General features: G+C 39.2%; 1 protein-coding gene and 1 pseudogene across 2 annotated transcripts; one reads left to right on the top strand and one right to left on the bottom strand.

Annotated features, from left to right (window-relative positions):
• Positions 1–86,698: 86,698 nt before the first annotated feature.
• Positions 86,699–492,872, bottom strand: cdh7a (cadherin 7a). 2 transcript variants are annotated; one of them, XM_020930759.2, is made up of 11 exons: positions 492,636–492,872; positions 366,312–366,606; positions 305,180–305,299; positions 249,144–249,311; positions 236,733–236,920; positions 224,799–225,052; positions 219,892–220,028; positions 207,792–207,913; positions 149,395–149,512; positions 124,902–125,150; positions 86,699–87,216 (listed from the first exon to the last, which is right to left on the bottom strand). In XM_020930759.2, exons 1-11 carry the CDS (start codon positions 492,870–492,872, stop codon positions 86,699–86,701), a joined length of 2,406 nt encoding a protein of 801 aa, XP_020786418.2. The 2 variants fall into 2 exon arrangements, with proteins under 2 accessions (XP_020786418.2, XP_055006868.1); XM_055150893.1 differs by lacking the exon at positions 305,180–305,299 and having other exon boundaries at positions 492,636–492,695.
• Positions 471,395–471,512, top strand: LOC129408211 (5S ribosomal RNA; annotated as a pseudogene).
• Positions 492,873–518,737: the final 25,865 nt, after the last annotated feature.

The raw sequence follows: 518,737 nt of genomic DNA, 5'->3' as shown, positions 1-518,737 counted from the left end.
AATTTCCTCAAAAATCGACAGTGCGCCTTATGTATTAAATCTGGTTGTGCTTACTGACCTCGAACCAATTTTCACTCATATTCCACTGAGTCATGTCCTTTAGTCCGACATAAACTGACCGCATCAGCGCACAAGGAGCGAGCTGTTTTTTTCAGCACTTATAGTTTATGCAAATGTGCCATGTGGTTTTAAGTTTTGTTTCTGTAAAGCATAAACAAATGTGCGCAAAGCTGCATTAAACACATTATTACTCAATGTATATTTGAGTCCTCTTGTACAACGTAAAAAAAAAAACTTAAATTATTCACCCACATTCACATTCATAATCCACAATCACCAAAACAGGGAGGCAACGCTGGGCGAGTTACGCCACGATCTGCCAATGGATCGTGGACGCCTGGACTAAAGGATCAGTCTCAAATGTTGTCCATTTGTTTCACTTAATGTGCCTTAGAATCTGGTATGTATGAAAATAGATGAGAGAATTCAACATTATTGATGTTGTGCCTTATAATCCGGTGCACCTTATAGTCTGAAAAATACAGTATTTGTTTTCAACATGTTTACCTTGTATCTGGAGACACAGACAGGTCATCTTTAAGAACTTTATCTTCCAAACTGTTCCTGTTCCTTTAATAATATGCATGTAAAGGAAAAGTTACACGGTGCTTTAATATAACCATCCAACTGAAAGAAATATTCAATTTCTATGAGCACCCAGTTTTACATTCTGCAAAAACTGTGACTATTTTTGTATTGTTTACCTTATTGTTTTCCAAGGTGTGAAATGAAAAGCATAATTATATACCCACCTTTTATAAGCAAAACATAAAAATAATTTTGCCATCATCCACAATAAACAAGGCGGTAATGACTGATTCATCATATCAATTATTTGAACTGAAATAACACGGTTTGTTTATCCATCCTAATCACTATAATTATATTTGCTGTACATGCCTCACTGGTAAAACCCAAGACATCTCATCAAACAAGCTATCATGTATCTATTAAAAATCAATGCTTTCTTTACATATATTATGCCGTGTGATTCCATGCTTTAGCTCCAGTCACCAGAGAGCCACCCCGTCCTCTCTCCAGGGGTCCCAACCGATCACAACCAAAGAGGGGAGAACATTGCAGAGCGGGAGCCAAAGAAAGTTATTTGAAATGTATAAAGAAAGCGACTACAGCGGAATTGAAAAACTATTTTGTGTCCCTCGGTTGGTCACCATTATTGGCAGAACACTACCTCCTCGCAGTGTTAGTCGCGTGGGTGTGCGCTTTCGATACGACTCTAGGTAATTGCATGGTTATAAAGTCCACGCTCCTTCACCTTCTTATCCGTTAATTGGGCCGCTTGCTGTCTGCGGAGGTCAAGAGATTTCGGATCTTTAGCTTGAACGAAAATAAACCTAAAATTGCACATAAGACTTTGGGGGAGCATCCGAGCTTTTGCATCAAGATGGTATAGTTGGGGAAAAAAAAAAAAAGGACTAATTGCTCAAAGCTAGCTAGTTGGTGTTCTACTTCCTGCTGGGTGTCTTGAATGAGAAGGTGGTAGACGCAGCGGGAGATTTCCAGACATCGCAGTGACTCACAGTACGCTTCAAATAGATTCCGCTGTTGGAGGCTGACGATCTGGTTTCACTTTTGTTTATTTAGGCTGACAGAAAAGACGCTGAACTTTGTGACAGTTTTTATTTCATGTCGATAGGCCCGGTCATTAGTGAACCTGAACGAGAGATGTGGGGAAAGACGATGGCTCATTGGTTAGAGAACTCATGAAGATTGATTCCTACTGTTGGTTGTGTCCTTAGGCAAGACACTTCACCGACCTTGCCTAGTATTAATGGCGTGTGTGTGTGAGCGAGATAGTTTGAAGGGTATCGGCGATCAGCCTTAAATTTACAGCAGGGGTGTCAAACTCATTTTGGTCCGGGGGCCGTATCCAACCTACTTTGATCCCAAAGGGGCCGGATCAGAAAACTCATGTCATATAAACCCCAAAAATAACAATAAATTCAAATATTTGTGCAGAGAAACGCAAATCTATTACAGAAATCTTTTTTAATTGATGAACTCTTTCTTATTATAATATTATTATATTATGAACAACCTGAAACTTTAAGAAAAATTCAATTCCAACACAATGTTTTGACATGAACTTGTATGTAAATAGGAATAAGTAAATTTTTGTTGTAAAATCCTGCACTCGGCTCCACTTTTCTCATTTTTGACATTTTTCTGATGAGGGTGTCACGGTCAACAGTCAAAACAATCGTCCTTTAAGAGCGTTTGGAAAGAGACAAGTCTTCATTTGTGCTGCTCTGGTGGGAGGGGCCACGTACAGAGACGCTGGAGACGCTGCTATGATAAACACCACAGAAAATTAACAATATTTTAATAGAAAATATAATTAAAATATTTTAGTAGAAAATCACCCAAGGGCCACATTAAAGGTCTTGGAGGGCCGGATCTGGCCCCCGGGCCTTATGTTTGACACCTGTGATTTACAGCTTAGGCTGGTATTTAGTTTTGGTTGATCTGCTGCCCATAAAAACACAAAGCCTTATATGAAGAGGTGCACCAAATGTGACTACACGTCTCTCTTGATTAAATGGCTCTGGATGAGTTTTTTTTTTTTTTTTTGTAATTTTCTTGGTGACCCAAAAAATGAAAAAAAAAAAACAAAACAAAAAAAAATAATTATAATGTTTGTAAAAGTTTTATATTATTCATTTGATATAACTATATTATGGGTTTTAATTTAAATTTCTGAACATAACAAAATAAAATATATAATACAATAATTTAGAAAACAGAGCAGCAAAATTTAAGTTACATAGGCCTACTTTGGGGAAAATAATCAAATATCAGCCCAAATATATTGACAGAGCTTATCGGCCATTGGTTGCTCTGGAGCTTAAGCAATTGGTATCTGGTCGATCTCTAGTCAGAAGGGCAGTCTTGCTTCTGTCCGTTTACCCTAGAGCAGCTGTGGATACAATAGTAGCTTACCACCACCAAGAGCTTTGGGTGTCTAGAAAAACACTATAACAGTCCAACGCAGTATTATGATATTGCCTTTACATTCTTAAGCCATTTTGCGTAAAGAGAACCAATAAGAAAGCAACTGCTAGAAACAGAAATCAGTGTATCATTCATTCATTTGTTTTTCAAAATAAAACCAAAACTAAGAAAATGAAGAAAACAACAATTTTCTTCATTATTTGTCTTCAAAACCAAAATGAAAAAACAGATAATGATTCATTTTATCAGTTTTCTATTTTGTGTTTAAATGAATAATGGAAAAAACAGATAACAGCCGTTTCCCGTTTCTGTGACTTAAACTGCACTTGTCAAACAAATTTTAGGCAATCATGTTAACAAGATAACACTATTTCCAAAAAAATATTTACATGAAAAGTGTATATGTATAGCTTGCACATGCTTACAGCTTGTACTTATGTATTGATGAGAGGACAGGACAGCAGTTTCCAGTTGGAGTAAGAAAGCTTTCAGAAATATTTGTGTGCATAGGATAGAAATCCATGAAATCCATGAAATCCATGCATATTTGGCTGTAGCTGAGCATAAAATAAATATTCATAAACTCTTGAATTAGTCCAGTCATACATAAAATGTATTGTGTTTATTTTACCCATCAGAATATGAAATGAAATGTTATAATTTCAAGAATTACAATCATGAAATGAACATTTACGATTATACTTTTTTCTTCAGTACAAATATGAATTCACAGACGCGACTCGACTGTCAAAAACCCATCATCACTTCACAGGCATTATTTATTGAGCAGAAGAAACATCGCTCGAAATGCCGAATTAGTCCTGGTTTTGTCTGGTTTAGTCCTGGTTCAGTCCTTATGCGGCGCAAAAGTCCGGCATTGCAGTTTAAATCACGGAAACTGGAAACGGCCATTATCCCTTTTTTTCCATTATTCATTTAAACACAAAATCAAAAACTGAAAAAACAAATCTTTATCCATTTTTTCATTTTGGTTTTGGAGACACATAATGAAGAAACTAGTTGTTTTTTTTCGTTTTCTTTTTTTTGGTTTTATTTTGAGAGATGAATGAAAGAATGATACACGGATTAACAGACATTTTTATCCAGTCAGAGATTTCGTTGGACAGAAACCATGCGGAAACAACTGCATGTGTCTCTCCCAGTTGTGTCAGTTGTGTCTCTGTCATGGTTCAACATCGGAGCGTGGTATAGTCGGTAGGTCCGTGGGTGAAAATAGCTAATTGCCCAAAATTCGTTTCTCTTTCTCCTCCGCTCTGGGTGTCTTGAATGAGAAGGTGAGGGACACAGCGGGACATTTCCAGACATCACAGCGACTCATTGTACACCTCAAATAGATTCCACTGTTGGAGACCAGCTATCCGGTTGCCATTTTTCACCGGCGAAATCATTGTTCCGCAGGTGCGCGCCGAAGTCCTTTCAGATCCTTTCGAACACGTCTGCGATTGCATTTGCACAAAAGCTCAGTTAGAATTTTTTTCAATAGGCCTTAAATGTCAAAAAGTGGGCTCGAGGTATCCTTTAACCTTCACACTTTCTTTCTTTGCCCATGCTGGCGAACGTCACGGCTAATTTAACCTAACTGGCCCTTTCTGAACGAAATTACACCCATTACGGCGCTATGAAGGATTCCGTCTTGCAGGGGTTATACATTGGTGGTTCTTTTCAGACCCGGTGCCAAGCTCATCACAGATCCCCACAATACGCACTCGAGGCTCTTTTGAGTGGAGCGCTCATTTGGCAGACAGTGACTTGATTGAAAAGATGCCTGAAAGGACTTTGCCAGCCATTTTGTTTTTTTCATAAATCAAATCATTAGCAAACACCTCTAGGTTTGGCTGGAGACAGATACAAATCTTTTCATTTCCAGTTGGCAATCCAGGCGTAATTAGACTGCGAAGATTTAGATGTCCGCAAGCGTGACAATAGTCAATAGCTGCCGTCCAAATGTCTCCATAACATATTGTTGCATGCTTGAATGGATGGAGTACAACTAAGGTGTGAATGTGAGCTGTTACATATTCACTAGTGGTTGTTTCAGTCTTTTTGGGTTCGGTTTTGTGTTCAAAATGAGCATTCCAGCCAAATTATAATCTAGCATCAGCTGCCAAAGAAGAAAAGCCACACACGAAGAGACTTAAAACAAGTAAACTGGGAATTGTGAAGTATTTGGCGTACTCGTGAATGTACTGTGCTGCTATTTCTACAACAACTAGAATGATTTTGCCATTAAAGTGCATTTCTTGATTCCCACTCTTTTCGCTGACAAAATTTCAAAACTTTTCCATGATTTTTTCATGATCTAAAGTGAATTTTCAATGACTTTATGGCACCTGCATGTGTAGAATTAATCAGACTTTTAGGGCTAAATATGAAATGTTAACCCTTTCCACTCACCTTATGGTTTGGGATTATAGTTTTTTAACATTCAAAATACTGTCAGTGCATTTATTGTCGTCTCTTTTAAACAAAAGGTGCAGACATTCTGAAATAATCATAATAGTCTAATAATAACTTAACAGAACGCTGTAGTTCGGTGAAAGAGATGCTTAAAATTCCATGACTTTTCCAAAACATTTATTGAATTTTCAACTTTTGCAGGATTTCCGTGGGAAGAATTCGCACTCTACAATGTCGTGATTTCACTTACTCTTTTAAGGCCTGTTTACACCAGAACGCTTGCAGGTAAAAATGACAAATTATTTTATCGGAAGTGCCTTTCGTTGAGACAGTGACAGCATTTTGGGGCTTAAAAACGCAAAAATCTGAAACCACCCTCCAGAGTGCAAAAGTTGAATACTTTTCGCCATAGCGTTTCCGTCTACACTGCCCAAGACACAAAAGTCACCACCTAGCCACGTGGCATGCATACCCAATCGAATTCCACACACTTTTTTTTTGTCACCTTATGCACGCAGATTTCCTCCCGAAAACACTGGTCTAAACGTGGAATAAAAGTGAAGACGCGATGCCACTTTTGCATCCTCTATTCAGACATATAAATGTAGCCTTAAAGGATCTGTACCTACTTTTTGTTTCTTTATTTGATTTTATTTTAAGGAAAATATACTGTATATGATATTTTTTTTTAATTCTACTAGGCATATGAAAGCAACAGACATTCTGATCCAATCTGAGACTTTGTTGGAAGAGAACCATGTTGAAATTGTTGTTTCTCTGTCATACTTCAACACCAGAGGGAGAAACTTAGTGTGTGTGGCTAAAGTTCTTCCCGAAACATGTCCAAAACACATGGTCCAAAATCTAGCGCAGGGTTGAAAAAATACAATTATATGACTTGAAAATTAATTTTTAACAGCTTTTTCTTGAAAAAGGTCACTGTATCAGAAGTAGAAGAAAATTTCAGGTCACAAAGGGCATGTACAGTATTTGGATGACACCCTAGACTTATCTGCAAGAGTGGACTAAAAATAAAAATGCATAAAAATCAAAAAGAACAGTAGAGTAAAAAATCAAAAAACACTCTCCTGCATAAAGAGGGGGTATTACAGGTCTATGAGGTATTATCTGCCAACACAGAACAACTTCATGTCACCATGTTATCTTTTATTGTTTTGAAAATGACGTAGACCTGTGGGTTGAGGATTGAACAGAATTTTACAGCTAACCAGAAAGACGGTTTGAATAGGCTCTATTCACGCTTACGTCACAAAAAATGAACACGTTTGGAAAGATGTGATGACAACTTCCGACGGGCTCTGTTCACAGTAGTAAGTCTGACAAAATCTAGGAAAAATGAGAAAATGGCCCATTCATTATGACTGGCTAATCAACACTTACAACCATACCTCAGTTTTCATTATTTCTCCACTGACACACAACTCCGAGTGCACTGGATACATGCAATTAGAAGAGATGAGGCACCAAATTCAAGATGATTCCAAACATCACATAATTAGGCAGTCTTCATTTTACCGCTGATCACATTTACTTCTGTGTGTTTTATCACAGTTGGTCAGTGAGTCCAGTGTTGGGAACTAAACCAGAAGTTGTAATTGCATCTTTCCAGACGTCTTTCTGATTTGTGACGTAAGTGTGTATAGAGCCTTTAGGGACCCTGCATGTGATGCCACGGCCTTGCCTTGATCCAGCAAGCCGGACCGCCAACAGACCTTCATTTTAAAATTAGCACATTTTCAAGTTGTTCCGTTAATTTTCACATTAAGACACATGCTGGAAAAGTGTTGCACACAGAGCTGTAATCAGCAAAGAGATAAAGACACGGGTTCACTTGTATCGGATCTCAGTTGAAGCTGACAGAAGAGACAAGTGGAGCTGCCATCAATGTGCCAAATACCCATCAATATTCAGGGGTCTCCATCTCTGGATGGTTGAGCAATACAGACTCAAATGTGAAAAAAGAAAAGGACACCACGGTGGATGCCACAGACAGCCTCAACTGAATAGGCCCTATTCAATTGATTCAACTTATTGTAAAAGGAATTAGCCTAGTGTGAGAAATGCTGCAGTCAGACTAGATCCAAACCTGAGTCCTGACCTAGCGGGAGCAGCTCTGGTTCAGGCCGGACTCAGAGGAGCTTGAGCGGGGAGTGATGTTAGGTGTCCCGGCCTGGAGCAGCCCGCCTGGACCTGCCGTCCACAGATTATTCTCACTTTTCCTGCACGGAACCAGCACGCTTATGACAGCACCAAACCGCTCGTCCCTGTCCAGAACCAAGACATGGAGGACGGAGCCTCCGGACCTACCTGACCAACACGCCTGGAGGACAGCACAAGACCAAGGACCAGACCCACAATCCCGTCTTAAGGGGCTGCGAGCTATGGTGAGTGTCTGTTGGCTGCTGCTGTTACCCGAGCTCCAAGCTTCTGCTCCAGGCTGATGTGGTGAGTTTGTACAAAGTTCTACATGCTGCTGTTTTATGATATGATATGTTTATGATTGTGATAACTTGAAATGAGGATGGTCCGCGGTTTTGATGGGGAACATAGATACCTTTTGCAGTTGGAGAAACATCGGGAACTGCAGGGTCTCTGTTGGACCTGGAGAAATTGCTAAATTACTGAAGCATACATGGGTGACACATAAAACCTCTTCAGCCATGTTTCTTGATAACAGAACAACTTTATTACATGGTAGACTAGAAAGCTCCTTCTGTACACGTCTTCACTCAAATTGCGTTCACTACATCACTACAAATTACTGCAAACTACTGCAAATTACACACACAGCGTTGTCCTTTAGGAAGAGCAGTTCTGTGAAAGTAGCTGTCGTCTGAGGTTTCTTTACGACCCAACGTAACCTGGTTGCAAAGGTACAATGGTTCTTTGTAACATCTGGTGAGTCAGATGTCACTTATGCTATTATTGAACGCGTAATAATACATTCTACATTATTCATTACTCATTTCTGCTATTGAGTACATCGCCAATATTGTACAGGTTAGAATGCCGTCACCCGTGTAATGGTTTTTGAGTCACAACTTTGCATGGTTTGCTTTCGGAAATCTAAGGCGAAATTACAACTTTTTCCTTGCAATACATTTTACCAAACTGTATGTCATTTACTTTCTAAAGCATCTTTCAAAACATCCGAAATGATAACTTTGGGGTGGTTTATGATACCTGGGTTAAGTACACTTTGGCTCACTGGCCTGTTTTACTTCCATATAAGATCCTGTGTCTCTAGTTTGCTGACAGTGCAACTCTAAACACACTACAACATGGACACGCATCTGCTGTGCGGGGCCCCAAATCACACTGCAATACCCCGTTATACCCACCGTAAAGCTCCCTCATGGAACATTTGGTCATTTGTACACATGTGTTTACAGTTGGTGGATGCTGCCATGAAGTGAGAGCTGTGCAAGCATGTAAGAGATCGTTAAAAGAAAGCTGGAGAGGTAAAAAAAAAACTTCCACTGGAGCATGCGGTTTGGACAGTGGTTGGAATTGAGTCTAGTTAAAGTTATAAATAATAATTGTATTTTTTGACACTTTGACACCTCACTCGTATTATAGTGAACCATACAACTTTCAATATATATTTGCCATCGGAATAAGAACACAAATGGATCTCTTAAACAAAGCAAAACAACACCATTCATATTTTATTGTTTAAAGCATATTATGTTTAAAAGCTGAATACAAAATGATCTTCAGGAGTACCGCAAGTTTCAAACTTAGTACCACTATTTTTTAGGGGTGTAATGGTACGCAAAAATCATGGTACCTTGGTTTTGAGGTCATGGTTCAGTTCATTCCTGGTACAGTGCAAAACCATTTGCTTGTTGTTTATTTGTGTGTTCATTAAACCAACGATTTGCTCTAACATTATACAAATGAGAAAATAAAATAAATCCAAAGTGCTGCTTGGTAATACTAATGAATAATAAATAAATAAAATATTTTCAAATAAGCAACACGTATGAAATATTATTAAAAAAAATTAAAAATCCTTGTAAACAGTAAACAAAGTTCCAGCATGAAGTTTTTTTTTTTACTCAGTCTTCACAGAGACAGAGATCACGAGTGGGGGGTGCGGAGATTCTGAGCCGGTGAAAGGTGAAAATGAGGACCATGGTGTGATGACTTTAGTTTTCCTAGAATTCACGTAGTTTGAAGGGACGTAGTCAAGGGCAATTGTTGCCAAGGCAGCCGTCCTAACTATAAAGCACTGCGGGAAACACTGTCCCAATCATGGACGAGTTCCCTCTTGAATATTCAAGAAATGAGTTTTCTGTGTGGCTGCACGTGTAGTGGTGGAATGTAAACCCACCCAAATTGTGCAAACTCACTCGTGCACAGCCCTGCACCGAACCTGAACGTCCCGTACTGAAACAGTGCGGCACAAATACATGCACTGTTACACCCCTACTATTTTTCCTTAAGAATTTATAAAAGTACAGCTCAATTCAAAGTCCCTAAGTATGAACAGTACTACTTCTACTACTACTATGACTACTGCTACTGTTACTTATTCAAAGTATACTTTATTTTCCTTGTGAGGAGAAACATGCAAACTCCACACAGACAGGCAAAGGATTCAAACTTGGAACTCTTTTGCTGTGAGGTGAGACTGTTAACCACCTTAATGAAAACACTGACACAACAATAAATAAATGAATGATCAGAATTAAAACAAGAATAGTCTACAGTTACTTCTGGATTAGAAAGATTTACATTAATAGCCTGAGCTGTCTGGGCCTCAATATTGAAATACATGGTTTGAAATTGCCTTCAAAATACCAGTTAAAGCCATAGGATGTCACTTTTTGAATATTTTTTTTCATTATGGACGTTTTTATTACACTGAAAAACTGAGAAAAACACGCATCCCTACTCTGAGACTGAGATTTTATGGCATACTGTGGAATTTTTCTATCTCCGGAACAGATTTTTTTATCTCTTTCTTATCTAAGTATGGTTTTCACTTTCTAACTTTCCATAGAATCTTGCAGTTGACTTTCCACCTCCACCAACTTACATTACACTATCACTTTAACTAAAGCCTGTCTAAACTCCAGTAGCTGCAGTCTTTTGAGTCCAGGGCCCCAGAGTCAAACGTGTTAGCAGAACTGTTAGTGTGTTATAGGGCATTATGTGAACTGTAAGTGTATGGATCTGCACGCTGCCTTCCCTTTTCATGTGAGACGTTGCTAATTCGGGTCTATTAATAAAGCTACTTCTCATTGCAGAAACTTGGGAATTGTCACACTTTCAAATCAAATGAATAAGTAATGATTCTTCAACTTTGGAAGACGTGCTGTGCTTAACAGGGGATAAAAAGTGCCAAATTTCGTTTTTCAAGTCTGTAAATTAACTGCATTTTATTCCCTATGAGAAATAACAGTTTCGAAGAAAAAATCCGCACCTTAAACTGTGATTTTTATTTTTATTTTTTTATGACTTTTGTTCTTTTTCAAACCGTGAACATTTATAACCTGCAAAAATGAAAACCTGCGGCTAAATTATTTTCAAGATCCATTCCGCATGAAGCCTGAATGAATCTCTTGGATTGAAACGTTTTAAGTCCTAAAATTTTCATGTAATTTTGCAGCTGTGACTTTACTTATTATTCACATCTGGTTAGGGACTATATTTGCATCTACATAACATTGTCAGTGAAAGAGTAATTTAAAGGTGCGTTGTGTAACTTTCATGGTGAAGAGTCTATCAAATGCTTTTCTCCTTGGAAATGTTATGTATAGTGTCGCAGTACTCGAGACCGGTGTCGAGACTTGTCTTGGTCTTGTCTCGTCTCAGCCTCGACTGCGTTTGAACTCAGTCTTGTCTCAGTCTTGAAGGCTCTTGGACTTCGTATTGTCTCGGGCTCGACCGCGTTTGAACTCAGTCTTGTCTCGATCTTGAAGGCTCTTGGACTCGGTCTTGTCTCGGTCTTGAAGGCTCTTGGACTCGGTCTTGTCTCGGACTCGACTGCGTTTGAACTCGGTCTTGTCTCGGTCTTGAAGGCTCTTGGACTCGGTCTTGTCTCGGACTCGACTGCGTTTGAACTCGGTCTTGTCTCGGTCTTGAAGGCTCTTGGACTCGGTCTTGTCTCGGACTCAACTGCGTTTTAACTCGGTCTTGTCTCGGTCTTGAAGGCTCTTGGACTTGATCTCTTCTCGGACTCAACTGCGTTTTAACTCGGTCTTGTCTCGGTCTCGAAGGCTTTGGACTTGATCTCTTCTCGGACTCAACTGCGTTTTAACTCGGTCTTGTCTCGGTCTTGAAGGCTCTTGGACTTGGTCTTGTTTCGGACTCGATTGGTCTGACACTCGACAAGTGCGATCACATTCATCACGGGCGCTGCTGTCGGCAATAAAGTTCTTACTACGACGTGGTTGAAGTTTGCCTAATAAAAGTGCACAAACACATCTGTATTTGTCACGATGTGCCTTTGGTAATTGTGCAGAGGCTAAATCCCACTGTAAAACCAGTAAGAGAATGTAAGTTCAATTAGGAATTTGAAAAAACAGGTTAAAAATCCTACCCACTTATTCACTTTTTTTCACGTTTTCTATGCCAGTGGAAGTTCTCTTAAAGAAGGGGTTCTCAAACTGTGGATTGAGCACTACAGTTTGTTTGGCTCATTTTAGGCCTAAATTCAGGCATTAATCAGATAAAATGAAGATAGATTTATAAAAGCATTGATATATATGTGTAAAATAAACTGTAAAATACAAATAAATGTCAAAAATTACAAAGATCTGGTCTTGATTTGGTCTGGATGGGCTGTTGGTTTTGCTCTTGTCTCGGTCTCGACCTTTAAAAGTATTGGTCTTGTCTCGGTCTTGACCCTCAGAGGTCTTGCTCTGGTCTCGGGACCCTGTGGTCTCGGACTGGTCTTGGTCTCGATTAGTGCGGTCTTGACTACAACACTAAGGTTTTCCTTGCATTTTTTTCAATTATAGGTATTTTATAGCTCAAAAATATCTTTAAAAATATCATTCTTACCATGTTCAGGCTTGGTTCTCCAAAGATCTGGCCTGAACCTTTTTCCATTGTGATTACCCAGTTTATTTCCATACTGTGGAATAATCAAGGCAAAACAGGAGACGAACAGGTGACGGACACTCCCAAAAAAAACCAAAAAAAAACCACTGAATACTTTTAATCCGAGGTGAGAGAAATTTAGTTTTATTTGTAAATGTTGTAAATCTCAGAATGTTTCGCGCCTAATGATCTTTGTTTCACTTGCATGTCTGAGACCCGACGCCCGGCTCGATCTCCGACAGGGGGCACGGAGACCAGACTAATATCTTTACGCATAAAAAACAGAGAAAGATATCAGTTCGGATTCGCCGGGCGAGTTCAGGAAAGCACTCTAGGGCAAAATTTCTATTCAAACTGCCCATTTTCTCTTAGTGTCAAATTGGGCATATTGGTGCGTGGTCGTGGTGCGCACCGTTTCACCGGCATACCCTTGCACTCCAACTGAACTCTGCATAAAAGCGCCTTCCCTGCCGGCTCGCTTCTGTGCAGAGTTTGTATTGATGCTGATGTGACGGTAGTTCATCAAACGCATCGGAGCTGGCCATCTCTGACCCGGGTTCGGATTAATTAAAGACTTTGGGAACTTATTTCAGTGGAGAAGAAGATCACTCAAAATTGGCCCAGCGCTCCTTTTTGCGGTTGCACCAATCAGCACACAGACTTGGAACAAAGCCAGTGCGCCCACATGAAAATACAGTGGCTTTTAAGGCTGCCTCGGTAAGGCTAAGGTAACCTGGCGTGACAGATTTGGCGACCATTAAGTCCCTGTGTGAACTACACGGAGCCCAGGGGAGGTTGGCTGCTCCTAATAAGACTTGAGCTCCTTTCACAATTCTACTGAGAGCAGGAGAGAGGAAATGTGCTGCTGTGAAAGTGAATTTTGAAAAATGAAAAATGGATTTAATTGTTTTAACTTTTAGAGGCTATAAGTATAAAAAGTAATTTGGCGAGCCTTTCGGATGTGTGTTTGATCATAAAGGAATGAAAGGGCTGCATATTTAGGGGGGGAAAAAACCAAAAGGGCCCATATTACACTTTTATCTGATCTATCTTATAATGATTATTCATCACAAACACACCTCAAGTTGTGTTTTGTTTCATTCACGCAAGAAATCACACAGAAATCCTGCAAAATTAGGGTGATTTTTTTCTCTCAGGCTGAAAACACACTGTTCCACCTTGTGATTTCATGTATACAGGAAGTGCTCCACTGTGTTTGTAAAGTCCACACACCTTCACTAGAATCATTTGGATGATTTCAGCCCTGAAACTGCCAATCTCTACTGAATAAAAGATAAAAGGTAGATGTTAACTTGAAAACTACCACAACACGACATCACAAAGTGGCACAGAGCATTTTGAGTTTTGGAGATGCCGACAAACTAATAATAAAGGATTACTCAACGTGTGAATGAAACGAAACACAACTGTGGGTATATTTTTGATGAGGTCACAACATTCTAACATGGCTAAAGCTCACGAGAGTCAATTTAGCATAATATAGGCCTTTTGTCAAATATAGATTGTTAAATTTTGATAACTTACTTAAATTTAAACAAATGTAAACCTTATTTAAATTCATTCATAATTCAGCTGCTCCCCCATTGAGAAAGTTTGCGGTGCTCACTTCATAGAAGACCTGCAGAGCCACACGGTCCACAGCCAGAGGAGAGTGTAGTTCCAAGATGCAAAACCTCATTTGGTCAGTCATCATTCTCCTACAGAGCCACAGGCCTCTGAAACAGCCTCCCACATGAAATTATATCATGTACAAATCAGGAAATGTTTGCACGCCTGACCAAACAACAGCTTTTAACCAAACAGACCTGTACACGTTAAATCTGCCTTGTATCAATGCAGCAATCTGAACTGTAAATATGTAAATAGTGTATGAATGTGGTGACTGAGACTGAATGGGACTAGTTTGACTTATTGACTGACTGGATGAATGACTGTGTTAATATACAATGTATTTTATTTTACTGGCATGTACGGCATTTATGACATTAACCTGTCCAGGGACTGAAAGTGGAAATTAGCGATTTTGCTATAACCTGGCACCAACAGATGACCTCTTTGTGTAGTTCAATAAAACAAATAAACTTTAAACTTTAACTGGGACTAGACTCAGAACACTGTAGAAGCCTTTGAAAAAAAAAAGAGTATAAAGCCCGATGTTTTGAAAGATATAGAGCTCTGGAAGCAAATTTTGTTAGTTTTAATATATATTTAGTCTCTTATATTATATATATTGATATAGTAAGTCATGAGTGAAATTGTAAATGCAAACTTGCTCTTCATACGCTGCTTTTCTTTCTTGGAATTCTGTCATTGTTTAATATTGTTAGGTGTAATAACTAGGGGTGTCAAATTATCGCTATCGTTAATTGCGATTCATTAATTACAGTCATATTTAGCTCGTTATGTTTTTAATCGTGTTAATCTAATTTTTAATCTCTAACTTTACTGTTTCTGTATGCGAGTTGCCTTATTATAAAATCTGTTTTTATGTGTTGTTAGGACACAGTCCCGCACTGTGCAGTCCTGCTCTGCTCACTCCCGCAAAGAATTGTAATTTTCATTCCCGTTCTCGCCGCATCTGCGATAAACCTGCACATGTCTGATCTCTGAAAACATCGAGACACAGACACAGAACAGACTCACCTTCAGCATCAACATCACTCTGTCACAGAGAGAACACTCATATTCCACTGAATCGTGTCCTTCAGTCCAACAGGAGCTGAACCACATCAGCGCACAAGAGCGTTTTTTTATTTTTTCCTCTTCTCGCTTAGTTTATGCAAATGAGCCATGCGGTTTTAAGTTTCATTTCTGTGAGACTTGAGCAAAGTTGCATTAAACACATTATAATGTCAAACGGGCTGATGTGGCTCTAGAGTGGTGATGGTTTAGATGTTGTAAAGTTGAGTTTATTTATGCAGATTAGTAACAGTAATAATAATGATGATAATTTTAATATAAAAACGTTAATGATTAATCGAAAATCGATCTTTAATTCTCCAGACGATCGATTAATCAGATTTTATCGAATGCCCATCCCTAATGGGGACGCTCACTTTCTTAAGCTCTATCAAACATGGAGAAATGGAAAGGAACTGTCTAACGTGTGCAAGATTAGACCACATCTGCAAGTTTACGCTGCTTAAAATGTTTTTATTAATGCCAAAATAAAATATCCAGCACAAATAATGTATGACAGGCAAACATTAATCATTTGTATATTTTACTTTACACTCATATTTCGTTTGTGGGACTGTAGTTTATCATCCCACCCGCCCGCTCCCGCATCGTGCACACACACAGTTAAAGTTTGACAAAAGAACACAGTGGAATGTCAATGAATGCATCTGTTAAAGTTTGTTAAACAATAAATGACTTTATAAAATCACTTTTTTTTGGTTCTATATCAGTCTTTTGATCTGCCACAATAATGTAATAATGAATTTAAATGAAAATACCTGAAGTTGAGGCTTTTCTCAGCAAATTACTGGTGAGATTAAAAAAGAGATTAATTATATAAATAAATTGCAGATCATAATTAATTAATCTCTCAATTTTTTAAATCACTTGACAGCACTAGTAATAAGTACTTTTTACTTCAGCCTAAACCCTTTCCGTCATGATCCATGGGGTTGTAGTCTATGTTTTGTTTTGTAGTGCTGCAAAATGACCGAATAAACTATTACTACTACTACTGACTAACTAAACCTGGACTAAACCTGGACTAAACCTGGACTAAACCTGGACTAAACCTGGACTAAGACAGCTCTAAACCAGGACAAGAACAAGATCCATATCAGTTACAACTAACGCACGAGGCAGGTCACGCAGTTCCGTTGTGTTTTCTTGTCAATTAGATGGTTCAGTTTCAGTATCCACGTAGACAGGGTCAGTTATAGGTCAAATCTGTGGAGAGGCGATCCCGCTAACAGTAAAAAGATTGATCTATTGAGTGTCTCTTGTGGACCATTTCAGACAACGCGATGCCATCTGAGGGGGTATTATACAACTTACATTTATTGAGTTTTTCCACCATGTTATAAGGATCCCTCATCAAAAAACACGCCTGAAGAGGTTTTCCACGTCGTCAATGCATGTTTCAGTATTTTAGCGATCTCTCTCGGGTCCAATCGAAACGTCCTTAGGGTTTGCTGTAAGGTTCCGTGTGATCCAGGAGCTCAGGGAATGACTCGTGATGGACTACGGGAAGTTTATAGCCGTGGGGGATACATATAAAACACTTTACAACGTTATACGCCAATTGTACAAGCTCAACTTCTGAAGGAAAACGCGCATGGCGGGCAGACGCAAAAACTTAAAATGGTCTAATTAATGCGAGCGCCGCAGCCAAGGCTTGTTATTGCTACAAAGGATCGTCCCTCTTGTCGACTTCAACAGCTAATTCACCTGACCGACAATGAAAATGTGAGCAATATAAAGAGTTTGATGTTTAAACGTGAGAATATAAAGGGGCTGGAGTTGCAGGAGCAGTTCTGTTTCCACTGGTGAACACCGACGCTTTAAAAAATATTCACGTCTGCAGCTTTGTCTAACGTATTAATACATTGTTTTCAGGGAACATAGCAGTTTGAAAACAGTAAAAGGTAACATGGCAATCTAAATATTTTATGTGTTCGCAGTTTACGTCCCATAGAAGTAAAGTACTGCCTTCTTAGCGCAACACTTTTGTGACTGGGAACACTTGGTACTTAAAAGAGAACTTATAGGAAATCAATACATGCACTACACTTCTGAGCTGTCTGCAACACTCACATAATCCTCGCACTGTGCCCCGGCTGTCACCTAACTGTAAAGAACGTCACTGTTCCACTAAAAAGTACTGTACTTTACTACGTGTGCAAGTACGTATCTGTAGCACGACTACTGTGAACGAGATTGAAAGGTGTACTTGAGAGTTTCAGACTTGCTATAGTGGTGCTACGGGATTGAGTTTTAGCTCATTCATAGCATTCAGTTCAATTCATCTTTATTCTGGACTCATGGTCTATTTTAAAACAGACAAGGACATTGGAAATACAAACAATAAGCATTTATGTTTTAGACAGCCATACCAGTGTCTCCTCATCTTGGACTATATACCGTATTTTTCGGTCTATAAGTCGCTCCGGAGTATAAGTCGCACCACCCAAAAAATATGTAATGAAGAAGAAAAAAACATATATAACATTTTTGGGGGAAATTTATGTTATAAAATCAGAGACCAGGAACTCACCTTTCATTTTGAAAGGCAAGTTAAAGTAATAACAATAGAACAGAGAACAACAGACTGTTAACGTCACATATAAACAGTTCTTCAGATAAACTATAACATAAACAACAGAACAGAACAAGTTTACCAAACTCTCCATCTCACTCCAGATCACTAAATCCACTGAATTCTTCATCCTCTGTGACACTTCTGAGCAACTCCGTGACCTCTGGAGCGCCGCTTTCTCTTCTGCATAACTGTCATCAGACTCAGTTTCAGTTCCAGTTAGAAGTATTCCGACCTTTCTGGATTCCGACAAAATGGTTTTGGTTGTCACTGAAGTCCAGGCTTTGTCGATCCATCCAACGACTTCCAGGAAAGTTGCATGGTGCACCCTCCCGATTACTGTGAAGCTGTGTTCTCCATCCCCGTTTTTCACCAGTCCCTGGTTTTCGGTCACTCCAAACATTCTTTCCGCTACTTGATTACTGTTTTCAGCTGCATATTTCGCTACATGCAGCAGGACAGTGACGCTTTCTGCAGGAGACATGAGTAGTAGAGCGAAGTGACAGTGGCACAGGAGTAATATGAGTAGCAGATACTGACACACAAGCCTAGAGCCTCGTGCAGCTTTCAGTGTGAACATTTTAATTTATAAGTCGCATCGTAGTATAAGTCACAGAAAACACCCAAACCATGAAAAAAAGGTGCAACTTATAGTCTGAAAAATATGGTGTGTATGTATGTGTGCGTGTGTGTATTTGTTGTACAGTTTTGCACTGAAACTTATATTTGAGAGTGACATTATGATTCTATTGTCTGACTCATTCAGCCTGCAAATAAAACTCTACATTTGTGTATTTCTTAGTACAGGTTGCTCAGTTCAGTCAGTGCAGTAACAAACATCTCGCTGGCTATTTTTTATAATTAGTAGTTAGAGATGCGTAGTGTACAACAGTGTATGATTTAACAACGTGAACTTTACACATTCCGTTCAAGAAGCAAACGTATGTGTAAGTGGCTGAGTTTACAACATCCTGCATTATCTATAAATATCCTCATCATCTGACATGTACGCAGTCATGATATACGCAAGGTGTTCCGTTTTTGTTTTGTAACACTGATGACAACACCAGGATGTCTCATGTGCTTGTCTACAGGTCTTTGTGTCATGCTTCACACTAGAATCTGAAGAGATGTTGAGTAAAGTGACTGTTGGATTGACTGCAGCAAACAAAACATTGAAACAGAATAGACGAATAATAAAATCGATTTCAATTGTTTAATTCCTTATCCAAATTGCAATTCATATTTTAATAGATCTCAAGAAAGGGCTCATATTACGCTAAGTTATAATGTTCTTTCTTCATTAAACACAATCCGTGTATCATTAGTTTATTCATTTTTTGAAATAAAACTAATACTATCAATTCATTTTTGATTTTGTGTTTAAATGAATAATGGAAAAAAAACAACAACAAAAAAATGGATAACAGCTGTTTCCCGTTTCCATGACTTAAACAGTACAGCAGTACATAAGTCAACTCTTTTCAAATATTGTTTCTATTAAAAAAATCCTGCTTATTCCCATATGTAATGGTAAAGCCTGAAAGTTCTGCCTCCTGCTGATTTGAGGTACAGTGAAGAACTTTGGTCATAGCAGCTGTTTCCCTCTAGATACAAAGGTCTTAAATTGAAGCTTATGAACATGGGAAGTTTTTTTATGTACATTTGAGGCAGTGATATATGCAATAAAATGCTTGAAAATGATCACTTTTGATGACAATTTGTCAGGCGGACAGACATTTTTTGGTCTTTTAGGATATGTTGAGGGTGATATTTGACAGTAGAAAGGCAGCAAGCCCCAAAATATTTTCCTGCTAGTTTCCCCCATGTGTCAGGATACACCATGTCAAATTTTAGGGTTATTTGACCATGTATGCGGTTTCAGTACCTTAATATTTACAGTTACATAATTTCGCAAACAGCTTTTCTTAAAAAGTGTGTTTTTTGGGCCCTGAGACCAAACGGGGCCGAGTTGGTGTTGGTCCCTATCAGTTTGTTATGGTCCAAGATATAATATAACAGGAAATAATAGTGAAAAAAAGGTAGCAAAAAACATCCTGAGGGGTGGACCTGGCTCCCGGCCTATTGTCTGTTTTTTTCCATTACTCATTTAAACCAAAAATCTAACTCAAAAAACAAATTGTTATCCTTTTTTTTTTTTTTTTTTTTTTCATTTTGATTTTGGGGACAAATAATGAAGAAAAGTTTTTTTGTTTTCTTACTTTTGATTTTTGAAAAACGAATGAACAAATAACACCCATAGCAGTGATTTGTTTCAATCACAAAACATCTAGTCTAAATCCTGCATATTTAGGCTGAGTTCTTCTCTCAAACAGAAAATACTCTGCTCCACTTTGTGATGCCATATGGTAATACATGAAGTGCTCCCCTGTGTTTTTAGACTCCATACAGCTTCTTTAGAACCATTTGGATGATTTCAGCTCTAGAATTGCCAATCTCTACTGAACAAAATTGAAAAGACAGATGTTAACATGAAAACTACCTCTTCATAACAACACAAGATGGAACTTTGGAGACAAACTAATAACGCAGGATTACTCAAACGTGTAAATGAAACTAAACACAACTCCAGGTCTGTTTTTGAGAAGGTTAGATTATAACATGGCTTAAAGTTCATGAGAGCCAAATTTTATGAAATGTTGGGCCTTAAAATACATCTTTAAACAGGTACTTCAATATTTTTACTTAGATTTTTTCATGTGATACTTAAACTTGAGTACTTTTTTGCTTGTAACAACATTGTAAAGTTCTTCCACCTCTGCTAACAGGCCTATATGTCTGACTCCAGCTCTGCTTATGGCGCAGGGGGAGACGTGCCAACTCTGCTTTGGCAACATACACAGCCCGGTCCTCATGTGTCCTTATTAAAACGACATCTTCTAATTGGTTTGTTATTTCCATGCAAATGACGGGTGAGAAGCCATTCATCTATTATGGCCTTAATGAGCGCGGGAGGAGGCGGGATTCTTGGCGGACATTTTTCACTAATCAGATGTGTACAGTGTGTCCATTAGGGGTGGGTGATATTGACTTAACTTATAGTCTCAGTATTTTTGTGGAGAATCGCTTTAATATTCAGAGGACACAATGTCAACAGAAGTGAAAATTCTATAAATGTAATCGTAGAAGGCAGAGTTCAGAAAGATCATCTTGGAAGTTTATAACATTAAAGTAAAGAGTGTATAAAGAAATGGACTAAGTGAGTGTGACGTCAACCAAAGCGTTCGGCTCCAGTCAAATGAAGCTCATTGAGGCTCGTAGTTATAGAGACGAATTTGGAGTTGAGTTCCATATTTGAAATTCTGACCATGAGTATCATAGCAACCAAAGAGCCAATCCAGAGTGAGGCTGTTGAATTTAAATGCCCCATCCCGTCCACACTGCTGGTTTAGCCGTGAACCATGGATTGATAATAAAAAAAATAGATAAGGCACTACCCCTCTGTCCCAGCTCAAGACCGACTAGTGACCACCCCAGGTACTGAAACTCCCGGGAGCTTGGGCCCAGAAAGATTTCTCCCAAAGAAGCGCAATGCATTTTTGTGAATTCAAACTTCCCATGTTCAGATGACAGGGCATCCACAACTTTCACAAAGGTAGGATTTTGTAGATTTTTTGTAGATATAGATGCAGATATAGATTGTAGATATCTTTTCAATTTTCACAACATAAATGTTTTTTTTTTTTTTTTTCCTCAAAGCGCCTAAAAGTTAGCAGGGTTCCCACAATCCTGGAAATCCTGGAAAAGGCATGGAAATTTAGTGGAATCATTAAAAAAGCCATGGAATTCAATGAAAGTTTTGGAAAAGTAATGCAATTTTAGTATCTGTTTCATCTCTTACAGCATTCTGCTAAGTCATCATAATCACTGATGATTATTTCTGAATGTCTGCACCTTTTGTTTCGAAGAGACGACAATAAATGCACTGACAGTATTTTGAATGTTAAAAAATATAATCCCAAACCATAAGGTGAGTGGAAAGGGTTAACATTTCATATTTGGCCCTAAAAGTCTGATTAATTCCATACATGTGGGTGCCAAAAATTCACTTTAGGTCATGGAAAAGTTTTGAAATTTTGTCAGTGAAAAAGAGTGGGAACCTTGAGTCAGCTTTGTAAGACTTTAGCCTAGCCCCGCTCTAAGCTCTAAGCTCTGAGCCTGAGCCCTGAGCCCACTCTAGCTCTGCTATATCAGCTTTCACTCTGATTGGTCCAAACACTCCATGACGTGCACCTTACAGACGTCACACGGGTGGGAGGAGCTTGCCCGGACTGAGGAAGTAAATGCAGAAGAGAAAAAAAGTTTTTGACCCATGCGCCATTAAGCACAGGCCATTGAAAACAATACAACGCCATCTTGGATTCACCTTCCAGATTCCCTTTTATTATAGTTCTATGCAGTGAACAGGTACTTAGCAACGCTGTCAATCAAACCTGTTGCTAATGGCAGTGAGTTAGACCTCAGTGCCTGATGTGTCTGTTGTTAATGTTCATATCTCAATTTACCGACAAAATAGCGAAATAAAAACACAAAACATATTGATATATACAAGCTATGGATAAAAGCAGAACTCTTAAACTTTCTGCTAGAGCGCCCCCTGCAGCTCCCACTTTCAGGGAACAGAATTAAATTCATTTTCTCTTTTTATTGAAATAAAGCTGTATAATCACATAAAAAAACAAATAATGTTGCAAAATATTAAAATGCCATGGATAATTCTGCAATATTGCAAGGCCAATTTTCTGCATGGAGACAGCAGGCGAGGACGACAGACGCCTTAAACTCCTGAAACTACATATTTAACCATCACAAGAGCATGGAAAGAAAGTAAATACTAAGGCTACATTCAGACTGCAGCCAGAAGTGACCCAAATCCGATTTTTTCGCCCCTACACGACCTGTTTACAGATCCGAATTTTTTCTAATGCGACCCAGGTCATTTGGATATGTGCGATATGTGCTCCTAAAACCGATACATACCCGATCTTTTGATATGCGACTTCAGTCTGAACGGCCAGGTCACATTCATCCCACCTACATGTCATCAATAAGTGAGAAACATCACTATTCTGCGCTGAAGTAGGGAAGCACATCTCAATCCCACCACTCTCGCCTGGGACTCCACACCCACATGCTCCTTTCTACGTTGTTGCTGCCACTGCCCCACAAAACGCCATGGCCAAAAACCTCGTCCTTCTCCTTCTCAATCTCCTCTTTGAAACAAATAAACTGTACATGTTCTGGCTCTGGTCCAACAGCAACTTTAAAATCTCCAGGTGCTCAATGCTGCATCCATGTTTAGCCGACGTCCGTAAACACTGAGCACGCTTGCTTCGTGTGACATCGTTGTGTCCTCCAATGTGTATGTAGGACACTTTTGGTGCGTTTAAAGTTCACACTGGAAGATCACATACAAGTCGCATTTAATTGGAAATGTGAACGACATCGCAAAAAAATCAGATTTCACAAAAAAATGACTGAATTGAGCATCAAGCCCTGCAGTCTGAATGTAGCTTACCGTATTTTCCAGACTATCGGGCAATCCAGAGCACCTTATTCACGAATCCACTCGGGTGTCCCAGCGCGACTTCAGTAAACTACAGAGCCGCACCACCCGCAGCGCACGCAAACACACATGGAGCAGACAGCGCCCGAGCAGCGAAACACACCCGCAGCCACACTCATCACTCCACGCCGACGAGGAAAGGAACGGAGGAACGAACCAAAAAAAGCGAGTGCAATGTGCCACTTCTAGACACAACTGAACAACTGAGTCACTGCGAACACGCCGACAATCCAGCGGTCCCAGACAGCACCTGAACAAAGCCCAGAGTCACAGAGAACGCGCCAAACAAAGTCCGACTGACCCATCCAACTGTTGTGTTTAAAGTCCGGTGCGGTTTATTTGTGAAAAAATAGACCTACCTCTACGACGCCTTCCTTATAATCTAGAGCGCCTAATAGTGTGGAAAATACGGTAAGTTCTGCTTCATGTAACTTTTCTAATGAAGCGTCCACCACCTGCCCACTTGCTTCTCTCCACGGTGATGTTATTGTTTTTCTTCCCTAGAACGTTCCACGGTGGCAACAAACTTATTTATGGAGACAAAACAGGTGGCGCAACCAGGCCAAGTTAATATTCACATCTGTGGAGAGGTGACACTGTCATAAAACGCCATAAAACACCAGATTGGATAAGATAAGTTTAATACCATAGTGTGGAACATTTCAGGTAAAGCAATAACTTTCTAATGAGACAAGCTGACAGAGGACCCTCCACCAGAAAAGTTACACAGTCTTTTACAAAGTGTTTCCATTTTCTTTTTTCATCATATTTTGTCAAGATTTTTTAAAATATTACTATAAATAATGTACTCGATATTCAAGTTTGGCATATCTCCAAAGCAACGTTCACAATATTAGCTATATTTCAGTAATCTAGCAGCCTCTACTGCCCGTCCATCTCTCTCTGTCCAGTCTCGGAGCAGGCCCATAAAAAGGACATTTGTAATCTTTGTCTAACATTCAGAGTTATGTCAGTGATGGACTCGCAAAACTGTTCTCTAGACTCCGAGCCAACTTTTCAAGGGCTTTAGAGCTAATGTACAAGTCTCAATGTAACCTAGTATTTGGCGAACTTCCATAGATACAAACTGACAGCTCAACGGCCATGGATGTAGTGTACTGTACGTTCTGATGTATGAAAAGATGAACTTGAACATTTCTACCACTTAACAGAATACCTGCCATCTAAGTGACGATTTACAAGTCTCCTCTTCTATATTGTCAACCGGGCTTTTAAACTCTTTGAACTAATGCTCTCTTTTCTTTTGTGCGGAGTATGAAGACTTTGACAGCGCCTGTTCAAATGATTGCGGAGAGGTTCGTGCGCGCATAACAGCCTGTCTATAGTGATCTATGTTCCACGAGCAACCAAATCACGATAAAAGTGATCCCTCTGAGTCTGGATCTCGAATATTCCACAGTAGAAACGGGTCTTACTTATTTAAAGGTGGAGTATGTAGCTTTTCAGGTGAAGGGTTTGTCACCAGTTTGTCTCAGTGGAACCGTTTTTGCTTTGTTACTTCTCAATCCCAAAATGGAGAGGCCAACTAGGTCACAATAAGATGACCGTTTTGGCATTAACCCAAGAGATCGACCGATATGAGTCTAGAAAAAATGATGGCTGATAAGGTCTGTCGATATGTGGGAGCGATTTTGATTACTTCCACCAAATTCTGTCATTTAAATTGACTACAAATCAACAAATAGTACGTGGAACAGTAGAAAAAAGGGGTGGGGTTAAATAAGTATTTACTTCCTCCCACTCCTTTTTCGGACACAAGGAAAATTCGGCATAACATTTATTTTGCCTGTTATTATAGACAGTGTTGGGAAGTAACAGATTACATGTACCGGAGTTACGTAATCAGAACAAATTATGAGTAACTGTATTCAGTTACAGTTATTGTTTCAATGAGTGGTAATTGGATTACAGTTACTTTGTTGAAATAAATGGATTACACGGTGGTATTTTCCTGGTTTCACATTTTGGGCTAAACCAGGACTAAACCAGGACTAAAACCAGGACTAAAATGAGGTCTAAACCAGGACTAAACCAGGACTAAAACCGGGACTAAACCAGGACTAAAACCAGGACTAAAACCAGGACTAAACCAGGACTAAAACCAGGACTAAAACCAGGACTAAAATGAGGTCTAAACCAGGACTAAACCAAGACTAAACCAGGACTAAAACCAGGACTAAACCAGGACTAAAACCAGGACTAAAACCGTGACTAAACCAGGACTAAAACCAGGACTAAAGCCAGGACTAAACCAGGACTAAAGCCAGGACTAAACCAGGACTAAAGCCAGGACTAAACCAGGACTAAAACCAGGACTAAACCAGGACTAAACCAGGACTAAACCAGGACTAAACCAGGACTAAAACCAGGACTAAAATGAAGTCTAAACCAGGACTAAACCAGGACTAAACCAGGACTAAACCAGGACTAAACCAGGTCTAAACCAGGTCTAAACCAGGTCTAAACCAGGACTAAACCAGGACTAAACCAGGTCTAAACCAGGTCTAAACCAGGTCTAAACCAGGGCCAATTTGAAGAGAACAAACAAGAATTTTCAGGATGTGTTTGGTACATTCATGTAGTTTTAAAAAACACAACAATATCAAGTAATCCAAAGTATTCAGATTACATTACTCACTTTAAGTAATTTAATGGATTACGTTACAAACTACATTTTGGGGTATGTAATCTGTAATCTGCAGGGGAATACATTTTAAAAGTCACCTTCCCAACACTGATTATAGAATAGAAATAGTTACTTTTTGTGTTATATCTATGTATTTACGTTTTTTATTTATGTTCTATGTATTACTGTCTGAATAAACATTCATTCATTCATTCATTCAACAAATCCCCCAGGCACTGTTTTCCTGCAAACCTTTAAACGGCCCATGTTGCACTATTTTCGGATCTATGTTATAACGTTTTCTCATCACAAACAGACCTGGAGTTGTGTTTTGTTTCATGATTTAGGGCCTGTTTACACGAGAACACTTGCGGGTAAAAACGAAAAAATATTTTAGCGGAAGTGACTTTTGTTTAAACGGTGACGGCGTTTTTGGGGCTTAAAAATGCAAAAATCTGAAACCATCCTCCAAGTCCTCCACTGCCCAAGACGCAAAACTCTGACACATACATACAGTACACACAAACCTGGCATGCATACCCAGTTGAATTCCACATACTTTTGCGTCACCGTATACACGTAGATTTCCTCCCAAAAACGCTCATCTAAACACTCGAATAAAAAGTGAATTTGCGATGCCTCTTTTGCGTCTTCTGTTTAGACCTTCATCATACAAACGTAGCCTCAGGTTGAGTTCTTCTCTCAAACTGAAAACAATCTGTTCCACCTTGTGATGTCATGTGGTAATACAGGAAGTGCTCCACTGTGTTTTTAAACTCCATACACCTTCACTAGAATCATTTGTATAATTTCAGCCCTGGAACTGCCAATTTCAGATGAAATAAATATAAAAAGTAGCTGTTAACTTGAAAATTACCGCTTCGTGAAATCACAAAGTGGAACCGAGCATTTTGAGCTTAGGAGATATAGACAGAATAATAATAAAGGATTACTCACATAACATGTGTGAATGAAACAAAACACAACTCCAGGTATATTTGTGATGAGGAAACAACAGGAAATAGTGTAATATGAGCCCTTAGAAGGTTTGGAGCAACACAGGGCTTGGGGGAAGTTTGTACTAAATTTATATGACATCATTTGGGAGAAATAATCAAAATCTGTCCCACACAATCGGTCCCAGTCGTCGGTTTTGTTATGTTTTTGATAAGGTAATGACATTATAAGATGGCTTAAAGCTCACCAGTTAGTTTTGTGTAATATAGGATCTTTTACAAAGCAGCGTAGTCTAGTCACATTTTGAACAATTATCTTCAAGAAATTACATGTTCAGATAAGCTACAAAATATCAGACTGGAGATGCTGGAGATTTAAGGCCAATAACGATTTGGCTAATTAAAAAGTGAAAACATCGACACCATTAATCAATCTGTACAAAACACCTAATTCAAGATAAAAAAGTTTAATTCCATAGTGCAGAACATCACAGCTAAAGCACTAAAATTTCATTGAGACAAGCCGGCGACATATACTCCACCAGAAAAGTTACCGTATTTTAATCACCATAGGGCGCACTTAAAAGCCTTTAATTTCATCAAAAAATGACTGTGTGCCTTATAATCCTGAGCACCTTATATATGAATTTATTGGGGTGTCTTAGTACGACTTTAGTAAACTACAAAGCCGCACCACTTGCAGCATTACGGCTCCCGTAGTCAGGAGCATCGTGGCGTAATACATACTGTGATTCCTTTTAATATCAAAATGCACCTGTCAAGAGACACACTTACAACACCGACTTTAAACTCAAGGCTATTGGCTATATAAGTTAAAGTGCGAACTGTGTGGGAGCAGTGGATGAGAGAAGGAGAACACACAATCACCAAGACAGGGAGACAGCGCCGAGCGACTTGCGCCTCCATCTGCCAATGGATCGTGGACGCCTGGGCTAAAGGATCAGTATCAACTGTGGTCCGAGCTTTCACCAAGACCAGAATCATCACTGAACTGCCAGGTAACAGTAACCACACTGACTCAGATAATGACGAGAGGGATGTGGGCGTACTGGACGCTGTAATCACCCAACTGTTTGAACAATTATGAGTTACTGTGAATAACAACAATTTAGCATCTCAGACAGTATTTTTTTTTACACGTTACAATTGAACAAAGTTGAGAATTATTGTGAATGCGTTAAATAAAGTTTGACTGACTTATCTAACTGTTGTGTTTCGTTTAATGCGCCTTAAAGTCCGGTGCAGTTTATATGTGAAAAATGTTCAAAAATAGACCATTCAATGACAGTGCGCCTTATTATCCAGAGCGCCTTATAGTGCGGAAAATATGGTACGCACTGCACCTTTAAATCTAAGTCTAACCGGGTTGTGTAGTCATTATTCACTCAAGTATTTGCTGTGGCGGTAACTCAAAGTCAGAATCCAACACTGATCGTATTTGAAAAAGCATGCCCCAACCATCTATTCTACTACAAATACATTATCATATTACTTTATATGGATACCTTAAACTAGTACTTCAAGCCAGATCTCTTAGGCAGAGGTCTAATCTTTCAACAAAATCTCAATAAAACCTCCAAGCAATACCTTACTATATCAGATATTTTCCTCGATAGGATTTGGCTCACTCTGTATTTCATAGCTTGGGTCGCTTCCAGACTTTTGCGTCGAATAAAACGTACAGCTCCAAAGGTATAGCTCCTAGATGGAACCTGGATTGCATCTGCATTCTATTTTGACTTGTGGCTTTGAAGGGCACCGTTGTATTTAGCCCAAAACACTTCCTCCATATTCTCATTCACAACGCTGCCTCTCCATCTGATTTCATATTGTTCTTTGCTCGGGTCTGTACTATGGAGCTACTATTACGGAATACCAACGGCCCCGGGTGCAAAGTGAAAAGTCCCATTAATAAAGCAGAGATTAGGTTGGGTTGCTGTCAGGGCTGTGCGCTGCTAAAGGATTGATGCTCTCACATTAAATCAGCCCCTTCAAAGGTCCTTCCAAAAACGCGCCGCTGCCAACTGTATATGAGCTGTTCCTCTCTATTATGGTTCACGTTCAGGGCATGAACACGGTTATTTTCACAACATGAGTACTGGGAACTGACATACCGTAAAGGGCACATAGGATACAAAAGTGACATTGAGTTATATTGTTTTCCCTTTATCATATGCATAGCTGGGAGTTGTATTTTGCTTAATTCACACTGGTAACATTAATCCAAAATCGTCTTCTCTGAGCACTCAAAAATGTTTGCATTTTTCCCTGATTGTTGCGTCACAGGTAAAACTCCAAACTTTTAAAAGTCCATAAAACATTACCCATAGGGATGTGAGTATTAATATCAAAGTATCAATACTGACTATCAATATTATCATGGAAATATCAATACTAATTAGCATATGTACATTTTAAGGGTGGTTTCAGACATGTTGGTACTGTTTCTTCAATGTTTTATGTCAACACCCTTTCAGTATCAGGTTTTTAGTTTGTCTTTTAGAGCCAACTTAAAGCCCTTTTGTAAACATATACTTATTTAAATCCCTTGTCCCACCCCAGATTAGTATCAAGTGTATGTACCAGTATTGAAAAGACCCCCAAAAGTACGTAAGTAAAAGTACTGATACAAAAATGTGTGGTATCGTCCATCCCTAATTAGAGAATAGAATTGTCATATGGTCAAATTGTGTTCACAACGAATACATTGCTGTATATCAGGGTGGGTAATTAATTTTTTCCATGGGTTCAGATGAGAAACAGGAAATAATATTGTGGAGGGCCGGGACAACTTAATTCTGCATAATATTAATTGTATTTCTTTATAAAAAACAGTAAATAGTACTGTTTTGACAAGCTGGTAAGACTGCTAAGAGTTTTTGTTATGACTAAGCAATGAAAAAGACAGGCTGCCTTACAAAAAATGTCATTAAAAAACACCTCTAAAATAAAAGCAATGCCGCTTCAGTCCATGCCTGAGGTAAAATGATTAAATATGTTTATTTTTTAATTACAAATGAGCTTAAACGGGCTGGTCAGAGTCAACCATAGGGCCGTACGTGGCCCGGGAGCTGGACGATGCCCAGGTCTGTTCTAAAGCATAAGTCTAGTGAAGGCATGGACTTTAAAAACTTAGAGGAGCCATGGGGTGTTCTCAGCTCTTGAGAATGATGATGATGACCTCAGCATGCAAGAATACATGAATGTGAATTTAAAAAAAAAAAAACTTAAAAAGTATAAACTGAAAACATTTGTAAACCAAGTGCACCTCTAAGAATGTTATAAATAAAACTATGAGACTTGGACTTACACTTAGACAAAGTTTATTGATCCACAAGGGAAATTCTTTGGACACAGTAGCTCACACATCACAATAAATATAATAACAAAGAGCAAAAAATGTGTCAAATAAGACGCTATGATATAAATTTAAATGTACAAGTCAAAATAAAATAGAAAGATAAGTAATAAAAAATAAAATTCACTACTTTATACAAGAAGTCATAGGAAGACAATGCAACAGTGATATGACGATTGACAGGACAGATGGTTATCTGTTACATAAGGGTGAGTTGTTGTACAGTTGTAGGGAGTATTATCTGTTACATAAGGGTGAGTTGTTGTACAGTTGTAGGGAGTATTATCTGTTACATAAGGGTGAGTTGTTGTACAGTTGTAGGGAGTATTATCTGTTACATAAGGGTGAGTTGTTGTACAGTTGTAGGGAGTATTATCTGTTACATAAGGGTGAGTTGTTGTACAGTTGTAGGGAGTATTATCTGTTACATAAGGGTGAGTTGTTGTACAGTTGTAGGGAGTATTATCTGTTACATAAGGGTGAGTTGTTGTACAGTTGTAGGGAGTATTATCTGTTACATAAGGGTGAGTTGTTGTACAGTTGTAGGGAGTATTATCTGTTACATAAGGGTGTTGTTGTACAGTTGTAGGGAGTATTATCTGTTACATAAGAGTGAGTTGGTATACAGTTGTAGGGAGTATTGTCTGTTACATAAGAGTGAGTTGGTATATAGTTGTAGGGAGTATTGTCTGTTACATAAGGAGTTTACAGTAGGGAGTATTATCTGTTACATAAGGGTGAGTTGTTGTACAGTTGTAGGGAGTATTATCTGTTACATAAGGGTGAGTTGTTGTACAGTTGTAGGGAGTATTATCTGTTACATAAGGGTGAGTTGTTGTACAGTTGTAGGGAGTATTATCTGTTACATAAGGGTGAGTTGTTTGTACAGTTGTAGGGAGTATTATCTGTTACATAAGGGTGAGTTGTTGTACAGTTGTAGGGAGTATTATCTGTTACATAAGGGTGAGTTGTTGTACAGTTGTAGGGAGTATTATCTGTTACATAAGGGTGAGTTGTTGTACAGTTGTAGGGAGTATTATCTTTTACATAAGGGTGTGTTGTTGTACAGTTGTAGGGAGTATTATCTGTTACATAAGGGTGTGTTGTTGTACAGTTGTAGGGAGTATTATCTGTTACATAAGAGTGAATTGGTATACAGTTGTAGGGAGTATTGTCTGTTACATAAGGATAAGTTGTACAGTTGTAGGGAGTATTATCTGTTACATAAGGGTGAGTTATTGTACAGGTGTAGGGAGTATTATCTTTTACATAAGGGTGTGTTGTTGTACAGTTGTAGGGAGTATTATCTGTTACATAGGAGTGAGTTGTTGTACAGTTGTAGGGAGTATTATCTGTGCCATGAGGGTGAGTTATTGTACAGTAGGGAGTATTATCTCTTACATAAAAATTTGTTGTTTTACAGGTGTAGGGAGTATTATCTGTTACATAAGGGTGAGTTGTTGTACAGTTGTAGGGAGTATTATCTGTTACATAAGGGTGTGTTGTACAGTTGTAGGGAGTATTATCTGTTACATAAGAGTGAGTTGGTATACAGTTGTAGGGAGTATTGTCTGTTACATAAGGATAAGTTGTACAGTTGTAGGGAGTATTATCTGTTACATAAGGGTGAGTTATTGTACAGTTGTAGGGAGTATTATCTGTTACATAAGAGTGAGTTGGTATACAGTTGTAGGGAGTATTATCTGTTACATAAGGGTGAGTTATTGTACAGTTGTAGGGAGTATTATCTTTTACATAAGGGTGTGTTGGTATACAGTTGTAGGGAGTATTATCTGTTACATAAGGGTGAGTTGTTGTACAGTTGTAGGAAGTATAATAGTATGAATGCAGTCCTGTATCTCTCACTGTTTATTAAGTTACTCAAATAAAAAGTACGACTAGAACTTCCAAGAAACATGAACTTCTCATTGTTACACAATCGTGCCATAAATAGTTTTCCATGTCTTTGCACCTCAACCAAGGAAACCTGACCGTCTCATTATTCCACGCTCACCCATGCATGTTTACATCCAGCCTCACCAGTGTCCAAGGTACATGCTCTTGACAAGACATCCCAAATAAAACTCAATACTCATTCATTATTTAGCCCCAGTCTTTAATCAATTATGAACGACAGCTAATTAGTGGCGGGCAGAGGCCATTGCTCTCCGCTCCGTCAACGTCCACTAGCTGTACAGTTCGTCAAACCGCGGACATTGACAAAAAACCTTTCCCATTACAGATTCGGGTGTCTTCTGGCAGGCCAGACTTCACTAATCATGTGTGAAACTATATACGGCATGTGCACGTTCGCCCCCTTCCAGATAGCTAGCACGATTTTGACATTTTCATGAGTTTCTATGTCGTATCTGCAACTTAGCCCCCACTCCAGGAAGCAACCGTGTTTTTTGATGTTTTTGTAAGTGGCCTAGAAGCATGTTTGATGGTAAATGTATAAGGCATGTGTGCATTATACTCCGTTCAGCTACCTAGGGCTTTTTTGATTTTAAGTATAGACCTTCTTCGCAACAGCCGGAAATACCCTACTCTAGGTTTGCGGGACTTCCGGTTAATAGTTTTCTATGGCGAAATGTCTGTGGAAATGTCTCGTGTATTTTCCACCAGCTTCATAAATCTGCCTCATCACCAAATCTTCAGCCAACAAGGTCCACAAAGGATAAACATTCTGAAGATCCATGAAAAATTTATCCACAACTATCAAGGTCAGAAAGATGAAAGCTTAAATGTGAACAACAATGCATTAGTGAAATATTGAGCAAAACTAATGTTATGGTCATGAATAAAGCATATGTAACTTGTTCACTCAGACTAATTCTACAATTTAAATTAAAAAGCTTGATAATGAGGTTTCTGATTCTGCATGGGACAGAATTTTCAGTCCCGCTCCCACCGGCAAATCCCGCAAGATGAGAATGTTCACTTTCTTAAGCTCTATCAAACACAGAGAAGTGGAAAGGAATTGTATAAAATGTACGCGAGATTAGACCACATCCGCAAGTTTAGACTACTGAAAATGTTTTTCTTAATGCCAAATAAAATATCCAGCACAAATTCTGTATGATAAGTATCATTTGTCTATTTTACTTCACACTCATATCTAGTTTGAGGGACTGCAGTTTATCGTCCCACCCGCCCACTCTCGCATTGTGCAGTCCCACTCCTGTCCATGCCTGCAATGAGCTTTCAAAATGTGTCCCATGTTTTGCATCGGGTCCCGCAGTGCAAGGCTCTACCTTGATAGTTAAATTCTTCATGGAAGAATGTTTATCCTTTGTGGACCTTGTTGGTTGAAGATTTGGAGATGGGGTAGATTTATGAAGCTGGTGGAGAATACTTAATTTCTACAGACATTTTGCCACAGAAAACCATTAACCAGAAGTTCCACAAAACTACAGCGGGGCACTTCTGGCAGTTGTGAAAAGGGTTTATTTGAAAAGTGTATACGGCATCTATGTAAATGTATAAACGCTATATATGGCAGTGTTGGGAAGTAACTGAATACATGTACCAAAAATATGTATTCCAGGACAGTCACTTTCTCATTTGACAGTATTCAGAACACACTAAAATCAAAGGTTATATGGCAGTAGATGATCACACAATTTAGACTAGGGCAGGACTCTCCAGTAGCTCTCCATCCTCTTTCAAATAGCTCGCCAAGGTATTTCTGAATTCTATGTATTGTGCTAAATAACGCAAATTTGATTAATTTCCATTGTAATTGTGTTATTTTGAACTTTGTGCCCTAATAAAGAGATAATGGTTTTAGGTTTTATCAGCATCTAAGAGTACAACACTAAGGCTCGCCCTCTTATATCAACTCAATTTCTTGCGACCACCAAAATGAGTGGCTCTCCGGCATTTTCATTTTGGTAAAGGTACCTCACTGGATGCAAAAGGTTGGAGATCCCTGGACTAGGGTGACCAGATGAACCTATTTACCTGGGACAGTCCATGTTTTGAGCTCTGCGTCCCCTGTCCCAGCAGATTTATTCAAAACCAGTGATTTGTCCCAGTTTTAGACAAGAAATGTCCCAGGTGTCCCTATTTTTGACCAATCTGATTCCTGCCAACAGTAAAGAGAGGCATATATTGTCATTTGTTTAGGTAAAATACAGAAAAGCTGCTTAAAAATGACCAGAACACAAAGAAAATGTGACTATACTGACTCACATTAGTGCAGAATGCTTAACAATTTTCCTTAATTATGCACTCGTTTCACAATTTTATTATTACCAACCAACCCAAACCAGGGATGTCCCAGTTTTTTTTATTTTGAAAATCTGATCACCTTAGTTATACTCTCTGAAAATGATATAATTTTGACGTTTTTGTGTACATCGCATGCACTTTTTTTCACGGTAAACATTTCCAAACTCTATATGCTTGTGTGCACTTTAGCCCTTCCTTCAGCCAGCCAGTCCATTTTTCGACGTTTTTCTGAGAGCCACGTCGCATGCGCGTGTTTGATGGTAATAATAAAGGCGTGTGCAAAATGAAGAGGAGCTAAACTGTGTAAGTCATTTCTCATTTCCGTGCTTGGGCGCCTGTCAGAAGAAAGCCCTGCGTTTTTGAATGATGGCCTCGACAACAAAAAGTGAACAACAAACCCTTTGGCGCTGCGAGAGAAATGGAGGAAGAAAAGGAAGAAAAGTCACGGAGGGGAAAAAACAGACGGGGTAAGTGAGGCCCTGTCCTCATAATGCGGATGTTTTGTAAATGATCACGCTACGGTAGCCCAGAAGGTTCAATGAAATGCAGGAATGAAATAGAATAGCAATAGACAAAAATGAACTGTGCGCGACAAAAGAGCTGAAAAGAAATGTGTTCAGAAAGCTAAACACTACCAGTCAAAAGTTTGGGCACACATATTTATGTTTTTTCTTTATCTCCATGATTATTTATCCTTTAGGTCAGGGGTCTCCAACCTGTAGCTCTCCACCCTCTTCCAAGTAACTCATCAAGGGATTTCTGAATTATACGTATTGCGCTGAGTAACTCAAACTAATTAAATGCCTATTTCCATTGTGAATTAATTGTAATTGTAAATTTTGATGCTTAATTTTGTGCACTGATACCTGGATAATGGTTTATGTTTTTTAGACGCCTAACTGTGTTCCATCTATGGCTTACGAAGGCTCTTATAATTACTTCTCCTATTTCTGGCGACCGCTAAAATTAGTAGCTTTCTGGCATTTTTGTTTAATAAAAAGTAGCTTAGAGGAGGAAAAATGTTTGAAGATTCCTGCTGTAAGTTGTTGCTGAAGGCATCAAAACTATGAATGGACACATATGGAATGTAGCAAACAAAACTCAAAATTACTTGTCAACTTGTTTTAGATTTTAAATATGGAAAAAAAAAAGTGAACCCTGGGAACCCTTTGAACCCTGGTTTGCACTTTTGCCATTTCTTGATCCTGGGCACACCTGTCAAGTAAAAAACATTTCAGGAGGTTGCAATGCTGTCAACAAAGCAAAGGAGGCTACAATATAAAAGAAATTTAGTTGAGTTATTTAAGTAATTAAGTAAGTTTCTTTCTTTTCACAGACATATGTCACAAAGACACTTTACAGATCGTTATACACATTCACTCTATACCTGGTGGTGGTAAGCTATAATTGGAGCCACAGTTGCCCTGGGGCAGACTGACGGCGGCAGTAGCTCAGTTGGTTGAGCGTTCGTCCGCTGATCTTAACCACTGACCCACAGGTTGGCTGGTGTGTTTCCAGCTCCCATAAATTAATACTGTTGTTGTGTCTTTGGGCAAGACACTTAACCCACCACTTAACCTCAGTGTCTGCGTACACTGGTGTATGAGTGTGGGTGAGTGTTTTCTTGTTGTAAAGCTTGAAGGTGGAAAAGCGCTGTAGAAAAATGTGAATATTTATCTAGATGCCATTCTGCGCCATGTGCCCCTCCAACCACCATCACTCACACACGCACCACTTTCATACCAGGCAATGTGGGTGAAGTGCCTTGCCTACAGACACAACAACAGTTTTTTGCAGCTGGCGCCCCACTGTGGCACCTGATTTTCTCAGTGGTCTCTCATCTAAACACTAACCAGATCTGATTAGATCAGCCTTTGACAAGCAGGTATTCCCACATTTACCTTTTTTTTTTTTTTTTTTTTTTTTTTTTACTACATAATTCCATATACAGTATCTTGCAGCATGTATTTGGTTTCTTTCATAAATTGTAGAAAGTAGTAAAAAAACAAAACAAAAAACATTAAATGAGAGTATGTGTTCAAACTTTTGACTGGTAGCGTATTTAATCATACTCTTAAAGGGTGCATAACTGAGAAGTGTGTTTTTGTTGTTGTTGTTGTTTTTTTTTTATCTAGAATGTTCCACAGTATTGTATTAAACTTTTTGCATTTACTTCATTTCAAGTGTTTTATTGCTCAAAAATATCTTGGAAAAACATATACTTACTGTGAGCAGGGTCACCTCTCCTCAGATCTGACTCGTACCTTGGCCTGGTGGATTCACCTGCTTGTTTCCATGGAGATGGATAGGTTCACTGACACACTGTTGAGCTTTCTTCAGAAATGAATAACATGTACATGGAGGCAAGCAGGCTGGGGAACACTCTACCAGAAAAGTTACACAGCACACCTCATAAAACGTGACAACTGCCGACTTATTTCACCAACGGCTTCTACAATTAGTGTCAAACTCGGTACACAATCTTAGTTAATTAATGGATTCCACCGTAGAACATGAAAGAAGTTGGGATGAAATGAAAATCAAAGGCCTTTTTTGCCGTGGATGTTTCAAACTTCACTTATTGAAAAAGTTGTGCTCAGATAATTCCATGGTGTTCCAGTTAAATTGTGGTGCGCCATTGAAAAAGATCAATGTGGCAGATTTGCGCTCCTCTGAAAAGTTGAGAGGCTTCCAGCAGGTCTCAAAGACTTGTAGAGAGTCTAAGGCTGCTCTGATCATGGCTCTGTCCTGGGATCGGTCCTGTCCTAAAATTACTTTGGGGAAACTTTATCAAACTCAAACGAAGTACATCTTAAGGCTGGATCGCAACAAAGTGGAGAGTCGCAGAAGCTTCATGCGGCAAACAATTTGTATGTAGAAATGTTATTCAAGATAGAAAATTATTTAAAGAGTGTCCATCTTAAAATAGATCTTCCAATGCAATATGGTAATTTACATATATATTTCTAGTCGTGCAATAACACAAGTTCACTCATTTCAGAATAAAAAAATATCTAAGTCATATGTGTAATTATTTGTGCACTATGTAACTTTGGTTAGAATGTTCCATCCATTCATCAGTTTTCTTCTCCTTATCTGGGGCTGGGTCGTGGGGGCAGCAGTCTAAGCAGGGCCTCCCAGACTTCCCTCACCCCGGACACTTCCTCCAACTCCTTCTGGGGCACCCCGAGGTGTTCCCAGGCCAGCTGAGAGACATAGTCCCTCCACCATATTCTGGGTCTTCCCTGGAGCCTCCGGTGGGACATGCCTAGAACACCTTCCAAGGGAGGCTCCCAGGAGGCATCCGGAATAGATGCCTGAGCCGGCTCTACTCGAAGCTCCTCCCGTGTGACTGAGCTCCTCACCCTGTCTCTAAGGGAGCACCCAGCCACCCGGCAGAGGAAATTCATTACAGCCACATGTGTCCACGGTCTTGTCCTTTTAGTCATTACCCAAAGTTCATGACCATAGGTGAGGGTAGGAACAAAGACTGACGGTAAAAGGAGAGCTTTGCCTTTTCGGCTCACCTCCCTCTTCACCACAACGGTCCGATTCAGCGACAGCATCACTGCAGACGCTGCACCGATCCACCTGTCAGTCTCACACTCATGAACAAGACCCTGAGATACTTGAACTCCTCCACTTGAGGAAAAGGATGTTCCATAGCATAGCATAAAACGTTTCCATGGAAACAAGCAGATCATGCAAGTTAAAGATCTTATCTGTGCAAGAAGAATTTTTCAGTCATAAAACACCTGTACTTACAAAATTGCAAGATAAAGTTAATACCATAGTGTGGAACATCCCAAGCAAAGGAATAACATCTGCATGCAGAACTGAATGAAGCACATCTTACACCACAAGTTACATAATGCTCATTTAAAATCTAAACCAGTCCAACATGCTAAAATGCAGATTAAAGGTCCAATATTACACAAAATGTACTCCTGAGAGCTTTAAGCCATGTTAAAATGCAGTTATCTCCTCAAAATAGCCGGAGTTGTGTTTTGTTTCATTCACATGTTTGAGTAACTCTTTATCACGAGTCTGCCTACATCTCCAAAGCCCAAAATGCCCTGTTCCACCTTGTGATGTCATGAAGCATTAGTTGTCAAGTTAACAGCTCCCTTTTACCTTCAGTTCAGTAGAGTTCAGCAAGTCCTGGGGTGAAATTATCCAAACAATTCTAGTAAAGGTGTATGGAGTTAGAACACAATAGAGCACTTCCTGTATTACCACATGACAGAGTGCTTTGTGTTTGAGGAAAGAACTCCTTAAAAGCCTAAATATGCAGTGGTTGTGTGTTAAACATGTGCAAAACAATTAGCCACTGTTTGGTCTCTATCCTGCCATCCTGCAATGAAGAAACCATCGCCATTGGACACGTGATGGGCATGTTCTTGTTGTCCGCTAACAAAAAAAAAAAAAAAAAAAAAAACAGCCATCGATGCAGTCCACACAAGAAGCACATCATTAATAACGCAGGGACCTTTGAAGATCCTGCATAAATGTCTAATTAGGTTTGGTAACCTTTAGGAAACCCAGCTGGTGAATACTAAGCAGGCCTGGAGACATTGTACTGCATGGCAAACTGAGTACTCAACATGAGCGAGAGGGCGTCCGCACAGAGGAGGGCTGTGCTACCATAAAGGGCACGGCGTTTAAGGCACGTTAAGATGATTTCGGCACTCACTGGCCAATTTAGGACTCATTTTGTATTGTTAAAAGGCGCTGTATCTGATTTTTACCGTCAAAAAACATGTAAAACAGAACTAGTTCATTTTAAAAGGTTTGCAGTGGGCCGAAGTTATTCCTCACTTTCATAATGCGTTCCTGGCATCTTAATTATTCATCACAATGAGGTTCTAAGCGTTTTGCACAACTTCAGAAGCCAGAGTTTCCTAACAACAACTAGCGTGCTAACAGAACACATGCATTAAACGTCTCCATGGTCTTATCTGTCCAGAGGTGACCCATATTCTAACCTAACAGGTGACCTTATACACTACCAGTCAAAAGTTTGGACACATTTTTTTCATTTACTTTTCTTTAGTTCCGTGTTTATTTAAATCGTAAATCATCACTGAATCAAAACTATGAATGGACACAAATAGAACATGTTCAACACAGGAGGCGACAGTGATTTGGTTTGAATGGAATCTGGTACCACTTTAAAATAAATACACCTTAAGTAGCCTTAAAGGTGCAGTGTGCAACTTTTTGGCTGGGGGGTCCATCACCTGCTTGTTTCTATGTCATTGCTCTGCCTGGAATGTTGGAAATGACTCAATTGCAGGTAGTTTTATAGCTCAAAAATACCTTGAAAAATAGAATGTGAGCAGGGTTGCCTCTCCACAGACCTGTAACTTGGTCTGGTTTGGTCTCCATGAAGATATAGAAAAGTTTAATACTATACTGTGAAACATTTCAGACAAAACAATAACATCTCCATGAGGAACACAGACTTTATTAAGAATGATTCAGGCTATCTACGTCATTATTAGTCAGGCTGGCACCACCTAGTGCCTCTGCTAAATTTCATTTCCGGTGTCGGCGGCAAGGGGGGCATAGCGGCCACTGGTGCCCCACCCCCCAACAGGCCGTTATTATTTCTATTTTAAAATGATTTTGATTGACGCATTTCACTTCGGGCTGAGGACACAAACTTTACTGTGACATCAATGACATCACAGTCTCTGTTTATTTAGTGTAGTGTGATTGGACAACTGTCCTGTCACTCACGTCACGTCACGTCAACCTGCTGCGTCAACTCGTAGCAGCTTCACGATTAGCGGCAGCAGCTACTTTAGCCTAAAGCTCCACACAGGAAATGGTGAGAACAGAGTCAAAGACACTGACAGACCCGCCGCCGGGACCCGGGACTGTCACTACCGGGACTGGGGCAGTTGCCACCGGGTCGGGGCTCTCGCTGCCGCCGCCGGGGCCAGGGCAGTCGCTCGCTGCTCTATCCGCCTTTGCCCGCTCGTTTCTGGGTGTAAAAGTTTGACCTGAGCGTAGCGCAGAGGCATAATTCTACCTGGTGTCCTGGTGCTGATATGGACTGACCTGTAACTTTCAGATTTAAGTGGGAAGTGGGATTAAGACTCATTTTACAACCGCTCGTGCACTCGGCTCCCGGACCTCGCGTCACGGACCAGACTGTGTTCTGATGCTGACTCTGTTCATTTCTCTCCAGTAACTAGGTCAGGAATCAGAATACACTAGACCAGGGGTGGGCAAACTACAGCAGGTGGATTTATAGCTCAAAAATACCAAGAAAAACAGGCATTCGGACTGTGAGTAGGGTCGCCTTTCCACAGACTTGACCTGTAACTTGGTCTGGTTTGGTGTCCATGAAGATTAGAAAGGTTTAATACCATACTGTGAAACATTCCAGATAAAGCAATAACATCTCACACATGTACTTACGGTATCTGATCTGTGAAGGTTTTCTTAGGGATACCAATATCTAACAATTTTACAACACTGGTGTGAAATCCAGAACCTATGCTAACAATAATTCAACTTGGACATCCACAAAAATAGCTGCACTACTCCATACCTGTTGCATCACAGCAGAGAGTGACTCACGATTTAATAATAGTACGTTTTTCAGATGGAACATATATTTCGGGACAATCTCAAACCCAAACCGCAATGACAATATTATTACAAAGCTGTCAGTTCGCTGGCTTTGTTTAGACAGCGATGGAACGTCTGTCAATCAAACATCGCATCAAACTTGTGGTTAATTCAGTTTGCAAAGAAATGTGATTGTGGCTGTTTAACGGTAAATATACGAATGTTGAAAAGCTGTAACCAGTGATGGAACGTAACAAAGTAAAAGTAGTAAAGTGCTTGCATATACATTTTAGGTATCTGCACTTTATTTTACAGTACTTAGTTTAAAATTGATACTGTTTACTTTTACTTCCCTACATTTGAAAGTATGTATTGGTATATTCTACTCCACTACATTTTTGAACTGGAAAGTACAGTAAGCCCACAGAGTTTACTTTAAGCATGTTCATAGTTTGAGAAAACAAAAATATAATGATAAAAACAGTTAGGAAGCATGAATGAACAAGCGTAACAGCGCAAATCTTTAGCAAAATCACTACGTTTGAAGCCTCATAAGGCCTCAAATATGTGCGAAATATTTTTACTCTACTATTTAAGTACAATTTTGAACAGCTAGTTTAAAAGGGATAGTCCAGAATTTTGGACATAGGACCTCATTTCCTAGTGAGCCAGAGTGTTGGAGACATGTGGAGACACTTTTTAAAATATTCCATCCAGTCCTACAGACTAGTGCATGTCAATGGCCGTAGTTAGTCTGACACTAAAAACAGTCCACAAAACACCTATAACAAATCTCTTATTACACCAGACTGTCGATGTAAATGTCTGTGTTGATAGAATACAACTATAACTATAAACTATAAAATAAAAAATAAATCTAACCTTGCATCGCACGAATCGTCACATGTTGAGGGACTATTTTTCAGAGGTGGGGACTTGCAAGACGTGACTTGGACTCGAGTCAGATTTGAGTCGCTATTTTTTAGGACTTGTGACTTGATTTGATAAAATGGACTAAGACTTGGGGCTCAACTTGGACCTGAAGGTCAAAGAGCCTGTGACTTGAGGAGACTTAAGAAGTACTTTTAAATCTGAATTCTTTCTGTTCTGACCGTAATGATTCACAATAAGATCTTGTCAAGACATTTAAAAAGGAAAAATTAACTTAATTAAATTTTGCAACTCTTACATACTCTATAAATACGCATATATAAATATACTATGATTTTTTTAAAGTACAATTTATCTTAAAAGTCAAATAAATTGCAAAAATCTAAGCTATATTTTGTACTTTGGTTTAAAGACTTGAAGTGACTTGAAGCTTAAAGCAGACGACTTGGACTTGACTTGGACTTATGGGCCAGTGACTTGAGACTCGACTTGGACTTGCCTGTATTTGACTTGGGACTTGACTTGGACTTGAGGTCAAAGACTTACTTGAGACTTGCAAAATAAAGATTTGGTCCCACCTCAGCAGCAGCGGAATTTACTTTGCCGTTAAGACAGGTGCTAGGTGATATCAGTCCGCCACTGCCGAACTTTCTATCAGGAAGTACAACTCACTGCTGCTGCTCAGACATAAATCCTTCAAATGCAAGGTTGTTGGGTTTTTTTTTCTAAAATTGTTCTACCAACACAGACATTCAAATTGACAGTCTGGTGTAATAATAGATTTTCTTCGGGTGTTTTGTGGAGTGGGTAAGACTGTTTTTAGTAGCAGGCTAACTATGTCCATTGACATGCACTAGCCTAGCACCAGTGACCTCTGCAAATGCAAGGACTGGATGGAATATTTAAAAAAGTGTCTCCACATGTCTCCAACACTCTGGCTCACTAGGAAATGAGGTCCCATGTCCAAAATTTCAGACTGTAACTTTAATACTTTTTCTTAAGTAGATGTTTCATAAGATACTTTTACTTTTACTTGAGTATTTTTTTGCTCCAGTACTTCCACCACTGGCTGTAACCAGTCGCTCTTGGCTCAGAAACAATGTGTTGGTAAGAACGTTAGTACTAGATAGACAAGCACACTGTTTTTGTTGGTTGTGGTAAATATGAATTTTATTGTTGACATGAATATTGAAGCTGCTCTTTGACTGGTTTTAAAATGTTTTTTTGACCTTCCTGGTACAAACTTTGTGCGAGTGCGTCAGCTAACATGCTGTCTACAACACTCAGCTCACGTTTCAAGTCACTCGACATCCAAACTTTGCTTTTACCTGAGAAAAGAAAAGTTAAACACCACGTCTCTCCTTGTCAAAGCCTCAGATCTCTGAAGTTAAGAGGGACTGGGCCTGGTTTGTACTTGGATGGTAGAGCGGGAATGTCCTTGGGCAAGACACTTCACCCACATTGCCTAGTATGAAAGTGCATGAGTGTTGGTGGTGATCCAAGGTAAATCTAATATTTGTTTTAACACAATCTGACCAGATGGAAACAAACTAGTTGGAACTATAACAAGTGAGCTGATTGTGTGCTGTAGTCACTTAATTTTTGGTTGAAAATGTGTTGTTTAAATCCATTTAGTATTTTTACTTGAGTTTTCAAAACTTATTTGCAGTGTTGGTAATGTGTGCATTGTGGCGCCATGGCAAGTTCTGAACATTAGATAGATATACATGGGGTACTCCCCCAAAGTGACTGCAAACTTACCACCACTGGTTATGGAGTGAATGAATAATGCACAAAAATGATTTTAAGAGTCTGGACAAAAGTGCTATATAAAACGAATGCATTTTTGAAGCTTAAAGGTTCCATTATTCTATTTTCTGATCTATGTTATAATGTGATTTCCTCATGACAAACATTTTTAACACACAAATCCTGCATATTTAGGCTGTGTTCAGGGTTCCCATGGTCATGGAAATCCTGGAAAAGTCATGGAAATTGAAAATGTCATTTTCCAAGCCTGGAAAAGTCATGGAATTTTGTAAATTCAATAAAAGTTTTGGAAAAGTCGCTGAATTTTAGTATCTCTTTCATGCAACTATAGCGTTCTGTTAGTTCTCATTGGGCTGTTATGATTATTTCTGAATGTTTGCTCCTTTTGTTTAAAAGAGAGTACAAAAAAAAATGCGCTGACAGCATTTTGAATGTTAAAAAACTATTATACCAAACCATAAGGTGAGTGGAAAGGGTTAACATTTCATATTTAGCCCTACAAGTCTGATCAATTCTGTACATGTAGTTGCCATAAAGTCATGGAAAATTCACTTTAGGTCATGAAAAAGTCATGGAAATGTTTTGAAATTTTGTCAGTGAAAAAGAGTGGGATCCCTGTGTATTCTTCTCTCTAATGGAAAACACTCTGTTCCAACGTGTGGTGTCATGCAGTAATGCAGGAAGTGCTCCACGGCGTTTTTAAACTCCATACACCTTCACAAGAATAATTTGGATAGTTTCAACTGTTCAGTTGCCAATTGCTACTGAACAAAAGGAAAAACAGAGCATTTTGAGCTTTGTAGAGGTAGATACACTAATAATAAAGGCCTCATCCACACTAGTATGTATTTAAGTCATTTTCGTGGCAGATGCAGTGTTTGTCCACACTAAATCGATGAAAAATGGCTCCAGAGACGGAACGATCTGGTGCCGCCAGCTCCCACGAAATCACCTGAGTACAGATCTGATTTCGGCACTGTGTGGATGCCTGAAAACGCTGATGTAGGTTTATGCACCACGAAGTAACTCACCACCAAAATGCTAAGAGGCTAGAATATATGTCCATTCATGTATACGGTCTATGTGTATGACCTGCAGACGTATAATCTCTGAAAAGTTTAATATGAACCATCTCCAACGCAATAGAAGCACAGAACAGACTCACCATTGGCAGAACACCCCTCTGTCACAGAAAGAACACTCATATTCTACTAAGTGGTGTCCTTTAGTCCGACAGAAGCTGAACTGCATCAACGCACAATAGTAAGCTGGTTTTAGAGCGCTCAGTTTATGCAAATTAGCCATGCGGTTTTAAGTTTAGATTCTGTAAAGTGTAAACAAATATGCTAAATGCTGTGTGGATAGAGAAGGCTTGCGGACACAGAAACGTGTCTGGACGCAAATTGTTCCCGATACGGTGATATGATGGTACAGTGATTCGTTTCAAACGTCTGTGAATGAAACAAAACACGACTCCAGGTACTGTATGTTTGTGTTGAGGTAATAGCATTTTATTACAGCGTAAACCTCAAGAGTCGATTTTGTGTAATATAGGAGCTTTAAACAAACACAGTCCAATGTATTCAGAGGCAGATTCATTTCGAAGACAGAACAGCACATGCATGTTTACAGCACAGCGGGACACACAAATGTAGACACAGGTGCAGGCGTCGAATCAGAGGAGCTGGTAATAAAAGAGGACAGTGCGGCTCTGTTTCATCACAGCAGAGGAAATGCAGATGTGAGTCCTGGAGAAGGAGAGGAACGGGTATCTTCTCTTTCTGATGCATCGCAAATACAAACCAGCGAAGACCAGACTGACGTAACTGGGCAATGCCATCTTTGCTCAGCTTCTTCCATTCTTTTTATTTAAAGGCCCTGTAGTCATGTATTTAAGGTCAATTTGCGCTACCCCAGTACAGATAAATTGTATAATTAAGTAGCTCTTGAGGTCAAAATAAGTCTGCTTTATGCTTTTTACTAATTAGAAAGCATTTTATTGTGCGGAAGTGTGCGTGGTAATTGTTTTTAGCTTTACCGCCACAGCAAATCACCACACTGGTCTCTGAGAGTTGTGAAAAACACTTATAAACTCATTGTAGTGAATAATTACGATGCTCTGAATGTTATAATATGCAAATTTTAGAGGTTTTGGTCATGATATCTTTAAAACCTGATCTTTTTAATTTGGGTACCTATAGAAAATAAAAAATATAGTGATCAATATTTTAAAGCCAAAACAAGTTTTTACAATTAATTCACAATAAATTGATAGGTAACAGGGCTGGGTATCATTAAGAAGTTGCCGATACGATACATACCTCAATACACTGGTCACGATGTGATACATATATCGATACAGTCAGCTTACGATTTAATGCGATTTCAATTCGATTCAATACAATCCAATAAAAATAATGGCAAAATCATGGCTGAAAAGTCTTTTTTAAACCACTTCTTGTTCAAAATTCATATGAAACACAAACATTTAATAATTAAAACAATGAATATGTTAGATTTGTTGCATAAATGAGTTTCCTTCCTCTAAAACAAGCAACAAAATTGTAGCACCAACAGTATTTTTTTGTATATTGATACAGCAGCTCATGATATCGATACTGTATCATCACATTAAACAATATCTTATATCAATATTTAAATATTTTTACACACCCCTAATAGATAAGGAACTTTACATTACCTTTGTCCTTTCTGCTGTTTTCATCTAATTAGAATGTACTTATTTTACCTTTGACTCTTAATCTAGCTTCACTTCACTTCAAGCCAAAAATCCATCAAGAAAGCATGATTTGATCCTCACTGTGGGTTACCAAATCCTATACAATTAAAACCAGCTTGTACTAAACCCCATATTTCAGGTTCAGTTATGATTGTATTTCTGTTTTTAAAGGTCCTGTTTTATGCAAGATTGACTCTTGGGAGCTTTAAGTCATGTTAGAAAGATGTTACCTCATCAAAAACATACCTGGAGTTGTGTTTTGCTTCATTCACATATGTTTAAGTAATCCTTTATTATAAGTCTCTACTAGTCAGGCTAGCGCCACCTAGTGTCTCTGCTCAATTTCATTTCTCTCCAGCGACTAGGTGAGGAATCGGAATACACTAGATGGTTTGCAAGTTGTAGACCATGCACCAGCCAATCAGCAAAGAGCTGTGAAGCCATGACGTCAAACTTAAGCACCTGTCTGGGTCCCTTTTGTGGTACAGCCCAACAGTAAATAAAGCGGTAGAGATGGATGTAGACGAATCCATACATTCTGTGTTGGCAACGATTCCCTAGATTGAGGATTTAAAGCTGGAACAAAGAGAATATTTGGTGAATTTTATCAAGGGCAAAGACATTTTTGCCCTTCTTCCTACGGGTTTTAGGAAAAACAAAAACAAAAAACAGTTAGCCCCGTTAGTGGCGCATTATGTCACATCACGTCACGACCAAATAGCAGTGATTGGTTAAATTTAAAAAGTACCCGCCTACCGTCGAGCAAACGAATCCTAATGCTGTGAGGTCAGATGGTTTCCATGAAGTGAAATCGGCTGATGAATCAGGCTAAGTTTCTACATCTCCAAAGGGAAAAATACTCTTTTCCACCTTGTGAAGTCATGACGCTGTAGCTACCTTTTACCTTTATTTCAGTAGAGATTTGCAATTTCCGTTTGAGAGAATAGCTTTGCCTTAATATGCAGGCACATCATCCAAGTGTTAAACATGTGTGAATGAAAAAAAACTCAACTTCAGATATGTTCGTGATAACAACATGGATCAGAAAATAGTGTAATATGGCCTCTTTAGACCTCTCTAGTCTCACAGTACCAAGGTCCTCGTGTTTGGATGTCTTCTCCCCTGCAAAAGAAACATAGATCGATCTGGTTAAATAAAGATATAATACAAACGCTGCTCTAAATTAAAAGTCCTTGTAAACACAGGCAACCATAGCAATAGTACACTCCCCCATTCACATAAAGCAGATCGCAACGGGAACAAGTACAAGGCTATATTCTGTAAGACAACCAATAATGGCGCCTTCATTTGCAGTTTAGTGGCAGGGGTAATGTATAGCTATGGGAGACTAAATGATCCCATTAGACATTCAAGTCAATGCATTTTACGCTCGGAATTAGCATCTAAAACCACTAAACCCACAGTGAGACGTATTTCCCATGCTAAACTGTATTTGCAACCAATTTTGACATTTAATTACCCCCTTGGAGAAGCACTTCACTTGGCAGCAGCTCCCGATCTAGTTAGCGTAACAACTGCATAAAAAATAAGTCTACTCGACGCCGTTCGGGGTGTCAAAAGGGGTGTTTACGGAGAATATAACGGGGCAGTTGTATGACGTACGGGGACAATGGAGCAGATGTTTTGTCATTACGTATCAAGGCAGAGGCGTTTCTACTCACCGTTCAACAAGGACAGGCCTGTTACCGTGGCGTTTATCGAATCATTTGGAGCCTGATGTTGTTTTGTGGTGAAAATACACGAAGACCCACGGGAGCAATCTGCGGCATTTTATCACAATCTGGCAACGGGGTTTTTGAAGGTGAAGGTGAGGGGGGTATAGGTGTTTTGGTTATAGATTTTCAACTGTAAATAGAAATGTGTTTAATTTAATTTAAAGTTTTCATCATATATAAACTTGAAATACACACTTAAACTTTTTTTTTTTTTTTTTTTGCGTGAAAAAAACAAACAAACATTATTTACAGAAATAAAATATACAAATTAGAGGTGTAACGGTACACAGAAATTACAGTTCGGTACGTACCTCGGTTTTGAGGTTCGGTTCATTTTCGGTACAATATGGGAACAAAATGCAAAATCATTTCCTTGTTGTTTATTTGTGTTTTTATTAAACCAACAATTTGTTTGAACATTATACAAATGGGAACATAAAATAAATGCAAAGTGCTGCTTGGTAATACTAATAAGAAATAAATTAAATATTCTCAAATAAGCAACAAATGTATGACATATTTTAAAAAAATAATTCCGTGTAAACAGTAAACAAAACTTTTCAAAAAGTAACTAACAGTTCCAGCATGAAGTTTTACTTGGTCTTCATATTTTTGGCCAGAAAAAAACAATTTGTCCACATTGTCTGCAGCTCAGATCTGCTGACAGTTACAATGTCAGTGGCGGAGATTCGGTGCCGACGAAAGGCAAAAGTGAGGAAAGGGGTGTGGCGACTGTAGTTTTGCGAGGATTCATGTGGTTTGGAGGGACATAGTCAAGGCAGGGGGCAATTGTTGTCAAGGTGACCACCCTAACTATAAAGCGCTGCAGGAAACACTGACACTTCAATCACAAACAAGTTCCTTTGTGAATATTAAAGAGCCGAGCCTTTTGCGTAGCTGCACATGTGATGTCGGAATGTAAACACACAAAAAGCATGAACTCACTTGTACACAGCCCTGCACCGAACCCAACATCTCATACCGTTTCGGCACGAATACAAAAATGTATTCACAAAAAATTCAATGTGCAAAAAAAGAAAGAGAGAAAACAACAACAAAAAACACTATTGTAACTCGCTATGACCTTATCTTGTGATGCCAGTAAACGCTTTCAAGTTTTAGATTTCCATGTATTGTGAAAAACACAAAGTTTTACAGTAAATGTTGAAGATTTAATGATTTAGTGATAAGCCAAGTTGGTTAAGTGTCTTGCCCAAGAACACAACAGCAATATGCAATGGTTGGAGCTGGGATCAAACCATCAAAAAACAAGTTTTTCATATTCCAAATGGGCAAAGAACACAACTGTGAGACAAACTGGTACAAAATTGAATTGGATTGAACCAGCAACTTTTAAGCTTGTAGGGCAACGCAAAGCCATAGCTATGTGTGTATACAGTAAAGTACACTTGCAAAACTCCACCATTTTTATTTAAATACTCATTTATGTTGCCAGTTTTAAAGATACCCTGATTTTCTCCCTTTTTTTTGTATAAATAAGCAGTTCTTGGCTTTGACGTTTCATAGCAGGCTTGGTGGCAGGTTGTCCCTCTCCTCCCCCTGGTCTTTGAATGTCAAAAAGCAAAAGTACAGTGGATCAAAGAGCGATGCGTTGCCATGTTTTATTCTGTCTCAGCCTGGTCCTCCGCCTTCAGCGTTAAAAATGTCAGCCCCAGGTTTGTGTACTCTGCTCTTCACCCAAATTAGACGGGCTCCAGCCTGGCCAGTATAAATAATTCTCTTGAGGTGTGTGTGACTGAAACAGCGCTCTCCTTAACTGCCAGGGGAACTGTGGGGAAAACTAGGCCAAACACCGGGGTTGGGCTAAAATAGAAAGAAGAGACATTTGTAAAGAAATTAGGGGAAATACGAAAATACCGATCTGGACAAAGTGACCACTCGAAAACGGGGAGTCTGGTTCTCCATCATGACCGAGTTCATAAACTAGAGCAAAGTTAAAAAAATAAACAACGAGGTATAGGTTCGATGTTATGCACTTTTAAACTAACCTGATTCATTAGCCAGTTTCACTTTGTTTCACTTTGTAGAAACCGTCTGACCTTGCAGCGTTAGAATTCGTTTGCTCAATGGTAGGCGGATATTTTTTTATCATTTAACCAATCGCTGCTATTTGGTAGTCACATCACTAACGAGGCTAACTGGTATATTAAGCTTTTCCCAAATCCCGTAAGAAGAAGGGCAATAACGTCTTTCCCCTTGATGAAATTCACCAAACATTCTCTTTATCCCGGCTTTAAATCCTCGATCTCGGGAATCGTTGACAACACGGAATATATCACTTTTCGTTGATTGGCTGGTGCCCTGAACTTGCACTTTCGGGGTTTTTACGAATTGTCTATTGTATTTTGATTCCTGACCTTGTCACTGGAGAGAAATGAAATTGAGCGGAGGCACTAGTAGGCGCCGACCTGGCTACTTTTAAACTACTGGAAATTTGCAAATATTGGACCTGATTGTTTCTTTTATTGACTAGACCCAAGGACACACTGAACTGGAGGGATGGGACAAGACACAATGTCCACAAGATGAGACAAGATACGAGATTGGGTCCACGAAAACAAGACATAATGAGATTTTAACAAAATTCTTAAGACATTAATTTCACGATTCAGTTTTAAATTTTGGCCTCACAACAGAAATTTATTTGATTAGATTTTTGTGGCTTTTTAGAAATGTTAAAAAGATGTAACTCACCAACACGTGACCCGTTTTTGTCCAATCCAAATGTAAACACTTGGAAAAAATCTCACAAGGTCATTTTTCTCACAATCTTGTAGCACGAGATCTTGTACCATCCCTACTGTACTGCAGCAAAAATCTGCATTTTAATTATATTTGTTTTAGCCGTCCCCATCTGTATTAAATAATATTGGCCTATAGAATGTTACGATGATGTGAAACCCAGCAGTATTTACATTTTAGTGTATTGGTTATTGGCCTTAAGGCTCCAGCATGCAGGCTTGTTTGGAACTAAATGTGACTAAAACAGGACTGTGAATGTTTGAAAGTCTGTTTACAGCCTATAGTGTATAGTTTATTTATTTTTACTTTGCAGGAGGTTGGAGCTAACTGGAGGCACTGCTCCAATTAGACTTTAATATAAACTTTGTTTTAACATAATCTGACCATAAAGAACTGACTTCATTTTACCTTTATTTAACCAGGAATTCCCATTGAGAGTCACAATCTCTTTATCAAGACAGGCCTGGCTCAGGTAGCAGCAACATCACAATGCATCACATCACAAAGTATCACATTACAGAACCATTTGCATCTCAAGAAAACATACAGTACACGAGTCTTGTTAAGTTTTCTTGAACTTACCAAGTGACACCAGTATGGCTTTGTAAATAAATATTAACCAGTGTTGGGAGTAACGCGTTATAAAAGTAACAAATTACTGTAATGCATTGCTTTTTGCTGTAACGCAGTAATGTTCAGATTTACAGGGAAAAAAATTTAATATTTTACTTGATACAAATGTCAGTAACGTGCATTACAATGCATTTTTAACCTGGATTGAAGTGATAGGTTTTTCGTTTTTCTTCATGCAAATTCACTAAAATCACCGCGATATCAGCAGCGGGGAAACGCCAGAGACACGCCCGCGTAGACCATCAGGTGACCGCGGGCGAAAGGACCGACGCAGAACTAAACACAGGTGACACCCGATCGCACTTTGCACCCTGTCTGCAAGGCACTTCCAAGTTCTAGTCCAAGATTAGTCCTGGTTTGGTCCTGGTTTGGTCCTGATTTAATCCTGGTTTAGTCCTGGTTTAGATCTGGTTTAGATCTGGTTTGGTCCTGGTAAGGTCCTGGTTTAGACCTAGTTTAGTCCTGGTTCAGTCCTCCTGGTTCAGTCCTTTGTTCAGTCCTGGTTCAGTCCGTATACGGCGCAGAAGTTCAGCAGTTATTTTGGTCAGAGTAACTTAAAAGTAATGCAATAGTAATGTAATGTCTTACATTTTAAATGCAGCAATATTGTAATGTAACAAAATACTTTGAAATGACAGTAACAAGTCATAAATAACACATTACAGTTTTGAAGTAACTTGCCCAACAGTGATATTAACCAGTGCTGCTTCCTGCGAATTATTAGCGATGTCCAGCCAACTAAACCCTACAGAGTGCAGCGGAGAGTGAGAGACTTATCACTGGTGATAAACTTCAGTGGTGCATGATACACAGAGTCCAATTTGTGCAGAGTGGAAGAGGGAGCATGCATATACATGAACAGGTGAGCTGATTTTGTGCTGTTAAACAAGTCTCTCGCACATAAAACTACAGTTTATGTGGCAGGTTTCTTAATGTGTACATTGTGTCACCGTGGTAAGTGCTTAGAAGTACATGCAGTACACACCCAGTTTGAGGTCACTGCAAAGAATCAACAGATTGTAATGGGTTTCTTGCTATACTTAGGTAGAGCAAGACTCAGTGAAGACATTATCCAAGTAAATGTAAAAGTAAATGTAAAGTATCAGTTAAAAAAAGCAGGATTTTGGCCAAATGGCACCAGGAGATGTTAGTCAAATATATGCAAAACACAACTTTGATGTCTTTGATGAAGAAATGTTATAACCTAGTGAAATGGTTAATTTAGCATAATAAAGAAGCTTTAATCTTTCCTGAAACAGAGCTGGATATGGACAATATTTTTTAAAGTAATTTCACAGATATTAGAGGTGCTGGCAAATTGTGCTCTGAACTTCCCATCCTTTCTCATGAGTCAAAGAGAAATTTGAAAATGCCTCTGTCTGCGTTGCGTCCTCTTTTCTTTACAGCTCGGGTTGGTCAGATGAAACGGTGCTCTGCTTAGCATTCAGACGGTGATCCCTCAAAGGTCAGCACAAGATAATAGAGAGGAGACGGAAGATTTCACTCACACTCGTCTCTGTGTAAGACGCTTTGTACTCATTTTGGAGAGGTCACAGTTCCACATACTGTTTCGGTCGTGTACTCGTCTTATATTTTATTTTATCAATGGAATTATACGTTAAAGGTGGGGGTCGAATTCTTTGCATCACCTTTGAATATGAGCCGTGGTCACCTCCAGGACGGCGAGGTCTGCTGATACTTTTCAAGGGGCTTAGAAGGGGAAAGCTCTCTGGAGGAACTGCTCTGTCTGAAGCTCTGTTAGACAAGTTAGATCTTCATATGAGATTTGTTGACACACATTTGCCACATTTACATGAGAGCTTGAATTCCTAATAAAAATAAAAATGAATTGTGCTTTAAAAAGACCATGTAAACACTTAAATCCTAATGAAAATGATTATTTAGTTATTACACTTAATTCCGAAGTAAGTGGGTGGTTTATTACTATTTTTAAGTTAATTAATTTATTCCTCAATCATGTAAAATTCGTTCTTCATAAAAATAATCCCGAATGTTCAGCGCATGGTTGTTGGATCGCCCTTCTGACGCGATTCGGACGATCTGGCTCCACCAGTCCTCGCTTTGGACTTTCATCCACGTCTCTTTGGATTTGTGAGCGGGATGCGGGAGTGGGTTGAGGTAGAGCACCCGTTGACTCAGTTCGTCTTCTTCCTCCCTTCTCCGACACTCTTCCCTTCTCATTCTCAGCTGACAGACATAAAGCGTGATGAGAGAATTCTCCAGCTGCTGCTTCATTATCATTCGGAACGAACTGTGGAAAAGGTTTGGATCACGTTTGTGTCCGTGGCGTAACAACAAACCGAGATGGCAAAAAAGTCGGTATCAGTAGACATTCATGTCCCTGTCCAATCAGAACCCTTCCCGACCCACAGATGTTGAGCGGAATCAAATAAAGGCGATTTAACAAGTTTTCCATGTCAACCTCAATTTGGAATCATTATTTCCATGTACACTCGAAGGAGAATATTTGACTTCCGAACTATTCAATTCAGATCAATTAATTCGGAATTAAAAACATAATGTAAACATGACCTTAAAGACTTGACAAACTTAGAACAGAAATGCAGTGCCACTCAAATATTACAGTCATAAACATGCCATGGCCAACAGTTTTTCAGTTTTTTCAGTTTGTCAGTCACACTTTGTTGAAAATTGAGCACTTAAACACGGCCTCTAATGCTATAAATACATTTTGTACTTTTCGTGTGTCCTGTGCTTCCAAATTGTGTGAATTTTGTAACCATGGTAACTCTTAAATTGTAGCATTTAAAGTACATCAATGCAAACTGCACAACAAATGTAATATAGACTCTACTGTCTAACCTGCCTATGGATAGATCCAATTCACTAGGAGAGTGTGACGTCAACCATAACGTTATAGGAATGAATTTGGAATATGGAGTTCCATATTAGGAATGGGAATTTATTTATGGACAAACTTCCCAAATAAAAAAAAAACAGAATCACGTAGAGAGGGTTAATACAAACATTTTAAGACCAAAGTGATGCGCCTGACAGCAGCAGTTACATAGAGAGGGGTGTCAGTTTTTCTATGTAAAGTCAATTGGAACCAGAACACTATTTATTTGGAACCTGGCGACTAATGGGTTAAGCTATGTACATTTTTTTCTCTGTAGGAGTCCACTGCGCCGAGAGCGGAGGTCGGCTGCGGCTGCCAGGGTCTGTCCCGTGGGCTCCTGGTGGAGGGTTGGTGTTTGGGCCTCATCTCTCTCCTGGGTCCTGTGGCGGTTTCCGGTGGCGGCGAACGGCTCTCTAATAGTGCTTTCTCAACTGGTTTCTCAAATGGTTCACCTGTATTCAGCTTCATGTTTTATGGGTTGCTTGGTTGTGTGGGCTTGGGCAGCTGTGGGGGTTCGGTGGATGGGAGGAAGGAAATGTGCGATTGTTTTTAATCACTGTAAAGCACTTGGAGCTACATTTTTTGCATGACAAGCACTTAACAAATAAACTTTGATTGCTTGATTGATATATGGTCAGTGACTGTACCATACAATTGATTATTTATTTTTATTTATTTATTTTTTTTTTGGGTTTTCACTTAAGCCGAAAGAGCTATGCAGAGCTGCTGAATCTTTATTACACGTGTCATTGTGTCACGAGAACGTTCACAGCAGTAGCGTGTTGAGTGTTCTAGAATCAAGATTAGTGAACATGTATGAGTCACAGAAAATGAACTTGGAGAGGGTACATGAGAAGGGAAAACAATTATAACATGATTAAGAGCCCTTCGATTTAGCATAACATGTCTTTGGTACTTGAATTATGTGCTAGGATTTTCTAAGGTCTGGAACATACTGTGTGATCTAATGTCTCCTTTGAAACTGCTACTCACGAACTAGAAGATTTATGCTTTTATCCTCATTTCACTCATACCCTTCAATTACAAGTTGATGGATGGTTGGAACCTGGTCGTTCGAGTGCTTGTAGGTGAGACGCCAATGGTTTTCAATGCTCTTGTTCTCCATTTGCTATATGGCAAGAAAACAAAACATTCTTGCACTTTTTAGAAATAAATGGTTCAGTATTGCTTGGTACTTTTAGTAAATATAATATATATATATATATATATATATATTTTTTTTTAAAGCAACAACATAACCCAGGTATTTAAGATTCTGTATTTGATTTTTTCCATTCAAATTTGTGTCTTGCCCCAGTACAGATAGATTGCATAAGCAGCTCCTGACATCAAACTAAGTCAGCTGTGAAATGTCATCATTTGTGTTAGTGTGGTTAGCATGCTAGTTGTTGTTAGCTTTAGGTTACATTTATACTGAAACTAATCACCGTATCGAAAGCTATTTGCATCCAGACATGTCGTTTCTGTGACCGTAAGTCTTCCCTATCCACACAACTTTGCGCATATTTGCTTATATTTTAAAGAAAGAAAACTTAAAACCACATGGCGAATTTGCATGAACTAAGCGCTCAAAAAACATCTCACTCCTTGTGCCCTGATGTGCTTCAGCTTCTGTCGGACATAAAAAGCGCACAACTCACTGGAATATATGTGTTCTTTCTGTGACAGAGTGGTGTTCTGCTAATGGTGAGTCTGTTCTGTGCAAGTAGTTCGAGCTACGCTCTTTCCCGTTTGTCTATGTTTTTTTTACACTGTTTTACACAATAGCATCACATGACCGATGTCACAAACCCAGTGAATCAGGAAGGCGCAAATCACAGTGATGTGGACAAGTAAGGACGGCAACTAGAACTCGTATGTCAGCGTATCAATGTTTTCAGGTGTCAACACAGTGCCAGATCAGATCTGTGCTCAGATGAATTCGTAAGAGCTGGTGGCACCAGGTCATTCTGTCTCTGGAGCCGTTTTCCATCAGATTAGTGTGGACGAACACTGCATCTGCAACAAAAACAACTCAAATACGTACTAGTGTGGATGGGGCCTTAGTGACCACCCCAGTTTGATCTCTTCAAGGTCTTATACTACACAAAATGGACTCTCGTGAGCTTGAAGCCACATTATCCTGCTTACATCATCAAAAGCAGACCTGGAGTTGTGTTTTGTTTCATTTCATGTTTGAGTAACTCTTTATTATTAGTCTGTCCACATCTCCGAAGGTCAATGTTCTGTTCCACCTTGTGATGTCATGTAGCAGTTGTTTTCAAGTTAACAGCTCCTTTTACCTTTTTTTCAGAAGAGATTGGCGATTCTAGGGCTGATATTATCCAAAGGATTAAAGTGTTTTTCATTTGCAAGAAGAACCCAGCCTAAATATGCAGGGTTTGTGTGTTAAACATGTGTGACTGAAAGAAAACATGACTCCAGGTGTGATTTTGATGAAGATACAACATTATAACAGAAAATAGCTTAAAATAGGCCCTTTAAAGTTGTGAAAAGTGCTTATAAACTCATCATGGTGAAAAATTACGATTCTCAGAATGCATAAAGTAAGTGGGGCATAACTTTGGACCACTGCAAACTGTTTAAAATGAACAAGTTCGTCTTAAAAAAGAAAAATCAGACACAGTGCCTTCTCTATGTTTCTTTTGGTCACTCATGGCTAAAAGTTATTCAATTTTGTCTAAATGAAGCCGTTCGAATCACATAGTGCTTTATTTTTAGCTCTATTAACCACTGACACCATTTTAACTCTTTTCATCAATGTTCAAATTCCGTTCCGTTCTCCGAGTAGTTCAAAGAAAACAGTTTCTCAGCAAGAAATCGTCTCCATTTTTCTTACTAGATGAAGAGACATTTTATATTAAAGACTTAGCGTTCTTTTAACTTGCTCAGATTACTTTCCAACACGTGGATTATGTCCGTTTGGAACACAGATGAATTTAGATAATTGGAAAATGTTACCGCGAAGTCTGGAAAAGGGAAGATGGGGAAAATATGTCATAGCAACATTCGGATTTAAGTAAACACAATCAGCATAATTAGCACTATTGTAGCATCACATACGTTAGCAGTAATGAGCAAGTCCTGGTCTAATATAGAAGTGCTTATGTAGATGGAGTAAGGATTTAATTTACATTCGTACAATACTCTTTACACCAGCCTTATGTCAGAGATACTCCTATGTCAAGCCAAACCAAACATTTAAATGTCCTATATTACAAAAAATGATTCTTTTGAACTTTAAGACATGTTATAATGCTATTACCTCGTCAGAAATGTACCTGGAGTTGTGTTTTCAGACATGTTTGAGTAATCCTTTATACATCTCCAAAGCTCAAAATGCTCTTTCACCTTGATGTGATGTCATGTAGTGGTCGTTTTCAAGTTAAGAGCTACATTTTACTTTTAGTTCAGTAAAGACTGGCAATTCCAGGGTCGTATTAAACCATACTGGTCTATCAACATTCCTCCCCTCACATATGGTCATGAGCTTTGGGTAATGACTGAAAGGACAAGATCGCAGATACGAGCGGCCAAAATGAAGTTCCTCTGCAGGGTGGCTGGGCGCTCCCTTAGAGACAGGTTGAGGAGCTCGGAGTAGAGCCTCTGCTCCTTCACGTTGAGAGGAGCCAGCTGAGGTGGCTCGGGCATCTGTTCCAGATGCCTCCTGGACATGTCCCACTAGGAAGAGTCCCCGGGGAAGACACAGGACACGGTGGAGGGCCTATGTCTCTTGGCTGGCCTGAGAACACCTTGAGGTCCCCCTGGAGGAGCTTGAGGAAGTGTGCATGGAAAGGAAAATCTGGGAGTCCCTGCTTAGACTGCTGCCTCTGCAACCCAACCCCGGATAAAGCGGAAGAAAATGGATGGATGGATTCTGGTGAAGATGTGTGGGTTTAAAAACACAGAAGAGCCTTTTTTACCACATGACATCATAAGGTAGAACAGAGTGTTTTCAATTTCAGAGAAGAATTCAGTCTATGTAAGATTTGTGTGTTAAACATGTGTGAATGAAACAAAACACAACTCCAGGTATGTTTTTGATGAGCAAACTATAACATAGATCAGAAAATAGTGTAATATGGGAACTTTAATGTTTTCATTAAAGTATCTTCTTTGCTACCTCTTACATATAGCCTTAATGTATATTATGGACCTTTATTTTATTCTACCTGTACATATATGAATCTGTATATTTGTACCTTATTATTATTTGAGCATGGAGTGTGAATTGGATAAGTTCCTCTGTCCAGATCTAAGTTTGGTTAGTGCCAGAGACTGACTGCAGTTGAGCACAAGAGAACGCAATGCATTTTTTTGTGAGATCCAGCTGACAGGGCACCTATAGCTTCCACAAAGTTGGATTTTGTAAGGATTCTTCTCTATTTTCACATCGTGAATTTTTTAGTATATTTCAATCCTCAAAGTGCCTAATTTTGTAAGATTTCGCATAGCCCTGCTCTAAAAGTTTATATTGTACTGGCAAATGTAGGAAAACATGGAAGTGGGACTGGCAAAATCATGGAGTATGGCTTAATCTTTCTATCTATCCATGAAATCATGCAGGTGCTACTTCTACGTTGCTTTTATTGTTTTAATTTTAGAGCATTGGCGTTATATTGTAATGCATGAGCTGCTGTGTCCAAGTAATTTCCCTTGTGGATCAATAAAGTTTGTCTAAGTCTATACAGGGAAATGGGTGTATAGAATAAGTAGCAGTGTGGATGGGAACATCTCCAGGACTACTGATGCCTTGGGAATGGCTCCATGCTAATTAGACTTGGGACGAGGAACAGGGACAGAGATGAACAAACAGCTATTATAGATATTGGATGTCAAAGTTTTAAACCATATCTTATAAATATTGTCCAGTTTTCTTTTTCTAGTCAAATGTAGCTTTGACACACAATCGTAATCCTGACTTCATATTAACCCTCAATTCTCTTTTAAAGTGAACAGATGTAAACTCGATTCTTTAGGTTCTATATTATACAAAATTGTCCTTTGTGAGCTTTTAGTCATGTTATAATGTTCCTCAAAATCATAGCTGGAGTTCATAAATATTTGAGAAATCCTGATTTATTAAAGGTACTGTCTGGAATTTTGGACATAGGACCTCATTTCCTAGTGAGCCAGAGGTTTGGAGACGTGTGGAGACACTTTTTAAAATATTCCATCCAGTCCTTGAATTTGCAGAGGTCGCTGGTGCTAGGCTAGTGCATGTCAATGGCCATAGTTAGCCTGCCGTCTAAAAACAGTCTTACCCACTCTACAAAGAACCCGAAGCAAATCTGTTTTTACACCAGGCTGTCAACATTAATGTCTGTGTTGATAGAATAATATTTGAAGTAAAACCAACCTTGCGTTTGAAAGATTTGTGTCTAAGCAGCAGATTTGTGTCTGAGTTGTACTTCCTGATAAAAAGCTTCGCAGTGGCGGACTGATATCACCTAGCACCTATCTTACCTGTAAAGTAAAACTCCGCTGCTGCTGAAAAAATAGTCCCTAAACATGCGATGGTTTATGCCATGCAAGGTTAGTTTTATTTCAAACATTATTCTATTGACACAGACATTTACATCAACAGTCTAGTGTAATAATAGATTTCCTTGTATTTCTTGTGTTTAGGTGTTTTGTGGAGTGGGTAAGACTGTTTTTAGTGGCAGGCTAACTATGGCCATTGACATGCACTAGCCTAGCACCAGCGACCTCTGCGAAAATTACAAGGACGGAATGGAATATTTTAAAAAGTGTCTCCACATGTCTCCAACACTCTGGCTCACAAGGAAATGAGGTCCTATGTCCAAAATTCCAGACTTTCCCTTTAATCTATCTACATCTCCAATGCTCCAAATGCTCTGTTCCACCTTGTGATGTCATCAAGTGGTAGTTTTCAAATTAAAAAGCTACTTTGTACCTTTAGTTCAGTAGAGATTGGCGACTCCAGAGCTCAAGTAATACAAATTGATTTGAGTGAAGGTGTATGGAGTTTAAAAACATAGTGAACATCACAAGGTGGAACAGGTTTTTTTTACTTTAAGAAAAGAATCAAAATCTGCAAAGGTTTGTGTGTTAAACATGTGTGAATGAAACAAAACTCAAAACTCCAGGTCTGGTTTTGATGAGGAAACAACATTATAACATAAATCAGAGAATAGTGTAATAGTGTAAATAGTGTAAAATGGACACTTTAAGAACTTTTAGCCATGTTATAATAAAAATGTAATATGTACTTATAATGAGTGTAATAATAATGTTCCCTAATCATCAGCTCACACAGCTTTATATAGCTGAATCATGCATTTTTGAGTACAGTTCAGTTCAAAGGTATTGCATTGCTCTTATCTTCTATTATATTTCCTAAAAGTCATTCTGAAAAAGAACGTACAAATATTGCTTTCTATATTCATTGTACGGCTGAGTGCTGCAGAGACTCGTCAATAACCCTGAAGCCATTGTGATTGAAAAAAACATTACCCTTGTGAGATATCGTATTGACATTGGCTCTGCAGGTAACTTTGATTTTGTCATAAATTACAGAAATATTAGGCAATAAAAAGTTTTAATTAAAAGGGAATAAAAAGAGCATTCTAGTTCTAATAATGATTACTTCTCTATATAAAGGCTGGGTGACTCTTTTTTCTCTTTTTTCAGTACTATTTATACATTGAATATAATGTCTTTAATTTGGGGAAAAAAAAAAAAAAAAAAAAGAGCTGTGGGTGGAGCTAGGAGATAGGTGTAAACAAAAATTTTCTGTCTTGAATGCAGGACAGTGTTTACCTGGGATCCAAAATACACACTTCTTTAATACTTACGAAGATATGAGTCTGGTCATCGGTGAATCTCCCGAGTGAGATGGGTGTGATTGACAGGTGAATTAGCCAATCAGAGACATGCATGGTTCGTCTCTATCGGACAAAAATAAAGGAAAAATATAACAGAGGACTGAAAACACTGCAGATTTCTACACAATCATTGACCAAAGCACTAAACTCTTTAACCCTTCCAGACTGATGGTATCTTATATGATACCAGGGAATATGTTTAATATAACCACGTGTAACTTTCCAACCATAAAAGATAGAAACTTCCTCTGATAGTCGTGGCTTTCCAAGCATATGTCCGGCATTATCCTACATAACACGCAAGCTGCATGAAGACGCAGGGAAAAAGAGTGTCCTATAGGAACTTTGTTTTCCACCAAACACATGCGCTCCATCCATTTTGATCGGCCCAAACTTTGCCAAAGAGTGTACTGAGTCAAAATGGAAAGTGCTCTAAGCGTCTGTGTTCGCAACATTAAAGTTCTAAGTCCAGTTATTTCTCAAATAAATGACAAATTATGCATCTTGGTCTACGTAATTGCTCGCCAATTAAACCAGGGAAATGCAGGAAGTGATGTGGCTCTGTGTCCTGGACCTGACACGAGCCGTTTCCATGACTGGCAACAGGAAAGTCATTTTGCAATTGCACTTTTTTGTTTGTTTTGAGGCAGTAAGGATATTTTTAGTTTACTTACAGACTTGATATTTTGCACTTTTGTAGCTAAGGCCCTAAATTAAGCATTTTTGTGTCCAAAAAGTTGTTTATACATGTTTGCTTTGTGTTTTGTATGAATTTTATTAATTAATTTTATTTTATTTTCCGTTTTTTTGTTTCTTTGTTTTCTTGTCCTATGGCTTTTATTACAGCCATATGACACAACTACAGCATGCAGACTGTGACAAAATTAAGAAAAAAACTGAGGTGAGGACAAATTAAAATTAAAACTAAAATTGCCCTTAGGTCTGGAAGGGTTAATATGAAGTGAGTGAAATTAGATTTTATTTGTAAATGATTTGTGACTAATAAGAACCATTGTTTCACATGAGTCACAGAAATAAACAAACTCGATTGCACATTTGATCACATTTGACCAGACTTGAGACACAACTATTAATCTGTAAACAAAAATACAGAGATGCAGGATTTCTCAAGCATGCATTAATTGAAGTAGTAAGTAGTGAAGAAGTACTTTTACTTTGTTACGTTCCACAGTGGACTTTGACCATGTTTTCAAAGAGATAAACCTAACAGAACTTCTTCTTCTTCTAACACTGAGTTACACCTTACTGATCGTATCTAAAAACACATTTCACACAATGAAAATGATGACATCTTACCTGGAGCGCCGAACCCCCGACTGCACCGCGCCGTTCCACCCACGCCCGCGTCTCCTGAGCTCCGCCGCGGCAAAGGTGTCAAGAGCTCCTGCCACATCGACGTAGCCCGCGGTCCTCGGAGACCCCTCATTTTCTGAGTGAGCGCTCGCGGAAAGAGCTAATGATATGCTAATGCTGACACCGCACGCACCGGGGAGGCCAATCGCAATTACCTCGGAGGGGACGTGCCCGGTGCGGTTCGTCACGCAAACAAAGCACGGTAAACACGGAGAAGTACTGCCAAAAGTGTCACGGGTGGAAGAGAGCTGACGCGTACCAAAACTTGAACAATAATTACTCCTACTCACTTGTATTTGTGTGTGGCGGGCTATGACGATAATTAGCTTAAAGGTGACATGTTGTACCAAAGCAATTTAAATGAGCTTTGAAATCGTGCTATAACGTCGGCTGGAAGTCACAAACGTACCTCAGGTGGTAAAGAGTTCAATACGTGAGTTTTTATGTAATTTGGTTTGATGTTGTCTACTTTTGAGAGCACAAAAATGTTCTCAAGACGTGCGTTTTTTTTTTCTAGTGTTTAGTTCTAATCCATGAGCCACGTGGATCATTGTGTAACGGGTTCGTTTTAGAAAACAATTTGGATCTAAAATGATTTAATAATAGAAACAAGCGTCATGACAACAACACGTCACATTGTTTGGAAAGCTGCAGTTTTGACAATAGTTTAGTTCTGAAATGGGTTAATATAAGGAAAAGTTAGAACAGTTAAAGGTACGTCTATGGGTTATGGTTAGGAACAGACTCTGGACTGGAGATGGGTCCCTGAGCGATGAACAGCAGTAGATCTCTGTTCTTGACAGGTTCCTCCAGCGGCAGTGGTTGAAGGATGGGTCAAAATGCAGAGAATGAATTTCCCTGATGAAGGATCAATAGAGTATACCTTACCTTAGACTTAAGACTTAGACAAAGTTTATTGAGCCACAAGGGAAGTGATTTGGACAGTAGCTCACTCATCACACCATAATATAATATTATAACAAAGAGCAAAAATATGAATAGTAATACATGTAAATGTACATGTCAAAATTAAATAAAAATGTATTTATTTATTGCACACTAGATAAAAAAGAAGGTGCTGGAAGAAGCAAAACACCCAAAAGGGCTTATATTAAAGCCTCCACCTTATGAATACATTAAAAATTGAACATTGTAGTTGTGCATTAATAAAAAATAAATATATAAAACTACATTTACACACCTTGGATTCAATTTATTTGATTCAAACATGGATTAAAATACAAAGAAACATCCACAAGTGATTGGTTATCAAACATTATCATGAAAAATCAAGCATGTCCTCAAACTCCTTTTAAACAACGTTTCTGATGCCGTCACTAACCAAATGTGAAAATTGACTCTACAATTTACTGCCTCTGTATCGTCGGCAAAACTGAGCACTTGATGTGACACATTTTGGAACATGAAAATTATGATTTTGACGAGTTTTGTATCTATGAATCTCTGCATTGGTTTTAAAGTAGAATGTGAATCATTTGGGGATCATAGTCGTATTATAAAGAATTGTATACATAAAAATACAAATCTGGTAAATATTTATCTCACAAATATTAAGATGTTAAGTCTGCTGAATAAATTAGCAGACGATGTTAGTGGCAAGGAATGAGTTGTGATTTCAACAAAAGCTGGAAACATTTGTCACAGTGAGGGGCAAGAGGACACTGGACAAACTGCTCTCCATGTTTACGGATCAGTTTGTCAATTTGCCCAGTGTCCCTTTTTCTAGCTGCTCCCCCAAAAGACCACACCCAAGTCCAGGGCACTGGCCTCCACAGACTGGTACAAGATCTCCAGTAACTTGCTGCACGCATTGAAAGACCGATGCAATGCAATGTTTCCTATCACCAACAGATTGAAAGAAGCCTGATCCAGGTGAGGAAATTTGACCCGGACGCTGCAGTGGTATAGATTGGTTTTCTGGTAATTACACAAGTACACCTCTGTGTTATCACATGAACCCACATGAACCTTTGATCAAATACTCACCATTATTCCATAGTAGGTGTAACAGGCGATCAGGCAGTAAATAAATCACTTACACTATGTGCCAAACCCGAACACAACCGGTCTGAAATTTCTAATGCTTAAAATCTGAAAGAAATGATAATCACAAGTTTATCCATGAAAATAACAGTTTTAAAAATGAGTGTAATCTCCATGGTAAAAGAAAGATGGAAGAACTTGAACAGTCTCTTTGAGTTGGAACAAACAGTGGAAGGTAACTGTAAATTCAACATTTAAACTGAATAATAGCAGTATGATTAAACTTAGCTGATCCTTCAAACTTTTGTAGTGCAGCAGAGCAGACCATGGAACAGGTCCTGTAAGGCTCAAACCATTACAGGACCAAACCCTGCAATGGATCTTTGACGAGTTGTGAAGTGCATAATAGAAGAAACGAGCTTAAACAATTTTACTAAAGAGGGGAAATGAAAATGAACAGAAAACATTTGAATACTTTTTAAATGTCAGTACTAATACTGGCATTGATATTTGTTATGCAAAAAAAAAGCAGAAACAAACAAAACATTGATTCAGGTTTAATCTGTCTTTATATAAATACAGTGTTTCTTTGTACTTTTTTTTTTTTTCGGTATAAATAATTGTTTTTGCATGAACTCCTGTGCAGGTGTAATCTTGTGAGTGAAGTTTGGGTCAGATAGAAATACTTTATAGATTTCGGTCGACTAACTAAACAGCAGGACATGCCTTTAGTCGACCAAGAATTTATTTTGTCGACTATAACCCTAATACAAACACTCCAGTCAAAGCAATAATGTCCCAATGAGACAAACAAAGGGGCAGGTTACATTTTGTTATTCCGACTTGCTGCTATTTAGACATTGACGTCTAATTGTCGGAGTAGCGGCATAAACATTATTTTTCAAGCGTTCCACTACTTTGACTTTTTTTTTTTCCATTGTCGGAGTAGCGGCACTTTACTATTTTTCAAACATTCCACTTTTTCAACATGAATAATATTAATGTGATAGCCTATTATACTTTGCGCTCCCATACACAGTATCATAAGAAGCTTGGGCACTTGATCAGAGAATACTTCAGCCACAGAGGATATCAGACAGCGGGAAAATGTCTTAACTTAAAAAGAGCATAGTCCAGCCTTCGGGATAATATGGAATGTAAAACGGAGGCTGCAGGGCCCTTTCTGCTTCATTCATTTCACCATGTAGGCTACCTGCAGACAACACCATGTATCCTAAATAAATATCAAGACACACCTGGGTAGATTCTCAAATCTCAAAAAAAAAAAAAAAAAAAAAAAGACATTGCGAAATAACGATTCTAAAAAGTGTCAGCAAACTAGTAGAGGCATGTCATAATGAAGGGACCCCCAGAAAAGTTACATATTTAATCTTTAGGTTTTGATCTTAGGATCTTCAAACGCAATATTACCAAATTTTCCAGAATATAAGTCGCACTTTTCTCATGGTTTAGGTGGTTCTGCAACTTATACTCTGGTGCGACATATAAGTTAAAATTTTCGCTCTAACATTACATTACTTTAACATTCTGTTGTTCTCTGTTCTATTGTTATTACTAGAACTTGCCTTACAAGATGAAATGTTGCTTCCTGGTCTCTGATTTTATAAAATCAATTGCCCCAAAAAGTGCAACTTATGTGTGTTTTTTTATTGTTCATTAGGTATTTTTTGGCTGGTGCGACTTATACTCCGGAGCAACTTATAGTCTGAAAAATACAGTACGGAAACAGAACAAAACACTAGAAACCCATAGTCATATTTTAGCATTTACACATGTTAGAATGCTGTTACCTCCACAAAAATATACTAAAGTTTAAAATGCTCCACCTTGTGCTGTTTTGTAGCCTCCTTTTACCTTAAATTCAGTAGAGATTGGCAATTTAAGGCCTGAAATAATCCAAATGATTCTAGTGAAGGTTTATGGAGTTTAAAAACACAGTGGATCACTTCCTGTACTACCACGTGACATCACAATATGGAACAGAGTGTTTTTAATTTGACAGAAGAACACAAAACACAACTCCAGGTCTATAACTACATTATAATCTAGATCATGAAGTAGCATAATGCAGGCCTTTTAAAAGTTGTGCGTCTGACCTTATGTACACTTTACCCAACACTGCAATTTCACAACAGAAAATATTTTGTAATTCTATACCCACAACTTTCTAGACCTTGTATCCATTTTGTAGCGTCCGCCTGTATATTTTGCTCTTGTTTGGTTTGCCTTGGACGCAGATTACCTCCCCCCTTCTCGCGTACAGCGCTAGCATATGGCTATCGTGAAGGAGGGTAAAAGAAAATGACAGGCCATTTGAAGATGCCCTAGTCCCTAACTTATGAATAATTCAGCGTGCGTGTAGCAAAAGCAGGTTCCCCCGCGCTGGCTTCAAAGTTTATCGGACTGCATTGTCTCCACGGGGACGAAGTCTACAGCGCGGAGAGAGGATTAGACAGACCGAGCGCAGACCTGGTCAAATTCAATTAAATACAACCAGGATAATGCCGTCTCCTCATCGCGCTATTGTGTATTAATAAAAAAAAGGAGGTGGCATGCTAACGCCGCGGAACGACAATGCCAAAAAGGTGGAAGGGAAAACACGGGGTGAATTATTAAGCAGGGAGTCAAACGCGGGCTGCCGGCTTCATGTAAAAATATGGAAATGAGAACGGCACAAAGGGCGTGATCGATGAATATTTTCATTAATTATGTCAGACAAACAGGGAGGGATCGGAGGAGGAGGAGAGGGAGGAGAGGGAGGAAGAGGAGGGGGAAACTTCTGATATTTGCACAACTTTGGTAAATAGCAGCGCTGAGCTGTTCAGTCTCAGAATGATAGATTAAACCTCAATGCCCTATATCAAGCACTGGGGAGGCGTTAGCGGGGCTGTAATTGTTCCATAGGAGGAGGGTTCCTCGTGCAAGCACCCACATTTTTTTTAACATTTAAGATTTTAATGCATAATATACAGGATATTTGCATCACTATTGTATTTGCAGTATACATTTTTATGAGCAACGAAAATGCTGCTTTATTAAAAATATATATATTCTGAAATAAAGTTTTTTGTTTTTTCATTTTGGATATTTTCATTGCACTGAAAAACATGCTTTCTTACTGTGAGCAGGCTTGCATCTCCACAAACCTGACTCTTATTTGGCCTGGATGAGGGCCTTTATCTGCTTGTCTCCTTGGAAATGTTGTTTGGCTATGACTACGGCGTTCCACAGTACGGAATAAAATGTTTCTCTATAGAGAATGTTCCAAAGTATGGTTTTAACTTTCCATTTCCATGCAGTCATACAGGTGATATATTACTATTACAAAGTTCCATGATGTACCTTGTAGAATAGATTTTCTCTTGTATTTTTGAGCTACTGTGTCATTTCCTTTGTGGATTACTCTTATGCCGGACATACACTGTGCAATATTTTTAATCGTTTCACTCAGCCCCAGCTCAAACTGTACGACCAAATCACAGGGTTTGAAAGTTCACAGCTCGTGGAGCGACTTCAACAGTGTGCAACCCTCGGGGGGGCGACAGAATATCAAACAGGTTTGATATTCTTGCGACCTACGATTGCTAGTCGTGAAGTTTTAATCAGTTCTTGTTACCCCATGTTTACTACGCACAGCACGACACATTATTAAGCGAAGTTCGGCCTGATGTCGCCACTCAAATTAATTTCTCTCCAGCGACTAGGTCAGGAATCGGAATACACTAGACGGTTTGCAAGAACCCCGGAAGTTGTAGATCACACACTGGCCAATCAGTGAAGAGCTGTGAAGCCATGACGTCAAACTCAAGCGCCTGTCTGGGTCCCTTTTGTGATGCAACACAACAGCGATCGAGATGGATGTAGACAAAGCCATACATTCTCCGCTGGCGATGATTCCAGAGATCGAGGATTTAAAGCCGCAACAAAGAGAATGTTTGGTGAATTTTATCAACGGGGAAAGATGTTATTGCCCTTCTTCCTACGGGATTTGGGAAAAGCTTAATATACCAGTTAGCCCCATTAGTGGCGCATTACATACATCATCACAACCAAATAGCAACGGTTGGTTAAATAAAAAAGTACCCGCCTACCGTCCTAATCCTAAAATCCTAATGCTGCGAGGTCAGACGGTTTCCACAAAGTCAAACCGGCTGATGAATCAGGCTAAGTATGGACTATCTGGTCAAGCAAATAATGATGTACATCTGTAAAAATGCCTGAAAAAGCTTAAATATATCTTTTAAAATTCAGTTCATGCTTATGCGTTACCTTGCTAGACCATGACTCATTACTTTGTGCGCAGGCCTATTGCTCGATGTCTGTCAGAAGCCCATGCGCTGTGGTGGAGAGGGATGTCTCCTGAAAGGTCACAGACAGGTCAAACTCCATTAGCCTCTATCTCCTCAGACATGTCCCGCCGACCCGCCCTCCTGCGTCCAAAAACCTCTCCAAATGTTCACCTCATTGTCCGGCCAATTTGTTGATGATGCGCGGTTATGATAAGATTGGAGTGGAGTGAGGAGCGATCGGGAGGAGGCCAGATCGGCGCGCTGATATGAGGGCTCCCTGATTGCTCATAAGAGGCCCCCAGGCACCGGCGTTTTCGACACTCAGAGTTTGATTGTGATGGACAGAAGCTCGGTCAGTTATCGCGGCGACTGCTGTCTCCATCTGATGTCTGTGTTGGACGATATGATCTTACACGGCTGTTGTACAACTTTTACAGGTAAGGATGTTTCAGCTGGAAAAACAACCTGTATTTCTTTTATTTACACTTATTATAACCTTTTTGTTTATTATTTAAAAGGCCCATATTTTTAAATCTATGTTGTAATGTTGTTTCGTCATCACAAACAGACCTGGGGTTGTGTTTTGTTTCATTCACATACTGTATGTCGAACGCACAAACCCTGACCCAAATTTAGGCTGTGTTCGTCACTCAAACTGAAAACGCTCTGTTCCACTTTGTGATGTCATGTGGTAAATACAGGAAGTGCTCCATTGTGCTTTATAAACTCCTTCAGTAGAATCCTTTGGATAATTGCAGCCTGGAATTTCCTATTTCTACTAAACATAAGGCAGTTGATAGATTTAAAAACTACCACTTCATGACATCAAAAGGTGGAACGGAAGCTTTGGAGATGTAGACAGACATATAATAAAAGTTACTTAAATGTGTGAATGAGACAAAACACAACTCTAGGTATGTTTGCGATGAAGTAACAGCGTTATAACATGGCTTAAAGCTCACAAGAGTCAGTTGTGTGTAATCGTGGACCTTTCAAGCTGCTTTCTATGACATTTGACTTGGGGTATAATGGTACACAAAAAAAGGACCCCCTCGAAAACGAGATGGCAAGACATCTCAAGGGGCTTATCCTCCAAATAAATAAATTCTAATCATGATTCGGTACATATCTCTGTTTTGAGGTCACAGTTCTGTTCATTTTCAGTACAGTATGGGAACAAAATGCAAAACCATTTGCTTGTTTCTTTGTTTATTAAACCAAGAATTTGTGGTAACATTTTATAAATGGGGAAAATTAAATAAATGCAAAGTGCTGCTTGGTAATACTAATAAGTTAAATAAAATATTGTCAAATAAGCAATGTATGAAATATTATACAAAAAAATAATAAATTCCTTGTAAACAGTAAATAAAACTCTTCAAAATGTAAAGCGCAGCAGCAGTAACAGTTCCAGGATGAAGTTTTAATCAACCTTCATATTTTTGGCTAGAGAAAACAACCACATTGTCTGCAGTAAGTACAGATCTGCTGGCAGGGAAGGGGGATTCCATGTAAAAGGAACGACGGCTATAGTTTTGTGAGGATTCAAATGGTTCGGAGGGACATGGTCAAGGCGGGGGGGCAATTGTTGTCAAGGCGACCATCCTAAGTATAAAGCACTGTGGAAACACTCCTACCACAATCACGGATGAGTTCCTTCGTGAATATTAAAGAGCTGAGTCTTCTGTGAAGCTGCACATGTAGTGGTGGAATGTAAACACGCACAAATTGCACAAACTCACTGGTGCACAGCCCTGCATTGAAACAGTTCGTCATGAATACATGTACCATTACCCCTCTACATTTAACACTTCTATCTTATATTGTGTTTTATTGCTCAAAAAATTTAAAAAAATTATTACAGTGAGTGGCGTCTTGTCTCCACGGAGGTAGATAAGTTTAACACCATACTGTGAAACAACAAATAGGATGCCCATAGAGATATGGGCCCAGTCAAGCAGAAGTAAACAACAAGGCCAAAAATTCAAGTTAATGCATCTGCAAATGTATTGAACAGATACATATGTACTCTAGTTTATGAAACTGTTTACCTTTTTTCTGTACCATTTTTGGTTCTAAAGTTACATATGTTTTAAACAGACCATGTATGAAACATGGAACAAAATTATTTCCCAAATTTCAAAGACCTGCAAATCATGTAAATAAATGGATGTATTTCATCATATCTTGTGTTATTCCATCTTTGAACTGTTGATGAAGGTACATGATTTTTCAAAAAAAAAAAGGATTTAAAATGATACAAATTTGCTTGGAAGGACTGACATATTTTATAGAAATAGTTTCCTTTCATTTTGAAGTAATATTAAAGTATTCAGAAGAAAAAAGCGACAAATTATGTAAAATCCTGCACCTTCTACTTGTTTGAACAATTTTCCCTCCGTTAATTTTCCCTCCGTTACCATGACCTTTCTTCATAAAAAATCTCAAATACTCAATACTCAAAAAGTAAGAGGTTTTTCAACCTAATCTTGTACCATATGGTAGAAAACTATATGAAGCAAATATTCAAACCAGTTTGTTAAGGATATGTAAGTGAGAACCAAGAGTTATCACTGTTTGGATTTATTGCCCAAAAAGTGCTGCATATTTCATTCCCTCCGTTACTGACATGAGTTTTTAAATTTTTTGTCGAAAGAATATGACAGGTTTAACTTGACCCTGTTGGAGTGTAACTCTTTCCTACATTCGGATACTTTACTTATTTCAATAGTCCCTCTAGTTTCTGAATAAGAGCTATTTGAATGTACCGCTACTTGACCGGACCCATAAGCAAGTGGCAAAAATTCATTAGTGTACCTCTAACAAATAATTACAAACAACTAAGTAACAACTAAGTAACACGGGATTAGAATGACTGGAATCACTTGTTTAATTTTTCCACTCACACGTTGGAGTAACGCTGCATTATTACGCTGTCTACATCTCCAAAGCTCAAAACGCTCTGTTCCAAGCAGTAGTTACCTTTTTCCCTTTTGTTCAGTAGAGATTGACAGTTTCAGGGCTGAAATTATCCAAATGATTCCAGTGGAAAAGGCAGAAAGAACTGTAAGCATCAGGACTGAGTGAAATTTGGTGGTTCATTAAATAATAATAAAATAAAGTAAAATAAAACTCATCTCAAAATGTATCTTCTTTTATGTAGATGACACTGAGATCCTCTTAGTTTCTCCTCATTTAAATGTTGAACTTTGTCCAAAAACCTTGAATTTGTTATGATGGAAAAATCAAATAACATAAACATAAAAAATTTAATTAATTGAAACACACAAATTTACATCTGACGAAATCCTTGTGAACTTCATTAATCCAGACTGTTTTGTCGACATTTTCGTTTAAGTGGTGCTGGTGGTAAATAAAAAGTTTGTTTGACAACTTTGTAGTGCAAACATTTCAGCTTATCATCCACAGTTGAGGTAGTGATGTGAAACGGCAAGAGTTGAAAGAGACTGACAATACAGGGACTGCCCCCAGAAACACAAACCTCAAAAATAACATGAGAAAAATACATTCATTTGAAACTTCATGAACTTATCATTGTACTTAAAGCAGACCTATTGTACACAGTTGATTTTTTTTAGAGCTTTTAACCAGGTTATAGTTGTTTCCTCTTCTCATTTACCCTTCCGGAGTTGTATTTGGAGTGATTTGGGCATGTTTCAATCATCTTTAATCGCTTATTTTCAAGATGACATGTTGCCAATCTTTGTGTTAACCTCCACCAGTACACGCCCACTGCTCTGTATTTACTTCGTTCTCTTTATTTTCTTAATTGGTGTGAAAAGTTGGATTTGGCAGCATTGCATACTGATTTTGTCACAAATAAGCACCCTGTTTTCTAGTGACGGGCAAATGAGACGGAGCTCCGGAGCACGTCTCCTTCTTTCTGAAACAAATTGCTCCGAAGCGCTGCCTCGGAGCTCGTCTCGCAGCAGCCGCTCACGTGACCGAAGTGTCAAAGTGTCGGTCCCTCCCCCGACTGCTTCGCTCTGCGTGTCAATCGCTTCAGTGTATCGAAGCGTTTCATTGGCTCAGCGAATGTTCTGCTCTGTGATTGGTTCAGAGTGCTTCAGAGTGTTCAGCGCACTTCCGTGGTTTGACAAGCGCTAAACTACTACAGTATTAAAAACACCAATATTTCTTAAAAATGTTGGGTAGTAGGGATGGGCATTTGATGAAATTTTCTTTATCGATCGTCGGAAGAATTAACAATCGATTATCGATTAATCATTAACGTTTTTATATAAAAATGATCATCATTATTATTACTATCTGCACTACTAATCTGCATAAATAAATTCAACTTTACGACATATAAACCGTAACGAAGCTAGAGCCACATCAATCCGTTTGACATTATAATGTGTTTAATTCAGTTTTGTGCAACTCTCACAGAAACAAAACTTAAAACCGCATCGCTAATTTGCATAAACTAAGCGAAGATAAAACTACAGCTCTTGTGTCGCTGATGCGGTCAACTTCTGTTGGATTAAAAGACATGACTCAGTGTGAATACAGGTTAGTGTGACCATATTTGCGTTTGTCAAAACCAGGACACCGTACGGGGGGAGGGAGGTGGGGACTCGTCATCGACATTCTCACCTGGCAAAACTTTTTCCCACTGGACACCGAAACATATGTACCTGCTTTATACACTGTGCACATGGCCTCACACTTACGCAACAGAAAGCGTGGAATTTCTTGTACAAGTCATCGTTAAATACGCATTTGTGCTTCGGTACGTTGCAGACTGACCGAATGTTTGTGTTTGCTCGCTCCTTCTGATGCAGAGAGACACATGTACAGACCTGTTTGGTCACGCTACGCCCAGCAACCTACATTCGGTTTGTCGATTAAAATGAACGTAATCGATGAAATTCTTAATGATCAATTATCGATTAATCGACTAATCATGCCCATCCCTATTGGGTAGTGAGGAGTATTGTGTGACGTTAGTGGTGATTTTGGTGACTTTTGGCATTTGTTTCATTTTCGATGGCATCTACAAGTGGAAAAAAGCGATCCATGGTTTGGGATCACTTTGATCTAATTCCACCTAACAAGGTAACACCTCTTTTCTTATTTACAGCTGCTATTTATGTTGCTCTTTACATATTATTTTAAATCATCATTATTATTGTTGTTGTTAGGTAACGGTGTCGCTCTGCACACAAGTATTGTCTTACACTAACAATACTTCATCGATGCTGAGACACCTGCGTGCCAATGGATAAATTTGTCCACTAGAGGTCAGTGTTTCTCCAAGGCCTCAGACACGTCAAACTATTTGAGACAATATTGCGACTGAGGTGTCAGTGCTTCATGAGGCTCCATTCGCCCATCACTACTGTTTTCTAATGGGGAAGTCAGTGGGTTCGACGGTTTAGCGCAGGAGTCTCCAACCTGTAGGAGCCACCAGTAGTGCTCCACCTCCTTGTAAGTAGTTCGCCAAAGAATATCTGAATTATAAGTTTGGTGTTGAATAACTAAAATTTGATGAATAGAATGACTGTTAAAATTGTAAAAGTATCATGTTCATGCCTAACTTTCCTTTCTGCAGTAATAAATGGATAATGGTGTATGTTTTATAGGCCACTAACTGTTCCGATTTTAGGCCGTGGCTCTTAGAATTACTCCATTTCTTGCGGCCACTAAAATGAGTAGCTCTCTGGCATTTTCATTTTGTAAAGGTAGCTCACGGAGGAAAAAAGTTTGGAGACCACTGGTTTAGAGAAATATTGATATAGGTAGTATAGGATAGATAGTATAGGAATATTTAAAATGTGCAAATTATAACACAGTGATCCTTCATGGATTATAAAATGTGTTCTTCAGAGTGACAAAATGTACATTTCTGGGTGTGGAATGTCAACTGCATGATTCCACACACATAGAAAGTTAAAACTACACTTCAGAACATTCTTCATGTAGATAAATTTAGCGTTTTGTGTTATACTGTTATAGCCAAAGGAACAACATTTCTATGGAAACAAGCAGGAAGAGACCCTCCTACAGGCCAAATAAAAGTCAGGCCTGTGGAGATGCAAGCTCATCTGGAGTAAGGACGCATGTGTTTCTTTATTTTAGTGCCACAAAAATAACACAAAGTTGATACATTAATCCCAACCACTAAAAGTTGTGTGTGTTTTGCCTCATTGTCTGCAAACAGTGTTGAACTGCATGAACTGCATGTGTGAGTGCAAATGCCTCTATACACACCTGTAGTGATATATAAAGTAGTCTTATATACGCAGCTGTAATAATATATAAAGTAGTCTGATTTGTGCAAAATGTTCATTGTTCATGCCCCCCAACTATGTATTCATTCTCTGAGTGCTTTGAAAAGTGATAAAATCACACAGTTGTAAAAAGGGCCGCAGATATTGGCAGTGCTTGTGGCAAATTCCTAAATAAAGGGAGCAGTGAATTTTCATTGAACCGACCAAGAGTATAAATGTTTCTTGAAAGCCGTAGCATGGGATTTTTTGTGCTCTGAAATACAAAAAGAAAAACATGTGTCCTTACTATGAGTGGGCTTGTATCTCCGCAAACCTGACTTTTATTTGACCCCTATAGGAGGGCCTCCTCCTGCTTGTTTCCATGGAAATCATGTTGGTTTCACTAGAATGTTCAACAGTATAGCATAAAATGTATTTATCTTCACAGAAAATGTTTCAAAGTAGTGTTTTAAATTCCTCATGCAGGTGACATTTCACCTCCAGAAAACTACATTCTGTAAGTTTATCAACTTCAAAAGAACATCCATGACCTGCTGCCACTCTCTCAGGTACTCAGGTCAGGAGGAAGAGGACATCAGTGGAGCCCATCACCATCCACGGCCATGAGGTGGAAACAGTGGACTGTTACAAGTACCTTAATGTCCATGTGGAGAACAGGCTGGACTGGAGGCACAACAGTAATGCTGAGTACAAGAAGAGCATGAGGAGACTCTACGTACTGAGGAAGCTCAGGTCTTTCAATGTGTGCAGCAGGTTACTGGAGATGTTCCACCAGTCTGTGGTGGCCAGCGCCCTGTACTTGGCTGTGGTCTGCAGGGGGAGCAGCACCAGTAAAAGGGACATTGGGTGGACTGACAAAGTGATCTGTGAGCTGGACAAACTGCTCTCCATCATAGACACTCCTGCTCACCCACTGCACCAGACTATAGAGCACAGGTGTCAAACATACGGCCCGGGGGCCAGATCCGGCCCTCCAAGACCTTTAATCTGGCCCTCGACTGATTTTCTACTAAAATATTTTAATTATATTTTCTATTAAAATATTGGTAATTTTCTGCGGGGCTGAGCATAGCAGCGTCTCCAGCGTCTCTGTACGTGGCCCCTCCCACCAGAGCAGCACAAATGAAGACTTGTCTCTTTCCAAACGCTCTTAAAGGACGATCGTTTTGACTGTTGACCGTGACACCCTCATCAACAAAATGTTAAAAATGAGAAAAGTGGAGGAGCAGAGTGCAGGATTTTCCAAGAAAAATGAACTTATTCCTATTTGCATACAAGTTAAAACATTGTGTTGAAATTGCATTTTTCTTAAAGTTTCAGGTTGCTCATAATATTATAATATTTTGTAAAAGAGTTCATCAGTTAAAAAAGATTTCTGTAATAGATTTGTGTTTCTCTGCACAAATATTTGAACTTATTGTTATTTTTGCGGTATATATGCCATGAGTTTTCTGATCCGGCTCCTTTGGGATCAAAGTAGGTTGGATATGGCCCTCGGACCAAAATGAGTTTGACACCCCTGATATAGAGGGACAGAGGAGTTCATTTTCCAACAGGCTCCTACAGCTCCACTTTTATTTTTCTTGTGCATATACCTTTATATAATTATAATAATGCTTTATTTGACACAGGTCTCTTGCTATTTTTGCTACTAATTTAGAATTTATTATTACCATTTGTTTTTTCTCTTTGTTATTATAATATAATGTGATGTGTGAGCTACTGTGTCCAAATCATTTCCCTTGTGGATCAATAAAGTTTGTCTAAGTGTAAGTCTTAGATTTGTTTTCAAAATAACATACCATAGAAGTTGTCATGAAAACTGTTTTCCATTTTATATTTACCACTTTCAGAAGATGATTACGACATCTGCAAATCCAATACTATTTCTATTTACCCAGCTCCATTGATTTTGTAAACTGTCAGTTTTCATGTTGCTGCATCCTAATGAACTCACACAGCGACCTCACTTACCCCGATGAAAACGGCAATCTTTCAGTTTTTACGGGTTCAAAGCTGCGCAAAGTCAATACCTGTGAATTTACTGAGCAACTAAAGCGTAACAGACTCACCAAACACGTTGCGATCTCTTGCGTCATTGTAAATTATACCGTCAATTGTATTCATGGAAGCGCAAGGGGCAGCAGAAGCTAGTCGGATGGCTTGTAGTGCTAATCAAAAATGTGCGGGTCAGCGAGTAGGATGCACATCGTCCACAGAGCCAATCCAGGTTTGGGCTGAATGTAGTGAGTTCTTTTGCTCAAAATATCTGTTCATGAATTAGAAATGTAACCTCCAGCACTGCAGGTCAACAACTTAATACCTGCTTCTATAATACGGGAGGCAGGCCTGAAATTGTGTCTAGTTTTAAAAAAAATATATGTTTCGGGCATTTGAAATTGACCAATTTTTTTCATGCAAGCAAAAAAGGCATTTTCTTCACCGGTTTTTCCATAATCTTATTTCCATGTTGCATCGTGTGTGGCCTTGAAAAACAATACAGTCTGGGAAAGATCAGGATCAGGCAAAATATAGCACAAAATATATCACTGCAGTGCTGTTGTTGTGTCCTTAGGCAAGACACCCAAATTTGCTAGTGTGAATGAGCTGATGGAGCAGATTGGCAGCCTCAGTCAGTGTGTTCCAGGGCAGCTGTGGCTTCAGTATCTTACATAATATCACCACCGATCGCAGAATGAATGAATAACACACTGTAAATGAATGATTACTAATGAACAGTGTTGGGGAGTAACAGATTACATGTACCGGACTTAAGTAATCAGAGTACAAATTATGAGTAACTGTATTCAGTTACAGTTACTGTTTCAATGAGTGGTAATTGGATTACAGTTACTTTGTTGAAATAAATGGATTACACGGTGGTATTTTCCTGTTTTCACATTTTGGGCTAAAACTAAAACAGGACTAAAATAAAACCAGGACTAAACCAGGACTAAAACCAGGACTAAACCAGGACTAAAACCAGGACTAAAACCAGGACTAAAACCAGGACTACTAAAACCAGGACTAAACCAGGACTAAACCAGGACTAAAACCCAGGACTAAAACCAGGACTAAACCAGGACTAAAAAGGACTAAACCAGGACTAAACCAGGACTAAACCAGGACTAAACAGGAACCAACCAGGACTAAAACAAAACCAGGACAGGATAAAACCAGGACTAAAACTAAAAGGTCTAAACAGGACTAAACCAGGTCTAAACCAGGACTAAACCAGGACTAAAACCAGGACTAACTAAACCAGGACTACTAACTAAACCAGGACTAACAGGACTAAACGAAGTCTAAACCAGGTCTAAACCAGGTCTAAAACAGGACTAAAACAGGTCTAAACAGTCTAAACCAGGACTAAACCAGGTCTAAACCAGGACTAAAACCAGGACTAAAACCAGACTAAAACCAGGATTAAAAACCAGGACTAAACCAGGACTAAACCAGGACTAAAACAGGACTAAACCAGGATTAAAACCAGACTAAACCAGGACTAAAACCAGGACTAAACCAGGAAAACCAGGACTAAACCAGGACTAAACCAGGACTAAACCAGGACTAAAACCAGGACTAAACCAGGACTAAACCAGGACTAAAACCAGGACTAAAACGAAGTCTAAACCAGGACTAAAACCAGGTCTAAAAGTCTAAACCACTAAAGCAGGACTAAAACCAGGAAAACCAGGACTAAAACCAGGACTAAACCAGGACTAAACCAGGACTAAACCAGGACTAAACAGGACTAAACCAGGACTAAACCAGGACTAAAACCAGGACTAAACCAGGACTAAAACAGACTAAACCAGGACTAAAAACCAGGACTAAACCAGGACTAAAACCAGGACTAAAACCAGGACTAAAACGAAGTCTAAACCAGGACTAAAACGAAGTCTAAACCCAGGACTAAAAGGACTAAACCAGGACTAAAACCAGGTCTAAAATAGGTCTAAACCACGTCTAAACCAGGTCTAAAGCAGGACTAAACCAGGTCTAAACCAGGACTAAAACCAAGACTAAACCAGGATTAAACCAGGACTAAACCAGGACTAAACCAGGACTTAAACCAGGACTAAACCAGGACTAAACCAGGACTAAAACCAGGACTAAAACCAGGACTAAACCAGGACTAAACCAGGAAAAACCAGGACTAAACCAAGATTAAAACCAGGACTAAACCAGGACTAAAACCAGGACTAAACCAGGATTAAAACCAGGACTAAACCAGGACTAAACCAGGATTTAAACCAGGACTAAACCAGGACTAAAACCAGGTCTAAAACCAGGGCCAATTTGAAGAGAACAAACAAGAATTTTCAGGATGTGTTTGGTACATTCATGTAGTTTTAAAAAACATATCAATAATACAATATCAAGTAATCCAAAGTATTCAGATTACGTTACTCACTTTAAGTAATTTAATGGATTATGTTACAAACTACATTTTGGGCTATGTAATCTGTAATCTGTAGGGGAATACATTTTAAAAGTCACCTTCCCAACACTGATAATGAAACAAATAATTAATTAATTATTTATTTAATTACAACCAATAGTGACGCATTACAAACGTCCTGTCTGCTAATTTCCAGTCTGTAATTGCACAGTCACATGGTTGTACTTTGGATTACCTTTGACTTCAAGCAAAATACTTGAGCTTTTTTTAACATGCTGCTGTGTGTGGAGGTTAAACAGACCAGCAACAGAAGAGAAAATCTGGTGCTACAGTGGGACACCAGTCTCAAAAAGTCTCATTGTGTCTTCAGGCAAGGCACTTCACCCACATTCCCTGGTATGAAAATGGTGTGTACATGAGTGGGCCGATGGTGTAGAATGGTAGCCTCGCCTCTGTCAGTCTGCCCCAGTGCAGCCGTGGCTACAATAGAATCATACCATCACTTAAAGGTTGTATAGAGGAATATAGCGACAGTCCTTTTACAAATGTTGTGACACCACCTTCCTCCTCCACAGCTCCCTCTAGAAATAATTTAGAGACCGACTCCTCAGTTTTTAGATTCTTTGTCTGCTTCAGTCGCGCAATCGCTGAAAGGAATCTCCAACAATCACCTCAGTTTGGCTTCGGTCTCTTTTCTCTTCCCTTCTTCTTTCAGCGACCTCAAAAACGGACTTTCTTTTACAGCGAACTGGTCGTGGATTCTCGTCCGCCATTGCAACAAACTTTGTGCGAACTGCGAGGAAGCAACAGAAAAAGCCTCTAAGAACCACTGCATAGTTACCCTAGAAACATAGTTTGATTGACAACCTAACAGCCAATAGAAAATGAGGTAGCCTGGTTTTCTATTGGCTGATGTTTATCTGGCCTCACTACGTCCAGTTGATAGTTTTTCATTCTTTTTTTTTTTTTTTTTTGGTCATAATTACAAGGCTGCTGCGTCTCTGTAATGGTATTTTAAACTTTCATTGACAATTTGAAACAAAACAAAAAAATCCTCCATACAACCTTTAATGTGGAGTGAATTGAATAATACTTTATAAAGCGTCTTTGAGCGTCCAGAAAAACACTATATAAAACTGACACATTATTACTATTCATGACGGTGATGCTTTAAAATGCATTATTAAGCTGTTAAAGATATAAGGAGACGTTTGATATCTATAATTTTAACTGAAGCAGGCACTAAAATGTGTGGATTTCACATCGTGACAACCATTTTTAGCCTAATTTGTAAACTTTTCTTTTTCAGTTGTAGTTAAAATAATTCCATCTGAGAATGACATAATTATAATAATCGCCATCAGAAAATCAACAACTATAATTAAGACATAGAAAAGAATAAATAAATCACTGCAATTTTATAACACAAACTCCTGACTTTGGGTAACTAAGAAAGAAAAATGAGATTTTGACATAATTTATTGTACATAGATTGTGCTGTTCAGCCCACAACTTTGACCTATTTATTTATTTTGTATAAAACTGTTTCTCTGTTTGGCTCTATGACTTCTCTGGAGGTGTAAGTCAACAGCATTTAGCATAGTTTTTGTTCGTTTTGTTTGTGATCAGATATAATTACATTAGCTACAGGTTTAGAATGAATGAATAATGCAATGCCAAACACTTTGAGTGTCTCAAAAAGCTCTCTACAGAACATCCAATGCATTATTTTTTTATGCATTTTATACAATTAAAGGTGCATTGTGTAACGTTTCTGATGGAAGCTTCGTCAAATGCTTGTTTCCATGGAGATGCTATTACTTTGTCTGGAATGTTTTCACGGTATAGTATTAAACCTTTCTTAAATCTTCATGGAGACCAAACCAGACCAAGTTACAGGTCAGATCTATGTAAAGGTGACCCCGCTCACAGTCAGAATGCCTGTTTTTATAGCTATTTTTGAACTATTAAACCACCTGTAATTGAATAAATGTAAGGTACACCTGCTTAATGTCATACTGTGGAACATTCCAACAAACAGACTAAAATGTTACACAGCGCACTTTTAAACCTAAACACGTGGGGAAAAATCTCTCAAGATCATTATTCACGTGTCCACAACCCAGTTCTATCTTCTGAGATCTTGAAGCAGTAGATTTCCCATCCCTATACTCAGAATAATTTCCCTTAACGTTTCATCCCAAAGCTTTATAATACTGTTCACAGACTTCTCCTTTACACTCCCCACTGCGATCACATGAAGATAATTACGTTCAGTTTGCCTGTACAGCGCACACTTTGAACCTCCGTGTATGTACCAGTCGGCGCGTGTTGGGTCAGGTTATTTACATAGAAGCCTCGCACCGCTACACGTGTTGGCGTTTGAACTCTCTGGTAACGGCGTTCCTTTGACGTCCGCCGCGATTGTAGAAAACAGCCGTTGTTCTTGCTCTATCACGGTCCACGCCTCGCCACGGTAACCATCAAAAACACCATCAGGGCTTTCAACTACAAAGGCTCCGTCAAAAGAACATACGAACAAAAGAACGTTCTCTTATCTCATCCGTGCATTTTTTGTCTTCATAGGATCCTTCATTTCTTCATGTTGGATAAAGAAAGAAATCCTACAGCTTTAGTAAAATGTTAGTCGTTAGGCGATGTATAGGCTGACAATGTTTTCGACAACAATGAACAGCATGGATTTCTCAAAAAATGTTATAAATTGTACGTATCAGATTGCTAGATGTTGGAGAAAGGTAAGTGTTCCTTTAACATCGGTAAAAGTTGGTAGTTAAACCTTTTTGACATTTACATGTATTTAAGTAACACTACATCAGGACCAGAAGGCGGGACGACATTACACCGATTTTAAAATCACGGCATTGGCTCCCTGTGAGTTTCAGGATCGATTTTAAAGTTATTTTACTGATTTTTAAATGTCTTAATGGTAGAGCCCGACCGATATGGATTTTGTTGTGGCCGATATGATACCGATATAATGGGAGTTGTCGCTGCCGATAGCCGATATAATCACCGATATATTTAGTGATGTAAAAATTCACTGTAAATCTTGAATTATTTTGCTCTGGTGGATTTTAAACTGGGTCTATTTAGGCAACATTTATTGTTATTCTGCCTCTTTTCGTGATATGTCATAGGACTAAAGCAGGTCTAAAGCAGGACTAAACCAGAACTGAACCAAGACTAAACCAGGACTGAAAAAGGACTAAAACAGGACTAAAACAGATCTAAACTATGTGTAAAACAGGACTAAACCAGAACTTAACCAGGACTGAGTGTCGGGACTCGATCTCTATCTCTCTCCCTCTCTCGACCCCAAGATTAGTCCTGGTTTATTTATTTTATGCTGAATATATTTATGCACGTTTTTTTTTTACCCTATGCACACGCATATTTTTGAAAGTTTAGTTTTTAGCCGCTACCGCTGTCAAACTGCCAAGAGTCTGCATGCCATGTGAAGAGAAAAAAAGTGAGAGAAAGAGAAAACACGACTCCCAATCCCAATAAGGATCAGGCTCCCGTCGTTCGCTTCAAAGAGCCGCTTCATTCGCATCACTACTAGCGAGTAAATAAACAATCGCTATTAGTCTTTAGCCGTAAATGCTGCGCACCGTGGTAATTAATTATATGCGCAAATTTCATGTTTCATACGTCTATTCACAGCTCATTTACATATCAATGCAGATCCAGTAACAAATATACGGCCAATACAGTCACTTTACAATAGACCAATAGAAAACAGTCTGTTTATGTGTGAGAGCTACAGCAGCTAATCGCTAACTAATCAGCTAGCTTCGAAGTCGACATATTATCAACACTCAGCGCTCACACAGGCTCCTCCTCACATCACAAGTCTGCACTAATAAAAGTCCTTTTAATCCAGACTCAAACGATTGTCCGTAAAAAGAATATAATCTCAGTGTTTGCGCGCATGGATCTATGTCTGCGGGTGTAAACAAACACACGTGACTCTGGGGGTGTGTTCAGGGACAGTATGGACACACACACTGACAAATGACTCCGCAGATAAATACTGACGCAGAGCCACATATCTGGACATTTATCTGTCTGTAAATTGGATTAAATGAACATAATGTAGAGAGTCTAAGATTTATAACGAGGTATAACATGCCCACGTGAAATATCAGCAAGCATATCGACCGATAATATCGGCCAGCCGATATATCGGTCGGGCTCTACTTAATGGTCTTGGGTCGTCTTATCTTTCAGAACTGCTTTTACCCTACGAGCCCTCGTGGAACCTGCACTCATCAGGTCATTCCCAAAGTCCTGGTCATTCCCAAAGTCATGACACACACTCACGGAGATACGTCTTTCCAGTACTACGGCCCTTGTCTATGAAATGGCCTTAGGCCTTAACCTCAGGGCCATAGAGAACGTGGCTCAAAACCCACCTTTTTAGCTTAGCTTTTGATTGAAATTTATACTTTTAAACTTTATTTTAGGCACTATTAGCTTTAACTCATATTCTCATGTTTCCTCTGGTCGAGCCCTCTGCACCAGGAGCGGTGGTCGGTCGGCTGCAGCTGCTGGGTCTGTCCCGTGGGCTCCTGGTGGAGGGTTAGTGTTTGGGCCTCATATCTCCCCTGGGCCCTGTGGTGGTTCCAGGTGGCGGTGGACGACTCTCTGCTCCTGGTGTAGACGGCTCCTCTGATGGTGTTTTCTCAACTGGTTCACCTGTATTCAGACTCACATTTTACTATGGGTAGTTTTTTGCATTTTAGCATGTTAGTGTGTGAGTGTGTGCGTGTGTGTGTCTGGGTTGTTTGGTTGTGTGAGGTCGGGTAGGTGTCGGCGCTGGGTTAGTGGGTGGAAGGAAATGAGGGATAGTTTTTTTTTATCACAGTAAAGCAATTTGTGTTACATTTTTGTATGAAAGGCACTTTATAAATAAAATCTAATTGATTGATTATTAGTCTGTCTACATCTCCCAAGCTCAAAATGCTCTGTTCCACCTTGTGATGATGAGTTTACCTTTAGTTTAGGCCAAGGGTCCGCAACCTTTTTCCTCTGGTGAGCTACCTTTATAAAACAAAAATGTCAAAGAGCTACTTATTTTAACAGTTGCAAGAAATGTAGTATATATAAGAGCCACACAGATTTAGATTGGGGACAGTTAGATGCCTATAAAATATAAACCACTATTCATTTATTAGTGCACAAAACTGGGTATTAAAATGGTAGATTTACAATGGTAATTAATCAAATTTTACTTATTCAGCCCAATACGTATAATTCTGAAATCCTTGGTGAGCTACTTGGAATGGAGTGGAGAGCTAAAGGTACTGGTGGACCCATGGCAATTTCAGGACTGAACTCACCCAAATGATTATAGTGAAGGTGGAGCACTTCCTGTATTACCACATGATATCACAAGGTGGAAAAGAAAGAAGAACTCAGTTGGAAGATGAAGGATTTCTGTGTTAAACATGTGTGAATGAAACAAAACACAGTTCTGAGTATCTTTTTGATGATGAAACATTATAACAGATCAGAAAATAGAGTACAATTCTTTAATTCTTCTTTGCCTGGGAACTTAAACTAAAAAGTAAAAAAAAAATTAAAGAAAGAACTGACTCAATGAACCAAATGTCAATTTATTTAATGTCAGCAAAAGGATAAAAACATTTGCACAATTCTGCTCCCTCAAAATAAATAATAAACTAACGGCTGCACATGTCGACATCCAATTTTAACAGAACGTCTGAAGCTGGAAAACCAAAAGTATCGTCACAATATGATTATCTTACAGAGAGTCCCTTACCACCAATAGACATACCATAACGTTAAGATCAATTCTGAAGGACACTATATTCTGCTCTGTGCCGACTACAGAAGCAAATGTCATTTACTTACAAACTGCCACTTCACCCAGTTAAGCACTGTCACTTCAGAAACAAATGATTATATTTTTCTACAGTCTATTTGCCATTAATCTGGCAATTGAGCTGTTCTGACCTTCAGCGAAGCATACCTCGACCCCGTCTGGTACAGAGAATTACAAGTGAGTCCTGACATTTCATAGCTCAGAAATCATACTTCTGACTTGGCGTTAGAGAGTAAAAAATAGACACACTTCACATTGAAATATAGGAAAAATGTTTTGTAAGGAAAGTAGAGATCCCTTTGTTTATGCAACTCATTATTGTCTCGTCACGTTGTCTTTAACGCGCTGACGGAGATTCAATGTTTAGTTGCGCTTTTCAAATGTAGTCCTTGAGTAACGAGGTCTGTGTTGAAATGTTTATGGCAAAAAAAAAAGCTGCTCTTCCCAAGCCTAGTCTCATCAAAGCAAAACGCTAAAGAAGAAATCATTAACATAGAAACCGTTGCCAGTACGAACAGTCAAGTGATTCGCCGCGGGAGACGCAGCACTTTATGACAAACTTGAGTTCTTTTTTTCTGAGCACAAAGATAGCAAAAGAACGCATCAAAAGCGAGATGCAAGGACAGGTACCTTCCCTCCCCCGTCCTCCCAGAAAACAGCTCTGACACAAATTCATTCAGCAGTCAATGGTTGGCCCGGAGCCCGATTCTGGAACCTTTAATGTCTTTCGCACACAAGGTTTCCTCCCCAGTCAAGCCACTTTTGAAGTCTGTGTCAAACTCGCCATGGTACGCTTTAGAAAAATCCATATGGGGCAGTAAACAAACCACAAGCTTTGAAGTCCGAGTCCTTCCCTTTCAGTATCTCTTGTGTTTGTCTTTGAATCTTCCCCTTCGATGCTCTAAGGCAGACAAATCATATTCCGACAATAAATTATTTTTTTTTCTTTTAGTTCGAGGAGTGTCGATATATAGAAAGCCACTAAAGGGCGCTATGAGAAAATACTCGCCCCATCGCTGTTGCCGTAAAGGTCAGCGAGCTTTTTGAAGCGAGGTCCCCAGTTGCTAAGATAATCATAGTTCTGATCCGAGTCCGTACTTAGTGACTCCAGAGAACTTAACGATTCCGCCACCGAACCACTACCTTCGAACGCGTACGTCTGCAAGGAGTCATACGGAGGGGCGGATGGGTCAACGTCGGCATCCTTAAGGCGGTCCCAGATGAACTCCCGGAAGACCACGTTGTCCGGGAGGGTTTTGTAGGAGGGGCGGGCGGCGGCGGGCTGGTAGTGGAAAAAGGTGGGCGTGTCCGGGGTGACGTCGCGGCGTACGCTGGGGTCCCTCATCACGTTGAGGTTGCGTAGGGTGACCATGTCGAAGGCCTCGGTGTCTTCCTCGCCGCCGCCCTCGTCGTCGTAGCGGACGATGTTCTCGCGGATGTCGCGCTCCTCGTCCAGGATCAGAGGCTCCTTCCGACGGCGACGCATCATCACGATCAGAAGAACCATCACTGGAGAGAAAAAAAGAGAGAGAAAGGGAGAGGATTAGGGAGGTTGGACAGAGGTGTACGGAGTGATGGAGAGGTATAAGGATCAATTTTTTTACTAAATCAACTTTAATAAGCTTTAATGGTGTTTCCTCATCACTGGCTTACACTAATCAGTACTTTGATTGATTCAGGCATGTTTGAGAAATTAAATTCATGTTTCCACCTACTCCCTACTCCTGCCCACTTTTCATAAATAAAATACATAAATTGTAGGGATGTAGTGATATCCAAATCTCTCGGTCATGATTTGCATCTCATCTCATCTACGATATTTATTGTGATATTTTGGAGAAGTTCATTTAATTGTAGACTGGACACTTTTTCCTTGACAAGAATTTGATGTGATTTAATTCCGTCATAATCCCAAGAAGTAAAAAACATATTTCTTCATGTTGTTTGGTGGGATATGTAGTTCCCTATAGTCATAAGCTGTTGTTACTATAAAACAATGCATTTAAGCAAAGGAACTTGTAATTCGATACATTGTGACAGCCCACGATATTATTGTGAGACTTTTGACGATACGATATCACGATATTTCAGTTATTGTTGCATCCCAAATAAATTGCAAAGCGTTGATTGCTGCACAAACATACCACTATGGAAATCGCTATTGGCAAGTCCTTCAACGGAAAAGTTTCACAGTGCACCTTTAGCTCACTTTTATCCTACTGCTTCATTGAGATTGGCTAATTGCAATGCTTTTCTCCATGAATGTTTTATATGCTAACTACTGGCCTTAAACTCACACGGTGCACTTTCCTCAGTACCATTTAGTTTGCAATTTGAAGTCGATTCATCCCTTGAATTTAAACTTGAATGTACAGCATGTCTATCCAATCAGCACGAGAAGCCGTTAAGTCTGCATCCATCTGTCCTGCGCCAAAGTAGAATCAACAGGCATTAGATTTCAGTAAGTATATGGAAGCTATACTAAGAACGACTGCCCGGGAAATATATGCATAGACATGTTCATAGTCTTACCACAATGCAGTGAAAAGAAAAGAAACAAAAATAGTGTCTGTTTTGTCTCAGAGCACGGAAATGCCACTTGTAATTAATTCTTTGTAGCACTGTTGTCCTTAGTTAATGAGTTAATCATCCAGTGACTTAAACAAACGTGGATTGTTTTCTTATTGTAATTAGCCCATTTTCTTATAAGCTCTTTACACAAGGCATGTTTTAGTAACTTTCCTGCCTATTGATCTCAACTTTAATTAGGGAATTGTTGTTTGGTCAGAGATGTGTAGAAATCTGATCTTATAATTCGGGATCATATTAGGAAAAAATATATTGCACAAAATTGCATTAAATCAGATTCATCGGTAGATTTTAATGGGACAATATGGTAGATTCAAAGGCGGTGTTTTCAAAATGCATTGATCTCTCATAAAAGATCAACCCTTAAAGGTGCAATTTGTTAGCCTGATTCATCAGCCTGTTTCCACGAAGTAAGTCACAGCATTAGGATTCGTTCACTCCACGGTAGGCAGGTACTTTTTTTAATTAACCAATCGTTGCTATTTGGTCGTGATGTATGTCATGTGCCAGAACGCTGTCCAAGTAATTGCTGGCACAACAGCAAACAAAGCAGAGTGTGAACACTTTTGTTAACCGTCATTATCATTTCAATGAGATGAACTTGTGCAGACATGTCAAACTCAGGCCCAGGGGCCAAATTTGGCCCGCGAGATCATATCAAATATGTATTAGAGCTGCCCGCCGGCTACAGGCTGTAGACACATAAGTTATTTTAAATGTTTTAGTTTTTTTTAAATATTATGCTTGTTCTGGATTCAATGTTTAAGCAAAACTATTATTAAACATTTATTTTAATAAGAAAAGGTTTAACATTACATATCTCGAAAGAAGAGAAAACATGCAGATGTTGTTGACATTTTTCAGTAAGTATCTAGTTTGGCCCATGACTTAGTCCCAGTTTTTAATTTTGGCCTCTGTGAATTTGAGTGTGACACCCCTGGTCTAGTGTATTCCGATTCTTGACCTAGTCGCTGGAGAGAAATGAAATTGAGCAGAGGCACTAGGTGGCGCCAGCCTGGGTAGCAATTTGTAACTTTTCTGGTGCTTTACTATTTGGCTGGAATGTTCCACAGTATGGCCTTAAATTATCTATCTCCATGGAGACAATTAGGTGACACCACCAGGTCATGTTATGGGTGAAGTCTATGGAGAATTTATCTTGCTAATGTTTTTCAAAGTATTTCTGCGCAATTAAAAAAAAAAAAGAAAATTAACGAATGTATGATAGATTAGCTTAATGCCATACTGTGGAACATTCTGGACAACGCAATAGAATCTCCATGGAGACAAGCAGATGGCAGACCCTCCACCAGAAAAATGACACAGTGCACCTTTTAACGGACTGTACAGAAGGAACTGTTGATATCTAATTCTAAGCCTGATTTATAAGTTACAACTCCGAAAACATTTCAATCAATTTTGAGTTGTAGTTTACTCAAGTACCAAACAAGATATCCAGATTTGTATCTAATATGTCAACAAAAGCCTGATTTACAGAATTACCTTCAAATTGATATATCTAAATGTTAGATGTTTTTTTCCCTTTTCACTTGCAAGGCCTCTCCTTTATTGCCACATTTAAGTATATTTATTACTGAGAACTAAAAACTCAATCAGTTAATGTCACCCTACAAGTCATTACTCCCACTATTTAAAGGTGCACATTTCTAGTGGATAGTCCGCCACCTGCTTGTATCCATAGGAAATGTCATTGCTTTCTCTAAAATGTTCCAGAGTATAGATTAAATCTATCTGTATGCAACGTTACAGTTCAGATCTGTGAAGAGTCGCCACAATTCACAGAAGGAATTGTTGTGTTTTGGAACAATATAAATGTTCGTAATGAGACCCTCCACCAGAAAAGTTACACAGTGCACCTTTGACAACATTTTGAAGGATTAAATTTGATTTGAAAATTTTTGTACCAATTTCCAACTATACTCAAATACCATTTTTGGACATTTTTACACACTAAATGCCTTCCTTATTTATCCCAAAAACGATAATGTGATGAAAAACTATTTTTTAATTAAACTTTTTTGTTTAAAAGAACCTTCAAACTGACATCTCTAATTCAAGATTTTTCCAATTCCCTTCAGGGTTCAGTATGTTTTAGCATTACTCGGTACTAAAAAATCACAAATCAGTCAACCTAAACCAACTACGTGAAGCATCAAGACTCTCAAAAACTTCCAACCAAACTTTTCCTCCTTTGAAATCTTTCTTAACCCCTGTCCAGCTCTCGTTCTCTCCCCCATACATTACATCTGAAAATAACTCCACGCCCAAGCAAACTGGCAAATGTCTAATGATCCTCTATCCATCAATGTCAGCCCTGTGCTGGTGAAATATCGCTCCGTGGACCCATATATTTCCTCCAGCTTTTGCGGCGTTCGGATGGGCTGCCGCGGAGAGTGGGACCAGGCACCCAACTCAAACACTGCGCGGCGTCTAATGAGAGAGCAAATGGTACAGAGGCAAGTGTCAGACGGAAAAGGTTGGTGGAGATGAATGGGGAGTCCTGTTTGCTAGTCCTCACAATAGCCGCTGTGGTATTGTGTCTTGTCAAACAAACCATAAAAAAGCTGGTTCAGAAAAAGTTCGGGTGATGTTTAAAAAGTGGAATGGTGTAAAGGAGAAAGGTGTGGTAGTGGTGCAGTTGGGTCAGTGTTTGGCTACTAACTGAAGGGCTGCTTGTTCAAATCTTGAGTTGTTGTGTTCATGAGCAAAACACATAACCCACATTGTAACACCGGCCTTACAATATGCAGATGGTTGTCATGGAAATTGCAGTTCTATTTACTTTTTTGTTGAGCCAAAAATCACAACAGCATAGGGTTTCACAAAGCTGTTGCTTCAACCAACAGGAAGTTAAACAATTAAATGATGAAACAGTTGGAACACTAATCATATTAAACGAGGCAACTCAGAAAGAATGGAAAAAGGAAGCAATTTAAACTTGCATATATGCTGGAGCTCTAACACTGAAGTGAACCAGTGAAACTAACCGTCTTTTAAATCCCTTCACTTTGTTACTCTAGGTTTGCACTCTTTACTCCAACTCTTTACTTCACTCTTGTAAGTTAGTTCAGTCGAACTGTGCCCAAGCACAAATAGCCCCAAAGCTGGGCCAAAGCACGGCATGGTTGCTCATGTACATGCACACGCACGATGAGCTCTGTCAGGTGCATAAATGTTACTCATAGGAGGAAAAACTCACGGCGAATCTGCACTTAAGAACTCATATCTTCCTCATTATTTAGTCAGAGGTAAATATTTAGTGAGATATTTTATGTCACTGGACTTTTTATTTTATTTTATTTTCTCCATTAAAGTAATAGCTTTACTGTGTGACATGTAAATAAATAGCGTGTGTGTGGACCATACAACTAAACGCAATAGGCTCTATTCATGCTTACGTCACAAACCAGGAAGACGTCTGGAAAGATGCGATTACAATTTCTGGTGTAATTATCAACACTGGGCACGCCTACCGACAACTTGCCAGGCTGGCGCCACCTAGTGCTCAATTTAATTTCTCTCGAGCGACTAGGTCAGGAATTGGAATACACTAAAAACACCATGCGAGTCCGGGCACCAGCCAATCAGCAAAGAGCCATACATTCTGTTTTGGCAACGATTCCTCAGATCGAGGATTTAAAGCCGGAACAAAGAGAATGTTTGGTGAATTTTATCATGGAGAAAGACGTTATTCCTACATTATTCCTTCCTACGGGATTTGGGAAAATCTTAATATACCAGTTAGCCCCGTTAGTGCATTACATACGTCACGACCAAATAGCAGTGAATGGTGAAATAAAAAAAAATTAAAAAAGTACCTGTCTGCAGTCGAGCAAATGAATTCTAATGCTGTGAGGTCAGACGGTTTCCACGAAGTGAAACCGACTGATGAATCAGGATAATCGACAACTGAGGTATCGTTGTAATAGTTGTTTAGCTGAACATACAGGAACACAACAATGGCATGGAGATGAAAAAAACTGGCCCATTTAAAAAATAAAAATAAAAAATTGGGCAAACAGCCCACTGAAAGTTGTAATCGCATCTTTCCAAACTACTTCTTGGTTTGTGACATAACGTGAATAAAGCCTGTCGTGCTTTAGGATGGTGTAGTATAAAATGCCTGATGTGAGTGCACCCTCAAAGGTTTTTACATTTTAAAAAAGTAATTTTAAACTGCAGTGTTCCAAACTTATTCCTCACTTTCTGGTTCGCAATTGACAAGCTTACAGTAAGATGCAAACAGCTCATAGAGGTCTCATTTTGACCCGATAGTTGCTTTTACAATATATCTGTACTGGGGTAAGACATATTTTACTTAAACCGAAAAATTAGGGAGTTGGAATGAATACAAAAATGTATGCAAGGAGAGAATGATGGCTTCTACTGTATATGCAAAAATGTCTATTGTCTTTTACTGGTTTAATGTATGCCTTAAGTTTAATATGATCAAGATGAGTGAACCCAAACAGGCTCCTATGACAAATTCTGCCCAGTCTTACATTACAGAAGTGACTCTACGCAGCATTTTTAGGCCGTACGTCTAAACTGGATAGGGTCCTTCAAGTTAACATGCCACTTCCAATCACTGTTGGGACTCAATTTGTGGTTGGAGACAGGATGCCAAACGTTTTATGCATAAGGATGTTGCCTCTGATTTTAAGAAGCCGGGTCATTTGAAATTCTATTCAACTCAATGGAACCAAAGTGAATTACAAAGTGGCACATGGAGATGGAATTTTCTCAGTGCTTTCCAGAAGACCTCTTTGGGGTTTAATGTCTCGAAAGCCTGCCACGGTGCGTCACTGCAGTGGAAACCCGCCAGCATCCGATAACATGGGATGAGCCAGGAATACCAATAGAATTTATTCTATTTAGCAAGCCATATTGGAAAAAAATAAGCAGTGGTGGAACATACCTAGGTAAAAGTAATAAAAATGTTAGTAACTTTTTACTTTTACTTAACTATGTCTGAGAGCAGGTATCTATACGTTCTACTCCACTACATTTTCTTCTGTTATTGCTTTGTCTGGAATGTTTCACTGTAAAGCCTTTCTATCTTCATGGAGACCAAACCAGACCAAGTTACAGGTCAGATCTGTGGAGAAGCAACCCTGTTCACAGTCAAAATGATGTATTTTTGTCCTATAAAACCACTTGTAATTGAATAAATAAATAAAGCTAGCAAGGTTTAAAGTCATATTGTGGAACATTCCAGACAGAGCAATGACATATCCATGGAAACAAGCAGGTGACAGACCCCAAACCAAAATGTTACATAGGTCACCTTTAAGTATAAATTTTAGGGATCTGCACTTTACTTACTACATTGGACTGGACAGGACTGAAAAGTAAAAGTATTTTTTATTTTTGTGTGAGACCTGCTGAAAAGGCTGACTTTTTTTTTTTTTTGGAGCAAACACAAATATACCAAAAAAAAAAATAAAAATCAGGTCAATTGTTTTTATTGAAAAAAATTCAGCTCAAAAATGTAACAAAATCACAACATCTGAAGCTTTAAAAGATCTCAAAATATGCATGAAATACTTTTACTTTTTACTCTTGAAGTACATATTTAAACTATAATACTAGACTTCAGAGGTGGGGACTTGCAAGTCGTGACTTGAACTTGAGTCAGGCTTGAGTCACTATTTTTAAGACTTGAGACTTGACTTGATAAAATGGACTAAGACTTGGGACTTGACTTGGACTTGAAAGTCAGTGACTTGGGACTTGACTCGGACTTGAGCCCTGTGACTTGAGAAGACTTGAGAAGCACTTTTAAATCTGAATTCTTTTTATTCTGACCATAATGATTCACACTAAGATCTTGTCAAGGCATTTAAAAAGGAAAAATTAACTATGATTGATTTGATATGATTTTCTGCATCTCTTATATACTCTATAAATACTCATATATACTGTAAATATATTATGACTTTTTATGTACAATTTATCTTAAAAGTCAAATAAATTGCAAAAATCTAAGCTGTATTTAGTACTTTGGTGTAATGACTTGACGCTCAAAGCAAACGACTTGGACTTGACTTGGACTTATGGGCCAGTGACTCGAGACTCGACTTGGACTTGACTGTCTTTGACTTAGGACTTGACTCGGACTTGAGATCAAAGACTTGAGACTTGCAAAACAACGACTTAGTTCCACCTCCACTAGATTTTTAAAATTTTACTTGAGTATTTCTTTCCTCTGGTATCAGTACTTTTACTTAAGTAAGAAAATTGAGTACTTCACCCGCCAGTGAAAATAAGTAAATCCAAATAGCCAACCCTCACTTCATAACACAATTACAGATCTTGTCGACTAAATGGAAAACAGCAATCAATGTAGCGTAGTGGATGGTGCCGTAATTGAATTGTTTAAAGAATCTGTCATGTAAAATCAATAGGGAACAAGGTGAGCAGTTTCGGCTGGCCCTGTTCTGCCATTATAATTTCTCATAACAGTTTTTGAAATTAGTGTTATTATTCACGGGCTGAGTGAGTGCGGAGAATTCCAAGCAGATTATTTGGTAGTTTGTTTGTTTATTTATTTTTTTCGCCCACTTGTCTTGCTTTTGCTCGTGATAAAAATGATAAAAATGTAAAACTGAAAATTATTATTGGTTCGAAACTTCAAACTGAAAGGGGGATTGTTGAGTGTGTCGCCTGAAAAGAACGTAAAAGGTTGTGGTAGGTTGCTGTTTGCGATGGTGTTGAAAACCATTTTTAATTAAGAATTTCACATTTGAGAATGAAAGAAAAGTTTACTTCGAACTTAATTAAAAATATTTTGGTACTTGGGTAAAAATTAATTAACCCTTTTGAGGAAGATCATATGAACTTTACACCAGTAGAAAGAAATTTTGATGTCTTGGAAACTTTTAAAAACATAAATAAGAACATAAGTTTCAGAAAGCATTTTTATTTCTCTTACTATCTAGTTTTAGAATTGTTGATATTTTGCTCATTGTTGTTACAGATGCATATGCTCACTGCAAGCTAAAAGGTTCAAATTTTGGACCATACATTCAATTTCTACATTCTTCTGATCTTCTCCAGCCCACACATGTTTATCCCTTTACCATCCAAGCTACTCCACCAGCTAGGTACTCTTGAACAAAATACCACCACATCGCCTGGAGAAGGGTCCCTAGGTGCTTAAACAACTACTTTTCCAGAATTCAAAAAGAAAAGAGTTCAAAGTTGTAATACCATAAAATACCAAATAATAGCCAGGATGTTTATTTGTTTCAGTTACTTAACAGACCAGGCATTTATTTGAGACCAGGTGGCAATTTGGGGCAGGTGATTAATCTTGCTTAGCAAAACTGGGAAAATATGGTACTCAAATTCTCTTTTAACCAGTATGACTATAATTTGCAGGTTTTCGACACGCTTCGGAGGAGGTGTCCCCATTATAAGATTGTCTGGCGACTACTTTGCCTACCCTGTCAGCATGATTCCTGCCGCCTCGTCCCTTGCCTTTCCTCGCCCCTTTGCCACAACTTTCCTCTTACGCCACAGCGGCTACAATGACTTTGCTGGCTTCCTCCGAATTGCCAAACTGAAGTAATATTTCCAAAACTCCTAAAAACTGCTTCCATTTCCTGCCTGCTATGTTGTGCCATCTTTCTTTTTTACGTCATTTCGAAAATAGGGATTTCACAGGAACATCATCTGTTCCGCCACTTTTTCAGTGAAGGTGAGGATGATCGGATGCAGCGCAGAGAATATAGCCTATAGCCTATCCATTCAGTTAATTGAAACGCAGCTATTATTTGGTATTTTGCGGTACATCTTTCACACTGCAAATTTTCTTTCATCCAGTCATGGGGTTCAAAGCGATGAAACATTTGGAGTGTTGCCATAGCAGTTGATGATAGAAAACTTCATCTTCAAACTTCAAAACTTCATGCATGGGGTTCATGGGATTCAGAGTGATAAAAAATGTGCACTGTCACCATAGAAATTACTAACAACAATTTAACTTTTGGTTCGAAGCCCTCAAAATGGCATCTTATATTCATGCTTATTCAGTCATTCAGAATAATGAATTGATTTTTTTGTTTTTAAAAAGATCTTTATTGCCAAAAGTGCATTGTAACAAACAATAACAAGTGTTGGGATTGGACTCTAAACCCCAGTTATATGTAAATAAATACAGGTGAGGCATACAAAAAAAACCCCAAAAAACTCAAATGTCAAATAGACATGGCACGCGTGACCATTGCTCAAAAAAAAAAATCAATTTTAAGTTGAAGTTGGGCACTCAGACACTCCAACTGATAGACAATTTTTCCATCTACCATTGAACAAGAGTAGGTGGAACTGTCTTAAGCCAATTCAGGGTCACTGTTTTCCTTGCCAGTAATAGAAGTACATGTAATATGTACTGCTGGTCCTAAGTGAGTGAGTTTCTAAGATATAAGTCAAGCAAAACTAAAAGAGGGTCCATTGGGATATCTGCTCTAATAGTGTCTTCGATTTTCTCCTTGATACTTTCCCAGACTGTTTTTATTTTCAGGCAGTCCCAAAAAATACAGGTGTGATCTCCAACCATACCACATTCTCTCCAGCACTTGCCGGTGGTGGTAGTTGTAATCATAAATGTCTTTAATGGGCTTCTGAAAAATCCAATTTTTGTTTTCCAGTCAAACTCTCTCCAGTTTTGGCTTCCAGTCACTTTGACAATATAATCACATACCGTAATTTCCGGACTGTTGAGTGCACCTAAACATAAGCTGGATCAACTCAATTTTAACAAAAATTTTAAATTATACACTGCACCTGAATATAAGCCGCAGGTGTCCACGTCTTCAAGAATGTTATCAAGTTCGGGCCATCTGCTTTTATCACCTCTGAAAGCTGTTGCCGTCTTTTTGCATGAAGTCAGTAGCTCTGTTTCCTTTTCGACAGCCAGATCAATCGCCTTTAAAAGCTGCTTCATCTGCATTTCTTTGTGTGTTTTGTGTTTCTTCGTATGAGGGTATGTGCATGAAGAGCAAAATAACTGTTGAAAACACAAACGGCATCTTTCTCAGCGCATCACCCCCGTCTCTCCCCGCACATGTCTCCTGCAGAAAGAGCTTCTGTCCCATCTGTATCATGTCAGTGTCTTGGAGGATTTCAGCAGATTTCAGACTCTCTCGGGGGCGGGGTTAGTTCTATCAATCAGGTATGAGTGGATGTCCGTCTACTGAAGTTTGAGACATTTCTTCTCGTCATTTACACATACGGGTAAGACGTATCCCCTTCACTAATGTTAATTTAGCATCATAACTTATTTTATCACATGGCGAAAACTATTTGAGTGCGCTGACAATATCGCTAGCTCGTGTAGCAACTTCATGTGAAGCCTAGATTCATGTGTAAAAGCACAGACAGCGGCGTTTTCTGCACTAGGGCTGCACGTATCCACTGTGTTGCCAAACCATAGACTGTATATATGAATGGACAATGCGCTAAACAAAGAATCCATCCACATATTTGCCGCATCGTTTTATCAGCCACAGGGTTCAAAGTGTGAGAAAAAAAGTTGCCACTTATATTCCAGAATTTATGGTATCTTCCCAGTGCTCATCCGTTATAATCACATTCAAGTTCCCATTGAGTGCGTATACATGCACTTCAGTATCCTGGTTATGATCGAGTTTTTTGAGTATCCCGGTTTCTTCATGATCATTAGAAACCGGGATACTGTAGCTGGTATATTCCAATAGTAACTGGGATACTGTGGCATGTATACGCAGTATCCCGGTTAAATTAATTTAATTTTTGCGCTTCCGCATTTGTAAGATTATGTCAAGAAACAGGGATACTACATTTGATCATGTATACAGGGATATGAGTGTACCGGTTTCTCAGTGCGCATGTAAACGCAGTATCCCAAATACTGACATAACCGGGATACTGATGTGCATGTATACGCACTCAATGATGTTTAATATGAAGTGTATTATCTGATATGTGTTCAGATAGGTTTCTAATTAAAGATATAATTTTTTAATTTTTTTTTCATTCTGGTATCTTTTTCATGAACTGACATTCTGATTTGGTTATGTGCCGTTACCTATGGGCAATCACATATGCCACGAGACAGATTTGAACCACCAACTTCGCCTTAATTGGTCAAACCTACAGCGAACAGAAACCACACTGTCCTTATTGAATAACTGACTGTACAATCTGAAATGAACTCTCCCCCATTTCCTTAACAGTCTCGTACATTAGCCATTAGCTTTGTGCATTTCACCTGACCTGCTCTCACTGCGCTATTAGCATTTAGCATCTCACCCCCTGCCTCCATAGCCACCATCGCGATCGACTCATTATGTAAAACAAATGTGCGCTTAATTGACTCCCTCGGCCTCTCCTTCCCATCTCCTTTTGTTCCTTATTTTTAGCTGCGTCTGGCTAACCACGCTGAATAATTACACAGTTAAATGGACAAATACATTAGCGCCTTTCCGATGCAGCGGGGCCTAAAGATCGAAATATACCCCAACGCACCAACGGAAGAGATAGAAGAACGGACAGTAAAAATTAGCATTGCGTGGCTACAGAAGATGATTTATAGAACTCTTCGGATAAGCAAGACAAAAAGACGCTAGAACGGTCGTCTGGAGAGTAAGTGTAATGTTCTAATTGGGCCTCCGGAGAACTGCGCAGAATACGGCGGTAAAGATTGTCAGCGGACAGGGAGTTTTCAGCTCCAGACAAAGGTGACTATATCAATAAAATGTGTTTTAATACAATATCGACGCGGCCGTTTCGGAGCATTTGTTCAGAAGGATGGGGGCAGTAATTAAATCTAAAAATATCAACTGGATGATTAATGGCCACTTACATGATGAGTGAGTGCGGCTCAGCCAACGTGGACCAAAGAGTATAAAGAACAAAAGATGGAGAAAGAGGTAACAGGCTGTATGAGATTCAGGCAACTGTGGACTACATCTGTGCTATACTGAATGTTTCAAAATCACTATTAGGGTTGTCAAAAGTATTGGAAATTAGATCCTAATCAGTACTAAAACAAGTTTCAAAACTGGATACTTGTTTGACTTTTTTAGTATCAATACCTGCTCACATTCACAACATAGAACTATGATTTAATGTCACTTTCTATTGTCTAAAGAAAGAGTGTGGTATTGGAATGTGTATTGAGTATCAAGTGTATTCCTTACGATCAAAATCAAGTTTGAATCGAGTTTTTTAGTATTGTGACAACACTAATACCCATAGTAAATGACGTGAATTCAAAATACTGATATTTATATATAGCTGTAAGTTGATTCCTGCAGTGTAGGAAAGAATACTTTGAACATATCTGCATTAAAATGTATTTTGTAACGTATTCCATTACAATTCCCAATCAGAGTACTGTCTTCTGATTATTTAGAAAACTTTCACATTGAGTAGTATTATTATAGTGTTAAAAGATGACATAGTGAATGATTAAACCATCTTTATTTATGTTGTTATGTATTTGTACCGGCTGATTCATCAGCTGGTTTCACTTCGTGGAAACCGTCTGACCTCGCAGTATTAGAATTCGTTTGCTCGACAGTAGGCGGGAACTTTTTTTTTAACCAATCGCTGCTATTTGGTCGTGACGTATGTAATGCGCCGCTAACGGGGCTTGACTGGTATATTAAGCTTTTCCCAAATCCCGTAGGAAGAAGGGCAATAACGTCTTTCCCCTTGATAAAATTCATCAAACATTCTCTTTGTTCCTGCTTTAAATCCTCGATTTAGGGAATCATTGCCAACACAGAATTCTCTTCGATGATTGGCTGGTGCTTAAACTTGCACTTGCGGGGTTCTTGCAAACCGTCTAGTGTATTCTGATTCCTGACCTAGTCGCTGGAGAGAAACAAAATTGAGCTGAGGCACTAGGTGGCACCAGCCTGGCTAGATGACAATGCCGTTTCAAGCTTGTCTGTTCAAATACAGAAATGTATTACATTGGTTTTAGGACAGTAACTGTATTCTGAACACCACCAAATGAAAGTGTAACTGTACTGGAATACCCAAAATGCATAATGTGAATACGTATGTTCGATGTATTTAGTTACATTCCAACACTGGCTCCCATGAAATTGATATGTACACGTCAGGTTGGATGACCTCCAGGTACCTAATTGCAGTCCCCCCCACTGGTCAGGTTCATCCAGTGAAGGGCACAGCAGCTGGTGGTTCAATACATGAGAAAGATTCTTCATACAAGTTGCCTCTCCATACACTGGGGCTTGAATGAATGAAGGAATGATGGCAAAGTTAAAGTTAAAATGTGTTAAAGAGGCCTGACAGAATTTAATTTCTCCTTTCCCATGGCCTAGTTAAAGGTTGAAAAGTGCAATATATTAACTTTTTGCTTATGTGAAATCAGGCTATTTCTAGAATTCTGTTGAAAACAAGTTCTTACAGGTGTCTTGCTAAAAGACACAGCGGCAGAAAACATTGACAAATGGTGCTATGGACGCAGTTTCCCACAGATTAGTGAGCAACCCATTGAAACTTCTGCATGAGGAAACTCAATTCACACTGTAGACTTTGACTTAAAGAAATTACTCAAACAATATATCTGCCTTGGAGCTGGTAATCATTTCAAAATAAAACTACATTGCAATTATTTTACATCAGATGCCCTTCCTGGTAACACATTCTCTTTTGCAAGTGTAGCAATGAATAGTACAGGGATAAACTGTATGTATAGTACTGTTCAACCTTCAAGACACTCAGCGCTTTTCATCAAGTACTCACTCACCCATGCACACAGTGGCAAAGTTGGTTAAGTCCCTTGCCCAAGGACACAATGGCAGCATTCAACAGAGAGACCTGAAATCGAGGCGTCTACCTGTGTATAATTCGATCTGGCCACTTTACCGTCTGCATTCCAGTTATTAGACCCTGTCCTCGCCTGAAATCCGACCGCTCTAACAACAACGTTTACGTCGAGAACGTGATTCGAACCGGTGACCTTCGGATCACGAACTCACTCACCGCACTCGCAGCCTTCATGTTTCCTATCACTTCAAACTTGAGTGAACTTACAACCAGTTTTTACATCTTTCCACATTTTTTTTTCTACCTCGGTCTGTATGATTACTATGATCGCCAATGAAGGACACTCCGCCGCTGCAGCCTGCATTCCAGTTATTAGACCCTGTCCTCGCCTGAAATCGCCCGCCCGGATTGATGGATGCTCGGACAGACAAAGAGAAGTTTCAATGCGTCTGACAGGCCCGCGGAACCGACTGACACAAATGGCGGGGTCTCTCTTCGTCATCCAAAACAATGCAATCACGCGCAATCACGGAGACGGAATTGCTACCTACAGATTGAAAAAGGCCTTGATGACGCGCCATTGAGGAGGCTAGGGAATAAAGGACGGGGCTTTTAATACCGGCGAAGATGGACAGGCTGAATATGCAGAGACGCTACGAATAGAGGGAATGATCCAATCGGAAGGGGAAAAAAGACAAGTCGATATACGGAGGACATTTGAGGACGCACGCAAACAAAAGAGATGAGGGTGTGAAGAAACTACTCGCTTATTCCTAAGTTTTTTAAGGTGTTTTGTAAACTTTTCCCTTTGAAAGTTTCTAGCTTTGTACCTACAAAAATATCTTAGAATATACTGTGATGTGTACCCTTCTGTGCTCATGTAATTTCCTTTTTGGATCAATAAAGTTTGTCTAAATCTAAGTCTGTCAATATGCATTTTATACTCAACACAGACTCTGAACAAACTAGGTCAGTGAAGGTGCGCAGAGTAACTTTACTGGCAGGGAGTCCGTCACCTGCTTGTTTCCATGGAGATGTAATTGATTTTTCCTTGAACATTCAACAGTGTGGCTTTAAACTTTGACTAGAAGACAAGCAGTTTGGGCAAGTTACAAGTGAGATCCTCAGAAAGGCGAACCCCACCCACAGGAACAAGGGATGTTTTCAAGATATTTTAGCAGAGGTAGTCAAAAATTTTACTCAAGGAAGAGCAATATTATTTCAAAATAATATTACTTAAATGTGCATTGTGCAACTTCTCTGGAGGAGGGTCCGTCACATGCATCGTTTCACAGTACAATATTAAAACTTTCTATCTTCTTACATTAAAAAAAAAAGTAAGGTAGTGATGATACTTTCTACTTGTGATACTGTTACCTTTAAAAAAAAAAAGGATGAAGTGTGCTGTGTAACCTAAGGGAGATATATATTGTTGACTAGACGCCAACCTACACAGAACAGTGATTCTTATCTGTTGTGTTGGAGTGGCATGTTGTCAATATACTTGGATTCAACATGTATTTTTTGGGCCGCCTTGCCACGATCTGCGTGGTGGTCTGCAATGCACATATACTCACTTCTTCTCCGTGCACAGAATCTTCTCGCTCTTCACTTTTTTTTACTTTTTTTGCCGGCACCGCCTTGCCGAACCAATTTTCAGTGGAAACACTCATTACTGTTTTTCATTGTTTCAAACTTGAGTCATACTAATTGTTCAGAGAGACACGATCACTCAGTCAACAATAAAATACCCATATTACTGTTCAATAATGGTCACGACTTTTTTTTTGAGATTTATGAATAATGTCTGTTGACTTGGGTCGTGAAGATTTGTGACTTTTAAAATATGGGTCCCCAGAAACAAAGTTTGGGAAACACTGATGTATATGGATATTTGTTTTGAATAATCACATGTCTGATAATTGATCACATGACCGCTATAAATAGGGTCACACCTGCTCCTCACTCTATCAGCCTTGGTGAAGACTCATGAGTAGTCGAAACGCGTTGGTGTGACCACAGATAAACACACTGCACAGAGCCTCTGCCGTCCTCTTCTATCTCTACGAGAATTCAAGCCTCCTGGTCTGATGAGCACCTGCGTTTGTAAGTTTTGATGCAGTGCAGCACTCCAATATCGCTGTTTTTTTTGTAAGGTAGAGATGTTTAATGTCATACTGTGGAACTTTCCAGGCAGAGCAATGACACATTCATAGAAACAAGCAGGTGATGGATCCCTAACCAAAAATGTACATAGTGCACCTTAATGTAGAAGTACAAAGTAGTAATTAAGACTACATTCAGACTGCAGCCTGAAGTGACCCAAATCTGATTTTTTGGCCCCTATGTGACCTGTATCTGATCATTTAATGACAGTCTGAACGACACAGATCTGATTTTTTCAAATGTGACCCAGGCCACTTTGATATGTGCTCCTAAAACCGATACATATCTGATCCTTTGACGTGCGACTTCAGTCTGAACGGCCAAAGTGCATTCATCCACCTACACGTTATCAACAAGCCACAAATGTAACTATTCTGCGCCGAAGTAGGCGAAAATTGTTAATGAACTCCGTGTCACTGAAGTGAAGCACATCACCACTCACCACTCTTGGCTACGTCTCCGCATCCACACGTTCCTTTCAACGGACTTTGCTGCCACTGCCCCACAAAACACCACGGCCAAAAAACCTCGTCCTTCTCAATCTCCTCCTTAAAACAAGTAAGCCAGGTGCTCAATGCTCGCGTCCATGTTTGGACAACTTCCATAAACACAGAGCACGCTCACTGCGATTGACGTCATTGTGTCGTCCAGTGCACATGCGGGACACTTTTGGACCATTTAATGTTCACACTGGAGATCACATACAAGCCACATTTTAATTGGAAATGTGAACGACCTCGCAAAAACATCGGATTTCACAAAAAAATCCTAAGTGAGCATTAAGCCCTGCAGTCTGAACGTAGCCTATGTGGGAGAACAACCACTCAAGTAAGAGTGACAAGCAAGAGCATGTATATTTTGAAGTAGATTTAATTTGAAGGACAAAACACAAGGACAGACACAAAAATGCGACAAACTAAACCGTAGGAGCAGAGTAAGAAAAACAAATGTTCAAATCATTTTATCAAAATAGAGCTTTTTTCACTTGTACACTTACTGTTATTTCGATAAATAAAAATTACTCAAGTAAGCAGAAAAGGTATGTTGTTAGAAAAGTAATCAGTTTCAGGATTCAGTTTTGGAACCTCGACCAAGATACAGTATTACAGACACATTACAGACACATTTCAACTCAGTTCTGACAGAGATCTTCACTTTTGTCAATATCACCCATCTCTTTATTATGGTGAATATATTCGGCCGCACTGTTTAGAGTACAGTCATCGGCCTTATTATAAAGCACTTATAATGTCTAAGATGTGCTTTGGTACACAGCCTCGATGATAAAAACCTCCTTTCGCTCCAGCTACAGTTTGTGTGGTCTATCAGAAATCCATTAGCCCGGCCAGCTTCAGGGCTTTGCAATACTACTGAAAAGATACCTCTCTCCTTGTAGCTCTTTTGAAGTTTTCCGAAGCACTCGCAGCAGTTTCAAGTACATTGTAAAGGGGACGAGCAAACACAGCTATATTCTTTCATTCTTCTATATGCAGCCACGATCTCGTAAAACTCATTGAAACTCAGAGTTGCACTGTGTAACTTTTCTGGTAGGGGGTCCGCCACCAGCTTAACTCCGTGTTGCTTTTTCCTGAAATGTTCTACAGTATGTTTAGTTTCCATGGAGACAAGCAGGGCACATCACCAGGACAAGTTCCAGGTTTATGGAGAAGTGGGTCCGCTCACAGAAATGCATGTTTTGCGGCAGTTGTGGGAAATAAAAACTCCTTTAATTGAATAAATGTAAGATATGCTTGTTTAATGCGATACTGTGGAACATCTCAGGCGAGGCAACAACATCACCATGGAAACAAGCAGATGATGGACCCTCCCTTAAGTTACACAATGCACCTTTAACATGGAATATTAGTTATTTATCTATATATATCTCTATATCTGTATCTATCTATCTTTCTCTCTCTCTCTCATATATATATATGTTCATTTTCCTTAAATGAAGTAATGAAGAATTAAAAGTATTTCTACAAAAAAAGGTTTATGCATTATCTACAACTGCATTCAAAATTAAACTTAAAAGTTCTATATTATGCAAGACTGACTCCTGTGAGCTTGTTACCTCGTCAAAAACAAACCTGGAGTCTCTGTTCCCCCTTGTGATGTCATGAAGTGATAGTTTTCAAGTTGACAGCAGCGTTTTAGCTTTTGTTCAGTAGAGATCGGCAATTCCAGGACTAAAGTTATCCAAATGATTCTAGTGAAGGTGTATGGAGTTTAAAAACACAGAGGAGAACTTCCTGTATGACACCACACGGTTCAGAGTGGAGTGTTTTCTGTTTGAGAGAAGAAATCGGCCTAAATATGCAGAGTTTGTGTAACTGAAACAAAACACAACTCCAGGTCTGTTTTGATGAGAAAACAACATTATGACATAGATCTGAAAATAGCATAATATGGACCCTTTGGAGTATCTTTATGCAACATTTCTTAAACTTGACCTATCTGTGCCCCAGAGATAACGTAAACGTGTTCAAATGAAATATAGCTTTTACTGATAACCAGTGCTGGGAGTAACATGTCATAAAAGTAATAAATTACTGTAATGCGTTGCTTTTTGTTGTAACGCAGTAATGTAAGGGAAAAAATGGTAATATTTTACTCTGTACAAAAGTCAGTAATGCGTGTTAGAATACATTTTTAACCTGGATTGAAGTGGCGTTTTTTTTTGGGTTTTTTTCGTACAAATACTCTAAAATCACCACGATATCAGCAGAAGTGAAATGCCGACGTTATGGTTCCGAATGTCAGGACAGACTTGGTTTAGACCTGGTTTAGTTCTGGTTCAGTTCTGGTTTAGACTTGTTTAAGACCTGATTTTGTCCTGGTTTCTTGCTCTATTCAGTCCTGGTTTAGAACTGGTTCAGCTCTGGTTCAATTCTGGTTTAGTCCTGGTTTAGACCTGGTTTAGACCTGGTTTAGACCTGGTTTAGTCCTGATTTAATCCTGGTTCAGTCCATTTATGGCGCAAAAGTTCGACATCTTCACTCAATTATTATTTGAAAATCAGTGACAGTTATTTTGGTGAGAGTAACTTAAAAATAATGTAATACTCGTGTAATGTTTTACATTTTAAATGCAGTAATATTGTAATGTAACAAACTACTTTGAAATGACAGTAACAAGTAATAATAATAAATAACACATTACAGTTCTGAAGTAACTTGACCAACAGTGCTGATAACTGTTAGAACTAGACTAACTAGACTGAGACCAGAGTGTGACTAAACTGAACTGAACTGGACTACCTTGGGCTTTCACATGAGGAATGGCCATATACTGAGAATGAGACAATCTTGTATGTGTCCTCTGTCTGCAGGTTAAGACACCGGCACTTCAGGTTCAGTTGTGATTGATGTCTTGTCTGAACAGAAAGAGATCGGGGTACATCGAGTTCCTTTAAACATGCACAACAGCCTAACCTTCAGCTCGGCTCCAATGACCAAGATCTTATCACAAACAGACCTGGAGTTGTGTTTTGTTTCATTCACACATGTTTAACACGCAAACCCTGCATATTTAGAATTAGCGTTCTTCTCTCAAACATAAAATACTCTTTGATCTCATTCATCCAATCGCATACTGTTGTTGTTCCTTGACCAGGACACTTCACCCCTCCATGTTCACCAGCTTGTAAATACACATGCGTAAGTGATTGGTAGTGGTTGGAAAGGCCGACAGCAGATTGGTAGTCTTGTTTCCATAAGGCTTGCCCAGAGCAGCTGTCATTACAAAAGAAGTGTACAACCAGCAGGTGCAGAATGAATGAAAGTGACTAGAGTGAAGCGCTTTGAGGAGGCTGACGAGCTTGTGAAACACAATACAGGTACACAGCATTGTTCTCTTTATTATCACTATCAACAAACTTTATTACAAGAAAACTGGTCATTGGTGAAAGAAATTCCTCTATTTGATTACAAAAGCTTCACTTTTTAAATTTCAGTGGTTTATCATTTTACTTCCTGGTTGGACATAGGCAGCAGATGTGACATACATAGAGGTAATACCATAACTGTTACCTAGCAACCATTATGTTAACAAGGGCCAAACCTTATCTAAATTGCACAATAGTTATGATCAGACTAATAAAAATTAATTACAACATTTTCCAGCCATTCATCCATCCATTTTCTTCCGCTTATCCAGGGCCGGGTCATGGTATATTTAGAGTATTTATGTAAAAGTTGTAGAAATGCACATTTTTCCTTTTTAAATGTTTTGACAAGATCTAAGTGTGAATCATTAAATAGAATATAGTCTGCACTGAAGGGCTGGAGGGCTCACGATCTCTGTAGTTCCCTCTATTTAACTGCACTGTACTGTATTGTACTGTGTTGTACTATATATTACTGTAGTACATTTGAGGATACAGTATCACATTTGAGGATACGGGGGGGTATCAACTGTAAAGAGAAAAATATTTTTTAGGAAAAGCATCAAGTCTTCTCAAGTCACAAGGCTCAAGTCTGAGTCAAGTCCCAAGTCATTGACCTTCAAGTCCAAGTCGATTCCCAAGTCTTAGTCCATTTGATCAAGTCCAGTCTCTAGTCCTAAAGATAATGAAAATCTTCTTTTTAAAAAGTCCAAGTTGCGACTTGCGGGTCCCCACCTTTGATTTCCCGTGTTTCTTTTTTACACAAAGTACTCAATATTGTTACTTAAATAAAAGAACAGATACCAGAGCAAAAAAATAAATAAAATCTCTTAAAAGTCTTAAATCTTTAAAAATGCAAAAAGTATTTTAGACAGATTTTGAGGTCTTATGAGACATCACATGTACTGATTATATTTGTGATCAAATATTTGTGTTCAATCAATGTTTTTCTTACCTGTTTTTCTCTGTATATTTGAATTTGCTCAAAACACGTTAAACATAAACCACTCAGGCTTTTCAGCAGATCTGAAAAAGTACTTACATTACCAAAGAAACAAGAAAATGAAATTTTAGGTATCTGTACTTTTCTTAATTAGACTGAAAAGTAAGATATTAAACAGATCTACTTTATATTTATTCAATTGCAAGTGGTTTTATAGCTCAAAAATGCCTAGAAATAAAGGCATTCTGACTGTGAGTGGGGTCGCCTCTCCACAGATTTGACCTGTAACTTGACCTGGTTTGGTCTCCATGAAGATACAAAGGTTTAATACCATATTGTTAAATATTTCTGACGAAGTAATAGCATCTCCATGGAGAAAAGCATTTGACGGATCCTCCACCAGAAAAGTTACACAATGCACCCTTAAGTACAGCACTTCATCCAAACAAACCAAGTTAAAATTAGAAAAAAACAACATGAAAACCTGACATACGCCCTTCAAGTTCTATTCCCAAGTTTTCTAATGCACTCAAGTCTCTAGTACATTATAAAAACTTCAAGGGGACCTGCGTATACAGCGGAATATGACCCCATCACCGCACTTCTTCAATGTGCTGTTTAGACTGAGCTCAATGAAGACCACTTGTGCGTTAAACTACAGTGCACGGCCTGATGGGAGAGCTGTTTTATGGCAGTTTATGCAGCCTCCAAGTGACTGCCTTAGCCTTAAAAGAATGTTAATGAGGGCGCATTCAAGTGTCTGCTAACATCTTAACATATGGTACGACAAGAGCGGTGGCGTCGTCCTTGGTTTTACAGAATTTTGTACATTTACTCGCGATGACCTTAGCGGGAGATGAGGATGGCAGGTGTTAGAATGGCCTTAAGAGTTGCCATTGTTATAACGGAAATGTACGGGCCCACTTCAACCTAAAACATGCACAGTAGTTGGTTAATCCTCCAGCTACATACTCCTATTTAAGACACATAGTTAAGGAGTAGTCAGATAAACTTTGTAAGAGTTTGCAGTGGTCCAAATTAATCCTCACTTATCACGGAATCTCAGGATGCTTACGGTGAGTTTATAAGCTCTTTTCACCACTCTCAGGGCCTGTTTACACGAGAACGCTTGCGGGTAAAAACGACTAAATATTTTATCGGAAGTGCCTTTTGTTTAGATGGTGACGGCATTTTTGGGGCTTAAAAACGCAACAATCTGAAACCTCCCTCCAGAGTGGAAAAGTTTGAATATGCTCCGCCATAGTGTTTCTGTTTGCACTGCCCAAGACGCAAAACTCTGGTCAGATCTGCTCACGTCGCGTACGCGTTTACGTCAACTACATCACCACCTAGTGTCACCACCTAGTTGTCTGGCGTGCATATTTAGTCAAATTCCACACACTTTTCTGTCACTGTATGCACACAGATTTCCTTCCAAAAACACTGGTCTAAACGCGGAATAAAAAGTGAAGACGCGACGCCACTTTTGCGCCTTGTGTTCAGACCGTTATTATATAAACGTAGCCTCAGACACCAGATTTTTTTTTTTTTTGCTATGACAGTAAAGCAAAAAGAGCAATTCAAGTAAGTCAACAGGACAAAAGTTTTTAGTTCGAATACATTTCGCAGTTCATCCAAGCTGCTTCTTCAGTTCTGGTCCTACGCTGGTGGATACTGCCTTATATCTGCCTGAAGAAAGGAGCTAACTACACTGAAACTACTCTGAAACTAACCTGGACGGCTGAGGGATTTCACGGACATCTTGCTACAGTAAAGCTAACAACAACTATCCTTCTAACATGCACTTCCTGATTATCGGACAAAACTTTCTGATACACTGAATGCCCTTCCTGACAACACATTCTTTTTTACAGGTTTAGGACTAGCACCAAATGCGAAATGGTCACACTTATAGATCGATCGGGCTGGGTATCATTCAGGACATACCTCGATACATAGGCCACAATAAGATACGGTTTTCAATACAGTGAGCTTTCAAATCAATACAATTCAGTATGATATATTTCACACTGATTCAATACAGTTTAGTGAAAAAAAGGCTAAATCATTGCTCTGAAACGAAAAGTTTACTAAGGCCACTAAGTTTGTGCAAAGTTAATATGAAAAACACCAATTTTACACTTCAAAATGGTGAAAATGTCAACACAATTATAGTTCTTACATGAAATAATTTAGTAAAATATACCAAAGATTACTCTTGGCAATATATCGATACAGCAGCTCATGATATCTATACTATATCATCAAATTAAACAATACGATATATCAATATTTCAATAGTTCAATATTTTTGCACGACCCTCTTTTACATTACGAACCTCGCACTAATTTACACACATCGATACACCGGTGTACGCAGTCTCTACGAGCAATGCTGTTAAATGTCTTGCTCAAGGTCACAACGGCAACATTCAACTGTGGAAGCTGAAATCGCACCGGAAAAGCTACCAACAACTAGCATTCTAACTTCCTGATTATCAAACAACAAAGCACTTCCTAATTTAATCCAGATGGCATGCAGCGAACATATTTTGACCTTAAGGAGTCTCCAGTCTCTAGCTCAAGAACTACCAGCAGCTCACCGAGGGATTTCTGAATTATACATATTGTGCTGAATAACTCACATTTACAATTGTAATGAATCAAGTTTATAATTTCGTTGCCTAACTTTGTGCACTAAAAAATGAAAAATGGTTTGTTTTATAGGCATCAAACTGTACCTCATTTAAGGCTCGCTCTGGATCGTATTTAGAGGCCTACTCAATTTCTTGTGACTTCTAAAATGAGTAGCTCTCTGGTATTTTTGTTTTGGAAAAGTAACTCACCGGAGGAAAAGGTTGGAGACCCCTGTTATCACGTACATCACCGCTGGAGCAAGACAAACTTTACTCAAAAACGTGTGACAAAAATGGATACAGGCCCTTTAAGTTCAGGATATATCCACTTTTTATTTTAGCTGTTACTTTTAGAGCAGTTTCACGGACGGGCCCCAAAGTACACCGTGGACCTTTTGACTCCTTACCCCTCTGGACGCACACCCTCCGGACCTCCAGTCACAACCTGTGTGTGTGTCCCAAAAACAAGACTTAAAACTCGGGGTGACCTGTCCTTTCAGGCCATGGTCCCAAAAGTATAGAATGCACTTAGAAAGCAACTAAAGACGCCTTTGTTTACAAAAGATTTTGGTTGACCGGGACATATTTTATCTTTGAAAAGTGCTACAAAAATACAGTTTACTTAGTTGCTTACTTACTTTCACACTGCCTATTCGAATTACTGGTTAATACTGACATCTCTTATGTATAGGGACATAAGGGATTATCTAGATCAGGGGTGTCCAAACTTTTTTGATCTAGGGCCACATACCTAAACACAGAGAGAGCAGAGGGCTGATCGAGGGCCATAGACTGGTTACTGGTGACAGTGAATAATTGAAATATGCGCATGTTTAACACGTTAGAATGAGCCATCAGTCTTTATTCATGCTAAGATCCTTAAAACCACACACTAAATATTAACTATTAGCTTTATCAAGGTAAAATTTAAAAAAACTTGCAGTAGAAAGTTAACTTCTAACTGATGGACAGTAATTTGGGCCAATTCACCTGGAAGCCTGAGGGCCAAGAAAAATTCATGTCAGGGCCGCATTTCGCCCACGGGCCATAATTTGGACATGCCTGATCTAGATGCATTGTGTAACTTTTCTGGTGGAGATATTATTGCTTTGCCTGAAATGTTTCACAGTATGGTATTAAACTAGTTTCTTGTTTCATGGCAACCAAACCAAACTGTTACAGGTCGTATCTGTGGAGAGGCAACCCCAATCACAGTCTGTAGTTGAATAAACGTAAATTAGAGCTGTTTAAAGTAAGCCTGATTCATCAGCCAGTTTCTATTCGTGGAAACCGTCTGACCTTGCAGCATTAGAATTTGTTTCATGGTAGCTGGGTAATTTTTATTATTTAACCAATCGCTGCTATTTGGTTATGATGTATGTAAAGTGCAGCTAACGGGGCTAACTGGTATATTAAGCTTTTCGCAAACCCGTAGGAAGAAGGGCAATAATGTCCTTCCCCTTAAAAAAAAATCACCAAACATTCTCTTTGTTCCGACTTTAAATCCTCGATCTCGGGAATCATTGCCAACACAGAATTTTTTAATACTGTCATCTACACCCATCTCGACCGCTTTGTTTACTGTTGTGCTGTACCACAAAAGGGACCCAGGCAACACTTGAGTTTGACATCATGGTTTCACAGCTCTTCGCTGATTGGCTGGGGCGCGGTCTACAACTTCTGGGGTTCTTGCAAACCATCTAGTGTATTTTGATTCCTGACCTAGTCGCTGGAGAGAAATGAAATTGAACGGAGGCACTAGGTGGCGCCAACCTGGCTACTTTAAAGTCATACTGTGGAACATTCCAGGCAGAATAATGACATATCCACAGAAAAAGACAGATGACAGACCTCCAAACAGAAAGTTACATATTGCACCATTTAATATCTATGTAAATTGCCCTTGATATGCAGAGTGAACAATACTGGAAATGCAATAAGTGGAGTTTTAAAGTGTAAAAAATATATATACAAAAAAAAAAACTATATTTATTTTGTTTGCTTACTCATTGCCACTCCTCTGCCTCCATCTAACCCTATCCTCCACATCTCCCTTCACACCCACAAACTAGCTGCCATCAGGAGAGACTTGATACGATGTAAAATGCATGTGTTTTACTTCTGCTGTAGTGCCCAAATGTGGGAGGAACTGCCTGTCACCTATAGAAGATATACTGAAAAAAAAAAAAAAAGAGAGATATTCTTGATGATACAGGAAGCATCCATTGTATTCCAAAACAATAAAACACAGTATGGTCCCTTTTATTTGAAGTGTTGTTATGGTTATATTTAGTTTTGTTTGTACAGAGAAAGGGGCTGTGACAAATTTTTGCAATAAACCAGGAAAACAGTATTATGGACAGCAATGGTTGTCTTCAAATATGCAAAACTTACTAAATAAAACTGGCATTGATATAATAATTGCAATGTTTGAATAAATGCATACATTAATATTAATACAAATAAAAATCATCGACTACCATCAACTGAAGACAAAAGTTGAATGAGTTAGGTAAAAATTAATGGGACCAGAACTGATCCTTGAGGGACTCCTGCAGTGCTCTTCTATCTTTTCGACACACTTATTAAGTGTGTACTTAGAAGTGTACTTCTTGTCCTGAAACTTTTTTTTTTTTTTTTTAAATAAACATCATATAAACTTATCTGCAATACATAAACGATATTGGCATTGATGTCATATTACCAATTTGCGTATAAAAACATAAATAAAAAAAAAAAAAAAGAATTACATGAAAAGGAACAGCCAGCACTGATCCTTGAGGGACCCCTGTAGAGTTCTTCTATATTTCCCCAAAAATTAACATGTATATTATATATATATCTATATATATATATATATATATATATATATATATATATAGATAGATAGATAGATAGATAATGATTTGAGCTAATTTAACTTGACAAGTAAAATTATCTACCAGTGGAACAAAATATTAAAATATGAAAATACATCTTGTTACACTTAAAGGTGCAGTCAGAACGCCTGTATTTCTAGGTATTTTTGAGCTATAAAACCACCTGTAATTTAATAAATATAAGGTAGAGCTGTTTAAAGTCATACTGTGGAACATGCCAGGCAAAGCAATGGCATATATGGCATAGAAACAAGCAGGTGACGGATCTCCAATCAAAAAGTTACATACGATACCTTTACGATTAAAAAACAACAATTTTTTGCACTTAAAATAAGAAACAAAATCAAATCTAATGTTGTTTGAATTAACAAAAGCACAAGTATTCCATTGGTAGATAATTTGACTTGTGAATTTGAATCTACACAGAAAGCAGCAGTGTGTCAGCCCCTGTTGATTTCTGCTCTGATGAAGATGTGACTGAGCAGAGAATATTGCTTGAATTGTAGATGTAGATTCCCCTCCTCATTCTTCATTCCAGGTGGCTAAAACACAACCTGTCAGCAGCTCACTTAAATACCTGGGCTGCTTCACTTGAGTGGGGATGTGCCGGATACTGACAGTCCACTGACAACACCACTCAAGCCCTGAGAGCCGGAGTCACTCGAATCTGAGAGACCACTTCCCCTGTCACGCACTATTAACGATGTTTATTAGTCCAGTTTTGGGTTTTGAGAACCTGTTGGCATTGATGTAGAAATTGAGTAAAAAATAACACATTGTTTTTAGTGTTTACGGTATAGCAAGTTAAAGGTACAGTGTTCTGGAGGTTTATGTCGTCTGCATGGAAATTGACAGTTAAAACTATACTTCACATTCACCGTAGAGACAGTTTTATGCCGTACTGTGGAAGACTATAGCCAGATGAACTAAATTTCTATGGAAACAAGCCGCTTCCAGGTAAAGTCAGGTTTGTGGAGATGCAAGTCCACTCACAGTAAGGATGCATGTTTTCTAATTATCTCAATGCAAAAGACAACCAAATGGAAAAAAATAAAATAAAATTAAGTGTTTATTTCAGTCTTTTCTTGGACTAAAAAATTACAAACTGTGACTTTAAGTACTTGAGGGGATACTTAAAGATACAGTATGTAACTTTATGGCTCCTACATGATTCCATACAAGTAGAACTCATACTTCTTGGAGATAAATGAGCTTAATGCCCCACTTTAGAGCTAAGGGAACAACATTTCCATGGAAACAAGCAGGTTGAGGCACTCCTCCAGGCAAATAAGAGTCAGGTTCCTGGAGAAGCAACTCCACTTACGATAAGGATGCAGGTTGGACTTTTTTTTTTTCTATGTAATTAACACAAACAAAACAAAAAACAAAACATTCTTTTCAGTAAGGGTAATTTTCTGTTATGTTTACAAGGTTAGGTTAGGTTGTAGAGCACCTGTACTGCTATTTTTAACTTTTTTATGACCCAGTGAAGTGCTCTACTTCTTTTCTTCATAAAACATCTAATCTACAATGTCTATTTTATTGTACTGTGGCTTTAAATACTTGAGTAGACACTTAAAGGTATAGTATTTCTCTCTGACACGTTACCAACAGGATTTCAAGGAAATAGAAAGCTAAAAATCATTCTCCTTGGAGTTTTATGTCACACTGTAGGAGTCTCCAACCTGTAGCTCAGGAGCTTACAAGTAGCTCGTCAAGGGATTTCTGAATTACACATATTCTCATGAATAACTCAAATTTGATGAATTAAGTGCCTATTATTGTTGTAAATCTATCATTATGGTGCCTGACTTTGTGCACTCATAAATAAATAATGGCTTATGTTTATGTTTAATCTAACTGTACCTCACCAAGTTTTCCATGGCTCTTATGTGTACTTTATTTCTTGCGACCGCTAAAATGAATAGCTCTTTGGAATTTTCATTTTGTAAAGGTAGCTCACCTGAGGAAAAAGGTTGGCGACCCCCTTTCATTTCTCTCCAGCAACTAGGTCAGGAATCGGAATACACTAGACAGTTCGCAAGGAAACTGGAAGTTGAAGAACGCACACTGGCCAATCAGCAAAGAGCTGTGAAGCACTTGACTATGGTACAGCACAAAAGTAAACAAAGCAGTCGAGATGGATTTAGACGAAGCCATACATTCTGTGTTGGCAACGATTCCCGAGATCGAGGATTTAAAGCGAAGCAAAGAGAATGTTTGGTGATTTTTATCAACAGGAAAGACATTATTGCCCTTTTTTTAACCCCTGCGAGGTCAGACAGTTCCCATGAAGTGAAACCAGCTGATGAATCAGACTAGTAGCTTACAGCCAAAGAAACAATATTTTCATGGAAACAAACAGGAGTTTTGTGGAGACGCAAGCCTGTTACTGAGCACATAGTTCAGAAAAGCATGGGCATTGTTGTAGTACTAGTCACAAGGATGACATTTAGGGATTATGAATGAACTTTGGACTCAGGAAACTTGTTCATGAATCACAACCTAAGAAAAAAATTGCAAAAAGTATTACATTTTTATAGGTAAAATAATTAGTAATGAAACTGTATTTTGGAGAATTGGCGTGTTTGTTGTAGGTGGCAAACGAGGGCGAATGAATAACTCACAAGTTTTCAGCAGGATTTAAAACTCAAAAAAAAAAAAAATAATAATAAAAAAGGAACCAATTACAAGACCTTTAAACTTCACCAAATATCACCAAACTCCCTCCAAAAACATCTTTGGTGGACTAAAGCAGTTAATTGATCTTGCAGGTTGGATTTCACTATTCAACTCGTAAACATGCAGTTTTGCTATTCAGCCCGCGCCGGCCCAGGTCGCGCCTATTTACCACAGGAAGAAAAACCTGCCCTCGTGCCCTGACCTCCACTGAACCTTTAGAACCCACTCTGTTTTGGTGCTCTTTCTTCACGGCGCCAAGAGAATGGACAGTCTCTTCAGCTTTGTAAACACCGTGGATGCAGGCTATTATAGTGAGTAAAAGTCCACATTAATTTTTTCCACACCTTAACCCTGACCTGGACCACACAAAGAAAAACATATTTTTTTAGCTTCTTTGATATTGCCAGTAAATAGAGCTATTCTTTCGGAAAAAAGCGCGGAATGAACTGGAGAATTCTTGTATGGTTACACTAGAATGAGATTTAGTATTTTCTTATAGAGAAGTGCAAGTGTTTTTATCTGGACTAACAAGAGACAGGTTCACAAGAGCTCTGGGGCATGGATTAAATTAAGTGGAGATGCATTTGCAGCCCAGTTTGTGAAGCTAGTAACTAAAAGGAAGACACACAAGGCTATTTCTGGTCACGTTGCTCTTTCAGTATAAATAAGCTTTTACATGGAAACAATGTTCAATCTGTACCTGAAGATGTTTTATCATTTAATTTAATCAACGTGCAGCTATAGATTTATACAGGACAAATGCTGTTTTCTCAAAATGCATTTTTCTTCCACTGGAACATAAGGATCAGCCCTTAAAGTAGCGTCTACAAACTCCACAAACTGTGCTTTGACAGTTCATACAGAAGAATTTGTTGATATCTAATTCTGACTTGTCGCACTTTTTACATGGTTTGGGTGGTGCTGTGACTTATACTCTGGTGCGACTTATATGTTAAAATTTTCACACTGACAGCTGCGAGGGCGCTCCAGGCTTGTGTGCTCCTGTACTACTGTCACTTTGCAATCTACTGCACATGTCAGCCGCAGAAGAAAGAGAAAGAGCCACTGTCATGTCTGGGATCATGTCATTCAATTGCACCGTTACTTCTGTATCAATGACAATTTAATATTTAAACTAGAAAAGCACTCAGAGAGCGCAGACCTCCGCCAAGGACTAAACCCATTTTTTATATAAACTGCGATAAAATCAGTCTTCTGGATCAGATCCGGATCAGCCTTTAGAATATGAAAGAGGATCCCATTGTCCATCCCTGAGTCAAATTTCATGGGGTTTGGTCAATAATTAACCGAGATATTGAGAAACAAAATTTTTGGCCCCATTTACCACAATGTTAACTAAAATTTCAAAGTGATCCAGAATCCAGGATTTCTTCCGGATCATCCCCAAAATGAAATCAGTTCTTCCTTTTCACATTTCCAACAAATCCTGAAAATTTCATCAAAATCGGTCCATAACTTTTTGAGTTATGTTGCTAACAGACAAACAAACAAACAAACAGACAAACAAACAGACAAACGCCGGCAAAAACATAACCTCCTTGGCGGAGGTAACAAACATGAAAACAACTGAAACCATCCTGTCGGGATTCAGAAAGGCCAGAATAATTCTAACTGAGGAAGAGGAATCTGCGCGGAAGTGGAAAGCAGCGCTCCGTTTACCTCTGGAGTTCCTCAGAAGTGACACAGAGGATGAAGAATTCAATGGATTTAGTGATTTGGAGTGAGATGGAGAGTTTGGTAAACTTGTTCTGTTGTTTATGCTATAGTTATCTGAAGAACTGTTATTTGAAGAAGTGCGACTTATAGTCAAGTGCGACTTATATGCCGAAAAATACGATAAGTCATAGTGAACAAATAATGTATTAAAAATGATTCAGGCTTGGTAAAAAAGAACTGTATCCAAGAGTTTGATTTTAAACCTGACTTGTCTCCCTGGATGGAGAAGTAGACATGTTCTTTTGAGCTTGAAGCCATGTTAGAACGTTATCACCTCATCAAAAACATACACAATGTTGTGATTTGTTTCATTTACACATTTTGAGTAATAAAGCATTTCTTTTACATTGAAAAAACTCAGCCTAAATATGCAAAGGTCTGTGTTAAACAAAACAAAAAAAGGTATGTTTTTGACGAGGCAACAACATTATAACATAGATCAGAAAACAGAGAAATATGGGACGCTTAAATTACAGAAACACTGTGGATGACGGCCAAGTTCTTTATGTTATACTTTGATGTTTTTGTTCTTAAGATCATCTAATCAGAAAACAGAATGAGCCTCGCAGGAGTCTCTCATTTGGATTGATAAAATGCTGAAATCCAGTTGGTTTAAACTTAAAATGTCTGATCTGAATGGTCAGTACGTAAACCCCAGCACTTGCAGCCAATCATGAATCAGTGCTAGTGTAGTTAGAGAATTCTGGAGGTTCTGAGCTTTCACATTAGACATGACCTGTCCATATATTGAAAATAAAATGCACGGAGAATAAGATGTAGTGAAAAACCAAGTTCAAAACCTTTATACTGTAAAAGCTCAGGTTAATAAGTCTTATTTAAGGTGTAGTTATGTTAATTTCCCCATATTGTTTGTTTCTCTTTACAGTGCTGTCAGAACACACACATTTCAATTCATTAAACCATCAAACAGAAAATGTATGAGTCTTTTCTTGCATTGTTACTTTTTTGCTTGCCATCTCCATAGAGACAAGCAGGTGGTGCCAACAGGTTATGTTACAGGTCAGATCTGCAAAGAGCTGCTCCCATTCACAGGAAAAATATCCGTGCTTTTCAAGGCATTTTTGATCAGTTTTTATAAAAGAAAACACTTGGTAGATGTGTTTAATGCTATACTGTGAAACATTCCAGGCAAAACTATAACATGTTAACTTAGTCAAACGGACCACCCATCGGAAAAGTTACACAGTGTACCTTTTAGCAATGATTAAATGTTAATGTAGATTATATTGTGACAGGAATTGACAGATAAGATGCTAAAACTAAAGGGAAAAATACAAATGTGGGTGTTTCAGCACATGAAAGAAGAATCTTTAATTGAAAACTGACATATCATAATGCCATGATGCATGTTTTGTTGTTTGCAAAGCACTCTTCTTTTTAATTAAAATTCACTTTGATTTAACTGACACATAGCAACTAATTAACAGTTAGGATGTCAGTTCATTATGTCTGTGAAGTTAGAAAAAGGTGCACACTATTGAGAGTCATCAGGTCCATTTTTACAGCTAACAAGAACTCGAAACCCGTAATTTATGTAAAACTTATCTCGCTCCAGTACAGATATATTGTATAAGCAGCTCATGTCTGTTGTATACTGCTGCATCTAATCTAAATAAATTGTTTTATTGTCTGCATGCTAATTACTGTTAGCGTTACCGTGACAGCGAACCTCCACTCCGGTCTCTAAAAGTTTTGAAAAGTGCTTATAAACTCAACACGGTGAATAATTAGGATGCTCAGAATGAATAAGGTAAGTGAGGAATAAGTTTAATCTGTGTATCATTCGTTTTTTCAAGATAAAACCAAAAATAAGAAAATGAAAAACATTTCTTCATTATTTCTCTTCAAAACTAAAATGAAAAAACGGATAACATTTAGTTTTTTTGTTTTTTTTCCCAGTTTTCGATTTTGTGTTTAAATGAGTAATGGAAAAAACAGATAACGGTCGTTTCCCGTTTCCGTGACTTAAAGTGCGATGCCGGACTTGCGTAAGGACTGAACCAGGACTAAAACAGGACTAAATCAGGTCTAAACCAGGTCTAAACCAGGTCTAAACCGGGACTGAACCAGGACTGAGAACAGGACTGAGACTGGGACCAGAACGGGACTGAGTCCAGGACTGATACCGGGACTGAGACCAGGACTGATACTGGGACTGAGACCAGGACTGAGACCAGGACTGAGACCAGGACTGAGACCAGGACTGACTTCAGGACCAGGACTGCGACTGGGACCAGACAGGGACTAAGACTGGTTTAGTCCTGGTTTAGTCCTGGTTTAGTCCTGGTTTAGACCTGGTTTAGACCTGGTTTAGACCTGGTTTAGTCTTGGTTCAGTTCTGGTTCAGTCCGTACACAGCGCAAAAGTCTGTTATCGCAGTTCAAGACATGGAAATGGGAAATGTCTGTTATCCATTTTTTCCATTATTCATTTAAACACAAAATTGAAAACTGAAAAAATAAATCGTTATCTTTTTTTTTTTTTAGTTTGGTTTTGGATACAAATAATGAAGAAAATAGTTGTTTTCTCATTTTTGGTTTTATTTTGAAAAAAACGAATGAACGGATGATACACGGATTAACTTTGGACCACTGTAAACCATATCAAATGAAGAGTTTTAAAGTATTTTTCATATTTTTAAAGGACATGCACTATGTAACATTTCTGGTTCAGGGGTCCTCTACTTGCTTGTCTCCCTGAACACTGAATTGCTTTTTTCTGGAATGTTCCACAATATGCCATTAACCCTCTCAAGCTTGCATTTATTGAATTACTGGTGTTTTAATGCTGCAGAATATATGGAACAACATAAATTTTTAACTATGTGGACTTGCTTCTCCACAGATTAGTGCTAGTCTTCCACTGTATGGCATAAGAAGTATCTATCACCATGGATACAAGCTTCTCTACACGTCACATCTGTGGAGAAGCAAGGCCACATGGTTCAAAAAGCATGTTTATGGATATATTCTGAAGCATTAAACATATACATTTCATTTATACATTTACTCAATTAGTAGTGTTTCAGTGCTGCAAAATATATTTAAATCAGAATCAAAATACAGTAGATGGTTTAAAAGAACCCTGGAAGTTGTAGACCGCGCACCAGTGAAGCCGAGCTGTGAAGCCATGACTCAAGCACCTGTTTTGGTTTCTTTTGTGGTACAGCACAACAGTAAACAAAGCGAGATGGATGTAGATGAAGTCATACATTCTGTGTTGGCAACAATTCCTGAGATCAAGGATTTAAAGCGGGAACAAAGAGAAAGTTTGGTGAATTTTATCAAGGGGAAAGACGTTATTGCCCTTCTTCCTACAACATTTGGGAAAAGCTTAATATGCTAGTTAGCGCTGTTAGCGGCGCATTACATACGTCACGACCAAATAACAGTGATCGGTTAAATACAAAAAGTACCTGCCTACCGTTGAGCGAATGAATCCTAATGTGAGGTCAGACGGTTTCCACAAAGATGAATCAGGCTAATATTCTGAAGCATTAAACATATAAACTTACTCATTTACTCAGTTACTAGAGTTTCAGTGCTGCAAAATATATTTAAACAGCATGGAATTTTAATTGTGTGGGCTTGCTTCTCCACTTATCTGCCCTGTAAACCCGCCACCTGCTATCCATAGAGAGAGATAGATTTTATGCCATACTGTGGAACACTAGCACTAACATCTCCATGGAAACGAGCAGGCCAGAAAAGAAAATGCACCTTTACGGCAAAACATAGGTGCAGAGGCTTTAATGCATACTGTACTTTGAAAAATATTCCCTTTTGTGAAATTATGACAGTACACGGTATTATCCCAGGTAACGTGTGAATGACATGAACTTAAATTGGGATTTTTTTTTTTTTTTTTTCGTGGCATACCTGGCGTCCCCTCAAGGCACACAGTTTTCTCCAGCGCACCGGGTGAAAATCAATGCCTCAGTCCACCTCATTATACAGTCTATGGTGTGCTCCCTTTTCACTTGACTCTGACCCAGTGGAGAGATGATTTAGCCCGGGATAATTTGAGTGAAGTGTCTTGCCCCGGGGCACAAAAACAATATGCCGTGCCAACAGGGTTAATCGAACCACCAACCTCTGATGTATCGCGCGCGTTCCTCTGTTCTCTCGACTCTTACCCGGCGGTGTGATGACGCGGCCTGGGATAATATGAGTGGTGTGTTGCCCAAGGATACAAAAACAGTAAGCATTGTCATCAGGGGTAATTGAACCACGAACCATTTTATATATTAGTAGTGTGTCCCTTGTTAACTTGTCTCACCCAGCAGTGTAGCCAGGGATAATTTGAGTGAAGCGTCTTGCCCGGGGACACAACAACAGAATGCACTGCCATCAGGGGTAATTGGAACCAGCAACCTTTGATATATTGTGTATGTCTTCAGTGCTTTCTTGGCTCTTACTCAGCAGTGAGATGATTTAGCCCCGTCTAATAATAATCTGAGTTAAGTTTCTTGCCCAAGGACACAGCAATAGTATGCAGTGCTAGCCAAATAATCAAACCCTCAACCTTTGATATATTGTGTGTGTTCGCTGTTCTCTTGACTCTTACCCAGCAGTGTGATGATGCAGCCCGGGATAATATGAGCCGTGTGTTGCCCAAGGACACAAAAACAGTATGCATTGTCATCAGGGGTAATTGAACCACGAACCATTTTATATATTGTTAGTGTGTCCCTTGTTAACTTGTCTCACCCAGCAGTGTAGCCCAGGATAATTTGAGTGAAGTGTCTTGCCCGGGGACACAACAACAGAATGCATTGCCATCAGGGGTAATTGGAACCAGCAACCTTTGATATAGTGTGATGATTTAGCCCAGTCTAATAATAATCTGAGTTATGTTTCTTGCCCAAGGACACAACAACAGTATGCAGCGCCAGCCAGATAATCAAACCCTCAACCTTTGATATACTGTGTGTGTGTTCCCTGTTCACAAGACTCTTACTTAGTAGTGTGACGATGCAGTCTGGGATAGTCTGAGTCAAGTGTCTTGCCCAAAGACACAACAGCAGAATGCTTTGCCAACAGGGGTAATCAAACCACCAACCTTTTGAATATACTGTGTGAGAGTTCCTTATTCTGTTCTTGTCTGTCTTGCCCAAGGACACAACAACATTATGCAATACCAAAAGGGGAAAATCAAACCACCAACCCTGACATATTGTGTATGTGTGTTTTAGTGTCTTGCTCAAGAACACAATAACAGCATGTAATTCTGGTTTGCTTAATTGAACTACCAACCTCTGACAAAGTGTGTGATCTTTTGACTCTTACCAGGTAGTGTCATCATTTAGCTCATCATGATTAGATTTAAGTGTCTTGCTCAAGGAAACAACAACAATATGCCATGCCGACAGGGCTAATCGAACCGCCAACCTCTGATATATTGTGTATGCTCTTTTGACTCTTATTCATTAGTGTGATCTTTTAGCCCATCATAAGCTGAGTTAAGTGTCTTGCTCAAGGAAACAACAATATGCAATGCCAACAGGGGTAATCGAACTACCAACCTCTGATATATTGTGTGATCTCTTGATTCTTACCCAGTAGTGTGATCATTTAGCCCATCATAATCGGATTTAAGTGTCTTGCCCAAGGAAACTCTTACAAAGTAGCGTGATGATGCAGGATAATAAGAGTAGTGTCTTGCTTAAGGACACAAAAACAGTATGTAATGCCCTCTTAGGTAATCAAACCTCTTATCTATTATATTTCGTGTGTGTGTTCTCTTGACTTTTACCCGGCAGTGTGATGACGCAGCTCAGCATAAACTAAGTTAAGTGTCTTGCTCAAGGAAACAACAACATGCAATGCCAATAGGGAAAAGTGAACCGCCAACCATTGATATATTGTGTGTTTGCGTTTTTTGTTCTCTTAAACTCTTGCCTAGTAGTGTGATGATTTAACCCATCATAATCAGAGATAAGTGTCTTGCTCAAGGAAACAACAACAACATGCAATGCCAAAGGGGTAATCCAACCACCAACCGCTTTATATACTGTGTGTGTCCTCTTGATTCTTACAAAGTAGCGTGATGATGTAGCCCAGGATAATATGAGTAGTGTCTTGCTCAAGGACACACAAACGGTATGTAATGCCAACAGGGGAAATTGAACCACCAACCTCTGATATATCGTGTGCGTTCTCTTGACTCTTACCCAGTAGTGTGATGATTTAGCCCATCATAATCAGAGTTAAGTGTCTTGCTCAAGGAAACAACAACAATATTCAATGCCAACAGGGGAAATCGAACCATCAATCTTTTATACATTATGTGTATATTGACTCTGAAGTTGAATGATGATGCAGCCCAAGACAATAACAGTAGAGTCTTGCTCAAGGACACAAAAACAGTATGCAATGCCCTCGTTGGTAATCAAACTTCTTATCTTTTATATTTTGTGTGTGTGTTCTCTTTAGTCTTACTCAGCAGTGTGAGTTAAATGTCTTGCTCAAGGAAACAACAACAACATGCAATGCCAACAGGGGTAATCGAACCGCCAACCTCTGATATATTATGTGTTTGTCTTTCTTGTTCTCTTGACTCTTGCCTAGTGGTGTGATGATGCAGCCCGGGATAATTTTGAGTAGTGTCTTGTCCAAGGACACAACAATAGTCTGCATTACCATCTGGGGTAATTGAACCACCAACCATTTTAGATAGTGTTTGCGTGTCCCTTATTAACTTGCCCCTTACCAAGCTTTGTGTTGATGCAGCCCGGGAGAATTTGAGTGAAGTGTCTTGTCCAAGGACACAATAACAGCATGCATTGTCATCAGGGGTAATCGAACCGCCAACCTTTCATATACCGTGTGTGTTGTCTGGACTCTTACCCAGCAGCGTGATGATGCAGCCCAGAATCGCCATGAGCGCTCCGGTGCTGAGGCCGGTGGCGGTGTAGGCGATGGCCCCGCAGGACAGGGCCACCCCGTCGGAATCGCACTCGCACACTCGCACGGACAGGGTGTTGGTGCTGCTCAGAGCCGGGGTCCCGCTGTCCACGATGAGCACGGGCAAACGGTACACGGGCTGCTCCCGCCTCCGGAAACCCCCGCGCTTGGTCAAGATGGACGCCGTGTTGTCTGGAGAGAAAAACAAAAAGAAGAGAGTTAATGTGTCTTGTTTTCATATAAAGTCAGAAAATTCTATAGACCAAGATTATTTATACACATGAGGAAGCTAAAGTCAAATGTGTAACTGTTTTGTTGGGAGTCCGTCACCTGCTTGTTTCTATGGAGACCTCATTGCTCTGTCTGGAATGTTCCACAGTATGACATTAAACAGCTCTACCTTACATTTATTCAATTATAGCTCAAAAATGCCTAGAAAACAAGGCATTTTGACTGTGAGCGAAGTTGCCTCTCCACAGATCTGACCTGTAACTTGGTCTGGTTTGGTTGTCATGAAGATGGAAAGGTTTAATGCCATCCAGGGTTTCCTGCAGAAAATTGGTTAGGCAAAGTGGTGCGAAGGGGGAGAAATGAGGAGGGGGGAGAGAGGTGCATAGAGATTATGTGCAATGATTGTAGTTTTGCAAGGATTCACGTGGTTTGGAGGGACGTAGTCAAGGTGGGGACCACTTGTTGTCAAGGCGACTGCCTTAACTATAAAGTGCTGCAGGAAACACTGCCACCCATCCATCCATCCATCTTCTTCCACTTATCCAGGGCCAGGACACGGGGGCAGAAGACTAAGCAGGGTCTCTCGGACTTCCTTCACTTCCTCCGGGGGGACCCCAAGGTGTTCCCAGGCCAGCCAAGAGACATAGTCCCTCCAGCGTGTCCTGGGTCTTCCCCGGGGCCTCCTTCCGGTGGGACATGCCCGGAACACCTCCCGAGGGAGGTGCCCAGAAGGCATCCAGAACAGATGCCTGAGTCACCTCACTTGGCTCCTGTTGATGTGGAGGAGCAGCGGCTCTACGCCGAGCTCCTCCCGTATGACTGAGCTCCTCACCCTATCTCTAAGGGAGCACCCAGACACCCTGTGGAGGAAACTCATTTCGGCCTCTTTATCGGTGATCTCGTCCTTTTGGTCATTACCCAAAGCTCATGAACAGCTTGACCGGTAAATTGAAAGCTTTTCCTTTCAGAATGTTTTGGTGAAGAGGGAGGTTTAATGCCATACTGTGTAATATTCCAAAGAAAACAATAACCTATAATCTTCATAGAGAAAAGCATTTGACTGACGCTCCACCAGAAAAGTTACACAGTGCACTTTTAATGTAGCTGGAATGCATATTTTTGTAAAACAGTGAGTTCTTCGGTCTAGTCCGTAGAGTGTGTATATAAATGGACATCCAAATGAGCATGGGCTCCATCAACTTGGTTGGCTCCAATTCACTTTGTATTGAAAAACCGTCACCCCTCTCTCCACTCTCTGCTGCTGTCAGACTCATCATTTTGGTTTTAAAATGCTCATATTAACCCGTTCTACATGATCCTGATAGATATGAACATTAACAGAAGACATACCTGAAGCAAGTTATATGCAATTATGTAGTAAAGATACACGTTAAATAGCTCAACTTCAAATTTATTTATTTTTTTTTCAAATCCTCAAAGTAGCCAAGCCCTGATCTTATCTCATTGAGCGTCTCGATGAAGTCTCCAGAAATGGTTTGCACTTCATAGTTGTGCCATATTTGGGTCAAGAAATGCCAAAGAGGATGTCTATTTTTAAAGTTTTAAGCAATTTTGAGATTACTTTTTGTTTACTGCATTCCTTTTGTGTTCATATAGTCGTTCATAGTTTTGATACTTTCAGTGAGAATCTACAATGTAAATAAAGAGGACCAAAAATGAAAACATGTGGCTGAACTTTTGACTGTTAGTGTATAAAAATCAGCCCAGAACCTCCAGACTAAATACACAATAAAAGCATTTCATAGTAAATTACTCGGTTTGGTATTAGCATTCCATTTCCTTTGTGCCTCACCAACCATCTTGAAATGCACCTCCTAATTGTGCTAATACTGAAAGACAGGTCTGCAGTCGCACTCACTTTCATTCGCGGTGTTTTTATTGATTGACAAAAGCATGTTTTTGGTGAGCCGGAGAGACACCCTAACTCAAAGAAGTCCCAATTAAAAACTAAATGTTACCAGAAAGAAACAATATAACAACAAAAAGTGTAACAAGCAATTACCCAAACATCGAAACTTTAAAGACCCCATTAGGAGACGACCAAGTAACAAAGCATAGATCAAAGACATCCAAAAGATAAAACTATGTTACGCTGTTGTTTTCCACCGACTACGTAACTCTACCAGTGTTGTTGGCTCGTTTAAAAACACAATTATATCACTTTTTTTTTTAAACTTTGATTTTCTTTAGTTTTCCAGCCTACATACCCACTGAACTGACTTTGCTTCACAGTTACAACAAAAAGTCTTTAAAGGTGCATTGTGTAACTTTTCTAGTGGGCGGTCTGCCATCTGCTTGTTTCCATGAAGATGTTGCTTTGTCTAAAATGTGTTTACCACTCTTGACAAAATTTCTAAACTTTTCTATGACTTTTTTATGAGCTAAAGTGAATTTTCCATGACTTTACTGCTCCTACATGTGTAGAATTGATCAAACATTTAGAGCTAAATATGAAATGTTAACCCTCTCCACTCACCTTATGGTTTGGTTTTATAGTTTTTGAACATTCAGAATCCTGTCAGTGCATTTACTGTCGTCTCTTTTAAACAAAAGTCGCAGATGTTCATAAATAATCATAATAGCCTCGTGAGAACTTAACAGAACGCTGTAGTTGCGTGAGAGAGATACTAAAATTCCATGACTTTTCTAAAACTTTAATTGAATTTACAAAATGCCATGCCTTTTCCAGACCTAGAAAATAACCTTTTCAATCTCCATGACCTTTCTATGATTTCCATGACCATGGGAACCCTGATTGGCTCAATAACATGTTTTCTTTCTTTTTTTTTTTTTTTTTTTTAAATTGACTTAAAAACTTGCATTCTTACTGTGAGTGGGCTTGCCTCTCCACAGATCTGGCATATAACTATGGTGTCAACTGCTGTCTATATAATGCATACTGTGGAACATTCCAGGCAATAGAGAAGCAGGTGATGGACCCTTTACTAAAACGTTACACAGTACACTCTAAGGTTATACTCCAATTTTTAGTAGTATTATTAAATGTATAATTAATTCATTGTTTTAGGCTAACACTGTGAATCTGCGATATCAGCCCCTCCATCCAACACTCATGCACACACGACCTTCATACTAGGCAGTGTAGGTGAAGTGTCTTGCCTATGGACACAACAACAGTGGCACCTGGTATTCCCAGTGGTCTCCCATTCGAGTACAAACCAGGCGCAGCCCTGCTTATGTTCTGAGATCAAGGAGGTTTGGCCATTAACTCCTCCATGGAGACAAGCAGGTCAAGTTACAGGTCACATCTATGGAGAGGCGACACTGCTCATAAACAGACTGTATAAAAGAAGTGGACGCAGTGAGTGTGACGTTACCCATAGTGTTCAGCTCCACTCAAATGAGGCTTGACATGTTAACAGTTACAGGAGCAAATCTGGAGCCAGGCTCTGTTATGAATAGGATTTTTTTAATGGACAAAATAGCAAAAAAAAAAAATAAAAATTCCGGATCATGTAGAGCGGGTTTAATACGAACATTTTAAGACCAAAATGACGAGGCTCACTGTAGCACTTACAGAGAAAGGAGCCACAATATTCCAATGTAAGTCAATTGGAGCCAGGGTCAGAAGGAGCCAGAAGAGCCTCCTGGCGTGTTAGCTATGTCCACTCATATATACGGTCTATGTGCTCACAGCAAGAATGCATGTTTCTATTTCTTATCAATAGAAATAATGAATAATTTAGAATTAATTTTTTCCTCTCTAATAAAAACCTATGTTTTTGTACAAAACATGATTTAGGCATTACAAAATGACCTTTCTAAGAATGCCTACACTTTACACTTTACTTATTTATTGTGCTTTTTTTTACTCTATGCTATAATGTTGTTTCCTCATCAAAACATACAGTACCTGGAGTTGTTTTGTTTCATTCACACACGTTTAATGCACATTTATGCTGAGTTCTTCCCTCTCACAGAAAACACTTTGTTCCACCTTATGATGCCATGTGGTAATACAGAAAGTGCTCCACTGTGTTTTTATACTCCATACTCCTTCATTAGAATCCTTTAGATAATTTTAGCCCTGGAATCGCCAATCTCTACTGAACTAAAGGTATAAAGGCAGCTCTTAGGGATGTAAAGATATCCAAATCTCACAGTACGATATTATCACGATATGCATCTCACAGTACGATATTTATTGCGATATTTTGAAGAGGCTAATATAACTGTAGATGCAACACTTTTTTGCTTTTAAAATACCTTGACAAGATTTTGGTGTGAATTATTTCCATGATAAAGTCAAGTAAAAAAACATACTTCTTCATGTTGTCTGAACTAAAATGAATCATGGGATATGTAGTTCCCAATGTTCATAAGCTGTTGCCACTATAAAACAATTCAGGAACTTGTAATACTGACGATACGATATCAGAATATTTCGGTTATTGTTACATCCCTTTGAAACCTGCTGCTTCGTGACGTCACAAGGTGGACCAGTGCATTTTGAGCTTTGGAGATGTAGACAGACTAATAATAAAGGATTACTCAAACACGTGAGAATGAAACAAACGCAACTCCGGGTCTGTTTTTGAGCAGGTAACAACATTACAACATGGCGTAAAACTCAGAAGAATCCATTTTGTGTAATCTAGGACCTATATTTGTATGCCTTTAAATAAAAACAAGAAAAACACAGCAGTCAAAGTACCACTTACAAGATAACACGACTGACGACAACTCACTCCCATGTATCTATTTACGTCTCGAGCTCAGTGCCATGAAAAGAACATTGCATGGCTGTCAGTTACCACAGTCTATATCACACCAATAGTCAGCGCTGATGGATACAACAGTACAGTAGGAGGCTCGGAGCTCTGACAGATGGTACCATTAACACAATTCATTATATGGAGCACACATCGCTCACTCCGAAGCACCTGTTGGCTAATAACGGCTTCGGTTTCATGTTCTCGTCTCCGGAGGTCCTCAGAGTGAACGAGCCCGGCGTTAAGATGGATGCACGAAGAGACAGATGTAAAGGAGATGTCATGTCGGTGTCATTTGAAGGATGGCTGCTTTGATTTGTCACAGTGTTTATGTTCAGAGGACGAGGAGAAGGAGTGCGAGTGTTGTATTGATGTGGGACGAGAAGAAGATGAAGACGCTACCTGTGTAATTGGCTTTAAAACAAATGCGTTTCTCTCTGTTTTTCTCTTGACGTTAATGTCGTGTTTAGTACTGTAAAATCTATTGAACTTCCATCAGACAAGAAGCAGTGAAGTTTTAGGGTTCAAGAATAAAAAAAAAATGTATTAAAAAAGTTGTGAACAGACAAAAACTGTTTAAATATTGAGTTCTCATTAAAGGTGTATTGTGGAGGGTCCATCAAATACTGGTGGAGGGTTTCTCAAAGACTCTTCTCCATGGATATGTTATTGCTTTGTCTGGAATGTTTCACAGTAAGTAAGTACTAGGGGTGTAACAATAATCAAAACATCATGATATCATATCGTCAAAAGTCTCAAATATTGTGGATCTTTGCTTAAATTCATTGTTATCGTTCAGCAATAGCTAAAAAAAAAAAAAAAAAAAAAAAAAACAGGGAACTACATCAACCATGATCCTTTGCTCCATTTTGGTGCAGAGTACATGAAGAAATAACAGTTCTAAGCACTTTTAAATCTTAGTTGTTTGAATTAATTCTTGTCAAGGCATTTTGACAAGAAAAAGTAGCATATTCACTATTTTGTTTGCCTCCACAAAATATCGCAATAAATATCGTACCGTGAGATGTATATCATGAAAATATTGTACTGTGAGATTTGGATATTGTTACATCCTTAGTAAGTACATTTTTATTTACAAAGCGCTTTTCACAGACAAAGACGTTTTACAGAGCATTATTCATTCACTTCATACCCAGTGGTGGCTGCCACAGCTGCCTTGGGGCAGACTGATGGAAGGAAGGCTGACTGTCTGCTCCATCAGCCCCTCTGTCCTCCATTAACACTCATGCACACAACACTTTCATACTAAGCAATGTGGGTGAAGTGTCTTGCCTAAGAACACAACAACGTTTTTTGAGACTGGCGCCCCCCTGTGGCAGCTGGTTTTCCCAGTGATCTGCCATTCTAATACTAACCAGGCCCAGCTTAGTTTGAGATCTTGTGGGATCAGGCTTTGACCAGCTGGCCAAAGTATGGTATTAAATCTTTTTGTTACAGGTCAAATCTGTGGACTGGTGACCAGTCAGAATGCCTGTTTTTGTAGGCATTTTTGAAGTCTAAAACCACCTGTAATTGAATAAATATGAGGTAGAGCTGTTTAATGTCATACTGTGGAACATTCCAGATGGAGTAATGACATATCCATAGAAACAAGCAGGAGACGGACCATAAAGTTACACAGTGCACCTTGAAATCATGTCTTTCATGAAATGCTTTTGTTTCTTTTTATGTTTTATATATATGGTTTCATAATATTTATGGCTAAAGCTCTACTCAAGCAATAGAAATGACCCCTTTACTTTACAGTGAGAAGATTCACATTTTACATATTAAAAAAACAAAACAAAACAAAACTGTCAACAAGAAATCACCAGTAAGGTTAAAAGCTATGTTGGTTGGTCTATTAAACAATTTAATCTGCTTCCTCAAGCTTGTTTCCATAGAAATGTGGATGTAACCGTCCACAGTATGGTATAAAACCATAAAGAATGTTCCCAAGTATGAATTTAACTTATATTTCCATAGAATCCTGATGTTCCTTCAGAAAGTTCCTTAAAGTTAAAGTATGATCCAAAGTGACCTGTCTCCAAAGTGCATCGGTTCACCCCAGTGCTATAAACTACATGGAATACAAAAAAAGAAAAACTGCAGATTTTCAGAGTGAAATTTGAACCCTCACAGGTGGAGTAAATTCTCTCCTTTTCAGCCTCGGGAGCCTAAGTGAACCGCTCAGTGATCAGGAGGAGCCATCAGCACCACCATCTACCACAGGAGAGAGGAGACCCAGGCACAGCGCACACTAGTCCAATCCCACCCCACATCCAAGAGGCCATTTTTAAGTGCGCACTTCCCTGTCAAAAGTAACAGGTCTATCCCTTTAGAGCTGCACTTTGCGAGGATTTATGCTGGGCTACTTTGGCTCTGTTCTTCTAAAACCAATGGGGGCATGATGGAGGAGAGAGGAGACTGGAACTAACGTAATCTTCTATTGGAACAGCTTAAAGGAGACATACGTATTGAATTGCATGAGCTTTTAAACACGTTATCGACCTTTTCTTTATCACTGCATGTTTGAGTAATCCTGTGTTCTCAGAAAATGTCTGTTTTCACCTACCCCCTATCTCCACAGACAGCTTACTTGTGATCATAAACGCCGATCCCGTGGGTGCCGAGGGGCCAGAACACCCTAGCATCCACTTTAATTTCCCCTGATCTTAAACTGACTATATTTTTGAGACAATAAAAATAGCGACTGACAATATTTGTGTCTCTTTCTCTTTCTCTGTGAGTCATTTCAGTCACTGTGGATCTGGGGCTTTGTGTTTTTTTTCCCTTGTGTGATAATAGTTACATCCTCGACTGTGCACAAACAGAGATAAGAAATAAAATCACCTAATGTCCTATAAGTCTAAACCAGGGATCTCCAACCTTTTGCGTCCGGCGCTCTATCTTTACAAAATGAAAATGCCAGAGAGCCTACTCATTTTAGCGGTTGCAAGAAATTGATTCGATATAAGAGGGCAAGCCTTAAATCTAAAGTTAGATGCCTATAAAACATCAAGCCATTACCCATTTATTAGTGCACAAAGGTCAAATTAACACATTTACAGTGGCAATTAATCAAATTTGAGTTATTTAGCACAATATGTATAATTCAGAAACCCTTTAGCGAGCTACTTGTAAAGGCGTGGAGAGGTATTGGTAGCTCTCGAGCTACAGGTTGAAGACCCCAGGGTTAAACGAACACTATTCGCTCAAGCCAAATATGTTCATTTTGTCTTCTTATGTGCTTTAACTTCTTGGGTTCTTTTTAAAGACAATACAGTAAAGTCATACAGTAAAGAACTGTCACTACCAACACCGGTAACAGTTCTGAAGTTGGCTTGCAGCAAGCAGCCAAAACATGTCAACAAGGTAAATACACTTTACTGTATTGTCTTTAAAAAGAACCCAAGAAGTTAAAGCTATTCACTAAAACTCCAATGAGCTCTATTCACGCTTACGTCACAAAACCAGAAGACGTTTGGAAACATGCAGATGACGGCTTCCTTTTGGCTCTGTAGCCGATAGTAACCTGCGATAGTAAATCTGGGAAAACTGAAAAAATGACCCGGTTTCCTTCATCTAGATGTCATTGTATTCTTTCTTTTTTCCTTTTATAAATTGCCTGTTAATTTGTGTGGCAAAAGGAAAAATCTAATCTGTCTGCTTGAAGGGAGGAGCTAACTACAATGAAACTACTCTGAAGGTCTAATAAGAACCCACACTCAGTGCAAGTTCAATAGGCTGTAAAGTGTAAACTGTAAAAAAAACAAACAAAAAAAAAAGTAGATGTGTTAGTTTCAGAGTAGTTTCATTGTAGTTAGCTCCTCCTTTCAGGCAGATATAAGGAAGTGTTCACCAGCGTCTGACCAGAACTGAAGAAGCAGCTTGGATGAGCTGCAAAACACATTTGACCAAATAAACTTTTGTCCAGTTGACAAATTGAATTTCTCCTTTTGTCATGGATTCTACCTGAATGACTGAGGGATTTTACACACATTTATTTGTGTATTATAATTTGTCTAACTTAATAAATACATAAAAAAAAACTCCATCAAAACAAACTCCATCAGCAAAACACCCCTCTGTCACAGAAAGAACACTCATATTCCACTGAGTCATGTCCTTTTTAAGTCCGACAGAAGCTGAACCGCATCAGTGCACAATAGCGAGCAGGTTTTTGAGCGCTCAGTTTATGCAAATTAGCCATGCGGTTTTAAGTTTTCTTTCTGTAAAATGTAAACAAATATGCTCAAAGCTGTGTGTATAGGGAAGGTTTGCGGACACAGAAATGACGTGTCTGGATGCAAATAATTTCTGATACAGTGATACGATGATACGCTGATTCATTTCAGTGTAAACATAGCCTAAGCGATCAGAGTCCTGTCACTCCATGGAAAGCTTCCGCAGGTTGTGAAGACGCTGCTGCTGAATCCACAGTTTTATCGCATGCCCACTGTCGGGAACTACACCGGAAGTCGTCATCCGCATGTTTCCAAACATGTTCCGGGACGCGTGAATAGAGCATAGATCCTATACAGTCTAATTGGGACATTAAGAGCGAGTCCACCAAAGAAAGTGAGATAAGGACGTGAGGAAGTCCAAACAGACAACGTCGCCAGTAAACACCCTGTGTGTGTCCGCCACAACATGGAAGGGGAGCGCACGAGAAGCACGTGGAGAAAAGTGAAATGTCTTCTTAAGTGTGTACAAGCGTGCACGAGCCACCCACCACTTGAAAAAACATACATCAGCGACTATTCTTGCAATGATCCCCAAAAAAACAGTGATGAAAATCCACTGCTTGCTTCGATAAAAAGAACAACAAAAACTATTAGGTGGGTCTAGCAACAAAACAATCCATTTCTATTATAGTTACCACAATTGTTGCTTTGAAGACTTTTGTTTTTTTGTATTTTGTATATCTAGCTAATATCTAGTAACCCCTCTAACATGTAATTGTAACCAAAGTTTTGTGATTGCTGTGTGGCTGCAAAGAAAGTCCTCCAAAACAAATCATGAAAACTTTTTGTATTTTTATAATGAAAACTTTTGTATTATTCTTATTAATCTGAAAACATTGTTCGCAAGTTAATAATTAGAGCAACATCACGACGAGTGCTGCTGCTACAAGGTTAGGACTTGGCTGTGAGCTGGAGCTTTTCATTTGAAGGAAAACAAGTTGTGAAGACAGTGAAACAACTTGAGTGCAGGCGGCAGACGACACTTTTCATTAAAACATACGTACAAATTAAAGCACAATTTGAGGAAAGTGCATCATCTTATTTAAAGAATGTTAAACTAATTCCCCATAGACAACAAATGGGACGGTAAGTGAAGCTCCGCACTCTAAAGCTCAAGTCGCACGGGATTAGTTTTACCCTGAGACGTCTGTAAAAATTAAAAGACCCCACGACGTCTGAGTTTTCTGTGTATATTTGCAACGGATCAGTAAACTACCTGTTTTTATAGACGTTATTCCAGAAATGTTGGACTGATAAACCCACCAAAACAAGACCTTTTCATTCATCGTGTCGCCAACATTGCTTTTATTTTAAGTTTGTTTTTAGCAGAATAGCATTAAACACCGTGGTTCTAACCGCACTGATAAGATCGGCGATCACAGTAACAACCACGCCATCAGATTTCTCATGAAACAGCCACAGTGTTTCTCTTTTAATTCTTTCATGCTCATAAGGCCCCGTCCACACTAGTACGTATTCGAGTCATTTTCGTTGTGGATGCATTGTTCGTCCACACTAATCCAATGGAAAATAGCTCCAGGGACGGAACGATCTGGTGCCGCCAGCTCCCATACTCGAATTCGGCACTGCGTGGACGCTTGAAAACGTTGATATGCTGAAGTAGGTCTATGCGCCGCGAAGTAATTCACTGCCAAAACGCTAAGAGCCTAGAATATGTCCATTCATATATACAGTCTATGCATATGACCTGCAGACGTATAAACTCTGAAAAGTTTAATATGAACCATCTCCAACGCAATAGAAGCACAGAACAGACTCACCATTAGCAGAACACCCCTCTGTCACAGAAAGAACACATATATTCCACTGAGTCGTGTCTTTTGGTCCGACAGAAGCTGAACCGTGTCAGCGCACAATAGCGAGCTGTTTTTTCGAGTGCTCAGTTTATGCAAATTAGCCATGCAGTTTTAAGTTTTGTTTCTGTAAAACGTAAACAAATATGAGCAAAGCTGTGTGGATAGGGAAGGCTTGCGGACACAGAAACTACGTGTCTGGACGTAAATCGTTTCTGATACGGTGATAGCGTTAAACACCGTGGTTCTAACCGCACTGACAGCACAACAGCGATCACAGTAACAACCACACCATCAGTATTCTCATGAAACAGCCACAGTGTCTCTCTTTTAATTCGTTCAGGCTGAGAGAGCCAGTCCAAACCAAACTTTACAAACTTTGCACCAAAAGCTCCAAACGTCTCCATAGTTTATTGAACAGAAAGTTACCCTTACTAGGAAATGTAAAAGCGGGCAAGGTACAAACCCGAGGCACTCCGACTGAATATATTTCTTCATCTGTCGTTCTCCGTAGTTTATTTGTTTATTTATTTATTGGATCCCCATTAGTCTTGGGGTAAAGACTATTCCTCCTGGGGTCCAAGTTGGCATAATTTACAATAACAATAAAAGGTTCACACATAAGCTCATACAGTCCTGCTTCATAGTACTACACTACACTACTACAACTATAATATACCCAATAAATTACAATGCATAACTAGTGACTAAATATAATTATATACAATTTCCAATATATTTCTTGAACATTTTCTTAAAACTTGGTTTGTGCTTGTGAACAGTTAAGGTTTGGGGGAGCGTGTTCCAAAGCACTATCGCTCTGGACATAACAGGTCTTTTCAGATTTAGTCCTGGGCAGTGGAAGTAAAAAAAAATGACCCTGTGAAGCTTGTGATAAAACCATGCCGATCACTAGAGGGCAGTAGTTGTGCTAACAGGCTCACTGGTCTTTGTAAAATATATACATTTTTAAAAAACAAAATAAGGCTACGTTCAGACTGCAGGACTTAATGCTCAATTCCGATTTTTTTGTGAAATCCGATGTTTTTGCGAGGTCGTTCACATTTCCAATTAACTGTGACTTGTATGTGACTCCAGTGTGAACATTAAACGGCCCGAAAGTGTCCCACATGCGCACTGGAGACACGATGACGTCACCCGCAGCGAACGTGCTCTGTGTTTACGGAAGTTGTCTAAACATGGAGGCGAGCACTGAGCACCTGGAGATTTTAAAGTTTCTCTTGTACCGGAGCCAGAACATGAACAACTTACTTGTTTTAAGGAAGAGATTGAGAAGGAGAAGGACGAGGTTTTTGGCCGTGGTGTTTTGTGGGGCAGCGGCAGCAACGTCCATTGAAAGGAACGTGTGGATGTGGAGACGTAACCACGAGTGGTGAGTGGTGATGTGCTTCACTTCAGTAACAGGGAGTTCACTAATTAATTTTCGGCTACTTCAGCGCAGAATAGTGACGTTTGTGGCTTGTTGATAATGTGTAGGTGGATGAATGCGCTTTGGTTGTTCAGACTGAAGTCGCATGTCAAAAGATCAGATATGTATCGGTTTTAGGAGCACATATCCAAGTGGTCTGGGTCGCATTTGAAAAAATCGGATCTGTGTTGTTCAGACTGTCATTAAAAGATCAGATACAGGTCACAGGGGCCAAAAAATCGTATTTGTGTCACTTCAGGCTGCAGTCTGAACGCAGCCTAAGACTACAGGTTAATCTGTCCTAAAAGTAAACCAGGATAACAATAGAGGCTCCATGCTGCTGGTCCTCGGTTGGGTCAGTTGGTATGTTTTTTACTTTTTAGTTATAGAAAATGCGATAACTGGATTAAAGTACAATCCATGGAGAAAAAATATGGTTGATTTAGTTCATATTTGTTACAATACGTTCACAAATCACTATTAGTTTCAATGCACAGACGAAAAACAGGCCAGTTTACAGACATAAGCATTTGTATGAGTACCGAGGAGCTTGCAGGAGATTGCAGAATTACAGAGGTAAAATCCAAGGGAATTTTTACACACATTTTTACACATGGACGATTCCGTAATTATTATAATTTACCAGGGGACACCAAGTAAAACAAACCACTTGAAAATAAGGCAAGAGATAGAAAAGACGCACAATTACACTAATAAACGTTGCGATGCAGATTCGCACGGAACTAGTGTTACCCCTGGACGTCTGTGTTTGGCGAAATATAGTTGGTCATTTGCAGCGGAATTTATACGTTACAAATTATAGACGTGGCACATTCGGACAGATCACTAAAGGTCCACAGGTAATACGAATCCCGTGTGAATAGAATCACTTGAGGAACTATGAGTTTGCAGAATTACAGAAGTAAAATCCAGGGGAGTTTTTACAGACACTTTTACACATGGACGATTCCATAATTATTACAATTTACCAGGGGACCCCAAGTAAAACAAACCCCTTTCCAATAAGGCTAAAGCTCTATTCGCACGGGATAAGTACAACCTGGGGACGTCTGGTAATTTGCAAATTACCGCTCCACCTCTGTGTTACTTGCAGCGCATTCACACGGGATAAGCAAAGTCCGTAAATTATTCTATTTTACTGACACTGACTGAAATTGAAAGAGAAAAGAACATGGAAAGAAAAGAAAGAGATAGAAAAGATGCGCAATTACAACAAACACTGAGATGCAGATTTGCACAGGACTAGTATTATCATTGGACATATGTGTTTGGCGAAATATAGAAGGTCATTTGTGGCGGAAATTTTACTTTTCAAATTACTTTACAAGATCTCAGGCATCCTCCGCGATTATCACAAATCACCAAAGGTCCACAGGTAATAGCAATCCTGTGTGAAGAGAGTTTAAGACAACCAGAATGGGGGTTTCGCAAAAAGGCTTCCTGACCAGCCAGAACCAAACACTTTGCAAAAGCTTTACAAAGACGAGTGGATCTGGAGCTGTATCCTGTCTCCCTGATTTCAGAGATTGCGATTGACAAGCAGATGAACAACTCAGAGAGAAGCATGCTCTGTTCATGTGGCTGCTTACATGTAAAAAATTAGAAAAAACAGACTGAAGACTAACGTAAAGGACTGAGAAACTGCACGGATTTTTATCAACAATCGAATCAACAGTCGAAGCACCAAGCTATGACTTATCTCAGGTAAAAGAAGTTATATATTTTGTTCTGAATGCTATGAGAATGTAGCCTGTGTCATCAGCTGGTTTCACTTCGTGGAAACCGTCTGAGGATTCGTTCGCTCGATGGTAGGCAGGGACTTTTTTATTTAACCAATCGCTGCTATTTGGTCATGATGTGTGTAATGCGCTGCTAAATGGACAAACTGATATATTAAAGCTTTTCCCAAATCCTGTAGGAAGAAGGTCAATAACGTCTTTCCCCTTGATAAACTTCACCAAACATTCTCTTTGTTTTGGCTTTAAATCCTCGATCTCAGGAATCGTTGCCAACACAGAATGTCTGGCTCTTCGCTGATTGGCTGGTGCCCGAATTCGCACTTATGGGGTCCTGACCTAGTCGCTGGAGAGAAATTAAATTGAGCGGAGGCATTAGGTGGCACCAGCCTGACTAACGAGAATGTTCAAGAAGACATGTTTTCTGCATTTGAGGGACACGGGAAACAAATAAGCAGCTGTGGTTGGACATTTTCAAGTTTGGACAGAGGTTTTTCACGCTCTGTGGTCCGATTCTAGACACTTCTGGTTTCGTACAGATTGTAGAAGAGACTGGCTGCTCAGGCAAGTGAAACGGGCCTATATTTTCTTATATCAATACATACGCTAGAACACTGCAACAAACACAAATTCGCAAGTTATGAGTGCTGAAAAAATTTGTAATTAAGCAATGAGGTTATTAACAATCAGATACAATTACTTTTTATTTTTTATCATTTGCTAGAGGGTGTCACTATCACTACCATTAACCTGGAAACGAAAACATGTCAGCGCTCCCATTATAAAGAGCTGTTTTGTGCTTGTTAGCATTATGTTTGTCCCAGACCTGAGCCCGAACTCAAATTACCTCCTCATCAAAACCACGAGTGGCAATCAGTGTCCACTGTGTCACTCTGAATTCATATTTTCAGCTTTTCAAGAGACAGGACCGCATTTGGGAATCGGAGCGGAAATATGATGATATCTCTGTTCTCAGGGGTAAATATGATAAAATTGTGTCGTAAAAAGTTGTGTTGACGTCAGCTGGACGTTTCCAGCCAGAGCAACACACATTTTATAGAGGCAAGCAGGTGGCAGATTATATACCGTATTTTTTGGACTATAAGTCGCACTTTTTTTCATGGTTTGGGTGGTCCTACAACTTATACTCTGGTGCAAATTATATTAAAATTTTCACACTGACAGCCTCGAGAGGGCGCTCTAGGCTTGTGTGTCAGTGTCTGCTTCTCAGATTACTCCTGTACCACTGTCACTTGACTCTACTGTGCATGTCTCCTGCAGAAAGAGCCTCTGTCTTGTCTGTATCATGTCAGTCTATCGCACCATTACTTCTGTACCACTAAAAATGTAACATTTAAACAAACTTAAACAAACTGAATACAAATGCCTCCAAAAAGAAAATCATATTTTGCAGATTATTTTGCAAGTAGCGAAATATGCAGCTGAAAATGGTAATCGAGCAGCAGAAAGAAAGTTTGGAGTGAGTGAGAAACTTGTGACACCGGGAGGGTGAACCATGCAACTTTCCTGGAAGTCGTTGGATGGATCAGCAAAGCCTGGACTTCAGTGACAACTGAAACCATCCTGTCGGGATTCAGAAAGGCTGGAATAATTCTAACTGGAACTGATGCTGAGTCTGACGACAGCTACACAGAAGAGGAAGCGGTGCTCCGTTTACCTCTGGAGGTCGCGAAGTTGCTCAGAAGTGACACCGAGGATGAAGAATTCAATGGATTTAGTGATTTGGAGTGAGATGGAGAGTTTGGTAAACTTGTTCTGTTGTTTATGTTATAGTTACCTGAAGAACTGTTCATATGTGACGTTAACAGGCTGTTGTTCTTTGTTCTATTGTTATTACTAGAACTTGCCTTTCAAGATGAAATGTTGGTTCCTGGTCTCTGATTTTATAAAATACATTTCCCCCAAAAAGTGCGATTTATATTCCTTTGTGACTTACAGTCCAAAACATACGGTAGCTCACCTTTAGTAATCTAATCTAATTTATTTTATTTTTAATAGTTATATTAGAGACGATACGAACAATAAATGACATTTAGACATTTTGACTTGAGGGAACAGGGAGTGCATACATCAAATTCAATAACATTTTAATTTTAATGTACTTTAATTTTAATTTGTTTAATTTTTATTACTATTATATATATTTTTTCACACATCGTTTCCCTTTACATTTGTGTTTCAGCTGCAGATGAAGAGCAGAGAGTCATATTTTCTAATCTTTGGCTTTTTGTATGACTCACCCATTAACCTCAAACGTTAATATCATTTAATTCAAGCGATTGCACACAAATGTTAATTACTGAACGATTTAAAATAAGTGAAAAGTGAAAAACCAATTAATTGAAATGCTTCGGTATCTTTGACATCCCAGGAACATCTCGAGCCACAGTGTGTCTGTCCACAGAGTGTTCCAGCTCACCACGCTCACAACGACGATACAAGTGGATTTGTATGGAAGTCTCTCTCTGTCTTGTCTGTCTTTTCTCTCTCTCTCTCTCCCTTTCTCTGAATTTCTCTCTCTCTTGTCTTTGACTCTCTCTCTCTCCCCTTGTTCCTTCTGTCTCTCTCTTTATGTTCATTCTCTCTCTCTTCTTGTTTCTTCTGTCATTCTCTCACCTTGTTTGTTCTCTCTCTCTTCCTCTTTATGTTTCTTCTCTTCTCCCCCCCGATCCCTCTCTCCCCTCTTTCCTTTTTCCTCCTCTCTCTCTCTGTCTCTGCCGTTCCCCCTCTCTCCCCTTGTTCCTTATCCCTCTTTATGTTCATTCTCTCTTTATGTCCCTTTTCTCTCTCTTCTTGTTTCTTCTGTCATTCTCCCCTTGTTCCTTCTCTCTCACTCTCCCTCTTCATGTTTCTTCTCTCTTCTCTCTCCCTCTTCTTTGATCCCTCTCTCCTTGTTCCTTCTCTCTCTCTCTCTTCTCTCTTCCTCTTGTTTCTTCTGTCATTGTGTCCCCTCGCCCTCCATCTCTCTCCGCCCTTACTCCTTCTCTCTGTCTCTCCTTTCTCTCCCTCCCCTTGTTCCATCTCTCACCTTGTTCCTTTCCTTCCCTCTACCCCCTTGTTCTTTCTGTCTCTCTCCTTCCTTGCCTCTCTCTCCCCTTATTCCATCTCTCTTGTTTTTTCTCTCTCCCATTGTCCCTTTCTCGCTCTTCTTGTTTCTTCTTTCATTCTCTCCCCTTGTTCATTCTCTCTCTCTGTCTCACTCTCCTTGTTCCTTCTCTCTCCTCCTCTCTCTCTCTCCCATTGTTCCTTCTGTCTCTCCCTCTACCTCTATCGCTCCTTTTATGTTACATTCTCTCTCCATTCATTCTCTTTCTTAATGTCATTTCTCTCTCTCTCTCGTCTTGTTTCTTCTGTTCCCTTGTACTTTATGTTCATTCACTCTTTATATCCCTTCTCTCTCCCTCCTTTATCTTTCTCTCTCTCTCCCCACCCCCTCTCTCCTTCTCTCTCTCTCCCATTGTTCCTTCTCTCTCTCTTTCTCACTCTCCCCTTGTTTCCTCTCACCCCTTGTTCCCTCTCTCCTCTTGTTCCTTCTCTCTCTCTTTCTCTCTCCCCTTGTCCCCCCTCTCTCTCTTTCTCTCTCTCCCCTTGTTCCTTCTCTCTCTCTTTCTCTCTCTCCTTATTCCCTCTCTCCCTTGTCTCTCTCCTCTCTTCTCTTCTCTCTCTCCCTTGTCCTCTCTCTTCTCTCTCTCTCCTCTCCTCTTGTTCTCTCTTCTCTCTCTCTCTCTCTCTCTCCCTTGTTCTCTTCTCTCTCTCTCTTCTCTCCCCTTGTCTCTCTTCTCTCTCTTGTTCTCTCTCTCTCTCCCTTGTTCTCTCTCTCCTCTCTCTCCTTGCTCTCTCTCTCCTCTTGTTCTTCTCTCTCTCTCTGTCTCTCTCTCTCTCCTCTTGTTCCTCCTTCTCTCTCTCTCTTCTCTCTCTCTCTCCCTTCTCTCTTCCTTCTCTCTCTCTCTCTCCCTTGTTCTCTCTCTCTCTCCCTCTCTCTCCTTGTTCCTTCTCTCTCTCTCTCTCTTCTCTCTCTCCCCTTGTTCTCTTCTCTCTCTCTCTCCTTGTCTCTCCTCTCTCTCTCTCTCTCCCTTGTTTCTCTCTCTCCTTGTCTCCTCTCTCTCTCTCTCTCTTCTCTCTCTCTCCCCTTGTTCTCTCTCTCTCCCTTTGTTCCTTCTCTCTCTCTCTTTCTCTCTCTCCCCTTGTCTCTCTCTCTCTCTCCCTTTGTTCCTTCTCTCTCTCTCTTCTCTCTCCCCTTGTTCCCTCTCTCTCTCCCTTGTTCCCTCTCTCTCTCCTTTCTTCCTCTCTCTTCTCTCTCTCTCTCTCTCTCTCTCCCTTGTTCCCTTCTCTCTCTCTCTCTCTCTCTCTCCTTGTCTCTCTCTCTCTCTCTCTTGTCTTCTTCTCTCTCTCTTCTCTCTCTCCTCTTGTCTCTCTCTCTCTCTCTCTCTCTCTCTCTCCTCTTGTTCCTTCTCTCTCTCTCTCTCTCTCCTCTTGTTCTCTCTCTCTCTCTCTCTCTTCTTTTCTTCTCTCTCTCTCTCTCTCCTCTCTCTCTCTTCTCTCTTCTCTCTCTCTCCTCTTGTTCCTTCTCTCTCTCTCTCTCTCTCCTCTTGTTCTCTCTCTCTCTCTCTCTCTCTCTCTCTCTCCTCTTGTTCCTTCTCTCTCTCTGTTTCTCTCTCTCTCTCTCTCTCTCGCTGTCTCACACCCCTCCTCCAGCAGCTCTCCGTCTCTCTCTCTCTGCTCTTGCTTGTGTCCAGTCCACAGAGGGGAGAGGAGGGAGAGTGACTCAGAGCCATAGAGCCCGTGGCAGTGATGTCGGCGTTGGCGATGGCGATGGCGTGGGGGGCGGGGCTGGGGTGCAGGTTTGCAGACAGAGGACGTGTGGTGAATAGTGCGTCTCCCAAACCTCCACAAACAGCCTTTACCTCCACAAAGACCACGTCACCGTCAGAGGACTCCAGCTCACACTCACAACTCTGACTTTAAAGATTTGGGAAGAGAGATGAGGTGGACTCTATTATACGTGCTCAAATGTGGGTCAAAAAAACTGTACTTCTGAAGCAAAAATGATATGAATGATGAACATGAACACTTTAGAACAGCTACACATCCAAAAAATGCCTTAAAAAGTACAAAGACTTTTTAAGGTAAACCAAAAGTTGATTAAAAGACACTATATATATATACATGTCTATATATATCAACTCTTGTTTTCACCGCTCCAATTGGTCTCTGCAGTTTTCTAACACAGAAGTAATTTGACCTACAGTATTTTAGATGAATATTGCGATTTAAAATGTGCAAAATATAACATCATGATCCACAGGTGTCAGAAATGATGACTATAGGGCAGACACAAGTGCAGTGGGCCTCATTCAGGAATCTTTTCTTATAAAATGTTCGTAACTTCCACTTTAAAAAGATGGTAAGAGAACTCTGACTTTCTTTTGCGGCTAACTGCTCCTGGATTCTTGTCGCCATTGCAACAAACTTTGTGCGAACTGCGAGGAAGATATAGGTCAAAAAAAGCCGCTAAGAACTGTTGCGTTGGTGGAGTAAACAGCGTCTGTGCGGCTTGCGTCTGTGGACTGCGTGACAGGCGTACGTAAACCACGTACCGGCGGCGCAGGCAAGTCAGTTACGCTAGAAACGTAGTTGGAGTTTTTAAATGACAGTTGTGCCGAGTTGCGCCGAATTCACCAACACCAGCTGCGAACACCTTTACGCTCATTTAGATTTCATTAAGATAGAAAGTGAATATGTATTTGGTTAGAAACGGAACTTATATGACCAAAGTGGGTTTGGTATTATGACAAGTGAAAGTGCGAGGGAGAGAGTGAACGAGAAGGCCAGGTGGAGCGTGTCTACAAACTAAGGCTTACAAACATTTATGGAATTCACAAAACTTTTTCTTAACTGAAAATATTCTTCTGGAAGAACAAATCCTACGAACAGTCAGGAACACTCGTAAGAACAAAAAATCTACTGTTTTAGAATATTATTACTCTGATACTGCAACAGAAAATTCTAATTCCTCCATGACTGTGAGTTTGAGAAATAATTTTCTAAAAACATTTTACAATGTGATCCAATAACATTTGTGAGGGTTAGGGTCTTATGCACCCCTAGCCCAGCCCCCCTCCCTCGCTATTTTCTGCAGGCCCGCACTCATGAAACATGCGATTAATACGATGAGAGCAGCAGTTTATTTCAATAAGTTTATGACTTAGATCTTCCCTCCCTGAGTGTGTTCATGTGAGTTTGGAGATTTGAAATCGCTGCTGAAGCTGTATAACAGACATAGTCCACGTGACTTCCTCATCACTCTCTCCCTCGCACGTTCATGTGTCATAACACCAAACCCATATTGGACATATTTGGAGGGCGCCGGTGTCGGCGGCAAGGTGGGGCATTTGAGGGCCGTGCCCCCCTAGCGGCCACTAGTGCCCCACCCCCAGCACAGGCCGTTATTATTACTGTTTTAAAATGATTTTGATTGACGCATTTCACTTCGGGCTGAGGGCACAAACTTTACTGTGACATCAATGACATCACAGTCTCTGTTTATTTAGTGTAGTGTGATTGGACAACTGTCCTGTCACTCACGTCACGTCACGTCAACCTGCTGCGTCAACGCATAGCAGCTTCACGATTAGCGGCAGCAGCGACTTTAGCCTGAAGCTCCACACAGGAAATGGCGAGAACAGAGTCAAAGACACTGACAGACCCGCCGCCGGGACGCTGCAGGGGCCGGTACATTCTCTGCCGGAACCCGAGACAGTCGCTGCAGGGACTGGGGCAGTTGCCACCGGGCCGGAGCTCTCGCTGCCGCCGCCGGGGCCAGGGCAGTCGCTCGCTGCTCTATCCGCCTTTGCCCGCTCGTTTCTGGGTGTAAAAGTTTGACCTGAGCGTAGCGCAGAGGCATAATTCTACCTGGTGTCCTGGTGCTGATATGGACTGACCGTAACTTTCAGATTTAAGTGGGAAGTGGGATTAAGACTCATTTTACAACCGCTCGTGCACTCGGCTCCTGGACCTCGCGTCACGGACCAGACTGGACCAGGATTTGGACCAGTTTCATCTCTTCATATTGGACAATAGACTTTTGGAGACAGAACCAGTGGGACAGTGGACAGAGGAAACACTCTGCTTCAGTCTCTGGAGAAGGTAAGAGGCTGGTTTTCATTAGTTTGCGGCAAATCTGAACATGGAGCCTCACAGGTAAATAGTGTTATAGTGTTAATAGTTAAATAGTGTTATAGTGTTAATGGTTAAATAGTTAAATAGTGTTAATAGTTAAATAGTGTTATAGTGTTAATAGTTAAATAGTGTTATAGTGTTAATGGTTAAATAGTGTTATAGTAGTTAATAGTTAAATAGTTAAATAGTGTTAATAGTTAAATAGTGTTATAGTGTTAATAGTTAAATAGTGTTATAGTGTTAATAGGTAAATAGTGCGTAAATGAGCTCGTGGGTGTGTTGGAGCTGCTCTGGTTGTTCTGTCGTGTGCTGTAGGAGCGGCATCTGTGTTCATGTTGTGATCGGAGCCTCTTCTTGTAGTTTTGTTGACGTTGTTGGGTCTGGGTGTGAGCGGTGTGTTACGTTGTGTTGTTGCGTAAAGTTTGCGCTTGGCTGTTCATTGTGCTCTGACCGATATTGTTCAGCCAATAGTAACCAAGATGTCTGTTTCTGGTGTTTGCTATAATACTTATATATATATATATATATATATATATATATATATATATATATATATATATATATATATATATATATATATATATAAATGTGTTTCTCACCTTCCACGGTGGTAGGTCTTCTCACCCTCATTGAGCTCGGGTCCTCTACCAGAGGCTGGGAGCTTGAGAGTTCTGCGCAGTATCTTTGCTGTTCCCAGTACTGCACTTTTCTGGACTGAGATGTCCGTTGTTTTTCCCGGTATCTGTTGTAGCCACTCTTCAGTTTGGGGTTACAGCCCGAGTGCTCCGATCACCACAGGCACCACTGATGCCTTTACTTTCCAGGCTGTATGCATATATTATTCATAATATATATTTATAATTTTGGCCTTGGTGCCCCTCCCAAAAATTATACCACCAGCCGCCACTGGTCCTTGTTTTAGTCCTGGTTTAGTCCTGGTTTAGTCCCGGTCCCTCAAGTCTCAGGTCTCTAGGACAGGACTGGATGCCGTACCCTCGCGTACCACGCCCACTACAGACCTGGTGCTGCCCGATGCGTGGCTATTTCCTGCCCGGTTGCTTCTTTCATTGATGTTGTTCAGGCGTTGACGAGGCTGTTATTTAATGTTTACAACCAGTGGCAGGCCTTATTGTTTTTTTTTGTTTAAAAAAAAATAAATTTCCTTTTATTATTGTCTTGTGTGCGTATCGTCTACCACACAGCCTCAACAACTATTGCAGCTAATAATAATAATTTTAACACAATTATGATAATAATAACAACAAATAATTAGCCTAATACTGTTTAAGAAAAACGTGTTTGATAGCATGTCTGCTGTGTATGACTCCACCGCTTTAAAATATTTGTCAAACGGCAGTGCCCCCCCTGCTGGTGACCCACGCCCCTCTAGTAGATGTGCTCTGACGCCGACTCTGGAGGGCGCTCAGAGGGCTCTTATAACCAAATACATATTCATTTTTTTACGTAAATGAAATGTAAATGAGCGTAGAGGTGTTTATAGCTGGTGTTGGTGAATATGGCGCAACTGTAACTTAAGGAATCTGGGTGTTTAAGAACGCTTAGTGAATCTGGCGCAGCGTTCTCTCTCGAACTTATGAAAATGATTTAAGAAAACATTCATGAATGAGGCCTAATGATAAAGTGTTTTATCATCCGAGAATCCGAGACTTTTTTTTTTTTTACATTGTACTTTGCCATGGACTCTCCAAAAAGTAAACTGACAAATGTTGAAGTTGAAGCAGATCATTTCTGCCAGTGATTAGACAACAGAAAAGTTACATAGTCCTGCTTTAAGAGAATGCTAAAAGAAAAAAACAAAAAAAACAAAACAAAACATAAAGGAATAGATTAAAACACAAACAAATAACCTGATCCAGTTTTCTTTTATGTGGTAAATTGTTTGAGTTATTTGTAACCAAACATTCTAGTCCCAGCCAAGATTATTTTGGCAAGAGCAAAAGTACAAGTACCACTGCAAAACAGGATTCCAGTTTTTCTCAGGTTCATAAACTTTTGTTCAAAACAGTTTTCAATGTCATGCACAAGGAAAGGTTTCGTCTAAAAAGCAAATACTTTCTTGTTTATTTTAAAGCTTTGCACCTTTATAAATTAAAATCACAGAAATGTTAGAGAAAGAAATAGTTCATATGGAATAACAGAGAGGTCTTTTCAACCTCTTTGAGTCACGGTTGAAAAGATTTTGCGGCACCCTATCTGCGAAAATTATTAAATCATAACTTTTGAAGGAATCATGCAAGACTTTGATTTGAAATTCCATAAACATGACCTCTCCGATCTGAGGTAGACGTGTTCAAATCAAGTTACAAGTAGTTAGACAAAACTTTTTTATGCTTTAATTTAGTGTTTTAGTCCCCAAAAAACAATTATCCAATCAGAAGTCACAGTGTCTCATTTGAGTTACTAGTTTAAAATGAAAAATGGTAAACTGTACTGTAAAAATATGGTTCATTTAAGAAAATGGTGACAAATATGTCTGAACAATTTGGAGAAAAACGTCTGATTGTAATGTTTTGACAAGCATTGTTTTCAAAAATTCAAATTTAAAAGGCTCCAGAAATATTGACAAAAACACTAAAATATGAAGCAATACAAGAATCACTTTTCAGAACATGTTTGTACAGATCTAAACTAGACGGTTAGCAGTTTTATAAAGAATTTGTTGTCTGTGGAGGAAATTATGGTACTTCAAAAACTGCATCACTGCATCTGTTCAAACTGCAATTTTGATTTGATTGTCATTAATCTTAGACCTCTAGCAAATGATGTCTAAGCCACTGTCTGATTCTTTAAATCTGGCAATGGTGAATATTCTTTGGTCCAGGACACTCCAAATGGTAAATTATTCAATTAAATCATGTGTGAATCCGTTAACTCATTTTTTTTTTTTTTTTTTTCAAAGAACATCTGGCAGTCCCTCAAGGCACTCTGGCGTTCCTGGCACACTGGTTAAAAATGAAGCTAATATAATTCTTTAGTCTCATACCTTTGTTGTCCCTCAGGGTGAAGTTGAGGTTGCTGGCGACAGGTGCGGCCAAAGAGAAGTAGAAGCGATGTCCAATCAGAGGTTCGTCCCTGTCCACCGCGCTGATGGTCTGGATCACCTGTAACCACGGAAACCAAACAACAAAAGTCAGTCAGATGAAACCACGTAAACCGAACAGCACGTGTGAATCATCTGTAACTATGAAAAACAAATTGTAAATGTCTGTTCACACCAGAGTGTCAAAAAACTCCCGAGATGCCTCTATTTGGACGTCTTTGCATTTGAGTTGAGACTTCCCCGACACGCATCTTTGATGCCGTGGACGAACGGGAGAAAAATACTTGACGCGTATCCGTTGCCCTGGAAACAAGTGCCCGGTCTCTTTCTTTTCCCGAAACGATGGGAGACCAGGCCGAGAGAGACTTTAGTGTTTTTATGACATAAAACAGCAGAGGAGATCGACTCGACAACTGCGGCCAATATATATACCTGTATACTCCACTAATGACACTGATTCAGTCCTTGTCTAGTCTCGGTCTAGTCCCGGTCTAGTCCCGTGTCTAGTCCCTGCCTAGTCCCGGTCTAGTCCGGTCTAGTCCTGGTTCGGTTCTGGTGTAGTACTCGCGATCGGCTTGGTGATTGTGGCGAATATATTTATGCTCCGCTATTGTTTGTGGCTCTCGCTCCGGTTCTCAGGTTTTTCTCTTCCTGATAATAACGTCGCTACGTGTCTGGATACTTGTCCCTGATTGGTTGACGCGGTCCATCTGATGCGAAAAGTTCAGCATTTTGAACTTCTGACGCTGACGCCTTGGACGCGCATCTAGAGCGTTGAGGCCAAAACGCTCAAGACACGCCAGATTCACACTGCGCTGATGCCCGAAGATGCGCAACAAAAATGCAGGACGCCCAAGACGCACGTCCACATAGACTTTACATAGAAACTGGTGTGAACCTCTCTTAAGAGTCAATCACCTGTAACCATGGAAATCAACAATAGAAGTCAATCAACTATAACCACAGAAAACAAACAGTACGTGTCAATCGCCTGTAACAATGGAAACCAAACAGCAAGAATCAATGATCCTGTAACCAAGGAAATTTAACAGAAACAGAAAATCACTTGTGACTATGGAAACCAAACAAGTGTCAGTCATATGTAACTATGGAAACTAAACATGTATCAATCAAGCATCTATAACCACAGAAAAGAGTCAATAACCTATGAACAACAGCAATACAAGAGTCAAAACATACAGCATGAGTCAAAAAAAAAGTATCAATCACTTGTAACCATGGAAACTAATAACCAGAATCCGTGTATCATTTGTTCATTCGTTTTTCAATCTAAAACCAAAAATAAGAAAACGAAAAAACAACAGTTTTCTTCATTATTTGTCTCCAAAACCAAAATGAAAAAACGGATAATGATTCGTTTTTTCAGATTTCAATTTTGTGTTTAAATGACGAAAGGAAAAAACAGATAACCCGTTTACATGAGTTCCGTGACTGCGATGCCGAACTTTTGCACCGCATACGGACTGAACCAGGACTGATCCAGGTCCGGGACCAGACCGAGACCAGACCGAGACCAGACCGGAGGCTCAGAGCCCACGGCAGGGCCGGAGCTCGAAGCTGATGCTCGGACGCTGTAGAGGTTGGGAGTCAAAGCTCGTGGTCCTGCTCTGGTCCCGTTGTGGTCCCGGTGTGGTCTTGGTCTCAGTCTGGTCTTGGTCTGGTCCTGATTCAAGTAAACGGTCCGTTATCCGTATTTTCCATTTTTCATTTAAACACAAAATCAAAAAATGAAAAAAAACTGAATCGTTATCTGTTTTTTCATTTTGGTTTTGGAGACAAATAATGAAGAAAATTAGTTTTTTAATTTTCTTATTTTTGGTTTTATATTGAAAAACGAATGAACGAATGATACACGGATTAACCTGTAACCACGGAAATCAAGAAACAAAAGTGTCAATCAGCCGTAACCATGAAATCTAAAAAAGAAGCCATCACTTGTAACAATGGAAAACAATAACCTGTAGCCTCGGAAATAAAAGAATAAAACTGTCAATCACCTGTAACCACGGTAACCAAACGTGGGTAAAACGAGTAGCTGGTACCGTTTGAACAAGCAACACCGGTAATGATGTTAAAATTGTTACAAAAGTGCATTTAATTTGACATTTGGCATTTTAGAACACATCAAAAAGCAGTGGAGGTGAAGCGTGCACGGTGATTTATGGAGAAAAATGACTTGGATAATGTTTGGCTGTAGTTTAATAGAATCTTGTATATTTGTGGGCAGTAAGTGCTGTTTTGGCAGGGGCTGGTCGCCTCTTGGGAACAGGTTGCTACTGGGAAATGTTCTCTCCAGCGGATTACTGTCAGAGGCCTTGTTTACATGACAACAAGTTTGGGATAAAATGGCGGAGTTTTGTTGCAAATTAAGTTCTGCAGAAGTTTCGAGTTGGATCCCGTACAAGAAAATAGTATAGGACAAGTATTCAAAGGGTTTTCTCGGGGTGTTCTGGTTTCTTGCTTCAAAGTAAAACACGCACAAAAGGCTAATCAAAAGCTGTAGGTAAAAGCCTGATTTCTCTCGGTCCGCCCACACAAGGAGGGGTCAAAAAAAGTTTTAACTACACAGTAACACAGCAGTCTCTATGCAAACTTGAACCAGATTTGGAATCGAAACACTCTATTTTTTCCTCCCCCAGGTGGCTATTGACCTGCCGCTAAACCCACTTTTCCCCGATACCAATGCAGAAACTGAAAGCAGCATTTATTTCCATTAAACTAAAGTAAACAAATAAATTAGTGTATTTATTTAATGAGACAGGGACAGTGCACAATATACATTAAAGGGACAGTCTGGAATTTTGGACATAGGACCTCATTTCCTAGTGAGCCAGAGTGTTGGAGGCGTGTGGAGACACTTTTTAAAATATTCCATCCAGTCCTTGTATTTGCAGAGGTCGCTGGTGCTAGGCTAGTGCATGTCAATGGCCACAGTTAGCCTGCCACTAAAAACAGTCTAAAAATCACTCCAGAAAATACCCAAGGCAAAACAATTATTATGCCAAACTGTCAATGTGAATGTCTGTGTTGATAGAATAATGTTTGAAGTAAAACTAACCTTGCATTGCATGAATCGTTGCATGTTGAGGGACTATTTTCTCATATATCAGTCCGCCGCTGTCAAGCTTTCTATCAGGAAGTACAATTCACTGCTGCTTCTCAGACATAAATCCTTTAAATGCAAGGTTGGGTTTACTTCTAAAATTATTCTATCGGACACAGACATTTACATTGACAATCTGGAGTTATAATAGTTTTGCTTCGGGTGTTTTGTGGAGTGGGTAAGACTGTTTTTAGTGGCAGGGATAACTATGGCCATTGACATGCACTAGCCTAGCACCAGCGACCTCTGCAAATACAAGGACTGGATGGAATATTTTAAAAAGTATCTCCACACGTCTCCAACACTTTGGCTCACTAAGAAATTAAGCCCTATGTCCAAAATTCTGGACTGTCCCTTAACCTTAACGGAAGACACCTGTAGTCCCTGAACAGGTTAATTTATTGATTGTATTTAATTGACCTTAGCTATCAGACATCAGCTACTCTTCCTGAAGACCTATGTAGCATCCTTTGGGTTGTAATAAATGAATAAACATCCAAATGTGTTAGTTGAGAGATAAATAATAGATACCTAACCACAAAACAACTCATGCATAAATAAAAGTTCACACATTATGAGACTTTCTGGGCCAGCGACAGTCAGTCTGCTTTAAAGAATAGACTTGAATGTGGCTCTGCTTGTCTACATGTTTCTCCGTGGCAAAGCATTAAGGTACATCTCCGGCATGTTAGTGCCATATGAACCATCTTGCACCCTGAGGACTTCAGGGACCGGCCTCCTGCTGGTGCCCAGAGTCAGGACCAGAGTCAGATTTATGCAACTAAAACCTGGAAACTGAACTCTGTGTAAATCCAGGCTCAAAATGCTTCTGTTAAGCTGCTCTTCCCTAACAGCTAATGTCTCTCTCTTTTTTTAATTTTATGATGATCATTTATGTTTTGATTTGTTTGTATTGCGTTTTAATGTATTTCTTATTCTGTAAAGCACTTTGAATTACGAATTGTGCTGTACAAATAGACTTGCCTTGCGTAATTACATCAATTTATTTGACCAAACAAGATAATGGCTGAACCGATATTTGCAAGCTGATAAACATTCCAGCAAATGTTTCAGTATCTACGTTAGATCGATGCATCTCTTTCTGTAATGATGGCAAAATAATTATACTAATACTTTATGCCCTTGTGCTTAATAAATAATAAAATAAACTTTGCATGTGGCCTAAATCAGGATTCAAACTAGTTCAAATTCAAAAGCAGAAGTAGTGTTGTCTGAGTGGTTGGCAATCACCCTGTACAGCAAGAAGCTTCGGGGTTCAAGTCCCGAGCCGCCCGGGTGGGTTTTCCAAGGGCACTCCAGTTTCCCCAACGCCCCAAAACATGTTTGGTTGCCAATTTAATCCTTTTTTGATTTCTAAGAACATTGTCACACCCATTAGCATGACCTTGAAGGCACTGTACCAGATTTGTACTGTTTTAAAAACATGAAAAACAGAACCAGTTGATTTTAACAAGTTTTTTAATTAGTTTGCAGTGGTCCAAAGTTATTCCTCATTTATCTTATCCATTGTGAACGTCCTTTTACACACCATGATGTTTTTATAAGTGCTTGCCACAACTTTCAGAGATCAGAGCGGAGTTTTGTCATGACTGTACAGCTAGCATGTTAATGTGCACTTCCTGTTTATCGGACAATAAAATTCTTTATAATTACACTACAAGTTAAAAGTTTGGGCTCATGCTTACTACTTTCTACATTTGATATACAAACAGAAGACATCAAATACAGTACATGAAGGAAGATGTATGGAATTATGTAGCAAAGGGGAAAAAATAGTTAAATAAAAATAGAACCAAATCCTAAAATTAATTATAGTTTGTGTTAGAAAAAAAAAAAAAAATTTAACTAAATAAGTCCATATATCTTACTTCATATATTTGATGTCTTCTGTGTGTTTATCAAATGTAGAAAATGGTAACAAACGTTACAAATGTTTTGTGTCAAATATATTGTATTTTTTGGACTATAAGTAGTACTATTTTTCATGGTTTGGGTGGTCCTGCAACTTATATATTAAAATTTTCACACTGACAGCTGTGAGAGGCTCTTGGCTTGTGTGCAGTATCTGCTACTACTACTTTCACTCTACTGCTCATGTCTCCTGCAGAACGAGCCACTGTCCTGTCTGTATCATGCCAGTCGATCACACCATTACTTCTGTACCACTGAAACTTTTAAATTTAGACAAACATAAAGCAAAACCATCCTGTCAGGATTCAGAAAGGCCGGAATAATTCTAACTGGAACTAATGCTGAGTCTGACGACAGCCACACAGAAGAGGAAGTGATACTCTGTTTACCTCCGGAGGTCGTGAAGTTGCTCAGAAGTGACACAGAGAATGAAGAATTCAGTGGATTTAGTGATTTGGAGTGAGATGGAGAGTTTGGTAAACTTGTTCTGTTCTGTTGTTTATGCTCTAGTTATCTGAAGAACTGTTCATATGTCACGTTAACAGTCTGTTGTTCTCTGTTCTTGCCTATAACTTGACTTTCAAGATGAAATGTTCATTCCTGGTCTCTAATTTTCAGAATTTTTTTTTCCCCCAAAACGTGCCACTTCGGTGTGACTTATATATATGTTTTTTTCTTCTTCACTGCGCAGTTTTTGGCTGGTGCGACTTATACTCCAGAGCGACTTGTAATCCAAAATATACGGTTTGAAGATATTTGGATATATGTAACCTTTTAGTAAGGAAAAAAGTTTACTAACTCTACTATTTTTCAGCAAAGCAAAAGGTGGCTAATTTATGTTTTTCTTTTCTCTACATAATTCCAAATATGTTACTTCATAAATCTGATGTCTTCTGCATATAACATTTTGAAAGTAGTAAATATATAAAAAAAAGCAAAAACAAAAAAAAAACACTGAATGAAATGAGAGGGTGTGGTGTCCAAACTTTTGCCTGGTCGTGTAGATGGAGAAAGCACGCAGCAGACTTATTTTGACCTCGAGCTGCTTATACAATCCATCTGTACTGGGGCTAGACAAAATTTGCCCCAATCCATGGAGAAAAAAATCTGGTACAGGATCTTTAAAAGTGGTAATGCAGGATCTCACGCCTCACACTAACAGATACAGCCAGGCTCAAGATGGCTAACACAACACGGAGGTCAGTTAACGGTTATTATTCAAATCACGCACAGATCAAGCAGTCACCCTTTAATTATTTCATTAAATGTGGAAGTGATAATGATAAGAAGGACTTTGGCTCAGGGCTACACGAGGCACGCATTCAAAGGCAACGGCGCGCTCCGGCCTACTTTATTTTGCCTCTGAACTGTTGCCTCGATTTCCACAGTGAGCTTGACAAGTAGAAATTATACAGCAAATTCAATTATAAAATGAGTCGTTTTATTTACGCCCCCACCAGTTTGTGCTGTAATGATTTTTTATCTATACGGACACGCAGCCGTTTTGGGACGTCCGTGCCAAGATTCAGTATAGGCAATGGAGGCTAAGTGAATGTGCTCTGAAAACGCCATATGAACTTAAGATATGTAATTGAAACGAAGTTAAGAAAATAACCTGATTTTGCTATTTAAGAGTCCCATGAGTTTGTTATCTTTAATGAGATTTATCTAAGTTATGTTCCATTTCATCAGTGTTCATTTGACCGCAAAATTTAATTTAGAAGTCATACGATACCACAAGTTTTGGTTCTTTTACAAGTACTTTTTTTTGCAAGAGTTTGGTCAATACCGATACGATACTCAATACTTTTCTAATCTTAATTTTGAAGGGGTTTAAATCAATCTATGTGTAAAAAAAGGCTTCACACAGACTCGAAAGGACAAAAGGAGCAGCACAGACAGATGGGTCTGTCCAAAATTCTGCTGGCGAAGGCGTTTTGACACAAAACAATGAAGAAATGGTCCTAACATGTCTTAAATTGATGCCAACCTTAACATTTGCATATGCTAATTAGTATCAGTATTTGCATAATTGTTATAGGCTTAGTCTCTTCACTAAAACACTTTTGACACAGACAGGTTTCCTTATAAATGTTAAACCTGATCGTTCTTACATACTACTAGACATGTTAACTTTTTGTATTGCGACCAAAATATCCATTTCAACAATATTTATTTTACCTACCCCCATCTGTATTAAATATTATTGACCCATAGAATATTATGATGTCATCTGTAACCCAGCAATTTAAGATTTTATGTGTGAAGTCTTTAATTGGTATGTAAAGATTATAGCCAACGTGGCTAATTTCCATCTTCATCTCCAGTTTCCATCATCTATGAGCAGTGTTGGGAAGGTGACTTTTAAAATGTATTCCCCTACAGATTACAGATTACATACCCCAAAATGTAGTTTGTAACATAATCCATGAAGTTATTTAAAGTGAGTAACGTAATCTGAATATTTTGGATTACTTGGTTTGCTGTAGAGAAGCAAAGACGAGGAAATCTTCACATAAGATGTTTTGTCTGTTAAAAGAAAATAAAAAGCCCAGACTTTTCTGAACCAAATTAAAAATATTATTGACAGAAGAGGAGACGCGTCCATGCAGCATGATTTAGTCCTGGTTTAGTCCTTGGTTTAGTCTTGGTTTAGTCCTGGTTTAGTCCTGGTTTAGATCTGGTTTAGATCTGGTTTAGATCTGGTTTAGATCTGGTTTAGTCCTGGTTTAGTCCTAGTTTAGTCCTAGTTTAGTCCTAGTTTGGACCTGGGTTCAGTCCTGGTTTAGACCTGGTTTTAGACCTGGTTTTAGACCTGGTTTAGACCTGGTTTTAGTCCTGGTTTAGTCCTGGTTTAGTCCTAGTTTAGACCTGGTTTAGTCCTAGTTTAGACCTGGTTTAGTCCTAGTTTAGTCCTGGTTTAGTCCTAGTTTAGACCTGGTTTAGTCCTAGTTTAGACCTGGTTTAGTCCTAGTTTAGACCTGGTTTAGTCCTGGTTTAGTCCTGGGAGATAAAGCCCAAAATGTGAAAACAGGAAAATTCCTCTGTGTAATCCATTTATTTCAACAAAGTAACTGTAATCCAATTTCCACTCACTGAAACAGTAACTGTAACTGAATACAGTTACTCATAAATTGTACTCTGATTACGTAACTCTGGTACATGTAATCTGTTACTTCCCAACACTGTCTATGAGGTAACTGATATCCATAACAAGGTTGTTTTGAGAACAATACATTCATAAATGTTTTAAGCACTATATATTTAAAAAAAAAAAAAAAAAGATAAAAGGTATAGGCCTACGGAGTGCCATCATCTGCACCATTTGAAACGTATCACATCCTACCCAATAAGAGACACACTTTAATGACACTGTTGGAGTTGTGTATCCTGTCAGACTTGTTTAAAGTAGAAATAAACACTAAATCAAAAGTCACATAGCAAATTAGCCCCCAGCAATCAATGTTATTACTAGGAATGTTCCGATACCGATACCACTATTGGCAAAAGCGCCAATACTGCACATTTTCGTCGAGTACTCAGATCAAATCACCACATTTTCCATTATTCCATTTTCAAGGCGCTATTTATAACAAGGAACCACTCACCTATTCACACACATTCACACACCGGTGGGGAGTTGAGGTGGGTTAAGTGTCTGGCCCAAGGACACAGTGACTGCATTCATCAGGCTCTTACCAACTGAGCTACTGCCACCCTCATGAGGACCTGTAGATGTGAGCTGCTGCTATTTACCACAGTGGCTACTACTACTGCGAACGTACAGAGCAGGTTAAACATAGACAGTGGAAGCTCTGCAGACACTTAAAACACACTCAGAATAACAGAAAAGGCATTTGTGTAACCTCCTCCTTCATTTAGCCTTTGGTGTGGACCCTCCAATTGGTAAAAGCAACTTTTGTGCCTTCTTCATTACAATTATTAGTTTGCACGACCATAAACGAAAACAAAACAATCCTTAAAGTTTTTATTCTCATTACTGTTCATTTTGTATGATCATAAACGATAAACTTGGTGCCTGCTTTAACATTATTATTAGTTAGTACAACCATAAACAGAAATATATTTTTGCATGTATGTAGTATATGTGTATATACAAATTTATATAGATATGTGTACTGGATATCTTTGATGTGTATATGTATGCATGTATATATGTGTGTATACTTATGCAATGTATATGACAGGTAAGAGTGCAGGGAGAGTGCAGCCTGATAACAGCGGCAACAACAACAGCGCAAACTCGGACTTTGTTTACTCTGCAGAATTATCCATGTGCTTTGAGGATGAGCGTCTTTTTACCGGCCTCACTGTTGTTTTTATCTGCACTGTGGTAGAAAGTGAAAGTGCTTAACTCAGCTTGAATCAGCACTACTTATCGTCAAGATCATTCCACATTTCAACAATATTTTAGTCCTCTAACTCTTATTAGTCTTGCATTTCTTTAAAAATTGCCTTTTAGAAGATGTATTTTTTGCTCTTGTATATTACAAAATTAAATGGCCTAAGCGCACTTCTTCACACTATAATATCGGACTGGTGTCTGGTATCGACCAAGGCAAAGTTTTGGTATCGGAAAGTCTACGGGAAACATCCAGGCAGGGGAACATGTTGGTCAGTCTGTGTGTTGCAACCAAACTTTAACTAAAGAACTGTGAAATTTACCAGTAACAGTCACCATACTTAGATAATGAGCTCTAATTGTATAGAGCTAATTATAATCATGCTCATATAATTAGCAAATAATTTCAAATATAGCTAAATGAAAGCTGCAAATTAAATCTGTCAAAACGTCTACCACGAAACTCGAGGTGGGCATCTCTGTAGCATCATTCTTCTAATTTTAGCTCTCTTGATGTTTACACTGTCACCGCTCACACTCGGGCTTTCTTCTGTAGAAGCAATTCACACCAAATTATCACGTACCACGGCGTCAACACCACATTTGAAAATAACAAAAGACGGAGAACGTTTTCGCCAACTCCGTCAGACCACAGCGGCATTAGGAGTTGTCTGGTCTGATTAAATGCCGCCGCTAACGGGGCTGTCGGGTGGAGGTGGGGAAAACAAGCGCCCCCTTTTCACAATTAGAACATGAGGTGGGCGGGGCTGAGGCTCAATAAGACACTTCGCTCAGTGTTAACACGGGGGTCAACAAGGGCCGGGTAATTTAAAGGGAAAGTTTGGAGTGGGGAGCTGAAAGTTTACGCTACGGCAAATTGGTCTGGAACAGCGACAACTCCGGACACCTTGGTATTTTCTGTTTTAAAGGTGCTGTACTTGATTTTTAGTGTCTTAAAATGTGAAAAACAACAGCTGGTTAATTTTTAAGGTCCTATATTATGCAAAATTGAGTCCTGTGATACCTCTAAAACATACCTGGAGTTGTGTTTTGTTTCATTTACACATGCTTGAGTAATTCTGCATTATGTAGCTTTCTGTATTTTCCAAAACTCAGAATGTTCCTTTCCACCTTGTGATATCATGTAGTGGTAGTTTTCAAGTTAACAACTATTCTTTGTTCTGTCATGTCCTGTTTGTTCCCTTTTATTTTGGTATTACTTACCCTGTTTTCTGTTGCAGATTTACTTCCTCCCTCTTGTGTTCCCGCCTTTGATTACTGCCCCGCCCTAATGTGCTGCACCTGTGTCCCATTAGCTCCCCTTTTTAGTCTGTGTCTTGTCTTCCCCCATTTGTCAGATTGTCTTTCTGTTCTGTGGATGTTTCTGTGTTTTTGCAAGTCTTTTGGATTCATTAAAACCCGTTTAATACTGCTTCGACTCTGGGTCTTTTGGAGCCAGTCTTCGCACTACCTGACATGTTCAGTAGAGATTGGCAAATTCCAGAGATGAAATTATCCAAATGATTCTCGTGATGGTGTATGGAGTTTAAAACACACTGGATCACTTCCTGTATTATGGTTCTATCACACCTTCACAATTTAGCCAGCATATGCCGATGTGATAGGTTAGAATGGTACTATGTGCCCCTAATGTTATGCTCTGTGCCTTGTTGCAGTGACACAGTTCATGAGATTTCATGTTAATAAGTTAAAAACAGTAAAAAGGTTTGTAATAAATAAATAAATATAAATTTAAATAAGCCTTAAAAACAGTTTAAAAAGAGTTAAAAGTTTATTAAAATGTTTATTGTAGTTTATTTTTCAGTAGCATCCATCATATCTGTTATCGACTGCTTAGCCTGGGATTCGCTGATCTGGTGATTGGTGATGCCTTTGCGCACCACTTGGGGGATTTTGCGCTACTTCTCTTCATTCATATTAAACTTGTGCATGAAGGAAGCAGCGAGAAATAGCTCAAGTGGTTCTTTTGTTTTCAGATGAGATTTACCAAATGTTTTGTGTTTGCTGAATGTACATTGTTAAAACGAGAATCTGTTGATATAGGAGAATGTTTTATTGCTAGCAAAAAGTTTGATTGCTTTGTTTTTACATTAATAAGACCAGACGTTTTTTTGCATTGTGAACTAGTGTCCGCCATCTTGTGTCCACACAGGCTTATGAGCCACATGTAAAATACTGTTGTTGATGATGATTATATTTGATTGTATTAAACTTGTACATGAAGGAAGCAGTGAGAAATCGCTCAAGTGTTTTTTTGTTTTCAGAGGCACAATACAACATACCCCTACTACAGGGGTACAACACTGAAGTACCAGAATTTCCCTAAAACACTGGCATACACTGAAATATATTTTGTTTTTTGTTTTTTTTTCGATTTTGGGCGTATACATAGCGTATTCGTCAGAGTCGGCGTCAGAGCACATCTACTGGAGGGGCGTGGGTCACCAGCAGGGGGGGCACTGCCAGTTGAGAAATATTTTAACGCGGTGGAGTCACACAAAGCAGAAATGCTATCAAACACGTTTTTCTTTAACAGTATTAGGCTGATTATGTGTTGTTGTTATTTTTATCATTATTTTATTAAAATTATTATTATTAGCTGCAATAGTTGTTGAGGCTGGTGTGGTAGACGATACGCACACAAGACAATAATAAAAGGTTGAGGTTTATTAAAAAACAATAAGGCCTGCCATTGGTTGTAAACATTAAACAACAGCCTCTCGTCAAAAACACCTCTGAACAACATCGCTGAAAGAAGTAATCGGGCAAGAAACAGCCACGCATCGGGCAGCACCAGGGCTGTAGTGAGCGTGGTACGCGAGTCGCCGTCCAGTCCTGTCCTATAGAGACCTGAGACTTGAGGGACCGGGACTAAACCAGGATTAAACCAGAACCAGTGGCAGCTGGTGGTATAATTTTTGGGAGGGGCACCAAGGCCAAAATTATAAATATATATTATGAATAATATATGTATTATATATATAGTCTATAGTATTATAACAAATACCAGAAACAGACATTTTGGTTACTATTGGCTGAACAATATCGATCAGAGCACAATGAACAACACAACGTAACACACTGCTCACACCCAGACCCAACAACGTCAGCAAAACTACAATAAGAGGCCAAAACTACAATAAGAGGCTACGATCAAAACATGAACACAGATGCCGCTCCTACAGCACATGGCAGAACAATCAGAGCAGCTCCATCGCACCCGCGAGCTCATTTACGCACTATTAACTATTAACACTTAACATTATAATACTATTTAACTATTAACACTATAACACTCTTTACCTGTGAGGCTCCATGTTCAGATTTGCCGCAAACTAATGAAAACCAGCCTCTTACCTTCTCCAGAGACTGAAGCAGAGTGTTTCCTCTGTCCGCTGTCCCACTGGTTCTGTCTCCAAAAGTCTATTGTCCAATATGAAGAGATGAAACTGGTCCGTGACGCGAGGTCCAGGAGCCGAGTGCACAAGATGGTTGTAAAATTTGTCTTAATCCCACTTCCCACTTAAATCTGAAAGTTACGGTCAGTCCATATCAGCACCAGGACACCAGGTAGAATTATGCCTCTGCGCGCTATGCTCAGGTCAAACTTTTACACCCAGAAACGAGCGGGCAAAGGCGGATAGAGGAGCGAGCGACTGCCCTGGCCCCGGCGGCAACTGCCCCAGTCCCGGTAGTGACAGTCCCGGGTCCCGGCGGCGGGTCTGTCCGTGTGTCTTTGGCTCTGTTCTCACCATTTCCTGTGTGGAGCTTTAGGCTAAAGTAGCAGCTGCCGCTAATTGTGAAGCAGCTACGAGTTGACGCAGCAGGTTGACGTGAGTGACAGGACAGTTGTCCAATCACACTACACTAAATAAACAGAGACTGTGATATCGTAAAGTTTGTGCCCTCAGTCCGAAGTGAAATGCGCCAATCAGAATCATTTTTAAATAGTAATAATAACGGCCTGTGCTGGGGGGTGGGGCACCAGTGGCCACTAGGGGGGACACGGCCCTCAAATGCCCCACCTTGCCGCCGACACCGGTATTCGTAGCAAGTTGGACAAGTATCAGTAACTTATATAGAACGCCTTCATTACTAACAACTAATGCTTAGCGTGTTGCCAGCGTCCACAGCTTATGTCCAACAACAGTCTAACTTATGCATAGATCACGGCAGCATGGTTTCACCCAGTTCCTTCTCCACCCTCTATCTCTTCTTCTCGTGGCTCCATTGGCACGAAACTGGTACAGTGACAAATCGATGAGATCATGCTGATGTTGGAGGACAGCTAGTATGTATTGTCGCCTCAGCCTTGCAGGATCCTCTATCTCTCGGTTGGTATGTGTAGCGGGTGGTACCACGGGGTCTGCTCACCATGAAGTCTGGAGGAGTACTGACTGTTTCCCCATTTTTATAAACAGATTTCCCTGCATACTGCCAATCTGGTATCTAACACGTTAGAAACATGTTCAGTAAGTTCTGTGGTCGTCAGAACATGTCAAATACATCTGCAAACGTCAATATGAGTTGGAGGTAAGTTTGATATAGGTTCAAAGCATGTTACTCATAAGTTCTGGGTAGACTAGACATTATTTCAACATATTTGGACTTATGAGTAACTTAAAAATAACATGTGTGGACGTGTGTCAACGAGTGCGTAACTTACCTACAACTTATGGCCCACGTATGCAGGACGTATAAGCACACGCTGACGTGTCGAGAAATTTTGAGCATGTTTAAAATTTTTCAAGACCTTGGCGTATGTCAACGTATGCTCATAACTTACAAAACTTACCCATAACTTATCTGACGTACTCCAGCGTATTTGTCAAATTTTTCATACAGCGGCATACACTGTATAAATCGTCAAGTGTGAGAGCCCCTTTACCACATGACATCACAAGGTGGAACAGACTGTTTTCTGTTTGAGAGAAGAGTTTTGCCATGAATGTAAATCTAATAATATTCACGTGCACTTTCTGACTATCAGACAATAAAACACAGCAAGCAGCAGGCTTATTTTGACCCCAAGAGCTGCTTTTACAAAGGCAAGACACATTTAGAAAATCGGGTACAGAACCTTAAAAAAAAAAAAAAAAAAGAAAAGATTGAGCTGGCCTTTCATACCTGTAATTTCCCACAAAAATGCCCAGTAATACTACCAGAATGTATTGGTACAAGTTTTCTGGTTAGTTATTGTAGATTGCATTGCATTACTTTTTTAATTTCTTAGTTGATTTTTTTGTGAAATCTACCATATTTGCAAAACTATGGTAATTTATGGCATAATTTTGTTCTAAATTAAAATTCAGACCCTTTGCAGTACTGACTGAGCTTCCTCAACTGCCAAGATTTTGTCCATTATTTAATGTTTTGTCCTTCCAATTGAACTAAATCAAATATTATGTCCAGGCAGTCGCCCTTACAATCTCTTGAGTAGTCGCTCGCCAAATAAAGTTTTATTCTTACTGGAGTAAAACCACTATCTACAGCATTTACTGTGAAATATATATTCTTACTTAGCTTTTTTGGAGAGGGTCTTTAGCCTGTTTGTCTCCATGGAGATGTTAATACTTTGGTTTAAATAGTCCACAGTATGCATTTTTTCAACTACTATAACCCGGTGATCAAAAATATCTTAAAAATCCTTCATTCTTACTGTGAGTGGGGTCGCCTCCTTACAGATCTAACCTGTAATTGGGCTTGCAAGTCTACATGGAGATTTTTTATTTTTTTTACTTTGTTTTTAATGGTTTTAAGTAACATTTCAAAACACACAAAAGCAATATACAATCAAAAACAATGTAACAACAGTCTGGACTTACAGGTTCTTATTTAAACATGCATTTGGTATTGACCTTTTAATGTACTATGTTGTTTTACTGGTGTCATTTATGAATACATTCCGTTTTTCCCATTGCTCATTGTATTTATACATATGTACCCTTTCAGTTTAAGATTATATGTTATTCTTTCCATCACTGAAATATTGATCCAGTCTTGTTGTGCAGGTGGATGTGGTTGTAACCAATTCTTTGTAATTCCCTTTTTAGATGCAGCTAAAACTATTTTGGTCAAATACATGTCCTCTTTCCTTACTACGTCAGATATATTTCCCAGATACATCACCAGACATGTGTTCGGAATTCCATATCCAGTGTTGGGAAGGTGACTTTTAAAATGTATTCCCCTACAGATTACAGATTACATACACCAAGAATGTAGTTTGTAACATAATCCATTAAATTACTTAAAGTGAGTAATGTAATCTGAATACTTTGGATTACTTGATATTGTCATGTTTTTTAAAACTACATGAATGTACCAAACACATCCTGAAAATTCTTGATTGTTCTCTTCAAATTGGCCCTGGTTTAGACCTGGTTTAGTCCTGGTTTTAGTCCTGGTTTAGACCTAGTTTAGAGCTGGTTTAGTCCTGGTTTAGACCTCGTTTTAGTCCTGGTTTAGACCTGGTTTAGTCCTGGTTTTAGTCCTGGTTTAGTCCTGGGTTTAGTCTTGGTTTTAGTCTTGGTTTTAGTCCTGGGTTTAGTCCTGGTTTTAGTCTTGGGTTTAGTCTTGGGTTTAGTCCTGGGTTTAGTCTTGGTTTTAGTCTTGGTTTTAGTCTTGGGTTTAGTCTTGGGTTTAGTCCTGGTTTTAGTACTGGGTTTAGTCTTGGTTTTAGTCTTGGTTTTAGTCTTGGTTTTAGTCTGGTTTTAGTCCTGGGTTTAGTCCTGGGTTTAGTCCTGGGTTTAGTCTTGGTTTTAGTCTTGGTTTTAGTCTTGGTTTTAGTCCTGGGTTTAGTCCTGGGTTTAGTCCTGGTTTTAGTCCTGGTTTATTCCTGGTTTAGTCCTGGTTTAGTCCTCACTTAGTCCTGGTTTAGTCCTCACTTAGTCCTGGTTTTAGTCCTGGTTTAGACCTAGTTTAGACCTGGTTTAGACCTGGTATAGTCCTGGTTTAGTCCTGGTTTTAGTCCTGGTTTTAGTCCTGGTTTTAGTCCTGGGTTTAGTCCTGGTTTAGCCCAAAATGTGAAAACAGGAAAATACCGCCGTGTAATCCACTTATTTCAACAAAGTAACTGTAATCCAATTACCACTCACTGAAACAGTAACTGTAACCGAATACAGTTACTCATAAATTGTACTCTGATTACGTAACTCCGGTACATGTAATCTGTTACTTCCCAACACTGTCCATATCCCAGAATACTCGTTAAGGTTGTGTTTAGTTGTTCCTGATATACCCTCATTTTCAGGCAACTCCAAACCACATGTGTGTGATCAGCGTCCATTGCCCCACACAACCTCCAGCCCTCTTGTGGGGTGGAGGTCTGTCTACTTTTCATTTTAGGTGTAATGAAAAAACGTGTCAAATTCTTCCAGCAATATTCCCTCCACAAAAGTGAATTAGTAGTCCTATGGTGTATTTTACACATCTGAAACAATTCCGCATCTGTTTCCCATTTCCATTTTAGGTAAAGAGTTGTTTCTTCTCTACATTCCCCCAGAGAGTTGTAGATTCTTAAGTTTATGATCATACTGTGGAACATTCTAGGCACATCTCCATGGAGACAAACAGGTGACGGACCCTCCACCCAGCAAGTTACACAGTGCACCTTTAAGTACAGTTTTTGGCTACTTAGAGGCACATAAAAAGCCGTCAGAGATAAGCATTTTGGGCTGTGGAGAGCGAGGCAGAGTGTGCAGGATTACTGAAACACGCACAAATGTAGTACCACTCCAAGTACTTATGGATTTGATGAGGATACATTATAGCGGTCTATAAAAAAACGGAAAAAGTAAAGGCCTAAGGAGTGTCATCATCTCCACCATTTTACTCACATCGCATTTTACCCAATCTGAGGCACACTTATATAACACTGTTGGAGTTGTTTGCCGGCAGCCTTGTTTAAGAACTCGCTTTAAGAACTTCGGATCACAACCAAGTAGGGCTTTACAAGTTGAGAAAATATACGTATATTTAAAAAAAAATGGATGGAATTGTAATTGCTATTAAATTAAAAATGTATGGTTTGATAGTAGAATTCTGTTCAAAGTTACAGAGAACGGTAAATGTTATCGCAGCATGTGGTGCAACATAACTAGACTAAGGCTACGTTTATATGATGACGGTCTGAACAGAAGACGCAAAAGTGGCGTCGCGTCTTCACTTTTTATTCTGCGTTTAGACGAGCGTTTTTGGGAGGAAATCTGCGTGCATATGGTGACGCAAAAGTGTGTGGAATTCGATTGGGTATGCATGCCAGGTTTCTGCGTACTGTACGTATGTGACGTAAACGTGTACGCGACGTGAGCAGATCCGACCAGAGTTTTGCATCTTGGGCAGTGTAGACGGAAACGCTACCATGAAGCGTATTTAACTTTTCCACTCTGGAGGGTGGTTTCAGATTTTTGCGTTTTCAAGCCCCAAAAACACCATCACCGTCTAAATGAAAGGCACTTCCAATAAAATATTTTCTCATTTTTACCCACAAGCGTTCTCATGTAAACAGGCCCTATGCAACAGCTTTTTCCAGCAGGCCATTAGGCTAATCAACGCACTCCAGAAAATTCCATGGTAACCACTACATCCAAAACAACTTAATACATTCCTATATCCATGTTCCTATCTCAGCACTCTGCACTTTATATATTCCACCTTCATATATACCAAAAATAGCTCCTTCATTCTTTTCTTGTGGAAATGTAAATGTCCTTGTCTGTCTGTCTATCTTGTGTTTATTTTATTTATCATTGATGTTTATGTACATATCATGTCTATGGCTACGTTCAGACAGCAGGGCTTAATGCTCAATTCCGATTTTTTTTGTAAAATCCGATGTTTTTGCGACGTTGTTCACATTTCCAATTAAATGCGACTTGTATGTGACTCCAGTGTGAACGTTAAACGGCTCGAAAGTGTCCCGCATGCGCAATGGAAACACGATGACATCAACCGCAGCGAGCGTGCTCTGTGTTTACGGAAGTTGTCCAAACATGGACGCGAGCATTGAGCACCTGGCGATTTTAAAGTTCCTCTCGTACCGGAGCCAGAACATGAACAACTTACTTGTTTTAAAGAGGAGATTGAGAAGGACGAGGCTTTTGGTCGTGGTATTTTGTGGGGCAGCGGCAGCAACGTCTGTTGAAAGGAACGTGTGGATGCGCAGACGGAGCCAAGAGTGGTGAGTGGTGATGTGCTTCACTTCAGTGACACGGAGTTCGTTAACAATTTTCGCCGACTTCAGCGCAGAATAGTGACGTTTGTGGCTTGTTGATAACGTGTAAGTCGGACAAATGCGCTTTGGCCGTTCAGACTGAAGTCACATGTCAAAAGATCAGATATGTATCGGTTTCAGTAGCACATATCCAAGTGGCCTGGGTCATATTTGAAAAAATCAGATCTGTGTCGTTCAGACTGTCATTAAAAGATCAGATACAGGTCACATAGAGGCCAAAAAATTGGGTTTGGGTCACCTCAGGCTGCAGTGTGAACGCAGCCTATGTAAGTGGTGTGTGTGTGTGTTTTTTTTTTTTTTAACTGCACATTTGGGGTTTTGGAGAAATCGCAGTTTCGATCCCCCTGAGTAATGTCTGTTACATGGTGGAATTGACAGTGAAGTTCACTTTGACTTTGACTTTGACATTTTAAACGCGTCCACAAAAACTGACAGAACGACTGATAAATGAACTGAATTGAATGAACTAGAACATGTTTTCCAGGGTGTATGGAGTTTAAAAAAACACACACTGGAGCACTTCCTGTATTACCACATGACATGACACGGTCGAACAGAGTGTTTTCTGTTTGAGAGAAGAACTAAGAAGAAGAAGGACTAAGTATGCATGATTTGTGTGTTAAAGGTGCTTATGTAAGGTTTTGGTTGGTTTTGGTTGGATTTTGGTTTTGGTCCCTCACCAGCTTGTTTCTATGGATATGTCCTTGCTCTGCTTCGAATGTTCCACAATAAGACTTTAAACATCTCTGTCTCCACCTATCTACATTTATTCAATTACAGGTGGTTTAAAAGCTCAAAAATACCTAGAAAAACATGCTTTTTGACTCTGAGTGGGGTCGCCTCTCCACAGATCTGACCTGTAACTTGGTCTGGTTTGGTCTCTACAATGATAGAAAGGTTAAATACCACACTGTGTAACATTTGAGACAACATCAGGTGGCAGACCAACAAGAAAAGTTACACAAAGCATCTTTTAACATGTGTGAGTGAAACAAAACACAACTTTAGGTATGTTTTTAGAGCCAGGTGAGATCACTAAATTACTCAAATACACAGGATGATGTATAAAACCTCTCTGGGCATGTTTTTGATGAGAATTCAACATTATAAAAGATCAGAAAATAGAGTAATATGAGCTTAGACTTTGTGTATTTTCCATTCAAATTGCAATTTCGATTCCATGACGACCAACGTTGCAACACCGCACCCGAGCAAACATACATCATTTCCCGTATTAGCCTCCTGCTCGGGTTGAACTTTCGACACAGGCACAAGAGTGACGCCCCCTGTCTCCATCTCGAGAATCCGAAAAGGTTATCTCCCCGCGCGCTGGAGAAAACCCGAGCGCGTATCTGTTGTTTACACACACATGAACGATATTCGTGTCTAACCCTGCTCTCCGGGCTCACCTTTCACTCCGGCTTCACCCGCACACGAATCGCCAAAACCTCAGCGATTCCAAGATCAGAAAATATATAAATAAATAAAATATACAAAAATCACTCCTCGCGCACTCCTCACTCTGTTATGGAAATGTTCCTGATCTGATATCTTCTCCGCTTTGAGGTCTGGCTCCTTCGAAGGATCCTATGCACAAATTGAAGGCCTTTTGATGTCGTTTTTGAATACGCCAGATGAATTCGCGGCTTATCTCTCTCCCGACGCAATTTTTATCTATTTTTTATTTCTTTCTCCCCTCTCCCCTACCGTCTCCGTCTCCATCATTCCTCGGAAAAAAAGGGCGAGTGTAAATCCTTAAATCAAACACTTTGTAATGTATAATGCGTTTCATTAGCGGGGATGTGATGCAAGGCGGAGATGCGGGAAGAAACTGTTTTTTGGGGGGCAAAGGAGGGGAGATAGGAGGGGAGGAGGAAGGTGGGGGGTCCCTAATGGGGTGAGGAAAGGAAGGAGAGGTGGAGGAGAGGTGGTAGATGTAAATTGTGATTGAAAAAGCATTAAACGTGGCAGTAGACTGATAAAAAAAAAAAGGGTAAAGAGGGATTAAAAAGGTTTCTTGGAGAGTGTACATGACGACCAAATGGGACACAAATAAAAAGGGGGAGGGGATAGGTGGGGAGAGCGGCTGGTCAAGCAAGGGCCTGTTTACCTGAGAACGGGTAAAAACGGCAAAATATTTTATCGGAAGTGCCTTTTGTTTAGACGGTGACGGCGTTTTTGGGGCTTAAAAATCTGAAAAATCTGGAAAAGTTGAATACGCTCTGTCATCGCGTTTCCGTCTACACTGCCCAAGACGCAAAACTCTTTTCAGATCTGCTCACGTCACTACGCGTTTACGTCACATACATCACCACCTAGTGTCACCACATAGCCGCCTGGCATGCACACCCAATCGAATTCTACACACTTTTGCGTCACCGTATGCACGCAGATTTCCTCCCGAAAACCCTCACCTAAATGCAGAATAAAGAGTGAAGACGTGACGCCACTTTTGTCTCTTTTGTTCAAACCGTCATCATATAAACGTAGCCTTAGTTTAGTTTTGTTTACTACAATGTTTGCTCCTGCTTTTATTATTTCTATACTAATACTACAATGCACTTTGCCCCCAAGGTCAAAAAGGTTTCTAATTTAAATAAGTGTATGGAGAGGGAGGGTAGAGAAGAGGTATTATGCATAAATTGTGATTGAAAAAATGTTCAAAGTGGCAGTAGACAGGTTAAAAAAAAAAAAAAGGTAAAGGGAGATTCAAAGGTTTCTTAGGTTACAGTCAGACTGCAGCCTGAAGTGATTTTTTTTACCCCTTTGCTCTTGCATCTGATCTTTTAATGACAGTCTGAATGACACAGATCTGATTTTTTCAAATGTGACCCAGACCACTTGGATATGTGCTCCTAAAACTGATACATATCTGTTCTTTTGACATGCGACTTCAGTCTGAACGGCCAGGTCACATTCATCCCACCTACACGTCAAGCTTGGAGTCTAGTCAATGGAGGAAAAGCGAGGTTGGCGAGTTCATACATATTTGGGGGGGATCGCTGTATTCAGGCCAAATTGCAGGGGTCTTATCGGGAACCGGACGTTTTTTGAAATAATTGCCAAAGAAATGGTCGGGCGTGGCTACAGACGATCCTGGCTCCAATGTCAACAAAAAAAAAATAAAGAGCCTGTGAGCCAAATACAAGGAGGCCAAAGACTCCAACAAACAAAGTGGCCGTGAAAGTGTAACCTGTCCATTTTACGAAGAACTGGACCATATTTTGGGAGACAAGATCAGCGTTTAGGCGACTTTCGTAAACACTGAGCACACTTGCTGTGTGTGACGTTGTCGTGGTGTGCGCATGCAGGACACTTTTGGGTTGTTTAAAATTTACACTGAAGATCACATACATCGCATTTAACTGGAAATGTGAAGAACCTCGCAAAAAAATCGGATTTCACAAAAAAAATCAGAATTGAGCATGAATCCCTGCAGTCTGAACATAGTCTTAGAGAGTGTACATGATGACCAAACTGGATACGAGGGAAAGGGGGAGGAGACAGGTGCACCTTCAATAATATTTTAGGTCAGATGAAGATGTTTTAGAAAAGGTCGGTGTGAGAATGCGTGGAGGAACATAGAGTTTAAAGCGTCAGTAGCACAGTTGGTAGTGTTTTTTCTGTGTTCCGGTGTTTTTCAATGATTCCAGCTCTCGTTTACGAATGCTGTAGTTGTGTCCTTGGCAAGACACTTCACCACCAGCATCTGCGTACAGTGGTGTATGAATGTCCGTGTGAATGGGTGAGTGGGTCCTTGATGTAAAACACTTTGAGTGCCTTGAAGGTGGAATAGCGTTGTATAAACATGTGAGCATTTAAAGATGCATTATGCAACTGGTCAGGTGGAAGGTTAGCCAACTGCTTGTCTCCCTGGATACGTTATTGCTTTACCTGGAATATTCCACAGTATGGGGAAAAATTATCTATTACATTGCATCAGATTTTTGGTTTTGTTGCTAAAAATACTTTCAAAAACAGACATTGTCAAGGTTTCTCTGCATCAGGCCCCACTCAGCTGAGAGCTAACATCTTGATGCTGACCCAAAGCATAAGAGCTTTAGAATAAGAACTATTATTTAATTTGATTTTTTTTTTCTTTTATTCACTGTAACAATAAATAATTGTATTAGGCTCAGAAGAAAAGATTTCTATGCCAAACTTTATCTGTTCCAAGCTTTTATAATCAGTTGTCCATGTAGTCTTTGTGGAGCAACCAATCACAGCCCTTGCATTCGCCGAAAGTTTGACGCAACTTTTTGGCGGAGATGCACGTACACAGCATGGCAAACACCGCAAGTATAATCCAGTTTTAACTGTGAGTTTAAAGATCAGACATGGAACTAAGGCTGCGTTCAGACTGCAGCCTGAAGTGACCCAAATCTGACTTTTTGGCCCCTATGTGACCTGTATCTGATCTTTTAATGACAGTCTGAACGACACTAATCCAGTTTTTTCAAATGCGACCCAGGCCACTTCGATATGTGGTCCTGAAACCGATACATATCCGATCTTTTCACATGCGACTTCAGTCTGAACGGCCAACAAGCCACAAACGTCACTATTCTGCGCTGAAATAGGTGAAAATTGTTAATGAACTCCGTGTCACTGAAGTGAAGCACATCACCTCCTGGCTACGTCTCCACATCCACATGTTCCTTTCAACGGACGTTGCTGCCGCTGTCCTACAAAACGCCAGGGCCAAAAACCTCGTCCTTCTCTTTCTCAATCTCCTCCTTAAAACAAGTAAGTTGTTCATGTTCTGGCTCTGGTACGAGAGAAACTTTAAAATTTCCAGGTGCTCAATGCTCCTGTCCATGTTTGGACAACTTCCGTAAACACTCTGACGCTGTCATCGTGTCTCCATTGCGCATGCAGGACACTTTCGGGCCGTTTAATGTTCACACTGTAGTTCACATACAAGTCGCATTTAATTGTAAATGTGAACAACCTCGCAAAAACATCGGATTTCACAAAAAAATCGGAATTGAACATTAAGACCTGCAGTCTGAACGTAGCCTAAGCCAGATCGAGTCAGCAACTTGTCTCTGTGGAGATATGTTTAATGCCATACTGTGGAACTTTCTAGCCAATGCAGTAATATCTCCATGGAAACAAGCATGTGACGCTCCAACAAAAAATATACGCAGCATAACTTTAAATTAGGCTTAATACAATAGATGCTGTTTATTGCAGTTAATTAGTTGTGTAATTAAGGTGGGAGGATAGTAAAGTTGTTTTATTTATTCTGGTACTTAAAATATATCACTCATTTTACCATATCCTTTGCATTTTTTGTAATAACAACATAAAAATTGGCACTGCACACACCCGTCCCATTAGGATGACACCGTCCGAATTTGAGATCAGTCAGATGAGCGGTTCGAGAGTTACGCGTGGAAAAGACAAACAAAAAAACAAACAAACACAGACAGACGTTCCTTGAATTAACAGATTATAAACTCTGCAGGGACAAGCCGCTCGAGCACTCCAGAGTAAATCAAAAATAAATAAGGCTAACTCAAAAGCTGCTAATTGTATCAAAAATAGTTAAAATTATAGTAATGTCCTCAAAGAAAACAAAAAAATTTGTAATTTTCAAATTTTCAGTTTTTGCTTTTTTGCTTTATTTCCTTTCTAAAATAGTTTCTCAAAAGCCCACCATATTTTTAATCAGCTTTTGACATTCAGATTCTAAAATGCTCGGCCCCTTCTTAAGCTAATACTAGAACAGTTAATGTTACTTACTACTACCACTAAGACTTTCTCCCCTAAAAGTACTTCAACTACCTGACAACTGTTTACTACTTTGCTATCAGGGTCCAAAAAAGCTCTCAGCAATTGAAATATGTTGCTAAAAATGTCTTTTCTGATGACGCGTCTCACCGTTTTAGAATATATGATAATCTGTAATTGCACAATAATAATTTTCGTCTCAAATAACCCAAAAGTGCATGAGTGTACATTCAGCCTCCCACATAATAGCCTTGTTATCCGCAGTTCTATGGCGTTATCCCATTATAAGCAAGTATCATTCTGAGCACAGAGCCCCGTAACATTCATATTCTGAAGGTAGTGTTATGAAACCAAGACTTAAACCTCCCCACTCCTCTAATAAGTCCCACCTACGGGCTTCAAGGCTCCTGTTTACCAGCCGCACGCATCAGGTGAAACGAAATCTAGGCTCGGTTCTATTCATAGAAAAGAAATCTTATGCAAATTTTTAGTAGAATGTGTCATTTTTAACCCAAAAATAGACTCAAATATTGATTTAGTCTTTTTTTTTTTCATTCTGGTTGCTTTTAAAGAGCTGAAATACTTCCGTCCTTACTGTGCGTGGGCTTGCATATCCACAAACCTGACTCTTATTTTGTCTGCTTGTTTCCATGGAGAGGTTCATTTGGCAATAATATTCCACAGTATGGTATAAAACAAAAAACATGTCTCCGGAAATTGTTCCAAAGTCTGGTGTTGTCACTCCATGGTCATGTGCCACCTCCAGAAAGTTACCCGGACTGTACCTGGTGCAGGTACAGGTGCTCTAAGAAGTTTAAGAAGACATGTTTACATGTTTAATGCCATACTGTGAAACATTTCAAGCAAAGCAATAACATCTAAAGTACATTTCAGCAGCATGCTTCACAGCAAGAAGGTTTCAGGTTCGATCCGTGGGTGGCCTGGGCCTTTCTTTGTGCAGTTTGCATGTTCTGTCTGTGTCTGGGTGGGTTTCCTTCGAGTGCACTCTGGTTTTCTAGCCAGGCTGGCCACACCTAGTGCCTTCGCTCAATTTAATTTCTCTCCAGTGACTAGGTCAGGAATCAGAATACACTAGATGGTTAGCAAGAACCCCGGAAGTGCGAGTTCAGGCACCAACCAATCAGCGAAGAGCCATATATTCTGTGTTGGCAACGATTCCCGAGATCGAGGATTTAAAGTCGAAACAAGGAGAATGTTTGATGAATTTTATCAAGGGAAAGACGTTATTGTCCTTCTTCCTATGGGATTTGGGAAAAGCGTAATATACCAGTTAGCCCCGTTAGCGGTGCATTACAAACACCACAACCAAATAGCAATGATTAGGTTAAGGTTAAGAAAAGAAGTAACTGCCTACCATCGAGCAAACAAATTCTAATGCTGCGAGGTCGGTTTCCACAAAATGAAACCGGCTGATGAATCAGGCTACCAGTTTTCCCCATCAACCCAAAAACAAGCACCATAGGATAAATCCTCTACCTTAGGCAGTCCTGACCTAGCCTGATTCAATAACATCTTTCCCCTTGACAAAATTCACCAAACATTCTCTTTGTTCCAGCTTTAAATCCTCGATCTCGGCAGTCGTTGACAACACAGTATACATAGCTGTTAGCTGATTGGTTGATGCCTGAACTTGCACTTCTGGGGTTCTTGCAAACCATCTAGTGTATTCTGATTCCTGACCTAGTCACTAGAGAGAAATGAAATTGAGCGGAGGCACTAGGTGGTTCCAGCCTGGCTACTCCTGATCAAGCCTCGCAACAAGATCAAGGAGATAAGTCCCAAAACCAAAATGAAAATACAGATAACAATAAGTTTTTATTTATTTATTTTTTCAGTTTTTGAGTTTTCAGTTCTGTGTTTAAATGAATAATGGAAAAAACGGATAACGTCTGTTTCCCGTTTTATCCAATTTTGACCCTTAAGCAGTTTCAGTAAACCAGAAATGAACCTTTACTAGGAGCATAGACACACATACATATATGTCTTTGACTAACCTAAAGGCTGCTGGACTTGAGGATCATTATTATATGATTAAACAGCTTTTTGAGGATGGAAAAACGCATGCTGAGATTTCTAACGTGCTGTGGCAGTTAGGTATTCAGAGATCCTCGAAAATGTCAGTGAGAAGATTCTGTGCTCAACACCAGCTCAGGTGAAAAAGACGTGTATATGGAATAAGAAAGCTTTCAGAAATATTTGTGTGCACAAGATAGAAATCTGTGCATATTTGGGAAATCCGTGCATTTGGCTGTAGCTGAACATAAAATAAATATTTGTAAACTCATCTTGGGCTTTAGAGACAAATAATGAAGACAAGTATTGAAGAAAATAATAGTTTTTTTTTTTTCATTTTCTTATTTTTGATTTTATTTTGAAAAACAAATAAATGAATGATACATGGATTGTTCCCGGGCGCCTCACGTGCTGCCCACTGCTCCTGAAAGGATGGGTGAAATGCAGAGGATAATTTCCCTATGGGGATAATAAACTACAAAATATAAAGATACAAAAAAAATAATAATAATGAAAAAAAAATAAAAATCTCCATGGAGAAAAGAAGGTGACACCTTCAACCAGAAAAGTATAGTGTTCCACCCTTTTATGTCATGCAGTGGTAGTTTAAGGCCCCGTCCACACTAGTATGTATTTGAGTCGTTTTCGTTGTGGATGCAGTGTTCGTCCACACTAATCCAATGGAAAACGACTCCAGAGATGGAATGATCTGGTGCCGGCAGCTCCTATGAATTCATCTGAGTACGAATCTGATCTGTGTGGACGCCTGAAAACACCGATACACTGATTTAGGAGCTCTAGTTGCATGCTTATTGGACCACGTCACTGTGACTTGTACCTTGCTCATTCGCTGGGTTTGTGACATTGGTCATGTGATGCTATTGTGGAAAACAGTTTAAACAAACCATAGACAAACAGTGTAGCTAGAACTACTTGCACAGAACAGACTCACCATTAACAGAACACCCCTCTGTCACTGAAAAAAAAAACCCACATATATTCCCCTGAATATATTACACTCAAGGACAAGGAGCGAGCTGTTTTTTCAGAACTTAGTTTATGCAAATGAGCCATGTGGTTTTAAGTTTCATTTCTGTAAAACAAAATATGCACAAAGCTGTGTGGATAGGGAAGGCTTGGGCGGACACAGAAACGACTTGTCTGGATGCAAATTGTTTCCGATACGGTGATTCATTTCAGTGTAAACGTAGCCTAAGTTAACAGCTTCTTTTACTTTCAGTTCAGTGAAGAGTGACAATTCCAGGGCTGGAATTATCCAAATGATCCTGGTGAAAGTGCATGGAGTTTAAAAACACAGTGGAGCACTTCCTGTATTACCACTAGATGATTACAAGACAGAACAGAGAACTCAGTCTAAATGTGTTAAACATGTGAATGAAACAAAACAGAATCCTGATTATGTTTTTTGACAGGGAAACAACATTGTAACAGATCAGAAAGCAGAGTGATATGGGCTCTTTAACATTTTACATTTTAATAAAAGTCGGCATTGGCTTCGAGACTCAGTGAGCTAGCCATTTGATGACATTTTATACCTGTACATTACTAGCCATTACTTTGCCATTCGTTTCTACACACTGCATTCTCCAGCCACTCTGTGCACTGTAGTGTCTGCCGATATGAGTTCCATTTACTTAAAAGTGCAATAATCACATAATCAGCGCTTGATTGCCATTGGATCGGAGTGTGTCTGTGCCCTAACGCCGGCAATTTAAGCCCTCTAAAGCCTGCCTGGCCGATGACTCACACAATAGACCGAGCACTTGAAAGTTGAGCTAAGAGTATAAATAAGCTGCGACGAGAAAAAAAAAAAAGACAAAATGGAGGTGGCGGTGGTTGCCGTGGTGACGAGACAGCTGTCACCAAGGGGGCCGGCCCGACGGGTGTTGGGTATAGAGGTCGAGAGGGTGGTGGTGGGGAGGGGGGTCTCGCGGTTTTCACAGCCTTTGCGATGACAGCCGCGCCTCAAACGGCACCCGTATGTGACACACGAGAGTTTGCAGGGTGACACGTCGACACAGGCCCCCCCCACCCATGAGCACCCTCTCAGCCCTCCACGCTCACCCTCACCCTCACCGCCGGGACCTGTCAGCGGATAAACACATGTAGGAAATGATCAAAGTGGTGCTTGATATGACAGGGGATGACATGAGTTCTTACGCACCAACTAGAAATCTGTTCTTTTTCACGTCAGGATAGTTACAGGATAAAGGAGACAAAAGTACAGGTGGGCATTTTCTTAATCGATCGTCGGGAGAATTAAAGATCGATTTTCGATTAACCATTAACATTTTTATATTAAAGTTATCATCATGATTATTACCATTACTAATCTGCAAAAATAATCTTAACTTTACAACATATAAACCATAACCACTATAGAGCCACATCAGCCCGTTTGAGATTATAATGTGTTTAATGCAGCTTTGACACATTTGTTTACATTTTAAAGAAACAAAACTTAAAATCGCATGGCTCATTTGCATAAATTATAAGATCTGGAAAAAAAAAAAAAGAAACTCTTCTTGTGAATTGATGTGGTTCAGCTTCTGTTGGACTAAAGGACATGACTCAGTTGAATACGAGTGTTCTTTTTGTGTCAGAGGGATGTTGATGATGATGATGATGATGATGATGATGATGATGATGATGGTGAGTCTGTTCTGTGTGTGTGTCGTGTTGGAGATGGTTCATGTTTTCAGAGATCAGACATGTGCAGGTTTAGTGCAGTTCTTTATTTAACATCATTTCACTCACTTTATTTATTTTGGCTGCTGTTGTGATGAAAAGACTGAAAAGTGTTTGTCTTTTGGACACATGCGCACTCAACTTTATGTAAACAGGATACTGCGTCTACATGCACCATGACGAAACCGGGATACTCAAAACACCTGATCATACCCGGGACACTGATGTGCATGTAAACACACTCATTGATTGGTACAGTGGTCTCCAAGAAGGTGCCAGAGCCCAAACGGGGGACTGTGAGGCGCAACTCCAGTGTTTGTGCTGTCAGACGCAGCCTCATCTCCTTACACTGCGCTACACTACGCACAGCAACCAACATTTCGTTTGTTGATTAAAAATGAATGTGATCGACGAAATTCTTAATGGTCAATTATCGATTAGTCGACTAATCATGCCCATCCCTGAAGCTAAACAAAATTGATCATAATCTGATGTATTTCCTCTAGCTTCTGTGTCTGTCTTGAGGTATTTGCTGCCCATTACTAAACAAATACAAAAATGAGTTCTGGGTCAGTCCTGCTTCAGTCCTGGTTTACTACTGTTTCAGACCTGGTTTCATCTTATCGCTGATTCCTAGTTTATTCATAATTAAGACCAGCCTGTTGTGCTCTAAATACTTACAACATTAACATTTTTCCCCGTGTAGTTGAGGAAAACACAATCAATTTCTCTCTCGCTAAGTAACACCTTTTATATTTGATTATCAAGATTTGAGGTTTGTTTTTTTCAGCCAAACATAAAAAGTAAAATAAGTAACAGCAATGTTAACGCATAATGAAATAATTACACTATTAATGAATTCATTAAAAATGTTAACACGCACAGTATTCTTTAAATTGTTTATCCATTACTTTGTGGATTTAATTGGCATAAATTAATAAAAGCTATTTTTTTACTTTTTTTTTTTCTTTTACACCAAATAAATCTATGACCAGCAAACTCCAGTCTTTATCAAACTACACCAGTGGTTCCAAACCTTTTGATCTCCACAACCACCAGTTTACGAGTGTATAAGATCTATTACAAACAAATGTCTTATAGGGAAATATACAACAGCTTTCAGACACTAAAGAAAAGTTATCATTATTAAAGGTGCATTGTATAACTTTTCTGGTGGAGGGTCTGTGATCCGATTTTTTTCCATGGAGATTTTAATGCCTCAAAAGTTCTTATCTATCTTGTATTTCTTCAATTACATGTGTTTTTATTGCTTAGAAGAAGCTTGAGCAGGGTGATAGTCCAATAAGCTTCATTTGGTCTTCCGATAATTTCTGTTATTTTTTTCAGACCAAGAGTTTGTTTTCATACCTGACAGTTTCGACTGCTCACTAGCGCTCTTCCTCAGAGTGGTCACGTGATGTTGCTGTGACGTGTCCGGTCAGCTGGCTTATACAGGTTTCGGCGCCGTCTTCCTACCGGCGGAGGCAGGACGACAGCGCCATCTGCAGTCCCACTTCCTCAGGACAATATCCCAGGAGTCCCGGTTTATTTATGACCAGACACATCGCAGCATCACGTGACCACTCTGAGGAAGACCGCTAGTGAGCAGTCGAAAACAAACTCTTAGTCTGAAAAAAGAACCTAATAATAATCTGACATATCCACAGATCTGACGTGTGACTTGGCTTGGAGGTGTCGCTTTTTTGTCTCTGTGAAGACATTTACGTTTAATGCAGTTCTGTGGAGCGTTCTGGACAAAGCATCAACATGAGATGAAGAGGTAACGGACCCTCCACTAGTTAAGTATTTAATATAGACTATGTTTACGCTGAAACAAATCACCATATCAGAAACAATTTGCATCCAGACACGTCGTTTCTGTGTCCGCAAGCCTTCCCCTATCCACTCAGCTTTGAGCATATTCGTTTACGTTTTACAGCAACGAAACTTTAAACCACATGTCTCATTTGCATAAACTGAGCACTCAAAAAACAACTCGTTATTGTGCGCTGTTGCGGTTCAGCTTCTGTTGGACTAAAGGACATGACTCAGTGGATTATATGTGTTCTTTCTTTGACAGAGGGGTGTTCTGCTGATGGTGAGTCTGTTCTGTGCTTCTGTCGTCTTGGAGATGGTTCATGTGAAACTTTCAGAGATTATACGTCCGCAGGTCACACACGTAGACTGTAGACCGTTGGTGGTGAATTACTTTGCGGCGCATAGACCTACATCAGTGTATCAGCGTTTTCAGGCGTCCACGCAGTGCTGGATCAGATCAGTACTCAGATGAATTCGTGGGAGCTGGCGGCACCAGATCGTTCCATCTCTAGAGCTGTTTTCTATCGGATTAGTGTGGACGAACACTGCATCCACAATGAAAACGACTCAAATACGTACTAGTGTGAATGAGGCCATAGAATCAGTTGATAGGCCATCCACTGACGATTATTTTCAACTTTGCACATCTAAGGACCCCCTGAGAATCTATGGGGCCCCCAATTTGATTTCCAACCCCCAGAATTGCTCATCCACACCAACTTCTCCACAGACGCACAGGATCGCACACCGAGACACGTCAGCATGTCTGTCTTTCAAATACCACTTCTCCCTCTCCTCCACTCTAATCCTTCCTTTATTGTGCATTGATCATGAGCGAGGTTGTTTGTGCGTCCAACTTCTCCGACAAGCCGCGACAGCCACAGCTCAAATGATCTCCCGGAGAGGGGGAGATTAGATTTTCTCTCGGTTATTACCGTCGGTGTGGTGGCGTGGCATCCCGCGTACGTGTTTTTGTCACCCCCGTGCGACTTGACATGTGTGTTTGCGTCTCCCGCTTTGGTGGCGCTTTTAATAAACTGATAATTTGGCTTGTGACGGTGTGGAGTGGCTTTTCCTGTGGTTTGATTGACGCGGTGACAAAGTGGAGGATTTTGAAAGTAAAGTGAGCAAAAACAATAAACGCTACGACTTAACTTTGGGCTAATATTTGTTTTGATGATTTCGCAGTAGAAAAAGGAGTTGGATCTAGTCTACTTAAGCTTCATGTGTACTTAAATATTTTAACCATCAATATATAATGAGTACAATACAGTGCAGTTTTTAACAATCTGCAAGAATATGTAATTACTTTATTCTTCGGGTTAAAGTTAGAGTTTGGTCAGCATTTTATAAAGTTATAGGTTGTTACAAAGTGTCTTACTTGTTTTTAGTTTGTTACATGATACGTTACAGGTTTTTACAGTTCGTTACAGTCGAGCACATGCATTGCTGCATGTTGTGTTACGTGTTTCTATAATGTTACAGCAGGGGTCATCAAACTAAGGCCCACCTCCAGTCCCCCAGCCCCTCTGTCACCCACCACTTGAACTGGCCTTATGAGGTAATCCTCAAGTTGTCCTGGCCTATTTTTTTAAATCACTTTGTGGCAAGTAATAACACGTCTCCATCTTGTATTCTGTTGATTTTTTTCTATTAAAAATTATATTTATATTAATTATTTATATTTTTATTTAAATAATTATATGCCTTATTTACATTTGCTGCCAAATTTTCCTCACCTGACAAACTCCAGATCAAACAGTGACAGTTAGCGCACACGCAGAGTTCTGTAGTGCAGATAAGGGCAGCAAAATGGCAAGTGTTAAAGCACGAAAAGTTGACAGAGAGAGCAGAGTTTTCAAAGAACAGTGGACGACCGATTATTTTTTGTTCAGTGTAAGGACCGTGCATATATGTAAAGAAAGTGTGGCAGTTTTCAAAGAATATAATTTGCGTCGTCCCTACAAGACCTCCTACAAAGAGTATGCTAGCTCGCGAGAGCAAACGAGAGAAGATAGGATTCGGAGGGTGAAAGGCAGACTGGCTGCTCAACAGAATGTATTCCTTGGTCAAACGCAGATCAACCAGGCTGCTGTCCGAGCTGGCTATAAAGTAGCTCACCTACTAGTTACTCATGGAAAGCGTTAACTAATGAGGACTTTGTTAAAGATGTTCTGCTTGTTGTGGCCGAGGACGTGTGGTGGATAAACGTGGTGAGTCTCTCTGCACCTACTATGACCAGGCGGATCGAAGATATGGAGACAATGTTGCTGAAAAAAAGAAACCAGCTGAAAAAGAAAGCGTCAGAATTTGAGTTTTTTGCTTTGGTCATGGATGAGGGTAATGACATGCAGGACAAAGCACAACTGCTCATTTTTATTTGTGAGGTTAGTGCACACTTTGAAGAGTCTGAGGAGCTGGCAGCACTGACCCCGGCCCCCCATCACAGTCAGGAGCGAAAATGTGGCCCCCAGAGAAAAAAGTTTGGTGACCCCTGTGTTCCAGTGTGTTGCATAGATCTGCAGTTTGTTATGTAACATTAACATTCGAGTTACATGTTATTAGAGGATGTTTAAGCAGATGGTTTGATTAGAAGTTTGTTTACAGGTTGTTATGTGGTGTATAACATGATTTGCTTCCCGCATTTGCTTTATGTTTTTACAGGTCACTATACAGTGTGTAAAACTTGAAATTCATCAAACATAGATTTATTTTTGTCCAGTGTTTCTGTCTTGTGATGACTAGTCATAAAAAGACTCCATCATTCTCAGTGGATGTTTGTATTGTAACTTGATTTGTTGTTTTCCTAATACCACAGACAGTCGGCTTGTGCAGCAATTTAAAACAACTCTCAGATAAATCAGAAAATGTGATTTAAAAAGGCTACATGTAAAAGAAAAATCACCATCATTTAAAGTGCTGCCCACAGCGCTGTGAAATGTCATTGAGCTTACATTGTAATTATAATGTAATTCAGAAAGTCCCTTGGGTGGTAATTAATATCTTTTTGCCTAAGGTTTGCCATCACGGCTGCACTGTGGAAATTATTAATAGAATGTACAATCACAGTAATGATTTGCTTTTGTGTCTATTAGCATTTCCTTTTCCAAAGTAAGTGTCAGGAAGAGCAGCCAGAGTAACCATTTTTGCTCTGAAAGTCGCAGGGTTTTATAAGTCGGTTTTGAGACGAGGTAAAAGGATGCAAGTTTTTAGGTGGATTTAGATTCTCGCAGTTGTGAGATAGAACAATCTAGAGCTGTTAGAGTTTGAATTTAAAACTTTAAAATAAGATGGACCAGATTCTTCTTTAGCAACAACCAATCAATACAGACACATCTATTTTTAAATAAAGGTGCACCATAAGCTATTTTTAAAGCTCCTATATTAAGTTAAATTGACGCGTGAATTTTAAGCCATTTTATAATGTTTTTACCTCTTCAAAAACACACGTGTAGTTGTGTCATTCACACATGTTTGAGTAATCCTTTATTATTAGTCTGTCTACATCTCAAAAGCTGAAAATGCTCTGTTCCATCTTGTGATGTCATGAAGCAGTAGTTTTATAGTTACATTTTAGGTTGGGTATGTTGAGAAACAAATATTTTCCTCCCTCCATGTTCCAAAATAACATTGTGCACACAGCATTGTTTTTAAAAAAAAGTTTTCATTTACATCAACCTGCAGAAATACGTCATCGAGCACCGTTATAACTACACCAAGCCTCTGGGCGGCAGCTGGATAAGATGCAAACCTGTAGCATTTATTTCATTACAGTTTTAAGTGTTGCTCAGAAATACCTTGAAAAACGTGTGCTCTCCACAGTTCTGTTACAGAAGTGGTAAAATTGCTGACCTTAGAGCCTCATTGGTCTCTGGTCATGGATATGATTCATCAGCTGTGTGTGCAAATGCAAACACATGAAAAGTATTTGCACCAGACAAAATGTGACTCTTGCTCTGAATGCTCCATCATCATCATCATCGTCAGAGCAAAAGGGAAACACTGGCCACACTTTTGGGGCATCAGCTCCTTAAATTCTTTATCTCACTTTACATGCAAACGCCAAACCGTAATTTACCAGAATCTTCACTCTAGCTGGAGTTTTTAGAAAGGTTCGTTTTCAGAGGTGAATTTGCCATTTCTCTGTAAAAGATGGGTACAAACAAAGGGAAATCTCTCAGTTTTTAAAAATACCCGTGCATGTGTAAACAGGGCCTAATTTTGTCTTCAGTAGCGAGTGGTAATTCCAGGGATCAAATCATCCAAATGATTCCAGTGAAGGCGTATGGAGTATAAAAACACAGCAGAGCACTTCCTGTACCACATGTACCAAGGTGGAGTGGAGTGTTTTCAGTTTGAGAAAAGAACTCAGCCTAAATCTGCAGGATTTGTGTGTTAAACATGCGTGAATAAAACAAAACACAACTCCAGGTCTGTTTGCGATGAGGAAACAACATAATAACATCAGAGAATGTCATAATGTGACCCTGCTCATAAAACAATGCAGGTTTTTCAATGCATTTTCAAAGCAATGCAAAAAACAAAAAAAACAATTGAAACTTGAATGAATGCAAGCTACGTTTAATTTCATTCCTTTTCCAGACTTAAACGTAAAAATAAGTTACACAACTACTAAATAAATTGCTCAGCTAAAATTTAATCCTGGAAAGATTGTTTTACGCTCCCCAAAAAAATGTCCACACTGATGAGAGTATTTTTGTCACTAATTTAAAACCCGTCGTCCCTGGAAACAGCAGAAGTCCACTCATGTCGGTTAATGAGTACCCCACAGTGACAGGCTGACCCCCGCTCCTCCCCCGCACGCCCCCATCATCATATCAATTAATATTATGGCAGCCGACAGACGCGCCAATGATCCGGAACAAGTGGCGTCTCCATAGAGAGCGCTGCCACCACACGCCCTTTAATTAGGTCGGAAATATGGCGGCTGATCCGGGCTCCGTGTTAATCCCAGGCAGGCGCACCATCCAGTTATTATTCTATCTGCGCCGTGAACACGCCAATGGCCGAGACAAGCAAGACGCGAGTCAAAAAGCCAGAAAGCCAAGGCCATGTTAATTTTATGTGTTATTATTTTCGCGCTGACGGTTTTTAGATTCAAAACGCTGACAAGGCTGACAATTGAACGCTGGTAAAGTTTGAAGTCTCTCGCAGACTTCCGTTTATTAAAAAAGAGTGGCTCATTAGAGTGGTTGTCTTTAACTAGTGCAAACGATTACAAAAAATAGGCAGATTAATCACACTTTTGAAATGTGATGAATCGTGATGAGCGCTGATTTTATTGTTGAAATTTTAACTTTCTAATTCTGAAACATTTTAAAAATTAAATTATTTTATTCAAAGGTTCATTGTGGAACTTTTCTGGCAGATGGTTGAGTTTGTAATAAATGACAAAAAAATGATGATAGTGAAAATAATATTAATTATAGAGACTAAAAATGTATTTAAAAATGGTGAAGGAAAAAAAGCCTTTAAAATTATTATTTGAGTTTGTAATAAAGGACAAAAAATACGAAAGAAAATCATGATGGTGAAATTAAGTATAGGGATTTTTTTTAATTTATTTGTTTTTTTTAATGGGAGAGGGGGGAAAAAAGGAAGAAAAAGAGAGAAAAGGAATTTCACTTATGAATTGGCTGCAGTGTGGTGTGTTTATGTTGCACTACCATATTACTTTTGTTTAATTTAGAAAAATTTGTGTCGGTGTGTGTGGTTGGGGGGAAATGGGGGCTTTTTTTGTTGTTTTTGTATTTGTCGTGAGTGTTGTGGGTGTTGCTTTATGGCTTTGTCTTTTGTTTTGTTAAATGTTGTTATTGTATTTTTTAAATGTTATATTCTGTTGCCCCTAATAAAAGTGATTAATCATGATGAATCACATTGCGCGCTGATTTTATTGTTGAAATTTAAACTTTCTAATTCTGAAACTTTTTTTAACTAAATTTTCTTATTGCATTGTGGAACTTTTCTGGGGGATAGTCTGTGAAAATATTATTGCTATTGGTATTAAATAGGGATGTAACAATAACCGGAATATCGTGATATTGTATTGTCAAAGTTCTCACAATAATATCGTGGACCATCACGATATATCGAATTGCAAGTCTCTTTGCTTAAATTAAGAGTTATGGTGCAGCAATAACTAAAAAAAGACAGAGAGAAGTACATAGACCATGATCCTTTGCTCCATTTCAGTGTAGACTACAAGAAGAAATAACATGAAGTAGTAGTTAGTTCTTTGGATTAAATCTTGTTAAGGCATTTTAAGAGGAAAAAGTAGAATATTAACAGATTTGTAAGCCTCCTCAAAATATCACAATACATATCGTACCATGAGATGTGTATCCTAAAAATATCGTACTGTGAGATTTGGATATTGTTACATCCCTAATCATGAGACTCACCACTAAAGCTCATGATATCGCAATAAATATTGTACCGAGAGGTTCATTCCGTGACGATATAGTATCGTGAGACTTTGATATCGTTACACCCCTAGAATTAAACCTTTCTATCATCCTGGAGACCAAACCAGACCAAGTTACAGGTCAGATCTGTGAAGAGGCAACCCTGGTCACAGAGAGAATGCCTGTTTGTCTAGATTTTTTTTGAGCTCTAAAACCACCTGTAATTGAATAAATGTAAAGTTGAGCTGTTTAATGTCATACTGTGGAACATTCCAGGCAGAGCAATGACATATCCGTAGAAACAAGAAGGTGACGGACTCCAACCAAAAAGTTACACAGTGCACCTTTAATAATCCACGCTGATTTTAATGCTGAAATTTAAACTTTCTAATTTTTAAATTTCTTGAAACTTTGAAACGCCCCTCAAGATATAGAAATATTATTATTTTTTGTCTGGAAAGTCTCACAGTATGGTATTAACCTTTCTATCTTCATGGAGACCAAACCAGACCAAGTTACAGGTCAGATCTGTGAAGAGGCGACCCCGCTCACAGTCAAAATGTTTGTTTTTCTAGAGTTTTTGAGCTCTAAAACCACCTGTAATCGAATAAATCTAAGGTACAGTTGTTTAATGTCATACTGTGGAACATTCCAGGCAGAGCAGTGAAACAAGAAACAAGCAGGTGACGGAACTCCTACCAAAAAGTTGCACAGTGCACCTTTAAAAATTCCACAAATTTAAATACATTATTTTAAAGCCCAACTCGCAATAATTTAAGTCAAAAAATTCATAATGATTTTTTGCTACTTATTTAGAATGTATTATTATCATTTATATATTTTTCTTTTTTGTTATTATATTATATTGTGATAAAAAATAATCTAAATAATTTCCCTTGTGGATCAGAAAACTTTGCCTAAGTCTAATTAGTGTGACAACATGTTCGACATTAACATACACGACCAAACAACAGTTCAGTGAGGCCCGTCATCGCTGCTTGCGGGTGTAACTGTCTCTTATTGTGACAGATACAAGCTGTTAGAGTTGACCTGCTGTCTTCCAGTGTCCTGTAACAGTTTGGCGAAACATTTGACCCATATCACTCATTTTAGCGCCCACACCTTTATTTTCCTCGCGGAGCCCACGCTGTTTTCTCGAGATCTCCGCTCCGAGCTCTCAGCATCACCCACAAACCGATGTAATCACGTGTAATCAGCCCAGCGTTTCTCCTGTCAGGTAAAGCCTCCCAGCCCAGCAAAAAAAAACAAAAAAAAACAGAACGAGTGATTTATCGGAGTTAATTCGTGGATGATGTTTTGATTAATTACACACGTTAACAATGACAGCCCTACTTATTACCTACAAGATAAGGAAAATTTGCCTTGCTCTAGTACAGATATATCGTGTCTGCATCTAATAATAATGAGTTTCATCATCAGAGAAACAGGAAGAGGGTTGTTAGCATGCCAGTTGTTATTGGCTTCACTATAACTATAACGGTTTTTGAAAGACAAACACAAACAATTTCTCTCGCTAAGTATCACCTTTTATATTTCATTATCAACATTTGTGAGATTTGTGTATTTTCAGCCAAATATAAAAAGTAAAAAAAAAAAGATGTTAATGCATAATGAAATAATTACACTATTAATTCATTCATTAAAAAAATCTTAATACTCACAGTCTTATTTTCATAAAAAAAATATATATATTATAATTGATTTAAATGTCATAAATGATCATATTTAATTATTCCACAAATCAAAATGTATTATTGTTATTATTATTTAAAGCTCAAACGCTATCATTTAAGTTTATAAAATGTATTTCATAATTAATTAGTGTGACCATATGTTCAGTGTTGAAGTCCATGACCAAACAACAGGTTGTAGGGTGAAGGCTGAAATATAGTTCTGAGTCGACTCAACGCACACTGCCGCCGTTGCCTTGTCGTCATTGTTTTTTGATTTATGGCTCTGCGTCGAGGTCTATGCAGAATGAAGTAGTTCACCAGCACAGGTGGAGGTTACGATTTAAAAATGGCATTCGTGTTTACAAAATGAAGCGGGAAAGCGGAGTAACAGAAATGTATGTTGAACGGATGTAGAGAGGACCAATCACAGCCCTTATTGTCTGCGTCGCTTTCAATTCCTGTCTGCATCCGTTCCACGCGTAGTAATAAAATTTCAGAGGTGCACGTCGGTCCTCGCAGACGCTCTGTGGAGAGGATTCAAGGCATTGTGAACTCTCTGCATCGCGACGCAGATGATTGGATATACAACCAGAAAGTGGACTTTAAAGGCCCTTCATTGCCGCTTGCTGGTATAACTGGCTCTTACAGTGACAGATACAAGCTGTTAGAGTTGGCCTGGTGCTGCTACTTATAACCTACGAGTCTGCTGTTCGATTCCTGTTCCGATGCATATTGTTGTCATATCCCTGGGCAAGACTAGGGTGACCAAACGTCCGTTTTTCCCTGGACATGTCCCTTTTTCACGTCCTGTCCTGGCCGTCCCGTTTTTTTTTTTTTTTATAAAGTGATGTAAATGCCCGGGTTTTCATTACCTTTCATTGGGCCATTAAAATGAATGGCTCTCGTAGCTCTCTGTGCACTCAGAAGGAGTGAGCAGACACAAACAGTCGGTCAGCCTGCAACATGCCGAAGCACAAATGACTTGAAACAATGAAACCAATGACTTGTACAAGAAATTCCCCGCTTTCCGTCCCGGTCGAGACAAGTGTGAGGCCATGTGCACAGTGTACAAAGCAGGCACATATGTTTCGATGTCCAGTGGGGGTCAGGGACCTCAAAGCTCACCAGGACACTGAAAAACATTAAAAAGCTGTGCCAGGTGAGAGTAGCTCAATGTCGATGACAAAGCCCCACGTCCCACCCCATGTACGGTGTCCTGGTTCTGACAAATGGAAATATGGTCACCCTAGGCAAGACACTTCTCCAACTTTATAGATTTTTTAATATATATATTTTAAAGTTGCACTGCGTAACTTTTCTGGTGGATGGTGGCTACCTATTTGCTCCATAGAGATGTCATTGCTCCACATGTTCCACAGTATGGCATTAAACATACACTTTGTTGTTGAAAAAAGCAGGTGGCACCTCTAATCCAAGTACAGGTCAGATCTGTGGAGAGTCGTCCCCACGCAACATAAGCATGCATGTTGTTTGAGGTATTTTTGAGCCAGAAAACACCTAAAATGAAATGCATGCTGGGTAGATAAATGCACTGCCATAGCTCTGTATACTCTCCACACAAAAAGTTACGTAGTGCATCTTTATGTGAATAGTTTTGACTTTGAGTTTTGTGGTGAAGGGTCAGCCAACTGCTTAAACATATTGCTTATTGTTTTCTACAGTATGGCATTATCCGTCTTGTGTTTATTCAATTACACTGTGTTTGTACTCATTACTGTGAGCGGGGGTGGCTTTTTCATAGATTTGACTTATAACTTGGCCTGGTGGGATCTCCATGCCATTCGAGGTAAAGCGGTGACATCGTCGTGGAGGCAAGCAGGCGGCGTAGTATCCAGAAAAGTTACATAAAGTGCATCATTACAGGTCCTATATTACACAAAACTGACTCTTGTGCGCTTTAAGTCGTGTTAGAATGTTGTTACCTCCTCAAAAACATACTCGGAGTTGTGTTTTGTTTTATTCACATGTTTGAGAAATCCTTTGTTATTAGTCTGTCTACATCTCCAAAGCTCAAACTTCTCTGTTCCACCTTGTGATGTCATGAAGTTTATACAGGTAACACTTTGGTCCGTGTACCATTTGTTCTTTTGAATTTCAATTAAGAATGAAAAACAATAAAATGGGAACAGTTTGTTATAAAATTTTTCCGTTTTAATGTCAAATAAAAAAAATAAAAAAAATCCAATATTTAATATGCCCGGGCAGGTCTGCTGCAGTGTCAACCATGGATCTATAATAAAAACTATTTTTATTATAGTTCTATGGTGTCAACTGAACAAAGTTTATCGCTGCTACTTGTTTCTCGTCATGGAGTACAACAAATACTTTCTAAGATGCGAAAGTAAACGCATCATTATGAAAGTAAGTCCTTCTAGCAGCAGAAGTTTTGGAGCAAATAGACCAGAGAGAATAAAATATCAAAACTGAAATTTGATTGGTGTTCTTTGAAATTAACTTTAAGCTCCCATCCACACTATTACGTATTTGAGTCATTTTCGTTGTCGTCCACACTAATCTGATGGAAAACAGCTCCAGAGATGGAACGATCTTTTGCCGCCAGCTCCCACGAATTCATCTGAGTACAGATCTGATCCTGCACTGTGTGGACGCCTCAAAACACTGAAAACGCTGATACGCTGACATAGGAGCTCTAGTTGCTGTATTCATCGGGTCATGTGGCGAAGTATAGTTCTATAGGACTATATGTGTATGACCTGCAGATGTATAATCTCTGAAAAGTTTAACATGAACCATCTCCAACACGACAGAAGCACAGAACAGACTCACCATCATCAGAACAGCCCTCTGTCACAGAAAGAACACTCATATTACATTTTTTAATCCAACAGAAGCTAACCACGTCAGGGCACAAGGAGCGAGCAGTTTTTTGAGTGCTCAGTTTATGCTAATTAGCCATGCAGTTTAAGTTTCATTTCTGTAAAACGTAAACAAATATGTGCAAAGCTGTGTGGATGGGGAAGGTTTGTGGACACAGAAACGACGTGTCTGGACGAAAATAGTTTACGATATGGTGATTTGTTTCAGTGTAAACGTAACCTAAATTAAATATTGGAAATAGAGGTAGAAATCAGTTTTTTTGTTTGACACTAAAACGGAATAATAAAATAAGAAACTGTTTTCCCATTTTATTGTTTTTCGTTCTTAATTGAAATTCACGTAGTACACAGACCTACTTAACAAAGTGGAACAGAGTGTTTTCAATTTCAGAGAAAAACTCCACATTTGCAGGGTTTGTGCGTTAAACATGTGGGAATGAAACAAAACACAAATCCAGGTCTGTTAGTGACGAAAAAATAACATAACAATATAAAGTATGGGTCCTTTAAGCTACTGTGAAATACTCGCTATATAATCCATACCATCCATACCAACAAACACACTTGCATTATCTCCCCTATTTTTATATTTTATTTTCATTTTTTACTACACCAACAGCCTGAGCCCGAGCACATCCATTTAATTCATTCTGAGCCAGGCACACATCTGACTTGTTACCATACTAAAGAGGCCGCGCTTTTTTAGAATTCAGTCGGCCACGTTCAAATGTCAGAGCCCTCTCCACTGCTTGTTTTGGTGTAAATTTCTATCACGAATTTGCAATCTTGGCCCGGCGTCATTATTCAGGCGGCGGTGGCACAAACACGGGGCTACATTTGAATGGGCCGTGATGAGAAGGGGGAATTTGGCAAAGCAAGTTGTAGTGCAGTTCAAATTAAATTGTGTGGAGTGTGAATAGATGGCCTAATACAATAAGATAGATTGCTGTTTTGCATGTAACAAAGAATCAAAATAACGGGAGCGGAACTGACATGTCTGACTCTGCAGACCCCCACCAAAGCATTATGGATAAAAAATACTGATTTATTAAAGCGCCTATATTACACTATTTTCTGATCTATGTTACAATCACAAACCTGGAGTTGTGTTTTGTTTTTTTTCATTCACACATTTAACACAAAAACCCTGCATATTTAGGCTGTGTTTTTCTCTTATATAGAAAACACTTTGTTCCACCTTGTGATGTCATGTGGTAATACAGGAAGTGCTCCACTGTCTTTTTAAACTTAGCATGCCTTCACTTGAATCATTTGGATCATTTCAGCTCTGGAATTTACCAAACAAAAGGTAAAAAGAGTTATTGAAAACTACCTCTTCATGACATCACAAGGTGGAATTATATGGATTTACAGTATTGCAAGCTCTATAAACTTAAATGACTTGAAGTTTTGTGGTAAATAGAGGCTGTAGGTGAGTTTGTGGCAAATTAAAAGTACATCATTTGGCAAAAATAATCAAAATCGACCCCCACATATCGGCTCATATCCTCTATTGTTTTTGCTCCTTATTTAGAATTTATTATTACCATTTATAATTTTTGTCTCTTTGTTATTATATTATAATGTGATGTGTGAGCTACTGTGTCCAAATAATTTCCCTTGTGGAGCAATAAAGTTCGTCCAAGTCTAATTATCGGCCCATCCGTTTTCTAAACATTTAGTATCGGTATCTAGCCTGATTCTTCAGCCATTAACTTCTTGGGTTTGGGTTGGGTTTTAAAGACAATGCAGTAAAGTGTATTTACCTTGTTGACATGTTTCGGCTGCTAGCTGCGAGCCATCTTCAGAACTGTCCAACACCGGGGACAGTTCTGAAGATGGCTCGCAGCTAGCAGCCGAAACATGTCAACAAGGTAAATACACTTTACTGCATTGTCTTTAAAAAGAACCCAAGAAGTTAAAGTATATAAGAAGACAAAATGAACATCACTGGCTTGATTCATCAGCCAGTTTCACTTCGTGGAAACCGTCTGACCTCACAGCATTAAGATTCATTCACTCAACGGTAGGCGGGTACTTTTTTTTACTTAACCAGTCGCTGCTATTTGGTTGTGACGTATGTAATACGCCAAATTCCATAGGAAGAAGGGCAATAACCTCTTTCCCCTTGATAAAATTCACCAAACATTCTTTTTGTTCTGACTTTAAATCCTCAATCTAGGGAGTCGTTACCAACACAAAATGTATGGCTTCATCTACATCCATCTCGAGCATTTTGTTTACTGTTGTGTTGTACCACAAAAGGGGCCCAGACAGGCGCGACGAGTTTGACATCATGGCTTCACAGCTCTTCGCTGATTGCCCACTGCATGGTTTTCAACTTCTGGGGTTCTTGTAAACCGCCTAGTGTATTCCGATTCCTGACCTCGTTGCTGAAGAGAAATGAAATTGAGTGGAGACACTAGGTGGCGCCAGCCTGGCTAATCAGCATCAGCCATTTAAAAACCCGTATTGGTCGGTTTTTATTCAACACTGGATTCATACTGCCCTGAAACAAACTGCTAAAAGTTCAAAGTTGTTATGATGTCTTCCTCAAATGCATTACTTCTTGTTTAAAATCCACACACCACAGTATCTTCAGTGAATGATTTTTTGCTTTAAGATGAAGGTGCATCGCGTCCTCTTGATGTAGCTGTTGTTTTACTTTGATAGTGAAGATAAATGCGGTTATTCCCTACATTTGTGAGTCTAATCTTTGTGTTGTCTTTGCAAACACAACGATTCATGCAGTGAAGTAAAAGCAAAAAGTATCCACTTTAAAATGTACTTAGGTAAAGTACAGATACCTAACATTTTTCACTAAAAGGTACACTATGTAATTTTTTGGTTAGGGGCCCGTCCCCTTTTTGTTTCTATGGATACGTCATTGTTCTGCCTCAAATGTTCCACAGTGTGACATTAAACAGCTCTACCTTACATTTATTCAATTACAGGTGGTTTTATAGCTACCTAGAAAAACAGGCATTCTGACTGAGAGCGAACTTGCCTCTCCACAGATCTGACCTGTAGCTTGGTCTCGTTTGGTCTCCATGAAGATAGAAAGGTTTACTATACCGTAAAACATTCCAGATAAAGCAATAACATCTCGTGAAGAAAAGCATTTGACGGACGATCCACCAGAAAAGTTACACAGTGCACCTTTCAATACAGTACTTCACTACTTTTACCACTACTGTCAAAGATTACCTCACTCAAATGCATTGCTTCTTGTCTAAAATACACACACTGCGCTATCTTCAGTGAGTGATTTGTTGCTTTAAGATGAAGGTGCATAGTGTCCTCTTGATGTACTTGTTGTTTTACTTTGATAGTGAAGATATATGCGGTTATTTCTTACATTTCTGAGTCGTGAACGTTTGTGTTGTCTTCGCAAACACAAAGATTCATCAAAAGAAGAAGAAAAAAAAGAGTTAAGTTTGTAATACCATTGTCTGCTTGAACAGATTCAGATTTCATTTCACAACTTGGAACTACTGAGTTATGAAGTTGTCTGTCGTCCTACTTGGATTACAGCGTTGGTATAAAGTTTTAAAAATAGTACTACAATTTAATCGAAAACTGAAGTAATCTGAGTTTCTTATTAAAGACGCACAAGTTGTTATAAATTTAGAAGAAGCCAAATCTTAAATGAAATTACCAAACCTGGTATCAGTATCTTAAAAATATGAAAAACAGAACTAGTTTATTTTTAACAGTTTGCAGTGGTCCAAAGTTATTCCTTTTGGATTCCAAGCATCTTAATGATTCTCCGTGATGAGTTTAGAAACACTTTTGCAAGAGAAGAAAGAGAGCCACACTGCAGTACTTTGAAGCTCTCAAATATTAATTTTAATGACACCACAATGTGACTTTTCAGGTCTGAAGAAGGGCTTGACCCGAACCGTCACAATGTGGTGTAAAACAGAACACAACTGTTGAATGAAATCTACAGTACAATTTTTATATATATTTTTTAAACATTGGGACTGATCACATAGTGGGTCAGATGACAAGACCTAGGCTGATATACAAACAGTAGGGATGGAACAATAACCAAAATATCGTGATATTCTATGGTCAAAAGTCTCACAATAATATCTTGGGCTGTCACAATAGATTGAATGCATGGTTTTATAGTAGCAACAGCTTATAAACATCAGAAACTACATATCCCATGATTCATTTCAGTGCAGACATGAAGAAATATGTTTTTGGCTTGAATTCTGGAGATTATGACGGAAATAATTTACACCAAAATCTTGTCATGGTATTTTAAAAGCAAAAAAAGCGTCCTGTCTACAATTATATCAGCCTCTTCAAAATATTGCGAGATTGTGAGAATTGGTATCGTTACATCCCTAATAAACAGACGGAAAATTTACCCTTTCATGTCTGAAGAAGGGCTTGACCTGAAAAGTCAGATTGTGGTGTCATTAAAATAAAAATTTGGGAGCTTCGAAGAACTGCAGTACGGACCTCTTTCTTCTTTTGCACAATTTTTGTCTTTGGACCCAGCGTACAGTCGCAACTTTTACTGCATGTGCATGTCTCTATCTACTAGTATTTCTAAACACTTTTTACAACTCCAGACCAGAGCGGGGTTTTGCCGTGACGGTAAAGCTATCAACAACTAGCATGCTAACATACACTTCCTGATGAACAGACAATAAAACGCTACATAACTAGATGCAAACAGCAGACTGTGGACTTATTTTGACCTTAAGAGCTGCACATGGGAGAAGAATCAGGTACAGGGTATAGATTGTAGGTGGACATAATTAACATGATAGCTGCTGCGTTCTAAATAGGAAGTGTTCATGGAGGAACTTCTGGCTCCATCGTTTCAGGCTCCAATTGACTTTACATTACTACACTGAGTCTCGTAATTTTGGTCTTAAAATGTTCGTATTAACCTGCTCTACATGACCCTGGTGTTTTTATTTCGCTATGTTAATAAATTCCCATTCCTAATATGGAACTTCACTTCAGATTCGCTCCTTTAACTGATAGCATCGCGAGCTTCATTTGACTGGAGGTGAATGCTCTTGGTGATGTTCACTTAGTCCACTTCTTTATACAGTCTATGGTACAGAGCCTTATCTATAATCAAGGTTCATGTACTGCCGCTGTTTTGGACTCTATGACCAGAGTTCATGACTTCAGACAAATGCCTGGGCTGTGAGAGCATTCATATCCAAGGACAGTCCTTTAAGTTTTATTGCAAACTGGTCGTGCCATTCTGCTATTACTGTAAAAATGGATGCAGTAAGCAAACAAAGTGCTCTTTGGCTTTCAGATTGAATAGTTGTATATAACTGAGAACCAAGACTAAAAATGAAAGTGGCTCTACCCAATGTTTGTCCATGTAGTTGCGCAAAATAAGTTTTGCCCTGGTGCAGATATGTTGTAAAATTGGTTCTTAGAGTCTTGAAGTCTTGTCTAGGAAGTGCACTGTTAGCATGCTAGTTATTGTTAGCTTCAACATGATAGTAAACTCTCTCTTGGAACCAATGCAAATGATGTAAAAGCTATTTTCTGATTTCTATGTTATGTTTTCTCATCGCAGACGTACCCAAAGTTCCGTTTTGTTTCATTCCATTCACCTTGCATCTTCAGGCTGAGTTCTTCCCTCAAACTGAAAAAAACTCTGTTCCACCTTGTGATGTCATGTGGTAATACAGGATGTGCTCCACTATGGTTTTAAACTACATACATCTTCACTAGAATCATTTGGATAGTTTCAGCCCTGGAATTTCCAATCTCTGCTGAACTTTTTTGTTGTTGTTGTTGTTGTTGTTAATGTGAACACTACCACTACATGACATCACAAGGTGCAACAGAGCATTTTGAGCTTCGGAGGTGTAGACATCTTAATTATAAAAGATGACAACTCTCGGTAAGTTTTTCATGAGGTAACAACATTTTAACATGACTTAAAGCTCATAGAACTCAATTCCAGCGAACTATTGTGTCTCAGTTTGAATACTTGGATCAGATAGCAAAAGTAAATTGAAATCCTGGCACTTATATAAGACATTTCTCAACTCAAAAAAGCCCGCAATACATCCCGACACACGCTCTTTCGCTAATTGGACCCCATTTAAACAAGCAGCTCTGAAATAAATGTTAGCAAAGCCCTTAAGATAAGATTAAAAAGCGTCAGAATCTTCCCTCTCTATACCTCATAATGATTTTGAATGTTGTCGGCGTTCCATTTTAACTTTGGCGGTGAGTGACAGGTCTCCTCTCGCAAACTAACTCACCAATTAACTGGCTGACCTTCTAACTAATTGCCAATGTAAATGTCTCTGGGTGAAAGGAACAGAGAGGCTTTGAAAATAACTGGGGAACAATTCATTTCGGAACACAAAGCAAAGAAAAGATAGACACCAGACTGACGGCGAAGCTCAAGGCTGGGCGGGAGATGGTTTGGTGAGGGCTGCATCCATTTGCACGACGGAATGGTGAGGGAGTGATTAAATTTTACTACTGGTAAAATTCTACTATGAATATTGGGTAAAAGAAAAACACAACATTTATGACTCAGTGTATTGAAGTGTTAATTGAAGATGCTTTGTTGAGATGGCAGAGTGGTTAGCTTTTCTGTCTCTACAAAAGACCCTGGATCTTGGTCAGGAGATGAGTACACAGTGAGAAAACAGTCTTCTGCATTTGACCCATCCTTTAGTGTCTCTAGGACAGTAGTAGTAGTAGTACTCAGACAAACCAAACCGTGGGTAGAGTCTCCAAAAATCGTACTCAAATAAGACTACCATTACTTCAAATATTACCAAGAGTACTTATGATGCCTTAGATTTGTGATTTGTAACTTTTTAGTTGGGGATCCATCACCTGCTTCTTTCTATGGATATGTCATTGCTCTGCCTGGAATGTTCCACACTATGGCATTAAACAGCTTACATTACCTTACATTTATTCAATTACAAGTGGTTTTATAGCTCAAAAATACCTAGAAAACCAGACATTCTGAATGTGAGCGGGGTTGCCTCTCCACAGATCTGAATTGTAACTTGGCCTGGTTTGGTCTCCATGAAGATAAATAATACCAAACTCTTGGTTAAGGCTGTGCAATTAATCAAATTTTGATCGCGATTTTGATTTGTGTGTCAAACGATCTCCAACCTGATATAGCTGAGTGGAAATGACAAAGCTTAACAAAGGTTATTTTGGGATATTTTTATATAAATAAGTATATTTATTATTATTTTTTTAATATAGAGATTGTAGAACAGCTGGATATATATTTTATTTTGGATACATTTACGTTATGCTTTATTCGTGTTCAAAGTATCTTTAAATTATTTAATGTTTTATACATCGCAAAACTGCTCTAAGGTACATATCTGTAGCCTATATTTATTTTCAATTTGAATGTTTTCAGTAAATTATCAACAACGAAGTGTTTATTTGAGAGAGAAATGCAAAATAAATGCATTGTGTAACTAAAAAATAATCGTTTGAATAATTTTCAATATTGACCAAAATTTTTTTTTTTTTTTCCGTAATTGAGCAGCCTTACTCTTGGTCTTGAACAATGAGCTGAATAATTAGTATATTGTGTTTGTCTTCTTTGATCCATCCTTCAGTATCATCAGGAGTAGTAACAGTAGTACCCAAACAAAACAAACCGTAGGTAGAGTAGCCAAAAATCGTACCCAAATACTACTTTACTTCAAATATTCAAGTATTACTAAGGGTACTTATGATACACTTACGATTTGTCATTTCAAATTTGAAATAAATGAAATTGGAAGAACAAAACAATTCATAATGCACACACTAGTGTCGTAGTACTTGAGACCGGTCTTGGTCTCGCACACAAGCTCCCTCTTCAATGTGCGCTGATTAAAAAGACAAGACGAAACACAAAGCAAAAACTAATCCAAATGTATATTAGAGTGTCGGGACAGCAGGCCGAGAGCACAGAGAAGGTCTAAAGCACAGGGTCCAAGGGGCGCAGAGTGTTTACGTGAAGTACAGTTTGCTAAATGAACATTAATCAGATAAAATGCAGATAGATTTACAAAATAACTGTAAAATACAAATAAATGTAGAAAATGACGGTCTTGGCTGTGGTCTCTGTCTTGTCTCGATCTCGGTCTTTAAAGGTCTTAGTCTTGTGTTTGTCTCGATTCTCAGAGATCTTGGTCTTGTCTCAGTCTTGGTTTTTAAAAGTCTTGGTCTTGTCTCGGTCTCGACTCTCAGAGGTCCTTTGTCTTGTCTCAGTCTTGATCTTTAAAAGTCTTGGTCTCGTCTCGGTCTCAATTCTCAGAAGTCTCGGTCTTGTCTCGATCTTGGTCTTTAAAGGTCTTAGTCTTGTCTTGGTCTTGAGTCTCAGAGATCTTGGTCTTGTCTCGGTCTTGGTCCTGTCTCGGTTTTGGTCTTTAAAAGTCTCGGTCTTGTCTCAGTCTCGGTCTCGGGACCCTGTGGTCTCGGACTGGTCTCGGTCTCGATCAGAGCGGTCTTGACCACAACACAAGTTAAAAGTTACTCTAAAAAGAAAGATTACAAAATGATTAAAATAGAATTAAAGTGAAAATGCCAGACTTTCACATGTTCACACTTTGGGCCTGGCTTGAGTTTATTTCTGGTTTAGTCCCAATAATTACAATTTTGTCATGGTGAAAACTACTAACGTATAATTTTATTAATAAAGTACATGTACTTGAGTAAATGTAACTGAGCACTACCCGGGTAATGTCAAAACGCAACCAGCAATCAAAACTTGGGATTCGAACCAGGGACCTTTTTAATTTTTGGCAAAAACACACAATATACTATTACTATTACTATTACTATTATGATGTTCAATATATGACGGTTGGAACAATACTGAAGGACAATATTTCCATTCAAACTTCAGACGCTCCAACCACAGCCGCTAATTTGTATCACGTGTCTCTAAAATTCAGAAAATGTCTCCTCTCCAAAATTCTCTTGACATTCAGAACAAAATATATAACAACTTTTACCTGAGATCACTCATAAGAATTTGCAAAAATCTGTAAAAATCTGCAGTTTCTCAGTGCTTTGTGTTGTCTTTTCCCCTTTTTGTTGTACGTGTTGACGCAAACGGACCGTGCGTCTCTCTGATTGGTTAATCCACCTGTCAATCACTCCCTCTGAAATCATGAAGACAGGAAACGGCTCCATATCCACTCGTCTTTGTAAAGTTTTGTCAAAGCGCGCAGCCCTGGGTGGTCAGGTAAACGCGATACAATCCCCTTTGTCGAAACAGTCATATTTCATTACTTATTCCCAGGCTTGTAACCCCCACCCCCCCCTCACCCCCCCTCGCCTCCACTGCTGCGCCTCGGGGTGGTGGCTCCCGGCTGGTCCCTCACGGCCCCGGCTAACTCTTAACATTGAGTAAGCATTCTGCCTGCCCCGGCTGAGTAATTACACTGTGGCTGTAGCTTTTTCTGCCGACGATACTGTCAGGAGCAGCGCCTGTCGGAACGTCCTGGGGGCCTGTTTGATTCTACGGAATGACTTTGTTTTACTGTTGTCATAGTCTAGCCGCTATAATTTATCTCTCGCTCGTGGGGGGAAATGTCTCTTTGAAATTATCCACGCCGATCTGCCGGTTTGTATTGACGCCTGACGGATAGCGGCTTTTGTTGCGTCCAATTTAATATCCAGCGAATGCATCTGCCGTGGTCCTGAGGTAAGTGGAGGTGTCATTAGCTAAAAATAGAGGGCTTTGATAATAAAAATAACAAATATGGCGCTGTGGTTTACTGTGGAAAGTGCTAAAAGGCAATAGCCAGAGATGGAGCTTTGGTCATTTTAGGCCAGAAGTTATAGGCGGCGTGAGAGTCATAGAGGTTGCATGGTGTAGTCTTAAAGGTCTCAAGTTCTATCAATCACAATAATAGGAAGGACATATTGTTATAGCCGACTATAAAAAGTATTCAGTCTTTAGGGTAGACTTTTCATAGTATCTGATCAATTGCAACACTAAAAATACATGATACTTTTCAGCCTGGAGACTACGGAGGATACATACTCAACGATTATTTGTCAGCTAACACAGAAACAGCAAGACACAACAAGCAGAGCGGCGAGAATAAACGACAGTACATATTGAAAATGTAAAAAAGTGGTAATATGAAGCTGGGTTGCCAGTGCCTAAACAGATGCAGATAGATGACACAACTGTCTCCCTCCCTTGTCTCTTCTCAGTATATGGACAGAACATGCCTCATGTGGAAGCTCAGAATCTCCAGAATTCCTTCACTGAGCTGCAAAGGCTGCACTAGCATTGCACAGCAAAAGACTAACCGTTACGCCAAATCTTTTATTCCCTCTGCCATAAGGATTTTAAATGGAAAGTGAATTTGTTACTGTGTCCCTGATGCACTGTGGTTTGAACGTCTGGTGTCTGGCTTTCTTTTTCTGTGTTATTTATATTTATATATTGTGCGTGACCAGAGATGTGCGACCTGAATTGCCCTTTGGGATTAATAAAGTTGTTGACTGATTGATTGAGAACTGAGCAGTCATTGCCCATAGGTGCCGGAGTTTCTCTCCAGCGACTAGGTCAGGAATCGGAATTCACTAGACTAGACTAGAAACCCGGAAGTTGTAGACCGTGCACCAGCCAATCAGCAGAGAGCTGTGAAGCCATGATGTCAAACTCAAGCACCTGTCTGGGTCCTTTTTGTGGAACAGCAAAACAGTAAACAAAGCGTTGAGAAGGACGTAGATGAAGCCATACATTCTGTGACGATTCCCGAGATTGAGGATATAAAGCCAGAATAAAGAGAAAGTTTGGTGAATTTTATCAAGGGGAAAGATGTTATTGCCCTTTAGCAGCACATTACATATGTCACAACCAAATAGCAGCGATTGGTTAAATAAAAAAAAAGTACCCATCTACGGTCGAGTGAACAAATCCTAATGTTGCGAGGTCAGACAATTTCCATAAAGTGAAACCGGCTGATGAATCAGGCTAGGGGTTTAGGTAGTAACCATTCAAATCAGAGAGAGGCATTTTAAGTTTAAACCATTCTGTGTTACGATATTAAGGGTGTAACGATACCCAAATCTCACGATACGATATAGTCATGGTATGAACCTCGGGGCACGATATTTATAGCGATATCGTAGGAAAGCCCTCGATATGGTGGGGAGACGATTAGGAATGTAACGATATCCATATCTTTTAGTGCGATATTTTCACGATATACATCTCACGGCACGATATTTATTGTGATATTTTAACAAAACTATTAATATGCAATTTGTTCCGTTTAAAATGCCTTAACAAGACTTAATCCAAAGAAAGAAGACTTAAAAATGCTTAGAACTGTTATTTCTTTACGTCGTCTACACTGAAATGGAGCAAAGGATCATGGTCTATGTAGTTCCCTCTGTTTTTGCTATTGCTGCACCATAACTATTCATTTCAGTGAAGAGGCTTGTAATTCGATATATTGTGATGGTCCACGATATTATTGTGAGAACTTTAAAGAAATTATATCACAATATTTTGGCTATTGTTACATCTCTACACGATATCACAATAAATATCGTACCGTGAGGTTCATACCGTGACAATATCGTATCATGAGACTTGGATATCGTTACACCCCTAACAGTAAGAGATGTAATTCAGCCACTGACTTTTCTGTTATAAAGTTCTTCATGAATTAGATTACTAAGCAGGCACTCTAAAACACAAATTGAACTTTTCACATTTCAAACCATGCAACAGCAACAACACATAAATAAAACCAAATAATAAGGCTGTGGTCAAGCTTTGAAAAATAGCTTCTTATTTTGCAAATGAAACTATTATACAAATGAAACTATTTTTTGCACTTTTTACTCAGCCTCCCTGGAGCCCGGGGACAAACAACTCCAAAATATGAATGCACATAATATATTTAAAAAGCGGGCCTAATAGCCATTTGCAACACAATGCTTCATTCTGATCAATTGTGCGCGCTCCGGCCTCCACGCCTCCTTTGCCCTTCGCTTCTGATTGTACTTTTCTTTCTCGTTCTGAAATGCCACTCGCAGACGGATAGCTGACCTGGACGCAGTTAGCGACAATGAGGCCGAATGCTAAATACGTGGAGGTGAAGTGCGTATGCTCCGAGCCGTGATGGCGACCTACGATTACTCCCGTTTAGCGCAGCATTGTGGTTCGGACCCGGTGGAGCTGGGGTAATTACACGGACGGGAGAATGAAGCGTGGAGTACAACATGCGACCTCCCGTTGGGTCGTTGTAGTGGACTTTGTTTACGGCTCGGGGGTTGTCACATTGGACGCGGCGGGATTAGAGTAATGCTATGAATTAGGTATAATACATGTACTGATTTTTCTGTTGATACTCATCTGTTTCATTGTGTTGTTTGTTTTGAGGGTCCCGGGGTGAGGTCGATTTGAGGACTATTTACTGGGTCAGAAAATACTTATTAACTGAAGTAACAAGCAAGCAATCACATTTCAAGCCATTTTGTATTTATGAAAGTATCAGTTAATTTGTGTAATATTTTACTGTATTATTATTCATTCATTTGAGCATCAGCTGAAAAAAAAATAAATAAATACAAGGAAACAGGGCCCAGTCAAGCAGAAGTAAACAACAAGGCTAAAAATTCAAGTTAATGCATCTGATATAAAATGTATTGAACAGATACATATGTACTCTAGTTTATGAAACTGTTGACCTTTTTTCTGTACCATTCTTGGTTCTAAAGTTCCATACGTTTTAAACAGACCATGTATGAAACATGGAACAAAAATTATTTCCCAAATTTCAAAGACCTGCAAATCATGTAAATAAATGGATGTATTTCATCATATCTTGTGTTATTCCATCTTTGAACTGTTGATGAAGGTACATGATTTAAAAAAAAAAAAGTATTTAAAATGATAAAACTGAGGACTGAGGACTGACATATTTTATAGAAATAGTTTCCTTTCACTTTTGAAGTAATATTAAAGTATTCAGAAGAAAAAAGCTGAAAAATTATGCAAAATCCTGCACCTTCTACTTGTTTGCACAATTTTCCCTCCGTTAATTTTCCCTCCGTTACCATGACCTTTCTTAATAAAAAATCTCATGACTCAAAAAGTAAGAGGTTTTTCAACCTAATCTTGTACCATATGGTAGAAAACTATATGAAGCAAATATTCAAACCAGTTTGTTAAGGATATGGAAGTGAGAACCAAGAGTTATCACTGTTTGGATTTATTGCCCAAAAAGTGCTGCATATTTCATTCCCTTCCGTTACCGACATGAGTTTTTAAATGTTTTGTCAACAACTTGAAAGAATATCACAGGTTTAACTTTACCCTGTTGGAGTGTAACTCTTTCCTACATTCTGATACTTTACTTATTTCAATAGTCCCTCTAGTTTATGAGTAAGAGCTATTTGAATGTAAAAAATCTGCCCGTTTCCCTCCGTTACTGCTTGACCGGACCCAACAACAACAACACAACAGAACAATTTCTGATACTGATTGTGGAAAGAGATAATACAATTTTAGAGTCCATGATGCTTAAGCTGGGTAGGAAGAAGTTTTAAATTTGATAAAAACCTACTACTTTTGTAAAGTCTATGGTGTAATTCCATAATTTACACAGTAATTTCTGGACTATAAGCCAATAATTTTTTTTCTCACACTTGGAACTCTGCAGCTTATACAACAATGCGGCAAATATATGGACGGAATATTTGTGTGGCACATTGTCCATTCGTCTATACGGTCTATGTTTTTTTTTTTTTTTTTTTTTTTCCCCGCTATGTTCCCACATTTCCTTTGTCAACAATTTGCATCAGATTTTATCCCCATTTCTCCCAATTTGGTTGTCAGTTACACCCAACCTATTATCCAGCAGTCATGTGTCATGGTGCAAAGGATTCTAGGTTGAAATGCCTCTGAATCATCGCTTTAAATGCAGCATGAACATAAAAATGACTTGAATTAGAGTTTCATTTTGAGAAAAATCTTAGAAATAAGAAAAATCTTAGAAATGAGGGAACACAGGGCTGACCTCGATGAAATATGATGCTAAATGAACATTAGTGAGGGTGTACATCTTAATGACCCATATGCGTTAAATGCAGGTGAGAAGAAGGAAATCGAGCTGCTGCACGTGAACTCGGCATCAATGAGTCAATGTTGAGACACTGACGCGTGACGAACTGACTGAATGCAAAAAGACGACAAAAGCATTCGGAGGCAATAAAAGCTCATGACCCGAACTTGAAAACGTTCTTGAAGAAGTGGACACCTGCAGATTATAGAGAACTGCGGCCTATATATGTACAATTTTTTTTTTCTTTTCTTTTAAAATTGAGTTGATGCGGCTTATATTGAGGTACGCTCAATAGTCTGGAAGTTACAGTAAGTTAACAACAGCATGTTAGATTACAAAAAGAAATATCTATTAGGGGTGGGCGATCTGTTGATATTTTAAATATATCGAGATAGTTTTTAAAGTCGATATGAATTCTGACATATTGTATATATCGATATAATGCTTATATTCAATTCTGATTTTGCCACTTCGCTTGTTTACCTTCTCTCTTGTCGCCCCCGCCTCCTTGATTTTGTTCGCTCGTGTCTCCTTCACTCGTCACTATCGCCGTGAACGCCCAAAGTTGGTGCCAGTGAAAAGCTTCAAGCACCATGAACCTTTTCCACCGTTTACAGACAAAACCATCAGCAGCACATCCTCATATTCCACCGAGTCTCGTCCTTTAGCCCGAAAGAAGCTAAACGAGCTGAGCTGCATGAGAAGTGCTGTTTATGCAAATGAGCCATGCGCTTAAGTTTCGTTTCTGTAAAATGTAAACACACGTGCGCAAAACTGCATTAAACACATTATTATCTCAAACGGACTGATGTGGCTCTAGAGTCGTTATCCTTTATATCTTGTAAAGTTTAACAATGTAAAGTTTATTTATGCAAAAGATTTTAATGAATAATCTGCTGCAGTGTCACTTGTACAATAGTGTTTGGAAACGTTGGGTTTGATCTGCAGTGGATTGTGGGATTAAACCTCAGAGCTCCTGACGCTGGAACATGGATCTGTTAAAATAAGGAACATCCTGAGCTTCTTCTGCTAAATGAGTTCATGGTTCTGGTTCTGGTCTGGATAACAGAGTTAATGCAAAGATGAGCTTGTGTTGAGTTGTTTTATTTATGAATGAAAAGAAGGAAATATGTTTTATTTCTGTTATTTTACAGTTCAATTATTATTTATGTAATTAGGTTTTTTTGTAATCTTAAATGTTCCTATATGAACTGCCGACCTCTTATGCTTCAATAAAAAAAATAAAAAAAAAGACCTTGTGGAATTTGGCAGATTTGTTTTTGCAGTTTTCAGTTTTAGGGGGTTATTTTTTCTTGAACATATATCAAGATATATATCGTATATCGAGATATAGCAAAATATATCGAGATATATTTTTTGATCCATATCGCCCAGCCCTAATATCTATATTAAGTATAAGTAACACAATAGTTCGTAGTCATTAATTGGTCAAAATGTACACAGCAAAATTGTGGTATGGCCATTTTCCAGTTTCCACAGCCACTCCTCGCCAGTTTGTTTACTCATCATTACTAGTTAGAAGTTACTTGGCTTTTTTTCAGCCCCGCTCACTTAACTGACTGTAAATAAATCAGTCTGGCTAGTGTTCTGCTTTTGGGTCTTATATCAAACTGTGACAGGCCAAAGTTTATCCGTTCAATAAACTATTCTTTGGATGTCAACTTGTCTAACCAACAAGTCAAAATATTCCAGTAAATCCTGCTGACAATGCCAAAAATGACCAAAACTGGCAGAACTGAAATGGATTAAGCCAGAATTTCAACCACTACTAACTAGAATGACTCACAGTAACCGTAAAAACTCTGAGTAGGAACGATTTTATGCAGCAGACGCAATGATTTTAATAACAGAACTTTAGCTACTCAGAAATACTTGCATTCGTACTGTAAGTGTCGTTGTTTGTACTCTCTTGTCTCTGTGTGGTGATAGACAACTTTTATGCCCTACTGTGAAACATCCAAGGCCTAGCAACATCATCTCCATGGAGACGAGCAGGTGGCCAATCATCCAGCAGTAAATTTACATAGAGCTCCTTTAAAGTCCCTTAAATGTCAGGTGTTTGAAGCATGACAACAGCTGCAGTGCCCGACCTACCCCCCCCCATGGACGTGTCTCGCACTAATGATTCCATCTCTCCACAATAACCTCTAAATTTGATGTTTTTTTCTTTTCTTTCTTTTTTGAAGCACAAGAAAGCGTTTTAATGGCTTTGGGGCTCAGCAGGGGGGGCCTATGTGACTCAGAACAAAGAGCGGCGGTAAACTTCAGGCCGGCCGAACGCGTGGGTCTTACCTGTCCGGGCATGGAGTTCTCACAGAGGAGCGTCTCGTAGTCTATGGCGAAAACGGGAGCGTTGTCGTTGATGTCCAGAACGGTGACCAAAGCGATGCCGCGACCGATCTGCGTGGGGTCCTCTGCAAGAACGGAAGAAAGAGTTCAATTTAAACTGTAAACATTACAAGGGCTTATACCTGATTTGTTAGAGGAAAATTTGTCTCAGCACAGGTATATTGTATCAACAGCTCTTATGGTCAAAACCCCCGAAGGGTTGACCAGGTTTTGTATTCACCCTGTGTGTGTGCGTCTGTCCACCTGCGATAATTCTGCCACTTATGGACCAATTGTCACAAAATTTGGTACGTGGGTCAAGCCCCCGTACCCGATACTGCAAAAAAAGTTTTGTGGCGATCCAAGGTTTGAGGTCACACGGGTCAATTGAAAGGTCACGCCATTATAAAGGATAGGCCATTTCGGCAATTTTGGAACCATCTGCGGCCTAAAATATTCACCCAATTATCACACAAGATGTCACACACATAACCACATAACCTGGATGTTACAGGTTGAAACCGGTCAAGGTCACTTGAAGGTCAAGGTAACCAAGGTCAAATATGTGTTTTTGGTCATAACTCCGCGAAGAATCGAGCTAGAGAAACGGGATGATCTCAAAATCTCAGAAAAAATTATCTATTTATAATTCTATGCATTTGTATAGTAAAATATTAATCATTTTTGAGATAATCACTAACTATAACAGTTCCTTTCTCTTTCAGTGTATGTCATTAAAATTCTAATTGGAATTAAAATAATTTCCATTTTTTGTTTTTCTGGTGATACACAACACACTGATCTACAGTCACAGAACGAACATATACGCAACTCATGAAAAATGTCATTTTGGTTACACACTAGTAAACACAGACATTCTCATGTGTGACCAACATCACACAAATGTTCATGGGCCTGTACAGATACACACATTACATTGTGGATATAATGATCATGTAATATGGGCTGGGCTCCTCATAAGCTGCTTCTGTGGTGATGAACTGCCCCCACTGATGTCTCATGGGGGACCAGGTTGATATCTCTGATTGCAGTTATTACCATGATATGCTTGTCATGGTACAATATTTATTGTGATATTTTGGAGAGGCTGATATAATTGAAGATAGGATGCTGTTTTGCTTTAAAAATACCCTAACAACATTTTGGTGTGAATTATTACCATCATAATCCCAAGAATTTAAGTAAAAAACATATAACTTCATGATGTCTGCGCTAAAATTAATCATGGGATATGTATTTTCCAATGTTTATTAGCCAGTGCTACTATAAAACAATGCACTTAAGCAAAGGAACTTTGAATTCGATAAATTGTGACAGCGCACAATATTACTGTGAGACGTTTGACGATAAAATATCACAATATTTCCGTTATTGTTACATCTGTACTAATTATTTATTGCGGTGAATAAGTAGGATTCCTGGAATACATATGATAAGTGTGGAATAACTTTGGACCACTGCAATCCTTGTCAAATTTACTAGTTCTTTTTTCATGACAGTAAAAATCCGGTACAGCACCTTCATTCTTTTTATAGCAAGGAAGTGATCAAACCAATGATCAAACAGAAGAAGATCTAAATCAGGTCAAAAACTGGATTAAAGTTCCAAATTAGGGTTGCGTCAAAAACAAGAATATGTAGACCTAAAAAAAATAACCAAAAACCAGTCTAGCGCCCTGCACCCTGACTATAATCAGACTAAACTAGATTCAAACAAGAACTATATTAAGACTAGACCAGATGCAAGAAAATGTTTAAGATATGTGGGACTAAGTCAGGTTTAAACCACGTCAAAGCCTGGACTAAGGGTTTCCAAAAACACCATGTCAACATTGGGACTAAAATGGGACTAGACCAGCTTTTAAAACTTTTAAAACAGAACCAGACCTAAACTAGGACTTGACCATATCTTAACAAAACCATAACCAAAATAAGTCTAGACAAACTTTACCAGAAGGGAACTAAAACTGAATTGAAACCAAATTAGTCTTGAACTGCTGTGGACCTTGAGTTCCGCCATTAGAAGTAACTCTCATTTCTGCTCCTTCTTAAGCGCTAGGCCAAATTATGGAATATTGATCGTCTTGCTGTGATTTTAATTAGTGGGAACAGAGCGGATGGAAAGCGCCGGGCTAATGAAACATGCCGCTTGCTTCTGACAACTGCTGCACAAATGAGTTCAAGTTTTCAACCAAAGTGTCTAAAATCTCACCAAAGGTCTTTCAATTATCGAAAGCAAGAAGGTTAGGCTTATCTTGCAATTTGAATATCTTTGGCACGGCGCAATCCAATAAAGGTGCACCATCAACGTGTCTCCATGGAGATGCTGTGGCTTTGCGTCGAATGTTCTACAGCATGAAAATTAAACTTATCTCTTTCTTCATAGAGTCAAACAGATGATGATAAGATAAGGCCATGGATCAGGTCAGATGTGCGGAGAGGCGACCTTGCTCACGGTAAAAATACATGGCTTTGACGGCACTAAAAGCACATGGGAATTAATAAATGGAGTTAATACGAATAACTGAGATTCAGGAGCTGGACCATGCCTCCTCTCCAGCCTCAACTACGCCTTCAATTACCCAGAAAACCTATTTATACGGCCATCCTGACAACATCGTCTCTGTCAGCTCTCTTGACCCGCTCCCTCCCTCCCACCCGTGTCTCTCGTTCATCCTTCAGTCCGGAGCTGTCATTTAAGGAGGGGGGTTCCCGATTCAGTTGGGTGACCATTTTGGATTGGAGATTAGACCCCCACCCTGAGTCTCCCACCAGCCATCACATCTACCTGCCGTCAAGAAACACCTTTATCGTATTCCATTGTTGTGGCATGGTTCTTGTTAGTGAAATGCGAGATAGAGAGGTTTAATGGTATAGTGTGGAGCATTCTGTGGAGACAGGCAGGTGGCAGATCCTCCACCAGAAAAGTTACTGTATATGAGGTTCATCATTACTTCTGTCCATGAAAAACAAAAAACAAAAAATGAAATGTCTGTTTAGCATACTATTGGCCCAACTAGCATTATAAATACATTTTTATCACAGTAGTAGGGATATACTAGTCAGGCTGGTGCCACCTAGTGCCTCCACTCAATTTCATTTCTCTCCAGCGACTAGGTCAGGAATCCGAATACACTAGACGGTTTACAGAACCTCGGAAGTGCGAGTTCGGGCACCAGCCAATCCACAAATAGCCATACATTCTGTGTTGGCAACAATTCCGAGATCGATGATTTAAATACGGAACAAAGACAATGTTTGGTGAATTTTATCAAGGGGAAAAACGTTATTGCCCTTCTTCCTATGGGATTTGGGAAAAGCTTAATATACCAGTTAGCCCTGTTAGTGGTGCATTGCATACGTCACGACCAAATAGTCTCATTTGATTAAATAAAAAAGTACCTGCCTATCGTCGAACGAACAAATCCTAATCCTGCGAGGCCAAATGATTTCCACGAAATGAAACTGGCTGATGAATCAGGCTAGGGATACACAATGATCATTTCAACCAATCATTAAATAATCAATTGGACTGTTTTTCTGGGACCTAGAGAACACACTTCTCCAAGACTTTATGAAGATGTGAGTCTGGTCATCAGTGAATCTCCGATGGGCCTGACTGAAAGGTGGATTAACCCATCATGGAAAAGCATGTTCTGTCCGCATTAAACCAAATATGTATGATATTAAAAAAATACCCAAAGAGACTAAAAAACATCACAGATTTCTGCCGAGTGAATGAGTGAAACACTAAACGCTGTTAATATAAGTTGAGAGAAATGTGATTATGCATATTTGATTCTTATGGTCATGTTATAATGTTACTTCCTCAGAAACAAACCTAGAGTGGCATTTGGTTTCATCCACACATGTTTGAGTAGCTGTTCATGAAGCTGCAGTTTTAAAATTAGGATTGACAATTTATCTTTGGTTAAGCAGAAATTCCAGAGCTGAAATGATCCAAATGATTCTAGTGATGGTGTACTGAGTTTAAAAACACAATGAAACACAAGTTGGAACAGAGTGTTTTCAGTTTGAGACAAAAACAAAGTCTAAATATGCAGAATATGTGTGTTAAACATGCGTGAATGAAACAAACAGAACTCCAGAAATGTGTTTGATAAGAAAACATTACAACATAGATCAGCGTAACACAGACCTTTTAATACATAATAGTTGAAGAAAGAGGTATGATTCTGTATTTGCAAGGCAGCTAGACTGTAGGTGGCGCTGAATGGACAGAAATCGAAAAAACTGAAACCGGCCAAGTTACAGTGGCTTTATAGTGTTCCTTCTAACTGACAAGGACGATAAAGTAGCCTGACTACTTTGAAAGCTCTATCAAAGTTTGGGGCTATTCGGGGATTGCACCCACACACGCCCCTCATCGCGGAAAGCATGACAAGGGGGCTGACGACCTGTTACATATTTCAAAACCAGATCAAAACTTGTTTACCAGAAAGACACTAGAATTAGAACTGGGGAAAGGACTTGACTGGAGATTTTCAATGGGAGTCACGGGTCTACTTCGGTACATTGTCACAACCCTGCCAGTTAGAGACGGGTTAATGGTGGTGTTTTGGTACCGGACAGTTGTTTAGCGTGGGCGGGTGCCGTGTCCGTGGGTGATGCGTCGGGTGACATTCCGGCCGCGCTCGTGACACCCATAAAAAAAAAAGGACACGCACCGCCCCGGGTCACCCACTTGTTGTCGTGGTGTGGGCTGGAAGGGCGATGAGTGACTGTGATGCAAATGCACAAAATCCCCCTACTCAACCATGCGTCTATTCCAATGCGAGTCACAGAGGCGCAGTACTGAAAAATACTGGCACAGAGGAGTGAGAACGCTGGAAAAAAGGAATGTCATGAGTTAAAATGTGAGCATAAAGGTGCACTGCGTAACATTTCTAGTGTAGAGTCTGATACCTTCATGAGAAATATTACACTAAATCACTTCTTAAAACTCATTTTTATCAGTTGGCATTCCTTTGTTCCTTATTTATTGTTCTTTTTTATTCACTCTTGCATTATAATTAATTGAATTGCTTGCATCGGTCTGTTTTGAATGTTTTCTATATGCTATTTTTATTGTTCTTTGCAGCTTGTACGGCACTTTGTAAACCCTGTATTTAAAAGTGACTTATAAATAAAGATGTATTATTTATTATTCTACCTGCTTGTCTTCGTGGAAATGTCATTGCTTTGTCTAGAATATTCAAGAATACAGATTAATCAATCCTTTTTGTCACAAGAGAGACAAGCAGGTCACAGCACTACGCTACAATTAGGGCTGAAAGATCTATTGATTTGGACCAAAACTCGCAATCTCAGACAACACGATTTTGGAAGCGTCAAAGCCATGTTTTTATGCAATGCTCCTAAAGCCCAATTTATGGATTTATTGGTCTGCGTCGAGGTCTATGCGTCGTAAAATAATTCACCGCCACAATGCGAGAAGGCTAGGATTTAAACCTGGTGTTCTGTAAAGTTTAACATGAACTATCTCCAACGTGACAGACGCACAGAACAGACTCACCATCATCAGCACATCCTCTGTCACAGAAAGAACACTTATATTCCACTTAGTCATGTCGTTTTGTCCGACATAAGCTGAACCACATTAGCGCACAAGGAGTGAGCTGTTTTTTTCAGAGCTTATAGTTTATGCAAATGAGCCATGTGGTTTTAAGTTTTGTTTCTGTAAAACGTAAACAAATGTGCGCAAAGCTGCACACAATATTAAAACACAATATTACTCGGTGTATATTGAAAGAAAGGAAAGCGGAGTACAGGAAAATGTATGTAGAGCGGTTCACAGCCCTTATTGTCTATGTCGCTTCGTCGCTTCCTCCCCCCACAGTCCGACGTCAAATCATTGGTGCAGGACTTTGGTATGATGTGAGTTTCTGTGATGTTTGCAAGTGTTCATGTGCACTGAAACTTGATTTGAAAAAACAAAACAAAAAAAAACAAAAAATGTTGATGACATTATTTTTTTCTTAAAATTGTTCAGCCCTAGCTACAATACAAGTCAGTTCTGTGGAGAGTCGCCCCATTCACAGTAGGGATTATTGTATTTTTCAACAATGGAAACACCCATAATGAATAAAAACTACATGGATATGTTTAATGTCATACCATAAAATACTCTAGGTCAAGCGATAACATCTCCATGGAGACAAGCAGGTGGCATGACTTAAAAGTTTTTTTCAATTAAATTTTTTTCAGGTAATGAGGTTAAAATTGTTCTGTGCAGATACGTTGTAAAAGCAGCTTAGGGACAAAATGCTGTGTGCTTCTAATTATAAAGTTCCTTTATCGTCCACAAATTAGGAAATAATGCTTGTTAGCATGTTGTTATTGCATTGACTGCAATGAAAGTTGCAAAAGGACTCGTTGCGGTGAGTAATTAAGATGTTCAGAGTGCATAAGGTATGTGAGGAATAACTTTGGACCACTGCAAACTATTTTCATTTTAAATGAACTAGTTCTGTTTTTCAAGTTTTATGACGGTAAAAGTCAGTTACACCCACTGTCCCAATTTCTTATTATAGTTGTCCTTCCTAATAAAAAAGAAGAAGGCAACAGGTTCAGGGTGTTCCAGCATCTAGCATCAACCCATGAAACTCTGCTAGAAGAATTTAGCTTGACTTAATGGTGCTGTATCTGGTTTTTACTGCCTTAAAAATGCAAAAAAAATTCCAAAGTTATTCCTCACTGATGTTATGAATTCTGAGCATTCTAACTGTTCACCATGATGAGCTTATAAGCACTGTTCACAACTTTCAGACACCAATGCTGCTGTAAAGCTAACAACTACGAGAATGCTAATTGCACACTTCCTTTCTAGCAATAAAACACTTTATAATTAGATGGCAGAAGCAGAATGAACACTTTTTTTTTTTTTTTTTTACCTGAAGAGCTGTTTATAAAATATAATTTTTTTGCTCAAATACACTGTTAAAAAAAAAAAAAAAGTCACGTACAGGCCTTTTAAATAAGAAAATGTCAAATCTACAACCAAAACATTTCTGCGTTTCACTAAATATGCTAAAGGGTGCTAAAGGTGCTATGTTAAAGGGCCCATATTATGCTATTATCTGATCTATGTTATAATGTTTCCTCATCAAAAATATATACATCATAAAAACAAACTTACTGGTCTAAAAACTACACATGTAAAAATCAGGTGCTCTGATTAACAGAACTTGGGAAAAAGTCAGACAAATGTCATGACAAATATTTTAAATTTGATTGGTCGAAGCGTCAAAACGGCTGAACAATAAAAAAAAAATCAAACCAACATAAGTAGCAAAAATAACAAGAGACTGGTGTCAAATAAGATGGAATTATATAAATGTATATGTACAAGCAAAAATGTAAAATAGAGAAATACAGTAATACAAACATACACTACTGGTCAAAAGTTTTAGAGCACCACACTTTTTTCCAGTTTTTTACTGTTTGTTGTTTATTGTTGACCAAAACATATTCTAAACTTTTGATTCATGAAATGAAAATGTCCACCATTAGCAGATAGAACAGCTGAACACACTCGTGGCTTGTTCTTTTTACAATAGAAATAAAATATTCTACAGAAAGTTCTTCCCAAATCTGTTGCAGAAATAAATGTGTGGCACTTGTAGGTTGCCTCACTCTTCTGTCCAGTTCATCCCAAACCAGTTCGATGAGGTATAAGTCTGGATTCTGTGCTGGACACTCCATGTTTACAAGCTCAACATCTTGTTCTTTTTTCCTGAGATAGTTTTCGCAGAGCTTGGACTTGTGTTTTGTATCTTTTATCCTTTTTTTTTTAACCTCTGGCTGTTCAGTTCTTATCTTTGTACCATTTCAAGCTCTTCATTGGACTTGCACGACTTGAACTGCAATAAATAACTGGAAAAATTTGGGTGTTCTAAAACATTTGATCGGTAGTGTAGCTGGAGTTGTGTTTTGTTTCATTCGCACATGTTTAACACTTAAATCCTGCATATTTAGGCTGAGTTCTTCTCTTAAATGGAAAAGACACAATGCGATGTCATGTGGTAATACTGTGTTTTTAAACTCCCCACACCTTCACTAGAATCACGTGGATAATTTTAATCCTAAACTTGCCAATCTCTACTGAACTAAAGGTAAAAGGTGGAATAAAGCGTTTTGAGCTTTGGAGACGTAGACAGACTAATAATAAAGGGTTACTCATACATGCGTGAATGAAACAAAACTCAAATCTGAATATGATTTTGATGAGGAAACAATATTCTAACACGACTTAAAGCTCACAAGAATCCATTTTGTGTAATAAAGGACTTTTTAAACAAAATCAAGTACCATATCCCAAATTCAAGTCTATTAAAACCAACTCTTTTTGCTTGTTGTGTTCTTACTAGTCCGAGAACACAGTAGACATTTTTAGAACAGCGCCTCCCTGTCCCCCGTGTCACCCATCAGCCTGTGAGGGACCCGCTGACAATCGCCACGACTGTTATTATGGGGTGCGTCGGGTGCTCGGGTGCTATATCAGTCAGACCTCACGCTCGGATCCAACAGAGGAGCTGTATGTGTGTGTGTCTACGCGGCGTCAGATGTCAATAAGAATGCGTGTTTAAAGCCTTATGATAAAAAAAAAAGAGTGTTTGAAAGAAAGAAATGAGCGTGTGGTGTTTAGATATGAAGAGGGAGAAAAGAAGAGACAGAAGAAAGAGAAAGAAAGGGTTGTATCTTTTAGAGCTAGTGTGATATTTGAAAGTGTATAATATAGAAAAATGTGACCATTTACCATTTACCAACTAGTAACTGTAACTAGTATTTGAATCCCAGCTACAAACTACTGACTGGATGGAACTGGACTGAGCATCGTTAAAGAGCCCATATTACGCTTTTGTCTGATCTGTTATAATGTTGTTTCCTCGTCAAAAGCAGACCTGGAGATGTGTTTTGTTTCATTCACACGTTTAAAACACAAACCTCCACCTTGTGACGTCATGTGGTAATACAGGAAGTACTTCACTGTGTTTTAATACTCCATGCATCTTCACTAGAATCATTTGGATGATTTCAGCTGTGGAATTGCCGATCTCTATTGAACTAAAGGTAAAATGTAGCTGTTGACTTAAACTACCACATGACATCACAAGGTGGAACAGAGCATTTTGAGCTTTGGAAAATATAGACAGACTAATAAGCCAGAATTACTCAAACATGTGTGAACGAAACAAACTCCACAGCAGAACTCCAGGTATGTTTTAAGTCACGTCATGTCAAGTAATTTTATTTATATAGCATATAACAAGTTTCACCAAAGTGATACGGCATGAAACACGACAGTGAAACAATAAAACAAATATAAAAAATATATACAATACTACACGAAAGAGATGCTTAATACACAAAAGATAAAAGTCTAAAGTTGACAACTTCAGCATAAAGCTCATGGGCTGCTGAATGTTAAATGAGGTGACAGCATTAGAACATGGCTTAAAGGACAGTCCGAAATTTTGGACATAAGGTCTCATTTCCTAGTTAGTTTTGGAGACGTGTGGAGACACTATTTAAATATTCCATCCAGTCCTTGTATTTGCAGAGGTCACTGGTGCTAGGATAGTGCATGTCAATAGCCATAGTTATCCTGCCACTAAAAACTTACCCACTCCACAAAACACCCGAAACAAATCTATTATTACACCAGACTGTCGATGTGAATGTCTGTGTTGACAGAATATTGTTTTAAATAAAACTAACCTTGCATCGCATGAATCGTCGCATATTGAGGGACTATTTTCTCAGCAGCAGTGGAATTTTACTTTGCCGGTAAGGGAGGTGCTAGGTGATATCAGTCCGCCGCTGCCAAGTTTTCTATCAGGAAGTACAACTCGCTGCTGCTGCTCAGACATAAATCCTTCAAATGCAAGGTTGGTTTTACTTCTAAAATGATTCTATCAACACAGACATTCACATCAACAGTCTGGTGTAATAACAGATTTACTTCAGGTGTTTTGTGGAGTGGGTAAGACTGTTTTTAGTGGCAGGCTAACTATGGCCATTGACATGCACTAGCCTAGCACCTAGCGACATCTGCAAATACAAGGACTGGATGGGAGTTTTTAAGAAGTGTCTCACACTCTGGCTCCAAAATTCTGGACTGTCCCATTAAAAACAAGCATTGTGTAACTGTTCTGATGGAGGGTAAATCAAAGCAAGTTACAGGTCAACCCCACTAACAGTCAGATCGCCTGTGTTTCTAGGTATTTTTAAGCTTTAACGCCACCTGTAATTGAATAAGTAAGGTAGAGCTGTTTAATGTCACACTCTGGAACATTCCAGGCAGAGCAATGACATCTCCATAGAAACAAGCAGGTGACGGACTCTCCACCAGAAAAGTTAGACAATGCACCTTAATTTAATGTAATGACTGTGGAACATTCTTCGCAAAGCTACACCACCTCACCATCAGGAAAGTTCCACAGTGCACCTTTACGCAAATCGACGCAAGTTGAAGCAAACTGGCGTGAACCGTGCTTCAATCCACCAGCTCCTTGAAAGAAAATTGGACCTACATTATATAGCAAACTGCCGAATCTTTCTTAGCAGGGGCACCATCACTTTGAGCAGCTAATGGTTCAAGCAACCTTTGGAAAAGTTCAGGAGACCATTTCGAGACGCCGAATGGTTAGCAATTACCAACACAATGTAACACGTTTCACCGCAACATCTTGGCTCTATTCTGGATAATGTCAGCGGTTCTAGCAAGACCTCAAGTAGGGCATTCAATCACACTTATCTATAAAGCTTAGCCAAGAAGATCACAACATTTAACGGTAAAAGGATTTCAACGTCATACCAGATTTGAAATAAAAACCCATTGAGCTAAAAGTAATCAAATAACTCCAAGGTGCACTGTGCAGTTTTTCCGGTGGAGGGTCCGTCACCTGCTTGTCTCCATGGAGATGTTAATGCTTTGTCTGGAATTTCACAGTATGGTATTAAACCTTTCGATCTTCATGGAGACCAAACCAGACTAACTTACAGGTCAGATCTGTGGAAAGGTTTTGGTCACAGTCAGAATGCCTGTTTTTCTATGTATTTTTGAGCTAGAAAACCATCCATAATTTAGTAAATGTAAGTTAAAGCAGTTCAATATCATACTGTGGAACATTTCAACCAGAGCAATGACATAAAATAATTCTCTCTGTGAATAAGGTTGCATCTCAACAGCTGTGACCTATAATGTAGCCCAGGGGTCCCTAACCCTAACCCCTGGGCCGTGGGTCATTTGGTACCGGGCTGTGAAATTGCAAATCCCTTGTCCCATATGGATGATTCTAAACTTTTACCGCTATTACCCGAACTCAGTGCATCTGCTCAGGGCTGATGTGCGGTGAGTTATACACAAAGTTATAATCTACATGCTGCTGTTTTATGAGTTCATGATGAAAACTTCAGATGAGGATCACCCACAGTTTTAACGGGGGAACATCAGTACCTTTCGCAATTGGAGGGGGTAACTGGGGGACATCAGAATGACCCCAGAATGGGCGTTTATTTCTACCGGAAGATAAACATTGATGAAACGTCAGTCTGACCAATTTTGGTTCATTTGCCGGTGTGAAGCGGACCACACTGGAGTCTATGCTACATAATCACAGTTTTATTGCCTGGTGCGGACCAAATAATTGACCTAGTGGTTTGAAAGTGCCCTAAACCAGCACTAAACCAGATCTAAAACAGTATTTAACCAGGACTACACCATGCCACAACTCCTCACGCCTGAAAATATTGTCTCTAAGAGCACCGGCCCCAAACTCCTGGCCCCGGTCCGTGAAATATTGTTGGAAATAAAACCAGTCCGTGGCGCAACAAAGGTTGAGGGACCACTGATGTAGCCTATAGTTATAGAGTTAATCAGTCTAGATAAAGCAATAACATTTCCATGAAGACAAGCAGGTGGTAGACCCTCCACCAGAAAAGTTACACAATGCATCTAACACTGACCAGCTACGATTGTTAAGATATGATTGTGTTATTTCTTAGCAGTTCAGACTTACGGCTCTCTATGGCAAAGATGGTGAGGTTGTGGACAGAGTTGGCCTCCCGGTCCAGAGGTTTGGCAGTGCTGATGACTCCGCTGAGGGCATCCACGTTGAAGAAGCGCTCCAAGTCTGTGTTTCTGTCTATGGAATACCTGGCAACACAAGTCACAGTCATTAACATTTTTATAATTTTTAATCAAATACACTAACAGAACAGGAATTCACAGCATAACAGAAGCTGAAATCTATTACTTTAATTTTTTCCTCCCTTTTTTTAATAATACTTGGATGTTGTATATTTATAGGCTGGTTTGGGACTCTGGGACTGACAGGTGTTCTAGTCTCCACTCATCCCTTTCATTTGTTTCTGTTTAGTTTTTATTTTTCAACAGAAATGCCAGCACTAGAACTGTGGATTATAGCGGATGCGATTCTCGAGCTGTGGATAATACACTGATGAACGCTTGTGAAGAGAAACTGAGAAAAATGAAATTAATGTTGCCCAATTTTAGGCAAAGTTATTCTGCAAAAATGTCTGATTATTTTAAATTTAGTTGTGTGACGAAAATTATTTTAGTCAACAAAATGACTACTGGCGGCAACGGTGTATAACTGCAACAAGGTTCATTAGGTGGAATTTAACCACCAGTCACACAATTACGGGGAATAGAAAGGCAAAGTGTCTTGCTCAGAGGTATAACAGCTGGGTGAAAGGTTATAACTTGAGTTTTAGCTACCAACCTCAGTTGCAATTACTCCTAGACCTTTAGTGAGTGCGTTGAATATTAAGTTTGAAAATGTAATATCCAACATGATCCATACTATAAAGTAATAGTTCCATCAAATGTTCTTTTTAATCCTTTGTTGTAGATTTATGCAGTAGTCACTTTAAACTCCTACATATTATTTCTCCATCCATCTATCCATCCATTTTCTTCCAATTATCCAGGGTCGGGTCGTGGGGACAGCAGTCTAAGCAGGGACTCCTAGACTTCCTTCACCCCAGACACGTCCTCCAGCTTCTCTGGCGGGACCCTGAGGTGTTCCCAGGCCAGCTGAGAGACATAGTCCCTCCAGCATGTGCTGGGTCTTCCCCGGGGTCTCCTCCTGGTGAGACATGCCCAGAGGGAGGTGCTCAAGAGGCATCCAGAACAGATGCCCGAGCCACCTCAACTGGGTCCTCTCGACGTGGAGAGGAGCCATAACATATTATTCCTGTGTTGCCCCTACATTCTCTGTTCTATTGCAACTTGCTCTAAACTTTTCCATTTCTTTTTTATCATAATTAGATTTCTAGATTGTCCACCGAACTTGGAGATAAGACCTCCCAACGGACTTAACTTCTGACCGGACAAGTTTGGGGCTTCACTATCATTCATAACCCTCGCAGATATTTTACACGAACCAAAAATCCATTAAACGTTGATCCTTCTGAAATCCCTCTTCTCCCCGAACGCACAACCCAACCTTTTTCAACACACACGAGCCAGTATTCCACGCAAAAAAAAATTACAACTTCAATTAGCCTACATCCAAAGGGTATTATTGCAATGTAATTTGACTCTTGTGAGTGCATTAGTTCCACAATCGTTTCCATTTCAACAGATGTAGTGAAATACATAGACGCCGATAACAGTCGCGGGGGCAAAAAGAGCCAATTTGCAACGACAATGGTTCCATAATTTGATTTTCTGATTAAGATTACTAACAATCCGAACAGCGTGTGGGTGAATACCGTACAATTTTCATTCAATTAATGATACAGAGTGCTTGCTTGAGTGCGAAATGCCACGCTACAGTGTCCAGACTCGACACATCACATCTTCAAACTTTTTTTTATAAGAGCTTTTCCACCTTTAAGGCATTCAAAGCGCTTTTGCATCAAGGAACCCATTCACACGCACATTCATACACCAGTGTACGCATGTGAGTTAAGTGTTTTACCCAGAGACACAACGACAGGACTCATTCTGTGGGCGCTGGAATCACTGCGCCAGTCTGGATCTGACCACTCAAGCAATTTGTGTACGTGAGAGCGGGATTCGAACCGCCAACTGTGGACGATAGTTAGTTGGTGGTTAATGTCCCAGATTCCAGACAGTTAGTTTCAATCATTGTAAAGCGTTTTGTGTTGCATTTTTGTATGAAAGTGCTCTATAAATAAAGTTTGATTAATTGATTGATGAAAACTCTACCAACTTAGCTACATTACATAATTAGAGGTACCTTTTCTTGTTTTGAAAATGCTATATTCACTGAAAACAACGTATTAACATAGTCCAGAGAGGTTCATTTGGTCTTCTGATAATGTTTTTAGGTTCTTTTTTCAGACCAAGAGTTTGCTTTCATAAGTGACAGTTTTGATTGCTCACTAATGGTCACGTGATGTTCCTGTGATGTGTCCGGTCAGCTGATTTAAACAGGTTTAGGCGCCGTCTTCCTACCGGTGGAGGCAGGACGACAGCGCCACCTGCAGTCCGACTTCCTCAGGACAGTATCCCAGGTGTGTGAGAATAAAAAAAAACAAACTCATCCCGGTTTATAGTCCTGTGGGCATGTTTCCGTATTTTGACTGCCTCTTTAATTCAGCGACGATGTTTGTTTTCCTCTGTCCCAGTGATGTTTGCGCCGTCCCAGTCCATTATGTGGTTCTCTCTTTTAAAATGCTCAGAAACGGCCGATTTAAGTTGTTCTTGCTCTGCTTTGTGTTGTTTTGCTCGTGTTTCACCTTCGCTGTGTCCTTCTCGCATTTTGTCCTGTGTTCCTTTTTCCGTGTACTGAATGCCCACCTTGCGTCCTCGATGTATGTTTTATTGCAGGACATGCAGGGTATTTCCTTTATGCTCCGGTTCAATTTCATCTTTTCCTTCTCTGTCATGTATGAAAACAAAGTCTTGGTCTGGAAAAAGAACCTAATAACATAACGTATCAACATGTTTTGTAAGTTTCGCTTTTGTTTTGAATGCTCTCCAATCCCTTTGCTCTTTATGTTAAGTTACTCCCCCTTCAGAGTGCTTACACAGCAAATCAACGTGCATCCTGCTAATGAAAGGTTTGTGAAGTTGCGGTGTAGTTTTGTATCCTCATTTTTGTTGTCGTGTGGGAGCATTGGCGATGTAGGTTTGTAGGCTCGCTCGTAAGATCGCTAGATGTTTTTTGATGAGTGAACAACCTTATAACATAGTAGAAAGCTCAAACATTCTTGGCTTAATACTCCTTCTTTAAGTAACTTGAAAAAAGCAGTAATGGGGGCAAAAAGAGATGATTTGCGATGACAATGGTTTCATAATTCGATTTTCTGATTAAGATTACTAACACTCCGAACAGCGTGCGGGTGAATACCGTACAATTTTCATTCAATTAATAATACAGAGGGCTTGTTTGAGCGCGAAATGCCACGCTGCAGTGTCCAGCCTCGACCCGTCCAAGAGGAATGCCCTTCTCATGGTCAAGATGGCATTTAATTTTTGCGAATGTGGCACCGCTTGGCCCTTCACACCATCTGCTAGTGGATACGCGGAACCCAAATCAGCGGAAAGACTTGGCGTGTTTGTATAATGTGATGTATGGAGCAATGCCAACAGGGCGATAGGGGCAAAGGTGGTGGTAAGGTGCTGCTTCGATTCTATTATTGATAATTTGCAGTGACATTACGCTGGGGGTGTTCAACGTGCATTTCTATAGGCGGAATGTTTGGAAATGATCACGGTGACACAATGCGCGCAAACACTGCCAAAAAAGGTTTTAAGAAGAAATACAAAATGGATTTAAACAGCACATTTTGAGGAGTCTGTGATCGATATGAGCGTTCACGGTTCTGTTTAGGTCTTTGACTTTCAACAAAAAGGTGAGAGTGAGTAACTGAAAAACTTTTAGCTAATGAACTGTGATTTTATTGTGAGAAACTTGTTGAACAGCACAGATCAGCTCACCTCTTGTAGTTCCAACTAACTCAGCTCTTTCTGGTCAGATTGTGTTGAAGTAAAGCTCAGATTAGGCTACGTTTATATGATGACGGTCTGAACAGAAGACGCAAAAGTGGCGTTGCATCTTCCCTTTTTATTCAGCGTTTAGAGGAAATCTGTGATGCAAAAGTGTGTGGAATTCAATTTGGTATGCATGCCAGGTTTCTGTGTACTGTATGTATGTGGCGTAAATGCGTACGCAACGTGAGCCAGAGGTGGGGACTTGCAAGGCGGGACTTGGACTCGAGTCAGACTTGAGTCACTATTAGGACTTGAGACTTGACTTGATAAAATGGACTAAAAGACTTGGGACTCGTCTTGGATTTGAAGGTCAATGACTTTGGACTTGACTCAGACTTGAGGCCTGTGACTTGACCATTCTGACCGTAATGATTCACACTATGATCTTGTCAAGACATTTAAAAAGGAAAAAAATAACTAAATTAATTTCTACAACTCTTATATACTCTATAACTACTCAAATATACTGTAAATATACTATGACTTTTTTAAGTACAATTTATCTTAAAAGGCATATAAATTGCAAAAACCAAAGCTTTATTTGGTACTTTGGTTTAAAGACTTCAAATGACTTGAATGGGCCAGTGACTCGAGACTCGATGTGGACTTGCTTGTATTTGACTTGGGACTTGTGATGTCATGGCAATACAGGAAGTGCTCTACTGTACTTTTAAACTCCATACACCTTCACTAGAATCATTTGAATAATTTAAGATGCGGAATTGCCAATCTTTAATAAACATAGGGTCAAACGTAACAGTTTGTTGTGACATTACAAGGTGGAACAAAGTATTTTGAACTTTGGAGACACACACAGCCTAACAATGGAGGACAACTCAGACATGTGTAAATGAAACAAAACACAGCTCTAATTTTTGATGAGCTAACAACATAAAACCTCACGTGAGTAAATTTTGCATATCCATGTCCCCCTACCTGATGGCGCTGTTGATGTTGTCCGGATCGTGCGCAGAAACTCTCCCGATGGAGGTTCCGACCCGTGCGTCTTCTGACACCTCCATGCGGCTGAGGGGGGCGGAGAAGACCGGGGGCTCGTTCACGTCCTCCACGGTCACCTTCACCGACGTGGTGTCACTGAACGGGCCCAGGCTCAGGAAGGAGGAGTCGATGTGGCGGTTGGTGGCCTCGATCCGTAGAGAGAAACTGCTCTTAGTTTCAAAGTCCAACGGCTGAAGAAGAAGAAAAAGAAGAAACACAGTGATTTAGTTTGATTGTGTATAAGGTATGTAATCATGAAGGAGATGAATGGGTAGTACGCAGAACGGTTGTTAGAATCAAGGAATTGGAAATACTTGTGCTTTATCAGAAATGGGCCACATTGTAAGAGAGAAAGTATTATTATTTTGTGTTGAAGATAATCTATTTTGTAAAAGAGGGGCTTCCAAACCCAAACCTCTAATTGCAAAATGAAATTGTAATTTGTCATGATTTCAAGTTGCAAAACATTTAAAATATGGTGTAATTGTGTATTTGGGAAGTGGTAGCGACAATAGCTCAGTCAGTTGGTAGAGTAAAGTCAATGATCCAAAGGTTGGCAGTTCGAATCTAGCCAGGCTGCAGTCACCTAGTGCCTCCGTTCAATTTCATTTCTCTCCAGCAACTAGGTCAGGAATCAAAATACAATAGACGGTTCGCAAAAACCCTGGAAGTGCAAGTTTGGGCCCCAGCCAGTCAGCGAAGAGTGATATATTCAGTGTTGTCAACGATTTCCAAGATCGAGGATTTGAAGCTGGAATAAAGAGAATGTTTGGTGAATTTCATCAAGTCCAAAGTCGTTATTGTCCTTCTTCCAATAGGATTTGGGAAAAGCTTAATATACCTTTTAGCCCCGTTAGCGGCGCATTACATACATCACGACCAAATAGCAGCGACTGGTTAAATGATAAAAAGTATCCGCCTACTGTCGAGCGAACAAATTCTAAGGCTGCGAGGTCAGACGGTTTGTACGAAGTGAAACAAAGTAAAACCGGCTGATCAATCAAGCTAGTTTGAATCCAGCTCTAGACATAAACATCATTGTTTGAGTGGTCAGAGCCACTGACCCACTGGTTGGCTCCCACAGATTCATGTTTTTGTTGTGTCCTTGGGCAAGACACTTTGCCCTTCCTACCTTGCTCCCAGTGTCTGCATACACTGGTGTATATACGTGTGTGTGAATAGGAGAGCAGTTCCTCCTCCATTTACCATTTTGCAGTCTGACCCACTTTTCACCAAAATATACTGTTTTCAGTTTTTAATGCATCAAATACACTGTCAAAATTTCTAAAATACATTTTCCAAATCTCATAGATCACTGCCTTCACCACTGCTTTAGGAACCACTGGTCTAAAAAATGGGCTTTGTTAAAGAGCCATTAAACACCCTCCCGAAGCTTTACAATCCTCCAGAGTGGGCGTCGGGATGGGGGGAGCGGATGTGGGGCGGGCTCTGGAGCTATGATTGACAGTCGACCGACAGCCACAACACAGCACGGACTGGTGCGCTCCGAACTTTGAAACAGAGCGGACATTTGTTCTCGGATCACGCCATTTCCCTTTTCTCCAGACACGGCGGAACATTGCAGTAACCAGCGATGCCAGGTAGGGGCGGGGCTGGGAGGGGCTCCTGACGTACCGCCCGTAGATGCCAGTGGCTGTGCTCGTCACATAATAACCTGCATCTGACTCATTGGCGGGCGTTAGTCCAACCCGAAAATTCAAATATACTGGCCTTAGTTGATCCTAAAGAGGCCGCTACAGACACGACTTTTGACCCAAAAGTCATATTTTTAACAAATATGCACTAAAATGCCAAAATAAGGCCAGGTCTAGGTATACACTTGTGCTTTAGACCCATTTAGGCCCCTTCCACACTAGCACATATTCGAGTCATTTTCGTTACGGATGCAGTGTTCGTCCACACTAATCCAATAGAAAACGGCTCCAGAGACGATACGATCTGGTATGGTATCCCACAAAATCATCTGAGTATGGATCTGATCAGGCACTGTGTGGACGCCTGAAAACGCTGATACACTGACTTAGGTTGATGCGCCGCAATGTAATTCACCGCCAAAACGCTAAGAGGCCTAGGATATAAGTGCATTCATGTATACAGTCTATGCGTATGACCTGCAGACGTATGATCTCTGAAAAGATGAACATGAACCATCTCCAGTGCGACAGAAGCACAGAACAGACTCACCATCAGCAGAACACGCCTCTGTCACAGAAAGAACACTCATATTCCACTGAGTCGTGTCCTTTAGTCCGACAGAAGCTGAACCGCATCAGCGCACAATAGCGAGCTGTTTTTTGAGCGCTTAGTTTATGCAAATTAGCCATGCTGTTTTAAATTTTGTTTCTGTAAAACGTAAACAAATATGCTCAAAGTTGTGTGGACAGGGAAGACTTGCGGATACAGAAACAACGTGTCTGGACGCAAATCATTTCCGATACAGCAATACGGTGATTCGTTTCAGTGTAAACCTAGCCTTAGACAGCTAATCAGTAGACAAAAGTGATTATGGTGTTTAGTGGTCCTTTAAAATCATTGTGGTAACAAAATCAGTATCGAGTATCAAGCCTTTTTCTTAGCATTGGAACTGAGTTTGAAATTTTCTTAGTATATTTACTTAAAGAGGGGGTATGGGGGGGTTCCATGGTGTATTAACCTCTATCACATGGGCCCAGTCAAGCAGAAGTAAACAGCAAGGCCAAAATTTCAAGTTAATGCATCTGATATAAAAATGTATTGAACAGATACATATGTACTCTAGTTTATGAAACTGTTTACCTTTTTTCTGTACTATTTTTGGTTCTAAAGTTACATACGTTTTAAACAGACCATGTATGAAACACGGAACAAAAATTATTTCCCAAATTTCTAAGACCTGCAAATCATGTAAATAAATGGATGTATTTCATCATATCTTGTGTTATTCCATCTTTGAACTGTTGATGAAGGTACATGATTTTTTATTTTTTTTTAAGTATTTAAAATGATAAAAATTTGCTTGGAAGGACTGACATATTTTATAGAAATTATAGATATATAGATTCATTTTGAAGTAATATTAAAGTATTTGGAAGAAAAAAGCTGACAAATTATGTAAAATCCTGCACCTTCTACTTTCTTAATAAAAAATCTCATGAGTCAAAAAGTAAGAGGTTTTTCAACCTAATCTTGTACCATATGGTAGAAAACTATATGAAGCAAATATTCAAACCAGTTTGTTAAGGATATGTAAGTGAGAACCAAGAGTTATCACTGTTTGGATTTATTGCCCAAAAAGTGCTGCATATTTCATTCCCTCCGTTACCGACATGAGTTTTTAAGTTTTTTTGTCAACAACTTGAAAGAATATCACAGGTTTAACTTTACCCTGTTGGAGTGTAACTCTTTCCTACATTCTGATACTTTACTTATTTCAATAGTCCCTCTAGTTTCTGAATAAGAGACTATTTGAATGTAAAAAATCTGCCAGTTTCCCTCCGTTACTGTTTGACCGGACCCACAAAACATATTTAGTACACTAAGTTACCTTATAATTTTTTTTTCGAATACAGCATTTTCAAAAAAATAAAACATGTTATGTGGCTTGGGAGAGATCGCTAAAACGTGCATGGATGACATCTAAAACCTCTCATGTTTTTATTGAGGAAACAACTTTTTGCATAATCCACCCTCTTTAAGTAACTTGTCTGTACTTAAATTTTCAGACTACTTTTACTCCAGCATGAGTGACATTTAGTTTAAAGTAACCGCACTTTGATGCATTCTACGTGCAAGTGTGAACGCTCCCCGAAGGCCTTTCACAATCCAAACCCATCGATCCCAATTAAAACTCAGCCCATTACTAAAAGACATTACAATTTAACTTCGCAGCTTTAAAGACGGCGGCCAATTTGCTGATGGACTATAGAACTTGTCAAAGCAATGTTATCGATTTTCCTGAAGAGCGCGATGAGCAGGATTCGCGCTCCCGACCAGCTTTCTCAAACCCTTTTTTCCATTGGATTTCTTGCCTGCCGTTCACAGCATATAATAAACTACCCCCAGACCATTGATTCGGCAGTCACAATGTGCGTGCCTCTTGCTCCGCTTCGTAATTGTCTGGTCCGAAAACAAACAAAAGATCAAATTGCAGTGTCTGACAGAAATTGCGAGCGGTCAACAAGTTTTTTTTTTTTCCTTTCCCCCGAACGGAGAAAAAATAGAACCCACAGAAATCAGCTGTCACCTCCTCCCAAGTGTCCTCCAAAAGAAGCCGCACTTGGAATAAGCTGGAGACTGACGCAACCGCTCGCAACTCTTGTTCTAAATACATAAGAGTGTGCGGTAAATATTAATCGGCTTGTTTTTGTTTACGCGTCAGTGGGGTTCCTGAAAACATTTCCTGGTTGGAAGGTGAATACGAGGAAGAGGGGGATGAAAGCGAGTTATAAATGAAAATGTTTGGTGTGATTAAGTGTTTTGTTGTTTTGCGCTGTGAAAACTTAAAATCAGTAAGTTAAAGCCACAGTGTGTAACTTTTAAAGGGTCCATGTTGCAGTATTTTCTGGTCTATGTTGTAATGTCGTCGAGAACAGACCTGGAGTTGTGTTTTGGTTCGTTCACGCATGTTTAATACATTAACTTTGCATATGTAGGCAGTGTTCTTCTCTCAAACAGAAAACGCGCTGTTCCACCTTGTGATGTCATGTGGTAAAACAGGAAGTGCTCTACTGTGTTTTTAAAGAATCTGTGTATCATTTGTTCATTCTTTTTTCAATATAAAATATAAAAGTAAGAAAAAAAAAAAAAAACTGTTTTCTTCATTATTTGTCTCCAAAATCAAAATGAAAAATTGGATAACGATTTGTTTTTTTGTTGTTTTTTTTCTTTTCAGTTTTCGATTTTGTGTTTAAATGAATCATGGATAAAACGGATAATGGGCGTTTCCTGTTTCCGTGACTTAAACTGTGAGGCTGGATTTTGCGCCGCACACGGACTGAACCAGGACTAAACCAGGTCCGGGACCAGACCAGAACCAGACCGGGACTGAGACCAGGACTTAGACCAGGACCAGACCAGGACTAAGACCAGAACTGAGACCGGGACTGAGATTGGGACCAGACCGGGACTGGGACCAGGACTGAGACCGGGACCAGACCAGGACCAGACCGTGATTGAGACCGGGACTGGGACGAAGACCAGACCTGGACCAGACTGGGACCGAGATCAGGACCAGACCGGGACCGGGACCAATACCGGGACCAGGACCAAGACCGGGACTGAAACCGGGGTCAGACCAGGACCGAAAACTGTTTAGTCCGGGTTTAGTCCTGGTTTAGTCCTAGTTCAGTCCGTATGCAAAAGTCTGGCAGTGTAAGTCACGGAAACGGGAAACGGCCATTATCCATTTTTACCATTATTCATTCAAACACAAAATCGAAAATTTAAAAAACAAATCGTTATCCATTTTTTTCATTTTGGTTTTAGAGACAAATAATGAAGAAAACAGTTTTTTGTTTTTTTTTCTTTCTGATTTTTGGTTTTATATTGAAAAGCAAATGAATGAATGATAGACAGATTTTAAAGTGCATACACCTTCACTAAAACCATTAGGATCATTTCAGCTTTGACATCGCCAGTGTCTACTGAACTAAAGGTAAAAGGTAGCAGTGGAACAGAGCATGCTTTTATATTCTTTAAAGGTGCATTGCATCTTTTCTGGTGGAGGGTCCGTCACCTGCTTGCCTTCATGGAGATGTTGTTGCTTTGTCTAGAACAGTGGTCTCCAGGAGCTACCGGTAGCTCTCCACCCCCTCCAAGTAGCTCACCAAAGGATTTCTGAATTAGACGTATTGTGCTGAATAATTCAAATTTCTTTAGTTAAATGCCTTTTACAATTGTGCATGTATCATTTTGATGCCTAACTTTGTACACTAAGAAATGGATAATGGTTTATGTTTTATAGACATCTAACTGTACCTAATAAGCGCACCTGCACGTAGCTCACCGTGGCTCTTATATTTAATCAATTTCTTGTGACCGCTAAAACTAGCAGCTCTCTGGCATTTTCATTTTAGATCCCTCGTCTAGAATGCGCCACGGTAGAGAATAAATTTATCTATCTCAAGGGAGACAATTATAGGTTACATTACAAGTCAGATCTATGGAGACGCAACCCTATTCACAAAGAGAATTATTGTATTTTTGAGCAATAGAAACACCTGTATCAGTAAATGCCACCTGTATGTTTAATGTTATACCATGGAACATTCCCAGCAAAGCTAAAACATCTCCATAGAGACAAGCAGTTTTTTTTCCACACGAAAAGTTGCGCATCGCACCTTTAAATATGCAATTTTAATGCTTTTTGTATTATTGGTCTTTGGAAACGTGTGTGAATGAAACAAAACACAACTCCAGGTCAGCTTAGATGATATTACTTTGCCTGAAATGTTCCACAGTATGGCATTGAACTTATCTTGCTCGTATTCTATTCCAGCTGCTTTACTGTCCAAGAATAACACGAAAAACAGAAATTCTTCTTATGAATGAGGTCATCTCTCCACAGATCTGACCCGTAACACTTTCTGTTAGTTTCACCTGCTTGCTTTTTTGGAGATATAGGTGATATATGTTTAAGTTTGAATGTTTTTAACCATTTTGTTCTTTTTTAATCTGTTAAACGTTCATGTTCTGAAAGTATAGAGATTTTATGTTGTGCCTTCATGCATAAAAAATAAAAGTTCAAGTAAAGTAACTCTATCTCTCTCTCTCTCAAGTCACATTGCCCATTAATAAGACCGTGCTGGGCAAAAGTATCCAACTGTACGTTTGTGTATAATTGTACTTATTACAGAAAGAAAAAACTCTTTGACTTTAAAAGCACACACAACAAAGGCGGTGGAGGCAGGTGCTAAGTGAAAACATGTGGCATTCAAAGCTCACATGTACGCAGCAGGTCACCTTTGACATTATTATTTTTAGCCCCTATAGCTGTTTCCATAGAGAACAGTCAGAGCAGAAATCAACGCATGCTAACCACATTTAATAAGCACGTACTATTCAAGACTTCACATGCGCTGGTTCATTGTGCTGTAATTACATTCACTCAGTTATATTTAATTGAGTAGCTTGAATACAATGCAGTTAGAAATAGTACTATAGAGTCTATCTATATGTTACTTCTAATTGGTGACTTCACATTATGTTAAAGACAGTACAGCAAGAAATATTTACTCAAGTAACAGGGCTGTTACTCTAAAAGATATATACCTACCATATTTTTCAGACTATAAGGCGCACTTGAAATCCTTTAATTTCCTCAAAAATTGACAGTGCGACTTATGTATTAATTCTGGTTGTGCTTACTGACCTCGAACTGATTTTATGTGGTACACGGCGTTCAAAAATCTAAATGTTTTAGTTCAACTTTGGTATGTTATGAAGCTTGATGGATTGTCGGAGCATTACAGCTACCGTAGTCAGGAGCCTTGCGGAGTAAGTCAAGTCCTTCAGTCTGACAGAAGCTGAACCGCATCAGCGCACAAGGAGCGAGCTGTTTTTTTAGACCTTATAGTTTATGCAAATGAGCCATGTGGTTTTAAGTTTTGTTTCTGTAAAACAAAAACAAATGTGCGCAAAGCAGCATTAAACACATTATTACTCATAGTGTATTTAAGTCCTACTTGTAGGAAATAAAAAATAAAAGCAAACTTAAATTATTCATTCACATTTATAGTACACATTCACCAAGACAGGGAAGCAACGTCGGGCAAATTACGCCACATTCTGCCAATGGATCGTGGATGCCTGGCCTAAAGGATCAGTCTCAAGTGTCGTCTGTTTGTTTCACTTAATGCACCTTATAATCCAGTGTGTTTTATAGTCCGAAAAATACAGTAGAAGTACGAAGTAGTGGTCCAAGAAATTACGCAAACTAAGAGTTAGAGGCTTCTTCTCAGTTTTAAGGCATTTTAGAATGTTGTTATGGACTCAAAAACAGACCTGGAGTTGTGTTTTGTCTCATTCACACATGGTTGAATAATCCAGCATTATTAGTCTGTCTACATCTCCAAAGCTCAAAATGCTCTGTTCCACCTTGTGATGTCATGTAGTGGTTAACAGCAAGTTCAGTAGAGATTGGTAAATTCAGAGCTGAAATGATCCAAATGATTATCATGATGGTGTATCGAGTTTAAAACACAGTGGAGCACTTCCTGTATTACCACCTGACATCACAAGTAAGAATAAGTTAGTGTTTTCAGTTTAAGAGAAGAATTCAGTCTATTATGCCAGGTTTTTGTGTTAAACATGTGTGAATGAAACAAAACACAACTCCAGGTCTGTTTGTGATTAGAAAACAACATTACAACAGAGATCTAGAAATAGTGTAATATGTGTTAAGTGTTTGGGTAAATTTAAGTGTGAAATTATAATTAATGCAAGTTAACGTAATTGAACAAAACTTTAAATTATAATTAAATCAGGTATTTCTAAATGATATTATATTGTATGCATCCAATACAATATTGATCACATACAGTTTTTGTCATTTGTAGATTTGCTCACAGTGGGAAGAGTTAGAGTACTGTTCAGACTGAAGCCTGAAGTGACCCAAATCAGATTTTTTCACCCCTATGTGACCTCTATCTGATCTTTTAATGACAGTCTGAACAAAACAGACCTGATTTTTTCAAATGTGACCCAGGCCACTTGGATATGTGCTCCTAAAACCGATACATATCTGATCATTTGATATATAACTTCAGTCTGAACGGCCAGGTCACATTCATCCCACCTATGACTGATGATGCGTTTTTTGAACTGATTGCCAAAGAACTGGCTACAGGCGATCCTGGCTCCAATGACAACAAAAAATAAAGAGCTTGTGAGCCGAATACAAGGAGACAAAAAAAATAAACAAAGCGGCCGTGGACGTGGGCGTGTAACCTGTCCATTTTACGAAGAACTGGACCGTATTTTGGAAGACAAACTCAGTGTTTAGGCAACTTCCGTGTGACGTTGTTGTGTCCTCCAGTACACATGCGGTTCACTTTAAAGTTCACACTGGAGATCACACACAAGTCACATTTAATTGGAAATGTGAGCGACCTTGCAAAAAATTTGGATTTCACAAAAAAATCCAAATTGATCATTAAGCCCTGCAGTCTGAACCTTACTCTTAGCCTTACACTTTTAAATATATTACTCCAAAGTATCATCTCTGAAAACTACTTCAAGCTGAACTCTGCCTTTAAAGAGTTACTCAAGTACGTAAATATATTAGATTGTATTAGAATTCCTTCTTGCTGTGAGATGACGGCTCTAACCCCCATACATCATACACACACCTCACTATGCTTTTTTTAAAATTTGTACTTTGAGTAAATACTGCCTGTAATTTTCAGAGAAGGAAGATTCTGAAGATGCGAGAGGACCAGAAATTGCAAACAGCTGTTGCTAATAAACATTAGCTTTGTTTTGTGCAACAATTAGCATCGTTTCTTTGTGGAAAGTGACAGTTTATCAAAGCAACAAGACAAGCTCCATTTGAACGCGCAGCCATTACAGCGCCTTTTACAGTAATTGCCATTCTCTCAGATTGGCTTCTCTGATCAACACACGCTGCTGTGAAATATACTTTTTTTTTTTTTTTTTTTTTACATTTGGAACCATATCGGCGTTTCTATTTTAAAGGATCAGATGGATGGGGCCGTGGCTGGATCAGTAATGGGCACAGAGCTCCACTTTGACTCAGATGCCAGCAAAGTGGAGGTGGGGTAGTGGTATTATTAAAGAAGAGCTTGTTGGACCTTTTCGGGCTTAAGATGGACTCAGAATGAACTCCAAAACTTATTGCCAGTTTTAGAAGACACTTTTTTCAAGCAGTGGTACAAGAAAAAGTTTGCATCTTTCCAGAGGACCATGATTTAAGGTGCACTGTGTAACTTTTCTGGTATAGCGGGTCAGCCACAAACTTGTTTCCACTGAGATATCGTTGCATTGCCTGAAAGATTTCACAGTATGGAATTAAACTCATCTACGTGTTCAGTTACAGCAAAAATACTACAAAAACATGCATTCCTACAATGAGTGAGCTCACCTCTCCACAGATCTGACCTGTAACTTGGCCTGGAGGCATTGTGGGCTTGACTACTTGGAAATAAATAAGTTTAATGTGGGACATGTTAGACTAGGGTGACCAGACGTCCCTATTTACCCAGGACAGTCCCAGTTTTGAGTCCTGTTTCCCCTGTCCCAGCAGATTTATCCAAAACCAGTGATTTGTCCCAGTTTTATATAAGAAATAAACAGTAAAGAGAGGCATAAATTGTCATTAGTTTAGGTTAAATATTTAAAAATGTGCTTAAAAACAACCAAAACACAAAGAACATGTGACTATACTGACTCACGTGTTCATCATAAATGGTCTCGTCATAACAGTTTTCCTTAATTTCGTACTCTTTTCACAATTTTATTAATACCAACCACCAAAAAACCGAGGATGTCCCAGTTTTTTTTTTATTTTTACTATTCTAGACAAAGCAATAACATTCCGTCCATCAAAAAGTTACACAGTGCACCTTTAACAAAGCAATCTACATACCTGTCCAAAAGTATTCACGATTATTTGAAATCTGTAATACAATGTTTATATTTAAAGTTTTTGTATTTTACAAAAGTGACTCTTGTGAGCTTTAAGCCATATTATATTGCAAACCTCAAAATGCTCAGTTCCACTTTGTGATGTCATGAAGCAATTTTTCTTTTTTTCAAGTTAACTGTGACTTTTTACATTTATCTACCTTTTAAATTATCCAAATGATTCTAGTGAAGATGAATGGAGTTTAAAAACACAGTGGAGCACGTCTTGTATCACCACATCACAAGGTGTTTTTTGTTTCAGAGAAGAACTCAGTCAAAATGTACAGTGTTTGTGGGTTAAACATCGGAAGCAATAAATATGACTTATTACTGAGTAGTTTTCCTTCATTATATTTACATTTTTTGGAATAATTTTTGTAAGAATCGGATTGGCTATTGCTCATTTAAAGCTACAGTATGTAACTTTCTGGAGGTGGCATGACACCTGCATGATTCCATGGTAATAGATAAATAAGTTAGATGCCAAATAAGAGTCAGGTTTATGGAGATGCAAGCCCATTCACAGTGAGAATGCAATAAAAAAGGCTTTAACTATTTTCTTCTTTTCTATTTTCTTCTTATTTTAGTGAGGCTTTGGTTGTTTGTTTGGGGGTTTTGTTTAAAGGCTTTCTGCTCTTTGAAAAGAATGCAATAAAAACAACAAAATTATTATTATTAAACTATTTTCTGACCGAAAAGTTTCATACAAAGCTTATTTTACTGAGGCTCTCGCTGTTTGTTTTGGGCTTTTTTTTATTCAAAAGCCGGGTTGCTTGTTGCTCTTTGAAAATCTGGCAACACAGAACCTAGCCTCCTCTCCCCCCTCCTGCCCCCCAACTACCCTCTCTACTACCCTCCCTCCGTCACCTGCCCTTACCCCGAGCAGCAGGATGACCCCGTCCTGGGAGTCCTCATCCGAGGTGATGTTGAACCGCTTGTTTTTGGGCATTTTTTTTTTTGATAGGCTTGGTTGCTTGTTACTGCTTGAAAACCTGGCAACACAAAACAACCCCACAGAATGACTCCGCCCCCCTGTCCCATTCTACCCGTTTTACCCCCTCTACTTCTTGAAGTTTTGATTTGTTGTATTAAGATTTTAATGTCTTTCTTATTCTGTAAAGCAGTTTGTATTTGGGCTTTTTTTTTCTGTTTTCTTTTTTGCTTATTGCTCCTTGAAACCCTGGCAACCCACTTCCCCCCTCTGTCCCTCTACCCCTCTATCCCCCTCACCCGGAGCAGCAGGATGACCCCGTCCTGGGTGTCCTCGTCCGTGGTGATGTTGAACTGTCCAGGCCCGTCCCCGTCCATGATCCTGTAGTCCATCTCGGCGTTGGACCCGATGTCCGCGTCCGCCGCTTTGATCCGCGCCACCACCGATTGCACCGGCAACGACTCTGCCACTGTGTACTGGTAGTTCTCTGCAACACATGAGAGAAGAAAAAGGAGGAGGAGGAGAGGGAGAAGAAGACAGAAGAAGAGGACTAGTGTGAATTAAGGTTGTGACATGTTTTATTAGTGTTGTTCTAACTTGGACGTTATAATGATGGAAACTGTCAGCTTCTGGTAAACAAATGGAAAAAGCCACCGGGAGCACTTGGATGTAATTGTCAAAATAATCATTACTGGCTTGTTGTCAAAAAATGAGGACTGCAAAAGTGCTGTTAATAGTCATTTCATTTTGGCTGTACAGAAATGGAGGAGCAAAGGAGCCAAAGAGTGTGGTCTGTATACCGTATTTTTTGGACTAAAAGTCACACTTTTTTTGATGGTTTGGGTGTTTCCTGCGACTTATACTCCGATGTGAATTATAAAATATATATATTATAATTTTCACACTGACAGGGGCAAGAGGGCGCTCTAGACTTGTGTGTCAGTATCTGCTACTCCTATTACTCCTGTACCACTGTCACTTGGCTCTACTGCGCATGTCTCCTGCAGAAAGAGCCTCTGTCCTGTCTGTATCATGTCGGTAGATTGCACCATTACTTCTGTACCACAAAATTTTTTTAATTTAAACAATTTTTTTAAAGACAGCTGAGAAGACAGAACAAAATGCCCCCAAAAAGAAAATCATATATTTTGCAGATTACAAGCTGCAGGTAGTGAAATATGCAACTGAAAACGGTAATCGAGCAGCAGAAAGAAAATTTGGAGAGAGCGAGAAACTTGTGACACCGGGAGGGTGCACCATGAAACTTTCCTGGAAGTCACTGGATGGATCAAGAAAGCCTGGACTTCACTGACAACCAAAACCATCCTGTCGGGATTCAGAAAGGCCAGAATAATTCTAACTGGAACTGATGCAGAGTCTGACGACAGCTACACAGAAGAGGAAGGCACTCTGTTTACCTCTGGAGTTCGCTGAGTTGCTCAGAAGTGACACCGAGGATGAAGAATTGAATGGATTTAGTGATTTGAAATGAGATCAAGAGTTTGGTTATGTTCTGTTGTTTATGCTATAGTTACAGTAACAGTCATGCCTCCATAGTCTGAATAACTGTTAATATGTTACATTAACATACCAGACACCAGTTCAGTCTGTTGTTTTCTATTGTTTTGTTGCTACTAGAACTTGCCTTTCAAGATGAAATGTCGGTTCCTGGTCTTTGATTTTATAAAAAACATTTCCCCCAAAAAGTGCGACTTGCACTTACTGGTGTGACTTACAGTATAAAATATAAAAATATAAAAAATGTATAAAAAGTACATTTAACGGACCCATAAGATTTAGATTTCCATTTCCATGAACCTATCATAACTGAGTCCCCAGATACAACATAAACATGTTCAAATATAGCTGATACTGAAGCTGTAAAGTTAATTTATTCTTAATTACAAAAAAAACAAATTGACCATGACCAAACTGATTATGCTATAATTTGGTCTTTTGGTTATTCCATCAGAGTGAGCCACCATGAGTCTCTCATGTGGACTGCCAGTTTCAGTGCTGAAATCTGAATGGGCTCTACCTAAACCCCAGCACTTACAGCCAATCATGAATCAGTGCTAGTGCAGCCTCTGCAGCTCAAGGAAGGAATTCTGGAGGTTCTGGGCTTTCACATGAGACATGGCCTGTCCATACTGAGAATACTGAGATGAAACATATCTGGAGTTGTGTTTTGTTCATTCACACATGTTTAACTCATAAATCGTTCCATATTTAAGATGAGTTCTTCTCTCAAACACAAAATACTCTTTTCCACCTTATGATGTCATGTGATATAGAAAGTGCCCCACTGTGCTTTTAAACTCCACACACCTTCCGTACAATTTGGACAATTTCAACCTTGGAATTGCTTTACTCTTTAATCTTTAATCTTTACTAACCAAAAAGGTAAGTGATAACATGACATCACAAGGAGTATTTTGAGCTTTGGAGATGTAGACAGACTAATAATAAAGAGTTACTCAAACATGTGTGAATGAAACAAAACACAACTCCAGGTCTGTTTTTTGCGAAGGTAACAACATTCTAACATGGCTTAAAGCTCACAAGAGTCAATTTACCGTAATATAAAACCTTGTAATATAAATCCTGGAGGATTTTTTTTGTTTCAAATTGTCAATGATAGCATTATAGAGATGCAGTAGCCTTGTAATTATAATGACCAAAAAAAAAAGAGAATAAAAATTCATCAACTCTGGACGTGGTGGGGCTAAACATTTGCCAATAGATAACGACACTGCCTCGTTATCTGTGAGCTGACAGGCTGTCAATCAATCTCCCTACGTTTCTAGCGTAACTGACTTGCCTGCGCGCTGCCGGTACGTGGTTTACGTACGCCTGTCACGCAGTCCACAGACGCAAGCCGCACAGACGCTGTTTACTCCACCAACGCAACAGTTCTTAGCGGCTTTTTTTGACCTATATCTTCCTCGCAGTTCGCACAAAGTTTGTTGCAATGGCGACAAGAATCCAGGAGCAGTTCGCCGCAAAAGAAAGTCCGTTTTTGAGGTCGCTGAAAGAAGAAGACAAGGGGAAAAGCAGCGAAGCCAAACTAAGGTGATTCTTGAAGATTCATTCCAGCGATGGCGCGACTGAAGCAGACGCAGGGTCTAAAGACTGACGCATTGGTCGCTAAATTACTCCTGGACAGGAAACTTCTGCTTATTATGAAAACTTACTTTATTTCCAAGAGCTGAACAAACGTTTTTCAGGACACAAAAGCGATATCCTATGTCTGAAAACATAATTTTCAAGGCAAAGAAAGAGTCCGCTTGCTGCTGCGTGTTGTAGCTAGTTCATTCGCACTGAATCTCCGCGCACCCTTCTCTGCACCCCTTTCCTGCTCCTGTCCCCGCTGCCCGATCCACTCTTCCCCCTGCTCCTCACAGGACAAACAGTCGCTGGATTTCTCGTTCCTTGGAAAATCCTCTATACAACCTTTAATGGTCAATTAAGATGGAGTTTGTGGTTTATGTTATTATATTGACACATATGGTCTCTTGCTATGTTCCTAGTATTTATGGCTCTCCAATCCACTGTCACAAATGATTCCAGTGGCCCAAAGATATATTGTATTTAAGCGTCCTTGAACTTGAGTCTTAAGGCCAGAGATTTTCCCATCCCAAAATCGAGCAAACACAACACCGAGTCGCATTAGCATAGAACTGTATCAGGGGGACAAGTGATTTTTCATGTGGCAGCTGTGAAGGCCATGGAAGGAATGTGAAAGCCTGTAATGAGAACAAGCAGATGTAAAATCAAATGTTTTTGGCTCCCAACTCCGGCGCATTTGGAGAAAGACAAATGACAAACAAGGGAAATATGCAATTAAGAAAGAACCAGCCATTTTCATCTATCAACAGTTTACACAACGTCCACAAAAGTTGATCTGATGTTAAACTGCGAGTGAAATGTGCCAACTCCACAGAAAAAAAAAAAAAAAAAAAGGGGGAGGGGATGAGTGGTGGCTGCTTTGACTGCTGGCCGTGTTTATGCCCACGTTCAGACTGCACGGCTTAAAGCTAAATGTGGATTTTTTGGTGAAATACGTTTTTTTTGTTAGGTCGTTCACATTTCCAATTAAATGCGACTTGTATGTGATCTCCAGTGTGAACTTTAAACGCCCCAAAAGTGTCTCGCATGCACATTGGAGGACACAACGATGTCACACACAGCGAGCGTGCTCAGTATTTACGGAAGTCTCCTAAACATGGATGCAGCATTGAGCACCTGGAGATGTTAAAGTTGCTGTCGTACTGATGCCAGAATATGTACAGCTTATTTGTTTTAAGAAGGAGATTGCAAAGGAGAAGGTTTTTGGCCATGGCGTTTTGTGGGCCAGTGGCAGCAACATCTGTACAAAGGAAAAGGTGTGGGTGTGGAGCCGTGGTGGCATTGCGATGTGCTTCGCTGCTTCACTGGCACAGAGTTCAGACACAATTTTCGTATGACAAGAAGAACGTTTGTGTGCATTTGATGACGTGTAGGTGGGATGAATGCGACCTGGCCGTTCAGACATATGTCGCAAGTCAAAAGATTGGATATGTATCAGTTTTAGGAGCACATATCCAAGTGGCCTGGGTCGCATTTGAAAAAAATCGGATCTGTGTCGTTCAGACTGTCATTAAAAGATCAGATACAAGTCACATAGGAGCGAAAAATCGGATTTGGGTCACTTCAGGCTGCAGTCTGAACATAGCCTTGTTGTTATGTTATGCTTGCTTTCTATATTGCTGTAGTGTCCTTGGGCAAGACACTTTAACCCACCCCGAAAGTAAAAATTGCATTATTTAGTTGTTTTGGCTACTTTAGATGGATATTCTTGATTTGTAGTTTTTTTCTTTTTTGTTTTTTTACATGTTATACTTGTTTTAAAGTGAAAAGACTTTTCAGATATTTTAACCATATTATAGTTTGCATAACCTTTGCATTTACCCTCTCAGCGTTGTTAAGACATTATAAACAATTTTTTTTTTGTATTCAGGATGTCATTGCTCTGATCAACCCTTGTATTACCACCACCAGTACACACCCACTGCTCTGCACAGACTTTTTTCTCCAGTTCTGTTATTTTAATCGGAGATCGCTGTAGCTTTGTTGTCATTTTGGTACAAATGGAAGCAAAAAAATCTGCTACTCGCTGGCATGATCTGCAGCTGTCCGTCTGATGTGCGGACAACTGCGTGGCTCTCACTGCACACAACTGTTTTCTAACATGGAAGTGAGCAGACTTATTTCTTTTACTAGGGCATTTTAGAGGAATATTGCGATTTAAAATGTGCAAACGATAACATACTGAATCAAGGGGTTTCATAGCTCACAAGTAACTACAGTAGTAATATATCTTCTTTAAACTCCAAGTAAAATGCCAACTCCACAGAAAAGAGCGAAAAAGTAGTAGCTGCTTCCAAACATGGAAAGGAGCCAGCTGAGGTGTTGGGGCATCTGTTCTGGGTGCCTCCTGGAGCTCTCCCAGGGGAGGGGTTCTGGGCATGTCCTGGGATTGCCCTGAGACCCCCGGGAGAAGGAGGAGGTTTCTAGGGTGAGACATGTCTGGGAGTCTCCACTCACACTGCTGCTCTGGATAAAGCAGAGGAAAATGTAGTGTGAAAGAGTACAAAGAGACTTGCAAAAGTTGAGAATAAAAGGACTTTATTGTGATGTGGACACAATGGCTGTGCATGTCACAATAAAGGACTTTTATTCTCACAAGGTAAAGGAGCCTCAGACCGATTTTTGACTGCATTTTTCACTTGTATATTCAAGTTTTAAATAAAGTTTTGCAAGTCTCTTTTTACTATTTCATGTTGTGACCTAGTCTTTGTTGAGCACCATAACTGTTTCTACATTTTGTTTCTTGTATATAGTTATAATCTCCAACACCCGTGGATCATTATGTTATAATTTGCACAGTTTAAATTCCAATATTCATCTAAAAAGACTTAATAATAAAGAAACATGTCAGCTGAAGTTCATGTTAGAAAACTGTGGTGCCCAATGGGAGCAGGTCAATGTAAAAGTAACAACAAAGAGTCTGCAACTGCGATGGACACACACACACTTTTTTTTTTTTTAAACATTTATACTAAAATGACTATGTGTCACTACCGAATCTTACGTGTATCATCGATTCAGGAAATAACATTGGAAAGTGAGCAAAGAGCCATGGGAGATTGGCAATATGGCTTCTTGAAAATGAGTGATCAAAGAAGTCTAGTGCATAGGGTGACAATTCGTCTGGATTTCGGCTGGACAGTCCGGTCTTCTGTCCAGACCTCTGTTAATATGTCCTAATTTTTGACATTTTGTCCTCATTTCGCACCCTCGGCCACCACCATTACATGCATCACCACAAATCCCCGTCCATAGCAACGTTTGAAACTGTTTGCTGAAGAACAAAAGCAAATGCCAAAAAGGAAGACATCCTTCAAACATGCTTGGTGCTCAGAGCATTGTTTTGCCAGCAAGAGCACCAAAGGAGAATACTCTGCCTTCTGTAAACTCTGTCGTATTGACATTGATGTGAGTAGCCGAGGTAAAGGTGTGTTAGAGCCACATGCAGACACAGAACGCCACAAGGAGAATACTAGCAGTGCTGCGCTCTCTTCTCTAACATCTTTTTTTGCCCCACCAACAACCAAAACAACATTTACATTTTGTGGTCTATATTCTGTATCACAGAAATACCTGTAGTGATGCATGTATGTTCCTCAAGTAAATACATCTCTCTAAAATGATGTTATTTTCATTGTGTGTGCGATACATAATCACCTTACTTGTCTTGAAACTGATGAATAATAATAATGAGTAGGGATGGGCATGATTAATCGATAATTGATCATTAAGAATTTCATCGATTACGTTCATTTTAATCGACAAACCGAATGTAGGTTGCTGTGTGTAGCGTGACCAAACAGGTCTGTACATGTCGGTCAGCCTGCAACGTACTGAAGTGCAAATGCGAACGATGTGCAACGATGACTTGTACAAGAAATTCCACGCTTTCCGGTCGGGACAAGTGTGAGTCCATGTGCACAGTGTATAAAGCAGCACATATGTTTCGGTGTCCAGTTGGAAAAGTTTTGCCGAGTGAGAGTCGCGCAATGTCGATGACGAGTCCCCACCTCCCTCCCCCCGTACGGTGTCCTGGTTTTGACAAACGCAAATATGGTCACACTAACCTGTATTCCACTAAGTCATGTCTTTTAATCTGACAGAAATTGACCGCATCAGCGACACAAGAGCTGTAGTTTTATCTTCGCTGAGTTTATGCAAATTAGTGATGTGGTTTTAAGTTTCGTTTCTGTGAGAGTTGTGCAAAACTGAATTAAACACATTATAATGTCAAACGGGCTGATGTGGCTCTAGAGTGATTAGTTTATATGTCGTAAAGTTGAATTTACTTATGCAGATTAGTAGTGCAGATAGTAATAATAATGATGATCATTTTTGTATAAAAACGTTAATGATTAATCGATAATCGATCGTTAATTCTGCCGACAATCGATTAAGAAAATTTCATCGAATGCCCATCCCTAATAATGAGTGTGATCATTATAATCATAATACTACTAATATATAATAAACAATAATATAATAATAATGATAATAGTGATAAGCGGTTGTATAAGGCTATTTTTAGCCTTTTTGTGGCTGTCCCCCTGGTTCCAGTAGTGTCCTTACTTTTGGGCTTTTGTCCTCACTTTTGGGCCTAAGTGTCGTAATTTTCAGAGTCACCCTAGCAGTGCAGTGGGTGAGTAGGAGTGTCCATGATGGAGAGCAGTTTGTCCAGTGTCCTCCTGTCCCTCAATATGACAAATGTCTCCAGTTCACAGTTGATCACATGACCAGCTTTTCGGATAAGTTTATCAATTCCCTCAATGTCCCTTTGACTGGCGCTGCTCCCCCTGCAGACCACAGCCAAGAACAGGGCGCTGGTCACCATGGACTAGCTGAAGATCTCCAGTAACTTGCTGCACACACTGAAAGACCTGAGCTTTCTCAAGAAGTAGCATCTACTCACGCTCTTCTTATTATTTCCCTTAAACAAAAATGTAAAAAAGACAAAACTGAACCAAAGTGTTATGTATCTGTTACTCTCACAAGTAAAAGTTCGAACGTGAGACTCTCTTGGCCAAATACAACTAGTAAATAGTTTTATTAGACACATTTTTAGGCCCAACTAGAATATCTGCTGAACTGATATTTGGAAGCCGATAACCAATCCAGCAAATATTTCACCCCTCTCCACCCTTGAATGGCATTGTGAATTTTCTTCTCACATTGCCATTATGCCACTACTTCAACTTTTTACGGATTTCTCAAAATTTCCACAAGACTTTAGCACAATCCCTTTGACTCATCGTACTTAACCTCGTCTGTCTCTCTCAGATAAAGCTCCACTCACATATTCTATTAGTCTACGTTTCATTGTGCTTCACCTGACCCTGTGGGTTTAAAGCGCTCCTCCACAGAATAAAAGGAGACAATCATATTGGTAATGATAATCTGAGCTATGGCCACGTCGGGCTCATTACGACCTCTGCGCGTCTCTCTCGGACACTGTCCAAATGTTAATCTGTCTGACATTGTTTGCTGCCATGTAATCTTTGTAATGGCTTTTTAATTTGCCGTGGAATAGGAGCTCTTTAAAGGGTCACAAAAAAAAGGCTTTTCATATTTCATTTTGTCCTCACACCAGTGTGGTTAATCCCAGGACAGCAGGGGGATCATAGTGCCACTTCAGTCAATAGTGGATTTTGGGTTGCATTATAACAGCAGTGTATGGTTTTAAAGGAACAGTATGTAACTTTCTTGAGGTGGCATGTCACCTGCATGACTACATCAAAATAGAACGTTAAAACTGTACTTTGGAGGTACTATGGAGATAGGCCCCATCCACACTAGTACGTATTCGAGTCGTTTTCGTTGTGGATGCAGTGTTCGTCCAAACTAATCCGATGGAAAACGGCTCCAGAGACGGAACGATCTGGTGCCGTCAGCTCCTACGAATTCATCTGAGTACGGATCTGATCCAGTACTGTGTGGATGCCTGAAAATGCTGATATGCTGATGTAGGTCTATGCACCAAAAAGTAATTCACCAGTAAAACGTTAAAGAGGCTAGACTATGAACCATCTCCAATGTGATAGAAGCACAGAACAGACTCACCATCAGCAGAACACTCATATTCCACTGAGTCGTGTCCTTTAGTCCGACAGAAGCTGAACCGCATCAGCGCACAATAGCGAGCTGTTTTTTGAGCGCTCAGTTTACGCAAATTAGCCATGCGGTTTTAAGTTTTGTTTCTGTAAAACGTAAACAAATACACGAGCAAAGCTGTGTGGATAGGAAAGACTTGTGGACACAGAAACGTTGTGTCTGGACTCTAATCATTTCTGATACGGTGATACGGTGATAGTCATAGAGCAGTTTTATGCCATACTGTGGAAGATTATAGCCAAAGGATTTCCATGAAAAAGGGGCTCTCAGAGAGTCAGGTTTGTGGAGATGCAAGCCCACTTAGAATAATAGATTTTTCAGCTTGTTCCGCTTGTTCAGATTCAAATAATCATCATGACGTTCCATGTTTTTCGAGTCATCCCAGATTAATAATGTGTACAACTCCGCTCAGAGTGACACATATCAATCTGGTGTGAGTCAGGTTAATTAAAAACAACCAAAATACACATTTTAAAAACATGTTTTTATCTTTTATTTTAGACGATCTGTTATCCTTGTTTATACAGCTGTTGCTAGGTAACATTTAATGATCTGTGTCACACCTGTTGCCCATGTCTAATGAGGAAGTAGAATGACAAACTTCACAAACTGTCAAACTAGAGAAAATTCATACTACTTGTGTTAACTACTGTAGTGACATGCAAAATCAAATCTTCAGTACTGTGAGTCATTTTAAAGGAACAGCAACAAAGTCAACAAAGACTCGGTTGACTAAGTGACGCTAAAAGACAAAGTGTGCTTGTTTTGACTGATGTTTCACCGTGTAACTGCACTGTTAGTGGAGGTGCACGGTTCCTACTTGTGAACACACCCGCACTTCTGTTGGAGTTTAGCAGCTGTAACATCACACGATCGGTTCAGTGAGAAAAGCGTGGTATCTCTTTGAATGTAGCAGATTGCTTCTAGATGTGCATGACAAACATATATCATTTCCCCAGTTGGTCGATCATGAGCATTTGAGAATTTGTGAATGTAAAAGCCATGAATAGCAAGAAATGGATGTCTTGCTTTCTCTAACAATAAAAGTTGACTAATTTAAAAAATGTGTTCAAAAGAATAAAAGAAAGGTGCAATTTTTTAGTTCTGTTGTAAAGGTGGAACGGAATACTGCTGATGTTGAAAAAGAAAGAGAGAGAGGGAGAGGAGGAAAGGAGAGAGAGCGTGAGAACGAGAGAGCGACAGTGTGTATTTGTGTGTGTGTGTGTGTGTGTGAGAGAGAGACAGTTAGAAAAAGAAAGAGAGACTGAGGAAGGACGGAGAGAGTGTTTGATGGATGCTGAGTCCTGATGTGGAAGTGCAGTACTGGCAGCGCGGTCACACTCGATTTGGGAACGGCACAGACTTTTACTACAAAGTGAAGACCCGAAGAGAAGACGGCGGTTAGCACTTAGCACTTAGCACGGCCAGAAGAATAACAGTGTTTAGAACTGTTTTTAGAACTCATTTTCTGAAGCTGTCATACTCTGGTGTTAATAAGAAAACTCTTCACCGCTCCTATGGCAGAGGCACTATTGTATTTTCTTATAAGAGCCAATTTACAAGTCTATTAACCAAACAAAGAAACCATGTATTTTTAAAGTAAAGCTACAGAATTAGTGACAACAGCTAACAACACATTGCACGATCTTAAAGAGGCGATGTTCTAATACTTCTATGAGCTATTAATTGCTAACATAACAGACTTAGATCACTACGTTTTGAAAGTGTGTATAAAATGCATTAAAATGTAATAAGCTTCACTTTGGATGATGGAAGTGAATACAAGCAGTCGAAATGAGCTTCCTCCTCAGGGTGGCTGGGTGCTCCCTTAGAGAGAGTTTAAGGAGCTCAGTCACACAAAAGGAGCTCGGAATAGAACTGCTGCTCCTCCATGTCAAGAGGAGCCAGTGTGGATGGCTCAGGCATCTGTTCCGGATGGCTCCTGGGGACACATCCAACTGGGGGAGGCCCTAGGGAGACCCAGGACACGCTGGAGGGACGATGGGTAACACTTTATAATAACTACACCTTATTTAGCCTTAATAAAGCATGAACAAAGACTTAATTAATAATGATTCACACTTAGTAACTACTTAATTACTACCTGAATTAGCACTTAACTTGCACTTAATTTGCCTGTGCTGTAAATAGTTACTCAATACTTCTTAATTACTCATGAACGAACCATTTGCATGTTTACAAATGTATATTTAAGTACACATTTGAGCAGTTATTAATGATTAGTAAACTATGAGAGAATGATTTACTAATAATGCAATGCACTGATAATTCAGGCAGCTGTTATCTGTTAGTTAAATCTTTCTGAGAGCTTTTCTAAAGTGAAGGCTAATGATGCTTTATTAAGCATTTGTTTAGGTTGGTCAAATTCCAGAGAAACAATAATGCAGTACTATTAAATCATTCTCTCATGGCTTACTAATCGTTAATAAATGCTCAAATTTGGACTCAAGTATACATTTACAAATGCACACACAAATGGTTAGTTCATGAGTAATTAAGTAAGAAATACTTATGAGTAACTATTTACAGCACAGGCAAATTAAGTGCAACTTAAGTGCTAATTCAGGTACTAATCAGGTAATTACTAAGCGTGAATCATTATTTATTAAGTCTTTGTTCATGCTTTATTAAGGCTAAATAAGGTGTAGTTATTATAAAATGTTACCGAACTATGTCTCTCAGCTGGCCTGGGAACGTCTCGGGATCCCGCCAGAAGAACTGGAAGAAGTGTTCGTGGAAAGGGAAGTCTGGGCCGGTCTGCTTAGACTGCCACCTCTGTGACCTAGCTAGCCCTGGATAAAGCGGATGCTCTAAGTCCCTCTCTCCCTTTGCTCCCCTTCAGAGGTACGCAGATACTAATGAAACTACTGCACACTGTCACGTTGTAGTGTATTGTTTTGTATCTGTATTCTGCCTTTGTATATTTGTTGGACAGAATCGTACTCTTAACTGTAAGGAGGGTTTGAATAGATTACTCAAACATGCAAGGATGACATCTAAAACCTCTGAAGGCATGTTTTTGATGAGGGAATAGCGCTATAACAGCTCAAAAAAGTCAGTTTTACATAATATCCCATCTTTAAGACCACTCTCATTACAACTGTATACAGCTTGGAAGTACTAATATCTGGTAATAATACATAGACCTGGTGGGCATAGACATTGAAAAACTACTTTTCTACCATGAGCACGCTTGCCTCTCCACAGATATGACCTGTAACTTGGTCAAGTGGTGTGCTTGCTTGTTTCCATGGAGACAGATACATTTAATGCCATTCTTTCTAACACTCCAGGCAAAGCAATAGCGTCTCCATAATGACCAAGAGGTGTCTGACCTTACCCATTACATCTATCATGGAGCTATAGAGTGAAAGACCTAATAATTCAATAAAGTAATTCAAAGCTGCCCAACATCAGAAAACCCGTCCCTTTTTGTTGACATCATGACTTACTGTGAGGGAAGCGCGGCGGGTTGTCATTGACGTCTGTTAGCGTCACGGTGACCGAGGTGGTCCCGGAGAGCCCACCCATCTGCCCCACCATGTCTTTGGCCTGGATCACCAGCACGTACTGGTCCCTGGTCTCACGGTCCATGTTGGGCAGAGCTGTTCTGATCACACCTGGAGAAGGAGAAGGTCGGGTTAGAACGGAGTTGTCAAAAATGTTGTAAAACCCTGAGGCATCATTTGAATGCAAATGTCAGACCCCAAAACCAAAAGAGCGAAGCCTTGATTGGGCTTTTTTTTAGACGTGTGTGAAGGAAAACTTACTAAAAAACATATTTCCTCCACATACCTTGTCCTACAGTCAAGAAAAACTAACTCTACCATATATATTAAACAAAAATGGGAAAAGGAGGCAGGGATCTCTGTGTGGATCTCTATCACTGTGAGATACTTCATTACCCCTAGAATTAAAGAACATCAGACCAAGAATGCAGAACAAGGTAAATGTTGGAGAAATTGTGGACAATTATCAGTTGGACATTTTCATATATTCTGGCAATGTCCCAAGATCGCCCCCTATTGGACAGAAATGATTAAAACCATCAAGCTTATTACCGGATTGCAACTAGAAGAAAGTTTTAGCGTGTTTTATTTGGGAAAATTACCACCCAGGCTGAAAAAAAAGACAGATACCTTCTTCAGATACGACAAGCAGCCAGCAAGAAAGTGATCCAGGACAAACCTCCTACTGTTTCAGAATGGACTGATATAATCAACGAAATTCAGATTATGGAATGAATAACATTTTCTTTAAGACACTCCTCAGACAAAGGAGAACTGTATTGAAAATGTGGAAATCTTACAGTCAAAACAAAACTTAATGTAAAACTGTTTTATACATTTTAGCAGATGTCACTAGCTTCTTTTTATTTTTTATTTTTCCTTTTTTGGTCGGTCTTTTGATTTATTTTGTTTCACAATATGAATAATTTGTGTATGTAAATATGCAATATGTGATATACATAACTAAAATGTCCTAATAAAAACAAAGTAAAAAAAAATAAAATAAAAAATGTTGTCAAACCAAACATTTGACTCACACTCATTTGAAAAAGTAGGATCTTTCCTGAATGGTTTTAGAACATATCTTGTTTTATATCAGAGGATGTATAACCACAGACTAACATTTAAGAAGCTGCTAATGTTTTTGGTTGAAAATTAAGTTATATTTTCTAAAAAAGTGTGTTTATTATTGAAATGTACCACAGGTTACAAAGACGTGAGTGCACCTCGCGTCAGCTGTTTCCTGTCTAAAATAAAACAACTTGCCTTGAGACTCTTTAGTGTTCAAAAGCTCTTATTATTACTTATTATTACTTATTATTTGTGAAATGTGGTGCAATACTTCAGATACATGATTTTTAATGCACAAAAGGCCTGTGATAAATTACAAAGGAAGTAGATTCTTGATCGCTGATTTGCAGCTTCAGCTCAATCTGTGCACTGTGTGGATGTAAACAGACACGTCTTTTCGCTTTTAAAGAACACCTCAAACTGGATTAATAGTGATGTTTTCTGGACTGGGTGTCATTCTTAGCGGAGGACAAATTCTGTGGATAATATGGATGATATGCTGCAGTTTAACTTTACAACTTTACAAGAGGTGAGTAAAGTCTTCTCATTATTTTCGCTATTTCATGAGTTTGTATCTTACACCTCTCTGTCCATCCTGCTTTGTTTTATTGGCTTTTACCAAAGTATTGTTGATGTTTGGTTTTTGTGATCTGACAGAGCAGCTCAGAGTCACACTGACACCACAAACACGAGAAGCGCAGCGGCTTCAGAATCGCACACAAAGTCAGGTCACGCCTTCCCGAACTCTGACAGAAGCAAATCGCAGCCAAAATCAGAAAAATCCTCCTGTAGTGTGTGGCGGCCTTTAAACTGGACCTGAATAACTGTAGGGTTCACATTTGGTTTTGCATATACATTTTTTTCTGTCTTTTAAATGCTTTGTCATGTTGACTTTAGAAAGTTTTTATGCTCATCAAAATATGCTACTATCCTAAGATTTTACAGCAGCATAAGATTTTCACCAACTATTCAAGCTCTTTTGTCTGTGGACCTTTCAAAATATAAAAAAATAAAATAAAAACGATTTGGCCAGACAAGTTTTTGCATTGTGCACAACATTTTGCCCACGCTCTTCGCTCTTTTTACAGAACAATGTTTTGTTTGTTCAGAACACAACTTTACTCAAATTTAAATTGCAATGTGATTTTCAAACTGTTACATGAACTTTAAAAGTGGTGGTCATCGCAATTTTTTGGCAGTTTCAACTTTGATTTTTGTTCAGTTTATGCTTTGTTTTTATTCCTGCTTTAAAAATTTTTGTTTAAAGGTGCACTTTGTAATTTGTTGGGGGTCTGTCACCTGCTTGTTTCTATGGATATGTCATTGCTCTGCCTGGAATGTTCCACGGTATGACATTAAACAGCTGGACCTTTCATTTATTCAATTACAGGTGGGTTTATAGCTCAAAAAGGCTAGAAAAACAGGCTTTCTGACTGTGAGCAGGGTCGCCTCTCCACAGATCTGACCTATAACTTGGTTCTAGTTTGATCTCCATAAAGATACAAAGTTTTAATGCCATACTGTGAAACATTCCAGACAAAGCAATAACATCTCCGTGGAAAAAAGCAATGGACCCTACACCAGAAAAGTTACACAATTGAAAAGTTGGACTGCATCTAGTTTAGTCCTGAGTTAGTCTAGAAGAAGACCCTGTTTAGACTTCTTAAAACTGGTTCAGCCTTGGTTTAGACCTGGTTTAGTTTTGGTGGACCTTTCAATTCTATTTCACTACACTCTGTTACTATCTTAACTTGTTTATTGATGGACATAGATCAGCTGCTAGAGACAACTGCGCCTATAACAATGATTGCCATTCCCACTCTTGGCAGTTAATTTTCCTTCACCCACCTTGAATGTATGGAATATCCCACAGTATGGCATTAAACCTATCTATCTAAAAGTATTTTTCGGACTATAAGTCACACTTTTTTCATGGTTTGGGTGTTTCCTGTGACTCATACTCTGGTGTGTCTTATATATTAAAATTTTCACACTGACAGGTTTGTGTGCCAGTATCTGTTTCTCCCATTACTCCTATACCACTGTCACTTGGCTCTACTGCGCATGTCTCCTGCAGAAAGAGCCGCTGCCTTGCTGCAAGTAGTGAAACATGCAGCCAAAAACGGTAATTGAGCAGCAGAAAGAAAGTTTGGAAAAAGCGAGAAACTTGTGAGGGACTGGTGAAAGGCGGGTCTGGAGAACACAGCTTCACAGTAACCGGGTGGGTGCACCATGCAACTTTCCTGGAAGTCATTGGATTTATTGACAAAGCCTGGACTTCAATGGCAAACGTAACCATTCTGTCGGGATTCAGAAAGGCCAGAATAATTCTAACTGGAACTGATGCAGAGTCTGACAACAGCTACACAGAAGAGGAAGCGGCGCTCTGTTTACCTCCAGAGGTCGGGGAGTTGTTCAGAAGTGACACAGAGGATGAAGAATTCAATGGATTTAGTGATTTGGAGTGAGATGGAGAGCTGGGCAAACTTGTTCTGTTCTGTTGTTTATGTTATAGTTTATCTGAAGAACTGTTCATATGTGACGTTAACAGGCTGTTGTTCTCTGTTCTGTTGTTATTACTATAACTTGTCTTTCAAGATGAAATGTCGGTTCCTGGTCTCTGATTTTAAAATACATTTCTCCCAAAAAGTGTGACTTTTAGTCGGATGCGACTTATATTAATGTTTTTTTCTTCTTCATTATGCATCTTTTGGCTGGTGCGACTTATACTCCGGAGCGACTTATAGTCCGAAAAATACGTTAGACAAGCATGACTCCATTCGTCCACATTACAGGTCATATCTGTGAAAATCTGATACTGATCAAAGTTTTTCAAGGTGCTTTTTAGGGATACATCAATCCAGCTTTTTCAATTCCGATACAGATTCCGATAATTTAAGAATCTGCCAATATCCAAAATCAACCGATACCAGTTCAGAGACTGAAAACAGACTGTATTTTCCTACAAACAAAATGACTGTATTAAAAATAAATATGTCATGTAGCAGTTATTAATCTCTTATGTCACTAAAGAACAACTTTGGATTAAAAACTCAAATATTCTGAGACTTTGTGGACCAACTACAACCAGTAAATAGTCTTACTGCATCAGTTTATAGGTCTTACCAGGATATTGGTATTGGTGCATCCCTCGTACACCAGAAAAGCCCCACAATGCATCTTTAAACCTAATGCCACGCTCAATATTTTGGTGCTACTCCTGACACTCATTTCACCAATATATTACATTCTTCCATCTTTAATCGTGAAAGCATTTCGAAATCACAATTTGCGTAAAAAATAACACATTTACATGAAAAGTGGCCTAATCCTTCAAAAGCAATCACTGGCGCTTTCACTGTTAATGACTTACCTCACAATGTGTTTTTTCCATTAAGCAGCTCTTTAAGATGTCGGCAGAACATAGCAGATTACTAATTAAGAGGCCCGTGGAGCTCTGGCGTATGGTTAGAGAAATAAGGAATAATTCAGGGAGCATTAACAGACTGGCAGGCTGACGGAGCACTTCAAACTGCAGCTTAGATTTCAAACATCAAACATTCTGTGTAATCCTTTCTACTACAAAACTGCAAAGCCCAAGGTCCAAGAGATTATCATAAAGTCTGATCTATAATGTACATACTAGTACTGGGTGGGAGTTTTTATCGTTTTTTAAGATTTTATTGTGCCATATTTTTATCTTTAAGGTTGAAAACTGGTCTTTCAGATGAACTCTAGCTGTTTAATTGTAGCACTGAGCCACACAGTATTACACGTTTTAAACTAATAGAGAACTTCTGAAATTGCTAGTTTGTCAAAAGTTCCTATGATCAGATTAGTAGTTGTAGCAATATTAAAGGTGCTCTTTTCTCTTGGGTCTGCCACCTGCTTATCTACTAGGGATGCAACAATATGATTTTCCCATGATTCTATATGTATATCGATTAGGGATGGGCAATGATTAATCGATTAATCTATAATTGATCATTAAGAATTTCATCGATTACGTTAATTTTAATCGACAAACCGAATGTAGGTTGCTGTGCGTAGCGTGACCAAACAGGGGTCTGTACATGTGTCTCTCTGCACTCACAAGGAGCGAGACACAAACAGTGGGTCAGTCTGCAACGTACCGAAGCACAAATGCGTATTTAACGATGACTTGTACAAGAAATTCCACACTTTCCGTTGCGTTCGGGACAAGTGGGAGTCCATGTGCACAGTGTACAAAGCAGGAACATATGTTTCGGTGTCCAGTGGGAAAAAGCTTTGCCAGGTGAGAGTCGCGCAATGTCCATGACGAGTCCCCACCTCCCACCTCCCGTACGGTGTCCTGGTCACACTAACCTGTATTCCACTGAATCATGTCTTTTAGTCTGACAGAAATTGACCGCATCAGCGCACAAGAGCTGTAGTTTTATTTTCACTTAGTTGCGCAAAACTGAATTAAACACGTTATAATCTCAAATGGATTGATGTGGCTCTAGAGTGGTTACGGTTTATATGTCGTAAAGTTGAATTGATTTATGCAGATTAGTAGCGCAGATAGTAATAATAATGATGATCTTTTTAATATAAAAACGTTAATGATTAATCGATAATCGATCGTTAATTCTTCCCATCCCTATCTCGATATACAGGTCATGATATCAATTCGATTTTTCGGTTTCGGTTTTAAGACACAAAAAATATCTCATTCGATTTTTTCTGCTAATGAGTATAATATAATAACACCATGATGTTAATGAAACAATACATACATTACATACAGTTCATTACAGTACAACTACTGTACAGTTGTAGTTTATATGTGAAGTGTTTTAGTTCATTTGGTTCAATAATTCACAGCTCAGCATTTTTATTCGATAAAAATAAGATCAGTACTTTCTCAGGCTAGTTTATATTTTATAATACAGCCAGTCTACTCTTAGTATAGTGTGGGAAGGGAGTTACACTATCAGACTTTTCCTTCTTTGATGATGATTTGATGATTTCCTTTCCTCTTGAGTCTCACTGCGTTCACGCGCCTGAGTTCTCTCTGCTCTGCCTCCTCCAGCAGAGACAGTACGTAGCTCCTCCCACACTGCCCCCTACAGTCTGTGACACAAAGCGCTCTCCCATCCTATTTCTGGACACTCAAACTATATTATATTACATAGAAATGTCTCAAAAGAGTTCTGAGACTTACGAGATAGAGTCTGAGAAAAAGATCATGTATATCACGAGTCGTATCACGTGTGTGTATATGAGTAGATTTGATTAACGCCGATGTGAAGCCAAAAGGGATTCTAAAGTATTTAAAAGTTCTTTGTCATTCTGTCAATGTAAAATAAACAGTGACTGAAAGATAAAACCCAGCTCTGTTAGAATATTTCAGCTGTAAGTCTCTATAGAGCTGTTTTTTCCTGCATCTGAGGAGGATGCAGCGATAACTGTTTTCCTTTTGGACCAAAATAAACACAGCGAGCATGGAGGGACATGTGCATATTAACACGTGTATTAAACAAACACGTGTGCTGAATCCAGTATCTGAGACCAGTATCGAATAATATTATATCGAATATCGTTGCATCCCTGTTGTCTACGTGGAGTTGTTAAATGCTTTGCCTGGAATGTTCAAGAGTATGGTTTATTCAATTACAGTTTTTATTTATTTATACTTCTTTTTTTTTTTTCTACTCAGTGTCTTGTCACCTTACCACAGATCTGATCAGTAACTTGGTGACATCAAATGGTTGCCCTCATGAAGACACAAAAACAATATCTCCATGGTCCCGGGCTGACGACATACTCTCTACCAAAAAAGTTACATAGTCCATCTTTATTAATAATGCAATATACAGTATTTGTTAGAGCCTTATCTTATTTCATCAGAGGTATAATACTCCCTACAATGGTATAGCCAGACTGGACTGGACTAGAGTAGCAACAGTATCCCCATGTCTTGAGGGTTTGTGTCTCAAGGTCCCATACCTATGAATAAATAAACTTATGTGTTAGAACTCCAGTGTCATGCCTCTTTAGAATTTTCTGTTAGATGTTTTATTACCATTTTTTTTACTCTTTGTTATTGTAATATAACGTGATGTGTGAGCTACTGTGTCCAAGAAATTTCCCTTGTGGATCAATAAATTTCTTGGGCTACTACAATTTATTCCACAACAATATGGAAAATGATATTCTAGACATTCTAAGTCAATTCTCTGCAGTAGCCACAGCTGCTTTGGCGCAAACTGAGCCAGTGACCTCTCCATTGCCCACTGAGTGTCTTGCCCCAAGACACGTCAACAATATGAACTGGCACGAACAGAATTCAAACCGTCAACTATCACCCTGTCGCACTGTATCTAACATCAACATGAGAAAGCTTGATTCACTCTTATATGCTGTTGTATGGGCTGTAAAAACTTCAATAAATTTGTTTTTGCTTACTCAAAAATTCAAAACTTCAGAAGTCCATAATCAAATAAATATGTAGTCATGGAAATTAATAGAGGCCTTACATATTGGTTCATTTAACAGTACTTCTTTTGATATTTGAATGCCATTAAAATTTTCAAGCAATTCTCGACTGCGGCTCAGACTAAACCCATTTCGTCCTCACTCCTCGCACATCTGAGCAGTCTCTTCCTCAAAGACACAAGTCCGCACCCACAGCCAGTAATTAAGATCAATCCGGGAACAAAGGGAGAGCGCGTCCCAAAAGTAGGTCATCCAAATCCACGGAAGAACTCTAGCAGTTTCTTGACCGAGCCTTGATCTGTTTTCCAAAATAAATAAACAATATCGTTAAGTTGTTAATTTTTCTCCATGCTTTTGAGTAAAATTCGGTTTGCTCCTATAAAGATATAATGTAAAAGCAGTTCTTGAGTTCAAAATAAGTCTGTTTTGTACTGTTTGTTATTAAAGGGACTCATTTCCTAGTGAGCCAGAGTGTTGGAGATGTGTGGAGACACAGGTTGGTTTTACTTCTAAAATTATTCTATCGACACAGACATTCACATCGACAGTCTGGTGTAATAACAGATTTGCTTCAGGGGTTTTGTGGAGTGGGTAAGACTGTTTTTAGTGGCAGGATAACTATGGCCATTGACATGCACTAGCCTAGCACCAGTGACCTCTGCAAATACAAGGACTGGATGGAATATTTAAAAAGTGTCTCCACACGTCTCCAACACGCTAACTAGTCCTATGTCCAAAATTCCAGAGTGTTCCTTTAAAAGGTTCATATTACGCTTTTCTGATCTATGCTATAATGTTGTAGCCTGTTTCATCGCCCAGTTTCACTTCGTGGAAATCGTCTGACCTCGCAGCTTTAGGATTCATTCGCTTGATGGTAGACTTTTTTTATTTATTTTTTAACCAATCGCTGCCGTCTGGTCATGACGTATGTAATGCACCGAGACGCTCAGTGGTGTACAAGTAATTGCTGGCACAAGAGCAAACAAAGCAGAGAGTGAACATGTCTGTCAATGATCATTGTCGTTTCTGCGAAGTAAACTTGCGAATTAAAGGTGCAATAAAAAACGTGAAGTTTGTATTTGACACATCAAGTCCAAAGGAAGATAACATATGCAGTCTGCTATCACAACTCGGGTTGGTTCATCTTTTCGCTGATTACAACGGTCTACAACTTCCGGGGTTCTTGCAAACCATCTAGTATATTCTAATTCCTGACCTAGTCACTGGAGAGAAATAAAATGGAGCGGAGGCACTAGGTGGAGCTAGCCTGGCTAATGATGTTGTTTCCTCATCCCAAACATACCTGGAGTTGTGTTTTGTTTTATTCACACATGTTCAGCATGCACACCAATTCTGCAAATTTTGTCTGAATTCTTCTCATGATTTCATCTGGGAATACAGGAAGTACACCTTGACTTGAATTATTTGGATAATTTCATCCCTGGAAGTGCCTATCTATCTGAACAAAAGGTAAAAGATGTCAGTTAACTTGAAAACTACCACTTCATGACATCACAAGGTGGAACAGAGCATTTTGAGCTTTGGACATGTAGACAGACAAATAATAAAGGATTACTCAAACATTTGTGAATGAAACAAAACACAAATCCATGTATGTTTTTGCTGAGGTAACAATGTTCTAACCTGGCTTAAAGCTCACCTGAGTCAATTTTGCGAAATACAGAGCCTTTAACTTGTCTGAGAATCAGGAAGTGCACTGTTTGCATGCTAGTTGGCCTCTGAAAGTTACAAACTCATCGCGGTGAATAATTAGGATGCTTTAAGACAGTAGAAAGCAAACATGTACAGCGATTTAAATGGTCTCCTCTTGCCATTCTAAATTAACGTCATTACTGTCCCTGCGGCAATGAAAAATGCTACTGGTTGCTCTGTAGAGAAAGCTTGGTTGGCTAATTGAGATGACGCTGTCCACTTCTCTGCTGGGAGTGCTCTTTCAGTGGGCTTACAGTGGGGCCGTGATAGCGGTCGATAAAGCAATAATACCATTCGGCTGTTTTACAAAATATGTCGTTTGAGTAGAGTGTCGGGTAATGGGTTGTGGTTGGGGATGGAGATCGTGAGTGAATAGTGTTGAATGAGGACATATTAAAGGGCCCATGTTATGCTATTTCCAGGTCTATGTTAATGTTGTTTCCTCATCACAAACATACGTGGAGTTGTGTTTTGTTTCATTCACATGTTTAACACACAAACACACCTTCACTAGAGCCATTTGGACAGTTTCAACCCTGGAATTGCCAATCTCTACTGAGTGAAAGGAGCTGTTAACTTGAAAACTACCACTACATGACATCATAAGGTGGAACAGAACACTTTGAGCTTTGAAGATGAAGACAGACTAATAATGCAGGATTATAACAGCATTATTCACACGACTTAAAATGCACAAGAGTTACTTTTGCATTAAAAAAATAGGACTATTAAGGTTTAGATTTGTTTTTTTGTTTTTTATTCTTTTGAAAAAATGGTAATTTAAAGAATTAAATAACTCACTTTGGATTAGGCAACCCATCAGTGAGCACAGAGTGTATACAATGTTGGGAGTAATGCGTTATAAAAGTAACGAATTACTGTAATTCATTGCCTTTTTGCTGTACTTTTTTGCTTTACTCAGTATGTCAGTCAGTAACGTGTGTTATACTGCATTTTTAACCTGAATTGATGTGGTGGGTTTTTAGTTTTTCTTCATACAAACTTGCTAAAATCACCGCAATATCATCAGTCGTGCAACACCATTGTTACAGTTCCAAATGTCAGAACAGGCTCGGAGGTGCACCCGTGTAGACCAACGGGTGGCCGCGGGAGAAAAAAACGGCACAGAGCTCCATGCTCCATGGGGATAACCTGCTCCACGGGCTCGGTGTCTCAGGAGCAATCCTAGATTCCAAGTCTTAGTCCAAGATTAGTCATGGTTCAGACCTGGTTCAGTCCAGGTTCAGTCCTCGGTTCAGTCCTCATTCAGTTCTGGTTTAGTCCTTGTTTAGTCCATATACAGCGCAAAAGTTTGGCTTGCTGATTTTTATTTGACAATCAGTGACAATTATTTTAGTGAGAGTAACTTAAAGTAATGTCGTATAATGCCTTACATTTTAAATAAAATAATATTGTAATGTAATGAATTGTAATGACAGTAGCAAGTAATAAATAAAGCATTATAGTTTTGAAGTAACTTGCCCAACAGTGGGTATATATGGGAGAGGCACACAGAGAGAACCATGACCTGATGAAGAGCCACTGATCGAAACTTTGTCATTTATTAAAGGCAGTTTGGGAGTAAGAGTACACTCTTTGTCTCACTTTCTATATTCACTGTAGTAGCCTTGCGCCAGTGATACCTATACCTTTTATAATTTTAAGAAAACATACATCATATCAAACGTATATCATATTGTTTTATTCATCATAAAGTACAGTATCAGTCTAAAACAGCTTCACTTAACAAATAGAACCATTGGCTTCTTGTTCAAAACTGCAGGTCTAAGAGGCCCCGGCCCTTCACTGTGGCGTTTCTCCAAAGTAAGCATTTAACATAATTTAGCCTACGTGTTTTATTTATCAAAAAACGGCTATGTGGTATTATTCATTTCTAAAAATGAAAAAATGCTCAGAGTAGTTTTGGACATTGGCCATCTGAGTGTGCAATGCATTTTTTTCACTTTTAAATTGCTGCTTCTTGCATTTGCAGCTCTATAAGGTGTGCCTTTTATGTTTCATTTGATTATTTATAGTTTTTGTTATAGTTGTTTCCCCTTCTCATTTACTCACTAGAAGTTGTATTTGGCGTGATTCATGCATATTTGAGTAATCTTTAATCACTTATTTTCAAGACGTCATTCTGCAGATCAATCCCTGTTTTCACCACCACCTGTACACGCCCACTGCTCTGTACTCAGTCCGTTCTACAATTTTATTTTCTTAATCGGTGATAAATGTAGAATTGGGGAGCGTTGTGTTGTGATTGTTTGGAGGTTGATTCTTTTATTAAGTTGTTTTAGATGAACATTGAGGGTCCGTCAAATACTTTTCTTCAAGGACTTTCTTCATGCTTTGTCTAAAATGTTTCACAGTATGGTATTAAACCTTTCTATCTCCATGGAGACCAAACCAGACCAAGTAACAGGCCAGATCTGTAACTTGAAGCGACAGTTACTCAGTTGGTAGAGGGTTTGTCCACTGATCCGAAATGTTTCGGTTAGTATCCACAGCTCTCGACATAAACATCACTGGTTGCGGGGTCAGATCCACTAATGATCCACTGGCGGTGCGATTCTAGCTCCCGCAGATGAATGCTGTTGTTGTGTCCTTGGGCAAGACACTTAACCCACCTCCCTCGCCCCCTCGTTCCTGGTTGTAAAGCGCTTTGAGAACCTTGACGGCGGAAAAGCGCTATATGAAAAATGTGATCATGTGTGGAGAAGCAACCGGGCTCACAGTCAGAAATCTTGTTTTTCTAGATATTTTTTGAGCTGTAAAACCACCTGTAATTGGATAAATGTAAGGCTGATCTGTTTAATGTCATACTGTGGAACATTCCTGGCAGAGCAATGATATATCCATAGAAACAAGCAGGTGACGGACCCGAAGTTCCCCAACGCACCTTAGGCTCTAAAATGTAAATCATGTCAAATACCCGAGCCTTACTCTCAGCATCCTTAGGCACCTGTATCTGCCAGTGTGTTGTGTTTATGTCAACTTTTATTCGTCCATTCATCTTGTCTGCGGTGCTGAGGCTAAGGTGGGAGCTTTGTAGCCAATTATAGTGAGCTAGCATGGCTGGGGTGCTTTTTGCAGTGACACTGGTGAACTCTGTGTACTCTGAGGCATCTCTCCAAAGCTCCAATCCAAACGCGGCTGGCATCGCACTAGAAACAAGCAACACGACTTTCTATTCTTCAACACGGGGCTGACAGTGTGACAATAGATAGGCCGCGAAAATTGCAGATATAAATGCAGTCACCCGGGTTGTTATAATGGTGGAATTTGAGGAACAAAATATGCTAAAGAACTTCGCTATCATTATCAGCATTTGTCCTGAGCTGACTTATTTGTTTCGATGGAAAGATGTGGTGACAGTTTCTGAATTCTAAATTGAAATCTGCAGTTTAAAAAAAGTAAACTATCTTATGGCATTTGTACCATGTACCTTTACAGTCCAGTGTTATGCAAAATGTGTTTTGAGCGTTACATAGCAACAAGGAAATTCTTGCCCCCACTGTTAACAATTGTGGCATTTTACTAAATCATGCAAAATATCTTCTGAGCTTTAAGTCATGTTATAAATGGGAGTGTGCCAAAATCTTAAAATATCAATATACTGTATCGTTTAATGTGATGATACAGTATTGATATCGTGGGCTGCTGTATCGATATATTGGTGAGAGTATTTTTTGGTATATTTTACTACAATATTTTGTTACAGTACTGCAGTTTTGTTGCTTGTTCAGAGGAAGGAAACTTGTTTATGTGACACATTTGACATTTTCACTGTTTTGATGATTAAAATGATGGTGTTTCATATGAACTTTGCACAAGAAGTGGTTTAATAACAAAGACTTTTAGTATCACAGCCATGATTTAGCCTTTATTTTTATTTAGCCGTATCAAATCAATTTGAAATATATAGTACTGAACCGAAAGTTCACTATATCGAGGTATGTATCATATCGGCAACTTCTTAATGATACTCAGCCCTGGTTATAATGTTGCTGTTTCCTCCAGACCTGTAACTTTGCCTGCTTGTCTCCATGGAGATTATGTTCAATGCCATGCTAGGAAACATTCCTGGCAAAGCAACAGCATCTCCAAACTGAACCTAAACCAATTACTATAGCAAACATCCACACAACCGTCCACATCTGTACCACTTTTCACATAGTCTTTGTTAAAGGGCCCATCTCATGCAAAATAACTCTTTTCACATTGTATCTTCTGCACATAAACAAGCACAATTTGGGTTTTGGAACATCCATTACACAATAGTTATGAAATCTTACTGATTTCTTGGAGACAGTCACAGACCAGGAACTATGAAAGGCCGAATACTGCTCATCCCCCCGCCCGTCCTGAGAAAGCACAGGCTCCGCCCTCCAAACGTGACGTAGGCTCTGAATGAGCCGCCCTTCCTCCGCCCATCTCAGGGAGGGAGGGGGAGACAAACGTGCACCCTGATAGTGGTAGGAATAAACTTTTATTCATCATGGTTATACAGCGAGTACAGCCGCATGTGTTGGACTTGGAATTGGACGAGGACTTTGAGGAGCACGAAGCTCAAGCACCGCGTCCACATCAGCTGAACATGACTGATTGGTAAAGTATTAATAAACACTAGTAGATAAACTTATTATATCATGTACACTGCAGTGTAGAACAATTAGCTTATGCTGTCACTTTTGTTTAGGTGTTCATGTGGGAATCGTCAGCTGATGCGGGGTGGAGGTGGGACGGAGTCGGTGGAGTGGGGGGGGTGCGAAGCGCTTTCTGCTACATCAAATGCGTCATCGTGAGAGGGTGGCAGAAAAATGTTGGATTTGTTAAAAAAATGCCAAATCAATCTAAAAACCACTTCGGCGACATATACAAGGCCCACACATCAGTCTTAGAAGGTAGAAAGCTCTGAAAAGTTGATTTTGCATGAGATGGGCCCTTTAAGCTTATTCTATACAGCTAACAGTGTGTGGTATTATTGCATTACCCTTGGCATTTAACCTTGCTACAGGGATGACACTTACAGAGAATCACTTTTACTCACATTGAAATGTCAGGGTTTCGGAATATTTCTGAGGCATTCGATTTCTTAAAAGAATCGCTCTGAGCTGAGTAAGTTCAAGTACTCACACATTAAACCATTTAAAGGAACTCAAGCATCCGTCTTTCTACATGCATATTATAATGTACTCTTGAGCTGCACTCACTTTCATCCTGGTTTGATCCTTGAGGTCACTGTAGTCCTAATGTAGACTGACTTGGTTTGGGCTTTTCTAGTGCATATTTAGTCATTGTCTAGTTCAGGTCGGTTCAGTTCTGGGTTTAATGTAGTTTAAATACCCCATACGCAATTTTTACCATGTATCCGAGCAAAAATGGTCTTGCTTCAGTACAGATATGTTCTATTAGCAGCTCTTGAGATCAAAATATGTTCACTGTGAGTTTTATTTTACGCTAATCAGAAAGAGGTTGTTAGCTCACAGCAACACTCCGCTTTGGCCTCTTAAAGGGACAGTTCGGAATTTTGGACATAGGGCCTCATTTCCTAGTGAGCCAGACTGTTGGAGACGTATGGAGACACTTTTTAAATTATTCCGTCCACTTCTTGTATTTGCAGAGGTTGCTGGTGCTAGGCTAACGCAAGTCAATGGCTATAGTTAGCCTGTCATTAAAAACAGACTTACCCACTCCACAAAACACCCAAAACAAAACAATTATTACGCCAGACTGTTGATGTAAATGTCTGTGTTGATAGAATAATTTTAGAAGTAAAACCAACCTTGCATTTGAAGGATTTATGTCTGAGCAGCAGCAAGTTGTACTTCCTGATAAAAAGCTTGGCAGCGGCGGACTGATATATGAGAAAATAGTCCCTCAACATACGACAATTTATGCAGTGCAAGGTTAGTTTTATTTCAAACATTATTCTATCAACACAGACATTTACATCGACAGTCTGGAGTAATAACAGATTTGCTTCGGGTGTTTTGTGGAGTGGGTAAGTTTTTATTAGCAGGCTAACTATGGCCATTGACATGCACTAGCCTAGCACCAGCGACCTCTGCATATACAAGGACTGGATGGAATATTTAAAAAAGTGTCTCCACACGTCTCCAACACTCTGGCTCACTAGGAAATGAGGTCATATGTCCACAATTCTGAACTATCCCTTTAAGAGTTAAGAAAAGCACTTTTAAACTCATCACAGGGATTAATTAAGATCCTTGGAATGCTTAAAGTTAGTGAAAACTGAAAACCGTTTAACGTGAATTTGTTCTGTATTTTAAGTTTTTAAGACAGTAAAAATCAGGCACAATGTCTTTAAGTCCTGATTTTATGTAATCTGAAAGGATGAAGGCAGCCTTACTTCTTTATCCATATACGTGAAAAATTCGTATTTTTATCTATCAGCATATTGCTTCTTTCAGTTCACAGGTAGGACCAATTATATAACTTTTTTTTTTTTCAAATGCCCTCCGTGTTACAGTCTGGCTCATTATACTAGTAAGTGCAATGCAATTTTCTCTGATCTGGCCAAGATTTTAAAACTTATATCAGAATATTCATCATGTTTTCAGATTTATTACCTACTTACTAGACCAGAGGGTGCTTCATTCTTATCTAGAGCTAGTTTATTTAAAGATAACTTGTCAAGTAAAACTATCTTGCTGCATGGACTGATAATTTCACTACTTTTAAGTCATTTTCAGATAGATTTAAGTGTTTATACTGTATCTTAAATTTTGATCAAGCTTTTTTGGGGGCACGGGTTAAGGGTTTTCTTTTTTGGTTCCAACACGCACAAAGTCAAAAAAATACAAAAACATCTCTAATCCTTAACTTTGTTTCTGTGTCCTTCCTGAATATGTTGGGATTCATTTTTTGGGTCGTAACAGTAGCACACACAGTACGGGCAAAGCGACCTGTTCGGGGGACACAACAACGCTGTATACTTAGATTACGGTGCAATTTCCACTCCTATAGATAGAAAACTGCCATTATGTCCTTGGGCAAGACACTTAAGCCGCCTCTTCAACCGTGTCTGCGTACACTGGTGTCTGAGTGTGTGTGTGAATGGGATAGTCGTTCCTTGATGTAAATTACTTTGAGTGCCTTGAAGCTAGAAGAGCTCTACATAAATGTGACTATTTACTATTTTGTGAGCATTTATAGACAAGGTTTGAACTGGCAGTCCCCTGGTTGGTGGGCACACGCTTAACTAACTGCACCACTGCTTATTGGAAAGGTATTTCCTTCTACTAAAAGCCCTTTTCTACAATGTTATGCTATTTTCTGATGACGTTGTAATGTTGTTTCCTCATCAAAGACATGATTTGTTTCATTCACACAAACTTTGACTGAGCACTTCTCTCAAACTAAAAAAATATATTTCCACCTTGTGATGTCATGAGGTAATACAGTAGGTGCACCACTGTGTTTTTAAACTCTGTACACATTTACTAAAATTTTTTGTTAATTTCAGCCCTGAAATTGCCAATTTCTACTCAATAAAAGGTAAAAGGTAGATATTTACTTAAAAACTACAACTACATGACATCACAAGGTGGAACAGGGCATTACGAGCTCTGGAGACGTAAACATCTGAATAATAAAGGGTTACTCAACCATGTGTGAATGAAACAAAACACTGCTTCAGGTATCGTATTTTCCGCACTATTGGGCGCTCTGGATTATAAGACGCACTGTCATTAAATGGTCTATTTTCGAACTTTTTTCACATATAAACTGCACCGGACTTTAAAAGAAACACAACAGTTCTATGGGTCAGTCGGACTTTGTTTTGCGTGTTCACGGTGACTCTGGGCTTTGTTCAGTTGTGGCTTGTAGGGAGGGTGCTGTCTGGGACCGCTGGATTGTTGGCGTGTTCACGGTGACTCAGTTGTTCAGTTGTGGCTCAGAAAGGCACATTGCACTCCCTTTTTCGGTTCGTTCCTCTGTTCCATTCCTCGTCCGCGTGGAGTGATGAGTTTTCGCTGCGCAGTCGCTGTCCGCTCCGTGCGTGTTTGCGTGCGCTGCGGGTGGTGCGGCTTTGTAGTTTTCTGAAGTCCTGCTGGGACACCAGGGTGGATTCGTTTTTTGTATAGGGCGCTCTGGATTGTGGGGCACGCAGTCGCTTTTTGATGGGGTTGGAGGCTTAAGAGCCTGGAAAATACGGTATGTTTTTGATGGGGTAACAACATTCTAACACCCTTTGGTCTAACTGGCCCGTTTAAGCTCATTTGGAATTACAAAATAAACATATTTTATAATTTTACCTCATGCATGGACTAAAGCTGCATTGCTTTTATTTTAGAAGTGTTTTTTAAATGACATTTTTTGTAAGACAATCTCACTTTTTCTTTGCTTAGTCCTAACATAAACTCTACCAGTCTTACCAGCGTGGCAAAACAATACTATTTACTGATTTTTATAAAGAAATACAATTAATATTATGCAGAATTGAGTTAAGACTTTTGGCCTGGCCCTCCACAATATTTTTTCTCGTGTGGCCCCATGGAAAAAAATAATTGCTCACCCCTGATCTAACACCTTTAATGCAAAAACAGACAATCGATCTACTTAATATCTTCAGAGAGACAGTGGCTATGTTTAATGAAGGCATGCATTCTAATAAAAAAAAGGAAACATCTCATCTGTTTGTGTCTCTGGTCATGCCCCGAGCGTACACAGTCTTTCAACCCTTCCGAGCCGATCCGCGCGGCGACGTTAGCAGCCTGTTGTTGTCTGCTGGGCTCCCCGGTTTGCAGCTCCATCTCCGCGTGCACCGTGTCACTCGCGGGGAGCATAATGATTAAAGGTCTTCGCTCACGTACCAGGGCACCGCAGTCTTCCTCGCCTTCCTCTCCGCGCATCACGGGCCTTCCCCCCCTCTGGTGCTGTCGTGTCGGAGCATTTGTCTGAACAGTCTGCGAAGCTTCTCTGGTAGACGCTCGGGTCACGCTGTCAATAGCAAGGCTCGCACGCTTCATGTTTATCTCAGGGAATTGAATTGTTTTACCTGTGTGTTAGAGTTAAATCTGTTTTAACTCAGTACACGTATATAGTATTGTACAAGCAGCTATTGAGGCTAAAAAATGTCCTGCGCCATGACCACATGTCCCTATTTACCCGGAACAGTTCCAGTTTTGAGCCCTGTGTCCCTTGTCCCAGTACATTTATCCAAAACCAGTGATTTTTCCCAGTTTTATGCAAGAAATGTCCCAGGTGTCCCAATTTTTGACCAATCTGATCCTTGCCAACCGTAAAGAGAGACATACATTATCATTTGTTTAGGTAACATACAGAAATGCTGCTAAAAACGACCAAAACACAAAGAAAATGTGACTATAATGACTCACATTAGTGCTGAGTGCAGAACAATTTTCCTTAATTATGCACTTGTTTCACAGTTTTATTATTACCAACTAGGGGTGTGCAAAAATATCAATATATATCATGTCATTTAATAATATGATGTTACAGTAGCAATATCGTGCTACTGCTGTACCAATATATCTCCAAGAGTATTTTTTGGTATATTTTACTAAATTATTTAGTTACAGTGAAACAGTTTTGTTGCTTGTTCAGAGGAAGAAAACTTGTTTATGTGACACGTTTGACATTTTCACTGCTTTGATGATTAAAATCTGTGTGTTTCATATGAACTTTGCACAAGAAGTTGTTTAACAAAGACTTTTAGTATCACAGCCAGGATTCATTTGAAATATATCAAATCGAAAGCTTACTGTATCGAGATGCGTATCGTACACAAAGCACAAAATGACCTGAGTAATGCTGTATATTTAGATTACGGTGCAATTTCCACTCCTGTAGATTGAATACTGCCATTATGTCCTTGGGCAAGACACTTAAGACGCCTCTTCAACCGTGTCTGCACCTGTTGTGTGTGTGTGTGTGAATGGTTTAGTCGTTCCTTGATATAATTTGCTTTGCTGCCCAAGAAGTGGTTTAACGAAGACTTTTAGTATCACAGCCACGATATTTTTTATTGAATCGTATCTAATCAATTTGAAATACATAGAATTGAAAGCTCACTGTATCGAGATATGTATCGTATCGTGGCCTATGTATCATATCGGCAACTTGTTAATGATACCCAGCCCTATTACCAACAAACCAAAACTAGTAATGTCCCAGTTTTTTGTTAGTTTTTTTTTATTTTTTTTAATTTTGAAAATCTGTGCGTGCTGTTGCATCTAACCATAAAGAGGTTTATTGTTCGATAATCTGGAAGTGAGTGAATTGCATCTAAAAAAAAATAAAACATCTGCATTAGTTGGTTTGTCTTTTAAAATGTCTGGATAAGACTGACGGGAGTGTGGCTGTTGTTCTACATCCATGGACGTCTTACTAGGGCAACACATTCACGCAGGAAGTGTTCCTGCCCATGGACGCAGCAGCATTGAACTTACAAACAATACATTAATGTACTAAAAATCTTTATTTTAATGCCTTATTACAATACTGACAATAAAAACGCTAAAAAGTACACCAAAGATAACTACATCACCTACATTTAAAACAAACTTAGAAAAATAAAAGTAATTTCACACTTTGTTCATGGACACAAAATGCTGTTGTGGTGAACTTTATGTTACGCTATATAACACAATTAAATAAAACTGAAAGAATGTTGATTACACATTGTACGGATCTTTTAAAGGCCTCCTGTTACCACGTTTCCTTGGTTTTCTTTTATTTATTGCACTTTTTACTGTCTCAAAAACCTGAAAAACAAACCTAGCTCATTTTTAAATGGTTTGTAGTGATGCAAACTTAATCCTCACTTGGCTTACACATTCCTAACGTCCTAACAGGCTCTATGCACACGTAAGTCACAAACCAGGAAGAGGGTGGGAAAGATGCAAATATAACTTCTGGTTTAGTTACCGACAATAGACTTGCCTAACATGGATCTATTGAAAGCAACTGTGATAAAACCCATTGAAGTAAATGTGATCAGCAGTAAAATGAGACTGCATATGTATGTGCTGTATGGAATAATCATAAAATTGGCACCCTGGGGAAATAATGAAAACTGAGGTGTGATTTTAATTGTTGATCAACCGAACATAACAGAACAAAACAATCACATTTAGGGCCTTTTACATGAGAACACTTGTGGGTAAAAACAACAAAATATTTTATCGGAAGTGCCTTTCTTTTAAACAGTGACGCCATTTTTGGGGCTTAAAAATGCAAAAATCTGAAACCACCCTCCAGAGTGGAAAAGCTGAATACGCTCTGCGGTAGCATTTCGTCTACACTGCCCAAGATGCAAAACTCTGGTCAGATCTGCTCACGTTGCGTACACGTACACATACATACAGTCCACAGAAACAAACATGTTGGATGGCATGCACACCCACCATATGCACCGTATGCATGCAGATTTCTTCCCGAAAACGCTCATCTAAATGCAGAAAAAAAGACCGTCATCACATAAACTTAGCCTCAGATGAAGAAAACCGGGATTGGGAAGTTAGAATCGCATCTTTCCGAACGTCTTTCCTGGTTTGTGACGTAAGCATGAATAGAGCCTATTAGTTTTAGTTCAAAAGCGCTTTTCGCAACTCTCAGAAACCAGTGTGGAATATTGCTGTGACTGTAGTTTATTGTAATTGCATATTCATATACAATAAACGTCTTCTTTTGCTGAAATACACAGAAAAAAAATCAGGTACAGGGCCTTTAAACATCTCCATACTCCAGTTGGACCACGCTGCACCCACCACCACCACCACCACCCCCACCCACACTTGACATTTCTCTCGGGGAGCAGGAAATAAAAGGTGCCCGGCTTAGACAGCACCCTTCTGGCTCTCTCCATGATCCACTGATGAAGGTGATGAACACTCAAAACGCTCACGGTACGCTCTGTGATTCTTCCAGCCCCCGGGCGGTCTACTTACGACCAAAAGACCTCGGCAATGCACAAAAACAGGCCATACAAACGGGGAATACAACCTTCCGGACAGGTATTTATTATTATCAGTGACATTTTAGCATCGCGCTTGGATGATAGCAACACTATGGCGACCCCAGGGTGTAACGCGTCGCCACCGGACCTCTTGACGGTACCACACAAAGACCCCGTGCACCGTCGAATAATGCCATTGCTCCCAAACGTAATACGAAAGACATGATGTATTAACCCGAGCCGAACGGTAGTGTGTCTCTCTGTGTGGTTCTTTTATGTGTGTTTATGTGTTTTTTGCGATTGGAATTAGAAGAAAAATGCTTCCTTCTCCAGTCGTTGGCATCAGCAGGAGGCAAGCAGATTTATATCTTGCCTGTAGCTGTAATGTTCTCTATTTAGTTCAACGGAGCATAGAAAGTTGGGGATATGACTCGAGATAAGCCTGAGCACAAGTGGTACGAGAGAAGATGGCGCCTTGGCCTTTACGTTGCGGTTGTTTAATTAGATCCCGGATCAGTACAATGGGAGAAGAGGATCAGCCTGTCCGACCTTAGCTACCTGGACACGTGCAGCTTTGTTAGGCTCAACAGTGTGTCGTGACTTGGGTTCGCTAGATCACAAGGAGGAGGCTTTTCAGAGAGATATAATAGACTCTACTTCTCTTTTTTGCTGCATTGTATGAGCTAAAACGTAGGCTACTTTGAGTGGTTAGAAAATGGCTGTGAAGGCTACACATAAAGGCGCTGCACCAGTTTCCATGTCTTTTTTTCATGTAACAACTTGGACCAGCGTGTTTTAATGCACAGAACAATCTAAATTCCTACCAAAAAGTTACATCTTGCACCTTTAAATGTTGGACGAGCCACCAAATATCACAAATTGTAAGCTAGATACAATAGTGTTATACAATCTGTCCTTTGTATTCTATTGTCTGCTGTAGGTATGAGGTGAACAATGTAAGTGAGCGTACATTTCTCCATGTACGAGAGTGAGATGTTTGGAGATGTTAGGTCGGCTACGTGAGGTCTGTCTATGGAATAAAAGAATATACACGACACTGCATCTCTCAGCAGAATATGTTTAAAGGCAAAGGCTTCTATGACTGCCACAACAGTATGACAGTGAATCTCATTCTAGGGAATTTTGACACCTCTGTCAACAGTTTTTTTTTTGGGCTGTGCATTTTTAACCTGGCTCACCCCAGGTTGACGTGTGTGTCACTCTCAATTGAGTTCTACACATTATCAGTCTGGAACAGCTCTCAGATCAGAAAACGCGGAGCTTCATGACTGTTATTTGAATCTGATTGGACAAAGTGTCACAACAGCAGGACAAGCCGAAAAATCAAGCTTGTTGCATCCAGCCGAGAGAAAAACACAGACACGTTTCCTGTCCACAAATTCACAAAGCGCCTAGCTTCTGCATGCTTTTCACAAACTAAATAGTCTGTATTGACTCTGTTTTGGTTTATTTGATCAGTTCACCTTTGACATCCTCACAAACCTCAATGCTGCGACGTGGTTGGTCCACTTAACCATATACTCGTTTCTCAAGATTCCCATGAGTTTGTGAACTCACAAATATAGTGAGAATCCATCTTGCTGTGCAAAGTGAGTGCATGTTGGTTTTATACATAGAATCAGGCATTGTCAGTTGTTTTGGTCATTGTAGCTAGTCTTGTACAAAAGTTAAAAGTCATTATGTAACTTTTCTGGTGCTCCGCCATCTACCGGTTTGATTGTATTATGCTTTGCCTGGAATCTTCCACAGTATGTGATTAAACCTATCTATCTTGCATTTGGCCCCTTTCCACAGATCTGACCTGTAATTTGGCCTGCTTGCATCACCTGCTTTGTCTCACTGGAGCAAGATAAGATTAATGCCACACTGTGGAACATATCAGGCAAAGAAGAGATTCATGGAGACAAGTACGTTGCAGAACTTTCACCAGAAAAGTTAGATAGAGCACATTTAATAGCCCTATTGTTTTTTATCTAGACATAATTACAGTACCTGTAGTGCTTTGGTCTATAATTCATGATACAGTGTCTAACTATGTATTGCTACTTCTAACATAAAATACTTGGACTTGATTAAGCACATTTTGAAATAACTTAAGTACCCACTCCTGAGCATGTCTACGAACATAACCATACCCCATATGGGAACGATCAATTAGCACTGCTCCTGAAGTTTAATGAGAGCTCTCGTAATCACCAATGCTAAAGACCTACACTCAGTACACCAGATGTTAAGATTTCTTTTCACATCCATGTTGTTTTTCTACGTTACATTTAACAGCAAATTCACATAATTGTAGTTTCGTTGAAAATCGGTCTGGCACGTCTCCACAGCGTCGCCGAGACAAAAGAACCCAAATGAAATATGTATGTCTAATGGTTTAAAAGGAAGTGAAAAGAAAAGCTGTATATATGTATATGTTTATAATCCAACTCACTTTTCAAAAAGCACATTTGGCCACACTACATTTTACTATATTCCCCTAATGTATATGTGTACTTTATGATACTCAACAGGCCTTTGACCCTGCCAAGTTCCAGAAAGTAAACTTATTTTATTCCTCACTTTTCTCGCATTCCTTTTCTCCATAACGTAATGCTAAAGACAACAGGCATACTAACAGCGCACTACCGATTCTTGTACGATAAAACACTTCATAATTAGAGGCACATTTTGCCCCCAAAAGCTGCTTTTACAATATATCTGAACCTTAGACTGTATAAAAGAAGTGGACTAAGCGAGTGTCACTCATAGCTTTCAGCGCCGCTCAAATGAGGCTCGAGATGTTATGAATAGGTTTTTTTTGAAGGACAAAATAGCAAAAACAAAATCAGGATCAAGTAGAGCAGGTTAATAGGAACATTTTAAGACTAAAATGACGAGGGTCACAGCAGCAGTTACAGAGAGAAGAGTGACAAGATCCCAATGTAAGTCAATTGGAGCCAGAGTCAAAAGGAGCCAGAAGAGCCTCCTGGCGAACTTACTATTCGGCAAGCAGCGGCCAGCACGTTAGCTATGTCCACTCATATATACAGTCTATGATCTGACCCGTGGCAAAACAAATACAAAGGATAAAGAATATAGCCTCTTTCAATGTATAGTTAGGCTACAATGTTATGACATTTTTATAGAGTATTTAATGAGGTTCAGTGTATCAATAGCTGTAAAATTAAGCATTACCGTATTTTCTTACCCCTTTAAGCTTCATTGAAAGATAACCACCAGGACTTTGATATGCACATTAATTTCCTGCTAATATAATCCTTACATAACTCCTATAGCATTAATTATAGGTATTAAAGGTCAAGAGGAAACAGCATTATGACTAGGGCCTTGCAAAAATGTCAAAATATTGATATATCGTATCGTTTAATGTGATGATACAGAATCAATATCATGGGCTGTTGTATTGATATATCACCAAGAGTATTTTTTTTTAGTATATTTAACTTAATTATTTTGTGACAGTGCTACAGTTTTGTTGGAAGGAAACTCATTTATGCGACACATTTGACATTTTCACTGTTTTGATGATTAAAATGTTTGTGTTTCATATGAACTTTGCACAAGACGTGGTTTAACAAAGACTTTTAGTATCACAACCACGATTTGGCCTTTATTTTTTATTGAATCGTATCGGTTCAATTTGGAATACATCGTACCGAATCGAAAGCTCACTGTATCGAGGTATGTATCGTATCGGCAATGATGGCATGTTTTTTTTTTTTTTATGTTAGTTGAAGGACAAACAAGCTTCATGTAAGGAATAGGAGAAGAAGTCTGTTATTTCCTAAAATTACGTTAAGGAATGTTTATGGCCCTCAATAGACCATTTGTTGTTGCTAAAGTTGACTTGTCACAGTACACCTTTATGACTAGGGACGGGCATGATTAGTCGATTAATCGATAATTGATCATTAAGAATTTCATCGATTACGTTAATTTTAATTGACAAACCGAATGTAGGTTGCTGTGTGTAGCCTGACCAAACGGGTCCGTACATGTAGCTCTGCAGTCAGAAGGAGCGAGCAAACACAAACATTCAGTCCGCCTGCAACGTACCGAAGCACAAATACGTATTTAACGATGACTTGTACAAGAAATTCCACACTTTCCGTTGCTTTCGGGACAAGTGTGAGGCCATGTGCACAGTGTACAAAGCAGCACATATGTTTCTGGGTCCAGTGGGAAAAAGTTTTGCCAGGTGAGAGTCGCACAATGTCGATGACGAGTCCCCACCTCCCTCCCCCCATACAGTGTCCTGGTTTTGACAAACGCAAATCTGGTCACACTAACCTGTATTCCACTGAGTCATGTCTTTTAATCTGACAGAAATTGACCGCATCAGCGACACAAGAGCTGTAGTTTTATCTTCGCTGAGTTTATGCAAATTAGCGATGCAGTTTTAAGTTTCGTTTCTGTGAGAGTTGCACAAAACTGAATTAAACACATTATAATGTCAAACGGATTGATGTGGCTCTAGAGTCGTTACGGTTTATATGTCATAAAGTTGAATTTATTTATGCAGATTAGTGCAGATATTAATAATAATGATGATCATTTTAATATAAAAACGTTAATGATGAATCGATAATCGAGCGTTAATTCTTCCGACGATCGATTAAGAAAATTTCATCGAATGCCCATCCCTAGTTATGACGACAGCTGCTACTTGACCATGTATTGATCACTCTGTTTGACATGAGCCTCACACCTGTTGTCCACCACAGTGTATAAAAACTGTCCGTTCCTGAGACTCACTCTCTCTGTCGTTGCATGTAGGCAGTAGAGCCAGAGATCTACGTGTTTGTATTAAACCTTCAGAAATCGCTCTTGTGGTCCTCACCTCTTCTCTTATCATGAAAATCATGACATCAGGCAACTTCTTATTGATACTCAGCCTTAATTACTGTATAACGTAGATTAGAAAATAGCATAATATGGGCCCTTCAAAGGTCTTCTATTGTATAAAATGTATTCTTGTCAGCTTTTGTGTAGCAGAGATTCTCAATTCCAGGTCTAAAATCAACCAAATGATTCTACTGAAGGTGTATGAAGTTTAAAAACAGACTGGAGCACGACACCACAAGCCAGAAACAACACGCTTAATGAGGACAACAACATCATAACACAGATCAGAAAATAGCGTCAATCGGGACCTTTAATTATCAGTCACTGCCGCGGCTCTGAAATCCCACACCGTTCTTTCTTCAATATTAACCACATTTCCAATCCGACTTCACCTTGGGACCGCGCGGCCACAAATCACCGAACATTACATCCGCGTCCAGCCTCGTCAGCACCGGGCAGCCGCATTTGGCATTATTACCCCCGCGCAACTTATTGGACCTATTCAGGATTAAGTACTTCCCCCAGAGGGCACCTTCTCGATCCAATTTGGGATTAGGACGAGGGAGTAAAGAGACTTGTTAGGCGAAAGCGAGCCAAGATGCGACACCTCCTCCTACCGCCTATCCCGCCGGCTAGCCCCTACCTCCTCCACCCCGCGTCGACGATTAGCCCCGCGCCACTTAATCGCTACCGAACAGTATTGCAGTTTCCAGTGTATCAGCAGTAGTACTCCGTCAAAGTCATCCAGAGGTACAGCCCGGGAGCGTACTGCAAATGGGACTAATTAGTAACACGCAAAAGACAGGATCGCAACAGTCATCCAGCGACGCTCAATACTGGAAGGCTGTCTCGGAAGAAGAAGAAGAAAAGAAAAAAAAAAGAAGAGAAACACGCTAGCCGCAGCCTTCACCCGACAGTGTACTTTCTAAGATACATGGTATTGATGATATGCTAAAAGCAAACGGTTCACTACAGGGTGGATTTTTACGGCGCACCTGCGGAAGAGGATGGATTAGCTATCAGCGCTAACGGTAAAACATGCTAATGTATACGGCTCATTCCCGGGAGCGTTATGCATTAGCCTAACTCCGCGTGGACGTTTTGAATTGAGTTTTACAGTGAAGTATGGTTACAGCTCAATAAAAGTAACAGCGTGGATTAGAGGTACCGCTTCAAAAAATAAAACTTGAAGAAAATCACTGCCTTAAAATGTTAATTATTAATTCATAAGTGTCAGAAAGTTCAGTACTCAACTTTTCTGAATGTGGCCTTCAATTTCACTTTTTACCCATTTGAGAATGTGCAAATAAGAAAATTGAAGTGGTTTATTTTAGTAGAAATTTTGAAAAAAGGTAACACTTTTGGTAATAGTTTAGGACACCTGAAACCTTTACTTTGTATAACTTGAAATAATTACAGAAAACAGCTTGTGAGATTTTTTTATTTACTTACTTTACTTTTTGAGTATTTGGAGTGTTGGAGAAACAACGTAATGTTATTAATGGGTACTGCCTTCAAAGTTGATTGAAAGAAATTTGAAGATGAAGATGAACAGTTCCTGGATACCACCTAATGACATCACAAAGTAAGTTTTTTGGCCTCTGAAGAAGGAGACAGTCTACTTATGCAAGATTACTTATGATTGCAGGCATATTGTTGACCATAACACAAGTATCATTCTATAAAACAAATAATTGTATGAATAGTGTTTCTTTTTGTTTGTTTGTTTGTTTGTCTTATGATTGTGGTATCGGAATCTGTAGTTAGTATTGAATCTAGGGATGGGCATTCAAAACAATTTTCTTAGTCGATTGTCAGGAGAATTAACGATCGATTTTCATTTAATCATTAAGGTTTTGTATTAAAAGTATCGCCGTGATTATTGCTATTACTAATCTGTACAAATAAAGTCAACTTTACAACATATAAACCATAACGACTCTAGAGCCACATCAGCTCGTTACATTATAACATTATAATGTGTTTAATGCAGCTTTGACGCATTTGTTTACGTTTTACAGAAATGAAACTTAAAACCACATGGCTCATTTGATAAACTATAGGCTCTGAAAAAAAGTCCCTTTTCTTGTGCGCTGTTGGACTAAAGGACACAACTCAGTGGAATATGTATGTGTTCTTTCTATGACAAAGGGATAGATGGAGATGGTTCATGTTTTCAGAGATCAGACGTGTGCAGGTTTAGTGCAGCTCTTTATTTAACAATCATTTCACTCACTTTATTTATGTTGGTCACTGTATTTATTTTGACTACTGCTGTGATGAAAAGACTGAAAAGTGTTTGTCTTTTGGACACATGTGCACTCAACTTTATGTTGCAGTAACTGGGATACTGTGTTTACATGCACCATGACAAAACCAGGACACTCAAAAAACCCGATCATACCTGGGACACTGATGTGCATGTAAACACACTCACTGAGTGGTACAGTGATCTCCAAGAACAACTCCAGTGTTTGTGCTGTCAGACGCAGCCTCGTCTCCTTACACTAATTGCATTAATCATGCCCATCCCTACTTTATTCCTTAGTAACAAAATCAAGTTTGAAATGTTAGTATTATGACACCACTACTTTGGAGGATTAGAATACAGTTGTTTTTTTGTTTTGTTTTGTTTTTGTTTTTGTTTGACACATCTATCTCTTGAAAATTGGCACTTGAAAAACGGCTCACGTAAAATCCTAAACAAAATTTTAGTTTTAAACAAAACTATCGCTGCAAAATGGAAATTCAAAACTGATCAACCATGTCCCAAAACCAAATTTAACCATCACAACTCTCAGAATTTGGTCAGTGTTTTTGTGTATTATCATTAATTTGACAAGGCAGCTCTTTTTATTTACGTATTATCTTTGTAAATAAAAGTACTCACCCAGACTATTTCAGACGAGATTGGGCCAATAAGAATGAAAAGAAGACGAGATTTTGACATAATTCCTAATAATTAAATTGTGCAATCCAGTTTTAAATTTTGGCTTTACTACTTTGTATATTGTATTGTATTACATACTGCTTTTTAATGAGGTACATCCCTTATAGTTCCATCACATAACCCTTTTTGTGCAGTCCAATTGTAAAAACATGGGGGGGTCTCACAAGACCATTTTCCTCGTGTGCATGATCTTGTGGAAATTTTGTCTCACAAAATCGTGTGGTACGAGATCTTGTCTCATCCCTAGTGATGCATGTGTTCTTTACATCAAATTAGACAAGACATTTACATCTATATATTGTATGTGGGATGTCTGTATTCATAGTCTGCGCTCTGCTGAGACCTTTCTCCCTGTTTGATTCATGCGTGAAATCCTGGAGCTCAATTGTAGATGCTCACAAATTGTGGAGTTTTAAAGTTGTCAAGTTTTATTGAAAGACAGAGTTCAGTCCAATGTCTTACCACAAGAGAACAGGCCTGTAGTAGTGAAAAAACAAGGTGAATTCAATGATCATGTGCGTTTGCGAATGAGAGCTCTGCCAAATGTTCTGAAAAAGAGCTTGAGGACTGTGCGAACTGATGAGAAATGTTCCAAATGATGACCACCTGTGCCTCTGTTCAGATTCATGTGTGAACCAAACGATCAAACCAAACCAAGTTTCACTAAAACTAAACTGTAATATGCATTTTTAGAGGAGAACATGCAAGCTCCACTCAAAAAGGCCCCAGAAAGTCTAACGATCAAACCCACAATCTATTTCCAGAGAGAAGGGTGCCATATCTCTCCTTAGTCACTTTATTGATTCTGAATGAAGACCACAATGACATTAGCACAACTGTAAATACTTAACAGGCCCATAACGGCGGACCAGAATGCGCTCCTTCACTCTCACATATTACGCAAGTCCGCAGACACCATTCTCCTACATTAACAGGTCAATAAAGATGATGTTAGCTGCCACACGAGGAGCCATTGTGGTGCTAAAAGGCTGTTCCGAGGAGCAACGCAACCGAAATGAACTCTTGATTAGCAGAACAATCCACTGTAGGAGGACGCCAACCACTCCGAGCGCGCAATCATGGCCCATTAACGCTTTTTCAAATATCAACCTTGGGGATTTTAAAGACACCACTTAGCTTAATGAAAAACACGTCACCACGCAGGAAGCAGCAGACAGCGCGAGCGGTAACCTTTTTTCTTGTGAGCTGCCATATTTGTTTTGACGTGCGTGGTCCTGATTGGCTAATCCGCCTGTCAATCACACCCGAACTTGGGGATATGCGGCGATGACGAGACTGGCTGATCACGAGCTCCTGAAAAAGTATTGTTTTTAATGCAGTCTTAAATCTTGTCAGGCAATGTTTGCCAATGTGTGCATTGTGTCACTATGGTAATTACTCAACATTCAGCCATAGACATGCATGGAAAAAACCCCAGCTAATGACCAGACTCACATCTTGTTAAAGGTGCACTCCAACCCCCGGTACCAGACTGCAAAAGTGCGAAACCCCCTCCGATACGCCCGTGCGCCGTGTGGACCGTGTCCAGGTCTAAAACCAAGACTAAACCAAGACTAAACCAAGACTAAACCAGGTCTAAACCAGGTCTAGACCAGGTCTAGACCAGAACTAAACCAGGTCTAAACTAGAATTGAACCATATCTAAACGACGTCTAAACCAGGACAAAAAAAAAAAAAAAAAACAGGTCAAAAACCAGTACTAAACCAGAACTAAACCAGGATTTAACCAGGACTAAACCAGGATTTAACCAGGACTAAACCATGCCGCGACTCCTCAAACACGCAAGGTCCGCGAAATATTGTTGGACATAAAACCGGTACGCGGCGCAAAAAATGTTATAGACCACTGCTCTAAAAGTTAACCCTATCTACCACAAGAGAGAAAAGCAGGTCTCAGCACTACGCTATAGTACAGTTCAGATCTGTGGAGGGTCGCCCCTATTCACTGAAGAAATTATTGTACTTTTGACCAGTAGAAACACCTGTAATGAATAAATTCTAGATGGATTATGTTTAATATCATACCAGACAAAGCAAATATATCTCCATGGAGACAAGTACATAACAGATCCCCACCAGAAAAGTTGCGCAGTGCACCTAAAAGTATGTATAACTAGAGGCACTGCTCTGTCTGCAGCTCTGTTACTCGGAGCTTTGTTATAACACAATCTGGCCATAAAGAATTGACTATGACAAAGGTTTGCTGATTTGTGCCGTCAAACAGTTTTTCATCACTCACCTTTTTGGTTTAAAGGTGCATTGTGCAACTTTTCTTTTTGAGGGTCCACCACCTGCCTGTCTCTATGGAGATGTTATCATTTTGGCTGGAATGTCACGGTATGGCATTAAGTGAATCCACTCAAAAGCATGAGTTTTCATTGCTGGCACTCTCACTAGGGGTGTGCAAAAATATCGATATATCATATTGTTTAATGTGCTGCTACAGTATCGGTATCATGGGCTGTGGTATCAATACATCGGCAAGTGTATTTTATGGCATATTTTAGTAAATTATTTTGTTACAGTGCTACAGTTTTGCTGTTTGTTCAGAGGAAGGAAACTCGTTCACGTGACACATTTGATTAAAATGGGCGCATTTTATATTCACTTTGCACAAGAAGTGGTTTAACAAAGACTTCTAGTATCACAGCCATGATTTAGACTTAATTTTTTATTGAACAGTATCGAATTGATTTGAAATATATCTTATCGAACCAAAACTGTACTGTATTGAGATATGTATCGTATCGTGGCCTGTGTATCGAGGTACGTATCGTATCTGCAACTTCTTCATGATACTCAGCCCTAATTCTCACTGTGAATAGGGCTCTCCTCTCCACAGATCTAACCTGCTGCTGTCTATATAAGTCTAATGCCGTGCTGTGGATCAGTTCAGGTAATATCTCCATGGAGAGAAGCAGGTGACGGACCCTCCATCAGGAAAGTTACATATTGCAGCTTTAAACTCTAAAACATTAACAGGACCATGAACCCACATACCCAGTATTGGTTTTACTATGACCTTAAAACTATGTGCATTATGTCACTGGTAACTGCTGCACATCCCGCCCTACACATGCATGCAGAACCCCCCACCCTGATGTCAAACTAAATGAACTCTTGATTAGCAGAACAATCCACTGTAGGAGGACGCCAGAAACTCGGAACACGCAATCATGGCCCATTAACGCCAACCTTGGGGATTTTAAAGACGCCACTTAGCTTAATGAAAAACACGTCACCGAGCGAGAAACAGCAGACAGGCCGAGTGAAAAAGATATGATTGTAATGGCGTCTTTATGGGGCCCACCGCTGTTCGGACATCACTTACGGAGATTTAATTGTTATTGGTGGCGACGAAGGTTCTCGCAAAGTTTTGGGGGGAGGCAGCGGGGCAGTGGCCGGGGGCGAGCGGTCCTACCCCCAGTGAAGGGCTGCTCGGTGGGAGGGCTGGAGAGGTGGAGTGGGTACTGTCTGGAAGATTAATGGGGGAGTTATTGCTTGTGGCCTAAGATGGAGACCGGGGCTCCAAGATTAAACGCAATCAAATCGAGATTGGAATTTGTATTGGCGCAGATGACGATTAGCAAAGACTGCAGTTTCATTAAAAAGCATTTGGCAGATTAATATATTTTTCTAATTATTACTTGATTTGGTGGAATAGTACCTGAGGAAAACATTCATCACTTTTACATCTCTTACAGGGGTATTGTGTAACTTTTTCTGGTAGTACTTTTCTTTAATTAGTATGGTATTAAACCTTTCTGTGTTCATGGAGACCAAACCAGACCAAGTTACAGGTCACATCTGTGGAGCAGTAACCCCACTCACAGTCAGAATACCTGTTTTTCTAGGTACTTTTAGTTGTAAAACCACCTGTAATTGAATAAATGTAAGGTAGAGCTGTTTAATGTCATACTGTGGAACATTCCAGGCAGACAAGCAGGTGATGGACATGAAACCAAAAAGTTACATAGAGCAACATTAAGTGGCAGTTTGTGAAGAAATGTAGAAAACACAAAGTTGCAAAATACAGGAAGTAGCAGTGAGTTTGAAAACAGCATACCGTATTTTTCAGACTATATGTCACACTTTTTTCATGGTTTGGATGATCCTGCAACTTATACTCACGTGCGACTTACATAGTATTAACATTTTCCCACACTGTGCTCTACTGCGCATGTCTCCTGCAGAAAGAGCCACTGTCCTGTCTATATCATGTCAGTTGATCGCACCATTACTTCTGTATCACTGAAAACAAAAAATTTAAAAAATTTTAAAAATTTACAACCGAACCATCCAGTTGGGAAAGGCTGGAATAATTCTAATTGGAACTGATGCTGAGTCTGACGACAGCTACGCAGAAAAGGAAGCGGGGCTCCGGAGGTCGCAGGGCTGCTCAGAAGTGACTCAAGAAGTGACAAGAATTCAGTGGATTTAGTGATTTGGAGTGAGATGGAGAGTTTGATAAACTTGTTCTCTTCTCTTATTTGTGCTATAGTTATTTGAATAAATGTTCATATGTTACATTAACAGCCTGTTGTTCTCCATTCTATTGTTATTGTTGGTATGGTCCCTGGTCTCTGATTTTATAAAATAAATTTCCCCTAAAAAGTGCAACTTACATTATTTTTTCTTCCCCATTAGACATTTTTTGACTGGTCCGACTTACACTCCTGGAGCGAATTACAGTCTGAAAAATACAGTACCTCAAATCATCAGCTGTTATCAATTTCATCAAAAATACAAAACAATTTACTTGCAAGGAAGACATTTTTCTGATGAGAACAAATTTTGGATATCTCATGTAGTTAAGAAGAAAGAAGAAATCAGTTTTAAATATCAACAAACCCTCCTGTACGATCCATCAAAATCATGTTAACAACAAGATGTGAAGATGTGAAAGACTGCAGGTCCTACTTTAAGACCTGATCCTTGTGCCCCTATGGGAGGAAATGCATTTTGAGAAACAGTCTTTGAAGTTACAATGTCCCATATAACAGTGGATGCAGGTTGATTAAATAAAAACTACTACATCTTCCGGTGCAGACTTGTTGTTTCCACATGAAAGCGTGTGCTGAGACCAAACTGATCGAAAAACAAAACATCAACAGAAAAAAAGAGTTTGCTTTAGAGGAGGTTAATATATTCTGTACATGTAGTAGTTTAACAAAAGAAATACATCTGTCCTTTTAAGAGTGCTACTGCAGAATATGTTGTGTAATATATATCAATTATCTAAAGTATTGGCTTTTTATGATACGACCTTTTCATTCACAACCCTATTTTATACCTCAACAAATACGTTTGAAAACACATGGAATTCTTGAATTAGTTTAGCAGTCTTCTCTCAAATGCTCATGCTCCTAAAAAAGTGAATGAATTGAGCCTGTTAATATGTTTGGTATGAATAAAAACTCTATACAAATGTCTATTAAGTAAAAGTTTTTATCAGTGTCCAGCTTAGCAATGACCTAGATACTATTCTCTACCTCACAGTGGCCTGAACCAAAGATTTCTCAATTCTCACTTTCTTGAACAATTTCCTCCTTTATCTCCTCTGGCGTAGGACCCTCCGGGGTTCCTGTCCCCGGGTAAACATGCTGACCGGCCCCCCACTGAAGACAACTGCCCAAACTCAGCAAGACTACAGCATATACTACCGTTTGTTTGACTTGTCTATAGCTATCAGTTACATCAAGAAACTTTGCTGTTCACTCGAATAATACTTGCCAGGAAAATCCAGAATATATATCTCTGTATTTTTTATACAGAGGGATATCGGTCTGGTCTCCACTCGCTCCACCAAGCCTCAAGCCAAACTCCAAACTACAGTCGTCCTTCACTATACTACGGTTCACCTTTCGTGGCCTCACTGTTTCGCAGATTTTTTGTTTGTTTTGTACAATTTTACATGCTTTTTCATCTGATTGGCTAAGGGACTGTAGACCATTGTTAATCAATCTCCTCCATGCCGTGTCTCCTGTACAGTACACAATGTGTTCAGCTGCCAAATCTACATAAATAGTCGATCTCTAACAGTGTGATTCTGAAGTGCTGTATGTTTGCAAGTTTTCTCCCCGACAAAACCCATGTTGATGAAACATTCTGCACTGACAAAGGCACCTACAGTCGTACTCAAAAGGCAGAGGAAGATGCAAACTATTGCACAAAAAGTTGGACTTGTGGACATGGTAGAAGCAGGCGCCATAATGGAATAAATTAATCTTCTGTTCATTACATAAAGAAAGCGGAAACCAGCATAAGGACGACAGCAGCAATAAGTGTTAAGAAGGTTGCAAAAAGCTTTCCTGTGTGAGAAAAGTGTATAAAGTGTGTGGTGAGGGGTTTTACAGCCTTAAAACAGATATAATAATTGTAAAAAATAAAGTTAACTACTTTGCGGATTTCGCCTATTGCGGGTTATTTATAGAACCCCCACGATAAATGAGGGACCACTGTCGTCTGTTACTAAAATTCTCGATTTCAATACTAAGGAATACACTCATTACTCCAGAGCGTAAAAAAGTATTTAGTCATTTTCTGCATTAAATTATAGTCCTTTCATCTGGTATGTCTGTGTAATCCCTCTGTCACTCAGGTAGGTTCCATAGTGGTCCATGAGTCTACACTAGTATGGAGTGTATGCGGTCTTATTCTTGTTCTGATACAGCTTAAGATCATTCTAAAGCTATTCAGGAATTCTGTGCTCCTCCAGTGTTTCCTCCAGTGTTAGCTCTATATAGTTAGGGTGGCCACCTTGACAAGAATTGCCCCTTGTCTTGACTACGTCTCTTCGAGCCACATGAATCCTCGCCAAACTACAGACGTCCTCACTTTCACCTTTCGCCGGCAGGGAACCCTCCCCACACCGGTTCTTGACTAACCAATTTTCTGTGGGAAACACTGTCCTGTCCTGCAAATGTGACTTTGTGTGTGACTAAACTAGAATCAATACTTGTTCAAATGCGTATCTACTTTCAGTACTAGTTGTAGTATCGATTTGGACATGATTTTCAATACTTTGGATTTGTTAACTTCAGTGACGCATGCGAAGGAGGACATTGGTCATCTATCATTTACAACTAATCTAATTTCTCACACCTCAGATTAGTTTCGTTTAGTAGTTTAGTGTTTTCCTCACTGATTCTGCAGAAATCAGTCAAAAATAGTAATTTTTTTACCTTTTTTCCTTGTATGCAGTCATATTTGTTTTGATACGTACAGACCGTGCATGCCCCTTTGCATTTGAAAGATTTATGTCTGAGCAGCAGCAGCGAGTTGTGCTTCCTGATAGAAAATTTGGCAGCGGCGGACTGATATATGAGAAAATAGTCCCCCAACATGCGACAATTCATGTGATGCAAGGTTAGTTTTATTTCAAACATTATTCTATCAACACAGACATTTACACAGTCTGGCATAATAATCAATTTGCTTTGAGTGCTAGGACATGGTGGAATATTTTAAAAAGTGTCTTCACACGTCTCCTACACTCTGGCTCACAAGGAAATAAGGCCCTATGTCCAAAATTCCGAACTGTCCCTTTAATCAACCTATCAATCACAACCGTCTGAGCTCAGGGATATGACCGAACTCACATCTTCGTAAAGTGCCGATACCTTGCAGCTGATGTCATCAACATTCCCTGGAAAGGTGATGTTAATTCGAGGCACTGCTCTGTCTGAAGCTCTGTAACTTGAAGTTTTGCTGTAACATAATCTGGCCATAAAGAATTGACTACTACAAACTGTTAAACAAGTCGTTCTCAAATAAAATGACAAGCAAGTTACCATTAGCCAAAAGTTTTTCAGTTTGTCTCTGAACTTTTTGGTTTAAAGTCTAATACATAAACAGAATCATGAGCGCTACTGATCACAAACTCCAGAAAAAAGTATTGTGTTTACTTTTAAGGCAATGTTTGCAAATGTGTGCTTTGTGTCATTATGATCACTACTGAACATTACACCATAGACACGCATGCAGAACGCCCCCAGCATGATGTCACTGCAAAGCATCAACTGAAAAAGTACGTATTCTAGGTCCCACGTAAGAACAATATCCTTTACCATTCCAATTTCCCATTAAGGCGCTACATTTAGATACCATAAATCACAGCAGGCGTGGGCTGTATTTAGAAATCTTTTACATACATATAAATAATTGCAAAGGTTAAGCAGCGTCGTCGAGATGTGATGATCCGTGGTTTTCCAGTGAAAGCAGCGGAGCTTTTTTAGTCGGAGCATATTTTCTTATTTCCCACGAGAGCCGCTCTGTGAAAGGTAACTAAATCAACATCGAGCAGTGGAACATCCCTCTCAATTACAGGTGAGACTGGAGCTACAGGAAGGAGGAGGGCCGGGGCGCATAACACAGATCAAAAAGAGGACAGAAACAAGCTCATAGATAACATCCCTCTATTACTGTGATGCAAGAATTTTGTATGGGATTTGCACAGATTGGAATTTAAATGACTGTGAAAAAGGGGTTTCGCAAGCTCAGGTCTCAGCCGTCAACAAAGCTATTCGTCCCAATAGCAGCATCTTTTGGATTCCTACGGATGCACCGGTACAGCTTTTTCAGTTCAGATATCAATTTTAATACTATAGGTTTACAAGTGCAGAGACTGAAAACAGCATTTATTTCCTAACTAAAATAACTCAAAATGTAAAGGGGCATTTTGTAACTTTTCTGGTAGAGGGGCTATCAAATACTTCTTTTTTTTTTTATTATTAAACCTTTCTATATTCATGGAGACCCAACCAGACCAAGTTACGGGTCACATCTGTGGAAAGACAACCCTACTAACAGTCAGAATGCCTGATTTTCTAGGTATTTTTGAGCTGTAAAACCACCTGTAAATGAATAAATGTAAGGTAGAGCTGTTTAAGGTCATACTGTGGAACATTCCAGGCAGAGTGGTGTCAGATCCATAGAAACAAGCGACAGACCTGAAACCAAAAAGTTACTACTGCAACATGAAGTGGAAGTTTGTGAAGAAATGCAGTTGGAAAATACAGGAAGTAGCAGTGAGTTTGAAAACAGAATACCTCGAAACATGAGCTGTCATCAATTCTAAATAACTAAAATAACTCAAAATGTATCCAAAAGGGTTTTTAAAAAGCTGTCATTTACCCTACCAATAACTACTGAACAATTTTATATAAATACTATTTCAAATGCCACTTTCTGGGCCGACTACAAGTTTCTGGGCCACATCGATTTATATTCTCTAAGATAACATCTGAATCAGTATTTGGAAGCTATCCGATTAAAGCAAATTTTTCAGTATCAAATCAGTGCATCTCTGTGGATTACTGGCAAAAAATATCAAGACATAGGATAAAATGAGAACTCACAAAAGGGAGAAAGACATAATATTGACAAATTAGACACTTTCTTGACACAGGATACAACTTTAACTAACTTTCTGGAGGTGGCATGTGTCACCTGCGTGATTCCATGGAAATAGAAACTTCAGGACATTTTCCATGGAGATTTAATTCCATGGAGATTTATTTTATGACACTCTATGGAAGATTATAGTACAGATATAGTAAGGATCAACATTTCTATAGAAACAAGCAATAAGAAGTTCAGCCAGTTTCACTTTGTAGAAACTGCCTGACCTCGCAGTGTTAGATTTCGTTTGCTCGACAGTAGGTGGGTACTGTTTTTCATTTACCCAACAGCTGCAATTTTGTCGTGATGTATGTAATGCGCTGCTAACAGAGGTAACTGGAGAAGAAGACTGTAGGAAGAAGGGCAATAACGTCTTTCCCCTTGATAAAATTCACCGAACATTCTCTTTATTCCGGCTTTAAATCCTCGATCTTGGGAATCGTCGCCAACACAGAATGTATGGCTCTTTGCTGATTGGCTGGTGCCCGGCCTCGTACTTCTGGGGTTTTTGCGAACCGTCTATTGTATTTTGATTCCTGACCTAGTGGCTGGAGAGAAATGAAATTGAGTGGAAGCACTAGGTGGAGCCAGTCTGGCTAGGAAGAATCCCTTATTAAGTTAAGTCTGTGGAGATGCAAGCCTGCTCACAGTAAAAAGGCTGTTTGTCAAAAAAACACACTCAAATGAAAAAACGTGCTTTTAATTTTGTCTATATTTTGCCTAAAAATGTACATACTATTGCTTCAAATGACCTGAAAGCTTGAAAAGTCAGTCTTGCAGTTCCGTTGTAAAATAAACACTCGCATTACCGTAATACTATTTTCAGTTATGTTTTCTTTCCGCAGTTATGATTTTTGTCTTCATCCATTTGACTTATGTATCTAGATATTCATTTCCTATGAGCTAACTGTGATTAAGTGGCTGGGGCAGTTAGCTGGAGTGGACGCCGCAGAGTCCAGACGTCATCCTCTCTCCAAGGCTCCTAATGTGTTTAGACAAGACAATAGCACTGTGTCTGACTCTGCTCACAATACAATACAACTGCACACACAAGTATACAATCACTACTAAAATCATTGAATCATATCATACAAATACACTGTGGTCAATGAATTGTAAAAATAAATAAGGGATACTTCGTGCAATGCTAGAATATATTGATACTTTGAAGAAACTAGACATCACGGTGGGGGTGTATTTCTATATTTTTAAGCTGGAATGATCCTCAGTTACCATGGTGACACGATGCATACATTAGGCACCCAAAAAAGTTCATAGCTTGTCTGAAAAAGTACAAAATGGAATACATTTTCAGGAGTCTGTGATAACAAGTGTTCACGGTCGTGGTTTAGCGGTTTGATTTTCGACAAAAACACGTGTCGCTTCAGTCAGAGCAGTGCTTACAGTTAGCGTCACATCCCCAAAGATTGTTGACGATCAGCTGCGAGGTATAAATAACTTCAAACCCAGTGCACTTGGTTCAGAAACATTCAGTTTGATAACCCTCTTGAACACTCAGTTACTCAGGGTCACATTATATGCAATAAAAAGCAATGTTCAAAGTAAGTAGCTATTATTGAGCCATTGAACACCTAAGTATCTATTATGAACTGTTATTAAATATTCTCTTTAAGCCGGTGCTCAGTCTGTTCCATTACATTCGTACTTTCACCGGACTACAATATTTCATTAGTTTGAGTTGCTCTGTGTAACTTTTCTGATAGAGATATTGATGCTTTGCGTGGAATGTTTCGCAGTACGGAATTAAACTTCTAGGTCTATATTCGTGAAGAAGACAAGCAGGTGAAGCAACCGTGATAAGTTACAGGTCAGGTCTGTGGAAAGTTGACCCTGCTCGCCGTAAGAATGCAGGTTTTTCAATGGAATAAGATATAAACTACTGTAAGTGAATAAATGCAAAGTAAGGTAAGCTAGGGATGTAACAGCAACTGAAATATCGTGATACTGTACCGCCAAAAGTCTCACAATAATATCGAGGGCCATCACAATATACCGAATTAAGAGTTTCTTTCCTTAAATTCATTGTTACGGTGCAGCAACAGTTTAAAAACAGACAGAACTACATAGACCATGATCCTTTGCTCTGTTTTAGTCCAATCTACATGATAAAACAACAGTTATTAAGCACTTTTAAATCTTAATTATTTGGATTATGACAGAAAAGTAGTAGTTTTGTTAGCTTCCGCAAAATATCGCAATAAATATTGTACCGCGAGATGCATATCGTGAAAATATATCGAGAGAAATTTGGACTATTTCAGGTGCCTAAAAGTCACCTTTAAAGGCAACTCATTTAAAAGGACAGTTTTGATTGGCAGTTTGATTGGTCTAACGGGTATCCACACTTCAAACTCCACCCATGCAGTTTGAAATCCGAAACTCCTGGTTGTAATCAGTACCTGCGTGATGTCACCAAGTACTTGAAATTGCAGCGACGACTCAATTTTTGACTGATTTTCAATACAAAGCTGCAAATGTACCTACTTTGCGCCAAAATTGTTCACTGTTCCGAGCCATTGTTCGGCAATGTTACTACACCCCATGAACACAGTTTAGTTGCAAAAAAGTAGATGTGGTGTTTAGTTCCACTTTAAAGTATCCATAGTGCTTTAAGGTTTTTGAGAGCTCAGAACTATTGAGACAATTTAAAAAAAAAAGGACTTCCATTTTTCTCTATTTTCGAAGCAGGTTCCCTATAGCAAGTCTTGGGAAGTGACTAAATATACAGTACCAGTCAAAAGTTTTAGAACACTAAACTTTTTTCAATTTTTTTCAGGGTTTGCTGTTTACTGTTGACCAAAATGTATTCTAAACTTTTGATTCATGAAACTCAGAATGACTCTTTATTAAGAACACATAATATCTGGTTCATAGTATAAAAAAAAAATGTAACAGTGCACTTATAATGCAGTTATAATGTGTACAGACAAGACAAGACCGTCAGTGTCTCCACAGCTAAGAGGTGAATCTGACACACTAGAGCTTAAATGATATGATTGCTCAGATTCATTGCTCTACATATAAAAGAATAAATACTACGGAACCTCAACACTTTCAGTAATATTCTCAAAAAGTCGCTATAGGCCACTGTCAAACTCTGCAAACTCTTTTTCTTGTAGTTGCGCCAAAGCTGCGCAGTATATAAGGGCGAGCAGAAACATTTAAAAAGTGCAATTTTGACACCACTGTACCCACCTTTGGCAGATATAACAGACTCGTGGCTCATTCTTTTTACAATAGAAATCAAATATTCTTCAGAAAGTTCTTCCCAAGTCTGTTGCAGAAGTTCCCATAAATGTGTGGCACTTGTTGTTTGACTTTCACTCTTGTGTCCAGTTCCTTCTAAACCAGCTCGATGGGGTTTAAGTCTGGAGTCTGTGCTGGACACTCCATGTTTTCAGGCTTTACCATCTTGTTCTTTTTTCCTGAAGTAGTTTTGGCAGAGCTTGGACTTGTGTTTTGTATCTTTTATCTTTTTTTAACCTCTGGCTGTTCAGTACTTACCTTTTCAAGCTCTTCATTGGACTTGCACGACTTGAATTACAATAAATAACTGGAAAAATTAGGGTGTTCTAAAACTTTTGACAGGTAGTGTGTGTACTGAGAATACTTTGTGTACCTGTATTCTGCGACAGTTACTCTTTCATTTGTTGGTATCCAGAATACAGTTACTTTTCATCATAGGAATACATCACGTTATTTGATGAAGTAATTTAGGCTTCACACTGCACAATATTAGTGAGAAGAAACATCACATTTATAGCATGCGCATGTGTGATTTTTCTTTCTCTAATTAGTGATAGGAAATATTTAACAAACAAAAAGTTCAGTCTTCACTAGGGGTGTAACAATATCCAAGTCTCACGATACGATATCATCACGGTATGAACCTCAAGATACGATATTTATTGCGACATCGTGGGTAAGCTCACGATATGGTGGGAGGCTCACGATTACAGATGTAACGATATCCAAATCTCTCAGTACGATATTTTCACGATATATATCTTATGGTACAATATTTATTGCAATATTTTGTGGAGGCTAACAAATCTGTTAACTGTTTTTCCTGTTAAAATGCCTTGACAAGACTTAATCCAAAGAACTAAGATTAAGACTATTTCTTCTTGTAGTCTACACTGAAATGGAGCAATGAATCATGGTCTATGTAGTTCCCTTTGTCTTTTTTGAGCTATTGCTGCACTATAACTCTTAACTTAAGCAAAGACACTTGTAATTCGAGATATTGTGATGGTCCACAACATTATTGTAAAAATTTTGATGATATGATATCACGATACTTCGGTTATTGTTACATCCCTCGTCTTCACTCTAATTTATGTGCGACTCTGTGTGAAAGTATTGAGAAGATCGTACTCTTATTGGATCATGCATAAGAATACTTAACAAAACACATGTTAATCCAGGTATTCAGTATTTTTATTAAAACAAACAGTATTAAAACCTATTCAAAGTACTCTTCCCATCACTGCCTGTAGCTTTAACTTCTAAAATACCAACTCAAAAACCCATCATAAGACATAACACAACCCCTTTGAACCAAATTTGGAACCCACACCAGAGACTCCATCTTCCTGTTTCCCCACTATAACCACTATTGAATTTGGCCTGTAATGTTGCGTCTCCATAGATCCAATCACCTTCTCCGTGGATGGAGGGATGGCCAAGTCTAATCAGTGGTGGTCAGTGCGATGGCCAGCAGAAAGCAGAGCAGCTGGCGGTCGCCCAAAGCCGACCCAAAACACATCCAAGACTGTGCGCCCGTGTGACAGGTTAATAAAGCAGCCATTGTGCTCCTGAGAGAATACCAATGTGGATTTTATCTACGCTTTGAGGCCACTTTAATGCTTAAAGCTTGAATAAGCAATTTCCCAAAACGGTAGTGTGTAGGCCTGGCCCACACTTACAGCGCATTATGCAGGGAGATAGACAGAATTGTTATATATACTAGTATTTAGGTTGAACAGTTCTCACATGTAAGCATTATTATGGGGTATCGGCATTGTACCTGATTTTTACTGTTTTAATAATATGAAAAACAGAACAAATTCACTTTAAATGTGCATTTTTTTTTTTTTTCTTTTTTTTATCAGTAAAGTTATTCTTTCACTTTCCTTATGTATTCTGAGCATCCAAATTATTCATCACTATGAGTTTATAAGCGCTTTTCACAGCTCTTAAAGACCAGGGTAGAGTTTTGCTGTAATGGTTAAGTTAAGTTAACAATAACTAGCATGCTAACTGCACTTCCTGATTATCGGACCTTAAAGGGCCCATATTGCGCTGTTTTCTGATCTATTTTATAATGTTGTTTCCTCATCAAAAACATGCCTAGAGTTGTGGTTTGTCATATTCACACAAGTTAAAAGCGCAAACACTGCATATTTAGTTCTTCTCTGAAACAGATTCAACATCCACTGTGTTTTTAAACTCCATACGCCTTCACTAGAATCATTTGGATGATTTCAGGCCTGGATTTGGCCATCTGTATTGAAAAAAATTTAAAAGATGTACAGTCGTCCCTCGCTATATCGAGGTTCACCTTTCATGGTCTCGCTGTTTCGTGGATTTTTTAGTGCAATTTTGCAGCGTATGAAAGTGTATTATGGGCAGGTAGTAATTACACACGGGTGGGTCAGGACTAAACTAGGTCTAATCCAGGACTAATCTTGGATTTAAGAGAGAGAACCTCGAGCAGGGTGTCCACAAAGCGCGATCAAGCAATTGCCGCGCTTACCTTCACGAGGTGCAGAGCTCTCCATCGCTCCTTTCTCTTGCGGTCACCTCCGAGCCCGTCCTGACAGTGAGTCCTGTTTCAGTCCTGGTTTACAAATTTTTTTATCCTAGTTCAGTCCTGGTTTAGTCCTCCTCTTCAGTCCTGGAGTCAGTCCTAGGTTAGTCCTGGGTTAGTTCTGGTTTAGTCTTGGTTCAGTCCGTGGCGTATGCAGAGCAAAAGTGTTGTAAAATATAAAGTTGACTACTTCGTGGATTTCACCTATCAGGGTTTATTTTTAGAACGTAATCCCCGCGATAAAGGATGGATCACTGTAGCTGTTACCTTCAAAACTAACTAGCTTCATGACATTACAAGGTGGAACAGAACATTCTGAGCTTTAGAGCTGTAGACAGAAGGGTTACTCAAACATGTGTGAATGAAATAAAATACCACTCCAAGTATGTTTTTGAGGAGGTAACAACATTATAACATTTTATGACTTAAAGTTCACAGGAGCCACTTTGGCAATTTGTAATATAGGACCTTTAAAGTGCTTTCTAATTAGATGCAGGCAGTACACAGAGGACTTATTTTGACCTCAAGAGCAGCTTATACAATATATCTATACTGGAGCAAGACACACTTTGGGACAAAATGGGCTACAGGGGCTTTAATTTCAGAAAATGCACTGAGAGTGATGCAAGCTATTCATCAAAAGGTTCGCGTTCCAAAAGAGGTAAAAGTCAACAAAGCATTATGGGGAAATCGACAGATAGTGCTGAGATTTGGCTCGTGCTCCAGTGGCAAGGGTGTAATATAAAGACAATGGGGAGAACAAACTGTGTTTTCAAAAAGCACTAAATACTGATACACATTAAGTGAGAAACTAAGTAGAGGATAGTCAATTAGTTAAAGTTCACTGCAAGACAACTGGGCCTAGTGCTAATGAAGTGTTGGGATAACATTCATTAGTAGAGTCAAAGTTTATACAAATCTGGGTAGAAATTATTTTTTAAAAAGAGCTGAGTGGATTAAAAATAAATAAACATTGTATTATTATGTAGGATCATTATGTTATAATTTGTGCATTTTAAATCCCAATATTAATCTAAAACGATAAAAGAATGACATTGTCTGCACCTCCAGTGGATAGGTGCACATCACTCTAGCAAGTAACAGATTTTTTTTTCATTTGTACAAAAATGACCTTGTAACACTGCTGAAACCTCCATGTCTCACCGATTACGAAAATAAAATTGGAGAACGAGGTAAATACAGAGCAGTGGGCGTGTGGCCGTGGCAGTAAAAACAGGAGTGATCAGCAATAAGCGTCTAGAAATAAGCGATTAAAGATTCCCTTCATGTATTTCCTCTGGAAGGTCTTTTGCGGGGTCTAAAATTAAAGTTCATTTCACGCAATCCAACAGTCCCTTACTTGTGTCCTTTGAGCTGCTTTTCTTATTTGGTTAAAATTCCAATATGTGTTAAAAAGGGTCAAAAACAAAAACTGCTCAGTGTGTGAGCCGGGTAGCCACAAGAGCGATGTGAATGAATCGCTCCAAATAGATCTTTGAGAGGGTAAATGAGAAGGGAAACATCTATAGCATGGTTAAAAGCTCTGTAAAGTCGATAGTGCATAACAGGTCAGCTTTAAACTGATAGCTAAACCTTATTCATTCTAAAGAGTCTGATAGAGCCTTTCAAGGACTGCTGCTGTTTTCTCTTAACATCTCCTCCTCTTTGCATTGAGACATATTGCATGAGAAGCTGCCCGGACCTGAATGTGCACTCATTTGCAAATGTCAAATGTAATGCAAACAGAACATGCCTGGTGATCTGTGCTAACGCTCGTAACAAGCAGCACACAAATGTCACCTTCATTTTACACTCGTTTAACCACATGCTCAGCTAGACTCATATTAGCACTCATTCCACTATGGACACCAGAGCTCAGACAGACTCCATCAAATGCTCTACCCAACCATCCTGGTGCTTTTAAGCCAATACATTATGCTAAGAGGATTTTTTTTCACTATGGTGTAACATGGTATGCATAAAAGTACATTTTTATAAACCTATCTCAGCCCCCAGATTCTAGATTCATTTTCAAATCAAATATATCTTTTTATAGATAGCAGTTCTAATGCTTATTTATTCTTAATAACAAAAGGAGAAATTTAATTTGTCAACTGGACAAAAGTTTATTTAGTCGAATACTTTCACGGCTCATCCAAGCTGCGAAACGACAAACTGAATTTCTGGACATGATGGTTAAGCTGTTGTTTTCATTTGCCATTTTGGTCCCAAAATTGATTCTACATGAGTTTAACCAGATCCTAGAACTAAAACCAGAAAAAAAAAAAAAAAAATCTGAATCTGAATTGTCACTATCTAACCCAGCATCTGCAACCAATCTTTACCAAATGAATGAATTCTGGAGATTCAGGTTCAGTTCTGACTGAAGGTAGTTTAACATGCACGATTACTTAAAGAACACATATTATACAAACTTAACTTATTCAAGCTTTTAACATGTTATAACATACAGTAGTTTACTCATTTGCGCTGATTTCATTAAAGATTTGCTATGTAACTTTTTGGTTGAGGGTCTGTCACCTGCTTTTTTCTATGGATATGTCACTGCTCTGCTTGGAATGTATGTACTACCTTACATTTAATCAATTACAGGAGGTTTCTACTGCTGAAAAAATATCTAATAATAATGCATGCTGACTGTGAGCGGACCAAGTTAATGATTTGACCTGTAACATGGTCTGGTTTAGTCTCCATGGCGATAGAAATGTTTAATTCCATACTGTGAAAAAAGCGGAAAAGCATTTGACGGTTTCTCCACTAGAAAGGTTACACAACGCACCTTGAACTAGTGCCTCTGCTCAATTTAATTTCTCTCCAACAACTAGGTCAGGAATTGGAATACACTTGACGATTTGCAACAATCCCGGAAGTTGTAGACCACGCACCGGCCAATCAGCGAAGAGCTGTGAAGCCATGATGTCAAACTCAAGAGATGAATGTAGACGAAGACATACATTCTGTGTTGGCAACGATTCCCGAGATCGAGGATTTGAAGCCACAACAAAGAGAATGTTTGATGAATTTTATCAAGAGGAAAGACGTTATTGCCCTTCTTCCTTCATGATTTGGCGAATTACATATGTTACGACTAAATAGCAGCGATTGGTTGAATAAAAACGTACTTGCCTACCGTGGAGCGAACGAATGCTAATGTGAGGTTTTTCCTTATGAACAGTCACCAAAGATGCAATTTAAAATTTCCCAGGATTGTAATTTCACATATAGAAACCCTACACAGTTTTAAGTCCATAAATCATCCCTTTATTTGCTTTCATTTGGGGCCATACCGGCTTGTCAAAGCCTGATCCCGTCAGATCTCAGAAGCTAAGCAAGGCCGGGCCTGGTTAGTACTTGGATGGGAGAACACTGCCGTTGTGTCCTTAGGCAAGACACTTCACCCACATTGCCTAATATGAAAGTGCTGTGTGTGTGAGTGATGGTGGTGGTCGGAGGGATCGATGGCGCCGATTGGCATGGCAGCCGCGCTTCCGTCAGTCTGCCCCAGGGCAGCTGTGGCTACAATAGTACCTTACCACCACCGGGTGTGGAGAAAAAGAATAATGAATCTATAAAATGCTCTGTAAAGTGTTTTTGTGACATATATCTGTGAAAAGCGTTACATAAATAAAGACTTACTTACTTACTTACTTAAGCATTTCAGCTCTCAAACTGCATTTATTACTATTGTGTGCAACATTAAACTGTCCGGACATGTTCCTCATTACCTCATTTCATTGTTTTCCCCATGGTTATTCTCTCTGCTGCCAGTAGATGGAGACCAGTACCAGATCAGAAAATTACCTCACGTTCCACATTTTTTTCAACATGGGGCACTATATACATAATCTAAATGTTGACTGAATGAGGAAGAGAACCATTATAAAAATCAAAACAAACAACAAATATATCTAAAATAAGAATAGCAGACTTTATCTTCCTCAAATCACAGAATCTGATTTCAAAACTTGCTTATTCCCATATTATTAATTAGCCCTTTCTAACCCCAAATTGCAGCTTTTAAGGAACCCCAGGAAACTTTACATCAAAGCACTGCACCCTCCCAGCGGAATTGTCAGCCCTTCAAGTGTATCCACCAGCAACTTAGCAATTTCTTCTTTTTCTCTTATTTGGAGCACTGGAAACATGTAAACCCCACCACCTCCCAAAATAAATAATGAAACAAAATCTAAAAACACAGAAATATTCACTAATGAAAGCTACAGCGGGAAGGTTCATTAGAGGAAAGTCTGTTCAACGCAGAAAACAACATTTGGATACTGGGATGATGCCGAACAGAAAGTTAATATAAGTGCACACTATATGGTAATTGCTATTTTAATTTGAGAAGCGCGGGGTATGCCATTGCTTTTGTAGGGCAGTTCTTTCCTTCATACTAATGGAGTTTTTGCTTGGAATGTCTTATATCAGAGGTTTCTTTTGTAGCAATGTAGTAAAATAGTGTTAGAGGACTAGAACGCAACAAAACATAACAAGGTAATTATACTGCTTAACTTAAGTAATGAGCTGTAGCTACTTTTAATGTTGCCATCTGTTGCCGTCATTAAGGCTGAGAGATTTGGGGAAATTATCTAATAGTACTGCGATTGCGAGTAGATTTGCGATTTATGTTTTAGTAATAGGATTCTGTTCAAAGGAAGCTTTTTAAATGTAAGCGGAGGAATTGACAAAAACACAACGTTTCAGAATATGTTTTGCCCTGATGAAGGCCGAAGAACTGAAATGCATTGGTGGGGTTTTAACTTTATCTGGCATGTGGTATCAAAGGTTTTTAATAATTTTGTCATTTTTGAGGGCTTCAGCTTTTTCAACTTTGTATTTCAGACTGGTCCCGACACTTGAAGTAGCCTCATTCATCAGCCAGTTTCATTTTGTGGAAACCATCTGACCTGGTTCCATTAGGATTCATTCGCTTGACAGTAGGCAGGTACTTTTTTTATTTAACCAGTCGCTGCTATTTGGTCGTGACTTATGTAATGCGCCAAATCCCGTAGGAAGAAGGGCAATAACGTCTTTCCCCTTGATAAAATTCACCAAACATTCTCTTTGTTTTGGCTTTAAATCCTCGATCTTGTCTGGCTTCATCTACATCCATCTCGACCGCTTTGTTTACCGTTGTATTGTTCCACAAAAGGGACCAAGACAGGCGCTCGAGTTTGACGTCATGGATTCACAGCTTTCTCCAACTTCCGGGGTTCTTACAAACCGTCTAGTGTATTTTGATTCCTGACCTAGTCGCTGGAAAGAAATGAAATTGAGCAGAGGCACTAGGTGGCGTCAGCCTGGCTAACACAGAAGAGCACCAAAAGAACAATTTTGCAAAAACTTTACACATCCAAGTAGCACTATGTTTGTATAAATCTAAACTACAGGGTTTGCAGTTTTTTAAGCAGAACACGAAAGGAGATTTTTTGGTGTGTGTGCTGAGTATGTTTAAGTAATCTTTGGTCTATTGCAGTGAAAATATCAAAGAGAGTAGGGATAGAACAATAACCAAATTTCTTGGTACGATATTTTCAGGATATGCATCTCATGATATGATATTTATAAATGTGAATATACTACTTGTTCCTTTTGAAATGCCTCGATAAGGTTTGGGGTCTGGCATACACCAAAGAGTGACGATTTAAAAGTGCTTAATAAGTTATTTCATCATGTAAATTGGACTGAAACAGAGCAAAGAATTCTGGTATATGTAGTTCCCTCTATTTTTTTAGCTACTGCTGCACCGTAACAATGAAAGAGCAAAGAGACTTGAGATTCGATACATTGTGACTGTCCATGATATTTTTAAGAGACTTCTGATGATACGATATCACGATATTTTGATTTTTGTTACATCCCTACTTGCTGTCTATGTCGTCTCATTGGTTTCTAACATCAAATGCAGCCCAAGCCATCATATTCTCTCTACTTTTAGTAACAATATACATTTCAAAACAAACTTGAAATTGATCACAAAGAATTGCTGCTGTTCAAAATATATATGACACTATTAGTGTTTATTATCAAACTGGATATCAAACCTCAATATTATTCTGACATTCTTTGATATTTAAACAGTATACTATATATTTATACTTCTACCCACTCCATTTTGAACATGTATGTATTTAAGGATTATGTGAAAAGATCACCTTTGTCTTCATTCTGTTGTTTGTTTGTTTTCTGTTGCATGTTTGAAATTCCCAGCAACAAAATAACATAAACATTTTAGCTAAATAAATGCGTAGCTTTATACATACTGTTTATAACACACAAGTAGGTACTGGGTTCGAGTCTCATGTTGCATGGGCCATTTTGTGTGGAGCTTGCATGTTCTCCCTATGTCTATTTGGGTTTCCTTCAAGCATTTCAGTTTCCTCCATCAACCCAAAACATGCATCATATTTAAAATCCTCCAAAAACAATCCTGACCAAGACTAGAAACAAGATAAAGGAGATTGGTCCTCGCTGCGTCTGACAGGCTGACCCCGCGGTATTGAAAAATGGGTGAAATGCACTTTATTGACTCCTTAGGGAAATTTCTCCTCTGCATTTAAAATTGAATTCCTGTATTTTTAGGACTATACGACACGCTTAAACTCCTTTTAATTTTCTCAAAAATTGACAGTGTGCCTTAAATATTAATTCTGGTTATGCTTACTGACCTTACTGATTTGGTACACGGCGCTCAAAAATCTGTCAAAATGTTTTAGTACGACTTTGGTAAGGTACAAAGCCGCACCGCTTGATGAATTGTCGGAGCTTGACTGCTACTGTAGTCAGGAGCCTCGCGGAGTAAGTCGACAGAAACTGACCACATCAGCGCACAAGGAGCGAGCTGTTTTTTCAGCGCTTATAGTTTATGCAAATTAGCTATGTGGTTTTAAGTTTTGTTTCTGTAAAATGTAAACAAATGTGCACAAAGCTGCATTAAACACATTATTACTCAATGTATATTTGAGTCCTCCTCCCATTCATAATCCACATTCACCAAGACAGGGAGGCAACACCGGAAGAGTTACACCGCGATCTGCCAATGGATCGTGGATTCTCAAGTCTCAAGTATTGTCCATTTGTTTCGCTTAATGCACCTTATAATCTGGTGTGTCTTATGTATGAATATAGATGAGAATTCAGCATTATTGATATTGCACCTTATAATCTGGTACGCCTTATAGTCCGAAAAATACAGTATTAATAAAATGTTTGTTTGTATATTTTGCCAAAAAATATAGGCTTTTCACTCTGCACCAAAAATGTGTGAACTCTAACGGATCAGTTGTATAAAATGGATTTTTGTGAGTTTAAAAACTGACAATCCAGCTCGCAGCTTGAGGTATACTAATATTGTACGTTATAGTTTCCTTACTGTTTTGTCAATACTTGTTACACACTCTATATCCAGCTACAGCCTTGTGTACACTCTCCATTATGGTCAAAAACAACCTCAGATGCTACTTCTTCCCCGTAAATTGGACACTTTCTCTTCTTTTCTTTGTCTATTTTTACAGTGTGTTTGCCTGGCCTCAGAAGCCTGCAATGCGGCGTCTCTCCACTTCATGAATTAGGAGAGCATTTCCTCAAGTCCCCACTGTCTTATGTATGTGTGTGTGAGCGCCACGGAGACATTAGGACGATATTATGGGATGGATGCTCCCGTCCCCCCCCCCCCCCGTGCGCGATCCTTTGGCGTGGAGTGTCCGGACCGCGGCGGGGCAGTGGCTAATGAGGCGTCTACGGAAAGCGAGAGAGATCAAAAACGCCCCGAGAGTTAACAAACTGTCTGGCGCCTTCGTCTGTAGCATATTCCGACTATTTCCACGGCAACGTTATGACTTGCTCTCAGATTTAATAAGCCTAGATACATTTTACGGCGTTTAATTGTCTCTACTTATCACTTCGGCGCTCGACGTTCAAATCAATAAAAGTGGAATTTTGGCAGATGCTTAGGAATGGGTATTAAATGTTTGGGTTGTTTTTACAGATTTTGACTGTGGTCCAAAATTGCACTGCTGATATTGGAGTTAAATCTTTGTCCCGACTTCATCTTCTAATATCAACTTCTCCGCACAGTTATTTAAAGGTCTTATATTACACTGTTTTCTGATTTATGTTTTAATGTTGTTTCCTCATCACAAACAGACCGGGAGTTGTGTTTTGTTTCGTTCACACATTTTTTACGCACAAATTCCTGCATATTTAGGCGAGTTCTTGTCTCAAACTGAAAACACTGTGTTCTATCTTTTGATGTCATGTAGTAATACAGGAAGTGCTTCATTGTGTTCATTGTGTGCTTCACTAGAATCATTTGGATGATTTCAAGCCTGTAAATGCCAATTTCTACTGAACAAAAGGTACAAGGAGCTGTTAATTTGAAAACTATCACTTCATGACATCATAAAGTAGAAAAGAGCATTTTGAGCTTTGGAGATGTAGACAAAATAATAATATTGGATTATTGAAACATGTGAATGAAACAAAACACAATTCTGGGTATGTTTTTAAGGAGGTAACAACATTCTAACATGGCTTAAAGCTCTCAAGAGTCAATTTTGCATAATATAGGACCTAAAAAGTCTAGGAATTTTAAAATTGTGTAGATCACTGTTTCCCAAAGACAGGGTCGTGACGTTCAGGTGGGTCGCAAGAGTTTGTTTTTGGGTCTAGCCAGGCTGACGCCACCTAGTGCCTTCACGCAATTTCATTTCTCTCCTGCGACTAGGTCAGGAATCAGAATACATGAGACGGTTTGCAAAAATCCCCGGAAATGCAAGTTCAGCACCAGCCAATCAGCGAAGAGACATATATTCTGTGTTGTCAACGATTCCCGAGATCAAGGATTTAAAGCCAGAACAAAGAGAATGTTTGGTGAATTTTATCAAGGGGAAAGACGTTATTGTCCTTCTTCCTACGGGATTTGGGAAAAGCTTAATATATCAGTTAGCCCAGTTAGTGGCGCATTACATACGTCACGACCAAATAGCAGCGATTGGTTAAATTAAAAAAGCAAATGAATTCTAACGTCGGTTTCTACGAAGTGAAACTGGCTGATGAATCAGGCTTGTCACGATCTACATGTAAGTCTGCAATATACAGTTCTGACACATGAGATTTTCCGTGCTCACAAAGACAAAGTACAGAAACAGACTGAATGCTGCTGCTGCGATCTCCTCCTGCACTTGGACTGAAACATGCTACAAAAACGCAGACAGGCCCACTTATCTCATTACAAATGTTGAAATGTTAAGACATGTTCTGTGTAATTTCTAATCTTTTTATAATTATCTCATTGACTATTGTGTTCCAATATTGCTGGTTCAATTGAATGTTGAAAAGAAAAATAAATGGGCTACATTTAATGTCCAAATAGGCGACTTATGGATCCTTTTATTGCTGGTTTTTCATTGAGTAATACTAATTGTTCAGAGAGAGACACGATCACACGAAATATCCTCATTAATGTTCAGTAATGTTCAAATCCACCTTTACTGACTTGGGTCCCGAAGGTTTGTGACTTTTAAAATACGGATCCCCAGAAAAAAAAAGTTGAGCAAACACTGGTGTAGACTATTAGGTAAACACAAGATATCTTAATTATAGTTTTCCTTTTGTTTTTCCTTTATAGTATTTGAAAAATATAGAAATTGCAATTGCTATTAAAAAAAAAAAAAAAGACTCAACTGAATTCAACAAGCAAAATAATGTAAAGTTACATTCACATTTCTTTGTAGAATACATCATGTCCTTGCTCATTTTGTGTCAGTACAGTGACACTGTTCTGCTTTGTTGACTATTGTAAGTTACATAATACAGGGAGGATGTGTTTTTATTTGCCTTTTACTGAAGCATAATATGGGTAAATAAGTATGTTTGTACACTTAATGTATCAACACACATTCATTACATTATGGATAATTGTGGCAGAAATATGTCAGACAATATTCTCTATAATTGTGTAATAGATAAGAATTGTCTGTAGCTCAGATTCATTTGCAAGACTGAACTCTTGGGGTATGTAATGTGTACTGAAAGTTGCATTATGTAACTTTTCTATTGAAGGATCAACCACCTGCTTGTTTCCATAGAGATGTTACAGCTAGGCCTAGAATGTTCCACAGTATAGTATTAAGTTGTCTGTCTTTGGATACAAGCAGGTGACAGATTTGTGAAAGGCCCTCATAAATGCAAAATAGACATTTCTAATGCCATACTGTGGAACATTCTAGGCAACAAAGAATATTATTACCCTACACCCTACACCGGAAATGTTACATAGTGCACTTTTAATTGTTGTAAAACAACATAATATAAATGAGTTTTTCTCAAAAATTAAATTTTTGTGCTGGTTTGCTTAATATCCAGTCTTGAGGGGTTTAGACAAATATCCACAGTCAAATAGTCACTAGCCAAGTCACTAGCTTTGCAAAAACTAATCTAAGGCAAAAATAGCAGAATATTAGAGCCAGCATTTTAAAATATTGCTACAAGAGTTGAGTATAATGAATCTTTCTTACCCAAAGAAATCTGTTTTTGATTGATGGACTGTTACATCACTTAGATTTTCCATACACTCTCACTGAATCAATGCAATTAGGTTTTCTTATACTTAGAGGTGGGAGATCAATCAAAAATGGAGTATATCACAACCGCCATTTTACACATATACAAAATTAAAATATTGAGTATATCGGCTATAATTATAACTATTAAAAATGACCTCAAAAATTAGACAGAAATGTCTGTACAGGGGTCTGCAAGCACTGACTAAAGAGCCACAAGCAGCTCTTTAAAGCCTCCAGTCTCCTTTCCCAGTGCTTGTAGCATAGCAAAGGGTATTTAACTTTAGTACTTGGCCTCCTGAAAACATATTGTGAGTTCAAATGATTTAAAAGATAGTGCAATGTGTCCGTTACTTAGCAGTGGCAAAATGGGCAAAATGGGCAAGAGCCACATTTCACCAAGTTTTGAACTTAAACCTCAAAGAGCACCCTTACTGTGATTTTACATGTGCCCAGAAAAGTGCTCCATCTCTGTTAATCTAATTCTACTGTTAGCCTAGTGCAGCTCTCCTGCTTTTGTGTCAGAGGAAGTCCAAGACTTGTAAGAATGAAGATTATTTTGTAGGTGGCTGAGTTATAAAAACATGAGAATGGAGGAAATGACAATCATTTGCCCAAGACTTTCCAGGGGGAAACTCTTAGAACCCCTTCTACGTGCATAATTTGGAATAAGTAGGTGAACAAAAATAATTTTATTAAATCAATTTGTCTTGTCACTTGTATTAAAATTATAACACTTGAGGCTCTTTATAATTCATTTCATCTCTGTCATTTGGTGTGGTCTGTTCAGGTGTTGGGCAAGACTTGAACCTCACACAAGACACTTACAGGCACATTGCTTGTTATCATTATTCATTCTAGATCATCCAAAAAAAAAAAAAAAAAAAAAAAAAGATTATAATTTTTGTCAGTATTTTTCTTACCCACCTCTATTTCCACTATTGTTTTAGTCATGTCTGGCACAACAGCACCTGAATAGAACACCAAACTTTTCTGAAAAACTCTATTAATCCCCAATTTGCATTTGCACTCATCATGAACTTTTGGGCAAATCGTGACTGACATTCGAAAACAAAAAAGTTGTACATTTCATTATTGATTCAAACCATGCCCACGTACCCGTCTTGGGCTCCACGGAGAAGTACGGCTGCCCGTGAATGATGCTGTAGACCACCCTGGCACTGTTCCCGTAGGTGGGGTCGTCCGCATCTGTGGCTGCCACTTGTACCACCATGGTTCCTGCGGGGAGACAGCCCTTCATTAGTTTCCACGGCAACGCGCCACAGCCGAGTCAAACAGAGCTAAATGCGGAGGGAGTTGTCATATCAACAGGGCGCGTGACCCATTCAGCGTGAAGGAGCAGAAAATGGGGGACAAGGAAGAAAAGTCCTTTTGAAAGAAGAAATTGAGTGTGTTTCAAACTATTAGATTCATCAGTCGGTCAATTTTACCTCAACAATGCGTCATTTTTTACAACACAAAATAAAAAATGTCACGCTTTGTCCTGTTTTTTAATTGGGTTGTGAAAGTAAGCAATAGGCAACATCAAATACGCTTTGTTTGATCCGAGGAAAAGTTCAAAATGGAGTTTCCGACAGGTCAAGACACAGAAAGATGCTTTTGTGTACCTTTTCATAAGCCAAGTCCTTTCAATTTATTTTTCTCTATCAGGCAAGGTTAGCGAAGGGCCAAGAAGAAAATGGCTTCAGTTTTAGAGTAGACTGAATTTGATTTAGTTTGATAGCACCCGATTATGATGGTAGAAGATTTGTGGATTGGAAAGAAATGTGCAGACATGTGAGACCAGCTATAAAAGCATCTCAAGTTACGGTTTTTAGCCTGATTTTAACTATTTCACTAAGTTTAAACGTGCATTGCGCAACTTTTCTGGTGGAGGGTCCATCAAATGATTTTCTCCATGGAGATTTATAAACCTTTCTATCGTCCTGGAGACTAATCCAGACCAAGTTACAGGTCAGATCTGTGGAGAGGCAACCCCACTCAGTCAGAATGCCCGTTTTTCTAGGTATTTTTGAGCTATAAAACCACATGTAACTGAATAAACATGAGGTAGAATAGTTTAATGTCAGACTGTGGAACATTCCAGGCAGAGCAATGGCGTATCCATAGAAACAGGCAGGCGACGGACTCCCAACCAAAAAGTTACACAGCGCAAATCTAACACAAGCTGGTGGAATCATAAAAAAAAAAACACACATAAAGAAGCTTGAACTTGTTTTTTGTTCACACACACTATTTTAAGTAATACAGTGAGAAAGTCCAAGATGTCCCAAAAGTTTAGAAAGGATAGGTCAGTTTAAGGGATATAACGATATCCAAATCTCTCGATAAGATATTTGTCACGATATGCATCTCACGGTACAATATTTATTGCGATATTTTGGAGAGGCTGGTATAATTATAGATAGGATGCTTTTTTGCTTTTAAAATACACTGACAAGAATTTGGTGTGAATTATTACTGTCATAATGTCAAGAATTCAAAAAAAAAAAACAGTTCTTGATGATGTCTGCACTGAAATGAATCATGGGAAATGTACAGTCGTCCCTCACTATAACGCAGTTCACCTTTCGCGGCCTTCCTGTTTCGTAGATTTTTTACATGCTTTTTTTACATCGTATGAATGCACACTGTGTTCCTCCCGCTGCATCCTGATTGGCTAAGGGAAACCATTAAACCATCCTCCGTGCCGTGTCTCCTGTACAGTACAGAATGTGTTCAGTTTGCCAAATTTACATAAATGTTGGATCTCTAGCAGTGTGATTCTGAAGTGCTGCTTGTTTGCAAGTTTTCTCCCCGACAAAACCCACAATGTCGACACCCAAAAGGCAGAGGAAGATGCTAAACATCACACAAAAAAAGTGGACTTCTGGACATGTTGAACGAAGGTAGAAGTTACATGGCTGAAGGGCGCCGTTATGGAATAAATTAATCTTAGCTTCGTTACATAAAGAAGGAGGAAAATAACAAAAGGACGACAGCAGCAAAAAGTTTTAAGAAGGATGCAAAAAGGGTTGTAACTGTCCTGTCTGAGAAAAGTGTATAAAGTTTGTGGTAAGAGGTTTTACAGCCTTAAAACAGATATAATAATTGTAAAAAATAAAGCTGGCTACTTCGCGGATTTTTCCTCTTGAGGGTTATTTTTAAAACATAACCCCCGCGATAAACGAGGGACCACTGTAGTTACTGATGTTTATTAGCTACTGCTACTATAAAAACAAAGGAATTGGACGCCCCATGATATTATTGTGAGACTTCTGACTATACGATATCACGATATTTCGGTTACTCTTACATCCCTAGTCAATTTGTCAATTTTTACTCACTTTACAAACCAGTTTGGCTTTCATATAATCCATGCATGTTTCATAAATTTTGTGATCTCTTCCAGGTCCTATTTGAACCTTCCTGATGAAGATAGAATCTTACAGGTAGCTCCCACTCGAAAATTCTCCATAAATATACAAAAGTGCTATACAAAACTGTACACTGTAAACCTAATGAGATGTTCAATAGTTTCATTAGCAGAATGATCGCTAATTGTGATGTGATAGTGCTCTAAAGGAGGAGTGACAGCGCGAGGAACAAAGGGACGGGAGACTCAGAGCATCAAAATTGTATCTTAATACGTTGTTTTTGGTGAATATTGCATTTTCAACAGAATAAAAGTTAACATACCCCATAGAAGTAAAATACCCCCTCTTTAAAGGTGCACTGTGGAACTTTTCAGTTGGGGGTCTGTTACCTTGTTTCTATGAATGGCAACGCTACAGGTTAGGGATGGGCATCTCATCTCAGCTCTGCTTTTGTGCGCTGATGTGGTTCAGCTTCTGTTGGACTAAAGGACCTGACTCAGTGGAATATGAGTGTTCTCTCTGTGACAGAGGGATGATGATGATGATGATGATGATGATGGTGAGTCTGTTCTGTGTGTGTGTGTGTCATGTTGGGGATTGTTCATGTTTTCAGAGATGGTACATTTGCAGGTTTAGTGCAGCTCTTTATTTAACAGTCATTTCAGTCACTTTATTTATGTTCCTCACTTTATTTATTTTGGCTGCTGTTCTAATTAAAAGGTTATAAAGTGTTTATCTTTTGGAGGCATGTGCACTCAACTTTATGTTGCAGTAATCAGGATACTGCGTTTACATGTATCATGACGAAACCAGGATACACAAAAAAAAAAAGATCATACCCGGGACACTGATGTGCATGTAAACACACTCACTGAGTGGTACAGTGTCTGCAAGGAGGTGCCAGAGCCCAAACATGGGACTGTGAAACCGCAACTCCAGTGTTTGTGCTGTCAGACGCAGCCTCATCTCCTTACACTACACACAACAACCTACATTTGTCGATTAAAAATGAACATGATCAACAAAATTCTTGACGAAAATCAATTATCGATTAGTCGACTAATCATGCATATCCCTACTACAGGTAGAAAAAGAAAAACAGGTATTCTGACTGTGAGTGGGGTTGCCTCTCTGCAGATCTGACCTGTAACTTGGTCTGGTTTAGTCTCCATGAAGATTTGACCCCATACTGAAAAACATTCCAGACAAAGCAATAACATCTCATTGAAGAAAAGCATTTGACGGACCTTCCAGCAGACAAGTTACACAACGCACCTTTAACTGTGTATCAGATTAGATAACAGCTAGCAGCGCATTCAAAAAACATTCAAAACCATTTAAATCAGACTCGCATACCAACATCCATTTGAAAGTTCCGATTATAGCCGGCTAAGTATTCAAGTTTCTCGTTCGGCATCTAATCGCGCCTTCTGTCTATCTCTGTCACCATTTAGCATCATAATTTCTCCTCGCCTTAAAACACTGCCACTATAATACATTTCCTTGTCACTGACACATTCTGCCCTGGGATAAAAAAGCATCTCCGATTTTTTTTTTTTCTTTTTTTTTAGCCCAGACGTCACTATTGTTTCCATTCGCCTCCCGCTGATCACTTTGCACCATCTTTTCCGCTAACGTCAATCTGTTGATTCCAATTCCGCTGGGAAATAGCTTATGCGCCCCATCTGTGCATGCCAAAAGGGAGAGCGGTGGCCCCTTCATCACCACGCCACCGACACCTAAAAAAGACAAAGTGCGCGGCGTTGTAACAGAGCCTGAAGTAAAAGTGTTCGTAAAGAGTGAAGGGGAGAGCGGGCGTACTTGTCCCGTAGCGATGGGACAGACACGAGGATGGTGCGTTTAGGTGGAAAGCTAATTAGTGTTTAACTGTGAACGTTAAATAAAGGCTAGGTCAAGTTTAAGCACAGGTGAGGACAGTAGTGGAATAAATGTACGGTTACGTAATAAAAATGTACTGTAAATTGTTGTTAAAGAGCCATTATTGATTGAATGATTGACTGATTTCTGATCTATGTTATAATGTTGTTTCCTCATGAAAAACATAACTGGAGTTGTGTTTTGTTTCATTCACACAAATCCTGCATATTTATTTTTTTCTCTCAAACGGAAAACATTATGTTGCCTCTTGCCACGTGGTAATACAAGTGTGCTTCATTGTGTTTTCCAATTGCATAAACCTTCAGTAGAATCATTTGGATAATTTCAGACCTGGAATTTCAAATTTCTCTGTTGAACAAAAGGTAAAAGGTAGAAAAGAAAACCGCCGTTTCATGACATCACAAGGTAGAACAGAGCATTTTGAGCTTTAAAGATGTAGACAAAGTATGTGATTTTAAAGTAACACTAATCAGAGTCCTGTACGGGTCCATTTTTGGAGACCCACACCTGCCCGCATCCGCGCAGTACAGCACTGCACCTGCCCCTTAACCCGTGATTTTATCAAAGTTAAACTTGTACGTGCCTGGACCTATTAACATTCTACATGTTACCCACCTGTGCCCGTGATAGCAGCCATCAGAATACGAATCGAAAAGTTACGACTTCAAGAATTACAATCACGAAATCAAAGAAATGTTTACGCTTTCTTCAGTACAAATACAAAATCACAGACGCAACTCGACTTTTATCACTTCACAGGCATTATTTACTGAGCAGAAGAAACATTGATTGAGATGCAGAACTTTTGCAAGACACACATGCTACAGACTGAACCAGGACTAACCCAAGACTAACCAGGACTGATTCCAGGACTGAACTAGGAGGACTAAACCAGGACTTACCTTGGACTAAAACAGGACTAAACCAGGACTAAAACAGGACTAAACCAGGACTAAATCAGAACTGAACCAGGACTCACTGTCGGGACAGGCTCGGAGGTGCGCCCGTGTAGAGCGCCGCATGACCACAGGCGAAAGGACCGGCACAGATCTCCACGCCTCATGGAGGTAAGAACAGCCGTCACTCGATCGCGCTTTGCAGACACACTGCTCCAAGGGCTCAGGGTTATCTCTCTCTCTTAAGTCCAAGATTAGTCCTGGTGTAGTCTTAGTTTAGTCCTTATTTAGTCCTGACCCACCCATGTGTACCCGCATACCCGCCCGAAAAATTCCTGAACATTAAAACCCGCCCGTTTCAGCAACTATTTAACCAGAGCAGGACTCTGACACAAATAAGAGCAAAAATACTTTTAGCAATACTTCAGTACTTAAATCAGTTGAGGTTAATTAAGTTTCTGTCATTAATCACAATTTCAGATTTATTTAATGATCAGTTTGACCTTTTTTCTAAACCCAACCAATATTGCCAAAAATCTGTTGTTTAATAGGCTACATCCACTTAACTGGCATTGATTAAAAGATTGATTCAAAAGTTTCAAGTAACTTTCAAAGGGAGTTGGCACTATATCGAACCAACACGATCTGATTCTGGGCCACTTCTGATTTTGATTTCATCACAATTCATAATATAACATTCTCTTCAAATTGTCACTGCTATCTTGTTTTCATAGCCCATGCGACAGCTCTGAATGTATAGCAAATTTTGTTTGACGTACGTTTCAGAATGATGCAACATTAGCACCGTTGATTGAATGATTTGAAATGATAAAAAGTCCACAAAATGTTGCATAATGGTAATCTGAAACCCATAAATATCCTTACAGGGCTACAGGGCTACACTTTAGGACACAGTATGCAACTTTTAGCCAAGAACTCTATAATATATATATATATATATATATATATATATATATATATATATATATATATAGTACAGAAAAAAAAATTATAAAAAATGCATCCTTACTGTGACCTTGCATCTCCACAAACCAGACTTTTACTCCTGCTAGAAATTTTATTACTTTGGCTTCGACTTCTAGCCAGGTTGGCGCCACCAAGTGCATCCACTCAATTTCATTTCTCTCCAGCGACTAGGTCAGGAATCGGAATACACTAGATGGTTTGCAAGAACCCCAGAAGTGCGAGTTCAGGCACCAGCCAATCAGCAAAGAGCCATACATTCTCTGTTGGTAACGATTCCCGAGATCGAGGATTTAAAGTCGGAACAAAGAGAATGTTCGGTGTGTCTCTATTTCCATGGAATCATGCAGGTGACAGGCCATTCCTACCTACCTTCCATATTGTACATGTAAATTTCCAATTGAAAAGACTCTCCACAAGTCTAGATTCAAGTTATGAGAAGTAAACATTCAAAAATCTGTGAGTTAATGTTAATATTTGGGTGTTAGACGCACAGATGGTCGGCTGAGTGCATGTAGATATGTTTTGTGAGTGGAAGGAAGCTCTGGCAATGAGAGGACTCATGTCTAAAGCTCAGGAAATGTGGCTGGGACATGCTGCATCTTGTTTACCAGGTTCTCTCACATATTTTACTATGTGAGCGAACAAGCTGCTCTAATAGTATGCACCGAGGCCTGCTGTTTGGACTTCTGCAAATGTACGCTGAAGTGTTCTTAAAGAGGGGGTGTTAGGAAAAATTGACTTTTTTTTTGGAGCTTTCTACCGTGTTACAATGTTGTTCCCTCACAAAAACATGCCTGAAGAGGTTTTAGATGTCGTCCATGCATGTTTGAGTAATCTAGCAATCTCTTCTGGGCACTATTCGAACCCTCTTTAGGCTCAGCTATACAAGGTTAAACAAGGCTCTGCTCACAAACTGACGCCATCCATGCTCACACTCGACAATTCTCCATAAATACCATATTTTCCGGACTATCGGGCGCACTCATAAGCCTCCAACCCCATCAAAAAACGTGCACTCGGCAATCCAGAGCGCCCTATACACGAATCCACTTGGGTGTCCCAGCGCGACTTCACTAAACTACAAAGCCGCACCACCTGCAGCGTACGCAAACACGCACGGAGCAGACAGCGACCGCGCAGCGACAAACACCCGCAGCGACAAACACCCGCAGCCACACTCATCACTCCACGCCGACGAGGAACGGAACGGAGGAATGAACCGAAAAAGCGAGTGCAATGTGCCACTCTGAGCTACAACAGAGTCACTGTGAACACGCCAACAATAGGCAAGTCTCAGCTGATGTCATTGTTATTAAAAGCCCGCGTTGCATGCTGGGAAATATTTTGGTCGGAGGCAAGAAACACGATAGCGGTCAAACACAGTGCGTAACCTCGCATATTTATCCCCGATAATGGTAAATTCCTGCTGCATTATCGGATGCACAAATAGAAGCACGGAAGAAGGAAAATGTCTTTTTCGTATTCCGAGTGAAAAGAACCGCTAACGGTGAATTAAACGGCTTTCAAACATTCGCAGAGCAAACGTAGAAGATCCTAACAAACCGTGGACTCCAACAAGTTCAACAACACATCGAGACTCTTGGAGGTTTTCATCTTTTCTGCTGTGAATGGTCCAGGAGTTTCCACAAAGTCATTGTGGATATCGCCCAAGTGAATATTTGTCCAGGTAGTTGGCGATTCTGACCAGAAATTTGGTTTGGTCCAGGCTTTATCGGGGTTGAAAAGGGTGACTTGGCGTCCATCGATGCTTATGACCAATTTCTGGTCAAATCGTCTTCGGTCCTCTGCCGTTAGAGTGGATCAATATATATTTCTCACTCCGTCCGTCATATTGAATTAGTGTTTATTGCCGCCGACCAAAATAATTCCCAGCATGCAACGCGCGCTTTTGTCAACAATGAAAAAAGAAAATCCGACTGACCCATCGAACTGTTGTGTTTCGTTTAAAGTCCTGTGTGGTTTATTTGTGAAAAAAGTTTGAAAATAGACCATTCTATGACAGTGCGTTTTATAATCCAGAGCGCCTAATAGTGCAGAAAATACGGTATATACAAAAGCATGATACAAAACTGTACACAACAACTTTACAAACCTGATGCGATGTGCAGTAATTTCATTAGCTGATTGTACTGTGATAGTGCTCTGAAGGGTTAAGTACTCAGCATGGAAAGCAAATGGAACAAAACTTATAAAGCACGTTAATATGCTGTTTTTGGCAAATATAACATTTTCAAAACAATAAAATGTAACATGGTGATCTAAATATGGTATATGTTAGCAGTAGGGGTGTAACGATATGCAAGTGTCACGATACGAACCTCACGTACGATATTTATTGCGATATCGTGCGAAAACTCACGATATGGTGGGGAGGCTCACGATTAGGGATGTAACAATATCCAAATCTCACTGTATGATATTTTCACGATATACATCTCACGTTACGATATTTATTGCGATATTTTGTGGAGGCTAAAACTGTTGTTATGCTACTTTTTCCTCGACAAGACTCCAAAGAACTAAGACTGAAAACAATTGTTTAGAACTGTTATTTCTTCTTGTAGTCTACACTGAAATGGAGTGAAGGATCATGGTCTATGTAGTTCTTTGTCGTTTTTTAAGCTCCTGCTGCACCATAACTCTTAAAGGTTGTATGGAGGATTTTTTGTTTGTTTCAAATTGTCAATGAAAGTTTAAAATACCATTACAGAGACGCAGCAGCCTTGTAATTATGATGACCAAAAAAAAAAAAAAGAATGAAAATCTATCAACTGTGGACGTGTTGAGGCCAGATAAACATCAGCCAATAGAAAACGAGGCTGCCTCATTTTCTATTGGCTGTTAGGTTGTCAATCAAACTCCCTACGTTTTTAAGGTAACTATGCAGCGGTTCTTAGAGGCTTTTTCTAATTGTGGCTCTCTCGCAGTTCGCATAAAGTTTGTTGCGACGTCGGACGAGAATCCACGACCAGTTCGCCGCAAAAGAAAGTCGGTTTTTGAGGTCGCTGAAAGAAGAAGAGAAGGAGAAAAGGAGCGAAGACAAACTGAGGTGATTCTTGGAGATTCCTTTCAGTGATTGTGCGACTGAAGCAGACGAAGGATCTAAAAACTGAGGTGTCGGTCTCTACATTATTTCTAGAGGGAGCTGTGGAGGAGGAAGGTGGTGTCACGCGTGCATTACATTTGAAAAAGGACTGTCGCTGGATTTCTCTTTCCTTAAAAAAATCCTCTATACAACCTTTAATTTAAGCAAAGAGACTTGCAATTTGATATATTGTGATGGTCAACGATATTATTGTGAGAACTTTGACGATACAATATCACGGTATTTCGGTTATTTTTACATCCCTAGATAGCAGTTAATACCCCCTCTTTAAGATTTTGCTAAAGATTTCACATTTGTTTTCCCAGTTTGGACTTTTTTACGGTTTAAAACTTTACTCCCAGGTTGGAAATCGTGTCATCTAACTAAAGAACTCAATGGCCACGTCTCATTTCTCTTTCCTCGCTTCCGTCTCTTTGATTCCTCTCCTCGATTCTGCATTAAATGGGTGAGAGAGTCCCACAGTCCCACCCACAGAGGAGACACAGGGAGGATGGAGGATATAAACTCCTCACTGAGACCAATAAAGTTTGATTCTTTTCTCTGATGTCTGCTCCTGAAGACTCCCTCGTGTTTACTCCTTCCTTCCGTGGTTTTCTCTAGGACACCGCTTAATATGACACGTTTGATTGACAGCTAAAAAATGGAGGATCGAGTCGAGGAATCAAGGAGAAGGAAGCGAGGAAAGAGAATTGAGACGCGGCCAATGACTGTTACCTAACAGTACTTGGCCAAGACTCTTCCTGTCCACGGAAATTATTATTTGACAAATAAAAAGACAAGAAAACACCTTTATTTTGTTGAATGTTTAAAGTATCAGACCGCAAACCTTTAAGACCTCTAACTTTTGGATGAAATTCTTCCTGGCGTGATGTTGTCAGTATATTTTAGAACACCATATTTTTTCAACTTTTTTTTCACAAGTTGATTGGTGTGAAACTAACACTTAGAAACCAGTATTATTCCACAAAATTAAGTAAAATGTAAGAATGATTAAAAAAATTTAAAAAGAAATCACACTTTAAACACACTTTAACCAAAGAAGATTACCTATTTAATTTACTTTGCATGATTAGAACTGAAGAATTGAATACACAAGAGGTAAAAGTTGTATTTGAAGTTTTACAAAGTTTTTTACATTTTCTTTAACTAATCAACTTAAACCCATTTCTCATTTCCATGAAGATATGATAGTTTTGCCTGGAATGTGCTTTAAACATATCTGTCTCCGTGGAAACAGTTTACGGGTCAGATCTGTGGAGCAGAGGTGGGACCAAGTCTTTGTTTTGCAAGTGTCAAGTAAGTCTCAAGGCTTTAACCTCAAGTCCGAGTCAAGTCCATAATCAAATACAGGCAAATCCAAGCTGAGTCTTGAGTCACTGACCCATAAGTCCAAGTCAAGTCCAAGTCGTCTGCTTTGAGCTTCAAGTCATTTCAAGTCTTTAAACCAAAGTACCAAATAAAGCTTAGATTTTTGCAATTTATATGAATTTTAAACTAAATTGTACTTTAAAAAATCATAGTATATTTACAGTATTTATGAGTATTTGTAGAGTATATAAGAGTGGTAGAAATTAATTTAGTTACTCATTCCTTTTTAAATGTCTTGACAAGATCTTAATGTGAATCATTATGGTCAGAATAGAAAGAATTCAGATTTAAAAGTGCTTCTCAAGTCAAACCTGCGCCTAACTTTTGGATAAAATTCTTGCTGGCGTGATGTTGTCAATATATTTTATAACACCATATTTTATCAGGTTTTTTTTTTTCACAAGTTGATTTGTGTGAAACTAACACTTAGAAACCAGTATTATCCCACAAAATTAAGTAAAATGAAAGAATGATAAAAAAAACAAAAAACACAGACACTTTATACACACTTTAACCGATGAAAATGACATATTTAATTTACTTTGAATGATTAGAACAGAAGAATTTACACAAAAGGTAAAAATTATATTTGAAGTTTTACAAAGTTTTAAAATGTTCTTAAAATAATCAAACTAATCAACAGCTTTAACATATCTCCATGGAGACAGGTCAGATCTGTGGAGCAGAGGTGGGACCAAGTCTTTGTTTTGCAAGTCTCAAGCCAGTCTCAAGTCTTTAACCTCAAGTCCGAGTCAAGTCCCAAGTCAAATACAGGCAAATCCAAGGTGAATCTCGAGTCACTGGCCCATAAGTCCAAGTCAAGTCCAAGTCGTCTGCTTTGAGCTTCAAGTCATTTCAAGTCTTTAAACCAAAGTACCAAATACAGCTTAGATTTGTGCAATTTATATGAATTTTAAGATAAATTGTACTTTAAAAAATCATAGTATAGTTACAGTATTTATAATAATTTATAGAGTATATAAGAGTTGTAGAAAATAATTTAATATTTTTTTCATTTTTAAATGTCTTGACAAGATCTTAGTGTGAATCATTATGGTCAAAATAGAAAGAATTCAAATTTAAAAGTGCTTCTCAAGTCTTTTTAAGTCACAGGCCTCAAGTCCAAGTCAAGTCCCAAGTCACTGAGACCAATAAAGTTTGATTCTTTTCTCTGATGTCTGCTCCTGAAGCCTCCCTCCCGTTTGCTCCTTCCTTCTGTGGTTTCCAAGTCCAAGTCCCAAGTCTTAGTCCATTTCATCAAGCAAGTCTCGAGTCCTAAAAATAGTGACTCAAGTCTGACTCGAGTCCAAGTCAATCTGCTGTGGAGAGAGTACCCTGTTCACAGAAAAAAATGCAAGTTTTTCAAGGGATTATTTTAGTCATCAAAACTCCTTTAATTGAATAAATGCTAGATCAGTTTAATGCCATACCGTGGAACTTTCAAGACTAAGCAATAACACCTTATTTGCAGAAATTCAAAGCTACATAGTGAATTACATTAAAAATAAAACATAGCATTTAACTGACTGCAATATTTTTTATGTATTAGTCATTCAAGTGTCCATTTAGTTTCAGTTGTTTGCTCCTAAAACTCTTACACATTGAGTTAAATAGCACATTGTTCCAGAAATAAAAATGAAATTACCAGCCGATTTTAGGATGTCCTTGAACGGTTAGTGTAAAAGCCTTCACACTCTGATGGAGAAGTGAGGAGGGGAATCTAAATTTCACTTGGCTTCTAACAGGACTGACAATACTGTAGATATATGCCTGGTAACTAGACAGGTTTGAGGCTTCACAGTAATGTTATGACAATTAATTCAATACCTTTTGGAAGAAATTTCTCTTCCAGAAGGTAGATAAGTTGACTTGTGCTTTGTATTTCAGTAGTATTATTACTATTTACTATTATTATTATCAGGCAAGAAATCTCGGGGTAATAATGGACTCAGACTTGAACTTTAACAGTCACATCAAATCAATAACATCTGCAGCCTTTTACCATCTAAAAAACATAGCAAAAATCAAAGGTTTACTGTCTAAATCAGACTTGGAGAAACTTATCCATGCGTTTGTCTCCAGTAGGTTAGACTACTGTAATGGTCTGCTCACTGGTCTCTCCAAACGAGCTGTGAGACGCTGCAGAACATCCAGAACGCTGCAGCTCGGGTCCTTACTCGAACTAGGAAGTACGAGCACATAAGTCCTGTGCTCAGGTCTCTGCACTGGCTTCCTGTGCCTCAGAGAATAAACTTTAAAGCAGCTCTGCTTGTACAAGTCTCTCCATGGCCGAGCACCAAAGTACATCTGTGACATGTTAGTGTCATATGAACCATCTCGCACTCTGAGGAGCTCAGGGACCGGCCTCCTGCTGGTGCCCAGAGTCAGAACTAAACAAGGGGAGTCAGCGTTTCAGGTTCATGCAGCTAAAACCTGGAACAGTCTTCCTGAACATGTGAGACAGACTCTTCTGTGACGCTGTTTAAATCCAGGCTCAAAACATTTCTGTTTAACTGTGCATATAACTGAAAGGTTTTCATTTCATTCTGCACTCTTCTCTCCAATTTATGTCTCTCTTTTTTATTTTAATCTTCATGATTATTTATGTTTTGATTTGTTTTTATTATGATTTTAATGTATTTCTTATTCTGTAAAGCACTTTGAATTACTTTGTGTACGAATTGTGCTATACAAATAAACTTGCCTTGCCTTGCCTTATTTACAGTAATGGTACAAGAGTATAAAGGTTTTGCTACAAGTCGTAAGGTGCCAAAGTTCATGCTGAAATATGTTTCTTTATGTCGCTATTACACTACTTTCTGATTTATATTATGTTGTTTCCCCTTCAACAATATACCTGGAGGTGTGTTTGTGTGTTCTTCCAGAAAACTCGGTGAAAGTGCTCCATTGTGTTTTGAAAATCCATACACCTTCACTGAAACCGTTTGATGATTTGAGACCTGGAAGTGCCGATCTCTACGAAAGCTAAAAGGAAGCTGTTAAACTTGAAAACTACCACTAAATGACATGACATGACAAAGTGGAGCATTTTGAGCTTTGGACATGTAGACAGACTAATAAGAAAGGATTACTCAAACATGTGTGAATGAAACAAAACCCAACAAGGGCGTAGGTTTGTATAGGGACGGTGGGGACATGTCACAACCAATATTTGGGGAAAACAAAATAGTCCCTACAAATATTTGCCATTTTATTTTAATAAACAAAAATATAAATGTATTCCGATAATTTTTCCAAACTCACTAGTATTAATTGAACATGTTTTAGTTCACATTTTGTTTATTAGACGTTCTGAGATGTAATCAGTGATATAACGACAGGGTTACCCATGCTGATATTTCATTGGCTGCAACAGAGTGATGTCATTAGTGGAGCCAGGAGCCTAAACTGCACCTGAAGATGGCGGCTTGAGCAGGCGTGAGTGAAAACGCTGCAACCAACAACGTTTCAAAAGGAACTTACTCGGCTTCATTTTCAGTTAAACTTGTATTATAATGAGTTGCCGCGGAGAAAGAGCAACTATCACCACAAGTGCACCTCCCGAACAGAGCCCTACTCGTGCTCTCGTAGCAGCCCAACTCTATTGACAATGTTCCATGGAAAAATTTATGGACATGACCTCACAAATATCTCATCACCAACAAGCAAAGGGAAATCTGCTACAAACTTCTACATCACTGTTATCCACAAAAGAATCATCTTAGAAGAGCAATGGACACAAATTGTACATTTTGCGAACTGAAAAATGAAACCACCTCTCACTTATTTTGGACCTGCCCAGACTCTGTGTGTTTTCGGAAAGAATTCATAAAATACAGAATTCATAAGACACCAAAGCTGAGACCAAACCTACGCCCTTGAAACACAATTATGAGAATGTTTTTGATGAGGTAACAACATTATAACATGGTTTTGTGTAATATACATTCATTTAAAGCCGGGATACCAGATTTTCAAACTCATCCATACCTACTGTTCAATAATCAGGAAGTGTGTGATAGCATGCTAGTTGTTTTTTAGCATTATCATGATGGCAAAACTCCACTATGGCCTCTGAAAGTTGTAAAAAGCTCTTATAAACTCATCGTGGTGAATAATTAGGACGCTCAGAATGCATAAGGTAAATGAGGAATAAGTTTTGCACGTTTTAAGTCGGTAAAAATGAGGTACAATGTCTATGTGTGTAAGTGTGTGATTTGATATTGCCTTTGTCACCATTAAAACGCATGCCTGTTCCACTATGGGCTAATGCGTGTGACCCGGGGCAGTGTGTGGTACAGCTCAGCCCTCTGGTTCTGCCTGATGGATGGATTCACTGTACAGGGTGACTTTCCCCACAGGCAGCTATAAGGGGGAACGGAGAATTCATTAATTAATATGTATAAGCTAGAGCAGGCTAAAGGCATTCTATTGTATTGTATGTTTTGTATTCAAAGGTAAGACATGCACCCGTTTTTCTCTTTGGTAATAATGTGATTGTGCTTTTTTAATGTATTTATTATGTATTTATGCATAAGGAAATATGGTGAAAAGTGGTCTTAACAAACCTGTTTTTGTGTATCTTTTACGCATGAAATCTGTTTTTTGTCTGTTTTTTTTGTGTGTGTGTGTAAAGTATGGTTCTTGTCTGCTTATATGAATACAAAAAAATGATTGAAACCTCATTGAATTTAATTTTAACTCAAGTCAAGAAAGAAACACTTTTTTTGTCGCAAATTTGAAATGGGCTATTCTGTATTAGTGAACTTTAGCCCAAAGGCTGTGTTCAGACTGCAGGGCTTAATGCTCAATTCGGATTTTTTTTTGTAAAATACAACTTTTTTGTGAGGTCGTTCACATTTTCAATTAAATGTGACTTGGATGTGATCTTCAGTGTGAACATTAAACACCCAAAAGTGTCCCACATGTGCATTGGAGGACACGACGACATCTGTCTGAACAGTCTGAACATGGACGTGAGCACTGAGCACCTGGACATTTTAAAGTTGCTGTTGTACCAGAGCCAGAACATGTACAGCTTATTTGTTTTAAGGAAGAGATTGAGAAGGAGAAGGACGAGTTTTTTAGCCATGGCGTTTTGTGGGGCAGTGACAGCAGAAAGGAACATGTGGGTGAAGAGTCGCAGCCAAGGGTGGTGGTTCTCTTCCAGTTTCCGTGTGACATTTGTGTGATGTTTGTGTGACGTTTGTTGCTTGTTGATGATGTGTAGGTGGGATGAATGTGACCTGGCCGTTCAAACTGAAGTCACATCCGATTGTCAAAAGATCAGATATGTATTGGTTTCAGGAGCACATATCCAAGTGGCCTGGGTCCCATTTGACAAAATCAGATCTGTGTTCAGACTGTCATTAAAAGATCAGATACAGGTCACATAGGGACGAAAAAATTTGCCTAATATAAGGGTCGTTCAGTGAACAAATTGTACATACATGACATACATAAATGACCCAAGAATTCAGCCCTATTCATGACTTTTAACTTCCTGTTATGTGCAGCATTTGGGGGATGTTTAACCATTCAAAACAAACAATATTTAGTTTCACATTGTTCAATATTTATGAATCATTTTGAATCCATGGATAGTAGACCACTCTCATCAAGCACAATTTATGTACACATACAAAATAAGACTTAAACGGGCACTTGTGTAACTTTTACAGCTCACGGTTTGACACCTGCTCGTTTCCATGTACATGTCATTTCTTTACCTGTAATTTTCCACAGTACAGAATAAAATGATCCATCATCATGGAGACAAATACACAGCAAATGGCTCCACCAGGTCAAATCTGTGGAGAGGTGACCCCACTCAATCTATTATATTATTATTATTATTATTATTGTTTATTCATTTATTTTGTATCTGTAATTGAATAAACGCACAGTATATAAGTTTAATGTTATACTGTGGAACATTCCAGCAATAACATCCCCATGGAGACAAACCAGTGGCCAACACTCACCAGAAAGTTACACAGTCATCTTGCACCTTGTTTTGTTTGGAATGCACCATACATCGTGCCATTCATTTTCATTGGCATTAAACTTATCTATATGGAGCATTTACTCAGTTTAAGTTCCGGAGACTTTCTCTTCCCTCTCTTGGACGTGTTTTTTAGAGTAATAGTTGGCCGCTGTGTTACTGTAAACACCGCGGGCGCATTTGTGGAGAAGTGTGGCACCGCTGGCATTTGGAGCGTCCATATATTCAACACGGAGCAAACCTGCTGGAAATATACGACGCACCGAAGGCTGATTTTATTACTGCTATTTTCTCCAAGGTGCCGTGAGATAGTTATTTGTGGACAACAGAAGCACAGTTTTAACAGGAATGACAAAAGGCAATCTACTTTACAGGCTCTTTCATTGCAATAATATTAGTATAGTAAATTGTCTTAAAATGTCAAAGACGGTGCATGTTATAGATGCTTAAACTAAAATGGTAAAACTTAAAGTAGTAAGCAAGAGTGTGGCCATCAAGGAAATTCTTAAGTAATTGTGTGTTAGTGTTGGGAGGAGGGACCGAAGGCGCAGAGGAGCAGCGGTCAGTAGCACTACAGAATGTGGAATTAACAATGCAATTCAATTAAAACACTTCTCCAGATGCTTAAAGTCACTTTACAACTGCTTGCATTATTCACTCTTTACTCTACAGCAGGGGTCACCAATTTTTTTTTTTTTCTCTGGGGACCACATTATCGCTTTTGACTGTGATGGAGGGCCATAATTGTATGACCCTAACGACACAGATTATATCCTTTGAAAATCGCCACACTTTCTTTACATATCAAACTGCATGGTTCTTACGCTGAAGAAAATAAATGATCGGGCGTCCACTGTTTGACTCTTTGAAAGCTCGGCACTCTCTGTCAACTCTTCATACTCACCATTTTGCTTTCCTTAACTGCACTACAGAACTCTGCGTGTGTGTTGACTGTCACTGTTTGATTTCGAGCTTTTCGATTTCGAGTTGACGAAAGTTCGGTGGCAAATTCTGTCGCAAATGTAAATACGTCTTATAATTATTTAAATACAAATGTAAATATTTCATATAAATGACATTTTTTATTGAAAAAAATCAACAAACTACAAGATACAGATGTGTTATTATTTGCCAAAAAGTCTTCAGTCTTCAGTGTCACTTGTAACTGTTGAGATGCCGAACATAATGGAACGTTACAATGAATTTATTTTTTTCCTTTTTTTTTTTTTTTTAATTAAGAGACAAATTTTAAAGTAAGAAAGAATAAGAAAGAATACAATGAGATCTAGATGAAGAAAACTGGGCCATTTTTTTCAGTTTTCACAGATTTTGTTATCACCAACAGTGTAACAATAACCAAAATATCGTGATATCGTATTGTCAAAAGTCTCTCAATAATATCACAGTATATCGATTTACAAGTTTGAATCAAGTTTCTTTGCGTAAATTCATTGTTATGGTGCAACAATAGCTAAAACGACTTGTAGAAATAACAGTTCTAAGCACTTTTAAATGTTTGCTTTTTGAATTAAGTCTTGTCAAGGCATTTTAAGAGGCAAAAGTAGCATATTCACAATTTTGTTACGCTCCACAAAATATCACAATAAATACCGTACCGTGAGATGTATATCGTGAAAATATGGTACCTTGAGATTTGGATATCGTTACATCTCTAGCCAGCAGAGGCCAAAGATTCCACGTTTCCAAATGTCTTCCAAGTGTGAATAGAGCCCATTGTAGCCACAGCTGTTCTGGGACACACTGACAGAAGCGAGGCTGCCAATCTGCACCGTCAGTCCCACCAACCAACGCAAACACACACCAAATTCATACTAGACAATGTGGGTGAAGTGTCTCGCCCAAGGACACAACAACAGTTCAACAGTTTTTGCCTCTGGTGCCTCGCTGCGGCACCTGGTATTCACAGCTGTCGCCCATCTGAGGCCTTTCTTAGCCGAAAACTCTACTCTGGTCTGTGAAAGTTGCAAAAGGCACTTATAAACTCGTCATGGTGAATAATTAGGATGCTCTGCGTTAGGTATGGAACAACTTTGGAACACTGCAATAGGGCTGTCGCAATAACCGCAAAAATGAATCACCGTGGTACTAAGAGGTCCACCGCGGTGCATGTTGGGCCACCGTGATCAAAGCACATGACCAACATGACCGGACCCAGAGACCCGCACCCGCCCGTACCCGCTAACATTCCACCCGTTACCGCCCTTGCCCGTGATAACCCAGGACTAACCCAGGACTAACCCAGGACTAATCCAGGACTAACCCAGGACTAAGGTGCGCCCACGTAGACCGTCGGGTGACTGCAGGTGAAAGGACCATTGCAGAGCTCCACACCACATGGAGGTAAACGTAGCCGTCACCTGATCATGCTTTGTGAACACCCTGCTCTCTTAAGTCTGGGGGTACCTGACTCTCACTGTGGCAGCTCGGGTCAGAGTCCTGCACCGATCTGCCACAATCAGAGCTGGAGAGATGCAGCGGCACTTATTCCAAAGCCAAATGTTACTTCTCCCAGGCTACACATACTATATCCGTGCGACAACGAAGGTACATGTGCATCTGCGCATCATCGGAGAGAGTTTTCAGTACCGCTGGACATATTGTAACTCCAGGGAATGGGGGCGGGGGGATGGAGCGCTATACCGCACCACAGGAGAAATTCCCTAACCGTGACAGCCCTACACTGCAAACCACTGAAAATGAACTAGTTCTGTTTTTCACGCTTTTCAAACAGCTACAGTGCCTTTAGTAATTTCTTGATGGTCACAATTCATGCTGACTCCTCGTTTGAGCTTTTGAGTTTTACTGTCCATAACATGGCCAAGCGTTGACATTTTAAGACAATTGACTGTCCTAATATTATTGCAAGGAAAAACAGGGTAAAGGAGACGGCGTTTTGTCCTTCTCTGCCTGCGGTGTTTACAGTAGTACGCCACGGAACTTACTCTCCGAAACACGACTGAAAAGAGAGAAAAGAAAGCTAGCGTTGGACGGAGTTTTGCTGCGCTTTTAAGACCAACACGTCTGTCCCCAAAAGCTCCTTCAGAATGGCTTTTCAGACTCGGCTGACAAGTGACACGCTCTGTTCCTGGTCTTAAGTATTGTCCTCTCCCACTCTCCCTCTGAGGCGCAATAACACGTCTGACAGACAGCAGACGCACAGCTCGCCTTGAAATCCATCCACAGCGGCAGAGCTATAGAGGTGACTCAGGCTGGGACACGAATCAGGAGGTAAGGGGAGTACGGGAGCAGAGGGGGAGTCAACGCCAGGGCTAATGTGGGCACTGAGCTTCTGATATGAGGCGCCTCATCATATCAGAACAACACTAGCACGGAGATGGACTGTACACTTTTAGACAACACTCTTTCCACATGAATTTAATTTTCAGTGCTATATAAAACAACCAAAATTTTAATGTCCTTTAGCTGTAGTTGTGCCCTTGGGTAGCACCTCACTGTTCTTGTCAAGGTGTGATGGTGTATCAGATGATGGGAGTAGAGAGACAGCATTAGGGGTGGTGCTAGGACAGGGGTCTCCAACCTGTAGCTTGGGAGCTACCAGTAACTCTCCACTTCCATCCAAGTAGCTCGCCAAGGTATTTTGAAATTATACCATTATGCTGAATAACAAAAATTTGGTTAATAACATGACTATTGCCATTGTAAATGTATAATTTTGAAACCCAACTTTGTGCACTAATAAATGGACAATGGTTTATGTTTTATCGGCATCCAACTCTACCCAAAGGCTCACCGTCTTTCTTACAACTGTCTTAATTTCTTGTGGCAGCGAAAATGAGTGGCTCGATGGCTTGTTTGTTTTGTAAAGGTAGCTCACTGAAGGAAAGACGTAATAATAATATATAATAATCATGTAATAATCCATGTAATAATCAATATCTTCACGGTGGTTATGGGGGTCCAACTCCTCTTCCAGGAAATTTTAGATAAATTACATATTTTTTACTGTATTCTGGTATCTTTCAAATGTGACATTTTAGGCCTACACACGTTTTAAAGGGTAGCCTACAAATGCACCAATATTGAAAAATCTATTTTACATGATGTTCGCTTTAAGTAAAAAGTCCTGAAGTACCAGCTTTAAAAATGGAGAGTATAAAAAAATAAGTATAGTAATTTCCGAACAGTTGAGCACACCTGATTCCACATCAACAAAATTTTAAAAGAAATGTGTACATACATAGGCCGCACATGTCTAAAGCCACAGGTACAAAAGCTGCATCAGATTCTTCGTGTGTTTTCCATGAAGAGGGTGTGTGCATGAAGCGCAAAATAACTGTTCAAAACACAATCAAACGAGCATCTTCCTCGCCGCATCACCTCTTCCACCTGTCTGTCTCGCTCTTGCACCTCCTCCCCTGAAGGCCTCAGCCCGTAAAGATCTATAGAGGGATTATCAGACTGCGTCACTTCGCGCTCCTGTCTGTTTTGTCTGGCATCATGTCAATGTCTTGTAGGATTTCAGCAGATTTCAAGCTCTCCCAGAGGCGGGGTTAGTTGTGTCAATCAGGTGTACGTGGATGTGCGGCTACTGAAGTTTGAGACGTTTCTTCTCCTCATTTACACACTCACCTGCATTTAACACATATCGATCATTAAGATGTATCCACTCACTAATGTTCATTTAGCATCAGAACTTATTTTATCACATGCCGATAAACTGTTTTAGGGATGATTATTACAGTATTTCAGACATAGCACTTTGGGTCCATTAAAGTGTCAGATGTGAGTCTGATAAAGAATTTTGCAGATTTATGTTCAACAGATTTTTCTAGCTGTTTTCATTTGACATTTATTGACAGAAGCTGAAATCCATCCACAGCAGAGGTACAGAGATGACAGACTCAGGGTGTTTGGGAACAGAGGGGGAGTGAACGCCAGTGCTTAATGTTCTGATAAAGGTTCTAATATCAGGTGCCAAATTATATCAGAATGATACTAGGATCATGGAGATGGACTAGAGTAGTATGAAAAACACACAACTTTTAGACATTTAACATGGCACTGCAAAACTTTCTGGAAGTGGCATTCCAAATAGAAAGTTGAAGTGACTCTTGTGACCTTTAAGCCATGTTATAATGTGGTTACTAGAGGCCTCCCGCCGGTCCTGCGGGACGCAAAACAGTGCGGTGCGGGACACATTTTGAAAGCTCACTGCGGGCACGGGCAGGAGCGAGACTACACAACGCGGGAGCAGGCGGGTGGAATGATAAACTGCAGTCCTGCAAATTAAATATGAGTGCAAAGCAAAATATACAAATGATGAATGTACGCCTATCATGCATCATTTGTGCTGGATATTTTCTTTGGCATTAATAAAAACATTTTAAGCAGCAGACCATTCCCCCTCCACCGCACGGAGAGTCGCCCAGTCCCCGTCCCGTACGCCGTGCGCAGAGTCCCCCCAGCCCGTACGGGCTGTGCCACTAAACCAGAACTAAACCAGGACTAAACCAGGTCTAAAAACAGGACTAAAACAGGATTTAGCCAGGATTTAACCATGCAGCAGAACCACCCACCACGCCTCCTCCCATACGCAGCCCAATTCCTTTCGCTTCCCTGTGTTTGATAGAGCTTAAGAAAGCAAAGGTTCCCGTCCTGCGGGACTTGCGGGCGGGCGCGGGACAAAATATCGCAGATGCGGGCAGGAAAAAGAAAGAAGAAAATTACAATTCTTTGCGGGAGCGGGCGGGAGTGGGACTGAAAATTCTGTCCTACGCAGACCTCCAGTGGTTACCTCATTAAAACATACATGTAGTTGTGTTTTGTTTCATTCACACATGTTTGCGTGATCCTCTGTCCACATCTACAAAGCTCAAAATGCTCTGTTCCACCTTGTGATGTCATGTAGCCGTAGTTTTAGAATTTAACTTTTACCTTTAGTTCAGTAGAGATTGGCAATTCCAGGGCTGAAATCATCCAAATGATTCTAGTGAAGGTATGTGGAGTTTAAAAACATAGTGGAGCACTTCCTGTATTGCCACATGACATCACAAGGTGGAACAAAGGAATTTAAGCAGAGTCTGTGTGTTAAACATGAGTAAATGAAACAAAACAATACTCCAGGTCTGTTTGTGATGAGAAAACATTATAACATTGATCCAAAAACCCTTTAAAGTGTCAAATGCTGTGATTTTGATAAAGAATTCTGCAGATTTTTGTTCAACAGATATTTGTAGCTGTTTTCATTTGACATGCATTGAGAAAAGCTAAAATCCATTGTTGTTCTGATCTGCAGTGTCAAATCATATCAGGACAATAATAAGATGAAGATGGGCTACAGTTGTATGGAAAACAAACTTTGACAGTCAATGACAAAAACTGGGTGAGAAATCTGAGAAATCAAAGTTAGTTTCTGAAAAATAAATGAATAAAATCACAATATCGTACAAACACGTTCATTCAAAAGCACTACAGCAGCCCGTGTAGTCCCTCAGTCCTCCAGGTGTGAGCTAAAAATTTCATTCTGTCAACCGGACAAAAGTTTCTCTCAGAACTGAAGAAGCCGCCTGGATGAGACTCTAAAAACAAACTTTTGTCCAGTTGACAGAATACAATTTTTCTTTTGCAGTGGCTCAAGACGCTGAGTGAAAGGTTGGCTGTTTGATTACTGCTGTTGTGCTCTTGGGCAGCACCTCACCGTCGTTGCCAGTTGCGTATATGATGATGGGAGTAGAGAGAAGAGACAGTATCAGGTCTGGATTTAAGAATTTTGTCTTGAATAAATATGCATGTAATAATCATTGTGACCACAGGGGGTACGGGCGTCCTTCTGTATTCTGGTGCCTACACTTTTATTCAATTTAACCAAATATGTACTATATTTTTCAGACTATAAGGTGCATTAAGCGAAACAAATGGACGACACTTGAGACTGATCCCTTAGTCCAGGCGTCCACGATCCATTGGCAGATCATGGCGTAACTCGCTCGGCGTTGCCTCCCTGTCTTGGTGAATGTGTGTTATAAATGTGAATGTGGGTGGATCATTCAAGTTTTTTTTTTATTATTTTCTACAAGGAGGACTCAAATACACCTTGAATAATAATGTGTTTAATGCAGCTTTGTGCACATTTGTTTACTTTTTACAGAAACTAATCTTAAAATCACATGACTAGTGCTGAAAAAATTGCTCGCCACTTGTGCGCTGATGCAGTCAGTTTTTGTCGGACTAAGGATCATAAATGCAGCTTTACTCCATGAGGCTCCTGACTGCAGTAGCTAAAGCTCAGAGAATCCATCAAGCGGTGCGGCTTTGTATCTTACCAAAGTCGTACCAAAACATTGTGACAGATTTTTGAGCAACATGAGGTGCACTGTCGATTTTTGAGAAAATTAAAAGTTTTAAATGTGCCTTATAGTCTGAAAAATATGGTATGTTGTGTTTTTTGTTTTGTCTGCGGCCTTACACAGACTGGTGCTGTGTTGCAAATAAGCCAATATAGCCTTACTACTACTAGTATATTTTGAATCAGGTCTTATATGGCCTCTTTTAACTGTTAGGGTCTCCTGTCCCCTCATTTTTCTTATCTGTCTCTGCTCTCAACAGCTTTTGCTCTTTTCTTCTTCCTCTTCTCTCTCTGTGGTAAAAACTCACTCACCAAACTATTACAAGCTGCCGACTCTTGTAAGAACAACTGAATCCACCTTCTCTGTGCTCGTACAAGAACCATGCGTTTGGGACTTTTGTATGAACAACTCATACTGTGATAATGTAAAGACTGTTTTGCTCCTTGTGGATCAGAGAAGGCTTTTGTGGAGTCAAAACTGATCTAAATTGTGCCCTTTTCTGTCTGTTATGTGCTGTTGTAACTGTGGCTTTTCTAGCTTTCATTCGCTCCTCCTGCCCCTGTGCATTATTGATAATGGTAATGTTGATGACAATTGTAGTCATCTCTCTTTTGTATTTTTTCATTGCATTGTGTTTCCTAAACATTTCACCACAGAGATACATGCAGAACACCCCCAGTGTGATATCACTGCTAAATATCAATATAGGCCGACTCAGTTAAATTACTACACAACAATGTATGTAATGTAATAATACAGACCTTAAAGCACTTAACGCCCTGTACCTGAGTGATGTGCGTTATGTGATCAGGGGTTCAAACTCACAGAGGGGGGCCTTATCAGATTGTGGAGGGAGCGGTGCCACCCTGCTGGCTCTGCCTATGGACAGTATAGAAGTGTTATGTGACTCATGAGTGAGGTAAAAGGCCGATATTGCACAATTTCTGTTATAACATTGTTTTCTCATCACAAACAGACCTGGAGTTGTGTTTTGTTTCATTCACACATTTAACATACAAACCCTGTATATTTAGGCTGAGTTCTTCTCTCAGACTGAAAACACTTTGTTACACCTTGTGATGCCATGTGATAATACAGGAAGGGCTCCACTATGTTTTTAAAATCCATATACCTTCACTTGAGTGATTTTTTTCATTTCAGCCTTGGAATTGCCAAACTTTAAAGTTTAACCTTACTCTCAGACTGTGGTCCAGTGAAGGTGCCGTGGCGCTCCAGATTAAATCAGATACTTTGTGGCGACATTAAGCTGGGGGAGTTCTGTATGTATGTGTATGGTGGCATGTTCACTACCGTAGTGACAAAATACATACATTAGCAAACACATACTCTGAAACTCAAGAAAAAATGCAAAATGGATTTAAACCAGTCTTTCTCAAATGTTTTTTTCTAGGGACCCATATTTTAAAAGTCACAAATTCAAGTCAATAAACATTATTTGTAAATCACAAAATAAATTTGTAACCCTTATTTAACATTAATGAGGATATTTTATTGTTGACTGAGTGATTGTGTCTCTCTGAACACTTAGTATTACTCAAGGTTTAAACAATGAAAAACAGTCATCGGTGTTTCCCACAGAAAATTGATTAGGCAAGGCGGTGCTGCCAAAAAAGTAAGGAGCGGGGAGGGGTGCGCAGAGATTACGTGCACGGAAAAAAAAAAGTAGGGAGGGGGGAGGTGTGCGCAGAGATTATATGCATGTAAAAAAAAAGTAAAAAAAAAAAAGTAGGGAGCGGGGAGGGGTGCGCAGAGATTAAGTGCATGTAAAAAAAAAAAAAAAAAGTAAGGAGGGGGGAGGGGTGCGCAGAGATTACATTCACTTAAAAAAAAAAGTTTTAAAAAAGTAAGGAGGGGTGAGCAGAGATTACTTGCACGTAAAAACAAAAGTAAAAAAAAAGTAAAGAACGGGGAGGGGTGCACAGAGATTACGTGCACGTTAAAAAAGGTAGGGAGCGGGGAGGGGTTGCGCAGAGATTACGTGCACAGGAAAAAAAAAAAGTGAAGCGCGGGGGGTCCTGCAGCTACTCCAGGACAAAAACATCCCCTGCGGCCCACCTGAGGGTCACAACCCAGTCTTTGGAAAGGAGTGATTTAAACAACACATTTTCAGGAGCCTGTGATCAATACGAGTGTTCATGGTCCTGTTTAGGTGTTTGATTTTTAACCAAAAAGTGAGAGTGACTTGTTTAACAGCACAAACCTGCTCGCCTGTTGTAGGTTCAGCTAACTCAGTCCACAGATTAAAGCCTAATAGAGCTTCTGACAGCGTAGTGCCTCCATGGAATATAGATGGCATCAGCTGCAAAGTATCTATATCTTGCCCCGGGACACAACAACAGCACAGACATTTGCCAAAGCTGGAATCGAACCACCATTGTCTGAGTTCACGCACTACCGCTCCAACCACTGCCCCACTGACGAATTACAACAAAAAAATACCTCCAAACTAACAAAGTGGCACTAAATATAACCTTATCCAAACACTACGACACATGTGGTAGTAAAAAACATGAAAAATGACCCGGGTTCATAAAAACATCACCGCCTCCGTCATAACTCTCATTTTACGGTAAGTTTAGACGCTGGTCACCGCGGCGATCCAACGCAGACGCCGCCAGTCGCCTTCTCTCCGGTGAAATCACCAACACCGGACAGAGTGGAAATAACCTTGAATTATAAAGCACAATATTTAGCCGCGGTTGATCAAACGAGCCAGACGCACGGGTATTTCATTTTAACTGTTCCATCCCCGTCCGGTCTCCTGACACAATGGAGCGTCTTTACAAGTTAGCGCTGTTTTACTCCGGGCCAAACGTGCTCATAAAAATCACACTTTCTGAACAGGAGATGTGGTTTACGGGCTTTTTACAGAATGAAGTGATCACGGAAACTGAAGATTAGAGTTAAGAGCGTTGGTTGTTAAAAAAGGAAAAAGAAAAACGTGAATTAGCTAGTCAGGATATAAAGAATTTAAAGATCCTATATTACGCAAAATTGACTCTTGTGAGCTTTAGGTCATGTTAGAATGTTATTACCTCCTCAAAAACATATCTAGAGTTGTGTTTACTGGAGTTTCATTCACACATGTTTGAGTAATCCTCTATTATTAGTCTGTCTATATCTCCAAAGCTCAAAATGCTCTATTCCACATTGTGATGTCATGAAGTTGTAGTTTCAAGTTAACAGGTACCAAGCCTGATTCATCAACCGGTTTCAATTCGTCTGACCTCGCAACATTAGAATTTAAATTTTGATTTGACCAATCGCCGCTATTTGGTTGTGACGTATGTAATGCACCAAATCCCGTAGGAAGAAGGGCAATAATGTCTTTCCCCTTGATAAAATTCACCAAACATTCTCTTTGTTTCGGCTTTAAATCCTCGATCTCTGGAATCGTTGCCAACACAGAATGTTTGTCTTCGTCTACATCCATCTCGACTGCTTTATTTACTGTTGTGCTGTATCACAAAAGGACCCAGACTGACTTGAATTTGACGCCATGGCTTCACAGTTTTTCGCTGATTGGCCAGTACCCGGTCTACAACTTCCAGGGTTCTTGCAAACTGTGTAGTATATCCCGATTCCTGATTTAGTCGCTGAAGAGAAATGAAATTGAGCGGAGGCACTAGGTGGCACCAGCCTGGCTACCTTTTACCTTTTGTTTAGTAGAGATTGAAAATTCCGTAAAATAGCGTAATATGGACCCTTTAATTCTATAGCACTTCCATTTAGCACAATTTCTGTACTTTGACAAAATAGGATTTGAAAGAGGCACTGTGTAACTTTTCTGGAGATGTTATTTCTTTGCCTGGAAAGTTCCACAGTACGGCATTCTCCATGGAGACAAACAGGTGGCTCCTTCAGGCAAAGTCACAGGTCAAATCTGCAGGAAGATGACCCCGCCCACAGTAAGAATACATGTCTTTCAAAGTATTGTAACAGTAACTGAATAAATGGACGATACGATACTGTACTATACTATAAGATACTATACTATACTATACGACACTATACTATACTATATGATACTATACTATACTATACTATACGACACTATACTATACGATACTATATGACACTATACTATACTATATGATACTATACTATGCAATACTATACTATATGATACTATACTATGCAATACTATACTATATGATACTATACTATACAATACTATATGATACTATACTATACAATACTATACTATATGACACTATACTATACGATACTATACGATACTATATGATACTATACTATATGACACTATACTACACTATAAGATACTATACCATACTATATGACACTATACTATATGATACTATACTATATGACACTATACTATACTATAAGATACTATACTATACTATACGACACTATACTATACGATACTATACGATACTATACAATACTATACTATATGACACTATACTATACGATACTATACGATACTATACAATACTATACTATACGACACTATACTATACGATACTATACGATACTATATGACACTATACTATATGATACTATACTATACAATACTATACTATATGATACTATACTATACAATACTATACTATATGACACTATACTATATGATACTATACGATACTATACTATATGACACTATACTATACTATAAGATACTATACCATACTATACTATACGACACTATACTATACGATACTATACTATAAGACACTATACTATACGATACTATACGAAACTATACAATACTATACTATATGACACTATACTATAAGATACTATACCATACTATACGACACTATACTATACGATACTATACTATACTTTACTATACTATACTATACAACACTATACTACACGATACGACACTATACGATACTATACGATACTATACAATACTATACTATACTATATGATACTATACTATACGATACTATACTATACAATAATATACTATACGACACTATACTATACGATACTATACAATACAATACGATACTATACTATATGATACTATACTATACAATACTATACTATACTAAACTATACGATACGATACTATACTATACTATATTATACGATACTATACTAAACAATACGATACTATACGATACGATACTATACGATACTATATACTATACTATATGTTTACTATACTATATAATACTATACTACATGTTTACTATATATATACTATACTATATGTTAATGCCATACTGTGGAAAATGCCAAGCAAAGCAATAACATCTCCATGGAAACAGGTGGCTCATCCTCCATTAGAAAAGTTGCATACATACTTTCAACGGGAGATACGCTTTACAGGCTTTTTACAGAATGAAGTGATCACGGAAATTGAAGCTTAAAGTTGAGAGCGCTGGCTGTAAAAAAAAAAAAAAAAAAAAAAAAGAAGTGAATTAACTGTCTCCCCGGCTGTGCGTAACATAATGGACATGAGAGGGCCAAGAGAACATGAAGGAAAGAAGGATGGAGGGATTATATCATTACCTCTTAGTCATGACACTGTATGTTATATGACGGGTACTTTAACGCGCCAAGGTCAGGAGACAGCTGAGTGCCACAACTCAGCCAGTGCTTCCGATTTTTGTTAAAAGGCTCATATGACGCTATTTTCTGATCGATGTTGTAGTGTTTCCTCCTCACAAACAGACCCAGAGTTGTGTTTTGTTTCGTTCACACATGTTTAATTCCAAAAACAAAAATCCCACCTTGATGTGCTGTGATGTGGTAATACAAGAAGTGCTCCACTGTGTTTTTAAACTCCATATGCCTTCATTAGAATCATCTGGATTATTTCAGCCCCGGAATTGACAATCTCTACTGAACAAAAGATAAAAGTTGGAACAGGTGGAGGAAACCAGTGGAATTTTGAGATTTGGAACTGTAGACAGACTATGTAACAAAATATTACATATAAATCAATGTACTAGGACTATTTACAGGTCGTAGTTGGCTCAGAAATGTTCATAATGTTTGAATTAATAATATATAGTTGTTGTTTTTTTTTTCTTTTTGTTCTATAGTTGCTTCAGAGGTTAATAACAATTTCACAATTTAATTTAAATAATTTAAGTAAAAATAAGACAGAACTGAAGTATTAGCAGATACTTAAAAAACTAGAAGTCTGCGCAGGACAGAATTTTCAGTCCCGCTCTCACCCACACCTTGCAAAGAATTGTAATTTTCAGTCGCATCTGCAATATTTTGTCTCACTCCCACCCGCAAATCTTGCAAATTGGCTACGTTCGCTTTCTTAACCCTCACGCTCTCCTTGGGGTCATATTGACCCAAAGATTTTTTTTTTCTTCCTGCTCTCTTGGGGTGGGCCAATCAGACCCAAAAATCTATTTTCAAATAAATTCTTGCCAGGCGAGAAAATACATTTTTGAGTCTGATTGACTCGCCCCAAGAGAGCGGGAAAAGAAAAAAAAAAATCGGGTCAATGTGACCCCGAGGAGAGTGTGAGCTCAATCAAACACGGAGAAGTGGAAAGGAATTGTCTAAAATGTGCGTGAGATTAGACCACGTCCAAAAATTTAAGCTGCTAAAAATGTTTTGTTAATGCCAAATCAGATATTCAGCCCAAATGATATATGATAGGCATCCATGAATCATGTGTATATTTTACTTAACACTCATATTTAGTTAGTTTAGTTTATCATCCCACTGGCTCACCCCACAATGTGCAGTCCCCCTCCCACCCACGCCTGCAACGAGTTTTCAAAATATCTCCCGTGCCGCACTGTTTTGCGTCGGGTCCCGCGGGTGTAGGGCTCTACTTAAAGCCATCGGAATCAGCATTGGAACTGAAAAGATGGAGCAGTGCATAACTAGCATTTAAGTAAAATAGGCTCTGTTCACGCTTACGTCACAAACCAGGAAGACGTTTGGAAAGGTGTGATGACAACTTCCAATGCAGTTCCTGACACTGGGCTCACCGACCTACTGTGATAAACCCACTGAAGTAAATGTGATCAGTGTTAAAATGAAGACTGCATACGTATGTGCTGTTTGAAATCATCTTGAACTTGGTGCCTCATCTCTTCTAATCGCATGAACCCAGCGCGCTCAGAGTTGTGTGTCAGTGGGGAAATGATGAAAACAGAGGTATGGTTGTAACTGTTGATTAGCTGAACACAAAGGAACGCTACACTGACATGGAGATGAAGAAAACTGGGCCTGGGAAGTCGTAATCTTTCCAAACGTCTTCTTGGTTTGTGACGTAAGCATGAATAGAGCCTATTATTGTCCCGTCACGCTATTAGCATGCTAGTTGTCATCAGCGTTACTGCGGTGACACAAAAATTCAGCTCTCGCCTGTGAAAGTTGTAAACAGTGATTGTAAGCTCATCACGGTGAATTATTTGGTCTCTGGGAATGTGTTAGGGAAGTGAGTTTGGACCATTGCAAATTGAAAATGAACTAGTATTGTTTTTCACAATTTAAATTTTTATTTTTATACATATATTTTACATGTAAACAGCAAAGATTTCTTAATTGATTCAAAGTAAAGTGCATCCATCTGGTGAGGTGGTACAGGGGCAGTGCTCCACTTTCAGCCTGCTCTTTTTGAAACCAAAGTGTCTCTCTGAAAATAGTGGTTAGTGTCAAAACACAAAAGGCTCAAGTTCATCTAACCTGAAATAGAAAAACAGCTACTCTGATCTATAGCAAAAGAAAACTTTGGTCTGTCAACTGGACCAAAGACATTTCAAAAAATCTGAAGGTTTGCGAAAATTCAAGGTATATGTGAATTAAACAAACCACAACTCCAGGTATGTTTGTGATGAGGAAACATTACAGCATAGATTAGAAAATTGCGTACTGTATTAAGTAAGTCTGTACTTAATACGTAAGTACTGTAAGTCGCACTTTTTTTTCAGAGTTTGGGTGGTCCTGCGACTTATATATTAAAATGTTCACACTGACAGCCTTGAGAGGGCGCTCTAGATTTGTGTGTCAGTATCTGCTACTCCTATTACTCCTGTACCACTGTCACTTGGCTCTACTGCGCATGTCTCCTGCAGAAAGAGCCTCTGTCTTGTCTGTATCATGACAATCGATAGCAACATTACTTCTGGACCACTGAAAATTTTTTATTTAAGTGACTTCAGTAACAACCAAAATCATCCTGTCGGGACTCAGAAAGGCCGGAATAATTCTAACTGGAACTGATGCTGAGTCTGAGACAGCTACACAGAAGAGAAAGTGGTGCTCCTTTTACCTTCAGAGGTCACGGAGTTGCTCAGAAGTGACACAGAGGATGAAGAATTCAATGGATTTAGTGATTTGGAGTGAGATGGTGGAGTTTGATAAACTTCTTCTGTTCTGTTGTTTATGCTATAGTTTATCTGAAGAACTGTTCATATGTGACGTTAACAGCCTGTTGTTCTCTCTTCCATTTTTATTACTATAATTTGCCTTTCAAGATGAAATGTCGGTTCCTGGTCTCTGATTTTATAAAATACATTTCCCCAAAAAAGAGGGACTTATAATCCGGTGCAACTGATATATGTTTTTTTCTTCTTCATTTCACATTTTTGGCTGGTGCAGTTTATACGCCGGAGCGACTTATAGTCCGAAAAATATAGTAATATGGACCCTTTAACAAAAATCTGAAGCATTGCCTGTATATATGAGTTCTTTGGCATTCAGCTGTCGTTGGGGGTTCATCACCTGCTTGTTTCCATGGATATGCCACCCAGAAAACTGAAACAGACAAATAAAACCAGCTTGGAAAAACATCACAATTGTCAAAACCCTTTCTGAATTTTCATTTTAACGGTTTTCTGTTCTTCATAACCATCTTGTGTAAAGCAGATAAGACAGAGCACCACTGGGGACGGATGTTTCTGCTCCAGCTGCCTGCAACCGGCCCCCTCTTCCTTTGCAACCGTACCCCTTCAACACATGTCCGTCTTCATCCCGGTGATGAATCTAAGCCTCATATTTTGTATTTATTCATGGGATCCGAGCACAAAACAGGTTTGTTAATCAATTGTGCATGTCCTGTCTGAGAAGGTGTCAGCCGCTGGTAATGAAAATAAATGCAGCATGGTTAAAGTGAATGGAGACAGGTGACAGGCGTATCCAGCTGTCCATAGTCATATAGAACAAATGACAATCACACGCGCAATGTAAATATGCTGTAATGTAATATGACTGTTTGGAGGAATGTGAGCATGTAAAATATATGTGTTTATAATATCAGCTCAGTTTGCAGTTCAAAACACAATTGAAAATGTGTGCAAAAGCTCAAAGTGCCCTGTAAACAGATTCTACACATTTATACAATATTTTATGAAGACATATGGTCTGAAAGCTGTGACTAGAGTTGCCAACCATCCTGATTTGGACAGGACGTCGTGCTATTTGGCTGATTTTTACTCGTCTTTATTGAGACAGCTGCAGTCCTGTACATTAGTCAGGACCTCATGTTGTTGAGAGAATAACCGTCCAATCTGCTAAATAACAGGCCCTGGCCTGATTAAAGCCACAAGGACTGATCTGAATCTCTCTAAAATGCAAAACTTCACTCTGTACATAATCGTTTTGAGCAAGTGCTCAGAGGACATCTACGTGCTGGTGCGGTGGACCTGCTTCATCCACAGTAACAGCAGTGAGTGACAGAGAGAGTTTAAAAACATTAGAGATGTGTCATAAGATAATGCAGCTACTCCAGGACAAATTTAGACTCAAGAGAATGAAGGGACAGATTTGATTTCAAACAGACCAGTGGAACTGCTATTTTAGTTTATTTTATGGCAATGATGATCACCATTAATGAATGCCTGAAGTTTGGATAATTCATAAATAAACAAAAACTCAATTAGTTGAGGAAATATTGTGTTGAATGTACTGATTTGTTGTGTCCAGATTATGGCCTAGGGGCCAAATGCTAACCTTGCACAGCAAGATGGATTCTCACAATATTTGTGAGTTCACAAACTCAAAAGGATCCATCTTGGCGTGTGCCCACTGTATGGTTAATTGGTGGGCGACCAATCACAGAACGGCATTGAGGTTTGTGCAGAGGTCAAAGGATCAAACCAACCAAAACAGCAAAACTCCAGCCTAATTTGATAAAATAATAACATTTTGGTGTGAGACAGATCTTATATTAAGTTTCTGAGACTGAATGAAGTTGTGGTGGCACTAGAATCTCAGAAAAAGTGAATTTATGAATGATTCACAGTAATATGCAGCTGTCCATATGAAAAGTTTGGACAGCTACGTTAACAAAACCATGCATACATCCTTTATTAAAAATAAATATGTTTTAGACAGATGGAAAAATATTTTGGAAATGCTCATTAAAACCCACACTAATAACACATTCTGCAGTGGTGCAAATTTGGATTTTGCTGTTGACAGTAAACCAGCAAAGTGTTAGAACTCACACATCCAGCTTTAACTTTAAGTGTCAAGTTGGTAGCTCTGATTACAAGTCTATGGTGAATCTGCAAATAGATGAAATAGTCTGACATGTGTTGATTTGGATATAATTTATAAAACTCTATAGAAGCTTCACAGTTTTTGAAAGAAATATCAAAATATATGATCCACAAATGTTGAATCTTACTTGTTCGAGATTGGCTCCACATGTCACAATATCAAATTTTAAACATTTACAACAGTGATTTTACAATTCTTTATAATTATAAACACCAAATTACAGTCATATCCTAATTTTCTTTTATCAACATGTCTCATAGATCACAATTGTCTATGCATGTGGTCAGCTTTTTCAAATCTTTATAATGAAGTAATATTAAAAGTGCATTGTGTAACTTTTTGATTGCGAGTCTTTCACCTGCTTATTTCTATGGATATGCCATTGCTCTGCCTGGAATGTTCCACAGTATGACATTAAACAGCTCTAACTTACATTCAATTACAAGTGGTTTTACAGCTCCAAAATACCTAGAAAAACAGGCATTCTGAGAGTGAGTGGGGTCGCCTCTCCACAGATCTGACCTGTAACTTGGTCTGGTTTGGTGTCCATGAAGATAAAAATGTTTAACTGTGAAACTTTCCAAACAAAACAACAACATTTCCATGGAGAAAAGCATTCGACAGACCCTCGACCAGAAAAGTTACACAATGCGCTTTTAATGTGACAAAAAGCCCCCCAAAATGACAATTAGGCTACGTTTATGTGATGACAGTCTGAACAGAAGATGCAGAAGTGGCGTTGCGTTGTCACTTTTTAGTTTAGACGAGCGTTTAGACGAGCTCACATTTAGATGAGCTTGCATTTAGACAAGCGTTTTCGGGAGGAAATCTGCGTGCATATGGTGAGGCAGAAGTGTGTGGAATTCAATCGTGTATACTTGTACTTAAAGCAACAAGGGCATCTTTGTACATACAGAAGTTTTCACGCCACACATTTTCATCAGAAACTGCGACGAACTGGTGCTTCTAGAATTTGACAGAGGTTACAGCAGATCCTTCTCTGTTCACAAATAGTATCTCTGCATATTCTGTACATTTGTTGGGATAGCTCCCGTAAGTTTATTAGTTTATTAGCCCCGACGCATGGAAATGATCCGACATGTTTGTTCCTGTGAACTGTATGCATGTACGGAAGCCGAGAGGGGTCACAACAAACGCAAACGCCGCAACAAATACAAATGCGACAACACAACAAAAAAAGCCACAATGGAAATGACCGCGGGACTCTATTTTAATGCAAACGCCGCAACAAATACAAACGCCACAACACAAATGCAAATGCTGCAACACATTAAAAATGCACAACACATCAAAAAGCCACAACAGAAGTGACCGCGGGACTCTATTTTCCGACGGACCGATCAAGCGGCAAGTGAAGAAGAAGAACTACAACGTGAAAAGTAAAGGAACGGAGAAGTTGGAAACGTAAGTAAAAGTAATTGATTGTTTTATCATTCGTTTTATCATTCGTTTCACGTTGTAGTTCTTCCTCTTCACTTGCCGCTTCATCGGTCTGTCGGAAAATAGAGTCTCGCGGTCACTTCCGGTGTGGCTTTTTAATGTGTTGTGGCATTTGCGTTTGTGTTGTGGCGTTTGTATTTGTTGTGGCGTATGCATTAAAATAGAGTCCCGCCGTCACTTCCGTTGTGGCTTTTTGATGTGTTGTGGCTTTTTAATGTGTTGTGGCATTTTAATGTGTTGTGGCATTTGCGTTTGTGTTGTGGCATTTGTATTTGTTGCAGCGTTTGCGTTTGTTGTGACCCCTCTCTGCTTCCATATGCGTGTGACGTAAATGTGTACACAAAATGAGCGGATCTGACCAAAGTTTCGCGTCTTGGGCAGTGTAGACAAAAACGCTACGGCGCAGCGTATTCAACTTTTCCTCTCTGGAGGGTGGTTTCAGATTTTTGCGTTTTTAAGCCTCAAAAACGCCATCACCATCTAAACGAAAGGCACTGCTGATAACATTCTACCCGCAAACGTTCTCATTTAAACAGGCCCTTAAACTGAAATAACCTGAAAACTTAATTTTGCTTCCACAACTGTCACATTTTTAAAAGTTCCCCACAAATAATATTCACAATTGATATCCGTGTTCCAACTGCATGGTAAAACATAAATGAAGGACCAACAAAAATCATCAAATGACCATATTCCACCCTTGGGCCACAATCTGCACGCCCATTCCATTGAACTGAAACAAAGCTCACAAATTTCCACTGTACCATATATTTACACTCAACAAAACCTATAAAAACACACTGGGTGGTTGTCCTATTCACAGTCATTGTTCAAGCAAACTCTGTATTTCACCAACACAATCCAATGATCATTAAGTTTTCATGGAGACCCTCGCTGTTTCCGCAAATCAAAACCGGACCCCCGCCATGACAACCACACTCGTCGGAATCACTTTATGCCATACAACCACTAAGAAATCAGAACCCCGAAGTTAAAAGTACTATTTGCCTGGCTTTTCTAAGTATTCCAAATGATTACTTTGATTGTATTCAAACGCCTTCGCACCTGCTCCCCTGCTGTTACAGATAAGCAGGGATTATTGCCGGGGAGTTCAATTTATTTGTGAAAAGGAATTACCGGCGATGAAAAATGAGTAAACGTACCCGTGTTTTGTGTGGAGGTTCTCAGGGTTGCGCCGGAGGTTGGGTGGTGGCATCGGCGGCGTGTTTGTCTGTATGGAATGTGTCGCAGTCAAATTGACGAATGGCGCTGTGAGGAAATAAGATGTATGTAGCATGCCAAAGGTTTTATCGGGTTTGGATGTAGGCTTTGTCATCGTTTAGACTCAATATTTGATCCTGCCTTTGGAAATGGTGTTCAGTGAAAATGTAATTGAGTTGGGTTTGTTTATATACTGTAAAATGTGCAATGTTTTATTTTAAAAGACTATGTTCTCTGATAGCAAGTGTAGTGTTACTAACTCGCATTCATAATTCAACCAGTAGGAATTAATTTTGAAAAACACTACTGTTAAGGTGTCTACAAAAGTTGTCTTTTAAAAGTGCAATGTGTTACTTTTTCTTGTTCTGTCACCTGTTTGTCTCCATAGAGATAGTATTGCTTGGCCTGGAATGTCCCAACAGATTAGCCTGATTCATCAGCTGGTTTCATTTCGTGGAAACTGTCTGACCTCGCATCATTAGTACTTTTTTTATTTAACTGATCACTGCTATTTGGTTGTGACGTATGTAATGCACCAAATCCCGTAGGAAGAACGACAATAACGTCTTTCCCCTTGATAAAATTCACCAAACATTCTCTTTGTTCCAGCTTTAAATCCTCGATCTCAGGAATAGTTGACAACACTGAATGTATGTCTTCATCTACATCCATCTCGACCTGTTTACTGTTGTGCTGTACCACAAAAGACTTCACAGGCTTCACAGCTCTTTGCTGATTGGCCAATGCGTGATCTACAAATTCCGGGGTTCTTGCAAACCGTCTAGTGTATTCTGATTCCTGGCCTAGTCGCTGGAGAGAAATTAAATTGAGCGGAGGCACTAGGCAGTGCCAGCCTGGCTACCAGCGGATAGCATTATACTCATTTATTTTGCATTATTAAAGGTTCTTATGTATGTAACTTTCTGGAGGTGGTACATCACCTGCATCATTTCATGGAAACAAAAAGTTAAAACTATACTTCAGAGCATTCCCCAAGTAGATAGATAAGTTTTATGCCATATTGTGGAAGATTGTAACCAAAGGAACAGCCAACCAAGCCGGAGGAGGCCTTCCTCCAGGCCAAATATGAGTCAGATTTGTGAGCTTGTGATGCACAAGCTTTTGGCTAGAAAGTTATCCACTGTGGCTTAAATTAATGCTGTGAAAAGAAAAGTTTGTTTTATTGAAAAAAAAAAATACAACCTTAATGTGAACAGACTCGCCTCTCCACAGATTTGACCTGTAACGTGAACAGATAAGTTTATATTTTGGAACCATTCATGCCAAGCAGTAGAATCTCTCATAAGACAAACAGGTGGTGAATTCTCCTCAGGAAAAGTTACACAATATACCTCTATTCTGTATTTAGTTATGGAAAGGAAGGTAAAATAAGTAAGGTAAGACTAAAACAGCACTACTGCTATGACTACAAACATGTGCTTTCTTTCAAAAAAGGTAATATCCAGAAAAAAAAAAAATCTAACTAAATATTAAGTTAAATTTAAAAAGCCCTAATGCGGCACATGTGGATTCCAGCACAGTTCCAGTGTTTCATCTCTTCACCCTGACCCTTAACATGAAGTATACATCTCTGGACTGGCCTCTGGTGAATTAGTGACACAGTGACAGAAGCTGGAGACAGTAGTAAATCTATGGGCCCTGGCCTTGGGTGACATTACACTGTGGAGGCTTGTAATAGGGGCCCCTCAGTCTGCTCCTTTGGCCCCTGCTGCAATATGACTGTGCCAAGGATTCTCACCCCTGCAGGCGTCCTCTAGCTTTCTTATTTCTTTATTTTATTTTATTTGACATGCCGACGTGATTAAGACAAAAGCCCTTCCAGATCGGCGGGCCATGAGGTCTCTCTGTGTTCGGACGCGCCCGGCCTCTAATTACTTTAATTAATTAAATTCATGATTTCTCCTAAATTGAAGCCATTCATCAGCGGCTCAGCGCGGTGAACGCTAATGATTTAAAGGCATCTATAAAGAATTATTGAGGACAAGAGGTGCTAGACCCGTCCGGGCTTTGCGGTTCCCCTTTGCCGCATTGACACTCCCTTAAAGCGTGTATTTACAAAGTGCAAAGTCGGTGCATTATTCAGAGTTGGGATTAGCTCCTGTGGGTTCTCTGCTGTTTGATTACAGAATTATGTTGTAATTAATTAGGAAATCATAGTTTGTTCATTGTTGCAAACTTTTCATTGGACAAACAACTTCTAAATTGCAATACGTTTTTATGCATGCCAATAAGAAGCGCTTTGATAATGGCTTTGTTAGCGTGGTCAGCAAAACTACTACTATTGCTATGGCATCTATTCAGACAGTCAGTAATGCAGTATTATTAAGTACGCTTGTATTATTGCATTGTTTAATGTTTTGAATGCTTTTATATTGTGCTGGTTTTATTGGAAAGCACTTTGGTCACTTTGAGTGTTGTAAAAGGCTCTATAAATAAAGTTTGATTGACTGACTGACCGATTGATAGTTTGGTTGTTCAGTTATGTAATCCTAGTTGACAGTTGACGGTATCTCCAGTCACTCACATAAATAAATGTACATTATAAATTGCGTACTAACAAAACATGGAGTGAGGGATACTGACGTTTATACTAACACATTCAAGATCAAACTGTGAAAAAAATAAGATTGAAAAGATGAGTTCAACCCCAGAAGTTAATAATATATCGGGGCTTGTTTGTTCATTGGTAATTTCGTTCATCAACTTGTTCGTTCATCAACTTGTTCGTTCTTCAACTTGTTGTCTTCAACTTGTTCGTTCTTCAACTTGTTCGTACTTCAACTTGTTCGTTCATCAACTTGTTTGTTCTTCAATTTGTTTGTTCATCAACTTGCTCGTTCATCGGGGCTTTGCCGATGAACAAACAAGTTAGAAAAGAGTTAGAAATGTGTAGCAAATAGCACGTAAATAAGTCAATGTTGTCTTATAGCGAACACAATTTTTGTGGGAAATTGTAAGCCATGTGGTGGTAGACTTTAAGGTTAAAAAATGTCTTCTTTCTTCTCGCGTCTGAGCTTTCTTTGACATGACATCTGCAGCGTGAAATGGGCACGTGGAGACATTCGGTGAACGGTCGAAACAAACCCACAACAGAGGTGATGTGTAATGTCTTAAAGCACTACACCACCCACAAGCTCGATCTACTACCAGCATTTCAAGAGAGCATTTTTCGTGACACCGAAGAAGGCAGTCTCTGTAAACAGCATTACTCAAACCTGCATGAAAAAGTATAACATTAAGCCATTGTTAAAAGCTCAAGAAGGCAATTCACCATGTTAAGTTAAGCCTTGAAATTTAACACTGTATCAATTTCTGTCAGTGGATTACTTTGCTTTCCTTTCACGTCTTTATTTTTATTAATCTAGCCAAAAACAGACTCAAAGTCACTTTTCACCAAAAATACAAACAACAACCAACTGGTCTTAATTTTATTCTCATACAAATCTATATCACGTTATTAAGAACTCACAAGCTCTGGAAGAAATCTCTCTTGCACTTGACCTTTATGCATCAGACATATACAGAACTTGTGTATTCCTCTGAGTTGCGGAGGAGCCCAGCGCAGGATAAATACGTTCACGGTGACCCTGACTGTTGTTCCGTGAAAACAAGACCCGCGGCGTCTGATCAACACGTCTTAGCGTAGCACGGACACAAGGCGAGAAGCGCTAATCCTGGTCATATACTACCTCCAGCACCTCCAGCGGCCCCCCGTAGCCCCCGTTCTAACCCCCCATCGGCTGTGGGAGGGTAATCCTACAGAGATCGGTGCGGTAAAGCCCCCTCTTTGAAACCAATCTACGCATGAAGCAAATGATGGTTTTGACTTTGAGGGTGTAATGGAATCCGAGCTAATTTCCATCTTTGTGGTGTTAGATGTATCTGCTGCCAGGGAGGATGTGCATCACGAATTATTGTGGTTAACTGAAACAAATAAAAATGTCAACAAATTTGATATTGGTATTTTTATATATACATTTTAACACTATAAATTTGGTCTAAATTTCTTCATGTGAAAAGCCCCAGTTGAAGCTAATGAATGTGCTATGGGGCTCAAGAAATTGTAAAAATACCATACCAAATTTGTAGAAATGTTAATTTGTTTCAGGTAACCACAATAATTTTAACTTCTTGGGTTCTTTTTAAAGACAATACAGTAAAGTGTGTTTACCTTGTTGACATGTTTCGGCTGCTAGCTGCGAGCCATCTTCAGAACTGTCACCGGTGTAGGTGGTGACGTGTCGTATATCAGCTGTTGTTACTTCCTGTAAGTGTGGTCAGCCTGATGGACCTGGCAGGTCGCTCAGACTGACCATGCCTCCCGTTGCGCGATGTTCTCTGGAGGAGGGTGTCCCAGGTGTGAGAAAGGAGGAACGCATTGAAAAGAACAAGTTCAAAGGCTGGATCAAGGAGGCCATTGAAATCAGGAAACGAGGCATGGACAGCATTAACCGTGATGAAGGCGCGTTCCTCCTTTCCTCCTTTCCTTTCGCACCTGTGACAGTTCTGAAGATGGCTTGCAGCTAGCAGCCGAAACATGTCAACAAGGTAAATACACTTTACTGTATTGTCTTCAAAAAGAACCCAAGAAGTTAAAGTATATAAGAAGACAAAATGAACATCTTTGGCTTAACCACAGTAATTTCTGATGCACAACCTCCCTGGCAGCAGATACATCTACTGCCACAGAGATGGAAAGATGGAAGCAGTATGAAGGACGGAGACCAATTTGCATTGCTGAGATTAGAGGGGGAGTTAAAGTGTCTTTAATGACAAAGATTACGGGGGAGAGTCAGCAACCTTGAGGTAACCGCTACAAAACAAATTAACATTTTTACAAAGTTTGTATTTGTTAATGCTAATTTGTATTTTAATAATTCTATATATACATTAATCGGTGTTTTAAAGCTATCTCTCTCAAAGCAATCTACGCACGAAGCAAATGACAGTTTTGACTTTGAAGGTGTAATGGAATCCAGGCTAATTTCCATCTCTATGGTGTTAGATGTATCTGCTGCCAGGGAGGTTGTGCAATGGGCATTATTGTGGTTAAGCTCTGATCCTCAAAGAAGCATGCAGGCTGTATATAAATAATGCCATACCGTTTTTTCCCCCGAAATAATAATCTTGGAAGACCAAAATGAATCTCTTTGAAGCAATACATCAAAACCATTCATTTTTGGTAAATCACAAATCTATTTATGTTGAGATGCAAATGTTATACATAGACTATGTAACTTTTCTGGTGGGTACAGCAAAGAAGAAATTCAATTCTATCAATTGTACAAAAGTTTTTTTTTGTTTTTTTTTTTCTGGTGGGTAGTTGCTCATATCCATAGAGCTTTTAACCATGTTGTAGTTGTTTCCCTGTCTTTAATATTTAGTTGTTTACTTATTTATTGCCGATTAACTCCTGTTTACACTGCCACCAGTACACGCTTAATGATATGTACTTTATCCAATTTTATTTTCTTAATTGTTGATACATATAAGAGCATCACCTAGTCATTTTGGTACAAAAACATTTTTAAATCCTCTATTCGTGCGATCTGTAGCAAACTATAGGAGGGGCCAACAGATTCATGGCTCTGTGTTGTGATGACGTTTACTTCCACGTTATCTCCCACTTTGCATTGCAGTCTTTTTAGATTAATATTGAAATTTAAAATGTGCAAATTATGACGTAATGATCCATGGGTGTCATAAATTATAACTATATGGCAGGCTCAAAAACAATATGTGTTCTTTAAACTTTTCTGTCTTGCTATTATTCAATCACTTTGCAACTGGATAATACATTTTCACTACCAACGGGCTCACCTCTCCATAGACCTGAACTGTAACTTGGTCAAGTAAGTCACTTGCTTGTCTCCATGAGGACAGATATGTTAAGAATTTCATACCGTGGAACATTTAGGCAAAAGCTGGTTAATTGTGACAGATATACTACATCAATAAAAAGTGAAATAACAAAAAATTTACCAAAGAAAATGCAACGGGTACGGCAATGCATCATATTGTTTGCTTCCAATTTTAGAATAACAATGCTTGCCAGTAAATAGAAGCAAAATGCAATATGGATTAATTATTTAAAAATAGAAAATAATCCAACGTTGAAAATGCAATGCTTTTACTGAAAGCAGCTCATCAATTCAGAATGAAGTCTTGAAGGTTTTGTGAAATCCTGGCAAATGTCCATCTGTATTTTGGCTGTGAGGTTATTCTAGGAGACTGGATGAGCTCTGAACCGAGTGAGCCACATGCAAATTGTATTCAAATAATTCTCTTCACTTAACTCATAAATATCTCACACATCATAAAATTATATAGAGTTCAGATGCAAATATAAGTGGTGTGTTAAAGGGGACGCCTGTATCAGTTGAAAAAAATAAAAAATCACATAAAAATGAATACCTAATATAACAATTTAAAAACAGATACTTTCACTGAGGGCCTGTTTACATGAGAACGCTTGCAAGTAAAAACGCCTGTTGGAGCCAGTTTTTATTTATTTAAGAAATGATTAATTTGATGAATTTTATATAATATTAAAATGCATTTTCTTTATTATAGAATTTTTATTGTAGGTCAACCTGATCTCCTTTCCCCTCTTCCTGCAGTCAGGTATATCTTGTCACCTGTAGCAGCAGGGCGGGGAAGGGAGTGCCAGCAGAGAGACGAGAAGATACTATTTTGTGACCACTGTATCAAAAAAGAAAGTCAACCACGGAGAATATTCTTTTTTTCTTTTGTTTGTTCTTTAAAATAAATGGATAAATGCAGTCCCTAGTCCCTGGATCTCCGCAAGTGCTTATTATTATTATTTTTTACGTGAGTTACAAACCCCCTCAAATAAACGTCCTCACAAAATAATCCTCAAACTCCAAAGATGCAAAGGAATAATTCATTGCTGTTTCTGGATTCTGGCGAAAGTGGCTTGACGCACGTGGCAGTAAGTAGTAAAATCAGCTGATCGACATGCACCACATGGAAGATCCGAAGTTGTTTAAAGACGGATTTATGCAGCACTTTTCTAAACAAGTAAAATGTCATATTGACGCTCTGTGAACGTACAATGTGTCAAATGCAAAGAGCGATTAAAAGCAATGAGCCAAAATGAGCAATGAGAAGAATCAGATTCAAGGTGAGGCAGAGAATGCAGAGGCACAATTCAAATCTTGCGTGGCATCAAGGAAAGCCAGATTAAAGTATTTTATCGAAAGTGCCTTTTGTTTAGACGGTGATGGTGTTTGTGGGGCTTAAAAATGTAAACATCTGAAACCACCCTCCAGAGTGGAAAAGTTGTATACGCACTGCCGTAGCCTTTCCGTCTACACTGCCCAAGACGCAAAACTCTGGTCAGATCTGCTCACGTTGCATATGCGTTTACGTCACATACATACAGTACACAGATACCCGGCATGCATACCCAACACATTTTGCATCACCGTATGCACGCAGATTTCCTCCCAAAAACTCTCGTCTAAACGTGGAATAAAAAGTGAAGATGCGACGCCACTTTTGTATGTTCTGTTCAGACCATCATATAAATGTAGCCTAAATTTGCACTCCTTTTACTCTAAAACAAACCCTAGTGCCTGCTATCTATTTATTACCTCAGTATTTACACCAGTTGCCCTTCCTCTCCCCACCAGCTGCATTCTTGTTAATAATAAGTGTGATTTGATAAGAGTGACTTGAAGTATCCCAGCAATATTTTGGGGGAAAGTCAGCAGCCCTGTGGTAATCCCTTCGGAGCAAATTTATATTTCAATACATTTTGTATTTTTTTATGTTAATTGTTGGTATATTCATATTCATACATTATAACATAATATATATTGTCAAAATGAAGCTAATGAATGATAGCCTGACTCATCAGCCGTGGAAACCGTCTGACCTCGCAGCATTAGGATTAATTCGCTCAATGATAGACGGGTACTTTTTTTTTATTTAACGAATCCCTGCTATTTGGTCGTGATGTGTGTAATGCGCCAACTCCCATAGGAAGAAGGGTAATAACGTCTTTCCCCTCGATAAAATTCACCAAACATTCTCTCTGTTCCGGCTTTAAATCCTTGATCTCGGTAATCGTTGCCAACACATAATGTATGGCTTCATCTACATCCTTTCGACCGCTCATTTGTTGAGAAATGAAATTGAGCGGAGACACTAGGTGGCGTCAGCCTGGCTAAATGAATGAGGTTTGGGGTGAACAATTTGCTGTGACTAGAATGGGAGTTAAAGTGCGAGTTAAGGGACTTAAGTGGACAAACAATACAAAACAATACTGAGGGGGAAAGCCGGTAACCTTGAGGAAACCCCTTCGAAACAAATGCACATTTCTACAGATTTCTACAGGTTTTGTATTTGTAAATGTTAATTTGTACTTTAATATGCATACTTTTTGTTTAACTGTCTTAAACCAAATAAAGCAAATGGATGGGGTTTGAGGTCAATGAGAACCAAGCAATTTGAAGCGAGGGTGGACAATTTGCCTTGGAAAAATTGGCTAACATCCCTAGGGAGACATGTGCCAATTTAGTTTAATACCGTATATGGTAGCGAATGAAGCATATAGGTTTATCTTTGTGTAAAATATTCTCAGTGTGGCACCAGACCTCACTTTTCATTTAGCTCAATCTTAGCCCAAATTGGCCGTGCATATGAATTAGAGCCCTATGAATATGAGATGGATGGATACAGTGCGCGTAATGCCTAAGCTTCCATTATTTCCGAGATGAAATTCAATCTCGTGGACCCATTACGAGTGATTTCTGTTATGATACTATGAGTCCTTTTAAGAGAATGTAGCGCTATGAGAATGATTCTACCTTTTTGAGGAGGAGGCTAGAGGACAAATAACGTAGTCTGAGTCAAAAAATCTGTAATTTCTGAAAATAATTTGATAGAAGTGACAGTAATATAATTTGAACAGTCACTATACGTAAACATAGAGGCTCTAGTACACTCTTGATATAATTTTATTTTGATTTCTCCGGGGAACCAGTCAGACCACTCTTGTCTAATCTACATACAGGTTAGAAACATGGAAAAATAATAAAAACAAGAAGATGAATTCAAAAAGGCCGTCGGCTCAATGGCGCGTGAGACCAATATGAAAATGATTAAAGAACACACTTTATGCTTTCTTGTTGCTTTAATTCTATTTTAAGCATGTTTTTTGGTCACCTTGGGATAAGTATTTCGCATTTTCTAATTTAAAATAATCTCTGTCTCTGTCTAATCTCTCTCTAATTTATTGCTCCGCTAACATCAGGGCCAGGGAACTACAGATGAAAAACAGGCTCCTGGCTAATTATGTTTTTTTTGTTGTTGTTTTTTTAAAGTCACGTTTAATCATGTGTTCTATTAAACCGCACTGTCCCCTTTCAAATAGACTTACCTAATCTGCATTCAGAACGTATACTTTAAAAGCGACATCACTGTTTCCAATGAGGCATTTAGGCGTTAGAGTTCCCTTTGCTGCCAGCGACGGAAAAGAAAAATGGGAAAGGCAACAAATCTCCTGTGAATGCCATACTAATAGATCCATGCCTTCATTGTGAGCAAAATTTGATCATTGGAGAAGACCAGAGATGGTTTTAACTGAAACTGAATAGAAGTCTGGAGTCGGATCTATGAGGCAACTAAATGGGCAAAATGTCAACAGTGTATGTGTACAAGGGTTGTGAAAACATATCAAAATATTGAAATATCATATAATTTAAGTGCTGTATTGATATATCACCAAGAGTATTTTTTGGTGTATTTTACTAAATTATTTTGTTCCACCGCTACAGTTTTGTTTATGACATATTGACATTTTCACTGTTTTGATGATTAAAATTGCCTTTTTTTCATATTACCTTTGCAGAAGAAGTGGTTTAACAAAAACTTTTAGTATCACAGCCATGATTTAGCCATTATTTTTTACTGAACTGTATCGTTTTGAAATATATCGTATTAAATCGAAAGAGTACTGTATCGAGGTACGTATCGTATCGGGGCCCATGTATTGAGGTATGTATTGTGTCGGAAACTTTTTAATAATACTTAGCTCTAATGTGCGCCTGCTCAGAGAAGATGAGTTTGGATTAATAGGTTATGGAGCTCAACAGTGACCCACCCCACGGCTCCGGAACTAAATCTCCTATAAAATTTTTCCATAGACTTTCCAAAAAAAACTAAACTAAAATAAAATTTAAGGTTTGAAAGCTTGTTTGGGGATAAACAGCTACTCAAAATCTACAAAACATTTAACAGAATCTTGTGTTCTAAATCTGCTTTTTGGACTTAAAACAATCACATTATAGATATTAGTTACCACATAGCTGTTTAGCCTCTGTGATGTCTTTGAACTGTTAATATATATATTTTTTTTAAAGTCTATGGAAAAAATGAATGGGAAATTTACTTCCAGAACCTGAGCGAGCAATCACGGATGAAATTTGTGTTAAGAAATACAACTCCAGGTATGTTTTTGATGAGAGAACAGTATAACATGGTTAAAAGCTCAAAGGGTTGCAAGTCATGTTGGAATGTTCCACAGTATGACGTTAAACTGCTCTACCTTACATTTACTGAAATTATAGGATGTTTTTTAACTCAAAAATACTTACAAAAACAGGCATTCTGATTGTGAGCGGGGTTGCCTTAGTCAGGCTGGCGCCACCTCCGCTGCCTCCACTCAATTTCATGTCTCTCCAGCGACTAGGTCAGACTAGACCATGTCTCTAGACTAGGTTTGCAGGAACCCTGGAAGTGCGAGTCCAGGCACGAGCCAATCAGCGAAAAGCCTACATTCTGTGTTGGCAACAATTCCCAAGATCGAAGATTTAAAGCCAGAAAAAGAGAATATGTGGTGAATTTTATCAAGGGGAAAGACATTATTGCCCTTCTTCCTATAGGATCTGGGAAAAGCTTAATATACCAGTTATCCCCGTTAACAGCGCATTACATACGTCACAATCAAATAGCAGCGACTGGTTAAATAAAAATGTATCCGTCTACCGTTGAGCGACCAAATCCTAATGCTGCGAGGATTCTCTTCGTGGAAACTGGCTGATGAATCAGGATAGGGTTGCCTGTCCACATTTCTGAATTTGGTGTAACTTGGTCTGGTTTGATTTCCATGAAAATAGAACAGTTTAATGCCATACTGTGAAACATTCCAGACAAATCAATAACAAGTCCATGGAGAAAAAGAATCTGACTGACCCTCCACTGGAAAAGTTAAACAATTCACCTTTAAATACGCCTTCCTAATTTGTTGTCTGAGTGCTATTTTGAGCTCACATTGAAGAAAGGCAAAAAATGTTGATTCCTACCTGAAACAATCGCTACAAAATGAAATAATTCTTCTTGTGCTGGAGCTGCAGTACTGTGGAGGTTACTAATCAAATCAGCCTCAGGATAGGGCCCTAGCCAGATCTTAAACTGCCGTGGTCAGAAAGCCGACATGGGCAAATGAGGGCTAAAAGGTTCAGAGGCATCTATTTTTGTTTTTTTTTAGCATTACCTCACATTGTTTTTTACTTCTCTAATCGTGTTTCTCATATTCATACTCTTACGAGGTTCCAGATAAACTTCCTAGAGAGAGTGAAAATATGACCTCTAACATTCACTAGTTACATTTGATAATTAATACACTCTACAATGACAATACTTCTTACTCTTGTGCTAATAATAAATGAGAATAAACTGACATTTCTCTATCTATATTATATTTTGTTAACGCATCTTTACATTCCCGGTTGGTTCAGTGTCACCCTAATTTGTGTCTCTATCCTCGGAGCCCCAGCACACTTGTGATTAGACTACAGCTCCCAGCATGCCTTGTAGCGGTTTGGGAACTCCCCCAGGAGAGCCTGATGGGAGTCGCTAATCCCAGCTCTGGAAAGCACCCATAATGATCGCACCAAAACACATTTAGCACATGGTTAGCCCAGTTAACATAGACTCTGGAGCCAACTGGAGAGGAAATACAGGGCCCAGCATTATTATAAAATATGGGATGGGTTTGTGCTCTAGTTTAGTGTTGTTGTTTTTTTTTTCACACTTTCTGGCCCCAAATTCATGAAGCTCCTCTGCTTTTTTTTGCACCTTCACCAGAATAGCTTGTATTATTGCTCAAATTGCCACCAACACAATTTGCTTTGTTTAGTTCGCACTGATAAACTTGCGTCTTTGCTGTCAGCGGGCTTGCATTTCCACAAATGTGACTCCTCCTGCTTCTCTCTATGTTGTTAATTTGGCTTCTACAGTATGGTACCAAACAAATCTCCATGGAGAATGTCCCAAAGTATGTTTTTTTTTTTTTTTTTTTTACTTCTATGGGGTATCAACTGACAACACATAACATACAGTATTTAGATCACCAATTTACCTTTTACTGTTACTATATTTGCTGAACATAACAACATTTTAACACTGATTAAGTTTCAGTCTTGAGTCTCCCCTCCCTTTGCTCCCGGCTCTAAGTCACTTCCCCTTCAGAGCTAGCCAGGCTGGTGCCACCCAGTCTCCGCTCAATTTCATTTCTCTCCAGCGACTAGGTCAGGAAACAGAATACACTAGACGGTTTGCAAGAACCCCGGAAGTTGTAGACCACGCACTGGCCAATCAGAGAAGAGCTGTGAAGCCATGACGTCAAACTCAAGCGCCTGTCTGGGCCCCTTTTGTGGTACAACACAACAGTAAACAAAGTGGTCGGGATGGATGTAGACGAAGCCAGATATTCTGTGTTGGCAACGATTCTCGAGATCGAGGATTTAAAGCCAGAACAAAGAGAATGTTTGGTGAATTTTATCAAGGGGAAAGACGTTATTGCCCTTCTTCCTACGGGATTTGGCACATTACATAGGTCACAACCAAATAGCAGCGATTGGTTAAATAAAAAAAATACCCGCCTACCGTCGAGCGAACGAATGCTAATGCTGCAAGGTCAGACGGTTTCCACGAAGTGAAACTGGCGGATGAATTAGGCTACTTCAGAATACCATCATAGCACAATCATTGTGCATTCCGCTACTAACTACTGCACATTGTTTCAGATTTGTATCGTGCTTTTGTATACTTATGATAAACAGCCGTGTGGGAGCATGGGTGGCATAAATTTATGGATTAAGCATTGGACAATAAGGAGAGTTCAAATAGTGTCCAAGACAGAGCAAGCACAATTTCACAAACATGCATGAAATACAGATAAAACCTCTTCAAACATGCTGGCTCCAAGAGATGATTTAATATAATACCCCCTTTTTAAGGTTAAGGCCATACGTCCTCTATAATGTGACTTACCTATATGAATAATTTTCTGCAATACCAAAGCTAACGTGTACAAATGTCATTTTAAAGTTATTATTTCTAATCAGCATAACACCCAAACAAGACCGCCTTCTTTGTGCTTATTTGTCAAGGGTACCAATAATAATGAAGGACACTGCAAACAAACAGAGCGCCCGTGGTGATAGGAGCCTGATTCAGATCTGAAGGTGTTTTAAACGTGCATCATTTATAATAAAATAATAATAATACCACAGCACAGAACCTGAAGGCCTGATAATGCATGTGTGAAGGTAAATGTGGAAATGACAACACAATGCATTACAATATTAAGTCAATCAGCTCTAAATATCATGAAAAGCAGTAAAAAGGGGAATCCTCGCTGATCTCTTAAAGTTTAGTTGAGACTCTAAACATGAAGTAAAATAAAAGTACATTAGGGTCTGAATATTGACTGTGTTGTGTGTTTAATGTGTTGTTTTTGATTGTTGTATTACAGCTAGGGATGTAACAATAACCAAAATATCGTGATATCGTATCGTTTAAAGTCTCACAATAATATGTTCATCACAATGTATCGAATCACAAGTTTATTTGCTTAAATTCATTGTTATAGTGTAGGATTACCTAAAAAACTAAGGAAACTACATAGACCATGATCCTTTGCACTGTTTCTATCAATCTACATGTTGAAATAAGCACTTTTCAATCTTAATTATTTGGATTGTGATGAGAGAAAAGTAGCATATACACAATTTTGTTAGCCTACATAAAATTTCACAATAAATATCGTACTGTGAGATGCATATCGTGAAAATATCGTATCGAGAGAAGTGGTTTCATCCCTAATTAGAGCCTATGCAGGTGGGTTCTTCTCCCCCGTTAGATTTTGGAAGATTTTACTATAGAATGTATAAAGTAATTCGTAAATTGCCATTTCAGAGTAGACAGATTTGTATTTTGGAAGTATGGTTTTTTACTTTATTTTATTTGAAACTGTTTACATGACAGCAACAACAAGTAGAGAATATTGCACAGTGAGAAATATTGACTTCAGTTTCCTTAATAGCGCTCTGGTTCAAGGTAATATCTTCAACGTAAAAGAATAACGAAACAGTCACCAAGTGCAGTTTACGATTTTATTTGGGGTTTGTTGGTGAATTAGGATTGTGGAGCAGTGTTTTTTATAAAAGGACGAAAGCATTAGAGCAGTAAATGATTGTGGTAAATAATAAGTGAAAAATCACGACCAAACAGAATATAAATGTAGTGAAAAAACTCTACTCACTTCATTTACGCACTAATCCATTTACAGATAACGGACTCCACAATTGCAGCTTCCCCCAACTCAGCACAGAAGTGAAAGGACAGGAGTGTGTGAGTGTGTGAGTGGGAGCGAGGATTTTCTACAATATGTCATTAAAAGAATCTGTATTTATTCAATTTGTTATAATACTTTGATAAACATGCATTTGTTACAGGGAGCAAGGTCATCCCTCCACAGATCAGGCCTGTAAAACCTTCATCATGAAGCTCATTATGAGAAGGCCAGAGGTTTGCAGTGCTGTCGACAAAGTAAAGGGTGGCTATTATTATGTTTTCAGATTTAAAAAGTATAAAATATAAAACTTATTCAGAGTGATCTGTCTTTGCTGCACAATTCCATACTACTAAAATGGAAAAATAAGACCCTGTTTTCTTGGGATCCTGATAAGAATGTAAACTAAAACAGACTTTTCAGAGCTTTTAACCATGCTATAGTTGTTTCCTTCTCATTTACCTTCTCAAAGCTGTATTTGGACAGATTCATGCATGTTTGTGGCCGGGCTAGTGCCACCTAGTGCCTCCGCTCAATTTCATTTCTCTCCAGCGACTAGGTCAGGAATTGGAATACAATAGACGGTTTGCAAGAATCCCGGAAGGTTGTAGACCGCGCACCAGCCAATCTGTGAAGAGCTGTGAAGCCATGACGTCAAACTCAAGCGCCTGTCTGAGTCCCTCTTGTGGAACAGCACAACAGTAAACAAAGCGGTCGAGATGGATGTAGACGAAGACAGATATTCTGTGTTGGTGACGATTCCCAAGATCGAGGTTTTCAAGCCGGAACAAAGAGAGTGTTTGGTGAATTTTATCAAGAGGAAAGACGCTATTGCCCTCATTCCTACGGGATTTGGCACATTACATACGTCACGACCAAATAGCAGCGATTGGTTAAATAAAAAAGTATCCACCTACCATAAGAGCGAACAAATCCTAATGCCGCGAGGTCAGACAGTGTCCACGAAGTGAAACCGGCTGATGGATCAGGCTAGCATGTTTGAGCAATCTTTAATCATTTATTTTCAAGACGTCATCTTCTCACAAATGACAAAAAAATCTGCTCCTCATTAGCGTGATCCTCAGCTATCCATAGGAGGTGCCAATAACTTCATGACTCTTTGTTGTGACGATGTTTATGGTGCTCCAACTGGGCAATGCAGTTTTCTAATGGGCCCGGTCAAGCTGAAGTAAACAGCAAGGCCAAAAATTCAAGTTAATGCATCTGATATAAAAATGTATTCAACAGATACATATGTACTCTAGTTTATGAAACTGTTTACCTTTTTTGACCTTACTCTAATGTAGACGTCAGCAGACCTGTTTCTTTTATTTTGATCAATACTTCAGTGTAATTATGTGCAATTTATAACATATAACTCAGCAAACTCAAGGTACTCAATATGTCTTCTTTTAATACTTGAGGGAATCGTAAAAGAAGAAGAATGTTCAGGCTTTTTCCTTCTCTTCAATCATGACAGGAACTACTCAGGTACTTCTGTCAAGCTCACCCTTCAATCATACTGCATCAGAGGATATGAAAGGAAAAGAGTTCTCAAATAAAATAAAAAAAAACATGTTATTCACCAAATACTTATACCTGAGGAACAAACAACACTACTGACTTCCATTACTGCTGTGACTCAAACTACTTGACATGTTTACAATGTAAGGCACTCCATTTGAAGAAAAGAACCTTTCTGAACCTTAATAGCACAATGCCTTATTTCTATGCCAAATGATAGACATAAAAAAGGACCTTCCAAACTGTGTTCAGAGCAAACTTGTATTGACAGAAGGCTGGTGGTTCTGCTGCTGCGGTGGAGATGGGACAGAACAGAGGAGGGGGGAGAGAGTGTGTTTATATGAACGACTTGAGAGGTGAAAATACCAATAGCAGGCTGCCAATAGGCCTTAAAAGAAAATCAGACCCTAATCGAAGCTAAAACTAATATCAAATAAAGTGATTTTTATTATCTTTGTGGTATCGGAATCAGAGTTTGAAATTTTAGTATCATAAAAACACAGGTGTATTACAATAGTTGAAGGTGTTATATTATGCCAAATTGACTCTTGTGAGCTTTAATCCATGTTCTAATATTGTTACCTCCTAAAAAACATACCTGGAGTTGTGTTTTGTTTCATTCACACATGTTTTATTAGTCTTTCTACATCTCCAAAGCTCAAAATGCTCTGTTCCACCTTGTGATGTCATGAAGAGAGGGTTACATCTACTTTTTACATTTGTATTTGTATTTATTTTGATCTCCATTAGCTGAGCTTCCACACAGCTATTCTTCCTGGAGTCATTAAACCTACGGTGCATATTTTTTGGGTTGATGGGGGGAACCGGACTGCCCAGAGGAAACCCACAAAGACAAGAATGAAAGCAAGAAAGCAAGAAAGAAAGACGATTTGAGCCAGGGATCGAACCCAGAACCTTGCTGTGAAGCATGAGTGCTTGCAACTCAGCCACCGTGCTAATTGGTAGACATGGGCAATTCCAGGGCTGAAATAATCCTAATGATTCTAGTCAAGATGTATGGAGTTTAAAAACACAGCTGAGCAATTTTACCGCATGACATCATAAGGTGGAACAGAGCATTTTCAGTTTGAGGGAAGAACTCAACCTAAATATACAGAATTTGTGTTTTAAACGTGAATGAAACAAAACACATCTCCAGGTCTGTTTGTGATGAGGAAACAACATTATAACTTGAAACTGAAAATAGTGTAATATGGGCCCTTTAATATTGCAAATATCTGACCTTAGTTCAGTCAAGTAGATAGCAATCGATACTAAAACTAGTATCAAAACTAGATATTCGTTTGAGCACGAATCGAGTAAGAAAAAAGTCACAGGACAGAAATAAACCTTTCCTGAATATCTTTAGAATGATCTTGAGTTATATCAGAACAAGTATAAGAGCACATAGACTCGTATACGCCCACGGACCATTATGGAACAAGACCACATGGTAATAGACTTGCAAGTCGTGAATTGGAGTCAGACTTGATTGACTATTTTTAGGACTTGAGACTCGACTTGATAAAACGGAGTAAGACTTGGGACTCGACTTGAACTTGAAGGTCAGTGACTTGGTACTTGACTCGGACTTGAGGACTGTGACTTGAGAAGACTTGAGAAGCACTTTTAAATCTGAATTCTTTCTGTTTTGACCACTAAGATCTTGTCAAGACATTTAAAAAGGAAAAATTTACATTTCTACAACTCTTACATACTCTATGAATACTCATAAAAATATACTCAATTTTTTTAAGTACAGTTTATCTTAAAAGTCAGATAAATTGCAAAAATCTAAGCTATATTTGGTACTTTGGTTTAAAGACTTGAAATGACTTGAAGCTCAAAGCAGACGACTTGGACTTGACTTGGACTTATGGACCAGTGACTTGAGATTCAACTTGGACTTGCCTGTATTTGATTTGGGACTTGACTCGGACATGAGGTCAAAGACTTGAGACTGACTTGAGACTTGCCAAATGACAACTTGGTCCCACCTCTGATCCTTAGTATCGAAAAGTTTCAAATGTTAGTATCATGACAACACCAACACAAGTTTGGGTCAACTAAGACAAAAAAAAAAGCCCTGATTGAATTATTTCTATCAACCCAACACACTTTTTACACTCTTCAATGACACCACGCGTCCGTCAGAGCATCTCATCAGTATGGAGTCTGCTGTCTGCCCTATCTGCCCCGACTTGTTGTTGCCTCTCATTTGCATACGCGGCGCTGTCTCTCCTCCGCTCCAGTGTGTAACGCTTCGGAACCTTAGAAGACGTCTTGACCACATTACCAGACAGTCTGCGGAGTTCTTACCAAGCCCAGATAAAAGACTGGCTGCGTGTAATTCCAGGCTTAATGCGCCGCTATCTGGAGATGTGGCGTTAATTGTTTGGCGATAGCAAGCTTGTTTTCTAAAGATGACTACTGGAGTCTCAGAAAACGAATGTTGTTAAATGGGGATTTGTGAAATAACTTGACTTTGACCAAATATGAAAGGTCCTATATTATGCGAAATTGACTCTTGTGAGATTTAAGCCATGTTATAATATTGTTACCTGCTGAAAAACAGACCTGGAGTTGTGTTTTGTTTCATTCACACATGTTTGAGTCATCTTGGCTTATTACTCTGTCTACATCTCCAAAGTTCAAAAGCTTTGTTCCACCTTGTGATGTCAGGTAGTGGTAGTTTTCATGTTAACAGCTATACCTTTTACCTTTTTGTTCAGAAGAGACTTGCAATTCAAGGACTGATATCATCCAAATGATTCTAGTGAAAGTGTGTATGGGAGGGTTGGGAGGTATCAAAATTTTGATACCGTTAAATCTTCTCAGGATTTTACCGGGGTACACAGCATTACCAAAATGTTTTAGTACGACTTTGGTAAGTGAAGCCGTACCGCTATATGGTCTATGCATATGACCTGCAGACTTATAATCTCTGAAAAGTTTCACATGAACCATCTCCAACGCGATACAGAACAAACTCACCATCAGCTGCACATCCTCCACTGTTTTTATCTTTAGCTTTTTTATCAGCGCTCATTTATGCAAATGAGTCATGGTTTTAAGTTTTTTTTTTCTGTAAAATGTAAACAAATGTGCGTCTGAAGCCAAAACGCTGCCAAATTACAGAAGTACTAGTATTTTTTGAGGGGACCAACTCGCTTGTGGCCGGACTTGCCATCTTGTCTTGGTCTCCCTTAAGAGCATAATGTGACAACAGAACGAAACTAACAGAACGTCATCTCCCCACACAGTTAAAAGAAACACTTTTAAATCGTGATAGCATTAAATTGAAAATGCAACCACACATTCATTTGTGCTGAGCAAACAAATTTAGGTATCAATAAATTATAATATTATATTAGGTCATGCAGATGTTTTTTAATGACGGTAATGAAACTGATATCATTGCTACTTTTGGATTCCGTGGGATACTGTAATACCGTATTACTGCCCAAACCTAGTGTAAGGAGTTTAAAAACACAGTGGACCATTTCCTGCATTGCCACATGACATCACAAGGTGGAACAAAGAGTTTTCTGTTTAGAGAGAAAAACAAAATTCCAGGTATATTTATTTATGAGGAAACAACACTGTAAAATAAATCTGAAAATAGTGTAATATGGGCCCTTGAAGGTTTTATCAAAGTATTACAATGTAAAGATGGATTCATAAAAAAAGAAAGAAAAAAAAAAAAAGGCAGTGAAACATGTTTACAATACTTGAACCTCAACTACAGACACTTTTTAGCACATTTTTGAGGATTTTCATATCGATTTGAAAGAATTAGACAATTGCCCGCCTCCATCCTCTGATACCAGCGCACATTCTCAGGCCAAAAGGTTTCATGTTGTAAAAGTCATTATTGCAAGACTTTTATTATGAAAATATCAGGTTGTGGACACATCTGTCTAATATCTGTGTTTTCGCTGATTTCATCCTGCACCCTTGATTTTCAAACAGCTTGCCGTGGCACATCAATGTTCCCGGATTGACCAAATTGCAAATTGCGAATTCAGAATTTGTAATTTTGGTGTCGGGACAAATTATCTCCTATTGGCAAATCCCAAACACAGTGACATAGATATTAGAAACACTGTGACGTTCTTATTGTCTGCAACAGTTGTAATGTAATGACTTCTAATGAATGTTTTATGACTCTGCATGAACTGTATTAATTGGTATTTGATTGATAATGCTAATGTTGTGCTAATGATTTTATGCTGTTTTAATGGACCCCAAGAAGACTAGTGACAGCTTCATAAAACCCTATGGGGTTCTAATAAATAAATAAATAAAAATAAAAATAAATAAATTACATAATACAACAACTTGAAAACTAGTTAAAAACAAGATACCCCAATATCATCTTTTGACAGCAATTTTATCAAGCATTTTGATACATTGACAGGCCAGTCAACAGCCGGTTTCACTTCGTGGAAACCTTCTGACCTCGCAGCATTAGGATTCGTTCACTTGACAGTAGGCGGGTATTTTTTTTATTTAACCAATCGCTGCTATTTGGTCGTGACGTATGAAATGCGCCAAATCCTGTAGGGCACAAAGGGAAATTACGTCTTTCCCCTTAATAAAATTCACCAAACATTCTCTTTGTTTCTGCTTTAAATCCTCGATCTCAGGAATCGTTGCCAAAACAGAATCTGTAAATATTTAATTTCCAACTATTCTTTACAATTATTTTGCCTTTTGCTTCAGTTCTAAATTTTAAATATTTCAGTCTCAAAATGGGCTTCATCAGTGGCCTTTTTAAATGGTATTTTTACAAGGCCATAGTACCAGACCTCTCACACTGTGAGACAAAAGATATTAAAAGCATTTCAGTCATCAAATGAAGACCAAAAAACTGTGCCCACTATTCAGATTTTTAAAGACCGGCGAAATAAGTCAAGGTCAGTCTCCAAAACATCCAAAAATTTGAAAGAACTGATATATTTGCAAGTTATATTTATTGCTCAAAAATACCATCAGAAACATGTTGTTACTGAGGTCGCCTCTCCATAGATGTGACCTGTAATTTGCCTAGAAAATATCATCTCCCTTGTCTCCATGGAAATACATAGACATGTTTCCAGGCAACACATATATTCATGCATTTATTCCATTACAAGTGTCTTTATCAGGGCTGTAGTGGGCGTGGTATGCAGGGGTACGCCGTCCACCCACTTCTCCCGACGTGAGATATAAAAAAATAACAAATATAAAATACTTACAGCTTAAATGTCAAACCGGAGCTATTAGCAATGTTGAAAACAACCTACATAGGCTCATGATATCTGCACTACTGTCCTATAGTGACCTGCAACATGAGGGACCAGGACTAAAACAGGACTAAACCAGGATTGCGTGTCAGAGCTCTGCGCTCCACGGGGCTAAGCGCAACTGTTGCCAGATCGCGCTTTCCAGGCGCCCTGCTCTGCAAGCTCAGGGTTCTCTATCGCTCTCTGTCAAGTCCCGGTTCAGTCCTAGTTCATTTCTGGTGTAGCCCTGGTTTAGACCTAATTTAGTCCTGGTTCAGTCCTGGTTCATGTGTTGTAGCCTATGATTTATGTTCTGTAGGTGATTATGAATGGCATTTATGTTAATAACATGATTCTGCATCATTTTGAGAGAAAAAAAAGAAAAGAAAAGATCAAATTTTTAATGATTTTTTTTATGATGTTTGTACTGAGTGTATGGCTTTTGTAGGGTCATTAATGATGTCACGAATAGTGTACCCCACTGGTGCACCACTGGTCTTTATTGCCCTCTCTACGTAAATCTGACCAGTAAATAGGCCTGAAGCATAGAGTGTTTATATAAACGGTCATGCGCACGAGCAGCTGTGTTCCAAATAAGTTCACATGTGGGCTCTTCCAGCTCCTATTGACCCTGGCTCGCATTGACTTACACTGGGATATTGTGGCCCCTCTCTTTGTAACTGCTGCTGTAAGCCTCGTCATTTTGGTCTTAAAATGCCCATATTAACCCCCTCCACATGATCTTGGTGGGGTTTTTTTTCACTATTTTGTCCGTCAAAAAAATCCTATTCATAATATAGAGCCTGTAACTGTTAACATTGCGAGCCTCATTTGAGTGGAGACGAATGCTGTGGGTGACGTCACACTCACTTATTCCACTTCTTTATACAGTCTATGGACTGAAGGTGTCATCTATGTCACATATTAGCTGATTTGATTTGATTCGTTTTTATTTTGAGTTTGTGTCAAGAGAGAAACAATAATCATATGCATACTACAAATGAATTGTAAACAACAGAAAAGCACATTCCTCGAAAAGGAGTGGGAAGAAGAAAAAAACATATATTAACCAATTAACCCTTAGTTATTAGTTAGATTAGTTGCTAGGCAATGCACAAATTTGAGAGAACTCATCTATCTCGCATTCAGTTGCGTTATTGTTCAGAAATACCATCAAAAGCATGTTGTTAGTGTGAGCAGGGTCGCCTCTCCATAGTTCTGACATGCCTCCATGGGGCTGATTCAATAACCTCTCAATGGATGCTAGCGGGTGGTGGATCCTCAACCAAAAAAGTAACACAGTGCACCTTTGAAGTGGAATTAAACATCTAAACTCCGCCCACAACCATATTTCAATAGAGCTGCTGAACTAAAGACGAGAGTGAGGGGGGCGGGGGTCTGGAGATACAAGGAACAGTATGATTGGGCTAAGAAGTATCCACACTTCAAACTGAGCTCCTGCAGCCAAGTGTTTGTAATCAGAAACGCCTGGCTGTAATCAGAACAGTTTTACGTAATGTCACCAACTAGTGGAAATTGCAGAGGCCACTGAAGGCAGCACAAAACTAAAGCATTTTTGACCAGAAAGCTGCAAATTTACCTAGTCTGGGCTGAAGTTGGACTGAAGTTGCTTTTAAAACATCATATGCACAGTTGGTAGATCAATTAGTACAAATTAGTAGTACAACAACACTTGCAAGACAAAAGATATTAAAAGCTTTTCAGACATCAATTGAAGACCAAAAAAGGGTGTGCGGTGTCTTTTGAATCTTTTAAAAGGACGGCAAAGTAAGTCAAGGTTGCCTTGTTGTATTTCTAAAAATTTGAGAGAACTGGACCTGAATTAAAGTGCAAAAAGTTACATTAACCCCAGTGTGATTAGTGAACAAAGTGAGTACACTGGACTCTGAATGAATATCGCAAAGTTCCCCCGTGACCCCAGCACCCAAGGAGACAAGTTCAGCCGAGTGGAAAATTATCAAATGCAGATGTTGGAACGGAAAGTGCAAGAAAAAGGGGGACAAAAGCCAAAAGATGGGAGAGAGAATAGACACTGTGCATCCAAGCATGTACGGTTAAGTCGGTGTAACTTACAAAAAGGACAATGTCTACAACAGTGGTGCAAGGACTCCACAAAGGACTGCACGCTATTTTGACTTGTGTTGGCCAGCAATTTCTCTATTGAGACTTTGCAGTGGGTCCACGCTGAGGAGTTCTGCATGTATTTCTGTGGTGGAATGTTCACCGGTTACCATGGTCGCAGAATGAACACTTTAGCAAACACTGTCAAACACTGCTTTTAAGAGTCTAAAAACGACAAAGACAAAATATAAAACTGATTTAAACTATACATTTTCAGTTGAATGTACTGTAACTATTTGAGCTTCAGACAGAGTAGAGATTTCATTAATTTGTCAGTATATTCAAAATAAAGATGCCTACATCATTTTAAGTAACTTTTACAATTTGGGACGACCACATGGGAATATAAAAAAAAAAAAAACATTATGATTTAATGTTGAAAATCACATTCTGTTGTCTAAGTAAACTGGTATTGAGTATCAAGTCTATTCCTCAGTATCGAAAATCAAGTTTGAAATTCTTGTAATGTTGTAATGTTGAAGTTTTGAAATAGTTTGTTGAAAAAGTTTTAAATATGTGAGTTTGTTTCATCTACTGGGACTTACCCAGTGGAGACATCTCGGGGACCCCTGCCAGATAAGGACCATCCAGGAACTTGGGCTCATTATCGTTGATGTCCTGCACTTTGACCACAAACTCGGACTTGGGCTCCACGGGGATGTTGGTGATCCGGTCCACGGCTTGGGCCTGCAGGGTGTAGTAGGCCTGAGCTTCTCGGTCGAGGCGTTTGGTGGCGTGGATGTCCCCCGTGTTCTCGTCGATGGTGAAGATGGACGTGGCTCCTTCTCCAGAAAGGACGTACTTCACTTTACCATCGCCTTTGTCCACATCCGAGTGAAGCTACATGGAAAGAAAAAATAGTATGTAGGTGAATTTTTGAAATGTATATATATGTTTTTAAAATGTATTTAGATGACCCTTTATTAAATTTTACTTTTTATGTCATATTACCAATGAAGCATGTTTTCCCAGAACTTACATATTGCTTAGAACACAAGGAAAACAAGTATAATATAGACATGCGTGCGTAAACTCCTGAGATCTGGCCCATTCATTTGTGTTCTTATATATACATAAATATATACATACATATACTCTTAGGTGTTTTGAGACACAACACACAACATATACACGTACATACACACACATGCAAAATGTAAAGCTTTAAAGGTACATTGTGTAACTTTTGCTGACGGTCCGTCAAATGCTTTTCTTCATGGAAATGTTATTGCTTTGTCTGGAATGTTTCAGTATGGCATTAAACCTTGCTTCTCTATTCATGGATGACCAAAACCATATGCACAACACAAGTTACAAGTGCATGTCGTTGTGTGAATGCTCATAAGTAACGCAAATCTATTTATACACAGAGTATATATATATATATATATATATATATATATATATATATATATATATATATAGAGCATTTTGAGATATGGAGATGTAGACAGATTAATAATAAAGTGTTACTCAAATGTGTGAATGAAACAAACTCAACTCCAGGTACGTTTTCGTGGAGGTAACAACATTCTAACCTGACTTAAAGCTCACAAGAGTCAATTTCACGCAATATAGGACCTTTTAAATTTAAAAAGAAACCTGAATTCTTGCATTACAGGCCCTTTAAACGTGTCATCAAATTACAACCCTTTAATTTGACTAAACTGTAAATTGACTTAATAGTGGGTTAATAACTGATTTGTACAGAAGTGCTTGATGGCAAAATTCATATTTATGCAAATGACCTCTGTCAAAATATCACACTGCTACTGATAATCGTCGTGTTTATTCAATAATTATCAAAACTGGAAGCAAAGACCAAAACATGTACAATTTATGCATGACTGAATTAGACTTACAAATCACGCGTCGCTTTCTGACTAATAGAAAGGGACAAAGCTAAACGGCTCCTTCCAGTTTTCTCTCTAAAATAGCGGTTATTAAGAAATGTCAGAACCGCTTTGAAAATTCAAATATGGCTCATGACATTTTGCTCAATGAACCTTTTAACGTTATGAGGTAAATTGAAATAAATGCTCGAAAAATGGTAGCGCTAATATTTACCTAATAGGTCTTTGTTGTTCAGAGTAGTTTGGATCATTTGGTTGTGTTGGAGGGACACTGGGACATGGATTTTCCTGATGTAATCTCATCGAAGCTTAAGTTTTTTTAGTTTTTTGTTTTTTTTGTTTTTTTTTTAAATACAGTTTTCACACTGAATTGTTTGCACTGAATAAAAATCAAATTAAATTCTTATTAGCAATATCAGCCACTTCAGTGTTCACCCTCAGTCGTTCAGGTAGGATCCATGGCAAAAGAAAATTTTAATTCTATCAACTGGACAGATTGTTGGTGAACACTGACTTATATCTGCCTGAAGGGAGGTGCTCTAAGTAGACCTGATGCAAAACAGTGCGGCACGGGACACGTTTTGAAAGCAGGATCGGGACGCACAATGCGGGAGCAGGCGGATTGGATGATAAACTGCAGTCCCTCAAACTAAATAGAAGTGTAAAGTAAAATATAGAAAAGAGTCATGTATGTCTATCATGCATAGTTTGTGCTGGATATTTTATTTGGCGTTAATAAAACCATTACAAATTTTAAACAGCCTAAACTTGTGGATGTGTTTGATAGAGCTTAAGAAAGTGAATGTTAGCCAGACTGGCACCACCGCATGCCTCCACTCAATTTCATTTCTCTCCAGTGACTAGGTCAAAAATCAGAATATACTAAAAGGTTTGCAAAAACCCCAGAAGTGCGAGTTTGGGCACCAGCTCCTCAGCGAAGATCCATACATTCTGTGTTGTCAACGATTTCTGAGATCGAGGATTTAAAGCCGCAACAAAGAGAATGTTTGGTGAATTTTATCAAGGGGAAAAATGTTATTGTCCTTCTTCCTACGGGATTTGGGAAAGGCTTAATATATGAGTTAGCCCCGTTAGCAGCGCATTACATACGTCACGACCAAGTAGCAGCGATTAATTAAATAAAAAAATGTACCCGCCTTTCATCAAGCGAACGAATCCTAATGCTGTGAGGTCAGATCGTTTCCATGAAGTGAAATCGGCCAATGAATCAGGGTAAGCGAATGGCCCCATCTTGTTGGATTTGCAGGCGGGAGCAGGAAATTACAATTCATGAAAATGAAATTTAATGAAAATTACAATTTCTTTGTGTGACCGCACATTGCGGGTGCAGGCGGGAGTGGAACTGAAAATTCTTTCCCATGCAGATCTCTAGCGCTAAGTCCACTCAAACTACCACACTTGTTTTTACAGTTTCTGGTTTGTTAGCTCATTCTATTCAGACTCTAGGTCATTTCATTAAAGATACAGGCGTTTTACACCATATATGGCAACACATGTGGCAGAAGACCTTCCAGAGGAAATACTTTGTAGCATGAACCATTTAATCACCAACTGAAACACCAGAGTGAGTGAGAGTGAGGCATTTCTTGTTGTCTTCACCTGGTTTCCCCCGGACACTGCTGTGACGCTGCAGGACACAGACGAGCGACACATTTTTATTAGCTTTTATTAGGCTATCACTATTGTTTACCCACTTTTGATTTAGATCTGAGGATGAAGTTGTAAATAAAGAGAGATATGATGTCTAAGCCCCTCATTCCTATTCAAAGATGGATTGTCTTTCCTGTTCTTTTTACCTCTTTAATGTGACTCTGGCACAGTTCTCACTAACAAACAAAAGCTGTAAACAAGTAGGTGTGCTGGTTTTCAGGCTTTCAACTTTTCTCCAGTTGACAGAATTGAATTTTTCTTTTGCTTTCAGCCACCTCAGCCTTTTCATCTCCTCTTCATCACCAACATTGTCCATAGTCTAGGCTTTCAAAAAGTCTTTAGTACGCCTTACTCAATTGCTTTATTTCTATTTTTTAGTGATTAACAATTAAATATTTAGACAATTATTGCATTTTGGTAATTGAAACCCAAAGTATTTATCTAAAACAACTTCAAAAAGACCTTGAAAAGCATGCCTTCTTATCTTCTTATCTGAAACATAATCACACTTGTCCCAATGAAGTTACAGTAGTTAATGCCGTACTGTGAAACATTCCAGGCAAAGGAATATAACGCCATGGACACAAGCAGTTGGTGTACACTCAAAAGTTACACAGTATATATCTTTAACTATCCTTGCATAGCAGAATTTTTATATATTCCTGACCAAACCTTTTCAGATCTTTCTAAACGCGGAGTGGAAAAGGTTACTACTTAAAGTGTGGGTGGAGTGGTCAAAGTCAACAGCATTTTTCAAGGGTCAGTTATGTTGATGTTATAGACTTTTGTGAGATTTTTTTCATTATCTGGAGGCATACTTTCTTTTTGTATACTCCTGGAGATCTCTGCGCGTTTGGCCTTTCGCTTTCAATGCCACCCATGTCAAGGGCGGGCTCTCAGCGCTCAACAAAGAGCCTACATTCACACAGCTATTTAATACAGGATTATATGGACTCGCTGTTCCATTTCTTTTCAAACTACTTTCATTATAAAAACTTTAGAGGTGAATGCGGCCTATAACAGCTAGTCTATAGCTAAAGGTATCGTATTGTATTCTCGTTATAGGAACAGGAACATTTTATAATTACTAGGCTTTTTAATGGACTTACAGTAATAAAGAGTGAACTAAGACTTGGACTTAGTGTTGGGAAGAAAGTCAATACTAGGGATGTGAATTTTTGGCAAAAGCACTATTCAAAAATCGACCACCCTCCCCCGCCCGCACACACACGCACATACATGATGACAGATTGGGTGAAACAGGTATTTAAACACAAATGGTTAAATCAAACAACAATAACCTTCCAAATCACAGTAGAAATGAACAACTTCATTGAGCAACCCACCTGTGAAACCATATTAAACTCTAGGCCACAGGTGTCAAACATAAGGCCCGGGTGCCGGATCCAGCCCTCCAAGACCTTTAATGTGGCCCTCGACTGATTTTCTGCTAAAATATTGTAATTATATTTTCTATTAAAATATTGGTAATTTTCTGCAGTGTTTATCACAGCAGCGTCTCCAGTGTCTCTGTACATGGCCCCTCCCACCAGAGCAGCACAAATGAAGACTTGTCTCTTTCCAAACGCTCTTAAAGGACGATCGTTTTGACTGTTGACCGTGACACCCTCATCAGAAAAATGTCCAACATGAGAAAAGTGGAGCCGAGTGCAGGATTTTACAACAAAAACTGACTTATTCCTGTTTGCATACAAGTTCATGTTAAAACATTGTGTTGAAATTGTATTTTTCTTAAAGTTTCAGGTTGTTCATAATATTATAATATTTTGTAAAAGAAAGAGTTCATCAATTAAAAAAAGATTTCTGTAATAGATTTGTGTTTCTCTGCACAAATATTTGAACTTACTGCTATTTTTGAGGTATATATGAAGATATACCAAAATGAGTATATATGGCACGTATATAGTTTTCTGATCCTTTGGTATCAAAGTAGGTTGGATACGGCCCCCGGACCAAAATGAGTTTGACACCCCTGCTCTAGGCTATGCCTCAATTTTAAAAATACATGACCAATCACATACTGTAGCCTACTTCACTACTTTCATTGACTCCCTAGTCAAGTAGGCGAAACCCGGGTAAAAACAGCCTGAATTGTTGGCAACAATAACACATTTAACTTGGCTATGGCTATAGGCCTATGCCATATTTTGTTCAAAAAGATTAACATGTCTACATGTTCGGGGAGGAGATGGGTGCGTGACACAGAACACTCATTCTGGTGGCACGGACGTTGCAGGCACACTCAAGTAAGAGCTCGCTAACTTTGCCAGGCGTGGGTATTTCTGAAACTTTTACTAGGTCTCTGCATTGCTAATACCACGCGGTAAGTTTTCTTCTTCTGTTATTTTGGAGCAGCCTCTACAGTAGGCCTTGTATATACCATCTGTTAGCAGCACCTTCTGGTCAAATGCGTTACACGAAATATTGGTTTGAAAACATGTTTATCTGAAATTACTATTCGATATTTGTACATATAACAAATATTTGAAAATCTTGCCTCAACCCTAGTGAATACATGCACCAACAATACATTCAGAATCCTAATTTTGAATAAGTGTATTCTGCTACAGTTATTTTTTCATTTGATGGTATTCAAAATACAGTTTTTTTCCTAAATCAAAGGAATATATTGCAGTACTTTAAGCTTCAAACTGCACATAACAAAATAGAAAACAGAGATCTGATTGTGTGTGGATGTGTGATTTTAACTTTTCTAAATAGTGATAGAAACGTTAGCCAGGTTTGCACCACCTAGTGCCTTCGCTCAATTTCATTTCTCTCCAGCGACTAGATCAGGAATCAGAATACACTAGATGATTTGCAAGCGCTCCGAAGAGCCATACATTCTGTGTTAGCTACGATTCTCGAGATCAAGGATTTAAAGCCAAGAGAATGTTTGGTGAATTTTATCAAGGGAAAAGATATTATTGCCCTTCTTCCTATGAGATTTGGGCAAAGCTTAATATACCTTATTATTTAGCCTTGGCCCATATATCAGAATACATGGCAAAATACATTTTCATAAAGGTATTCAGTATTATGTAACGAAAAGCATTTTCTAAGAATTCTTCCCATCACTGGAATTGGAACACGTATGCATTCTTGTGGCCTTAATTCTCCTTTAAACATGCTTTTGGTCACATTTCTATAAGTATTTTTTTACTTATAATAATGTCTGCATTTGGAAAAAAAACTTTATAAACTTCATCTCTTTTTACACTGATATACACTGAATAAACAAATAAAGCCCTTGGAATTGCTAATAAAATAAAGAATAGAATGAGTCCGGTGATGGTTTATGACCTTAAAAACTGTGCAGAAATCCTTTTTATCTATGACACAACTGAACTGGCAAAATTCAAACAGAACTTTTTTGGATTAATGAAACAAATGTGAATGAATAAAAACACAACTCCAGGTATATTTTTGAAGAGGGTAAGACAATGTAACATGGTTAAAAGCTCAAAGAAGTCCATTTTGCAAAATATGTGTTCTTTACTTCATAATGTTTTTACAGTTTATTAAAAATGATTCAGGCTTAGCAACTACTTAATTAACATACTACTTTTTTTTTTTTTTTTTTACATTTGTTTACATCTTTGTTCATGCTTAACTAAGAGTATCTGCAGCGCATTATAAAAGTGGTACCTGACTGACAGTGGATATGAACTAAGATGTCCACTTATTACTATAATTGTAGGTTTGCAAAGGTCTTGGTGAGAAGAATATTCAGAAAAACATTCCCTGTCACAGTCTGAAAAAGGCTAAATTGAAAGGTAATTTGCAGAGAGAAAAATCTAAAAATCCATTTTCTGAAAGAATTTTGAAAAAAGGTTTGAAAAGAATTCCTTCATTAATTCATGTTTGAAAACATTTTTGCATGTTTTGGGCAAAATTAATACCTTGATGGTGGCAAAAACATGTTGGTGTTTTCAAACCTCACTCATAAAGCATGCTGTTCTTGTGTCTCTGAGCAATGCACTTAAACCCAGAGTAGGGTAGAGTAGCCAAAGTTTGTACTAATTGAAAATAATATTACTCAATAAGATGAACGAAGTAGTGGTGCAAGAAATAACTTGAGTAAAAAGCATTTAGTGAAACTACTATTCAGATTAAATTAACTGTCTGGATTAAATATCTGTTTTATAATTAAGATAATGTAATTGGAAATGTAAATTATTAAACAATGTACAAAATGTGGCACAAAAATGATAAAACTAAATGATATCTGTGGGAGGTTTTGCCACTGGTAAACTCTCACAGGTGGAAGAGGAACCGTTTCGTTATTACTCAACTAACAGTTCTGTTACACTGTCAAATATATATTCCTCAAGTCAGAGTAAAAGTATGGTGACTGAAAACTACTCTGAGAAGTATAATTTAGTAAAGATAATGCATGGTGAAATATTAAAGGTTCTACAATACACCAAATTGACTTTTGTGTGCTTTAAAGCTACGTTTCTATGATGATGGTCTGAACAGAAGACACAAAAGTGGCGTCACTTTTTGTTCCGTGTTTAGATGAGCATTTTCGGGAGGAAATCTGTGTGTATATGGTGACGCAAAAGTTGGTTGAATTCAATTGGGTATGCATGCCATCTGGCTCGCCTGAGACGAACTGGTGCATCCAGAATTTGACAGAGGTGATTGCAGATCGTTCTCTGTTCACTAATAGTATCTGTGTATATTCTGTACATGTGTTGGGAGCCTCCTGTAAGTGTATTAGAGCTGCCTCAGCTGTTTGAAGGTCCGACGCATGAGAATGATCATGTTTGTTTCTGTGTACTGTATGTATGTGACTGTTACGTCCCCTTTGTGCATCCCATTGCGTGTATTATAATTGTGTCTGTTTTGGGGCGTGGTTGGTCCACATATAAATAGGCCGCCTATCAGTGCGCGTTCTCTTGCTCTTGCTCCTGCGCGCTCACTACGCACCGCCTCGCCCTCTGCACACCTGAGCACGCGCTCGTCACTACGCGCGCTCCCTTGTCTTGGCTGCTCGGCACAGGCTGCACCGTGCCTGTTAGCTGTTAGCCTTTTGTGTTTGACCTGGTGGGACCGGCTGTCCTGTTTTCGCCTTTTGTTTGGTAAGGTTAGTTTGGGGCTGTCTTTTTTTCCTTTAAGTTAGCGATGTTTGTACCGACTTCTATGGCCCTGTACGGAGTTGGCCCGGGTTTGGTCGGCTCACCAGGTCCACCTTTCAGTTGTTACTTTGTTTTTGGGCACGGGAGGGGTTTTAGCGTTTTTTAAAGTAAACTAAAATTAACTTAAAAATAAAAACATCTTTTACTTTTGTAACCTTTTCGCCTCCTCTGTCCTCTTTAATATGTTTGATCCACCCGGGTTGTAACAGTGACGTAAACATGTACGCGACGTGAGCAGATCTGACCAGAGTTTTGCATCTTGGGCAGTGTAGATGGAAACGCTACGGCGGAGAGTATTCAACCTTTCCACTCTGGAGGGTGGTTTAAAATTTTTGCATTTTTGAGCCCCAAAAACGCTGTCACCGTCTAAATGAAAGGCATTTCTGGTAAAATATTTTATCGTTATTGCATGCAAGCTTTCTCATATAAACAGGGCCCAAGCCAAGTTATAATGTTGTTGCCTTATCAAAAACAGACCTAGAGTGTGTTTTGTTTCATTCACACACATTTGAGTAACTTTTTATTATTCGTCTGTCTAAATCTCCAAAGCTCAAAATGCTCTGACCCACCTTGTGATGTCACGGGGGGTATTTCAAATTAACAGCTACCTTTTAGCATTTGTTCAGCAGAAATTGTCAATTCCAGTGCTAAAATTATCAAAATGATTCTTCTGAAGGTGTATGGAGTTTAAAAACACAGTGGAGCACTTCCTGTATTATGAGTGAGTGAATGAAACAAAACACAACTTCAGGCATGTTTTTGTGTTTTTGACGAGGAAACAACACTATAATAATAATATAATAATAGATCAGAAATTTAATTTGTGATATTTTTTTCCCCATAATCTTTTTTTTTTTTCATTTTAATTCAATATGCTTTATAATCATTGATAAATAACCTTCGTACGACAGAAGGTCCACAGAGAGTCTGGTGTTTTCAAGAAAGAGCTTGTTTTTTAGTATTCAAATTACCATGACAAGTGAAGTAACAAACCTTGAGAGGAAACTATTTGAAGTTTTTGACTGCTCCAAATATGAACCATCAGTGGAGTTGGCACATTGTCTACTGGGAAGGCTTAGATTTTTCATTTTATTTTATGTTCTTTATTTCTTTTTTTGCCTCAGAACACAAAGATGTAAATTTCTTGGAAGCACTTGGAGCTGTCGGCTGAGTTTGATGTTTGAGCGTGCAAATGAACACAGAGGTGCACACCAACCTCGTATATTTCCTGTTTGTGTCTAGGTCAGCGATTTGAGATTATGTGCATGAATTTAGAGCAAGTAAATATTTTGGCTTTCCTTTTTCTTTTTCTTTTTTACACAAGGTGAAAAAAAACACACACACACTCACAAGTTCAAAATTAGTTCGTGTAATCTGTCCTTTGGCCAAGAATTGTTTAAGGTAGTGGTCCCCAACCTTTTTTGCGCCACGGACCGGTTTTATATCAGACAATATTTCACGGACCAGAAGGAGTTGGGGAGGGGACTACGTATGGGAGGAGGTGCGGTTGGCGGTCCGGTGACATGGTTAAGTCCTGGTTAAATCCTGTTTTAGTCCTGCTTTTAGACCCGTTTTAAACCTTCTTTAGACCTGGTTTAGTGGTGCAGCCCAGGTGATGTATGGGAGGGGGATCGGTCCGTTCGACGCACCGGACAGGAGATGGTCCACACGGCTTACGGGAAGGAGGACGGTCCGCACAGCGTACCGGACGGGGGGACGATCCGCGCGGTCTAGGGGACGAGGGGAGGGGGGACGGTCGGACGGTCCAAAAGGCGTATAGGAGGGGGATTTGCACTTTCATGGCCCAGTACCAAATGACCCACGGCCCAGTACCAGTCCCCAGCCCGGGGGTTGGGGACCTCTGGTTTAAGGTAGTAAAGGTTTCAAAGCTAGTCATCTGAGGCTTTCCATGTATGTCTACTTCTCCAAAGATAAAAATGCTCTGTTCCACCTTGTGATGTCATGAAGTGGTAGTTTTCAAGTGAACGGCTACGTTTTTACCAGTAGAGATAAGTAGAGATGGACAATTCCAGAGCTGAAATGATCCAAATGATTCTAGTGAATGGAGTTTAAAAACACAGTGGAGCACTTCCTGTATTACCACATGACATCACAAGGTGATACAGAGTGTTTTCTGTTTAAGAGAAGAACTCAGCTGAAATATGCAGAGTTTGTGTGTTAAAACGTGTGTGAATGGAATGAAACACAACACAGAGATCAGAAAATAGCATAATAGTACATGTTTGAGATACAAGCCCACACACAGTAAGAATGCAAGTTTTTCAGTACACAACCAAATAAAAAATAAAAAAAAGTTATTATTAGTAGTAGTATTAGTTATTTTGGTAGATAGAGAACATCCAATAAAAGGTGCGACTGTACACTGGGTCCAAAGACAAAAATTGTGCAAAAGAAGAAAGAGATCCATACTCCAGTTCTTTGAAGATCCCTTTTTAATTTATTTTTTTATTTTTTTTAAAGACACCACAATTAGGGGTGTGCAAAAATCATATCATATCATTTAATGTTCAGATACAGTATCGATATCGTGGCATGCTGTATAGATGTATCGCCAAGAGTATTTTTTGGTGTATTTTGTTGAATTATTTTGTTACAGCGCTACAGTTTTGTTGCTTGTTTAGAGGAAGGAAACTTGTTTATGCAAAACATTTGACATTTTCACTGTTTTGATGATTAAAATGGGTGTGTTTCATATGAACTTTGCCCAAGAAGTGGTTTAACAAAGACTTTTAGTATCACATATCGAATCGATTTGAAATATATAACGTACTGGATCGTATCAAATCAGAAGCTCACTGTATCAAGATATGTATCGTATCTTGACCTATGTATCGACATATGTATCGTATCGGCAACTTCTGAATGATACCCAGTCCTAACCACAATGTGACATTTCGGGTCAAGTCCTTCTTCAGACTGTAGCTTTAACATGGAAATGAGCATCCAAGTCCAAAACCAAAACTTTGCATGTTTGTGTTTTCATTGATGACTATATTTTGACCATATACGTTCATTTTTAGATAAAAATTGCATATAAAGTTGTATAACGTTATGGTGAAAGGACACATTCAAGTAAAAACTCCTCCCTTATCTATGAGCACGACTTATCTGCCTCAGGGAAGTATAAAGTGTCTCAGTCCAGTAGCTTCTGACTGAAAAAGACTTCCGGATGTCAGTAGAAATGTCTTGATTTCCAGAACAGTTTCCAGATGACTATCTCTGAAACCTTTTCTAGCATGTTCAGAATAGTTTCCAAGACCAGGTATGTGTTCTTGGACAAGTTTATTCACTCTGTCCAAACTGCAGAGTTTTGAAAAACACATGAAAATATGACGAATAGTTGAAATGACACGTTGAAGATGATGTCAACAATATTCTGTGGGGGTGTGAAGCTAACTGAAAACACTACTCTGTTAGAAGCTCTGCTACTCAAGTCAGACTTAATCTGATCTTAATGTTAAAACAATCTGGCCAGAAAGAGCTGACTTGGTTGGAAGTACAATAAGTGAAATTACAGTCACAAGCCAGATAGCATTAGTCAACAGTTTTTCAGTTAGTCACTCTCACCTTTTTGTTGAAAATGAAACTCCTATGAAATGAAACATGGATCTATGATTAAAAAACTCTCCTATGATCAATGATAAAAAGCCACTCCACCTCTGTCCATGAGCGAGATCAACTGGTGCTCGCTTTGTAGGTACTGCAGCTCCTGGGAACTCCAGCCCAAAAAGAATTCTCCCATAGAGCACAACGCACTGTTTGTGAAATCAAACTGCCCATGTTTGGCCAACAGGGCATCGACAACTTTCATAAAGGTCAGGTTTTGTAGAGATTCTTTTGTATTTTTGCAAAAAGAACTTTAAAAAAAATCTACATTGTCAAAGCACCTAAAAGCTTTGTAAGACCTTGTCACATGTTTGGCGGCGTAAGGTCAGTATTCAAGAAGTAATGTGGAAGTAAATAAGCACAGGCCATTGAAAATATGATTGCCATCTTGGGTTCACCTTCCAGATTTTATTATAATTCTATGCTCAGGACCATGTGCACCCATTGATTCCTGCAAAAGTGTTGTTTAAACCCATTTTATATCTTAAACCTTTTTGGCAGCATTTCCTAATATGTGTATTGTGTCACCATGGTAACTGGTAACATTCGGCCTATAGAGATACATGTAGAACACCCCACAGCAGTCTTCTTGGGTAAATTTGAAAATAACTATTTTTTTAAGAACTAGTTTTGTTGTTCATGTAAATTTGATGAGTGGTTTTGCTCTAAATTTTTGTGGGGCAGAAGGAGCACCCACACATTCAACCTCATGAATTATGTTTTCGATTACAGGGAGTAGTAGTTGTAATCATGATTAAAAATTGATTTATTGCACGATCCTTGAGGAAAATTCCACCAGTAGGCAAATGTCTGCTGTCTGAAGTCTCCCCTGATCATCTGTATGTGTTTGGCCTTCTGGCTGCTTCCTCCTCCATCCCACTTAATTGTGCTGACCCCCGTCTCTGTCTCTTGGAATTCGGGCCGTGAGCCACCCCCGGGCCTCTCCAGATGTCCAGTGAAGCCAGAGCCCACTACTCCAGCTCCACCGGCAGCAGTGGGAAGACAGGACGCTGGGGACGGGACAGGATCTTGTGCCATGAAATTTCAAGAGATAAAACTGCCTCAAGATTGTGCACATATGTGAAAAATTATCATGGGAGATTTTTTATATTCGCATTTTTTAGTTTACAATAAAGAGTGAAGTGAGTTACACCTCTTAAGAAGTAGTAGTAAGCAGTTCTAGAATGACAAAAACATTATTAAAGAGGTGCAGTGCATTTCTATGGTGTGTTAATTGTCAACACATAACATATTTAGATCACCGCACTACCTTTTGTTGTTCTGAAAATGCTATATTCACCAAAAACAACATATTAAACTGGTGAATTAGTTTCACTTTTGTTTTTGATGCTCTGAGTCTCGGCTCCCTTTGCCCTCTGCGCTAAGTCACTCCCACTTCAGAGCGGTATCAGCATGCATTCCGCTAATGAAAGTACTGTACATCACATCAGGTTTGTGAAGTTATAGTTAAGTTATACTTATCCTGCTTTCGTGTAATTATCGTGTGGAAGCATTATGGGAACACAATTCGGCCCTGGCATATTTCCTGTGGACCGTCACATCCCGGGCAATTCAAAATTAAGGACTAAGGTCTGCGTAGGACAGAATTTTCAGTGCGCCCGCAAAGAATTTAAATTTTTATTCCCACTCCCACCCACATCTGCGATATTTTTTCCTGATCCCGCCTGCAAATTCTGCAATATGGGGATGTTCGCTTTCTTGAACTTTATCAAACGCGGAGAAGCGGAAAGGATATGTCTAAAATGTACACAAGATTAGACCACCTCCACATATTTACGCTGCTTAAAATGTTTTTATTAATGCCAAATAAAATATTCAGCACAACTGATGTATGATAGGCAAATATTAATCATTTGTATATTTAACTTTACACTCATATTTAGTTTGTGGGACTGCAGTTTATCATCCCACAAGCCCGCTCCCACATTGTGTAGTCTCCCTCCCACCCATGTCCTTAATGAGCTTTCAAAATGTATCCCGCACTGCACTGTTTTGAGTCGGGTCCCGCGGGAGTGCAGGGCTCTAACGGGGGGTGGGTGGCGGTGGCGGTTGTTGACGTGCTCAATTCAGGACAGTCAAAATTGAGGACCCACTACAGTCGAAATTGTGGACCAGGGTGACCGCACCAGCCTAAATGTTGACTGAGGTGGACCAGCCCACAGTACAGCCTGACTTAAAATAATTTTTAAAAACTGTGAGGCCAACATTGCAAAAAAGATTGGATCATTTATTCATTATACCTCATGTCAACATCTCGTCTTTTCACGTTGACCGGATTTCACGTCTCCTTTCGTCTTGTAGAAACTGTATCTCATCTCGCACCAAAAAGACTCAACGGACCCCGCTCTCCGGCTCTTGAGATCCCCTGTCCGTCAAACTAACAATGGTGACAATCCAATACCGACCACGACCACAAATGTATCTACAGCCTCGTATAGAGACATGTGATGGGGATCAGGCTACAGGACGTGTCTAAGAATAAATCTTTCACCAGTTGACAGAAGAAAGAAATGTCTATAAGTTCAGACATGGGGGGTATCCGTTATAGGAGTACTAATATAAAGTTATGTCAGTCAATAAGAATCCAATTGATACTTTCTACATGTCATACTGTTTTTTTCTGTGTATGTGTCCTTGGGCAAGACGTTTTCCACTATGGAGCTTAACAGTTCCCACTTCTCAGGTTTCAAAAGGAAAAATCATGTTACTCATAGACTTTTCAAAAAAGAAATGATTATAATAGGGACAATGAGCCTAAAAACTTAATTCACAATTCACAATATTTTAGAGTCTATAAAGTGCAAACAAATATTATAACAAATATATAAATAAAAATAAAACATTAACACAAAATTTACTTTTTGAATGTTTTTTTTTTTTTTTTTTTTAATAAACTTTTAATATTATTTTAACTTTAAATTGTTATATGGGGAAAATTAAGGGGAAATTTACCTAGAGAAGACAAGGCTTGTCCACATTTTACTATTTTCTGATCTATGTTAGAATGTTGTTTCCTCATCAAAAACATACCTGGAGTTGAGTTCTGTTTCATTCACACATGTTTAACACACACATTCTGCATAGTGAGTTCTTCCCAAAACAGGAAGTGCTCCACTGTGTTTTTAAACTCCATACACCTTCACTAAATTTATTTGGATTTCAGATCTGGAATTGCCAGTCAAGGCAACTGAAAACTACTGGTCGACAGTAACTCAACTAATAAAGCGTCAGATCCACTGACCCAGCGATTCCAACTCCCACAGATGAGTGTCCTTAGGCAAACCACCTCGTCCCCAGTGTCCAGTGTGTATCCTGGTGTGCGAATATGTATGAATGGATGAACGGTTCATTGATGTAAAGTGCTTTGAGTGCCTTGAGGGTGGAAAAGCGCTGTATAAAAATGAGACCTTTTACCATTTCCTGCTTCATCACATCATAAGCTGGAACAGAAGATTTTGAACTGAGGACAGACCAATAATAAATGGCTCAAACATGTGTGAATGAAACAAAACACAAGTCCAGGTGTGTTTCTGAGGAGGTAACAGAATTGTAACAAGAGCCAATTTTGTGTTAATAGAGCACATTTAAAATGGAAATAGTCACATTCCACATACTAAAAACACCAAATAGGATGCATGCAGAGTGGGTTAAAGAGACCACAGGATGCCACTACTCTATCAACAAATACTTCTACTACTACTACTCTATCAGCTACAGTAACTCTTCACCACGTTTGTGTCTGAAGTGAATAAAATGCTAAAGGAACACACTATGAATGTTGAGGAAAGCACTATATAAACACCATGCATAATTAATGACTGAAACTGACAGTTTTATTGCAACTTGCTTTTGCCTCAGGAGGAACATATCATATTTGTGTATAGTCTATTCAATAAAAAAATTAAATAAATAAAAATCTTATATAATACTATTATTATATTTGTTAGTGTTGATTTCCTTTTCCAGTTTCTACCATCAGACAGATTTTGAAACCAGAAAATTCTTACTTTGCAAATCAAGCTTTTCATGGCAAATGTCATGAAATCAATTTTTATTGTTAAGATACAGTAATTCAAAATTGCTGAAACCAATTATTCAAATTTAACAACCAGTAAATGTTTCATTTTCTTTCATTCTCATTGTCTAACAGATTGCCATGCTTCCCTTACGTGACGGGCTTCGTGAAATCAACGATTCTGAAGGACAGGCCCGTCGACAGAAATTTGGGGCCCCGGGGCAAGAAGCCTCATATGGGCCCCCAATAATTTTAATTAATAGGCAGAGATTCCAAAGACCCTTAAGACACTGGGGCCCAGGACAACAGACCCCTTTATCCCTCCCTGCCAACTGCCCTGCTGAAGGATATAGTCGAGTTAATGTTGCATAAAAAGAGGGCTAAAAATCACTTCAGGTTTACTTATTTTGCTCTATAAAAATAAATAAATAAAATAAATAAATAAATGTACATGATATCATCTCAAAAAATTTGAATATCATGGAAAAAGTATAATTTTTTTGTCACTGATTTCAGAAAGTCAAACCCATATACTGTATTTATAGACTCATGGCAGATAGAGTGAAACTTTTAAGCTTTTATTTCTTGACATTTTTGATTTTGGATTTCTTGTCTCACAGATAATCAATACCCAAAATGTGACATCCCTATAGTTTATAATGTAGCTGGAGGACGGGGAGAATTCTGTTGCGATTTGCTATTAAAGTGTCAGATTGCAGATTAGTTGACCTGGTTTATAGTTAATATCTCTGTAATTACTGGGGCTACATGATGCTAAAACTGTCACAAAGTCTGACAGTATTTCCTTGAGCTCAAATGAACTAAGGTGAAATTGTTTTTTTCAAATTAACATCAGAAAGTGGTGCCATTATTCAACCCCAAAGATTTGCATGTTTGTCAGTTGAAATGACTTTAAAGGGTAAGATTAATGTGGAAAGTTTTAGGAGCCAATCCCTAGCAAATAATGAGAAGGTTTCATTTTTGGAACTTGAGTGTGGATATTTCAAAAACAGTGAATCTCCCTTTGACGTATATAGGCCCCCTGCCCTTCAACTGAAATGATGAAATCCTGGAATGTGAACACAACCTAATGACAAGCCTGCTTGACTTAAAGATACAGTTTGTAACTTTCTGGAGGTAGTACTTGCATGATTCTATAAATAAAAGTTAAAACAACACTTAAGAACATTCCCCATGCAGATAGATATGTTTTATGTCATGATGTGGAAGATTTCATTTCTCTCCAGCGACAAGGTCAGGAATCAGAATACAGTAGATCAGGGGTGTCCAAACTTTTTTCATCAAGGGCCATATATCTAAACACAGACGAAGCAGAGGGCCGATCAAGGGCCGTAGACTGGTGCTCAATACAGTGAATAACTGAAATGTGTGCATGTTTAGAATGTGTTAGAATGTTAGAATGAGCCATCAGTTTTTATTCATGCTAAGATCCTTAAAATCACAGAGGATATATTAAATATTAACTTTATCATGGTAGATTTTCAAAAAACTTGCAGTAAAAGATAATATTTTTTAAATGATGCAAGGTAATTTGGGCCAATTCACCTGGAAGCCTGAGGGCCAAGAAACATTTGTCTGAGGGACGCATTTGGCTCTCTCTCTGCACTAGATAGTTTGCAAGAACCGCGGAAGTTGTAGACCACGCACTGGCCAATCAGAGAAGAGCTGTGAAGCCATGACGTCAAACTCAAGCGCCAGTCTGGGTCCCTTTTGTGTTACAGCACAACAGTAAACAAAGCGGTCGAGATGGATGTAGATGAAGACATACATTCTGTGTTGGCAACGATTCCCGAGATTGAGGATTTAAAGCCAGAAAAAAAAGAATGTTTGGTGAATTTTATCAAGGGGAAAGACATTATTGCCCTTCTTCTTACGAGATTTGGAGAATTACATATGTCACAACCAAAGAATCAGGCTTGAAGATTGTAACTAAAGGAACAACATTTTGAAGGAAACAAGCAGGAAGAGATGCATCAGAGTCCGGTTTATGGAGATGCAAACCTGCACAGAATATGGATATATATGTGTTTTTCTACATTTTTCAGTGCAATAAACACAACTAAAAACTAAATCTAATTTTTGGTTAAAATTAAGACACTGTGGCCTTAAAAGTGCACTATGTAATGTTTTGGTTCAGGGTTCGTCACTTGCTTGTTTCTATGGATATGCCATTGCTCTGCCCGGAATGTTCCACAGTATGACATTAAATAGATCTACCTTGCATTTATTCAATTACATGTGGTTTTACAGCTCAAAAATACCTAGAAAAACAGGCATTCGGACTGTGAGCGGGGTCGCCTCTCTACAGATCTGACCTGTAACTTGGTCTGGTTTGGTCTCCATGAACATAGAAAGGTTTAAATCCATACTGTGAAACCTTCCAGACAAAGCAATATCATCTCCACGGAGAAAAGTATTTGACGGAACTTCCACCGGAAAAGTTTCACAATTCACCTTTAAGTGGAAAACTGCTACACAAGCACCCATAACTACTCCAAATCACTACCAACTACCAATATACCAAAACTTAAATTTAACCACGGACCTTCTTATACACTTGCCTCCCCTGTCTGCACCTGCCGCAGTAACTCCCAGTGACAGGGTACATGTTCCAGCGGTGACAGGTGAAAAAACACACGGGGAGGAAAGTTTCACATCTCGCCACAACGCCGTCCGCCCCCGATACTTCCAGGACTTTGGCAGACAGTCTCTACCTACTCCTCTGTAACCTCTGCCAGCTAGAAAACAAGATAGACTTCCAGCGTGCCCTGCTCCCACTATAGTCGACAAGCCAACTGATTCTTCTTGTCACCCCAGGAAAACATTCAGGGCAAAGGCCTCGCTCCGGTTTCCTCGGCCTCTTTGGCGAGGTGTGCCGGGGGCTTGCAAGAAGCTACGAGATTATTATTATCAGACAGGCTAGGGGGGAGCTGGGCTAAAAATGAGTTTTTCCTTTCTGGACAGGTTTAATGGTTTTCTTGCCCTCACTGTAAGACCTCCAAACAATTCAAAAGTTGTTGGGTTTATTCCAAGTTTTGAATTCCTTTCTTGAGTTCCGTGCTACTTGTCAAGGTGTGTTATGGGTAAAGTTTCCTGAACTTGCGAAAGGAAAAGGACCCTTCTTTTTCTGTATGTGTTAATAAAAAGTGGAAAGCGTGACATGGCTGTGGGAAGATCACTGCAATCCCAAAGTAAGACTTCAAAATAAAATTTATCAGAGCAGGACACCTCTTTCTTGGTAGAATTCATTCTTGGTAGAACGCTTACTTGATTTAGAAAATTTGGAAACAAAGCTGAAATGCTGACACGGAGGGCGGAAAACATTTCGAGGATTTTCAGCATTGAAAAGACAGGATTTTTAAGTTAATTGCTATGGCAACAGTCCTAATTATTTCTCATTCTGAAACCCATGTATAAGGTAAAATTCAACTAGGAAGACTGTATTTCTGGACTCACCTGTTATGACCACTTGGAAGCACTCCTGTGGGTAAAGTGTCTTGCCAAAGGATACAATCAAAGCACAAACTGATCAGAAAAGGAATCAGTCCTTTCACCAACATTTCTCTCTCTCATAATCATGTGGTTTTGGCTACAACCTGTCTTCATTCTATATCCAGAGCACTTCTAGTACCTATAGTCTAAACTTTTGAAGTTTCTTGCCAGAGTACACAACCAAAGCACGAATTGAACAGAGTGGGAATCAATCCTTTCACCAACACGCTGTCTCATCATTATCATCGTGCGGATTTGGCTACAGCCTTTCTCCATTCTAGATCCAATGCACCTGTTGTACCTATAGTCTATACTAGAAGTAAAAAAGAGTTTCTGCAGCCTTTACAATTTGTCTTTTGAGATATATTGCGTAGCCCTAGTATGCACTACATAAATCCAGCACACTTCCTCATATACACTTAACTTAAAAAGAGACATTTAGACCCAAAACTTGCTCTGACTTGGCTCATACATAGACTTGAAAGTGATGAAAGCTCTGAATGTTGCTTTGACAAGTCTTTGGTGACACTGCGTTTGTCAAATGACTTCGAGCTGCACCAATATGCAATCAGACCCTAAACCTCACACATTTGAAATATTATGTGAGAGTGAAAAAGAAAATTCCTCTTGATACTTGGAGTCTTGGATATCTTCCGCTTCTTAGTTTTTTCGAGATGGAGGTGACAAATTGATAAAACCATAATGACCATTTTGAAAATACAAAAACTGGATACTAGCAAGTCACTACCTTAAAAGTCTGAAGAAAGGAACTAACTAATGTGTAACTAACACCTCCAGGTTGTTTAAAGCCCCTGTGTTTTTTACATGTCTTGCCCTTGTTCAGATATATTGTTTAAGAATATCTTGAAGTCAAAATATGTCTGTTATGTGCTGTCTGCATCTATAATTTTATTGTGTGATAATCAGGAAATGCACGTTAGCATTCTAGTCACTAGTTGCAACTCCGCACTGGTCCCTGAGAGGTGTGATAAGTGCTCATAAACTCATTGCGGTGAATGATTACAAAGTCCTTTGAACTACCTTAAGGTGTGAACGATCACCCGAAATTTCACATAATTGTACAGTTAACAGCAGTTTTTTTTAGCCAGGCTGGTGCCACCTGGTGCCTCTGCTCAATTTCATTTCTCTCCAGCGACTAGGTCAGGAATCAAAGAGAAACCTGGAAGTTGTAGACCAGCGCACTGGCCAATCAGTGAAGAGCTGTGAAGCCGTGACGTCAAACTCAAGCACCTGTCTGGGTCCCATTTGTGGTACAGCGCAACAGTAAACAAAGCGGTTGAGACGGATGTAGATGAAGCCAGACATTCTGTGTTGGCAACGATTCTCGAGATCGAGGATTTAAAGCTGGAACAAAGAGAAGGTTTGGTGAATTTTATCAAGAGGAAAGACATTATTGCCCTTCTTCCTACAAGATTTGGCGCATTACATAAGTCACGACCAAATAGCAGCGATTGGTTAAATAAAAAGTACCCGTTTACCGTTGAGTGAACGAATCCTAACGCTGCGAGGTCAGATGGTTTCCACGAAGTGAAACCGGCTGATGAATCAGGCTAATTTCTTTTTGTCATGCTATTTGTTTTTCACATTACCATCGTGGGAAAACTCTACACTGGTCTCTGAGAGTTGTAAAAAGCACTTATAAAACTCATTGCGGTGAATAATTAGAAATCTTAGAATGTATGAGGTAAGTGAGGAAAAACTTTGGACCACTGCAAACTCTTTAAAATAAACTAGTTCTATTTTCCATGTTTATTTTTTACAAAAAATATCAGATGCAGCGCCTTTAAGTCCACTGAATTACCTTAAAGTGTGAACTGTCACTGTCAAATTTTGCATAATCATACAGTTTTCAGAATTTCCTTTACCATCACCACAAAACTCTTGTCTCTGAAATTTGTGAAAAGCACTTATAAACTCATTGCCGTAAGATAAGTTAGTTCCGTATTTCACATGAATCAGGTACAGCACCTTTAAGTCTACAACCCTAAGGTGTGAACAGTCACCCGAGGCACACACTTCTCAGAATTTCCTTTCGTCACGCCATATCTAACCTTTTTAACACATTTCTGAACAAAACCACAACACCATGTTCCAGATAATTCATTACGTTCATTATATGTCGTTAAAAAAGAACAAGTATATATAGCGCGTTTAATTAGCCAGCTGACCTCTTGCTATTTACCTCACCCTGCATTCAAGCACTCTCCATCCCACACTCGATTATTTTATACAACAACATACTCACAAAGGATTATTGTTCAAACTCCTCTTTCAATTTATGTGTAAATGTCAGCATCTCATTATGGGATAAATAACAATGGGGTTTCCGAGGCGATGCTGCAAGGGTGGGGAGTTTGATTAGGTCAATATTGCGCGACACTAGCTGAAGGGGTACACACAGAGCACGGGCTAAAACAACAAAGGTCTTTTATTAACAGAATCCATCAGCTCCATGACGGATGCCACATTAAGGGCCCCGTGATTGTGTCTCGAGGCTCGGGGTACGAGACAGGGGCGCTCTGTGTCGCCATGTTTGTTTAGCGTCTCTGGATGTCAGCGATGTCGGGGGGGTGTAAGAGGGGTTGTCACTCAAGGACGTTGATGATGACTTACATGAGTGTTTGTTTGAACTGTTGAAGACGTTGTAGATTGGATAGCACTTTATCACAAAATATTGTTTGTTTCTACTTGAATAATGATTATTTTGAAGTAACGGTCGGCTTTTCATCAGTATTTGAGTCCTCTCACTATAGGCGAGTTTCATTGTTGACAAAAGCGCGCGTTGCATGCTGGGAATTATTTTGGTCGGAGGCAAGAAACACTAATTCAACATGACGGACGGAGCGAGAAAGCACGTAAAGGGTATTGATCCCGGTTATTATCCACTCTAACGGCAGAGGACCGAAGATGATTTGACCAGAAATTGGTCATAAGCATCGATGGAGCCAAATCACCCTTTTCAACCTCTACAAAGCCTGGACCAAACCAAATTTCTGGTCGGAATCGCCAACTACCTGGCTAAATATTCACTTCGGCGATGTCCACAATGACTTGGTGGAAACTCCTGGGCCAATCACAGCAGAAAAGATGAAAACCTCCAAGAGTCTCGATGTGTTGTTGAACTTGTTGGAGTCCACGGTTTGTTAGGATCTTCTACGTTTGCTCTGCGAATGTTTGAAAGCCATTTAATTCGCAGTTAGCGGTTCTTTTCACTCGGAATACGAAAAAGACATTTTCCTTCTTCCGTGCTTCTATTTGTGCATCCGATAATGCAGCAGGAATTTACCATTATTGGGGATAAATACGCGAGGTTACACACTGTGTTTGACGCTATCGTGTTTCTTGCCTCCGACCAAAATATTTCCCAGCATGCAACGTGGGCTTTTAATAACAATGACGTAAGCTGAAACTCGCCTATACCTAAGATGACTTAAACGTAGGGTGACCAAACACCCATTTTTTCCTGGACATGTCAGTTTTGCATGTCCTGTGCTGGCCATCCGGCTATTTTATTTTATTTTTTTTATAAAGTGATGCAAATGTCCGGGTTTTCATTACCTTTCACTGGGCCATTAAACTGAGCGGCTCTCGTAACTCTCTGTGCACTCAGAAGGAGCGAGCAGATACAAACAGTCAGTCAGCCTGCAACATGCCGAAACGCAAATGCGCATTTAATGATGATTTGTACAAGAAATTCCCCGCTTTCTGTACAGTCGGGACAAGTGTGAGGCCATGTGCACAGTGTACAGAGCAGGCACATATGTTTCGATGTCCAGTGGCGGTGGCAGCGACCTCAAAGCTCACCAGGGCACCCCAAAAACATTAAAAAGCTTTGCCAGGTGAGAGTAGCTCAATGTCAATGACGAGGCCCCACCTCCCACCCCCCGTACGGTGTCCTGGTTTTGACAAATGCAAATATGGTCAGCCTACTTAAAGGTGTTTTACTGTCTTAAAAACATGAAAAACCAAACTAGTTCATTTTAAAACATTTGAAGCACTACAAATATATTCCTCTCTTTCTTAACGCTTTGGGCTTTTGGCATGATTGTGTCTCGGGGCTCTGGGTACGAGACAGGGGCGCTGTGTGTTGCCATGTTTGTTTAGCGTCTCTGGATGTCAGCAAAGGGACAGGGGGTCTAAGAGGGGTTGTCACTCAAAGACGTTGGTGATGACTTACATGAGTGTTTGTTTGAACTGTTAAAGACGTTGTAGATTGGATAGCACTTTAACACACAATATTGTTTGCTTCTACTTGAATAACAGTCATTTTGAAGTAACGGTAGGCTCTTCATCAGTATCTGAGTACACCTCACTATACATAAGACGACTTAAAGGTGTTTGCCCTGATTTTTACTGTCTTAAAAACATGAAAAACAGGACTAGTTCATTTTAAAACGTTTGAAGCATTACAAATATATTCCTCTCTTTCTTAAAGCTTTCGACTTTTGACATTAAGGGCCTCATAATTTTGTCTAGGGGCTCGGGGTATGAGACAGGGGCGCTCTGTGTCACCATGTTTGTTTAGCGTCTCCGGATGTCAGCGAGGGCACAGGGGGTGTAAAAGAGACTGCCACTCAAGGACGCTGGTGATGACTTACATGAGCATTTGTTTGAACTGTTGAAGACGTTGTAGATTGGATAGTACTTTAACACACAATATTGTTTGCTTCTACTTGAATAACAATTATTTTGAAGTAACAGTAGACTCTTCTTCTTTGAGTATTTGGGCACTCTTCTCACTTTACCTAATCTGACTTAAAGGTGATTTTTACTGTCTTAAAAACAATAACGAAAGAACTAGTTCATTTTAAAACGTTTGAAGCATTACAAATATATTCCTCTCTTTCTTAACGCTTTTCTGGCATCCTAATTATTCACCGCAATGTTTCACAACTCTCAGAGGTTTTGTTGTCATGCCATTTCTAAGAACAACTAGCATTGTTTGTCATGATGCAGCCTCTTAAAAGGGCATATATATTACACTATTTCAAATTTATGTTATAATGTTGTTTAGTCAAAAAAAAAAAAAAAAAAGAACATACCTAGAGTTGTGTTTCATTCGCACATGTTTAATACACAAATCCTGCATAGTCCTTCTCTCAAACAGAAAAAAACCCTGTGATGTCATGTGGTAATAGCGGAAGTGCTCCACTGTGTTTTTAAACTCCATACAGCTTCACTAGAATCAGTTGAAAACTACTACTTCATGACATCACAATGTGGAAGCTGTGGGGATGCAGACAGCCTAGTAATGCAGGATTACTCAAACATGTGTAAATGAAACAAAACACAATTCCAAGTATGTTTTTTAGTAGAAGTAACATAATTCTAACATGGCTAAAAAGCTCATAAGACTACATTTTGTGTAATATTGGACCTTAAAAGTGTTGATGGTACCATACCAAGGGCGTAGGTTTGCATAGGGATGGTGGGGACATGTCACAACAAATATATGGGGAAGACCAAATAGTTCCTACTAATATTTGCCATTTTATTTTAATAAACGAAAATATAAATTTATTCTGATATTTTTCCAAACTCAGTTGTATTAATAGAACACGTTTTAGTTTACATTTTTTATGATACTTTCTGAGATGTATTCAATGACATGACGACAGGGTTACACCTGCTGTTATTTCATTGGCTACAACAGAGTGATGTCATTAGTGGAGCCAGGAGCCTAAACTGGGGAAGTGGCAGGACAGGGCCGCACCTGAAGATGGCGGCTTGAGTAGATGTGAGTGAAGACGCTGCATCAAACTTTGAAAAGCGTTTCCATAGGAACTTAGTTGGCTTCATCTTCAATTAAAAGAGCGACTATCACCACAAGTGCAGTCGAACTCTACTGACAATATTCCATGGAAAAATGTTAAGACTTTACCTCACAAATATCTCATCACCAACAAGCAAAGGGAAATCTGCTACAAACTCCTACATCACTGTTATCAGGTAAAACAACATAAAAATAAGTACAAGTAACCTATCAGTCAAACCTACGCCCTTGTACCGTACCTTATTTATTTTGAATAGGCTAAACGTTTGCACATGCTTTTTATTCTAGATTAAGTCATTACCAAAGATAAATCAGATGTACAATAAGTAGTAGCCAATTTCTAGTACTTATTTGCCTTTTTTTGTCTAAATTTCATTGCTTAGAAGTAGATTTTGACTATTCTACCAAGTCATCCTACACCCTCATGCATTAAAACAAAACCCATTCTCCAATGCATGTTTGTTCTGCATCTCCTCCTGTCATGTCAGCCGTGGGTACGCTTCAGCTGAATTGTCACTCACGGACAGAGTCAACATTTAATCTTGAGGAAGCCATCCGTGGCCAGTTTGCCTTCGCGCTTAAATGCCACGGACAAAAAGGGGGCAGAGACGGAGCTGTCAGGCCGACAAGCACGCAAACCGAAGGGGTCAAAGGTCGAGCTCGCCTCGGGTCCCTCTGGCGAACCGCTGCGCTGGGTTTGTTGACCCTTAGCGTAGCGGGTGGGAATTGTGAAGTGTAAGTACAGGAAATAATGACCCCACTGTAAAGCGTACGTACAAAGGTTAATACAATGCAAGATAATTATGTGCGATAAGAGAGAAGTCACCTCTATTGGGAAAATGGTCTGTGAATGTATGAGCTATTACTGGGAAAAGAATTAAAGTGAGACTAAACACCAGAACTCCGCCCACAGCCACTTTTCATATAGAGCTGCTGAAGAGGGCAGTACCTGGAGGATTAAAGAAGAGAGTAAAGGAGAAGGAGGGTTAGGGTTAGTTGGTCTGGAGGTAGAAGGAACAGTGTGATTGGTCTAAGACAGCAATTTTTTTTGCACCTTGAACCGGTTTAATGTCAGACAATAGTTTCGCAGACCGGCCTTTAAGGTGTGGCGGATAAATATGACAAAATAAAACAATACAGCCAACACAAAAACTGTGGTATTTTGTAAACATACTAATAAACGTTTCCACAGACGTCTGCTTTTTACTCATTTTGCAGCTTGTGGGTTTAATATTAGCATTAATGTATCACGTGATCAAGACCAGCATCTTAACGTGCGTCGAGAGTGAGTCCAGAGAGTCATAGTCGGATGTAACAAAGAGAATACGGTCATTTTTCAAAATAAAACTCGGATAATAAATAAAACAGACATAATTTAAGTTATTTTTTTCTTTCTGTGCGGCCCGGTACCAAACAACTGCTGATCTAAGAGGTATCCACACTTCAAACTCCGCCCCTGCAGCCAGGTCTTTGTAATCAGAAAAAATCTGGACGTAAACAAGACAGTTCTGTGTGATGTCACATAGTGCTTGAAATTACTAAAGCACTGGGGGTAGCACACACTCATGTTTTATATCTTTTTGACAACAAAGCTATACCTGGTTTGTATTAAACTGCAAAAAACAGACAAAGAACAATAGACAAAAGACAATACACAACAAAACAACACACAATTTAGTAGTGAGAAAAAAAAAAGTTGATTTTGTTTTTAGTTCCACTTTAAGAATGCTTAGAAATGACGCAACTTACTGGCTACACAATTCAAATGTGACAGAGTTGGTTTGGTTTCCACACAACTGTCTGAATTTGAGCCTCCACTGCAGAAATCGTACGGTGCCCTTGTGTCCTTGGGCAAGACACCAAATTTGCATGCATAAATTTGTCTATGTGATAGATAGTTTAATCACTCTGCAAGGCGAGAGGCCATCGACACAGAGTGGCTGCCAAGTCTAACTCACGGGGCATATGGCTACAGCAGAAGAAGAGACTCACTTTTAAATTCTTCCACAGTATGGGACTGAAGGGTTTTTTTTGTTGTTTTTTTTTTGTTGCTGCTGCTGAAGTGTGTATATGGTGTTTCAATAGCATTATTTTGTGTCATTTTTTGACCACTTTAGTGCAAACTAGGTATATTTGCAGCGTTCTGGTCTAAAACGCCTAAATGAAAGCATGTGCTGCCTTTAGTGGCCTCTGAGATTTCCAGTATTTTTTTAGTAGTTTTTTTTAGGGGTTTTTTGAGTTTTTTTTTTTTATTAACAGCTGACTACAAACACCCAGCTGCAGGGGCGGAGTTTGAAGTGTGAATACCTGTTAGACCAATCACACTGTTTCCTATACTCATCTCATCTTCCTTCATGCTTTTCTCTAGTTCTCCAGGCACTGCCCGGTTCAGCAGCTCGATTTGAAGTATGATTGTGGGCAGAGTTTGGGTGTTTAGTCCCACTTTAAATGCATTCTTACTGTGTGGTGGGTCGCCTCTCCACAGATCTGACCTGCAACTTGGCCTGGCGGTGCTACCTCATCCATGGAGATTGTTTAATCTACACTTTGGAACATTTCGAATAAAGCAATAACATCTTCATGGAGACAAGAAGGTGGTGAATCCCTTACCTGTAGGCCACGGCACTACAAGAAGAATCGTAAAATCTGTGATACAAAATTATAAAATTATAATCACTATAAAGGTTTTACATTGACTCTTGTGAGCTGTGTCATGTTATAATTAGGGCTGGGTATCATTCAGAAGCTGCCGATACAATACATACCTCGATATATAGGCCACAGTACGATACACAGCCCGATACAGTGAACTTACAATTCGATACAATTCAATACGACATATTTAAAATCGATTCAATATGACTCAGTAAAAAATAAAAGCTAAATCATGGCTGTGATACTAAAAGTCTTTGTTAAATCACTTCTTGTTTCAAAGTTCATGTGAAACACAAACATTTTAATCATCAAAACAGTGAAAATGTCAAATGTGTCAAATAAACAAATTTCCTTCCTTTGAACAAGCAACAAAACTGTAGCGCTGTAACAAAATACTTGAGTAAAATATACCAAAAAAACAGCCCACGATATCGATACTGTATCATCAACTTAAACAATACGATATATCGATATTTCAGTATTTTTGCACACCCCTAGTTGTAATGCTGTTACTTCATCAGAAACATACCTGGAGTGGTGTTCTGTTTCATTCACACATTTTAGTAATTCTGCAGTATTAGTCTATCTGCATCTACAAAGCGCAAAATGCTCTGTTCCACCTTGTGATGTCATGACGCAGTTTTTTCAAATTATCAGCTCCTTTTACCCTTTGTTCAGTAGAGTTTGGAAATTCCAGGGTTGAAATCACACAGAAAATAGAGTAATACGGGCCCTTTAAACACAAAATGAATTGTGTGTGTGTTTTCTTAACGTCAAAACATTTTTAGAGATTAGATTTTTGATAAAGATTCGCAAATATATGCTTACTGTACAGAGCGTTCTAGACATTACCCTGCAGGCTAATATTCATTCCCTTTTTTTTTTTTTTTTTTTCCCCAAAATCAGCAATTTAGTAACACAACCCGGACATTAAATATATCAAAGTTAAACTCCACTTCATATTTCTCCCCATGCCTATGCCCCAGTTACCCAGCGGAGCCCCTGAATCTCTCATAGTCTCATTTATTATGTACCGCCTGGCAAGTCTTATTAAAAGTACACCGTGCTTAAACTCTTTCTTTCCTCTTGTTAATTCAGTCCATTTGAAAACAGCCAGAGCTCATTTCCAGGTGGCATTTGAAGTTTCAACTCCAATCGCGTTCACACAGTCACTTGAGTTGCTGAAATGTAAATAGTCCTGTCTTCTCCTTCCCCCCCGAGGTGATCAAAACATCTCGGCGGGGGCGGACGTGAATGGAAAGCGGGGATCTAACCGACAACCCTTTCTGAAATCAGCCCTGACACCGCTCATCACTTTGTATGCCGCGGGGTCTCGGGGGAACCGCTGTTAGCTTTGTGTTAGCTTGTTTACCTTGTAGCGTCGGGAGGAGGCGAAGGCGCGCAAAGGGAGGCACAACAAAAGCGGGTGCGAGCTGGTACTTTCAACGGAATAAAAGTGGGAAATCTGCCAAGGATTATATTTTCATTTTCGACATTGTGAAGTCATGTAAAGGAAGTGTGTAATCCTGTTATGTCCCTTGTTACGCCGATTAGAAGTGACTTGATGTTGAATACTCCGAGCAGAAGTATTGACTGTCTATAGATGCTTTTCAGACACCTTAAAAGTTCTATGTTCACAATTTTTAAACTACTTTTGTACACCTTGACCCTGGTCCTTCATGTTGTATATTTTTTGCAATGTATATGTTGGAAAAAGAGTAAGGAAATCTGCACTCAACTACAAGTAGGGATGGGCATGATTAGTCGACTAATCGATAACTGATGATTAAGAATTTCATTGATCACGTTCGTTTTTAATCGACAAACTGAATGTAGGTTGTTGTGCATAGCGTACCATAAGGAGACGAGGCTGTGCTTGTGCCTCACAGTCCCACGTTTGGGCTCTGGCACCTCCTTGGAGATCACTGTACCAATCAATGAGTGTGTTTACATGCACATCAGTGTCCCGGTTTCATCATGGAGCATGTAGACGCAGTATCCTGGTTACTGCAACATGAAGCTGAGTGTGCATATGTCCAAAAGATAAACACTTTTCAGTCTTTTCATCACAACAGTAGCCAAAATAAATAAAGTGACCAACATAAATAAAGTGAGTGAAATGAGTGTTAAATAAAACCTGCACATATCTGATCTCTGAAAACATGAACCATCTCCAACGCGATATACACACAGAGTCGTGTCCTTTAGTCCAATAGAAGCTGAACCGCGTCAGAAATTAAGGAACGAGCTGCTGTGTGGTTGAGTCATGTGGTTTTAAGTTTTGTTTCTGTAAAATGTAAATAAATGTGTCAAAGCTGCATTAAACACATTATAATCTCAAATGAGCTGGTGTGGCTCTATAGTGTTTCTGGTTTATATGTTGTAAAGTTGAGTTTATGCAGATTTGTAATAGTAATAATAATAATGATGATAATTTTAATATAAAAATGATAATGATTCATTGAAAATGTATCATTCATTCTCTGGAGGATCGATTAAGAAAATTTTATCGAATGCCCATCCCTTCCTACAAGTTCTGCAACCAAATTTGTACTTAAAGACATGATAGCATGGCAATAAAAAGTTATAAACATACTTTCTCCATGGAGATAAGAGCTTTAGGCAGTACTGTGGAATATTATAACAAAAGGAGCAATATTTCCATGGAAACAAGCAGAAGGAGACCCTCACCCAGGCCAAGTAAGAGTCTGGTTCGTGCCGATGCAAGCCCGCTCAGAGTAATGACCATAAATTTAACAAAGAAGTGGAGTGTGACGTCACCTATAACGCTTGGCTCCAGTCAAATGAAGCTCACGAGGCTAGCAGTTACAGAAGTGAATTTGGAGCCAGGTCCAAACTAGGAATAGGAATTGACTAACGGACAAAATAGCGAAATAAAAAACACCAGGATCGTGTAGAGTGCGTTAATACGGACATTTGAAGACCAAAATGACTCGCAGTAGTTACAGAGAGAGGGACACTGTAAAGTCAACTGGAACCAGAATCTATGGAGCCGGAAACGCCTCCATGTTCACTTTCTAACTGGAACATGGCGACTAAAAGGCTGGCTATGTCCGTTTATATGCATTGTCTATGGCACAAATCACAACAGGTATGTTTTTGACGACGGAACAACATCGCAAACAAGAGGATTAAAAGTTTACACAAGTCCTTTTGAATACTACAGCCTGAGCTACTATGTCACAGTCTTTGCATGGTATTACTAGACAACAATACCCCATTCACATTCATATAACCGAGACCCTGGCAAACAGACCCCTACAAAGGCGTAACATCTAGTGCGCGAGGGGTCACTGTGTAGGCTATAGAAAGCGCACCAAAGGGGGTCTGGAGTACAGCTGGCGGTGACATGCTTGGCTTTTCATCTGCTCCCCGGCCCTCCTCGCCTCTCACATCAAGCTGCGAGGGACGGAGCGAATTAGCCGTCGCCATGGAGAAGCTCGCATTGCACTATGGGACATCTACGCGCCATCAGGTTTATTAGAGCCGGCCGCTTCTTAAGAATTCATCACGGGTCGGCCTTTATGTCCTATGCTGTGTGCGTGTGCAGTGTTGCGCGGCATGTTTTGTTGTCTCTTTTGTTGGGTTGTTTGTGTAAATTTTAATGTGGTCTTTGTGGACACTTTTTTCAGGTTCTAAAGCAAAGTTGTGTTGAAATATGGATGTGTGGGCACAGAGGAATATGTTACAATGTGGTTGAGCTTGGAAAGTGTATTACGGGAAAGAATGCAAGTTCTATTGCGTAGAAAAGATTTTTTAAGATGGGGGTATTATGCAAAATCAACTTTTTTGAGCTTTCTACCGAAACATATAAAACGTGAATACATTTGTTTGTTTTCAGTGAATATAGCACAATATGTTGTGTGTCACCATGTAATACCCCATAGAAGTAAAATACACCCTCTATGTTAAGCAAAATTGACAATTGTGACCATTAACATTGATGCACAAGGTCATTGTTAGGGATGCACTGATCCAATACTGGTATTGAATATCAGCACTGATACTGTCAAATTTGGTGGATCTAAATATCGGTTCAGTCGATATCCTGGTTGAGCTTAAAATGTAATAAGACTATTTACTGGTCATAGTTCGTCCAGAAACTCTCATTATTTTTTGAACATTTATTTGTACAAAGCTGTTCTGTAGTTACTTGAGGAATAAATAACTGTTACATAATGCATTTGGATCAGTTTTGTCTTATTTTATTTTGGTTTAAAAGAAATAAATGCTGTTTTCAGTTTCAGCACTGGTATCGGTTGATCTCAGCTATCCACAGATACTGAAAGTTATAGTATTGGTATCAGTATTGGAACTGAAAAAGCTAAACTGGTGCATCCCTAGTGCTTAACAATTCCCAAACAACCATGTTTTTTTTTGGGGGGGGGTTTGTCTTGTTTTTGTTTTTTTTAATGATTTATGCTCAGTTCCTGAGAGAGTCACCAAACCTTAAAGTCACCAAACTTTAATAATATATATTGAATAAAGGAAATGAAAACTCTGTGTGAAACTCCATGTTTTTTTGTTCTCTTTGATTAAAAGCTTGAAATTTACACATTCTTGTTTGTGCTGACATTTAAGATGAAAAGATAAATTATATGGACTGAAATAAACAAGGTTTAAGGTTAAGAGGTTGATACTTTTCATTTCATCTTTTATCTAAGAGACTTCTCACAAATAAACACTTTTATGTCAGTTCTTTATGTCATTTCCTCAACATAATGACATAAAGTGTGTATAAAGCCTGGGTCATTGAGACATGGAAGAAGTTGGACAGAACATTACATTTATATTGAGCCCAAACTCGAATCAAGTTCTTAATGTCCTCGGATTTTAAAGCACTGTGGAACTTTTCTGGTGGTAGGTGGTCAGTTGTCTTAAAAAGGAGCCGTGTATCATTGTGGTATCAGTATTGAGCATCAAGTCTTAAAAGTCGAGTTTGAAATCGAGGTTGAAACGTTAGTATCGTGACAATATTACTTTAGTGATTGCCACTTGACTTTTTAAGCAAAACATCAGATTGAATTTCGTATTAACTCAACTCACACTGCCCTGCATTTATCCAATCGACATACAGTACATCATGCATAAATCAGGCACAGTTTACAAAATACGACGTGAGCTACCCAAATGTTTATATTGGCATTTATTTAACACATCTGAGAGAGCGAATTCCCCTTTGGTTCAGTAGCAGCCATAGCGGCGCAGTAATAGAGTGCTAAATCTGTACAAATACATGTGTGCCACGGCTGACAGCAGGTACAAAGCGTGTGCCGATCGCTCCCTTCACCAGATTAATGGGCCAACGCGGAGCCGCTCTTTTCCACTGGGATGAGGCAGAGGCTGTTTACCCGGGGTTTTGATGTAGTCTCTCTCTGTTCACACGCGAGGATCGGCTTTCAATCACAAGTTGCTACAGTGACTTAAGATGGATGCTATATCTGCGGTTTATACAGGTCTGTGGGACGGAAATACCTGGGGCTGACTCCAGAGCAGAGTGGAGTTTTGGAAGAATTTGTTTTTAATTCTCTTGGAGTCTTTGAATTCTGAACAGTTTTACTTGAGCAGTAGACCTTTCCTTTTTGGAAAGACTTTTTGTTCTCATTAAATTGAGGCGAGACACTGAAGGTGAACAGGACAAATATATGCATTTTAAAGTACTTGTTTGTCTACGTTTATTAAGGGTATGGTTTTCATCATGTCATGTTTTCATATAAAGGTAAGGTCATTTGTGTAAAATTGCCAAAATCGCAAACAATTTAACCAATTATTTTGGGATATGGGTGAGCAAAAATATCGAAATATTGATATATCATATTGTTTAATCAATATCATGGGCTGCTGTACTGATATATTGCCAAGAGTATATTTTTATGTATTTTACTAAATTTTTTTGTTAAAGCTCTACAGTTTTGTTGCTTGTTTAGTGGAAGGAAACTCATTTATGTGACACATTTGTTATTTTCACTGTTTTGATTATTAAAATGTTTGTATTTCATATGAACTTTGCACAAGACGTGGTTTAACAAAGACTTTTGTATCACAGCCATTATTTAGCTTCTATTTTTTATTAAACTGTATCAAATCAATTTGAAATATACCATATTGAACTGAAAGTGCACTGTATTAAGATATGTATCGTATCGTGGGCCACATATCGAGGTATGTATCGTATTGGTAGCTTCTTAATGATACCCAGAGTCTATTTTGAGATATAGAAATCTGAAAATTTGATAAGGTATACTTTATATTCTATTAATCCCATGTGATGGAGATTCATTCTGTGCATTTGACTCATGGTTCAACCATTTGCTGCTGAGAACACTTGTCGGGGCAGTGAGCTGCCGCCGTACAGCGCTCAGGGACACATCTCTCATGAACCAGGCTTGGTCTGGAGAATGACCTGATGTGTTTTGTGTTGATGGGGGAAATCGGACACAGGAAGACACATGAAAGACCCCAGGCAACCTAAGATCAAACCTGAATGCTATCCACCGTGCAGAGTTTTGCCACAGTTTTGACAGTTAAAACTTTAATAAATCAGGCTTGAAAATAAAAATCAACAAATCCATCTGCATGATTTGACAAAGTCTTGCTAAGATTTGCTTTTGGTATACACACACTAATGTACAATCGTAAACAGGATTATCGAAGCAGCAATGAATGAAGCTGAATACACCTCCAGGTTTGTTTTTGATGAAAGAACAACGTTAGAACATGGTTGAAAGCTCAAAGTCAATTTTGCATCATATGTGTCATTGACCAGCATAAGAGCTGCTAAAAGAATTAACATTTCTAAAGAGCTGCAAAACATACAGTCTATTCAGTCTTCTGGGTTTGTGCGACAGCAAAGCCACAACAGTACAACATCCACACAAAACAACAATTGCTACAACCCTGCACATTCAGCCTTTTGTGAACTCCACATATTCAGAATAAACCTTGACTACATCTTGGACCACCTTGACAATTTCATGACAGGATGTTTTTGTGACAGCTATTTGACATGCACATATAGAAATTCAGATTTTTCTCCCCATAACCTTGCAAACTTCTCTCCAACACAGACTCTGTGTGAAACGAACAGAATATGGAAATACGGAATTATAAATAGCCCTTCTTAAAAAGCCAGATGCCATTCCTAATCAGAGCCCTCGTGTGTTAATAGAAGTTAGAACTGGCACAAAGGGTATGCTTCATATGGTCTGGTGATGTGTGAAGAAAGAAAAGCAGCCATGTTTCTGCACCATTGAGTGTGACTGATGAATTATTAACTGTTCCATCTTATACAGTGGCTTTGTGTGTCTAAAACGGCCCTATATAAAATGAACGCAGAAATGCTATTATATGATTATGTTGCAGTGAACTGTAACAACTCAGATTATTTCTTGTGACTAAGTATGAAATATGAAGTTCTTGTAAATATACGGTACATCCTAGCATACTTGAAAATATACTGTGAAAATATATCATTACACACAACAGATACCAACTTAAAGATCCTGCATTACACAAAAATCAATCTTGTGAGCTTTATATAAAGAATAAAGAATACTGTTCTCTTTTCAAAAACAGAACTGGAGTTGTGTTTTGTTTCATTCACAGATGTTTGAGTAATCATTTGTTATTAGTCTGTCTGCATCTCCAAAAGTCAAAATGCTTTATGATTGTAGTGAAGGTATATGGAGTTTAAAAACACTTCCTTATTATTATAATATCACAAGGTGGAACAGTAGTTTTCTGTCCGGAAGAAGAACTCAGCCTAACTATGCAAATTTTGTGTGTTCAATATGTGCAAATAAAAAAAAAACACAACTCCAGGTCTGTTTGTGATGAGAAAACAACATTAACAAAGATGAGAAAATAGCGTAATAGGGTCCATTTAAGTTACTGTCATGTCACAAACAGCTCATTGTGCTTTATGTAAAAGTAACTTCACAAAAGTTAAATAAGAAAAAAACAGTATACTATACTAAAATACGTAAAAGAAATAAGAACCATACTGTTTGACATTGCAAATTATTTCAGTGTTACCGTGGAAACATATAATATCATATAACGCAGGACTCGCAAATTCAATTGGAGCAGGAGCCGAAGTTATAAAATCTGTGTTGGTCTGGGGCCGCATATTATATAACATATTATATAACATATTATATATGACCACCACACTAACTTGAGTGAATATTTGCAATATCAATATGTTTAAGATACCGTTACCGTTCTCGCTCGCTCTCTGTCTCTAAAAGTAAGCAGTATATTTGATTCTAACAGGCAATAAATCACAGTTTAGAGAAAAATGTAACATTAACATTGGGCAGCTTTCTGGTCCAAAAAATCTAAATCTAAGTTTGTGTTGCCTTTAGTGGCCTCTGCGATTTCAAGTAGTTGATAACATCATGCAAGGGGCGGAGTTAGAAGTGTGGATACCTGGACTCACATAAACTCCGCCCACAACAACATTTTGAATAGAGGTGATAACAGAGCATCAGCAGAACATCCCTCTGTCACAGACACAACACTCATAACCCACTGAGTTGTGTCCTTTAGTCCCACAGACGTTTAACTGCATTCAGCCTTTTTTTTCCAGTGTTAATAGTTTATGCAAATGAGCCATGTGCTTTTAAATTTTGTTTCTGTAAAACATGAACACATGTGCACAAAGCTGCATTAAACACATTACTGCTCAATGTTTATTTAAGTCCACCTCCCTCCACCCGTAGCGAACCAAAAAAGCTGTCTGCTTCTGTGTTCCGTCATCATTTTGTCACATGTAGTACCACATGTACCAGTCTCAACAGTAGTTGAGTAGCATGTAGCATTAAATGTTCTATTTTCTTCAGAAACTTTTCTTTTCTTGGATTTCTCCATCATTTACCTACCAGGGGTTGAAAAGCTCAATAAATCATGTTGCTGGTGTAGGTGCCGAGAAGTCTGGGCTGCCAACCGCTTTATTTTAAAGTTACAAAATTACCATTATCTACAAATTTAGAATTACATTTAAAAACAAACAAACTAAAATGCATGAATATATATTGTAATTACATATTTATTATATATTTTCCAAAGTCAAAGGGAGTCACAACAGAAGGATGAAAGAGCCACGTGTGGCTCTGGAGCCACGGGTTGCCAACCCCTGGTCTAACCTGTATCCACATTTCAAACTCTGCCTCTGCAGCATCAGAAATGCCTGGCTGTAATTAGAGCAGTCTTAGGTGATGTCACATAGTACTTGAAATGGCAGAGGCCACTGGAGGCAGCACATGCTCAGTTTTTGACTGTTTCTGAACACAAAACTGCAAATTAATAAAAAACATAAGTTTAGTTCCACTTTAAGATTGTGTGGTCCACCATCATCACATGTGGCTATCGTGCTCATGAGCAAGACACTTCACCAACCTTTTTCAATATGGTAGCGTGGGACCATATTAATTAAACAATTGCCATTTTACTTTGAATCACAATCACACATGAAGAAAACATTTTGAAAGGAAATGCTGTCACTTGGCCATCATGCTCATGAGCAAGACACTTCACGAACCTTGTTTAAAATGCTAGTGTGGGACCATATTTACACATGAAGAAATCATTTTAAAAGGAAATAATAGATACATTTTTTCCCCATACATAATTTAAACCTACTAGATTACACTTGCTATAAAAAAGCACAAACCAATTTATTTCATCAATTTATTTACATTACAACAATCTCTGAACCTTCCAAGAAAACCAAATCCAAAACCCAATCAGACTCTTCCTACTGCTTATTTGCTGAACTTTTCAACTTAGCGAGTAATATCAAAAAACATCTTAAAGCGATCTACCCCTGACACCGTCGAGTTAATTAAAGACACGCAGGACTTCTGGGGGGGTCTTTACATCCTAGTGCCCCCGCCGTCTCTCTCAAGCTCAACGCCACGGCAACGGCTCCGATTTGTCATTCACATCAATGAAAAGTAATCAAGCTGGCAATCAGAGCGCGCGTTAGCCATATCTTTTTTTTTTTTTTACGACATGCACACAAATGAGATACAGGAATAGGCATCCTTTTCAAAGTAATGGGCCCGCAGTGGAATCGAAAGTTGCTCAGATGTTAGCAAGAATGACGGCGTTTTTTTTTCCGTCGAGATCAAAGTGACTAGCTGATGGACGACCACAGCGGTAAACAATGCAAAAGAAAGTGTGTTTTTTCCATTAGATGTTTTTAAAGAAGCTGTCAACAAAAGGCGGTATAGTTGTCAATCGCGTGGCTGCTTGGGTAAGATAAGACTGCGTTGTTGGATTTCGAGAAAGGTTTGCAAAAGCCTTGTGAGCTCTACATAAATAAGTTTGATTCTTGTGGAAGAGAGTGTGATATTACCAAACGGATTCAGTCAAGTTTGGATATCGTAATGCCATAATCAACGTCTGCACTGATTTTGGACAGAGGTAGTAGCCAAGTAGCCAAAAATTGTACTCAAGAAAGACTAGCGTTACTTCAAAATAACAATACTCAAGTAAGAGTGGTCCAGAGTAAAAATGTTACAAATTTAAAGTGTAATTCTCGGGATGTAACATCTGATTTATAATTTGAAGTGGATGTAACGTGATTAGAACAAACAGGAAAGGTGAATTGTGTAACTTTTCTGGTGGAGTGTCCGTCAAATCTTTTTTCTCCATGGAGGTGTTATCGCTTTATCTGGAATGTTTCACAGTGAGTGTGTATACATGCACATCAGTATTCCGGTTATTAGCCATATCCGGGTTATGTCAGTATTCGGGACATGCGTGCTGAAAAACCGAGATTCTCATATCCCTGTGTACATGATCAAATGGAGTATCTCCGGTTTCTTGACATAATCTTAACTTAATTTAAATGAATAAACCCGGAAAAATACAAAGCATGAGCACATTTAGCATAGGAAGCTCAGGAGGTATAACCAAAGGTAAGGAGCTATGAGATATCCCACAATCCACTGCACAGATCAAACCAAACAGATTCTTCATTTAAATCTTCTGCATAAATAAACTCAACTTTACAACATATAAACCATAACCACTATAGAACCACATCAGCCCGTTTGATAATATAATTCAGCTTTGATCACATTTGTTTGCATTTTACCGAAACAAAACTTAAGACCACATGGCTAATTTGCATAAACCATTAGCGCAGGTAAAAACAGCTCTCCCCTTGTGCCACTGATGAGCTTCTTTCGGACTAAAGGACACAACTCAATGGAATATCTGTGTTCTTTTTGTGACAGAGGAAGTGCTAATGATGGTGAGACTCTTCTGTGCGTATATCGTATAGGAGATCATGTTTTAGATTGTACGTGTGCAGGTTTAGTGCAGCTCCTTATTTTACAGTCATTTCACTCGTGTATGGTCACTTTATTTATGTTGGTCACTTTATTTATGTTGGTCACTTTATTTATGTCGCTACTGTTGCGGTGAAAAGACTGGAAAGTGTTTGTCTTTTGGACGCATGCGCACTCAACTTTATGTTGCAGTAACCGGGATACTGTGTTTACATGCCACAGTATCCTGGTTACTATCAGAATATACCAGCTACAGTTATTAGAAACCAGGATACTGCCATAACTGGGATACTGAAACTTTGATACTGCGTTTACATGCACCATGTAGAAACCGGGATACTCAAAAACCCGATCATAACCGGGATACTGATGTGCATGTAAACACACTCAATGAATACCAGCTCGAGCGTCCCCCTCGCTTGACAGTCCCAGCGCGAGGGGTTCATTCTCTCGGCAAAAATGTCCCCCTCCTCCCTCCGGGCGTCTCCTTCTCTTGGGCGGCAAACGGGTAACTGCTGTGCCCGGGAGAGGGGGAACATTCTCGCCGGCCTTTTGTATGTGAGTTATGTGAGTTAGAAAATCAGCTTCTATATCATAATAAAATGAAATGTGAATGTAGCGAGACCAAATGTCGGGTCTTGTTTATGTCATTTTACCGATCTTCCTGAAGCAGCACACATTTTTTCACTATGTTGCTCGCAGAAGTTTACTATGAAACCATATTTTAAATATTTTTTTCTTGTTCCCCATGTCCTATAGCATCTGTAACTGTTGATTTGGGAAGAAATATGAATTATTTCCTTACCTGCTGCCATGAATATAATTTGTAACTCTGAAAAGAAGCTCAGAAAGCTACAGAATTTGTTGCCGTGCCATAACATGGAGTTGGTTACACAGAAGAAGTTACAAATATATTGTAACTTATGTGTGTAATTAATACTATATATACAGTGTAAACTAACTAACTTAGTTTCATAAACGGTACAGTTTAGGGGGACTTTCCAGCGGATTCCCTTCATAGTCTGGTATTAAACCTTTCTATTTTAATGGAAACCAAACCAGACCAAGTTACAGGTCAGATCTGAGGACAGGCGACCCTGCTCACAGTCACAATGTTTGTTTTTCTAGGGATTTCTGAGCTATAAAACCACCTGTAATTGAATAAATGTAAGGTAGAGCTGGTTAATGTCATACTGTGGAACATTCCAGGCCAAGCAATGGCATCTCCATAGAAACAAGCAGGTGACGGACCTCCAACCAAAAAGTTACACAATGCACCTTTACATAATGCACAAAATGTGGTATTTTCAAATGATAGGCACAACAGTGAGTAGAAAAAAGCTCCACTATATCTGAAGCAGTGGTGAAAGAAACGTTCAGAAATGTTCAATTAATTTCATATTGTCAACATAAATCTGTCATTTTTGTAGACTTACTCACAGCAGGAAGAGAAACCAAAAAAGAGAACTGTTACTTTGTAGTAGCAGTAAAGAATAGGTATGTGTATAAGTAAATTTCTTCTTCCAAATGTTACTGAATAAATGTATCTGAGTTAGATTTTGACAAGGTTCCACAGGATCTGAGTTTGAAGAATTGTTCCAGCATTTTACCTCTTACCGTAATTCTGCCTCAACATTAAAGAATAGGCCCTGTGGTCAGAGAGGCCGTCGGTGCAGATTGGCAGCCATCTTTCTGGAGTTTAGCCAAAGGACGGACAAGGACAGATAAGGCCATATGGCGTAACTAATGAAAGGCCCTACCTAACACCCTTTACTTAATACAGGATATTGTACAAGCAGCAATTTCACTAAATGATATTGCCTGTACATTTTAAACGTCGACATTTTCTTGGGTGTGAATCATAAGGAAGCGACTGTGGGGGACAGATAATTCCATCCAGTCAAAGACGATGTTGGGTTAGAACCATGCGGAACCAAACTGCATGGACCTTTCAGCGATGCTTGTTTCACTGTCATGGTTCAACATTAGAGTGAGACTAACACAAAGATATAGGGTTCGGTCAGGCAAAGCACCCAGCAACCAAACCTGCATTAAAGCTGCACTATGAAACTTTTCTGTTGTAGAGTATACCCCATATTTGTCTCTATGGAGATATTATATATGGCGTTATTTTTTACCAACTTTTACACTCTATGGCATTATGCTGATCTATCTGTTAGGGGTGTAATGGTGCATGTATTCGTGCTGAACTGTTTCAGTACGGGAAGGTTGGTTCGGTGCAGGGCTGTGCATGAGTGAATTTGCGCAACCACAACCACCACAGCTACAGCTACATGGAAGGCTCAGCTCTATAATATTCAGGCAGTGTTTCCTGCAGTGCTTTATAGTTAGGGCAGCCACATTGACCATGTCCCTCCGAACCACGTGTATCCTCACAAAACTATGGTCATCATGCTCCGGTCCTCACTTTTGCCTTTCGCCGGCACGGAATCTTTCCATGTCCCCAGCAGCTGAAAATACCACTGGGGACATTGTAACTATCAGCACATCTGCACTTACTGCAGACAATGTGGACAAGTTGTTTTTTCTGGCCAAAAATTTAGTAAAACTTCATCCTGGAGCTGTTAGTGCTGCACTTTACTTTTTGAAAAGTTTTGTTTACTGTTTACAAGGCTTTTATTTTGTATAATATTTCATACATTTGTTGCTTATTTGAGAATATTTGTATTTATTTATTAGTATTACCAAGCAGCACTTTGCATTTATTTTATTTTCAGATTATTATAATGTTAAAACAAATTGTTGATATAATAAATATGTAAATGGTTTTCACTTTGTTCCCATACTGAGCCGAAAATGAACCAAACTGTGACCTCAAAAGTGAGGTACGTACCAAACCGTGCTTTTGTGTACCGTTACACCCCTACAGTCTATTATTAGGGTGGCAGTAGCTCAGTTAGTGGAGTGCTCATCCTCTGATCCAGAGGTCAGTGGTTCAAATCCTCCTGACATAAACATCAGTGGCTGAGCAGTTAAGCCCACTGACCTACAGGTTGGTGGTGCAATTCTAGCGCCCACAGATGAATACTGTCACTTAAGACTCTCTCGGTGTTTGCGTGCACTGGTGTATGAATGTGTGTGAATGGGTGAGTGATTCCCTGAAGTAAAGCGCTTTGACTTCCTTGAAGGTATAAAAATGTGACCATTTACCATTTATATCTCCATGGAGACAAGCAGGCTACATCGTCAGGCAAATTATAGGCCAGATGTGTAGAGAGGCGACCCTGTTCCGAGTAAGAATGCACGCTCTCCAAGGTGAATTTTTAGCTATAAAAATATAAATAAAAATATATCTTTGCCCGGACTGATTTTCATGCAAGATCAGGGGTGTAGTGGGTGTGGTACACGGGCGTACACTGTCCACCCACTTCTCCCGACATGAGATATAAAAAATTTATGAATATAAAATAGCTACAATTTAAATGTCAAACGGGAGCAATGGGCAATGGTGAAAATAACCTGCATAGTACTGTCCTATAGAGACCTGAAACATGAGGGACCAGGACTGAACGATTACGCTTTGTGAACACCTTGTTCCACAGCTCAGGATTCTCCCTCTCTCTCTCTCTCTCAGGTTCAAGATTAGTCCTGATTTAGTCACGATTTAAACCTGGTTTAGACCTGGTTCAGTCCTGGTTTAGTCTTGGTTTTGTCCTGGTTCAGTTCTGGTTTTGTCCTGATTTAGTCCTGTAGAGCTGGTGTCGTCCTGGTTCAGATCTGGTTTAGTCCTGGTGTAGTCCTGGTTTAGTCCTGGTTTAGACCTGGTTCAGTCCTGGTTCAGTCCTGGTTTAGACCTGGTTCAGTCCTGGTTTAGTCCTGATTTAGTCCTGTAGAGCTGGTTTAGTCCTGGTTTAGAACTGGTTTAGACCTGATTTAGACCTGGTTTAGACCTGGTTTAGACCTGGTTCAGTCCTGGTTCAGTCCTGGTTTTGTCCTGGTTTTGTCCTGATTTAGTCCTGTAGAGCTGGTTTAGTCCTGGTTTAGAACTGGTTTAGACCTGGTTTAGACCTGGGTTAGACCTGGTTCAGTCCTGGTTCAGTTCTGGTTTAGTCCTGGTTTAGACCTGGTTTAGTCCTGATTTAGACCTAGTTTAATACTGGTTTAGTCCTGGTTTATTCCTGGTTCAAGTGTGGTTCAGTCCTGGTTCAGTTCTGGTTTAGTCCTGGTTTAGACCTGGTTTAGTCCTGGTTCAGTCACAAATCACATACTCCCACTTAAAAAATCCCCACTACACCACTATGCAAAATGGACCAATTTAACACCATATTGCGGAACATTCCAGTCAAAGCAATAACATCGCCATGGACACAAGCAAGTAGCTGACCATCCACCCGAAAATGCGCACAGAACCTGATGATTTGATGTTTTATTTTTGTCAAAGTTGAACAGATCATCTTGGGTTTCGGTGCCTTTCTTCGAGAACAGAACCATATTTTTATTCACTTTTTTATTCCTGCCTTTAAAGTGCAAACCTTACCTTGAAACAGACCACTCATCTCACGGTTATAAATCAAGCACATCTGTTGTTTAGCTTTGCATCCCTGACCTTCTCCTTCTCCAGACTGCCTACTTATAAAAGCCCCGATTTCGCCTACACCAACGACAGTCGCTCCAACCGCCGTAAACCGTGAACTAATGGGGCACTTTCCTTTTTCACGGAGAGGTTGCGCTGTAAAAGTTCAATGTTAAAGTATACGTGTCGGTAAAACTATAGGGAAGCTTGTTTGGGTGACATTGCTAACAGGCATAAAAACACGCGATGACAAAAGCTCGCGCAAAGAAGAGAAGAAAAGGCCTGGTTTGCTCAGCAGGGTTCACAGCTCGGAACAAGAGGCTACCGTTGGCTATAAATATCGTTTGACATACTGTTCCCAGGCTCATGTCCCAGGCACCATTTCAGCTCCCCGACTGAGCCATCTCCACTTCTAACCTTCTAAATCCATATTATGTGCTAAATGTACTTTCTAAAGTTTTAAACAATGTCATAATGGAGTTTTCACTGCCAAAAAATCATGTTTGTGATGGACTGGCGAGGTTGGCAAGTTTAGAATAGACATAAAAGCTCAAATTGAACTGTTTGCTTAAAGAAGACATGCCTGGACTTTTGTCTGCGCTATGGCTATGATATTTGTGGATTATCGTGTTATATTTGGGCTACTGTCAGGGGCGGCACCAGGGGGGGCTTGAGGGGGCACTAGCCTCCCTTAGAATGGCCAATGCGCCCCCATAGCTCCCTTAACGTTTTTAGCCCCGTTTTTATTTTATTTATTTAATAAGACAGGGACAGCGCACAATTTTGACATTAACCTTAACAGAAGAGATGCATTGTACCAGGTTGTAGCACCAGTGCTGATTTCCACCTGTAGTCCCTGGACCGGTTCATTGATTGATTGTTCTGTATTTTATTTTGTATTTAATTCTTCCTGGAGACCTATGTAGCATGTTTTGGGTTTTCAGTTTCAGTTTCAACTAAAAATGTTCAAATGACAATGATAAATAAATAAATAAATTCCATATTTCTTTTATAAATCAGTACAAGAGGCTAACTACATTTAAAATTGTTTAAGGGCCTGTTTACACGAGAACACTTGCGGGTAAAAATGACACAATATTTTATCGGGGTTTTTTTGGGGGGGGGGGCTTAAAAACGCAAAAATCTGAAACGACATTCCAGAGTTGAAAAGTTGAATACGCTCCACTGTCCTGTCTGGTATCATGTCAGTCGATCGTACCATTACTTCTGTACCACTGAAAATGTTTCATTTAAGCAAACATAAAGACAACCGAAACCATCCTGTCGGGATTCAAAAAGGCCGGAATAATTCTAACTGGAGCTGAAGCTGAGTCTGTCGAGACCTACACAGAAGAGGAAGCGGTGCTCTGTTTACCTCCTGAGGTCACGGAGTTGCTCAGAAGTGACACCGAGGATGAAGAATTGAATGGATTTAGTGATTTGGAGTGAGATGGAGAGTTTGGTAAACTTGTTCTGTTCTGTTGTTTATGCTATAGTTTATCTGAAGAACTGTTCATATGTGACGTTAACAGCCTGTTGTTCTCTATTCTATTGTTATTACTATAACTTGACTTTCAAGATGAAATGTCGATTCCTGATCTCTGATTTTATAAAATAAATTTCCCCCAAAAAGTGCGACTTATAGACCGGTGCAACTTACATATGTTTTTTTCTTCTTCATTACGCATTTTTTGGCTGGTACAATTTATACTCCGTAGCAACTTATATTCTGAAAAATACGGTCCTTTCTTTTATATTACCATGTGTGTAATCCCTCAGTGGTCCAGGTAGGTTCTATAGTGGTCCATGGGCGTATACTAATCTATGTGCTCTTCTACTTGCTCTGATACAGCTCAAAATCATTCTAAAGCTATTCAGGAAAGGTTCATTTATGTCCTGTGAATGTGACATTTTTAGTATCGATACCTGCACAATTGAGTATCTAGTCCGTTATCCATTAGTATCTGATTCAAAACTTTAAATATAACCCTAATTTTGAGTCTTGTCTCCATAGAGTTATTGGTTTTCCTGTAATGTACCACAGTGTGTCATTAAATATCTTGTGAATATCTTTCACTTTATTTCAGATGTTTCTTATTGCAGAAATATATCTAAAAAAATAAAAAAAAAAAAGATTTGGCCTTGTGGTGTCACCTGTTGGTCTGAATGGAGATTGTGGAACATTCTAAAAAGTGGAAAATCATCACAACAGACAACAGACAGCAGATCATGCTTTATATCCATATATCACTGAAAGGAAAAGATAAAATCAGCGAGAAAAGTCAGTACAAAGCAGGGGTTGTGTACAGGGGGTCGATGAAAACAGTAATTATAGAAGCAATGACGTTTTGAATACAGGAGAATAAAGATTACTCAAACATGCATGAATCACTCCAAATACGACTTCGAGTGGGTAAATGAGAACGAAAAACAATTATAGCGCGCTCTTAAAAGTCTATTTTGCATAATCTGTCTCGTTTAAGCACTGAAACCATGAAGAGCCCGCGCTTCTTTAAGTTTATAGCTTTACTAGACTTGATCATTTCGGCTTCAAAAACGATTTCATTTCAAAGCAAATCTGTAGAGAGAAGATGTCAGCAGCTCCAAACCCTTTAGCTGTCTCTTTCAATAATAATCAGGGCTTAAGATGTGTACGTTTACGCATTACAAACCTAACAAAGCTCTAAAGTAAGTCACTCTACGCTCGGAGGTGCTAAGCTCGGTTTGTAGAGTTCTTTGTCCGCCGATCTGAAGGTTGCTGGTTCAAATTCCGCTCTTGGCGTATCATCATTGTTTGAGGAGGCAGATCCACTGACCACAGGTTGATTCCAATCCGTGTATTATTCGGTCATAAGTTTTTCAAAATAAAACCAAAAATAAGAAAAGGAAAGACAAGTGTTTTTCTTCATTATTTGTCTTCAAAACAAAAAAAAAAAAAAGGTTAATGTTTTTTGTTTTTTTTTTTTTTTTTTTGTTTTTTCGATTTTGTGTTTAAATGAACTAATGGAGAAAAAAAAAAAAAAAAACACACATAACGGTCGTTTCCCGTTAATGTGACTTAAACTGCGATGTCGAACTTTTGTGGCGCATATGGACTGAACCAGGACTAAAACAGGACTAAACCAGAGCTGAACCAGGACTAAAACAGGACTAAACCAGAGCTGAACCTGTCACAGTCCTGGTCTGGTCCTGGTTTCAGTCCTGGTTTCAGTCCTGATCTTGTCCCTTTCATGTCTCGCTCACAGTCCTGATCTCAGTTCTGGTCTGGTCCCGGTCTCAGTCCTGGTCTCAGTCCTGGTCCTGGACCGGTTTAGTCCTGGTAGACCTGGTTTAGTCTTGTTTTAGTTCTGTTTTAGTCCTGTTTTAATCCTGGGCCAGTCCATATGCACCGCAAAAGTCCGGCATTGCAGTTTGAGTCACGGAAATGGGAAAGGCTGTTATATTATCATTATTATATTATATATTATTTTTCCGTTATTCATTTAAACACAAAATTGAAAATGGAAAAAAAAAAAATTGTTATCCATTTTTTCATTTTGTTTCGGAGACAAATAATGAAGCAATTATTTTTTTTGTTTGTTTATTTATTTTTTTCCATTTTCTTATTTTTGGTTTTATTTCAAAAAACAAACGAATGATACACAGATTGATTCCAGCTCCCACATATAAATGGGCAAGACACCTCACCCACCTTGTCCTGTCTGTCTATTGGCACCTCCAACCACCAACACTCACTCACCCATGCACCAGAGTCACTGGACCAGTGACTTTATGGTAAGCAGGCAAACTCTCTAACCACTAATCCACTGCCGTTTCACACTCCATTACAGTCGCAAAGAGAGCACAATATTCCCCTTTACACACATATCTCTTTACATCAATGCACCGGTGGAATGTAGAAAAGTAAAAGTAGTAAAGTACTGTACTTAAGTTAACAAATTAGGTATCTGTACTTTATTTATGTAGATTTAAAGTGGATACTTTTTTACTTTTACTTCACTACATTTGAGAGCAGGTATCTGTACTTTCTACTCTACTATATTTTTTGAAGAGGACAAGGAAAAGTAAAAGTATTTTTAAGTATAGACTGAGATCTGCTGGAAAGGCTGAGGGTTTTATTTTTAACACGTTTCTAGTTTGAGCAAAGAAAAATATATACAAAATATAACAAAATATAAATATACATAAAAACAGCTTGAAAAAAAAAATAGATTCAGTCATTTCTGTTGAACAAAATTCAAATACAAATCGTTATAAAGTTTTATTAAAGATCCAAATCTGCGCAAAATACTTTTACTTTTTACACTTGAAGGATTTTTAAACAGGAACTTTAATACTTTTACTTGAGATTATTAGATTTTACTTACACTTTAGATTTTTTCATGTCATGCTTCTACTTTTACTTGAGTTTTTTTTTTTGCTCCGGTATCTTTAATTTTAGTTCGGTAACAACATCATGTACTTCTTCCAACATTGCATTAATGACAACCAATTTATCCGTAGCAGATTGCGCTGGCTAACATTTGTGCGAGCGTCGCGCAGCATACGGCGTGCGTGTCATGGTATCTGTCTCCATCTCCTCACTGCGGTTTCGCTCATTTCAGCAGAATACCGATAATGCAAGATCATGCTCCGCCGTTGTTCGGACCTTAATTCCGTTTAAGAAATGAAACGATATATATCCCTCCTTTATCTGCGAGTGCTTATCCTGGCCGGGGTCGAGAGAGGCCCTAGACAATACCAGAGGAGAGCGGAGGAGGGAGAGAGAGGAAGTGTGATCAGGAGATGATCGTAAAAAGAAGGGGCCAACGTTCTCTCGCACACTTGGGGGCTATTTAGAGGAGCCAATTAACCTCCAATGAAAAAGGTGGCGCTCTCCTGTGCCTTGGCTCTAATCTAAAGGGTAATTGTGGGGTATCTGAACGAGTATGATTAGAGTTCTTGGACACGATATCCGCGGAAGGGTTGTGAGACTAAATGCAACTTTGTCTTTTAATGTTACCACGGCAGTAATAACTTTTGATGGTCACAGAATTAACCAAAGCTTGTAGGCAAACTCTTGTCGGATAAAAGTTTATAACTGAAAACAGAATGAACCTTTACCAAACAAAGGAAGAAGTTTTGGTAGTGGTGAACAATGCTACGATTGATTTAAATTACTGCATAATAGGGTTACAAGAAGAATCGAAAATGGAATTTGAGGGGACGCAATTAGCAAATCGCAACGGTTGCAACTTCTGAACTACCAGAAGTTTCTCCACAAACAACTAAATATCATACTATGCACAAAAACTGCTAACCATGTAGTTTAGATCTGTACAAACCTGCTCTGAAATGTTATTCTTGTATTAGTTTGTAGGTTCATACATCTTACATACTTCTGAGCATGATTAAAATGTGAACTTTGAACTGAATTATGTCACTAAACGCAATTATAATTGTACTTGTAAGGTTTGTCAGCCCTATAATATGCTGTATGTAAGAAAAAAAAGTGTTTTAAGTGGCACTGTGTAACATTTCTGGAGATGGAGGCTCAACCTAGTCTAGTTGTGGACATGAGGTTGCTTTGCCTGGAATGTTCCAAAGTACGGCTAAATTTATCATTCTCATTTATTTATTTTCAGGTGTTTTTATTGCTCAAAATATCCTTAATTGAGGACACAAGGTAATTGCGTTTAGCACTCCACTGGCTCACCGTCTTATTCTTTTAAACTGGAAAAACCATGTGCCTCCAACTGGAAAACACCGGATTGGGAATGTTTTGGGGTTTTTTTTCTTTTCGAATCTCCATCCATCCATCCATCCATTTTCTTCCGCTTATCCGGGGCAGGGTCACGGGGGCAGCAGTCTAAGCAGGGACTCCCAGACTTCCTTCACCCCAGACACGTCCTCCAGCTCCTCCGGGGGGACCCCAAAGCGTTCCCAGGCCAGCTGAGAGACATAGTCCCTCCAGCGTGTCCTGGGTCTTCCTCGGGGTCTCCTCCCAGTGGGACATGCCCAGAACACCTCCCGAGGGAGGCGCCCAGGAGGCATCCGGAACAGATGCCCAAGCCACCTCAGCTGGCTCCTCTCGACGTGGAGGAGCAGCGGCTCTACTCCGAGCTCCTCCCGTGTGACTGAGCTCCTCACCCTATCTCTAAGGGAGCCCTCTCCGGGTGGGTGGAGAGTCCCTGCCTCAAGTGGAGGAGTTCAAGCATCTCAGGGTCTTGTTCACGAGTGAGGGGAGGACGGAGCGTGAGATTGACAGGTGGATCGGTGCAGCTTCTGCAGTGATGCGGTCGCTGTATCGGACCGTTGTGGTGAAGAGGGAGCTGAGTCGAAAGGCGAAGCTCTCGATTTACCTGTCAATCTTCGTTCCTACTCTCACCTATGGTCATGAGCTCTGGGTAGTGACTGAAAGGACAAGATCGCGGATACAAGCGCTCGAAATGAGTTTCCTCCGCAGGGTGGCTGGGCGCTCCCTTTTCGAATCTCAGAATTGAAAAAAATCTGATATATACTGCGTGGTTCTTGTAAGATCATTTAAATAATTTGTCTTCCAAGTACATCTCAGTTAACATTGACTCACAAGAGCTATATTTACACCATGATCTTCCCTTGGCATACCATTGGCATACCATTTCTCTAAATTGTGGCATATTTCTGTCTAATATGTGCCTACTGGTCTTCATAGTCTCGCCACACTTGCTTTATAAACCTCCTCCTTTGGAAGCAGAGTCAAGGGGCTTGAACACTCAAAGATCATACTTTTGAAATCATACTATGTTGACTTTTCAAATCCCCCCGGGCTTTTATTATTGATGGTAAATAAACTTCTCCTGCTTAAGAAAGACATCCAGTTGGTCTCCAGCTTTTTACTTTTACCCTTTTTTAGGACAAGCTGAAAACTTCTACAACAGTTCTAAACAAAATTTCTTTAAGGTGTAGAAATCGTTTTTTATCTTCTTCGATAAATCATTAACATCTGCTAGCCCTTGATGGCTTTATTTATTTTCTAGTCTGTGTATATTTCAATTTGTGTGTGTCAAAATGTGTGTCGATTTGTTTTATGGGCTTTGTGTATTTTAATTTGCAGCGCAATTAATCTATGTTCTACAGTGGTGACAGAAGGGGTGGGTGGAAGGATTGGGTTTTGTTTTATCTGCATTATATTGTGAAATCAATAAAAACATTTAAACACAAAAATATCCTTGATAGAATACTGACTTGCCATCTGCTTGTCTCCATGGTGATAGATACATGTAACACCAAGAAAAGCAATCAAATAAAAGCAATAATATCTAAGAAAAGCAATAAAATCTCTATGCAAGTTACACAGTTCACCTTTAATTTAACTCTAACTATTAAAGCTGCATCCGACTATTGGAGAAAATAACACATTTTTATCTAACATAGTGTCATGTGGCAAGACACAACTTCGATGACTAAAATTAAGTTAAGAAAGAATTCAAAACAACAGGAGGCTGACTTCTTCAAACTTTTCAACAAATCCATTCGCCAGATTTTCGACGGATATTTTTGCAACATGGATTGGCAAGGGCTTTTTAACGCCAACCATCTATACCCCGCAAACAAGTGCATTCTGTAAAAAAAAATCCATCCGTATCAGCTTATAGAAACAGTGTTGCAATCTGCGCAGTCTCTGGAAACAAGTAAAAATGTTCTGAAGTTTATGAAGCGCTCCTGTGTGCCAAAATCCAACCTTTCCAAAGTGGCTAGTTTCCATCTGCATCTACACCGCTCCCCGTCGGCCGCCATTTGAAAAGGACCCAAGCAGTTAGAAAGCTGCTCCTCTGGTTTAAGGGGATAGGTACAGCACACAGAGCACCGTAATAGCCAAATGATTTAGCTATAAAGTTAACCCCTTCATGTTTCTGGCTATTCTTCCTAAAATGCCTGACTAAGAAGGCTCTCAATTCAAACTGAAACTGTTTCTGAACACTTTGGAGCACAGATGAATGGCTGGACTCGTTGTGAAGCTGAGGCTCTGGAGTTTTGGCCTCTGCTTTCCTCTAACTCTACTCTGTACTCTCAGTTGAATTGGGACCAAGCTTGACACAGAGAAAAGTCTGATTTTAAATTGTGCCGAAATTTTTGGGGTTAAATATAAGAATAGTTAGCCAGGCTGGGTTCACCTAGTACCTCTGCTCAGTTTCATTTCTCTCCAGTAACTAGGTCAGGAATTGGAATACACTAAACGGTTTGCAAGAACCTCGGAAGTGCGAGTCCAGGCACCAGCCAATCAGAGAAGAGACATATATTCTGTGTTGGCAACGATTCCCAAGATCAAGGATTTAAAGCCAGAACTGAGAGACTGAAAAGAGAATGGAGGAGATTGGTGAATTTTATCAAGGGGAAGACGTTATTGTCCTTCTTCCTACGGGATATAGGAAAAGCTTAATATACCAGTTAGCCCCATTATCGGTGCATTACATACGTCACGACCAAATAGCAGCGATTGGTTAAATGAGAAAGTACCCACCTACCGTTAAGCGAACGAATTCTAATGCTGCGAGGTCAGACGGTTTCCACGACGTAAAACCGGCTGATGAATTAGGCAATAGGGATGGGACAAGATCTCGGATTTAAAGCCGGAACCAAGAGAATGTTTGGTGAATTTTATCAATAACGAAAGACGTTATTGCCTTTCTTCCTACAGGATTTGGGAAAAGTTTAATATACCAGTCAGCCCCGTTAGCCATTTCATACATCACGACCAAATAACAGCGATTGGTTAAATTAAAAAAAGCACCCGCCTACAGCTGAGTGAACGAATTCTAATCCTGTGAGGTCAGACGGTTTCTACGAAGTAAAACCGGCTGATGAATCAGGCTAAAGAAAAGCAGGGATGGGACAATATCTTGTGCCACGAGATCTTGCGAGACAAAATTGCCACAAGATCGTTCACACAAGAGAAAAATAGTCTTATATGATTTTTCCCCCTGAATTTGCCTTTGGCTTGGACCAAAAAAATAACAGCTAAGAGCCAGTGAGTCATACAATTGGAGAAGCTGTAGTTCCAAAAAGCAGGACTACAATGACAGCTCAAGTATCACATAAAATAAATGAAACCAATGTTGTGAAATGGTTGCACTTCTTATTTATTGTAAAAATCTCGCCTTCTGTCGTTCTCATGGACTCAATCTTGTGGTGTGTCTCGTCTCATGACAATTGTGTCTCGTCCCACTCCTAAAGAATAGGTACAGCAGGTGTCCCCGGGGATGGCCTGAGAGACAGCAGATCAGGCACTTTGTTGGGTCTTGACAATTTCCATGAAAAAGTTGAAGTGTATCTCACTAAATATGAGATTTAAGGACTTGCAATGAGGCAAACAAGTCCTGGTGGAATTCATTTAAAATTCTTATTCAATTTTTTTGAATGTTTGGGCTGTTTGGTTCAGATTCTTCTCAGAATGGTTGATTTGACTGAAAATAAGTGGGTAAAAGATTTCCATTAATGGTTTACATGTCCATGAGAATTTCCTTTTAGCAGAAGCTGGACAAAAAAAATATTAATTAAGATCTGCACTCTCGGAACATGAACAGGAAATGAATATAGCCTGCACTCTTTTTATCAATTCTGAAGTGAGCTATTATAACATTAAGAACTTGATAATCATGTCTAATGTTTTTCTAGCTGAAGGTCTTGAGCTTTAAACCCTGTTAGCGCATTGTTACCTAACCAAAAACATACTCATAATTGTGTTCTGTTTCATTCACACATATTTGAAGTAACCCTTTATTATTAGTCTACATCTCCAAAGCTCAAAATGCTCTGTTCCACTTGTGATATCAAGTTAAAAGCTACATTTATACCATTTATTTAGAAGAGATTGAAAATGTCAGGTAAATGATTTTAGTGTAGATGGAGTTTAAAAACACAGTGGAGCACTTCCTGTATTAGCACATGAGTGTTTTCAGTTTGAGACAAAACTGTAATTCACAGATATTACTGCATATTTGATTACTTTGATTCACATAACTGTGTGAAGATGTCAAACTTTTGCGCTGAATATGGACTGAACCTGGACTAAATCAGGACTGAACCAGGACTAAACTAGGACTAAACGAGAGCTGAACCAGGACTGAACCAGGATTGAACTAGAATTGAACCAGGACTAAGCCAGGTCTAAACCAGCACTAAACCAGGACTAAACAGGTCTAAACCAGCACTAAACCAGGACTAAACAGGTCTAAACCAGCACTAAACCAGGACTAAACAGGTCTAAACCAGAATTGAGCCAGGACTAAATCAGGACTAAACCAGGTCTAAACCAGATCTAAACCAAAACTAAACCAGGACCAAACCGGACTAATCTTGGACTAGGACTTGTTATCTAGGACTGCCTCCAGAGAAAACCCCTAGCCCCCGGAGCAGGGTGTCCACAAAGCGCGATCGGGCGTCAGCTGCGATTAGACCTGCGGAGTTTTGCACTGGTCCTTTCGCCCGTGGTTACCCGACAGTCTACGTGGGCGCACCTCTGGACAACATTCGGAACCATAACATGGCGTTTTACCACAAATATGTATATAAAAAAAAAAAAAAAGAAAGAAAAACCCACCCCTTCAATCCAGATTAAAAAGTAAAATTTTTAATTTTTTTTCCCTGCAATGCCGAACATTACTGCGTTACTGCAAATAGCAATGCATTACAGTTATTCGTTACTTTTATAACGTGTTACTCCCAACCTTGTTAAGGATAAATCAGAATTACAACTGTCATGGGTCAAATCAATATTTAATTTGAACACACAGTATCTGCCTCCTATAAAGACACAGATAATGAGATCTCACATACAATTCCGTTAAAGAAACAAACGAAATTGCATAGGCTCTTCCAAGTTACATAAGAGGCATTGTCTGCTTCGTTGGACTCTCTCCCCGACACCTGCTTGCGGATTGGGGCTGTTAAGATCACATGCACGCTTCTCACGAGACTCGTAAAGACTAGCGTTAATTAAATGGTGAAGTGGTGTGCAACTGCCTAGAAAAGGGATTCTGGGACATGGCCCTTCAAGTGGCTCAGTCATTTCCAACACGGGTCCATTAAGTAACTAAGTCAATTACATATTCAATCATTTATTCATGCCATCGTTCACGCGCTTGGCTCCTATTTATTTTATCCGCCTCATGTGCCAGCAGTGTCAGTGTGGCCCCCGTGATTTACACCAGTCGGCAGCAATCAGCGCCAGAGCGGCTCCATTCATTCTGTAATAGGGAGAGGATTTGCAAACGAGTGGATACGAAAAGGGAAATGCGGAAAAAAAAGTGTGACAGACAGTTTAAAATTACGCAAAAGAAAGAAATTCAGATTTTTTTTTATGCATTATGTCATTTTTGCTGTTTGAAGGCGCATTATGTAACTTTTTGGCTAGGGGTTCGTCACCTTCTTATTTCCATGGATATGTCATTGCTCTGTCTGGAATGTTCCATAAACAGCTCTACTTTACTTTCATGAAATTACAGTTGGGTTTTCTTGCTCAAAAGTACTTAGATAAACAGGCTTTCTGACTGGAAGTGGGGTCGCCTCTCCACAGAGCTGACCTGTAACTTGGTCTAGTCTGGTTTGGTCTCCATGAAGATTGAAAGCTGTAATACCATACTGTGAAACATTCCAGACAAAGCAATAACGTCTTCATGGAGAAAAGCATTTGATGGACCCTCCATTATTCAAATTATATATGATAAGAATGTCTTTTTTAAAATGTAGATATGTTTATTTAAAGCTGCCCTGTGAAGCTTGTTGTAGCTTTGTTTGCAATGTTCTGACCTATGACTTTGTCTGGAGGTAGGCAAATTTGAGAGATACTGCGGAACATTGCAAGCAAAGCAATAACATCTCCACGGAGACAAAAGCAGGTGACAATAATTCAACAGAAAAGTTACATAGAACAAATGTAATGTTTAAAGTGGGACCAAAGCACAGTCTTGTGTGATGTCACCAACTACTGGAAATTACAGTGGCCTCTGCAGCACATACTTAGATTTGGACATGTGGACACAAAGTTGCAAATGTGCCAAGTTTAAAGTTGCCTAATGACAACACAATGACTAGAAATAGTTGATAATGCTAATAAAACCCATAGACAAAGTTAAGTAGCAACAACAACAAAAAAAAAAGTTTAGTTCCAATTTAAATTAAACTATATTTTTGGGTTAACTTTTAATTCATTTTAAGTGTAACTTTTTGGTTGGGGGTCCGTCACCTTAGCCTGATTCATCAGCCAGTTTCATTTAGTGGACACCGTCTGACCTCGCAGCATTAGGATTCATTCGCTCGACGGGAGGCTGGTACTTCTTTTAATTAACCAATCGCTGCTATTTGGTCGTGACGTATGTAATGCGCCAAATCCCTCAGGAAGAAGGGCAATAACGTCTTTCCTCTTGATAAAATTCACCAAACATTCTCTTTGTTCCATCTTTAAATCCTCCATCTCGGGAATCGTTGCCAACATAGAATGTCTGTCTTCATCTACATCCATCTCGACCTCTTCTTTACTGTTGTGTTGTACCACAAAATGGACACAGACAGCTTCAGCGCTCTTTGCTGATTGGCCGGTGCGCAGTCTACAACTTCCGGAGTTCTTGCAAACCATCTAGTGTATTCTGAATCCTGACCTAGTCGCTGGAGAGAAATGAACTTGAGCGGAGGCACTAGGTGGCGCTAGCCTTGGCTATCGTCACCTACTTTTTTTCTATGGATTACTTGAACAATTTTACTTAACATTTATTCAATTGCAGGTGGTTTTATTGCTCCAGAAAAACAATCATTCTGACTGAATGAGGTCGTCTTTCCGAAGATCTGATCTGTAACTTGGTCTGGTTTAGTCTCCGTGAAGATAGACCATATTGTGAAACATTCCAGACACTTTACAAAATTCTGCATTACAAAAACTATAAATAACGTTAATAATAAATGAATTACATTATAAATCTACCCATATTAAGATATTTTCTTATCTGCACATTTTCTATAATCTGTTTCAGTCTCATCACTTTATTTTATTCTTTACTTTACTCTTTACTTGTTTTCAGAACTCAAGCAAAAGTTTTACGATGAAGAAGCCATTGTTAAGCCACCATAATATTTTGTGCAGCTTTTTGATCAGCCCTGGATTTATGGTAATTCTTAAGTACACTTATGCATCTCCATGTGGCCTATGCTGTTTACCACTTTACCTTAATTAACCTGGTGCCTATCTTAAAAGTTTGTGTTTACATCACATATACGTTCTGAAAGCTACAGGCACACCCGTAATTACCTGTGTTTGTTTATGCTCGTCGTTCGTGTACGCTCTCCAGCCAAGGGTGCTGTTTGACACACATTATTTTGATTAAAAAGCTGTTGAGTGGAGGGTGCTCATTGCTTGGAGCACCCTGAGGTGACAGTGACATCAATAATCCGTTGTGGGCCGCTCCGCACTGACAGTACACGGAGCGCCATGACCGACAAGGACGCCGAACAATCCAAATATTGAAGATGTGAATCAGGAGACGATCAGCACATTACCGGGGCTCATAAATCACACTTGAGTTCACACTTGTATTACTTAAAGAGTTGGGAGTGAGGAGACCGGATTTGACTTGGCAGATGTCGGATCACTGTGGAAGCTGCTGTTGAGATAGAGCTTATGTGACGGGCTCTATAAATGAAAGATAATGTTGGAGTTTTGTAGCATGAATTTTACTATCATTATCTTTTGGTCGTCGAGTGTGTCAGAGACGTAACACAGTGGCTGCTCATGTAAGAGAAATCTCAACACTGGCAGTATTTTCGCAAGCTCAGGTCCAATATGTCACCATGTGTAAAAAAACAAACAAAAAAAACAAAAAAAAGAGGTTGCTTAGGGTTGAGTATCATTAAGAAGTTGCCGATACAATACATACCTTGAAACATTGGCCACAATATGATACATATCTCGATACAGTGCACTTTTGATTTGATACAATATATTTCAGATCAATTCAGTATGGTTCAGTAAAAAAAAAATAAAAAGGCTAAATCATGGCGTTGATACTAAAAGTCTTTGTTAAACTACATCTTGTGCAAAGTTTTAATCCTCAAAACAGTAAATATGCCAAATGTCCTGCATAAATGAGTTTCCATCCTCTAAACAAGCATCAAAACTGAAGCGCTGTAACAAAATAATTTAGAAAAATACACCAAAAAGTACTCTTGGTGATATATCGATACAGCAGCCCACGATATTGATACTGTATCATGAAATTAAAAAATACGATATATCGATATTTTGATATTTTTACGCACTCCTAGTTGCTCGTCTAACTTCAAATTGACTGTTTTTTTACTTGTTTCTATAATGCGTGTGCTGTTATTGTGTGATTGTTGCTCTTGTGTTGTGCTGTGTTGTGTTGTGTTGCTCTGTTCTCTGTCCTGTAGATTCTTTGTCATCAAACTGCCGAGGGACTGAAGATTATTAGCCATGAAATAAGCCGCGTTGGCAGTAATGTTCAGAATGTTTCAGAGTGGAAAGGTGAAGCTCTCTTTTTACCAGTCAATCTATGTCCTTACTCTCAACTGTGGTCAGTAGGGATGTAACAATAACCGAAATATTGTGATATCGTATCGTCAAAAGTCTCACAGTAATGTCATGGGTTCTCGCAATATATCGAATCACAAGTTCCTTTGCTAAAATGCATGTTTTTATAGCAGCAACAGCTTATGAATATTGGAAACTACATATCCCATGATTCATTTCTGTGCAATTCTTGAGATTATGACAGAAATAATTCACACCAAAATCTTGCCATGATATTTTAAAAGCAAAAAAGTCTCCTATCTACATTTATATTTCCCTCTCCAAAATATTGCAATAAATATCGTGAGATGTATATTGTGAAAATATTGTACCGACAGATTTGGATATCGTTATATCCCTAGTCATAAGCTTTGGGCAACGAACAAAAGAACAAGACTGCACATATTAGCAGTCGAAATGCGTTTTGTCCATAGAGAGGCTGGGTGCTGTTTTGGAGCTCGGAATAAAGCTGCTGCTCCTCCACATCGAGAGGAGCCACCTGATAAAGCAGAAGAAAAAGCATGGATAGATGGGCTACAATGTTTAGATTATATTATATTATTCCCTTTTATAAATAAATGAGAATGTCTTTTACATGTATGTGGGCAGTGTTCAGAGCATTTTACCACTACAGTTATGTATGAGTGCGTGGTGTTCGAGTGTGATTGTTTGTTTGGAGGAGCTCGTGGCGCAGATAAACAACCTTTCAGTCTAGAAAGAAAGAAGTGAATGTAACATTGTCCATCTTATCGACCTATAAAATGGGTGAATGTGAGGCGCTGAACTGCAGTGTGCATCTCTTAATGAAACCTTTGCTCTGAGCTAAATCAGAGCAACAGCTCAACAGATACTACTGACCTTTGAGTTATTTAAACAATAGTAGTAATGCACCCTGACCTCAAACTGGACAATGCCAAGCTAGTCAATGCCCAGAAGCTGATAGACCTTAGTGAGGCATACTTAAAGATATGTTCCCTGGCCGTCTGCCTGGTCATCCTCCACCTGGACTCAAACAAGAAATAAACACCAGGAGGTTCTGTTCCAAGATGGATGATAGCCAAAGTAAATTTAAAACACCACAAGAGTATGACTATCACACATACAGTAGTAGTAGTAGTGCCGTGTGAGAATGTAGCTCCACTGTGAGGGCAAATAAATACATAAAATACACAGGGAGATTCATTCATACCCATAAGAAATACATTCCGTAGAGTTGAGAAACAGAATGAATGAATAACCCTGGACTCTGGTCGCGGTGGCTCAAAGTTTTATCCCAAGTAACTCAAGTAACCCTGAGAAGGCCAACAGGAGATGGGATGGTACTAACACAAAAAGAAGAGTTGAACAATTTGGGAGACACTTTTTCAGTTCTTTTCCATCATTATTTACTTTATAGATTCTCACGGAAGGCATCAAAACTATGAATGAGCACATAGAAAGTAGTAAACTCAAAACAAGACAATAAAAAAAAGTAGCCACCCTTTGTTTGAACTTTTGAACTTTTTAGGTTTGGGCATTCTAGCAAGAAGGTGTGTCCAAACTTTTGACTGGTGCTGTATCTTGGAACCCTACCTCTCACTACGCTGTTCCAGAGAAGCTGAGCGCCCTCGACGTATTTAGAACCAACTTCTGTGAAAATCTCGCACAGTACATCCCCCTTTGCCATACCATCCTCTGATAAAATCTGCCTTTGAGATTCTCGCCTGAATAAAGCGACAGCTACTAAGAGGTTAGCCTAGCAGAGTGATATTTGGCCAGGCACTTCAGTGAAAGGGCAGCCGGCTTCATTTGGGAATTCGCACAGTCTCCACCAGAGGGAAAAGTAGGTTTGTTTAATATGCCATTTTCAAACAGGGGTGCTTCTAATCCCATCGCCACGGCAACCTAAGCGTAACACGGCCCCGCGGAATGCGATCAGAGCTAAAAGTGTTTACCGATGTTTGGGCCTGACATTTATTGAGAGTGGCCTTTAGTAAAAGTCATAGCAGACGCGTGGAGAGGTTTTGGATGAGCTCGTGAAGTTTCTCTATCTTCTGGCTTGGTAAAGTGGAGGCGCCGGGTGATGGAGTAATATATCAGTTGCATCAGCGAGAGGCAGTCCAGAGGCGTTTTCTGTCTGATCAGAGTAAGTCAGGTTTATGCGTTTCGACTGAGACAGGATTGGCTTTAAAGCTCTTCAGTTGCGCAATTATTGTGTTAGTGTTAAATGTTCTGTTTGAAAGTGTTGTTATGGAGGAGTCAGGCTTCTACTTTGGACACCTCTGCTTTGTTAAAATAATAAATGAAATGCACGTAAGAGTGGAGCAGAGGTGGGTAGAGTAGTCAAAACTATAATGATGTAAGAGTAATGTTCCTTTAAAAGAATATTACTTTAATGGGCCAAAAATGACCTAAGTAAGAGTAAAAAAGTATTTTGCAAAACTACTCAAGTAAGTACTTTGGTATTTTCAAAGGACAGACACAAACATTCAAAAAACAAAATCATATCTGAAGGAGCGGTGGAAGGAACACAAACATCAGCAAAAAACTCACAGTGGAGGACTCACCAAAACTTTTACTCAAGTAAGAGAGAAAGTATTTTGCTCCTGTTATAGCCTTCAAAAAAGTTCAATATTTTTTCATGGGGTCATGTCAATAGAATATTTTAGCAAATCATTTCAAAATTATTTAAGTTACATAAGCTGTCTATGTGGGAAGTAACTTTGCATTTGACCCTTCAGTGCAGCTGGGGCACGATGTCATCTCCAGATCTTGAGCTAGTTTTAGTCAGAACTACCTTAACTGGAGGATTTTACACACATACTGCACATGCAGGGTTCCCACTCTTTTTCACTGACAAAATTTCAAAACTTTTCCATGACTTTTTCATGACCTACAGTGAATTTTCCATGAATTTACGGCACATGTATAGAATTGATCAGACGTTTAGGGCTGAATATGAAATGTTAACCCTTTCTACTCACTTTATGGTTTGGTATTTAAAATACTGTCAGTGCTTTTATTGTTGTCTCTTTTAGACAAAAGGTGAATACATTCAGAAATAATCATAATAGCCTAATTAGAACTTAACAGAATGCTGTAGGGTTAAGGTTAGGGTTGTGTGAAAGGGATATTAAAATTCCATGACTTTTCCAGGTCTGGAAAATGACATTTTTAATTTCCATGATTTTTCCAGGATTTCCATGACCGTGGGAACCCTGAACATGGGAACAATATCCACACAGCAGGTCAAACCCCCAACCTTCTTGCTGTTCTAAATCATTGTTTCCCAAAGGGAAATTATATTTTATTATTTTATTGACTGTTTTGTTCCAAGTATTGCTGGTTCAATTGAATGCTGAAAAGAAAAAGAAATGGGCTACATTTAATGTCCAAATAGGTGACTTATGGATCCTTTTATTGCTGCTTCAATTATTGTTTTTCATTGTTTCAAACTTGAGTAATACTAATTGTTCAGAGACACAATCACTCAGTCAACAATAAAATATCCTCATTAATGTTCAATAATGCTCAAATCCACCTTTATTTTGTGATTTACGAATAATGTCTATTGACTTGGGTCGCAAAGGTTTTTTTAAATATTGGTCCCCAGAAACAAAAAGTTTGGGAAAAACTGCTCTAAATGATTTTAAGTGAACTTATCAGTAAACTAGAACAATGGTTGATTTTATCCTTAGTATAATTGGTTAGTAAAATATTGTACATAAAATTAAACACTAAAGGTATTCCCCATCTATAGTTCTAGAAGACTAGCCCATTGTGCACTTTTCTATTTAACGGCAATAGTTTATTTGGTGTTTATAAATTTACCAGTGCACATCCAATATTTACTAAATCAACATTACAAAAACACGACACATAAAAATAATACAACTGCATCTATTTTCTTGTTTTCCAATTTCCACTGCCAGCTGTCGCCTGTCAGCTCAGATTGCGACAATATTCTCGACGTGCCACGAAGCAAGGCACATCTGCAGAACGCCGCGCACGCTCCCACAGGAAATCGCGCACGGTAATATGGCATACTGTATTACATACCCGGATCACATGACGTTGGGGAATCTCGCTGTCAAGAACCAGTCATCTTTGATTGTCTCCACTGCGCTGGGGCCCGGGGATGTTGTATGTGTCGTGGGCTATGGCCTCGAATGCCCCTGACGAGAGGCCGGAGAGTTGACTGCTTCACTCTTGTGTGTGTGTGTGTGTGTGTGTGTGTGTGTGTGTGTGTGTGAGCATCAGAGCCCAGGGCCAGTCAATAAGAAGAAGTCAGCAAAAGTTTGGTCACTGCATTGTCAAGTCGGTGTTGTGTCCTTGCGATTCAAATGGAGCGAAGCATGTAAGCAAGATACTTTGGAAAATGTTCTTGGTGATGAGGGTGATGACAGCAGTGCACTGGGAGGGAGAGGTTAGCGACTGGAGATGCACCAACCCAGCTTTTTCAGATCAGATACTGATTCTAATATTACAGTTTTTAATCAGTTACAATTTATCAAGGAATACCAATGCAGAGGCTAATAGTAATAGCATCTTTTTACTTTAAAGGTGCACCTTGTACCGTATTTTTCAGACTTAATTTTCTCAAAAATTTAAAGTGCGCCTTATGTATTAATTCTGTTTGTGATTTCTGACCTCAAACCAATATTCACATATATTCCACTGAGTCATGTCCTTTAGTCCAACAGAAGCTGACCACATCAGCGCACAAGGAGAAAGCTGTTTTTTTCAGCTCTTATATTTTATGCAAATTAGCCATGTGTTTTTAAGTTCCATTTTTGTAAAATGTAAGTAAGTAAGGTTTTTTATTTATTTATATAGAGCTTTTCACAGACATATGTTCCAAAAACACAGAGCATTTTTCATTCACTCCGTACCCGGTGGTGGTAAGCTAATATTGTAGCCACAGTTTCCCTGGGGCAAACTGACTGTAGCGTGGCTGCCATGCCAATCGCCGCCATCGGTCCCCCTGACCACCACCATCTCTCACACACTCACCACTTTCATACTAGGCAATGTGGGTGAAGTGCCTTGCCTCAGGAAGCGCAACAGTTTTTGTGACTGGCGCCCCACTGTGGCACCTGATTTCCCCAGTGTCTCCCATCCAAGTACTAACCAGGCCCGGCCTTGCTTAGCTTCTGAGATCTGACAGGGTCAGGCTTTGACAAGTCGGTTTGGCCACACAAATGTACACAAATGTAAACAAATGTGTACAAAGCTGCATCAAACACATTATTACTCAATGTATATTTGAGTTCGCCTCGTAGGAAAAAAATAAAAAATAAACTTAAATTATCCACCCACATTCATAATACACTTTCACCAAGACAGAGAGGCAATGGTGGGTGAATTACACCACGATCTGCCAATGGATCGTGGATGCCTGGGCTAAGGGATCAGTCTCAAGTGTCGTTTGTTTATGCGCCTTATAATCCGGTGTACCTTATGTATGAAAACAGATATTATTGATACTGCGTCTTTTAATCCGGTGTGTCTTATAGTCCAAAAATACGATAACTTCACCTGCTTGTTTATGTGTATATGTCATTGCTCTGCCTGGAATGTTCTACCTCACATTTATTAAATTACAGGTGGTTTTATAGGCATTCTGACTGTGAGTGAGGTCGCCTCTCCACAGATCTGACCTGTAAGTTGGTCTGGTTTGGTCTCCATGAAGATAGAAAGTTTCAATACTACACTGTGAAGCATTCCAGGCAATGCAACAACATCTCCACGAAGAAAAGCATTTGACGGACCCTAAGAGTAAGAATGTTTTAATAACTTTGCGCTTTAAAAAGTTTCAGAAACAGATTTTGACAAAAATTATAGATTTTGTGATCATTAGTTTCAAAGTTTTAATTTATTTGTGTTTTTTTTTTTTTTTTTTTTTCTGAAAGTCTAGGAGAAAAATGAAAGGGAGATTTGGTTCTGGAATCAGGGGGTGGGCGGTTACTGTTGAGCTCCATGGCAATTAACTTATTTCTTCGGATTCTAAAATGAAAAGTAAAAATAAGAAAAAAAAACAGTGAAAGTAGGAATGCTGGTTGAACACTGCACAATACAAACTGGCTGTGTCAAGCAGAGAGTTGTCGAATACCAAGAAGCTTCCACTGAACCTGCGCTTACATCAACAACATAACAGGAAAAACGCAAATTACATGTAACACTGAATCGGCGAACTGAATGCCCATTGACAGACACAAACATACAATTTCTTTCTTTTCTTTTCTTTTCTCTTCAAAGCCCCACAATGCGTATGTCTGTAATCGCGCTTTTATCCACTCTCCATATGAGCAGGTCAAAGCTCACCGTGTTTGCGTCACCAAATCCCCACGGCGATCCAAGATGTTTAGTTATGCATTCGAAATTGACCATGGAAGAGGTCAGGCTGGCTACCACATGCATACACTCTGCGCAGATCCATTATAAATCCACCATGTTTGTAATGTAATACGCCTAATCCCATTCGGTCTTGTCTGCCTCTCCGGCGCTAAGTTATTTCCTCTAATTCCCAGAATGCTCCTTGTTTTATCGAGCAGTTGATTTCGTGCGTGGGAGGGCGAAGAGATGGTGATAGATGGTGCGCGGAGTTTCCAGGCCGCGATTATCTTGTCTGTGCCTCGACTTTGTTTTGCTCAATATAATTCTGAAATCTTTAATTAAAAATCAAATCTTCTAAATTTCGCCCTGAGAGAGTCTTCCAAGGTGGTGGGTAAGTAGCGAGCATTAGCCAACTTTTCTTTCGGTCTTGTAATGATTGCAAATTAAGTTTTTCAGTCTGCTGACATGTAATTACGTACTCGCAAACTTTTAACCCGGGCTGCCAATTTGTGACGCTAAAGAGAATTTAATTAGCCTGTGAATGGAAGCGAGCGCCAAAAAGCTAAATCAAGAGTCACCATTGCTTTCATCCTATGATCTGCTGAACTGGCTTTTGGGGGTTTAAAATGTGTTATAACGTGCTTTACCTGATCAAAAGCATACCTGGAGACGTATTTTTGTTTCATCCACACATAGTAATTGCTTGGTGTCATGTGCGTTGTGCTTTTCTGTGTTTTTAAAGTGCATTCACCTTCACCCGACACCTCATATAATTGCCTTCAATGGCAAACGTCGAAACTAACAGCTATTTTTACTTAGGTCTGATAAAACTATATTTTTTGAGTAAATATTTATTGTATGTACAGTTTCTTTGCAATCCTGGGGGATTTGTGGTTATTTGTTGGCTCTATGATATGATTTGAACCATAGAAAGTTGAATTTATAACTTCTACAACAGATGCAAACTAAATACTACTAACTAAATACTTACATTTATTTTTTGCAGCTTGTAGCTTTTTAACAGTATTGTAGATTTGAATTGTTTTGTGGTTTAAATCTGCTCTTGTTACAGTATTATTGTTTTTTGTCTATATCAGGGGTCACAAAACATTTTTCTCTGGGGGCCACATTATCACTCCTGACAGTGTTGGGGGCCGGCGTTGGGTTGGCTCTATAACACAGTTGTATGACCCTGAAGATGCAGATTATATTCTTTGAAAACCGACACACTTTCTTTACATATCAAACTGCTTCTTACACTGAACAAAAAAATAATTGGTCATCCACTGTTCTTTAAAAACTTGGCACTGGTCAAGTTTTCGTACTTTAACCCGAGCCATTTGGCTGTTCTTAACTGAATTACAGAACTCTGATCTCGAGTTTGTCAAGTGACCAAAATTCAGCCGCAAATGTAAATATGTCATATCATTATTTAAATATAAATACTTCATATAAATATATTTTTTTATTGGGTGTGGAGGGTCAGAGTCAGCCTGCAGGTCTTAGTTTGATGACTCCTGGTCTATATTCACTTCAGGAATATATCGTACTTCGAAATGTGTTATCGTGACCCTTCTGTTACTAGCCTAAATCTACATTAAATTGTATCAAAAAATGTTGCCTACAGAAGACATACTGTGTTTGTATTTTTGTTTGTTATATCGTTATAATCTATGGCACCCTGGATTATTAGGTTATATTTTGGACATTGAGATATTCAATTTTTAAAAAGCTTAATTAAAGAAACAAGTCTGCAGTAAACATCACCATAACCAAGTTACACATGCATAGACTGTATATATAAATGGACCCAAAAGTCACCGCTTTCCAAATAAAAAGTAAACATGGGGGCAGTTCTGGCTCCACTGACTCCGGCTACAAGTCACTTTGTATTGAAAAATCTCTCTGTGTAACTGTGTCATTTTGGTCTTCGCGCTCTAGATGATCCTGGTGTTTTTATTTCACTATTTTGTCCATCAGCCAATTCCTGTTTCGTAATATGGAACTGGCTCAAAATTTGCTTATATATAACTGCAAACCTCGATGAGCTTCATTTGACTGGAGCCGAGGAGTCCATTTCTTTATACAGTCTATGCCCACTAACAGAAATGCGAGCAGGGATCGAACCTTCAAACTCTGGATTAACTAGTAAACATGTACACCAACTATGAACCCATGCTTTCGGCCTCTTTTATTGATACAGTAGCTGCAGATTACTCTAGCAGATTTTTATTTTTTTATTCTTCATTTGTGCCTACCCGACACAGCTGAATCCTACGCAGCTCACTGCTTGAGAAAATACAATTGGAGAACAAAGTACCAAGCAGTGGGCGTGTATTGGTGGCAGTGAAAAGGGGGGTAGATCGGCGCAATCAAATCTTGAATACAGGAGAATGAAGATTACTCAAACATGCATGAAATATAAATTTGAGTGGGAAAACGAGAAGGGAAAAACATTAAAACTGCCTATAAAAGTCAAGTTTGTTCTGTTCCACCTTGTGATGTCATCTTGTGGTAGTTTTCAAGGTAACACTTATCTATCATTTTACCTTTAGTTCAGTTGAGATTGGCAATTCCAGGGCTGAAATTATCTGCTTGATTCTTCACGAATTGCCAAACTCTGGTGTGGTCCCTCTGGTGTGAACATGATTTTTGGTCCAAACCATAGACAGTAGCTTCAAATGAACTATTCAAACTCCATGCTTCTGCTCCGGGCTGATGTGCGGTAAGTTCCGTACAAAGTTATAGGCTACATGCTGCTGTTTTATGAGTTTATGATGATAACTTCAGATGAGGGCGGTCCACGGTGTCCACGGGAAACATCAATACCTTTCATAATCAGTGTTGGGAGTAACGCGTTATAAAAGTAACAAATTACTGTAATGCATTGCTTTTTGCTGTAAAGCAGTAATGTGGCATTACAGGGAAAAAAAAATTATATTTTACTTGGTACAAATGTCAGTAATGCGTGTTATAATGCTTTTTTAACCTGGATTGAAGTGGTGGGTTTTTCTTCATACAAATTTGCTAAAATTACTGCGATATCAACAGCGGTGAAACAGCAGAGTCGCTCCCGCGTAGACCGTCGGGTGACAGCGAGCGAAAGGACCGGCGCAGAACTCCATGCTCCACGGGGCTGAATGCAGCTGAGGCCCGATCGCACACTGCGGACACCCTGTTCCACTGACTCGGGGTTCTCTCAGGGGCGGTCCGAGATTCCTAGTTGTAGTCCAAGATTAGTCCTGGTTTGGTCCTGGTTTAGACCTGGTTTATACCTGGGTCAGTCCTGGTTTAGTCCTAGTTTAGTTCTAGTTTATTTGTGGTTTAGTCCTGGTTCAGTCCGGGTTCAGCTCTGGTTCAGTTTTAGTTTAGTCCTGGTTCAGTCCGGGTTCAGCTCTGGGTCAGTTTTGGTTTAGTCCTCATTTAGTCCTGGTTCAGTCCACATACGGCGCAAGAGTTCAGCATCTTCACAGTTATTTTGGAGTAATAGTAGTGTAACGCCTTACATTTTAAATGCAGTAATATTGTAATGTAACAAATTACTTTGAAATGACAGTAACAAGTCATAAATATCGCATTACAGTTTTAAAGTAACTTGCTCAACAGTGTTCATAATTGGATATACCGATGTTTACCGCCTACCCCTCCATCCATGTCAGACATAAAACCGGTCCGTGGCACAAAAAAGATTGGAGACCACTGCTTTAAAGGACGAAAAAATTGAGAAGTTTACCGATCTGAATTACAGCTTACAGCTAATTACAGTGAAATCCATTGCTTGCATTGTTTAAAGGTTGAAAGCACATAATATGATCACATACACGACAGCATGCTTTTATGAGTATCACAAATGTCTTATGTAACCTCCCACATAATGTTGATGTAAATTTAACAGATCACTGGTTTAAATAGTGGGGGGAAAGGGTCATGTTTTTCTCCATTCAAGCCATTTATCCAACACTGTGTTTTGCAATCTATACCGGGCTGAATGCTAGCAGGCTGTAGTTAGATGTTTTTAGTGAATTAACCGAACCACTCTGAGTGTTGGTGTAGATGTCACAGGCTATGGTATAAAATAATGTACCATGTATGAAAACAGGGAAAGGACACACACTGATATTACAAACCTAGAATTGCAAACAGTTGGTGTAAAACATGAAGCAGAAAACAAGGAATGCAACAATACAATACTGGCATCGGATATTGGCCCCAATACTGAAAAATGTTGTGTATGGGATATCAACTCAACCGATATCCTGGATGGCCATATGAACTGGTGTAATGAGATTATTCATACTGTCATTCCCCCCAGAAATTTTCAGAAAGTTTGTACTTCTGTTTGTAGCTGTTTGTTTTTCAATTTCTGCACTGGTATCGGTTAATATCGGTTATTGGCAGATACTTAATAGCCTCATTCATCAGCTGGTTTCACTTTGTGGAAACCATCTGACCTCACAGCATTAGAATTCATTCACTCGACAGTAGGCAGGTACTTTTTTACTTAACCAATCACTGCTATTTGGTTGTGATGTATGTAATGCGCCAAATCCCATATGAAGAAAGGCAATAACATCTTTGGCCTTGATAAAATTCACCAAACATTCTCTTTGTTACGGCTTTAAATCCTCAAGAATCGTTGCCAACACAGAATGTGTGGCTTCGTCTACATCCATCTTAACTGCTTTGTTTACTGTTGTGCTGTACCACAAAAGGGACCCAGGCAGGCGCTTGAGTTTGACATCATGGCTTCACAGCTCTTCAGTGATTGACTGGTGTGCGGTCTACAACTTCCGGGGTTCTTGTAAATTGTCTAGTGTATTCCAATTCCTGACCTAGTCGCTGGAAAGAAATGAAACTGAGCAGAGGCACTAAGTGGCGCCGATACTTAAAGCTATAGCATCGAAATCAGTATTGGAAATGAAAAAGTTGGATCAGTGCATCCCTACAGAAAACATGCCTGAAGTGGTTTTATATGTCATTGATGCATGTTGGATTAATCCAGTGATCTCTCCCAGGCCCTATTCAAACCCTCCTTGCAGTTAGCAGTACCGTTCTGCTCGGCCTACAAGCCATACGTCACTCATGCTTCCATATGACGATTTTCCTTAAATTTACAAAAAGATAACACAAAACAATACACTACAACTTCACAAACCTGATCTGACGTGAAGTAGTTTTATCAGCAAAATAGATTGTCGCAGATTGATCACACTTTATATAGTGCTTTCCCACCTCTAAGGCACATAGGCAGACAGCGGGGATGAGGTGGGTTAAGTGTCTTGCCTAACAACACAACAACAGAGAGCTGGAATCGCACCGCCAATCTGCTCGTAAGTGCATCTGACCGCTCTAACAATGATGCTTTATGTCGAGAGTGGGATTCAAACCTCCGACCTTCGCATCAGTGGACCAACACTCAACCGACTGAGCTACTATCGATTGTGTTGCGATAGAGCTCTGAAGGGGACGTGATTAGCGCAGGGAGCCTCAGAAGGTCAAAAATGAAAATGAAACTTATGAAACTTTTTAGTACGTAGTTTTTTGGCATATACAGCATTTTCAAAAGATAAAAGGTAACATGGTAATTTAAATATTAGTATGTTATGAGTTAATAAATAGCCCATAGAAGTGTATTACTCCCTCTTTAAATCATGCTAACAACAATAGCTGCTGACAATGAATTATAGTATAGTAGATGATGTTGTAGTTTGTATTAAATTGCAATTTAAAACCGATTTGCATCACAGTTCTTCAAACAAGTGTTGGCAAACTTGTAATTAATGAGCTTTAGAAAGTGTCCTCGCTCCAGCAGCGCATTTTCATTATTTAAACGAATGAATGAACGGAGTGAAGACGAGCGTTTATTCTATGGCCACAGGTAAAACTGTATTGGCTGTTTGTCTGATGTGATATTATTCATAATGTGTAGAGTGATTCAACTGCCCCGGGACAGATCACAGAGGTGGTGGCCGTTTTGTTTGTGCGGCCAACAACCGAAACTATGATTCTAGCCCCACTCAAGCAGGTCAAGTTAGGTTGGGTGAAGTGTCCTGCTCAAAGACACAGTGGCAGTATGAGATGGAGATATCATTCCAAGCACTGACATTGACATAGGATACGCATTATAGCTTCTTACTGTGTCAGCAAACACACAAGCTACATTGGTTTTTTCCTTTTCTGTATAGGTAAAGGCTGTTAGCAGTTGGCTCTAGTTTTGACACACAATTTGGTCCTGTAGTCAGAAGAAAGTCAGAATTGAATGATATTGTTTTTTAAATATCCAAATGCAGAATGTAGTGTAGTGACTTTTTTCTTACAAGAGCTTTAAAAAGTTGTATCATCGTTCAATCACTTATGCACTTTTTAATTTTCTTTTCTCTCTCTTTTTTTTTAAAGGCATTTATTAGTTTAATTATCAAGCTTCTAGACCCATTCTATGACATAAATTAACTTAAGTATTTGTGGATAGATCTCAGGGGTGTAGTGGGTGTGGTACACAAAGGTACGCTGTTCACTCATTTCTCCTGACGTGAGATATAAAAAAAAATCACAAATATAAAATTGCTACAACTTAAATTTCAAACTGGAGCTATTGGCAAAGATGAAAACAACCTGCACAGGCTCATGATATCTGCAGTACTGTCCTATAGAGACATGAGACATGAGGGACCAGGACTGAACCAGGACTGAACCAAGAGGACTAAACCAGGACTGAACTAGGACTGAGTGTCGGGACAGGCCTGGAGGTGCGCCTGCGTAGACTGTCGGGTGACCACAGGCGAAAGGACCGTCCCCCGATTCGTGCTTTGCGGACACCCCACTCCACAGGCTCAGGGTTCTCTCTCGCTCTCAAGTCCAAAATTAGTCCTGGTTTAGACCTGGTTTAGTCCTGGTTTAGTCCTGGTTCAATTCTGTTTCAGTCCTAGCTTAGTCCTGATTCAGTCCTGATTTAGACTTGGTTCAATCCTGGTTTACCCCTGGTTCAGTCCTGGTTCATGTCTTGTCGTCTCTGATTCATGTTCTATAGGTGATTATGAATGGCATTAATGTTAATAACATGATTACACATCATTTTGAGGGGGGTGGGGGTCACATTGATGACGTCAAGAATCGAGTACCCCCACTTTAAAAATCCCCACTACACCACTGATAGATAGTGCAGGGTGTCCAAACTATTATAAACAGCTGAGTACTGCATACATAAGAAATTCTACAAAACCCTCAATATCCCCATACTGCATTGGGATACAGACCTAATAGCCCTGTCACACCTTGATGATTCAGCCAGCATATGCCCACGTATGAAAAATTTGGCGAATACCCTGGTGTACGTCAAATAAGTTGTAGGTAAGTTTTGTATAAGTTATGAGCACGCTGAAGCATGCTGGCAGGCGTCAACATACGGCAAGATCATCAAAAAATTTTGACCATGCTTAAAATTTCTCAAGGTATGCTAGCGTTTCTGCTTACTTTTTAAAGCGGAATTAATTTGTATTCAGAATGAAATGATTTTTATTCAGAATTAAAGCTCTCATGTAAACGTGGCAATTGTCCAATTTGACACTTAAATTTAAACAATATATCAATCACGCAAACACGATTTCAACTATCTTTAGAATCCGATGTTACCCATGCCTTAGTTAGAAGTATCTGAAAGCCTCAGCTGCACTCGCCGCATCCATACAGACGATTGAGCGGTGTGCGTTGAGATGGTGACTTGTGTGTATTTTGTGCTGATCCTGTCTGCTGTCCGCTCCTATTTGAGGCCGGGAGCTTATTGGACTTCAGGAGAGCAGCCAGGTCCAGTGTTCGTCCCCGGCTTATTTCAAATGTTTGACACATTTCGGTCGGATTTGGACTTGGCTTGTCTTCGCCCGCTTCTCCGTGGCAGGTGGCAGTGTAGGAATCCATATTTTTTGACTGCTCCAAATATATGTGCGCGTGTTTGACAATTGAAACGGCTGAAGGAAAGAAGTGATGGTTAGTGTTGTCACGATACTGAAATTTCAAACTTGATTTCGATACTAAGGAAGAGACCAAGAGCATCGATATACGATATTTTGGCCTACTGCTATGGCTGAAAACAAGTGGTGGAAGAAGTACTCAATTTTGTTACTTAACTAAAAGTACAGATATGGGAGTAAAAAATATGTAAATTGAATTTGTAAGCAAAAGTATCACTTGAAAAAAACTAATTAAGTAAAAGTATTAAAGCATCCGTTTAAAAATATACTGAAAGAGTAAAAAGTAAAAGTACTTGGCACAGATATGGAGATCTAATAAAGCTTCGATTGTAGTGATTTTTGTGTTTGCTCAAACTACAAACGTGTTCAAAATAAACCCTCAGACTTTTCAGCTGGTCTCAGACAACAATAAAAACAATTCTTTTACTTTTCAGTTCTGTTCAAAAATGAAGTGGAGTAGAAAATATGGATACTTTCTCTCAAATATAGTGAAGTAAATGTAAAAGTATCCACTTAAAACACTCCCCAAGTTTTGCCTTAACTCTCATCTTTTATTCTCTGGTAAAAGAGAGGCGGCCACCCTAACTATAAAGAGCTGCAGGAAACACTTGGCTTGATACTCGATACAACTTCTGATGCCACAACGATAACTAAGGTTACGTTTACACTGACACAAATCACCATATCACCGTATCAGAAACAATTTGCATCCAGACACGTCGTTTCTGCGTCTGTTCAGTATCCACACAGTAATGTGCAACCTCCTGAAATGCTTTTCACATGACTAGGCTGACATCATATCGTCACTACGTCACGTGGGCGGTAAAACCAAGGAAGTGGAGTATCGTGTCTGAAGAAGGAGCAGCCGATTTCGAGCCGAAGACGATGGCAAGCGTGAAAGTAGCAAGTAGTTCTCGCTATGCTGTTTCCCGTTTGTCTGTGTTTTGCTTAAACTGTTTTCTGCAATAACGTTGCATGACCGATGAAGTGAAGCCACCGAATCAGGAAGGCGCAAGTCAGCGTATCAACGTTTTCAGGCGTCCACACAGTGCTGGATCAGATTCTTACTCAGATGAATTCATGGGAGATGGCGGTACCAGATCGTTCCGTCTCTGGAGTCGCACACTGCATCCACTACACACTCAAATACATGTGGGTGGGACCTAAAAACACTTAATTTAGACATTAGAAAGTGATTTTCAACATTAAATCGTAGTACTTTATTTTATATTCCCATGTGTTCTTATTCAAGTGTGTAATCCCTCAGTGGTCCAGGTAGGTTCCATAGTGGTCCGTGGGCATATACTAGTCTATGTGTTCTTCTACTTGTTCTGATACAGCTCAAGATCATTGTAAAACTATTCAAAAAGATTCTTTTCTGTCCTGTGAATGTGACTTTTTGAGTATCGATACCTGCTCAAATGAGTATCTAGTTTCTATGCTAGTTTTGTAATCAATTCACGGCTCATTTTCGATACTTTTGACAACCCTAGATGGCATTATGTTTGAAAATGTCACCAAATCAGTAGCTAAATAATTACGAGATAACACAAAGATACGCTATGGTAATTTCCAGCAATTTGCAATTTAAATTGTGAAAAGTTGTGAATAAATGCGTTGATTATGCTAATATTTGGACAAAGTAAAAGAAAAAAAGTCTCCAATGTAAGCTATGGATAATGGAACACACGCAAATGAGATAATGAGATATTTCCTCCAGGTATGTTAAGGCAAGAAATAACTCAATCGCTTTAACAATAGGAAATATGGAAGTAAATAGCTTGCAGGTAAAAGTTTGTAGCTCTCTCTTAATTAGCATTTGCATAATGAATTTGGTGGAACAATTACTGATTGTGGAGTGTTTTCTAAAATGTAGAACTAAAGGAGGAAATTATATTAGACCCCCAGCTTTGTATCATGGCCCTATTGTACAATGTTTTATGTTTCACAAAAGAGATTCAATAGAGAAGGATGCTGCCTATTCTGTATCAAGTACAGCTCCCCAAAAGCCTCTATAAATTCAGAAATTAACAAAATAAAAAGTTTGTAGTGGTTCAAAGTTATTCCTCATTTACTTTATGCATTCTGAGCATCCTAATTATTCACCATGATGAGTTTATAAGAGCTTTTTACAAATCTCAAGAGACCAGTCTAGAGTTTTGCTGTCACGGTAAAGCTAATAACACTTCTTAGCATGCTAGTGAGCACTTCCTGATACTCGATGCTTAAAGGTCCTATACTGTATTACGCAAAATTGGCTCTTGTGAGATTTAAGCCATGTTATAATGCGGTTTCCTCATCAAAAACAGACCTGGAGTTGTGTTTTGTTTCATTCAGGTTTGAGTATTCCTTTGAGCTTAAAATGGTCTGTTCCACCTTGTGATGTCATGTAGTGGTAGTTTTCAAGTTACCAGCTACCTTTGACTTTTTGTTCAGAAGAGATGAGCGATTCCAAAGCAGAAATTAGACATCTGCGTGAGACAGAATTTTCAGTCCACCTCCCACCTGCACCTGCATTGTGCAATCCTGCTCCCGCCCGCAAAGAATTGTAATTTTCATTCCCGCTCCTGCCTGCATCTGCAATGTTTTGTTCCGCTCCTGCCCGCAAATCCTGCAAGATGGGGACTTTCACTTTCTTAAGAAGCGGAAAGGAATTGTCTAAAATGTGCGCAAGATTAGACCACATCCACAAGTTTAGGCTGCTTAAAATGTTTTGATTAATGCCAAATAAAATATCATGATGTATGACAGGCATACATTCAAATGCATTCATCATTTGTATATTTTACTTTACACTCATATTTAGTTTGCAGGACTGCAGTTTATCATCCCACCCAACCCCCTCACCTTGTGCAGTCCCGCTCCCACAATGAAATTTCAACATGTGTCCTGTGCTGCACTGTTTTACCTCAGGTCCCAAGGGTGTAGGGCTCTAACGTAAATCATCCAAATTGTTCTAGTGAAGGACCTTAAAAACACAGTGGAGCACTTCCTGTATTACCACATGGCATCACAAGGTGGAACAGAGGATTTTCAGTTTGAGAGAAGAACTCAGCCTAAATTTGCAGGGTTTGTGTGTTAAACATGTCTGAATGAAACAAATGAACAATGAAACAAAACAAAACTGTGGGTAAGTTTTTGATGAGGAAAAGACATTAGTAGCCTGATTCATCAGCCGGTTTCACTTTGGGGAAACCGTCTGACCTCGCAGTATTAGAATTCTTTCACTCGACAGTAGGCAGGTACTTTTAAAAAAATTTAACCAATCGCTGCTATTTGGTCGTGATGTATGTAATGCGCCACGAACGGGGCTAACTGGTATATTAAGCTTTTCCCAAATACTGTAGAAGAAGGGCAATAACGTCTTTCCCCTTGATAAAATTCTGACATTCTCTTTGTTCCAGCTTTAAATCTTCCTTCTCGGGAATCGTTGCCAACACAGAATGTATGGCTCTACGCTGATTGGCTGGTGCCCAAACTCGCACTTCCGGGGTTCTTGCAAACCATGTAGTGTATTTTGATTCCTGATCTAGTCGCTGGAGAGAAATGAAATTGAGCGGAGGCACTAGGTGGACATTACATTATAGATCTTTAATGTTTTTCCTTTACATACATTTTGACAGCAAATTATAAATACAATTATTGTATCTTTTTCCATTAAACATGCTCTTCAGTGGCTTCAAGTGCAATTCCATTTTCATCATTTATGAGAAAAACACTAGAGGAACAGTATGATGAGTTTGTATTGTTATGAGGATGTATTGTCATAAGGAATAATGGAGCAATTACTTAGCTAACCTTGTATGTTGTTTGTTATGTAACTCTGTAGGACCATTCTTGCTTTTCGAAACATGTAAGGGAATTGCTATTAGAAAGTACTGTAAATATATATATATTTTTTAAGTCAATGTTCCACTGTCAATTTGAGACAAGATCGAGGGACCCATCAGGCAATGTTACAGGTCAGATCTGGGGAAAGGAAACCCACTAGGAATAAGACCGAAGTTACATAGTGCTCCTTTAAAGGGTCCATATTACGCTATTTTCTGATCCACCTTGTGATGTCGCGGTAATACAGGAGGTACTCAAAGCTACCATTTCAAGACATCACATTGTGGAACAGAGCCTCATCAGCTTGGGAGATGTAGACTAATAAAAATATGCTTATTCAAACGTGTGAATGAAACAAAACTCAACTCCAGGTATCTACCAGGTTGGTCGAAACATGTTGGCTTTGGCCGTTTAAATAAAGGCATTTTAACTGTTTCCTCGTGCGATTTTTACTTCTTTTGAGTGCCTGGAGTCCGTTGTGTTTTAAGTTTTCTTGCTTTTTTCCAAGAGTACCCTCTACCTGCTCCAGCTGATTGGAACATCTGCAGCAAACAACCACATTTTTGTTCTTTCTGTACAATTCCAGGTATGTTTAAACATGGCTACTTTTTAGTCAGTCTACATTTCCAAAACTCCAAATGCTCTGTTCCACCTTGTGATGTCATGAAGTGGTAGTTTTCAATGTAATAGCTACTAGGGATGTAACAATAACCGAAATATTGTGATATCGTATCGTCAAAAGTCTCACAATAATATCCTGGGTGGTCACAATATATTGAATTACAAGTTCCTTTGCTTAAATGCATCGTTTTACAGTAGCAACATCTTATAAATATCGGGAACTACATATCCCATGATTCATTTCAGTGCAGACAATATGCAGAAATATGTTTTTTACATGAATTCTTGGGATTATGACAGAAATAATTCACACCAAAATCTTGTCAAGCTATTTTAAAAGAATAAGTGTCCCAATCTACAATTATATTAGCCTCTTCAAAATATCGTAATAAATATCGTACCGTAAGATGCAATTCGTGATAATATGAGAGAGTGAGATATGGATATCTTTACAGCTACCTTTAAATTTTGTTCCGAAGAGGTTGATGAGGTTAATGAAGTTTATGGTGTGTATGGATTTTTAAAACACAGTGGAGCACTTCCTGTATTACCACAAATAACATTCTAACAACATTATAACATAGATCAGAAAACAGTTTCAGTCCCAGTCCGTATTTTCCAGCCTTCTCTGCAAACCTGCCTGTTCATCAGTGTTGCACCAACTTGCTGACAAATCGTCACGACTCCTGCTGGCTCTTCCGTCTTGGGGGTAGAAACGTACAAACACACCTGGATTATCCTGAGCTACGGAAGCCTGGAGGGGCGGAAAGCAACCCAAGGATAATGCCATGTCAATTCCACAACCAAGCGCGCCGCTCCGATCCAAAAGGGATTATACGCAAGTCAAACAAGCAGCACTACTCCAAACAATAAAGTACCTTATTAAACCCCAATCTAAGAGAGAAAAGTCCCCGCTGTTAGGAATATTTTTAGTTTTCTTCACGGATACAATCTTTACATGTCATTACAGATTATGTTAAAAATAGAGATAGCAAATATGAATTTAGAGGAGCGGAGATGTTTATAAAAAAGAAAATCTGAACACATAATATGGCTCTATTTAAAGTCCCCGTACCAGCTTCATTTTGTTGGCCAAAATGTGTCTTACCCCCGTACAGATATATTGTATAAGCTGCTTTTGAGGTCCAACTAAGTCTGCTGTGTACTGCCTGCGTTTAATTATAAAAGCGTTTTATTGTCTCATAATCACAAAGTACGAGTTGTTGTTAGGATGGCGTGACAGCAAAACTCCGCTCTGGTCTCTGAAAGTTGTGAAAAGTGCTTATAAAGTCATCAGGGTGAATAATTAGGATGCTCGGAATGCAGAAAGTAAATTTTTAGACCACTGCAAATGGTTTACGGTTATGTTTTTTACATTTTTAAGACAGTAAAAATCTGGCACAGCATCTAGATTTTATAGGAGGTTAAAATTTTAAATTCTGAGCAGATACATGAATTTTTAGTTTTGTTCTTTATAGATTGTTTCTCTAAAATTCAGCACTGGATGTATCAACTGAAAAGAGTAAAGTATTTTATAAAACATATATATTATTTTTTAGGACAAGCATCAAATCTTCTCAAGTCACAGGCCTCAAGTTGGAGTCAAGTCGCAAGTCATTGATGTTTAAGTTAAGTCCCAAGACTGGTGCTCAATACGTCGATCGCGTTCTACCAGTCGATCGCCAAGGTCGTGTGGGTAGATCACCGTGTCTCGTCTCGGACTCGACGGCGTTTGGACTCGGTCTTTTCTCTCACTCAAGGTCTGACACTCAACAAGTGCGATCATATTTCATTACGGTCGCTGCTGTTGGCAATAAACTTGTAGCGGGTGCAGGAGCGTGTGGGGCGTCTCAGTGCAGCCTGTGCGCTCATTTGAAACCCGCAGAGACTCTACGGCACATCACAAACACACACGCTCCCTATGCACGGCTCGTCTGCAACAGCGTGTGCCCTCGTGTACCAGCGTGCATCACAGGGCAGGTTCAACTTCCTAAACATCCTACCTGTCCATCTGCCTCACGTCAGCACGCCGCCCCTCGCCTTTTCACGCTCACTCCTTCCTGCGTACAGCGAAAACAAGCCCCTCCCACAGTGCACGCTGATTAGAGGAGCAAGACGAAAACGAAAGCAAAAACAAGTCTAAATTTGTGTTACAATGTTGGCACAAGCAGGTCTACAGCATAGAGCAGATCTACAGAACAGACCTACTGCCACATTTGGCTGAAGTTTGTCTAACAAAAGTGCACAAATGCATCTGTGTTTGTCACGATGTGCGTTTGGTTTGGTAAATGTGCAGAGGCTGGTAAATATCACTGCAAAACCAGAAAAGAATGCAACTCCAGTTTGAAACTTTAAAAAACAGGTTTAAAAATCTTCCTTCACTTTTTTCACAGTTTTGTGTAAAGTGCCAGAGGAAGTTCTCTTAAAGAAGGGGTTCTCAAACTGTGGGTGAGGGTCCAAAAAAGGGGCACAGAGTGTTTCAGTGCAGTTTGCTTGGTTTTGTATTAGGTAGATCTTTATGACTTGGTCATTTTGTAAGTAGCTCACATGCTGAAAAAGTGTGAGCGCCCCTGACTTAGTCCATTTTATCAAGTCAAGTCTCAAGTCCTAAAAATAGTGACTGAAGTCTGGCTCGAGTCCAAGTCACGACTTGCAAGTCCCAACCTCTGATGTTAGCAACAACTAACATGCTAACGTGCACTTCCTAATACTTCTAATTACTACAGAGCGAACTTATTTTGACCTCAAGACCTGCTTATATAATTTATCAGTAATGGGGCAAGACACATTTTGCTCAATTTATTACGTACAAGCCCTTTAAGTGTTCTTGTTTCTGGAATAATGTCCGAAGATAGCCCGCCCGTGATTGACAAGAGGGAGATCGCAAGCCAAATTCAATAACAGCCCGAAATCATAGCTGAATCATCCCCGTCTTAGCATAGCCTTAGCCCCTTCGGTATAATTTACCACTGTCAGACGATGAACTCATCTCCCCCAAAAGAAAATGAATGGGCTGCCGTCCAAGAAGTCTGTACAGAAATCCTTCAAACTACTTTAGAGCGGAGAAATTTCACGCGGAACCAGGGTGGAGAGACTGATGGAGAGTTCGGAATGTCTCTTATCTTTTTTTTGTACCTTTGCTGGTGGTGGTGGAGAGGCTAAGAGGGATCGTCATTGGCCAATCAAGATAGTTATTATCAATTAGCAAATAATATGATGTTCAAATTTCGAAGTTTTAATCAAGCAACCACACGCAATCAAAAGCGGCGTTCTGAGGCAATTACTCTCAATTGTCTTGTCGTATCAAGAGGAAAAGTGTCATCATTGTCTCCGTGGAGATGCTGTCGCTTTGTCTGGAAATGTTCAGCAGTATGGCATTAAACCGTCGACTGTATAAAGAAGTGGACAAAGGGAGCGCGACGTCACCCATAGAGTTCTGCTCCAGTCAAATGAAGCTCACCGAAGCTGGCAGTCATACGGGCGAATTTGGAGTCGAATTCCATATTAGGAATGGGAATTGATTTAAAATAGTGAAATAAAAACAGGAGGATGATGTGGGGCAGTTTTATATGAACAGTTTAAGACTGAAATGAGAGACTGACAGCAGCAGTTGTAGAGACAGGGGCATCTTTTTTTCAATACTAGTCAGTTTATCTTGTTGTAGTTTTATATATATGTACACTGCCAGTCAAAAGTTTTAGAACACCACACTGTTGACCAAAACGTATTCTAAACTTTTGATTCATGGAAGTGTCCACCTTTGGCAGATATAACAGCTGAACACACTCGTCGCTCGGTGTTTTTACAAAAGAAATCAAATATTCTTCGGAAAGTTCTTCCCAAGTCTGTTGCAGAAGTTCCCATAAATGTGTGGCACTTGTAGGTTGCTTCACTCTTCTGTCCAGTTCATCCCAAACCAGCTCGATGCGGTTTAAGTCTGGACACTGTGCTGGACACTCCATGTTTTCAAGCTTTACCATCTTGTTCTTTTTTCCTGAGGTAGTTTTGGCAGAGCTTGGACTTGTGTTTTTTTTAATCTTTTATCTTTTTTTAACCTCTGGCTGTTCAGTTCTTACTTTTGTACCATTTCAAGCTCTTCGTTGGACTCATGCAACTTGAATTGCAATAAATAACTGGAAAATTAGGGTGTTCTAAAACGTTTGACCGGTAGTGTATATGTAACTGTCTCTTCTGTTTTTATTGACTTTTATGTGAAGTGCTTTGGTCAGCTGAAGTTTTAAATGCGCTACGTAAATAAACTTGAATTGATTTTTTTTTTTTAAACAAAAAAAACTGTCAAGCGAACGAATTCTATTGCCGCACGGTCAGATGGTTTCCACGAAGTGAAACCGTCTGATGAATCAGGCTAAAAAAACGGTAGCACTGTCACAAAATAATTTAGTAAAATATACCAAAATATACTCTTGGCGATATATTGATACAGCAGCCCATGATATCGATACTGTATCATCACATTAAACAATACGATATATCAGTATTTCAATATTTTTGCACACTTCTAGCGGCTACAGTGTTAGTTATGTCCATTTATAACTGTATCTAGCTATACAGACACAAGACCAAGTTGCAGGTAAGGGTTTGTGGAGAAAAAACATGGTATTTTCACAAGATGCAAGACAGAGAAGTCGAATGCCATACTGTGGAACATTCCAGGCAAAGCAGTATAATATCCATAGATACAAGCAGCAAACATAGTGCATCTTATCTGTCTAATAATGCATTGTTTTAGTCTCATATTACACTTACAAACATTCAAAGTCTCTTAGCAATTTCGTGCATTATTTATTCACTCTACACCCTAGACCCAGACTGACAAAAGTGAGGCTGCCACTCTGCACCGTCAACCCCTTCTACCACCAACACTCACTGACACACACCACTTTTGTACTAGGTGATAGGGATGGGACAAGATCTTGTGCCACAAGATATCTGGACACAAAATTGCAAAGATTGTAGACATGACGAAAATGACCTTGTGAGATATTCATCCATGTACTGATGTTTGGATTGGACAAAAAAGGAGTGAAGTGCTGGAGACTTCTTGGGAATCTAGAGTTCCAAAAGACAGTGCTCAATGGCAATAAAGTTATATAAAGTAGGGTGACCATATTTGCGTTTGTCAAAACCAGGACACCGTACGGGGGTGGGAGGTGGGGCCTCATCATCGACATTGAGCTACTCTCACCTGGCAAAGGTTTTTAATGGTTTTCGGCGTCCTGGTGAGCTTTGAGGTCGCTGACACCCCCACTGGACATTGAAACATATGTACCTGCTTTGTACACTGTGCACATAACCTCACACTTGTCTCAACCGGGACAGAAAGCGGGGAATTTCTTGTACAATTCATCGTCAAATGTGCATTTGTGCTTCGGCATGTTGCAGGCTGACCGACATTTTGTGTCTGCTCGCTCCTTCTGAGCGCAGAGAGCTACGAGAGCCGCTCTGTTTAATGGCTCAATGAAAGGTAATTAAAACCCAGACATTTGCATCAATTTATAAAAAAAAAACCCGGACGCCCAGGACAAGACGTGGAAAACGAACATGTCCAGGAAAAAACGGACGTGTGGTCACCCTAATATAAAGTAAATACAAACGGTGAGGCCAAAATTACGAACATCACTGGGATCATAAACTGTCAAAAAAAATGTAAAAATCTCTTCTCATGGACCCAATCTCATGTCTCGTCTAGTGTAAATTGGGTCTCCTTCCACCCTTACTAGGCAATATGGGTGAAGTAGCTTGCATAAAGACACAGCAACATTTTCCAACGGTGGCACCTGATATTCCTAGAGGTCGCCCATCCAAGTCCTAACCAAGCCCGATCCTGCTCAGCTTCTGAGATCTGACAAGTTCAGGCTTTGACAAGGAGGTCTGCCCATCACAAACTCAATCTTGTAACATAATCGAGAACACACTGCGGAGTAAAACACTTCAAACTTACATTGTTTCTGTCCTTGACCAGGAATCAGAGTCGTGTACAGCTTTGTGCGTGCCATACAAAAGCAAATTCAAATGGCATGCTTATACTTTCTCACTCTGAAATTGTCCTTGGTTTTGTCACGGCCACGCAACACAAGTCCGGTGTAAAAGCAAATGAGAAAAAAAAGAAGAAAAAAAAAACATTCGGGCTTAGCTTTTGTCCCTGGAATAGACTGAAAAGCAAAAGTCGCATTGATCACTACTAGCGCTTTTCAACCTTCTGCATTTTTGAATTAGCATTAGGCATTGAGAGCCGCATGCTAACCGGATCAAATTTCCAAAATCATTGAAGTGTGGGTGGTAATGAGGGGGTTAGCGCTGTTCAGTGGAGCGTCACGGTACTACGCCGAGCAAAGGTCAGTGAATGCATCCTCATTATCTGCTAAATTACAGGCTCCATGATGTCATAGGAATACAAGAACAGCTTTGAACGGATGAGTAAAATGTGTTGGAGCAAAATGGGGCTGAAAGAAGGATTTTTCATACATTTTGCAAGAGTGGATTTTATTTTATTTTTTTCCCCTATAGAACAGGGTTGTCAAATTCACAGAGGGCCAAACTTAAAAACGTGGGAAATAAGTCGTGAGCCAAATGAAATATTTATTGAAAAATTTTAACAACATATGCATGCATTTGCTTAACATTGAATCCATAACAAGAATAATATAAAATAATAACAAAATTTTAAATAAATAAATTTGGCCACCGAGCCTGAGTTTGACATGTCTGCTATAGAAAGATATATTGACTATGCGCATTTGGTAAATAGCTTTCTAATTTTTGTCCCTATACTTACAAGATATTTTGATCTGTGAAGTTATAGGGTATGTTTTTTTTTTTTTTTTTTTGCAAATTTTGCGATTGTGATTCCATTTGTGATTTGTTATTGTTTCAAGCAATATCGTAAGCAATATATATATTTTTACATCAATTTTCAACTGAAGGCTTATAGATAGAATATGTTTAAGAATAAAGTGATATATTGATGAAAATCTGAAATTTCTCTTTTTCTAAAAAATCAGTTTACCCTGCACATTTGACATGTCAAGCCTTGACATTGGGGAGTATTTCACATATTTTCTTCTATTACCTAAAAGTCTGAAATATTTGCAAATTGTGATGATTCATATTGGAATTTCCATTTAATTAATTATTCAACCTGAGAGAAAATATTTCCCTTTTGGGAGCTCAATAAAGAAAATCCTTGGAACAGTTTTACCATGAAGAAAGGTTTCCAGCGAAAATGAAGCCTTATTTATTTATTTTTTTTCCAAAAGCGCACTTACAAAGAGGTGGCACACTCTTTTCAAAAGAGGCCAACCAGCGTCTTTTCATTCTAACGGCTTCCAAAATTTGACAAGACAAAACATATTTTTTCTCCTTGATAATGAATCGTAGTAGAGCCTCATTATAAAGGCGTGGAAACCGGTTCGAATTGAAAAAGTTCTATGATGTAATTAGCGCCTCTGTGCAATTAACCAATTCGCTGCAGAGATACGAAAATGCAAAACAAAGATAGGGATGGTAATTATTGAAGCACGCTGCGCCGTAACCCACTGCACTATTTCTCCCCCCATTCAAAGGGAAAACAAAGTGTATTCTCCAGCACGCTGCTTTGGCCCTGTGCATATTTTACACAGTGAATTGGTGACACTATCTTGGGCAGCTTCCAACCAGGGTCTGAAGATGATAAAATACAAGAGTTGGAGCAAAAGGTAGCGCCGCACCGTAGTGAATCACCCACATTAGGCCGATGACTGGCCCATACAATACCCTAATTGCCTCGTCTTGCTATGCGCGTATTCCTCTTCTGCGAGCAAGTGGGCCAGCATCATAGCTTCATTCGAGTTACAAAATATTAGCCAAAACAAGAACATAAAAATGATTTGACCGCAGTATTAAAGGAGACAAAATGTTCATAATCCAGGTATCCCACTTTTTTTCACTGACAAAACTTTAAAACTTTTCCATTAATTTTTCATGACTTTACAGCACCCTGCATGTGTAGAACTGATCAGACTTTTAGGGCTAAATATGAAATGTTAACCCTTTCCACTCACCTTATGGTTTGGTATAATAGTTTTTTAACATTCAAAATCCTGTCAGTGCATTTTTTGTCGTCTCCTTTAAACAAAAGGTGCATACATTCAGAAATAATCATAATAGTTTAATGACAACTTAATAGAACGCTGTAGTTGTATGAAAGAGATACTAAAATTCCATGACTTTTCCAAAACTTTCATTGAATTTACACAATTCCATGACTTTTGCGGGTCTGGAAAAAGACATTTTCAGTTTTTATGACTTTTCCAGGATCTCCATGACCATCTGAAGAATGGTAATCTGGCTCTTCTTCTGAACTGACAAAAAGGTATGGTTTCAACTGAAAGCTCTTTTAGTTTTTCAATTTTGGATAGCCCCTTGAGATTCATTGTTTCTTTTTCAATGCTGTCATTAAGGTGTGCCTTTCACACCTCTTTCAGATAGTAACAAAATTGCATTGGTCATCCACTCAATACCTGGTGACAGTGATGCCATGGGCTGCTAATTTGTAAAGAAAAAAATTGTAGTGTATGTGGACACCAACATGAATTCACAACATTCACAAACTCATGAGAATCCATCTGTCCTGGCTCCCGCTGGCGATACTGGGCCTGTTCACTGGTGGGCTGGAGATTGAACCAATCATGGAGCAGCACTGAGGTCTGGGCAGAAGCCAAAAGTTCAATCAAACCAAACTTCTTTTGTGAAAAATGTTCTTTGTCCAAATAATTTCCCTTGTGGATCACAATAAAGTTTGTCTAAGTCGTGCGTTTGTGGACAGGGAAGATGTCTGTGTTTTTCTCACACCTGGATGTGACAAAAGTTTGATTTCTCAGCTTGTTCCACTTGGACCAATCAGATTCAAACATTCGTCATGAAGTACTGCTTTTTCCTGACCGCCTGTCCCAGATCACTGTATAGAACTACAATTGCTACACATATCAATCACTGTTCTGAGGATTTGTTGTCCCAGAAGAACATTTTCAGTTAATGGGAAAAGGAGAAATTCATTTTGTCAACTGGACGAAAGTGTATTTGGTCGAATACGTTTTGCAGCTCATCCAAGCTGCTTCTTCAGTTCTGGTCAAACGCTGGTGGACACATCTTTATATCCGCCTGAACTACAATGAAACTATTCTGAAACTAATACATCTACTTGTTTACAGTTTCTGTTAGTCAGCTAGGCCTATTGAACTTGCACTGAGTGTGGGGTCTTATAGTTAGTAGTTTCACTTTCACTTTCAATTAATAACAAAATGTATGAATGCCAAAAATGTTCGTAAGAAGGTATTAAGTACAAAGTAGTTTTAATGTACTAATTAGGGATGTAACGATAGCCAAATCTCGTGGTGCGATATTATCACGATATGCATCTCATTGTACGATATTTATAGCAATATTTTGAAGAGGCTTATATAATTATAGACGGGACTCATTTGTGCTTTTAAAATACCTTGACAAGATTTTGGTGTCCCAATCCCTAGAATTTAGTTAGTTAGTTAGTTTGTTAGTTATTTCAAACCTGCACATGCAATTCACAACATAGTAATACAAATGCAGATACAACCATGCACGGTTTGAAAAGGGGATGAATGAAGCAAAGATTTTACATTTCCAATCCCCTCCCACACTTGACAGAACAACACTTCAACTTAATGTATTATACATGAAAAGACAAAACAAAACAGTCACACATTCATCCACACACTGGCCCAACACTCTCTGACCCTGGCCATAGCTAGCACTCATGCCTCACAGCAAGAAGGTTCTGGGTTCAGTCCACAGGTTGCCCGGGCCTTTCTGTGTGGAGTTTGCATGTTTCTCCCCGTGTCTGGATGAGTTTCCTTCAGGTGCTCCGGTTTCCCCCATCAACCCAAAACATGCTACATACGTCTCCATGAACAGTTGATAGTCAAGGTCACTTAAATACAATCAATTCAATCATTGTGTGTCCTTAGGCAAGACACTTCACCCACATTGCCTAGTATGAAAGTGGTGTGTGTGTGAGTGATGGTGGTGGTCGGAGGGATTGATGGCAGCCCCCCAGATCTGATTCCCTTTTGCATTGTGGGCTTCTTCCCTTTGTTTTTAAAGTTTCATTCATATGTTAATTCGCCCTGTAATGAATCCCTGTGTACAATAACATGTTGTGTATGTTTCTGGACTTTGGAGTGTCAGTGGGGTTGGGATATGATGTCATATGGACTGTGAATGTATATGGAACAGATAAGGGGTGTGTCTCCAACCTTTAGCATCTGCCAGTCTGTTATGGGACATGTGTTGGGACAAAACTGCTGTGTATGTTTCCATGAAGATGTTAACTCAACAGTTATGCTGGTATAAAAGGCACCCAGTTTTTCTGTGCATCAGTTGGGGAACGTCGACTGCGTTGTCGAGGGACGACTGACGCACGGAGACGCCGCGTAAGCAAATCATGCTGAATCAACTTGAATCTTGAGACCTGTACCTGCCTGAACCAATAAAGAGACATGTCTGAGAATTGTTCTAACTCTCCAAGCCTCTTTCTTAAGATCCTCTGTTCAGGCTGCCTCCAGGAGAAGCTGACAGCATCTATGGAGTTCGCAAACACATTTCTCGAGCCTTTTCCCGCTGTTACGACATCCAACAACCACACAATTAACGATGTCCAAATCCCAAAACTAAAATATGACAATATCAGAACCAGAAACAAAAGCGATATGGTTCAAAAGACTTGAAAAGATCGAATTTGTCAACAGACGCATCCCACTGTAAAATCAAACATGGCGGTTTGAGGCTCACTTTTTCGGAGAATCCTTCCCAGTATGCATTGCGCAATGACCTGAAGTCCGAGATTCTTGATGTGTCTATTAAAGTGTAGCAGCTCGTGTCTTTACCTCACTCACTCTGTTGCCAGCAGAGGGCGCAGACAGTAACTCAAACCATTTCTAATACCGGTGTTGAAACTGTAAAAACTGAGCGTCAAAATTTTACTCCCCACATATAATCTGCATAAACAGCACCACCCCGTAAACGTGCAAACATATTGAAAACAGCCTGATAGTCTCGTAATGTGTCTCCTTTCAGGCAAAAAATCTGAGAGAAAGTGACACGCAGTCCTTTTGAAGCTACCTGCCGCTGTTATCTCCTGCCCGTGTGATAAATATAAATTAACAGCACTGATATGTAAATGGGCCTCACTTTCTTTCAACGCCGTTCAAAGTAAGACATCGGTTCGCCATGCCTTCAGAGTCTTCGCCAGCTACGAGGAGGCTGGGGGAGAGGAGGGGCCATGCTAACAGCCCGCCACGCTACATGTAGGTCATTTCTTCTCCCAATGGAGCCAGCGCCTGTTTTAGGATTAGCCCTATGATTCATTATGGCTGAATTTAATTAACAGTGGTAGGGGAAGTGGTAGCCGATGTATCCATAGTTGTAGCGTATTAGGGTCTCGTCTTACAGCACTGGGAGGATGGGAGGGGATGATGGAGGGGGCTGTGGAAATTGGGAATTGGGTTTTGGTTGGAGGAGCTGAAATTCTGAGAAATTTGTGCATGGTTTAAGTATGAGGAGACTTCGTGCTCTTGCAATGTCAAAAATAAGGTTAGAATTTAAGGGAGACGTGAAAATGGTTAAAGAAAGTAGAATTTGAACTAAAAAAAAAGTGTACGCTACTGTAATTATAGCCTTGCTCTACATTTGAAAATGAAATGATTATCAAATTCCAAACAACAACGCAACCTAATTACTACAATTGTACTTAACTTGTGTGACGTTTTTCTTTTTTTGTTGTTGTTTTTTTCTCTCTTTGAAGCATCTCTATTTTTATTGCAAAACATTATGGTAATTATCCAAAAGTACAATTGATGTGTGAATTAGAGGACTTGAAAGTGTGGTAAAATACAGTAATATCGCTGTAAAACTAAGTATGCCACTACTGTTTTTTTGTCGCAAGATTGAGATGTTGAGTTGAAAGTACAGAGACCTCGCTTACCACCTGATGACATCACAAGTTGAAACTGGGAGATCTAAGCTCTGGCGTGGAAGACGACCTAAATATGCATTATTACTCAGGCTACGTTTACACTGAAATGAATCACCGTATTGAAAACGATTTGAGTCCAAACACATTGTTTCTGTGTCCACAAGCCTTCCATATCCACACAGCTTTGAGCATATTTTTTTTTTATGTTTTACAGAAACAAATATTAAAACCACATTTGCCTAAAATAAGTGCTCAAAAAACAACTGTGCCCTGATGCAATCAACTTCTGTCGGACCTAAAAAGGACACGACTCAGTGGAATATATGTGTTTTTCTGTGACAGAGGGGTGTTCTGCTAATGGTGAGTCTGTTCTGTGTAAGTACTTCTAGCTACGCTGTTTCCTGTTTGTCTATGGTTTGTTTAAACTGTTTTCCGCAATAGCATCACATGACTCATGTCACGAACCCAGCGAATCAGGAAGGCACAAGTCACAGTGATGAGGTCCAATAAGGACGACAACTAGATTTCCTATGTCAGCATATCAACGTTTTCAGGCGTCCAAACAGTGCTGGATCAGATCATACCCAGAGGAATTTGTGGGATCTGACGGCATCTCTGGAGCCGTTTTCCATCGAGTTAGTGTGGACGAACACTGCATCCACAACGAAAACGACTCAAATACGTACTAGTGTGGATGGGGCCTTAAACAAGCGTCATCATATATGGTACGTTGTATAAAAAGGAAGGGTCAATTCCTGCTCAGACCCCTCATAAGTTTTGCCATTGTGTCTTTAGGCAAAACATTTCACCCACTGGAATGTAAGAAAGTAATGCAGTGGTGGCGCACTTAAGTTTGAACAATTTAGGAAAAATATCTATTTTAAATTTTTCTGACAAACATTGCGATTGCTATTAGATTTGCAATGGTATTTTGTTCAAAGTTCACATTTTATAATTATGTTCAATAAACGACAGGCTCCAGCTTATACAGTTTAAGCAGCTTATAAATTACCCACCGTTTGCATTATTCTAAAACTAAACTAAGCAGAGTTTTCCCTTCTGTTTTACCATTGTGTGTAAAGTGACTCATGGTTCATTGGGTCATTTATCTTTTTTGTGTCCTGTACTCAAAAACTTTTGGTCTGAGATTTTTCATTTATACAGTAACATATACAAGAAAATTATACTTCCTGATGTTCTTTATTCTGCTATTATATTTGGCATGATTATCGCAAAGAGGACTATTCTGAGGGAATGGAAGACCACAACACCTCCCTGTTTCCATAAATGGTTAAATGATATGATGTCTTGTTCGTATCTTGAAGAGATTCGGTACAATCTGTCGGACCAACGAGACAGATTTAATCAAATTTTGGGACCTTTTATAGATCGTATTAACAGAAGAGTCAACCTCAAACTTCAAAGGACTGATTTCTCATTTTACATATGTGCACTGGCCGTGTTTGTGTGTGTGTGTTTTTTTTTCGTTTTTCCAATTGAAAAATGCAACCCAAAAAAACAATATATTGAAAAAAAAGTTAAAGTCACATTTAATTTCTGTCCAAAATGTTTGACAATGAACTGACAAACTGAACCACATTTCAGAACATGTTTGTACTGATCTACAGTAAACTACAGGGTTAGCAGTTTTTATGCTGAATAAAACAGAATATTTTCTTGTTTGTGGAGGATGTTATAGTACCTCAAAAATTGCAGCCTTTGCAATTTGTTTATTCTGTTCAAATTGCATTTTTATCTATAAAAACTACATTGCTTGAATATATTTGCTGGTTAAAAGCTCAAACAACACCATTTGTTGTTGAGCAGCCTTCCCAATCCGCCTCTCCGTTTCCCGGCATCATGCCACGGAATCCTTATTAGCTTAATTTCGCTAACGCTATTATCTCCCATTTCTTCCTTTTTCACCTCGAAGCCTATTTAGATGTTTACTTCAGGGTCATCAGGGTTTCAAATGGTCCATCATGATCTAATCAGCGGCATGTTTAGAGGCTTACTGACCTGTCAATGCACCTGGTCAAGTAATCAGGTTTCTTCTAAACGCCCTAACCAAATTATGTGCTCATCTCAAATTCGAAAGTGTGGAATGATCCGATTACATAAATAGGTGGGAATTGTTAAAAGTTGAATTTCAGTGGTGTCTTGATGCACATTTGACATAGATGGATACAGCAACACAAGCAATTCAAGCCAATAACAACAGGCAGAGTGGGAATTGATACGGGGAAACCGATGTCTTTTGCAAAACACTTAGGTGCAAAAGTTCTACGTGTTCTTCTCCGTCGTGTAAAAGCCAGTTCAAGTTGCTGCACCTGATTTTTGCCATCTTAAAAACAGAACTACTTCATTTTAAGCTTTTTGCAGTGGTCCGAAGTGATTCCTTATTACCTTATCCATTCCGAAAATCTTTATTTATTTATTTATTTATTTATTTATTGGATCCCCATTAGTCTTTACTCAGGTAAAGACTATTCTTCCTGGGGTCCAAGATGACATCATTTACAATAAAAATGTTCCATTATAATAAAAAAAGTTCACACATAAGTTCATACAATCCTGTTCCACAGTATACTGCACTACGCAACACTTCTACAATTATAATATATCCAATAAATTACAATGCATAACTAGTGACTAAATATAATTATGTACAATTTGTAATATATTTCTTTATCATTTTCTTAATTATTCACAGTAAAGAGTTTATTAGCGCTTTTCACAAGTCTCCGAAAGACCAGAGCAGAGTTTTGTTGTGACAATTAACAACAACTGGCATGCTAACGCACACTTTGATTATCGGAAAATAAAACTCTTTCTAATTAGATGCAAAAAATGGGAAAATCGTACTCTGATTACTTAGAGAGCCATGAGGAATGTAATTAGCCAGACCATGAAAAGGGGGATGCAGTTTCCTATGATTCATCGCTATATGAAATGTAGACAAGCAGGCTCTGATTTCCTCTGCTGCATCTGAGGAAATTGAGAAACACTCAGGGGAAAGAGGAACATATATGGATAAGAGACGTATTTCATGTTCTTTTGCATTTACTTGGGAATGATTTTTTGTTTGTTTGTAAAGCTAAACAAAGCAAGATATTGTATTGGCGATAAGAATGTCCAAATTTTAAAGCCTTAGTATGTAAACTTTAGCCCAAAAATAGACGCAAATAAAAGCACATTTTTCATTTTGGTTGTGTTTATTGCACTGACAAAACTATCTCCACAGACCTGACTCTCATTTGACCTAGATGACGGATATAATCAGTCTCAGGTGATGTGCCATCCATGACAGGATTTCTTTTTTATTTATTTTATTTATTTTTTTAATGGAAATTTGATTTTTATTTATTTTTTCTCAGAACTTTGAAATATATATTTAGACAAGATAAAAACTATTATTGCAATATGTTGCTGTCTTATAAGTTTCTGTCAGGGTTGCCTTAGTGGCCGCACATACTTTAATTCAGGAGTCTTTGACGTTTTTCAGGCCAGGGACCCCCAAACTGATGGAGATCTGGAGCAGGGACCCCCTACTACACATATGGCATACAATTGTGTTTTATATTAAATTGGGCCTAGTGTTGTCTATAAACAGCTACTCTGTTACTGTACATTAAATACTAGGGGCGTATTCCATTGAAGTCGCTTAAGAAGTCCAGGCTTATCCTGAAATCCTAAACTGAAACTAACTCCATTTCCAGTCTCGTTCCATTACAGAAATAAGTCTGAGTCTGACTAAAGCTAATTCAGGCCTGGAGTTTAAGCTGCACTTTGTGTGTGCTCGTGGTAACTCTGAGAAGGCCCTGATCAATGGAACAACGACATCATGGAAAATGTGCTCAGTGTGACTTTTTTTAAATGATCTGATTAAACGAGAGAGGAGCCACAGCGCACGGAGAAGAGTTTGGTATGGGACACTGAACTTTTTCAGTCATTCTGATCTGAGGAGCGAAAGGAAAGACATGACTCCCCCTCCTCTCCTGTTCACTTCGCGGGTAGAGAGGAGGCTGTGGAGTGCGGAGCCTGGTTAATGCACTCGGGGAGTGAAGTTGCCTGAACTTTCCCAATGTGCGGTAGCATGTACTGAGCTTAAGTTCTGCTGCGTGTAAAAGTAAAGATGTAACGGACCTCTTCTCATGTAGCGTAAAGCCTATAAGAAACAATAAAAGCCACGCCGACGTGTTTGCAGTTTGACAGGGAGGGGGAGACGAAGGAAAGAAGAGAGAGACAGCTGCGATTAAGGAGCGCACAGTCAGAACCTACTGAAAACCACTTCATCCTCATCCTTCAAAAGTAAAGAAATATCAAAAAAAATAAAAGGTTAATCAACCAAAGATGCCACGACCCCCCTGCAGTACGTCCGCAACCACCCTAGAAGTCGCGACCTCCCCGTTGAAGACCTCTGCTTTAATTACAGTAAGCGATGTGTTTCAAGTGACTTGACCAAAGACACAACACAAGTATGCAAGTTGCGTGTATTGTGAGTATTGTACCATTGCACACCACAATATTGTAATACATGGGTGAGGTGGGTGAAGTAAGAACACAATCAGAGCACTTGTTGGAGCTGAAATCCAACCGCAAATCTTCACGTTTGTGGGCGCACCTACACCACTGATCCAACGCTCATAAGAGTGGACTATATGATATTATGTAAAATGCATTCTGTAGTTCCTCTCACCTTGTTCTTTGTTATACAAGCTCCAGCTGTGGGCTCCTGCATTATTCAATGAAGGAGAATAGCTACCAAGTGCGGAGCTCATACCAAAGTCGCCGGCCCACCTGTTATCCACTTTGTAGCATCAAAAAATAAAGAGATCTGCAAAGTTCCGCGTGCATTCGTAGTACATGGGCAGCGCGTGGACATAGACTGAATAATTCAACACAAGAGCAGTTGGGGGATGTGGAAAAATCCGATACATCACCACTTCAGGAAACGCCGGCGAGCCCGAGAAGCGAAAGTGCAAATCAAAACAACTTCAGAGAGTCCTCGGCAAAATAACAATATCACTGGGAGCAACGTATCCGAAATTTAGATGAGGTTTCAATTTCTGCTCTGAACATAGAAGTGCGCGGTATAGACGCGTATTTAAAGCTTTGCGATGGAGTGTGGACGATGATGTAGCAAAATCCAATTGATACTCTGTAGTGGCATCACGTTGGGGGTGTTTTACTTGCATCTGCATGGTGGACTGTTCAACGGTTACCATGGTGATACAATGCACACATTAGCAAACACTGTAAAAAGTTTTAAGATTGTCTAAAAACCCAAGAAAAAAAGAAAAATGGATTTAAACAGCACATTTTCAGGAGCCTGTGATCAAAAAGAGAGTTCATGGTCTTGTTTAGGTGGCAATAAAAAGACGAGAGTACCTGATTTTAATGTTATTTGCGAGAGAGAGGGACTCGTTAAACTGCACAAATAAGCTCATCTGTTGTAGTTCAAGCTCAAGTCAGTTCTTTATGGTCAAATTGGTTTAAAACAAAGATCAAATTTAAGTCTAACACAGATTCAGACAGAGCAAAGCCTACAGTTCGCTTCACAACCCCAGAGAATGTTGATGATAATTCCTAAAGAAGAACGCACTTACTTTGTCTTATTAAAGTTGAATGATGTAACTTGCCACCAGTTGGCAGCCTCTATGAAGATATATTTTGGTCTGGAATGGTCCACAGCATGGCATTAAACTTATTGTTCACCATGGGGACAAACATTTGGCACCCTCAGGCAAAAAACACCAGTATCTGAATAAATGCAAGATACTGTGGAACATTCAAGGCAAAGCGATAACATAACCCTGAGACAAACCAAATCAAAGTTTATTTATAAAGTGCTTTTCATACAAAAAATGTAACTCAGTGCTTTAAAGTCATTGAAAACACACCTACGTGCCCTTCACCTGAACTGCCTGACCCCACAAAACCACACAGCTCACACATGTACACATATTCACGCTAAAATACATGAGGCTATGTACAATAAAACACAGACAAACAAGTTAACGGGACAGTCCAGAATTTTGGACATAGGACCTAATTTCCTTGTGAGCCAAAGTGTTGGAGAAGTGTGGAGACATTTTTTAAAATATTCCATCCAGTCCTTGTATTTGCAGAGGTCGCTGGTGCTAGGCTAGTGCATGTCAATGGCCATAGTTAGCCTGCCACTAAAAACAGTCTTACCCACTCCACAAAACACCCGAAACAAATCTATTATTACGCCAGACTGTTGATGTAAATGTCTGTGTCAATAGAATAATGTTTGAAATAAAAATAACCGTTGCATGTTGATGGACTATTTTCTCAAATATCAGTCCACCGCTGCCAAGCTGTCTATCAGGAAGTACAACTTGCTGCTGCTGCTCAGACATAAATCCTTCAAATGCAAGGTTGGTTTTACTTCTAAAATTATTCTATCAACACAGACATTCACATTGACAGTCTGGGGCTATAATTGTTTTGCTTCGGGTGCTTTGCCTCCACACGTCTCCAACACTCTGGCTTACTAGGAAATGAGGTCCTATGTCCAAAATTCCGGACCGGCCCTTTAAAGCACCATCAAAAGGAGACGTTTACTCCAGGAGCATAGAGCTGCCACCAGGACACTGACACAGGGCCCAGGGGAGGGAGGAGGCCGAAACACCAACCAGAAGGACAAGTGGGTAGCAGACTAGACACCAGAAGAGTTACATAATGCACTTTTAAATGCCACTGGGGCACCATTTCTGAGATCTTGTTGCTAGTCTTGGTCAGGACTGTCTTTGCTAGAGGGTTGTACTTATTGTGCATGTTTTTGAGGTGATGAGGAAAACCAATATAGAGGAAACCCATTCTAGCTCACCAGTCAGTCATGAGGGATGTGCATTGCCTTGAGTCTGACAATACAATAACACAATCATGATTCGCATATCACGATTAAATATATCACGATATATCCCGATACTAAAACAATGGATGAGATATTGCAGTTTATCAATAATTACTTCTAATAATACAATTCAACTGTACCTTCAAGAGAACAAAATTGTATGAAATATAATTTAGTATTTTTTAACAGTGAATGTAACAAATTTTTAAAAACGATTCAGATCCATTTTTAATCGATTCGAGAATTGTGCAATGAAGTATCACAATATATCACTAAATCAGTTTTTTTTTACACCCCTATCAGTCATCGTACTTCCACCTAAAAAGTTCGATCATATAGGTAACAATATTAAGGTCAAACTGCATAAAAATTGATGTTTAGTTTTGTTTGTAGTCAGATGTACATTTTGATATCTGCGCTGTAGTCTTTTTTTAACCTTTTGGTAAACAATCTCTTTCATATTGTCCTTTTACTAAACCCTGCATCTGTTACTTACAAACAACTCTATTTATCCATGTGCACGGTGAGACATAAATAATTTAACATTCACACAGACTGCTGAAAATGAAACTATGAAAAAAACAAACTGAAATAATAGTCCTTGTTTAGCCTCCAGGAGAAAGTTGCTGACTTTCGCTGGCCTTTCTCCTGTGAACGGTAAACACTGCATTTTGACTTTTCCTGACCCCTCTCCGACTTTGACCTCTCCTTCACTATTGACCACTGGAATGTGTTCTTGTCCGGCTCTGGCCTTTTGACGAGTAAACAGTATCTTCCTCCTCCTGTGCTTCCATAAGTTCCCTTCGCTCTTGTTTGAATTATTCAGGCAATGGCGTCTCAGTCGACCAAAATTTATATACTCGACTAATCATTTTATTAAAGGATCTATATGGGACAACAGCAAGTTATTCTGTCTTTATTCAAATACATCGTTTCTTAGTACTTTCTATCTGCATAAATTGTTTCTGCATGAACTCCGGTGCAGGTGTAGTCTTGTGAGTGCAGTTTGTTTCAGATACACAGAGATATATGTTATTAGGCTCTTTTTTCAGACCAAGAGTTTGTTTTTCATACCTGACAGATTCAAATGCTCACTAGTGGTCTTCCTCAGAGTGGTCTCATGATGTTTCTGTGACGTGTCCGTTCAGCTGATTTAAACAGGTTTTGCAGTCTGACTTCCTCAGGACAGTATCTCAGCTGTGTGAAAGTAAAAAAGCCCCCTTGTCCCGGTTTATCGTCCCGTGGGCACGTTTCAGTATTTCGAGTGCGTCTTTAATTCAGCGACAGAGTTTGTTTTCCTCTGTCCCAATTATGTTTGCTTCGTCCCAGTTCATAATGTGGTTCTCTCTTTTACAGTGGTCAGAAACAGCTGATTTGAGTTGTTCCTGTTCTGCTTTGCGTTTTGTTACTTGTGTACACACCTTCGCTCTTTCCTTCTTGCATTCTGTCCTATGTTCCTTTTTTCGTGTACTGAACACCCTCCCTGTTTCCCCGATGTTTGTTTTATTGCAAGACATGCAGGGTATTTCGTACGTGACATTACATTTATGCCCGGCTTCCATTTTATCTTTTGGGTGGACGAGTAACTGCATAGGTTTTCTTTACGGTTTCACTGGTGTGTTGATATTGTGTTTTCTCCTTGGCCTCTGCACTTTTTCTGTTATGCCCCTTATGTACAGTAATGTTACCATGCCTACGCTCTTTTTGACCGTTTTATTTTTGTTTTTCTGCTTTAGTTTTCTTTTCTCGCTGACCTCTCTGTTTTCCTTTGTGTACTGTCCGTTTTGTGTACTGGTGTTGCTTCAGAGCGTTGTGGATGTGTTTGTCTTCCTCCTGTTTGTCTTGTTCATCTGTGATAATGTTGGTTCTGTCAAATAACGTTCTTACAACAGAGAGTTTGTGGGCTGTAAGAGATATTGGTCAGTGTGGGCTGGTTTTCTATGTATTTTTATTTTGATGCTGCCATCTGCATCTGCCTCCTCCAGTAGGAAGACAACGCCAAAACCTGTATAAATCAGCTGCCCAGGCACGTCACAGCAACATTATGTGACCATGAAACTGTCAGGTACGAAAACAAACTCTTGGCCTGAAAAAAGAACCTAATAACATAAATTATCAGAAGACCAAATGAACCTCATTGGACTACACAGAGATATGAATAATAGTTTTCAGAGCTTCTGCCACGCCCCCTTTTAAAGAATAAATAATTTCTTTATTTAACCACAGCACTAAGCATTTTGTATCCCTGTCTTGGGTCTAGTCTCGCCCTAACACCTCCACACACCATTCTGTTTTATAAGAAATGTGTTGTTCCTCTTGGCCAGGACTCCTTTGAAAAATAGATATTTGAATCTCAATGGGACTTGTTAAATATAAAAAAATAAGCCAACATGCACACTGTGTAGCCTTCCAAAACATGTACAATACCCTCCTCTTTGGGGTCAGTCCTCCCCCGAAAATGAGATTCCAAATGTCAGTGGGACTTTCCCTGAGGAATAATAATGTTTGTCCTCAGGGCTGTTGCTCTCCTCCATCTGTCCTGGCACACAATCTGCTGATCCTACCTGACCAGTCCTCCTGTTCAACTCCAATGAGGCCGTTGTTTGAGTCTTTCTATTATTATTATATTTAAAGGTCTCTTGTTATTTTAAGCCATGTTACAATGCGGTTACCTCATCAAAAACATACCTGGAGCTGTGTATTGTTTCATTCACACATTTCAGTAATCGTTTATTATTATTTTGTCTGCATCTCCAAATCTAACAAATGCTCTTTTCCACCTTGTGATGTCATGAAGCTGTAATTTTCAAGTGAATCTCAGGCCATGTTTACACCAAAACGAATCACCGTATAGGAAATGAGACACGTTGTTTCTGTGTCCGCAAGCCTTCCCTATCCACACAGCTTTGCACATATTTGTATACGTTTTACAGAAATGAAATTTAAAACCGCATGGTTAATTTGGATAAACTAAGCGCTCAAAAAACAGCTTGCTATTGTGCGCTGATGCGGTTCAGCTTCTGTCAGACTAAAGGACATGACTTAGTTGAATATGAGTGTTCTTTCTGTGACAGTGGGGTGTTCTGATGATGGTGAGTCTGTTCTGTGCTTCTATCGCATTGGAGATGGTTCATGTTAAACTTTTCAGAGATTATACATCTGCAGGTCATACGCATAGACCGTATATCTGAATGGACATATATTCTAGCCTCTTTTGGCGGTGAATTACTTCATGGCTCATAGACCTACATCAGTGTATCAGCGTTTTCAGGCATCCACACAGTACCAGATCAGATCTATACTCAAATTAATTCATGGGAGCTGGCGGCACCAGATCGTTCCATCTCTGGAGCCGTTTTCAATCAGATTAGTGTGGACGAACACTGCATCCGCAACAAAAACGACTCAAATACTTACTAGTGTGGATGGGGCCTCAAGTGAACCTTTTAACTTTTGATCCATAGAGATGACAATTCCAGGACTGAAAGTATCCAAATGATTGTAGAGAAAATATTTATAGTTTCGAAACACAGTGGATCACTTCCTGTACAACTGCATGACATCATAAAGTGGAGCAAAGTATTATGTGTGTTAAACATGTTTATGATGAGGAAACAACATTATAACATGGACCCTAAAATGTAAAAAAAAAAAAAAAAGTTCTATATTCGAAAAAGTAACAAATATTTCAATTCAGCTCCACCTGAGAAACACTGTACTGAATAACACTCCGCTACTCCAGCTCTCGACCCCCTCCTCGGGCTCTTATCCCTGGATACTCGGCGCGCGTTGTCCCCCTGTCAACTCGAATCACAAACGCTCCGGCTAAAATCCCCTCTCCCCAGCCCTGTGCCTCGCGCCCGCTGTTTGGATATGTGAAAAGATGCTACAAAGAATGACCTTTACCAGCAGTGGCGCCCCATGCTCCCAGATCCGAACCCGCTTGACAGTAATCGAATGCTAATGAAGTATCCGGCTGACGCTAGCTCCTGCGCGGTGTAATTATCTACGGGGCTAGCCTTGTTGCCCGGGATGCATATTGTTTGATTATTAAACGTTTTTTACAGTCAAGCCGTGCACCAGGTTCTTGCCACCGGGTCAGGAATTACTCATCATCCAGGCCTCATAAAAATGCAATAAATATTGTCCGCCTCTAGCTACAAGACAGAAAGGAGTTGAATGGGAGGATAGGAATTATTTGGAATTTTTGAGTTGGAAGTTAAAAAGATTTGTAGAATTCAGTGTGATGGAGTTCTATGCCAAAGGGTGCGGCGCAGATATTTCATTAAATTTAGATTTTTGATGATGGCTTTAGGAGCTAGCATCAAAATTGGTCTTTTTTTTTTTTGGCATTCCATTTGAAGCTTATTGGCGCACTATGTGATTTTACTGGAGAAGGGTTCACCACCTGCTTGTGTTTATGGCAATGTTATGGCTTAGCTTGGAATGTTCCACAGTATGGCATTAAACAATCTTGCATCTGTTCAATTATAGGTCTTTTATTGCTCCAAAACATGCATTCTTAAAGTGTGCGTTGTCGCCTCTCAACAGATCTGACTTAAAAGCTTGTTTCCAGAGAGGTAAGTTTAATGTCATCATAGAACCTTCAAGGAAAAGTCATCTCCATGGAGACAATTGATTTAAAGGTGCACTATGTAACTTTTCTGGCATACGATCTGCCGCCTGATTTTTAAGATTCAATTTTCAGATGTTATTGCTTTGTTGGGCATGTGCCGCAATATGGTATTAAATTGATATATCTCACAAATGTCTATCTTAACTGTTTTTATTGATATAAAAACTCTTGGAAGACATGCATTCTTACTTCAGCAAAATGTTACATATTGTACTTACATATTGTATCAGTAATACATGTAGGACTTGGCTAGCCTGATTCATCAGCCAGTTTCACTTTGTGGAAACAGTCTGACTTCACAGCATTACAATTTGTTCACTCAACGGTAGGTGGGTAGTTTTCTATTTAACCAATCGCTGCTATTCTGTCATGATGTATGCAATGCCCTGCAAACGGGGCTAACTGGTATATTAAGCTTTTCCTAAATCCCGTAGGAAGAAGGGCAATAATGTCTTTGCCATTGATAAAATTCACATAACATTCGCTTTGTTCCGGTTTTAAATCCTCGATCTCGGGAATCGTTGCCAACACAGAATGTATGGCTCTTCGTTGATTGGCCGGTGCCTGGACTCACACTTTCGGGGTTCTTGCAAACCGTCTACTGTATTCTGATTCCTGGTCTAGTTGCTGGAGAAAAATGAAATTGAGCGGAGGCACTAGGTGGACCAGCCTGGCTAGGATTTGGCAGCATCACATACTCATTTTGGTACAAATTGAGAAAAAAAAAAGTATGATCTGCAGCTATCCATGGGAGTCTTTGTTGTGATGATGTTTATGACAACGTCAGCTCCCACTGGGCACCACAGTTTTATAACACAGAAGTCAGAGGACTTATTTCTTTTCATTTTAGATGAATATTGTAATTTCAAATGTGTCAATTATAACATAATGATCCAAAAGTGTCATAGATTATAACTGTATAGTAGGCTCAAGCACAATTTGAGTTCTTTAAATGTCCTTTATTGGGCAAAATTGACTCTTGTGAACTTTTTAAAACCATCTTAGAGTGTACCTAGATTTGCTTTGCTTGAGTAATCCTTTATTATTAGTCTGTCTGCATCTCAAAAGCTCCAAATGCTCTGCTTTGACCTTGTGATGTCATGAAGCAATAGTTTTCATTTTAACAGCTACATTTTCACCTTTTTTTTTTTGTGAAAATTGGCAATTCCAGGACTGAAATTATGCAGACGATTCTATTAAAGGTGTATGGAGTGGTGGAGCACTTCCTGTATTACAACATGACATCACAAGGTGGAATAGAGTGCTCAAATATGCAGGATTTCTGTGTGGAAAAAAAAAAAACCCCACTCCAGTTCTGTTTTTGATGAGGAAACATTATAACAGAGATCAAGAAATAGCATAATATGGACCCTCTAAACATTAGCTCTACAGTAGGCGTTTATGTGAATCCTGCTTTCTTTTTCCATTGATTTATTTAATATTCACCAACACGGCATTTTCTTTGTTACAAGCAGTGTCTTTTCCATTCTACTACTACACAAAGAAGCATGCAGTAAGTATGTTGCACACAATTAAACGCGTGGGCTTGTCAGCGAGGAATACTTTTTATTACCAATTTTCTCTCCTCGAAAATGTGACAACAAGCAGCGAGATCTCCTTCATTTAGAAGATGTTTTCTATTTTCAAGTGGCGCTCCTTGAAATGGTTTTAATCCATTGTCAACGCAACAGCATGAGAGCTCCACTAATGGGCTCTGAATTACAAGGTGAAGTAAGTCCATTCTATACTGGGGATAGTTAGTCAGACTGTCAATTCTGAAGACATCTCTGTAAATACATGAGATGAAAAAAGGAAAAGGAAAAGAAACTGTATCTAAACCATGACAGCAACGGCTTTCCCTAATTAGAAGAAAAGATAAAGGGACTGCACCAGTTTTTTCACCGTCTTAAAGGTGTACTATGTAACTTTTCTAATGGAGAGTACGTTACAATTTGTTTCTTTAAGGAGATGTTATTGCTTTGGTTGGAATGTTCCACAGTATGGCATTCTGTTCAGCCTTTCTCTCATAAGAGGTGATTTATTGTTGAGAAATACCTTAAGATAGCCAACGTCCTAAAGCTTTATTCATTTTTAAATAACGCTTCAGCAAAAAAAGTCTTCATCAGATCATTTTTCTTGCTTTGGACCACAGTATACAGAAGGCTTTTTTTTGCTGTTTTAAAAATAAAAAAAAAACCTTTTGGACATTGGCCATCTGAGTGTGCTGTGCATTTTTTCACTTTTATTTTGCTGTTCCTTGTATTTGCATGAAAACTACACAAACTTCGGTGTGCGTTTTCTGTTTCATTTGACAGAAATACCTTAAGAACATAGCCAGGCTGGTCCACCTAGTGTCTCCGCTCAATTTAATTTCTCTCCAGCGACTAGGTCAGGAATCGGAATACACTACACAGTTTGCAAGAACCCAAGAAGTGCGAGTCCAGGCATCAGACAATCAGCGAAGAGCCGTACATTTTACGTTGGCAGGGATTCCCGAGATCGAGGATTTAAAGCCGGAACAAAGAGAATGTTGGGTGAATTTTATCAAGGGGTAAGACGTTATTGTCCTTCTTCCTATGGGATTTGGGAAAAGCTTAATATACCAGTTAGCCCCGTCAGTGGCGAATTACATACATCACGACCAAATAGCAGCGAATGGTCAAATAAAAAAAAAGTACCCACCTACCGTCAAGCGAACGAATTCCAATGCTGCGAGGTCAGACAGTTTCTACAAAGATGAATGAGGCTATTAAGAACATGCATTTTTGTGTAACTGACCTGTACCTTGGCCTGCTTGTCTCCATGGAAATAGACACGTTTACCGCCGTACTGTTGAAACGTTCCAGGATGTACAGTTAAGTGCATCTACCTGGAGACTAGCATGCGGCACACCCTCCCCGTGAAAAGTTACACAGTGTACCTTTAAAAATGTGAAAAAAGGGGTATTTTAAATGGTTATTTCTGAATTTACCTTATGCATTCAGAGCTTCCTAATTATTCACATCGATCAGTTTATAAGCACTTTTCACAACTTTCAGAGGCAAGAGCAAATTTGGCAGTCAAAGCTAACAACAACTAGCATGTTAACTGCGCACTTCAAAACTCTCTGACAGTAGAACACGTCATAATTAGATGCAGGCAGTGCACAGCGGATATGTTTTGATCTCAAGAGATGCTTATACAATACATCAGTACAGGGCCAATTTTGCTCAAAAACATGAAAAAAAAAAAAAAAAAAGGGATAGGTCCTTCAGTAATGAGACTTTTGTTGTTGATCTAAGCATAACTATTTTGAAGCAGTTTCAAAATCGAGAACTTTTCCTGGCAGTGTCCAAGATTATGCAGCAATTTCACTAACCCCATCTGACCCGTCCATTAGAAAACCTCTTGTGACATCCCCTAATTATTTACCGAATTTGCGTCAGTCATGCTAGTCCTTTAGTCTGACTCTGTTGTCGAACTTACATCCACCACTTTTTTTTTTTTTTTTAGAAGAGACTCCACACTATGTAATCTTGGCATTTTATTTCGTAGTTTCATTTTGATTGTTTTTATTCGACTGAAAAAGATTCGTCCTTACTGTGAGCAGACTTGCATCTCCACAAAGATACGGTATAAATGTCTGTCTCTGTGGAATCATCATTTACCTCTAAATTAAATAGAGTCTAAACTAATTAAATGTTACACTAAAGTCTGCTGGCCTCTGTACTGATCTGTTTGCTCAGTTAAATGTTAAGTGACCAAACTGGAGAATCACAGTGCCAAATCTTAAACCAGGATCAAGATCAAGAGTACCTAGTTGGTGGAGTATTGCATATTTAGTTACTCAGACAAACTAGTGGAGTCCAGATGGAAGAAATTCACAGGGACACAGGCAGAACATTCCAACACCACACCGATATGTCCAACCAGGTCTGAGAATTGAACCATGAATTCATATACTAGCCACGAAAACATCACACCAATTAATCTGTGCCTATGAAACCGGGGTCGGGGATCTATTGGTAGTTTTATTTTATAGTTCTAGTTCTGCAGTTAATTAAGTTCTATTATATTTGAGTTCTGATTGGTTTAGGTTATTTGGTTTTTGATTTTTTGACCTGGTAAAGCTTTCATTTCATTCTAGTTGTTCTCAGGGAGCGTGTCTATTACACTAGAGGGTCAGGAGGGTCTCAAACCGTGGGATATGGGTTATTGTAGTTTTATAGTTCTATTTCTACAATTAAATTCCAGATTTGATTTCTAATTGGTTTATTCCAAATTAAGGCCTTTTTGTAGTTCATTTCTGATATGGTAATGCCTTAATTTTGTTCCATCTACAAATACAATATGCAATTTTAGAAAAATGTATGTTCTATAAGTGTATTCTTAAAGTATTACACTCAAAAGGTTTTCTTTGGTTGGCAGAATTTCAAAGAATTAGAATAGTTAAGCTATTGGGCTAATATTAGTTTTCCTTCAGGCAGATCAGTGGACAGTTTCTATTTTAAAGGTTCTATATTACATACATAAATTGACTCTTGTGAGCTTTAAGCCATGTTAAAATGGCACAATGTTCCAACACCACACAAAAATGTACAACCAGGTCTGGCAATTGAACCCTGAATTTATATACAAGCCACTAAAACATCACGCCAATTAATCTGTGCCTTAGAAACTAACCATTTGTGGCCATACCGGCTTGTCAGTGCCTGATCCCATCAGATTTCAGAAGCTAAGCAGGGCCGGGCCTGGTTAGTACTTGGATGGGAGAATGCTGGGAGTTCCAGGTGCCACAGGGGGGCGCCAGTGGCAAAAACCGTGATTGTGTCCGTAGGCAAGACACTTCACCCACATTGCCTCGTATGAAAGTGGTGTGTGCGTGAGTGATGGTGGTGGTCGGAGGGGCCGATGGCACAGATTGGCAGCCTCACTTCCGTCAGTCTGTCCTGGCTACTGTAGCAGTTTACCACCACTCAGTGTTGAGTGAATGAATAATGAACTGTAAAGCGCTTTGGGTATCTTGAAAGGCCCTATGTAAATGCAATGATTGATTAATTAATCAATCAATTCATTCATTCATTAAATTATTTTTGAGTTTTTTGACAATATGGATACAACATGAACATAAACCAATCAGAACTAAAATGAAACTGAAAAAGGAATAGAACTTGATTAACTGTAGAACTAGAACTACTGTATAACACTACAATAATACCCCATAGACCACAGTTTGATGAAGTAAACTGGCATAGCCTATATGGAAGGACTCCATTAAGCCATTAAGCCAGAATATGCGAACTCCACACAGAAACTGCGATTGGTGTTTGAACCCAGGACGTTTGTGCTGTTCAGTTAAGATACAGTACTATCCAGTAAATCATCACACCAATAAATCCCTTAAACAATCTTTGCAAAAGGCTAGACAATGACAAATATGCATACAACAAAGCTAAAGTCAACCAAAGACACCGTAAGACACTGCCCTATTTACATACACAACCATTACAATGAAAAATTGAACGGGAGACTTTCCAGACCCCTCCTTTTCTTTTTCGCTAATGTGACTGGGACTGGTTGGCCGAGCTAGCTTATTCAGCAAAAGTGACACATCGCGCCATTAGCAAATATTTATCCCCCTGGTTTTCCCCGGCCGAAATATTAATCACTTTATGTTTACCAGAGAGTGTTTGTTAAAGGCTCCGGTATTTGCCCTGTTCAAATAACTCCATCACCAATTTGCACAGCGCTGGTTGTTTCCCTTAATGTTTCTTTCCACTGGCTCGATGTGACAGTGGCTGATTCCGGTGGGCCACGCTTTTCCGAGGCACGGCGCCAACACATAATAGGACATCGGGTTGCGAAATTTCGAATCTGACAGAATACATTAAAGCCAAGCGGAATGCAGATGCGAGTGGAAGGAGAGGGGGGGCGCTAGGGTAAATTGATGACTTCCCATTCCGTAGCAGCCGACTGTATCATACTCCCTTTTGCTCCCAGCCAAAACAAATGGCCGAATTGTGCAACACATTCTTTTTGTTTGTCATGGTCGGCTGAAGGGATGGTATTAGGGAGCGTGTCTATTTCACTAGAGGGTCAGGGGGCTCTCAAACTGTAGGCGATGGGTTATTGTAGTTGTATAGTTCCAGTTCTACAGTTAATTAAGTTCTGTTAGATTTGAGTTCTGATTGCTTTAGGCCTTTTGTAGCCCATTTTTGACCTGGGAAAGCTTTCATTTAATTCTAATTTTTCTCAGGGAGTGTGTCTATTTCACTAGAGGGTCAGGGGCTCTCAAACTGTGGGCTATGGGTTATTGTAGTTTTTATAGCTTTAAGTCCAGATTTGATTTCTTTTTATTCCAAATTAAGGCCTTTCATAGTTCATTTTTGACCTGGTAACGTTTTAATTTTGTTCCATCTACAAATACAACAAGCAGTTTTAGAAAAAAATGTATGTTTTGTAAGCCTATTCTAAAAGTATTACAATCAAAAAGTTTACTTTGGTTGGCAGAATTTCTAAGAATTAGAATAGTTAAGCTATGGGCTAATATTAGTTTTTCTTCAGGTAAATCAGTGGACAGTTTCTATTTTAAAGGTTCTATATATTACACAAATTCACTCTTATGAGCTTTAAGCCATGTTAAAATGGGAGAACATTCCAACACCACACTGAAATGTCCACCCAGGTCTGGGAATTGAACCCTAAATTCATATACTAGCCACGAAAACATCACGCCAATTAATCTGTGCCTAAGAAACCGTTCAATAATTTTTGAATTTTTTTGACAATATGGATACAACGTGTACATAAACCAGTAGCAGTTTTAGAAAAATGTATGTTCAACTCAGTATTCTAAAAGTATTACAATCAAAACGTTTACTTTGGTTGGCAGAATTTCTAAGAATTAGAATAGTTAAGCTATTACAAATTTACTGTTGTGAGCTTTAAGCCATGTTAAAATGCTGTTACCTCAGTGTGTCAAAGCTCAAAATGTGATGGTTTGAAGTAGTAGTTTTCAAGATAACAGCAGCTATCGTTTACATTTTGTTCAGTAAACGTTGGCAATTCCAGGGCTGAAATTCTCCAATTGATTCTCGTGAAGGTCTATGGAGTTTAAAAATGCAGTGGAGCTCTTCCTGTGTTACCATATGATATCACAAGATGATATCAACCACCATGCCAAAACCACGGCATGGTGGTTTGCAATCCTGCCAAACCGATTCCTGAACCGTGCCAGTTTGCATGTTCTATCTGTGCTGCAGTAGACTTTCCTGGTTTAAAAAGGTCTAATTAATGAGAGATTATGAAATTGTTCTATGAAAACCTCAAATAGAATTCACTGAAGAGACTGATTGGAGACCTTTAAATGATAAAGCATTTACACGTCCTTCAAACATTTTCCTAGACTGGAAACTAGTTATAACTTGACATTGGTAGTATTTGAAACAGGCAAATAAATGACAGTGAAAAGTTATTTTTATTTTCACACCTTCCCATCAGGTAGTACACAGAAAAGTAAGTACATTCTGTTCAACTTGCTTATCAAGTCTGTGTTGTCTGGGAAACATGTACATTGTGCAGATTTCTTATATAATGGACCCAATTATTGTAGATATTAGAATTATTCTCATGCTGGACAAAGACTCTGTATGTTAGACTAGCTAGTTATTGCTTTGCATAGAATGTTGCACAGTAGGACGTCAAAAGTATCTACCTTCAGTAAGATAAGTAGGTGACGCAACCAAGATAGAGGTTAGATCAGTGGAGAGGTGACCAAGAAGGGAAGTTTTTCAAGTATTTCTGGAGTGTGGTGGATACCTCTACCACCACTCCATAGTGTCAGTATTATTTCATTTCCATTACGTTAATTGCATTATTTTATTTAGACTTATATTCTAATTTGAGTGCACACATTTTATTTAATATAAGTCTGATTTACTTACATTTGTTCTTTTTGTTTTTTTGAGCACCAGACGGAGGACCCTTGGAAGAGACCACCATGACTCAACAAGGAGGGAGGGGAAACACTATTTAGTTAGTTTTATTAAGTTAGTTTGTTTAGATTGCTTTAAGGTCACTTTATTATCACTTATTATTTTCTGTATTATAAGTATTTGCCTTTTGTTACTTTGATTAAGTTAGTAGTTTAGTTAATTATTTAGTTTAATTCCTCCCTCTTGTGTTCAGCTTTAGTTGGTCCTCAAGTATTTAAACACCCCTGTTCCTTTGTCTGGTTGGGTTAGTTTTGTTCTGTTCAGTTTGATTTTGCGTTACCCCAGTTGGGCCCGTTTTTTTGTTGATAATTTGCCTAATTTGAGCCTTTGTTAAATTATATCTTTTTTGACTTTATTAAATTTAAACTTATTTTTATACCTTGTCTTTACCTTTCTGTTTGGTCCACTACATGTAGCTATAAAACACCAATAGATAGATAACATTTGAATGAAGACAAGCAAACGGTGGACACCCCGAGAAAAAGTTAAGTAGCGGACCTTTAAAGATGCAATGTGTAACTTTTCTGGGGAAGAACTGCCACTTGCCTGTCTCACTGCTTTCCCTGGTGTGTATAGCTTTTCATTTTGCGATCCTTTTACTCAAATAGAGGTGTTTTTAAAGCATTGTTACCCTGAGCGGACTTGCTTTTTCACAGATCTGACCCGTAACTTGGCCTAATGCTCGTTGCCGTGGAGGTCGATACGTTTCATTGCCATTGCCAAACAGACACAAGCAGGTGACAGATCTTTCATCAGAAAAGTTCTAAATTTCACCTTTAAATTGTATTCTTAAGCACTGGCCCACAGCGAGTAATAAGAGTCTGCTTGGTTCTGTCATTATTTAAACACTCTTTATTAGAACTCTGCTGAGGACACATACAGATTGAAGACTGGCCCCTGCAGTCCCATAGCATAAAGTGGTTTTATATGGGCTTTAGTATGCACGCAACAGTTCTGTGCATAAGTAACTACTAAAATCTATGCTGTTAGCGATCTTCTAATACAATGATTTCTTCACAGCTCTTGGTTTTAAAGTGCAGTTTATGACTTTTCTCGTGGCTTCTTGTGTCTGTGGTGATGTTTTTGGGCTTTGCTTGGAATGTTTCACAGTATGGCATTATACTTATCGCCGCTGAGACAGAACATTCGGCCAAGATCATAGTATGAATACAGGTTTTTCAAGCAATAAAACCACTCAAACGTTCGTGCACCAGGGGCAAGGTGAATTAAGTGTCTTGGCCAAGGACATAATGACAGCATTCATTTGTGAGAGATGGAATTGCACCGCCAACCTGTGGGTCAGTGAATCCAGCCGCTCTCCCAATGACTTTTATGTCAATAACGAGATTTGAATTGCCAACCTTCGGATCAGTGAACAAACACTCAACTGCTGAGCTACTGTCACGCCTAATGCATGATGGATAGGTTTAACTCAGGGGTCTCCAACCTGTAGCTCAGAAGCTACCAGTAGCCAAGGGATTTCTGAACTCTATGTATTGTGGATAATAAGTAAATTTGATTAATTACCATTGTAAAAGTATAATTTTGATAAATGGACAATGGTTTTTGTATTATAGGCATCTTACTGTTCGCCATCTAAGGCTTGCCGTGGCTCTTATATTTACTCAGTTTCTTTGTGACTGCTGAAATTGGAAGATCTCTGGTATTTTTGCTTCATAAAGGTAGCTCACTGGAGAAAAAAGGTTGGAGACCCCTGGTTTAAGGCCTTACTGTGGGGCGAGGGTAGTTCGTTGGGGCGACGGTAGCTCGGTTGGTAAGAAGGTTGGTGGGTAGGTTCGTTCGAATCCCGCTTACTACATAAAAAAAAAATAATAATAATAATAATAATAAAAAAAAAAAACATCATTGGTTGAGTGATCAGATCCACTGAACGGTGTTATTCCAGCTCCTGCAGATGAATGCTGTTGTTGTGTCCTTGGGCGAGACACTTAACACACCTCACCCCTAGTGTCTGCGTACACTGGTGTATGAATGTGTGTGTGAATGGATGGGTGGTTGCATGGCGTAAAGCGCTTTGAATGTTTGAAGGTAGAAATGTGCTGTATAAAAAAGTGACCGTTTACCATTTACCAACGTTCCAGGCAAAGCACTAACATTATCCACGGACACAAGCATATTGTGGACCCCCTGCCAGGAAAGTTACATAGTGCAATGTGAAATAGCAAATACTGAGTCTGATCACTGCGACAACAGCAAAACACATACATTTAAACCAGCAGTTGTTGACTAATCAATAGTGTACCACAAATCAGCAATATCAAAGAGAAAATGACAACCCATATCAACAGCCCATATTGATCGAGTAACCAACCCCTGAATGACACTGATCACAAAGTCACAAATATATAGCAGTTTTTTAAGAATCTATGCTCTGATCTGAAGAGTGATGGATCGCTTCAATACATGTCATTCAAAAATCAATAATGAAATGTCAAATATTCTACCAATATCTTAACATTTTACAACACTACAAAAACTAAAAGCCTCCTAAGTTAAAATGACTTGAATTAAGAGCATGTTATACCGATTTGAGTAAAACGATCTACCAATGGAATGTTGTCATAGTTGAAATAAAAAATACACCTAGTTACACTGAAGATAAAATAAACAACTCTTTGTCCTTAACATGGCTAGGTATCAATAAGAAGTTGCCGATACGATACAGACCTCCATACATAGGCTACGATGCGACACATATCTCGATACAGCTCGCTTTTGATTTGATATGTTTTAAATCGATTCGATACGATTCAATGAAAAATAATGGCTAAATCCTGGCTGTGATACTAAAAGTCTTTGTTAAACCACGTATTGTGCAAAGTTAATATAAAACACACACATTTTAAGTGAATATGTTAAATGTGTTGCATAAATGAGTTTCCTTCTGCTAAATAAGCAACAATCTAGTGCCTCTGCTCAATTTCATTTCTCTCCAGCAACTAGGTCAGGAATCAGAATACACTAGGCCATTCGCAAAAAACGGAAGTGTGAGTTCGGGCACCAGCCAGTCAGCGAAGAGCCATATATTCTGTGTTGGCAACGATTCCTGAGATCGAGGATTTAAAGCTGGAACAAAGAGAATGTTCGATGAATTTTATCAAGAGGAAAGACGTTGTTGCCCTTCTTCCTATGGGATTTGAGAAAAGCTTAATATACCAGTTAGCCCCGTTAGAGGAGCATTACATACATCACGACCAAATAGCAGCGATTGGTTAAATAAAAACGAACCCACCTACCGTCAAGCGAACGAATTCTAACGCTGCAAGGTCAAATGGTTTCTACAAAGTGAAGCCAGTTGACAAATCGGGTTACAAAACTGTAGTGCTGTAACAAAATAATTTAGTAAATATACCAAAAAATACTCTTGGTGATATATCAATACAGCAGCCCACGATATTGATACTGTATCGTCACAATAAACGATACAATATATCAATATTTTTATATTTTCCACACTCCTAGACCTTAAAATAAGAAACAAAATCATACGTTGTTTGAATTACGAAAAAATACATATTCCATTGGTGGATAATTTTACTTGTCAAGTGAAATCTACTCAAATCAAGTCCAATCTTCTTAATTTGAGTAATTTGAACTTCCTCAGATATTACTTTTTCTTGTGAAATTGGGCGCTTGGGGATAGTCTGCTACCTCAAATGACTCGACTTAGCGTTATCCGTCTCTAGCAGTACATAATGATGCAAACTCACTCAAGACTGAACACGCGTTAGCTCAAGGTTAAAACACATGGCACCACTAGTACTACTTCCATTGAAGACTATTAATATTAGATCCGAGACACCGAACCTTTTAACAGCAGTCAGAAATCGCTTTCATCATTGTTCCTTGATTTGTTTCCAGTTAATATTTTTATCTTTCGTGACAAGCTTCAGGTCATTTGGCTTACACAACAAAACCTTGCGAAACCTTAGAAAACCTCGCCGTATGCGCTTTGCTGTCAAAATGCGCACGTTTCATTTGTAGTGGGGAGATTTTTCTGACACTGTTGAACCTTTTGTGTCGAGCAGATCGGGGGAATAGCGTGGTGGCTCATCTGGCCTTTTTGTGACAATTTTTTATTTATTTTCGCGCCTTTTTTGATGCCGTATGGTGCCCTTGTGATACCAAAGCAACACAGCGCGACGTGACAGTTATGATCTAAGCCCGCGGATAATGTGACAAGCTCCTCGCGGCGTCTCCGGGGGAGAGTCAATGAATCTGATTTTTCGTATTTGGAAAGGGTTACGGAGATTGCACAAGAGGTCAGGTGTAAAGATGTAGCGCGTCTGACACTCCATCGCGCGACAACAGACTCAAAAGCCACGCGCAGACGGCAATATCAAAAGATCGATGAATATATATGGAAGAATGAAAGAATATAGAGAAAAAAAGCTTGCAAATGTGTATATGGCGTGTGCGTATCTCGACACATCTATGAATACGAAATCAGGCTGGTCGGGTCCTTGGGGATTCGCTAACAAGAAAAGCAATCAGACAAAAGAAGATCTTGAAGGTGGCATGCAAGCCCTCTTTCTTTAAATTGCAAATGATAGCAGGGACAAGACAATGGTGTTAGTCAAGTGGAGACTCAGGGACGCAGTAATGTTTTGATAGACGCATACGGTATTGACATGCTTTGCGCTATTGTCCTCATGAGATTTTTTATGTTAATTTAAAGGCGTATTGTTGGGTGAAGGGTCCGTCACCTGCTTGTTTCTACGGAGATGTCATCGCTCTGCCTGGGATGTTCCACAGTATGACATTAAACAGATCTACATTATGTTTATTCAATTACAGGTGGTTTTAAAGCTCAAAAATATCTAAAAAACAAGCATTCTGACTGTGAACGGCGTTGCTTTTCCACAGATCTGACCTGTAACTTGGTCTGGTTTGGTCTCCATGAAGACAGAAAGGTTTAATACCACACTGCAGACATGTCAAAGTCAGGCCCAGGGACCAAATTTGACCCGCAATGTAATTATATTTGGCCCGCGAGATATGTAGATTTAGAGACTTATTTATTTATTTATTTATTAGTGTTTATACATTACGAAAACACAGAGGAAACATTACAGACTTAGTCCCATTTTTAATTTTTCAGTGCATTTGAGTTTGACATTAACATTTGACAAAGTATTTGACAGATCCTATCCCAGAAAAGTTAGAAAATGCACCATTAAAGGTAAAAGTAAACTTGCAGAAACTGTATGCTGTACATAATCTTTGATGTACTCCTAAAGTTAGCAGCTAATTTGTAGTCCCCAAACAAAAGTATTGAAATGAAATGAATTGTCTCCTCCAAATTATAAGGCTCTGTCTGTGTTCTGGTCAGTTATTGAGATTTAAAGAGGGGGTATTACACTTCTCTGGGGTATGAATTGCTAACACATGTCATATTTAGTTCATCATGTTACCTTTTACTGGTTTGAAATTGGCTGTATTCACTGAAAACAGCACTAAAATGTTTAATAAGTTTCAGTTTTGTTTTTGACGCTTTGAGTTTTCCTACCTCCCTGTTACTCCCCTTTCAGAGCGTTATTACAGCACAATCAGCGTGCATCCCTCTAATGAAACTACAACGACAACATCGCATCAGGTTTGTGAAGACATAGTGTATTGTTTTGCATCCTGCTTTTATATATTTATGGAAAATTTCAACAAAAGCATGAGATAGAAACTTATAATTCTAAGCCTGGAATAAAAGGCCGATGGGAATACCAGGCACCAGCAGTAACTCAATTATAAACTGTTGTTGTGTCCTTAGGCAAAACATTTACTTAACCACATAAGGGTCTACGCTGGAAAAGGCAATGTCGAGGCAAGTTAAAATGACTTAAATTGGGAACATTTTACTTTTTTGAGTAGATTCAACTTGACAAGTAAAATGATCTACCAATTATATGTGTGTATTTTTCTTAGTTCAAGCAACATTAGGTTTTGTTTCTTATTTATGTGCAAATAGTTGTTTATTTTTCATATTTTAAGTGCAACAAGATGTATTTTCATGTTTTAAAGATGCATTCTGGTGAAGGGCCTGTCAAACGCTTTTCTCCATGGAGATGTTATTGTTTTGTCTGGAATGTTTCACGTTATGGCATTAAACCTTGCTATCTTCATGTAGACCAAACCAGGCCAAGCTACAGGTCAGATCTGTGGAGAGGCGACCCCGCTCACAGTCAGAGCGATAAAACCACCTGTGACTGAATAAATGTAGAGTTGTTTAATGTCATACTGTGGAACATTCCAGGCAAAGCAATGACATCTCCATGGAAACAGGCAGGGGATACAATGCACGTTATAGTACAAAAAGTCGGGATCGTTTAACTAACATAATCCTTCGGTTTGCTGTGTGCCATTTATACGTTCCCCACAATTGCCTGCATATTTTCTAGTAGAGTGGACATGGAACTGACCTTTAACTGAACTCTAAAAACGTCATTAAAAAAAAAAAAACACACAACACACTGATTGAAACCTCTTTCCCAGCATCTCTCTGGCAGAAACTGAAATGAAGGAGCAACAAAAGGACGGTCAAATGTATCCTAATTCCTCGCGGAGACTCTAATCCAGTTCAGAGGCGGTGTGGAAATGGCCTCGCGCTCGCAGGCTTCGGCAAATACATGCAGATGACAGCGATTATCCTGCCGAAGAGCGGAAAGACAAAAACTAATTTAATAATAAGACCCCAAAACTCTCCGAGATAGCAGGGATCTAGAGCGCGATCCGAGACCCATCTGGCCCCCGCGCACAGCCCATTCCGCGGAGCAGGAGTCGATGGTTTGTACAGCAGTGCCGAAAGCCCAGACAGCTCACCCATCAGTCTGCTGTTCGACGCTATTAAGAGGATTCACAACATGTAGATAGATGTCGGGAATTTTTCGAGCGCGCGCCGGACGGTTACCCCGGTGATTTGTAGCTAGCTCCTCACCTCGGCTAGCAGTCTTGCACTTTTCACCTCGGCTAAAGGATGGGGACGGGGAGGTGTTTTGGGAAATGGATAAAGTGAACAGCTGTTAATGGTGGTATGGATTCAGTGATGGACATAGGGGTCAAATGTGCTTGAGTAAAACGTTAGCTGGATTTTTACACTCTTTAAAGCTACAATCTTTTTCTTTTTTTACTAGTAATTGTCTGATGTGAAGCCTGTTCCCCCTTCACCTGGCCTTTGTGAGGTCTCAAATTGGAAGTGTTTCTGTTTGATTTAAGAACTCAGCCTATATATGCAGGGTTTGTCTGTTAAAGGCCCATATTATGCCTTTTTCTGATCTGTTATAAAGCTGTTCTGAACTGTTACACCTGGAGTGTTTTGTTTCATTCACACATATTTAACACACAAATCCTGTATATTTAGGCTGAGTTCTTCTCTTAAATTATTGGCAATCTCTAACGACAAAAGGTAAGGTAAATGGTAAGGGTGTAACGTGCATGTATTTGTGCCGAATCGTTTCAGTGCAGGATGTTTGGTTCAGTACAGGGCTGTGCACGAGAGAATTCGCACAATTTGTGTGTGTTTACATTCTGCCACTACATGTGCAGCTACACAAAGGCGCGGTTCTTTAATAATCACAAGGGAACTCGTCCGTGATTGGGGCGGCACTGTTTCCCGCAGCGCTTTATAGTTAGGGCCGCCTTGACAACAATTGCCCCCCAACTTGACTATGTCCCTCCAAACCACAGGAACTCTTGCAAAACTACGGTCATTACACCCCGGTGCTCACTTTCACCTTTCACCAGCACAGAACCTCTGTGACCTCTGACCCTAGCGAAAGGGTATTTTCAACCACTGGGGACGTTGTAATTACCAGCAGACCTGCACTTACTGCAGGCAATGTGGACAAGTTTGTTTTTCTGGCCAAAAATATGAAGATTGAGTAAAACTTAGTGCTGTACTTTACTTTTGGAAAAGTTTGTTTACTATTTACAAGAAATGTATTTGTTTTAATAATATTTCTTACAATTGTTGCTTATTTGAGAATATTTTATTTAACTTATTAGTGTTACCAAGCAGCACATTGCATTTATTTTATTTTCTCGTTTGTATAGTGTTAAAACAAATTGTGGGTTTAATAAACACACACATAAACAACAAGCAAATGGTTTTGCACTGTACCGAAAATTAACTGAAACATGACCTCAAAACCGAGGTATGTACCCATCTGTGATTTTTGTGTACCGTTACACCCCTAGAAAAAGGTAGCTCTTACCTTGAAAAATACCACTACATGACGTTATAAATTTGAACAGAGCATTTTAAGCTTTGAAGATGTAGACAGACTAAATAAACGGTTACTTAAACATGTGTGAATAAAATAAAACACAACTCCAGGTCTGTTTGTGAGGAGGTAACAACATTATAATAAGGCTTAACACTCACAAGAATTAATTTTGCGTAACGTAGAACCTTTAAATACGCAACTGAATTTGATTATCATATATTGGTCTTGACTCACAAAGGAAGAACGAACATTTGGGTGTTTAAAGCCTGGCTTTTCCATCTCCTGTCAACAAAAGTTTCGTAAAGTAACAGAGTTCAAACTTGCAGAATATAGAGTAAAGTTTGGATGGAAAGCTCTGAGTGTTTGACAGATTTATAATGCACTGGTTTGGTTTGCATTTCATTTTCGACTTGAGTGAGTAATGCTGGCATCTGTACGGAACCATCATTTTTCACCATGTCTGTGCAAATATATGATTTGTAGGCACTGAGATCTGGCAGAATGGAGATTGCACTTAGCACTAAGGAAATACAATGTAGCTCTAGAGTTTCCTCGATACACCTCACAAACAACAAGAGGGGATAGTAAAAAGCTGATAGAGATATAGTGTGGAGCTGATACAAGTTTGGGGAAAAAATATCTTCAGTGCAGAGCTTAATAACTGCATCAAACGTGTAACTATCTACACTAAATTACATACAGGTAACTACTAGGGGTGTTCCAATTTTGATACTTGTACTGGCAAAAGTTCCAGTACCGCACATTTTTCAGGAATCGGTATCGATAAGTACTCAGCCCAAATCATCGATTCATAAACACAGATTATGGAGGTTCTACAGACTCTTAAAACATGCTGATAATGACAGAAAAGACACTTGTGTTACCTCCTTGATACCTTCATTTAGCTTTTACATGGTGCGGACGCTGAACTTAGAAAAACGTGCGCTACAGAGAGTGCAGCAACTTTGTTTACTCTGCATTAGTAGCCACGTGTAAAAGAATGAGCGTCTTTTTACCAGACTCACTGTTGGTTTTATCCAGCACTTCCATTTTAAAAAGAAGTTTAAGCGTCTATCTCTGGGCAGATACGTGAATTATGATACTTAGTACTTTGTTGTACTGTTGCTGATTTGTTTGTTTCCTCTTTCTGTATTTATGAAGATGAACTGGTGTCAAGATGACGCTCTGACAAAGGAATAAAGTGTGGGCATAATAACCTTAAACTTCAGTCTACACCTTTTTGGTCTGTTTATGTTAAATATGACTGTCTGTGAAATAATGTCAGAATATACCTGTGACTGAAATAAATTAATCAATCAATCAATCACTGTGGTAGAAAGTAACGAATTAGAAATGTGTAAGTGCTTAAATCAGCACTAATTGTGGTCAAAATCATTATATGTTTGACTGAAGTGTAGTTCTCAAAATCAGATTTATTCTATAGATTTTCTTTTGACGTAGCCTTTTAGTAGTTTTATTTATTTATTACACCATGTGGTACTGGACTGGTACCGGTATCAGCAAATATACTAAGGCCAAATATTGGTATCAAATCAGATCCCAAAAAAATTGAACAAAAAAAAATGGGAACAACTCTAATAACTATGTATATCTTGTAGTTTGTCAAGATGAAAGAGTCTGTACTAATTTGTTTACAGATATCTTGTAAAAGTAACTCTTGTGGTCAAAATGAGACTGTGTGCTGCCCGCTTTCTCCTCCGCAAACCAGGAAGTGTGCCGTTAGCATGCTAGTTATTGTTAGCACTAGAGCGACTGTAAAACTGTAATTATGATCTCATTGTGGTGAATAATTAGTGAATGTGTTAGGAAAGTGAGGAATAGGTCTGGATTGCTGTTCTGTTTTTTTTTTTTGGCAGTAAAAATAGTGCCTCCACTCAATTTCATTTCTCTCCAGTAACTAGGTCAGGAATCGGAATACACTAGATGGTTTGCAAGAACCCTGGAAGTGCGAGTTCGGGCACCAGGCAATCAGCGAAGAGCCATACATTCTGCGTTGGCAACGATTCCCGAGATCGAGGATTTAAAGCCAGAACAAAGAGAATGTTTGGTGAAGGGGAAAGACGTTGTTGTTTTTTTTTCCAATGGGATTTGGGAAAAGCTTAATATACTAGTTAGCCCCTTTAGCGGCGCATTACATATGTCATGACCAAATAGCAGCAATTGGTTAAATGAAAAACAGTACCCACCTACCGTCGAGGGAACGAATCATAATGCGAAGTGAAACCAGCTGATGAATCAGGCCAGTAAAAATCAGGTACAGTGCCTTTAATGACCACAAGACCTGCTAATGTCTTTGTTACGTTCTCCCACAGTTTGTTACTTAAGGTACATACATTTTACATTTTATTTAATCAAATAGCCCTTTAAATTTGAAAAACAGCAGGTCCAAACATGCAAGATATGAATATGCATGATTTGTATACAACACATTAACTATAATCCTGGGCTAATTAGTAAAGTAACAGTTGTAAATGTTTTTTTTTTTATTTTTTTTATGCATATTGATGTCTAGAATTAGATGTGGATTACCATTAAAGTTATATGTTAAAAAGTGAAAGTGCAAAGTCTAATTATAAGGTGAAAACATTCTAATCCATATTCCACTCCATATTTCTGGCATATTTAGAATTCACTGAAATGCAAACTTTTCTTTTTTCATTTCAGTGTAAACCACAAGTTATTTTCATCTATTGATTATATTCATTTTTAGAACCGAGCCATCTTAACTTTTTTTGCCTAATGACCCACATCGATTCATAACGGGGCCCTTTTTAAATAACAAGATACAAACCTTGGGACGTTGCACATTAATTCAGCATACAACTGTTTTATGCAATCGTATACATTTGCGCACCTTCTACCATGAGTGCAGTGGGTTGTTTCCCCAGGACAAAGCAACCTATATTTCCCTAGATTAAAAATGCAGAATTAGTCACTGTCTGTCACAGTGATTGAACGTTAACTACACCATTTATGTAAGGCTCTAAATGCCATATAGGCGCGTTCATATTTATTTACCTGCCAAGACATACATTACACTGATTTATGGACATCCACACCTACAACAAAGACCCAGCTGATTTTCTAACCGTAGATTACAATGCAAATTACCTTGTCATGTTGCGCAGTGGTTTCCAGACGCATTTATGTAAGGATCTACCTCAGCCGGCTACAAGAGGAATTCTCTATATTCTCTATATTGCTTCCAAGTATGCATTTTGCTGTTTCGTTTGCAATATTGGAACATAACAAAGTACAAGTAGTTAACTTTTCTGGTATGGGGTCCGTCATCTGCTTGTCTCCACGGAGATGTTGTTGCTTTGTCTTGAATTTCCCAGTAGAGCCCGCGGGATCCGACGCAAAAAACAGTGCAGCGCGGGACACATTTTGAAATCTTAATGCGAGCGCGGGTGGGAGAGGGACTGCACAATGCGGGAGAGGGCAGATGGGATGATAAACTGCAGTCCCGCAAACTAAATATGAGTGTAAAGTAAAATGAATAAATGTTGAATGTATGCCTAAATTTGCAGACATGGTCAAATCTCGTGCACATTTTAGACAATTTCCACTTCTCCATGTTGAATAGAGTTTAAGAAAGCGAAACTATCTTGCAGGATTTGCGAGTGGGAGCGGGACAAAGTATTGCAGATGGGGGCGACAGTGACACTGAAAATTACAATTCTTTTTGGGAAAATTCAGTCCTGCACAGACCTCTATACGTTTAATAGTATGGCATTAAACGTATCCATCTTGCACTCACATAACACGGGTTTTTATTGACTAAAACTTGCACTCTTAATATGAATGGGCTCACCACTGCACAGATCTGACATGTAACTCCGTAGAGATAAATAAGTGTAATGCCATACCAGGTAACATCTCCATGGACAGAAGCTGCTGTCGGACCCACCACTAAAACTGCACCTTTGAGAACAAATTTTAGTTATCTGTTCTTTACTTGAGTACATTTTTAAGTAGATACTTTTACTTTACGACATTTGAGAGAAGGACTCTAAATAAAAATATATATTATTTCATTATTTATTATTGTGTGAGACCTGATGAAAATGCTGAGGGGTTTATTTTTTAGCATATTCATGTGTTTGAGGGAACACAAATATACAAAAAAAAAAAAAAAAAAAAAACACAAGGAGAAAAGCTTTATCAGATCTCAAACACTGCACTGAATAATTGTACTTTTTACTGTTTCAGTATATTTTTAAATGGAAACTTTAATACTTTTACTTAAGGTTGTTTTTTTGTTTGTTTATTCATTTATTTTTCATGTGGTATGTTTACTTTTACTTGAATTTTTAATTTATTTTTTTTGCTCCGGTATCTATACTTTTCTTAAGTGACAAAATAAAGTACTTCTTCCACCCTGTTTTATTTCTATATAGGGCAATGCAAAAATGTACAAAAGTGTTATATTCCACTGTGTCCCAGTTTCAGCGGACATTATACTATACTTTTATTGATATGTGTAAAGAAGTACAGGTGCAAGGAGCCCTGTTCTACAGAGTTGGAAATAGGTCTAAGAAAGATATGAGAATTGGTTTTCTAACACTATATATCCCCTATGCTTTGGATGACTAATGGCGAGACTCCAGCCACCGTTAGGTCACCCATATAAGAAGCGTTTGTCCCAGTAATGTTAGCAGTTTTAACTTATTGGGGGACTTGGCTTAAGTTTTCTAAGATGCAGTTCAGTGGAAGGCTATTAATACTGTTCCGGAATGCAAGTACGCTTTAGTTGAATAAACAATAATTAAGGCTACAAGTGAATTTAAGGATTTGGGGCAGATAGACATTGGCTTAGTGTTGTGCAAGACCAGATTCACTTTTAATCCAGAAGCAGTTGTTTTGTCTTCTTTTACACATTAACTTCTTACAGGTTCTTTATAAAAACAAGACTGTAGAAGATGTATTTACCTTGTTGACAGGTTTCCGCTGCTGGCTGCAGGCCAACCTCAGAACCTGTCTGACAGAGTTCCCCTTTTCACCTCCAAAGACCACCGGGCAACAGGAGGCGTGGTCAATCTGAGCGACCTGCCAGGTCCATCAGACTGACCACACCCACAGGAAGTAACAACAGCTGATAAACGACATGTCACCACCAACACCAGTGACAGTTCTGAAGATGGCTCTCAGCTCGGAGCCGAATCACGTCAACAAGGTAAAAACATCTCCTCCTGTACTGTCTTTAAAAAGAACCAAAGAACCCAAGATTCACTTTTAATTTTGTACCAACTGACACCAATGGACTAATTCGGTTACCATGCATTTGAATGATTCTGTAGCCTAGACCTAGTCAAGCTGGCACCACCTAGTGCCTCCGCTCAATTTAATTTCTCTCCAGTGACTAGGTCAGGAATCGGAATACACTAGACAGTTCGCAAAAACCCTCGAAGAGCGAGTTCGGGCACCAGCCAATCAGCAAAGAGCCATACATTCTGTGTTGGCAACAAGATCGAAGATTTAAAACCAGAATAAAGAGAATGTTCAGTGAATTTTATCAAGAGGAAAGATGTTATTGTCCTTCTTCCTATGGGATTTGGGAAAAGCTTAATATACCAGTTAGCCCCGTTAGTGGCGCATTACATACATCATGACAAAATAGCAGTGGTTAAATTTAAAAAAGTACTCGCCTACCATCAAGCGAACGAATTCCAACGCTGCGAGGTCAGACGGTTTCCACAAAGTGAAACCAGCTGATGAATCACGTTAGCCTAGACCTGTCAATCTCAAACTTTCTCACTAATATCTGTTTAAGAAAATATTTATACTTCCCAGTACCAGATCGTGTTACGGGTGCAGATCAGTGGAGACGAGGCCACTTAAAAAAAGGATGCATGTTTTTCATTGACTATGCAAGATAGAACACTCCATGCAATGCAATAACATCTCCACCAGAAATGTTACATAGTGTACCTTTCAATAAAGTGAAGGGTCAGATTACCAGTATTTATTTATTTATTTTCATGTAGCCTACATGCAATAACCTACTTTCATTGCTACTATAAAAATAAAGCTTATGGTTAGTTTGAAATGAGTGAGTGAACGATTTTCCACCATCTGTCCAGGTTACAGTGTCCCATGGAAAACGCCATATGAATACACAGCCTAGTACGACAAGTGACCGTCAATAATACACACTATTCCCCAAAGACACATCTAATGCATGCACAAGCTAATGTTCTCTTGGAGCTAATGTAGTCATTCAGTACTGCTCTCAATAGTCTATGTGAACTCTGTATCTACACACTACAAGCTATTATTTGTTTATTTTGTGTTCAAGGTTACAGTCCTATGCAAAATGTCCCATCTATTCCCTCAATCAATAATAATAACGAGGCTAACGCTAAAGGGCCCGTATTACACGATTCTCTGATCAATGTTATAATGTTGTTTCCTCATCACAAACACACCTGGAGTCGTGTTTTGTTTCTTTCACATGTTTAAAGCAGGCCTTCTCTCAAATTGAAAACACTCTGTTCCACCTTCTGATGTCAAGTGGGAATACAGGATGTGCTCCACTGTGTTTTTAAACTCCATGCACCTTCACTGGAACCGGTTGGATAATTTCTCTATTGAAATTGAATCTCTATTGAATCCTCTATTGAACTAAAGGTAAAAGGTAGCTGTCAACTTGAAAACTGCTGCTTCATAACATCACAAATTGGAGCATTTTAAGCTTTGGTGATGTAGCCAGACTAATAATTAGGGATGGGCATGATTAGTCAACTAATCAATAAGTAATCATTAAGAATTTTGTTGATTTGTCGAACACTGGAGTTGCAGCCTCACAGTCCCACGTTTGGGCTCTGGCTCCTTGGAGATCACTGTAACACTCAGTGAGTGTGTTTACATTCACATCAGTGTCCCGGGTATGATCGGGTTTTTTGAGTGTCCTGGTTTCGTCATGGTGCATGTAAACGCAGTATGCCAATTACAGCAACATAATGTTGAGTGCGCATGTGTCCAAAAGACAAACACTTTTCAGTCTTTTCATAACAACAGTAGGTAAAATAAATAAAGTGAGTGAAATTATGTTAAATAAAGAACTGTGCTAAACCTGCACACGTCTGATCTCTGAAAACATATTCATCATATTCCACAGTCATGTCCTTTAGACCAACACAAGCTGAACCACATCAGGGCACAAGTAGCGAGCAGTTTTTCTTCAGTGCTTATAGTTTATGCAAATGAGCCATGTGGTTTTAAGTTTTATTTCTGTAAAACGTAAACAAATGTGTCAAAGCTGCATTAAACAGATTATCATGTCAAATGGGCTGATGTGGCTCTATAGTGGTTATGGTTTATATGTTGTAAAGTTGATTTTATTTATACAGATTAGTAATAGAAATAATAATGATGGTAATTTTAATATGAAAACATTAATGATTAATCCTTAATTCTCCCGTTTTTTTCTCCCGAGAAAATTTTATCGAATACCTGTACCTACTAATAATAAAGAGTTACTCAAACATGTGTGAATGAAACAAAACACAACTTCAGCTATGTTTCTGATGAGGAAACAGCATTATAACATGGCTAAAAGATCATTTTTTTTGCAATATTGGACCTTTATATTGTAGTACTTTCTTTTATATTACTATATTTTTAAACTGTTATAACACTGTCCAGGTAGGTTCCATCGTGGTCCATGGATGATTAGTCTATTTGGTCTTATACTTGTTCTCATACAGCTGTGAATGTGCCTTTTTTAGTATCAATATCTGCACAATTGAGTATCCAGTTTGGATATTAGTTTTAGTTTCAATTAGTGTCTGATTTTCGATACTTTAGGCAGCCCTAATGTTAACCAGCGCCGTTTCAGCCGACTTCACTTAATATTTTCAATCTGTAAATATGTATTTTTTCCACGTCATGTCAAGGTTATAGGGTAGCATGTTAAATGTCAAATTAATACAGGCTCATGACAAGTGATGACAGTCAATCACACCTGGGTACATGTTATAACTGTAATTTATCGTGCTTTCGGAGCGGACCCCATTTCCACACGTTCTGAGCACATACTAAAATCAATGGGAATGAAGCAAGAAAATGTAATTATCAACATCAAATATCAGGGGAGAAAATGACATTGAAGTGACATAGAGCGAAGGCGTTATGAATCTTCTATCTTACGCCGTGAGCAGAATGGTAATGTCCTCCGCTAATATTGGGACCCCCAGGAAAGATTTGCCATTCAGTAGGTAAGATCGTTTTGTTCTATAGTTTTGGAGACTAGCTGCCTGGACTATACCAGTGGTTAAAAGGCCCAAGGCTTGTTTAGATTTGGGTATACACTAGCCTCGAACAAACTACGAACACAGTTTGTTTGGGCTTTGGTTAATCAGATCGAACTTAAAAACATCATTCATTGTGTAATTGGACCTCCTGGAATTTCTCTACAATATGCTGTTTTCAAAATAACAGATTAAATACAGTGCCATGATTTAAAAATTATACAGCAACCCCCAATGGTTTTAGGCTACTATCATTAGAAATCAGCAAAAAATAGTTTTAAATATTTTGCTTAGGGATGCACCAAGCTTTATCTGCCGATACCAGTGCAAAGACTAAAAACAGCATTTATTTCGTGAAAAAAAATTAAAATAAAATAAAAATGGATCTAAATGAGTTATGGAGCTGTTATTTATCTGTCAAGGAACTACAGAATAGAGCCCCGCCCTCCCGACGCAAAACAGTGCGGCGTGGGACACATTTTGAAAGCTCATTGCGGGAGCGGGTGGGAACGGGACTCCACAATGCGGGAGCGGGCGGGTGGGATGATAAACTGCAGTCCTGCAAACTAAATATGAGTGTAAATTAAAATACAAAAATGATTAGTGTGCTCGATATTTTAATTGGCATTAATAAAAAAATTTAAGCAGCCTAAACTTGCGTACATGGTCTAATCTCACGCACAATTTCTTTGGGCTTCTCTGTGTTTGGTAGAGCTTAACAAACCAAACGTCCCCAATTTGCGGGATTTGCGGCCGGTAACCGGACAAAATACTGCAGATGTGGGCGGGAGCAGGAATGAAAATTACAATTCTTTGCGGGCACACAATGCATAATGCGGGTGCGGGTGAGACCTCTACTATAGAACAACTTCAAATAAATAAAAGTTCAAATATTTGACTTTCTGGACGACTACAATCAATAAATTGTCTTATTACATTCCGATACATCCAATCAAAATATCGGCTGAAATAATATTTGGAAGCCGAAATCCGATCCTGCAAATTTTTCAGTGTCGGCGCTGGTATCCAGTATCGGATCAGTGCATCTCTAATTTTGTTCATGACTATGACATGTAGCCTACTGACAGAAGAAACCTGTGAAGATCAGTGGACATCATTGTAACTGATCCATGGTCCATGAAGTACCCAGTTGGAGGATTAGCCTCTTGTGAATGTGCAGATATTTTAACAGTATGCATTTGTATATCTGTTAAAACTGTGCATCTCTCAACAAGTAGGTAAGAGATTCATATTTGAAAACGTGTTACTTTTACTCTCAGTATTATCAGAGATCCATCTTTCGCTCATTCCAATACCTCATTCCAAAAAACCCTAAAGACCACAGATAAAGATCATATGACCCACAAAACAAAACATAGCATGACAGCACAGAACCATCAACACATGCACACATCGCTTACCTTTCCGACGTAGAGAGGCTCATTCCCGGTGTACTCCTCCAGCACGAAGAACTGGTTCCATACCCAGCTGCGCCTGTTTCTGTGCAGGACGTCCCACGGGTCGCCCCCTGCCTGTGGGGGCCTGTCCGATTCCCCCGAGCTCGCGTCCAACGCTTCGCACGCCATCTCTCTCCAGGCAAACAGCATCGCCAAGAGAGCCAGGGCCCTACCGACTCCCCCGCTACACCACCCCGACATCTGGGCCGAGCTCCAAAAGCGTCCGGGGCAGAGGCAAAACAAAAAAATCTGAGCAAAAAAATGGAAATGTCAAAACCTTAAGGGCTTATCCGCACCGTCCGAGCAAAGCCAGCGTTGGACGGGTTTCGTCAGTTGAAAAGGTTGCAAAAGAGTCCAGATTCGGTCATCTTTTTTTGTCTTTTCCTGACGGACGATTAAGCGCGAGGTAATTCCGTCTTTCTCTCTCCAGCTTCGGCCCGGGGAGTTGACATTATAGTCGGCTAACAGGGTCACACGTGGCTAGGGGACGCTCGGGTGCGCTCGCTGTATAATTGGCACCTATCAGGAAAGGGACAGAACACAAAGAGGAGAGAGGAGGCAAAGTCAGAAGTGCTGTCAGCAGAATTACAGCTTGGAGGCCGCAATAAGCTGAGATGCGGCGGTAATGACATTTTTCAATACAGAGAAATTGGGTGAAGTGATGAGGCGTCAATACAAAACAGTAGGCATGGCTGCTTTTAAGGTATGCAGTTTCAAATTGGTGATGATTAAAGGTAACTAAAAAGCACTTGCATATTACTATCCCCTTTAGCAATGACATCCCGGATAAAATCTATAGCGATAAAGGAGAAATTACGACGCTAAAATGCAACTCTCTTGTAATTCTTACAGTCTGAGTCATGGAGAGATTTGGGCCATTGGAGTAAATTTCCTGACAATGCACCAAGACTGGATTATATGGAGTAAGAAAGCTGTCAAAAATATTCGTGCGAGAAATCCGTGCGTATTTGGCTGTAGTTGCGCATAAAATAAATATTTGTAAACTCTCAAATGAGTCCAGTCGTACATAAAATATATTGTGTGTATTTTATCCATCAGAATACGAATTGAAAAATTACGACGTCATGAATTACAATCACGAAATGAAAATTTACGATTACGCTTTCATCAGTACTAATACGAATTCACAGACGGAACTTTATTGTCAAAAATACGTCATCACTTCACAGACATTATCCATCGAGCAGAAGAAAACATCGATCAAGATCAAGACTGCGCATGCTCAAGTTCGTAGCAGAGGGTAAAAACAGAGTAATAGCACAAGAAGCTACAACAGCGACCAACAAGTGGGTTCATTAAAATCTATTGTAAAAATGTCTTGAATTCGGGAACCGAACGCTGCTGTATAATATTGTGTAGAAACACCTCCTTTGAACGGGAAATTGCACCTATATGTTAGATAACATAGTGGAGCCAGTTGGCTAACATCCGACGTAATGTTATCCCAGGGCTAATTAGCAAATATCAGGTTCTCTGTATTGTTTAGATTAAAACATGTTCTTTCATTCAGCCATTCAGCTGAGCATCATGAGTTTCATATCATACGCACGGATTTCATTTTATGCGCACGAATATTTTTGACAGCTTTCTTACTCCATAGGATTAGACTTAAAATTCTTTGTTATTTCTATCATTGCCAATGAAAAACACTAAAAATACATCAAGAATTTTTGTATTACATAAGCCAATCAGCAAAATGCAGAGAGAATAATATTTAGGTTTGTAGAATGCAGTATTTTGTGTATTATGCCTTAAGTACTTCACTATAAGGCTGAGCAATGATGATCTGATCCTTTGACGTTCTGCTATTTTCAGGGTTCCCACAGTCATGGAAATCCTGGAAAAGTCATGGAAATTGAAAATGTCATTTTCCAGGCCTGGAAAAATCATGGGATTTTGTAAATTCAATGAAAGTTTTGGAAATGTCATGTAATTTAATTTATAGGGATGTAACACTAACCGAAATATCGTGATACTGTGTCTTTAAATTTCTCACAGTAATATCGTGGACCAACACAATACATGAAATTACAAGTCTCTTTGCTTAAATTAAGAGTTATGGTACAGCAACGGCTAAAAAAAAACAAAAACAAAAAAAAACAGAGGGAACTATATAGACCATGATCGTAGATTACATGAAGAAATAACAGTTCTAAGCACTTTTATGTCTTAGTTCTCTGGATTATGTCTTGTCAGTTTTGTAAGCCTCCACAAAATATAGCAATAAATATTGTACCATAAGATGTATATCATGAAAATATTGTATCATGACACTTGGATATCATTACACTCTTACAATTTTAGTATCTCTTTCACGCAACTACAGCGTTCTGTTAATTTATAATTAGGCTATTATGATTATTTCCAAACGTATGCGCTTTTTGTTAAAAAGAGACGACAATAAATGCATTTACAATATTTTAAATGTTTAAAAAAATATCATACCATAAGGTGAGTGGAAAAGATTAACATTTCATATTTAGCCCTAAAAGTTTGCTCAATTCTACACATGTAGAGTGCCATAAAATCAAATTCACTTTAGGTCATGAAAAAGTCATGTGAAAAAGAGTAGGAACCCTGTATTTTAGTTGCCTGAGCAGCCACTCCCTTCTACATTCTGTCTGAATCCAGCGTGAAAAACCTCTGTCCAAACCTGGGACAGTCCAAGCACAGCCGCTCATTTGTATCACGTGTCTCTCAAATGGAGAAGACAACTCTAAAATTCTCATAACGTTCTCATAAGTAACACTTCAGTGCTTTTATTGGTGATTCTGTTTTTGTTTTATGTTTATTTTTTTTACCCCTAAGCCGCCATGTTTGTTTTTACCTGAACTGAGCACCTGAGTCTCTGAGGATTCGGTTCCAATCCCACTCATCTTTTGTCAAAGCATGTGGTTCTGCCTGGCCCGGGAACTATTTTGGTAACATTGTCTTATTGTGATTTGGTGCTTTTCTGTTAAACTCAGCTCTATGCTCAAACACAGACACTTTTCCACACGCACTCCTCCTATTGGTCAGTCTCTGTCAGTTATCCCTTAAACGTGAACTATGTAACTGTTTGGTTGAGGGTCCTTCACCTGGTTGTTTCTATGGAGACATCATTACATAACAGATGGGTTTATAGCTCAAAACTACTTAGAAAAACAGACATTCTGACTGCGAGCAGGGATGCCTCTCCACAGATCTGACCTGTAACTTGGTCTGATTTGGTCTCCATGAAGATCCATACTGTGAAACATTCCAGACAAAGCAATAACATCTCCACTGACGGACCCTCCACCGGAAAAGTTACACAATGCAACTTTAAGCTTTAATGTCTGATATTAAATACAAAAACTGTGGTCAAATCAAAAACGTGAAGTCTGTATTTGGGGTTATTGCTCACCACTAGACTACTTCATTATCATGGGGAAAAGATGAACTGAAAGAGCAAAATAAACACAGTAATATATATCAAGGTGAGTACTTGCAACACATTCGAAAAGATTACACAAAATCCTGGCATTGGAAAACTGTTGATTACAAGCCTAACATTGGAAAAGGACCAAGACCAGTGTCCAAAAAAGTTTAAAAAAATTGCAGTTTCTAGCTTCGCGATAACGATACGTCCTCTTCGTCGCCCTGTATGATCTGGCCGACCTGTACCACTGCCGTACAATAAATATGATAAACACGATCAATGTCCCGCCCTTGAAGACACATGGAGCCAGCGGGCAGGGTCAAAATGTTAATCAGGCAAAAAGTGGGGGAGATTTGACACGGAATGAAACAACAACAACCACCGCACGGAATAATAATGGAACAACGTTGTGCCCTACCTGCGATTACCAAGGCTTTACCGCGCCAAGGTCATTATATTGTGTTCTTTCTCTTATAGGAACTGGAAGCGGCTGCGGACACGGGGCTAGCCACTCTACTCTAACAAGCCACATGATCTGTAGTGTGTGGCAGCCTCTCATCGCCCAGATTAAAAATAAATGTGATCTGTCAGCAGCACAGCGGGCAGGGGGATACGACCTCCAGATGCCCAGCAGAGGGGTTTAGATGGACCCCTGTGAGGAAAAATTGTTGGAGATTTGTATAAAAATCAGTCAGAAATATCAACAGTGAGAAGAGGTATGCGTTATTTGCTTTTGGGGATTTGCTGGTGTACTGGTGTTGACATTATACAAACATTTCAAACTCAATTTCGATACTAAGGAATAGATTCGATAGTCAGTACTGATTTTGATTAAGAATGATAATAAAAACACTCTTTCTTTAGACAATAGAATGCAATTTTCAACATCAAATCATAGCACTTTCTTTTATATTACCGTGTGGCCTTCTATCTGTCTATGGATGTATGGGAATCAGCTGGAAAGTCCTTCTGGATAGAAGGTCCCCAAGCTATGTAAAGTCCTCCTGAATTGCACCCTTTATTAAAGTTAGTTAATATATATACATGAGACTTTTAGGCCGTGTCGTGCTCGGGTGCTGTTACTTGTGGCTCTGTGGCCCGTGTTCGCACCTGCACAGCCGATGGTGTCGTCTCACGGCGCTGTTTGTTTGCATGTTGCAGAACGGAGTTGGCGCTTTTGGCGGGGAGAGGGTAGGAAAAGCGGCATGAAGCGTCTATTGAGCGGTGGGACCGATGTTGCGGTGCGTGCTCCGCTGTGGGTTTCTGGGTTTGTGGATGTGGTGACGGTGCGGGGGAGTGAGGGCGGCGGGGGGAGAGAGGCTGTAGGGCTTCTGTCATCTCATTTTTATTTGGAAAGATTTTGTTTTATTTGGATATCATAGACGAGCCTAAATGTTTCAAATGTTATGCACAGGCTTCCATATAATATCAAATATACAAACTCTAGATTGTGCAGAGTCGAGTCTCAGGTCTGATCTGATTCTGGTCTGGTTCCTGTTTTGTCCAGTTCATTAAGTTTACTAAGTTACACATTTCAAGACCAGACTGTGAAAAGTACAGATTTTCAACAATGATGGTGCATGGTTAGAAAATAAAATTAAAGTTTTGGACATTTGATTTTTCACAAGTTCAGCCCAAATACTACACATTGAAATCAATACAGTCTGGTCTCCCCATCCTGGAGCTTATTCTTTGCTCTTAGTTCATTTCATCATTTTTATAGAAGTATCGGATTGGGACTCGCTATAGGCAGATACTCAAAATCAAATGACTCGGACTCGGGGGCAAAAAAATGTGATCGCGGCATCCCTAATATATTGTATTAATTACACATGCCAGTTACATCTCAACACATTTGTTCATACATACAAACAAAACATGGAAAATGATGTGCTCTCAAACACAGTCCACCAGTAGAAAATTCTGTGTTCTACTATTTCAGGATTTTATATTACATATTTCAATTAAATACATAGTTAAGACCTTCCTAAGAGTCATTCTGAATGATTTTTGAACTAATTCTGTAGCTTTTTAAGTTTCTTGTGTTGCGCTGCTTACAAATGACATTCTTGGCAGGTAAGGAAATAATTAATATTTCTTTCCAAAACAACAGTTACAGATGCTATAGGACATGAGGAACAAGAAAAAAAATATTTAAAATCCAATTTCACAGTAAACTTCTGCAAGCAAATGAGGATTATATTGATATTGCAGACTGAAAAAATGTGTGCCGCTTCAGGAAGATCGGTAAAATGACATAAACAAGGCCAAACATTTAGTTCGCTACTTTCGCATTTTATTTTATTATGATATAGAATGCTGATTTTCTAACTCAGTACATTACAATGTGTGACGCGGTCTACCTACTAAAGGCTGGCGAGAATGTCCCCCCTCTCCCGGACATGCCAGTTACTTGTGTGCCGCCAGAGAGAATGGGGCGTCCAGAGGGAGAAGGGGGTTATGAGAATGGCAGACTCGAGTTGGGACTTTCAAACCAGGGGGACGCTCAAGCCAGTATCCAGGTGTATACTAGTCTATATGGTCTTATGTTTCATTTCAAACGTTCATTTCTATCCTGGGAATGTGCCTTTTTAGTATCGATACCTGCTCAAATGAGTATGAATTTTAGTTTCAATACTAGTTTTAGGATCGAATTTTGTCAGATTTTCAAAACCTTTGACAACCCAAGCGTGTAATCCCTCAGTTGTCCAGGTAGAGTCATAAGCAGGGTTGCCAGATTTTCAGAAAGCAACAAGCCTTTGAAAAAAAACTCCAAAACAAGCAACCCAGGCCCTACAAAAACTACAAAAAAGTCCCAATACAAACAACTAGTTAAAACATTGTGTGTAACAGCTGAACGTGTGCTAATAAAATGCACATATTTTTATTAGCATGTAACATCAATAGTGTCTTTGAAACATTAACAGCTTGTATTTCAGTCATTGCCATACACTGTGTACTGATTACCGTGTATATCAATGTGAAATAGAAGAGGAAAAATGCTAAAAAACACCTCTTTTATGACATGAAAGTGCCACTTGGGAGCACGTCCAAAAACCACAACCTGCGACTCTCAAAACTGCAAGCGACTTTCCAAAAAGAGAAGCCAAAGTCGATGTAAAGAACCAAACTTGGCAACAAATGGTCATGAGGTTGAATTCAATATTTCTTCTTGTAGAGAGGTCCACCCATCCAAATACATTCATTAATTCTGATGCAGCTCTGGTAAAGGACTGGTTTAAATATCTTTCTGAATAGAAGAGTTATCTAACCTGAAACAAGCACACACTAGTTATTTACTGTTTCTTGATCTGCCCTAAGGTGTGAACCGTGGCCTGAGTCATATTTCGCATAGTCATTCAAAACCAGCTGATAAAATTCAACTTTCCTTTAAAGGGACAGTCCGGAATTTTGGACACAGGACCTAATTTCCAAATGAGCCAGAGTGTTGGAGACGTGTGGACACACTTTTTTAAATATTCCATCCATCGCTGGTGCTAGGCTAGTGCATGTCAATGGGCATAGTTAGCCTGCTACTAAAAACACCCACTCCACAAAACACCCGAAGCGAATCTATTTTTACGCCAGACTGTCGATGTAAATGTCTGTGTTGATAGAATAATGTTTGAAATAACTAAGCTTGCATCACATGAAACGTCGCATGTTGAGGGACTATTTTCTCAGCAGGAGCAGAAGTTTACTTTGCCAGTAAGAGGTGTTAGGTGATATCAGTCCGCCGCTGCCAAGCTTTCTGTCAGGAAGTACAACTCACTACTGCTGCTCAGCCATAAATCCTTCAAATGCAAGGTTGGTTTTACATCTGAAATTATTCTATCGACACAGACATTTACATCGACCGCCTGGCATTATAATTGTTTTGCTTTGGGAGTTTTGTGGAGTGGGTAAGACTGTTTTAGGTAGCAGGCTAACTATGGCCATTGACATGCACTAGCCTAGCACCAGCGACCTCTGCAAATACAAGGACTGCATGGAATATTTTAAAAAGTGTGTCCACACGTCTCCAACACTCTGGCTCATTAGGAAATGAGGTCCTATGTCCAAAATTCCGGACTGTCCCTTTAATATGTGGATTTTGTCTATGAACGGTGTGGAAATGTGATTTTAAAAGTTGATATAGATAATTTTGATAGAAGTTATTGTCTATTCTGGTGGACCACATATGGGGAATTTTCAAACAACTATTCTTTTACAATAGAACCAAATAAATTCACAAAATTCTGGCAGGCAAAGAGACAGTGAAGAGAATTTTACTTTCCTGCTTGGTTTTATGTTTTACAGAGAGGAATCAAGCCAGTCCAGAGTCGTACAACTGTAAAAATGTTCAAATGTTGACCAAACCTTTGAAGCAAGCGTGGCACAGTGGATTACATTTTCATCCTGTAACTAAACAGTGGCAAGTTCAGTTACTGCCTGGTTTGCCGTGATAACTCCAACAAAATAACAAGATACATTAAAGCTGTGACATTAATCAGCTTTAAATACAGATTGAACTGCAGTCATTTGTAATTGTCAATGATTTGTTTGGGTCTTTTTAATCAAGAGTTATAAGTTAGATGTTTTACTTTTATATTTTAATGGAAAAAGTCTGCATAGTTTATGTTCAGGAAATTAGTTTTGACAGCCATTTTATTAGTTTTTAATAAGACAAAGTCAAATTGAATGAAAAATTGTAGTTGATCAATATGAAGGATTTATTTTTTGTCAAACTGCCAAACTCTACTATACCTCATGAGCTTTAATTTTTAAAGAGGGGGTATTGCGCAAAACGTTCTTCTTATGATTATTATTTTTTAGCTTTCTACTATGTTATAACTGCTGCAACGTTCCAAATAGAAAGTTTGCATGTGGACTCGTACGGCTTCTCCTAGGGGTGATCATTCGATTAAATTTTTTTAAGCGATCGTTGGGAGAATTAACGATCGATATTCAATTAATCATTAATGTTTTTTATATTTAAATTATTATCATCATTATTACTATTACTAATCTGCATAAATAAACTCAACTTTACAACATATAAACTATAACCACTATAGAGCCACATCAGCCGTTTGACATTATAATGTGTTTAATGCACCTTTGACCCATTTGTTTACGTCTTATAGAAACAAAACTTAAACTATTAGCACTGCTTTCAGCTCTTAGCACAGCTCTGTTTTTGTCATTTCATTCACTTTATTTATGTTGGTCACTTTATTTATTTTGGCTACTGGTTGGATGAAAAGACTGAAAAGTGTTTGTCTGTTGAACGCATGTGCACTCAACTTTATGTTGCAGTAAACGGGATACTGTGCATACATGCACCATGACGAAACCGGGATACTCAAAAAAATCCAATCATATCCGTGACACTGATGTTCATGTAAACACACTCACTGAGTGGTACAGTGATCTCCAAGGAAGTGCCAGAGCCCAAACGTGGGACTGTAAGGCCGAGACTCCAGTGTTTGCACTGTCAGACACAGCCTTGTCTCCTTTCGCTCCACTACGCAAAGCAACTTATTAAATTAAAAATTTACATGATCAATGAAATTCTTAATGATCAATTATCAATTAGTCATGCCCATTCCTAACTCCTACTGACCCTGGCTCCCAGTGACTTAAATGAAAATAATGTTGCCCCTCTCTCTGTAACTGCTGCTGTGAGCCTCATCGTTTTGGTCTTAAAATGTTTGCATTAACTCGCTCTACATGATCCTGTTTTTTATCTCATTATTTTCCAGTTAAAATTCCTATTCATAATATAAAGCCCGGCACCAAATTCTCTCCTGGTGAAGCTTCATTTAAGTGGCGCTGATCACTATGGGTGACGTCACACTCGCTTAGTCCACTTCTTTATGCAGTCTATGGGTGTCATCTGTGTAAGTTTCCGGCCCTATTCAAACTCTCCTTACACACTTATCTGAGATTCTGCCAATACTCAGTCCAGAAGCCTATGTCACTCATGCACTAAGGCAGTGTTTCCCTTTTTTTTTTTTCTGGGGACCCATATTTTAAAAGTCACAAACCTTTGTGACTCAAGTCAGTAGACATTATTCATAAATCACAAAATAAAGTTGGATTTGACCATTATTGAACATTAATGAGGATATTTTATTGCTGACTGAGTGATCGTGTCTCTAAACTCAAGTTTCAAGTCATTGAACCAGCAATAAAATGGTTCAATTAAAATGTAGCCCATTTCTTTTTCTTTTCAGCATCCAATTTATCTAGCAGTATTGGAACAAAATACTCTGTAGAACTGTATATTGCAGACCTACGTGCAGATCGTGACAAGGCGACCCAAAAAAAAAAGTCTTACAACCCACCTGATAGTCGCAACCCAGTCTTTGGGAAACAACGCACTAAAGAAACCTGATGCAATGTGCTGTAGTTTCATTACAGGGATACATAATTGTGTTGTGATCGCACTCTGGAGTAACTTGAATGTTGATGTTAATACGTTGTTTTCGGCAAATATAGCATTTTCAAAACAATAAAAGTTAACATTCCATCATTTGCTGTGTGCTAGTACTTATAAACTATAGAAGTAAAAAAAACAAAACTCTTTAAACGACTAAATGTCTGAAGCCTTATAAATGCTCAAATTTTTCCAACTGTCAGCAGAGTTGCCAGTCTTTTGCCCTCTCCTCCATGCTCACAGTTTTTATGGCATGCCCTGGCACAAAAGACCTGGCGGCGGTGACGATGGCTGGTGTCGCACTGGTGTACATCTGATTCGTCTGGCTCTGACACATCGCGAGAGGGATGCCAGAAACATGAGGACTTGTCACACTAGAGAAAACGCATCATCTTTTGACAGATACTGCTCCCCGTGTCACAACACATCCTGCTGGAGCCGCACAGCTGAGCAATTACATCAGGCCAACCCCGTCTTCCACCAGTGTAGCGTTATCCATCTAATTTGACACTTCAACCGATCTCTCAATAAATATTTGGAGCGGATTGGAAAAAACGCAACTCTACACGTACCCGGTTTGTGATGTAAGAGGTTTGAGCTGTGCTGTTGGGGAAGATATGTTCCACCCGGGATGTTATTGATTCTCGAATGTGATTCTGAAGGAAAGCTAGATGGAGACTGCGATTTTGACTTGTTTGTTGTGAGGCGAGGGAACTATTCTCTTGACTCGGGGTCGGATAAGAAAGAGACAGGTGATGCTTTTCAGACAGATTGAAGACATATTCAGAAAACTGCTTCAATACAGGTTATATGCGAGTTCAAAACAAGTCAAATGTAATGGATTTTTAACGGTTCAGATAACGATATTTTCTGATCTGTGTTATAATGTTGTTAACTCTTCACAAACATACCTAGAGTTGTGTTTTGTTTCATTTTCACACATTTAACACACAAACATTGCATATTTAGGCTGAGTTCTTGTCTAAAACTGAAAACACTGTTCCACATTGTGATGTCATGTGGTGATACAAGAAGTGCTCAACTGTGTTTTTAAACTCCATACTTCTTCTCAAGCATCATGTGGATAATTTCAGCCCAGAAATGGTCAATCTCTACAGAAAAAAATGTGAATCGTAGCTGTTAACTTGAAAACTACTACTTCATGACATCACAAGGTGGAACACAGCATTAACTTAGACATGTGTGAATGAAACAAAACACAACTCCAGGTAATATAGGACCTTTAAAAGCACTGTACCAAATTTTGTACTGGTGTAAAAATGTGAAAAACACTAATTGGTCTTTTTAAACAGTTTGCAGTGGTCCAACGTTATTCCTCTCTTTCGTAATGCATTTCTAGCATCCTAATTATTCACCTCAATGAGTTTATAAGTACTTTATCCAACTTTCAGAAGCCAGAGTTTCGCCGTCACAGTAATCCTAACACAAACTATGCTAACAGCGCATTTTCTGGTTTGTGGACAAATTTAACTTTAGCACAGAAAAAAAGACCTTTCATGACCAGCAGAAAGCCCTTGTTGGAAACGATACAACATCTATGTAATATTTTTGGGTATGCAGGCTGAGTGACTACAACTCTTGTTTCAGTTAAAGTCCTGGGTTCAGTTCTTAGGTCTTAGGTAGAGTTTATATTTGTAGATCTAGAGTCACCCAATGCTCCTGACAGGTTGTCCCTGCAATATTGAAGAATGGTCAAATGCACAGATGGGTCAACAGTAGCTCTAGCTCAGTTGATAGAGTACTTGCCCACTTCTCCGAAGGTTGGAACCTCTCTTCAAACCACTCTTGACATAAAGCATCATTGGTTGAGCGGTTAAATTCACTGATTGAAACTGGTGTGATTCTAGCCAGGCTGGTGCCACCTAGTGCCTCCCCTCAATGTCATTTCTCTCCAGTGAGGAATTCCAGGTCAGGAATCAGAATACTCTAGACAGTTCACAAAAACCCTGTAAGTGCCAGTTCAAGCACCAGCCAATCAGCGAAGAGCCATATAACCTATGTTGGCAACAATTCCCGAGATCGAGGATTTAAAGCCAGAACAAAGAGAATGTTCGCTGAATTTTATCAAGGGGAAAGACGTTATTGCCCTTCTTCCTATGGAATTGGGAAAAGCTTAATATACCAGTTAGCCCTGTTAGCCGCATATTACATACGCCACGACCAAATAGAGCAACGACTGATTAAATTTTAAAAAGTACCTGCCTACTGTCGAGCGAACGAATTCTAACGCTGTAAGGTCAGACGGCTTCCACGAAGTGAAACCATCTGATGAATCAGGCTAGTGTTATTCCAGTTTCCACAGATGAATGTCATTGTGTCCTTGGGCAAGACACTTAACCTACCCCCCAGTGTCCGTGTACACTAGTGTGCGAGTGTGTGTGAATGGTTCCTTGTTGTAAAGTGCTTTGAGAGCCTTGAAAGTGGAAAATCGCTATATAAAAATGTGACCGTATGAAGAAGTTGACTAGAAGAGAGAAAGAAAGAGTGTGACGGCACCCACAGTATTCAGCTCCAGTCAAATTAAGCTCACAGAGGAGCTAAGAGGAGGAATAGGAATTTATTAATGGACAAAATAGCAAAATAAAATCAACAGGATCATGTAGAGCGGGTTAATACGAACATTTTAAGACCAAAATGAGGCTCAGAGCAGCAGTTACAGAGAGAGGAATGACAGGTTTTCAGCCTAAAGTCAATTAGAGTCAGAGTCGAAGGAGCCGAAAAGCACCCCCATGCACACTTCCTATTTGGAACATAGCAACCAGCGGCGTTAGCTCTATTCATTTATATATATTGTACAGTCTATGCTCAAATGCAGAGAATACAATTTCCTACGCAGATAGCAATGCATAGGTTTTTCTTATTTTGTTTAAATCATGAAGCTTTCTGAAGAAAATAAGACAGTCCTTCTCGACTAATTGGTGCTCTTGACATGTCAAAGATGGAACTAACTGGTAGAAAACATTCACACAGTCATACAAATCTATGGACATTTTGATGAAAAGTCCTTTTTTGCAACGGTTCCTCAATAGTCTTTTACCTCTTTCGTCTATCCATCAAATCTGACTTCTTCCACTTCAACCAATCTTTCAATGAATATTTTGAACGGGTGGCTAGCGAAACTCGACACACAACTCCGGGCAAGCCAAGCTATTCCACCAAGGATTATACTGACTCACAAATGTCATTTCGGTATAAAGCAAGATGAAGACTGCGATTTTGACCGTGCTAATATTTATTTCGGATTTGACCTCTCCTTTCGGCGTTCCGTTCTTTTTCAGTCCAGAGGTAATTGGTTTGGCATAGCGTGACCCATCCCGTCCCACACACCGTCCCCCGCCCCTTCATTTGACTTCCTTATTCCCCCCTAAGCGAAATCAAAACAAGAGGAGTGTATATTCTAGCAAAGGGAGCCAATACAAAAAAAAAAAAAAAAAAGGATGAAAAAGAAAGCAAGTAAAGTCATTATCAAGTGCTGGTAATTAAAGGGAGTTAGATCAAACGGTTCTGATTAGCGCTGCTTTTGGTGCTAATGTTCTAAGTCTAATCCGAAATGCAATACGGTGAAATATGAAAGGTTTTGTGGGTTGATTTTAAGATGTATTAATAAAAAAATAAAAAAAATGTTGTTGACATATAATGTGCATGTTGTATGATGTATCTTTTTTTAAATGCTTTGTTGCTTTACTATTGCAATTATGCCACTATCACCTTAATTTAACTGTTTTTTTTTTCAAAGCTTTTGTCATTTAATAGTCATAGATCTAAAACTTATCAAGCAAGAACTTTGCAACACGCGTCTAACACCAAGAGAGAGTTTGCATGTTCTCCCTGTGTCTTCATGGGATGTGTCAAGGTGCTCCTTTATCTCCCCTTAACTTTAAAGCTACATCATTTGTTAATTTTTCAGCAATAGGGAGTTAAATTCAAGAGCGTAACTCAAGATCCAGAGAACCAGCATAGGATCTTGAATAGGTCAGAGACAGAAAAAAAAAGTTCCATATGGGTTAATATATATAGAGAGATTCATTGATACAGCTGATTTTTAGCCAGGCTGGTGCCACCTAGTGAGTCCGCTCAAGTTTATTCCTCTCCAGTGACTAGATCAGGAATCGGAATACACTGGACGTTTGGAAGTGCGATTTCAGGCACCAGTCAATCATCGAAGAGCTGTTGGCAACTATTCCCGAGATCGAGGATTTAAAGCCGGAATAAAGAGAATGTTTGGTGAATTTTATTCAGGGGAAAGACGTTATTGCCCTTCTTCCTACAGGATTTGGGAAAAACATAATATACCAGTTAGCCCCGTTAGGCAAGGCAAGGCAAATTTGTTTGTATACTAATTCAAAGTGCTTTACAGAATAAGAAATACATTAAAATCACAATAAAAACAAATCAAAACATACATAATTATCATAAAATTAAAACAAGAAAGAGACATTAAATTAGAGAGAAGAATGCAGAATGAAAAAAAAAAATCTTTCAGTCATCTGCACAGCTAAACAGAACCATTTTGAGCCTGGATTTAAACAACACAGCGCATTGCATACGTCACAACCACATAGCAAAGATTGGTTAAATAAAAAAAAGTACCCGCCTACCGTCAAGTGAACGAATTCTAATGTTGCGAGGTCAGACGGTTTCCACAAAGTGAACCCGGCTGATGAATCAGACTACCTGATTTTTGTTGTCTTAAAAATGTCAAAAACAGAGCTATTTCATTTTAAATGGTTTGCAGTGGTCCAAAGTCCTCACTTACCTTACACAATCCGAGCGTTCTTTATCCCCTCATGGTAAAGCCTACAACAACTAGCATGTTAACACACATTTCCTGATTATCGCTCAATAAAACACTTTATGCAGAAATGCAGCAGACATATATAGATCTCAAGAGTTAATTATTCAATATATCTGTACTGGGGAGAGAATTTTTGCTCAAATACATCCCAAAAACATTAGGGACAGGGCCTAAGTATCGATTCTTTTTAATACCACAGCCAGAATCGATATATCAATATTTTGCTGCGGATCCGCCGATTACTAACTTTCAAACTTTTCTATAACTTCTACTTTACTTTATATTTTTGAACCAAGGGAGCCACATTGCGCTTTTACTTCCTTATCTTATTTTCCGAACAGTCTTCTCCGTGACCAATTCCCGCTCCTTCAACTTTATACCTTGCAACTCTTGGAACATTTCTGAAAGACTATCTCTCCGACGGACCCAATCTCCACACATACGTTCAAAGTCACAGTCGGTGCATGACGATTGTATGGCGGGGGTGGAAAGTGGAGCAGGTCTGGCTTCGGGGCACTTGGGTTGGGTGCAGGCTGGGCTGAGGTGGAGGTATTATGGGAGACTGGAGAGGGGTCAGGCGAGTTAATGCTTTTCCTCATTTTGTGGAACCCAAGACACAATGAAAGATGGAGATGGATAGAAAGTAAGATGAGGCTGCAATTAGGGCTGAGCTAGTAACGAAAAAGGTCATATTGTCAGACCAGCTTTGCGATTAGATTTTGAAGTAATATTTTAAAGCACCTATATTGACTCTCGTGAGCTTTAAGATTACAATTCCAAGGTTCAAAATGCTGTTCAACTTTGTGACGTCAGAAAGAAGCAGTAGTTTTCAAGTTAACATTTACGTTTTAACTTTTGTTCAGTAGAAAGTTGAAATTCCAGGGCTGAAATTGTCCAAATGATTCTAGCGAAAGTGTATGGCGTTTAAAACCACAGTGGAGCACTTCTGTATTACCACGCAGTGTTGGAGAGTAACAGATTACATGTACCAGCGTTAAGTAATCAGGGTACAAGTTATGAGTAACTGTATTCAGTTACAGTTACCATTTCAGTGAGTGGCAATTGGATTACAGTTACTTTGTTGAAATAAATGGATTACACAGAGGTATGTTCCTGTTTTCACATTTTGGGCTAAACCAGGACTAAACAGAACTAAAACCAGAACTAAAATCAGGACTAAACCAAGTCTAAACCAAGACTAAAACCAGGACTAAACCAAGTCTAAACCAGAACTAAAACCAGGACTAAACCAAGTCTAAATCAGGACTAAAACCAGAACTAAAACCAGAACTAAACCAGGACTAAAACCAGGACTAAAACCAGGACTAAACCAGGACTAAAACCAGGACTAAAACCAGGACTAAACCAAGTCTAAATCAGGACTAAAACCAGAACTAAAACCAGGACTAAACCAGGACTAAACCAGGACTAAAACCAGGACTAAAACCAGGACTAAACCAAGTCTAAACCAGGACTAAAACCAGAACTAAAACCAGGACTAAACCAGGGCTAAACCAAGTCTAAACCAGGACTAAAACCAGAATTAAAATTAGGACTAAAACCAGGTCTAAACCAGGACTAAACCAAGACTAAAACCAGGACTAAACCAAGTCTAAACCAGGTCTAAACAATATGACACTAACAGTGGGGTGGACAGATAATTTAAGGCAGCAGTGATCTCATATAAAAATCATTTCTCTATCAATAATATTTTTAATATGGTTAAGGAAAGACTGGACTTTTTATTGTCTTTTAGCAGATAAAACATATTCATCTTTGCTTCTCTGCAGCAAACAGCTGCCTGTTCATGGAGACTTGGGCTCAACAACCAATTTGAAGAGAACAAACAAGAATTTGCAGGATGTGTTTGGTACATTCATGTAGTTTTAAAAAGCATGACAGTATCGAGTAACCCAAAGTATTCAGATTACGTTACTCACTTTAAGTAATTTAATGGATTATGTTACGAACTACATTTTGGGGTATGTAATCTGTAATCTGTAGGGGAATACATTTTAAATGTAACCTTCCCAACACTGTTACCAGGTGGAACAGAGTGTCTTCTGTTGAGAGGAGAACCTAAATGTGCAGGTTTGTGTGTTAAACATGTGTGAATGAAACAAAACATAACTCCAGGTTTGTTTTTTGACGAGGAAACAACATCACATCACATAGATCAGAAATTTTGGATGTTTAAAATTTCTACAAAAGGAGAAAACATCCATACTTTTCTTGCACTAAATGTAATGTTGGGGGATTAGGTTCGCCACGATGAACAACGATTTATGGGAACATACAGAGAACATGCTCCAGGAATAAAACACACTGTCATTTTTTCTAATTGTCTCATTGTACAACTAGTCTACAGTGTCTGTCTGACTTTGCTACAATCTCTGCTTTCTAGCCTATAACGTGTAGGGCTAAAAATATTTGCTTACATTATATTCTTGCTCTCATAGGACTTGAAGCTGGAAACAATAATTGCTTATGAACTTGCCATTTCAGTTTAGTACACACCCACTCTTTATAGGGTCTGTATTCACTTTTTTCACATATATGAGCAAAATTTATCCTGCCCCAGTACAGGTATATTGTAAACAGCTTATATAATGTTTTATTGTCTGGTAATCGCAAAGTGTGCACTGAAATTTGTGAAAAGAGCTTAAAAATTCATTGCGGTCAATATTTGTGGATGTTCTGAATTAGTGAGGAATGATTTTGGACCACTTCGAAAATACTCTAGTTCAGTTTTTCATGTTTTTAAGACTGTGGAAATAAGTTCCACCCTTAAATTAATGTATTTTATCGTAAATGGTCACATTTTCATATAGCACTTTTCCACCTTCAAGGCACTCGCAGCACCTTCCAACAAAGAACCACTCACCCATTCACACGAACACTCATACACCACTGAGGGCAAGGTGGGTTAAGTGCCTTGCCTAAGGACACAATAAATGAACCACCAACCTTCAGATCAGTGGACAAACGCTCTTCCAACTGCGCTGCTTTAACCCCAGTATAGTTGGAACAATAATTATTACAAAAAGCTTCCACAGTACTCCTCAAGTCTGTTTTCCACTGTGTTGTTATAGGTTCTTTTCAAAACTGAGATCAGATTTGCTTTCCACCTGCTACTTCCATTGACAAGAGACCAGTGAAAATCAGATTAGAATCAAATTAGAGATCATTCCATGTTTTTTTTGTTTTTTTTTCATGTTGATACAAATACTGTTCAGAAACCAGGGAAACCGATGGCCAATATGCAGTGCCAGTTTTGATATTTTCTTCCCAACTACCTCAACTACCAATCTGGAAAAAAGAGCAGTGCAGTCCCATTTTGTGCAGTGTCCTCTTCAAATTGAGGGTTCAAATGAAGTTTATACTATTTTTTTTTAAGAAGCTGGCCAGCCAGAACAAAATATTGGCCTGTGTTGGAGATTTAAGGCCGATACCAGATATGCCAAAAAGTGTAAATATCAGCATGGTATATCAGCCAACCGATATATAGGTCTGGATCTAGCTCAAATGTAACTTTAAATTGTTTTTCTTTTTGTTTTTTTGTTTTTCTAGTGAAATTCCACCCAAACATTGTCTATTTTCTCACTGTCTTGCTGGAAATAGAGACATCCCCCTCTTGAGTTGTCCTCTCTTGCACTGGCTCAGTCCAGAGCCAACAGTTGATGGTACACTTCTCCATAGAAAGTGCTGAGGCGGTGGTACATTTGCTTGTTTGCCTGTCAATGTCAATACAAGAGACTCTCTGGAGGACAGGCTCAGTACACCTACATACAGTGTATCCTTCAGACAGAGGCAGAGCCATCACGACCTTTCATGTCAGAGGCAGCTGCTCTATGTAAGTGCTTTTAAACCTGCATTCATCCTCTATTTTATGTTTTGTGTACATCTGAACCACTATATTATAAGAGCATTTAACTCCCTGAATTCATACTTAACAAATTAATAGTTATACCTTGGTAATTAGATTGCATAATACGAAAGTGAATATCAAAGAATGAGTACAAGGACATGGTTTAAAGAAGACATTGTGTTGTGTCTGCTATAAAAGTCATAATCTATCACACTTGTGGATCATTATGTTATCATTTGTGCATTTTAAAACATAATATTCATCTAAAATGACTTTATAAAAAACTTCAACGTTAGAAAACTGCGGTGGCCAGTGGGAGCTGACACTGCCATAAATGTCTTTACAACAAAGAGCCATGAAGCTTTCTGCACCTCCGATGGATGTCTGCAGATCACATTAGCGAGTGGTGGATTTTTTTCATTTGTACCAAAATGCCTATACAATGATGTCAAATCCTACATGTATCACTGATTAAGAAAATAAAATGGAAGAACAAAGATAGTGCAGAGCAATGGGCGTATGCCCATGGCAGTGAAAACAGAGGCTGATTGGCAATATGGCGTCGTGAAAATAAGCAATTCAAGATTGCTCAAGCATGCACGAATCACTCCTAATACAACTTTGAACGAGTAAATGAGAAGGGGAAACAACTATATCATGGTTAAAAGCTCTGAAAAGTTGATTTTGCATAAAAGGTCAGCTTTAATGAAAATATGTTTGTAAATATTGTCTTGTCATACTAATGTTGTTACCACTGCACCACTTGGATGACCAGCCAGTCCCTCCTACATTCTGCTTCAATCCAGAAGACTCTGGAATTGGACCACCATGCAAACTTAGTCCAACCACAACCGTTAATCTGTGTCACATGTCGCTCAAATACAGAAGGCATCTCCTTCTCTTTCTCACTCCTGTGTTGTTTTTTACCACTTTCTTTTTGCACTTAATATTTAACACAAACAGAACATGCATTTCTCTGGTTAATCCATTTGTCAATCATGCTTGAAACTGGGAGAACAGGATAAGATTCCAGACTATTTGCTGCTCTACTTCCATGTATGACCAACAATTACAAGGAAAAGTAATAAGTTATGACTTTTGTGTTTGCAGTGTGATTTTAAATGCAGCTCAAGTGTCAGTGTTTATACAGAGGTTATTAACTATTCATTAATAAAACTAATCTCAAATGTTTTTATTTTTGTTTTTCATATCTTTCCAAAAAAGAAAATGATGTACCTTGTCATTGCATTAGAATAGTGTCTGATTTGTCAGGTAACATTGCTCAACCTGACAGAAGGGCATTGAGGGGATAAATGATGGATGTTAGTCATGATCAGACGTTACACAATAGACATTAAAGAGGGGGTGTTATGCAAAATTGAGCTGTCTACAATTGTTATAACATTGTCCCCCCATCAAAAACATGCCTGACGAGGTTTATGATGTCAGCCATGTATTTTCACAATCTCTCCTGTGCTTCCTCAGAGCCTCCTTGCGATTAGATGTAAGATTCTGTGCAATGCTACGTCCACAAGCCGACATCATCCATGCTCCCACACGACAATTCTCCATAAATATACAATAACATAATACAAAACTGTACACAACAACTTCACAAACCTGATGCAATGTGCAGCAGTTTTATTAGTGGAATGCACGCTGATGTGTTGTCATAACGCTCTGAAGGGGGAGTGCAGGCAGCAAAGAGGAGGGAAGGAGCGTCAAAATTGAAAGTGTAATATTTTTTCAGATAGCATTTTCAAAACCATAAAGTAACATTATGGTCTAAATATACAGTATGTGTTAGCAGTTAATACCCGACACAAGTAAAATACCCCCTCTAGATCAAGTATTCCTTTAAAAAGTAATACTGTGTACTAAGGCTGGGTATCATTAAGAGGTTGTCGTTATGATACATACCTTGATACATGGGCCACGATACGATACACATCTTGATACAGTGAGGATTCAATATGATTCAATATGATACATTTCAAACCATTTCAATAATAAAAGTTTTTGTTAAATCACTTTTTGTGCAAAGTGAATATGAAACACATCCATTTTAATCATAAAAACAGTGAATATATCAAATGTATCACATAAACGAGTTTCCTTCCATTAAACAAGCAACAAAACTGTAGCACTATAACAAAATAATTTAGTAAAATATAAAAAAAAATACTCTTGGCAATATATCAATACAACAGCACACGATATCGATACTGTATCATCACATTAAATGATACGATATGTTTGTACATACCTACTGTGTACTACTTATACCAAATGAGTAAGTAACTGTGCTGGAATACAGTAACTGTATTCTAGGTACATATTTATGGTCGGCCTACATGCTTTCATTGCTTTTATTTGAGTCTGTCACAATATGTATCTTTTTTTAGGCAGAAAAGATGGATATTGTTAGCAAGGCTGGCGCCACCTAGTGCCTCCGCTCAATTTCATTTCTCTCCAGCGACTAGACCAGGAATCAGAAAACACTAGACGGTTTACAAGAACCCCGGAAGTTCAGCAAAGAGCCATACATTCTGTGTTGGCAACGATTCCCGAGATCAAGGATTTAAAGCCGGAACAAAGAGAATGTTTGGTGAATTTTATCAAGGGGAAAGACGTTATTTGCCCTTTTTCCTTTGAGATTTGTTAAAAGTACCAGTTACCCCTGTTAGCGGTGCATTACATACATCACAACCAAACAGCAGCGATTGGTTAAATTAAAAAAGTACCTGCCTCCTGTCGAGTGAATGAATTCTAACACTACGAGGTCAGACGGTTTCTACGAAGGTAAACCAGCTGATGAATCAGACTAGGATACTGTGGCTTTAACTAAATTATAAACTTGTAGCTGATGTCATCAACATTCTCTGAGGGTGTGAAGCTAACAGAAAGCACTGCTCTGTTAGAAACTTTGTTACTGAAATTAGATATAATTTGAGCTCCTGAAAAATGCCAGACAATGTTAAAATGTTTCTGTTCGTGTTTGCTTCATGTGCACATCGTATCACCATGACAACTCCTGGCTATTCCGCTAATAGACATGCATGTACAACACCCCCAGCGTGATGTTACCGTATCAGTATCAGTAGCTTGTAGTACAGATAATTACAACACACAGCCTTAGGTCCAGTCCAGTTCTTTCAGATGAAGAGCTGGCATCGCTGACCGTATCCTCCACCTCCGGGCATCACAGGGTTAACCTCACACACACACACACACACACACAGCAGCAGCAGCAGCCAGCCTCTTCATGTTTCAGACTTCCACAGCCAAATGTTCCCCTTGTTCCCTCCAGAGACCCACAGATCCACGGCACACAAATTAAAACATGATCAAATGCAGGCAAATTCTAAAAGTGGACGCTTCTATGGCACACTCACGCTCGGTTTCATAGTGACGACGCAATGGGAAATACAGAGTAGAGTGTAGGTGTAAATATGCAGTTTCTTGCACAAAATTATTATGTGCAAATGATTTAAGGGCCCACATTATGCTATTTTCTGACCTATATTATATATGTTGTCTCCACATCACAAAGATACCTGGAGTTGTGTTTTGCATATTTAGACTGAGTCCTTCTTTCAAACTGATGTCAGGTGGAAATATAGCAAGTGTTTTAATAGAATTATTTGGAAGATTTTAGCCCTGGAATTGCCAATATCTACTGAACAAAAAGTAAAAAGTAGGTGCTAATTTGAAAACGACCTCTTTGTGACATCCCAAGGAACATAGACACTTTCATGAAAGGATTACTCAAATGTGTGTGAATGAAACAAAACACAACTCCAGGTGTGTTAAAACATGTCTTAAAACTCACAAGAACCCATTTTGTGTAATTTAAGACTTTTAAATCCTAGTGTTGTCATGATACTAACATTTCAAACTCAATTTTGATACTAAGGAATCGATTTGGTACTCAAAACAGATTCCAATCCCATGCTGATAATAAAAAACACTCTTTATTTAGACAGTTGAATGTGATTTTCAACAGTAAAACCAAAAAGGTTCATTTCTGTCCGGTGAATGTGACTTTTTTAGTATTGATACCTGCTCAAATGTTTGCTGTTTTTTCCTGTTTTTCAAATTCAACGGTTGCAAATTCATAAACTTGTTATAAAGGGGCTGAACGATTTAGGATAAAATCTAATAGCAATTTTTTTCAGACGAGCTTTGAGATTGTGATTGGATTTATGATTAATGTTTCAGTAATTGGATTCGGTTCAAAGTTACATTTTAAAAACGTCCAGGAGTATTGACAAAAAGACCTGACAAACTAATACAAGAATCACATTTCAAAACTTGTTGGTACAGATCCAAACTACAGACTGCAGATAATTTTTAGTTTTTAGAAGAAATTATGGAACTTCTAAAACTGCAGCCTTTGCGATTCGCTAATTACGTCCATTCAAATTGCAATTTCGATTCACTTGAGAAAAATCTGCAGACCTACCTGTAGTTTTTTTCTATATGTTTCTCCTGAGGATGAAGCTATCTTTAAAGCTGTACAACATAACTTTTCTGGTTCTTGGTTTCTGCTACTTGCTTGTGTCCATGGAGATGTTATTACTTTAACAAATGCACACTTTAGGCCAGACCCTTTGACTGAAACAATGTGTAACTATGATTGCATGTTTCTTGGCAGTCAGAACCATAGACTGTAAAGAAGTGGATTGAGCGAGTGTGACGTCACCCATAGTGTTCAGCTTGGCTTAAATGAAGCTCAGATGTTAACGGTTACTGGACCAAATTTGGAACCACGTTCTATATTAAGAATAGGACTTTTTATGACGGACAAAACTGAGAAAAAACACCAGAATCATGAAGAGCATGTTAATATGAATATTTTAGAGGGACAGCTCAGAATTTTGGACATACGGTCTCATTTCCTAGTGAGCCAGAGTGTTTGGAGACGTGTGGAGACACTTTTTAAAAATATTCCATCCAGTCCTTGTATTTGCAGAGGTCACTGGTGCTAGGCTAGTGCATGTCAATGGCCATAGTTAGCCTGTCACTAAAAACAGTCTTAACTACTCCGAAGCAAAACAATCATTACGCCAGGACTGTCGATGTAAATGTCTGGGTTGACAGAGTAATGTTTGAAATAAAACTAAGCTTGCATCGCATGAATAATCACATGTTGACGGACTATATTCGCATATATCAGTCCGCCACTGCCAAGCTTTCTATCAGGAAGTACAACTCGCTGCTGCTGCACAGATATAAATCCTTTCAAATGCAAGATTTGTTTTACTCCTTATTATTCTATCGACACAGACGTTCACATTGACAGTCTGGCGTAATAATAGATTTGCTTCAGGTGTTTTGTGGAGTGGGTAAGACTGTTTTTAGTGGCAGGCTAACTATGGCCATTGACATGCACTAGCCTAGCATCAGCGACCTCTGCAAATACAAGGACTGGATGGAATATTTTTAAAAAGTGTCTCCACACATCTCCAACACTCTGGATAACTAGGAAATGAGGTTTACAATTCCGAACTGTTCCTGTTAAGATGAAAATGGCAAGGCTCACAGCAGCAGTCATACCTATGTCTATATATACAGTCTATGGTCAGAACATATGAAACCGACTTATGAAACATTTCATTTATAAGGTTGAATAATATATCTAGGCTAAAGATTTTAATTTGAGAAATTACAGTAAATTAGAAAAGCTGTAATGGTTGAATGATGTAATGCCCTCTACAGATAACTCAATATCCTGTCTGAAGTGGGTTTGCTAAGATCACTCAGACCTTATACAAAGTTATTTTCGATACTAAAGAACAGAATCGACGCTCCATACAGATTTTAATGTGTATTTGTTTATTATACTATGTAACTAGCGCTGAAAAAACAGTTCGAGAAAGGTCTAATTTTATCCAGGTATGTGATTTTTTCAGTACCGATACTTGCTTAAATAAGTATCTAGTTTCAATACTATTTTAAGTATCGACTACAGTTGGACATTTGATCTAGTACTACAACGTGGCACATCTCTCCTGTTAAGATTAATGTATATTTTTGCACTGTCCTTGTCTCATAAATAAACTAAATATTAAAAATTATAAATAAAGATTAGTATCTGATTAGTATCTTGCATAGCTCAATTTTTAAAGTTTTAAAAATGGTCTAAACCTCATATTGTCTCATTCTCTTGGACCAGTTCTTGTTGAAATTTATCTAATCAAATCCCTAGTTATAACTGAAAACAACTATCCAGAAAAGAATATCATAGCTAAGTACTTTTTAAGCACATTCTGGTGATGATTTTATGCACACTGTACCAAATATTTCTTGCCTTACATAGTATTATCGTTTGTTGCGCCATCGCTATAGTCCAGACACCCCTCTATCCCCCCTCAACCCGTCCGTCACCCTCCCTCCTCTCCCCCAGCTATGTTTCTCTTACACAGTACTGTCCTAATCCCATTTGCAGGGCTCACAACAGGATTACCAGTGCTACAGCGCTCGCTAACCAATCACACGCTTCCTCACATCTATATTCCACTCTATCAAGCCAACCTCCTCCTGTGTTTTTGGACTCGACTCAAAACACCACAATGAAGATGTCTGACCCCATATGAAAAGGTTATGAGATAAAGAAGTTGACTGTATATATTTTCTTCACGCAGGATGGCTTTGTGAGTAAAATTAGGGATGCACAGTTCCAGCTTCTTCAGTTACAGACACACACAGACTTGATTAGTTTTATGTACTTGCTCATGCCCAATATCAACCAATACCAGTGAGGCTGAAATACAAAACAATTAAACATTTGGATCAGTTTTTGGATCGGTTTTGTTTTATGTAACTGTTATTTATCTCTCAAGTAACTGCAGAACAAAACTTCGTGTAAATAAAAGTTAAAACATTTTGAGACTTTCCAGAATGATATTTGGAAGCTGATAACCGGTCCTGCAGATTTTTCAGTATTGGCGGCGATATCCAATACCAGTATCGGATCGGTGCATCCTTAATTAAAATGGTAAAGTAACTAAATGATGATGAACTGATTCTTGTGTTTAATATGGCTTTTTGCTCAAAGTCTGTACCCGCCCACTCACACCCGCCTCTGTCATGCTCTGAGTGAGTGACAGGTGGGTTTTATCAATGACAGTGAAGTGTGAACTCTTGGAAGAAACAGACAGGGTTTTAATTTGTGTCGTACAGGGTCTTGGTCTCGAGACCGGCCTTGAGACCGACCTTGAAACTGTTTTTTTACAGTCTTGGTCTTGTCTCCGACTCGACCACGTTTGGACTCCGTCTTGTCTCGGACTCGGTCTTGTCTCGAACTGGGCCTTGCCTCGGACTCGGTCTTGTCTTGAACTGGGCTTTGTATTGGACTCGGACATGTCTCGGACTCGGTCTTGTCTCGGACTCGAGGTCTGACACTTGTGGAGTGCGATCACATTTCATTACGGCTGCTGCTGTCGCCAATAAACTTCTTACCGCGACATGTGGCTGAAGTTTGCAAATAAAAGTGCACAAAAGCATCTGTATTTGTCACGACGTGCGCTGGGTAAAT

The sequence above is a fragment of the Boleophthalmus pectinirostris genome, unplaced genomic scaffold (assembly GCF_026225935.1).
Source record: "Boleophthalmus pectinirostris isolate CB_2022bp ecotype Guang Dong unplaced genomic scaffold, ASM2622593v1 HiC_scaffold_15, whole genome shotgun sequence".
In the NCBI taxonomy this organism is placed as follows: domain Eukaryota; kingdom Metazoa; phylum Chordata; class Actinopteri; order Gobiiformes; family Gobiidae; genus Boleophthalmus; species Boleophthalmus pectinirostris.
The sequence above is the reverse complement of the archived record's forward strand: the minus strand, read 5'-3'. Positions and strand labels throughout refer to the sequence as shown.

Coding starts and splice junctions, on each gene's coding strand:
- cdh7a (XM_020930759.2), bottom strand. CDS start 492,872: ATGTCGGGGTGGTGTAGCGGGGGAGTCGGTAGGGCCCTGGCTCTCTTG. Junction 249,312..305,179: donor CTCCGTGGAGCCCAAGACGG/GTACGTGGGCAT, acceptor CTCCTTCTCCAG/GTGTGATCAGAACAGCTCTG. Junction 236,921..249,143: donor CCCGCCGCGCTTCCCTCACA/GTAAGTCATGAT, acceptor CATGTGTTGCAG/AGAACTACCAGTACACAGTG.